General features: G+C 40.2%; 21 protein-coding genes, 4 long non-coding RNA genes and 1 pseudogene across 47 annotated transcripts; 10 read left to right on the forward strand and 16 right to left on the reverse strand.

Moving 5' to 3' along the window:
• Positions 1-14,987: 14,987 nt before the first annotated feature.
• On the reverse strand, positions 14,988-39,608 carry st8sia3 (ST8 alpha-N-acetyl-neuraminide alpha-2,8-sialyltransferase 3). 2 transcript variants are annotated; one of them, XM_040053394.1, is made up of 5 exons: positions 38,595-39,608; positions 27,618-27,647; positions 23,537-23,656; positions 21,686-22,243; positions 14,988-19,458 (listed from the first exon to the last, which is right to left on the reverse strand). In XM_040053394.1, exons 1-5 carry the CDS (start codon positions 38,846-38,848, stop codon positions 19,176-19,178), a joined length of 1,245 nt encoding a protein of 414 aa, XP_039909328.1. In that variant the 5' UTR covers positions 38,849-39,608; the 3' UTR covers positions 14,988-19,175. The 2 variants fall into 2 exon arrangements, with proteins under 2 accessions (XP_039909328.1, XP_039909329.1); XM_040053395.1 differs by lacking the exon at positions 27,618-27,647 and having other exon boundaries at positions 38,595-39,606.
• A 72,656-nt stretch (positions 39,609-112,264) lies between these two features.
• Positions 112,265-213,999, reverse strand: LOC120747473 (WD repeat-containing protein 7). Of its 3 annotated transcripts, none has more exons than XM_040053373.1 (31): positions 213,817-213,999; positions 210,666-210,837; positions 210,471-210,577; positions 209,171-209,249; positions 208,158-208,332; positions 207,971-208,032; positions 205,704-205,823; positions 204,070-204,215; positions 203,876-203,978; positions 199,233-199,380; positions 198,709-198,824; positions 198,327-198,459; positions 197,951-198,171; positions 196,967-197,162; positions 193,514-193,728; positions 186,031-186,264; positions 185,644-185,937; positions 185,298-185,494; positions 177,631-177,728; positions 171,771-171,914; positions 167,620-167,738; positions 164,943-165,066; positions 159,942-160,055; positions 142,541-142,768; positions 136,573-136,759; positions 127,100-127,217; positions 126,838-126,987; positions 126,375-126,457; positions 125,910-126,009; positions 117,760-117,864; positions 112,265-115,511 (listed from the first exon to the last, which is right to left on the reverse strand). In XM_040053373.1, exons 2-31 carry the CDS (start codon positions 210,822-210,824, stop codon positions 115,308-115,310), a joined length of 4,479 nt encoding a protein of 1,492 aa, XP_039909307.1. In that variant the 5' UTR covers positions 210,825-210,837; positions 213,817-213,999; the 3' UTR covers positions 112,265-115,307. The 3 variants fall into 3 exon arrangements, with proteins under 3 accessions (XP_039909307.1, XP_039909306.1, XP_039909308.1); XM_040053372.1 differs by having other exon boundaries at positions 207,956-208,032; positions 213,817-213,998; XM_040053374.1 differs by lacking the exon at positions 171,771-171,914 and having other exon boundaries at positions 207,956-208,032; positions 213,817-213,998.
• Positions 214,000-214,736: 737 nt separating this feature from the next.
• Positions 214,737-224,834, forward strand: taf1c (TATA-box binding protein associated factor, RNA polymerase I subunit C). 2 transcript variants are annotated; one of them, XM_040053377.1, is made up of 15 exons: positions 214,737-215,254; positions 215,673-215,784; positions 217,064-217,113; positions 217,369-217,467; positions 218,566-218,633; positions 218,720-218,970; positions 219,170-219,298; positions 219,386-219,503; positions 219,610-219,681; positions 219,764-219,899; positions 220,046-220,174; positions 220,271-220,466; positions 220,595-220,732; positions 221,200-222,581; positions 223,145-224,834. In XM_040053377.1, the coding sequence occupies exons 1-15, from the start codon at positions 215,138-215,140 to the stop codon at positions 223,388-223,390; spliced, it is 3,243 nt and encodes a 1,080-aa protein (XP_039909311.1). In that variant the 5' UTR covers positions 214,737-215,137; the 3' UTR covers positions 223,391-224,834. The 2 variants fall into 2 exon arrangements, with proteins under 2 accessions (XP_039909311.1, XP_039909312.1); XM_040053378.1 differs by having other exon boundaries at positions 215,149-215,258; positions 215,600-215,784.
• Positions 224,835-225,264: 430 nt separating this feature from the next.
• On the reverse strand, positions 225,265-232,488 carry ccng2 (cyclin G2). The gene is made up of 8 exons (XM_040053398.1): positions 232,155-232,488; positions 229,859-230,019; positions 229,639-229,776; positions 229,298-229,548; positions 228,610-228,688; positions 228,410-228,508; positions 227,543-227,742; positions 225,265-226,018 (listed from the first exon to the last, which is right to left on the reverse strand). Exons 2-8 carry the CDS (start codon positions 229,961-229,963, stop codon positions 225,886-225,888), a joined length of 1,005 nt encoding a protein of 334 aa, XP_039909332.1. The 5' UTR covers positions 229,964-230,019; positions 232,155-232,488; the 3' UTR covers positions 225,265-225,885.
• Positions 232,489-234,922: 2,434 nt separating this feature from the next.
• ccni (cyclin I) lies at positions 234,923-256,623 on the forward strand. The gene is made up of 10 exons (XM_040053393.1): positions 234,923-235,157; positions 236,614-236,773; positions 247,878-248,012; positions 250,533-250,607; positions 250,684-250,824; positions 251,085-251,213; positions 251,898-251,999; positions 254,201-254,333; positions 254,571-254,815; positions 255,225-256,623. Exons 2-10 carry the CDS (start codon positions 236,660-236,662, stop codon positions 255,417-255,419), a joined length of 1,269 nt encoding a protein of 422 aa, XP_039909327.1. The 5' UTR covers positions 234,923-235,157; positions 236,614-236,659; the 3' UTR covers positions 255,420-256,623.
• Positions 256,624-259,021: 2,398 nt separating this feature from the next.
• LOC120747474 (serine/arginine repetitive matrix protein 2-like) lies at positions 259,022-267,753 on the reverse strand. 2 transcript variants are annotated; one of them, XM_040053376.1, is made up of 5 exons: positions 265,599-267,753; positions 263,254-263,478; positions 262,636-263,015; positions 262,262-262,449; positions 259,022-262,049 (listed from the first exon to the last, which is right to left on the reverse strand). In XM_040053376.1, the coding sequence occupies exons 1-5, from the start codon at positions 267,637-267,639 to the stop codon at positions 261,593-261,595; spliced, it is 3,291 nt and encodes a 1,096-aa protein (XP_039909310.1). In that variant the 5' UTR covers positions 267,640-267,753; the 3' UTR covers positions 259,022-261,592. The 2 variants fall into 2 exon arrangements, with proteins under 2 accessions (XP_039909310.1, XP_039909309.1); XM_040053375.1 differs by having other exon boundaries at positions 263,254-263,490.
• A 324-nt stretch (positions 267,754-268,077) lies between these two features.
• Positions 268,078-341,670, reverse strand: shroom3 (shroom family member 3). 5 transcript variants are annotated; one of them, XM_040053366.1, is made up of 26 exons: positions 340,971-341,670; positions 334,428-334,582; positions 310,016-310,204; positions 296,311-296,436; positions 292,190-292,402; positions 290,466-290,791; positions 290,141-290,369; positions 288,897-288,946; positions 288,355-288,757; positions 287,559-287,792; positions 287,052-287,445; positions 286,811-286,950; positions 286,577-286,726; positions 286,014-286,489; positions 285,661-285,888; positions 285,333-285,531; positions 284,906-285,209; positions 282,020-282,096; positions 279,268-279,353; positions 278,421-279,132; positions 278,084-278,312; positions 277,083-277,228; positions 274,337-274,436; positions 273,985-274,150; positions 273,575-273,696; positions 268,078-272,281 (listed from the first exon to the last, which is right to left on the reverse strand). In XM_040053366.1, exons 1-26 carry the CDS (start codon positions 341,127-341,129, stop codon positions 271,895-271,897), a joined length of 6,000 nt encoding a protein of 1,999 aa, XP_039909300.1. In that variant the 5' UTR covers positions 341,130-341,670; the 3' UTR covers positions 268,078-271,894. The 5 variants fall into 5 exon arrangements, with proteins under 5 accessions (XP_039909300.1, XP_039909301.1, XP_039909305.1 ...); XM_040053367.1 differs by lacking the exons at positions 334,428-334,582; positions 340,971-341,670 and adding an exon at positions 329,196-330,875; XM_040053371.1 differs by lacking the exons at positions 334,428-334,582; positions 340,971-341,670 and adding an exon at positions 329,190-330,874.
• LOC120747497 lies at positions 273,604-275,068 on the forward strand. Its single transcript, XR_005699136.1, has 2 exons — positions 273,604-273,713; positions 273,966-275,068. It is a non-coding gene; the product is annotated as an uncharacterized LOC120747497 (long non-coding RNA).
• Positions 341,671-345,709: 4,039 nt separating the features above from the next.
• On the reverse strand, positions 345,710-353,293 carry LOC120747476. Its single transcript, XM_040053380.1, has 7 exons — positions 353,137-353,293; positions 352,098-352,217; positions 350,648-351,022; positions 350,395-350,508; positions 348,298-348,879; positions 347,911-348,027; positions 345,710-347,825 (listed from the first exon to the last, which is right to left on the reverse strand). The coding sequence occupies exons 1-7, from the start codon at positions 353,216-353,218 to the stop codon at positions 347,224-347,226; spliced, it is 1,992 nt and encodes a 663-aa protein (XP_039909314.1). The 5' UTR covers positions 353,219-353,293; the 3' UTR covers positions 345,710-347,223.
• A 733-nt stretch (positions 353,294-354,026) lies between these two features.
• LOC120747479 (hippocampus abundant transcript 1 protein-like) lies at positions 354,027-372,524 on the reverse strand. Of its 5 annotated transcripts, none has more exons than XM_040053386.1 (12): positions 372,204-372,524; positions 364,611-364,709; positions 363,537-363,599; positions 363,157-363,284; positions 362,586-362,700; positions 362,175-362,393; positions 360,453-360,566; positions 359,151-359,222; positions 358,741-358,853; positions 358,506-358,603; positions 358,192-358,355; positions 354,027-357,234 (listed from the first exon to the last, which is right to left on the reverse strand). In XM_040053386.1, the coding sequence occupies exons 1-12, from the start codon at positions 372,219-372,221 to the stop codon at positions 356,962-356,964; spliced, it is 1,476 nt and encodes a 491-aa protein (XP_039909320.1). In that variant the 5' UTR covers positions 372,222-372,524; the 3' UTR covers positions 354,027-356,961. The 5 variants fall into 5 exon arrangements, with proteins under 5 accessions (XP_039909320.1, XP_039909319.1, XP_039909318.1 ...); XM_040053385.1 differs by having other exon boundaries at positions 364,611-365,391; XM_040053384.1 differs by lacking the exon at positions 372,204-372,524 and adding an exon at positions 372,142-372,152 and having other exon boundaries at positions 364,611-368,727.
• A 10,781-nt stretch (positions 372,525-383,305) lies between these two features.
• zmp:0000001301 (acyl-CoA-binding domain-containing protein 6) lies at positions 383,306-394,214 on the forward strand. 3 transcript variants are annotated; one of them, XM_040053391.1, is made up of 17 exons: positions 383,306-383,675; positions 383,787-383,829; positions 384,684-384,762; positions 386,090-386,178; positions 386,462-386,608; positions 386,742-386,793; positions 387,706-387,806; positions 388,172-388,257; positions 389,820-389,901; positions 389,991-390,076; positions 390,170-390,257; positions 391,374-391,422; positions 391,603-391,693; positions 391,831-391,931; positions 392,101-392,185; positions 393,482-393,586; positions 393,952-394,214. In XM_040053391.1, exons 2-17 carry the CDS (start codon positions 383,820-383,822, stop codon positions 394,054-394,056), a joined length of 1,356 nt encoding a protein of 451 aa, XP_039909325.1. In that variant the 5' UTR covers positions 383,306-383,675; positions 383,787-383,819; the 3' UTR covers positions 394,057-394,214. The 3 variants fall into 3 exon arrangements, with proteins under 3 accessions (XP_039909325.1, XP_039909324.1, XP_039909326.1); XM_040053390.1 differs by lacking the exons at positions 383,306-383,675; positions 383,787-383,829 and adding an exon at positions 384,505-384,577; XM_040053392.1 differs by lacking the exons at positions 383,306-383,675; positions 383,787-383,829; positions 384,684-384,762 and adding an exon at positions 385,436-385,728 and having other exon boundaries at positions 393,952-394,213.
• On the reverse strand, positions 385,885-387,070 carry LOC120747495. Of its 2 annotated transcripts, XR_005699134.1 has the most exons (4): positions 386,998-387,069; positions 386,752-386,815; positions 386,372-386,563; positions 385,885-386,195 (listed from the first exon to the last, which is right to left on the reverse strand). It is a non-coding gene; the product is annotated as an uncharacterized LOC120747495 (long non-coding RNA). The 2 variants fall into 2 exon arrangements; XR_005699133.1 differs by having other exon boundaries at positions 386,752-387,070.
• Positions 394,215-399,530: 5,316 nt separating the features above from the next.
• LOC120747489 (spindlin-1-like) lies at positions 399,531-416,478 on the forward strand. 4 transcript variants are annotated; one of them, XM_040053402.1, is made up of 8 exons: positions 399,532-399,694; positions 405,594-405,697; positions 407,196-407,291; positions 409,416-409,464; positions 409,573-409,708; positions 410,547-410,664; positions 410,773-411,006; positions 412,520-416,478. In XM_040053402.1, exons 3-8 carry the CDS (start codon positions 407,252-407,254, stop codon positions 412,717-412,719), a joined length of 777 nt encoding a protein of 258 aa, XP_039909336.1. In that variant the 5' UTR covers positions 399,532-399,694; positions 405,594-405,697; positions 407,196-407,251; the 3' UTR covers positions 412,720-416,478. The 4 variants fall into 4 exon arrangements, with proteins under 4 accessions (XP_039909338.1, XP_039909336.1, XP_039909337.1 ...); XM_040053403.1 differs by lacking the exon at positions 399,532-399,694 and adding an exon at positions 399,701-400,006; XM_040053404.1 differs by lacking the exon at positions 405,594-405,697 and having other exon boundaries at positions 399,531-399,694.
• On the reverse strand, positions 408,453-408,907 carry LOC120747496. Its single transcript, XR_005699135.1, has 2 exons — positions 408,773-408,907; positions 408,453-408,533 (listed from the first exon to the last, which is right to left on the reverse strand). It is a non-coding gene; the product is annotated as an uncharacterized LOC120747496 (long non-coding RNA).
• Positions 416,479-418,835: 2,357 nt separating the features above from the next.
• Positions 418,836-424,002, reverse strand: dnajc25 (DnaJ (Hsp40) homolog, subfamily C, member 25). Its single transcript, XM_040053397.1, has 5 exons — positions 423,598-424,002; positions 421,266-421,418; positions 420,796-421,166; positions 420,609-420,708; positions 418,836-419,746 (listed from the first exon to the last, which is right to left on the reverse strand). The coding sequence occupies exons 1-5, from the start codon at positions 423,985-423,987 to the stop codon at positions 419,624-419,626; spliced, it is 1,137 nt and encodes a 378-aa protein (XP_039909331.1). The 5' UTR covers positions 423,988-424,002; the 3' UTR covers positions 418,836-419,623.
• Positions 424,003-427,390: 3,388 nt separating this feature from the next.
• On the reverse strand, positions 427,391-432,705 carry LOC120747488 (GTPase IMAP family member 5-like). 2 transcript variants are annotated; one of them, XM_040053399.1, is made up of 5 exons: positions 432,199-432,703; positions 431,786-431,860; positions 431,323-431,397; positions 430,946-431,053; positions 427,391-430,725 (listed from the first exon to the last, which is right to left on the reverse strand). In XM_040053399.1, exons 1-5 carry the CDS (start codon positions 432,305-432,307, stop codon positions 430,097-430,099), a joined length of 996 nt encoding a protein of 331 aa, XP_039909333.1. In that variant the 5' UTR covers positions 432,308-432,703; the 3' UTR covers positions 427,391-430,096. The 2 variants fall into 2 exon arrangements, with proteins under 2 accessions (XP_039909333.1, XP_039909335.1); XM_040053401.1 differs by lacking the exons at positions 431,323-431,397; positions 431,786-431,860 and having other exon boundaries at positions 432,199-432,705.
• A 12,685-nt stretch (positions 432,706-445,390) lies between these two features.
• On the reverse strand, positions 445,391-447,833 carry LOC120747492 (GTPase IMAP family member 7-like). Its single transcript, XM_040053408.1, has 2 exons — positions 447,693-447,833; positions 445,391-446,591 (listed from the first exon to the last, which is right to left on the reverse strand). Exons 1-2 carry the CDS (start codon positions 447,712-447,714, stop codon positions 445,978-445,980), a joined length of 636 nt encoding a protein of 211 aa, XP_039909342.1. The 5' UTR covers positions 447,715-447,833; the 3' UTR covers positions 445,391-445,977.
• A 5,380-nt stretch (positions 447,834-453,213) lies between these two features.
• On the reverse strand, positions 453,214-454,822 carry LOC120747491 (GTPase IMAP family member 5-like). Its single transcript, XM_040053407.1, has 2 exons — positions 454,569-454,822; positions 453,214-454,020 (listed from the first exon to the last, which is right to left on the reverse strand). The coding sequence occupies exons 1-2, from the start codon at positions 454,588-454,590 to the stop codon at positions 453,359-453,361; spliced, it is 684 nt and encodes a 227-aa protein (XP_039909341.1). The 5' UTR covers positions 454,591-454,822; the 3' UTR covers positions 453,214-453,358.
• On the forward strand, positions 454,780-456,277 carry LOC120747490 (GTPase IMAP family member 9-like). Its single transcript, XM_040053406.1, has 2 exons — positions 454,780-454,815; positions 454,947-456,277. Exons 1-2 carry the CDS (start codon positions 454,788-454,790, stop codon positions 455,681-455,683), a joined length of 765 nt encoding a protein of 254 aa, XP_039909340.1. The 5' UTR covers positions 454,780-454,787; the 3' UTR covers positions 455,684-456,277.
• Positions 456,278-472,832: 16,555 nt separating this feature from the next.
• On the reverse strand, positions 472,833-474,598 carry LOC120747494 (annotated as a pseudogene).
• Positions 474,599-483,604: 9,006 nt separating this feature from the next.
• On the reverse strand, positions 483,605-487,369 carry LOC120714502 (GTPase IMAP family member 8-like). Of its 2 annotated transcripts, none has more exons than XM_040000759.1 (4): positions 487,275-487,369; positions 486,106-486,649; positions 484,710-484,744; positions 483,605-484,611 (listed from the first exon to the last, which is right to left on the reverse strand). In XM_040000759.1, the coding sequence occupies exons 1-4, from the start codon at positions 487,294-487,296 to the stop codon at positions 484,013-484,015; spliced, it is 1,200 nt and encodes a 399-aa protein (XP_039856693.1). In that variant the 5' UTR covers positions 487,297-487,369; the 3' UTR covers positions 483,605-484,012. The 2 variants fall into 2 exon arrangements, with proteins under 2 accessions (XP_039856693.1, XP_039856692.1); XM_040000758.1 differs by having other exon boundaries at positions 484,710-484,765.
• A 21-nt stretch (positions 487,370-487,390) lies between these two features.
• On the forward strand, positions 487,391-488,856 carry LOC120714503 (GTPase IMAP family member 7-like). The gene is made up of 2 exons (XM_040000760.1): positions 487,391-487,508; positions 487,630-488,856. The coding sequence occupies exons 1-2, from the start codon at positions 487,481-487,483 to the stop codon at positions 488,361-488,363; spliced, it is 762 nt and encodes a 253-aa protein (XP_039856694.1). The 5' UTR covers positions 487,391-487,480; the 3' UTR covers positions 488,364-488,856.
• Positions 488,857-496,085: 7,229 nt separating this feature from the next.
• On the reverse strand, positions 496,086-496,828 carry LOC120714441 (putative nuclease HARBI1; the record flags this gene model as incomplete). Its single annotated transcript, XM_040000656.1, has 3 exons — positions 496,393-496,828; positions 496,207-496,316; positions 496,086-496,121 (listed from the first exon to the last, which is right to left on the reverse strand). Coding segments are annotated over exons 1-3 (582 nt in total), but the record flags the coding sequence as incomplete, so codon positions are not given.
• A 5,288-nt stretch (positions 496,829-502,116) lies between these two features.
• On the forward strand, positions 502,117-520,724 carry LOC120714100 (golgin subfamily A member 6-like protein 22). The gene is made up of 8 exons (XM_040000148.1): positions 502,117-504,683; positions 507,054-507,195; positions 507,667-508,114; positions 508,407-508,649; positions 508,777-509,024; positions 516,440-516,729; positions 516,829-517,002; positions 517,489-520,724. Exons 2-8 carry the CDS (start codon positions 507,062-507,064, stop codon positions 518,787-518,789), a joined length of 2,838 nt encoding a protein of 945 aa, XP_039856082.1. The 5' UTR covers positions 502,117-504,683; positions 507,054-507,061; the 3' UTR covers positions 518,790-520,724.
• A 4,570-nt stretch (positions 520,725-525,294) lies between these two features.
• Positions 525,295-532,087, forward strand: tdgf1 (teratocarcinoma-derived growth factor 1). Its single transcript, XM_040000824.1, has 6 exons — positions 525,295-526,049; positions 526,225-526,280; positions 528,129-528,416; positions 529,978-530,092; positions 530,359-530,468; positions 531,421-532,087. The coding sequence occupies exons 1-6, from the start codon at positions 526,027-526,029 to the stop codon at positions 531,528-531,530; spliced, it is 702 nt and encodes a 233-aa protein (XP_039856758.1). The 5' UTR covers positions 525,295-526,026; the 3' UTR covers positions 531,531-532,087.
• A 9,761-nt stretch (positions 532,088-541,848) lies between these two features.
• Positions 541,849-547,586, forward strand: LOC120747503. 2 transcript variants are annotated; one of them, XR_005699137.1, is made up of 3 exons: positions 541,849-542,093; positions 542,186-542,310; positions 546,724-547,586. It is a non-coding gene; the product is annotated as an uncharacterized LOC120747503 (long non-coding RNA). The 2 variants fall into 2 exon arrangements; XR_005699138.1 differs by having other exon boundaries at positions 542,219-542,310.
• Positions 547,587-576,716: the final 29,130 nt, after the last annotated feature.

Genomic DNA, 576,716 nt, shown 5'->3' on the forward strand with positions numbered 1-576,716 from the left:
AAAATCAGTAATTAAAAGATACATGTGGTGTAATTCTGACTGTCAGTCAATCTGTCAGTTGTTTTTAACACCTCTGTTGTACTAGAACACCAACCCACTGGAGACTGACATTTTAACAATTCACAGGTATGAAGTTTAATTATTAAAGTCTCAGTAATGTCCTTAAAGAACTGCGCACTGTACTCTTAAATAATAGTTGTACACCGTTTGATGATACGACACCATAAAGAACTATTTTGTGCAGGCGAATGATACACATTTTTTTATTCTTTACAATTTGAGTCCACAAATAACAAAAACAGAAAGAAACATGTACCAAATACTATAATAGGGACAATCATAGATACACCAGTGACCCAACCAGTCGCAGCAGATGGCCCCGCCCCTCCCTGAGCCTGGTTCTGCTGGAGGTTTCTTCCTGTTAAAAGGGAGTTTTTCCCTTCCCACTGTCACCGAAGTGCCTGCTCACAGGGGATCATTTAATTGTTGGGTTTTTCTTTGTATGTATTATTGTAGGGTCTACCTTACAATTTAAGTGCCTTGAGGCTGTTGTGATTTAGGGCTGTAGAAATAAAATTTACTTGAATTGAATTGAACTGAATTAAAAAGCATTATCAATAAAGTAAGAAAAAAGTAAAAGCATATCATTTCTGTGTGAATCTGGTCCTCACCGAAGAACAACATTTTATCATCAGAAATATAGAGTTCATTATTTCAAAGGCTCAGGAAAAACAAGCATTGCAAAAGTTTAAAAAAAAACAAGTTTGAAAAGAAAAACAGGAGAAGGAAAGTCATGGTTTTATTTTCAGTCATTTCTTTAATACTTGTTTTGTATTCCAGTGAATGATGGACTGAGAGCACATTAAGTAATTTCCAATGAAATTATTTAACATAAATAAATAAATATAAATAATACTGAGCAATTAATTTACTGACTATCATTTTTTTTCATATACAAACTGCAGTGCTGCTGACTTGTTTTGCATTTATTACATTTTTTTTACGTCACCACAACGTTAAATCTTACATTATTTAATAACAGTTATGTGATTGTATTCAGTTGCATGTTACATTATATAGAATTACAACTACATTACTTTACCTTCACAATGATAATAATACATTTTCTGTGATGTTTTACTGCATGTAAATGTTTTGTACATTTGGAGCACATTTTTGCTTCTATACACTAAGAAGACATCTTTCTGCAAACTCGAGGAGCTCTTTAGATCACTGACCTGTCAGTGTTGCGCCTTTGGTGTCCCTGTACATCAGCACACACAAATCCCTCAGTGATGACGCGTTTAATTATGAACTTACCTGGCAGAGAAATTACTACCTAAAGCAGCAACTTACTGAATGCTCTTTGCATGTAAAACAGAACATCCATACATTTATTTTATAAGGAAAACAGTCAATTTTAGGTCTGGTGGTCGTCACTGTTCCCGAGACTCTTTTTCTTATTACTTTTATCAGAAACCACTCTGATGTTTTATCAGAGAAACCTGATCTTCATCCTGTTATTAAATTAAACACACTACAGATTTATAGAGGCTTTAACACATCATTGCATGTGTTTGACAGACTCAGTTGGCATCTTCTTGATAAAAGACTAATTCACGGTGCAATTTGTGTAAAGGCTGGGAAAACACAGCAGGTTCCTCTGCCGTGTTTCCTGGTGAGTTTTAGTGGCTACGGCTGGTTGTAAAATGTGAATGAAGCTGAAAAAAAAAGAAAAAAAGCTGCAGGATGATCTGGATGCTTCCTCCTCCTGCTTCCTCCTCTCTCTCGCTTCCTCTCTCTCTGTGTCCCGGGCCATCTGCTGTGCACAGAGCAGTAGTATTGATCTGCAGCTTTGTGCTGGAGACCACATGCTAATCTATAGTGTTAGTGACAAACACTGCTCCGCTTTGCCTCGCATCTGTCCCACTGACTCTCTCTCTCTCTCTCTCTCTCTCTCTCTCTCTCTTCTCTCAGTATAACTAGTGTCATCCTCCCTCTCCCTCTCTCCCTCTAAATGAGCCAGCAGTTTTTAAACGGGGGTCCATCTGTCCGGCTGTAAACTCTTCCTCCTCCTCCTCCTGCTGCAGTGGTTGGTTGCTGGTGAGTCCTGAGTCGGTAGGCTTGTGTTTTGGTGTTTCATGGCAGCCATCTTTGGTGTTGCATGTAAGACCTGATGACGAGCGGAAGCAGAGGTAATAGAGACATGCTGTTGTACATATGTGCTGCATATAAATAGATATGTGTTTATTTTAAAAACAGGGATATTTCAAATTAACATTTCTCTATTTACAGGCATATAAAGTATTTTTGCTCATGTATGCTCTCTTAAAACAAGCAATGATTTCATACAAAGATTTACATAAGTGCATACATGCATATAGATAAATAAGAAACTATTAAATGTAAACCTAAATGTATACAAACCAATAAAGTGGCACTTTTAAGACACAAAGATTCAGCTGTTTACAGATTGTCATGCATATAGATGGATTAATGGAAATATACAGAGAGAATACGTCTAGAAAAGATACACCGGAAGAACTGTAGAGCTTGAAGCAAAATGTAAAGACTCAGATATTTCTGATGTAAGTTTAGAGATTTACTGAAACAATGTGAAGGTTGATATGCATAAAACAGATTAAAGCAGATTATAGGAGATTTGAATTAATTGTTGGTTCATAAAAGTGATACACAGTACACAGTATAACATTTAACAGTAGTAACATATTTAAAAGTAAGATTTTGTAGAAATATATACAGCATATGCAATTTAAAATTAAAGGCACACACAATCAATATAATATGTAACAATTTGTGTAGCTGATGACATTTTGTCAGGTGATTTCCATTTAAATAGCGGTTTCTATTCATAATATAGAAGAGGCATAGACAAACATACACAGTATTAATTAAATGTGCATAAAAAGACACCAGGATAGTATCACCACAGATACATCCATAATTTGTGTAACTGATGACATTTATTTAATTGTTTTGCAATAAATTGGATGTTTATATGAGTATTTATATCCAAAAAGTTGAAATATGAACAAGTTTAAAATGAAAAATAACCACAATATAGACATTAAAACCAATACAATTTGCATAAATGTATCAATACGTAAAAAGACTATGCATAGATTTTTATGCTTAGACCTATTGTTGAACTTCACAGCATCCTTGCTCTCAGCATTTGTATTTATAGTGCAGTGATACAGCCTATTTTATGCTGCATGCATTGTATTTTTAGTTTTTCTGAATTGCTAAAACACATTTCCTAAAATCTCATCTCTTTGTCTCAAAACACTAAACACAAACTCCAAAATTCAAGCTACACACGCAAAACCTTCAACTTGTCTCGCAAAACCAAACATTTGACCCAAAACTATTTTAACTTAACTCAAAATCAAGCACTACTATCAAAAACCACACAAAACCAGCCAATGTGCAAACACAACTTAGCAACGATTACACATTACAGAAATAAATACAAAACACTGTGAGATAGCGGAAAATAATATGTATTTATTCATTCATTTATACTTGTACTCACATTTTAACAAAAAAAGAACAGCAGCAAAAACAAGATATATATGCATACATATTCTATATTTTTACAGCATAATCAGATTATTTAATCTGCCTCAGCATCAAGCCTCTGTGCTGGGTCAGGCCATAGGACTTCATCCACATCACATGTTATGGTCTCCCTTGCAAGGCAACGAGGAAAGAATCCTTTAGCATATCGAATCCAGCCCTAGCAAGATTCCAGTCCGATCTCACCACATGCTCCATTCAATGCTTGAAGTAGATTTTCCTTTGTGTAAGGGTTTCGGTCGTACACTTTCCATCACCATGCTGAGAAAAACTCCTCGATAGGGTTCAAAGAGGGAGAGTATGGTGGAAGAAACACATTGATAAAATGCTGCTCATTGTGAAACCAATTGCGTATTCTTGGACCATGGTGAAAGCTCGCATTGTCCCAAATGAAATGGGATGCTCTGCCTACTCGCGATCTCTCTACTCAAGCAAAGCATCCAGGAATCTAACTAGAAGTACGGTGTTGTATGGCCCAACAGTAACATGACTGTGGAGAACCCCATAGCAGCACAGATAGTTACATTTCCACCACGCTGACCAGGCAATTCAATAATGGCACGTTGACCTATGACATTGCAACCTTTTCTTCTCTTTTTTGCTAGATTCAAAATGTATGTTGTCTTCTGCTGCATTTCATGCAGTCAAATTGCATTATGCATGTGGCCGTCTTTCAATTCTAAACAAAATACCATTTTGTTATAAGTATACTTGTATACATAGCACATGTATAGATTATACTATTTCATTTACAGAACTAAAATGAGTTTGTTGTGTAAAGAGAATCTTTGAGCTTGACTCAATGGTTAGGCCTCATGAACACATCTTCGTGGATGAAGCTGTATTCAATCTAGCAAAAAGCAGAAGAAGAGATTACAATATGTGTTTTCAATTTGTGTGTTAATCATGAAAACAGTGTGTTAGTTGTGTTGTGTGTTGTGTTTGAGAATGTGTTTAGAGTTTTGGTAAATGGGAGATTCAGATTTGCAAATGGTGTCCTAACCAGATGAACAGTGTTTAAGATTTTGGCAACTGTGGGATTGATTTGATGAAAGAGTTTTCATAGTTAACAGTTTAGTTTTTACAATGGGATTTAGTGTTTCAGCAATTCAGAAAAACTGTAATTTTGCATGGTTGCAAATATCATAATAATAATAATAATAATAATAATAATAATAATAATAATAATAATACATTTTATTTATAGGCACCTTTAAAAACCCTCAAGGTCACCTTACATTAGTACAACAAAATTTTAAAAAAAGGCAAAAAAACAAGTATGAAATATAAAAGCTAAACAAGGTAAAAATAGACTCAGAAGGAATCATGATGAAGGATGTGCAGTTTTTGCAGATATTTTGAGTTAGTATTGAAAAAATGAAACAAACAGCTAATTTAGAGTTATGTCAATAATATATAATAATTATAATAATAATATAGATCTATACATGTACAAAGATCATATATGGACAAACATGTAATGATAAAACAGAATATTTTAATGAGAAAATATGAATGTATGAAGCTAACATAAATATAATGAACATATCTATGGACGCATAATACATTCTGAAAAATCCTTTTTTTCCTAATTTCTTTATAGATATATAAAAATGTAGGCATGCAAGGTTGTATGAGATCTATAAAACACTGCTGTTTTTAACATGATATTTGTAGTAATCTGCTAAGATCATTTATAAAGACAAGAGAAGAGATGGTTTAATTATGGTTAAATGTCTACATTATGAAGTGATTTATAGATGCAAAATCTGCAGCACAAGTCCGCGTCTTTATGGAGAGAAGACTCCGTCCATGGCTGCCTGTATAACAGCATTGATAAATGTTTTAGAGGCTTTAACTTTCTGCTGTAAAGAAAAAAAAGAGCTTTCTGTGTGTGTTCTGGGAATAAAAATTCGAGCAAACTTCAAATATCTTCCTTCTTTTTTTCTCCCATCTTCCCCCTTCTCTTCTCCTCATCCCTTTTCTCTTCCTCCTTTATTCTCCTCAAGCCTTTTCAAACTTTCGGGACCTGCTGCCTCTTTTGTTGCGGCTCTGTTGGCCATGAAATCAGTCTTTGATGGGAACACAATGGCCGCGTGCAGAGCCGGCCCGCTGTATTCAAATGTGACCGCACGCCATTATTGCTGCATTTCCAGCTCTAAATAAACACTCCCTTAACAGCCTTTTATCTCATGCTTTTATGAATTTCTATATTAGCTGTTGGGCATTCTTGAACTGCTGCTAAACTCCAGCCGAGTGCAACAAATCGGCCGTTTAAAAACTTGACACTGATGGTCAGGGTTGGACCGACGCGCCTCGCAGTTTTAACTGGTAAAAAACATGTTATAATGAAGTCAGCCTTGTTTTTAGAAAACGAAAAAAGAAGCAAATGAGCAAACTTTCATAAATAAAAGATGCTGGATTCATTATTTTTTAATGGAGAAGGGCAACGCATATAAACGAGTATTTCTATAAATGTATCACTGTTAGCGAGCTAATTATCTCTTGCAGGCAAATGGCGGGAGGTTCTTTAAAAATTAAAGTGGGAAAAACACAAAACAAGACACCGAAATATCATCAAATTGTGTGCAGAGGCGTGAAGGAGCAACAATATAATGAAAACATCCACTGTCCATGAAAAACAAAGACAAGAACAATAAAACTGCAGTTATGCCAGCCTCACGTGATGTGTAACATTAAAGGAAAACAGTGACTCAGATAAAAGTATGACGTATAAGAAATATAAAATATAACAATAGTAAACAAGATATTCCCAAAGGGACAATTAAAGAGGGTGTGAATGCATCAGCAGCAGTGCAGTAACGGACAGAAAGTGTAAAAATACAAAAAAGATTGCCGCTCCATGTCGTCAATGTTTTTTTTTTTTTTTTAATGGACTGTTTGCCTTTGTTTTGCAGCTACAGCACCATGCTGTCATGCAACATCAGCAACACGCTAAAAAGATCAGAGCTGCCATTAACCACTCTTTATTTAAACATGCGGATATAAAAAAAATGCATAAAGGTAAGGAGCTTCATCTTGTATCACTATATGATGACATGTTTTAAAGGTAAAATGATTAACAGACATATACATTAAACCCGTGCATAGCACTCTTACACTATACACTCTTAAATGAATATTAGAAAACATTACAGCTTGGAAAGTAAAGCACACAAATGCAGGAATTCAACCAACACAAAGCCAAAGAATCTTTATCAGGTCATGTGATGAGTCCACTACAAAGTCCAAAACGGGGTAAACAGAAATACAAAGCTTCACAGGGAGAACGAGGAACAGACCGAGGCGTTTCCACACATAACAAACCCAATAATTAAACCTGCACTACGACATGAAGTGAAAGCTCAAAATCCCAGCGCGCATAAAAATCAAATCTTCAAACAATGAGCAGAAACAAAGTGAGAACTCAGAATCATGATAAAGCTGAACAGAAAAAAGCCCTGAGAACACAGAGTGCAAAACTCCAAAGAATCCACACTTCACTCTAAGACCAAAATTCCTTTACAGAAGATTTAACAATATACCCAAGGATCAAATTCACCACACACCCAAAAATCTAAACTTTACAGTTTAGACAAAACCCCACTGAATGTGACAACAGAATTTTGTTGTCTCAAGGGGTAAACACAAGGGTGAGGGTGTTTATTAGTTTTTCCCGTAAATGTGAAGACTCGAGAGAAACATTTTAAAGGTGAAATATTTGAATCTGTAAAGTTCTTTAACTCTTTTGAATTAAATTAAGTGAATTTATGTTTTTTTATAGTATTTACCATCTTTCTAGTATTTATATATAGTACAGACTGCCTTGAAAAAAATGATGTATGTTACTTGTGTGAGTATTATAGTGCTCAGTATTTTTAAACAAGGGGACGAAGTAAAGTAGAATCAGGAAGTAAGTTGATAAGTTGGTAAATTATATTTTCTGCTTATTTCTATTTATATTTTGAAATTAGTTTTCAAAAATGTTAAGGTTTTTTTGATAACAATAATTAACTTCCATACTGTTATTCTATCATCTGCAACTCATAACATACATTTGAAAATGTAGGAATCATAAAGTTTTAATAGCGCTGCTGCTCGGATAAGAGAGGAAACAAAGAGGGCACAAATCAAACAAAATGAAATATTATTAACTCGTCTTGTCTTTAGTTAAATATTGAGCAAGTAGATATTTTTACATTTTTTAACCTGCACATGGAAAAGGAAGAAATATAGTATTTTTCATAATTATTAATGCACTTATCATTTCTACTCATTAACTAGGTTTTATACACACACACACACACATATTTGTGTGTGTTTAGGCAAACATCAGAGGGAACATGGCCACAGGCAGCGACAGCTCATGCTAATTCAGATCAATATTGGTGATGAACTTCCATGTGAGCTCAGTTTCCTCTCGGTGATCTGAGGGCAGCTTTACTTCTCATCTCTGCACTTTGGTTTGGTTGTGTGTGTGTGTGTGTGTGTGTGTGTGTGTGTGTGTGTGTGTGTGTGTGTGTGTGCAGTATAATGCAGTACACAATGTATAAACAGTCTTGCAATCAAGGTTGTTTTTGTTGAGTAAAGTGTTGTTTACATTTTATAATTTACAGGTTTCTTTTTTTCACTCTGAAGAGAAGATGAACTTGATTTTAACCTAAAGTTAAACAAAATGTTTTGCAGTGCGTTTCATCTGTGCTTTCTCTGGTTTTGCTGACAGTGCACAGTTTGACAAACAACACGTTACTGTGTTGGCCTAATGGGGGAAAAAATTATTTGTTTTATTAGTTCAATTATTTGAAATAATAAAATTAAAAAAGATTTTGGCAGGCACAGTAAGTATTTTCTGTTTGAGATTTGCTTTTGTTTAAAAGGTTTTAAACAAATTTCTGTGATAAAGACTGTGATGTTTTGATTACCAGCTTTAATAAATCTTTAGTTTAAAAACAGAAAATGTGACCCTTTTTTTATGTGCAGTGTTTTAGAAGACCCTGTTTTTGAATACCCCCACATGTGTATTAATTTCAAAGCCAGACCAAGTTTTTAAAGTTTGGTATTTCTGTTTGAACTATTTGGAGCCTTGTGCCATTGCGATGCAGGGTTTTCTGAATGTTCCTGCAGCAGGGCTCGTTTCACAGAAATGTTGTCATTTTTGATTCTGGACTGATATGTTCTATTTGTCCATATTGTACTTACTGTAGAAGTCAAAACCAAGAAATATATTCTGAAAAAATTGGAACCTTAATTTTTCAATTTCTTCCCTTTACGTCTTTTTCCTTTTATCTTTATCCAGCATTTTATTTTATTTTATCATTATTTGTGTCTGTGTCATTACAGTTACATCAAAAATAAATCAGAACTGGACACCAGATTAGATCCTAGGACTAAAAGCTTAATTGTTCCTGGATTCTGGGTTTATGTTGTGTTTGATTCTTCTTTCATATTATTGAGTTTTGGTTTCAGAGGTCTGCACTATGAGGCAGGAATTGGGCTTATCCTGGTAAAGGGTAAGGGATTCACTGGGGTACATCGCTACGTTAAATTATGCTGCAAACCTAACCTGCTTCATAGCAGAGACCGACGCTGTCACTGCCTACTGACAAATCAGTTCTCTGGAAAACAGCATGTGTGGACATTAGGAGGGTCTAAAGTCTTTGTGTTTCCTTCATAAGCATCAATCATGAACAGAAATTCTTAGATAAAACTTGATTCCTTAGTATTTTTTTTTTCTGAAAACTGCAATTTTATAACAGTTTCATTGTGCTATATGCACTAGAACCATTGTTGCTAGTGTCAGTATTGTATGTTGTCTATTCTGTTAAACTGAGAGCAAAGAAATAGCCCAATTCCTTGTATGTGACATATACCTGGTCAATAAAGCTGATTCTGATTCTGATGTCTGTCTAAATCTATTTGTACTTGTTGACCTTATAGCAAATTTGCATATAGACTAAGCCTAAGACTAAAGTCTGATATAGACTTGTGCCGATGATGTATCCTATGTAAGTGTCTCCATGTTTCTAATGCAATGCCAGCCGAGATTTAAAAAATGTCATCCATCCATTCATAAAATCCTGGGATTTTTTCCTCCTGCTCTCTATAATGGTTAGTTTCTTGATGTCGTTGTTTTTCATACATTCCCATCCATTTCGCCAGTTTCTGAAATCTCCCTCCAGAAATCTGCTGACATTTTTTAGGCCTTCTATTTACACTACAATCATCGTACTTTATACTGAGGTGATGATTGTTATTCTCTCACTGATTACTGCAAAAACTACAGTGAAAAGGTAGCCGGAAATGCAGGAGGAATCGACGATGCTGAACTGGCCATTGTGGGAGGGTCACGTGTATTTACATTTGCAACACAAACAAAAAATACTGACACACAGGACACCAAAATAAATAGACATAAACACATAATTTTACACAAAATACATGCTAACTAAGAAGTGCAACATTACAAAAGTAAGTAAAAAATTGGACTTCCAAGGAATAACCTGCCTTATAAACCAGCTGTAACACCATTATAAAGACAGAGGGCACACACACACATTTTAAATGCCAAAAATAATTTTAAATAATTCACAAAGATTTTCCCCCTTCTTATCTTTTTTGTCAATAAAATGGCTCATTTTCCAAAATCTGAGCATCTGAAGCTGATTTCTGCAGAGTATCAGGTTTAGTTAGAGACTCGCCCATTAACTACAGGACTGAAATAGGGGGATGGCTCTTCCTCCTCCTCCTCCTCTCCTTCCTGCATGATTATTTAATGTCCTCTGGCATGTTGCTCTTTTAATCATAGCATTTGATTTATTGATTTCCACTCGTCAAGAAGACGGTTGAGCGTCTCAGAGTTTTCACAACACTGATCAAAGAGAGGAGAAATAAGGGAAAGAAGAGCCAAGTTTAATATTTCACGAATCAACACGTTTGAATTGGAGACGACAGCTGAAAAAAAAATCATCTGAGGATTTCAAGACTAATTTTTCTCTTTTTGCTCTTTTTATATATTTACAAGATATATATATATATATTTGGCTTTTTATTCTTACGTATTTTTCTCATCTGCGCGATATTGACTTTCGTTCTTCTACACATGATGTAATTTTTTTATCTGTCACTTTGAATTTTATGGGTTTATTTTGGTTGGGCAAATAAAAAGATCTATATATCTCACTTTACTTCAATGAGACAGACCTGGTTAATCATTTTAGCCACTTTTACTTCTTTAGGAAGGAAGGTGATTGGTGCCAAATTTATCCTGATGAAGACGTCCTGAATCGGACTCAGTGAGAGATTAAAAAGAATAGAGGGAGGACATTAAAACAGCCCTACTCTGTGGTAATAGAACATTAAAATACACCAGCATGAAAATCCAACTACTAATATACACAAAGTGCTTTAATTACTGAAACTGAGATCAACTTTTTATTTTACAGTATGTAAAAATATGAGTTCATGTTTCTCAGTTGCTTCTTCGTTTTACTATGAAAATTTAAATTTGGGCCTCTGAAGCCATCAAACGTCAGCAACTAGTGTTTATTAAATATGCCTTCAAATTTTCTTTTATTCTTTTTCCAAACTGCATGAAAATGCAGACATTCAAATAAAACAAATTCCAATAAATTTCAGTTTATTAAAAAAAAAGTTTTGATTCTAAAATAATTTTATTTCCTTCAAATCTTTCAGGATTTTTAAAGACAGAAACTAGCGCCATCTGAAAGTAGGTCAGTTTGTATGTAAATGAGACGGGTCAGATGGCGTGCGCCAGTGGTGGCCGACCTCTGACCTCTGACACTTTCAGTCCTCCCTGCCCCGTGTGAGCAAAGCCTAACAAAAGAAATTCTGCAGAAGTCAACAGCTGGATTTAACACACCATTGTGTAGATCGTTAATCAGTGTGAAAAAGGGATTATTAATTTAGTCATAAAATAATCAAATTGTGCTTTAAATAAAATAAAAAAAACAACTGTTTGTGTGATTAATGTTTAATTTGGTATGAAATCTTGTCTTTTTTTTTTTCACATCTACTCTCGAGCTTTAAAAGTCATCTGGGAGCACAGATATTTTAGATGATCCAACTTTACTGACCTGCTTCTGAAGCTGCGTCAACAGTCAAAGACAGCTTAAAAAGAAAAAGGTCTTAGGGGAAAAACCTTTATTGATTCCTGCAGAGAGTTTATATAAATAGATACTCAACAAACAAATACAAAATTAGATAAACCAAAAATCAATAGATATGCAAATAGCTAACTGAGTTAATGAATGAATACCGACATAACAAAATGAATAAAATAACTTAATGTTTTTTAAAACATTACAAAAATAAAGAAAACAATAAGTGGGTTAGTGTTATAAATAAAGACCAAACATTGATCAACCACAACATTAAATACACTCACTTCCACCTAATTCTGATTTAGTTACAATATAATAACAACAATTAATAACTGCTAAAGTAGTGGTTAATTAAGTATTACTTAACATCTATTTTCTGCCTTATTTTGTGGAATCAAAATGTATTTATTTTTTTGTCTATTTGAGTGAGTGGACTGTTTTTGTTTCATACAGAAATACATTTTCTTATTGGACCCGTTATTGTTCATCATACCTAAACTTTGTCTATGGCAGATATTCGAAAAAGCTCTAGTGCAATTAATCACAGTTTTATTAGTTTCCTGAATCCTGATTCATCTCAGATGAAAATGTGTCCTAAACATCTTCACAAGTATTTGTGGCATATCTGTAAATGTGCAGAAATCTTTCCTGAAGCAGAGCTTTTAAAATCCAGCTGTTTTCTGAGCGTCCTCTCAGCAGCTTTGCTTTCGTTCTGAAGACCCTCGACAACCTTTGACCTCTGCTGTTCACAGAGTATCGGCCTGCAGGGCGTCGCAGCCTCGTATCACTTCTGTTTGCGTTGTGTGTTTGCCTTTGAACTGTTAGTGCTGTGTGCATTTTAGACCAATAAAATGACAACACTTTGAAAACATCGAATCCTGCAAATGTGTTGATATTTTAAGTAACTTTCAAATGTATATCTTTATAAATGAGGACACTCCTGAAGTACAGGACATTTTGGAAGAAGACATTTCACTTGGACTTTCTAGGGACAGAGGGATACGCTGTACAGCAGTTCTCTGCTCCTACTGTGGACTCTTGCTTTTGGAGACTGATTCATTCACACAGCACTTTATTTTTCAATGTCTTTAAACACTTTTAAACACACCAATCAATGATCAAGCCAATTTAGGGTTTAGGATGTTGCTCAAGGACACTTCAAAATGGGGATTGCAGGAATTAAACTACTTCCCTTCTGTTTAGTAGATGAAAGAGGCCTGTTTAGCCTTCACAAGAAACTGTGCGCCTGACTTTAGGTTGGGATTTGTAACTCACATGTTACACACAAATAAAGGAATTATGTGATGATGGTTGAAAGAGAGTAGGGTCCCAAACATCTGGATCTAAAACAATTTTTTAAAAATCCAGTTGGAAATTTTATGCTGAAGGAAGAGAGAACGAGGCTTCAGTTTAGAAAACTCTGGACTCAGAAGTGTGCTGCAAATCACTGATGTCATGACTTTACTTGGTCCGAACAGGTTGAATCATTGTCACTTTTACATTATCCTTATGGTCCATGCCAGACTGAATTCAGTGATTAAGCAGTTGTGCTGAAAGTTGAGTTTCTTTGTGGTGGCTGCACCACCACTTTTCTCAGGCTTCTTCGAGAGGAAACCCCAGAGCCAAAAATCCAGTGATCAAAAAGTGAGTGAATCTCCACACACCTCCAGATTAAAATGTCCAAATTTACATAATCTAAAAGCGTATTTACAGCCTAGTACCAAACGGTTTGGCCTAAATAGTTTCATAGTTTTCCATAGTTTTAACAGGGTTGTTGTTGTTTTGGGGTTTTTTTTACTATTTTTTATAAACATGCCATTATAACCCGCAGTAATTGTAATTGTGTTTATGTTTATGTTTGTCATGTTTTATGGTAATCCTTATGTTATAATTTGATCCATCCTTTAAGTACACCTAACCTCATTTTGAGTATGAATCTCATGTCTTTTGCCTGAGTGAAATGATTGCACAGCATACATCTTCAATGACTTTAAAAAACAAGATTTGGATGCACAATTTGGAATTTATTTGGGTTTTTCTGTAATCCACACAGGGTCACAAGTAAACATACAGCCTCAAATATATACATACATTCACTTAAATATGAGGCTTTTGCATCTTTTGTTTTCTTGTACTGTTTATGCATTTCGTGGGACAGACTGTCAAAGGAGACGTTTTAGTTATTCCAGACCTGGGCTGATGTATGAGATACTGGCAGGCTTCAAAACTATTCAGGTACCCATGAACAAGGCGAGGATTTGTGCACAGTTCAGTCACCATCGCAGTGCACTTTGAAAACAGTCCAGAAACAAAGAGTATTGTCTAATTAAGCTTTAATCAGTGATTTGATTGCACTTTGACAGGTAATGCACTCACAGTGGCCGAGTAAAGTGGACTTTCTCAATGTCTCAATGAGTGACTGAATACGCTTTTTTCTCATTAAATCAAATATTCATTATATCAGATATTTCTATTTGGCTTCTATGTTAAACATAAAGCATGTGACACATAAACTCTGTGTAGATACACAGCAACAACAAAAAAAAACTATTTCAAAAACAAAATGATAAAATTGTAACAACTCTGGATCAGAGACACGGGCTGCTGGAATGAGTTGCAGTTTTGTTGTTTAAGCAGAGGTAAGTTGGTGCAGGGTTTTGTATCCATCCACTCATTCACTTTCTTCCACTCATCTGATTCAAAGTAGCAGTGAGACTGAAGCCTATCAAAGCTGTCATAAGGCAAACGATGGACCCTGGACACGTCGCCGGTCTGGTGCAGGGCTAAAAGAGAGATTTAGAATCACCCATTAACCTAGCATCGATATCTCCGAACTGTGGAGGGAAGCAGACAGAATGAAGAACTTCCAAAATCCCAGGCCCAGGATATTCCTGCTGGGAGGCAACAAAGCTATCCACTGCATCTCCATTTGTTGCCCTGTTTTGCATAACAGTTATAAAAATTTCACTGGAAGGCAATGATGTGCAGTCACATCAGCGTTAGACGTGTCGACGTGTGATGGCACACGGACCTCCGTGTCCTCCCTCGTGTAGATTAAAGGTCACTGAGCGGGTTTTACTCTGTGCGACGTGGACAAATCAGTGTTTACTGCTGATAACGTTGTGCATTTTCTGACCGAGATTATTTTTCCCACCACAGTCAGCAGCTTCCAGCTTTAGGATGATTTCAGTTTGTGCTGACTAAGGAAGGAAAAAGATGTTTTCATCTTTTTAACAAACAAAGGAGAAGAAGACACCACTCACATTGTCAAACTGATCATTTAATTTATTTAATGACTAAATAATGAAATAAATACAGAGTAGATATAGTTTCTTTCAAGTACTGGATGACTTAAACTTTTTATTAAATCTACAGCATATTGTTTAATATATCTAAAAGTGGTTCTAGTTTATGTTATTCCTGCACGAATCTTCCTCCATTGGTCTCTGAAGACATGGACGTGAATGGAGCCGGCCTCAGTTTCATTCACAATGCGAAAAAATACATTCTGTAAAAGCTGTTACCTGATATTTTACTATTATTTTACACTACAAAAATAAAAGATGACAAAAGAAAGAAGAAAAAAGACAAAAATAAAACATGAGAACATCTTGTAAAACTCAGCTCAAGTCAGAAAATAGCATAACCTTCACAACGGCAATCTCTATGTCTTTAATTCCCTAAAACATCATATTTAATCTTTCTGGAATAAAATTTTAGGACACTAAAAGGAAAAATAAGTGAAATCCAGCAAAAATTGAGCTGCAGATTACAAAATTAGTCCCAGTTTCCCTCATTTTTGCAAAACACAAAAAATTAAAAAAATTAAAAATCCACAAAGACACAACTCTCCCTTGGAGATAAAAAGCATGTAAAAATATTATAATTCATATTTGATGTGCCTAAAAACAAAACATGCTTATGATGGAATTTCTCTCATGTAGCATGTGGTGTCTTAAATCATCTCTAATTAACTACAAATGAAAAAGTATTTGATGGATTTGAAAAACACATATACACAGAAGCAACAGCAAAAAAAGAGAAAAAGATTAACATACCACAAAACACTCAGGGAAGTAATGATAAAAGAAGTTTGTCCAACTGTACCTTTCCACAAAAACCTGAGTATGTTGATGCAAATATGTATGGAAAGCCAAGAGTGCCAAAACTTTTACATCGATGGTGGATTTTTCCCATGAAATGAAAAGTGCCTCCTGGGATATTTTGTGAAAAATGTGCACATTTCTGTAACAACTACAAACAGGGATTAATGACAGTAAGAAAATTGATATTTTAATTGTCTTATCTTTGTGCTTGTTATACTTTATAAAACCAATGAACAAGCTGACAAACAAAGACTTTGTTGTGTAAGCACAAAAAACCCCTTTATAATAACTCTATCTTATTTCAATGTTAAAGTCTCAATTCTCCACAATTACAGCAACAGAGTCTCGTGCCAGTCACGACCGATTCTTGATCATAAGTTGAGGTTAAAACCACTTCAGGCTCTCTCCATTGTCTTACTAGTATTTTCTAACAGTAAAGGTTCAAAATAACAGCGTCTCAATGGACCAATGGTCAGTCAAATATCTGGACTTGCATCATCGTCATTCTTTAAAAAAAAAAACAATATGGAAGAGGGAACACATGTCTTCCTGCTAAAACGAACAACCTGTACATTTACCAGTGTTGTCCCTTTACACAAAATAAAATTTAGACATGATTTAAAAAACTAATAAATAAACACAAATATAAACACATCTTATTCTTATACTATATTTTTAAACTCTTTCCATTCACTTGTGGCAGGTTCACTGTTTTACTGAGTAACAAGGTAAATCTAAACACCACTGAGGAAATGTTACCGCACAGCCCATTTTACAAAACAGCAAACAAAAATTTTAACATTGTGTCGATGGTGCTGACAATGCTAATTCCCTCTTGAATGTCTTCGTGGCTCAATCTGATTTTTTGAAAGTCTGTAAAAAGTCTCGTTGTTGCTGGCATAAAGTGGTGAATTGTACGTGGCCCAAAACACGATGCTAAAGCCAAGCAGCTAAAAGGTTCAAGTGATGTAAATTTCATCATCAGAGGGAGAAGGCGAGGCCCCGTGTGGTCATCCAGGAGGCACTACACTACAATGCCACAACTTCTATCAAAGTGGACTTGAATAAAATATAATAGGAACTATTTTCCATGTAAAAGCAGAAGAAGAAGCTTTGCTGATGCATCTTAAATTAACTTTTTATTAGTCACCTTAAATTAATGACTTTTTATTTCTTTCTAGCTGGGCTGGACTCTTAAACTGCATTTATAAAAGCTGGACGTAGCTTCTGGGTCCATACAGAAGTACCTTAAATCTACATTACTTCTAAAAGCCAGTCGGGGGCAACTTCAGCAGTTCGGCTTTCTTGCCATGTGAAGTGAACACTTTTCTGATGACTTGGCTCAGTTGGTAGTTTCAGGTTATACTGAATTTTTTTTTTTTTTAAAAAGAAGTTAATATGGTAAATTAGCTTCCTTGCCGCACTAATCAACTGTGACGTCACAATTTCCATCATTTAAATACAGTCTGTGATTGAACTTTACAGATCAGCTGGGATTTGGGATTGTTTGTAATTGTGATTATTTAATGTGATTATTGATTCAAGAATCATGCATTTATTTAATTTAATAAATAAATAAATAATTTTAAATATTTTAAATAGTTGTAGAGAATTGAATTGCTTTTGGCTGCAAAGCAAACTCTGCTTTGTACCAACCTGCCTTTCAGAGCTTCTAGCCTTTCCTAAACCTTGTCATAATTTACTTCTACAGAAATCGTATTGACCAAAGTAGCTCTTTTCATCGTCTTGGCTCCATCTCCAACACTTAATCCAATTATCTTGTTTTTCCTAAATGATATTCAAAAGAATCACTCAGCCCTACTATCCCTATGAAACATATAGTTATTTGTTTTAAAAGTAGATCTTTTAAAGTGACGTTCACTCCACGGTTTACTCTGTTTATAGCTCTAACATTAGCAGGAGGTTCACTTTAGAAATCAAAGGTTCTCAAACCACTCATACGCAACAAACAAATAAAAACAGCAGGGTAGAAACGGGAATAAGGAATGAGCTAATGAGACTAAAAGGAGAAAGAAAAATTGATTTACATTCATCAGATGGACACAAACTCAGATAGAGTTAAGTGAATATATGTAAAATACTACTTCGTTTTTGGAGAGTGAAGTACAAATGCAATAAGTTTTTTCATACTTTAGTGCTTGTAGCACAGGGCGTTTATACTATATCATACCTGCTGCTTAAATAAACAAAAAAGAGACTTCTCCAGGCACCGATTGCACTACTGTAGGATCTACTATATCCTTTCACTGTGCTAAATATAGAGACTGAGCGTTCTTATATATATATATATATATATATATATATATATATATATATATATATAGCACAACAGGAGACATGGCAAAAGGAAAGACTGATAATGATGTTGGAGCTGTCAGGTGGAGCAAAGAAAGCCAAACCTGGTCCCTCCTTTTGTTCTCCTTTGTATGTGGCACTGTAGAAGTTTTGAAAACAGAAAGATATGTAGTCTGATAATGTATCTTGGTCAAAGGCAAAATACTGTGTATTCTGATCTCATCATCATCTTCATCAAGCTTCATCTTCTTTTCTTAATATGACTCTAATGTGCAAAAATAAAATCTAGGATATTGTCAGGACCCTGCATACATCCAACCTCCAGACTTTGTCAGTGTGGTCCCTGACATGCGGATGATCCCAGCATTGTTGTTTTCAGACCAAAAACAGCAAAGAAACCAAAGAAATAAAACCCCCAAAATGTCAGAGCTCTGAGTTTGAGGGTTTACCAAACCCCAGCGCCACACAGCTGTTTATTATAATATATAACGAACGTAAGACAGCACTTTGCAATTTTTGAAAACAGCCACAAAATCATGTTTTTTGCCATGCCTGGATCTATGTGCTTGAATCTGATTGGCCTACATGCTGTCATTTCTGGATGGAGCTGTTTTATGTTGCATGTGTCTGCATTAGTTCTGTGAAAGACCACAACTGCAATTAAAAAGCTATTAAATGATTCAGCACTGTGACACTCGTCTAAAGACCAGCTTTTGCATGACAGTCCACCTTTCTGTGGTAAAATGAAACTAAACGCAGTGCTGTTCAGCTGTAGATTTATGAGCAGTAGAAAATTAACACACTGCTTGTTTATTGAGCTGTCACAGTTCATCTTGAGCGCACGATTACGAGCCTTTGCTCTGGTATCTCAGGCTGATCTCCACTGCACCAACTCAGCCTTACAGTCAAGCTGTTGCCTTTGACTAAACGGCAGGAGTCCCAACTTTGCTTGTCTCACCCTTTCTGTAATTCCGGCCAGTGGAAGTGCTGGATCGGAGCCTGAAGGAGCACGGTACCTGCCACAGTTTTATCCCTAAGCACAGTGGGAGAGGGAGAGCTTCAGCAGTCCTTCTGTGTGCATCTTGTAGAGGAGTTTAAACTCGGCTGGCAGCTGATGGGACTCCTGCCACTTGGTGGTGAATTTGGTGCCCTTCTTGTCGTAGTAGTGGTAGGGGAGCTCTTTGCCTGTGTTCGGGTCCCAGCCAAAGGGCCAGAAACCGTACAGGTGGATCTGGTCACACATAGAAGAAGCCAGCGTGTACATCAGAATGCCTGTGCTCAGGCGCTTCGGCGACAGCTGCTTGGTTTTCCAGTAGCTGTGGAGTATGAATGACAAGAGACTGGTCACAGATTAAATTAATAATTCAGGCACTCACAACTTTATTTATTCACTCTTAAAGTGAATTATATCACTTTTACTATTAAACACTTGAAAAATGCTATGACCTAATAACTAAGTGGCAAATAAATGCAAAGCGATTATTAGAATTAAAGAATATTAGAATCAAGGATTTGCAACAAACCACTGAGTTTATCTGTGACATGTTCCTTGTACTTTTGTTGCAATGTTTTTGCTGTGTTTTGATCCTTTTTAGCATCGACTTCCTGCTTTTGTTCCTAGTTATTTCCCCCTTGTTTTAAACAGTTTAGGCAAAAACCTGAATTTTGGTAAACGGAGATAAAGGAATATCATCCTGTCCACTTTTGTCTGCTTTTTTCTAGAAATCATTCCCAAAAATTCTGAAAATAGGACTCTATTGATAGGACATAATCTGCTGAAGCTTTAATGTGGCAGTTTTGCTCTGAAGAATCACAAAGGGGGAAACTCTCCAAACTGGCCTAAACAAAAGCGGCTTCAAGAGTCCTTACAGCGCTGAAAGCCGTCTGAGCTGCTTAAAAGTGGTAATTCTTCCAGAGCAGGTAGACTTAATGGGATTGGTAAAGATTAGACTACTGTACGGGCAGCCCTATTCTGCCACTACAACACTAAGAACCCAACTTAAATCCCCCTCTCTCCACACACACTGTTACAGCTGTGTGCCATACCTTTCACTAAATAGCTGTTTCCTTATAATCCGGCTTTGAGCCTAAATCTCCTCTTTTGACATATAGAATACAGCTCAATATAAAACAGCCACGTGTCAGCCAGTTTCTACTAGTTTGTTTAAACAGGATTGAGGTGGATGAGGGACATTTAAAAACACAGACAGAGAGAAAGCACAAATAGCTACAGCCTTTAAATGCTAAGAGACAGGGACGACCAAGCTAACCGGGTGGAAATGAAATCCAGTTGTGAGCATGTCCATTTTTAACAAGCAGAAAGCACCGAATTTGATCAGCTGTTAATCTTAATGAGCTATGCAAAAAACTCAGAGACTAATTCAAGTAGTGGGTTGGACCCCATTTTACCTTCAGAACTGCCTTAATCCTTCATGGCATAGATTCAAAAACATACTGGAACCATTCCTTTAGATTTTAGTCTATATTGATCTACTAACATTATCAATAATGTGAAACCCTAGAGATGGTTGTTTGGAAAAAAAATCACAAATCAGCAGTTTCCAAAATCTCAGAGCCCGTCTGGTACCAACAGCCATGCCACGTTCAGCATCAGATAAATCACCTTTCTTCCACATTCTGGTGCTCAGTTTGAACTTCAACAGGTCACTTTGACAACCTTATGAAATGTGAGTATCATCATAGGTAAAAGGTAAATAATTACCAATGACAATGACAAGACATATTTAGAAAAAAGTTATCTAGTAAACCTACTGTTCACGTTGATGATGGAGATTTCCTTGTCAAACAAATCAATTAAAGACCAAAATCCAGAAATTAATCTATCAGCCAACAACCCTACTGTTGTCCAAAAACTATTAAAGTCATCAATAAGTTGCGTTGTTGGACTGAAGAACATGTTTCCTCATTACTGTGAACACAAATATGTACCCTAGAACAAAATTTGTAAAAACTCAGCTACAACCTCAGAAAATAAAAGGCCAAAACTGCAGTTCATCTAACGGCCACTGGGGGGTTATATTCAAAAACAGATCTGTCCACACAGACTCCTGACTTAAAACCATCCCCCTATCTTCTTAACCATTTATTCCCTTCAGGGTACTCCACACAGAAATGCTGGCCAGTCCTAATTTGGCCAGTCTTGGCCATCAGGGTTGCCTCCTTATGCAGCTCTGTTCCTCTTCCGGCTCGGCTTTTTGAAGTCTTCATTAATGTGAAACTAAAGTTGTAGAGTTTTTGTTTTTATAACACAATGAAGACAATACAGTGTACGTCACAGACATACAAATATAAGTGCAAATTCCTCATCTGGAAGAGGTCCAGAGGTGCACAGGCAGAAGACACTGAAGAGGAGATCAGCCAAATTTATATTAAGTATACATCTTTATTTTTAATGAGTAGAGTTATAAAATGTTTTACTGCTACTAATGACATAGTGATCACATGTGGAGATGTGGACTGATGACGTACTAGATATTAATGATTTAACACCTGAATGTACTTTAATAGTCTGCTTTTTCTTACTTGTTGACATATTTCATGATGTTTCCAGGCCAGGCGAGCTGGACCTTGAGCTGACCTTTATGCTCCACAAAAAAGTCCACCAACGTTCTCGTCACTGTGGCCGACGTGTGGAAGAAAAACGCAGGGATCCACAGAATGGCGCCATCTAGCTTCTTCAGGCTAAGGAAGAAGTTATTTCTGTCCTGCACAGTTAGTAAGTTGTTATAGTATTTCTCCAGGATACTGGGGTTAAAGGTCGTCATGTTGGTGCGACGCCCAACATCTTTTTTAAAGATCTCAGTCGGCGCAAAATTGCAGCGGAAGACAAAGTCATATTTCTCAATCTGGGGACCGCAGCGTGAGCCAGTGAGGATGCCGCTGTTGCCAATCACAGCACATACGTTATAGTGCTTGTTGAGGATTGGTGAGACCTCCGGGAGGAGAGAGCGAAAGTTGTCGCTGATGGAGAAGACGTATTTGTGGCTGGAGTAGTCATAATGCATCAGCTGACCGATTCGGACTGAGTCTCGAGTCAGCGTGAAGTTGTGGGGTATGTCGATGTACTGAGAGATCTCCTTCCTGCAAGATGGAAATATATTGCCTTGTTGAGATTTTTTTTAGCTACAACAGACAACACAGAGAAAGTCAGCCAGGTAGAACACTACAAAAGCATGTGCAGTGAAAGTGTGCTGGGAGTTGTTCCAGGTGGACAAAAATAAATAAACAAGACAAGGTGATGGCAGTAGGACTGGAAGCTGATATGTAGTCGATCTTCAGGAAGAAAGGCTCTCCTCCCTCCACTTTGCTGGCACCAGAGTTCTTATCCTGTATCTTGTATTTGTGTGGGCACATTGAACTCTATTTTGACACAAATAGATTTGGGTCTGAAAATTGGTGGTAACCATAGATAGTATAAAAGATGGATGTAGCTACATGATGTCAACCACAGTTCCAAAGTCCTGCTTTGATGGCTCTATCTGAGTGTTTTCATAATGACCATCTTTGTCTTTTGAAGCCAAATGTGAGAAGCAAGAGGCAGATATGATTGTAGGATTGCCTTGAGTAACCTAAATCTGAGACTATTATTTGACTAAGCCCATAAACTCATCAAGAAACTATTTACTGAGGTCAGGTTAGAAGGCCAATTTCCCGGAGACTTCTATAGGACCAAAAATCTTTCTTGCAACCACAGGTATTGCCCCCTGGTGGCCATTAAAAAGAATCTTAAGAGGTTTAAGGTATATCTTCATTGGCTGATAGCGAACTCTACTAAACAGTTGGGAGTCTGTTGAGAAAAGTGCCTTCAGTTTTAGAGCAGGAGGTTGTATTTTAAAATGTGACTAAACACTTAACTGACTTAAGTGATGCTCTAACTTCAGACTTGAAACTTCTTTAGATTAGCATCAAACTTCTGGACTTTAATGTGATTCGCTATGACTACACATAGCTTGGACTTGTATGTTTTTGTATTGTAGAATATAGGTCAGTAGCAGCTCTATCCACAAAGAAAAATCTACTAGATGAATTTTAAGTTCATGCTTTTATTTAGCAAAAAATATCTTGCACTAATCCAGAAGAGTTTCAAAATGGTCCACAATCAGTAAACAGAAGTGATACTGGGCTCGGATTCAGTGAAGTGTTTCTGAACAGCTACCCAAAGCTTTCACTAACACAAAAAATGTGGCAAACTTTTTCACAACTAACACTTGCTGTTGGGAGTGCTAAAAGCATGTTAAGCTTTCAAGACCATCAGAAACCAATGCAGGAGACAGTTTGTGTGTGTGTGTGTGTTAGTGTGTGTGTGTGTGTGTTAGTGTGTGTGTTAGTGTGTGTGTGTGTGTGTGTGTGTGTGTGTGTGTGTGTGTGTTCTACCTCTGCTGGTTAAAAGCAGTGCTGTTGTGCCTCCATTTAGATGAGTTCTGCAGGTCCTCGCTGAGAGCGTTGGTCAGAGAAGTAAAAGCTGGATCCAAATACTTCATCGCCAACTGGGAGCTACACAGAGGAGGCAGAGACATGTCAATTAACTTGGTCCTCTTTTTAATAAAAGTAAATCATGCAGTTGCACTTAGAAATATTTTATGAAGCATTTTAGCTTTTTGGTAAACCATTAAGCAGCTTTGAATATCATCAAATGGACATAATAACAAAAAGTCAGGCAATCAGGCAGGTTTTGAACAAGCCAGGATATAAACACATTTTTATTTGGTAGTAAAAACTGTGGCTTAGTGGCTTCTGAATAAAACTAGAAACTGTACAATAGTACAGCAACAGTCTGAGAATAAATATACTAAATACACTTTTAGTGTGTCAGAAATATTCATCCTGTGCATATCTTTACATGAAGTCAACGGGCGTGTTTTTTAAGAATAAGCTAATTATTAAAGAAATCTTTTTTTTTTTCAAACATGCATATTATACTGGTATGAGTGCCCAAGTGTTTTGAGATTTATTTTTTTTTCATATAGCATTTAACACTTGCATGCTGGTCAGCTTTGTGCTCTGGTGGGTCCTCAGCACCATTCAGACACCGATAAGTGCCTTGAACTGCAGCTGGCGACTGTAAATGTTGTTCTGTTCTGGAGAGAGAGTGTCCAATACCACCAACTACAGAGTGTTGCCCAGTGATCCATAAAAGGTAAGGAGCTGATGCCACTACGCTGAGCTCACCAAAGCTGCAGAGCAGAACATGGATTACAGTCACTAGCAGCAGTCCAAAGCGGTGGAGTTGGAGCCCATCCAGAGAAGCAGCTTCTTGCACTGTTATGTTGTTATGTCTTCTTGCACAAAGTATGCGAGGTGTGATCAGAAAGTTCTAAGGTAGTCAATAAAAATCAAATTTGAACAATCTTTCCATCAAGGTCAGCATGACTCCTTCTACAATAAGCACTTGATTTCTTCCACTGTGTCAAAACTTTAGTCATTCCACTTTTATTTGCATTTTTAAGAAAGTTTAAAAAAGATGAAGTTGCAGGGATGCAAATCTGGCCAGTAGTCCAGATAATGAGTAGGGACTGCACTGATATGGCCAAGCATCTTTTGATCGCACCTCGTGCATGCAGCATGCATGCCAGCCTTTCTTGCTACAGCCACAAATACTCAATGATATTTAGTTGGGCAAATACCTGGAACCAAAAATGCTGAATTGTTTAAAAACCTGTCTGATTGCCAGCTGGTGTTTTTTCACAACTTCTTTACAGTGATGTTTTAATAAAAGTAACAAAAACAATATGGCTAAAACTATTACATGAAAATATAAATAAGACAGGAACTGTAGATGGGAACTCTCCATTCATAAATCAGATTTTGTCTTTTTCTCCACAAAGCTAAAATGCTTCCAAAAGAAACTTACTGAAATGTGCAAGACTTTAAAGAGCCATTTTGCAAATATCTATCATTCTGTTCATTTGGAAATCAGCTGCAGTGAAAAACAGCTCATTCATTTACACTCAGCTCAATGTAAATGCAGACTTTCAGTCTCTTTCCTGCATGCGAATCTGGTTTAGTCAAAGAATAGACTCTTCGGGATTCTGTGGAAAAATTAGCAATAAGGCCAAACAGTTGCATCAACTCTGTCCATCTTAACAAGTTATTCATAGTGACATTGAGGAAATATTGACTGTTCAGCCTAATACAGTTTCATTCACTGTGTCTGTGTTTGGGATGCTTTTAAAACACTGATTCACATCAATAACAAAACAAACGTGTTAAGATGAACATTTTTATTTGCAGTGCAAGAAGGCTCAACTTTAATTTCTCGGTAATGATAATCGTCCTGAACATTTGTAATAAAACCTAGACTCAACAAAGAGATTCATCAGGTAAGTATTTTAAAAGAATTTCTATACACCGGGTTTTTGCAATGAAAACTCGACATTTTGTATATAGTGAATTAAGCCTAGACTAAAACAAAAATTCAATGAAGGTCTCCACTGGAAAGTTTTATTCCAAGGCTTAATCCCTGTCTGGGAAAACTGAGTCATTAAGACTAGTTTCCTGCCGCAGACTAAACTTCAAAATGTCAAGATTTTAGGTCTCTAGTATGACATAGGCAAATAATAGTTGATCAAATACTGTTTGAAGTCCTTGATGTTTATCCTCCATGAAGAACCAGGTTCGTGCAGGTGACTGCATTAGGACAGTCCAGAAAGCAACAGAGGTAACTTGGACTGTCCTACCAGGCAAGCCAGTAATGACTGGTTGCTAGGGAAAAATATGCACTCCCTGACCAGTTGGCATGGAGTTTGCTTGAGATTTTTGAAAGTCTATAGCTGTGTCACAAAACGTAGGCCGCATCCTTCGGAGGACCCAGCCTTTGCAGTCTACGTGGGCCGGGTCCTTCGAAGACCGAGAAGGCCGGAAGTGCGAGGCTGTGAAATGGGACGGTCTAGCCTTCAAAAAAAATTACATTTTTAAGTTATCCGAGTGACTTATAGATCATGTTTAACCTGAGTAGTGAAAGACAGCAGGGTCTGAAAACGATGAAGCTGGGAGTCCACTGCTCTCGCCGGCTCGAGTGACCATTGAACCCCCCAGCTAGCTATCAAGCGGGTGGGTAACAGACGTCTCCGAAAATGTCGGAGCACTTTTGCAAATATGCGATGTCTTGATAAACCAAGCAGATATTTGAAGTTTACACGGCTACTTTCTCGTCTGAAAATATGTTAAAAGTTTATTTTGTGACCCAGAAAGAGTAATAAGAGTAATATTAAAACTTAGTAGCTTAGTCGCCATTGTTGGAAACTGAAATTGGCTGAGCCGTGCTATTTATTCTGGGATATGGTGGGCCACGAAGGACACACCCGACCCATCCTTCAAATTCGGGGAAATGAAGGACGCATTTGTGAGCCGTATTTGAAGCAGTCGACGAATTGGGACAGCCTTCGTCGCCTGGCTGTCACGTAATTGGCCTTCAAATGTGGCCTCCGAAGGATGCAGCCTACGTTTTGGGACACAGCTTATGACTGCTTTCTTCACTAGCAGATGGTTGCCTGTAGTTTGAATGGAAGACACCAACCTGTCTGCAAACACTTGCCAACTACGCTCTGAGCAGCAGTGAAGCTAGACAGTGCAACAAAAGATTTCCACAGCAGGTAGCTCTGCATATTTGTTTTGTTAGACTTTAAAACCAGATACCCTTTCTGACATAACCCCAAAGGTTATAAAAGTTATAAAAGTTGGCATCTTTCATGCAAACTACAGGCAACAATCTGCTAGCAACTAAAGCAATCATAACGAAGTTCTTTGCCGCCACCTAGTCACTTGCCACCAATTAGAGAATGCACATTTTCCCCTAGTGAACTGGTGGCTCGGCCTCTATTATGTCTGTGCAACTCAGCCGTTGCTGTAGCATCTGACATTTTTGCAGACATTTTTTGCAGTTTAGGAGTTGAATCTGAATCAGCATGAAATACAATTTTTACCATTAAAGCTCTACAAACTGGAGATTGGAAAGGATCTAAGCTTGTATGTAAGACTTCTTATTTTTGAATGTATTTAGCTGTGTATGCTCAAATTATAATGCTCACAGATTACAATGAAATGCTGAATCATTTTGCAACCTCTGCTTAAACTGAGTAAGGTTACAATATACAAATATACATCTAATTTTTATATATATATATATATATATATATATATATATATATATATATATATATATATATATATATATATATATATATATATATCATATGTATATATATATATGGTACATTTCTTCATGCCATGTCAAATTCAGCACCACAACATTAACAGGGCTCAAGTGAGCATTCGGGATCTTAATTTTGATTTGACTTGAAAGATGGTAAGTAGGCTGGCAGGTCAAGCTTTAACAGCAGTCGACTGACATACATATACCCATTTGATACATATGTGATTGACATAAACCCGGATATAAAAAAAGAAAGGATTGCACTGCATCCTTCCGTTTTTAGCATCAGCACTCTTTATTCACCTCAGGTCGGGTTTGCGAGGTGGCCTCTCACTGCAGGAGGGGCGTGAAACAAAAAGAAAAGATAAATAACTCACTCGTTCTTCATTGACATTTCAAATGACACCCACCACTTTGGAGCTGGAGACCAGGCATGCAGAGGCTATAGTGCGTTTCAAATACTCACCGCAAATCATCTAAATGGCTCAACAGCACATTTATAACTGTGACAGCAGTATCAAAAATAAGAAGACCTCCAATCATCACACACAACAAAGCACAGATTTAAACAAAAATACTTTCACTGTAATGGGAAAGTGAAAACAGGCATTTTCAATCAAGAACAGCGGTACATTTATTTTTTTCTAAGAAACTTCCGCATTGGCAAAATGGATCGGTTACAAGAGTCTGAAAGATGTTTTTAACCCTCTGATGTTTCAGCGAGTACAACTAAGAGGCTGGTACATGTGGTTTTGAGTGAGATAGCTCTTGGTTGAGATTACATCACATGTAGAGACTATGCAAAAAAAAGAAAAGCTCCATAACTATAGCTCCCTGCATCTAGCTATGTTTGTTACTGTATACAAAGCAGGTGATTTGAGAGATAGCTTGAAACCTTGAGATTATTTATATCTTAACAAAACAGCTCATCAGCATGATTTACTTTCAGAAGCTGTGGCATTGCTTTCATTCCTCTTCAGAAAGAAAGCAATGAGAAACTAGTGACATTTTCTTCCTGATTAAGATATAACAGCAAAGATAACTAATATCATTTGAATTGTAATATTGATTGGCAGGCAGAAAGTTCATGACATGGACTAAAACCTTCTCCATCCAATATGGCTGCACAGTGATCAGAGCAATCACCAAGTTCCTGATGATAAATTAGGGCTCACGCTGCAACAACATGACAAGAAACTTGTCCACTAACAAACTGCTTTCTTTTAAAAATGCTGCTCTGCTCCACATCTAACTCACTCTGAGCGTAACCTTGGCCTGCGATGGCAGCAAGCGAGGGGGAAAATTATTACAGGCGGGAGGAAAATGAATGCGGCACTCGTGTTGTAAATCAAATCAGCCAAGGACGGCCGGCCGGCCTACAGAGCCCTCATCAGACCTGCGCTGTTTGAACATCGCACATGACCCAACATGTCGGACAGCAAAGATTTACAGATTTCTGTGGAGCTCAGCTGCACTGTCCCTACTAAAACCTGCTTCTTCTTCCTTTTTTTTTTTTTTAGCACAGGTGATTTCTGCCATCAGTCTTTGTGAAAAGCAGCTCCTGATGTTTTCTGTTCATATTCTAAGATAAATGACTGTCTGCTGCATGACTGGACAGAAAAATGTCAACACCTTTTTAAGTGCATTAGACCTACTGATACTGTGGTTCATTGTTTCACACACACTTGTATATTTGGTGACTTTTTATCATTCTTTCTTAGTTATATTTTTATCCATCAGGTCTGTCAATCAGTAGCTGCTGACCAGCCATCCCCGGTCCACACCAACTGCTGGCCAGGCCACTGTTGTGGTAGTCCTCGATATCATCCAGGTTTTTGTTTGCTACTTGTATGGGCTCTAGTTCTCCAGCACTGGTGTGAAATCTCACAAGGGGGATGCACACAAATGCCAATTAAACTATTTCAAATTTAGGAAACAAGGAAAGAACTTTAACTGGTGTGTGTAATCAATGCAATCAGTGGTATAAATGATTGCTTGAGTAAAGAAATGGTGTATGAAATGTGTAGTGTAGAAAATCAAATAAAAGACCAAACAACATCCAAAAGGTGGCTGAGGGAGGAGAACCACACTGAGGGCTTAGAGCACTGCCAGACTGGGCCCAGGTGGTGCCAGTGTGACCGATTGGAAGCAAACCACACCACATCTCCAGTGTCTACAGATGAGACCTGCCACACAACAGGCTGAAAGGAAAGTTTAAGGAACCAATCAAAACATGAAACATAAGTCGCTAAAGTTGCTGGGAATCCAGTTTAGAAAACTGGGCACACCTGGCCACCTCCAAGGTCTGGGCTGTGTGGACCACTTTGTGTTCATGGGGTCGGAGGCAGAGTTTTAGCTCTAATCATCAAATCTAAGACGAGTGAATGGTGAAAAATGGAAAGGAGCTATGCAGGAAGCTGTGCAAAGCTGCACAAAGAGATGACCTGGAAGGGGACATCCCCCAAGTTAATCTCAGGTTTTTTCACTTCACTTTTTTATGAGCAAAGTTTCTGTACTTTTGCATCACAACTAATGCTAAAAGGAAATTGTGCTTTCAAATGCAGTTTTCAAACAGAACACTATAAATATTTGGACAGAGTGTGTGTGTGTGTGTGTGTGTGTGTGTGTGTGTGTGTGTGTGTGTGTGTGTGAGAGAGAGAGAGAGAGAGAGATATTTCAAAAACTTGTTTAAAACTAAAAAAAATTATTTGAATTTTTCTTTTATGGCCAATCTCTCTGAAAAATTCCAAATTAATCACAAATAACATTCAACCACTAAAACATTTTTTTCTTTTCAGGAAGTAAGTAATCAAGTAAAACTGTAATCTTGATAAAATAATAATAATGTGCTTTACTATTTTTAGGTGTACATTTGAAATTTCAGGGATAGCAATAATAATATTTTAGAATTAAAAATATAATTTTGATTAACAGCTTGTGCACACAGGTGTATTGATGGTATCAGAAATATAAAAATGATTTTTGGTAATTACCACTACTGACAATTTAGGGCAGCTGTGGTATAAACTTTACATTTGTTGGTGGTTTAATGAATGTGTTAAGCACCGTATACAGGAGACCCTACGGTGGCCCCTAGAGACAAAGCACGTACAAACTCCAAAACACTTACAAAATCCAAAACACATGCAAGCTCCAAAACACATTACAAAATACAAAACACTTACAAAATACAAAACACTTACAAAATCCAAAACACTTACAAACTCCAAAACACTTGCAAATTCCAAAACACAACGGAAGTGCTCCAGGATGCTAGGAGCAGTGTTGAGCTTTTGCTACCTAGTAACTACACAAGCCAGGAAGTACCAATGACCAGATTTGGGGTCTGCAGCCTTAAAGGCCGCATTTTAAGGCCGATTACGTCACAGCAACACGACGAAGGCTGTCCCAATTCAAAGGCTGCTCGAAATGCGGCCCTCAAATGCGTCCTTAATTTCCCTGAATTTTAAGGATGGGTCGGTGTAGCCTTCATGGCCCAACATATTCCAGTCTTCATAGCGCGGCGGTGGTGTGGATAATTTTGCCGAAAAAAAAACGGCGGAAGCGGAGCCGCCGATGAGTAAAACTTTCAGAAGTAAGTACTAGGGGTGCAACGATATTCGTATCGATATTGAACCGTTCGATACAGTGCTTTCGGTTCGGTACGCATATGTATCGAACAATACAACATTTGTAATTATTTATCAACTTTCCTTCTGACGATGCTGTCTATGTTGAGCGCTCAGTGAATCTGCGTTCGACTACTCCGCCTAGGCTGCACTGTCGAGCGCAGATCCACTGAGCGCTCAACACAGACAGCATAGTCAGAAGGAAGAGCGCAGGGCAAGCTAGCAAGACAGAAGTTAAGCTCTCCTTGCAACATGGACCTCCCCCACCCTCATTCAGATCTGGCGTTTGGAATTATTTTGGTTTTCATGTGACGTATGACCCTGAAGGTAAGCGAGTCATGGACTAAAGTAAAACAGTATGTTGGATGTGCCATGCAATGCTCAATTACATGGGTGGGAACTAGTGTGTTAGCGCAGTTAGCTCGTTAACGTGTTGGCCGTCTAGCCCCATGCACGGGGCGATCGGCGGTAGCTCGTTAACGGAGATTTGCCGTGTTGTGGCGTTAAGGTCATTTCAACGAGATTAACCTGAAAGCACTAGTGGGAACACAACGAATATGACTGCACATTTACGCCGACATCATCCTAGTGCAAAGACAAAAACAACAAGCATGCTACTAACTTTAGCCGAGTCATTTAGACAGCTGTTAGCACATGATTTTCCTTATGCTGCTGAGAATATAGCCCAGAAGAAGCGGATAGTATAGCTTTTATTTTGGAAAGAGACATTTCTCTGTAATAAACTCTCTTTTCCAAAGATGAGTGATTCCTCAATCAGATACAGGGCTTGCAATATCGCTAGCCCGACGTCCTGGGGCTAGCGATTTTTTCAGTCGGGCTACCAAAATCTATCTCTTCCCTGCCCGTCGGGCTATTGTAGGAAGGAAAAATATATGTCAATGCTTTTGCATTCTTTCAGAAATGTAGCTGGGTAATTATGTCATTGGCATCGGTGAGCCACTGTCAATATGTGACATATTGAAGTCGCGTTTGAATTTGCGCTTGTTTTTTTGCTTTCACTTTGCAATCGTCCGAACTGTGTATAGAGAGCAACAGCACTGATCTGTGAGTGATGATAATTTGTGCACCAATTCCTCTGACATCGTCTTATTAATCGTTAGCTTACTATGCAAACATGACAAGTGAAATCTCCCGCAGCAAGCTTAAACATATGAGAGGTTGATCGCGCAGAGAATCGCTGAGCTTATGTGAGTGTGTGTGTAAAAGCAGCACGATATATATTTTAGTTCTGCTGAGCCAAATAAGACAGGTCAGGGTGAAGAAGTGACAGCCAAAGAAAAGCTTACCGCAAAACGGAGAAGTTATGACAAATCAGACTATAAGGCAAAAAGAAAGTGCAGCTTTATGGTTTCATGGACAAAATAATTTCTGTGGCTGCAATATGATGAGCTAAATAACCAGGGCTGCACATAAGTGGTCCGCAGGTGCGCATTCGCTGTCAAAATAAAAAACACGCACAGAGGTTAAATTTAAAAACTGTACTTTTGAGTTAAAATATATATTTATAATTTTAATAAATGACAAATTAAAAAGGCATGAACATTTTTTTTGTATCGAAAAAATATCGAACCGTGACACCAAAGTATCGAACCGAACCGAACAGTGAATTTTGTGTATCGTTGCACCCCTAGTAAGTACTGAATATTATGTCACTTATTTATGCGCAAATGTTTTTATAATGAAGAACATTAAACCATTACTGTTGGCCACATGTCGGGAAAGTTATGTGACATTAGCGACGTTTGTACTAACTTGGTTTTAAAGCCTTTACTTCAAAATATACACCGTTCAATAGCTGACTTTAATCTTACAGAGAATCTGATGATTTTATGCGTAATTAAAATCAGTCATGTCAGTCAGCTGACGGTTCACTCGTTAAGCTGAAAGAAAGATGCTTTAATCACAGGAGTCACACATGTGTCCACTGTACCATCTGGGCACTGTTCTTGTTTAGCACGCGTAATAACACAAACACTAAATCCTGCTTCTCTTGTGCTGTTTTGTAGCAGTGTGTACACCTGAGACTGTCACCTGTCTGTCTGTCCTGCACTCTCTCTCTGTTTCTTTCTCTCTGATTGTGGAATAAAAGTATGAACATGTATTTATAAGTTACACTTGTGTTTGAATCCTGCAGCTTATCACACATTTGATTTCTATGTGTGACACCTGCAAGTGTCCAGAGTGAGGACAGACTGAGTTACCCACTGCTGCACAGCATCTGTGAGGCTTTGCACCCCTGATGATCCACCAGGACAAACTCAACAGTGTGTGAGGAAGAGGAGGAGGAAGAGCCAGCAGCAGCTGACAGATGGAGAGAATAGACAGACTGTTCCCTGTTTGTGAAGGACTGCTAGAAAAGTTTAACATAACTAATTGTCTGTCCTGAATCAGTCTTATTAGGTAATGTTCAAATCATTTTATCATTCCAGTGTTTTCAGTGTGGGAGAAAGTACTCAGGGCCTTCAAGTTACACACTATGAAAGGCAGCAACAAGTTTAATGTTCAGAAACCTAAAGTATGTATCAGCAGCAGAATGGAGCTAAAAATAAATGTTTGTTTCAGTTCTATGAAGCTTTGAGTATTTTGGATTAGTAGCACTGCTGTGTTTGTTGCATCATATTGCTGTAATTGTTTATATGCTTTATATATTCTAAGGTAAGTTGATCTTAAGTGTTACATCATATTCTATAAGGATGTTATGTGTTTGTGTACTTTCTGCCCAGTTTGACCCATTTAGCAGAAGTCAGCCTGTTTAAGGCTCTGATATCTATTCTGTATGACTTAAAGCAGTTATGACAGGGTCTGATTTTCTCAAAGGAATATTTAATATATCAGTCTACTCTTCATTTTTATCAGACACAGTTATCACAGCTTGTACATTTTCTTTTTACACATGTATGTAAGCATTGAGCCAAATTTAGTAATGCCAACATACTGAAGGAACAACATTTGTCTCTTATATATGATACACGTATATATACACTAACAATATACATTTTGAACCAGCTGCAGATGTCAGAGTAACAACTGACTGACCCCCACATAAAGTGCGTTACAGTAGTCCACAGGGGAAGAAATAAAAGCATGGATCACGGTTTCAAAGTGCTGCCTAGAAAGAAAAGATTTCACTCTTGCCAGTCGCCTTAAATGATAAAAATGGACTGGTCCAACTTAAAACCAAGGGCAGTAACAACAGGTTTAAAATAAACTTCCAGGGGTTCCAAATGAAAAGAAGAGGACTCACAGGGGCCACTGGGTCCAAACACCAACAAATCTGTTTTGTTTTCATTCAAATTTTAAAAAGTTTAGAGCCAACCAAGCTTTAATGTCATCTAGGCATGTCAAGAGAGGTTTTATTCAGATGCCATCCTTCTGCTTCAGTGGCAAATAAATTTGGCAGTGAAGATTTAAGGTGATAAGACATGTAAATAACTGCAACTTGAATCTGTACTGAAGCTCAGTATTTGACAGAGTTCATGTTCACTGCTGTAATAGCTAAGAATGATTAATATAATAACCATAATATTGGCCATATTATATTTACATTACAAAAGTGATATGACTTTAGTCTCATGAACAACATTAGCTAATTGTTATTTACTAACTAATCTTAAATGACTGTTCAGTACAGAAATGAAGCCCAAAAATCATGTTTTACTGTCCTGTGGTCTCAGCCTCAGATACTTATCAAATCACACAAAGCTCTTGTAGAAACAAACAAACAAATGAAAAAAATATGTTCTCCTTCATTTCTGTCAAACAAAGTTGTATGACACGTTTCCAGCTGTTAGTATCATGGTTGCTAGGCAACCTCGGAAGCGCGAGGGAGACTAGAGCCCATGTGTTTGCAACAAACTTGCCGTTTATTTTGCAAATCGAGCTCAACACTGCCCCTAGCGTCCTGGATTTGAAGTTTGCACATGTTTTGGATTTTGCATGTGTTTTGGAGTTTGTAAGTGTTTGGGATTTTGTATGTGTTTTGGAGTTTGTGTGTGCTATTTGGAATTTGTAAGTGTTTTGGAGTTTGTACATGCTTTGTCTCTAGGGGCCACCGTAGGGAGACAGCTTATTTATTAGGATGTTTTACTTTCTGCACAGATGTTTCACTTTACAAACTTTCCAGCGGCTCACAAAATACTCCCCACCCCCCTTACTGAATGTGAAACATCTGTAGGAAGATCAGCTTAACACTGAGGAGGAGAGATAATTTGGAAGCTACAGAGCAGCGAGTGTGACATGACTGATGACATGTTGTTGTACTGACGGAATTAATGTTGTGGAAATGCACTTTACATTGTATTTAGACTGTAAGTTCCTGCAGTAAATGTAACTCAAGCTAATCCTTAATGTTTATAATCAGTCTTTATGAGGAATAATGTTTTAAAGACAAACCTGACAGTAGCTGTAATACTGGCTTGTATGAGGATTTACATCAATTTTGCCACTTTTATACAATGAACACATTACTGGCATAGAATTAGTATAAAACCTGGAATTTGGAGACAGATGAGGTCAGATCTGAGAGAACTTTGTAATCTGAGTGTGTCTAAATGACTGATGACTAAATAAACCACTTATGATGAACCCGCTGATGTCTTTGGTTCATATATTAGCCAGAAGTCCTGCGTAAACACTGGGAATATACACTCCTTATTAGGTACACCTTGATATTGTAGTTTGGACACACCTTTACCTTCCGAACTGCTTTAATTCTTTGCGGCACAAATGAGCTTTGTGACATTTTGCGTTATCCTGCTGGAATTGGAATATTGTGTATTTTGTTGTACAGTTATTTTATTTTCAACTTTAATTTATATATTTTATCTTATTCTCCCAGTTAAATTTACCCTTCATTCTAATTTGTGTTGTACAATTATTTCATTTTTAACCTTAATTTATATTTTATTCCTTCCTAGTTAAATTTACCCTTTTTAATTTTTCATATTATTTCTATCTTATTCATAGCCTTTTCCTTTTTTGTTTTCTTTAGGTCACGAGCAGTTGTCCAAGCATTTCACTACATATCGTACTGTGTATGACTGTGTACGTGACAAATAAAATTTGAATTTGAATTTTGAATTTGAATTTGGAAGCAGCCATCAGAAGATGGTACATTGTACTTATAAAGGGATGGTCATGATAAACAACAATACTCAGGTGGACTGTGGCGTTTACATAATGATCAGTACATACTGAGGGGCTCTAAGTATGGCAAGAAAATATCCACAACACTATTCCACCACTACTATCACCACCATCAGTCTGAACCATTGATCAGAGACAGGTCGGATCCATATTTTCACGTTGTTTACACTAAATTCTGACCGTTTCATCCACACACCACAACAGAATCCAGACTAATCAGACAAGTCAATGTTTTTCTAACATTCTGTGCAAATTGTAGCCTCAGATTCTTCTTATTATTTGAGAGGAGTGACACCCTGTCTTCTGCTGCTGGCATTAACAAGGTATTTTCACCCAGAGAACTGCCACTCTCTGGATATTTTCTCTTTTTCAAACCATTCTCTGCAGACCCTAGAGATGGTTGTGCAGTTAAATCCCAGCACATCAGAACTTTCTAAAATACTCAGACCAGCCTGTCTGACAACACAAAAACCATGCCACATTCAAATTCACTTTATGACCTTTCTTCACCATTCTGATGCTTGGTTTGGATTTCAGCAGGTCATCTTGATTATGTCTACATGCCTAAATGCACTGGATTGCTGACACGTAGCTGGCTCATTTAGATATTTGCATTAACATGTAGTTTGTTGGGTGTAATAAAGCGGCTGATGAATGCAAATGGGGTTTTTTTCATAAGAGCAAAACGTACGTCTTCCTTCATTAGAATAAAACTTATAAAAGTAAATGAGAGTGAGAAGTGCTGATCTAGTTCACAGCTGTGGGATTAAGTGACAGATGCCCTGTTTTTCTTCAGGCTGACACACACTCACACTGACTGGAAAACACACTGACGTGTACCACATTTAGATCGGTTTATTAGGACAAAGCTGTCTCCTTATTCAGTGGGGGAAAAAACGCCTTCCACCAGTGATGAGTTAGGAAGCAGTCAGTGTCATTCTACGGTGTATTAACTGCAAATTGATCAATAAATTTTGATCAAATTGCCACCATCATCTGTTTTCACCTAATCAGGGGGTGATACAGAAGTCCCACCTGCACTTGCAAGTACAGGCGTAGCATTAGCAGTAAACAGGATGTACCACACTGTGTGGGCCTGTGGACCCCGTTTCGGCTTTTCTTAGTTTAGTTGACCTTAGAATGAAGACGGGGAAACGGGAGGCTATAAATTTAATCTGTAGCAACATCTGTAGTGAAAATAATTTTAGAATTTGGAGGAAGAGCATACTGCTATTTTTGTTAAACAGGTGCTAGAAACTGTAGCCTTGACTTCCTGGAAATTTAACAGAAGAGAGAGGAAGTCATGCTCCTGTTCTTTCACATAGAGATAGATGTTCTCTTTTCAGTTATATAAATATATTCGTTATGGATCTCATGTGGGTTTTGTTTTTGTTTTTTTCAACTTTAGGGAGATATGTCAGCTGTTTCCTGTGCTGGCTGTCAGACATAAGTGGCATTAATCTTATCACATAAGAGACAAAACAGAAAAGGTGAGAGCAGTTTATAAAACCCAAAACTGAGAAGTTGCCTCAGATTTGTGTTTATGAGATTTGTAAATCATGTTATTATTTTTTTATTTACACTTTACACAGATTCACAACTTTTGAGGAATTGGGGTTGTATAACTGTGTGCTTTAACACTGTGGTTTTCTGTCACTGTAAATCAGGATCTCAAGTCTAAACCAGAAAACAGTGCAAGACAAGCTAGACTTAAGAAGTACAACATGTTTCAAAAACTATGTAAAGGTCACCTGGGTGAGTTAGAGTATCTTCTTTAATTTGAATTCCTTACATTAATACACACAGCTACAGTTTTGAACAACAACATGGACACTCTCTGAGACTGCTGAGTCATTATAAGAGTTTTGTTTCCCGTGTCTTTAACAATGTCCTTACTGGAGTTATTACTTTAGCAAAACCGAAAAGACTGGAGTCTCTCCTTAAGCAGACTGACTCCAAAGTCAGCAGTTACTTAAGTAGGAGGAACTGCAGATTTTAGCACTTCCTCCTTGGTTACACTGTTTTAAATGCTTCCCCTCTGACAAAGACCCACTGCACTGATTTACTAAATTACTGAACCCAAAGAGGAAGTCATAAAAACTGCAGTTATTCATTACTCGGAAAAAAATGAAATGAAACATTTAAAGCTCAAGTGTGTGGACACAAAAATGAGTGAGAAGGTTAAGGTTCAAAGATGTTTAAGTGTATTAATTCAACTTTAAATTCGTGGACATTGTTTACATTTACAATGTAGGCTATTTACGGAATGTGGTGTCCACATACTTCTGGACATTCTTGAGTGTAAATTATGGAAATGAGCTTGAGTAAAAATGAAAAAGCAGGCAGGCCTCACCCAGCAGAGAGGCCTTCGCCTGAGTGTGACCAACGCCAAAAAACGGTTTCCTACTGATGGAAAAATAAAAAGCAAACACTCAGCTGCTGCGATCCAAACAACCTGCAGGTCCACAGCCTGGCCTGGACTCACCGAAACCCCGCGTGGAACATGTACATCCTGGGTCCGCCGTTGTGTCCATATCTCGGGGTGCTGAACAGGAAGTCCTTCTTGATGGAGACATAGCTGATGAGAGACAGGATGAGCAGCGCCACGCTGAATATGACGAGCCCCAGCGCGCTCACAAACCGTACCATCCTGCCCCGATGGAGGAGGCTGGCCCTCCGGCCCAGAGGATCAGGAACCGGCCAGGACGAGGAGAAAGCGAGCACCCAGGCGCACCGCATCAGCGGCACGGCGACGGCGGGGACGCGGAGAGGACGAGGCGCGCTTGACGCAGGTCTCAGAGCCCACGCGGGGAGGAAGCGCAGAGGCAGGGAGTCGGGGTTTCATCTGCTGCGTGCGAGCGGAAAAGTACCGGCGGCGAAACAGGAGTGCAGAAACACAGGAAGGCCGCCAGCACAGCAGAGAGGACGCTCACACGCGGACCTAAAAACGCCTTCCATAGATGCCGTGCAGGCTGTAGGGACGCGCGTTTGCTGCCAGTTTCATCAGCTGAGCGTGATGCAGAGAGAAAGCGGAAGAAAAACCCGCGTGACGCACTGATCGTGGATGTATCCCAGGATGGAGAGGAGGAGGGAGGAGGAGGAAGAGGAGGGGGTCTTCCTGCTGGCGTGCAGGGTCAGATTACAGTTCATAACCTCGAGGCAGGAGATGAAGCGGCGGCTCGCGGCATCCTGCAGGGAGGAGGTGGGCACTGCATCCTCGGCGTCTCTCTCTCCTCCTCTCCTTCTCTCTCTTTCTCTCTCACTGGCAGTGTAATTAATTAAGGCCAGGGTGTCGCTTTAAGGAAGCGCAGCTCGTGTATCTGGTAATCAGATAAACAGTTCCAGCAGCATCCGAGGCGGAGCTGGGTGTCCTGATGGAGGCAGAGATGCGGAGAGAGAGCGAGCAGGAGAGAGGAGGCAGCTGAGGCGTCATGTGTCGCTCTGTCTATAGACGCAGATCTGCAGACACGTGACAACATTTCACTGTTTTCAGCTCGTTTCAAAGCAGCCGTCAGTTTAGACTGAGTGTTAGTCTGCTGCTGCGTAGACTTTCAGTATTTGTTAAATAACAGAATATGTGACTCATGAGTATCTGCGAGGGTGTCGCTTCTCTCCTCTGCTGCAGTGCAAAGGGTCACTTGAACTCGCTGTCCACTCAATGTGTCCTAAATTTCTAAATGCATCACTGGGAGTTTTAATTTCCTTTTCTGACACACGGTCATATGCAGGACCGCATGATGCGTGGCTACTTTAGAAACCTTATGACATGAATCCCAAAAGGCTGATTCTCTTCATCTGGACGTTTTCAGTGGGAGAAACGTTTTGTGATAATCCAAGTGACTTCTTCAGTCTCAGCTGACAGCAGGTTTCCCCAATCTTATAAACAGTACATTTCCACAATATCTGAAACTAGCCCACTGAAGGAACAATGGGCTGTGAGGTCAGTTCCTTGATCATAAATATGCAAGTTGTCATGACCATTGATCAAAGGCCATGAGTACCATTCACAGAGAGTTCGGGGGTGGCTGCAATCACAGCATTATAAGATGGTGAAAGATGTACCCTTAGGCCCCCTACTTGATTCAGAGATGGTCTTTCCCTTTTCACATAAATGGGCTCCTTGACTCCGCGCTCAAACCAGCGTTCCTCCCTGTCCAGGATGTGTACATCCTCATCCTTGAAAGAGTGTCCACTGGCCTGAAGGTGTGAATAGACTGCAGAGTCCTGGCCTGACGAGGTGGCTCTTCTGTGTTGTGCCATCCGCTTTGCCAGAGGTTGTTTGGTTTCCTTGATATATAAATCCTGGCAATCCTCCTGGCACTTAACAGCGTACACTATGTTACTCTGTTTGTGTCGGGGACCCGATCCTTGGGGTGGACCAAGTTTTGGCGCAGCGTGTTTTGGGGTTTAAAAGCTACAGAGACGCATAAAAACACACAGCTGCAGTTTTAGAAAAAGTGTGTCTCAGCTGTTCTGATACTCCTGACACATATGGGATCACTACAGGTTTTCGCTTAGGCAGCGGTTGTCCTTCTCTCCTGGATCGGTTGGAGCTTTCTTTAGGCGCCTTCCCAGCTTTGACAAATGTCCAGCTGGGATAACCACATTTACTCAGGGCCTTCTTGATGTGCTGTTCTTCTGCTTCCCTGGCCGCTGTCTCTCTGTCTGTGGGGATGGTGTTCGCTCTGTGTTGTAGCGTCCTGATGACGCTCAGTTTATGCTCCAGTGGATGATGAGAGTCAAACCTTAAATACTGATCCGTATGCGTAGGTTTATGGTACACATCAGCTTTTAAATGTAATAAATGTAATAATTCAGTGGGCTAGTTTCAGGCATTGTGCAAATATACTGTTTATAAGGTTGGAGAAACCTGCAGTCAGCTGAGATTGAGGAAGCCTTTATACAAAACATTTTACATTTTGCATATTTTGAAATTCTGTTTCAGAGCACTATAGTGAGTACTATTCAAACTGTAATATGTTAAGGATGTTACACTACTACTACTACTACTACTACTGATAATAATAATAATAGTTATCCTTAAGCTACAAAGTGCTTTCCAGAACCCAAAAGAAGGTATGACAATCAAAAATCAACCAAAACAACTAAATTACTTTGGCATCTCCGGATGTGCAAGGCATAAAAAAATAGTGCAAATGCAAACATTTAATATGCACATAAAGAACAAAGAATGTGCGCACAGATTAAAAAAAAAATAGTGCAAAGACTACAGAAGTACTATACTCCACTGTATTACACGTTCTATACAAGAACTATATTACCAGTTGATGTGAGAGAAGGAAGACAGGATAGAAGACCTGCTGTGGAAGAGAGACAAAGATTAATAAGTATGAGTGTGATTGTGAAACCTCTTTATTGAGGATGACTGTATGAGCTTGGTCACTTGTACTGGTATGTATCTACACAATATTTGATCTTAATGTAGGTATTGTTATTTTAATTTAACACATTTTCAGAGGAAAATGGTCTCAAGAATGTTCAGAACAAAAAAGCTGGGGTGCAACTGAACTATTTTTTTTTTAAGGTTTCGAGCTGAGTGAAGTGAGTCAGAATAATCTGCATGGTAGCCAGAGTAGGAGCTGGTCAGTGCTAGCTGTTTATATTACTGTCAGAGGGTCTTGTCATTGCTGTTGACGGAATTGAGATTAAGTCAGCACAAATGTTTCCATTCCTCCATGATGCAGAAGTCATCCAAACCGCTGTGTTGAACAAACGTGGGTTTTTAATGCAGGCAGAGTGTAATAATTAGCAAAGAAAGGTGCTCCAGAGCTTCCTTTATTGCTTCTTTTTTGCAGAAGATAAACTTCTTTGATGAAAGAAACACAGGAAACCCTCCCATAGCAACGCAACATCTGATGGTTCAAGAAAACAATCAACAGAACTGATACAAATCTTTATATTACACTGCGGTGATAAAAAATATTCTACTGAGGTGTTGTTTTTCAGTAAGAACACATTCATATAAGCTCTGTAAATCAAGATTGTGAGGTTTTTTTTTTAACTGATTTAAAAGGTATTTACAGTTCACTAAAGAAAAAGCTGTGACTGTGTCACAAAAAAGATGAAGCGATGTGTTGACCAACAAAAGGCAAGTTTTAATCACTGTTCCAAGAAACAAGGAAGTCACAATCAAGCTGGTGAATAAATAAAAACACAGATATGCACAAAGGCAACTTGACAATAACAAAAAAGAAAAACAGGTCTAGAAAGGAAGCAAAACTCAAAGCGAGGCACGTGCGATACTGTCAAAGTCAGAGAAAACAGGAAATGATCAAACACCCAATACTGAAATATAGTCAGTAATGTGTGCGTAATAGTCGAATCACTGAATAACTTTGAGGTTGTTAAAGCAGGCCTGTTGTTCCGTTAATTTAATATTTTCTTTCCGATAGATAGGTGGTGCATGATCACATTAAACGTGGTAGGTTCAGATAATGTGTTTATGTAAGGCCCAGTTTAAGCTAAATAAGGAATTTTTTTTTTAATCATGCAGTTAATAGCAGATCATGCTATCTCTTTATCCACATTTCAGCGCAGCCTTATAGGATTACAGACATAGTGTAAAGACTGGTTTAAGATCACCTCCTCTAGACAGAAGTAAAGAAACAAAGATTAGGGATTCCTCCATGTCAATTATTTTCCACCGAAACAAAGAAAGATTAGATGAGGCTCCACAAAGCCATCACACAGAGAGAAAGACTGGCTGACATGGCTGCTGGCATTTCAGCAGTGACCTTTATACTGCTATTGAAGCCTGATAGGACATAAAGCAGAGAGGGAGACACAGAGAGATCCAGGCAGTGTTAAAAAGGAGGTCATCCATCTGATCGGGGAAAAAAAGACCAAGTACAATTCCACTTAAATACTTTAATTAATAATTTTAAATATTTAATTTCCTATTAAAAAGATACAGAAAAACTAAATATTAGAAGTATACTATAAATGCTGTATTCATGTTCCACACCTAAACTACCCACTGCCAGTTTTTTGGTTTTTTTATTTTTGCTGACAAAAAAATAATGATTACAACGTGCCAACAGACACATGACATTAGTAAAGAAGAAATGACATATTTTATACAGACTAATGAAGTGATATTACCTGTAGGGTAAGGCACTTTGAATCTATCAGCAGCCCCAAACTGAACTTTAAGCTTCACCAGCATCAAACTTCTTTAAAAAAAAGATTTTAAGAAGGGATAAACAATCCATAGAAACTAAGATGTTTTTTTTATAGCAACCAATCAATGTGTTTATTTCTGCTGTACATTTCAACATGGGGGTCTGTGGAGACCGACTCCCTTTTGGAACCAGCGTCAAGTGGCTGTCAGAGGAACTGCTGTATTCGCCACTCAAATTTTTCAGCATCAGAGGTTGCCGCTTGCTATATTAGTGAGCCCTTAACATCACTTTATTTCACTGCACAGCACTGTATTATGCTTTTCCATTGATATCTTTTTACTTCCCTGCACCTTACTGCAACCCCCCCAAATCCTCTAAATATAAAAATCTAAAGTAAACAAAAAGCCAACAATATTTTTTAATAGAAATTAAAGGGGGGAATTGAAAAATACTTTGATCAATGGGCTTTGATCAGTGGTTGTTGATCAATGGTCATGAGAATTTGCATATTAATGATCAAGGAACTGACCTCACAGCCCATTATTCAGTCAGTGGGCTAGTTTCCACTGATGTGCAAATGTACTCTAAGGTTGGGGAAACCTGCAGTCAGCTGAGACTGAAGAAGTCACTTGGATTATGACGAAATGTTTCTCGCACTGAAAACGCTACGTCCAGATGAACAGAATCAACCTTTTGGGATTTACTTACCTGGATGATTTGAGCATCCATGAAGACAAATTAAAAAAGAGGTTATGAGTTCAGCTAAGACAATAAGATGATAGAAGAAAAGTGTTGAGGGTGGGAGACGCGAATGTAACAGACAAGAAGTAAAGTGACACTGAAAGAGAGGAGAGGAAGAGCAATCCAGCATCAAGATACTGGTGTATCAGCTTCCAGATAAAGCAGGCCATTGGGGTTTTTTTCTCTTCACTGATTCGCTGATTCTGTCATGGTCCTCCTCCGTCCATTTAAGCCTCAAACAGACACCAGCTGCTACTACTTTATACTTCGTCAGCAGGACATAATGTAAAAGATGTCATGGATGTCACATTCCTGGGTCTTCTGACCTAGTGTTTTAAGTTTTAGTTTATTTGGGTGTTGATGTTTATGTTTAAGTTCTTTAGGTTAGCTAAGTTCATTTGTTTATTAGATTCCCTCTGTGTTTTAGTCCCCGTCCTATGTACAGTGTGTCTAGTTTTGCTTCCCTTTGTCTCGTTAGGTCTGATTTTTCCCAGCTGTGTTCCCACCTGTTCCGCAGCCCATCATTATCTCTGTGTACTTAAGTCCTCTGTCCTCCTTTGTTCAGTGTCAGGTTGTCTGTTGTGCCACGTTTCCATGCTCTATATTTTAGGTAGCTTTGTATCCATGCCAAGTTTCATGTTTTGGGTTTTTCATGTTTATTTTTAGTTTCGTCAGTGTAGGTTAGTGTTTATTCTCGACTTTGTTTGCCTCATGTATTACTTTGTTTTTCTCTTTCAGCCATATTAAACGGCTCGCTTTTTGTTAATTCGAGTTTTGTTCGGCTTGCCTTGGTGTCTGCATTTTGGATCCTCTTCGTCACTCCATTCAGTCTGCCTCCGCCAGACTGTGACAAAGGAGCACCTCTCTGCTGGTCATATCGTAACATGGAAACCTATCTGTTCTAATTTTGTGTGCTGCAGATGTGACATGCTTCAAGCACTAGAAACCTAGCAAGTCCAGACAATGATCTACCAAGTCAAGAGATTTCTATAATTGGTAGGAAAAAAAGTAAAAATGAAGGGATAAAGAGAGAGAAACAAAGCAACAGATATGAAACATTTAAATATATATTAGTTAACTTTAGGTACACTATGGCCGTTTCCAGTGTACGTGGGTATTTTGCTATTTAATGTTTGGCCTTTTGTCAACAAAGCAACATTTTTCATCTGAGCTCAAAAACTCCTTCCAGGGTGAAGATTTTTTGAAACAGTGGAAAACAAAGATTTTGTCTAAGATTTTGCAACATTACAGGTGTGTACCTTTATCTCCTTTTTGGATATCAGATTGTGCATTTCATCATTGTTTTTAGGGTTCAGACTAGTTAGAGAAGTATCACCACCTATTGCTTAGATAGGCTCGGTGGAGGAGTACAAATACCTGGGTGTTCAACTCAATAACAAACTGGACTGGTCCACAAACACAAATGTACTTGACAAAAAGGGTCTAGGTTGTCTCCACCTGCTACGGCTGCTGAGATCCTTTGGGGTGAACAGGACACTTCTAAGCACATTCTACGACACTGTGGTGGCATCTGCTAATTTCTATGCTGTGGTCCGCTGGAGTGGTGGAATGGCAGGAAGGGACAGGGGGAAACTCAACAAACTGGTCAGGAGGGCCAGCTCTGTCCTGGACTGTCCGCTGAAGTCCATTGAGCAGGTTGGGGAGGAGAGGATGTTGTCTAAGCTAACATCCATCATGGGCAACAACTCCTAGCCCTTCATGAGATTTTACGAGCACTGAGCAGCTCGTTCAGCAGTAGACTTTTACACTCACATTGTAGGAAGGAGCGCTACCGCAGGTCATTCTTACCAGCAGCTGTCAGACTTTATAATGCAGCTTAACATTCTTTTGGTCATCTTACTCACCAGTTTGTTTGTTTACTGTACATTTTATACATATTGCTGTACAATTTTTTTCAATTTTTCTATACATATTCTGTACATTGTTACCTCCAAAAGTTGATTCTGTTCATCTGGACGTAGCGTTTTCAGTGGGAGAAACGTTTCGTCACTCATCCAAGTGACTTCTTCAGTCTCAGCTGACTGCAGGTTTCCCCAATCTTATAAACAGTACATTTGCATAATGACTGAAACAAGCCCACCGAGGGAACAGTGGTCTGGGAGGTCAGTTCCTTAATCTTGATTATGCAAATTCTCATGACCATTGATCAACAACCACTGATCAAAGACCACTGATCAATGTCCATGAGTACCATTCACAGCATTGTAAGATGGTGACAGAAGTACCCTTAGGCCCCCTCCTCGATTCAGAGATGGTCTTTCCCTTTTCATGTAAATGGCCTCCTTGACTCCGCGCTTAAACCAGCGTTCCTCCCTGTCCAGGATGTGTACATCCTCATCACTGAAAGAGTGTCCACTGGCCTGTAGGTGTGAATAGACTGCAGAGTCCTGGCCTGACGAGGTGGCTCTTCTGTGTTGTGTCATCCACTTCGCCAGAGGTTGTTTGGTTTCCCCGATGTATAAATCCTGGCAATCCTCCTGGCACTTCACAGCGTACACTATGTTACTCTGTTTGTGTCGGGGACCCGATCCTTGAGGTGGACCAAGTTTTGGCGCAGCGTGTTTTGGGGTTTAAAAGCTACAGAGACCCGGTGTTTAGAAAAAGTGTGTCTCAGCTGTTCTGATACTCCTGACACATATGGGATCACTACAGGTTTTCGCTTAGGCTGTGGTCTCTCCTGTATCGGTTGGAGCTTTCTTTAGGCGCCTTCCCAGCTTTGACAAAAGTCCAGCTGGGATAACCACATTTAGGACCTTCTTGATGTGCTGTTCTTCTGCTTCCCTGGCCGCTGTGTCAATGGGGATGGTGTTCGCTCTATGTTTTAGCGTCCAGACGACACCCAATTGATGCTCCAGTGGATGATGAGAGTCAAACCTTAAATACTGATCCGTGTGTGTAGATTTATGGTACACATCAGCTTTTATATGTCCCCCATTACTGATGTTGGTCAACCAAGTTAATGTGATCCGTGAATTGTGGTACGTTCTGAGATTTGATTTTCACCCAGGTGTCATCCACATACCTGAACAATGGCTTGGTGGTGTTCCAGGGTAGGATAGCAAAGCCCTCTTTTCCACTTCTTCCATGTACAAATTGGCCACGATGGGTGAAACTGGGGAACCCATGGCACACCCATGTTTCTGCCTATAGAACTGACCCTTGTGAAGTAGGTGGAATGACGACACCGTTCCAAAAGCAAACATCCTGTAATCTCTTACGAACTACCTCCAACGCTTCCGTGACTGGGATGCAAGTGAAGCAAGCAAGCGTTCTGAGATTTGATTTTCACCCAGGTGTCATCCACATACCTGAACAATGGCTTGGTGGTGTTACAGGGTAGGATAGCAAAGCCGATGTGACATCGGTGAAGAGAGATGTAACGTCGTACGAGACCATGGTTTCATCTGCCTCCATAATGACATCTCTCACCTTCTCAACATAATCCAAAATGTTCTGGATGTGGTGTTCAGAGCCAGTAGTTTGAGGATCGAAGCCAGAAACTTGGAGATGTTATAGCTGACCGAGTTGATCATACAGACAATCGGTCTTAAAGGTGCACCCTGTTTATGTATCTTCGGTAAACCATACAGACTTGGTGTAGATTCACCTGGGTATAGCCAGTGGTATGAGATCCGGTCAATAGCCTTGTCTTGTTCTAACTGCTTCAGACAGACCAGATGAACAGAATCAACTTTTGGAGATCTACTTACTGATTGAGCATGCATCAAGATGTACATTGTTACCTGTATATACCTGTATATACGAACTCCGGTTGCTTATGTTTATAGGAGCACCCTGTGTCTTCCTTTTATATTTTATTTTCTCTTGCTGTAAGAGCTCTGTAACACCACAATTTCTCATCTGTGGGATAATAAAGGTTTATTCTATTCTATTTCATTCTATTCTATTCTTAGCACAGCTGTGACATCGGTTTTTGTCGTTTCATGGGGACAGAAATAATTTTCAAAAGTACAAAATCCCCATTAAGAAAAAAATACCCATGGACTGTATATGCAGACGTAGCCTAACGTAAAAAGTGAGAACTGTGGACTGATTTCTATGTACTTGGGTTGAATTTTCAATGAAAATCCAAAGGGTGTGATGCTTATGCTCTTTTTCAAGTGCCTCTCTTCCACCCCCAGCGTCCATAAGCTGCTAATGTCACTACACGACCAGTTCTCAGCATGACACACACTCTACATATAGTCATCTGAAAAACATACTACACACCAGGATTCAGCATCAATAATTTAAAATAATGATTTTCTGTATGACTTTATCAGTATTTCACATCATGGTGGAGAAATTTTGTTCCATTCATTTTTACAACGTTGCTTCAGTTCATTGAGATTTGCAGGAATTTGTTTATGCATAGCTCTCTTTGACTGACCACTGCAACACCTTGATCCTTGATTCAGTTTGGGTTTTTTTCAGCCATTCTGTTATCGATTTGCTGCATGACCGACTTTCAGGCAAGTCAGACAGATGACCTCACATTTAACTCTAGAATACTTTGTATTCTTTATATAGTCCAACCAGTTCATTAGTAGAATCACGAAAACTGCCATGAAAATAATGACCTAATGCTGACCGTGCCTGACTATCTGCTCGCAGCAAGGTATGAGGCTCGGGTTGATTTTAGTACAATTTAACTGACTCCAAATGTGATTTATTCAGAAAAAAGATGGTATAATAAAAAAGAACTTAATTATTATGATCATTACAGCAGAACCACTTACTTAGATATTAAAAAACACCATGACTGCACTGAGAAATTTAAATTTTATTCAGTAATACTGGCAGTGAAACAAGCAAAAATATAAGCTTTTACTTTGAAAGGATGAGATATGCTGTTTTCCTTTGTTCTCGCAGCAGTTCACTGAGCACCTCAATAAAACCAGAATGAACTCATAAATCAGACTGATCAGATTTTCATGTGAACCCCGCGATATGAAACCAATCAGAGGAGCTCGCATCTCATGAAAGAGTCAATTAATAATCAATAGTCATTAGAGCAGAGAGGTGGGTGGACGATCAGAGTCTGCAGCACCGCCTGAGCCGGGGGAGCATGAAATGAATACACTGTACGCGCACGCACGTGCACACATCTACACACACAGACAAACACACACAGAGTCATAATCAAACCACAATACTTACCCCAGACTTACCAAAAGATAAAATGAAGTTTCAAGGCACACCAGTATTCAAATCTGTGGAGATTAGCCTCCATATAACCGAAATGGTGTGTTGTTGTTGTTTTTTTAATTTTATATTTCAAGGCATGTTTGATAGAACATTTAAGCAAATGGACACAACAAGCTATCTGGTTTTAAAGTCCTGATTTAGCTTGCTTAGCACCATGTTAGAACTGGGCAAGCCATAAAACAGATACTAATAGGGTACATTTATTTATTTTTTAATATGAATAAATATAAAAATAATAATACCTTCTTTTCTTTTTTATTTTTATTTTTTAGCATTTTAGCCTTTATTGGAACGTGTAGACAGACAGGAAAGCAAGGAGAGAGGAGAAGACACATAGCAAAGAGCTGCTACTTTCTAGCCATGCAGCACAGGGTCGCCTGCTGAGCAAAACCGCTGCCCTAACAGGGTACATTTAGCTTTCATTAGTTATTATTTATGTGGTTACAGTGATAATTAAAGATTTTCCCTTATACATGATAAAGTATTCCTTTGTTGTTGTTATTACTAATGAGTTGACACAAAATCCCAAGACAAGCTTGGACTTACCATTTGAGAACCTCTGTCCTACCCTAAGCTCAACCTAAACTTAAACCCTTAAACCAGATCTTTTTCATGAATTCAGATTTAATCCTAGAATACACCCAGCATGGCCACTGAATTGCACCAACTTAAGACAACACTTGCATTTCCACAAAATGCATTGTTCATATAATTCTCCCAGAAGCCAGAAGCTGTCCTAAGTTGCTTAGAGTGGCTGAAGAAGGCATGAAGTCACTCCCAGTGTGATTGAAGCACTCAGAAAAACTTAACCGGACACATGACTTCAGACACATACTCCTGGGTTAAACCAAACCAAGTAGTATCAGTGCCTAATTTAGTTTTATGAAGTTTTTGATCCCTTTGTTTTATTCTTGTGATTTGTTTTAGTTTGTTGATTGTTAGATTTTGGTTTCCGCTTGGAGTTTATTAGTATTATTACAGCCCACCCAGTGTCCCAGTGTTAAGTAGTGTCTGTAGAGGTATTTACTGTTTCACTTTGGTATGTATATTTTTCCTGGCGCTGTATTTTAATTTTGACTTCCTGTTTGTCTGATTGTTTTCACCTATTGTTAATTACTTTCACCTAACGTCGCCTCCTCATCTAAATCCCCAGTCAGTTTTCTGTGTATATTTAAGCCTGTGCTTCCCCTTAGGACATTTTCACACCTATAGTTCATTTACTGTTTTCCAAATCTGTTATTGAGTTTGTAAACTTTAATCAATCAATCAATTTATTTATAAATATATTTAAAAAATAACATAGTTTGACCAAAGTGCTGTACAAATTGAAAAAATAAACAAATCTCAAAGGCCCGGCCTCCTCTGCGTTTCAGTCTGCTTCTAGGAAATAATCAGAAGCAACTGATCAGCTGACCTAAGAGTTCTGTTTGAAGTATTTTTAGTTGAAAGATCAGAGAGGCACGAGGGAGCTAATCCATTTAGTGAGTTAAAAACAAGCAATAAAATCTTAAAACAAATTCTAGAACGTACTGGAAGCCAGTGTGAACGAGCCAAGACTGGGGAAATATGGCCGCGTTTACTTGTCCCTGTGAAGAGTCGGGCTGTAGCATTCTGAACAAGCTGAAGACGAGAGAGCAGAGCCTGGCTGATACCAAATAAGACTGTTAATTTTCAAGCCTGGATGAAGTAAATGCATGAATCACTTTCTTGAAGTCAGCAGATGACAAAATGTTCTTAATTTTTGCAAGGGCCCTTTAAGCTTTTCCCCTTGGTTTCATTTGTTTTCACACAGAAAAATCCATGTAAACTCCAAGCAAACCGAAATGCTTCATTCCAAACCATGTGAGAACATTCACTCTGCTCATTGGCCAGATGTTTATGTTGTGGGAGCAGCAAAAGTAAATACAGGAAGAAGGTGAACATGGAGAAGTCTTTTTACAGCTAGCTGCTAGCCCGTACAGACGTTTGCACATCTATAGTACCTTCTAGGACAGCGGTCCCCAACCCCCGGGCCTCGGACCGGTACCGGTCCGTGAGTCGTTTGGTACCGGGCCGCGAGAGTTGAGGCTCAGGTGTGAAATGTATGGTTTTCAGGGTTTTTATCGGTTTTCAGCTTTATTTTGTTATTGTTTTTATCGTTAACTCGGTTTTCCTGGGTCTTTTCACTTGTGTTATGAATAAATCTTCTTTTTTTCGGTACCAGTACTAGTTTTATTTTGTTGTATTTATCCGCGACACCTTAAAGGCCGGTCCGTGAAAATATTGTCGGGCATAAACCGGTCCGTGGCGCAAAAAAGGTTGGAGACCGCTGTTCTAGGATACAAAGCATACATGGCTGCGGGATGTTTTTTAGCTCACACTTTTAATGTACACCTGGAAGTTAATAATAATAATCCTTCATTTAAAAAGGGACAGTTTAACATAGTCCAAATACAAAACAAGTTTATTATTATTTTTATTTACATGAAACCAAAATACACCACGGATACAACTACATTTAATAAACAATGTAAAAAGAAAGATTAATTGAAAGTTGCTTCTGATTGGGGTCGGATCATGTTCACGCCAAAACTGGAGTTCTGGATTTGGGTCTTCTAGTCTTCAGAACTCTAAACAACCTATTTCTCATGTTTTCTCATATTGGAAATTGATGCTGAAGGGGTATCTCTGTGCCTTAGAAAATCACCCTGTATGTTAAATTATGACATAAACAATAGTAAGACAGATAGTTCGGTGCTCAAAGTTAACAATCCACCATTTGCTTTAATATATATTTCACTTTAATAGTGAAAATTGTCACTAAACATGAAAATGATATGGGGCCTGGTTGGTGATCCAGCCTTGGTCTGCACTTTTTCACCTAATTTTTAAAATCTGCCATCTATGTATGTGAAAAGTGACTAATGTGCTCTGTTGTCAGTTTATTTATGTTCCACTGAGTGTCGGGTGAGATGGAGCTCATCAGGTAAAGAACAGAGAGCGACTGTAAATGAAGCCTCGGCCGAATGTCCAAGGTCACATTGAAGAATCCAGTTTCCACATTTCATAAATCATCATCCCCACCTGGAAATTGAACCTGTTCCTCTCTGAAGATGGAGTGTGTGTGTGTAAATGGAGTAGGAAGCAGTGCTTTGTTACGTCCACTGTATCGATGGAGGACAGCAGATAGACTGTATATCACTCATAGTTCAGACAGCGATGGCCTGAGCCCTCTGTTTCTGTGTGTGTGTGTGTGTGTCTAGACAGTACTATAGGACTGTGCCACAAAGCCAAATAGACCAAACTGGCCTTAGCGCTGCACAGACAGAGGTGGATTACGTTGTGACTTGAATAATGTTCAAGTCTGCACAGTCACTCTTTTTTTTCTTTTTGAGGTCACTGTGGCAAAAAGCTGGATGTAGAGCAAACTGAATCTCTTCTGTTGATCTCCATCTTTGACTCTCAGACTCTGATGGATTAGCTTTGCAAGATGTAAAGTTAAAAATAATCCTTGTTTATTTTATCCAGCAGCTCTTCTGCTCATCCTGTCTGAAACAAATTAACATCTTTATGACATCATAGAGAGCCGACAGTAGAAATGTAGAGGATGTACTTTGTTAAAAATAAACTACAAACAGGACACAACTGTTTTTGTTTAAGAGCTGAACATAATGGCTATCATGAAACACATTATTTTTTTTTATTAATGACATTCTTCCAGATCAAGTATAGGAAACAAAATATGGAATCACCTTGAAAATTGCTTTTCCAAAACAAATACCTGTACAAATCAAAATATGCAAAAGTGCTGTCTACCGTTGCATCATGCCACCCCAACCGTAGATGGGAAAACCATGGTGTGACCATGATGTAAACTCAGAAAGAGCTTTATTGTTTTATTGGCTCTACGGGAATCAAAACACAAAACCAAGAAAATAGGCTAGACAATAACACGGGGCGCACAGTTAGATCAAATGAGGGTTGACACTAACTAAGAACTAGAAACACAGATGACAAAACTCAGAAGCACTGGCAGATAATACTACACTCAAAAGACTAAATAATGTTAAACAATGTATAAATCACTTCATAAACCCAAAGAACCATGACCACAACAAGCTGGAGTTAGCTGGAAACATCCTGTGTTGAAATAGATCGAGTGGTGGTGACACTAACATCATGCATCCATTGTGTAGTCTTTCATAGCCTGATGTTGCTCTTTAAGTATTGTAAACTCGAATTAAATTTTTAGTATTGTTTTACATGGTACTTATACTTTGTAGTGTATGTGGAAAAATCCCCTTAGCTTTTTATTAAAGGATATCCAACATCCAGGTTTACCTACAAACAACACCACCCTCTCACTTCTAATTCACATTTAAAGAAATAACTTAACACCAGCGGCTGGCGGGTTACTCCTGTGCTGAACTCTCTCTGTTCAAGGCTCTAGTTTGAACTCACTCGGCTGTAGAGCGAGTACAGCAGCTCGACATGTCCAGAAGCTGAAAGGTCAATTTCTTTCCATTTAAGAGCAGGTACGAAAGATAAATGGGAGAATTAGGAGAGCGGAGATGGTCGCTGTGCTGCAGAAAATACACTCCCTACTTCCACGCATCCCCCCAATGACGCCTTCCTTTCCCCCTGCAAGCTTCCCCATATTTTACTTATCCTTTTGTCTCCCTTTTCTTCACATCCCTCCATCCCTTATTATATCTCTTCCTATTTCCAATCATTCATCTTTTTTTCACCCACCTTTCTCACCTCACACATCCACAGTACCATAGGCGAGAGCGAGGAGGAGAGAGAACAGCTGTTGCCAAGCAACTCGCCTGACCAACGAGGTGTGGAGAGGCAAATAAGGAGGAGGAGGGGCATGATGATGGGGGAGGAGATAAAGGGACTAGGAAGGAGAGGAGAGGTGAGGAGAGAAGAGGAGATGGAGGACAGATGATGAGAAGGAGGAAGAGGAGGGGGCAGGGTGAGGCGATGGTCACCGCTCACTGATTGCAGGAGTCGCTCCGGCCAATCAATTGCAGCAGGTGCGTGACCACAGCTGACCAGCATCAATCAGACACACGAAGGAAAAGTCATTCATTACAGAGCAATTTGAGAAAGTAACAAGAAGAGGAGGAAAAATAGTGTTCGTGTAAAGAGGAACCAGAGAGAGCAGCGGAGGAATAAGAAATGAAAATTAAAGAAGAGTTTGAGTTGAGGCCTCCGGCTGCAGTCTGTGTCTTAAAATTTCACTGCTGTGAAACTGAACACCATAAACTAATTCAGTTAATGTTCAAGCAACCAATCCCGTTACAATAATATGCATTAATAATCAGGATGGAGACAAATAGCAATAAAAATAATAGCATGCAGCAGTAAATGTGCATATGTAGAGTGTGCCTCCATTCATGTACTATGGCTAGTCCACTTTAATGGATAACACTTTATAATAACAATCATTCATAAATGGTACTTTGATAGTTAATCAAACTCAAGAAAGCGGTTTTTCACCTTCTTGGATCTCTCAGGTGTCTCTGTGATGTTATTCCAGATTTTGGGCCCAAGAAACAGAACAAGAAAAGGAATGAAAGGTGAACACAGTCGAGGTGACAAAGAGAAATACACGAGTCCCTTGTATTTCTCATTTATCTGATTGTGAAAAGGAACATGGATGGGAGCAATCAAAAACCACGAAAAAAGACTTTAGATGTTCTAAAAAAAAACCTCATACTGTTCACATATGGAGGTCAGAGGAATCCTTTGGAATCGTTATGCTATTTTCCAGAAAATGGGTTGGTCAGTAGCCTCGCTTTTGTCTTCCAGAACCTTACCATTGAATCATTTATGAATTAGCAAGCTGAATTAACTTTGGGCCTTCTGCCTTAGAAAGTTGGTTTACTTCTTATAGATGATTTGGCCTTCTGCACTGAATCTTGTAGAGCTTGTTGCTACATGATGTTGCCTGCAGAAGTGGGTGACATAAGCGATATTAATGCTATATAGAGCTTTTAAAATGATTTCTTGTTTGTATTTACAACAAATAAGCTTATAAGGAATGATATATGGGGAGTCTAAATATCACATTATGCTGGACGTCTGACCACTTCTTCAAGGTCAAATGCAGTCAAACGTTCAGGTTGACCCAAAAATGTATTGTATCTGTAAAGAATATTTTGTCAAGAGAAACAGAATGAACTGCCTAGTTAGTTAGAAATATATTGTAGTATAATATTATATAATAAGCTCAAGTTGTGTACACTACCGGTCAAAGTTTTTGAACTCTTTTTTATTGAAAATTATGCAGTTTAATGTGTCGTTGCACTCTGAAATGAAATCATAGTACAAATAAACAATTGGAGTTAAAAAAGAAATCATGGAATCGATTTAGAGACCAAAATGTATTCTAAACCTTTGACTCAAAGTAGTCACCTTTGGCAGATATAACAGCTGAACACACCCGTGGCATTCATTCAACAAAAGAAATCAAATATCCTTCAGAAAGTTCTTCCCATATCTGTTGCAGAAGTTCCCATAAATGTGTGGCACTTGTAGGCTGCTTTACTTTCACGCTTCTGTCCAGGTCCTCGCAAACCAGCTCGACGGGGTTTAAGTCTGTGTGTGTGCTGCCCACTCCATGTTTTCAAGCTTACGATCTTGTTCTTTTTTCCTGAGGTAGCTCTGGCATAGCTTGGACTTATGTTTTGGGTCATTATCTTGCTGTAGGCTGAACCCCTGAACAACTAGGCGCATACCAGAGGGTATTGCATGGTGCTGCAGAATGCTGTGGTAGTTGTTTTGGTTCAGGGTGCCTCTCACTCTGTACAAGTCACCAACCCTGGATCCAGCAAAACAGCCTCAGACCATCACACTTCCTCCACCCTGTTTGACAGTTGATGCCACACACTGTGGAACATGCCTTTCGCCTGCTTGAAAACAGTGGCTTTCTTGCTGCAGCTCGTCCTGTCAAACCTGCAGCTCTTCTCTTCATAGTTCAAACTGAGACTTGGTTACTATGACCACACAACTTCAACTGTGCTTTAAGTTGTTGTCCTGTGAGCTGCCTATCTCACAAGCTGTTAATTCTCAGAAACTTGTTTCTCTAATTCAGTTGTGGCTTTGGGTCTGCCACACCTCTTCCTGTCAGAGTTTGCCCTAGTTTCTGAGAGCCTTTTGATGGTGAAGAGGAAACTGTACTCACTGACACCTTGACTTTCTTTGCAATTTTTCTGTATGCCTTACATTTTTAAGTGTTATGATGGTCTGTCTCTCTTCCATTGTTAATTGCCTTTTTCTCACCATTTTCGTAGCAACACGCTACTTTCTGCAGTACAGTACTGTTCAACTGATGCTCACGAGGGTACAGTACCACAGTGTGTTCCAACACTGGTTTTATGCAGACAGAGGGGGTTGTAAGCAATCCAGAAAAGTTGGAACACCTGTAGGAATTAGTAGCACCAGCTTTCAAGGCTTGATCAGCCTCTATTGCTGCAGAACAGCTTTAAATTGTTAACCCATTTTGTGCTCACCGAAAAAGGCCTTTTTGTATAATTCTGAAATGTACACTATTTTTCAGTTTTGGGTAACCTTACCTTTTTTTAACCTCTGGCAGTTCACCACTTACCTTTGTATCATTTCAAGCTATTCAATGGATTTGAACGACTTGAATTGCAATAAATAACCAGGAAAAATTGTTGTTCTAAAACTTTTGACTGATAGTGTATGTCCATGGAGGAGAGAGTGAAAGAGGATGCAGTCATGTGTGAAGATTATTTCAGCTAAGAGCCAATTAGTGATGAGGAAATGAAGCAAGTTGAAAAAAGGAAAGAAAGCTGGTAACTGCAGTTTATCTGATCTATTTCAGATTTAGCTCATAAGTCTTTTCTGTTGCTTTCACACCTTCCATACTTTGCGTGTATGTGAAGCATTTAGGGAATATGTTGACTGTAAAATAATGTCAGTTACTCAGTCCCCAAATAGTTACAGGACTACAAACTGTTACAAACTAAAGAAAAGTACCTGGAGATGTACAAGAGTTGTAGATAAAACTCCGGCCTTCCTCTTTTTCTCTGCCTGTCTCCTTCATTACACTCGAGGCTCCCAGACATCAGAACTCGCCGGTTTTACTGATCAGTCTGTCTCTAAACATTATTGATCTGTCCTTATACGAGCTGACATTGATCTGATCTCTTAGGATGATTTTAGCCCATGAGATGAACACTGTAAAATATGACAGGCCTCACAAATCATCTCCCTGCACCGAACCCTGGAGTCAGAACAGAAGTGACTGTCAGTGACGCGTAATCACTGCAAAAGCTTCCAGCCTGGTGTCAGCTGTCCTCACAGTACCTCAACTTCAAACTTACTTCACCAGCCTGAGTTCTACAAATGTGTTTGAGGTTCTTTAGTGGTCTACAGGGTTCTCAAAGACAATTCCTTGACCATTTTGCCACATCTGTTGGTGTAGTTAAAGCTCTGGCAACACCAGTTGAGGTTGTTTGGACTTTATCCTCTTCTCTGCTATGAAGAGGAAGTTCTGCCAGAGAGATTTAGTGTTTGGTGACTAAGTTTTAGCTTCTCAACACCTAGATGGAGACGAGTGTCCTTGTTGAGGCTTCAGAAAATAAAGTGAATATTTTTGGAGTGATATGATGAAAGGAAAAATGTGCAAACCTGTGAAGATTACAAAAAAACATCCATCAGACAGATTAAACTGGGTACAGCTGTAGTTCTAACCTTGATTCAACCCAACAAGAGGTTGATGGATGAGTCAATGATCCAGTTTCTTTTTTACAGCGTCTGCAAGCAGTGAAAGCAGCGTGGTTCTAGATAGAAAAGGTCGAGTTAAAAATAAAGTACAGTTGCAAGATTTACTCTGCTCTTCTTTAGAAGCTCAAAACCAGAAAAAAACGTCCTAATGAGAGTTGTTTGTGCAAGACATCTACTGTGAAAACCATTGTAGGTTCATATGAAAACTGCTGCAGAGAGACACCGAGGTAGACGTGCTGTCAAGCTGCAAGATGACAGACTGTGGCAGGAGGTGAGGTAGAGCTCAATCAGGTCCTTCACGCTGACGGTAAGAGAAGAAGCCACTGATGTTAAGTGAAGAGATCTCGGCCAGCATTTCAACTCCTATCATAACTACGCCATGATAATGTTTAGAATCAGGAGAGAGGTACATCAGTGAGTGTCTACAGCCATCTGTAAAACACGGTGCAGGCTGTGTCATGGTCTGTACTCTATAGAAAATATAGACAAGTACCATCAGATTCTGGAGAGCATCGTATTCATTTTTCAGCGTGACAGTGATTCCAAACATATTGTCAACTGGGCACGGCTATACTTTCAGGCAATACCAACTGACCTGAGAAATGCTTACACCCTACTTGAATCTTTAAGATATGAAATTTCAGTTGAACCTAAACTCTTTACAGTAAAATTGCCTTAAGAGATTTTTTTTTCTGCAGATAGTGTCATGGTCCCTGTGCCTCACCAGCTGATCCTGTATTAGGCAACATGTATTTTGTTGTTGTTTTTTGCTCTCTCTCTTTCTCTCTCTCTTTCACCTGCCGGGGCGGTGCTCATTATGGGCTCCCGCCCCTGGCCCACGCACCTGCTGCCTATCTGGGTGATCGCAAGGCCTATTTAAGACGGCGGCACGGTGTTACTCGTCGCTGGATCGTTGAGCTATCAGCGTCAGTCACTCTACCATTAGTGAGTTAAACTCTGTAAAGTGGTTTCCGTCTGTTCGCCGTTAACACTAGTTTCTGTGTACAGATCTACCCCGGACCTTTCCCTGCCTGCCTGTTACCGTGTGGACGAGTGAGTGGATTTGTGTTACCCCGTTGTGGAGAAAGAAGAGAGAGCCTTTGGAGTGTGTCTGTTTCCCGTCCTTCCCCTCACATGCCCCGGAGCCCTGGACCCCCCCTCCCCCCAGCACGTTGTAAATAGTTTCACCTGGTGTCGTTTATATAAATAAACCGACTGTTAACTCTGCAAGGATCTCCGGTCTGCGCCTGAGTCCATTAACTAAAACCTGACAGATAGTAAACATATTTATTTCTGCTCTAAAGTTGTTTGTGTTAACATTTGTTGGGGGGACTGCCTTGCTTTTGGAGTGAGCCTCAAGTCACAATAAGAGGACAGTTTTTGTCATTTTAGCATTGGAGCCAGTTGTTTTAGCAATTTGCATTTAAATGTTAGTGCTCGCTGTGGTCATACACATGTTATGTGATGTGAGGCTTTTTTTCTTAACCAAGGTGGAAAATAATGTGCTTTTGTAAAAGCCACTGGCATAGTCTTAGTTTCATACAAGGTCACTATAACAAGGAAGGTTCTCTATCCTTAAAGAAGTGCCTGTTTCAAAGCAATGATCCCCTGAGAGGTAACGGGTTTATTTTTTTTAGATGTGTGTACTGAGCCCTAACCAGACATATAGTAAAAACTCCCTGTTTAACATTAGCTTAAAAAACCTCACAGTGCCCAGGGAACAAAGGTCCTCCTCTTTCGTGCTGTTTTTGTGATGGAGTTTTTACAGTGAACTGACTTCACATCCAATCAGGAAGAATAAACAGGCACAGTCCAACAAATGAGGCAGTGACACTGACTCGGTTCATTTCAGAAAATGTAATCTGGGATGTGATTATGAAATGATGAAGGTGAAAATGGAAGTAAATATGATTGAGGGGAAGGAGAATGATTCATATACAGAGAGAGAAATGGAAAGTGAGAGAAAGAAATGGAAAGTGGCAGACATATAATAACGAGGCCGTGAGGTGCTTAAGCAAATTTTTAAATTTGCTTCATTTCTATTGGGTATAACAGCGAAAACCCCACAGAAGTCCACTCCTATTAAAAGATCAAATAAATTTCAGTTTGACTAGAATAGAGAAAAAATGAGCTACTATAATTATAGAGAAAGTCGTCCATTTTCCCCTTAGCTTTCATGTTTTTATAGATGTTCATTCTGCATTCAAAAGGAATGTTTGCTGCTGCTTATTTATTTCTGTTTAAATGAAAGTGTTTTAGGGCCAGTGGGCAAACCAACTAGTTTAGAGTGGAAGTTATATTTTTACAAGATAAATTATTTGGAAAGTTAACACCCAATGTGGCCTAAACCGAACTTTTCTAGGGTCTACCTGTCATTTACTGGACATTTTAGCAATCCCTTTATTACACACACCTATGCTAGTACTGGGTTGGAAACTCGTTTTCCTTCAGAGCTGCTTTCATTTTATTAATGGCACAGATCCAACAAGGTGCGGAAGCATTCCTCTGAGATTTTGGTCCATATTTACATGGCAGCATCACACAGTTGCTCTAGGTTTGTTGTACATTCATGATTTGAATCAACTCTTCCACCACATCCCAAAGGTGCCCTACAGGATTGACATCTTGTAGCTGTGGAGGCTACACTGGGTACACTGTGGCCAAAAAGGGATGGGCATAGCCAAAAACAATATTCTGTGGTAGGCTGTGGTGTTTAGATAATGCTCAGTCTAAGTGGTCCAAAATCATGCCAAGAAGATATCGCCCACTCCATTACACCACTAACATGAGCCTGCCTTGTTGGAGCCATGCTTTCATGCTGTTTTTGCTAAATTCTGACACTACTATCCAAATCTTGCAGCCAAAATCGCGACTAATAAGACCATGCAATGTTTTCCCAATCTTCCATTCTCCAATTGTACTGAGCCTGTGTGAACTGTACATTCAGTTTCCTGTTCTGGGCTGACAAGAGTGGCACCTCGTGTGGTCTTCTGCTACTGTAGTTCTCCGCTTCAGGGATTAGCATGTGTATTTAGGGATGCAGTTCTGCATACCTTGATTGTAACAAGTGAATTACTATTGCCTTTCTTTTAGCACAAAGCAGTATGGCCATTCTCCCCTGACATCAACAATTTTGGGCCTTGACAACTGCCGCTCACTGGATGTGTTCTCTTTTTCAGACGTCTGGCATGTTTAAAGCCACTTATAGCTCCTTTTTCCCCATTTTTATTTAGGTTTAGACTTCAGCAGGTCGACTTGACCACGTCTATATGCCTAAAAGCACTGACTTGTGATTAGCTGATTCAGTATTCGCAAACAAGCAGTTGAACAGATGTACCTAATGAAGTGGTTGTGGTTGTATTTTGGAATGGACATTAAGTGTACTTCACAGTAGTGATGGGATTTCTGGCTCTTTTTAGAGAGCCGGCTCTTTCCGCTCCCAACCGGCTCTTCAGGTTGTTTTGTTGCTTTAATTAATTTATTATTAACAATAATATAAAATTATGCACAAAAGGAATTACTAATGTAAATAAATAAAAACGTGTTTTTTTTTAATATATATGTTTATATATAAATATATGCGGTGGTCCCTAGAGACAAAACACGTACAAACTCCAAAACACATTTCTAGAGTTAACTGAACTTCCAAAACAGAGCTACCTCGATCACTTAAATTACACAATTTGAAAGCATGTGTGTATTGTTTGTGTATTTATAAACAAGCACTCATATATATTCAAATAATTTAAAAAACATGTTCATTTACCTGTTACTACCACACACCAAATCCGGTCGTTGGTACTTCCTGGCTTGAGTAGCCACTAGGTAACAAAAGCTCAACACTGCCCCTAGCATCCTGGAGCACTTCTGTTGTGTTTTTTTACGTGTTTTGTCTCTAGCAGCCACCGTAAATATACTTTTATTTATTCACTCCACATAAAATGTAATAAATAAATCACATAATACAAAACACAACTATTCACATTTCAACTTTTAACTATTTAAATGTTCAGCTTTTTCCTTTTAAACCAATTTAAAGTGAAACAACACAAAACACTGCAAACCACAACACAATTAAATATAAATAAAAATATTAAAAGAAAAAGAAGATGCATATTCTCTGTCATATGGACCTGCATGAATAAACTTTCTGAATCCTTTATCATCTGCAACAGAAAATAGTTGTGGATGATTACTATACCTTTCTAATGTGACGTTGTTGTCCCTGGCTCTCTTTCTCTCTCTCTCCTTCCCTCCGGCTCTGTTCCTGTGCTACTGCCAGTGTAACTAGCTAGCTAACTAAATATACAGAATATGGTGACAAGCATATATGGAAATCCTAGAAATGCTACTGTATGTAGTACTGTATGTGGCACTCATGTAAGCAGGTTCTAAAAGGACACCAGTTCAGAACTGGTTCTACACCAGCACCAGGGTTTGAATTTGGCTTTCTGTGGATAGAAATATCCTCGAGTGCATTCAAACTTCCCCCGGCTTCCTCAGAGACCCAGCCAGCCTGGAGGTTAAACATCAGAGACGGCGGGCCGAAGGAAAATTGAGAAACAGACGTATTAATCATCTTCAGAGGAAATGACCTGTAAAAATGGCAATCAATATCTATCCCTGCACTGACTCTCAGACTGTTTAATGATTGACTCTGAGTCAGTGGCACATTTTAAGTGGATTTTCTGTTTCTGTTGACTCACACACACCCTCCTGCAGCTACTCTGCAGTTTCTCAGTTTAACCATTAATATTCCAATTGTTTACTCACGCTTTGATGCTATCACTCTCTTTCTCTGGACAATGGCCAATGGTTGATGTATTCTGAGCTTCACTACTGAGGGAACAGCACTCCTCTAATTTATAAAGGTATTTCACACTGAAAACAATAGACTTAAACCCCACTAAATATTTCACACGTGGAGATTAAGTAGTCTGGAAAAGACAGAAGATGCCTGGATTGTAGACAGACTTGATGCCACCATTGCGTTACACCGATCTTCTGTCAAATGCTTTTTTTACCTAAATGTGTTCCTATGCCAAGAAATAGGAGCAACATAGGTCTGTCCTCCTATTTTTTTTTTACCTCCTTTGATTTCTTGTCCACACCTCTGCCTCCCCCTCCCCCTCATCTCTTCCCGATATGTAGTAATATGTAGAGATGATGACCTATTGATTTCTGCTGCAGGGATGTTTGACAACCAGGCGGCAGCGGGAACACACTCAGGTTGTAATATCACTTGTTCTGTAATTAGCAGTTGACTTATTACACTGAGACTGAAGCTGCAACAGTGCAGAGCTCGAGCCGAGGCTGAACTGAACTTTATTTTGTTTTTGGTTGTCTAAGGTGCGGTTTTATGACTTCCATTTGTGCAGGAGAAAAAAAAACACAAAGAAGAACATTAAAACTCTCCAGTGAAATTCAATCCTGCTGCTTTTACACTAATATGTCACAACTTGCACTGCTGCTAATGCAAATTTTGCCCCTACGGAGTGGGATTCTATGACCTAGATGTATTTAGACAACATGAAGTGGTGACATAAGCATGCCAACATAATTTTCATCTACTCTTTTGAAGCACAAAGCAAGAATGATCAGCGCCTCGATAAAGAAGACATAATAAATACAAAAGCACAGCCATATAAATTAAGGCATGAAACAAAACAAAATACACTGAAATTAAAGCATATGACTAAATATAATTGGCATGTGTTTATTAATAATAAATATTCTACTTCCGTTTTGCTTTTCTTATTCAGGTGTGGGATGTCAGAAAATTAGGTGTTTAATCAGTTTCCTCCTGAATACTATTAATACTCTATTCAGTCAAGCAACAATTACCAAATAAAGGTTGCTTAGCCTTCAGTTCTGAAAAGTGAAGCCAACATGGAGGTGCTTTATACTTGCAATTTTTTAATTAACCACAGGGGGAGACTCCTGGCTGTAGAGAAGCCTGTGCTAATGACCTTGCTTCTAACTTTTTACTATTTATTTGTGGACTCACAAGACATTTTGAATGGTTTCTTGTCTGGTCCACGCTAAGGTGGCGATTCTTTAGCACTCCTTTGACTACATAGAGAGAGAGAGAGAGAGAGAGAGAGAGAGAGAGAGCTGAGCCAAAAAGTAAACCTTTCGATTTACTGCTCTCGCTCTTATTCATTCTCTCACTCTTGGTCACTCTCCAGCTCTTGCTCTCTCACCCTCTTGTTCGCTCTTGCTTGCAAAATACACCCTATAGATAGATAGATAGATATGTGTATATATATCTATCTATCTATCTATCTATCTATCTAGATATATATATATATATATATATATATATATATATATATATATATATATATATATATATATATATATATCTAGATAGATAGATAGATAGATAGATATGTATGTATGTATAGTATGGCATTACCATGCTAAGATACTCGCAGTGGCAATGCTGGCATGCTCATGGTTGCAATGTAATGTTTAACATCTTGGTTTAGCATAATAGGCCAGGAATTCACTAGGAGTAGCTTCAAAATAAGTGCAGGCTAAACGTTTCACTTCTGAGGCCGTACACAGAAGATGGGATGTCACTGATGGAGCTTTTTGTATTCCCATGGTTAGAAGGATAAGATTAGCACTAAATGCAATATAAAGCTCAGGCAGGTCCGATGGTAATTCGTTTTGATGCACTTTGATCATAAACCACGCTAATGTAAATGAAAACCTCAGTCGTGACGTCTTGTATGAGCGAGAATGATAAAGAAATACGGCAGGTGAATCTCAGACACTGAGAGGAGTGGATGTTCTCTGAGCTGTGAAGATGAACACTATAGGGACACAAAGAGTCACACCAGCTGCTTGCTCATCATTACTAATTTATATCTGATTGTGTCGGCTAAAACTCCAGAGACTGACACACTCAGAGAGAGAGAGCAGAGAGAGGACTGAGATTAAAGGGGATCCTGCCGTGCCGCAGAGATACTTTCTGGACACAGGAGAAGCTCTTTTTTTCTCCAACTATCTACATTATACATTAACTTTGGCTCCTCTCCAGTGAAACACACCAGTATGCCCTGACACTGAGCCAACACGAACAATCCCAGGAACCTGAAACTGAAGCAGCTGAATGGAATTAGGCAATCAATCATTTTATTATTTACACTTGTTCTTCCGGCTGTTTCTGCACAATAAAATTCCCACTGCCGCATAAGTCGGATAATCGCTCTTAGCATTCATTCATTCATCCATCCATTTTCTTCTGCTTATGACAAATCCGTAGTAATGGCATTACATTCAACTGGTATGGGAGCTGAAAAGCAAACAGCTGAATGGTTTTTCTCATTGATCAAGGAAGTTTGTGGATTTAAGACTTAAACAGCAGTGTTCAGTAATACTGACTAACAGTGCCGTTTTAAAGATCTACAAAGCTTGTTAGGAGGGATGGTGATTTCATAAGTCGCAACTAGGAGACCTCTATTAGTGTCCTGCTGGGAAAGGTGTTTGGTTAAGTTTAGGAAAATATTGTTTTTGTGCCTTTAAATGTGAAACCAAGTGATCCTTTACAGGCATTCATATAGTTTGACATGTTAGTATTTTCGGTAACTGCACTTCCTCTAATGTCCACTTGAGGCTGGCTCCAAAGGTCATGCCATTATATCCTTGGGTATCCCAATCCCAAGTTGCTCTCAGGTGCATCCATCAGAGTGTGAGGTAACTTACACAGAAAAAGTGCTTGGATGAGTGAGCATGTTGTATATTCACCAAAGCGGGCCTAACGATCCTTCTGAATCTTGTGGTTTTAAGCAGGAGGTGTCAGAAAAGTTACCACAGGGATAACAGGCTTGTGGCGGGAAAGCGTTCTTTGGTCGCTTTTTGACCCTTCAATGTCGGCTCTTTCTGTCATTGTGAAGCAGAATTCAACAAGCGTTGGATTGTTCGCTCACTAACAGGGTGCATGAGCTGGGATTAGTCATGACACAGGTTAGTTTTACCTCAATGACGATGTGTTGTTGTAATAGTAATCCTGCTCAGTACAAAAGGAATCACAGATTCAGACATTTTAAGTATGTCCTTGGTTGCAAGGCTGCAAAATTATGACTAAAAGTCTCTAAGTCAGAATTCTGCATAGCAACAGTGATAAGGTAGCACTCAGGTGGTCTCTCAGTCTCGGGGATGCCAGTGAAGGAGAGCCGTTCATGACTGGTCTGGGGGACTGCTGAACAATGGTCGCCTCTCTCTAATATCACACTCATGTTTTGGGAGAACCTGATGGTAAATGATTTGTAACTAGTCTGATTCCTGTAATTTGCAACACCATTTAACTTTATTTTGAAAAACTGGGGTACAGATTTCCTAAGTTTTGTGTTTTTAATATTACTCAATATATCAGATTGTCTATAAAACGCAGTCTATACACGCTACAAACTATTCCAACCCATCCGCGCAACATGGCAACGCACAACCCGATTCAAAGGTGTGTTAGATATGTTCACTGGTTAATCTCATTCTTGATGATCTGCATGTTTGATTTGGCAAAAATTTGCTGACTTTCCTGATGCAACTCTTTCCAGTCTATTGGAGCCCCTTTTCCATTTGGACCTACTCGGATCAGCTCGACTCAAATAGACTGGTTTTCCATTACAATCTGGTACTACCTAACGTCCATGGTTGTCATCACAGCAACGTGTCAGAATGTCCCACAACGTAATTAATGTGCAACACGAACGCTACAAAAAAGGTGGACGTCAAGGCAAGAATGTACCCGCTGTTTGGTCTGTATGTTTTCATTAGACTCTGGGGAACACGGTGTTGTTTTTTGTAGCCAGTTCCCTCGTTCTCGGGTTTCAAAAATGACGGTTTTAATTTTCGTAAACGAGAGGCTCTTAAGACTCATTGAGTGATGCTACTGGCCAGTCCGTGGCATGCAGGCACTAATAAAGTGCCTGGTACCAGGTATTATGACCTAATGGAAAACCCTGAAAACCGTGGAAAACCGTGCCGAGTTGATCCAAGTAGGTACTAACAAAAAAGGGGCTTAGGAGTGGGTCTGCCCCCAGTTTTTCCAACCAGTAGGCCACATCAGACACCATCCTCATCAGAAGGCTCTTGATGGCCTCAACCAGCTCCTTTCAGAGTGGAGGAGTAGCTGCTCTACTCTGAGCCCCTCACACTAGCTCTGAGGCTGAGCCCAGCCACTCTTCACAGGAAGCTCACTACCCATGACCATGTCAGTTCATGACCATAAGTGAGAGTTAGGTTTTATTCACTCCCTGCATTGTAACATCAAGTAAAGGTCGGTTGATATCTAACAAATCCTGCTCTACAGTGTTAATATTATAGACGAGTATATCAGAGGAGGAGCTGCTGCCAGTTTGTTATGTTAAGTTTTATATTTGCTTTGCTTAGTTTTGTAGAAAATGTGTTAAAACGTTTTCACAAGTTTCCGTTTGCTTGTTTGGAAAAATGTCTGCACACCGTAACACAGTGAGCGTGTGCTGTGTTTTCCTGCCAAGACTGTAATGTACATGCAAGTACATTTGGAGTAAACTGACATTTTACTCAAGTACTTAGTACTGCATGTACTTTCCAGCTGGAAAAAGAGCAGTGGTGGTACAAAGGCTAAATCCCAGTCGCTTGCCCAGCACACTAATGAGACATGTTCACACTCACATAAAGCCTGTGGAAGTAATGTGTTTGTGTGTGCACGTACGCAGCATCCTCTAACTAAATGGACGGGTCTAATCACCTCAGAGGGAGGAACCTCTTCCCCTTCCGCCGCCTCTTAACATTAACGGATATTAACGGCCCCCAACGCTCCTCCGTTTCCTACTGAGAAATGAAATACATCACTAATGGTTTATCACAAACACGGCTAATGCTTTATGCAGACCTCTTACCATTAATAAATGATGGCATGTAAAGAGGGGGAGGGGTGCTGTGAGCGCTGACGGTGCCTGAAGGAGGGGGGGGACTGGATCAGTTTCAGATATTAAACAGAAAAAGGAGCGCTTGATTTGTCTCATTTTGTGGCAACAAGGTGATTAAATCTTTCCTAAAACTTCACGCTCTGATTACCAGGGAGGGGCTTTTTCATATGTTCTCTCTCAGATCAGATTTTTAAGTTTCTTCTTTAAAATATAATCACACTTTTCTGTTTTTACAATTAGTTTTTATTTTTATAAAAATATGATAATAATGACACATTTATACTATTAAGTCAGAAATGTCATGAAAAAGGACCTGCCATGGGTTGCAAAAAGTGGTTCGCAGAGCAACTGCGGGCACAGTAAAGTTATACGAGATCAGCTGAGCTTGGTTTTGTTCCCTGCTTCAACCATCACTAGTGGGGGCGGTCCTTAAAGCCAGGTTTATGATCAGTTTAATTCCCCTTATCTTCCAATTGTAGGACAAATGTAAAAAACCTTGGTGTGTACCTTGATGGTTCCTTCAAATTGTGTAGGCAGGAGAGTGCAATCCAGCTTTTTTCATTTAAGACAGCTAGCCAAGGTTAAGAGATACCTTCCAGCTAATGTCTTTGAACGTATTATTCACCTCTTTATTACTTGAAGATTGGACTACTGCAATTCCAGGCCTCTCTTTATCATCTCCAGCTCGTCCAAAATGCAGCTGCTCGTCTGCTAACTGGCACTAAATGGAAGGAGCATTTAATCCCAGGTTGTGGCCTCTCTACACTGGCTCCTTGTTCCTTATGTTATCCAATTTAAACTCTTACTTTTTGTTTTTAAATCAGTTAACGGTCGAGCCCCTGCTTACCTGTCTGAGCTCCTATTTATTCATGTTCCAGAGAAAACCATGAGGTCCAGTTAGTGTTATCCATGTGTTATCCATGTGTTATCCATGCCACGGACTAAACTTAAGTCTCATGGTGACAGAGCCTTCTCTGTGGCAGGTCCCAGACTCTGGAATAACGTTCCTCTAAATATTAGATCTGCACAAACACTTGAACAAATCGTTCCTAAAGACACATTTTTATGGACTGGCTTTTAACACACTTTGACCTAAACATTTAGCAATTGCATTTGTCCCTAACCATCAGGAACCCTCACGTTAACTTTAATCTAGTGGATAAAAGTTAGCGTTCATCCTCCAGCTTCACTGTGTTTATATTATGCTAACCATAGCTGTGTAGCTAGCTACCACGTAGCACATCATTATATACCAGCTAGCCCAACTTCAGTAACCCTACAAGCGTCACTGCTGTTTAGTTTTCTGTCTTCATTTATGTCAGAAGTGATAGCAGTTTTAATTTTTGCTGTGACAGTTAAGCTTCCGGATTTTTGCCTTCACGACCCTCCTTCATGGTTCGTGCACTTCAAAGCTCAGTTTGCTTTTTGTGGCGTTTCAGCTGATGACACGAAATACCATCATGTGGTGGCCTCGGTGGATCTGCTGTCCACCCGCCATGTTATGACCCTCCTCTGAGATCCCCCCCGCCCAAGGGAAATACACCGCTCTCAAGGCGCTGCTGCTGCGGTGCTACTTCCTCTCTGACGCAGAGCGGGCCGAGAAACTCCTCTCTCTCTCGGGCTTGGGTGAAGGTACCGCTCTTGAGCTCATGGAGAGCACGCTGTCCTTGCTAGGAACGGATGACGGAAGACTCCTCTTAACTCACTCTTCCTCCGACTCCCCGTTGCTGGCTGCAAAGGATTACCACTCACTCGCAGAAGAAGCAGATCACATTCTCCTGGCTACTAGGAGTTTCAGCATCCAGGCGATAGTTCCTGACTCACTGACGGCATCTCCTGCGCCCCCACTGATTCTCCCGGTGCCTCAGACTCATCGATGGTGGCTGGGATCGTGGCACCGCGGCACAGCACAAGGGCTGTGTTTTTACCATCAGTGTGTTGGCGCCACAGCACGGTACAGTTTTAAGGCCCAGGGAAACAAGCCCGCCAGCGCTCTGTAGCCACTACGACTGCTGGCGATGAGGAAAGGCTGCTCTTCATAGAAGACTCACACTCGGGGAGATGTTTTCTGGTCGACTCCGGCTCCCAGAAGAGTCTCATGAACTCTGGTGTCTTCTTTGCATACCTCCACAATGGTATATTATTTAATCTTAAAAAATATTTGGAAGATTTCCAGCGTACCACTAGAGAGAGCCCAAGTACCACCACGTGTACCGCAGTTTAACAACCACTGGTCTAGTGTAAGTGCACCCTAGCTCTTAATGCTTCACAAGCCCCACCTCTTAATTGAAAACAGTTCCAGGTGACTATCTGGTTACCTGGAGATGGATTAGGTGATCTACAAATTAGAAGGTCAGTGTTTTGATGCGTGGCTCTGATAGTCTGCATGTTGAAGTGTCCCAATCCCAAATTGCTCCTGATGCAGAGTGTGAGTGTGTGCATGTGACAGAAAATGCATTAAATTACCTCCATCTTAATGTGTATGAATGTGGCCTAAAAGGAGCTTTGAGTGCCCAGAGTAGAAAAGCACTATACCTCATGAAAAGTTGTGTTGTTTTCACTGTTTTCAAGTCGTTTGAAAAGCCGTCATGAATAAAATGATGCATACATTATTATATTTACAATTTCCTAAATGATCAGTAAATATATGTAATGGTCATGGAGGAAAGGACCCCAAACTTCATAAAGCGAGCAAATGAGCAAGTGAGAAGCAAAAACCAGTCTGAAAGTTGATGAATTAGGAACACAAGGAAAATAACTGACAGAAAAAACACAATGAAACCTAAAAGGGTGAAAGACTTGAAGTATACACAGTGAGAAGATGGAATAACTGGACTGTGAATTATTTCAAAAGATCACAAAAACGCTCTGATAATGCTCTTGTGATAGCAGAGACAATGTCAAGAATAGGAAGTAGATACTGTAGATAAGAAACTGAAAAAGACAGGAAGTGCCAAGTTCAAGGTCGTTTCCTGGAAAATGAAACAGGAAATGATTAAACGAAAACCCAGAATAATCTCACATATGTATGTGCCATCAGCAAAACACCAAAGTCTTCATGGTTCAAATGATCACCTGTAACCAGTGATATGGAATGAAAGAAGCTAAGCTGGAAGAAACTGTCACAATCTGTTGGTTTTACCTTAAATCAGCCCCTGAGAAACCATGGAAACTGTCCACCACAAGCCGAAAAACTCAGTTTTTATCCCTGCGAACCCTGCTTTTCAACACACACACACAAACACACACGTTTCACCCTCATGTCCAGTACCCAGTATCCAGTACATGCTCCCCAGTGTCCTCATTAACCCAACCTCGAAGGCCACCATTCATCTCTCTGCTCCCGGCTCGTTGCCTGTAATAACATCCTCGCCCCGTCGCCTCGTTTAACTTTTTCAATTAAAAGAGGAGGAGCGCTCTATTAACCCTGCGCCTCCTCGTGCAATTTTTCCAGCCTAACGTTGTTTTGGAGAGGGCCGCAGGGACGGGGCAGGCGGCCATATTTCACCCCCGAAAACGGCGAGGGTCTCGCTGCAGTGACAGCGAGCGGCAGGCGCGGCAGTGAGTTATGGAGCCTCGGTGGAGAGGGCAAATCATACGTTTGTGTCTCATCTGTGAGTAAGGGGGATAAAGGACGACAGAAACATGAGGGGATGCTGCATGGGTCAACACGTGTACCTGTCTCTCTGCCTGTCTCTCATACTTTATCTGCCTTTTCCTTTGTTTCCCATCAGATTAGTCTTCCCTTTTTGCGTATATCTTCACATTTTGGATCTCTTTTTTCCCCTTCTCATCTTCCACACGTCTTGTAGTTTCAAGACAATAAACTCTGGGTCAACCCATCTTAGATGAGCTACACTTATTGAAAACGTCACCTCCTGATTACCTTCCTGACAGATTACATCACTGTGACATCATCATCATCATGTGTCCCACCCTGTCTGATGGTGAAGGTCACCTTGCTTTGGACCAACTGTCCACTTTTCCACGGAAACAGTTTGAGGAGATTAAAGAAAACATTTTTACTGGAGTGTATCTGTGAAGGTTAAACTGTGCCTTTGTGTTTAATATGTGAGGCAGAAAAATTATGTTTAAAAAGTAGCATCAAAAAGCTGTTTTCTTACAGGTCCTAGACATGTAGAGCATAATTAAGCCTATTGTTTGCTGCTGTTTGTGCACCTCCGACTGTCGTGAACAAGTTCTTGGATGACTCTTCAGTGGATGGACAGGAGGGAGACACAGATTATTTCTAGATGATTTTTCTGGAGCAGTGTGGAAGAAATTGTACGCTTCTGACCACAGCTGATGCCACTTTGCTTCTTTATCCTGGGACAAGTTGTTGATGAAGCACAGTACTGTGTAAAAGCCTGGAACCACCCCTTATAGTTTGATTCAAATGAGCCAGACTTTCTTGTATTTTTTTAAAGTGGTCTTTAGTAACAGTTCTCTGGGTTTTCTGAAGGTCTTTCAAAGTTTTACTTTAGACATTTGCTGCTTTTTCACTTATTTTCAGTCAAGTCCTTGTACCTGACCACCTGGAAAATCCAACATGTGACCTGCTAAAAAGTGCACCTGACACAAGGTCTGAGCTGGTGTTGAGTCTACACAGAACTGACACCTTAGGCTCAAACCAATTTTAAATCTTTAGACATTTTGTTAATAGCAGCCTTATGTCTAATAGTAAAACAATCCCACATGAACCTAAAATGAACCACACAAAGTCTCTGATTCTATATATTCTCACATACAAACTGTTTAGTTAAACCTCTGCATTTTACACAAATGCTTTACAGCCATGCAATTAGGCCTTGGATCCATAGTAGCAGTGCCTGTATAGAGCTCAACATGTTGTCTATTGATTTGCCAGTGAGTAGAGAACAGACCAGAGGCCATGTTAAAGTAAGTGTGTGTGTTTGAGAGGGAGATGGGGATGAAAAGGGGCCAGGCAGAGTTAGTAAATCAAAAGAGTGAGAAAGGAAAGAAAGAGAATCAAGTGTGTGTATTTTAGATCAATGAGAGTCTGAAAGACACTGCAGCTCATTCAGAAACACACTTTGATCAAATCGTTTTCTGCCTTCTGCTGCTTTTACATGTGTATTTATATCCTCATGGTTCTCCCGCTACTCTGAATTCTACATCTCCACAGTATTGGCAGCATTTGCCCAAGAAGCAAGTCTTACCAGTCTGACCAAGAAAAGACTCTACAGCAGCAATGTGACGCCTGTCCTTCAGCACTGGTCTGAGCAGAGATGCCCAGAACTCTCTCTATTGAGGAACTTCCTCCAGTTCTCCCAGACAATACCAAGGTGTTCCCAAAGTCAGTTAAGAGACATCTCCTCTCCAGTGTGTCCAGGGTTTCCTATCAGTTGGACGTACCTTAAACATGCCCAGGAAGCATCATATTTCAAGGTGGAGGAGCAGAGCCCATCCTAAATAAATTAACTCACCCTGTCTCTAGGACAGAGCCCAGACATCCTTTGGAGGAAGATCATTTCTGTTGCTTGTATCATGGAGCTCATTCTTTCGGCCACTACCCAGAGCTTGTGTCCATAGGTGAGGATAGGAACATAGATTACAGGTGAATCTGCAGGTAAACACTCAGCTTCCCTTCATCAGGACAAACCAGTGCAGGATCTGCATCACTGCAGATGCTGCAGCCAGAAAACAGAGCAAGAAGTATTGATCATACCAATACAAAAAAAAAGCTTAAACTCAACAAGTGTCATCATATTTGGCTTTGCGTGTCTCTCACAGCATGACACACGTTATTCATCTCATGCCTGGATGTTTTTAGTATGTTGTCTTTGACATGTAATGGTTACTCAAAAATAGTTCCATCTCCTGGATGTAGTAACTTCTTATATTCTGGCATTTTGTTTTATTTTGTGCTAATTATTTAGAAAAATACTAGAAACAATTGTTGGACTTTCTATGAAAGGAATATTTGAGCACCATGTTGACTCTTTGTTACAATTCTTAATCGTAATAATCGGTTTTGATCTACAGTAAAATTCTGATAGTTTTGCTTCATTTTGCCACCAGCTTTTAGACCAGGGGTGGGCAATTCCAGGCCTCGAGGGCCGGTGTCCCTGCAGGTTTTAGATGTGTCCTTGAACCAACACAGCTGATTTAAATGGCTAAATTAGCTCCTCAACATGTCCTGAAGTTCTCCAGAGGCCTGGTAATGAACTAATCATGTGATTCAGGTGTGTTGACCCAGGGTGAGATCTAAAACCTGCAGGACACCGGCCCTCGAGGCCTGGAATTGCCCACCCCTGTTTTAGACAGTTTGTGAATGGACCATGCATCATGGTGTTAATGTCTGTTATCTGTGCCATGCTGCGAGCTGATCAGTCAGGAACCCAGCATGTTTGGTTCATGAGGCTCACTGTGCGTGTGTGAGTGTGTGTGTGTGCGTGTGTGTGTGTGCAAGCTAATTCCCTATCTGGGAGAGAGGGCATGGGAACGGGGCGATTTAATCAGTGCAAATAGAGCATGAGGGTTGACTTCACAACAGGAGAGCAAGACCAACACACACACACACAGATTTGTGTCTGCGTGATTTCTGCCTTTTTCTGTCGAACTTAATGAATTTCCTTAACTCTAATAATTATCACTTATTTCCACCCAAAGCTTAAGTGTCAACTATTATCAGCAGAGAGGAAAGAAAGAACATTTACTTCAAACTTTCATTGATTCATTTTGATTTTCTGATTATTTTTTTCTCCATCAACATCTTTACTTTACGGTTTAAGTTCTTTCTAACTAACGATGAGAGAAAACGAGTTCAGGATGAAAACCAAATGAGAGAATCAGGGATAATAAACCCACTTTGTCACTGCTTTAGTTCATTGTAAAAATGTTTTTGAAAAAAATTGCATCGGGTCTTAAAAAGAAAAATGTGCTTGGCCTAGGACCTGATCTCAAAAGAATCAAAATAAAAGTGTTATCATATGAACGAGCCTGTATTGGTGGATCTTATCCTCTAGATGTATCATATGGAATTGAGTTATATGAATTTTTAAAGGACAACTTGTAAAATATAAGAATTAAGAATTCAGTTTTCTGAAAAAAGTTTTCATTTATTTTGATTTGTTACTGGACAACGTAAGAATTAAAGTTATAAAGTAAAGGTTATTACACATTGAGGGCATTGCAAAAAACAAACAAACAAACAAACACAAAATTCAGAACAAAATTGTTGTGTACCGTATTTACACACCAACAAGTGTTTGCATTCTTCATCCACTCCTCAGGAGAAGGCAGCACCAGGGAGAATTTCATGGTTTGGTCCAAGAAACCAGTATGGTCATTTCTGGATTTCTGGATGGAGCTGATAATGAGCCTGTAATGTAAAACTTTACGCATGCACATGTACAAGTAAAACCTGCAAAGGGAGAAAGAGGTTTTTGTGCTTTATTTTGTGGAAAATAGGCAAACTTTTTGATTAATGATTATGTTCTGTAGTTTTTATGTTCTGCTGACCATTTAAATTCTGTGTCATCCTCATTCATGCTAACAGGAGCTTCCAAGTAACTGCCCAGATTCATTTCAAAATGGCTGCCAGCACGGGAGACTTCCTTCTGTGTTAAGTGGATCACATATTAGCCATTCTGCCCTTCCAGAGGCAGCAGTTTCCTACATCAGTATTATAGTGAGTTTATTATAGTGGGATTATTATGCTGTATATGTGTGAGAGTGCTGTGAATGCAGGTGTTAGAAAGGTTAAAATGGAGGCATGGATGGAGAGAAAACAAAAGAACCCCCAACAACAGCATCTGTGTGTGTTAGAGCGTACAGAGATGGGCTGAAAACAACAATGGATCAATAGGTTTACTGTGGCCTCTAGCCAGCGGCTCTAATACTCTGCCTGTGTGTGTGTGTGTGTGTGTGTGTGTGTGTGTGTGTGTGTGTGTGTGTGTGTGTGTGTGTGTGTGTGTTTCTCTCTCCTCTGCTCTCATCAATACTTCCATTCGGTCAGCCTGAGGGCCCCGGGCCCCCCCACAGTGCTCACATTTATTTTTAGAGAGCCGACAGAGTTTCACTGTGGGGCAGATCCTGGCTCCATGTGTTTGGACTGCAGCAGTACTGTATACAGTCAATGTACAACAAACTCACTAATATATTTATAGACAATCTATCGAGTACAAGAAGTCGCACAAGAATACAGGCAAGCTGAGATCTGTTGGGAGGAAGAAATGGGGAGATTTATTTTGATCAATAAGAAATATTCAGCGGGTCTTTGGGTAGTGTTTACTATTCAATATTTGAACAAACTGGAGATGGAGAGTCGAAGCTCTGGAAACGTTCCCCTTACCAAATATCAAATGTTCATAGGCATCATTTTCCTGGTTAAATCTGGTGATCCAGTACAAAGATGTCTATGTATTACACATCTGCAGTCCCACAGTACAATCACTAAGTGATTCATTGGTATTGGATACCTCAAAGTTAGCATTTTGCCACTATTGAGTTGTTTTTATAGAGCCAAATATGATGACACGCCAAGCGTTTGCAATATTAGAGAGAAAGCCCCAACAATTAGATGATCCCCCTGTAAACAAACAACAGTGGCAACAGTGGGAAGAAAGAACTCCCTTATAACAGGAAGAAACTTCTGGCAGGGAGCTCCAAAAGGCCCCAACAGCTCTAACAGACGAGGCCTAGAAGGCAGCTATTAGCTACAGTTGAAGCCTTGCACTGAGCATTCTGGGGAACCTTGGTGGTTTTAAAACCACAGAAAGGGGCAGATCTGACTTTAAGACCACGTGCTCATTGGCTAATGATTAAATCAAAATCAATCAAAAGTCATTAGCTAGTGACAACACCCTAAGCTTTATTTTATGCATTGAGAATGACTAAAATTTACAAAATGAAACTGAAGCAGGTGACTGATTTTCCCATAAGCAAGCACAGCTGTCGCCCCCTGGCGGTCAGAAAAAAAGAATGCAGATTTAAATCACCCCTGCGCTGATTTCACTTTGCAAACATTGAGGCTATATTAATCTTTCATTCGGTCTACAAAAAAATAATAATAATAATTCTTTGCCCTCTTAAACATGAAGCAATAATTTTGAGGTTTATTTATTAAAATAATTAAACATTAAGAAAAAATGTGTTTGGTACAAACTGAATGCAAACAAATCAAGTAAATTTCATTTGACCAAATTCCATTAAATTTAACATCTCTTACTGTACTTGTGTCACAAAATTGCATGAAAATATCTTACTTATGCTCTTAAATGTAAGCTTTAATTCAGGGTTCGGTGCTTAAATGAGTAGGTGAATATGTTTGGTAAGAAAAATGGCAAAGAGTAAAAACAACAGCAGTGTGATATCAAATCCATCTTTCACATTTAGCTCATTTTCTCTAACGCACCCTCACTCGCTAACACACACAATTTCACCCTGAGTGGCTCAGGATATTACCTATCAACTGGAGCTTGATTAATTAGTCCTTAATTGGTTGTCATGTCACTGACCAATGGTGTGACAGCACCCCCAGGGGCCCGGGTGATACAGAGGGCACCGGAGAGAGAGGAGAGAGGGACAGAGAGAGAAAACGTGGATCCTGAAGGAGGATAAACGATCAGAAACGTGACACTGGATCATTTTGCTGGTCAAAAATAGAAAAGACGTTAAAATGAAAGGGAAAAAAACTTTACGCAAAAAGGAGGAGTTATATTCAAAAGAGTAACTTCACAGTAAATCTATTTTCAAAAAGGCACTAGCAGCACAAACACCATCAAGAGGTCCAGTTTATTGATTTGAATTGGGAAAGGTTGAGGCCTGGTCTTTGGTATCGACATACCTGCCAATCAAAATGGCTGCACCATAACAAAAAATCACTCACTGTACACACTGTACTGTTAATAAACCTTTACAAGTCCTTTATAAATAAACTACAAACCCATAATGCCTAAGAACAGGTAAAGGCAGGTAAACCTGACGAGGAGACCCTTTCTGTGCTCGGTCCAGGCTCGCTTTCTAAAGGCGATGTCTATTTTTTGTCTTTAATCAGTGTTTTTATGCCTGTAATGAAAATGGCCCTGCAGGGAGACATAAAGTCTATTGAACTGAATTGAATTGTTCTTCTCTGCGATCTTTGGCTACCAGGCACAGACAGGCCGTTAATAAAAAGGCTATTTGTCAGTCTGTCAGCACTCGCTCCTCCAATCAATGAAGACTCTCCGAGTGTGTAAATGCAGCTGCGGGAGGACGCAACATAGATCGGATGGGACGGAGAGGAGGAGACACGAGTGTGATGGAAATATGGGACAAATCCTGTTTCCCTCGTGCAGAAATAATCTGATGGAAATATAAAACACAGATATATTCATCAGCGTTTCCCATTTACTTATTTTTGTTGTCACTGTTCTGAGAACAGTGAACTGACCTGGTAGATTTATTTGTGAACAAGCCCCTCACTCATACTTTGGAAGTGCACTGTCACCAGCTAGCTTCCCATCAGCTGTTTCTCAACCAGCAGGCTTACCAGGTACCAATCAGACCCTTTAAAGTAAAAATTTCCATCTTATTTCCCCATTTTCTCCCACTCTACACTTTCTGTCTTCTTTTTCTTAGACATGTGCAGAGAAGGCATGGTGGATATATTGGACAAAGGATGCTGAATGTGGAACTTCCAGGCAGAACGAAAACAGGAAGATCACAGAGGAGCTTCATGGATGTAATGAAGGAGGAGATGCAGAGGGTTGGTGTGGCAGAGGAGGAAGAAGAAGAGGAGAAAACACACAGCAGATCATTAGCCAAACACTTTCTGTTAATTAAAAGAAAAATTATTTTCCAGGAAATTTTCTGATATAAAATATTTCCTTATAGTTAAAAACCCTCATTTTATTTTTAATAACACTTTATGGGTCATTCCACGTGGCATCCACCCAGCATCCTCTTCCATCACACCAACCCTCTGCATCTCCTCCTTCAGTCTTCCTCTCTTCCCCCTCCCTAGCAGCTCCAGCTTCATCATCCTTTGTCCAATGTATGTACTCTTCCTCTTCTGAACATCCCCACACCACCTGAGCCTCGACTCTCTTGGTTTGGCTCCAAACTGCTCAGCCTGAGCTGTCCTTCTGATGCACTCATGTCTAATCCTGTACCTTTCAATAAGTTTAATGTCTGTGATGCAGAGGAAAGGTAACGTTGCTACCCTGGATGTTTGATCTGTTTTCTGTTCATTTGCTGAAGAAAACTTCGAAAGTGCATTTTGGTTAAACTTTTAGGGGCCGTATCACCCTGTCTGATAGGTAGCTGCTCAAAACAAATTAGAGCATAGGCAAGGTTTCCTATTCACTTTAATGTTGATACCAGGCTCTGGGTCCTTCTGGGTCATAATCAATTTTTAGACTGTTTATAAAACTGAGGATAAAACACTGATGTTCATGTTTTACATGACAGATTGGACTGATTTCGTCATTTAAACCATTTCAGGTCTTGAACAAGGTTTTCATAATGGTTAAAGGGCCTGAATCAAAGTGTTTTTAGTAGAGTTTAGACATGTTTTGATTTATTTCCTGTTTACTTTGTGGCATCAAAAGTTGTGATTTAGTGGCTCATAAACATAAATTCTAAAATGCGAAGGTTCCCACACATTTCTCTTTCTGCTCCTACAGACACAACCGAAGGACATGAGATGAGTGTGGCACCTTTCACAATTTTATACACTATAAAATAAAACATTACAAGCATTAAAACAGAGAGAAATCAGATTTCAACTGAAGGGATGGGTGGATGGAGGGAGCAGGAACGAGGAGGAGGGGGAGGAGGGAGAGTCGTCAGGAGAACAAACTGAGGTAGCGAAATCCCAGGAAGACTTTCTCTCATAATTAATAAATGAAAGATGTTGTTAGTGCATCTGATCAATAGAGTTGTTAGAGAGAGGGAGCGATTGATCGGGCCATGGGATGAAGGATGGAGGGATGAGGAGATGGAGATGGGGGAGGAGGAGGAGGTTGATGCTATTCGCTCTTGTGGCTGTTTCAAATTTTCACCCTCGTTGAGAACAAAGGAGTCTCCTGAGCCTCATCAGCACTGATAGACACTTAGCACCATCCTGACCTTAATAGGAGGGCGAGGGAAGGGGGGAGAAGGTGGAAAAGAGGGAGAGATGGGGAGGCAGAGAGGAAAGCAGGAGGAAGAAGAGGTGAGGGGAGCAGGAGCAGCAGGAGAGTAATAAAGTGAAAGGCAAACCAAATGTTGATTTTAAGCTTGAGTGAAATTAAATAAAGTCAAACTTGCCTTTGTTTTTAAAAGTATGTTCGCTTGTTAAAACGTGTCTAAAACTGATTTTTCACCTTCTTCTATAAAAGTTTTCCTGAAGAATGTTTGTTGGAAGTAAAAACAATTAAAAAAGAAAGAAAGAAAATAAAGTCTCATTAAAATCTTGCACTTTTTACCATTTCCACAAGAACTGAGAGGGTAAGTAACTCCTAGGTGCTGCTAATTAAATGTAATTCATTGATTAATCAGTGAAAAGACAAATGGAACAAAATTCCTCGACAGCAACGACATACAGGAAACGATTCCTTCCAGTTATTGCTGTTCCTATTGTTGTTCCTAGAGTATTTAAAAGTAGAATGGGAGGCAGAGCCTTCAGCTTTCAGGCCCCTCTTCTATGGAAAGGGGTTCCAGTTTGTATTCAGGACAGAGACAATATCTGTACTTTTTAGATTAGGCTTAAAGCTTCCCTTGTACTGAAGCATATAGTTAGAGCTAGATCAGGTGACCCTGAATCCTCCCTTAGTTATGTTGCATAAGTGTAGGCTGCTGGGGGGATTCCCATGATGCATTGAATATTTCTTCTTCAGTCACCTTTTTCACTCAGTATGTGTTTATACACCTATCTGTATTTAATTTTTTTGTTATTAATCTCTGGCTCTCTTCCACAGCGTGTCTTTGTGCTGTCGTCCTTCCCTCACCCCAAACTGGTGGCGGCACATGGCCGCCTCTCACTGAGCCTGGTTCTGCTGGAGGTTTCTTCCAGTTAAAAGGAAGTTTTTCCTTCACACCGTTGCATGAGTTTGCTCATTGGGGGGTCATCTGATTGTTGGGGTTCCCTTATAATATTTTTAGGTGTTTACCTTACAATATTAAGGACTTTGAGACAATGGCTGTTGGGATTTGTATAAATAAAATTGAATATTTGGTATAAACGTTGTAGCCAATTCATCACACGACTTTCAGGGTCACCTGAATCTCACTTATCGTGGGGGAGATCCAGGATTTTTAAAATTGCCACCTGAAAATGAAGGTTTGATGTAGCAGTTTTACCAGTGTATGAATGTGAGAGTGAATGAATAGTGGTATTGTAAAGCGCTTTGGGTGCCTTGAAAAGCGCTATATAAATCCAATCCATTATTATTATTATTGTACACTTGTGAAATAGTATTGAAATGTGAAAACATGAACCTTTTTGCATATATATTTATAAACATGAGGTGTTGTGTTTGGTCTGACGGGTGTGTTCTGTTTGCCTTATTGAGCTTGAATTGTTTCTAGAATCTGATTGAAGTTCTAATTATTGGATTTTGTGAGGACAACAAATCAGCCATGAAGCCCTGGGATCTAAAAACCTTTAAGTGGGTCACGACGAGGACGTTTCTAAATATGTAAATAACCATTGTGACCGATCATGACATCATCCGTTGGTTAAGTTCTGAAGCCTCAAGCTGAGCCATCTTGATGCTAAAGCATTCCCTTACTTTATCTTCCTTCTGGACGGTAATGGGACTTGATGGATCAGAAGGTTGAATCAGAAGGCTGTTTAGGTTGGAGGATTGGTTTTGGTGCACAGGTGGAGTAACTAATGTGCAGTGGGGCATTCCAGCACTCGTGGAGGAAGTCCTTAAAGGGGGTCAGCTCATCACAGAGGGTCCAGAAGCAAATACAAGTTCACAACCACCAGCTTTGACCACTATCCTTCGGCTTTCTATGCGTCTAGTGGAGAAAGAGAGTCTGCAGTGTGGTTGTTTGTCCATTAACAGCTAATAGCAGCTCTGTTTCCCCATTATCACTAATGGATGGAACTCTCTGGACACACACACACGGTCACACATATATACACAGTCTGGGACCATTACTTACTCTCATTCCCATGCTGTCAAAATTAGACATGCAACATAAAAACTACACATATACACACACAGAGCTCTCTAAAAGTCTCAGCGGACAGGAAGTGAGGGCGTTATGGCAAACAAGGAAGTGTTTCCCGCTGCAACCAAAGAGCTCGGTGTCTGGCCCCCCGGCCTGCCCGCCTCACTTCGCCTGTAAACTGTTCGTGTGATGTAATGATGAGATGCTGCCAAGGGAATCCAAAGTGCCCGTTGACTGTTTTAATTGGCTTCTCACCTCTTTCCACTCTGTTATCCATCCATCATCCATCCATCCCTCCTCCTTATCTTTCCTTCCTTGCACTCATCTCTCCTATCTTTGTCTTCCTTTCAACGCTTCCTGAAAGGGAGGCAGCAAAGAGTCTTTTATTTTGAAAATCGACCAGATTCTCTTTGTTTCTAACTTTCTAGACTATTCCCAAATTTCTCCAGCATCCCCACAATCTTCTCCTTCCTGTTTCCTTCTTCTCTTTCACCACCGCCTTCATTAAATCATTCTTTTCCTGCAGCATCATCTTCTCCTTCCATCTGTTTCATCTGATTTGTTTTTTAAATTATTACTCAAGTATAAAAACAGCAATAAACACAGTTGCAATGTTTTGGTTCTATAACAGTTTTCTTTATCATACATTAGGTGCAAGAGTTTTTAAGTGTGGATAATTAAATAATAGAATCAAACATCTTCAAACATCTCTGCACAGCCCTGCTGTACACACTTCCATTAAGGCACAGATCTCCCTCTCAAGACTTTGAAGATGACAAAGGACACAAAGACATGTGATGCTGCGTGCATCATGCTGTGGACTCCTCCTGCTGAGGAGCTAGACAGCTAGACAGAGACCACAAAAAAATGACTTTGGTTTGTGGTCATTTTTCCACTGGGGTATTTGTGCTTTCTCTTTGTGGTTATCCTGTCTCTGCTTTGGGCATTATTTCTCCTCTTTTTGGTTGTTTGGTTGCTCTTTAGAGTCGCTTTCAGCTTCTTTATGGTCATTTTGTGCGCCTCTGTGGTTGTTTTTGTTTCTGTGTTATCATTTTTTCCTTTTGTGGTCTTTTTGTGTCTTCTCATTGTCATTCTTTCTTTGTGGCATGTTTGGTTGAGTTTACAGTAAGATAAGTCTGTCCTCATGCCAAAGTCACTGTTTTTTTGCAATTTTTTTGTTGCCAGTTCTGAAATATAGGATTGTGGAAAAACACTATTATATTTTAATTCTTCTATATCCAAGTCTCAAGTGCCACACAGAAAATCGCAGGACATCTCCAAAAGCGAGGGCAGGTCAAAATGCCTTAATTTTTAAAAAATGTCCTCAATCCCAATGTCTGAAACTCAGTGTCTCTCTCTCTCTCTCTCTCACACACACACACACACACACACACACACACACACACACACACACACACACACACACACACACACACACACACAAAGCTCTTCCAGTTCACTGCTCCTCTCCGTCCAATCAATGCAATATTAATGAGGCACAGCCATGCAGGGTACAGAAGGTGTGTGTTGCCCATTATGTTTGAATGTGTGTGTGCATGTGAGGATGTGTTGGTCCAAGCGTGTGTATGCGCGTGTGTGTGCGTGTGTGTGTGTGTTCATGACACTGACTGAGTTCTAGCCTTAGGCCTGTCCTTTAGCTTAAGGGAACACACACACACACTTACCAACATTATTTTTCCATTCATCCTGTCCCTGACCCTTTAACCTCCTTGTGCTCAAACTATTAAAAAAAAACCTGCTGCTTATTCAGTCTCAGACAATTCTAGATATTAATTCTTCAGGTCTTTTTTTTTCTGTTTATTGATTTTTGAACAGAAAGTGACACCCTGGCGAGGTGCAATCACAAGCGATAAATAGCTGTAAACAAACCTCCAGCCACCCTCCCCACAGCACATCCCACCACAGAATGCAAAAATACAAAAATGTATGACACACAAACAGCCTCAGTAAGTCCAAACCTCTAAAGTATCTATAAAGTATGGCACCTGAATAAATCAAACTAGCAGCAAGGTGACTTCACTCAGTCTGGGATCTAACATCTACCAGGTCATCGGTGCCCCGTCGAGGGCTGCATACGTGCTTCAAATCAAGTTTCCCAGATGCATTCTGGCCTTATAGTCCTATTGTAGCAAGGTTTCTAGGGGATGTGAAAACCTTTTTTTTTTAATGTGCAAAACTTTAAATGCCTTGAGTCATTGTCACGTGTCACTGTTTTGCTCATCTGTTGTGAACCCTACTTTTGTAATTGAAGACATGAAGTCTTACAGAGCAATCACCAACAAGGCACAATCCCACATAACTCTAGCTGTAAACTGTCTTTTAAAGCAGTTTTCTTCTCAGAAATCATCAGATATGGAGTTTAAGTTTACCCAGAGCTAGCCTATAAGCTACTAAGATATATCCAGGCAAGTGCAACTTGAAAAGGGAGTTTAATTTTTCAAAGCTCGGATGCCTTTTTAAGATATTGTGTCCAGATCCCACTGAAGTGACCCTCAGCTCCAAATCTGAGGGGATAATGTGTTTGCTAATTGGATTAGTGTCTGGATAATCCTTAATAATCTGATGATCCAGTGCTCTCAGGACTTAAAGGATCATTCTGGTTTATTTCAACCTGGTGTGTTTCCCATTAATGTGGCTGTTGTGACTCCATGAATAATGCCAACACTGGATTTTCCACCTCTGCTGTAAAAACTCCAGAAACAGTAAAAAATATCTGTGGAAGAACAACAAGATTAACCAGTGCTTTTATACCAAACTGTCCTGTGTCACCAAAACGATTTATACAGTCCTAGAATTGGACAACATGGCGTTGTTTTTCTTTTTTGTCCTGATATGCAATCCGAACTGTAGACACACTTCAAGCTTAGGTCATTAAGCGAGGTCTCTCTTAATGTTGATGATATGTAAACCTAACCCAGTGTTATTAGAACAGTAAGTTCTGACTTACTGACCAGGACCACTGACAGCTAAACAACCCCATAGCATGATGCTAGCACCACTGGGCTAGACAGCTGGCACAGTGTTCTTAGGTTTTAACGCCTCACCTTTACTCGTCTAAACATACCTTTTGTCATTGTGGCCTAAAAGGTCAATCTTTGTCTTGTTTGACCACGTGTATGCATTAGAGCCTGTGTGGATTATAGAAAATTCAAAATAAATTCAAACCCTTCCACACAATTCTTGTCTTTTAAAGTCATTAAAGATTTATAGTGTACAATCAGTTGAAAAACAACAGCTCAAAGACATAAATAAACGTCCCAAATTACCATGGTATTTCTGCCCATGGTGTGTATGTAAACTTCCACCAGTGTAGCTTCATATAAAATCTAATTAACTTTACTTGACTCATAATTTCTTTCCATATATAGGAAGTGATCATCTAACAATTCTATAACATGAGCTAACCACCCAATTCAAACTGACACATGTAAAATCCTCTTCAACACTAAACAAAATAAGACAGAAAAATACTTGCATATTTGTGTCTCAGTTGCTGTTTATAGTGTCAGTGTAACCCGTTCATGTGTTACGCCTGTTGTTCTTGCGTTGTGTTCTGGTGTAAAAGTAAGAGGCAGGAGACAGTACTGGGTGTTTGGCTCTTTACTGCACATCTGCAACACAGAAATATGTGTCTGATCTGTGTGTGTCACGCGACTGCCAGTACACCTCTCCTCCGGCCATGCTGAAAGGAGCTGTGTCTGCAGCTTCATTAACACTACAATAATATAATGAATCAAATACAACAAATTGTTTTAAAACATTAACTTAAGCTCTCAAAAACAAAAAGCACAAAATAAATGTCACTGAAAAAACATCAAAAACAACTTATAAGAACAATAAACAAAATAATTCAAAAACAAATAAACAGTCAGATAAATACAAGTCAATAACCAGGACCCAATATTCTGGTACTTATAGTTCAAACATTATACTCAGTACAATTATATTAATAACCAGAGGTGTGGACTCGAGTCACATGACTTGGACTCGAGTCAGACTCGAGTCATTAATTTTATGACTTTAGACTTGACTTGAAAAAATGTTCTAAGACTTGTGACTTGACTTGGACTTTTACACCAATGACTTGGGACTTGAATTGGACTTGAACCGGTTTACTTGAAAAGACTTGATATTTTACCCCAAATATAAAATTTAACATGCATATTATATAGAGATTGAAAATGTGACGTCATTCACGGGTAGAACCGCAAAGGATTCTGGGAACTCGTGGCAAGCGGTACTAGCGCACGCAGGCTTTCAATTGAAATCAGTTATACAGCGATAAAAAGAAACACAAAAATGTCAAGAAGCTGTTGTATTATTAACTGCAATAGCCGGTCGCATGACAGCCACGGGAAGCCGACGGGTAAAGAGATCGGTTGTTATCGGATTACGTCGTTGAAGAGAAATTGTTCGAGCCATGTTTCCGTAGTAACAAAGAGGCGACGGGTGGCCTGGATTGCAGCCATTCAAAGACCAAATATAACGTCCCAGAACACTCCAGCTCACAGGTTAGTCTGCTCCAAGCATTTCCACACAGGTCAGTCTGCTGTTGTAGTTAATGCGTCATTTTCATAACATAATTGGTGATATAGGTTACAAGCAAGTCTGGCGCTGAACAGAAATTGTCGTGCTATGCTCCTTTATTTATTGTGCATAAATAGTGAATTGTCCTGACACAATATTGTGTTTCGCTTCTGTTATTATGGTACATTGACAAAAACATATACTTTCATTCACAGGGTAAAACAGTTGTTTTGTATCACTAATTGCCCAGTACGATTACAGCATACAGTATTATTGTCACTGCTACATTTCTGTGATGCTACCAGAAATTATTTCCACTGCTAATTAATTACCATTGAGCTCAAAGGTCCTATTAATAAACGGTTAACGAATGTGTATTTATGAAGACAATTTGTGAGACTGGTAAACTTATGATACGTACGATGGTCTTTCGTTCTACACGGTGCATTTCAAGGTCCTGCACCCATCCGTCGGTAAACTGTACCTGGGCTTGTTGCAGTGACCGGAAGTTACTAAACTTCACGAGTGTATGCACTCACTCCAAGAACCGTATAATTATAAATATGCATATAAATATGCTACGATGAGATAGCTGACTTCATCTAACTAGCAAATGTTTTCCAGGCTACGTTGGTGATGCAGTTTTTTTTTTTTTTAAATGATATTTTTTTTAAAAATATCATTTATTTATGTATGATATTTTTGTCATGCGATTTTAAAGCCGGTCCTACAAGCGGATCCAAGAATAACATGCAGCTTATCTCAGAACTGTCGGTGAAAATTATTCTTGGAGCTAGGTTTAATTGAGCTGCATTTTAAAGAGGTGCAATTTCACAATTTGTGTATATTTTCTAAGTTCACTATTTTGTCATGTGTTGAGAAAAACACAGATTTAAAAATTACATGGTCTAATATTTACATTTAGCATATAACTGCAACATGCTTTTTTTTCGGGTTTTTTTTAAAGACTCGAAAGGACTTGAAATTCAAAATTTCAGACTTGTGACTTTACTTGGACTTTTACACCAGTGACTTGAGACTCGACTCTGACATTACTTGAGACTTGACTTGAGACTTGAGGATAAAGACTTGAGACTTACTTGAGACTTGCAAAACAATGACTTGGTCCCACCTCTGTTAATAACCGCCATCTAACAGGCAATACAACACTGTACTTATAAAAACAATGAATGAAAGACTGCATCTCCAAAACATAAGAACATCTCCATACCTGCAACACAGAAATATGTGTCTGATCTGTGTGTGTCACGCGACTGCCAGTACACCTTTCCTGACGAAGGAAAAAAAGAGTGCATGCTGTTAAAAAAAAGACTGCCGCGAGTACGCTCTGAAGCCACTAGCGATCAGGCTAACTTAGCATGCTAGCATTTTAGCTGCGTTCTCGGCTAAAACTCATTATAAGCGTATATTAGTGAACTCTGCCCTCCACAAAACTTATCCCAAATGAGTCTCTTAATGACAAACAAAAACGCGGCGGTTCGGCTGTATTCACATTGCAGCTTGGGATCTGAACAAACTTTAATTAGCTGAGAGCAACGTGGCAGTGACTTACCTCCGGCCATGCTGAAAGGAGCTGTGACCGGGGCACACATGCACGCGCCTACGTCACCACGCAGCGCACACACACACACATGAACGCACACAGACTCAGATCACACAGGTAGGAGAGTGAGATGCAAAAATGACATATTTAATCAAAAAAAAAAGTGTTTTGGGTGGCACGAGACTCGGGGAAGTCAAGGGGAGGCGGCGTGTGTTTAATGGTGAACAACAACTGGTGCAACAGTGCGAACGTTGTTCCTCTCACACGCTCCTTCACACCAAATCTGGAACTACTGTCCATCATGTGTCGTCCTTTTTATCTACCTCGGGAATTTACATCGGTCATTGTAAGTGCCGTTTATATTCCACCACAAGCGGACACGGTCACCGCCTTATGCGAGCTGCATGAGGCACTCACACAGCACCAGACACAACACCGGGACGCTGCGCTTATTGTGACGGGGGACTTTAATAGTGCCAACCTCAAACGCGCAGCGCCAAACTTTTATCAACACATCACCTGCCCCACCAGAGGTGAAAGGACACTGGACCACTGCTACACTACGGTCAAGGACGGCTACAAGGCACAATCCCGCCCTCCGTTTGGCAAATCCGATCACGCCGCCATCTTCCTCATGCCAAAGTACAAACAAAGGCTGAAACAGGAAGTTCCGGTTCAGAGGAAGATCGCACGCTGGACTGATCAATCGGTGGCCGCGTTAAAGGACGCACTCGATGACGCAGACTGGGGCATGTTCAGAAACAGCTCCGATGATGATGTCAACGTGTTTACGGAAGCGGTTGTGGGATTCATCGGGAAACTAGCGGATGATACCGTGGGGACAAAGACTATCACAACGTTTCCCAACCAGAAGCCGTGGGTGGATAAAACCATCCGCGACGCTCTGAGATCCCGCACCGCTGCCTACAACACGGGACTCACGACGGGGGACATGGACCCGTACAAAGCCGCGTCATATAACGTACGGAGGGCGGTGAAAGAGGCGAAGCAGCGCTACGGGAGGAAACTAGAGTCACAACTCCAACAGAGTGACTCTAGGAGCCTGTGGCGGGGACTAAGGACAATAACGGACTATAAAGCACCAACAACCGGTATGACGAACGCGGCCGTGACTCTGGCAGACGAGCTGAACACTTTCTATGCTCGCTTCGAGGCTGCAGCTAAGGACTCCAACAATGCTAGTGCTAGCGGCGCTAACGGCTGCAGACAGGAAGATACTGCCAGCACCGGAAACGTGCTCGTCATCTCCGAGCATGAAGTAAGGAGAGCCTTCAAGAGAGTGAACACCAGGAAAGCAGCAGGACCAGACGGCATCCCAGGTCGTATCCTCAGAGACTGCGCATACCAGCTAGCTCCTGTGTTCACTGAGATATTCAACATCTCTTTATCTCAGTCGGTGATCCCCACATGCTTCAAAGAGTCCATCATTGTTCCTGTCCCGAAGAAACCCCACCCTGCTTCTCTCAATGACTATCACCCTGTAGCCCTCACCTCAGTAGTGATGAAGTGTTTTGAACGCCTGGTCAGAGACTTCATCATTTCTTCACTACCAGACACACTGGACCCACTACAGTTTGCTTACCGTCCAAATCGTTCCACAGACGATGCCATCTCTCATCTCCTCCACACATCACTCACTCACTTGGACACTAGAAGGGGGAATTATGTTAAAATGCTCTTCATAGACTACAGCTCTGCATTTAACACCATAATTCCCTCCACACTCACCACCAAGCTGGAGCATCTGGGACTCAGCTCATCTATGTGTCAGTGGATCTCCAACTTCCTAACTGGCAGACCACAGGCAGTAAGGATGGGCGGACATGTCTCAGCCTCCACCACTCTCAGCACTGGAGCCCTCCAGGGGTGTGTTCTGAGCCCCCTGCTGTACTCTCTGTACACATATGACTGCGTGGCCACTACCAGCTCCACCACCATCATCAAGTTTGCTGACGACACCGTTGTGGTGGGCCTGATCTCTGATAACAACGAGACGGCCTACCTGAAGGAGATTAGGAATCTGGAGAACTGGTGCCAGAGGAACAACCTCCTTCTAAACGTCAGTAAGACAAAGGAGCTGATAGTGGACTTCAGCACTAAGCAGGAGAGGAACTACCAGACCCCTGTCATCAACGAGTGCCCAGTGGAGAGAGTGGACAGCTTCAAATACCTCGGAGTTCACATCACGCAGGACCTGTCATGGTCCTGTCACATCAACACCGTGGTGAAAAAGGCCGGACAGCGTCTCTACCACCTCAGACGCTTGAGAGACTTCCAACTGCCCTCCAAGGTGCTCAGGAACTTTTACTCGTGCACCATAGAGAGCATCCTGACGGGAAAATTCTTAACCTGGTTCAGGAACAGCACCATGCAGGACAGACGAGCTCTACAGAGGGTTGTGCGGTCAGCTGAGCGCACCATCCGCTCCGAGCTCCCTGACCTGCACTCAATCTACAGCAGGCGGTGCTGGACCAAGGCCAGGAAGATCGTGAAGGACCTCAGCCATCCCAACAACGGACTGTTCTCTCTGTTGAGGTCAGGAAAGCGATTCCGCTCCCTGAAGACCAACACAGAGAGACTGAGGAGGAGCTTCTTCCCGCAGGCGATACGGTCTCTCAATAACACCACCACACAGTACTGACCCACACATACAGTTCTTACACACACACTGGACATTCTGGACATTGTTTTCACTTAAATCACTTTAAGCATATTTGAACTGCACAAGACATAATGTGGATTGCACAACACTGGTCACTATATTCTTCATTTCCAGTTAATACTTGTACAGCTGCTGTTATTGTGTGTGTATATATTTATTTATTTATTTATATTTCTTCATACATTCTTATATAGTTCTATACTGTGTATTGTGTATTTTGTTGTACAGTTATTTTATTTTCAACTTTAATTTATATATTTTATCTTATTCTTTCCCAGTTAAATTTACCCTTCATTCAAATCAAATCAAATCAAATCAAATCACTTTTATTGTCACATCACATGTGCAGGTACATTGGTACAGCACATGTGAGTGAAATTCTTGTGTGCGAGCTTCACAAGCAACAGAGTTGTGCAAAATACAATAATGTAAACAAGCAAAATACAAGAATGGCTACATCTGAAACTAATAAATATATGTACAATATATAATAGTATATGCATTTCTGGATGTGTATACTAAATATTTTTCTACGTGTGTGTGTGTGTGTGTGTGTACACATATTTTACAAATTAAATAGAGTAAACAATAAATAAAATATATAAAATAAAATATACAGAGTGAGACATGTGCAAAACAGTGGCGTTACTGTACAGTATGGAGTGCATAATGTTGAAGTTCCAGTAGTGAAGCTGAGGTGTCTATGAAGTGTTCAGCAGTCTGATGGCCTGATGGAAAAAGCTGTCTCTCAGTCTGCTGGTACGGGACCGGATGCTGCAGAACCTCCTTCCTGATGGAAGTAGTCTGAACAGTTTATGGCTGGGGTGACTGGAGTCCTTGATGATCCTCCCCGCTTTCCTCAGGCACCGCTTCCTGTAGATGTCTTGGAGGGAGGGAAGCTCACCTCCAATTATCCGTTCAGAGCACCGCACTACTCGCTGGAGAGCTTTGCAGTTGTAGGCGGTGCTGTTGCCATACCAGGTGGTGATGCATCCAGTGAGGATGCTCTCAATGGCACAGTGATAGAAGGTCCTGAGGATGCGGGGGCTCATGCCGAATCTTTTCAGTCTCCTGAGAAAGAAGAGGCCTTCTTCACTGTTTTGTTTGTGTGTACTGACCACGTAAGATCCTCAGCCAGATGTACACCAAGGAACCGGAAGCTGCTCACTCTCTCCACAGCAGCGCCGCTGATGGTGATGGGGGTGTGTACTTCTCTGCACCTCCGGAAGTCCACTATCAACTCCTTTGTCTTTGCGACGTTGAGGGTGAGATGGTTGTCTTGACACCAGTGGGTCAGGGCGCTGACCTCCTCCCTGTAAGCTGTCTCATCACTGTTGGTGATAAGACCCACCACTGTAGTGTCGTCCGCAAACTTCACAATGATGTTGGAGTTGTTAGTGGCTGTGCAGTCGTAGGTGTAGAGTGAGTACAGGAGAGGGCTCAGTACACACCCCTGTGGAGCACCAGTGTTCAGTGTGACGGGGGATGAGGTGATGCTGCCCAGTCTGACCACTTGGCGTCTGTCAGACAGGAAGCTAAGGATCCAGCTGCAGAGGGAGCTGCTCAGTCCTAGATCCTGCAGTTTCCTGTCCAGCTTCGAGGGAACGATGGTATTGAATGCTGAGCTGTAATCTACAAACAGCATTCTCACATATGTGTCTCTCTTCTCCAGGTGTGACAGGGCAGTATGTAGTGTCAGGGCTATGGCATCATCAGTGGACCTGTTGTGGCGGTATGCGAACTGTAGAGGGTCCAGTGAGTCGGGTAGTGCAGAGCAGATGAAGTCCCTGACCAGCTTCTCGAAGCATTTGCTTACGATGGGGGTCAGGGCTACAGGTCGCCAGTCGTTCAATGAGGAGATGGTGGAGGATTTGGGTACAGGGACGATGGTGGCCATTTTGAAGCAGGCTGGGACTACAGACAGAGAGAGGGAAAGGTTGAAGATGTGCGTGAACACTCCAGCCAGCTGAGCCGCGCATGACTTGAGGACGCGGCCGGGAATTCCGTCCGGACCAGTAGCTTTGCGTGCGTTCACCTTCCTGAAGCACCTCCGCACATCCTCCTCAGACACAGTGTGCGCACTGACGTCATCCGCGGTGCGCACACTGTCCGGTCTCATGGTGTTCGCTGTGTCGAATCTAGCGTAGAATACGTTTAGATCCTCACACAGAGAGGCCGTGGTCTGCGGTGTGCTGGTTTTCCCTCTAAAGTCTGTGATCGTGTTTAGTCCCTGCCACATACTCCAAGGGTTGTCAAACTGTTGCTCCACCCTGTCCCTGTACTCACGTTTGGCTGCTTTGATCGTCTTCCAGAGTTGGTAATGTGCGTGTTTGTAGTCCGATGTGTTCGCGGAGGCAAAGGCGGTGTTCCGTGCCGCCAGTGCCGCGCGAACATCTCTGTTAATCCAGGGTTTTTGATTTGGGAAGGATTTAACTGTTCTGGATGGGACGACATCTTCCACGCATTTCCTGATAAATCCGCAGACTGAGTCTGTGTACTCGTCAATGTCCCTAGCAGCCACGTGAAACATTTCCCAGTCCGCGTGATCAAAACAGTCCCGCAGCGCAGACTCCGATTGGTCCGTCCAACAGTGCACCGCCCTCCGGGTTGGAGCTTCCTGTTTCAGCTTCTGCCTGTAGGCGGGCAGGAGCAGGATGGAGCGGTGATCTGATTGGCCGAATGGGGCGCGGGGGAGGGCTTTGTACGCATCCCGGAAAGAGGTGTAGCAGTGGTCGAGTAGCCGGTCTCCACGAGTGTTAAAATGGATGTGTTGGTGGAGTTTTGGTGAGACTTTCTTCAGGTTTCCCTTATTAAAGTCCCCGGTCGTGATAAACGCTGCCTCTGGGTGTGCGGTTTCCTCGCTGCTGATCGCGCTGTACAGTTCCCTGAGTGCTCGGTCAGTGTCGGCTTGTGGGGGAATGTAAACAGCCGTAATAATCACTGCTGTAAATTCCCTCGGTAGCCAGAATGGCCGGCACTTAATCATCAGGTACTCCAGGTCCGGTGAGCAGAAGGATTTGACCGGGTGCACGTTCGCATAATCACACCAGCTGTTGTTGATCATGAAACACACACCACCGCCTCTGCTTTTCCCAGTAAGATCCTGTGACCTGTCCGCGCGATGCACGGAGAACCCCGGTAGTTGTATTGCGGAGTCCGGTACCTTGTCCGATAGCCAGGTTTCTGTGAGGCAGATCACGCAGCAGTCCCGCATCTCTCGCTGGAATGAGATCCGTGCCCGAAGCTCGCACAGCTTGTTCTCCAGAGACTGCACATTAGCCAGTAATAAACTGGGTAACGGTGGTCTGTTAGTGCACCGTCTCAGTCGAACCAGAACGCCAGATCTTCTCCCTCTGCGTCGGCGTTTGCGGCCTCCAGGGCCAGAGAACAAAGGCGTCTCAGGTGAGATGAATGGGGGGTCTGCAAACGGAGCGTCCGTGTTGCAAAACTTGAACTCCGGAAAGTTATAAGAAAGACCGTCTTTTATGTCCAGTAAGGTTGGTCGGTCGTACACAAGGAGACATGTGCTACTCGCGAAAAAATGAAGGAAAAGTAAAATTAAACACAGAAAAAAGCTGTTGCTTGGGGGAGCTCACGACGAGGCTGCCATACTCGGCGCCATCTTGCTCTTGATACTAATTCTAATTCTAATTTGTGTTGTACAGTTATTTCATTTTTAACCTTAATTTTTTATATTTTATTCCTTCCTAGTTAAATTTATACTTTAATTTTTCATATTTATTTCCTATCTTATTCATAGCCCTTTCCTTTTTTTTCTTTAGGTCACGAGCAGTTGTCTAAGCATTTCACTGCATATCGTACTGTGTATGACTGTGTACGTGACAAATAAAATTTGAATTTGAATTTGAATTTGAAATTCACAAGTATTTAACACATATGTTACATCAGCGTTTTTTTGTCCTCAGGGCAGAGAGGTGCTCACAAACAGCACAACAACTTCCCAGAAAGCTGCCCAGTGTGTAGGCTGGTAAGGCAGGATACACCTGACACCACTTCGGCAGAGACAAGGGTCTAAATTCAAAGAATATACAAATACATTTGAACAAAGGTGCATATTTTTCACTTTGATTGTGGCCTCACAGGTGTGTACTGGCAAAAGGCAAATTGACATGATACCTTCATGCTTGCACGTGTTTCTTAAATTCAGCATTACATGTTGAATTTAAAATCTGTTCAGTTTCCATTTTACCATCAATTTTAAGAACCCAGCATTATTCCTGTGATCATCAAGGAATGCCAGAGCAGAGCAAGGGCGAGAGAGAGAAGAAACACAATAAAAACAACAGAATTTCTTTCATTCCTCTTTCTTTCCCTCCACTCTTCTCTTTGCCTCTCCCTGCAGTAATCACGTCTCTCCCTCTCCAAGCGTCCAGCTGTCTGTCCAGGCTCCGGGTGTATCGATCCGTCCTCTTTCAACAATCTCCAGCCCTAACCAGTCGATGCTGCTGCCGGTCACATCCTGCACGCCGCCGTCTCTCCTGCTTGGCTTCCGGCTTTAATAGACCTGAGGAATCTGTTCTGGAGGCGATTTACAGCCGTCAGATGACAACCTCGCTTCTCCTCAATGTGTCTGCTGCTGACTGCGGTTTGTTATTTGTTATTGTTTGTTGTTAGTTTTGTTGTTTGCTGCTCGCGCTGAGGTGAAATTACAGACTGGCGTGAGGGTGTTTCAGATGCGGTGGCATCATAGAATTGACATTTGCCATTTAGCAGAGGGGAAATAAATCTTTGCTTCCTCGCTCCCTCTGGACTTTGTCTCAAGGATTTTCAATTTGAGAGGCCCTCTGTAAAATAAGTGCTGTGGTGTTTCTCACCAAAAGTTATTGGAACACCACACCACCACTTTAAAGGCCTTAATTTATTTCCAATATATAATAACAGTTTTTTAAATATCAGTCGGAAAAATATCTTACAGTATTTTTGGAAGGAACTGAAAGCTTCCAGGAACTAGGTTTGTAGCTTACAATTAATTTTGGGGGGAAATGCGCATGCATCCTTGCTAGGTTTTTGAAAACCCTGGATTTGAAATAAATGAATGACAGGGCCTCTGGCAGAGTCTCCAAACTAAATTGTTCCTGGGTGGGGAGCTAGACTACAGTAAGTGTGACTCAAAAGTCTTCAGTGAAGAAGAATTACCTCTACTCTGTAGCCTCGGGAGGCAACAGAGTAGAGGTAGAGGTGGCCGGGGTGTAGTCAGTAGGGCTTTGTGGGTCAGGTTGTGGTCAGAGGAAGAATCACTGCAGTTTAATCTCCAAGTGCCAAATTTGGACGGCTTCTACGTGAGGAGTTTCATACTGGGATGAGAGCCCAAAGAAGATCAAGGACACTCTGAAAGAATTATGTATCCTCAATATTCTCCCGGGAGAGTTGCAGGAGGAGGCTGAGTAAGGTGTGTTCAGGCACACTAGAGTAAAAATAGGACACCCAGATCCTTGTGACCATTGGCCGGTGATAACATTTAATTCTTTTGCTTTAGAAATTACTAGTAGTTCTGGTAACCAACTGAGACATTGGTAGTTTTGCACGCTCAACATCAGGGCAATGACTTTCGATTGTAAGGTAACTGCACAGGTCCGCCTGGTGGGAGCAAACCCACACAATCCACACAATCCCATTCTCACTCAGACTCACTGCAATCACTCCCAGAGAGCTGGGTAAGGGTTTGCCATTTAATTCATCAACACAGACAGATTTCCAGTGCCAATGAGCACAACTCATCTGTGACTCGCATGGGACTCAGCTCCACAGGTTGTATTCTGCTTATATTTCTGTACATAAAAAAGAAATGTTGGTATGTGCAGGTGTCATATTTCCATCTTGCAGCAACTGTGTTACTATTTGTGGAGGAGTTTCTGAATTTCTGTTTCAGATCTACGAGGTTCTGGCTGGAATCTGAATACAAATAGTTCATGTGAATTTCTATACAATGCTTTATGCATGTTCCATTTGCAACAATCCCAACAGTTAATCTGTTAATCTGAATAAATGTGCAAAGCAATGTTATAATTTAAAGTTGTTACCAGAAGACACCACATTAGTGACTCTTTAACAACTCTACATCCTCAAAGTTTGGTCCTTTCTTCCTCGTTTGTTTCCTGATATGTGTCTCACTGGGCGAAGCCAGTCGCCTGTCAATCACCTGAGATGTGATTATAAGCAGCAGCTCAGACACACGGAGCGGATGCTACACCACAAAACCAATTCATCTCTCATCAGCTGCTCATAAACAGTCCATCGATAGCCTCGCTGAGATCGTCTGCGTCCAGAACGAGTCCGCAACAACTCACGCGTTGTCGGGGAGTCATTTATTGACGTGCACGGATATAAAATATTTATCATCAAGCAGCTCTTAGTTTGGAAACTTGATCAATCGTTATACCCTCCGGTGTACAAATCACGGCGGTTAAGAGCGGAATCGTACCGACGCCTTTGAGACATCAAACACGGGAATGTATTGATCTCATTTTTGAAATGGAGCATGAAACTGATGTGAACAGGGACATGGGAGGTTTTCTCAGAGTAAGGAGAATTTAAAAATATATTATGCTTCTTTTAATGGGAGAAACAGTTTGTCTCTCTCTGCCTTTTACTAAGGGGTCCATGATTCAGGAGGTAAGTGTAGAGATGGGGTGCTTTGCTCAGTGGCACATGTGCACACAAATGTATACACAGGTTTCAGCCTTCAGTAAACTGAGCTTCACTGGACCTTAGTGTAGCATGTCCACACTGAGATGTTAACCAAGAACACAGCTTTGGATACATGACTGCAAAGAAAGCTTTGAAAAAGTTTCCAGAACCCTTCTGGACCGTAAGTCATACAGATTCAGTTTGATAGTTTGAATTTATCCAGAAAGTTTGAATTGTATCCTAAAGACAGCCGGGAAACATTTCACACTGAAATATAACATTTTTGTTTTATTTATTTCTGTGATAGGCAAACATCACCAAAACACTGAGTCAATAGTAGTCGTAGCAGTTGACGACAGCTGGACAGATGTTGTTGTTTCCTCGTACGGTACAATTACAGGACAAGAAAAAGCCAATTTCTGTCTCCATTGTGGCCGATTAGTTTGTCAAGAGTTTCTTATTTTCTTAACAAATTACAAAATATTTGTAACACAGTTCTTGTACACAAACTTCTCCCTTTCAGAAAGTCCAAACACACCAACATGTCTCCAACGTTGTTGGCAAAAAACAAAAGACTAGGATTTGAGAAACAACGTTTAATGGACGGTTATTTTATGTTGAAATAAAATAAACAGTGGATGTGCACATTAAACGTGGCCAATGTTTCAGATAATGATGTTGGTCTTTTTGACTCATTTTCAGTCTAGTCCTTACACCTGACCATTTCTGTTTGTCTGCTTGTTAATCCTCTTCACACTGACCTAATTTGGGAGGAACCAGTGTTGTATCTAAACATAACAGACAAATCAGCAAAGAACCAATTTTCACTTGCATTTTAGGCTCTTTGTTACTACCAGCTTGTCACAAAAACACATCATTTGTTCTCATTTCTTTCACTGAATCTATGAGAAGCGCCAAAGATAGCAGTTCGACAGGTCTAAAATAGTATTTCTGCACCAACAAGGCGATTCACAAAGGGCTATCAGCTGAAAACTCAGCATATCTCAGCATGGTGTGCAGTCTGTCCTTAAAACAGTGAGGAAACTGGACACGTGGAGGATAGAAGAAGTGACCTAAAAAAAACTCTCCAGCAGTTGAACAGTATCTGGCACAGGACCTGAGAGATGCATCTGGCCCTTCAGTTGATGCATCTACTGTTTACTGAAGCCTCATCAGAAACGGTCTCAGTGGAAGGGTGGCTGTCAGTAAGCAATTCTTAAGAAAGGTAAACAGAAAGTGAAGGCTGAGTGTGCCAAATTACACCAGAACTGGACCAAGAATTAGTGGCAGTATGTCTTATGGAGCATTGAATCCAAATTTGACATTTTTTATTCAATTGTTGTCAGTATGGAAGCTGTTAAAATTATGAATGCAGAAAAGCACCATCAGTGATCCACCATCATATACCATTTGGAAAGCATCTATTTGGCAGCAGCTTCACTTTTCAGTATGACAGTGATCTTGAACACACTTCCAATGCAGTAAACAACCAAAACAAAACACACAATTAAAACACTATAAGTCAAAGACTGGCCTCCCTGAACTTTAACGTTATTGAAGCAGCGTGGGGACAAAAGGCAGCCAATATCTAAAGAAGAGCTCTGTACTAAATATTGTCTTTCAAGCTAAAGTCATTCAAATTATATATTTATCCAGAAGAACTCATCAGAAATGAGGGGAACCGCGACAGTCTGCTACAACCTGCAGCTGGTGAGCTGACCTCCTGAAAGTGTCAGCACTGAGCACAAACAGGTGCAGTGTAAGCCCTGAGGGGAAAACACGGTTCAGTCAGTTCTATCAGCACTCGTTTGAAGCTAAAGGCAGAGCTGAAGGGCCGTTATTGTGTTCTGCTTTCTGCGTCTTCTTCTTTTTCTTAAAGAAAAGACAAGAAACTGATCGAGCCCTGAGCAATTGCAGCTAGAGGCCAAGATCACTGTTGGGCATTTTCTGCAGTTTGGCTTACACAGAAATTAATGATTGCAGCAGCCTCTTTGCAACCAATTTCACCCAGGGACAGCCAGCAACCAGTCCTAGTGACTAATGGTTGCCAGGGTGGTGCCAGTCACTCATTAGGCCTGTGTGCCTGAGGCCTAAATTATAGTTTATACTACTATTTACTGTTTCACTGCTTGTACTGTTGACGATGGCAGTGGAAAAGGAGCACTAAGACAAGAGCAAGGTTAAGCTTCAAGTCCTTCATGTGACCATTTTCCCCAAGACTCATTCTCCTGGTCTTTGCGGATTCCTTAGACCAAGGTGGATCAAACGGGAGTTCCAGTTTAGCGGTCTATCTTATCTATCTGGGGATGAATTTAAATATAACCTCGGATTTTTCACCTCCTCTCTGTTCTCCCTCCCCATCCTCACCGACTTTAACAGCAAACTCCAAGCTTGTCGGAGCTAAACACTCATTTTTGATCTCCTCGCTCGGAACTTAAGATCGACTTTCCTTCGTATCTTTCTTTAAACGTCGACACCAGAGGCCTTTGTCCCACGTTTAAGTATGCATAGATACTTTCTCAGGATTAAAGTGAATTTAGCAGGTTGACGGCTCTGATGTTCAAATGTGCTGCTGCTGCTGCTGTCAGGAGGCTCTGAGGAAAGATACGGGAGGGTATAAGTGGACTACTTAAAACTGTTTGTAGGGATAAAGATCTGCGAGTAGGCTGCAGTGAGATGTTTAAGGTTAAATCTGAATTCAAAACACAGATTGGGAGGGAAAAACCTCCACGGGGATAACTTAGGGGTAGGATTAAATGCCTAAACCAGTTTTGTTGTTGTTTTAATTTTTACATCACTTAATGAAGGATAAAACTTTATTTTAGACCTTTTAGTACGTCTTATTTTTAAATGAAGATTAAGACCTGGTTTAGGTTTAAGATTAGAGGTTCAGATAACGGATTATATCAGCAGGGATCCTCACAGGGATAGTGTGTGTCCTAAAAGAGGACAGATGGGTCGTTTCCAGTAACTCCCCCGACCCACACACACACGCACACTCACACACACTCAGACTGATGCAGTGACACTTTGATGCACAGAGGAGAGATTAAAGGTCAAAACCCTGGAGGGTCAGAAGACACGTGTGGAGGCGAAATGGTCTAAATAGACTGTGTGTGTTTGCCCCAGAGGCAGATGTGCATAGAAATAAAAGTTACTGTGTGGTGTGTTTTGTTTTTTTATTTGGAGTTGGAATTACAAAAGTTATGTTTTTATGGCAGAATTTAAAAGGCTTAGGACCACCAGGATAACCCAAACCCTGCAGTTGCAATCTTCTCTGAGCTCTGTTACATCACCCTTTTGAGGGAGGAAGCCAGTTCACAGTTCATGATCCCTACAAAATATGTCATATGGCAAATTTTCCCTGTAATGTTTGTAATAAGCAGGTTTATAAGCAGATTAAAGTCACTCCAACAAGATGAAAATAAGCTGATTTGTTCCACATATACTTTCCTAAAGTACATCCAGATGCACTGGATGTATCACAAATCATCTGAAGCATCATTTACGTTTATGTGAACACAACAGCTGTGACCTGTGGGTCCCACCTTAAAGCAGATGGGCTTTAGCAGCAGAAGACCGCAGTTACAATTTACACAGGCTCAACAAAACTGGACAATAGAAGGTTGAGTCAGATTTTGAAGTAAAAATCACAAAAACACTCCATGTCGCAAAGCTCAAACCATCAAACTGGTTTCTTGAGTAGAGTACCTTTGAAATGATTCACATTATGGATGTGCAGCCGACAAATCTGCAGACCAAAATCTCAGAGGAATGTTTTCAGCACCTTGCTGAATTTATGCCATAAAGAATTAAGGTAAAAGGGGGTCTAATCTAAAACACCAGATTATCGGGGTAAGCTTGTTTTTTCCATGTGTTTGTTTGTCAGAATCATATTTCTTTTTTTTTTTTTTCCAACAATATCTTTATTGCGTTTCAAAATTACATACAGAAATTGGAGTACTTCCACAGCAAAGGAAACATCCAGGGCAGCTAAATTATTGTATAACAGTCAATCGCCCTCCCTTGCAAATCAGACACTTATAAGATGTTAGAGAGCAACAGTTAAGTGGAAGTACAAACTATATGACCTGTAAATAATAACTTAGTCAAACAAAGGAAAAGGAAAACACAACACCCCCCCCCCCCCCCAAAAAAAATAAAATAAAATAAATTTATATATATATATATATATATATATATATATATATATATATATATATATATATATATCAGAATCATATTTGATGTGTACTTTAGATGTTGTATACTCTATGGGTTTACATATCAGTTTAAAAAAACTAAGACAAATCTCAGATTGAAGGGTTAATTAACTCTTTATAATATATTAAAATGTTGTATTATCCGCACAGTATAAAAGCATCTGTATATTAACCAATAATGAGGCCACTAAAAGTTGTATTAAATTATAATAAAATATAAATTGAATGTTATATAGTGAGCAATCTGCTCCTACATTTCTTAAGTGTTATAAAAACCATGCAGACAATCTATTAATCTTGGAGTCAATTTATAATAAAGCCAATTTGTTCCTTATTAAATCCGATGAAATAAAGCTTGTGGTTCTTTACCATTTCGGGATGGTTGTACAACTGCCTCTTTCTCATGCAGCTTTCAAGTTCCCAAACTAAGAGAAAAGTAAAAACTTTGCCCTGAATCAGATTTAAGTGGAGTTGATGAACTTTTCTTTGGTTTCTGTATGATGAATAACGAGGTCATTCCACAGAAGGCAGGAGGTTTACGCTGCGCTCGATGGAGAAAAGCCTCCACGCTGGCGGATGAAAGGAATTAAGAGAAGCAGGGAGGAGGAAGGAGGCCTAAATTTGCTGCATAAGTAATTTTTGATCAATATATAACATTAGAAAGTTCTTTCTTTCATCTTTTCATCAATAGTTCATCACTGTACATGGTCAGAACACTGCAAGAAGTGAGGCAAATTTATTTGAACCAAAACAGGTGGTCAGAACATCTGGATACTTTACCTGCGCCATCTTCTCTGTATACAGTACCCAAAAAACAAGCACCGATATGGTTTCTGACCAAAACTTTGGTCCTTCTAACATTGATGGCTTTGGTTGTTTGCAGTTAATTTAGTAAAGAACAAACAGTGAAAATAACAACTTTTTTCTTTTTTTCTTTTTCCTTAAAATGTTTTAATATTATATGCAATTTCCTCAAGTAAAAAGTTATTAAGTAGAAAAAACTGCTAAAGGTCGCTTGTCAGATGAGCTTGCAAGCTAATTCAACAACACTGTAACAGTTTATTTAGAAGACATGTAGGTACACATCCCATCCACTCCTGTCTGAAAGCCACTGCTGTACAGCTGCTAGCTGCTAGCTAAAGTTGTACACATCCCACGCTCAGTGGTAACCATCTTTCCAACGTAAAAGAAAGGGCAGGGACCAATATGTTTTAGCTAATAGCCAACTAGCTATCTAGTCACAGCAGATAACTAGTCACGGCAGATCTTTTTCGGGCTTTGAAAAAGTGAAATCAGTGTTGTATGGTGTTTATGCAAAACTGTTGTCTTTATTGTAGAAGATTTGAATAAACACAACAGCAAATGTCTGCAAAATATGGCAGCTAGCACGACAACAACACTGAATTGCTGCACTTCTTGTTCTCCTGTAAGCAAACAACTTGAATTTTGGATTTAAGATTAAATTCACATATTACAGTACCCAGAACAAGTTAGGTAGACTACACTAAACCTATCGAAGAGAAAAGTAAAATGGCAGAAATTACAACAAATTGCCGCACTTCTGGACACTAAGAGCCACCATAACTTCTAAAATAAACATCACTTTGTATTCAATAAGAGGTTAAACTACCAACTGAGATCTCATTAGAAAATTAGGGAGGTTTGGGGTCTTCACTCACCCCCGTTCTGTTAACCGTCAGGGCTGGGGGGCTGGGAGGAGGTGCTGGCCGTCGGATTGGGGTCTGGGATGCGGGGCCTCCCTGCTACTGCAGATAAGGAGGCGGGCTGCTTTCCTCCACCCCAGAGAAAAGGGTTACATTTCCTGGGTCTGGGTACAGTTTGCCCCTCTGGGGGCAGGGGCACCTGGACCTGGGATATAGAGTATGTTTGGGGAGTGTGACTGTGTGTACAGTGTCTATTTGTGTCTGTCCCCACGTTGGGTGAGTGCTGAGTATTTGTTAGTGTATATGGGGGTAGGAATGCACGTTTGTGTCTGCGTGCGCCTGTTCGTCTGTGTCTATATGTCAGCTTGGGTTTTAGACTCCACCTCTCTGGGAACATCTCAGGCTCTCTGAGGTATGGAGACCTATCTCCCCTCACCACACTCCCTGCCAGTGGCTGATGCCCTCAGACGTTGGTGTGTTGGTGGTTCTTGGTGTCTGGGGCTGGGCGCTCATGTATGTACCGCCTCACTCCTGTAGGTCGATTGGCCCGGCTGGGCCCCTTCCAGGGAGTGGGGTGCCCTCAGGCCTCTGGCCTCTAGGCCTGAGGCCCGGTCCTCTCTGGCACAGCTGGCTGCCGGCAGAGCCCGCGGGCACGTCACTGCAACCCCCTCTGACCTCTGCTCCGTGGCTGCTGGGTGACCTCTCGTTTGGGGCTCTCCTCAGCTCTTCCCAGGAGGGTGGCGCGGTTGCCCCCCTGGTGGTCCTCCTTGGGTCCTCGTATTCTGGGGCCTCTGGATGTCTGGGGCCTGGATCTCCTCCATACCGTTACATGGAGAAACCTTTTGAATACAAGCGTGCTGATCCACACAGGTGTGCACACAGGTGTACACACGGGTGTTCACAGACACAAACTACACCTTTCTTGGCTGCTACCTCAAAGCACATTGTGCGCTCTCGATCTTGCGTACTGCACAATAACATGTAATATTTAGTATCTACTGTTAGCTAGTTTATTGCGATGGTGTTGTATTTATTATGTTGCTCTTTCTTGTTTGTTTTCTCTTCTGTTTTTCTTATCTCCATACAGGTGATCCAGGTGTTGTGTTTGTTTTTCTTTCTTTCTTCCCCACTTTCTCACCATCTCTTCTCCCCTCTATTTTTCTTTCTCCCCCTCTTTTTCTTTCATTCTTTCTCCCTGTCCTATCCCCCAGTCATGTCTGTCCCGTCTGTAACAACCGGAAATAAAATAAAATAAATACATAATTATAATAAAGGTCAATCAAATGGACCAATATGGCAAGGCCATGATGATCTAATTGGTAAAGTAAATCCGCTTGGCATCTTTCTTGGCCTTCAGGCAACAATTCTGATGGCTAAAGATCCAAACGGGACAGGCAAAAATATATATATATATATTTATTGGGGGGAAATCAAGGAAGCGGAGGATGGTTTTCCATGTATACTACAAACCATATATCTATTTGATTTTTAACCCTTTACAACTCAAATAACCATGCAAACATACTGTAATGATTCTCAAATAAAGAAAAATAGGAATGGGAACTGATTTACCAAACAAAATCTGAAACAGGACATATGTTGGAGTAAAATGTAGAAAGCGTAGGGTTTTTTTAACACCAGAATACTTGTTCTTCATTTAAAAGTCTAATCAAAATTTAAAAACCTCTCAGGGCCGCGTAACTTCTCTAAGTGTGTTTGCTTATCTCTGATCTCCTCACCTCGTTAAAACACCATCCACACATCCCTCCACAATCCCACAAACCCTTGCATCTTAACTGCCGTTAGTAACCTTAAGCCAGCTCTAAGCTGCGCGCAGCTCGACGCTGCATTGATAATTGAAAAGTAAAGAGGCGGCGATTAATTTTTGACAGCATTGTGGGTTTTTTAAGAGTTGGCGGCCCCTCCTCGAGCGCGGGGGCCCGCCGGCTCCTGCTGTTGATGTGAGAAATCCTGGTGAATCAAAGCTCCGACTGGGCTCTCGAGGGTTTCTCTCCCTCTGTATCTCCATCCCTCCATCCTTCCCTCGCTTGGCCGGGTTTTAATGCCTACCTGAGGGACTGAAGGGGAGGGAAGCCGAGGTTCTCTGACTCCACGTCGATACTTTCTCTCTCCAGCTGAGCAGAATCACAGCCTCTCTGCTCTTAACTAATCGAAACCTGAACCTCTACTCCCCCCACTGAACTCCCTCCTCTTTCTCCCCTTGCCCTCCCTCCTCATCCTCGCCAACTTTACCCAACAAACTCCGAGCTTGTCGGAGCTAAACACACACATTGTGCTGTTTTTGATCTGCTCTTCACTCGGCACTTATCATCGACTTTCCTTCGTATTTTCCTTAAACGCCGACACCGGAGGACTTTGTCCCATGTTTAAGTATGTGCGGATACTTTCAGGATTAAAGTGAACTTAGCAGGCTGACGTTCAAATGTGCTGCAGCTACTGTCAGGACGCTGAGATACGGGAGGAGAAGAGGAGTTCTTAAGACAGTTTGTAGGGATAAAGATCAGAAAGTATTTTTGAACTGAAACCGGAAATCAAAACGCTGAACTGAAATCCAGTATGAGAAGAGGCGTAAAATGAACTCTGAGAGGTCTAAATTATTACCCCAACCCAAATCCAAACCCTGTGCAATCAGAATTTCCAAGTCTTGACAATCAGAAATAAAAAACATTATCATTTTAACTTGACCTGCATCAAATTTTATGTGCATTTTATTTAAAATGGTATGGATTTAGGGTTGGAGTATTCTGCAGGGTGTCATTTAAGGATTAACTTAAATCATCTCTCAGTATCAAGAAAGCCAAGTTAGATTTTTGGTAAGGACAAAGAAGCTGAAGGGTAACGGTGCACAGATTAAATTAGAGGAGAAATTTGAAAGGCACTGGCATTTTGTATAAGGTAAAGGTTACACACAAGGGTTAAATAGATTTTATAGACCAACGCTATGTTTAATACGAGGCATGGCCTCCTCTGAACATGATGGAAATAATCACCTGCCTGTGTCCAGATCTGTTGTTGAGGAGTTCCTCTCCCTAGATGCCTCTGATTAACACATCGAGCGAGCACGTCCATGTTCGATAGGAGACCTATCAGGACAGCTGCAGGAGGTTTCCCCAAATTTGGATTGGAGAATCTCTATCCAGTCAGATTTCCACCAGGAACAATCGCTCGGAGATGGTGCTCTCACAGATGCAAGGCTGAAAGACCCGGTCAGCTTCAGCTGGTTGCAGCATGGCCACGATCATGAAAACCAGTCAAACAGAGCAGAAACTCCCCACAGTGTTTGGGTTTCCTCAAAGATCAACCTTTTAATCAACAAGAAATTCAGAAAGAAATTTGTGAAATGGGTTAACCTGATCACACCGATCCGTTGTTTCTAAAGGCCCACATCACGAAATTTAATATTTTGATCTATTATAAAATAATGTAGCTAATGTTCAAATATCAACTTCAAATATATATATTTTTAAAAATGTAAGAAACATATTTAAAACAATAAACTCAAAGCCTTGCTATAAATACCCCATGAGTACCTGTACACAGCGTTTTAACTGTAACCCAAACCACTGCACTGCATAGACGTGGATCGATGCAGGAGTCCTGGTTATGGTGACCTGTTACATTTTTGTGCTGCACTTGGCTGCACAAACACTGGAAACCTTGGCCCATGTCCACAGAAATCAAAGTTTAACCACAGCATAAATGAAATAATCATCAGTGCATGATAAAGCTCTAAAGAGCCTTTGCAATTGCTATTATGAAAATACCCCCTACTCAGGAAACTCGAGTACAGTTAACACAGGATAGTGTTTGCATTTCCAATTTAACTCAAAAACAAGCATTCCAGGTTACTGCACATGCTTATTCAAATATACATGAATAGTTTTTGAACAATTGTGTGTATTTAAAAAATAAAGAGATAAAAACACGAGATCCTCGAAGCACGAGATAGTGAGACAGCAAACAGCCTTCATACTGAACTAATCGTATAATGCCCAACACCCCTGGGAGACAGCATAGATATGAGCAATGGTGCCTCTTAAACAAGTACTCCAAAAGTACAGTTAAATTGTACTTGTACTTTTTTTAAGCTGTTTTATTCTTGTTTCTAAGCTGCAGATCATGAATAGGTGCTTAGAGTCATCATGTTTGTAATTCATTGTTCACTTATCTGAGCAAAGCTCCCTTGAATATGTGCAGCGTGTTCAGAACGCTGCTGCGAGGCTTCTGACTGAGTCCTCTAAACCCTCTCATGTCACACTGATGCTGATCCAGCAGCACTGGCTCCACACTGAATTCAGAGTCCGTGTAAAAGATCTGGTTCTGACTTTTAGAGCTCTTCTTGAACAAGCACAAGCTTACATCAGTGAACTTTTATAGTCATATCTCCCCAGCAGGTCCCTCAGGTCTTGTAATCAGAGCTCAAAACTAAAGGGGACACAGTGCCCCCCCCACCCACAGACATTACATTTGTTGTGAAGCACTTTGTGACCCTTGTCTTTAAAGGTGCTATATAAATATAATTTTACTCACTTTTTCTTTCCGCCGCTCCTTTCAGGGGTCGCCACAGCGGATTATCCTACTCTGTCACAATAACCGTCACCTCTTCACGTCCTCCTTCATCTTCTCATCTTCTCTGCAGTGCTCCTCTCTTCCTTCTTTCTCGAAGCTCCATCATCAGCATCCTTTGTCCAGTATAGCCACTGTCCCTCCTCTGCATTCAGATCATCTCAGCCTTGTTTCTCTAACTTTATCTCCAAACCTGAGCTGTCCCTCTCTTTCTTCTTCCTCATATTATTGCACTCTGCATTGCATATATTTTATTATTTTTGGAGATTTAAAAACATAAATCTAGTAAATATTACTTTATTATTATGGTTAAAGCTACCCAGTAGTATATAAGTCAATAAAGTAATATCTGGCTGCAATACTAATGAATCAGCAATTGTAATAAGGTTTAGGATTCTGTATAAGAAGTACTTTTACTTGAGATACTTGAACTTTGATACTTGTTTCTAATCTTATTAAAGACTACAGACTCCCTGAAATCTGCAAAGCTGCTACACTGATGAGTTTCAAATCCAACAGCAGTACAGGTGTTTGAACTGTGTTTTACTTCCACATTTTTAATGAAACTAAAAGCTGTGAGGCAGTAGAAGCTGCTGCTGGGCTCCATCTTACAAAACTATGAAGTTCCTCAAATTAAAAAACAACTTTGAAAACTTTTCTCTTTAAAAAAAACTGCAGTGATAGTGTATTTGTATCTGGGCTAAATCAAGCAGTCGGGTCCCTGCAAACCACTTGCAGATGAAGAGTTTTTTTCTGTATTTCTCCCCTCAAACGCTCTCCCATCCAGCTGTGAGATCGTATCGATTCAACCCCACCGCAGATCTTTTGATAATCTTTTTATCTTGAGAAAGAAAAAAAAAGATACTCACTCACAGTAAAATCACAGAAACTTTTGGGAACATCAATAATGGATAAATACATGATTTTTTTCTGATCTTGACAAAACTTTCATATCCACAACAACTTAAAAAAAAACTAAGGAGATAAGACGACAGATGGGGAGAATATTCAGATTTGTTTTTGACTCCGTGATTATATTTAATAAGAGGATAAGTTTTCTTCAGAGGGGTGGAACAAAGGAAAAGGAGGAAACGAGGCAGAGGAGAGGGAGTATTAGAGGGTATGAAGATGAAGAGTTTTGGTCAGCTGCCTCACCCCAGCAGATCAATGAAAAAAATCAAGGAGACCAAAGAAACTGAACCTCCTGCTGCTCTTGGTAAGTAAGTGGACAGTAGGACTTTTTCCCAAGTATTGATCTAATAAAATAAAACTAATTGAATTTAAACTTAAAATGTAAATAAAAGAACACAATATCAACAGTCAAACATGGTCCTGGTAGTGTGATGTTCTGGGGCTACTTTGCTGCTTCGAGACCTGGAAACATGAATTCTGCCCTGAAGCTGGATCTCACTTGGGTTATGAAGCAGGACGATGATCCAAAACACACCAGCAGGTCCACCTCAAAAAATTAAAACAAAATGAAGTTTTTGGAGTGGCTAAGTCAAAGCCCAGACATAAACCAACTTGAGAAACAAGTAGCTAGTATCTTGGGGCTGACAATAATCGTGAGCTTTTAAGAGAAGTGGACTAACTTTGACGTCCAATCAGGAATCTTTCTGATCCTGCTGTGGAAACACAAATGCGAAATTTTATCCAAACACGGGCTAACAGGTGGTCTGCTTCATTTATTTATTTTAGGTTTTAAGTCTGTATGGTTGATGAGGAATCTCTTCTTCCTGAGCTGGTTTTCATCCCCTAAATAGACACGCTCCTGATCAATACCATCAATACATTGTGTTCAGTAAGAAACTGATCAGACAGTTGGAGTGAGAAACCAGGGAAGGAGGAGCAAAGAAAGACGCTCTGTGATAAATGGTCGGGTTTCTGATGAAGGACTCAAGGTCAAAGGTCAAAGCCACCTGGAGGTTTGATCTATAGCCTGAGAAATGACCAGAGGGAGAAACACACAGGCAGGATGTCCATATTTTATACAGAATATTGTAATATCTTAGTCCGTGAGGCTCTAGTTATGCACTATTGCATATAACCTAACCTTGAGTCTTTGTGGTGGTTCTAAATGTCTAAATAATCATTCTAAGTGGTGGTTTCCAAATCTCTTTTTGGGGTCTCAAGTCTCTGTGGTACTTCTGGGTGCCTTTGTGGTGGTTGTATATCTCTGTGTAGCATTTCTAAATGTTTCATAGAAAGCTCATTTGATTTCAGTATTTACTGTCTCCCTGTTCATTTTTAATAGTTAAAAGTGAATTACTGAGCACACGCTTAACTTTTACAAGCAGAACTTCAATTTTAATCATTTTTCACGTTTAAATTATGAACAGACTTCATGTTTTTAGTGTAGATGAGATGAAAAAAAGAGTTTGGAAGTCCAAAAGATGGAAACAGAAACTGTCAGAGATCAGAGGGAGATCGATCTGCTTGTCTGTGATCGGAAACTTGTTAGGCAGGTCTTCCCTGAGCTCATCATGGTGTGTGTATGTGTGTTCACCTCCTCATTAAAATAAATTTGTTTAATGACAGAAAGAGACAAGATGCATAAATATTTCAGTATCTTTAATGCAAAGATGAATGTTAATTTATATATATTACATTAAGTTAAAGGGACTCTGCTTAACCTTAGAAAACCCCACAAGTGGCAGATATGTAGCCTAAGTAAGTTAAAGCTAGCTGACCATATTTGTCGATTACTGTAAAGCAAATATTCTGCATCTTACAGCTATACATTTTCACTTTAAAATCAGTGTTTTTTGCATCCATCCTGTAAATTGCTGCCATCTTGTGGCTACAACTGGTTATTGTCTCTTGAAGCAGGCTTAACTCTGCTTGTGTGTCCCATAAACTACTGGTGGAGCTGCATAAGCTGAGAGGGAAGCAGCTTCCTCTGGTTGTGTATTGTGGATAAACCTCTGGTCTGTGATGGGAAACTGAAGGAAGGAAAATATGATAGACAAGCTGCTCCTGACTCTACTGTCACAGATCTGAGATCAGTTGCCATCTGTGTGTTTGTTACAGCTAGCATTAGCTCTGTTCCCTTGAGAGGCTGCCAAATACATATTTTCTCAAACTGTTAAGTATGCCAAAGAAAACAAAAGATTAAGAGTGTGATTTATTATTTTAATAGATAAATACTCTTACTGAGCACCTTGGGCAACATGGGTGATGCAGAGGAGTTAGGAGTTAGAGGAGTTTGTGCACAAAAGTTAATAATTCCTTTAGTAGATGATGATCAACATGATCCCATTCTTCTTCAATAGTGGTGAGATCTGGGCTCTGGGGAGACCAATCCATGATAACATTGTTGGGGGGGGGGGTCTATCCTTTTACTGCATTAACAGTGTGTTTGACAAATGATAAATGAAGGTGATACATGAAGATGTTGCCAATCAGATGCTTAGCTATCACGGTTCATACAAGTCTGAAAGTACTTTTCCACATTTGTAATTCCATCAGGTTTTGATAAAATCCCTAACAACACTGGCTGAAGTGTTGCTCCAAACAATGACACAGACAATTGATGCAGGTAGATTTTTAGGGGGTTTTTTTTGCCATTCCTCTCATCCTTCACTTGTCCAGATACGTCAAGTTTTTGGCTAATAGCTTTTTGAGAATCACCTTAAAGGTGCAAAAATACAATTTTATGCTTCTCAAGCTGTTACCATTTGCACAAATTATGTGTTTTACTGACAGGCTGCTAGTAACAAAGTGTCTAAAGGTACAATTGGAAATTGATTATTTGCCAAGTTGTCTGTTAGACACAACATTGGTTTATCCCTCCGGTTGAACAACTTTTTATACTTGAATATGATTCATAGGTCAGTGATAAGTGGCTGGACAAACAACTAAAAACAGACATTTCTCTGAAAATGGTCAAATACAAGGACTCAACTGAAAATGAGTGAAGATGATAGCAATGCCCAAAAGAAAAGCCTCCAGATATTCAGAAAGAGAATTATTGCTGAAGACCACTTTAAAAATTGCTTCTTGAAAGCAAAATATAAAGAAATGAGGCAGTCCTGTACAGTCCTGTATATCTGGTGATTCTGACGGGTTCTGGTGGAAATTTTTGTTAATAATCAAGTTTTTCAAAGGAGCAGATAGAGAGAAATATAAAATATAGTAATTTTTAAAGGTGTTTTAATCAGAGGTGTGTGGTAATATGAACAGAAATGCAAGCAAACCTGTAGGCTCCAGTCCCCGACCCTGATAGGTATACGTGAAAGATGGATGACTCCATCATCAAGTCTTTCCCTAATAACATGTCAGGAGTTTTTGGTTAATAAAAGTTGCCATGATCATTTGGAAAGAAAGATCCGAGTGTAGAGAATAAAACAGATGCATCATTTGACCACCACAGTCACATTTTCATCTTTATTGGACATGATGACAACACAGTTTTACACAGCAGATTTATAGGATGCACAGTAGAATCAACCTGTTCTGTTAAGCTCATACATGCAATACATCACACACTCTTAAACACTCTGTAAACAATAAATACAATCAAACTAAAATGAGTAAGAAACACCGATTTCGTTTAGTGTAGACTGCAAGTAAGAAAGCAGGTGTTCGGCTGTACAAGAAGAAGAAAATATAAGCAGAAAATGGGAGAGTTTCTATATTAAAGTAACAAGACTGCTTCACTTTGTTGTAAACAGCTGGGTAAAGATGATTTTTACCATCTCCAGTTTGGATATTTCCAGCAAATGTACCTCGTGTGTTTAAAAAAGAAAAATCCCCAGTAGGTTCTAACCATTTTGGTTCACTACCTTCACAGCAGAACCTCTTTTTCTGGCTGGATGACCAGATCTTCCTCACTTGTTATTTACTCCTCAGCTCTTCCTCTCTGCCCCCCTTCATTTTTCCTCACCCTTCCTCCCTCGAGAGGCTGCCAAAAACATATTTTTTCAAACTGTTAAGTGTGCTGGAGAAAACGAAAGATTAAGATCTCAAAGCTGTCAGGACCTGGTGGACTGTTTGTGTGTGCGTGTTTTCAAAAAGAAGCCGTCTGACGAAATGCTGGAGGAACTTGTGAAAAGCTTTGACACGCCCGGGTTTACAGGTGTGTATCGGTGTTAGAAGCTTTCTGACTGCACTAATGAAACTGACAGGAGCTGGAGAGAGGAGAATGACGAGTGGAGAAAATAGAAGCAAAGCAAGTTTGAGCATTTTGCAAGAGTCACAAAAATCTAAGCCCGGTACAACTGACAGAAAACACTATAAATATACTTGCATATATATATTTATATATAGATAGAATTCACTTTCTGAATAAAACTCTGAGTACTAAAACAGTTAAATTTTTTTTAAAGTAATAATGTGCAAAAATGTGTCATCAACCACAAAGAACAGAGCTCAAAAACCTGATGGTAAAATTTTGCCGTTGGAAATGTCCTTTGTTGCATCTCTAAGCACCCCTAACATCGATGTAATGTACCAACACTGTAGAGTTTGTTTATCCCCCTGCAGAATGTGCAACTTCTGCTAGTTTGCTATTTTTAAATTTCATCATCTTCCTCCTAAGAGGTGATGGTTGTACTTGGCTTGGGGCAAACAAGGTAAATCTAGAATGATAGCAGCATTTTAAATATAAATGTATCTCTGCATCATGTATTTTTAGTGTCATAAGACGACTTTTCCATTTTGGCTCTTTTAACTTATCCTAAATAAATTTGGTCCTTCTTGTTAACCAATAGGAAAAGCACATTTTCCAAAAGAAGTGATTTGTGGTTTAAAAACAAACAAAAAAAAAAAACTGCTGGCAGAGGCTTGAAAATGGACTGGAAATTGTGAACTGGAAAAGTGGAAATTCGCCACATTAGCCACAATACATACAAAACAGGACAGATGCTCAGATCACTATACAACATGAACAGCCTACATACATTGCACAATGGCTCTGAGGATATGTTGGCTGAATATGGACACATTTATAGTCATAGATATATTTCAAAAGTCAGATGTGAATTGCAAGAAGAGGACGATGATGATTTCACGTGCAACTGCCAAATATACAGTGTTGCCCTCTGCAAAGAAACAATCCAGTGGGAAAAAAGGAGTTTTTTAAAACTTTTGTTTTAAATGTATTAACCTCCAGAATTTTTAGCCTTTGATAAGAGAAACAAAGTCCAGAGAAACTTTGTGGAAGTGATAGGAATGATTTCACTGGAAGAATAAAAAAATAATATGAAGAGGTGGAAATAGAAGAATTTCATTAGATATTTTAGACCAAAAAGTGAATATTTTGCTTTATGAAGGTGCTGAAGGCTGAGGATCAGCCAGCTAAGAACCAGTTGACATACAAAACGAGGGGTAAACGTTCATGCGACAAGTGAAATTAACAAACACAAGAAATATGATTTTTTTTCTTAAAAATGACCAAACATTGGGAACTAAACTGAGCTTTCCCATTAAAAAAAAAAACCCATTACTGGTAACCACTGATGATGTATCTAACTTAATTTAAATTTAAAGGTGACCAAAATAGCATTAATTTGTCTCCTTTTACATATCTGCAGTAAGAGCAGCTACACCTCCAACCTCCAAAGCTTTAATGGGACTTTCAGGACGAGCAGTCTGAAGTGAGAATGTGTGTTTAACAGTGAAAATACACTTGGGTGCAGACACACACACAAACACTTCTGTGTGAAGCCAGAGAGGTTTCAAAAGCTTCCAAGGTGTCACAAAAATACTCACACATGCGCACATGCACATTTGTGCAGCTTGAAAGGTGAAATGCATGTACTGGTCTTACAGAGGTCGGAGCGTACCTACGGCCAGAGGTCAAACTAATTCCTTTCACCATTTTCTACCCCCCAAAATACACATTTTAATCAAAGTTTAATCACCAAAGTAAATACCTCCCATACATAGAAAACATTTAATAATCAAGTGATCCAATTACTGGAACTGAAATAAAATTTAAAAAAAATGAAAAAATGAAAAAGGAGACTTAAATTAACAGCAAAGGTTTGGAGGGTCTGTGACATCCAGCATCAACGGCAAATAAATAGGAATGGCAAAGTAAATGATTAAAAATACATCAATGCAAATCATGTAAACAAGGCTTCTATCACGGCCTATAAAGATATCACACAGTCACTTTCCTTACAATGATTACTGCAGGAGATAAAATGAGAACATGAATCTGGTCCAAACCTGGGCCTGAGCTGGGCTTTTATCATTCCTTCAGATTTTGACCTCAACTATCAGTTTTGATCATACTTCAAATCTCTTAACTCTAAGACTTGGCCACTAAAATATCATCTGAACTGCAAATACCAAAATTACCACCAAATAAATCCAGAGTGTAGCTTTCTAGAGTCTGCTTCAAAGGAAAAACCTCCTACCAGGCCCAGGTCTGTCAGTAGTAAATACAGCTTGGATTTAGACCATGAAGCGATGCTCCTTGCCGTCATGGGCCATCAGGATGACATTGCGGTTGGAGGTCCAGATGAGACGGGCAAGCTTCAGGTGGTTCTGGGAGCCTGGGGAGGCCGGCTGGACCGGAGGAACCTGGTACGTCTTGATGCAGCGAAGCTGAGGAGCAGAGTTCAGCATTCCGATGCTGCCCAGCAGACTGGTGTTCATCTGAGGAGGACCAACAACACATGAAGCCACACATTCACCTTATCTATCAATCAAAGCCTTTTAACATTTGCCAGGTGTTCATAGGTGACCAGTTTAGGGTTAAGTTTCATTTTTAGCAATGTGCTAAACAAGCAGAGTTTTATAAACTAGAAGCTAGAAGATGCTTTCAATTCAAGTTTCTTGGATAAAGTAAAGTTGGTGGACTAAAACAGGGAGAATCACTATGATACTTGCACTTCCCAAACACTAAACAGGTCACTAGCAACCTGGAGGATTTTAACCAGTTTATTGCTCAACCAGCCTGGGGGGTTTGAAGTTTGGCTGTATGGATGTTTTTTCAGTATTGGAGCAGGTCAGGTATGTTAAATTAATTTTAGTTCCTGGGGAACATACATACCACCCCAAGTTGATCTCAGATGGGCCAAATCAGTAAAACCAATGGGTAGTAAGCTATCTTTGTTTTTAACGTAAGTGCAAATGCAGCTATTGGTGAGATGGAATCATTAATGACTTTTCTGCAACTTTTGCAGTTTGCAAAGCCATCCACAGTAGACTGGATTGGTCCACCTTCATCCATGGGTACTCTTTTAAAAGAGATTTTTGATCTCACAGTTTCATTTCTGGAAAATGAAAACCCACTTTATAACTATTTCTGTGAGCCTTTTTTGTCATAGTCTTGGTTTTCTGCGTATTATTCAAGCATCACTTTCTGGTTAAATACAATTTAAAGAAAGATTTTATGGAGCAGCAGGTAACTGATAAAACACAAGGCAGGAAGAGCCGGGCTAGCTGGTCAGTATTGCCTGTATTTTCAAAATAAAAGCAAGGGAATGGTGTCATTCTCAGACAGCCATTAATAAACCTGAACGTCCCACTCATGCGCTCATGTGAAGTCTGTGTAAGAAACACTGCCTTCTCCTTCTACTGAGAGCTGATATCTCCTCCCTCATTTTGACAAAAACTGCAAAGAAAAATTAGTTATTGAACATCTGATGATCATCAGTTTCTGCTGAACCCTGTGAAGACGTCTCAGAGGGAAAACCTGGAGTTTAACCCCAGAGTGTGTCTATGTAGGAAATACACAGCGAGTGGAAACCAAGACTACACTGCCTGACACACATACACACACACACACACAAGCCCCGACAGAGCGTCTGCCAGCTCATTACCACAGCAGCCGTCTTGCCGGCGCGCTTACAGTGGTTTATGCTTACAGTAATGCCATTAACGTGTGTGTGTGTGTGTGTGTGTGTGTGTGTGTGTGTGTGTGTGTGTGTGTGTGTGTGTGTGTGTGTGTGTGTGTGTGTGTGTGTGTGTGTGTGTGTGGACATCTGTGTCAGAGGTCGTAAAGACCTTTCATTCAAAATAACGGTTCCTGGAAGAAGAGAAGAGCCTGATCGGTTATCTGAGTTTGTTATAGTTTATTTAGATGCTTTATGTGTTAAGACTTTTATTTTCAAGTTAATTTTTTAGTTTGTGTAGATACAGTGGAATTAAAAGTAAACGTGTAAATGAAAATATCTAAATTCAGTTTTTTATGTTTTTAACCCACTGTACAGAACAGCCATGACTGAAAGCAGCCAACTGGACAGTATTTTTTTTTTAATTTGTTCAATTCCACCGCTGGTTTGTCTTTAACAGTGAAAGCACAACTGAAAAAAAGTGAAATCTGAAACTGTTTGCATGCTGATAAACTGATAGCTCTTTACACTTGGCAGATTTCATGTAAACTTTAAGATACCTGCAGGGAGGAGTCTAAAGGAGGGCTCAGCATTTATTCCACTGTATATATACTAAAGAAATCCTTAGCTATTGTTTTTTCCCCCGATTTATAATATAAATATTAATCTAGAAATAAGTTATTCTCTTGTCTCATAGAATAAACTTTGTGCAGCTTTTTGCTTTTAAAAAAGGGTCAGTCTAATTTCTTGCACTGCATAAACTACATCCTTTCTTTTATCTATTTTATCTAATCTATTTCTTTAGTTTTGTGTAACGTTTTTTTGCTTGAATAAAAAGACAAGGCTGGAAATGTGCAAAAAAGGTTGCCCTTCACATAAAGCTTTAAATCTGCTTTAAATATACTGGAAGTTCATATCAAACCACAAACCCAAGTCCATGTTTATTACATCAGAAACAAACTCACCTTTGTAAATCTGACTCTATACAGTCTTACCACAAAATAGTTAACGACTTCAGAAGGATTGCATTAAGACAGTTTGTATGTGTCTGTATGGGTGAGTCTTACCTGCCAGAAGGAGATATGGCTGTCAGCGCTGGAGTAGGTTGCCAGATAACGGCCATCAGGGGCGAATGATACCGCTGTGATTGGACCTTTGTGACCATGAATGTTCTACAGAGGAACAATAGGGGATAAAACAAACTCATTAAAAACAAATGAAGAATAAAATAAAGTGAATAAAAAACATGCCGTAGATGGAAAACATAAAAACAGAGCATCAATGCTCGTTTCTCTTTTTACTAGTAACTGTTAAATGAAAAACTTATGCAAACTTCATTTAAAACTCCAGGAGTCATAAACTGTGTGTTGATGGTGTCAACATGCAGAAATCAGCCTGTTAAAATATTTACTCTTTAACATTTACCACAAGTACTTTACTCAGAAGACAAATGAGGTGGTCTAATTCAAACTGTGCTATGGGATTAACTTTCCACCAACTGGTTAAACATTTAAAACAAAAATAAATTAGGGGAAAGTGTAAAGTAAATAAACACAAGAAAACTTAAATGTAAATTCAAAAGAAAATAAAATTACTCAATCTTTGTCATGTTTTATGAATTAATATCTAAGAAAAACAAACCACTCAAATCAATTAGACAGGCATCCGAATCAACCAATACATCTGGTAACCAACCAAAGTAGAAACAGGTAGGCAATCAACTAACCACCCAGGAGGACAACCAGCCAGGCAAGCAACCAACCAACCAGGTGGATAACTAAACTAAGCCAATAATTCTTGAATTCAATAAAACAAATAGGAAGGCAATCAAACCAGGAACCAGGCAATCAAACAGGCAAGCAACGAAACAACCAGTCAACCAGGCAGCCATGCAACCAAACAACAAGGTGGGTAACCAGTCAACCAGCTAGCCAGGTGCGTAAGCAACCACCCAAACAAGCAGGCAGGCATGTAGCTAAACAGCCAATCAATTAGGCAGGCAACCTATCAACCAAACAGGTAAAGAAAGACCTCTTTTATTACTTATTTATTAATACGTTTGTGGTTTTGATTCCCCACATTTGTCTGCTTTACACTTTAAATAGCCATCTATAAAAAGCACAGTTCTGACAAGTCTAACCCTCTTCTGACGAGAGCTTGTTGCTCTGTTTGTTGCTGTGATGATGGGAAGCCATTTTTATTGAGGGTTTTATAACACTGACAACAGACCAGAACAAAATACCACTTTACAGTATCACAGTGTTTTATCAGGCAGCAGCACATCACTCACTATCATCACTTAAAGCCGCTAAAATGAGAGCATGCCCCGATTTCCCAGACAGTTCCTCTTTCTGATGGCTGGAGGTTCAGTTCAATAAACTCTGCTCTGTGATGAAGCCTGAATGAAAAACAAATTTTGGCCCTTGTTGAAATTTCATTGAGGCATTTTAGAAAAACTCTGCATCGACAGCACGTGTTCGCTTTGGCAGAGATAATTCCATCAGATGGGTGGCAGCTTCTGGTCCGACAGATGCTGCCATTCGCCTCCAGAACTCTGGGGACAAAATATACCGCTGCGTGTAACACAATAAACTGTCCCACCAGATGCAGGGTGTGTAACGCAATAAAAGAAATCACCCCCCCCCCCACCGCCTGCCTTTGCTTGCGACTGGGATTACAAACTCTCACCTCCAGATGAGATTAAGACGCGTCGCCTCAGGCACCCAGACTCTGAAATAATAACCAGTGTGTGGCGATTAAAGCTTAAAAAAAAATAATAACACAATGAAATGAAAATCTCATCTTTCTAATTCGTTCTCTCCCTCCTTTTTTTCCCCTTTAAAGGGCAAACCCTATTAGATTCCAGCAGTGTTGTCTGGGAGAAAAGCAGAATTATTTTTATTTCCTTCATCCCTCTCCTCCCCCCATTCAGTGTCTGTCTTCATCTCTACTTTTCCCCTCCATTTTTCTATCTCTTAGGAGAGATCCCAAATCTCATTTCCTGTCACTACTCACCTTAAAGGGAAAATGATCAAAAACAGAGTAAATGCGGTTTGTCTGCAAACAATCATCAGCCCTAACTAAAGGATACTGAAGCCACTGAGAGGGAAATATGACAACTACATCCAGTTGCTCTAAGTCAAAATGCCCACAGTCATGTTAATCCAAAACCAATAAGTAAACTATGTCTTCAAAGTACTTTTCGAGACAAAGAAGAGTCACAACCTGCTTTTACAAAGGTAAATAAACAAAGACAGCCAAATGCCCAGGAAAACACAAAACACAGACACTACCGCAATTGCTTGTCTCAACAGATTTATTTTAAACTGGGGGTTTAAAATGAATCTGTTCAGACAAGGATGAGGTCAAAGAACAGGACAACCATGGAGTCAAGGTTGTGAAAAGATAGTGGTAAGATGTCCATAGTTTTGAGGTTTGGAAGACCCAATCATCTTTAGTTTTCAGTGGAATCACAAAAAAGCCCCTGTCTGAGAACCTGACCACATGAATGGATTATTTCCATAGTGCAGGTTGGGGGCCTCACCTGGTGAGGGCATAAAAGAACGAACCAAGATTTTAAAATGGCATTACAATGTAAAGTGACTTGAGGTGACTGCTGTTGTGATTTGGTGCTATATAAATAAAAATGACATTGATTTGAATTTTAAAACAACTTACTTATCCAATTCGTGAGATTTAAAAGAGACGTAGTGTCATCAGCATAGACGTGAAACATGATTTTAAAACTGCTGGTAATAGAGCTGTTCGATATAACAATATATATATCAGATGATGTGAAAGCATCTATCGTTTCATATTACGCACATTTGTTTCGTGGTGTTGCAAAATAAACTGTTAATGGCAATATTTTTTCATCCTTTTGATGGTCACTGTAGTGATTATATTAATTTCTTAAAGTTCTCTCTTTCTCTTATGTTTAAATAACCACACTACAGACGGACTAGCGACTGTTTTTATGCGTTGTCGTTAGCAACAACGACGGTAAACCCAGCGTGCGGCTCCACGTCCGCTTGTTTATTTTCCACATAAACCTTTTACTATAAAGCTAAAGATCCTGTTAAGGTTTTTCAAAATAAACTGAAATGATAACAAAATACATTATTCTCAAACATCAAATTTCAGAATATGGATCAAACAAATTACCTCAAATAAAAACATGAAGTAACTATAAATGGTGCTTACAGTCACCACGTGGATGCAGGCACAGAGAATACCAGCATGGCCAGTGAAGATGAGTCGAGATGATTGCCTGAGATTCACAGAATGTACAGAAAATGTAAAAGTTTCGTGATATATATTGTTGTCGGGACGATAAATGTCTTATATCGGGATATGAGATTTTGATCATATCGCACAGCCCTAGCTGATAAAGTGAGGTAATGGGAGAACACACAATGAAAACAAGAGAAGACAACCTGGGAATGTAGTAGAATGGTAAAATGCTCCAAAATATCTAATTCAGTGATTCAAATTTGCAGATGTAAAGTCTAGCAGACAAATTCTACCCCTCGTGCAGTTTTTTGTTAATTTCTGCTGTAAAGTTGGACATTTCAAAATTAAAGTCTGGAGCTTCAGGTGGGCATTAGAGGAACTGGAGTTTTGGGCTCTTCTCCATCGGCTTCATCAGTCAACTACACAGTCTCCCAGCTCTTGTGCTTAGAAAACAGAACAAATTTAGGTTTAGACACACATGAGAGCTAGTTACTTATATTCAGGTGTTTTTCTTGTTTTCTTTAGACAATTTTTGAGTTCCTGACAATAAACAGGATTCTGACATTGCTATGTGGGGACAGTTTCATTTGATGTGCAGCTGCCATTTTGTTCAGATGCCCTCTAAAAGTCAGAAACTGAGGAGGTATCTTTGTTTTTCCTCACTGTGGATGCATGAACTAGCTCCTCTGCCTGACATCCTTCCTTCTTGCTCATAGCAGCGATCATCACGCTTTGGTTCACGGTCACTGTTAGTTTTAATCACTTCATTTAATTATTTTGTCTTCCTCAGATCCTCACACCGAGAAGGTGAAATAAAGAATAATGTAGAAAACAAACTGTATAACATGGATTAAACATTGATGCTTCCATATATATTATGATCTGTGTGTGTGTGTGTGTGTGTGTGTGTGTGGTCTCTCTCTCTCTCTCTCTCTCTCTCACAGTGGACTGCCTACCAAATCAATCAGCCTATCAGAGCGCAGTGAAGCACACTGAAACCATTTACAGCACTCTGTACTCCAATACACCTGACGCCTGGGGCTCGGCTGTGTGTGTCTGTGTGTGTATGTGCGCGTGTGCATCACATGGGTGCTTCACCCCATTTTATTATTCCATCTTCTCTGACGAAGACTGACAGCTTGTAGATCCCGCCCCCTTGCTGAACAACTATTACGTCAGCCAATAGGAGAGGGTTTTTTGGGGGGGTTTTGGACGGGCAGTACCCCGTATGTTATCATCAGATGGGAATTATAATAGTGAGAAGTTGTTATGTGTGGACAAAAAAACTCAACACAAAAAACAACCCAGGACCAAGACAGCTACAGGAATAAAACCAACTTCCTCCTGTCAACAATAAGTACAGCTAGAAAAACAAGTGTGCGTGCGACTGGTGGACTAGAAGCTGTTACTGCTCTCGCTAGTTGACACCAGAAATTAAAATCTTTCAAATTTTTAACTAAAGTTGAACATCGTAACAATTTAAAGGTAGAAACAGTACTTTGAATTATAAGAGGAGTGGCTGTTTATTGGCTGTGGGATTAAACTGACATCTAACTGAGGCTTCTACCCAAATCCTCGTCCATTTAAAATGCAATATGGTTATCAAAGAACTAGATTAATACTTTCAAATAGCACTTAAATGCACAGACAGTATTTATATGACCAGAGTACGTCTTCTTACTTTTAGACTCATTTTTCCCCTCATTTATAACTTTAGCATTTAGTTTCCAGGAACATCTGCAGTTAAAAACATATTCCTCATAGAGTGTTTTAAACAGCAAATAGCAGCTGAATGTGGTGTAGGTATCACAGTAGCCCAATTACCACCAGAATAGGGACACAGTTTACATTAATTCATCATGTCATGCATTGCGGGAGACGATTCTTCAGGTTAATTTTGGCTACGCTGCCACCTTCAGCTGCAGGTTTCAGCTGTTAGAGAGAAACAGATGCAGAAAGAGGTACGAAATCACTCAGATTGTTTCTTTGTGTTCAATTAGTAGACTGAGTAGAGTCTGTTAAAGAAGCAAGCAGCTGGAGACACACACACACACACACGCTGCTGACAAAGGGCTGTTCACGGAGGCTGATCAAAGCCGTGGCAGATGGTCATGCGGGGACTAGCTAGCTACGGTTGGACACACACACACACCCGCTTGCACACACACACATGCAAAGATGGATTATGAACAAAAACTGCCTCTCATCTCCTTCTACTCTCTGTCTTTGCTTTTCTTCTGGTCCCCATTTCTCGCCTCCTCCACTATTTCAAAGCGGTCGTCTCTCCTTTCTCTCCTCCTTCTCACTTTGTTTTAGATACACTAAAACAAGTCAAACAATTTAGCTCCTCTGAAATTCTTGGAAATCGAGATGTTCCCATTTTTCCAAGGAGATGCCGTTTATTCAGAAGTCTCTAAAGAGATCTGACAACTTTCTGCTGCTGCGTTAAATTTTTAAAATTTAAAAAAAATTTAGCCCCATGGAGGACAAAGCTGGCCTCTATTGTGATGATTATTTTAAGTTGTCATGAACACAAACTGACAGCTGACATTCTTAGAGGTGATGCAACACACCGTTTCTGAACTCCCCTTTTGAGTACACAGCAATTTACTTGTGTAACTTGGAACAGCCCCCCTGCAACCCCGATAAGGATAAGAGGAAGAGAATGGATGGATGGACAGTGGCAAGCTGACTATTATGAGTGCATGATTTTCTAAACTGAGTCTGGTGAAACAATCTAAAGTGTAGTTCAGAAAACTTCGGTTTTGTATTATTCTGCAGTCAAAGAGTTGCAACAAAAAAATATTTTTCCTCAGAAGTGAAAGAGGTTTTCTCTGCTCGGTGATATAAGTGACACGCTGCACTGCAAATTAAATGATTTTTTCCTCAAAAAAAAAAAATCATTGTTGTTGTACTTGCATCTGAACAAACCACAAGACTTCTGGAACAATGTCCCTTAGACAGACGAAACAAAGTGGTGATGTTGAAGAAGAGGGGCGATCGTGGCAGTTCGTCTTGTAATCGGAAGGTTGCCGGTTCGAGCCCCGGCTCCGACAGTCTCGGTCGTTGTGTCCTTGGGCAAGACACTTCAGCAGTTGCCTACTGGTGGTGGTCAGAGGGCCCGGTGGCGCCAGTGTCAGGCAGCCTCGCCTCTGTCAGTGCGCCTGACTGGTAGCTTGCCATCACCAGTGTGTGAATGTGTGTGTGAATGGGTGGATTACGGTCATTGAGTCATCCATGAACTCCCCCACAGACCAAAATATTCTACTTAGGATTGTGCATAAACCAATGCCTGCAAACCTAAATGCACTGAAGCAATGTTGTAAAGATAAGTTGGTCAAAATCCTTCCCCCATGATGTGAGAGACTGAAGTCATAGAGAGAAGGTGGCTTCCCAAGCTACTGAATCATGGGAGGTTCTCAAGTATGTAAATAAAGAGGGTGTACAACAAAGTGCAAACCACTGGTTACACTCAAGAGCTGGTTATTTATAAACGCTAATTCTGGTTTTTAAAAGACTCCTAAATACAGCCAAAGTATTTGTCTGGCCAATGTTTAACCTCATCCATTAGCCTGCGCTTAATTTTAACCGTTTTCTGAGTGTTTGCTCACTTTTAGACTCCTCTACTGTTTAATCGACTAATATTAGGTGCCTGGAACATTGCTGCAGCTAGAAGCCTTGCTGTACAGGTTTTAATTACAGCTGTGGGAAGACCATTTAAGAAATAGTGAGCTTTAAACATTCTTCTTTTCTGGCTGAATTAATTACCCATCACTTGATAGAGGTTTCTGTAAGTGTGTTAATAAAGATAATAGCTTTATGTTGCACCTGAAATAAAACACCTGTAATGGTTCCAGCAGAGAGAGACACACACTTACTACAAAGCCATTATCTATTAAAAGTTAATTACTGCAAATAACACACACAAAATGTCTCCTGTCTCCTGTCTCACACACACACACACACACACACACACACACACACACACACACACACACAATCAAATGAGATGTTGGGTGAAAAGGCCCGTGCTGTTATCAGATATAAATGACCCCCTCCACCAGAGTAGACTGCTCAGGTTACTGCAAATCAATACACAGCAAATTATCAACACACACCCGCTCATACAAGAAATACACACAAACATGGAGACCAGCAGCTCACACACACGCGCGAGACACAAACATGATTAAGAGAGTCATTGCTTCATCATTAATCAATTACTGAGGGGTGAAAAAATGAAACTCCTCTCCTCCTTATCTCCTCCTCTCTCATTTAAACCTACTGTTTCTGCTCCTCCTCATTTCCTCCAGTTTGAGCTAAAGCATCCTGTTTGCAAACAGATGGAAACTTTCCAACATAATGAGCAAACAGAGATTAAAGGCATCTATTATGTTTAATTTTCTGTCATATCTGCTGTTTCAGATGGATTTAAATATGGCCAAATAATGACATCAGTGCGTGCAAAAGCCAAAGACAAAAACTGAACACTCAGTTTACCTGCTCACATGTGTTTTCTAATTATAAAAGGATGAAAACATGATGGTGCTTAAGTTTTGAGATGTCTTAGGGTTTAGTTAATATATCTGAGTTTTGGTTACCTTCTCGCCTTCCCCTGCTTCAAGGACTTTGTATACCAGACATTAACCTTTTGGTTTTCTAATCATTGATGAAATCTCTCTTTGCCTCCTGCACTCTGTACTAAAGACCTATCTGTGGAGAGAGCTGGTTTTCCACGTGCAGTCATAATTATGGTTGGAAATCTGTTGAACGCCTTGGGCCGTGAAGGCTACATGCAGGGGTGGATTAATACAAAGTGGGATGGATGGATGGATGAGAGTGGGAAAATGAATGAAAAAGAAGATGATCTGTGTGAAGGAGGCGGTGGAAGAAAGGATGTGTAAAGCTGGGGTCCAGAGTAAAAACCTTCATCTGGTGTAATCAAACAGCTGCTGAGCTGATCAGTTTAGGTTTTTCGATGTACCTGACATTTCCCTGTACGGACATCGTAGAGGGCCACTGAACCTTGGCGAGCTCCGACAGCGATGCGGTGACTGCGGTCGCAGTAACCAACCATGTAGAACCTAAAAAGGTGGACAGCAAACACACATGAACATTTAACACTGTGTAAGGGAAGATGTTTAGCGATGAAGGAAGATTTCATTCATCCATTTTCTTCCTCTTGTCCAATTCTGGGGGCTCACCCCCACCCCCGCCTCAAGGTTAATTTTTATGTAAACAAACAAACGGAAACACTAATAGCACACTGAGGCTGACACACCTTAATGTATGAATATATTCTTGCATATAGACTGATCTGGTTAATCCACCAGCACTGAGGCTGATGTCCGAAACAGGCACAGACACAGCAGTCAGGGCCCAGCTCGCCTTTCCCAGCCCCTCCCAGTTTGAAGATATTACTTGGGGTTGAACCTGATGACAAACTTACTTGCAAATAGCAGGGAAACATTCCTGCAGTCCTTTCTTCTTCACCAGAGAACCTTCAATACAGTACATGATGATATCCATCACCTAAGGATCAGGAGAACAGTTTTTATTGTAGTTGAAGTTAACCTATGTAGCTTGTTTCCATGTATTAAACACTTTTTATTGCCAGGGTCTGAACAGATCATCTTCTCTGACTCTCCTTTAGTTTGGTTTATAAATCCAACCCTGAGTCATGGGGTTGACTAGCCAGCAGCTTCTGATTCAGCACTTTCAGGTCTTTTCTGTTTTGGATGATGCTAGCTTTCACTGGCGTCATTAATAACAATAGTTGTCTAAGGGTAAAAAGAGCTCCTTTTTTATTTTGGTAAAGTCAAATACTTAATTGAATTATATTATGCTTGTGTCCTTTGCTGGGATTTTTGAGAACGTTATCTTTCATCGATCCCAAATATAGTTCGAATTACTTCAACCAGAAGATCCACGACGTCTCCAGGCATCTTCTCAATCAGGATGTCGATCACTCGCAGGATCTCTGTCTTGGCTCTGGCCAGAGTGGTCGTGTGAATGTTCTGCTGTGACTGAGAGTTCGCCTGAGCAGCGTTGTGCCGATGAACCTGAAAAGATATAACACTTATATTTATAAGAGCTGGAGAGGGAAAACAGTTGGTGAGTACCTAATAAGATGGCTTTGGTTTCAGCAGCTGGTAAAGAAGTCTGAAAACACACCTCTTTTGCAATGGTGGTGATGAAGGCAGGCGGCCGGGCGGTGGCAATAAGAGAGAGGGCGTGACGGGCTGAACGGGCCGAATCTGCTGGAGGGTTGAGGGGCAAACCCATGGTGACACTGTAGAACGAGGGAGTAAAATGTATCATTCAGATGTTTGAAATTACTGTTTTAAAAAAACAAAATACTAACAGAGACAGAATTAATGCAAAAAAATACTAATGCAAAACAACAGTAACAACAGAGTTTGACTAGCAAAGCTCCAACTCAAAGCCCTGCAGCGGTCTGCAGCATACCCCGGAAACCCTCGGTTGCTAGGGAAAGGTTTGTAATCCCTGATTGGTTGGTGAGTGGTTGCAGGAGGTTGCTGCCAGTCACAAGGGGAAACTGGTCAAAATGTCTTACTGCAGCCAACACATTTTAAAAGGGGCAACTATAACTTTACAGTTTTATGCTTGGAGAGTAGATGGCAAGTTTTTGCAGACAAGCTGGCAACTTCCATCCAAACTACAGGCAACTGCAGAAATCCGCTAACAAAAGCGATCACAAGGAGGTTTTTGGTGCAAGGCCTTATTTGGGACCGATTTCACCAAGCCACTGCCATCACTCACTCGCATACTTGTTTAGGAATACACATTTTAAACAAACCATCTACCAAAGTGAAAACAACAATCTGGGTTGCCAATACCTGTTTATGTTCCTCTTATTCTTCATAGACAACAGATTAGGGGATTTTTGCTGTTGATACTACAACATATCGCAGTACATTGATGCTGAAAAGATGGCTATGGAAGGCAATTTTTTTGCTTGTAAATTGTGACACTTTGAATGAATGTAAAATTGATTTGGTTTCAGTTTTTAAACAGAGCCAAAGTGTGTTTCCCAGCACTGAAAATTGAATCTTCCATCTTTGGTAATTATGAAGTTATGAGGCCTTAAAAAAAGCCATAGCACCAAATTTGAACCCAGGACATTCTCATTATTGTTTTATGTGCTTTTGCTGGGATTTGTTGACAATAAGAAAACCATGCAAGGCTTATCTCTTAGAGATTTTACAAATCTAAAGGGGGACTTAGACATTTCAATCAGCCACTTTAGGCGAGTGGAAGAAAACAAGACAAATCTGAGGAAAGCAACGGCGAGATTGAGTTTTACAAATATATGGAGTGAAGAGATTAGCCAGCAGCTTATAATGTCAAGGCCAAGTCAATGGGAGCCATTCACCAGGCGACAGCATAATGGACTCCCACAATGCAACAGGAATTAGACACACATACACACACACACACACACACACACACACACAGACACCCCTCAGAGACTGTATGTGTATGATGGTAAGAGAAAAAAAGACTACGAGGGCGAGTGAGGCCACCTTGTTAACAAATGGAGGGGGAGAGAGAGAGAGAGAGAGAGAGAGAGAGAGAGAGAGAGAGAGAGAGAGAGAGAGAGGGAGGGAGGGAGGGAGTGATGGGTGGACGGCTGGGCGAGTTGCACGATTCATCTCCTCTGATTACACATCACAGCCGCAGATCTCGTAATTAATACCGGTAATATATCGGCAATATATCAGCAATATTGAAATGTTTAATTTCATTCAGAGAGGTAGCTGTAATTGGAAACAGTCACAGTGTTGATATAAGGCAGCAGGAGTGCAAATGGCCAATTGTGCCGAGACCGGCTGAGGTTAATAACCAGCGTTTAGCACATGTAATGAAATAATCTGGGTTACCATTAGAGTCACAGGAGACAGAGAGAGACACACAGAGTCATGAAACAAAACTAAACCCAAGAAAATATTAATAAATAAAATTAAATATTAAAATTGGTCTATTTTAAGAGTGTTTCATCATCCAAACTAGCAGCCAGCAACTGTCCATGAAATAAAAACAAAAATTCAGCATTAAAGTGGTTGTACTGAAATGGATTAATGAGTCCAGATAGAAAGGATTCGACTGTGATGAACTTTCAGTGCTGATATGAAACACACACTCAGGGCTTACTGTGTGTGTGAGAGAGAGAGAAGCTGGCAACATGACTGCATTCACAGCCAATATCACGCTGACATTATCCAGTCGATACCAAGTCACACACACAGAGCGAGGACTGGAAGTATTGATTTTTGTGTGCGAGGGAGGAGTGAATAACTCCAGTCACATGACCAGAATCCACGCTGCAAGAAGCCAGCGCTGTGTGTATATGGCTGAGTGACTTCCAGGGACTCACTGGCTTACTGATTGGCTTTCTCACTGAGTTGCAGATGGGGTAACTGGACTGTTTACAGACTGATTTACTGGATCGTTTCTGAATTGCAAGATGTGCCTCTAGTTAATGCACATTTGACCTTTTCTATGTAGACTGATGACCCTACTTTTTACTGGGGTTGGGTGACTGGAATTTAACTTTGAACTGTCCAGATTTATTAACAACCACCCAGCTATATTCAAAATGATTCCTTTAAATTTTCAGGAGCAACCCTTCTTGCATTTATTCTAAACGTTCTGCAGTTCTTAACAAGTAGGGCTGAACATGTGGAAGTTCTCAGAGTCATTTGGTCCGACCACAGGACTCGCTATAGACAGTACAAATGATGGATGTAGCCACCAGTGTTTTCATTCTTGCCATCTTGCTGTTTTTAAACCAGGTTCGAGGAGTGATGCGCGAGCTTCAAGCTGATTGGCTAAGCATATCCTGTATAGTGACAGTTACAAAATGAATTTCATATTTTTTATTTAATATCACCTAAAATTGAGCGACTGAGCCCATAAATTAGGTAGGAAACATTTTACAGAGGTTTGGGCAGAGAGTAATTTTAACAGATTTGTACCAGACCAGAAGTCTTTTTGTGTCACCCCTTGGCGACAGTTAAAACGAATGCAGATTCAAGACACTATAAGATCCCGGGGTGGTGATTTGTTTACTTTGTTTACCGTAATAACTGAGTAAGTATGCTGCAGGGAATTTGTGTGAATATGTTGATCAGCTCAGGATGTAGAGCAGGTCATCTATTAATCTGCTGGCAGCTCCAGTCTGCATGCCAAATATCCTTGGGCAACATACTAACTCCAAGCTGTTAGACAGAATGTTAGAAAGCATTTATGTAGACAAAACATAGAAAAAAGTGCTTGTAAGAATGGGTATGTGAACGGTTGAATCAGGCACGTTGTATAAAAGGTAGAGAAGGCAGAGCAAAAAAGCCCTATATAAGAACCAGTCCATTTGCCATGTCCGCACTCTGTCTCTTCTGTTCTACAAGGAGTGTTTTGAGTTATGTTTTGGTCATCATTCATAGCTTTTCATAAACATCAAGAACCAAAAAATATTGATAAAATGAATAAATGGCAGCAAACAATTCAATTAAATGGAAAGAAGTTCAATTTATTAAACCTTTTTTTTTTTTTTTTTTTTTTTTAAAACAGCTTAATCTAAAGGTAACAGTTTTTATAGATTTAAAGATTTTTAGACCAAAAAAATAAATAAATAAGAGATGGATGCTTAAAAGCTTGGCGGTGTCCAATCTGTGGAGGGTTAGCTGGCGTGTGCTGACCCGTTCACATAAACTCTGACATGGGCTGGTCACGCATCACTGTGTTGGTCTAAATGGACTGACTAACTGGTTTTCTCAGCTGCTTAAAGGCATGGTTTACTGACTGCAAATGTACCCACAGACTGCAGAGAGCATGGTGGAGAGGTGGAGAGTAGGGCAACCTTTGCAATCTTTACAGCAGACACTGGCTTTTTCAGTGGTTAATTATAATTTTTTCATTTCTTTTTTGACATTTTGGAATAATATTTATGATATTCCTGAGTTTCTGACAGCCTTATCTCAGGTCTGGGTGGAATTTGCACAAACACACCCACAGATCAAAACTGATCAGTAATGGTGACCTGCAGTTCCCAGATTTTTGTTTTCCCCTTTAGGGTTCATGAGTTGACATCCATGGTGACAACAACATGTACTTATCTCTGCATGACACACAGATCGCCAAAGCATTCATTTACCCCTGCATGAGAAACGCAATCGTTCAAAACTTGTAGACAGACAAAATACAGTGTAAAAAGATGTATTTGTCCCTGCAAGACAAACACATTGAAAACACGCATTTATCCCTGTGGTGGTCTCTGATTGGATGGAGACAGGGTGGAGATTCAAACACCCTCAAAGTTTTAGAAAACTTTCTATATAAATGTGATATCTCTGTAGATATGTAGTATGAAAGCGGGCTTAAATTCAGAGTGATCTTATAGATGGTGCAAATGAGAACAGAATTTAAAGATCCAACAATCACTGTGGAAAAAGCTTTAATCAGGATACCCATACAATAGTGCATGGGCCACAAGAATAGATACTGCAGAAAAAGCTTGCAGTCAAATCTTGTTTGTAACAATCCCACACAATTTTAGCATAAAACTATTTGGGGGTATGGAAAGATGCCAAGCTTTTCTCTTTAATGTACATATTGCTGATCATGGTAGAAATCTCAAAGTAAAAGTGGCTTTGACTTAAGGAATAAAAACTACTCAGCCTGTGATTATATGCACACAACCTACTCCATTTCCAGTCAGCCATGCTTCTCTTTGTTTCATTACATTAATTGGTTACCACTGAATTCTTTATGATTTTGTAGGCTAGCTATGACTGACCACCTGGGTAAAACACTCTCTCTCTCTGTCTCTCAGAGAGTAGTTACCAAATAAGCACTCATTAGAAAAAAAGATATGCAGAAAACACTGAACCTTAAAGAAGAAGACAACAGCAGAAGACCACACGGAGTGCCCCTCATGCCAGCTAAGAACAGGAAACTGAGGCTACAGTTTGCATAGGCTCGCCAACACAGGACAACAGAAAATTAGAAAAACGTTGACTGGCCTGACAAGTTTCAGTTTCTGCCGCAACATTTGGATGGTCAGGCTTTGGTGTAAACTACAAGAAAGCATTGATCCATCCTGCTTTATTCTGCCTGTGCAGTGTCACTCATCCTGTCCACCCCTTTATAACCACACTGTATCCATCTTCTGCTTTCAGCGCAGTGACACAAAGCTGAAATATTCGGGTTTATTGAACATGATAATGAGTTCAATGTGATACTGTCATGTCAACATTTAGCAAAGTCTGTGAGGAATGTTTCCAGCACCTTGCTAAATCATTGTCACAAAAAATTAAAGCAGCAGGGTCCAACCTGGTACTGGGAAGGTGTGCCTAATGAAGTGGTGGCCAGTGAGTCTAAAGGGAATATGGATTATTACGACCCATTAATCATGCGAAGCTACTCTAGTAGCTTCACCACATTCTTTGGATATGAAATTATACGGAATAAGGAATGTGTTAGCGTTTCCTGGAGATGGCACTAGTGTTTTATACCATGTTGTATGTCTTGTACTTTGTGTTGTATTTTTAATATATTGAGAGTTTGTGTGGCTGCTACCTTGGCCAGGTCTCCCTTGTGAAATAGATTCGACCACAGTGGAACTTTCTGGTTAGATGCACAGAGGTAAACACACAGAATAAATACATAAATAAACGAGAGAGAAAAAAAATGCCAATTCTATATGGGTCAGGTGGAAGGCGCAGATTGATTTTTCATGAAATGACCCTGAATATTTTCTGTGTATTTTTATCAGTTATTTTTTTATAGTCTAGTTATCATTATTATTATTATTATTACTACACTTTTTATTTAAGTTAAGTAAAATATGTCTTCACACTTAGCTTTAGTTAGTAGTAACTATAATAACCCTGGTAGGGTCAGGACACACCGATGACCTTCACATAAAAGTAACTCAGGTGTTTATTCAGACAGTAAGCAGACAGGCAGAGCATATAAAGGTGTGCGTCTGCTGAAAGCAGCTTTTACCTCTTAGAATGGATTTCTTGAAAACTGTGTGGAGTCTGCTGAAGCAGTTTCTTTCCCTTTCTTTTCTTTTTTTTTTTTTTTTTTTGGCTTGTGTGTCTGAAAATATAAAGTGCAAGTCTTCCACACCGGGAGCTTTTTCAAATCTCTACCTATTGAAAAGGGATTATCCCACATACACACACAGCTCTGCGAGGAGTGTATTGACAACTGGTTGGGTGGATCAGGGACAAAAAGCCTCACTGCAAGTCAGCTGCATGGAAATACATCCTCAGAGAGAGAGCGGAGAAAGAAAGAGTGAGCGTGTGTGCTCTCTTTTAGCCAGTAATGCATTCAACTCCTTGTTTCTCTGTCCACAGAAAAGAAAATTGCCCAAGTGAAGGAATACTGAATACTGTGTGTGTGTGTGTGTGTGTGTGTGTGTGTGTGTGTGTGTGTGTGTGTATCCTCTCCGTATGTATTATAATGTACTGATGTGATTACTGTGCGTTTCATTGATCAGCCCTCGTGCTGTTTACTTCAACAACACCAGGAGGCAACACCACACACCTGCAGACTTCACATTATTAATTATGCATGGTCATGAACTCCGTGTGTGTGCGCGTGTGTGTGCGCGTGCGTATTTTAAGTTTTAGTATTTACTTAAGCTCACCACTAAGTTGCTGGGGACTCTAAACTAAAGTATCTAAAAAAGAACATTTGATACTGCAACACTTCTCCTATAATGTGACTCCTGAACACAAACCACATGATAATAGCTTAATTGAAGCTCTCATTAGTGCTACTGCTTATTTTTGCTATACCTTAGTTTAGTCTCAAATGTGAAATTTTTGCCTATGTTGAAAAGGTTATCAAAGGATTATTGGGACAGCTGTTACTATAAGGAGACTTGAGATGATCTTTCTCAAACTGAATGTTCAAAAATCCTTTATTTAAATTTATTTTCAGTTTCCAGTTTAGTATTTTTTCTGACTGTTACCCTTAACTTTATTTTTCATTTCTTATTAATTTATTTAACATTTCCCTTTTATTAATCTGAATTTATTTACTGGCATATTATACACATCCATATACACGTTACAGGGATTACTTACCCATCAACTGTGTTATTAAATTATGCATTTTGACTGGACATCATCTCCATGTGATGTGATTATATTCGCAGAAACATGTGATTTAAGGTGGAATAAATGTGTAAAACTTGGGGTTCTGTAAAAAAAAAATAATAATTTTTTTTTAAAGACAAAATTATAACAATTATGTCTGCCTGTTTTTTTTTAATAAATTTTTTATTGTTGTCTTGTGTTGCATCATATGTTTTAAAGGTTCATGAAGATTGTTATTAAAAGAACAAAAGATAAAACAACATCAGTGAGGTCGTAGCTCACTCAGCACATAATCCCTCACAATTTCCAGGTTATTACCCAAAAAAGTCAAATATGACCTTGATCTTGACCGCACTTTGCGCAAAGAGCTCCTAAAGTGACCAGTGTGTGTCAGTTAAAATCTGACCAATGCTCCAAAAGAAGTAGTAAATATTTAAATTGTGGAGGGATAGACAAGCACTTCACCAGGGCATAAGCTTGTCAGCAATTACTTGAAATATAAAATTACTAAAAATATAAAATGACAGAGGTGGTGAAAAGAGATGCACGTCAAACACAGGAAATTTTCAAAATAAAAGACTGTGCAAGGGGGAAGGGGGGGAAAATAAAAATGACGCTCCTGAGTCATTTCCAATCACCTGGTGTGATTGGAAGCACTGTGAGGATTAAGTTGCTTGGAGTCAAGCAAATTTTTGACTGCTATTTTTTGCACTACTGGCATATTCAACTTTATCTACTGTATCAATGTTTTTTCACTGTACTGTAACTTATAACAATATTTTTTTGCATTAATTCTTGTGTGGCTCTTATAGGCATCTTCTCTTTCTATTTGACTGAAAATGTATTCCATTAAAATGGAATTGTGTCATTTCCCTTCCTGACACACCACTCTGCAGCTTTCCTTGCTAGAATACTTCACTGACTTCAATTTATTGTGAACAGCCCAACACAAACCCTAACCGGGACCCCAGAAACGATGTTTCGCCTCATTAGGACCTGGTTTGGGTCCCCATGAGGACTAAGGTCAGTGTTTATACTGAGAGAGGTCCCAGGGAGGTAACAAAAATGAACGAACACACGGACGGACACGGACACGGAGACACACACACACACACACACACACACACACACACACACACACACGCAGACATATCTATACTCATTTAACCAGACTGGGCCAGCTCGAGTTTCAGACTTAATAGGATCAACTCATATTGGCCAGTTAGATTTCAGCAGGGAGGAAGACGCACACGCGCTGCTCTTTGTATCATACATGAAGAAGAAGCCACTGAATTAGCCTCTCTGCATGACCCCTGACCTTCGCTTGTGTAAGAAGCTGCTTCAAACCACAACCTCACTTTGACTGCATGAAGGCAGCCACGACCTCTGACCTCGACTCTGCTGCCAGTAATGTTGATGGTTGAGTACGTGAAACCGGCTCTGCTGACATCTGTGGTTTTACAAAGTCTTGTAACTCAGCAAGTCGGAGTGTCAGTGTCTTTACCGTTTGCTCATCTTAGTTCTCCAAAAATATTTAAAGGCATTATCTAAGCTGGGAAATCAAGAGTCCACACACTGGCGCTAATATTGCGTACTTTGTTAACATCTGATCTTGTCTCTCACCTGATTAAAGTCTAACGGGTTAATCTTGTCTGGAGCTAGAGACTGCAGGGCAATCTGCTCGCTTTTCTAGATGGAAATTTTTAAGAGCCACTTTAAGTGGGGCACAAAATGCTAAATAAAATGAAGAAAAAGACAAATGTGTGCATAGAGACAGAGGACTCTCGTGTCAGGCCAACGCAGACATCGTTACATCATCATAATGTCTTGAAATCAGATTAGAGTCGGGCTTCCATAACTCACTGTGTCGGCTATATAATGTTCGTTTGTGTGTGTGTGTGTGTCTGTATTTGTGCGGATGCATATGTTTGTATCTATAGGATATACTCTGGAATCTGAGAGGGACGGATACAATTTAACAAATGAACAAACAGGAAGTGAGTACAGACAAATTGTCTGTTTTCAGTCACTGGAGAGAAAGTAAACAAATGCAGAGCGTTCAATTTCCAGATGCAAAATTTTTTTTTAGATAAAAATTACCAAATTATGTGAAACACCGTCAAATCGGTGTGAATGTGAAAATACTGTGTGTAAAAAAAAGAAACTATTTGTTAGTGAGGGTCCATTTCAACCAGTCTGCCCTTACAGGAGAATCAGTCGGTGAAAACACCAACGACCACTGCAGCCTGCATGAAACGACGACTCCTGATCTTTTAGTAGTGTGTCTTTAGGATGCCTTCATGCCAACACAACAGACCAACACTATGACACTTTTAAGGACTCTAGTATACATGCAGTTAGACTCTCATGATGATTTCCATGAAGATGAAGGCAAAGTGAGCAGGAAACTCTTAAAACTGTTTTACATTTATCTTGTCAGCATCTTCGGTCTGATATGAAACATTTTTTAAAAAGGCAGCAACTTCATTTCTGTTTAAGCAGCTCGTCGTGACTCACTTGGCGAGCTGCTTCTCGGCGTCGGCGCACAGCTCCAGCAGTCCCATGAGCACCGCCGACACATCCATGTACGGCTCCCACACGGTGAAGCCTCGACCAATCAGATCGATGGCAGTGCGTCGGATGGTGCTGTGGGCAGGCAGCTTGGGGCTGGGGGGCTGCAGCAGCAGGAAGGTCAGGGCCTTACCTGCAGAGAGAAACGAATCAGAGGGTTTTATCAGAAAACAGCAGGAGTTTGAAATCAGCCTGTGAGGGTTCAGCATCAGACAATACTAAAGAATACACACAGTTACCCTCTTATGCTGGAATTTTTGTCAGCTTAAGGACATTAATATTAGCTTTCATGATCCCATCAGCTCTGAAAAGCAGCCTCAAGCTGCACCACAGGCGCAATCTTAAACAAAGAAAAGAAAGGAAAACATTCTCATAAAGACAAAATATGTTCTGATATTTTTGGTGAGGTTTTGGGTGAAAATAGTCCAACACACACACTGACAGACACACACTCGGAGGATAAAGACAGCAAGCGGGATGGAGGTCACTTCATAGCTGACCTGACATTTGAGCCAGTCTCTGTGGGGACAGACTGACCATTAAGACTCCTGACAAAAATCCCCCCCCCCCCCCCCCCCCTCCCCTCAATAACGCTCTCCTTCCACCACCCTCTGTGCTCCCCACCTCACATCTGTCTGTCTTTCCTAGCTCGTCTCACCCACCTATCTTTGCAGGCAGAGGTCCAAAGATAACACCAAACGAAAAGAGTTTCATTTGTTTCATCCTCTTTTTTGAGTATCATGCATTTAAGTTCTCATTTTATCTACTGTGAAGCTGAAAATCTGTCTTTTGTCTGTTCTCTTCTGCCGCTGCTGCAGTCACAGAAATCAATACGACCCTTTGTGTGTTTTCACTTGAAATGCAAAAGCTAAATAGGCATAAAATGAAGAAACATACGATATAAAACAGATGATTTACTTTAGTTATAATCCTGTGGTGGCTCTAAAGGTCCACCGGTCTCCAGACGCACTCGGCTAATCGCATCACCAGGATCTCCTGGCATTTCATCATCAGCCTGCCTTAAATGGCAAACCCCCTTCCTTATTGGTTTACATCTACACACACAAAAACCTTTGGATGGGTCTATGAACGGTATGGCAAGAGGTTAACCGTGTAAGAATAGCAGCTATCTACAGACAGTGACAGCATTGGCTAATGTTGTTAGCTGGTATTGTTAAGACAATAGGGTTTATATTGGCTTGTGAGCTCTGCACTTTCAAGGCTCCAATTTTCGCTTCACAACCACATTGGTTTTTTGGAGCCAGAAGTGACAGTCTTTGAACGAGGGAGTGAGATGAAAGTAATAACACACCAGAATATCAAATAAATCATAAAAAACCTAAATGATACCTGGAATAACTCATGCGCAGACTCGCAAATGTCAGCTTTACTGTTTACTGGAAAGGAAAGTTCAATTCTATACTTTGAACTGGAACACTCCACTTTGATAATGTTGTTGGTGGTAGCTGTTAATTTAGGACTTGCTTTTTAAGTCCAAATGTTGTCACATTGGATTAAAATTATGGGAAAAAAAACAAACAAACACGAGAGAAACTGCTAGCTTTGAACCTTCAAGTCTAAAGACCAATAGGTGACACGGTAACTATTTCAATCTTTCAATACAATTCACCAACACCCTAAACACAATATGAAAGGTCTAGTTTAGTAACTTTAACTAATTGAAATGAAGTCAATTTAACTGGGCAGCACATGCCAGCAATAATACAAACTTAGCACTTCAAGAAAATAAGAAAAGTTGCCTTTTAAAAAAGATTCACCCCTCTGTGTAATTGTTATGATGGGGGAAACAAAACAATTTGTTGTATGAGGCTGTAAATATGTTTATTTCTGCTGTAAAGGTGGTCAATTTAACATTGGAGCCTATGGGGATCGCCTAACTTTTGGAGCCTCAAGTGGTCACCAAAGGAACTGCAGCATCTCCTTTATTGCCGCTTGGTGAAAACAATGAAGCATGCAGATCAGGTACATTTGTGCACTTTCGACCCCCAGCAGGTAAGCAAACACTGACGTGAACTCAAATCTATCAATGTTTTTATAAAAAGCATCAATAAGCTTAAAAACTGCGGACTATAAATATCAGCAGAAATATGGGGCTCCGTGACCTCTGACCTCCACTTAGTGATCGTTACAAATAACAGCCGCACAGAAATCAATTACACATGAGTTTCTGGCTTTTTTTTAAAAAACACATTCATGTGTAAATGTTCAGTATCAACTTTCTACTCATATTGACAGTTTTATTTCAATCAAAATCAGTGAAAATAGAAAATAATCTTTAATGACAGTTAGAAAGACAATAGTGTGCCACTTAAAAATGTTTCTGGGAGATTTAGGGATGCTTCCAAACAAAGATGAGCATTAATTGTCCTCAAACAGGCTAAATGTTATAACTTTAGTGGTTTTCTTAGTGTGAATCCATCAGAGCAGTGAGCCAGGGGACCGATTCTCTCCACCTAATGCAAAATAGGCTTTAGAGGTCATGAGGTCAAAGTTCATTAGTGTGAGCAGCAAATGTGGGTGGGGTGTGAGCATGACAAACCCTAAGGGAGCCCACTCTGACCACAGAGCCACATTTGCGCTTCGAAGCCTCATTATTTTACTTTTATTTCCTCGCAAGACAATTAAAGACAGCCGTTAACAGTCAGCGGTGTAATTGGCAGGATCGAGATTCAAATTTACAGCCCCTCCCCCCATTCCCAGCGAGAGGAAGGCTTTGACTCAGGGTTCATTTCTCACAGCGGACATCTTTGTTTAAAGGCAGCACCGGGCTCCCAAATGAACTGATTGCTATTGACAAAGCATCAGTCGGCCGTAATGAGCTGTTAGTTAGGGCAGTAAACATGTCACATTAACACACAGAGGATGATTAGAGGAAGAGGAGGAAAGAAGGAAGGAAGGAAGACGGAGGGGGAGAAGTACAGTGTGTGATATAGTGACAGATTGGTGACGTCTAAAATTTACCAGGCCGAAACGAGCGCTAACAGGCTTTGTGCTTTCTTTTCTCCATCTGCTAACTGCCCCTTCTCCCTCTCTTCCTCTGTTTGAGCTTAAATGCGAGGTGAAGGTAAATCAATGCTGGGGACTTGGTTAGTGGATGAGAGCTGGATCAGACTGGCTGCAGAGTGCTTGAGATAGACGGAGAGGAAAAACAAGACAAAAAGAGAAAGAATGAAGGTTTTAGCTCATGTAGAGACGCTGTGCACCTACATGAGAAGTGTAATGTAATGTCCATCATTACATTGCATAACCCTGTAGTCAGTCTCACCCAGTCTACATCTGGTAATAACTGGCCTGCAGATCCAGATCATCAGGATATGACAGGCATGCATTATGCCATTTTTTCTGTGTATTATTGCCAACGTCTGAAAGGATTTTAACAAACGAACGACCAAATGATGAGATCTTTCCTGATTCTCTATGTGGCTACATCACTTTTCACAAGTTATCTGCTGTTAATGTAATTTCTTCCTTGTAAATTTTCCAGTGTTTGAGGGTTTTTCCCCCCATAAATGTACAACTTTGAGCTTGAAAGTTTCCAACATTTTCTCCCCTTCTGTTTGTTTCTCAAGTGTTGATGAAGAAACTGTTCTATTTCTTGTATCCCACTCACAGCAGCACAGACATTTCTATCTTCTGTTACCTGCTTCTCCCTGTTAAATGTCCTACAACACAAAGTAAAACTCAATTTCCAATCAGCTCTCATGAATGTTTGAAAATGCCACAGATCAGACTTGAGTGGGCCTCAGAGGGGACTCTGAGCATTTTGACATTTACTGTGAGCTTTTTATTGTCCAGAGACTGAACACACTGATGTTCAGTTTGTTTCTCCTATCCTGCCCAACAGCAGGATAATTCCTCCCCCTTCCCACCGCCATCATCAGTCCATCCGTCCATCCTTAAGCTCGATTCTCCCCCCCACCCCCACCCCACCCTCGCCATATGAAAACATCAATCTATACTACAGGCTACTGTACCCTCACACTCTCTAGGCGGACAGCTCTCATTCATCACACACTGCGCTGTACGCCAACAACACCGATCCATCTTTCAATTTCATAACAGAGTGAGGGAGGAAGGGGGGGGGGGGGAGACAACAAACTGAACAAGAGTAGTAAAAAGGAGGAGGAGGTAGGAGTAACAAAAACCTATGGAAAGAAGAGAAAGCATAAAAACATCCTAAACTGTGCTGCAGTGTATACATAACCAGGCTAATTATGACCATAAGATGACCCAATATAAGAGAATATGTGCACACGCACCCTTCCACCATTTAATTACAATCTACTAGTATCAACTATATCTGATCTTGAATTCACCACTTTCAAGTCAAAATAGAAACTTTAAGACCTTTAAGGCCTAGCAGACCACTTCCTGTGTCCGCAACATCTAACTTCATGGGAAATTTTGCTAATAGAGAACATAATACTTGATTTTTCTGCTAAAAAAAACAAAAAAAATGCATATTGGCTTTAAAATTGATCAGCGCCGTTTTGGGCATTTTTTGTAAAAGACTGAAAAATAGAAACCAAACATTAGCCACACAGGGTTGTTAATTAACTCATTTTCCATATAAGCATGGCTGAAACTAGAATAAATCTTAAGGAGTAGTTTCAATGTGTTCATATTCATATTTACATGTAATGCTGATGATTGTTTTAAAAAGCAGTTATAATTAATAGCTTTTCGGTGTCTCCAGTCGTGAAGTATGGCTCCAGGAAAGCAATTAAATCTGGAGTTGTTTTCATCTCATGACATGGATTTAAGGTTTCTGGTGCGTGTGTGTCCACACAGGTGAGCCGACTGCTGTGTGCAGGTCCAGCTAAGAAGCATCACGCTCCACAGCCTATCGGCGAGAGCGCAGGCTGTGTCACCGGGCGGATGCCCCCCCCCCCCCCCAGAGGCAGCCAATCAGAGCACGGGAGCAGTGGGACGGAAGAGCACCTCTACTTAGTGCAGGTTTGATGCCCACCAAGGTCCACCGCTGCAGGCACAGCGTGGCACAGGGCCGGGCTCGCCGAGTGTGTGTGGAAGTCAGCACCAAGCTCCTTAAGGTGTCAAGCTTGGCAGGTGAAAATCAATCCCATCTCTACTCACCTCTAATCCTGCACTGAAGTTTCTACTATGTCAGTTGTGGAGTTGTGGATGTTTACGGGGTGTCTTTAGGATGTTTTTTACTTCAGTTTAGTTGGCTAGATGCTTTTAAAATTTGATTGGGTTTAAGTTGGGAACCAATTAAACCTCATAAAATAATAATAAAACTGTGCTATTGGTGGCTTTTGGAGCATTTTAGTGGAATTACCTGACAATAACTATGGGCTTGTATGTGGCACAACCAAGAAAGTTTATTTTTATTTGTTTGTCACTTATTAATTAGTAGGTACTGCACTATACAGTCACTTCTGGCTCCAAAAACCCAACACAGCAGCAACCAAAACTCTAACGCTGAGCAAGTAAATTCAGTAGCGCAGAAATGGGCAAAAAAAAAAAAAAAAAAGAAAAAAGAAAAGAAAAAAACCGTTACAGGCTTCTGAAAGCTGAAAACACACAGTCCTGAGAGTCTCTACAGGTTAGTCTCATAAAGCAGTAGGACACAACACACCTGCTGTGGTGACACCTGCCAGGACTAGAGATTTACTGCAGAATTTACACAAACATAAAAATGTAAAACCTATAAGCACCACAGCCATATCCATCCAAAGGTTTTTAAGATTTCTCTTAACCTATCAAACTAAACAAAATGTGCACATCTTGGTGGTCCATTTGAAGAATTTTGGGCTGCAAATTTAACCAAATAAATTAGATTAGATAAAACTTTATTAATCCCTCAGGTGGGTTCCTCTGGGAAATTCGGTAAATGTGTTATCATGAGTGTGTTTGCCGTTTCTGGACTTACAGGTGTGTCTGGCCAGGGAGTAGTTGGACGATCCTCCGCTGGTCAGTCCAAAACCTTCGGGTGCCTGTCCACCAGCTCGAGCCCGGGCCGAGCCCTTCGGGGGTTCGATCTCTGCTCCAAATTCAGCCCCAATGACTCCCAGAAGGACGATGGCAGTGGCCTGTTTACGGCGCTCCTCGTAAGAGTTGGAGATCTTCTTCGCATTTGGCGGGAGGTTAGACAGACAACCTTAAGAGAGAGAGACAGAGAATATTGTTGGATTGTTTGAAATATTGCCTAAACAGAAAAGAGATCAACATACAAACTCTATGTTTAGAGAAAGAAGTACAAACATATAGTCAAAAATCTAAAAACTAGCATGAGAATTTTTTAACACTGCCCCCTTGTGATGGTAAACAGCTACAAAATGTAGAGATTCCGCTGTAAAGCTTGCCACCACAGGTGTTTTCAACTCGGAAATAATTTATTCAGTATGACCGAAATAAGTGACTGAACCCAACAAGTCAACAGGAGGTCAGGACTGAGGACTGGTTCCTATAAACCCCGGGTTTACCGCAACTACAGGTATCGCCCCCTGGTGACTATTTAAAAACACAACAGGTTTAAGGCCCTTCCAGAAAACTCCAGAAAATTACGATCATCTGGTTGAGGTATTGTTAAACTTTCTGTGTTTGAAATTGGAATTAACAAGTCTGAATCTTAGTTTGACCAACTCAAACATCTTTTGCCAAGAACCTCCAGGCTTCTTTCAAGGCCCTGAACCATATAGTTAAACGTAATCAGGAGAACCAGAAAACATGGATTTTATTTCCCTTTTCATGCATTCTATTGGTTTTTAGACACTGCATTTATTTTAAAAGATCTGTAGATCGATATATATCATTCAGATCAGTGTGAGGACCATATTATTATTGAGTAATTTTTTTTTTTTGTTTTTTACTTTTTAATTTCTGTCCTTCCTTTTACACTGAAGTGAAAAGTGGTTTGAAAAAAAAAAAAGAGGGGGGGTCTCCAGTGAGCTGATCACAACTGAACAGGCACACGTCTATTGTCCTGGTATTAATCATCACACACACACACACACACACACTTCATTGTCACGCTGAAAGCCTTTAGTCACAGTGCAAACACATTTACACACAGACGGTCGTGTTCACAGACCTCTGGAAGGATTTTGGACATGTGCAACTGTAGGTGTGTGTGTGTGTGAGTGTGAGTGTGTGTGTGTGTGAGTGAGAGAGAGAGAGAGAGAGAGAGCGAGCGAGCGAGAGTTTGGGGGGGGGGGGGGGGGGGTGTCTTTTTATTGTGTCCATCAACACGACCCCAAAATAACCTCTTTTGTGAGCACGTGTGCGATGGAGTCTGCACAGTGGGGAAACTCAGTGTGTGTGTGTCACAGTAGGAGATGAGAGCTCCTTACACACTTTGGATCAAAGCCCCAATAAGGACTACATAAAAAGTGTGTTGAGCCCCACACACACACACACACACACACACACACACACACACACACACACACACACACACACACACACACACACACACACACACACGCGCACACACACACACACCTCCCTCCACCCTCTGATATCTAATTCTTATTTTTCTCTCTCTCTGGATGAGCAAGCACAGCATTGTTATGAATTTGTATTGCAGGGTGAACAAGCACTCACTCACAATGAACACACACACAGATACACACACCCACAAGAAGAGGTGGCGTGAGCGAGCACACTTGGTGTGTTGAATAGAAACCGAGTGAGAGGGCTAGCCACTGCTGGGTCTGCATCCTGTCCATGTTCATGGCCCTTTCCATTACTACAAGTGTAATGGAAAAAGTGTAAAAAAAAATTAATTAATTAAAAAAAAATTACCACCCAAAACTAATGTACTTACTTTTTTTGTTGTTTTAAACAGATGATTTTATATGCCACTTGCTATTTCTGAAAACACTAAAAAAAAAAAAAAAAAAAAAAAAAAAAAAAAAAAAAAGCTTTTTATAGACCAAACATGGAGAAAATCCAGCATTATGATTACATTACAGGTTCTGGTTGGAGCGATCCTTCCGCTTGCAGCAGAACTGAACCAGGACTACCATCGCCCGCTGTAGTCCAAAATGGTAGAGCTGGAGTTGGTCCCAGGGAAAAGCCACAACAGTGACCTGATGGTTCTTATGGTTTCCTGCTAACTGCAGGAAACATGAGAAGGGAATGATCTGTGCCTTCCAGATATAAACCGCTAAGCTTCTAATTAAACAATTTTATTTTGGTCCTGAAATACTCAACATGTTTAATTTAAATAGACTGTAACACACATATTATGAACGGGGATAGATTGATATGGCCTTTTCAGAGCCAATAATGATAATCGATATTACAGAAGACCGATAACCAATATCAGAAAAATAATAAGACATTTGCTGTACAAGAAAACAAAAATAAAATTAAGAATAAAACAATTTTTCTTCAATAATAAAAATTTATACATGAAAAAAAAAAACATTGCAGGCAAGTAGTTATTTAACGCTCTGCTTCTTCATTCCCAATTACTTTTAATAATTCATTAGCAGTAATATATTGATTGTAATGACACAGATAATCAGACAGTATCATCAGTGGCTTTAGTGATCTGATAATGAAATCAAGTCGGCCAGGTAAACCACAACCTTCAGAGGTGTTATCTGGACATCAGAGTGTAGTTAGATCCACCTGGATTAAAAATGAATATAAGAGTCACCATTACTGCATTTTGGACTATGTAAAAATGTGGTTTTGTTTTATCCCCAGGGTGTTTCTTCTCTGTCCCTTGTTTTGAGCTCAGGACCCCCTTTCCCCCCTCCTGCCTCCAATATTTCCATACTATATCTTGATGCTCTTTATAATGAGATTGCTTTAGGCCAGCTGTCATTTGGAAGAAGGCCCAGCGGCCGCCTCTGATAAATGGATTACAGATGGCATCCATCCCTCGGGCCAGACTGGGCCAGTAGATAACAGAATTAGAGATAGACTCCCAACCAGAATCACTAAAAAGTTCAGGTTAACAGAGAAAAGTGAAAGTAAAGACAGAGAGACAGATGGGGGACGAAATAAAGGCATTTAAGTTTTTAGTAGACAAGGTTGGTCAGAACAACCAAGCACAAGTACATTCTTGGTAATTTCATTTGTCTAACCAAAGTCTAACCAAAATACTCTTTGGAACTCCAAAGAAAGACTTTTTAGCTCTGCAATAACTTTGAGCTTTTCTCAGCTGCATTTTGCTGGCTATTACCAACTTTAAGTGCCGTAGAGCAGCGGTCCCCAACCTTTTTTGCGCCACGGACCGGTTTATGCCCGACAATATTTTCATGGACCGGCCTTTATGGTGTCGTGGATAAATACAACAAAATAAAACTAGTACCGGTACTGAAAAAAAGAAGATTTATTCATAACACACGTGAAAAGACCCAGGAAAACAGAGTTAACGATAAAAGCGATAACAAAATAACGCTGAAAACCCTGAAAACCATACATTTCACACCTGAGCCTCAACTCTTGCGGCCCGGTACAAAACGACTCACAGAGCGGTACCGGTCCGAGGCCCAGGGGTTGGGGACCGCTGCCGTAGAGTGCTCCTCATTTTTGAATCAGAGATGAGGCCCAACAGGTTGAACTAGCAGGTAAACAGGTTTTTGAACTAATCCTAACTGTTTGTACAATCATGAAAGTGACGAGCTGATAATGACCAGCTTTGATTTGACATGTTAAAACCATTAAAACGACTTGCTGGCTGGTGAGATGTGAGGCAGTATCACTTCCTGTCCAGTGTGTACCTGCTGCCTCGGTTTCTGCCCGCGTGCACAGTGTGATTGATTTTTGAAGCCTATCGATCCGCTTCCTTTGCGACCAGCAGATCTATTATAATGACATTGTATTTAAATCCTATTTGTTGGGCAAGCTGCTCCCAAACATAACCCAATAAACTAAAGAGGGGGACGGACGAGCTCCCCTCTGTGCGCGCCTCCGCTTGGTTAAATCTTCATAAAAACCAGAAATGGATTGGGATAAAAAGGCTTTCTGGCTGAAATGACATTATCCATAAAGGAAGGAATCCATTAAAAAAAAGGGCAGGACGGTGTAATGCAACAACCTGTGGAGTCCATGCAGTTAAATTATGGACGTGTCATAAAAAGGAGAACAACTGAAATGTCACGGAGCATTAAAAAAGGCTGTAACCTTTAAGAGGTAGCTTTATTTCAATGATAATAACAAGAAATATCACTAGAATGCCTTTGCTTTTAATTTTATTTAATTATATTTAAGTAATGTTATTGAATGTGCTGTGAGGACTGAGGTCAGCTTGCTTGTAATTTGACAGAACTGAAAGGGTTTTTTTGTTTTTTTTATAATGATTAATGATGACTGATGATGGAACAGAGAAAAACCACAAAGCTGTGTCCACAGGAATAACGTCAGGACCTCATTTTAAATAAAATGTAAGAATAGTGCTTGAAAGGAAATTCACATCAGAAGAAAGAAACTGAAAAAGACTGGAAGGAAGGAAGGAAGGAGGCAAGACCTAAAAGAAGGAAAGAAGGAAAGATCCAAAGAAAGAAAGAAAGAAAGAAAGAAGGAAGAAAGGAAACATTGAAAGACAGAAGGAACACTGTATGAAGAAAAGAACGATAGAAGGAAGAGAGAGAAAAAGAAAGCCTGAAAGAAAGAGGGTCAGATCAAAGGACACAAGGGAATAAAGAAGGACGGAATGAATGAATTCTGAGTGGAAGAAGGAAGGAAGGAAGGAAGGAAGGAAGGAAGGAAAGGAACACTAAAAGAAGGAAGGATAGAAGGAAGAAAACGGAGAGAGAGAAAGAGAAACCAAAAGGAAGGAGGAGGAAATGAAGAAAAGAAAGGAAAAAAAAAAATGATGGAAGGAAGGACGAAACCAATGCTGAAAGGAGGAGGGAAGACTGACAGAAATAAAGGAAAAGAAGGAAAGCTAAGTAAATAAAGGACCAAAAGGAAGGAAGAAGGACAGAGAAAAACCAAAAGACTGATGGAAGGAAGTAATATGGAAGACTGAAAGGAATAAGGAAGAAAAAAAAAGAAAGAAGAAAAGCCCAAAAGAAAAAGAACGAATGAAGGAAGGAAAGAAAGGAGAGGTGTTGTCTGATTGACATGAAGTTGTAAAGGGGCTGCTGACAGAAAATAAATGTTTTTGATTATCAGTGTTTCATTTAGAAATTTAAACAGATGAATTGATTGATCATATTTAATTTAAAAAACAGCTTCACTGATCGTCCAGACAGACATCTGCTGTGGCGACTAAAATTAAACGCTGTCTAAATTTAATTTAACCTTAACACATTTACACCACTGAGTCAAACACTTTCATTCAGATAAGCAATAATTTAATAATAATAATAATAATAAGCAATAATCAATTACAAGTAACAGTTAGTATAATACTGCACTATGTTTATTTGTGAGACACCCAGATCAATAATTGAGCTGTATTTTTTAAATATCTTATATTTCTGGTAATCAAAGCTACAACCCTCCCATCCCTGCCTCCTACTGCTGCAGCTACAGCCCTGCAATCTTCCCATCATGCACCTCAGCTCTGCCTCCATTGGTAATCAATGGGAGACTGGTAAAACCTGATCACCAGGGACTGAGGGAGGGGATCAATACCAGCAGAAAACTGATGTGAGAACGAAGGAGAGGGAGGAGGTGGAAGAGAACGACAGACTGAAGGAAAAAGAAATGAAGAGCTCAAAACAAACTCCCGAGCACGGCCTCGAGGGTTACATTTCTGTCCGTTAAGGAAAAACTTCCATAAAACAAAGAAATCCCAGGCTCGTGGGGAGGAGGGAAAGGGGGAAACTGTCCTTACAGCAAATGTCAGGAGACAGAAAATCTGGGCGAAATAATTGAAAACACAATTAAGTTGATAGAGAAAAAAGATTCGAGTCCTGAAACGGTGGCTGCCCTTCCAACCGGCCCGAGTCCATCTGAAGGTTAAGTGTATTTTATTTGCCATCTTAAGACAGAGACAGGAGAGCTATCTGCGCTCACCAGCTTCAATTAGACGAGGGTACGGAGGGAGGGTCAGCGGGGAGTCCACAAGACACACCACAAACAAACTGGATTCAGGTTCATAAGAGGAAGCAAGCAGCCCTGAACCAGACTGTGCTGATCATTCATCAGATTTCAGACTTTTATTTCCTAAATGGTTCAAATTCCTTCCAGAACAGACGCGTGATCAAAGCAAAGCACTTCACAGTGTCACCACTCAAACATTAAAACCAGTATTTCCCCACATATAAATTTAACTGGGCACACTGGCCACATCTGTTGTTTGTTTGGTTTTGTTTTTTTGTTTGTTTGTTTGGTTTTAAACCTTTAACTTTAAATGGAGACAAGCCTTGCAGTTTTAGTTATTGTTCTCTCAAGTCTTGGCATTTAGAGGGAAAAATAATTATTTTAACTGACACGTATTAAAATTTGTAATTTTTTACCTCCAAACATCCCCTTTTTTTAAAAAAAATATTCAAAACATAAGGTTAGAGCTGGAGTCATCACTAACGACAGCATGAGGTTTAAATTATCCTGGATCTGCTCTGAGACGGAGGAGCACTCTAACCAGAACCCGCAGCAGGTCCAGAGCTGGTTCCTGTGTCGCTACACCGAGCAGAACATGGAGTAGAAGGTGCAGTCCAAGTCGGTGGAATTGGAGTTCGTCCACAGGATGAGAGACTCAGAGAGCGCTGGCTTCATTGCTTAGTTATACCTCACAAAGAACTTGGCAAAAATAAACAAAAAGTAATGATACTGGGAAATATTGTTCCAATTTTAACTAAGGATCTCAGTCTCTTTAATCAGTTCTTCAGGTTTAATTTCTTTTTGGTCTCTATGCTGGGTCATTTAACACTTAACCACATCACATTGATCTGATGGCTAGGGCTGACCCAGGCGTGGCCTGTATAACTTTATTATTATTATCATTACTATTATTATTATTGTTCCCAGCATTTCAGACACTCTACTGCTTTCTCAGCAGAAATAGATGCAGAGTAAACGCATGAAGGAGGAGTCTCCCGTTCCTCCTCCCAATCACATTAACTTCTCCGCACTTCATATTTCAGTCACACTGTATGAAAGTACAGTTTGGCAATATTGAGAGCCTGAGGTCTTATTTTTTAATCCTCCATTATCAGTTATGTGTTTGTTTTGCAGTTTAATTTCCCCTCCGACAGGTTTTTAATACAGCTAATACTTTCGGTCCTCTGCAGCTGTCACTTTCATGCTGTTAATGGAGCAGTCTGAAAAATGAGTCTGGATGTTAATTTCACTAATGCAGAGACAGTGGACGGCCTCCACTGCACAGCGTCTTCATAAAGGAGAAATTATTTTTTATTAAAGCCACCGCGCCTTGGTCACACTCTCCTCTCGATCACAGATGAATCAAAGCCATGTGACAGAATTAGATTTCAGCTCTGCCAAATGAAAAGCATCACAACTTGGAGAAGGTAGAGGAAAACAATTTTCTCCACAAATGGAGGATGGGGGGGCCCTTTTTTTTTTTTTTTTTATTTATATGGAGGGAAAAAACGGACTTAATCCCCAGAGATTTGGAACATTTAAATCTTAAATTACTGATTGAAAAGAAAGCAATGGTCAAACTTTTAGGATGCAGGTGGGCTACATCTCAGGTCTGGGCTGACTTAAAGAAGGGCCACACAATAGATGCATAGACAAACAGTGAAAAAACAAATCCATAAAAAAAAAAAAATCAATTAATGTTGGGAGCATAACACCTTAGTTGGATTAGATTTTGAACAAACTTGGATACTGTTTCAAGAACCAAAATCTTCTATTAAAAAATGTTGATTTGATGTGCGATCCACCTGAACCTCAGTCACACGAAGGAAAACCACGGCATGATCGCAGCACCACCAGAATAATTGCTGTTGTGTACGATGAACTTTTAATGCTGTTGCCTTTAAAGTTGTTTAAGACGACAACTTAAAATTGACTTTGACGTGTCAAGATGGTGATAAAACAGCAATAAGACAGAGTGAGTCTGCTACCAGTCTGCAACTGAATGGAGTGAAGTTGGCAGCTACATGCATAATAATGTAGTGATCAACTATGATAAATCCATGAAAATCACAAATCTGATGCCAATTTACATGAGCTAATGACTGCTGTCAGTGTCCAGCCAGAACCTCAGACTGGAAACTGAAATTAGTGATGTAGCTGCTGCAGGACTAACATTTCACTGCAAAACAAAAAACAAACAGGCACTCACCGCCCATCTGGTTATATAAAGGAATATAACCAGAATACAAAGTGTTGGCAGCCAGCTGAGTCGAGTCCCCTATTGCAAAGAGATCCTAGATCAATATTTCATTGATCATTTTGAGTGTTGGCTAATTTGTATTGCATTTACAATACATGAGATTTATGTCTAGCATGGATACTTTTACTTGCTCCTTAATGCACATGTTCTCATTTCTTAACGTCTAGTCACATTTCGTTTTACATATTTGAACTTGGACTGAGCAGAAAATCTACGTTTATTTAACGTGGAGCCACAAAATTTGAACATTTATGATGTCATATTTTATTTTATATTTTTCTAATTGCTCTATTTGTGTTTCTTATACCTATAAAGCTCTTTGCAGCAGACACCATCAGCCCGGCACAATTTTCATTTTCATGATGACGTTCTTGTTTTGATTCAGTAATTAAACGCAACGTTCATATTTCCATTATATTATAAAGGCTGTACTGTCACTTTCACTAGTTTGCAGCCACAATCCAAGGCAAAGAGTCAAACATACTTTTGTGTTTATAAAAATACCACAACATATAAATGTATGACTGCTCAGTCACTTAAAGGTTAAATTAAATCAGTTTTGGTACTTCGGAGTTTGAGAATTGTTTAGTTTGTGACTCCTAGTTTAATAATACATAAAAACAACAAAAACAAATCCCATCACTGGTTTGTTGTCAATCAAAGAGCTCGATGGCTGCTGAATTGCAGAGAAATGGAGCAGAAATAACAGAGGAGCTTGATGACAGATTTACAGTTTGTTGTGTCGAGTCTGAAGTGTCGGATCAATTCAAGACGTCTGACAGTTAATCCGACCTGATTACACACAACGAGCAGATGTGAGCAGCCAGGAGACGAATTATCTGGGAACATCTGAACACAACGTTTTCCTGAACTCAATCACTGCCAACGGTGGTGGAAGCAGGAAGATGAAGGTGGAGCGAGCGAATGGGAACAATATGGACAGAAATACAGACAAGGCCGTGAAGGGGAGACAAAAGCACTGATAGAAAAATTACTACCAGTTATGTAGCCTCAAATATTATGATTATATACACGTCTTTAAAATGGAGTTTCCATAGATTAGAAGAGTTTTTCTTCCAAGTAAAAGTGGAACAAATGGAGTTAAATCCCTAGCTGTAAATGTTTATGCTTTCAAAACACTTTTTATTGAAAATATGATTTAGATATTATGATTTCATAAAGTAACCACTGACATGAGTACTGATTCAGCAGCAACAACAGGAACCGATTAGCATTAGCAGCTAATGTTACTTCTGTTTGCTTCCCACCTGCTCAATGTGCTCACATCAACTGTACTTAAATTCATTCAAAGTCACAGTAAAGTTGTTCTTATTTACATAATTTCTTGTTTGTACTAGCTGTATAGGCATGGGTAATGTAATGGCCTTTACTCTCAAGTCACTAAAGAAAAATCATCTGTTATGCTTCCTTGACTGTATTCACGCGTTTAAAAAACAAAACAAAACAAACAAAAAAAAAACAAAAAAACACAACCTCAAAATAATACCTCAACATTTCAACGTGCCTCTAGTTGGCTCTGGAAATGAGTATCCATAAATACTGATAGTTATTATTTTTCCATCTTTCCCCAAAGCATTGTTTATTTAGTATGCAGTCTATGAGAAACGGTCATAATTAATATGGAAATTGGTAGACTTTTATTGAGAATTTACATTTTAAAGTTGCCACTTTTCTGTAACATTTGCCTGATTTATGAATCCTTCATTCTTGTACCTTTTCTGCATGAGGGGGAAAAAAAAAAAAAACAGTCTTGTGAGACATACAGTTTACTAGTTTTTTTTTCCCTACTACTTCTCTAAATGGGCAGTCACTGCTCGACACAAGCAGCTGAAATCACTTTACAAAATGATACTTGTGAATATTGGCATGACATGCACTGTCAAAATCACTCATCCTCTCTTTCTCCATCCCTCCCTTTATCTACATATGGGGCCATTTCCATATAATCCGATTACACTTTGTGTTGTGTATTTCTGTGATGAGCGTAAGACCTCATCCTCTGAGGTGAAGCTTTAAACTGATCAATCTGATCAGTAATACCATCTGAACCTGCCCACGGGGCTGAAAACACCACAAAGGCTGACTGTCTCTCCATCTCTCCATGTTTCTTTAGTCCTACAAATTTAAATTTTTTCAAGTTGCAGCAGATTTTTATCACTGATATTGTACATCTCACCCAGCTCAGCTCGTTTCAGGTCCATTACCAGATTTTCTTATTATATCAAGATCCGTCTCACCTCAGTGGGTTCACAACTTTCTCTGGAGAATACCAGTCTGACTGACCAAGAAACATGACCGTGCCATCTATCCATTCACAACACACACACACAAAATCCAATATCGACTCATATGGCAGACTGTTGCAAACTTGCCAATAATCCTTAAAACCAATTTCAATTTTTTTTTTTTTTTTTTTTTTTTTTTTTTTTAAATCACCAGATCCATCATCAGTTTTACAGAAAATATGAGAGCACATACCAAGCTCTCAAACAATCACCATTCAGCGTTCCCTTCCAAGTCGGGACCCAACTGCCATGTGCTGACAAAAGCAGACCATGTGAGCGACCCTAAGCTGACAAACATGACTCCAAGCAACTGTAAAGAGTTTTACCACATGAGGGGCACTTTATAGCACAACTGCTCATTTTATCCCAACTACGCCCATAATCTCACAAATGGAGAGCCCATATAAATACTGTGTCATAAGATCACAGTCATCTTCAACCACCAAGTAAGCGTTTGTGTGAAATTTAAAGAAACTTCCCAAAACCGTTACCAAGTTTTCAGGTTTAAGAAATTGGAACAAACTGACCTCACATCTGTGGTCAGACTGTGGCTGACTGCTTGTCAAAAAGACAGACAGACAGACAGACAGACAGACACACACACACACACACACACACACACACACACACACCCCAAGGCCAGCGCTTTATCTTTGTGACACATTCATAAACCATGACACACACACAGAGACAGTCACACACACTCGGCAGGGTGGGGTGTGTGAAGGTGGGAGAGGGTGTGTGTTTCACACTGTAACCAAACTTTTATGGTACCATACTGTACCATACTGTATAATATTACAGCTTTACTACTCTGAAATAAATCTGCTGTAACATTAAAAACAAGTGAATGAAGTATCCACGCCTCTCTGGTGATAACTTTTCACTGCTCTGCTTAAATAAATTTTAACAGCAGCCTTCAGATGCCAAGAGAGGCTGTGGTATTTGCACCACATCTTTCCTGCAGTACTGTTTCCACTCCACAGCCAGCAGAAATACATTCCTGTACATTATTAATATTTGGACTACCTGTAATACAATAATATCCTCATACACCAGCTGGGTCCCTCACTGTGTAACACAGTAGGGACACAACTGTCTGAGACAATCACCGTGTTCGGAGTGGCGGCTCAGCGCATTTATCTCCCCATAAGTTCAATCTGTTCTGAGGAGAAATGTGATCTGACCTCCAGGCTCGGGTATTAGATTAGCCAGGGAGGCTGACGTTTCAGATAACCAAATCAAAACTGGGCTAATGATGCCGAGAGGTGAGGGTCAGCCTGACCTTTGACCTCTGACCTCGATCACCGCTGCTGTGGACCCCTCAAAATGGTAAGAGGACAGAAATCTCTTCATACTCTGTGTTGTCCTGACCTTCCCTCCTCATAAACAAACTCATAGAAATATTTTATGATAATAATGCAAGATCAGCTGCATGATGTATAAAACCACTTATTTAATTTTACTGAATGACTTTGACTGGGAGCAATCAGCAGGGCAAACCTGCCCAGCAGTGAAAGTGGTTCAGTGTGTGAGGAATGGAGGGTGTTGGGGCTGCGTCCACCAACAACCTTTGACCTCCCTGGGGTCATCCCCTTCATCAAAATCCATGGGTGCGCTTATTTCTCAGTAGAGGCAGACTTCCCTCTAGTGTAGAAACATGACTGTTCCAGGTTACCCACCACTGAACGACAGTGCAAAACCAAGAGAGACACCCACAGGATCTCAACACACTTAGCTGTTGATGTAAAACTATCAAATCCATGTTTTTATATAATTATAAAATGGTATTTCAGAATTAACCCAAGATTACTGCAGGTGGGGCATTCTATATTTGTGCTTTATGACAAACTAATTAGCTTACTATAATGACAGTATGTATCGAGGTTATAGTTAACTAAAACTAAAAACTAGATGTGAAAAAAAGCTTTACTTAACTAAAATAAAATTTAAAAAAAAATAGAGTTGAAAAAAATTTGAGCTGCAAAAAATAAAATAATAAAATAATAATAATAATGACAGCATTCCTGATGAGGCACTAAAGTATGTGTTTTTTGAGACTACAAAACTTTGAGTCAGCTGCTTTTAGCAAGTTTTGTGGGGTTCTCTGTACTGACTTTTCTAAATCTTGCTTCAGGGTCTGGAAACTAACAAGCTAAACTAAATTCATAACAAAAAGTCAAAAAGACACGTTTTGAAGGACGACCTCTGCGTCAAAGATTTGGCAGTGGGACTGAAGTCGTTTGTGAGTCTGTGAGACTAGACTGCAGTCATTCAGGAAATAGCCAGGGCCCATAGGGCTGCTTTACACAGCATAACACAGTGAAATGTAGGAATTCTTGTATTACAATAACAACAAATGACCTTACTCTAATTGTTTAGATTCTTGGGCATGTTTTCCCACCAAAATGCCATCAGAGATTTAATGAACTAAATTCAAGTGAGTGTGTTGAGAGAGAGGGGAGGAAGAGGAGGCTGTGGATCCTAATGACATCCCCTGACACTGCAACGGACATAATTACAGGTTTTTGTGTGTGTGTGTGTGTGTGTGTGTGTGTGTGTGTGTGTGTGTGTGTGTGTGTGTGTGTGTGTGTGTCTGTCTGTGGCATTGAGCAACAAATGTTCTCACCTGCACATGTTGGTGTGTGTACATGTTGGTGTTTGTGTGTGCAAGTGTGTGACAGCAGACTGATGTGATGAGTCTATCGCCGTGGAAACAGCCCGCAGCCAAGTGATTTTGCTGCTGTAGACATCTCTGTCTTCTCCCCTTTGTCTCGTCCACTTCTCTTTTTTCCCCTTCACTCGTTTCATTTGCTTCACATTTTCTCCTAGCAAATCCAAAACATGACGAAAACCTCGAGTTCCCACAACCTCAAATGGCTATTTCTGTCTATACAAAACACAAAAACTCTATAATAAAACAATAAAACCCACAAAATCATCTTACGAAGTATCTGAAGTAAAATGTAATATTGCACATGCCCATGTGCAATATTACATTTTTTCCTGACATGAGCTAAACAATTACAGTACCACTGCTCACCATAAAGCTCCACGTAAAGCTGTAAGACTGAACATAAAAACACTGCAGTAAGTCAGTATGTGTTAGTGTAAGTGTAGTCTGTATGTGCATGAACAGCTCTGATGCTTGATGGGATGAGCCTAAATTAATCCTAATTACATCTTTAGTCTGCCTTAAACTGTTTGTTCCCCTCTCTGGGCTCTGTATGATGTCGTACAGAGCAGATATTCACTGAATGGTCACCTTGGGGACACAGCTGAATTGCAAATATGTAAAATATGCTGGAGCTAAAACCAATAACACAAACAGAAGATGAATTAAAGGGCTGCACTGAGTTCTACTATAAAATGGATAAAGGAATAATTCAAACTACTCTGATAGAGTCAAAGTATAAAAACATAGAGATGGAAATAAGCGTCACAGAGTGAAATCAGCGGTGCAGCTCCATCGAGTTAGTGTCATGTTTTTTTTTTTTTGTAAAAGTTTCGTGAAGCTGCACAGCGCACACGAGGAAAACAGGAAGTCAGGAACAGAAATGACAGACCGCATGCAGACAAAATGTTCCACTCTGTGCAGACTCACAATTTGTGAATACTTGAGGTAAAACCAGTTTGCCAACTTTTAACATGAAGCAACGGAAATCATACACACATGTAGGGCTGTTCGATATAACGATATATATCGGATGATGATATAAAAACATCTATCGTTTCTTTTTACGCCATCGTTTGTTTCGTGGTGTCGCAAAATAAACGTTTACAGCAATATTTTTTCATCGTTTTGATGGTCACTGTAGTGGCTATATTAATTTCTCTTAAGTTCTCTCTTTCTCTTATATTTAATATGACCACACTACTGACAGACAAGCGCCTGTTTTTATGTGAAGTCTTTAGCAACAACGACAGTAAAACCATCGCGTGTCCGCTTGTTTATTTTCCACATAAACCTTTCACAATAAAGCTCAAGATCCTTTTGAGACGTTTCAAAATAAACTGAATCACGTGAAAGAGTATGCAGAGTATTTACGAATGAGAAGCAAAAAAGAGCCGTCGGGTGCTAAAAAATAAACCTTGGACTCAAACGTTAGAACGGGCTTTTCCCCGCAGCATGCTGTGTAATAAATACTCAAAGAAAACTGCGGCCGTTAAAACTTATGTCTAAAAATATTCAGTTTCATGCATCGGTTAAAACGCTCAACTCCAGGTACACGACACTCAGCTGGAAACACTTCACGCAAGTCGAGCTGCCCGAGATTCACAGAATTTACAGAAAATGTTACATTTTTGTGATTTATATCGTTATCGGACGATGGATGTACATGATTATATTGGGATATGAGATTTTGGTCTCATCGCACAGCCCTACACACATCATTTTTCATATGAACCCATTCAAATTATAACTGCAATTTTGGTACATGGTAATGTTAAACACTGTGTAGAAATCCAAGTAGTGAGTTTATATACACTGAAAATCTTTATATGAGAGGTTTCCAAATGGAGAGTGCGTTCATTCATAAAAATGTTAAAAAGTTCAATTATAAAAACCACAAAAGAAACAAAAAGTTCTTCCTCCACAGAAGAATAAGATTCAGGTTGCTCTGTGTTTGAGGTTTCTGCTAACAGATTTAATCCTGCAGAGACCAAATGAAAAGAGAAAAAAAAAAACCCCACAGCTGTCAATAAGAGAAAAACGAGCTGAGAGAAATGATAAATTGTCAGACACATCTGTGATATTGACTGGTCTGAGAGAAGGATGGAGGATGGAGGGAAGAGGAAAAAAGGTGGTGCAGACAGTGAGACAGCATTAGGCACTGGGTTTTTTTTCTTTATTACAGAAATGAATGTCTTTAAAATATTTAGACAAATGAGTCAATCCTGCTTTATTGTTCTGTGATTCTGGGATGCAAAAACTGCTGATGTGTAGGAAGAAAAATAGAAATGCAGTGCTTAAATGTGTTTATCTTAGAGTGGAGAATCGTTCTATGTGTGTGTCTGTCACAGTTAAACATTCAGGGTATATGTGGCAAGGATAAATGGACTGGAAAGTGTGTGCATGTGTGTTTTTCTACCTGTACTGCAGGTGTGAGTCGTTTCCTGGGGAGAAGTGCTTCTCACCTTACTGTGTCTGTGTGTGTGTGTGTGTGTGTGTGTGTGTGTGTGTGTGTGTGTGTGTGTGTGTGTGTGTGTGTGTGTGTGTACGTGCTACACTAAACTGCTTTTAACACCATGCAGGTCACAGTACACGGGTATTACACGCAGGCATTGATTAGGACATGCGTGCACACAAACACTAATGCTTATCCTCCACTCAGAGTCAGCAGAGCAAAACACCTGAATTCAGCTGGAGATAAATAATAAATGACTTCTTCATGTTTTTTTGGAATCAAACCAGATGAGACTTCTCAGGTCACGGAGGGGAAAAATGAGCCCTTAATTTTAATCCTCAAACACCGGAGAGGTTCACGAGGAACAGAAGAAAGTCTGAAGAGGTTAAAGCTACAGCATCGTATGAAATGGGTTTCAGCTTGTGATCATGGGACAAAGCAGGGATGCTTCAAGAGACTTGAATTTCCTTGTCAAATATTGTGTGGGTATTTGCTGAAATTTTAATCTGCACACAAGATTCACATTAGATTGCAGAGTGTGGTCACTGTTCTTTCTTTCCTTGGAGGTCAGCATCCACACGGCAACTCGTTGGCTGATTATGGCTGACTTCACATCACAGAGAGATAGCTAGGCTGCTGGTTTTTTAGGACAGTGTTCAGAGTTTTGCTCAGAAAGCAGCTGGACGTTCTAGACAAAACTGTCACTACGACTGCAGCAATATGCTAGTGACCAAAGCAATCAGCAACTTTTAACAACTGGAATAAACGGTAGATGCACTTGGTCTTACACAGTCCTGTTCTACTCTAATTGAGCACTCATGCCAATGAACAAATTGCAGAGCATAGTGGTGTTCAGTATCATGCCCAAGGATACTGTGGCATGCAGAGATTGAACCACCAACCTTCCAGTTACTAGATGACCCTCCTCTTCCTTCCTGAGCCCAATGCAGTCTCATGACCAGTGGTTGCCAGATGATTGCAGACCAGTCGTACCTGTGCAACTGGATCCTGATCCACTTTATCCAACATTGCCACAACACATGACTGCAAAACCTCAATAGGTAGCTCAGCAGTAGTAACTTTCCTTCTTTCTTTTTCTCTCATCTATATCATTTGGCTAAGAATTACACTTTGGATCTCTGCGTTTAAATAAATGAATGGCCTGGTCTTCACAATTCACAAAAAAAAACCCAACAAGCAAGGCCGCGAAAGGTGAACTGCGATATAGTGAGGGAACACTGTACCCTGTGTGTACCCACTTAAATAGACGCAGTAGGCTATTATTAAAATCATTAACTTCTACAGTTACAAAGCCCATCACATCAAAAATTGGAAACCTGGCCCACTCCCAGTATACCATAGGGAAAATGAGCTTTACCAACTAAAATTTCTGGTTCCAGCTAGCAGTGAAAGCATTCAAAGCATTTATTTTTAGATGTTTACAGTCAGTCTAAGGCAACTTGATGAGTGTGGGAACAACCAATTCAAACCACGACCAACCAAGTTGCAGCTCTACAGTTTCTCTTATTTACTCCTGAGATGGGTAAAAAAACAACAAAGAATACCAAAGAAGTGTGCGTACTTTAATCCTATTTTCCCTGCTTAGAAAGAAATTTGTGCTCTTACCTGCTGTGATGTCATCATCAGTGACATCCATTTCCTCCTCAGGAGCCTTGGTTTCTACTGGCTGAGCCTCTGGTGGCGGCAGGGCTGGAGGGGGAGTGTCGGTGGTTGTTCCAGCTGAGGAGAAAGAGACAAAACGGTTCAGTGCAGTCCGTCCAACGAGCACAACCCAGGTTACTATTATAGATATAATTTACACATCTCCCCTCAGTGCATCATAGCAATTATAAAGTGCATGCAGTTCGTTAATTTAACCATTAAAAACTACCCCACTGGATTCAGAAAAAAAATGTTTCTATTCAATTTAGGCAGTAAAAAGTACCCCAGTAGAATGTAGTTTACTGCTCAAATCTTTTAGATTAAGCCAATAAGATAAATTTGTCAATAAAATTTACTGTGACAGATTTAAGTAATAAAAACTACTCTGATAGATTTACACAGTTAAACTATGCAATTACTTTAACACAGTAAAAACTACGCCGATAGATTTAAGCAGTAAACCAAACCCTATTAGATGTAGTCAATAATAACTACACCACTAGATTTAATCAATAAAAACTACTTTGACAGAAACCAGTTGAATTAAGTTAGTTTCATGTCTGTGAACGTGACCGAACAGGTTATTCGTGACCATTTCACATTGTGCCATGAGATCAGGCTCACTGATGTCACCGACCATCAGCGTAATGGTTTGAATGTCTGTATGTCAGGATGCTCTCCACTGCGAGTTTCTGTTCTGGTCCTCATTGTTGTTATGATCAGGTTAACTGCTCTGGTTAAGCAGCAAATAAAGGCTTATTGGACGTCCTCGTATAAGCAGAATGAATAGAAACACACGGACACACACACGGACAGGGACACGCTTTTATTTAGTGTTTTCATTTAGCTCTTATCTCTCTGTTGGCAATTAAGAGTGGCTTTTCATTAGCGGCCGGCACTAATGAATGACACTGTGCTAATGAATGAAGCAGCTTAAGGTAACAGAGTCGGCACAGGGCTAATCTCTGGGAAAACAGCCTGCTTAATGAATTAGAGACGCAACCACAAAATGCTTATCAAAAACGAAGAAATATATTCCTCTTCCTTTTTTTCCCTTTTTTTTTTTTTAAGGAAAAAAATGTAATTAACAAAAAAGAAAAAGTTAAATGGCACAGTTTCATAAGGCTTCTTCAGTACACCAATAAAATTAACTGTAATTACACTGTGTGTAATTACATTGATTAATCCAGGTTAACATGTTCTTCATGTTCCAATTAACCTGCTCACACACACAGCTGACAGCTCGACATAATGACTTCGTATCACACACCCACACACCCACACACACACACGGTGACAGAAGGCCAATACACAGCCCGGCAGTTGATTACCTGTCTCTGACATTAAAGTGATAAAAACTTAATTGGATTTAATTAAAACATAACTGATGTTTTACTGTGAATGAACAAAAGGCCTGCGGAGAGCGAAAAAAAAAAAAAAAAACAACCCTCGCTTCAGTTTCTATTTGCATGTTTCCCTCTCTGAGCAGGCGGTTTCACGCCACAGATAATGGTGGTTACATCCATCTTTTATATACAGTCTGTGACCCTCGAGGCTGCTGCTTGGCCTGAAGGTGGCCCAGTTCTCGTGTTCTGCATCTCCAGCACACACATCGTGCACACCAGCTGGGCTATAACCTCCAACTTAACTGTCCTGGTTGGAAGAATGAAAATGAGAGATACAAGAGCTGAGGGAGAAGAAGAAAGAGGAGGAGAGGGAAGTGGAGGAGGGGTGGCGAAGGAGGGGAGGAAAAGGAGGGGAGAAGAAGGAGGAGAGGAGAAGGAGGCGTTCTGCCCTGCTCCAAGGTCAAGCTTGTCATGTCAGCCATGACACATTGCTCCCAGCATGCCTTGTTAACCTCCAGGACCTCCTCCTCCTTGTCCTCCTTCTCTTCGTTTCTTCTGACTGTTGCTCCCTGTATTCATGTTTGAGACTCACACTTCCTGTTCTTCTCCTGTTTCCCAACCTCTACTGCTCTTTCACTATAGTTTTAAATCATCAGGAGAGATTCATCTAAAGGAGGACTCACATAAGGATGACTGGAATATTTTTAGTTCAGATCTGTCTTATGATGCAAGGGAGTTTCATCTTCAGCCTCTATTGTTGTACTGTAGTCCTGATATTTTAACTTTGCACTACAATGTTTCTGCTTGCTTGATTCTGTGTTTTAGACATAAGAAGAAAAGGAAGAGAGGAAAAAAGGTTTGAAGAGATGAGAGATGAAGAGAAATGGAATGGATGATTGAGGCACTAAAACCTACTCCAGTAAATTTAGGAACTACTATGTCAGATTTAGTCGATAAAGACTACTCCGTTAGATTAAGGGACTGAAAACTACTCTTAGATTTAGGAAGTAAAAACTACTCTTTACTTCCTAAGTCTAATTGAGTAATCTGTTAGATTTAGGAAGTAAAGACTACTCCGTTAGATTATGGGACTAAAAACCACTCACTACTCACTAAATCTAACCAAGCTGCTACTTGGTTAGATTTAGGCAATATTACTGACCATCTTTAGGGACTAAAAATTAGTGAATTACATGTAAGAAACGATCATGATTTTGGTTAAATTTTTAGACACTTTCATGCTCTTGAACATGAAGAAACGGGGTTTTCAGTGTGACTATTTACAGAAAAGCTGGGAAAAATGTGTAGGAAAGGATGAAGGGAAAAAGGGAAGATGCAAGAAAGAGGGGGGAGAGGGAGACTTTGAACAGAAGGTTGATTGGAGTTAAAAAAAAAAAAAAAAAAGTAACAATCTGGATGTTCGAGGTAGACTGAGAAGCAACAGCGGAGAAGAGCAAGAGAGAAAAGGGGGAAACTGAGTGCTCTTCAGTGATCAAAGAAACAGCTGCTTCACATATCCACCATTTGACCCTGAAAATTGCATGACAAGGAACAAAGCTCAGGGACTTTGGTTAATGAAGTGTGTGTGAATATGAGAGCTGTGTGTGTGTGTGTGTGTGTGTGTGTGTGTGTGTGTGTGTGTGTGTGTGTGTGTGTGAGTGAGTGTGTGTGAGTGTGTGAGTGTGAGTGTGTGTGAGTGTGAGTGTGTGTGAGTGTGTGTGTGTGTGGTCCCTCAGTACCCTGCCTCACAGCTCCTGTAGCTATGAAAGACCTGTTTTCAGTTTTTGTTTTGTTTGTTTGTTTTAATTGTTAACAGCAGCTTTGCCACTCATGGCTTTCCAGATATGACCAGACCTCCCATCTGCAGGTAAACAGCTCCATGCAGCCACTTTCTGATGATAAAACTACTTTCCCAAAACAATGTGCGGCTCCACACCATCACAGCAGTGATGATGGAGACTCTGTGGACAGTTCATTTCTTCCTCTGAGTGGAGGTTAACAGCCCCTGTTTTCTCCGTGTTAAAGCCTTTTAAACACTTCCAGGAGAGCTGAAAGGTCAGGCACGGCTGCTGCTGTTTGTGTGCGTGTTGTCAAGTTGGCTCCCTGCTGCAACGGAGGGACTCGGCTCAGTGACATTTCCTCTGCACTTAAGCCTAACAGATAAATACAGGCAACTCTCTACCACACTGGTCAGATAGCACAGGTCTCACTAAAGGTCTCATCCCACCCTCGTGCACTCTGACAGTTTGGTCAGAAACATACACACGAGTAACCTACTGAGATCATTTTCATGGTAGGGGTGGTCATAGCCATCCAAATAGCAATAACATGGATAGTAGCTGATATTGTCAGCTACTATCGTGTCCTCTCGTTTCCAAAATAGTTAGATTTTTGTCTCTAGGACAAACGGTAAACGACTTATGGTAATTGATGAAAAACACTCAGACCCAAATTTCTGAGACGTGTTCTGCTGAAGGTGCTGGCCAGCATCTTTACATCTTTACTAACAGTAGAAAATCAGTTAATCAGTTAATCAATGGGTTTTGGGCAGAGAAAAAAGTTTGGGTTTTAAGTTGCGGTAATTACTGTAAACCAAAGACTGATCCAAGAAGAGCCTCAGGGTTCAGAGGACGTCTCCAGAGGATTCAAACACATCTCCGACTGTCCCCTGGAGATCCAGGATTTCCAGGACCAGCAGGAGTCATCTTTCTGCCTTTTCCAGTCCTGCTATGCAGCACACAGCTCAAATTCAATGACCCTTTAACCTCCTTTTCCACCCGCCTCCATTCTCCCTCATCCCTGGAGGTCACCAGTCCATCACTCCCCTCCACATAGGCACCACCCCTGCCTGCGGTACTGCTGTGGTAACACAACACTGACCGGTGCCCGTTTCCACGGCAACTGTTCCCCCGAGAAACCCTTAGCATCCTCAGCAACCACAGGGTGACTCCTGAACACACACACACACACACACACACCATTTTAGAGCGCCGTTTCTAGTAAAAGAAGGTAGAGATTCACCTTTCTTCCCATCAGCAGGTCTAACTATAGACAGAGAGGGAGACCAGGGAATAGACAGAGCCGGAGACAGAGTGGCAAAGCGAGAGAGACGGAGGTAAAGAGAGACGGCACTGACAGCTGCAGAAAGAAATCATCAATCAGAGTGGTTTGTGCGCAGCTATTGTGAGATATTCGTTAAAAATTTAGATGAGCTGGACAATGCTATACACTGCTTTAAAAGTCATCTTAACATATTAACAAGACTAAAAAAAAAAAAGAAACTGAGGTTGGTCCTTGGTTCAGCCTCCAAGTTCATTTTGTCTGAAACAGGCTATTTTAGCTTCCTTATAGTTCTCTACGACATTACAGAGAGCCAAGAGTGAAGGAGACGGAATAACTTTATTTCCCTTTTTTGTTTTTAGAAATTCTGCTAGGAAACTGCTGTGGATATTTTTTTAGTAGTAGTTTAGTAGTAAAATTGGTAGTAGTACTAATTTTTTAGTAGTAGTAGTGGTAACCAATACTGATACAAATACCTTGAACTTATAAAGGCAGCTTATAAAAGGGACCGCATCATATCATGATTGATTTGATTAGCACACAAAGTTGTGATACTTACGGGAGCTGACTGTGTCGACATACTGGGGCAGGTATGGAGCCCACATGTCAATGGTTTCTTTGCGTCCTGACTGGCCGATCCTCCTCAGTTCAGCCAAGAGAAGAGCTTGGGCTGCTTCTCGTACCTGAAACCACAAACACACTAAATCACTGTGAATTAAAAACTATATCACATGTTATTATTTACCGTATTTTCCGCACTGTAAGGCACACTTAAAATCCTTTAATTTTCTCAAAAATCGACAGTGGGCCTTATAATCCTGTGCGCCTTGTGTATGAATTCTGGTTGACCTGACCTCGAACAGATTTTATGTAGCACACTGCGCTCAAAAATCTGTCAAAAAATGTTTTAGTACGACTTTGGTAAGCTACGAAGCCGCACCGCTTGATGGATTGTCGGAGAATTACAACTACCATAGTCAGGAGCCTTGCAGAGTAATCTGGGTCCAAAACTCCGTCTGCTTCAGGTCCCAAAGTCAAATGAACACTGCGGCATCACTGAGAGTTAAAAGCTGTCTAAATTTTTCATCTTTAGTATAATGATCAGCGTTGCTGCTTTACCAGGTGTAACAATAAAGTTTAAAATTCAGGCATGAAAACATAATTTATTAAATTAAACGGAGTTAGCAGGAAGTAGTTTCTACCTAAACAGGATATACCATGTTCTGACTGAGAGATTTCTGAAAGATTCAAACGTACAGCTCTGCTATCACTTCCAACATAAATGAAGACCGAAAACTAAACAGCAGTGACGTTTGTAGGGTTACTGAAGTTGGGCTAGCTGGTATATAATGATGTGCTATGTGATCGCTATCGACACAGCTATGTTAGCACAGCATAAACAGTGAAGCTGGAGGATGAATGCTAACTTTTTTCCACTTGATAAAAGTTAACATGAGGGTTCCCTATGGTTAGGGACAAATGTAATCGCATGGCAGGATGCTGTAAACGGACCAAACTTCAGTCAGGAGAACAACTGAGATTATTCATCCACAATACGAGGTTAGTCATTAATTTACTGCAACAACATGGGAATAGAGCAGCTGCGTGAGAATTCAACCTTAATGATTCAATGGTACGGAAGTGGAGGAAGCAGGAAAAATGAGTTGAGTAAAGTTTGACTTATCTGACTGTTTTGTTTTGCTTAATGCGCCCGTGCCCATTAATATTGATCTCTTACAGAAAGAAAAAAAAAAAAAAAAAAAAAAAAAGATTCCTTCTGACATTATATCTAATACACTCTTAGTGAGAAAGCAGAAACAGAGTCAAAGTGTAGCCAGTGACCTCAATGTGGACGAAATGGGCATTTTAACCACCACATCAAACCTGCTGCTTTGAGTTACACAATACTTTTTACTAGATCCTGATTTGTGCGGATGAACTGTTGCATAAATTAATATAATTAATGACATAAGAACATTTTAAAATATAGGTATGACAAACACAAATAGAGCCATTAAAAGTAAAGATTCATAGATGACCAACTCCACTCCATTGAAAGTTTAAAGTGGTCCAAATGGCACCAACCCCAGGATGTGTAGGGATGCCTGTCAATAAAAATGGCCACACCCCTAAATTTAAGTCTAAATAAAAATCCAGTTGGATGAGTTATTAAAAAAAAAAAATTCACACCCTGTAAAGTTTTTTATGAAGGGAAAACTGAACAAAATTTATGTCTGTATCAGGCTATAAACAGCTTTATTTATGCTGTAAAGCTGGATTTTCAAACATGGGAGTCTATGCAACCAGAGATGGGCAGACATGTGTAGATCAACAATGGATAATATGGAGTGCGGGAGAGAGTACGACCGTGCAGAGTTTAAGCTTGGAAGTACTGACATTACTTTGAGCTTTGAATTTGACCCGTAAAAAGTGACAAAACCATTAGCGTCCGCTCTACACTCTGCGTGGTAAGAAAACTTATTTCTACGGCAAAAAATTAAACTTCAAATCTGAGCAAGCACCTAGCACGCTGCCACGGGAATGTGAAATTCACAGAAACACCGCTGTGGTACCGGGAAAACCTGCACAGGTCCCACTCCTGCTAAACAGGAGAAAAATAGATTTAAGAGCGATAGGACTTAGTACTACTGAATCTTTGATTTTATTTAATTTTTGCTGTGTTTTACTTGCATCTATTTGAAAGTGTGAGTGTAAGCATAAAAAATATTTTATTTTATATGCTGGAATATGTTTAAATGTTAAACAAATTTCTTCAAATCAAAGACTGCTGCATATAATTTAATTTTTGATTATGCAATGTGCATAAAGTTAAAAGATTAAAACTAATTTAAAAAAGCCTTTAAAATAGACTTTTTCATTTGGTTCACTTTTATACGATAGATTATGCAGAAACAATAGAATTGGGCTGAAAAGTCAATTGCTTTATTACGTATTCAGGTTGTGTATCATGTTTTTTAAAAGTAACTATGTAATAAAGTAACTAATTACTTTTGAAAATAAGTACTCAGCAAAGTAATTGGATTAATTTCTTGGAGAAGAAATAATTAGTAACTCATTACTATTTTGAAGTAACTTGACCAAAACTGATGGCAACTGACTCACTTTTTTTTTAAGCTTGCCTCAAGTGGAAATCGTTAGAGGAATTGCAGGTTTTTTTTGTTTGTTTGTTTGTTTTTCAATTTTGACTCAATTTTCCTTGATGGCATCATACATACCTCCAGACAGCGGTCCTGCCATCTTCTCGCCAGCATCTCCAGCAGTGGCGGTCTGAACTTGTCCAAGCCAAGTAGGTCAGGGAGCATCACGCAGTGCATGGCCGCCAGCTGGCTCCATCCTGCACAAACAATCACAACCACACACACACACACACACACACACACCAACACATTTTACACAAACAGTCAGAAAAACTACAAGAACAAGTTAAAGTCTCTCTAATGCTATTGCTGTCAAATAGAAACACTGTTTTTAATGCAGTGCCTTGAAAAGGTATCCATACCCCTTGAACTTTTCCACATTTTGTCAACCATGAACTTGAATGTATTTTATTCTGATTTTGTGTAACAGACAAACGCAAGGCATGGAATGGAGTGTATGTGTTCACAGTCGCTCTCCATCCAATCTGACTGTACTGGAGCTATTTTGCAAAGAAGAATGGGCAAATTGCACTCTAGATGTTCAAAGCTGGTGGCGACATACCTCAAAAGACTTGCAGCTGTAATTGTAGTGACAGATAGTTTGAGAAAGTATCGACTCAGGGGGGCTGAATACAAATGCACAATATGAACAGACGCCCCCGATCCAGTGTTGTGTTTGTGTATCACACAAAATCCCAGTAAAGTACTTTTAAGTTTGTTGTTGTAACATAACAAAATGGAAAAGTTCAAGGGGTTGCTAGGTTTTTGAAAGTCTTGAAAGTAATTTTTTTTTTTTCTTGTTGTTGTTGTTGTCGTCATTTTAAATCGTGGTCAAAAAACAAACTTCAGTGTCTTCTTGAGTCATCCTTGCAGAGAAAGAACATACTTAACTCACCATTTTAGTCTTTAAAAGTACATTAAAAAGTATTTTTAAAAACTTGTTTCCATGTGACAGCACTGACTTCCAAAGGAAAGAAAGAAAAAAAAAATCACAGTAACAACAGTCAAACACGGGATGAGAATATTATCGACAACATTATCTGCAGTCTTGGTTAGAGCAAACTAAGTTTTTTCTGCTAACCAGAGTCTGTCTGATGGAGTTTAAACAGGTAAACAACAGGTATACAAAAGCCTTGTAACGATACCTTGGCATGATGAATTTAAGTGTGTGTTCTCAGCTACATGTGGGTTTTTACTTGATAACAAAAAGAAACACTGAAGGCTTTCACAATAAATGGCAGACACTAAAACGCTCCGTTTCTCAGTTGTGTGACAAAAACATTCAAAATGTCTTGGTATCGCTTTATAAGGGCTCAAAACAATGGCATATATTCATATTTCTGACCATACACCAAAGATATACACATCACCTCTTACACATCTGTGACTTTAACTTTTTATTTGCAGATACTCAACATAAATCAAGCACCTTAATCACATATATTGGATTAATATATGGTTTCTGGACATGATGCATGTCTATGAAATGCACTTGTGTGATGGAGACTGAATGGCTGTTAGGCAGGAAAGAAATTTCATACAAATTTCTTTGCTGGGGGAACCGTATAAACTTACCTCCACCAATGAAATATCCAGATATTACAGAAAAAATAAAACGTTATTACAGAAATACTATGTAGAGGTTGACAGACTAAAGATTTCATCATATATGTGACAGATATATTATAATAACTATTTTGTTTATAACATAGGAAATCAAAGCAATCAGAATCAGTCAACCTCCACATACAAATATGAATCACTGCCTTGCAAAAACTGCAGAAATTTGAATCAATTCTAGTTCCCAAAATCAAATTTTCTGATATTATACTGCAAAGGCTGCTCCTGTTTTTTTTTGTTAGTTTGTTTGTTTTTTAAAAACAGACTGGACTTTGGCTTGAGGATTCATTTGGTTAACAAAGAAGCATAAACTGCTCAAGGACTGTACTCACAGGCAGCTGGCAGCATCCATTTCATATATGAGTCCTATTAAAAAGGTCAACAGCAACAACAAACAACCTCCACAAACAATCTCCATTAACAAGTTTGTTGGTTTGTTGACAACCAATGAACTTTTGGAACAAAGCTATGCTCATCAAGGTCCCCTCCTTGTCATGGACCAGTCAGAAAATCAAATGGTGCAGAACTAACTTATATTTGAAGAACAACGAGAGAAGTGCCAAAAAATTTGAATTGTTACCTGGAGGGAATGAAGAGGGACCTGTTAATGTTTACAAGAAGAGACCAGAGTAAAAATTGTTTTGTTTTTTCCTAAAGGGTTTTTATTTCAATAACGTATTGGATATGCTGCTTTTAGTTTTATTTAGGTTGCATTAGTTGGGTTTATGGGCTTCGTGTTACCACAAGCACCTTCTAGGTGAACTGCTGCCGACAGGACAAGCTTCAGGACAAATCAGGAACAAAGCTGTGGAAGTCCAATGAAAGTGAAATAATGGACAAACAGAAAAGCAGCTACCATGCAACTATTTTTAGTGTGTGTGTGTGTGTGTGTGTGTGTGTGTGTGTGTGTGTGTGTGTGTGTGTGTGTGTGTGTGTGTGTGTGTGTGTGTGTGGTGTCACTTTGTTCTCTGCTAACAGTATCTACTATCTACTACAACAACTACTAGTGTAGTGTTAATTTGTTTTGCTATTACTGCAACTGCTAGTGGTAATACATATTATAGTACTTAACATAAAAGCAACAAAGGAAGAAATTAGTTTTTGCAGGGCAGCGTTTTTGACTAAACAACTATTGAAATAAAAAAATATATATATTCCTACATGTACTGAGAAAGAATGTGACACTGTGAGCATGCTTGCTGTCTCCCATTTGTTTTAGTGTACAAAAAAGTTAATTAGCTTTGAAAAGGAACTTGTATTCCCTTGAATTCCCTTAGACATCACAAATAATCTTTGAAAAACAAAGAAAAGAACACATTCATCATATGTGTGGGAGTGAGAGCAAGCCTCCATGGTGAAATCCAAAATCCTGTTTTTTAGAAAAAACAACAAAAAAGGTTCATAAAAGGAGGAAGGAGAGCAGTAGGCTCTGACACCAGAGAAACTCCAACGACAAGTCCATGTAAAAAAGAAGCCTTAAAATCAATAATGCAAAATTTTAGTTAGCTTTCAGTTCTCCGTGTTTTTTTGTTTGTTTTTAAACGCAATTTTCCGTATTGCATCTGTTTAAAAATAAATTAATAAATAAATAAATAAAAAATTTAAATTAAAAACAAAACAAAACAAAACAGTGAGGTGGGTGTGCTGGTGTGCATTTTGCTTTCCTTTTTGATTTTTTTGTTTGTTTGGGGTTTTTTTTTTTTTTTTTTTTTTTAAATCTCAGTGAAACACTCAGGTGGAAATAGCAAGCATGCAAACAGCACAGAGACACTGGAACATCAAGACATGTGGACATTCAGACAGGCGATAGAGACAGCAGAAACGGAGCAAGACTGTATGTTACTGCCAACAGCTGGGAATAATAGAGACAACACTAGGGCATAAGGATTGTTTTCAGTGCACACTCAACTCTGTCAGTTCCAAATAACAGTAAAGTCAGCCTGTTTGCAGACGACACCACTCTTTATTGCACCAAATTTAGGAAAAGCATTAAATCATTTTAGAGCTGCTGACATGTTAGCAGCTTCTTGTGGAGTATTTCACATTTACAAATCATTAAATTTGTAACAGATTGGCCCAGAATTGCAATTTCAACAAAATTGCAAAGTGCAAGGCTTGGAGAAATAATCACTTGCTTGGTAAGCCAGATTTTACAAATTTACTCTACTTCTTCCTATGCAAAGTTTTTTGTGACATGCAGATTAACCTAATTCCTTCAACTGACTGGGCTGAAAGTGGACTAAACAGGTAAAAAGATAGCAGCGCTGTAGACAAAAAGGACATAGGACACTCAGGGAAAAAACTAAACACAACAAAAATGGAGCTAGATACCAAAACTGGCTGCAGTGGAAAACAGGACTGGTGCAAGAGAAGAGAAATGAGGTGATCCAAGGCAAGGTGAGGGATTATAATCACATAAAGAGAAAAGTCAAGAGAGATAAGGAGAAAACACTAAAAGAGGGAAGGTCAGAGAATAACTCATAAAAGAAAAGAAATTAGGGGGACAGATTCAAATAATAAAAAAGGACAAGAGGCAGTGAAAAAGATCTGGGAAGCAGAAGAAGGCTCTGAGACTTTTCCTAAGTGGCAGCCGTCAGTTCAGTCAGTACCTTCGTTGACTGAGAGGATGTTATGAGAAGCAGGCCCAGGGCTGGGGTAGCCAGGAGCCCCCTGAGGGAGTCCCCCAGGGGCTCCCAGAGCCCCAGCAGAGGCGGCAGCAGCAGCACCGGTGTTGGCTGCAGGAGCTACAGCAGCTTGTAAAGGAAGAGAAGGAAAGAAATAGTCAAGAAGGAAAGAACAGTTTAGAAAGATATGAATATATTAAGTACCCAACAGAGAGAAGAGACAAGCAGTTTGACAGGAGGGAAGAAGAAATGAAGTTACAACAAAAGAACAGCAGAAAAAAGAGAACAGCCAGAGGTTAGAAAATAATGTTTCCTTTTCAAATTAAATTAATTTCTTCTGCTTGAAAATATGCAAATAAAAGTAAAATCAAAGTAGTTCATCTTATTTGGTAAACAAAAGAAAAATGTGAAAATGGCCTTGATAACCAAAGGATTGGAAATAATGGACCAAAGGCTAACATTAGTGTTTAGCCATGTCAAATTTCCCCACAGATGGGATATAACGCGGACGTAGCGAGTCAAGTCATAATATTGAGCCTTGTTTTGAAATGGGATGCCTAATTTTTCCAAATAAACTCACCTAGATACTAACAGCAGTGTAACTAAATGCTCTGAGTTCTCATTCTTTTCAAAATAAAAGCCTTCAACTATTTACTGGATGTGCTCAAGCTGTTTAAAACAATAAACAAACACATACAACAAAGTGACATAAGTAATTGCAAGATAAAAAAGTTAATTCAAACCAACAAAAATAAATGAAAAAATAAAGTCAAAGCAGATTATAAAAAAATTATAAATATAAATTGTTAAACAAGACTGAAAACTTACATAACTGTCAAAATAAAAACAAGAGAAACGAAGATGGACACTGTATTTCCCACCAAGAATTCAGTGAAAGCAATAAAACACCACCCAAGCAACCAACAGCTAAAAAAGTTTTCAGACTATAGTACCTTTTTTTTTTTTTTAACCCTTTTCAATCTGGAACAATCGAAAAACCCCAAACAAACCCCAGTTACTTCAAGTCTACAGGTAAAAATGTTATGCACCCAGTGTAATTTTAATAATTTCATGAACCAGAACTACAAACCTGAAACCTTTAAGGCACTTTAGTAAAAGTTAAACCTCATTGATATACACCATTTTAAAAACATTTCTTTAGTCCTTAGATACACAGAAAATTGTTCTTGATCAAGTTCTTGATAACAAAGTTCATCTAGTACAGAGGAAACATGAAGCACAGAGACAACAAAGGAAACGGAGAAACATTACTTCAGTAGAAAAGTAGAAAGAAAAAAAATGGTTGAAGAAAGAAACCCTGTAATACAAAAGAGAGATTGAATGGAAGTAAGTGAAAGAAATCCTGAAGGGAGTGGTGTTTGTGCAGAGAACAGGCAGCAGGCTGAAGCCATGCAGTGAGCAATGAAAAGAGAGAGGAAGAGACAGAAGAGGAGAAAAAAAAGACTGAAACAGTAAGTGATCAGTTTGAGGTAATTCGACAGCAGTTTGCCAGTACACGAGGAGCATTAAATGTTTATTTGTCCATCTTAAACCAGTTTTAGCTGGCAGGTTATCTGCTGAGCATTGTACCATGATTTAAATGTTGGTTTAATAAAATACTAATACTTACATAGATGATATAGAGCCATTTATTTCTAAGCTGAATATTTCTAAAGCATATATTGAAAAGATTTACTTTACGAGAAGAAGAAAGAAGAAGGAGAGCATACGATGAAGAGTAAGGTGGAGGAGAAGGAAGATGAGAAGGTGAAAGAAAAGACAGTAAAAGCAACAAGAGGAAGGGAAAAAAGAAGAGATGGTGAGGGGAAGAAGTGGACAACAAAAGGAAGGGAAAAGGGAGGAATAGGAAAAGATGATAATGAACTAGTAGAAGAAGCAGAGAAAGAAGAAAAACAAGAATAGGGATAAAAACAAGGAGGAGAACCCAAAGGAGAAGGAAACAGAGTAGGAGAAGAAGAATGTCTTCTCCTTCACCTCCTCCCCAAAGGAAAAGAAGAAAAGAGAATGAGAAGAAGGTGGAAAAGAGCACAGGAGAGGAGGAGGAGGAGGAAGAGGAGAAGAGAGGAAGGAAAAGAAGGAAAATTCAATAAGTAGAAGAAAAAGAGGAACCCGAAGAAAGAAGATGATTGCTATAAAGATCTTTTAAGAAAAGCAACCAGCATTTCCATTCTGTTATTTCCAGTCTGAACTTGTGTGACAAGTTCAGCATAATATGAAGGTAATATTCTTCATGACTTCATTAAATGAAGTTTGCTTTAACTTTTTGGGAAAGTAAATTAATAAATCAGACGATTCTGAGGGGGTCAGGTGGGAGACACTGATTGGATTTTCACAGATTGACCCTTGGAGGCAAACATTCACTATTAGAGTGTTAAATATCTTTTGATTTATGGAAACTTTTGACAAAGAGAGAAAAAAATGTAATATAGAGACAGAATTTGAAAGCTCTTTTGCACCTTGTTGTGAACATGATAATAAAATACTAAGTGTGTGACTTTTTTTTTTTTTGGGGGGGGGGGGGGGGGGTGTCTTAAAAAAAAAAAAAAAAAGAAAAAATCATGTGTGGACTCCCTGCTCTCTCTGTTCATCTCTCTGCTTAACCGGAGTATATTAGAGGGGCCTCCTCATTTATTTCCATGTGAAAAGAGACGGTGAGCAGGGTTAACAGCACTGCTCTTCTTCACAAAGCCACACACACACGCCACGCAGGAGTAGCTGGCTAAGCAGAGGTCACGGCCGAGCGTTCCCTCTGAATGGCGGTGAATAGGCGTGTGGCGTGAATAAGTCCACGCGCTTGTCACGCTTGGCCTCCATTAAGCCGTGACAATGGCACAGAAACCCTGCCTCCACCCAACACCCGAGGGTGCCACTTATAGCACACGCTTGTGTGTGTATGCATGTGGACCTGATTTTTAGCGGTGTGTATTTGTAGGTATTGAGGCTGTTGCTGTGTGGTAGGCAGATGTGTGTGTGGGTGGGGAGCAGGCAGATGGTGACGGCTGGTTAAAACATCCCCTACAGTGAAGCAGAGCAGGTTTCTCTGTGCAAACCTGTAAATCTCTCCCTCTTTTTGCCTTGTTTAGGCGTTTGATCATCCAGCTCTTACAGTTATGGTCAAGAAAACGGCCCACAAAGTTACAGAGATACCAACAGAATATATTTTAGTAGAGTTTTTCTGGGATGCACAGAGGAATCATTCATTGACTTCAAATATAAGCATTTCCAATCACAGAAGTTGTTCATTCGACTGTTTACTGATCTGCCACAGATGTGATTAACCTTTGCTTAAGATAGAGGCTGGTTTAGGTAAGAAAGGGGAATAAAATGAGAATACTGATCCCCGTTGGCTTGTCAAAAGTTAACAATAGCTAGAGAAATAGTATCAGCACTCCTACAAGTTAGGTACCCTGATTTACTCCTACTGATTTCCACTTACTCAGAGGCTGTGGGGTCAGGTGGTAGAGTGGGTCATCTACTAGCAGTCGGGTCCAATAACAGCAGACTTACACAATTCAACACCAAAACAAAATAATTATTCCACGTACTTAAACTTGAACAAGTTTGTGTGGTGGAAAAGAAATGCCAACTGGTTGTAAAATGCTAACATGGTGGCAGATCATTTATTTAAAATGGTAACATTTTATTTTGTTGATTACACACAGTAATGTGTGATGTGGTAGGATGTTTGCAGAGTAGCCTACGAATATCACAGCTACATTATGTTAGCTTCAGCATTTAATGTGAGCCATTGCAAATATTTTAGCCTATGAAAAGAAGCTGACTTCATTTCAGTGCCAGCTGTTTTGGACAAAATGATGAACTGCATTTCAGGATAACGTAAGGAGGACAATATTTTGGATGTTGTTACTATGACCTGAAGCTTACTGAGCTTGAATTCTTTGAACATGTCTGGATTTTTTTTTTTTAAGTGCTTCTCTGAACTGGAAGTATTTCCTCCCTTGGTCTGAAAAAGACAATAACATAATTTTCTCTTCACTTCTTGCGAATCCATTATCATCCCTTGGTAACCACCCCTCAAACACTGCCTTTCCTATCACTGAGTTAGAGCAGAGCTATCATGGAAACTGAGCAAATCTACCAATGTGTAGTTTTTCTTTTGGGCCATTTTCATTTTCAGCATCTACAGACAGTCTAGAACACTTGGGGTTGTATGGTGCCCCCGTCAGTTCTGGATATACAGCCTTGGTGGTACCAAAGAAAAACAAGTAACATTGCATTCACAGAATTTTGGTATCAAACTGTACCGCAAGTATTGGTTCTGGTGACATCCCTCTCATCTACTAACTGGAACGACAGTAGTTCTATCCCTGGCTCCTTTAGTCTGTATGTCAAAGTATTGTTGGGCAAGACACTGAACCATGAGCTGCATCCACTGAAGTGTGTGTGACTCAATGTTAGGCAAAGAAACAAAAGCGCTTGCTAGAATGTGTGTGTGACTGGGTGAATGAGTCTTGTAGTAAGAAAGCTCAGTGTGAGTAGAAAAGCACTTCCTAAGCACAGTCCATCTACCACTTTACTTCTTCTGCTGCCATTTTTCCAACCCTCCTGGAGGAGACTAGATCAACTCAAAGAGAGTAAAAGTTTGTTTGGATTTCACCACTAACTAACGTAGAGGTCATCATAATGAGTCCGGCTGTGGTGAAGGACTATGGATAATTAATGGACACCTACCTCTGCACCACTTACTCAATACTTTTCCTAACAGCTGTGCTTCTAACATCAAACACAGATACAAAATATTGCTTTTTAATGAGCTGCTTTTTTGTGTTTGTTCTTTGTTACTGTTCTTGGAGGGTTATTTTTTATTTCTTTTGTATTTTTTCATGCCGATAAAAACAAACAAATAGCCATTTCCCCAAATTTGGGATAAACAAAGTACATTTTATTCACAAAATCATTAAGGCGAAGAAAAAAGAAAAAACCAAACACTGAGGTGCAAGCATTACTCCGAAAATGTGCCTGTGGGGTTTCGTTTTGTTTTTTAACACTGATTTTGAACATAACTTCATTTGCTTTTAACCTAATTCAGAAGAAACCCCCTGGCCTAACACTGAAAACTCCAGAATGGCTCATTCGTAGTGAGAACATGATCCGACCTCAGTCTGACCCAGTTTCATATAAACTTCTTCCTGTAAACAGGAATGCTTTGTACGCTTTGCATGCTGGGATGCATCACAGCACACAAACTGTAACAGAGCACTCGCTAAGACAAACAACAAATTCTGCCCATAGCCCAGCGTAATTCGTCCTGTATTTAGTTTTGTTTCTTCACTCTTCTCACAGGGTTTGCAGTGCACAAACTCATAGACTTATTCGGACCAAAGTAAAGTCAATTCACACAACTATGAACAAACACCGGTCATTTTAGGTTTTTACGCTAATCTGTTTTTTGTGTTCACAGTGAATCTCTGAACTTGTGGTGACAACTGAGTCAAAGAAAAACCCTTCAAAGCCATTAAAGCAGAGCACTGCCGCCCATGCTACCCTTATCAGAGCACAGTCTGAGTTTACCCAGCGTCAGATGCAGTCTTTCATGGATCAAATTCATTTCCAGAGAACCTAGATGCAAAGCTGCAGTCATATGTTTGTACTTTGAAGTTCAACAACTGCAAGAGAGCCCTTTAAAGACCTGCTGACTTTGGAAACAACAGCAGCTTCCTCCTGTGATATTTTTGTTTCTTTTCTTCAACCCTCGGTGGGTTTTATTGCCAGTGGGCTGCATTATCAAACCCCACCTCCCTCCTTCCCTCCCCGCAGGGCCCCAGGGGTGTTCGAAGCGAGCGCCACCTCCTTTTGTAGTTACCTTGTTTGATCTGGGCCTGTAGCGCCGGGTTGGAGGGCTGAGGGGGGGCGGCAGGCGTCCGGCGAGGAGTCTCCGGGGTTCCTCCTGGTCTGGGAGGCCTGGAGGAGGATCACAAAGAGAGGGCATGAAATATTAAAGCAGCAGGGAGCAGAGAGATGGGCCAACGCACAGACAGAGAGACACACAGAGACACACTCACACACCACTAAAATTCAAAGAAACACACAGAAACACATGCATTCATAAAAACCAGGAGTTCACATACGCAAGACTCTTATTTCTTTTTCCTGACACCAGCTCAGTGTGTGTGTGTGTGTGTGTGTGTGTGTGTGTGTGTGTGTGTGTGTGTGTGTGTGTGTGTGTGTGTGTGTGTGTGTTTTGTTTTTTTTTTTCAGGCTCCAGCCTATTGAATTTTGGTTGGAGGACACAGTCCTCTGACTGGAGGCGTCTAACTTTCAGAGACACACAAACACTTCCAATACAACAATCCACTGGGTGATCAATTGCAGTTGTCGGGGAACAAAAACACATCCAGAAAGCTCCATTTAAAAAAAGGAAAAAAAAAAACGACAAAAAAGACAAAATTCTTTAAAGAGGGCAGGACAGTGGTCACAGCTCATAAAGACGAGATCAAATAATTACTTTTTGTCCTTCTGCAAATATCCTGGACTGCACTCAGAGTTCTATGATAGAAAGCTCTTCACACATGCACTAAAGCCAGATGTGCTTGTGACAAAATATTATAGAGGACTAAAACAAAATCAGTGATTAACGTAACATTTCCCCCCATTGGCATAAAGAAAAGTTACCTTTATCCACAAAAATAGAAATCCATATAAAATCAATTTTTTTAAAAATTCATAATTAAATGAACAATAAAAAAAGAACAATTTACCATAATGTCACCAGAAGCAGCTAAAAAGATTGGATCAGTTTAATGTGCAGAAAAGCAAACAGGTGGTTTACTGGTGTTTTAACTTCAACCAAGCTGCTTTACCTGGGAAAATGACTGAGAGAAATGCCAAACAGCCCCTTTTTTCGGCCTTTGGAGGTCGCCACAGTGGCTCATCTGCCTACATCTTAGCCTTCCCAGTGTCCTACTCTGTCGCACAAACCCTCTGCATGTCTTCTTTCACTACATACATACGTCTTCCTGTTTTCCTCCTGCCTGGTTCTTCATCTTCATCATTGTTTGCCCAAAATATCCACTCCTGTGCACGTCCAAATAATCTCAGCCTTGCCTCTCTTTCTCCCGACCGTTCAACCTGAGCTGTCCCTCTAACATACTCCTTTCTAACTTTGCCAATCCTGGTCACGCCTAGTAAAAATGTGGCCATCCCCAACTCTTGGTTATTTAAAATTGCAGCAGGACCACAATATTTTAGTAAACAGAAAAGAAAAATTAAAAACTAGACATGATACAAATGAGAATAATCTAAAACTGAAACAAAACCAAATAAAAACAATACTGGCAGCGGTCAGTGGTACCCATCAGCCTCCTACTAGATACACCTATGGTATCAGTTTCAAAATCCCACGTCACCTTGTTCTCAAGTTATTGCATTCACAAGATTTTAAGAAAACTTGACCTCTGAACTCTGTCCTTGAGGTCGAGGCCAATGAGATTCAAACTTGTCCAAGATTTTTAGTAGATACACCTATTCACAAACTTGGATGTCCACATCGCCCGTCCACACAGGAGGATGACGACAATACCCTATTAGTCTTTTACAGCTGGTTACAAAACAAACTATGTACAATAATTCTGAAGTGAGAAATGTACAAAGAAGTCTTTAACCTGCCAGCTTCCTACAACCATATCTGTAAAACGTCCAAATGTACCGATTCATCCCTGTGCAGGTGACAAACAAAATCCAAAGGGTCCAATCAGGTCCACTGGATCACTCTGCAAAGTGTGAAACTATAGAGGTCATTAATTCTGAATTCACAATGCTGATGCTTCAAAATGGCACCATGGCTAGGATCCACCTTTTACAGTGGGGCAAAAAAGTATTTAGTCAGCCACCGATTGTGCAAGTTCCCCCACCTAAAATGATGACAGAGGTCAGTAATTTGCACCAGAGGTACACTTCAACTGTGAGAGACAGAATGTGAAGAAAAAATCCATGAATTCACATGGTAGGATTTGTAAAGAATTTATTCGTAAATCAGGGTGGAAAATAAGTATTTGGTCAATAACAAAAATACAACTCAATACTTTGTAACATAACCTTTGTTGGCAATAACAGAGGTCAAACGTTTACTATAGGTCTTTACCAGGTTTGCACACGCAGTAGCTGGTATTTTGGCCCATTCCTCCATGCAGATCTTCTCGAGAGCAGTGATGTTTTGGGGCTGTCGCCGAGCAACACGGACTTTCGACTCCCGCCACAGATTTTCTATGGGGTTGAGGTCTGGAGACTGGCTAGGCCACTCCAGGACTTTCAAATGCTTCTTACGGAGCCACTCCTTTGTTGCCCGGGCGGTGTGTTTTGGATCATTGTCATGTTGGAAGACCCAGCCTCGTTTCATCTTCAAAGTTCTCACTGATGGAAGGAGGTTTTGGCTCAAAATCTCACGATACATGGCCCCATTCATTCTGTCCTTAACACGGATCAGTCGTCCTGTCCCCTTGGCAGAAAAACAGCCCCATAGCATGATGTTTCCACCCCCATGCTTCACAGTAGGTATGGTGTTCTTGGGATGCAACTCAGTATTCTTCTTCCTCCAAACACGACGAGTTGAGTTTATACCAAAAAGTTCTACTTTGGTTTCATCTGACCACATGACGTTCTCCCAATCCTCTGCTGTATCATCCATGTGCTCTCTGGCAAACTTCAGACGGGCCTGGACATGCACTGGCTTCAGCAGCGGAACACGTCTGGCACTGCGGGATTTGATTCCCTGCCGTTGTAGTGTGTTACTGATGGTGACCTTTGTTACTTTGGTCCCAGCTCTCTGCAGGTCATTCACCAGGTCCCCCCGTGTGGTTCTGGGATCTTTGCTCACCGTTCTCATGATCATTTTGACCCCACGGGATGAGATCTTGCGTGGAGCCCCAGATCGAGGGAGATTATCAGTGGTCTTGTATGTCTTCCATTTTCTGATGATTGCTCCCACACCAAGCTGCTTGCCTATTGTAGATTCACTCTTCCCAGTCTGGTGCAGGTCTACAATACTTTTCCTGGTGTCCTTCGAAAGCTCTTTGGTCTTGGCCATGGCGGCGTTTGGAGTCTGACTGTTTGAGGCTGTGGACAGGTGTCTTTTATACAGATGATGAGTTCAAACAGGTGCCATTCATACAGGTAACGAGTGGGGGACAGAAAAGCTTCTTACAGAAGACGTTACAGGTCTGTGAGAGCCAGAGATTTTCCTTGTTTGAGGTGACCAAATACTTATTTTCCACCCTAATTTACGAATAAATTCTTTACAAATCCTACCATGTGAATTCATGGATTTTTTTTTTTTTCCCCACATTCTGTCTCTCACAGTTGAAGTGTACCTCTGGTGCAAATTACTGACCTCTGTCATCATTTTAGGTGGGGGAACTTGCACAATCGGTGGCTGACTAAATACTTTTTTGCCCCACTGTATACAGTTTATGTCCAAAAGGTAAAGCTCATGTTTTCCAAAAGGAGCTTGTCAGAATCCACCCAAAGTGAAGACAAAGACATGAAAGACAAGAGAAATAGTTTTGAGGAAGAAAGAGCTAAAGACTCCTACAAAAAGGCAATATGATCATAGACGTTGACTTAGAAAATTCACTTAAATGAGGTTTGGTTGAGGCTAATTCAGTCCCTTCTCAGGCAGCCAAGCTGAAGGCCTAAGCAAAGGCAGGTGGAGGAACTGCTGTTGAAACTCTTAAAGAGTTCAGGAATACTTCTTTTCAAACTCCAGCACACAGAGAGGAAGCTTTTCCGCTATCATAAATGTAAGATGAGGAACATGAAAAAGCCAAAAACCAAAACAACTTCAAATATTCACAACTGCTGTTCTGCAGTTTCGAGGCGAAGACGGCCAGAGAGAAGATCCTTGTTTGAGCTTCATAAAGAAGTCTTCAGCTTCTGTTTGTAGCTGCACAATCACCTCCTCTGATCTGGACACTCCACAGAAGCACAGTTACGGGTTTATGTGAAAGTAATAAACTTCTCTGGAAAGTCAGCCTATGAGTGACGTCTTTTGTTCTTCTGCTTTTTACTTTTCATGCTATAGCTGTGACTGTATCTACTCCACAAAGTTTGACTTCCTTTAATTTCTTACTCAGAAAGTTAATCTGATAATAGCGTGACATCAGCAATGCCACCAATGACAGGATGCAATGGCAGAAGGAGTCAAATAGAAAAACACTTGATTTGATTTTAACTTTGACATCCAGCCACCAGTTTTCTTCTGCTTTCTGGAATTTGGCAGCAGGCTAATTCAAGATGTCCTTCACCCCAGTAACATTCCCCAGTCCCTTCTTTGTGATCCCTACGTGTTTCCAGCCCAGATGAGATATAGAATATCTACCATGTTCTTTTAAACCTCGAGACGGATGCACCCAGGAGGCAAAATTAGATGATTTGACCTGCTCCTTTGAATGTTAAGGAGATTCAGACTTATCACTGTATAAGTTGATGGGGCTTTAGCTCTGGCTGTAAGGACTTCAGATTTGATTGTGAGGGAAAAAGTCATCATGACTTTAGAGTAAACTCAACAATACTGTATTTCAAGGATTTCAGAACTGACCCAGGACTGACACTGAGGACACCTTACAGCTGTATTTTATGTCACTTATATTAGACAAGACTCTAATGACGATTAGAATCCAAGCTGTACTTTCCACCCTAACCTATGAGACATAAAGGGGTTTAACCCTTTAGCCCTTGAAAACCTATTTAGGAGTAACCATTAAAGCTCTTTTCTGAACTGGTTTCTGTCATATTACAGGTATGCTCACTGAACAAAATGACTAAGTTTGCATCAGGGTGGCAATTACCCTTAGAAAAAATCTTTCATCAAACCACGTTTTTATTGACAGATCCTGAGGTGTCAAAACACGTCATTATGGGCACAGCGGATGTCCTCGAATGTCGTCTTTATGGGGGAAAGAGTTCAAAAATGACATCGAAAGTACTGAGAGGACGAAACTTTACAGGGACTAAAGTAAAGCTCTGTAATTTTTGGTTTTGGGTTCTAATAGAGGTTTGCCTGATCCACAGTTATAAAAAAAAAAAAAAAAAAAAAAAAAAATCCTTACTTATCTTATATTGGGCCCGTCAGGTAATATTTTGCCTGAAAGTGAGTTGTTTTACTGCCCATACCTTTACGCAAACTTTACTTTAGGCAATGTTTGTGTTGTGAACCAAATCTATGATTTGTGTTTTTTTTCCCCCTGTGTTCTGACAATACTTACAGCTCTTGCAACTCTTGAATCACCACCACCACACCCACCCAAACCCAGCATCACTTGTGTTTATTCCATTACAACAGCCTGGTTCTTCTTTTGTCTTGTTTTGGTATTTTTGTATTTATTTCCAGTTATGTATCCCAGCTCATGACAGCTCATTTCTGAATTCACAGTTTAAAAGAAAAAAAGAACTTTGTCCTTTGTTAATTTGAATATTTATCATTGTAAAGCTATACATATGGCAGGAAAAATATATATTTTAACCACAAAAATAAGTCAATTATAGACTGAAAACTTATGAAGGCTGATCAAACACCTCACTACCCCTCGACCTGTGTTTTTATCATCTCTGACTCTTCGCTGCTCGCCCTCCCTGCAGAGTTATCCTTGAAGCAGGGTTGACGGGACGATGAAATGTTGTGTTGGTATTACAGCAGCAGCAGGACCTCGACCTCTGTGTTAAATCTTTCACAGCACAATGAGAGCTCAGACAGACTAAACAATCAGCCACACACACACACACACACACACACACACACACACACACACACACACACACACACACGTACGTAGCCAGAGCTCAGCCGCTGGTGGTAGGATAGTATATGTCCTGCACTTTGAGTTCAGTTTCTGCTGCAGTTTCAGTTGTTATATCGTTTTTAAGCTGGAATCAGAATTGTGTGTTATCAGCCTGATAATTCTAGATAAAATGAACTTGGGTTCATAAACTGGTATCAATTTAAAACAAATGTGGATACATTTTTGTGCACAATTCAGGGTGTTGAAACAGACTGATTTCCACAGATTGCTGTTTGTTTTTAGCTGATGAACAAAGTTTGAAATTTAAATCCTATAAAAGCCACATGAAGACGAAACAAGTTTGCTGCAGCTTTGTTTACTCAGCGTGGGCCAGCTACAGAAGAACAAAGATCAAAAGTAAATATAGAAGTAGACAGTAATGTATAAAATGCGAAAGTTCAAAGGGAGTAAAAACAAAAACATTACATATGTTTTTGTATTGTTACATATGTATTGTAATATTGTTATATTGTTAAGATAGCTTAACAATATAAATATATGAATTAATCACATTCCATTTAGTTTTAATATTGTTTTTGGTTCATTTAATGGCACATTATATATATATTTTTTAAAGTTATGTAATTAACTACCAACATGCCACCTATCCAACCGTCTATTCATCCAACCACTTTGCCTCCATCCAGCTGTTAGTCCAACAAACCATTTAGCCATCTATCCACTCATCCAACATTTATCCACCAAACCATCCATGCATAATTTATTCAGGTATTTATCTATCAATTATACCATCCACAGACTAAACCATCTATCCATTCATGCACACATCCAACATTTCTTTATCCATCCAACATATATCCATGTCATTATCCATCTAATAGACATCGAATCTTCCCATCCATCCATGCCCAAAACATCTTATATCCATCAACCATCTTTCATCCAACCATTTAGTCATCCAACTATATAATTAGCCCTTTAACTTTCTATCCATGCATCTGTGCATTTAACCATTTATCATTCATCCAATCATTGAACATCAATATTTCAAACCTTTTATCAATTCATGTATCCATCCATCTTTTTATCCAACCATTTAACCATCCCTTGATTCATTTATATAATCCACCCACCCATCCACATAAGGAAAATCCTTCAAGAAATGGCTAACATGAAAACATAAGTTGCAAAGCCACAGGAAGTAAATCCTGCCATTGTAGATTAGTTTGTACTGACCAGGTAAATCTACATCCAACATTTCGTCTTGATGCATATGCTCAATCGTCCAGGTAAGTAAATCTCCAAAAGTTGATTCTGTTCATCTGGACGTAGCGTTTTGTGGAAGAAACGTTTCGTCACTCATCCAAGTGACTTCTTCAGTCTCAGCTGACTGCAGGTTTCCCCAATTTTATAAACAGTACATTTGCATAATGACTGAAACCAGCACCACTGAAGGAACAATGGGCTGGGAGGTGAGTTCCTTAATCTTAATTAAGCAAATTCTCATGACCATTGATCAACAACCACTGATCAAAGACCACTGATCAATGGCCATGAGTACCATTCACAGAGAGTTGGGGAATGGCTGCAATCACAGCATTGCAAGATCATACATCCAACATTCTTACTTTTTTAACTTTAGTTTGGGCTCAACCAACTCTTCTGAATATAAGAGTTCTTAAAGAACAAATATAAAAAATAAATCACTTTTAAGAGTTAGTCCATGTGTGTTTGTTACCTGGCCGGTGCTTTCTTCATGTGCTCTCCAACAAAGGTGGCGTTGGTCATGCCCATCAGAGTGTTGGCCAGTGAGATGACGGAGAGGAGGTGATGTGTGGTGACAGCCCTCGACACACCATATGTCCCCTTCCCCACTATGTCTGACAGAGATAGCTTCCGACCTGTCGCCAGGGAAAGCTGACGAAGCAAAGACTCCTGGGAAATGGAGTTATACAAAGAGAAGAGGTTCTTATTTTCAGGTGCCCTGTTATCAAACTATTGATTTAGCTTTTTAAATGCTCCATGCTCAACGATATGTCTTTCATGGAAAGAAACCTGGAACCCAGGTGATAACAGACAGTTACCTTGAAGGTGGGCAACATGAGAGACATGTGGCCTCCTCTGGAGATCAAGCCGAAGGAGATGGGGCAGTGTGGTCTGAGCATGCCCAGTCGTTCCAGACAGATGGTGTCCAGCTGTTCGTTGAGACCCCAGGCGTGCAGGCAGGACATGAAGAGCTTGGCTGTGTCCATCGTCAGGTTATACTCCAGCAGACTCAGAGACTTGGACTTCTCCTCGCGCCTCCTCATCTCCTCCTCTTCATCCTCATCTTCATCTAATAGGTGCTCCTTAATGGTCTCTTTCATGGTCTCCTTCACCTGGTTTTAGGAGAAATTATTTACATGAAAAACAAAAATAATACATTAATAAAAGACCTTCATTAGTGGATTTTTTTTTTTGTGTTTATGGACCTGTTTGAAGATTTTATGAGCCAACAAGGACCCGCCCTTATCAGCCCCAGCTTGGCTCTTCTGTAGCGTCTCCGGGGACACCAGCATGGGGTTCGGTCTCTGAGCTTCCTCCGTCAGCAGCTGGATGATCACCGCCTCCACGTCGAAGAACAGCACATGCATGTCAGGGTCCGTCAGGTTGGTCTTCATCGCCTGGACCACCAAGGCATTGTGGGAATATTTTGGTAAGTTGCCCTGGTGGAAAGACAGAGTTCAGTTTCAAGAACATTAAATAGCAGGTAGCACCAACTATGAGAAACACGATTATTAGTTTAAAACAAACAAAAAAAAAAAGCCAAATATATGAGACTCCATAAGATAAAGTGTCCACCTGAGAGAACATAAACATAATCATGCGCTTAAAATCAATCACAGTGTGATACTTTTCACATTAAATATATTTAAATGATCCATTGTCGATATAAATTTAATTAAGAAGTTCAAGAGCTCCTCATCAAAAGCTCATTATTTAAATGACAAAAGACAGGATCAGTCATTCACACACACACACACACACACACACACACACACACACACACACACACACCTGTAATTGCCACTAATATTAACACTCGGCTCAATTTTAATTGTATTAGAAGAGACAGCATGTGCATGGAGCTGTTTGCTTCTCGTTTCCATGTTAATGAGCTGATGACTGCAATTAAACTGATCCTGTTAGATTTCGATTCCAAGGGAGGAGACAGGAGGAGGAGAAAGTGAGGGAGGAGGTGGTGATTAAGACAGGAATGAAGAGAGAAAATAAAGAGGAAAGAAAAGGCCAAAGCTGGATTTTTATCTCCATGTTTTGTTTTGTTTTTAACCTTTTGCCTTAAGATCACAGAGCTTTTTTGCCATCACCACAATGGTGTTTGAAAAAGAAACATGACAAGTCATCACATCCTGCCCTATCATTGTCATGGTCTCCGCTCCTCGACAGCTGTCAGGTGCTTTGTTTTTGTTTCCCTTTCTCTCTCGCCCTCTTCCATTCTCTCTTTCTCCTGCCGGGGCGGAGCTCAGTATGGGCTCCTGCCCCTGGCCTACACACCTGGAGGTGATCAGCACATCTGTTGCTGATCATAAGAGATTGGAACCCTTCTTAAGAGGGCGAGTCTGCTCTACTCGTCGCTGGATCGTTGAGCCATCAGCGTCAGTCGTCCTGTATTTTGTAAAGTCAGTTTGTGAGCCTGTCTGAACCAGGAAACTAATGGGTTTTTTCTGCCTGTGTATAGATCGCCTCTGGACCTGTTCTTTCCCTGTGCATGGCGACTGAACGGAAGCAAGAGAGATAGAGGAGAGGAGATGTGCGAGGGCTGAATGAAAACCTTCCCTTCCTGGACTCCTGCCTCTTTCGCTCCTGGACCCTGGAACCCCGGCCCCTTTTCCCTTGACACCATTATATGTATATATGAATTCCACTGTAGAGGAACACTGTAAATAAATGCACCTTTTGAAGACACTAGTGGTCTGCGCGTGAATCCGATCTACGAAACCTGACAATCATTCTGTTTGACTCTAAAGGGGCCAAAATCTACAAAAACAAACATTTTTTATTAAATAAGACAAACAACAGAGTCCATAAACTTCTCAGGAAACTCACAGAAGGCTCATTTTCCCATAGATCAAGTGAAGCAACCCGGTTCTCATTCCACAGGCTGCAGGTTTCAGGGACGAAAGCACCGACTTCACTTTTCAGACCCAGAGTTAAGCCCATTTCTTTTCACGTCTAAGCTCACGTCACATCATGTCTATCATTTACCTTTGTAACCACAGCATTGCATCAAATCTTTCTTTAAAGATACATAAAGAAACAGAAAACATCTGATTCCTCACCGAATCTTCCTCCTGTTTACTTGCATTTAGAGTTAACTCACTGTTATAGTCATGTCGTGTTTAATTTTCTCTCCACATTTTAAAATAAACTACAGGAAAGTGACTTTAAACAAACACAGACTTCAAACTTTGCTTTTTCCTCTCGGCAATAAGCCTCGTTTTTCTTTCATAATTTGCCAATTTTGTCTCCGTTTTCCCTTTCCCCTCGACAATGTACCACTATCGTGTAAATTTGCTCATGTGTTTTACAAAAATTTGCCTTGCTTTTGTCAATTTGACATTTGTTCCCCAAGGGGTCTGATATTCTTTGCCTTCTTTTTCCGTAAAAACTTATCAGTTGTCGTTTTTTTCCTTTGTGAATTTAAAACTTAACTATTGGAAATTATGAGTTTTTACTTAAAAATGTGAAATTTAAATACATTGAAGTTGAGCATGAAGTTAAGCATTTGGTGCTGCAGGGGCCAATATTTTTAAAATTATGTTAAAAATCTTCAATATAAACATATTTACAGACTCATTTCTTCTAAACAGTTAAATCTCTGTGAGCTTACCAAGTTTAACATTTCGTGGCACAAGCTATGAATCAGCGCACAGACAAGTGACGATGAACTGATTCTTTTATGTGATAACTTGTTTTGTATCTGGATCACTGAATACTGATTGACTTTGTGTAAAATTCTGGTATTATTTTCATATTTGTACCTTCACTGATCACTGGTCATTTTGTTGCACTTAAGTACTTTTTTTTTTTTTCTTTTGCCTGAAGCTCTTTGTATCGAGCTGGATGTGACTGTGTGGGCGAGAACAATAATTAGCGGTAAAGACACGTCCTGACTGACCGAGAGACACAATACACCTGCAGCTGGGACACACACACACACACACACACACACACACACAGCGACATCACAGCTTTGACAGGCTGGTCCTCCCTGAGGGCTGACGTGTTGTATGTCTTTGTGTGCGTTTGAAAAGTGGTGCTGAAAACAGTGATGTGCTCATAAATTCAGTGTATTCTTCAAACATGTATAACTGATCAAATCTGGGTTCATTTTGATATTTTTACTTGTCCTTTTATTTTTTTTTCCTTATCATTTACATGAAAAAAAATGATGTGAAGTAGATAAATATCGGCACTATTATCGGTCTATTAGACAGCTTCCTGGTACGCTGGTGCATGCACAGAAAAACATACATTTGAGGACGTTTATGAAGTATTTTATTCAAAGAACGGCTAGACTCCTGCTCGGATCATTTTAATTCTGGTTTCTGGCTTCAGACTAAGAAGTTAGTTCTTATTTTCATAGATGTCTTTGATTTTTCCTGATACTGGAGCCTCATCCCTGTGTCTGTGTGAGGGAGGCTCCATTTTGGTGGAGTAACACTGCCATCTAAAGGCAGTCTGCAGCACTGCATCACTATTTATCTCTACAGTGGAGTGCGGTCTGTAATATTTAAGTTTGAGGATGAAGAAACATTTATGAACACATAAAAATTCAGACATGAAGCAGGCCGGTGTGATGTGAGGAAACATGGCTTCAGAACTGGGTGAGAGAGTCAGAATTGAAATTGTTCTCCTGATCAAAGAGCAGCTTTCTTAGAGTCAAACACGACTCGACTACAAAACAGATCCAGCAGGAGGACATAGAGTTAAAAACACAGTGACAGGAGCGAGAGAGAAAGGCGGATCAGGCATGAGATCATTTAAGTAAATGAGGAGAGATACAGTTAGCTTGAATTTGTGCAGAAAACAAAAAGAGGAGACAGAAGAATGGGCAGGAGGATAATGCGGAGAAGGACAAGGACAGAGAGGAAAACGAAGATGAAGAGGAGGTGAAGAATAAGGTGGAGAAGAAGTTGGTAGAGGAGGGGAAGGTGGCAGAGAATCAGGTGGAAAAGGACAAGAAGTTGAGGAGGAAAAGGAGAACAGGACAGTAGAGGGCAGAGGCAGAGAAGTAGAAAGTGGAAGAAGATGGAAGGAGGAGGATATGAAGGCAGCAGAGGAGAGGAAGGAAAAAGGAGGAGGACGTGAATAAGAAGAGAGTGGTCAAGGGGGACACGCAGAGGGAAGAAAGTTGAGAAGGAAAAGAAGAGGAAGGAGGAAGACGAGGCAATGAATGAGGTGCAGAAAAAGGTGGGAGAGAAGAAGAAGAAGACGATTAGATGGGGGAGAAGAGGAGCAGATCAACGCTTTGATTAAATTCAGGTGCAGCAGGAGGGGGAGGAGTCACAGAGGAACTGAGGCACCTGACTCAGAGTTCCGGTTTCCCTGAGCTCAGGATTAACAAACTCAGAGTTCCAGTAAACTGACTTCCTGGATCCTGGCAAAGCTTCAGACTCAGGTTTGAAGACCTAAAACATCATTCTTGCAAGCTCCAAAGTCTGGATACAGTCGTTTTTCCTCATGAACACAAACATTCACAGATCAGCACATTCAGCAGAATAGCTTCGGAACAAACCGACATCAACTGTACACACACACACACACACACACACACACACACACACACACACACGTCAGCTGGGTGAAATGTTTGGGTTGATAGTCTGACATTTCATGGTCATTATCCACCATTACACCCAGCAGGGGAGGACACACACACACACACACACACACACACACACACACACACACACACACACACACGGTGGGGGGAGTCGGTGATGTTGAGCCATAATTTCAGCAGGCATGAGGGGGAAATGACGGCGGGGGTGGGAGGCAGGAAAGTGAAGCACAGTGATGCATTTCTGACATAAAAGGAGAAGAAAGATTACAGCTGTTGTTTGTTGGCCTTTTCACAGAAGAGCTGTGATTATGGGCAGTTATGACCGGAGGGGAGGGGGGGTTTCTCCACAGACGACCCAGAGGAGAGAGAAAACAACACAAAGGTTATCATGTGGAAGGAAACAGGAGGGAGGGAGGAAAATTAGAAAGAAAGAACGACCCCTTAGAGCAGAGGAGACCTGAGGTAAATGAGTTCCAGGTGAACCTGCAGAAGTCAAACTGCACCGGCAACTAAACTAAACGCTGTTCAAGCACTAAATAATTCACAGCGCTTGTTTTCGGTGCTGGGCTGCACATTTGGGAGGGGTTACCACTGTCGGGACAGATCAGATCATCACGTCTGACAAGTGGTCCCCTCACAGGTGAAGCTCAAAGAAGCTGAAAGCTACCGAATACAGCAGAGAAAGGGTAACTCAGGTGTGCCGTGAGCTAAAATATAATTCTTCATTACGTATGATCGGTGTTTAAAGCTTCGTTTCATTATTTCCAGTCATATTCAAAAGGTAGATATTCATAATTAAAATACCTTAAACACAAAATGTAAGACATTTTATGGTAGAGTGACACAATAAAACATTTAACTCAGTTTTCCTCTATGTTAGTTTCATCTCCACAACAGTCCCAGGTTCTCTTGTGGTCCTGACTGTGGGATTGACTCACTTTTGGAGTGAGCCTCTAGTGGACATTAGAGAAACTACGGTTTTTGGTACTTGAGCCAACAGGCACGCCTCTGCTCCCATACATCATCATGTAATCAGCATGAGCCATTACATGGTTTCATGCACAGCACTAACTGTAAAAACTGGTTGCAACATCATTTTCCCAGGAAAGGCAGTTTGTTTTTTTGAAGCTCCATGTTTGAATTTGTGACTTTCTATACGTCATTTCGTCATGAATGTAAATGTTCTGTTGTTTTATTGGTATTTTAAGGTTTTTAGCACCGATCAAAGACAACTTGTTGATTTTGTTGTTCAAGCACCAATGACAATAAAGATATTCATTTCAATTCAATTCCTCAGACACTGAGAACTATGCACTTTTGGAGATGGAATTTTGATGTACATACTGTCTTTTTGCAAATTGTGCACAGTGTGCATTTTATTTTCATTTTTATTATAATTTATAAAAATGGGTGTATCTCAAAAACAAAGTTATGTGCACACTCAAAATAATGTTTTGTGATTTGAAAGGATTTTATGCAACTTTTTTCCTTTTACAATTTTTGTATCTATGTTCTGGGTAGTTAATTGCATTTTTTATGTTTTTATTTAGTTACTATAAACTTACACGCATTTTCAAAACTGGGGATATAAAGGATGTATTGATGCACAGGAAGTTGGGGAAAAAGCACAAAGGCACTACAGGAGGTAAAAATGTAAAAACAAGCTCTGGAGGGTAATTTTAAAGTAGAAAAATAAATAATTAGGACCCAGTTTAAGATTTGAGAGAGAAAAAAAAAAGGGCTACTCAAGTAGTTTGATTTGTGCTGGTACAGGTTTAAATGTTGAAAAGCTAGTCTTCAGAAAGTCTCAAAAGAAACGCTGGACTCACTCTTTTTCACCATTATGACATTTAATACCATCGTTCCCTGGAGAAGTCACTGTACGGTTGACCTGTGGGTCGTCTCCAGCAGAGTTTTAATTGGTCTGACTTGAGCCAGCAGCTTTGTGACTGAGATGATGTGTGTGTGTGTGTGTGTGTGTGTGTGTGTGTGTGTGTGTGTGTGTGTGTGTGTGTGTGTGTGTGTGTGTGTGTGTGTGTGTGTGTGTGTGTGGTGAATGATGCAAAGAGAAAATCATTATATGAGGAACATAAAGAGACATCTGAACTTCGTAGAAATGAAAAAATTAACAATTTGACAAACCTCAGCTTCAGTCTAAGAAGATTTAGAAAACAAATCTTTGTTTTCTAAATAAATAAATAACTAAACTAAAACTAAATAAATAAATAAAAGTAGAATCAGGATTTACCACAAAGTGTTGAAAAGATTCCCAATCTGAATCAGATTGCTGAAAGTGACGTCAATCCGGAACCTCTATTATTTTAATGACCACCAGGGGGGCGACTCCTTCGACTTCTATGGTCTTCTGTGACCTCTATGAACTTAATGGGCTCAGTCAGTAGTTTCAGGTCATAAACAGAACATCAAGTCATTTAGGTGGATCTCAGGCTTGTCTGCTGTCCCCTGTTTCTAAGGCGCTGCAACAGTTTATATTTATATCTGCAGTTGTACTTGCAGGTGCTTTAAAAATATACTCACTACTCTTTATACTGTTGTATATGGGTTTTTGAGGACTCTTTAAAAAGAGATGCTAATCTCAATGACATATTAAAGTAAACAGATTTAACAATAAATGTATAACGAAAACTATAATAAGGACCAAAGACGTGTACCTGCAAACGTGTGATCTGTTGCTCAGTGATCTGTCTTAAAAAGCAGCTTAAAACTTGTCATTTTAACGATATTTGTTTTGACATTTTTGCTGTATTGTCAAAATACAATTTTGCTTGCTTACCCCTTTACTGATCTAACATATTGAAATGTCTAGCATGTTAATTCAGCTAACAAATACAATCTAGACCATTATTCCCCACAGGTGGCTGAGAGTCAGGGTCTTTCCTTTGAATTTAATAAATACCAATAGCCTCACAGTGTGCAGAAAAAACAAGCGTTGCCTGCATTTGGATTGCTCAGGACCTGATGGTAAACAAATATTCCTGTATACATGCTACAGGTCAACCGTTATATGCACATTTCTTTGTTTTGTGCCTTTTTCTGTTTAACTTATTTCTTCCAGTGTGTTTGTGACTTTTAGTGGTCGTCCTCACCTTGTCAGCGTTGTCTGCAGCCAGCAGGTTGGTGGCAAGCGTCTGCAGTTTGTGTTGAGCCATGTTCTTCAGTGCGGCCAGGCTGCGGCGGGTCATCGCCTGTTTCAGGTTCACCGCCGAGTGGCTCAGAGCATCCACAGTAGCTGGAGCCAGCTCATCACAGGCATTCAGGATCTCTACTGCAGTTATTCCCATTACACAGCGGTCCAACGCTCCTGGAACCAAACAAGTAAACAAATCTCCCTCAGCCTCAGAAGACACAAGCTACACACAAACCAACAGTCTGGTATTTTTTCCATATTTTCTGTAGTCATATTTTCACCCCCTGGTTCACCATGGCCCACCTGCAGGTGTACACCTGTGCACAGTAAACCTGAAATATATAGATTCACAGCTAACTTCTAATACATAAGTGCCTTGTTTTTTCTCATTGTGCCCATTCATTTCTCAATTAGACCAGCTAAAGATTTTGCATGGAAAGAAACTGCTAATTGGATGGTTTAAATTCCTTGTAGCTGCAGGTCTTTAGCACTCACTGTTTTAGTTGACTGATGGTACTCTATTAAATCCATCCATCCATTCTCTGCCGCTTATCCTTGTCAGGGTCACAGGAGGGCTGGAGCCCATCCCAGCTGTCTAGGGCGAGAGGCAGGGTACACCTATGGGCAATTTGGAGTTACCAATTAACCTATCCCCACTAACTGCATGTCTTTGAACTGTGGGAGGAAGCTGGAGTACCTGGAGAGAACCCACACAAACACGAGGAGAACATGCAAACTCCACACAGAAGGACCCCGACCTGACAGTGGACCTTCTTGCTGTGAAGCAACAGTGCTAACCACCATGCTGCCCCTCTATTAAGTCCATAGGGTAGATATAGATAGTTCTATACCTCAAGCTGTCAATTGCAGTACAGTCCTCAAAGGTTATTAGGTTAATTTGGTAGTAACATTCAGTTTAAACAACACAAGGATAATACAAAGCAATAAAAATGAAACACTGCAATCGTATGCAGTTTGAAAAAGAAAATTCTTGCAGTGTATTACAAGCCCTTTTTTTTTAAATCAATTTTACATTTAACTAAATTTCGAATTTTAAAATGAAAAACAGTCATAGTAGATCCATAAGTAAACAAAGGAGTTGTGTTTTAAGCAGACAGAAATAAAATAAAAATTTTACATGTAAAACAGTAAGTAAACCTAAAATATATCAAGAGACATTTCAAGAGAAAAACATTCAATAGAAAGAGCCAGAGTTTTGTAAAACAATTTTCATCCTGCACTGATCTTTTTATCAGTAAATTGGAAATGGTGAAAAATGTCCAGTGTAATTTCCTTCAATACAAGATTGTATTAAAAGTATGTTAAAAAAAAAAAAAAAAAAAAGCCTGTCATCTGTTGACCACCCAATCAATTAATTGACCCACTTGCACTCTAAAAGGTGATTTCATCTGAATGAACAGAAAATACGCTTCACACTGGATAAAACTAAAGCAACCCTGCACAGGTGGGTCTTAAGCTTCTTTTTAAAAAGAGACTTCTGCAAATTGGACCCAGCTACAGCCAACATTTCCCTGAGCTCAGAGACCCAGGAGCTACATATGGATGAAGCAGTTCATTAATACCAAGTAGAAATTTGACCATGAAGAGCTCCAATAGTGATCTCTGAAATCTTCAACTCAACCCTAAACTTTAAGGGTTTCCAACACACTTTGTTTGTGGGAAGCTCAAAGGTTTTGATTCAACTTTGACAGAACAGTAGGTGTGGTTGTGTGTTGTGTTCTCAGGGCCTCAGAACTGCACTGAGCTCTGACCTCGACCCTGTACAGCATCGTCAGGATGAACTGACACATCGATGGTTTTATCTCAGCCTCTCTCTCTCACTCTCTCTCTTCATTCTCATCACACAGACTTGCCTTCTGTTTCCATCAGTCTCCCTCCTCTTGCCCTTGCACTCTCCTTTTATTTATATCAATCTTCCAATCTCTCTCACACCATCTCAGACTCACAATCATTATCTATAGTCTCTTGAATATGATTCAGGTCACAGACGATCTTCTCCAGTGTAACAATTCTCCACCTTTACAAAAAGAGACGGGCTTTAGAGAGACATCATTAGCTGCAGACAGAGCTGACATCAGTATTGGCTCTGGTATTGAGTGAGAGGAGAAGTGGCACCATTATACCTGAGTGTGTATAGGTGTGTGTGTGTGTGAGTGATGAAGGCCCATGAGCCATGGCCCCATTACATGTCTAACGCCTGAGTACACACACACCTTCCTTAATTTCACACTTAGATACCCTGCAATTTCCCAGCACTACAGCTCATTCAGGTCACACACACACACACACACACACACACACACACACACACACACACACACACACCTACACCTGGTCTCTTCCAGTACCCAGTCATCATTCAACTTAATGCTACCTCTATGCTGTGCCACATGGTGCAGACTGCACAGGAGCTAGCAGGTACAGAGGAACATGTTCACTTCGTTTCTTCATGTCAGGATGATAAGATGGATATTGTTAAGCACAGAGCTCAAATTAGGTTAACTGGGAAAACAAAAAAAAACAAAGGATGTAGCTGCCATGTTGACTTTTTGGAGTTATTGTTGGACGAGAGCCAAGTTATTGTTCAGCCAACACAAGCAAACCTGTTTATCAGGCACAAATACGAGTTTTGGGGGATTATTAGGTGGCTGTAGTTCAGGAGGCTGACCAGCTATCTACTAATCAGAAGGTTAGGGGCGATCGTGGCTCAAAGAGTTGGCAGTTCGTCTTGTAACCGGAAGGTTGCCGGTTCGAGCCCCGGCTCGGACAGTCTCGGTCGTTGTGTCCTTGGGCAAGATGCTTCACCTACCGCCTACTGGTGATGGCCAGAGGGGCCGATGGCGCGATATGGCAGCCTCGCTTCTGTCAGTCTGCCCCAGGGCAGCTGTGGCTACAACTGTAGCTTGCCTCCACCAGTGTGTGAATGTGAGAGTAAATGAATAGTGGAATTGTAAAGCGCTTTATAAATGCAATCCATTATTATTATAATGTTGGTTGTGTTTGACTCTTTAGTCTGCATGGTAAAGTATCCCTATCCAATATACTGAGCTCCAAGCTGCTATCTGACACGTTTATTGGAATATGGATGTGAATCTTAGGAAAAGTGCTTGTATTAATTATTTGATCAGTGTATGAGGACTAACTCTTTTGAAGCCAGTGTCTAGTGGTCATTGGGGGAACTGCAGAGAGCACGCCCACCCCCACCCCCCTTAATGCATGCTTAGCATTAAGATTAGAAGTAGGAGGAAACTGCAAACCTGAACCTTTCAGCCTTGGTAGCAGCTTGCAAAGGTTTTCCTTTGAGCTAACAAACAGGCTAATATAGATTATTATGATCGGTATCTTAACAGTCAAAGTGAAAACACCTCCTTCCTGGTCCTCTGGTTCTTACCTGTGTCCATCTGCCAGACGTACACAGAGCCGTCAGAGCAGCCCACCACCAGGTAGTCGTCTGCCGGGCGCCACTTAATGACTTGGATGGGGAAAAGGTGCCGCGACGCGAGCATGATGCACTTCCTCTCCCGGAGACTGAGCAGACCGACAGAGTGGTCGCTGGCCACCGAGCAGACGCAGTGCTGCACCCGAGTCTGCAGAGGAAACACAGCAGGAAGGTGAGGCAGAGAATCTGAAGAAGTGCTTGCAGGTCACCGAGAGGTTAGCAGACAATAAGTCAGAGTAGAAACTCAATACGGCCTCTGAATCGTTTAACATTATTTTATTTTCAAGGATTTCGAAGCATTTAAAACCACTCAAGATGTCAGATTTGATTCAATTTAAATGGAATGACCCTTTTTAGTCATTAGTGACTGCACTGCTGCAAAGGTCTTCTGATCTCTGGAGTCAGATATCACTGGTTAAAAAAAGATATCTGCTCTCTATGACATCAAGTAGAGCCAAGAGTAGAAACAAACTATGTGAAACTGATTAGAGCATCCTGAAGCCTGAGCGTCCGCCTCACAGTTTACTTTAATATGAAGAACCAAATTGGAACAGGACATATGTGACAGGAAATGAGCAACAGTTACAATAGGTACCCTTTACTATTAAAAGAATGAGAAGAAGCCCATCGGATGTCTTCATTAAAGCTTGTGTGTGTAACAGCTCAGCCATTGTACTCAACAGCATTACTGTGATTTCCATGGCAGCAAAACATCTCTAACCATTTATTTTAATGTCATGTAAACAATACGAAGTCCTCTCTGTGTAGTTTCAGGTGGGCTTCTGAAACCACAACAGCACAAAGGTCTCAACTTATTTCCACAGTAACGATGACGACTGTAACCTCGTAACATTTAAATCTAATGTCAAACAGTGTTGCAGAGACGGCAGAACAAAGCCTGAAAGCAGACATAGACCCGTGCGGTGGCGGTCTTACGCTGCAGTTTTCTGGCGGAACGATGAGCTGCGTGATCTCCCCTCCGTGGACGCAGAAGATGTGCTTCATCTCCCCGGTGAAAATGTCCCAGACAATGACGGAGAAGTCCACTCCCCCAGACACCAGCGAGCGCTGGTCGTAGCGTGGCGAGACCTGATATGGGTACAGGACGCAGGTCACCTTGTTGCGGTGGCCTCGTAGGGTGCGGTGAGGCGGCCAGCCTGCAGAACAGACCAACACAAAGGTCAAAGGTTTTTAAAGTCAACTAAAACTAGAAATAGGCATGAAAATGAATCTTAACTGATGTAAAAGGAGTCAAATTGAAACAAAACTTCCCTGGATTTGTTAGTGTGTCTGTATAGTTTGTTTGTCTCACCTCTCCTGAGCATGTGCTCGCCCTGCAGCAGCTGGACGATGGCCGTCTGAGTGGCAGGAACGAGGATGATGCTGCCGTCTTCTCTCCCGCACACCAGGCGCCCCTGAGAGGGGATGTAGACGCTGGCCGTCACCTGAGGTGAAGCACACACACACTCTCTTAGAGTTTCCCCACTGTGTAGACCCTATCGCACACGTGCTCACAAAAGAGGTTATTTTGGGGTCGTGTTCATGGACACAATAAAAGGACGACACACACACACACACACACACACACACACACGTTTGTTTTCATTTTTGAAAGTTTTCAACTCTGTGAGAATATTTAGAATCTTTAAAACAACTTCTTTTATAATTTAATGAGAACATTTCTGTGTTCAGACCTTAATGGGTTCGTCTTTGCCTGGCAGGACGCTGAGCTGGTCGATGATCCCCGAGGACACTGGGGTCAGCTTATCAAACGCCTCCTGCAGGCTGATGGTGAATGACACCTGCAGCTCTGCAGTGATACAAACAGACAAAGGACTCGTTTAGAGATCAGCCTTCTGAAGGACTTGAGGATGAAGAGGAAGCTCTCCAGAAAGTTGAACAATGCAATCAGGCATCTTGTAAAGGGGACCTATGCTGCTTTTCTTTTTTCTCTTCCACATTTTTCTTAAGAAAAAAAAACTCTGAATCAAGTTTTTCTATTTGTTTGTATTTTTGGACCAACGGACTAAAAACAACCTCCGTTAGTACCAACTCGTTAACAATGGGCTGCTTTAAAGCTAAAAAAAAAAAAAAAAAAAAAAAAAAAAAAAAAAGATCATTGTAACGTCATGCTGAGGTTTGAAGTTCAAGAAAAACAGCAAAGTTTTATGAAAAGACTTTTACCGGAGAAACCTCGCCATCTTCCCCCCTTCCTTACCTGTGGAGGTGGACTGTGGCTGCAGAGGCGAGGTGTCCGGGATGCTCCACAGGGTCATTCTGCCCACCGAGTCACCCTGGATCAGCAGCTTATGGAAGGGCTCCCTCCGGCTGAAGAAGAAGCGGGTCACAGGAGGGCAGATGAGGAGCTGGAGGAAGGCAGGAAAAAATACATGTCAACACCAACAAGATGTGATGCCTCAAAGCTCCCCGGTGACAGCTGGAAAACATCTTTAAAGGCTCTCCAATTGGCCAGAACACTTCCACCAATACTGGAATATGCTGAACTTGTAAGCTGAGCTTAAATTTAAGAGCCAAGTGAAGCTGAAATGGTTGGTTTTGCTCTCAGGTTGTCTTCAAACAACAACACAGCAAACTGCAGAAAAGCAGAACCACACATCTCTGATCTACAAGCGCTCCAACCACTGTTTTTTTGTTTTTGTTTTGTAACTCTGGGATGAAATAAGCCGAACTCATGGATGGCTGTCTCAGCGCCATCTCTTGGTTATATGAGAGCCTGATACGAGGCTCTGAAGTAAAAATTTGTAGAGCAGAGTCAAAGATGACATCAGTTTGGTTGAGTATCACCAAAAATCTGAGCAGATTCTGTTCCTTGGCTCAATAATTCTGGACATCAGGATAAAACTGACCTCTCCGGGAGAGAATAAACACAACTAGAATCACACTTTAGCATTTCATACTATTTAAAAATAAAAAATAAAAAAATCCAAAGGTTACTGAAAATGGTGGAGATGGGAGGAGGTCAGCAGAGCTTTTACTGCCTAAAAAACACAAGGAATCCACCGCTAACCAAAACTGGGCTGACTTACATCTATTATCAATACATGAAGTAATAAAGAGTGAAAACTAATTAATGTGACGAGCAGTGTGAGAACAAGTCTCAGAGTGCAGTTTGGGCTGCTGGCAGGCGTGTGTGGGGGGGGGGGGGGGGGTTGCGATGATGAAAGCCGGTGAACCTGCGGGCGTAGCGTCACTGCGTAATGGCTGAGTGGGTGAAGAACGATCGGTTAGTTCAGCTCATCTGAGCGCTGTGGACGAGCAGTGAGGGTATGCAAAGTGCCACCAAATATCACACAAACACACACAAACCAAACCACATCTTTCACTAAAGATGCAAACAATTAAACAGCAAGGAGAGTTTAAGTTTTCAGCAAAAACCACCAGAGAGGAAGCAAGAAAAACAGAGACTGGACACCCACCCACTGCACCTCATTCATCTGGATAACTAGAAACACAATATTCAGAGTTCTGTGACGTGTAACCTGAATTTCTTTTAACCTATCTTAATATTTAATGCAAAAAGAAAAAAGTGAGCAAAACTGTACAGAATTAATGCCACTACTAAAAAAAAAATTAATTTGTAAATCCTAAAGTTATGAGTTACTCTTCTCTTAGTTAGTAAAACTGAACACTTCCTGTACATATTTCAAATTAAAGGCCAACCAGGAAAGAGAATTTTAGACCAAGGATGATGGGAAAAAAAAAAAGCTTTGGGAATTTGGCCATGAAAATCAAAAATCTGATTTTAGTTTGGAAAATCTCTCGTTCTAGATCAACTTCATTCTTTCAGAATGACACTTTTCATTGTGGCTGACCTGACAAATGTCAAACTGGGTTTACCTGAGCAACACAATATTATTTACAGTAAATAACTTATTATTACATCACATTAAATATTGTATCACACCAGATGAATATAAAATTACATTTTATATTTGGATTATTTATTTAGCTGGTGGTGATCATATGAAGTTGGCCCTAGCGCTGGAGCTCACGCTGGCTTTGATTATGTTTGCGAGTTCTGTGCACCATATTACAATTATGTGTCACATTTTTTAAAAAGCATTATTGTAAAAGTACCAAAAAATTGGTATTCACTTCAATGAAATGTTTCGCATTTGATGTGGACCATGGCCATCTTTTCCATTATGCCAAGATAATAACCACCTTTTTGCCGTGTTATAAAAAATTTAGACATATAAAAGAAAACAAAGACGTTTGTCAAATAAAGGACATTGGTAATTATAGCAACCACTCTGTAGCTTCCCTAACAGGGGAAAAAAGCTGTTCCCATCAAAGCTAAATATCTTTTTTTATTATTTATCAACACCTCACAAATAACGTAGAGTTTTTGGCTGTTTGACTGTGGCTGACCCATTGTGCGCCTTTGGTTTGTTATGACCTCCGGGACTCAGCGGGTCATTATTTGCTTAGAAAGCAGCTTGGGGGACTTTGCATGCATCTTCATCAGCATGAAGACAGATGGTGATGGTGCTTTTGGAGGACGAGTTTTGCTTTAGTGGGAGGAGAGCGTGAAACCAGGTGAACCAGAGTGAGTTCAGTCCATCAGTTGGTTAGGCAGGAAGGAAAACAAAGAGCGGAGCAAACAAAAACAGGCAGTTCACTCAAATAGTCATCAACTCAGCAGCTCACTCTCAAAACAACTAATTACCTCTTACAAGCAAAACAGCAGCCGTCAGTGGTTTATTTTCCTAGCAAACTTACAGATATTACCATTTCTAACATTTTCTATTATGATGGCGTTCCTCAAGGACTCATTCTTGGACCACTGCCATTTTATGTACAACCTAAGCCACAGCTTCGCTGACATCAGGAATTAGTCTACGCTTTCAAATATATAAAATATAAAATTCAGTATATTCTTCTGATATACAAAGTCCTGAATGATCAGGTCCCATTACATCTTACAGGCCTCGTATAGACCCACAGTATCCCAACACTCTCAGTCACTCTCAGATTGCAGATTTAAAAGTGTTTCCTAGATTTTCCCCAAGTAAAATGGCACATCAGGATCATCTGTTTTTTTGGAAACATCTGCCCACCACGCACCACATCACTATGTCAACAAGCCAAACTTCACTAACCAATCAAAAGCATTTGTCTTAGTGGTGCCTAAGTGTTTGCTTGCTTTTAAGAACTGAAGGCACATTTGAACCCGGAAATGGCTACAGCAATCGGAGACCTGCACCTCCATGATCCTGGAAGAAAAAGCAGTTCTTCCTCTCCACTGTTTCCAAGTGTTTGGTCATAGCGGATGTTCTGATTGTTAAGGTTTTCCCTCTAATAGTGTTGTGTCTTTACCTAGTGTATAAAGGACTTTTGCACCCCCTGATGAGATGGGATGGTGTGTTTTTACGGCTGAAAAGTGTGAGCTGAAGAATGTGAGCCACTGAGCTGACATCAACACTTTCACTGCTGTTCTCACAGTTCGCTCTTCTCACCTGGTTGTCACTTTCTGGATGAGCTGCAAAGTCCCAAAGTCAGTTTGTAAATGCTCCAAGCATTTCAAAATAATATCTTTTTGACCCCACCTGGACCCTAAGAATAATTTATATCACAAATTAGCTCGAAAGAAAGATTAATCGAGCATTTTTCAGCTCTGGCTTCTCCAAAGTAAGGAATACAATTCTAAAAACTCTTATTCTGCCTCTTGTAGCTTTTGCAGCTTAGCCATGACAGTGAAACCTTCTTCTTCCTGCCTTCGCTTTCACCATGTATTTTTCTTGGGCTTACAGGTGCCTCTAGAGGCCGGTGGTGGAATAACGGCTCTGGGGTGTAGAGCTCCAAGTCGTACCCGCTGGGAGGGAAGCACTTCACCTCCAAAACCATCTCTTCCTCCTCACCTCCCTCTCCTTCCCTCTGAGAGGAGCGAGGGAGGGAGCATAAAGTAGAAACAGCAAAAGTAACAAAAAAGGCACAGACAACACATTAATACCAAAAAGACGACAAATTATAAATACACACATGAAAAAAACTGAGGAAATTAAACCAGAAAGGAACAGAACACAGAGTCAGGTTCATGCACACGGATCAAGATGAGACCTTTCATTTACATTTCCCGCAGCGGTTTCAAATTAAAAGCTTTAAAGGAATAAAGGGGAAACAGGGATGAGCTACCGCCTGGAACAACAGGTCATGTCTGCAACTATTGTTGGACCTGATCTCTGCTGGCTTTTTTGTAATCTTGAAAACACGACCAGGTGTACTAATCCATGTGCATGAAGTGAACCTCACATAGAATAAATCATATAGACAAGACAAGGCAGCCTGAAGACTTCAAGAACCACATTTATCAATATTATTGCAGAGCAGACAGCTAGTACCACGTTAGGTTGGCTTTACATAGCTAAAAGCAGGACAGGCCTGCTGGTTTGCTGCACAATAAGGTTACAGGTTTGCTGACTTACCGACTACTGAAAGTCAATGTGAATAACTGGAGTTCATAACTTTTAGTTGTGAAAATACATTTCCTGATGGAGGCTCAATGCTGAAATGCAGTATAAAGTTTTTAGCTTAAACATGTCTTAATAATAATAATAATAATAATAATGTTGTTTTACCTGTGTTATTCTCAAACTGTGTTTAGGATCTCATTCACTCACTTCTCAAAGTTTCTTAAACTAATCAAATGACGCCCCCTGTCAAGTCTATTCTATTTATAGCCTATAAACCATTTAAAGAACAGAGGCTGCCTTATAAGTTCAAAGCATCGGTATCAGTAGCTATATCTGCAACATTAGCCCTGTATTTACTTGGTATCAAATCGTTAAATCTCCCGTCTTCCTCCCTGCGCATGCAATCTGAGGCGGATGGAGGACTCACCTGTTTGTCTGAGCGGTCAGCGATGCTGTACACCAGCGGAGGGATCGAACCTTCTTTGGTTTTCCCAACGTCACTGCGGAAATGCTCACTAGCAGGCAGGCAGCTAAGAAACACAAAGACATGTTTAGGTTAAATTGTCATGACGATGAACCTGTCTTTTTCCTGCAGTGATGACAGATGAGCGGCAGGCTTACCTGGCTGGCAGCTTGTAGATGTAGCTGCAGCCATCCTCGGTCCAGATGATGACTTTGTCCGCGGCGATGAACTCACCTCCCGTCCAGGACTGGTCGTTGTCGTTGGACACCGAGCAGAGCAGGGAGTAATCGCCCGCATCAAACACCTGAAACAGACAAAAATTCATTAACATAACCATCTGTCCAGGCCAAGACTTCAGACTGCTGTGTGATGATATTGTAGAGAACCATCAGCACTCCTCTGTGGTAGTAGGGCTGGAAAATCGTCAAAATCCTCAGTGTATGTTTAGCTCGGTAGTTGAGCAGTTTTTAATACTCTGACTGATGTTTCTCTGTTTGAAATGTGTGAAATTAACACCCTGATTAAGGCTTGTGTGTTCAAAGTCTCATAAGTGTAACGTGTGACTCAAATACAGTGGTCCCTCGCTATAACGCGGTTCACCTTTCGCGGCCTCGCTGTTTCGCGGATTTTTTGTGTGCAAATATTATGGTTGTTTCTTTGTTTTCTTTCTTTTTTTGTGGGGGGGGGGGGGGTAACAGCGCATTGTGTGCTGCGTCCGGATCGGCTGTAGACCATAGTCAATCAATCTCCTCCGTGCCGTGTCTCCTGTCCAGTACAGAATGTGTTCAGCTTGTCAAATTTACATAAATCTGCGATCGCTAGCAGTGTGAGTGAAGTGCTGTACTGCATGTTTGTAAGTTTTCTCCCCAACAAACACAACAATGTCAACAAAATGTTGCTAACCATCGCACAAAAAGTTTGAATTCTGGACATGCTAAAGGAAGGTAGAAGTTACAGTGTTTTTCAGATTATAAGGCGCATTAAGCGAAACAAAACAGCAAAGTAAGTCAAGCTTTAATCAACTCATTCTTCTTGTTTCCTCTATAATACATGACTTATTTTCCTATGAAGGTTTGAACTTTGAGAGTGTTTAAACAGGAGAGAAAAGTGTGAAAATGTTCATGTCTGTCTGAGAAAAGTGTATAAAGTGTGTAGTGAGGGGTTTTACAGCCTTAAAACGTCTATAATAATTGTAATAAAGCTGGATACTTCTCGGATTTCACCTATCGCGGGTTACTTTTAGAATGTAACACCTGAGATAAATGAGGGACCACAGTACAGAGTTTTTCCTGGTTTCTTTTGGATGCACTTCCAGCAGAATAAAAGAGGTTTACCAGCAGATTACAATCAAGTATGACAACATTTTATACATTTCCTAAATCACCACCTTAACACATGCACAGTTGACACAAAGTTTGGGTTAATTTGTTGGCTTTAGTAGGGTATGACTTAAAAAGCTGCACATATAAAACTCATTTCTCCGTACAACAGGTACACTGTACAGCAGGTGGAGCAAACCATAATGATTTACCCAGTAAGAAGTAAACCATCTTCATAGTATAGAAAACCCAAGGGTAACCCTCGAGTTACCTCCTACATAGTACAGGCTTCATGTGATTGGCTAAAATGGTATTACATGATAACCTTTCTTTCACTCTACTAACTTTGTTCAATCTATTTTGATCAGTTTAAAATAGTTAACCAGACACAGGAGCATTTCATCACGCTCAATCACCACTGTGACCATCATGCCAGCAAAAACAACCCCCGAGTGGTTCGTGCAGGTTCTTACCCTCCAGTATTTGGAGCACACGACCAGCAGGCTGCTCTGAGTGAAGGTGCAGAAGGAGATGCTCTGGCAGCCCTGACAGTAGATCGGTTTGGACTCCTCTTCAAACACAGGGTCCAAGTCCTGAAAAAACAGACAAAGAAATTACAAGTTAGATCCTGAGCAGAGCCATGCATTGATGCTGGAGACACAGAAAAGAAGCATTTTTTTCCTTGATTTTTAAACAACCCCTGGGCTGAAGTGCCAAAAGTTATAGTTCCTCTAACGTCCACTTGAGGCTGGCTCCAAAAGTGAGCAACTCTCCACAGACTCTCATATTTAAATGTCCAACTTTATATCAGAAATAAACATGATTGCAGCAGGCTGCAAAAAACAGTTTTAGACTATTGACACTCCTCCATCAGATTATAATACTTTAAAATTAGGGGTGCGACAGGTATGCTGAAACAGACTCTAGTAAACTTGTTAGGCCTGACCTCCACTAAATGCTGGTACCTTTTTAAAACTGTCCAGAAACCAATGGGTGACATCAAGCTGGCCACAGCTATCTTTTATATACAGTCTATGATATTCTACAGGGAGTGCAGAATTATTAGGCAAATGAGTATTTTGTCCACATCATCCTCTTCATGCATGTTGTCTTACTCCAAGCTGTATAGGCTCGAAAGCCTACTACCAACTAAGCATATTAGGTGATGTGCATCTCTGTAATGAGAAGGGGTGTGGTCTAATGACATCAACACCCTATATCAGGTGTGCATAATTATTAGGCAACGTCCTTTCCTTTGGCAAAATGGGTCAAAAGAAGGACTTGACAGGCTCAGAAAAGTCAAAAATAGTGAGATATCTTGCAGAGGGATGCAGCAGTCTCAAAATTGCAAAGCTTCTGAAGCATGATCATCAAACAATCAAGCGTTTCATTCAAAATAGAAAACAGGGTCGCAAGAAGCGTGTGGAAAAACCAAGGAGCAAAATAACTGCCCATGAACTGAGAAAAGTCAAGCGTGCAGCTGCCAAGATGCCACTTGCCACCAGTTTGGCCATATTTCAGAGCTGCAACATCACTGGAGTGCCCAAAAGCACAAGGTGTGCAATACTCAGAGACATGGCCAAGGTAAGAAAGGCTGAAAGACGACCACCACTGAACAAGACACAAGCTGAAACGTCAAGACTGGGCCAAGAAACATCTCAAGACTGGTTTTTCTAAGGTTTTATGGACTGATGAAATGAGAGAGTCTTGATGGGCAAGATGGATGGGCCCGTGGCTGGATTGGTAAAGGGCAGAGAGCTCCAGTCCGACTCAGACGCCAGCAAGGTGGAGGTGGAGTACTGGTTTGGGCTGGTATCATCAAAGATGAGCTTGTGGGGCCTTTTCGGGTTGAGGATGGAGTCAAGCTCAACTCCCAGTCCTACTGCCAGTTTCTGGAAGACACCTTCTTCAAGCAGTGGTACAGGAAGAAGTCTGCATCCTTCAAGAAAAACATGATTTTCATGCAGGACAATGCTCCATCACACGCGTCCAAGTACTCCACAGCGTGGCTGGCAAGAAAGGGTATAAAAGAAGAAAAACTAATGACATGGCCTCCTTGTTCACCTGATCTGAACCCCATTGAGAACCTGTGGTCCATCATCAAATGTGAGATTTACAAGGAGGGAAAACAGTACACCTCTCTGAACAGTGTCTGGGAGGCTGTGGTTGCTGCTGCACGCAATGTTGATGGTGAACAGATCAAAACACTGACAGAATCCATGGATGGCAGGCTTTTGAGTGTCCTTGCAAAGAAAGGTGGCTATATTGGTCGCTGATTTGTTTTTGTTTTGTTTTTGAATGTCAGAAATGTATATTTGTGAATGTGGAGATGTTATATTGGTTTCACTGGTAAAAATAAATAATTGAAATGGGTATATATTTGATTTTTGTTAAGTTGCCTAATAATTATGCACAGTAATAGTCACCTGCACACACAGATATCCCCCTAAAATAGCTAAAACTAAAAACAAACTAAAAACTACTTCCAAAAACATTCAGCTTTGATATTAATGAGTTTTTTGGGTTCATTGAGAACATGGTTGTTGTTCAATAATAAAATTATTCCTCAAAAATACAACTTGCCTAATAATTCTGCACTCCCTGTAATCTAAGTAGGACTGGGGAGGTCTGTGTTTTCTTAGCTTTACTTTATTTACAGCTTCATTTACGATGGTGTAACTGAAGCCTGATGCGCGTTTTAATAAACACTTGTATGGAGGTGTACCTGCATTCTGCTGACCTCAGGTGTTATGATCCAGACCTTCAGGATGCCCGTCACTGACACCGCCACAACCGTGTCCTCTGCACAGAGACAGAACATAGCTTATTCACAAGTACAAACATGAAGAAGTCCACAGCGATGATGTTTTGTGCAGGGCAGTCTGCAAGCTAACGTTCAAAGCAGTGAACCTGAGGGAAACTCTCACCTTGTGTGCGGTGGGATCGGATGATGCTCATAGAGCTAATCCAGTCAGGAGAGATCTTAGACACCAGCGAGTACAGGACCTCCAGGCTGGTGGCATCCACCACCAAGATTTCTGGGTAGTGGCCATTACAGAGGAGACGCCCCTCCCTCTGAGTGCCGATGGTGAACTGGTAGTACTGAAGAGGAGGCAGAGAAGGAGGGGAGTGAAGATGAAATGATCTGGATTAAAGGTCTTTTCAATCACCTTGTGGCTTAATTTTGGTCTCTACTTTTTCCTGAAGGTAATATTAGGCATTTGTGTGCTGGTTAAATACTTTTCAGCTTTTTTTTTTTTTTCCACCTGAGCTTCTTTCCCCCTTTTTTCAGGGAAAAGGGAAATACACCTTAAAGCTTAGGGAAAGAGCACAACCATTCCCTTTGTATGCTCTCATTATGAAAACCCTACAGTAAATACTAGTTTACAATAGTATTGGGAAGCTCATCTGTAACCGGAAGTTTGCTGGTTCGATCCCCCTGCTCTCTCTGTCCTGGTCATTGTGTCCTTGGGCAAGACACTTTACCCTACCGCCTACTGGTGTTGGCCAGAGGGGCCAATGGCGCGATACGGCAGCCTCGCTTCTGTCAGTCTGCCTCAGGGCAGCTGTGGCTACAACTGTAGCTGCCTCCACCAGTGTGTGAATGAATAGTGGCATTGTAAAAGCGCTTTGGGTACCTAAAAAAAGCGCTATATAAATGCAATCTATTATTATTATTATTATTATTATTATTATTATTATTATTACCACCATAAAAAAAGAAGCCAAGTAGAAAACATCTGACATAATTAACCAATCAGACTGTATTTGGGTTGAATAAATAAGGCGAGGCTGAATCAGTGCTATGCAAATGTACTGTTTAACATCTTGATGTCTGATGATCATTCACTGCATATGTGTGTGTGTGTGTGTGTGTGTGTGTGTGTGTGTGTGTGTGTGTGTGTGTGTGTGTGTGTGTGTGTGTGTGTGTGTGTGTTACCTGTATGCCAATGTGAGCGCATGCCAGCTTTGTGAACTCAATACAGCGTCCATCGTTCACGTCCCACAGACACATCTCCCTGTAAGGTCAAAAAGCTGCTGTCACACATTGATGTACTTTGAAGAGCTTCCTCATACACAGAAGCCTAATCTGTTTTAAGCTAATTATGGTTGTAGTAAAATGGACTGCATTCTTTTAGAAAACCACAGTGGTTGCAGTACATGAGATGGTCCCTTTCGTACACCAACAATGCCTCATCTCAAAAACATCCAGCTCTGAAAATGACTGGAGGTGAAGTCAGGCAGTCTAATACACATTTACCACTGATGTGCTGTCCTGCACCAGTGCCTTCCTCTCAGACTTTTTCACATTTCTCACACTTATGCATTTGTTGGAGTTTGGCTCAGAGCTGGCTTAGAAGTTATGCTTTAAAAAAATAATTTATATGTTGCAATGACTTATTTCATTGTTTTTAAATGTTATGCATCACCCTGTCCAAACTAAACCTCCTACAACAAATCATCACAGCAGAAACACAACGGCAACTTCATTTATGACAGCTATAACGCTTATTTAATCAAAAAAGGCAAGCAGCAACCTCTGAGACTGAGAAATAAATCCAAAGAGTGCAGTTCCTTTTATGTCCATAAGTGAGTCGGTCGCTTATAGACTCCCATATTAAAAGACCCAAGTTTACAGGACTTTGTTCTCTGTAACAGTCTGTAGTTTCTGCCTCTATGGAGAGCTTTATCTTTTATAAGGATCACAGTACACCCATCTGTTAACAGGTCATTAACAGATCAGTGTGTTATTGATCTATTAGCAGATGCACGTGTCTGCCAGTTCCATCTGTAAAAGCCTCGTACTCCACCCTTTCATCCAAATATGTGGACTTCTGGCTCCAATAAACCAAAATGCAAAAGGTAATAAAGTCTCAGTATAGGACAAATAAATGGACCACATTAGAGTCCCAAAACCTGTCGTTTATACAGTTTGTGTCTGTAACATGTAGCCACTGTACGGGCATAACAATTAGGGCAGATGTGACACATATTTAGGATGAAAAGGCTCAAATTTAAATACCAGTCTTCAGAGTTTATTCCCAAAACTATTCTGACAAATCTTTCCGCAACTGAGCCTCAGCACTGAAATGAAAATACTTTAAGACACAAGTTAAAAAATAAAAATCACAAGAAAAGAAAGGTGTACACACAGCGACACTACATACAACCCACATGAACGTGTTATATAAAAGTTAGCAAAAAGAAGTCTCATGGAAGCAGGCTTCACGATTGCTCACCCGCTCTCAGATGCACTGACGATGTACTGTTTGTCGCTGCATGCACTCGCTTTAGACAGGCAGGTGATGGAGGCTGTGTGACCAAACAGCATTGCCCTGGGACAAATCTGAGCAGGAAACATAAGAGAGGAGCAGAGTGTTTGATGAGAGGAGGAGGAGAAGCAGATTGAATAAAGCTGGAGGACAAACACTCACCTCCAGCTCAGGCGTCATGTCCCAGAGACAGATCTGTCCATCGTGGCAGCCGGTGATGATGGTGCTAAAGTCATCCATCACCAGCAGGCTGCTGATGCAATGTGTGGGAGCTGTGCGGCCCCAGAGCACTATGGGTAGAACCAAGTTGTTCCCCGACATTATGGTGATGTGTCTAGAAACAGAGGAAACAATGAGGCTTCAGTGTGGCAGAAGTCTGCCTTAGCTTAATGGTTTTAGCAACATTTACATGTTTGAATGACTTTGTGGTTAACAGCAACCTGGAACAGTTTTGATTGGTGCATTTTGGATCCCATGTTCATGCACAACAATCAGGAGGAAGTTTGATTTTACTCCAGCAAATAAAGCTGAATATCTAAGAACACCAATCAGAACCAGGATTAAATCTCAAACAGCTAAAATACTACTGAAATGATCATTTATGACCCATTTCACATGGGAATACCTTTTTAAACTTGTCAAGTTTAAAAATTTGTTCTGCAGGAACAAATCTTTGAGTGTGTTTATATTTATAGTCCAAATTGTAATAAGTTACTAAAGCAGTGAGATAAATCTACCCAAGAACACCCTGCGATCTCTGCAGCTCTCCCTCTGCAGGTATCACTGCTAGAAAGCCTGAGGATGGCTGCTGTCAGTCTGAAGAAAGGTTTGCAACAAATATGAAATTTAGATTTAAAGATAACAGTTCGTATGCAGACAGACAGCTTCCAGTTTAGCTTTGTTCTGTAGCAGGTTTGCACAATAAATATAATTTTAATCTGAAATCATAACTTTGGTTTCCCACAATGAAATGAATACGATCAAGTGATAATTAAAAAAATGCTTGCTCTGCCAACAAAACAAGCTGTGTGGTGCAGTGAGCTTCAAGTTTTCTGGATTAGTCTGTAAGAGCAACACTCCATTAAAAGACGGAAAAACAACAAAACTCCCTCAGTGCAGATCATCATCATATTCCGGATATTCTGCAAGTGATGTGACTCAAGAACAAATCTTATGCAAAGAGCGCTGGAGAGTTTTCCTTTAAACAACAACTCAAAAAACACAATACAGAGACCCAACAAAATCATGATAAAAATAACAACAACAATCATGCAGAACAACACAAATAGTAGAGGTGGGAATCACCATACATCCCATGATACGATATTATCACAATACTTAACGCACGATACGATATTATTGCAATTTTTTTTTAAATATTTTGCGATATTCAGATTCTGTACATAAAAGATAAACTTTATCAATATTCATTTTATCTAATATCAAAGTCTCGCACTCAGTCTTTCTCTCATTTCAGTCAGTTTTATTGTTGACAAACTGAACGGTTTGTATTACAGTCTAGTCCAACTTAACTGAATGCAACCATCTGGTACAATTATAGCTATTCTAAACTATGCAATTTATGAAAACTATGGAGCCCATTCAGCAACTGAAGAATTTGAAAGTAAATTAAAACAAAATATAATTTTACATAAAATATTTTTTTTTTAAACTTAATTAAAATACAACATGTCTTAAATTAAAATAAGTAAACTGTCATGTTTATTGCTGCCAAAAAAAAGTTAAACACATTTGGACAGTGAAGGAATGTCAGGATTCTTGCTCAGAAAAAGGAGCTGATCAACATGCTCTGAAGTCAGAGCATGTTCCAGTCCACAAAAACTTTTTTTGTAACAAAATATCGATTTCTGCTGTCCCTGTATCGATACATTATTAGCAAACAAAATATCACGATACTACACAGTATCGATTTTTTCCCCCACCCCTAACAAATAGGAAGTCAGCAAGAATGACTGTTAAAAAAAACCACAACTTCAGTTAAGCAATAACAGGGCAGGAAGTTTGATTCTGCCTTGTAAAGTGACATTTTATTTACATCCTTTTGATCGCCATTAAACCATTTATTGATCCATAAACAGAGCCAATGTCATCCTGGAGGAGACCACATGTTTAATCACGTGAGGCAAATCAGGCAATCATTCCAATCAGCATTAGTATTGATTGCAGTGACCCTTAGCTCCAAGGTGACAAGATTACTCAAAAGCAACAACAGAGCCTCCTGATACTCTCACTGTGGGAGCTCAAGAGTTCAGGACTTTGGACCAGCACACTCACAAAGTTAAACCATGCTGGAGTAGTGAAAACTAAGACCATTCATCCCCACTCATCATTTACTCATCCCCACTAAAGAAAAACTGAGGTGCAAACCAAAGCTGTGGCTCAAAAATTAACGAACGAATGAATCTGTGGTCCAAAATCCTGAGGTAAGTACTTAAACAGAGGCATGAACCCAGAAACTCATAAACCAATCTACAAATTAAATGGTGGCCCAAAACCTGAAGTAATGAGGTTGTACAAAGGAATAAATAAAACTGTGGCACAAATATCAGGATACAAATTGCAGTCATGGCTCAAAAAACCATGCTTCATGGGAAACTATTAAGCTGCTGTTGCCCAGGACACGAGAGATGTTCAGGAAGACCTCCTCCTACAAGTGCAGATTCTTCATGATGCTTTCCACCAGGTCAGCCATGGATATACCGATAGTGAGCTTGATAACCAGAAGGACTTGGAAACTGAGTTACTAAGAGTAACTCCCGAGTGGGAAGTGAAACTCTGGCATTAACTCAAACAGTGGCCCCTGAAACGCGATCAGAAACATCTTCACAGGCAGTACAGCCACGTGCTCACTTTACATCATATTTCTGCTCCTCTACTATTGAGAGTCAAAAAGGTTAATCCAGCTGCTCCAGTCTGACACAAACACACCATCAGTCTCAGGACAGTCACCCACACACAAAAGAGCAATAAAGCCAGACAAATAACACACACAACGTAAACGTAATTAAGCCATCATCAGTAACCTTGGTGTCACTCGGGTTTAAAGCTAACACGTTTGGATAAAACGGAGATGTTTAATTCAAGGCTAGCTATTAAGCTGGCAGCTGGAAAAATACCAGCAGCGGACATTTGATCTTAAATCTACCCATGAGTGATTAAAAGGATGCTGCACACCAGCTGCGCAATGATGTCTGAGACGCTGAGGCTAAACTACACCTGCAATGTCGGGACTTCCAGGTTAGCAGCGCAGCTAACGGAACCAAAACATAGCGCTAAAACGTCTTTTACTCACCAAAAGCAGCGGGCCTACTGGAACATTTCCCACTAACAGTGGGGCTGAGTGGTAAACGGTTCCCTCTGTGGAAAATAAAACACAGGAATACCGTTTTCTTGACTCGTTTCGTCTGTTTGTCCTAAAGACGCTCAGAGATGCTCGGTCAGCTGACCATAGGACGACCAAGGAGCCGCATCCGGTAAACGGTTTTCAAAATAAAACAAAATGCGCAGGGAATTCGTTATAAGTTGTGGCTCCTAAAATGCAGAAATCCACAAAAATCAGCGGAAAACTACAACCGGATGAATAAATAAAATGCAATGAAATGGCTAGATATGATATCATCGTGCCACACCTAAAAACAAAATTTCAAAAAAACACTTTTTTTAAATAACTAAAATAATGAAAAGTTTGACAGCGATATGGAGCCTTAAATACAACAACACAGAAAAATGATAGTAATAATTAAAATACCACTAAATTATAGAGAATAATGTATTTAGTTTCACTCTCAGTTTAATTTGTAAATATTATATACAATACAATAGCTCTTGAATTTAACTGGAACTAACTACAACGCCGTAAATAAAACTAAAATAATAAAAGCAGATTTTAAAAAAAGTATGACTCTTGTCTATCGCCTTGATGCGATCGGTTAAAATAAGCTTTACTTTGAAATTTTGCTCGCTTTTGAAATGAAACCGAAAACTTCCGGTATCCTCGGGGTTTTGTAATTTTTTCCATAAAACGACCATCAACTTTATTTATTTTAGTGTTGGTGGTGGTGTTTTCTCACTTGGGATTTCCTTTAAATAGTCCTACAAAATTAAACGCCTGTTTTTCTTGTTGTTGTTTTTTTGTTTGTTTATTTTATTTTTTTTGGGGGGGGGGGTGGAGGGGGCGTTGTTCGTTTGTGTAAGTCTCATGACATTTTTCATTTAAGTTTGGAATTTTTGTTTTTGTCTTTTTAAGCTAACCGGAAGTCATTGTATTTGTTGTTGTTGTTGGCGCCAGCTGTAAAGCTTGACTTCCGGTAGTTTTGTCGTAGGGGGTCTACACGTGTTGGTGGACTCACTGAGGATTTGGGGTCATTTTAATGTCTACGTGGTCTCTTTTGGACTCCCGTGTGTTTATGTATGATCGTGTTTAGCACCTCTGAGCGGGTGTCACGATGTTCAGACGAAAATAAATAGAAACACGCGCTCGCTGCCGGCGGCGGGATAGCTAACGTTAGCTGAACATGCCCGAACTTGTTCTTCAACACCGACAGAGAGACAGACAGGCATCTTGGACACCGGAAAACCCGATCGCAGTTTGAATGATTTAACAGCAAACAAACATGGATTACCAGTTTCCCCAGGAGCTTTTTCCGTCGTTTTATAACTGCGGGCCGCCGAATTTGGTGCAGAAACATAATGCTGGAGGCTGGGCAAGCTACGACCGGGTCAAACCTCAGGTGGGTCCCACGTGGATAATTCCGTGACTCCAGATCTGTCCGCATTCCTGCAGGGAAAATAATTATAACTTTGCTTATATGATAATTCAAGGGGTAAAATATACTAGATCATGGCAATAGTTATGTTTAAGGTCTTTAAACTGAGGTTAAGTTATCACAGTAATGTGTGTGACAAATTCTCCTGTTAATGTCTTTGTTTATTTTTATTTATTTTTTTATTTATCGGCAACCATGTGGTTTACACCTACCGAGTTACAAAACTGTTACGGCCCCTTTTTGGTTTAAACTATAACTTAAGAGATTTTTAAATATATTTCTTTCTCTTTTTTGTAACCCAGCAAGTGGCTTGACTGTAACTGTGGGGGTGTTAAATGTTAGGCTCCAACTTTATTCCTGTTGGATGTGGTTGCGCTTTCAGGTTGGTTCTGGTCCTCTCTCCACCTGGACTTTCACATCCAGGCATAAGGTCGGAGGGGAGCTGTGGCGTCAAGTCGAGCCTGTGCCGGTCCCCCTCCTGGCTCCTAAACACGGTGAGTCCTCAGTAGAGCTGGGCGATATAAGATTTTTCATATCACCATATGTTTTTTTCATTTCAGGCGATAACGATATATATCACGACATAAGCCAAATAACTATATTTGTAAGATTTAAATGTGCCGTTGCTCACAAGTAAAATGTGAAATAATCAGCAGCTTGTTTTGATTTAAACATTTAAATATTTATTTCCCATAATAAGTTCAACAGGGTAGATGTACTTAAGGAACATGAGACTTTTTCAGATAAATAAAGGCAAATATTGCAAACTACACAAAAGGCAGCCGCTAAAGCGTTTAAGTTTGAAAATAGAACAAACAAAACAGGCTACTAAATTGTCAATTCCACTTAGAAACAAAATATTAATTCTAAAAAGAAATCTTAGTTTGTTTTACAGAAGAACAGACAAAACTGACTAACTTTTGTCAATATCAAATAAACTCTGAGAACTAAAAGGAAATTCTCAATCTCTCCTTGTTGTATAGCTTAGCTTTTCAAACAGTTTTAACAGTTACTTTAGTCTGACAAAAGCCGAATGACGAATTAGTGCTTCCAGTCAGATTGAGCATGCACCGCTTTATTGCATTTCCAGACTTGCTTTCGGCACAATTTACAGTGCGCGCTACTCTGTTTTTTGTCAGACTTGAAATAGCCGAAATATCTTCACACTACGGAACTTCTATGGCTCTTCCGTTCGACAATCTCTCCGGCATTGGAACCATCATCTGTTTTCTCTTCGGTAACCTTCGGTCACGCTCTCGGTTGATATTTCCCTAGTCGGCACACTCATTTCCTCCATTACCCAGGGCGGCAAAGCGGCGGGCTGCTTCCCAAACAAATACACATGTGCGGCTTGGCACTTGTGTTGTACATAACAAGTCACGTGACGTGACGCTGCGGCTGTGATTGGTTCGACTTTGCGCTACTTAATTTGGATTGGCTGTTCTTTTTTTTCTTTTTTTTTTAAGAGGACAAGAGCGGTGAGGTCTATCGCAATAGTTTAATTTTTCTATCGAGAAAAAGTTATTTCGCAATACATATCGTTATCGTTCTATCGCCCAGCTCTAGTCCTCAGTCAGCAGATGCTCCTCTGGTTCAGACTCCTTAATAAACTGTAGTGACAGCTGTCATAGCTCAGGACCAGATTTTAACATCTAAGGAAAGATAAAGGGTGTGCCCAGAATATAGAGCAGTTTTTCTCTTTCAGATACTCTTGACTTCCATTGAATGTGTTTTTCCACATATATGTAAGTTAATTTTAACTTTTTTTTTTAGCTATTCTTTCGCCTTTGACGCCTCCGGATCCAATGAACTTCACAGAGCATGTAAGTGAGCCAGTTTAAATCATAAAATCACAAAGAGACAAAATTTTATTTTGTTTGTTTGTTTTGGGTTTTTTTGTTTTTGGTTTGGTTTTATTTTTAAGTCGTGTCTATTTTTTGTTTCATATATTTTTTCCAGTTTAACAAACTGAATTTTCTGGGCAGTGAAGAACTGTTTAATTTCTAATCAGCATTAAAGGGAACGAACAGTCCCAGATGACTCGTGTTAACAAACATTCATCTTTTCTTTGTGTTTAGATGAATAATTTTTTCATGGATCACTCCCTGGACGCCTTCGGCTGCATGAGCAACGTTCTGTCCGAACACTTCTCCTTTAAGCTAAAAGGGCAAAAAGAGGTGGGTGTCGTCACAATAGGGTTAAATTACTTCAGATGTGATCAAAATCACACCCTGATTTTATGGACATTTAATGTGGTGTCTCATTTGAGCATTTAATTATTTATTTATTTTATCAGCCCAAAAGAACACAGTGAACAAATTATGACTCTTCCTTTGAAAAGGTAGTTGCTGTTTTCCTTGCCGCTGATTGAGTGGATATCATTCAGCTCGATTTGTGTTTATACACACTCCAAAACCACAATCTTGGGCTGCAGCTGACGAAGCTGTGCCCCCCAACGAGGTGGAGGGCCACTCCATCCAGCAGGTGGATTTCATGCAGTTGGCAAACTCACTGAGGCTGTGGAGCAGAATATGGATTACCAGCTGCAGTACAAGATGAATGATTCACTGAAGAAGATTGATGATTTGGCAAATTTAATACAGCACAAATAGAACCTTAATGTAAAGGGCAGTTTAGTTTCAAATTATTTGCATTGTTTGGCTCCAAATATTAATCTGGTCTTTAAGATATTTACCGGTAACAGAAGCAACTAAAAGCTACACTTTAACAGAGTGCCAGAAGACAGAGGTGAAAGAGGTTTACAGCATTTTTGGGACTGATGCCATTTACAGCAGAAGACAGGTGAAAAAGAGGAAATGCACAAAGTCTCAGAAATCAACATCCAGTGAAATGTAAACAAACTGGCGCCACAGACTTAAAATGTTTGTTTTCTGGTCCTAAACATTGTTCACTTTTGTATAAATGTTCTAAGAATAAAATTATTGCTTGGAGCCAGATACCATGCACACCTTTCTCAACTCTTTAAGTCATCGCCAGAATTGATCCACTCAGTCAGGATGTATTCGTTAGCAAGCATCATTGTTACTATAGCCCAGTTGGTTTCTGGGCTATAGTAACAATGCAGCTTTTATGGTGTTGATTGCAGTGCTGACTATTGCCAAAAGGTGGAGCCTTGTTCTGTTTGTTGTGTTGGATCTTGAGCTGAGAGTTTCAAGCAAACATTAACAACAGATTTTGTTTAACGTAAACATTTGTATATAAACACAGAAGAAAGCCGTGCTGTCGTTGGTCATCAGATTTCTGTTTGATTGCAGAAATATTTTAAGGATGCAGTGAGGATGGGGAGGGTGACCTACTTCCTGGATTTGCTGAAGGTTAAAATGTGAGTTGGGTTGATTGGTTGATATTCCTGGATGTCGAAGCTTTGTTTTAGTTTTATTTTAATCACGTTTACCCCTCCCCACGCAGGTGCGAGCAGAAGTATCCCTGCCGGAAGCTGGCCCGGCACAGCTGCCAGCTGTATGACGTGGTGCACTCCATCCCTCCAGAGCTGCTCGGCTCACTGCTGTACGATGAGCTGGCGGAGCAGAGGGATCGCCTGCTGTTCTCCGAAGGAACCACAGGGGGTGCTCTGAGTTTCGTTCCCTTTTCACAGAGTGATGGTGGCTCTCAGCATGGCTGCCTCCTCTATCCTGGAAACCCTGCACTGAATACCCTCAGTATCCTTGAGTTTGGATTTAGGAAGCTTCTAAAGCAGCACTGTCAGAAATATTTTAGGTCCACAATGATCTTAAAACCATTAAAAAAAACCTCTTTCACTTTTAAAGTACTCACTGGGTCAAAGCCAGGATTTCACATAACCATGGCTGCAGCCATTATTGGATAAAATGCGTCTTGCCCTTAACACAGTACCTGCAGACTTTCACAAGGTGGAGCTGCAGCACCACAGAAGCGGTCCTTTCTGTGTGGATACCAGCAGCAAACCGTTCAGCTTCCCACTTAGAGGCCCCGTCAGACAGATCAGCACCGCCTCGCTGTTTGGCGAATGTGAGAGCAACTGTGGGGAATATTTGGAAATGACTTCAGAGCACGGAGGCGTTTTTAAAGATGTTTGTTTGTTTGTTTGTTTTGCAGGTTGTGTGGCTGTGCGGTCGGATTACCTCTGTGGTGTTTGGAGGTTCAGTGAGAGAAATGAGCCACAGGCACTCCAGGTGGTCAGCACGTCGGAGGTCGCGACCTGTATCAGCGCCAGGTTGGTGACAGTTCAAAGAGTGAAGTTGATGAGATGGATCTTTTTTTTTGTGTGTGTGTGTATGGGGGCGCATGTGAGGCTAATCATCTCTGCTCTGTGCTGCCAGTCCTCATGTTTTAGGTGAAGTTCTGGTGGCGAGCGAGAGCGGAGCCGCAAACCTGTGGACGGTGGGGAAAGGGTGAGAAAGTCAATGCATTCCGCTCAGAGATGACAATGTTTAAAGGGAAGCGCAAACTAAAATTGACCCTCTGACCAATCAGGATGCAGAAGGTGCGACATGAGGACAGCAACCTGTACTTCAACGCCAAGTCTCCATGGAGATGGTGCGAGTTCACGGCCCACCCGAGAGTGGTGCTGTATGCGGACAGGACGGGGGTGGACCTAACAGACATCAGGGTGAGTCAGGAGGCTGGTTAACGTTGGCGATTTTGCTTCTGTACTCCACCCCAGTGGATTTTAAATCAAATGACTCCTCCTACATCTTCTTCTTCTTTCATTTCACCATCTCTCCTCCTCCTCGCCCTCATCTTCTGTCCCTCCAGGTGAGTCCGGCCTCCTGCCACACTCTGTTTCGTATCAGCAGCACCGCTGATTGTCGGAGCGGAGAGAGACTTGTCCTGTCCAGGTATCTAGGAGACTCCCACTCCTTCCACCACCTAATCACCACTCAGGTACGCCCAGCATCACTTAAGATTTTCAGGAAGTAACAAATCAGCTAAAACGTTAACGGTTCCACTTCACCTTCCTCTCTCTCACTTTTTTGTCAGTACTCGGCCTACATCATGGACGAGCGCTTCCCGTGCGTCCCAATGCTCAAATGGGATCACATGATGACGTCTCCACCTATTTTCTGTCACATTGTTCCTGGCTGCGCCTCGTCAAGCTTGTCAGCTGGCGAAGCAACCACTAAGGTCCTGCTCAGCTCCCAGAGTTCTCAGGAAATGATGATGCTGCAGTATGCAGGTGAGCCACCAGGGGGCAACGTGGTTTAGTTACTTTCATATATATATATATATACAGATATATAGATAGATAGATAGATAGATATAGATATATGGATTGAACATAAAAGTGAAACTGTGTGTGTTCAGGAGGCAGAGGGGACGCCTGTTTCAGTCGAGGTCCTCCTCAGGCTCTGCTCAGGCCCAGAGACAGTCTGAAACACCTCCCAGTCCAGATCCCTCACCGCTTGGACGTTGCAACCAACAGACTGTCCTCATATGCCGCAGGTGAGAAAGTGATGCTACAGTTTACGTGAACTATCAGTTACAAATTAATTTAGCAGGAACCTTTAAAGTCTTAAATTTTTATAGGTTTTGATTAGACGTACCTGTAGCCCAGTCACATAATCATAATGTGGCATTAGCCATCATCTGAAATACGCTACGTGTAGTTTTGGTTCATCTAATGTAGTTAAATAAGGTCTAACTGAACTTAACACAGTTCCCATGAGTTATTAAAGCCTTCACTTTTAGTTTCTAAGTTTTAGTCATGAATGTTAGAAAATGTATAAGATACATTAGCTCAGTTAATGCAGGCTCCATATTTGATCTATTAAAACAATTAAGGAGGAGGTGGAAGTTTTTTTAACCCGTGTCACACCTCAAGCTTTAATGTTCTGGTGGTTAAAGTAGAAGATAGATGGATAATAACAGTTTCTGAGTCTGCAGAGGTTCACTGGGTTGTTTGTTTCCAGGTCTCACTTGCATCCAGAAGGCAGCAGAAGGTGGAGGTGGTGGCGAGGAGTGCATGTGCGTCCTCCAGCTGACGGAGGCAGGAGATATTTTCTATCAGATCCTGGAGCACGAGCAGCCGGACACCGACGAGTCACAGCCTCGAGCCGAGGAGAGTGATCTGAAGCCTCAGCAACAAATTCGTCCAGGAATGACAACACGGGCAAGGAAAACAGCTGAGAGCCTTCCACCTGATTCTCAGCTGATCATCTCCGAGACATCGAGTGACGAAGACGTCGTTGGGCCCACACAGGGTCCATCGAGGATTGTACCTGAAACACCGGAAAGAGGACAGCAAGCATCCAGCTTCTCGGAGGATTCAGAGTCAGAGATGAACCGAAACCGAAGGCGGATGCAGCTGCAGGTTGTTGTCAACGATGATTCAGGGGCGGAGGAAGAAATTGGATTTGACGTCGGTGTGAATGATAAAGCTGTTGAAGTGGAGGAAATTGTCAGTGGTGCATCTCGGAGAAAGACTCCAGTAAAGCTGAGCAGTGGTGCTCTCGTCACATGGAAACATTGGCTCCAGAAACTGATGCAAAAAACCTATGAAAATAAGCACCGCTCACACCTCTTGCAGCACTTCAAAGCCAACACTCAAGGTCTGCTTTGTATTCCTGAAGGCGATCAAGGCACTTCACAGCAGGATAAGTGCATGCAAAGCCTGAGGAAGGAGCTGAGGTTGGGCATGTCCAGACGGTCACTGCTGGTTCACAGCATGGTCTCCACCTCTCTCAGGCCTCCACATGTAGTACCCTTACCAAACCAGTTTAACACGAATGTCTGGACAGATCCACTCAGTCACCGACTGACCCTCTCCTGGCAGGGTGAGGAGGCATGGCAGAAGTGGTGGAAGGACCAGCTGGGCTTCACCAAGGAGGCAAAGGTGCAGGCTCTGCGAAGGAGGAGGAGGAAAGAAAAAGAGGCGAAGCAAGCCACTGGACGTCGATTGAATCTGAGCGCTAGCTTTACCTCGTCTGTCAGCTACCAGTCGGCACTGGATGACCTCTCTGACTCTGCGGGCTGGTCCTCCGGAGTCAGCCAGGCGGCGTGGTCAGACACAGAGGACAGAGGGAGGCTGTCTCAGTTCTTAAGTATGTCCGAGGGTGAGACTTCGAGGGCTGCGACGCCTTCCACCGTTCTAAATGACACTCCAACAGCAACTCCAACTCCCACCCCGACCGCCACACCACAACGTGATAAACGTAGCAACCCTCAGCAAACCCCCAGCAGGACCACCACCCTTCCTCAGACCCAGACACTCGGACTGGACTTCACACCAGCCAGTCAGAGGAGGAGCAAACGACCAGCAGACGACTACCTCGAATCTCTGTTCGCACCACAGGTAGTAACATGTCTTAGATCAGGTGATTTAAAATGCTCACATACAGAAAGTGGGATTTATTTTATACTTTTATTAATTAATTAATTTTTTCATATATCATAAAGAATAGAAACCTGAACAATAAAAATTGGTGTGAATGTTATTGTTTGTATAACAGGACCTAGATAGAATATTTGTACTTGATTTAATTAGATGAAAAATTTGCAGGATTCGTTTCATCTAACAGATTATTTTATGAGCGTTTGGTGGCTAAAGGTGACCACTGGCAGCCAAAGTACAATACTGTCTCATGCAAAAATCCTTTAATCTGATTTTCAAAGTACCTGGCAGCTTAAACATAGTGTGTTAGCTTGGCTGACTGTTCTTCATTCTTTCTCACCTGAAGAGGAGGGTTTCGTTTTAGGACCACTGCTGTTCTTTATATAATGTCTTTTTTTATGCTAACTTGATACCACCCACCCCCAGTACATATACCGTAGGGCATATATCTTAAATCTAAAGGCATGAATAATAAATGCCCTTTTGTGACCTTTATGCTCGCATTAACTGGCTGATGTTTCCAGGATGATCCTTCGCAGAGCCATTACTTGGATGAGGGGAGCTCCACAAATCCATTCTTGGCCTCATCTCAGCTCCGCAGCTCCCAGTCCATCCCTCTCCGAAATTACAGTGTGGATTTGACCAGAATGAACTTCGGCTCGCCGGGCTCCTCTCAGTCCAAGTCTCAGTCCTACTCTCAGTCCCAGAGTTCACAGGGTCGACTGTCACAGGCATCGCAACCAAAGAAGAAGTCTCGAATGGGATTTTGAAATGTTTACTCAGTCTGGGAATGTATTGTTTGGGATTTTGGGATTACGCTTCCTGGATTTGCTACACTGGAATGAAATGAGAAAACTTGGACACTGGATCTAAGCTAATCAAGGAGGATCACCTGTGTGACGTCTGGAGGAGTCACTGCAGACTGTTTGGTAGGACTGAATGGAATTTATTACCTCAGTTGTGTATGTGTGTGTCTGTGCGTGTGTGTGCATGCACGCAACTGACTGAGCTCATGTTCCTGTTTTATTTCTGACTTTTTGTGATAAAAGCTGAGGGTCAACATGCAGGATTATTAAAACTGTAGAGAGTAATGGTGATAATTAACTTGAGATCAGCAAGGGCTGGTCCCTGATTTATGCTAGGGTCTGTTATAACTATAAAGTCTAGATAAAGCTAAAGAGCCTTTAACGTATCAATAATTTCCATAAAAATGATTAAAAAGATACCAGAAGTTGGTTTACCCAAACGTATTTCAGAAGATGATACTGTGAAGGCTATATTACTGTACCAGACAGCTGTCATCCAACTTTCACATATTTAATACCAAAACCATTCCTGAAGGTCATAATGAACACACCCACACACTGTCTGTGTGGTTAAATGTACATTATTTAAAAAGATTCTTGTCTATGAAGTATATGTTTCTGTTTCACTCATGTTACCAAATTTATGTTTCTGAGACTTTTCTACATCTAAGCAGAATTTAACTTATTTTCTCAATAAAACCACAACTAACATGAACATAAATCTCAACTTCTCCTTTAAAGGGAAACAAGGGCAGAAACTTAAAAGACCAACCACACCTGCCACGTTCGTGGGGTTTTTATTTCTAAGTTCAGCTGTGGGTTTAAATTCAGCAGGTTGTGGCGTTCAATGGAAACGCTGTTAATATTTAGATGCGCTGCACTACTTATCATTCTTGATTATTTGTCAGATGATTCATCTCCTTCCATAAAGCACGATCCAGTGTATCTTCTATGAAAGGAGGTAGTAAAGGAAGCACGGAGGCACCTTTCCTTTATTTAGAGAGAGCTTCTGTTGTGGCTGTCGGGCAGAAACTTCCAGGTCTTGTTAGTCAGTTGGGAAATTTTCTAAGAAAACTGTCTTTTGGTGGCGAAAGACTGTAGAAGAGTTTGTGCCTTGTATACAGTCTCAAAAAGCAGTTTGTCCAGCTCAGAGTCGTTTTGATTTGGTTGTAAATTGGGTGGCCAACTTAAAAGCTGGAGAAAGGTGTCATTTGTTTGTTTGGGTTTTCTTTTTTGGGGGGGTCCAGCTTTACTGGAGTCAACGCACCAAAGTTGCACATGTGGCTCTTAAATGTGTTTTAAATTCTTGGATGTGCACGAGTGCTGTGCCTGTAGAGAAATGAGCTGCGCTCAGGTTCAGGTTTGATTGATGGAGTTGTTTTTGCTTGCAGACATGATTTAAAGGGGGGGAAAAAAAGAAACAGACGAGATGTTTAAAAATAATATTTTTATAAGATTATTCTTTTCTTCTTTTTTTCCTTTTTTTTTTTTAGTACAGGTGACAAAAAAAAAAGAATAAATAACTTAATATCTACAAAAAATTAAAACTTTTTTTTGTACAGCATTTACACTTTTACATATTTTTGTATGAACATTTTTGACATTTTTCAACTTTTTTTTTGACACTTGGTCACTATTATTTAGTTTCATACAACAATCTCTGAACAGTTTCAAACACCACAGACGACATTCCTTTTGTTTTTAAGCTACATCCTAACATTGGCAACTTCAAATTTAAATCAGAGTCATACTTTCAAACACATCCATAAACACACGATCGTTAAATGTTTTTCCAACCTCCACTTCCATTTAACACTTGAAATTACATTTAAAAATAATAATAATAATAATAAAACTGTGCAAATTAAACTGAAACAGAAGACCGGAGCAGCCGCGGTCAGAAAGTTTCTAGTTTGATCTGGAGAACACGTCACTGATACATCTTTAGGTTGCTCTCATTTACTTTAAAGTCCTGATTTATCACATGAGGTTCGACTAAAAGAAAAATTGCGACCACTGCTGCTTTCAGCCTCTGTACGCCAGAGAAACGCCTCCTACTCCTTAAAACAGTCTTGGATTAATAACAGTCAAAAGACATACTCAAAAACAAACGCCACGTTTTGGCAAATTACTCTTCCAGCCTGATCTGACATTTTAGCGACCATCATGTGTCTGCTAGCTCAGCACCTTGAAGACCAGGCTGCCCAGAGTTTATCTGCAAAACATCACTTATATCCTTACAAAGAAAAAAACTTGCATCCTGGAATGTGACATCTCAACATGCACCGACACATCTACAAACTAAGTCTATCAAATCTACCTGGAGGATGTCTAACCGCTCAGCTGCCAGTTGTGCTATTCTCCACCAGCACCAGAGCTTATTGAACAATAAATTAAAACACGGCAGGAGAACACGGGGTGGTGGGGGTGGAAACGGCGAGGCACGGGCGGCAGAGGCTTCAGGCATAGAGGTATTGGCGTTGATTTTGGCGACGGAGGTGAGGAGGGAAGAAGGAACCTTCGGCATCGCTGCCCAGAGAACTGCTGAGAGACTCTTCACCCGAGCTCATCATATCCTCACACGAGTCCTCGCTGTAGACACACAGAGGGAGGTATGAGGTCAGTACAGTCATATGTAGAGGCTTTGGCAAGTTGATACGACCATGGTAGTAACTTCCTGAGTCACGTTAATAGTGGTAGCATCTGACATGTAACACTGTTAGTATCTTGCTAAGCTCTCCTGCTTTGGCGTGTTTTTGAGGTGAATTTGGACTGTTAGTATCTCGTCAATTTCAAGGTGAACAATTAGTAGTGCGTGTGGAGTGGTTGTACCTTGCACAGGTATGTTTGGAATGAGAGTATCTTAATTGGGGTTGTTTTGAAGTCTTTGTGTCTGGTTTGGGTGTGTTTTTGTATCAGCAGTAGTCTCTGTGGGCTCTTAATGAGTAAATCTGTTTCATCCTTCTCATCACCCTCTAAAAATAGAAAATTAATCTGGTCCATTGGGGTATTTTCACCGAAAAGCTAAATCATGACATTTTTCAAAATTATTTTAAATCAATCAATCAATCAACCAACCACCATTCATTCTTAATTTAATTGGAGTTTCTTGGCAGTAGAACCAACTGAAGCCAGTTGGAAGCTGCACTAAACCAAACAAACAAAAAAAAGCATTAAGTGATAGAAACTGATCTCTTCTAAATCTATTTGCTCATTTCTGATCTTGCTGAGAGGCACTGGGATGGAGATGGGCTGAGCAATGAAAGCAAAACAAACCAGTCAGCTGTTTCAAACTTCCGCATATCACTTAAGACTATCAGCTGATCTCATGTTGTCTGACTCAGCTGACTGAACTGTTAAGGCGTGTAAAGATGTTTGTTGATCGGGAGCTTTGTGTACTCAGCTTGTGCTTAAATACCCGCCCACTGGAACCATGTCTGTTCCTCTTTTCGCTTTCAACACACTGACGTAGAAATAAAAAGGAGCTGTCCTTGATACATAAAGGCGAGGCCACTCTGGCTTCATGTGACGTCATGGAAACAGTTGTGTCAGTGGGATGTGACTGGCTGGGAGATATGAGAGGCCCTGACAAGCTCAGACAGTTTCAACACAGGAGAAACTTCAGTGTTGCCGCTTGTTGCCACAGAAAAGTGTTTACTGCAAATAAAATAAAAGAAACGCACTCTCTCCACTGATTTAAACTTCATTTCATAGATTTTTCTGACTTTATCAGCACCAGAAATGGTAAGTGTCCTCCTTCACTGCTGTTACACTTGCTCTAGATTACCCTACCATACCCTTGCTCTAGATTACCTGACAGAGACTTTTCAGGGCGTTTCTGTGCTGCGTCACTGCAAAGGCTGAAATATTTGGCGTATGTGATGACACAAAGGGTGTGTTTGGTTCCCTTTTCATTTAGCCTCTGTTTTTGTAGTTGTTGATGGTGGTAGGAGTGTTTGAAAGAAGTGATCAAATCAGACTGAAACTGAAGCCAGTACAGTCAGTCTGATTGGTTTCTATAGCTTGAAACAAGTCACTAAGACCAAGAAATTCAGGATCGGTTGTGTTTTTGGAGGTGTGACGGCGGTGTTGCTTGGGTGTGTTTGGGGTCCTCACCTCTCGCTCTCATCCCAGCAGCCCTCTGGGATGGTGGGCAGTTCGGGGACACTACGGTAGCTGTGCAGGCTCTGGGCGGTCCGCCGTGACACGATCCACTGCAGCTTCCTGTGGTCGGGTTTGCTGCACTCGGGGGACGCGTAGTCTGACAGGCACTGGGCCACGCATTTGCTCCACAGCACCAGGTCAGCATCAGCAATCTGAAAACAAATAGGGGAGCAGATCAGTCTAACTGTCTGCGCTTCGCACTGACAAGACGACGGTGTGTTTAAAACTATCCGGTTACTTAACAATTAAACAGAAACCTGGTGGTGCTGGTGATTTGCAAGTGTGAGAAAGACAAAAGAGCTAAAGATCAATGACATCAGCTCCTTTTTAACATGGATCCATCACAACATGCCAGGTTACATAACTACAGACATCAACATAAAGAAAATATTCTGGACCAGAGCTGGGCTAAGAATAAACACTCTCACGATACACGGCTGCTGCTATTCATAACTCGAGCGCTCACTTCTTCTATTTAAAAACTGGAGTCTCATCTTGAAGCTGCAAGTCCGCAGGCTGTAAGGATAGTTAATAAAGTTGTTCACATTTGCCAAGTAAAAGTCTGCACATGTATTAAAAATGCCTCCTGTGTGCGGCTGATCCAGGAAAATGCCCACACTAATTCTCTTTTAATGGAGTCATGAGACATCTGCTAATTTAAACTTCTCATTTCCTCTGAAATCCACCTGCTCTGTGTTGTTGACTTTGGTGTAGAAAATCTATTTCTCAGTTTTTTTTTTTTTCCATGATTTGTACACCTTCCCCTCCCCGGATGAGTTGTTGTGTAATGAAGTCATGCACTGTTTGGCAACAGCCTACCTTGAGGTGTCTCTGGATGTGAGAGGCTATTTCCAACATGTCCTCTGACTGAACGGCTTCAATCTCCTGCCTCAGCAGTGCCAACGCAAGGACGGACGGCTGGAAGGAAAAGAAAAGAAAACAGTTAAACAGGATCAGTGTTGTGTCAAGAATAAAATGCATTTGTCAGTTTTTAACCAGGACAGACATGGAATTGTTACCTTTGCTTTGGAGAAGGAGATCCGGCACAGGCAGGCTTTGAGCTGAGCCTCCAGCTTCTCCAGGCTGAGCGTAGTCTTCCTGTTAGGACAGACACAAACATGCAATCAGGTTCGGGTCTTTAACAATTCTCAAACACACGCAATCATCAGTTTTGTCCACATTATTGCTATTATTATTAATAGCAATAAACTGAGAATCGAAAAGGTGGCTCAACATTATCTTTGTCAGTCACAAGTGGTCAGCCAATTAGTGTTCAGTTTCACAACCAGATGGCAGTGGTAAACACACTTAGCAGGACTGGGCAACTTAAACAAAACACTGATGTCAAATATGAGGACAGTTAAATTCTGTGCAACTCTTCAATTAACTTAATTTGCTCTAAACAAAACATAAACTGGTGTAAACTCTGATGTGGCATTTTGACCCAAGCTGAGCTGGTTAAAAACAACACGGCAGGGTTACATAAGAGCAAAGTTTTGTTGCCAACAGCAGAAAAAAAGTGTTATCAGTGCACTTCAGTCAGACACTGCCTGCTGCCCCACATAACAAGACTTTTTGCCAATCGAATGTCGTCCAGACTTTTGAACCCAATCCGGAATCATCAAGCTTCCAAACATCAACTGTAACGGATCATCTATTTGCAGACACAAATCTGAACCCGTAACCTCGTGTTTGTAAGGGCCTCACCTATCAGTGCAGTGCGATAGCGCGATCTGGTGGTACAGGTGCAGAAAGGTTAAGGCGGTTACGGCTTTGGACTTGAAGTTGAGCTTCTCGGTGATGATCTTCTCCATCCGTGCGAGGTCGGACACAGTGAACCGGCATTGTCCGATGCGGATGAGCTCGTCGGTGGGCGTCAGGTTGCACTCCTCCTCTGTCACTTTGGCTGCTATATGGAGGCAGCTGAGGCTGATGCAGGACAGGTGCTTGGGCTGGATCTGATGGGAGGAGAGACGACAATTAAGTAAAGAAACCTCTGAAGCTAAAGTGTGCAGTGTCTGCTCCTAGCAGGTGTGAACGTCTCATACCTTCATCATGGCGAGGAATCTGTCCAGCAGGTTAACAGCCAGGACGAACGTCTGCGTGCTGTAACCGAAGAAGCTGGTCAGACTCCACAGATCCTCCACTTTGGCATCTCTGCACTTGGCCGAGATCCGACTGTCACCCTGGAGAATAAAGACACACTGTTGATTAATTTCACAGTTATTAAGAAGCCTGTTAGCGATGCTTAGATCTACAGGTGCCCACCGGCGCTGTGGATTCAATGGCGCTGAGTCCCGTTACTTTGGGGAGGTAATGCACTTCCTGCTCACAATTCACCCTCAGCTCCTTCATCAGCTTGAAGGCATCCATGTCTCAGCTGGCACTGCAGGAAGTGATCCGTCTTTTTTAAAAACACAGTACCGACACTGCAAGGAAAGAAAAGTCACAAAGTTTAGTTTTTATGCTGTAACCTAAGAAAAGGCCGACTTACAGCCTTTGCTGTGAGCTTGTGCTCCTCGGCAGCTACAAGACTGTCATAGTTCAAATAGTTGCAAATCGTAACTGAAACTAAAAGCATTTTTGTAATACACATACATAACAGGATTTCTGCAAACTCTCCGTCACAATGAAGAGCAGAGCAGAAGTTTGGAGTTTCCCCTGAGGTGAGTTTGTTATGACATTTTACATGTTATGAAATTCACTTCTAACCAGAATTTTCTGATTTCTTCCTAAATCTGCTTTTCTCCATTTTGTTTGTTTAAAAAAAAAAAAAAAAAAAAAAAAGTGACTTTTAATCACACTTATGCCTCTAACTATTGAATGATACAAAACTAGATTATATTTTTAAATCCTGTTTGCATCCTGGCAGCTGCCTGATTTACCTGCTGCCTTATCTGGCAGGTTATTCAAAGTCACCAGATGCACAAACTTCTTTCCACAAGGACGTTTGGACTCAGCTCAAACAAGCAAAATCAACAGAGCCTCTGGGCAGTTTTACATTCTACAGCAGCGCCACTCATGCAACAATTAGCTCTTTTCTGTACCTGTAGCTCACGACTTCTTCATGTTTCGTTTTTTTGCACAGTCGTTTGCATTTTAGTTTTGTTCCATATTTAACATTTTACTTAACTTTTCATTATATTTTAGAGATTTTTGCCATTTAGCAGGGGGTTTATTTACTGCATTCAAACATCTGTAGGTTACCCACCCAAAGAGGGTTTGGCCTTTCCTGACAAAAAAAAAAAAAAAAAAGTCTCTGTGATCATAAGAAAATATTTTGAACCTTTTTGCTGCGTGAATAGACTTGTCGTGAGTATGGCAACAAACTCACTGCCTCAACTATAGAGGGAGGAGAGCTGCTAATGAACACATCCCCTCCCCCCAAACACCACATCCCCACCAAGAAAACCATGTTAAGCTACTAAATTCTATTTAATTTCTATTTGAGGAATTATGTGGCACATTGTTTTACTTATTATCCTCTATTAATCTGTTGTTTTATCGTATTATTTGCTCCGTTTTATCAACTTTTTGGGAAAAATAAAATCCAGTTTTACTGTATTTCACACAGAGCAGAAACAAACGCTTTCTAGTCTGTTTTATTGTAGACGCCTGAGTATATCATGAGAATAATGTGAATGAAGAGGACACATTTGAGGTGAAGTCTTTGGAATCGTGTCACATAATCTGTATCCAGGTTGAGGATCTAAGTTAATCACTCGGTCGTTGCTAAACTGCTACACTGTTACCGTGTTGTCACATGACTTCACATTTTCGGGTACATTGTTGCTAAACTGTTACGTGACTGCCGTGCACTCTCAGTCTGGGGGTCAGAGCCCAGGGCCCGGCCCACTTCCCTCAGCTGGGCTTCGGTGTCAGATTTCCGCTTGTCTACGTCTTCTCGATGCCCTGACCGAAAAACAAGTACCCCTTTTTCCTGTTATGGCTGTAAATTAACGACCTAAAATACAAATTAAGTTGCCCCACACGTCTAAACACAGTGTTGTCTTTTGGTTTTGTTTTTTGAATTTTTGTAGTTGATGTGGACGGTTAGCCTCCGCTAGCTAATGGTTTAAATCCTCTGTAGTCGGAGCGGGGGGAGGGGCTTCTGTTTAAAAATGATGAAATATCTTAACTATTTTACTACGGAAACACGATTACCCACACAGATATTTAATAACTGAGAACTAGAGCAGAGAGTTGACTTAACAAACCGATTATATGCCATTGCAGTGGTTTGTAAAAGTGAGTTTAACCGAGCTTAGAAAAAAGGAAAACGGGTCCAGATGATACCAGCTACAACAGCGAAGAGAAGCCTCTATGCTGTACGTGCAAACTGAAGCAAAAACATCAATTTTAAGGGAAAACACACATTAAATGCGTTTAATCTAATGTCAGAACTATAAAATTCACCTATTTGCTATTTTTAAGCGCTTCTGGACGAGTTCCTGTCGACAGTAATGAAAAACCTTCAAAAACAAAAAACGACACTTTACTCGCTCAAGTGAACGCTCTAAGTAAAATAAATGCAACTGTGATGTATTTTAATGGTTTACTCTACCTGTTTCTGTGAGTTAGATCCACATATCTGTCCTGCTGTGGCTTATTTTTCTTCTGCTCTTCTTTCGTCTTTCTCTTTTTCTGTCCTTTGTTGATGTTGAGTGAGCTCACGCCTACTTCTCGACGTCACCCGGCCACAACCAATCAGACCCATCGCTTTACGAACAGCTGTCCCCCTTTTTAGGGTGTTAAAGGCACAAATTGCAGCTCGATTCTGGTGTTTTTGTACCACAGTATTAGCATTTTCACCATATTCACACTGGAGATAGATAACCCAGCTTCAATCCACAGATACAGCTCGGAGAAACGGAAACACAGCGTTTGGATCGCGAGAAACAAGCCCACCTTGAGTAACATTACCGTGAGCCAATCAGCAAACCGAAGTTTGCTGCGTTCAAATAGTCCGCCCAAAATGTAATGTTTTGATTGGATCGTGCCTACACAGAGACCTGACGCAATCATAGCATTACGTAGTGCCTTTTTTGGACAGTTTTTTTTTATTCATTGTCTGTGTCAGATGTGAAACAATATGTCTGTAAATGGTTAAACCTCAATTCCACCTTAAACAAGCATACCAGTGTTTTTATATACTCTAAGATCTTTCAGATGTAATGAAGATGTTTATATTAAATAAGAATTCAACACAAAAGTGATTAAATTCAAAGATACTGTGGCAAGCCCAATAAAGTTTATAAAAACAAGCGGAATGGGAGATTCTACACCTGGGTTCATGTAACGTCACAATGAACCGGAATGAGAATATCTTCTGATGTATTGTCAGGAGTTATTTGGTAAGTTATTTTAAGACCCCAGTCTAAATTAATGGGTATATAGCTAAAAGTCCAATTTAACATGAAAACATCATGTATAGAGTCAGATCTGATAACACTAAAGTAAGGCTTTATAAGCTTTAAGTCTCCCATATGTTTTTAGCTATGGTTTTATTGAATTATAAGTTATAATTCAATAACAATTGCGAAGGTTATAATTTATAACCTTCGCAATGAAACACAGAAGTACTTCAAGAATAAAAATATTAAATATGAAAGTTCATGAAAGTTTACTTTTATGCAACCCTGGTGGCAAAACCAACCAGGGTTTGCTTGAAAGGTGTGACTGCTGAATCCATTGATATGCAAATATCAGTGGGTACTATATAAGGGATATCTAAATATGCACTTACATAACTTACATACATTTCCATTAGATAATGCGTAAATGGACATTTAAATGTCTATTTTAGACCACTTTTTAGGAGCTTTTCTTTCCTCTTGCCCGAGAGAAGACAGCTTAAGCAAAGAAAGAAAAATATATTTGTTAAAAACCCTCAGAAGCCAAAAAAAAAGTAGTTTGTTTGCAGTTTCCTGCTGGAAAGTTGCATTAAAATTTCATTTATCTGTGATAAGATTGTTAGTCAGACCACTAATGATATCAGTACTTCTGTCTAGCTGTCTGTGTCAATGATAAAGTGCATGGTCATCTTGAAAGGCAGAAGTCAACCCTTACGTCAGCATTTACTTTGGAGCTGCTTTTGAGGAACCACCACTTCCCACACGCTGGTAGGAAACGCACCATAAGATCCCTGCCATACATCAGACTCAGAGTCACAGAAAAGTCTACGATGAACTTCGCATTCAGCACACTGATCAGTACGGTTTGGTTACGCTGGCCCACAGAAGATTACCAGAGAAAGACCCAGCCTTTTTCTTTTGTTTTTAACCACATAATGGAGTCTTTCCTGGGACAAATGTGAACTCCCACAGAAACATCCAGAAAGAAGCTTTGTGTTGATTCTGTTCTCTTAAACACAATCTGTGACGAGCTAAGATTTGACACAACTCTATTTTTACTCAACTGTCATCCTTTCTAGCCCTTTCAGTCGGGTTTCGGTCCTTTCACAAACAATATTGTAATTGGTGCTGATTCTGGTGGTTGCTCTGCTTTTTTTCTGCTGGACTTGAAAACTGCTTTTGATACTGTAGGAGTCAAAGGTTTGCCTCTTAACTAATTTCAGTGTTACATCAAGAGTTATACAAGGGTCTGTCTTGGGGCCTGTTCTTTTTTCTTTGTACATGCTCTCTCTACCTCCAGTTATTTGTCAACATAACCTCTCGAGTCATTGCCATGCAGATCTTTTACAGTTGCATTTAGCTGTGAATCTTAGAAATCACTGTTTTGTAAGAAAGTGCATATTCTATATATATATTTTAATTAAAAACAAGAAAACAACGTTTTTTGCAGGTGATATTGTTTGTCCCTTGACTATTTACTGAGGGGTTAACAGATAAACTGGACTCTTTAACTACTTTTGTTACAACACATACTAAAATCTTTTTGTTAAATTTAATTTTATTATTATTTATTTAATAGAAAAGAGTTATGTTTACTTTTGTTCCTTTAATGCACTGAGTTAACACTAGAGTTAATCAATCATCTATTGCTAGTCTATTAATAGTGCAAAATGCTGCAGCCTGATTACTGACTTGGACAAAAAAGAGAGATGACATTTCTCCAGTGTCAGCAGCCTTGCACTGGCTCCCTATTCCGTATAAAGTGGTACTGTTTGTGTTTTTAAACAGGGTTGCATCTACATATGTAGAAGCTATGCTGAATCTATCTCACAGGTGATCTTAGATGGTCTTGAGTACACTAGGTTCACTGTAAACTGTTAAACAAACTCCCCCTGAAGGTACATATATCATTAGTATGACCGTGACCCTCTGCTGAAGGTTTGATTGTTTTGCATTCCCGTTCGGCGTGGAGGTGGGCGGAGACTTTGTGTTTCGCTCTTCCCCCCCGAGTCCCCTCCTCGGAAGTAGACGTATCAGTCTATATTCCGTTCTTTTATTTTTATATATTTTATATACAACAACCCCCTTTCATCCCGAATCACGATGGACGACTAAAGTGAAGTGCGGGTACCCGTTTTCACCCTTTTCTCTCGTCCTTGAACCGAGTGGACCGGATGAAACCCAACTGCGGTCTTCTCCGCTTCGCAGGGGAGGTAAGGCTCCAGGCTCCGGCTACTTACTGGATCTGACTCAGCCATTTAAATGTCTCTGCTGTGTTGTTAACGCAGTCTGGAGACTCTTTTACGCACCGCAGCTGTTTTTGTTTCACAACAGTGGAGAGTAGCGAGCAACATTTTCAACTGTGTTTGTGTTTTTAAACAAGAGCGAATATATAAGTAATAGCATGTTACGTCAGCTAGCGAACAGCTAGCCACGTCAGATTAGCTCAGCTCCAGAAGATAGCCGGATCCTTGGTTATATCATAAGGAAATGGTCGGTAATACACCTGCTCCTGAAGCCTAGGTGCTTCCGAAGTGAAAGGGACTTCCCGGTTGGATATTCACGGTAGTTTCCCGATAAAATGAGAAATTGTTTGATTTCAGTTTGTCATAGATTAGACGGTGACTGATGTGATTACGGTTAGCTAGGTTCAAAGCTAACGTTTAAGATCGATAAGGTCAAAGTTTAAGCATCTCCAGGAGCTTCAGTACCCCCCAAAAACACCCACGGCCCTGAATTTGATCCACAGCCTTACAGGAAATGTAGGGTTAGAACGTTTATATTTTCGGAGGGTTAAACAATACATTTAGATAAAAATTGTTCTCCATTTTTGAGAGATTAAAATGGTAAATTTACAGGAACTTGGTATGTTTTCTGAGGGTAAAAAATGTTCATAGATTAAAGCAGTAAATTTGCAGGAAAAAACGGATATAAAATTAATAAAATGACAAAAAAATTACGTGTAGTTTGAAATTATATTAGTAATAGTACAGGTGGAAAACGGAACCTTTTTAGAGATTGAATGCTAAAGTTATAGATTTGTTTTTTAACCCAGAGATTAAAGTGAGCCATAATAAAGAGATTGTGTATATTTTCAGAGATTAAAATGGTACATTTACAGAAAACAATAATCTTGATAAATTGCAGAAAAAATTAAAATCTTTAGAAATTACAGTAGCAAAAGCACAGGGAAAATAATGCATTTTAGAGATTCCCGTGGTAAATTTACAGTATATTTTCTGAGTTGTTTTTAATTTATTGTTATGACCATTAATAATTAATAATCTCTTTCTGAATCCATTAAAAATGATGTACACATATAAAAGGGACATTTAGGACAGCTGCAGGGAACAAGATACATTTAGTAAGAAATAGGTGACGTAAGACAGAAGTGGAATATAATCATCAGCTCCTCAGGGTTCAATTTATTCAATTTTGAAGAAGCCAGAAGCCTAGACGGCGGACTCATGACTGTGTTTGCCACCTTCAGTAAATGTTGTCACTTCTTTGTTTTTAATCCCTCACTGAAAAATAAAGACGTATGTTTTGGAAAACCACATTTGTGGTCCTTAAAAATTATATCTTAAAGGTGGTTTTGTGAGTATAAAAGCACCGGTGCAGTCCCTCTTGGTGGCAATGTTCTGATATCCTGCCCCTCCAATTGTACAGGTAGCTGTATCCAGTGGGGAGGTAGGCTCAGCCCAGGGAGGACACAATGAAGTTCACCGAACCCTGGGGACGCCAGAGGCTGTCTTTTCTTTTGGAAAAGGCCGCCTCTAGGGAAGCCAAGATGTGGAAGGTCTACGTGCCAAAGAAGCCTTCATCACAGGTGAGATGCTTCCTCAAGTCACCCTTGTTTATTTAACTGATGTATTCACATAGCTAACTATTATGATTTGACATGGAAAAACCAGTACGGGAATTGCACTACAGCAAATTTATATTTAATAGCATGTTTTCCATTAGAGCTGGTGCTTTTGGTAGTTAAAGCAGAATAATGAGGGTTATTGTTGGCTCGTCTATCCGATAGTTTTTAGCTTGGGATTCATGAACTATTTTCAGTTTATACATCAGAAAATTCAATAAACTACATTTTTCTCACATAGTTATGAGAGGTATTTGTAGACAGTGAAGCTGAGATAATAAACATTGGAAATACTGGAAAAATTGGTTGTTTGCATCATTGCTTGGCTGGGATTCTTGGTTCTTGGCTTGCCTTTCCCAGCTTCTCCCATTCTGTGCAACAAATATATTGTTAGCACCATGCAGCAAGAGAAGACCGTGAGTGAGTGGGGCTCACAGATATAGAGAGTGGAAGAGTATCCACAAATCTGTGCATACGAAGGCAAACGTGTATAGCTACATCTCAGCTGTTTAAAAGGAAAAAATGTGTTTCTTCTTTAAAAGACAGATTACTTCGAAATAGTGTGAAGCGCAAGCTTTGGTCCACTGGAATGTGTTTTTTTACATACGCTGACAACATTGTTTTAATCTTCAGTCAGTTTTAATGTGAACAACCACCACTGGAACGGAGATATATGGCAAAAATAATCAAAGTAAATATTCAACTGCCTCCAAGAACTGTGTTTGTAATCTGTTGCCTTTTTATCTCACTAACTCACCTGATTAGCACATTTTCCTTATTCTGGGACCCACTCATTCACAAATGCAGTGTGAAATGACACAACTTTCCCACATGCAGCAGGAGAACTGTAAGTGAGGCGTGCAGATAGAGAGGGAGAAGCTTAAGGATGCAGGTAAATGACAAAGAGAAACTAGTATATGTATCCGTAAATCCATCCATCCTAAAGGAAACAAAGAGTTGAATGTTTTACAGGCTGCCTAAAAGGTTCTTTAGTGAGCTTTACTGCCACAAGGCCTCAGCCCTCACTGGCCATCTTATGTAATCTTTCGCACAGGCTTGGGTTTCCATCTACACACTGAAATATAGAGCCAAGAATTTAAGACGAGGCTACTGAAAAGAGCTGGCACCAGTTCAATTTATAGAGGCGCAGGCCAAGGGGTCGGCACTGAAAGGTCTTTAAATATCAGCACTGAAATATTGGACAAATAATACCGGACAGGTTTAATGTGTTAGGCGACTCAAAGTTCACATTTTCAGAGACAACACAGGTCCAACAAAACTGACTTGATTTCTGTTGATTATGTAATGATTGTCATTCTTTTTATGGCTCTCAAATGGTGCCATATCAGCATGTTGATAATGGAGTTGCAGAGAGTAGTCTGCTCCCAGACATTATCATAGACAGACACTGTGTAATCACAAAGCAGCAGGGCAGAAGAAACATGGCGTTGAGTCACTGAACAGTCACTCGGCCCAGCTGGTCTCGCCCCGTTTACTGGGAACGTCTCGACATGTCGTTATTTGACGTCACAGAGGTGTTGTTTCATCACACCCTCAGGTGGTCTCGCCCAGTGTATGTGCACGTTCTCACATGATGTCACTTACCTAGGATATTGCACAGTTCTGTTTATCAGATGGTCAAAAATAAGAAAATGTTTAGAAAATGGAGATTTATTTTAGTCAAGAATAACCCTCCTACATGCCTTTATAACATGAGCTGTACCTAGTTTAGTTCAATTTAGATATATTCTGGGTTTTTTTTGTATTTCCTCTCTACTTTAAGCCCAATCTAAGTTTAGCATTAGTGTCATCTTAGTCTTATTTAGCTAAATATTAGGCATATGTCTCTAGCAACTAGTTCAGGTATGTTCTTCAAAAACACGTTATCTAGTTAGTGAAATAGGATTGGTTATTCAAACAAGCAGCATGAACCTTGTGCTGGGTTGACAGGTTCAGGTGACCTTTTTCCTCTGTCTCGGGTCATGACCTGGGTCAATAATCCCCGTGTGGTGCTGTGGTGGATTTTGATTCCTTACTAACATATTTTTCAGTTCAGTCCTGTCACGTGTCTCGGTTGTTGTGTTTTCCAGCTGGTGGAGGTTTTTGTTGTTGTTGAAGGTGGAGGTGTTCTCTCAGGTATCACCCTGTTTGGTAAATACAGAAGGTTTTGTCTTTTTTGTCTGCTGAGTGCTGATACCATTGTCCAAATACACCCAGAGAGCAATGCAGCGGTAGTCATGATAACACACATAATATCACCTGCATTAGGTGACTCAGGTGTTTTTATGGTCCCATGGTTACGTGCGCTGGAGCAGGCACACGTCATGGCCAGAAGTTTTCAGATTAGAGCTGAAGTACCTATTTATTTATCTAGCATATTGAAAAACAGTAGCTGAGTTGAGATGATTTAACAGTCCATGTATACGAGAATACAAAGACTAGGTTATATGAGAGAAGCACAGAACACAATAAACATGAAACATCCTTTTTATCGTTTAGTTTGTAGCAAAGAAAAGGATAAAATAGAACTTTTCTACTGAAGGTTTGCAGTTCAGATTCACCTACTGCTGCATCAACAAGGAGTTCAAGGGAGCTAACAGGACTCATCAGAAGTTTTCTGGAGATAGCAAGATGTTTTGGGAGCTAAATCCTGGGAGCTAGGGTTAGACAACAACTAACTGGGGCTATATTTAGAGAAACATCTGGCTGAGTCTTATTTTAAATGCGGAAGAAGGTCAAGAATTAGTGTGTCAACCACTGTCTCTGTGTGGAAAAGCTAGAAACATGTGTTGAAAGGTCATTTTATACTGCAGGGATTTTAGTTTGGAAGGGTAAAAGGGAGAAAGTCACCTCTAGAGCTACCCCTCCCAATTTGGGTTGGGAGGGGTAGATCTCCCCTGTCTGCATCAGGCATCCAGAAGGCGAAATAAATGCAGATGAAGAAGTGGGGCTCAAACAGACATTTATCATGTGGAAAAGTGAAAGTTGAATAGAAAAAAATTCTGACTGAGAGCGGCCGTGACTTCCGGTTGACAAAAACCTTCATTTTGACATCTGCCAAGCTCATTTGTAGTACTGAGCTGATAACACAGAGGCCAGTAAACTCCAGCAAATGATGTAACAGATAGTTATGATGTTTATCAGTGCCTTTAGCCCAGTTTGCAGGTGTGGAGCCCAGTGTTAGAGGTCAAGGAGGCAGTCGGTCTAATCAGGGTGTAAAAACAAGAGTGCTCAAACACTACAGTCACAGCGAGCAAAAGTCACTAAGCAAAAAGTCAATGAAACATCTGGGACTAAATCTGGGACTCTCCACCGTTTGACCCTGGAAGTGAAGAAGCTTCTTGGATGAGAAGTGAAACGTCTTCAAACAACTTAAAGAAGTCCATACGCTTTTCTTTCCAAGCTCCTTAGACTACGATGACCTGGATGACTGAGAACCTTCACAGATGCCTTTTGGAGATCTTTAGTCATTTCGGATAAAAGTGAATCCAGACTTGGTGGTGAATTTCTGGGCTAACAGTCTTGTGTTGTGTAGCTTTTTGGCATTTGTAATTTTTTGTAAAAAGCATTTTTAGATTGGAAAATTTGATGAGTTTCTTAACTTGACTGGCACACCCTGCAGGAAGTTACAGGAAGCCTTGACCATCCCTCTGATAATAATGATAAGGGATGGCTGGCCAAAGTTACCCTGAAGACACTGCAGAGACTATGTAGCCAGTGAATTGTTAGAGAGAGATGAAAGAAGTTAATTTAAGCTGGTGTCTGGGTTACTTCCCTTAGTCTCTGACTGAGCTTGTCTTCTGTGTCCAGCCAGTACAAACAAGCTGGAAGTAGGCCAGTTGTTTTTAGTTTGGACAGTCAAGAGCTGAGAGGCCAGATGGTGTCACGTTGCAGATTAATTGGCCGGTGCATTCAGCTGTGCTTTGACCTTTGGCCTCTCCTGCAAGTCCAGTGTTGGAAACTGTAAGCCACTTACTTACAGAAGCTATGTGACGAATCAGAAATGTTTAAGTTTTGTTATAGGATTTCATTTAAACACGGAAACATCAAAATAAAAATAAAATATCTTAAATTATGGTTCATTCTGAAAATTGACCATTTAATGGCCAGTCCAGTACATTCACCAGCAGGTTTAAAGTGGACCTATTGTGCTCTGTCCTTTATTTTCATATACATATAGATTATAGTTCCAGAAGTGAACATCAGTATATCTACAAGTGATCCCTGTGAGACAAAACCTCAGGCTTCAGATTGCTGTGAACGCTTTGTTTGAAAGTTTTTTTCTACTCTTGGCTTTCTGTGATATCATAGAGGCTCAGAAGCCCCTCCCACTTGCTGTTTTTGATGACGAGGGTAGCCAGTTAAAATGGTTCGTTTTAGGCAAGGCAAGGCAAGTTTATTTGTATAGCACAATTCAACACAAGGTGATTCAAAGTGCTTTACAGAGACATTAGAAACAAGAACAAATAAAAAGCATGATTTAAAATTGATTAAAACAAGCAAACAAACTAACTAATTAACAAACAAACAAACAAACAAAACAGTATATAAAATCAAAACAGATAAAATCAGAACAGTAGATAAAATCAGTAGTTAAATGTAAGTTTTGAAATTTAAGCTTAAAAGTGTGGATTTGGTGCTTTATTCAAATGCAGCTGAGAACAGGTGAGTTTTCAACCTGGATTTAAATAAACTGAGTGTTTCAGCTGATCTGAGGCTTTCTGGGAGTTTGTTCCAGATATAAGGAGCATAAAAGCTGAATGCAGCTTCTCCGTGTCTGGTTCTGACTCTGGGAACTGATAAAAGACCGGATCCAGATGACCTGAGGGATCTGGAAGGTTCATACTGGGTCAGGAGGTCATTGATGTATTTTGGTCCTAAACCATTCAGAGCTTTATAGACCAGCATCAGAACTTTAAAGTCTATCCTCTGACGGACAGGCAGCCAGTGTAAAGACCTCAGAGCTGGACTGATGTGGTCCACTTTTTTGGTCTTAGTGAGGACTCGAGCAGCAGAGTTCTGAATGAGCTGTAGTTGTCTGACTGATTTTTTTTAGGTAGACCTGTAAAGATGCTGTTACAGTAATCAAGCCTACTAAAGATGAATGCATGGACTAGTTTTTCCAGGTCCTGTTGAGACATCAGATCTTTTATCCTTGAAATATTCTTGAGGTGATAGTAAACTGACTTTGTTATTGTCTTAATGTGTTTTTCTAAGTTTAGGTCTGCATCCATCACTACACCCAAATTTCTCGCCTGGTTTGTGGTTTTTAGATGTATAGATTGACGTTCTCTGGTGACCTGTAATCGTTTTTCTTTGGCGCCAAAGACTATTACCTCAGTTTTGTTTTTGTTTAGCTGGAGAAAATTGTGGCACAACCAGTCATTGATTTCCTCAATGCATTTACCAAGAGCCTGTACAGGGCCTCGGTCTCCTGGTGACATTGTGATATATATTTGTGTGTCATCTGCATAGCTGTGATAGTTTATTTTGTTGTTGTTTATAATCTGTGCCAGTGGGAGCATGTAGATGTTAAACAGAAGGGGTCCCAAGATGGAACCTTGGGGAACTCCACATGTGATACTTGTCTGCTCAGATGTGAAGTTACCTATTGATACAAAGTATTTCCTGTTTTCTAAGTATGTTTTGAACCAGTTTAGTACAGTTCCTGAAAGACCTGTCCAGTTCTCCAGTCGTTTGAGTAATATGTTGTGGTCAACTGTATCAAATGCTGCACTGAGATCCAGTAAAACTAGGACTGACATTTTTCCACTGTCTGTATTCAGACATATGTCATTAAACACTTTGGTCAGAGCGGTTTCAGTGCTGTGGTTCTGTCTAAAACCTGACTGGAAGGCATCGTAGCAGTTATTCTGTTTTAAGAAGTAACTGAGCTGTTGAGAAACTGCTTTTTCAATGATCTTACTTAAAAATGGGAGATTTGAGATCGGCCTGTAGTTGTTCATTTGTGTCTTGTCAAGATTGTCCTTTTTCAGTATAGGTTTGATTACAGCAGTTTTTAGTGGTTCTGGAAACACACCTGATAATAAAGAAAAGTTGACGATCTGTAACAGGTCTGACTCTAAAGTCTTTGAGACCTTTTTGAAAAAACTTGTTGGCAGGACATCTAAACAGCAAGAGGAGGAGTTCAGTTTACCTAAGATGTCCTCCAGGTCTTTGCTGTTAATAGGTTGAAACTGTTTCATGGTGTTTAAACAGTTTTTTGGTGGACACAGTACATATCCTGGATCTGCTGTTGATGTACCAATTGCTTGTCTAATTTTTTGGATTTTTTCTGTGAAGAATTTGGCAAAGTCATTGCAGGCCATGGTTGAATGAAGTTCAGCTGCCACTGACACAGGAGGGTTTGTTAGCCTGTCAACTGTAGAAAATAAGACCCGAGCATTATGGCTGTTTTTAGTGATGATGTCAGAGAAGTAGGACCTCCTTGCATTCCTCAGTTGTAAATTATAATTGTGAAGTTTCTCTTTATAAATGTCATAATGAACCTGGAGGTTTGTTTTTCTCCATCTGCGCTCAGCTTTCCTACACTCTCTTTTTTCATTTTTCACTAGTGTGGAGTTTCTCCATGGAGACTTTTTCCTTCCAGAGATAACCTTCACCTTAATGGGAGCAATAGTGTCCATTACATTTAACATGTTAGCATTGAAGCTATTGACGAGCTCATTGACTGACCCTCTGGACAGGTCAGGTGTTAATGGGAAGACCTGGTTAAAAATTGCACTACTGTGTTCAGTTATACACCGTTTTGTGATCACTGTTGTTGATATATTTGTGTGGGCTGAGATTTTACTTTTAAAGAAAACACAGTAATGATCAGACAGGCCCACATCAGACACAGTAACCTTTGAAATGCTCAGGCCCTTGGAGATCAGTAGGTCAAGAGTGTGTCCTCTATTATGTGTGGCCTCTGTTACATGCTGAGTCAGCCCAAAGTTGCCCAGAGTGTTACTCAGGTCTTTAGTCCCTTTGTCCTGAGGGTTGTCCACATGGATGTTAAAATCCCCAACAATAATTACACAGTCAAAATCAACACAGATCACAGACAGCAGTTCACTGAGGTCATTAAAAAAGTCTGTGCAGTATTTGGGAGGCCTGTAAACATTAAGAAACACAACTTTGGATGGGGCCTTCAGCTGTAAAGCCACATATTCAAAAGACTGAAAACTTCCAGGAGATAGCTGCTTACATTGAAATGATTCATTAAATAAGACAGCAACCCCTCCTCCTCTCCTGCTCGCCCTGACCTCACTGATAAAACTGTAGTTAGGAGGGGTCGTCTCGATGAGAACAGCTCCACTGTTACTTTGGTCCAACCAAGTTTCAGTTAAAAACATAAAGTCAAGGCTGTGCTCAGTGATTAAATCATTAATTAAAAATGTTTTCCCAGCTAAAGATCTAACGTTTACTAAAGCCAACTTAAGTGTTTTAGAGGTATTACTTGTCCCCTCGTGTTTGGGAGCAGTCTGTGGCACACAAGGTATGTTTACTATGTTTAAAGATCTTTTAGAGTGCAGCTCTCTGTGTTTTGACCAGGCCACATGTCTCCTGTCACCTAAAAGTACAGACATTTTAAACCTTCTAGTAAACAGGGTCCCAGCTTCTCCTGGGAAAAGTCACCACTGCCATAATCCTCACAGCCCGGACCCTTCACACATCACACATCAGACTGCGGAGACAGGGCATGAAGAGGAACTAAGGGGGGCGAGGCTGGGCAATGTGACTTCGATTGCTCTGTTGAGGGTGGGGCTCGATGGCGAACCTTTGGCCGCTCTGGTGGGGGGTTTATGGGGGACAAAAAGGGATTGGGACGGGGGGTAGATCTGAGCCCAGCATTGACCCGCTCCATCATCTCCTCAGTGAATTTCAGGTGTGGGGAGGAGGGAGAAAGGGAGGGGGAGGAGGGTGATGGCCTGTCAGGGGTTTGGGGGACTGGGGAAGGTCGTGGTCCCTTGTCCTGGTCGTTGGTGTTGTTGAGAGAGTTGGAGGCAAATAGGGACCCCTCTTCTTGCCTTAGATGTCTCTCCTTTCTGAGGCTCTTCCCGGGTGGGGGCAAATGGAGCTCCTCCTCAAGGTTTCTGCTGGGCTTTGTCTGTTCTTGGAGTACTGTTTGTTCCTCTTTATGAGATAACTCCTCGTTTATCTCAGCCTTGGCACCAAGCACAGATGGATGACGTATGGAATAAAACAAGTTGGAGGTGAACAGTTTCACCCCTGACTTGTTAAAATTAAATCCATTTGCTTTGAACAGATGCCTGCGTTCCCAAAAAATATTAAAGTTGTCGATAAAATGCACTGAGTGGTCAGCACATGCTGATATAAGCCATTTATTCAGTGTAAACAACCTGCTGAATCTCTCGTCTCCTCCTCTGACCGGCGGTACAGGTCCACTGATGAATGCAGCTGCATTCAGAGAGTTTACAGTATTTAATAATCCAGTAAAGTCCCGTTTCAGAACCTCCGACTGTTGTTTGGACACATCGTTTGACCCTGTATGCAGAACAATGTTTTAGATAGAAGATGAACTAAAGTACTCTAGCGGTAAGAGAGACAAAAGTTATTTTGAACTACTCCACTTTAGTAGAATACAGGAATATATAAAATGTCCCCTTTAGGTTAGTGTTAGTTTTAGCACATAACTGACTATTACATGTAGTTACAGTGTCTGGTAATTTGGAGCTAATGGCAGCTTTGAAATGTAATTACCACCTTTGTCAAACCACTTTCGCACACAAATGAACTTTTGGCTCATGTCTGATGCACAGATGCCTGACTGTAATGAGTCCTGCTGATGTTTGGGTGTTAACAGGGTCATTGTTTTTGTAGAAACTTGCTGCTGTTGAGGTTTTTAGTGCCGTTTGATGGTTTAAGCACTGTAGCAATCTCAAAACCTTTAGTAAAACTAAATCTTTGTGCGACAGGAGTAAAAAGCTCTGAACTATAAACTAAAATTATATTGTGCTTTGTAATCTGTGTTTTGTCACCAAAGAGGAAAGGTTAGATCAAATGTGTCCAATTCTCTTTTATGAACCAATGTAACTTTTAGTTCATCAGAGTGATTAAACTTTCAGGTGTCAAAATGCCTGTTTAGGGGTTAAGACTCTGTTTTAGAGTTTTTAAATGGTCAGAATTTGTGTTAGGGTTCGGCCCTGTAGAGTGATAGTTAAAAAGTTTGGTAATACATATTAATAATTGTCCACACACAGAAAGCCAAGGGGACAAGCTGGTAACACTGAATATGAAACAACATTAAGGCAGCTGATGCTCAACAACACAAGAGGATGAACAGTTGACGAGTGTAGCAAAGAATAGATGGATGGGTGGGAAAAAAAATCTCTACTTGTTAATGATAGTATAGGGAAGGGGTGGGCAACTCCAGGCCTTGAGGGCTGGTGTCCTGCAGGTTTTAGATGCTACCCTGGGCCAACACACCTGAATCAAATGATTAGTTCATTACCAGGCCTCTGGAGAACTACAAGACATGTTGAGGAGGTAACTTAGCCATTTAAATCCGCTGTGTTGGATCAAAGACACCTAAAACCTGCAGGACACCAGCTTTCGAGGCCTGGAGTTGCCCACCTCTGGTATAGGGTGACCAATCGTCCTCTTTTTTTTTTTTTTTGCACTTGATGACTTGTAAAAGCCTATATGACTTTTTTTTTTATTTCCCCATTCATTAACCGCACAGAGAAGGCATCGTTTAAATATGTAAAAGTTTTTTTAAGCAAACACTATTGTTAAAGTTCTTCATGACTGCACCAAGTGTCCTCTTTTTTGGAAATCAAAATATGGTCACCGTATGATAGTAGGATTTGGCTAAAAAAAAAAATCCATCTTTTGAAACATTATTTCTCTTTTATCTTCATTTAAAGCAGTTTTTCACCTGGTTTTATATGTCAGACCTGCAGTTGTCACATTTTCTACTCGTTTATAATAAGGATGCGCTTTGTTTTTCCCAAAAGTCGTTACATTTCTTTGTTACAGCAACAAAAACTTTAATAGCTTAAATAAAGTCAAGGAGCTCCATAAAATGAAATATGACAACACGGAATTGCAGGAAAGACTAAATTAAACCACTGTAGCCAAATATAATACAATAAAGGGGCTGAAAAAGCAGCAAATTAGTCCAGTAAATTCATTGTACTGCAGAATAATAAAACAAGGAGATGGCTTGTTTAAAAAAAGCACAGCAAAGGTCGAATAAGTGGCTCAGTAGACATATATATATTGTACAGTTTATTATTGTGCACATGGGTTTTGCAGTGTGTCGTCATGCTTTAACAGATTTTGTTGCAGGGTTATTTTCATTCTGCAGTAATTATATCATAAATGCTGTTAAATGGTTGAATGTTGAACCATTCAACCAACTAACAAATTAAAAATCCAGTGGAGTTTCCAAACAGAAAGCCTGTGCATGGCATATAAACCCATTTTATCTTAGTGTTACAAACTTGTGAGAAGGGTGCGTCAGCTGGTGAATTCTTTCAGTTCTCAGATGCTTTACAGAAGGAATTCTTGGAATGTTTTTGAGGCAGATCTGCTGGCAAGTCTAATCCGCCTGCCAAGCTGATTTAGGATCCTGTTTGGCCCTTCAGTGGAAGTGTGTCAGTCGCAGAAGCCTCAAGTTTGTCCTGAAATACCTGAAATCAGATTCCAGTTTGCTGTCTAACCCCATTTTGCCCTGTCGAGGAAGTCTTTGAGGGAAAAAAAGGCTCTGCAAGATTTCCAGTTTCTTTGTTTGTTTGTTTTTTCCAACTTTGTTCCACAAATAGTTCAGTGTTGGGTATAACGCTGGGCTTAAACCTCAGTGTTTCTGCAGGACTGCGCTGTAGAAATGGTAATGGAAGATGACTACTAATAGTTATTATTAAATACAACACATTTAAGTAGCTTTCAAAACATAAAATAAACAAGTTTTAAAAAATTCTAAATAATATGAAAATATATAAATAAAAATTGCACAGTGTCATACTTTGTTGTAGGGAATAATGAATGACATCGAACCCTTGAGTCAGTCTTAATGTTTTGGTTTTTTTGTTGTCTGCAGGATACAGACATCTCCCCGGCCCAGCGGGACGAGGCGGTGCGCTGGCTGACGGAGGTCCATGGCAGGCTGCAGCTGTACCCAGAGACGCTGGTGTTAGCTGTCAGCATCCTGGATCGCTTTCTCGCTCCCATCAAGGTATGTAGAGAGCAACAGGTGTGCTGTAAATCCTGCTGTTAGCATGTGAGGGTTTGCAGAGAGCAGCCTAAACCTCCAATCAGAAAATCTGAGTGTAGGGAATCTTTTAAAAAGTAAATGTAATAGAACTCATAATAAACAGACAGTAAGTGAATGAAAAATGTGTGTTTAAGGGAGGGTTTAAGATTTCAGAGCCATTCACTTCACTTACATCGTTTACTTCACTTCGTGCCATCACCATGGCAACTTATGCTACAAAGCAGGCTATGTTTGCCTAACTAACTAATCATTCCTGCAAGAACACTTGATGGTTTTAGAGCCTGTCTAAGACTGGGCTTGTCAAAGGTTTGATGGCTAGCTGCCAGTTTAGGGAGCTCGCAGACAGTTGACGACTACAAAAGGAAAAAATTTAACCATCAAACAAAATCATTTCCAAACCATTGATTTAGCATTAATTTGCCTTCAGAGTAAAAGTTATGTCTTGCTGTTGCCAGAACTCTGCAAGCACAGTAGTCTGCAAATGACCAAAGCAATTGGCATTGTGTTTTTGGTGCACCTAACAACAGCCTCCAGCAACCACTCATCAGGCAATTGGGGAATACACATTTCTGGGGAAAAAACTAAAAGTGTAAAGTCATTTTTAAGGCTTGCGTTGATGGTGTTTTCCTGTAAGCATATATCAAATGACAGACATTTCTTTTTCTTCATTGTGGTTTAGTTTCATTTGTTCTAAAGAAATCTTCACTACAATCAAACGTTTGTCAGTCTTAGACCTTTATCAGGATACTGAAACTCAGATATGAGATACAGCAGATAAACATCGGACTCTGCCACCAATGAAGGTCATCTTATTAACAACAGAGTGAATGTAGGCCTTGATGTTCAGACTGCCACTATTATAAAACGCATAACATTTATTAAAGTCCTTTTTATTCCTCAGCGGCCTCACGTAGCCCAAAATCATGAATGAGAGTGATAACATCTCTGTAATTCTGGTTTCCTCCAGATACTCCAGAATATGAAAATACTATGAATATCCTACGATCCTAGTGTTACGCAGTTTTCTCTCTGAACTTGAAATCATTAGACTAGATTAAATGTATCATGTTAGATACAATCTATATTCCCTAATTTGCATTAAGGTGCAATCTTTTTATTGTAAACACAGCATTTATTTGGCTGTTTGTCTACTCTGATGGACTAGAAAATGTCTGATTTTTTATGTGTGGGAGCTGAAATCTGCTGCTCAAGTGTAAGACCACACAAAGGAAGCAGACTGTAAAGGGAACAGAGGTCTTCTGACAAGACCTCAGCTTGTTAGGAGGGGCAATGTCAGAATGTTCTTGTTTTTTCTTTAAATTTCCTGCCTCATAGCTGACGGTGTGTGTTCATACAGGAACAGGAAGCGTGAGCTCCAATTGTCCCGTCAGTATCCCTCCACACAGACAGGAAGTTTCTCACTGAGGTTTATCAGGAGCTGGTTTCTGTTTATTTGTGGTCGCAAACACTACCTAACACTGTATCTGTGTGTGCTTGTGGCTATCTTCATGAGTAGCTTTAGACCTTGGAATCGTGGACATTTTGGCCTGTCCTCACTTGCAGATACATTTGGATACTTTGGAGCTGGAATGACTCAGATACAGTAAGCAGAGGGCCATAGATTGAACAACTGGATAGAAACATGGCTTCTGTTAGCCAGAGGAGTATTAGCTCTATTCTGTGCCTGGCTCAGCCCATCTCTGGGAGCTCAGCCCCCCCCCCCCCCCTTCATTCTGTCTCTACTCACAGCTGATGACCACAGGTGAGGGCGGGAGTGTACTTCGACTGGCAAATTAACAGATTTGCTTTCACCACAATCAACTGGTATACTGCTCATATGGTGCACTGCACCAGTGCACCTGTCCTTTCTCACTTCAGTCCCTTCCAACTGGTAAGCAAAAACTGGAAGTGGAGGGGCAGGATCATTCGGGTTCCTGCCCGAATGATCCCAGGAACCATGATGTCAGGGGCAGTTTGCCCCTGATAGGGTCTCCCAAGGAAAATCAGTCCTGAGTGAGGGACCAGATTAAGAGCAATACAGAAATCCCCTCTGATGAAACAGGGCTGGCAGCTCATCGATCAGTCAGAGGATTGGTAGTTTCCCTGACTCTTCTAGTCCAGAGTTATTCTTGTTATTTTTGGTGGTGGCAGCAGTAGAATGACTTTAAAGATGTGTGAAAACTCTGTAAGACGGGACTGACCTTGCAAACAAGGTAAAGTAAAAAACAAATTCAGGTAACAAAATGTTGATGAATCACAGATTTGTGTGCAAAACACTCATACATATGGTTAAGCACACATTCATGAATGAGGCCCTTAAGTCTCTCGGCTGGTTTGGGAACACTCTGATATTCTCCTGGAAGAACCAGAATAGTAGCTAAAAGTGAACCCGGAGAGTAGATGGTGAAAGGTTTTTCAGATTGATTAAACATATAATCCTTAAATTATACGTAACTGATTAATCATGTTAACTGTTGTCAGGCCCGTCCAAAGTACCTGCGCTGCATTGCTATCGCCTGCTTCTTCCTGGCTGCCAAGACCTGTGAGGAGGATGAGGTGAATACACACACACACTAGATTGTAGGCAGTGCATCAGGACAGTTAGAGCTGACTCCGTGTGTGTGTTTGCCAGTGTGTGCCATCACTGAAGGAGCTCGCCGCCTCCAGCGGGTGCGGCTGTTCTCCCTCAGAGATCCTGAGGATGGAGAGGATCATCTTGGACAAACTGAACTGGGACCTGCACACCGCCACAGCGCTGGACTTTCTGCACATTGTACGTCTAATCACACACAAGCACAAATGCTTACACATTATTACTTTTTAAAGTGATTAAAGTCAGCTGGTGACACCTGGGGGCAAAAAGAAATTCCTGCGGTTTTCTTTCTGTTTTTATTTTAATGCACTTAAATCCAGTTTTTTAGAAGTGCTTTTTTGTGCTGTTGTTGCTTCCAATTCAAATCAGTCTGCCGTTAATTTCACAGATTCTCTTTTCTTCATTCAGATCAATTAATTTTTCCTCTCCTTCCTCTCCAGTTCCACGCGATGGTGCTGTCGTGTCGCTCCGGGTTCTTGGATTCCATGTTGGGACTTAACCGCTCTCAGCACCTCGCCCTGCTCACTCAGCAACTCTACCACTGTCTGGCTGACCACACACTCATGCAGGTACACACACACTCAGTATTTCTTACTTTACAGATTGAAGATATTATGCCTTCAGCACGGAGCCTTTCATACCACTTTTCATTTAAATATTAAGATAACACAATAAATAATAAAATTATGATATTTATGTATATATGCAGTGTTATGACCTCAATGTCAGGGCCTGTCTTGGCTAAGAGTGAGTCTTTGAAGGGTTAATAATCAATAAATATAACCGCTTATAGTCGCGCCACAGTGGAAAGCCCCTACTACTATTTTGCTAACAGGCTAGTGTCACATGTTTTCCCTGCTGGCTTGCTCACTGGCCAGGTTGCTGGTGTGTAGATCTGATCTTGTCCTGCTGCAATGGATGCTCTTTTCTGCTCTGAATATTTGCTGTGAGCTCTAGGGTCACTCTGACTAGAACCTACAGAGCAAGAACCAGGTCACAAACTTGCCACACTTACCAAAAATAATCTTTATCATAGGAAACAGAGCATACCACAGTCATTTATCAAAAGTGTGTTTATAAAACACATTTGCTGTTACAAGCTGTGACTCCAGACCAATTTAATGGCACCAAACCTTTAACAAACCTTTAACATTTCCACTTTCACTCACTTCTCTTTTTATTTAATGTGTCATTTTGTAAGCTTAACTTGAGCTTGGTTTTTGAGCACGTTTGTCCCTCATGTGTTTCCATAGCTCAGAGGATCCATGCTGGCCTTGGCCCTCTTTACCCTGGAGCTGGAGAACTGCTGTCCTGACTGGCTGGCTCTCACTATCGAGCTGCTGAGGAAGGCGCAGGTATCAGTCTGTCAGTTTTTGGAGCTCTGTCATAGTTCGGTTTATCTCTGAAGACTTCAGGCGTTCGTGTGACCTCTTTAGAACAACTTCTTTGTAGGATTGGGATTTGACTGTAGCTTTCCAATGTCATTATAAGTCTACACTGATGGGCAGCCATGTTTAATATACAAGATGTGTCAGAGAGCAGCGAGGGGAAGTAAAAGCTGTTAGGCTTGTTCCTCTATATTCTGTTCAGTAGTTCAGTAAAAAAAAAACAAGCACACACACACATTGTGCAATATTTCTCTGGTGTGGCATGATAAAAAACCTGGAATCTGATTGGTTTTTGTCATCCTAAGTAAAAACGACCAATAACTATAGGCAAAGAAAGACATTTGAGGCTTTAGCCAAGCACCAGCTGCAGATGTAAAACCATTTACCTCATTTAAGAAAGTAGAACTTTAAACTGCTGAACAAAAAGGAAACTGTGGTCCTCAAGTTTTATCAAGTTCATTGAGTTCCTTTCCAAGTTCCTGTTAGCATTTTAAAAAAAAAAACAACAACAAAAAAACCCCCAACAAATTATGTTGGGGTTTTTTTTCTGTTTTTGCTTGTTTGTTTGTTTGTTTGTTTTTTCTTAAATTAGTTTTGTCATTTATTTTTCAATGACTCACTCTGGATGACAGGAAGACAAACAGGCTGACAGAGAGGAAAAAAGAGCAAACAAATACCAGCAGAGGGCGCTACACCTGCAGCATGACTGCAGCAGAAAGGGAAGAAGTACTATGAGGAAAAACGAGAGGAACTAATGCAACAGTTTCTATACTGAGCATCATGACTTTCAGGAGGAGAGCTCTGTTGTCAGACAAAGGGCACCCGCGGTCACCTCACTCATATTAAACACAGATTTGTGGAAGAGCCTTCTCTTTGTTTTTACCTCATTCTTTACTTTATGGCTCATCAGAGTAGAACTGTAGGGAAATGGGAAATTTATGGTTTTCAGGGTTTTTATTGTTATTGTTTTTATCGTTATATTGGCGTGTAACATGCTTATTGAAGTAGGATAAAGGGATTTTAACTGGAATACGTAAATAAATTTTACTTCTTCTTACTTTTGATGAGATAAGTGGCAGAGCGTAAGTGGTGTCCACACAGGAAGTGATCCCCAGTGGCGTCAAGCACCGTCATTTGAAAAGATTCCTGGAGGTGTGCAGTGGGCGAGCCTTAAGTTTTCTGAATGTCCAGGCGAACAATTGAAGTGACTACCAATGAGAGCACTGGATTTTGCTTTTTGATGTGTGGCAGTAAATATACCAGGCAACAGGAGCCTGGTATGTCTGCTATAAATGGTAAAATGGTAAATGCTCTGTATTTGTATAGCGCTTTACTTGGTCCTAAGGACCCCAAAGCGCTTTACACTATACACAATCATCTACCCATTCACACACTGGTGATGGCAAGCTACATTATAGCCACAGCCACCCTGGGGCGCACTGACAGAGGCGAGGCTGCCGGACACTGGCGCCACCGGGCCCTCTGACCACCACCAGTGGGCAACAGGTGAAGTGTCTTGCCCAAGGACACAACGACCGAGACTGTCGGAGCCGGGGCTCGAACTGGCAACCTTCCAATTACAAGACGAACGCCCAACTCTTGAGCCACGATCGCTGCTGTCAACTGACCATCAGCGACAAAGCACAGGTCACATGACAGCCATTCAGAAGCAGCTGCGTCCTCATAATCTGTGTGTGTACAGATAAAGATAAATTATCACTTTTTTTTTTTTTTCATAACAAGACACTTTTAGTTTCGTTTCATGTCTGTAGTATTTTGTCCACATAAAGCAGCGATGCGTCACTTTGGCCACAAAGAAATTGGCAACCACTGCAGTTTAAGCCAAAGCATAAAGTCATTTTTGACCAAACCTAAACGGGGAACAGATTAAAGATGACGACACGTATGTCTCAAACAATGGCAGCCTGTCCACGTATGGACTTTTTCACCCTTTAAAATGAGAAAATGTTGATTTTGTGTAGCAGGAGGATGAAAAATTGTGAACACAAACATGAACGATTCCACTAGAAGTTAAGACTATTTTACAAGCTGCGGTGATCAAACTGAATTTTACTAGTTAAAGGCGAGCACACATGCTTCTGTCCATCACATCAGCTCAGGGCTGCAGAGCTTGTGTAAAGATAAGTCTCTCTCTCTCTGTTCCTTAGATCGACAGCTCTGAGCTGATTCGCAGCCGTGAGCTGGTGGCTCGTAGTCTTTCCACACTGAGAGCTCCCCTGCCTCCGAACACCGTGTACATCTACCAGCCCCCGCAGCCTACACCACCCTGCTGCACACTGGGTATGTTTGACTTCTACATCAGAGCTGCTTATCAGATTTTGCTGGAGGACAGTGTCTGAAATCTTTCTTGAAGCACATTATGCTACTGAGCCAGTCACCAACTCGGACCTGTGAAAGTGTTTTGCCACTGAGGAAAAAAAAAAGAAGTAGTTTTCTTAGTAAGCCACATTTTATATTCATAAAGCAAGTGTTAGCATCAGAGGGCGTGAGCTGTATTTGTGATGTCCTCCTTTGTAGGGACCATCACCTCCACCACCGAGTCTTCCAGGGACCATGTCACCTCTCCCCACCCACAGTCTACTGCTGGTGGTGGGGAAGAGGAGGAGAGCCAGCAGCCCTTGAGTGTCATCTCCTCCTCCTCCTCCTCCTCCTCCTCTGCAGACAGCAGTATCCCAGCCCTGCTTTCTCCCCCCAAACACCTCCGCCATCTTAATCACCTGCAGAAGGTCACACTGCGCTGCAAGGCCTCGACCAAACGCAAGGTGACTCTATTTTCTTCTCACATTTGATATTAGGCTGGACCTGTTGTTATTTCCTCTGTTTCCTGTCATATATGCACTGTTACACTTTTTTTTCTCCTCTTGGTGATGTCAGACAGAAGGGAAGCCTCACTCTGGTCCTCATAGGCACAGAAGCTCCACCCACCTAATGTTCAAATATTATAATTGCTAGGGTGAATTACTCAGACAAGTTAGTTCGAAGGGGATGAAATGCAGTTAAATGAGGCTGCTTCAAACAGAGGCTGAACTGGGCGACTCAGCTAGGAACAAAAGAGGCTTATTCTGAACTCTGAATCATGCAAAGCTACCCTAGAATAAAAGTATGGAGCTGAAAATAAGCAGAATATGGGAATCAGTAGCTGTATCAATAAATATCTCTCTCCCTGTCCAGGTGGAGGAGATGGAGGTGGATGATTTTTACGATGGCATTAAACGTCTCTACAACGAAGACGTCACCACCACCAATACCACCGCCGTCCAGGAAGGGGCAAAAACGCCAATAGCCGGAGGAGGAGGAGTTTTGCCAGCTCGACAGGAAGGCAGCTCCTCCCCCTGCCCGCCTCTGCAGCCAGCCAGCGCCTCCTAGAGACCAAACAGGAAGCTGTCTGCCAAAATCGCCTTGACGCCAACATCATCTTCCTGTTTTCAGGAAACTGTCGTGGAAGAGAAAAATAAATCTTTCCGACTAAAAAAATGTAAGCCTGAGAGATTCCGAGTAAAAAGCAGCAGCTCCGAAGGGCAAGTTGCCAGTCAGAGTTGCCGCTAAAAAGAAGATGATGTTAGTGGTTAAGACTGTTTTGGTTGCGGTGAAATGACCCCCGTCCCGCTCTCCCTCCCCCTCCCAACTCGGTGTGATGCCGAGCTGTTCGGGTGGCCTGCAGTCAGCTCCCATCATCCCCTGCAGCGGGGACAACAGAGCCCCAAAAAAATATTTAAACGTTCAAAAACTAAAAAACCTGCCGCTGCTACTCTGTTCTTATTAATTCTATTTGTTGAACACAAACATGAGAATCTAAAAAATTATAAGTAGAAAATACTGAAAAAAAAACCTAGACTTGACTTCCTGCGTCTGTTTGTCACCTTATATTTGTCTTTATTTTCATATATTTATACTTTTATCCCGTCCCTCCTCACTCTGCCTATTTATAACATATTCATAGAGTCTGAGTCAACCGTATGAAGGTTTGTGTAGATTATCTGTATAATTTTCACCCTGTTGGGGGGGAATTTTTTTTGTCAGTAAAATCTGATTGTTAAAAAGATGCTAATATAAACATTTATTTTCCTTTCAAGCTTGTTGTGACACTCAACTGAATGAACGCGTGTTTCGGCCACCAAACGTTCGTTTACTGTTTGTTTTGGGGCCCGAAAAGCAGCTATTTGTGGATTGTGTGCTTTGAAAAAGTAAGAAAACAATCTGGCTGTGATGCACGAGAGTTAATAAAAAAAGAAAACAACCACTCTGACTTAACTTATCCTGGCTAACATGTTGTTATCCAGCTACACTGATCCCAAACCTGAGTTGTGTTTTTTGGTTAAGCGGCTGCTTAAAATTAATAGACAGATATGTGTTTTAAGCTGTTTTTTCTTTGGAGTTGAGTGACTATCTTTGCTTTGATGTTCAAAGCTAAAACACACTTTTTTTTTTTTTTTTTTTTAAATCCCTTCATGTTCAGTATATTTTCCTTCATGAAAAAAAGCTCTGTTGTTCCTGCTGTAGGAGTTGCCGGTGGCCATGCCAGGTCCCTGAACGCACCACGGCACCAGTAAATAAAGAATGTGAAACTGAGCATGTGCTGTGTCTTCCATTTGTTCCAGATTACTTTCACACAAACTGCAAAAAAGGACACCCAGTTATACCCAGAGCTGTCGGAGATCTTTGGCTTTGCTATAGAAGCAGTAAGGCGAGCTCCTGATGTCGTTTCAACACTAAAAATCAAAGTATAAGATATATTTGAAAGGTAACCTCTACCATCGTCATCTTGTTTCTGAACATTTTGGGGGTTTTGTTTTTTTTGTTTGTTTGTTTTTTTTAGCCACATTCAAAAGCAAAGCCCAGGTGGGTCGCACTGACATGGTAAACATTAAAACGGGACAAGGGTCCAGTTTTCTTAAATATATGGTGACCTATGGAATAATCAGAGAAGGTAGCGTTGGTGTAATAAATCACAAGCTCTAAGTCTGCTTCAGGGAAGCTTTTGCTAGGAGACCTTGGGTCCAACTATCTGTCCATTAGTACACTTGATATAGCTAGGAGAGGTTTCAGGATTTAAGATGGGCTGGTGGGGTGAATAGAGACGGGAAAGTAAAATAAAGTGCAGAAAACTGAGGTGCTTTAAAAGATGAAGACAGGTTTTCTTTGTGTTAGCTGGCTTGATGGAACCTAAAACCACACCATGGTTATAAACCTTCTTTGTTAACTCTGACTTTTTTTGTGATCTTTCTTACCGTCTCTCACACTCACATAAAAGGAGAGCAATGTTTGAAAACAACATTCAGAACACGTGCAACAAGATATTAGGAACAAAAAGACCCAGAGCACCGTGTTCTTGATCCCTTAAAACTTAAGACTATTTCAGCTGATTATCCCAGAATAAAAGGGTTCAGCATATTTAAGAGATTTCCCCTCCTCACTCCCCCCGCCCAGCTTATATTCTGTCCCAGAATCAGAACTTTGTAAAATGCTGTGAGAGCAAAGGCTGCACGGATTACTTTTTACACATGTATGCACACAGATAAAAGGGAAGCAGCTCAAACAGAGAGATCTCCCACACATAAACCTGCAGCTTTGAAACGAGTCCAAACTAAAACGAGGGCCCTTCCCAGGTTTTCTTTTGTTTCTCGTGTACTCTGTGCCTCTGGTGTCATTACAGGCCATTAACCTTTGTTCCCTGTATTGTCTCGAGCTCTCGGTTAGTCTCTGAGTTCTTGTAACCTCATCACATCAAAAGGGCAGAACAGCGTCATGGTAGACGCACTGTTTCAGTCTCTCTGGCATTGGTGGACTTATTCTCCCTTTGTTTTGTTTCTGTTTTTTCCACCATCTTCCTCTTCCTGGACCTGGCTGCTGATGAGGGAGTGGAGAAAGCTGAAAACGATTACTTAAGTCACTGCTGCTAAAGGTGGTTCTACAAGCTGTTGAATCATGGGGTGCGCTTCATTTTTCACAGGTTAGGTTTACTGTAAGGATTTGGCACTTCATTGAGGGTTAAACTTTGGGCTGAAAAGCTTGGGAATGCATTAATGTCAAAGAAGAAACATGCCTGTGAGTTTATTTTGTCAAAATAAAAGTACCACTGATCCAAATGACGTCAATCTTGGCGCCAAACTTACTCAAGTCCCCACCAACACACTTGCTGAGTTTAAATTTGGATAAACAGGAATGACGTAGGGAAGGACAAATGGAGCATGATTTCACAAATTTATAGTAAATAACTTTGGCAATAACATATCCCAGCTGGGTGTATTATGAGACACTGAAATGGAGTGGAATAATGCTACAGGTCAGACCGGTTATATAGGAAGGGACTTTCTGCTGCTGAGCTTGTTCAGACAAAAACCACACATACACTTACATACACACTTCTACTGAAATACCCACATTACATAATCTAAAAGTCATGTTTTGAATCCTCAAAGAGGATTTAAAAAAAAATTGCCTTTACATCTACAAGAACAGCAGCACCCTGAACCCTGACTAATATTAATTTCCTTTAAGCAGGTTTCAAGTCCCCATTACAGTCATACCCACCCAAACACAACAAAAACACAAATCGGGATCGAACATGCCCACAAGCATGAAGAACAGTCTTGAAACACAGAAACAGAAACCCTCACACCAATGTTTCACAAACACACTCCAGCATGCTATCTGACTTGCAGAATTTATATTTAATTGCAACATTTCAGACTAGACCTTCATCAGGCCTTTCAAATATAGATACAAAAAAAAAACATATCATATCCAACTGTGAAACATATTTAATATTCAGTGGCGTTAAAAATATAATGTGCATCTGTCAAAGTAAACAACAGACAAATTTACAAACAAAACAGTCAAATGTAATGTACCCTGGTGGTTGTGAAAGGATAATACTTGTGCTTTTACATGTTTTACACCGCCTCAACTTCAAATTCCTCCTCAGCATTTTACAAATTCTCCATCAGTTTTTTTTTTTTTTTTTTTTTAAATTTCTTGAATAGTTTCTTGAGTTCCTCTGGAAGGTCTGCTAAGAAGCATTTAAAAAGGGTGTAGCACAAAGTGTTTATGAGAGAAATTGTGATACTTGGTGGTGGTGCACATATAGCAAAATGTCAAAGATGTCCAGTACAAATTTTACATGTTTACTTGATAATTGTAAACTTTTTTTCCACATTTAACATTCACTCATTCATACAATCTGTTTTTTTGTAACGTTACATATTCACGATAGAAATTGGGTAAAATAACAATCAGTCTCACTTTGACAACTGATAAACTGAAAAGAAACAAAGTGGTGACATTGATTATAATTTGTCACAGTAATTAATATAAAAAAATAAATAAAAATCATTTTGTCCCCTATCCACCAGCTACAACTTCAGTTCAACTGTGACAAAAGTATAAACAAATGCAGAAAAGTGTAAATTTAGATAAAAGTACAACTTTTCAAAGCTTTTCAGGGACTGTAGGAGAGAAAGTTAGCTAATGTTAACCGTTATTGACTACTTCAGGCTAATGAATATATGAGCAAGTATTAGCCATCTGAAGCTAATGGTCGCATCAAACCCTGGGGTCAGCCAAAATTAGCTCAACTAGTAGTAGTAGTCAGCTCAAGCGAATAGTTATATCAGGCTAGCAGCTGAAGTTAGCTGACAACAGTTACTATTAGCCACCTCAAGTTAATGTCATGCTAGACTAGTATCCAAAATTAACAGACATTGAATAGCAATAACAATTTCAAGCTAATGGTCATTACTAGGCTAGTAATCAAAATGACCTGATAATAGCTAATTTTAACCTTTTCAACCAAATATAACGCTAAGCTAACAGCCAAAGTTAGCTGACATTAAATAGCCTTAGCCACCTCAAGCCAGTGGTCATGTTAGATTAGCATTAGCAAGTGACATTAGTAATTTAAATTGACTACCAGTAGCTATGTCAAGCCAATGGTCACCAGTTAAAATTGGCAACCACTGAAAACCAAACTGCAGATGTTGACAACAACATAACATGAAAACAACAGTCAAATTAAAAAGGTGGAAAAAATAATGCAAATGTTAATTAAATGTGTAGATTATTGGCACTCAGAAAATACAGACAAAGTTGTAAGCTAAAGGAAGAATTTGACATTTTGGTATATGTGCTTATTTTTGTTAAACATTATTATGGGTTCATATCAATAACACAAATGCATACTCCCTAGGAGGCAGTTAATTTGTGCCAATCTAATTCACAAGTTGTTTTCCAAGTGACTTTAATTCTTGATTTGTCTACAATATCTTTATGAAGTCAAACTAAACACTGGTTAAAAGAAAGAGGGGGGGAGTATCACTGAACAAACTGATGGATGGTGTGTAAACAGCAGGAGGAATGTAAAACAGACATTAACAAAGCAGCGGCGTGTACTCCAAACTAAGTATCAGTAAATGAATCACGGCTGAAACTGGAACTGTCTCTCCTGTTAGCCTGCAGCTTGTAAACGTACACCTTGTATGTTCTCCTGTCACAACTGCAAGATAATAAAGTCATGCTGAAAACCAGTCAAGCGCTCGCAGATCAGATCCCCGCTTAAACCATCGCATTCTTTAGATCATATTTCAGCTTCTTTGTGATACAATCTCTTGTTAGGCATTCAAAGTCTGCCATGGAAACTCATGATTCTCTTTATTGCAGTTGTTTGGCCTGAGCTCAAGGTTTTGGCCTTCAAAAAACTAATCTCTCTTTTGTTATAATAAGAAGTAGTGAAATATTATACGGCATATTTATCCAGTTGGAGAGGCTTCCAACAAGCAACAGCAGAAAAGGACCTACAAATGAGGCTTTAAAAGCAAAGCTCACAGCTGCTGTTGAAAGAGCTGATTTATCTGTTTATAGGGTTTTATAGTTCAGAAAGGTCTTCACAGAGGAGAGAGGAGGCAGTCAAGTCCTACATACTCTGAAAAATGTGCAGTTCTATATATCCACTGTGAAGAAATCCTGTTGCATATTTTCAGTTTCACTGAAAGAAAGGGCGATTATTGGTATGCCACTGCTCTTTCTGTAAAACAAGGTCATTCTTAAAAACGAGTGTTTAGGAACTACCAGCATTACCACCAGAGGGTGTGTTGGGGTTTTTTTCTCCACAAGAGGTTTAACCGCTCCCCAGGCAGGTATTGAGGTTTTTTTTCACATGATGTCATGCAGTCATTGTCATGTCATTGTGTCTATTTAATACTTGTTTCTGTGTTAAATAGCTAGATAATTAATAAGGTGGTAACAGTGACTGCTACTGTGAACACTGTAAAGTTATATTAAAGTGAATTATGCAGTGGCCTAATCAGCATGACTTGTTCTTTTAATAGTTTCTGGCAGTTTTTGCTGGTTTCAGGAAAGGAAATATTTTTCACTACTGTATGAGAATCACTGCTAGTGCCCAAGCATATGACAAAGGAACAAGTGTGACAAACCGTTAGCTGCTTCTTAATCTCTGTGTTGGTAGTTTTTAAGACCCGCGGACCAGCTAGCTGTGCTGACTAGTCCATGTTGCAAGACTCTTGAAACAAGCTTAACCCTGAAGTTTAAGCTGAGGAGTTCACCTGATGTGCTTGAAATCGTATTAACGATTTGTGCTTAAGCAACGCAGCGAGTGAGGTTGCCCGTTTCACCTTCGTTCTACTCGCAATTGTCAGCGGGCTCCCTCTTGAAGCTGAGGAGGCATGGTGACGCAGGTGGCGGCTTTGCTTCTGTTGCTGCTCCCAGCTGGTGTTTGCCATCTCGACACCTTTCTTTCCTGACATAACGTCCTGCATCGGCGCTGCGAGCAAGTGGAACATTTCCAGCGGCGCGTCGAGGCTCAGGTACTGCCAAGGTCTCTTACCTGCCATGTCTCTCTGCTTCACATTAGCTTGGAACTTATTGATTAGCAACCGAATGATGTTTTTGTGACCGTGCATGACAGCGATGTGGAGAGGCGTGTGACCGCTGTTAGACCTGGCGTTTACGTCGAAGGTAAGAGAGAGCTTTTCAATTCCATACCTGAAACCAAAAATGGATGATGGATGAGTGCCATTTATCATCTATAAATAATAAACACATTAAAGATTTTATAACGCTGCTGTCAACACAGGAGAGTCATGAGTGGGTCACTGGTCTACCTTCCACTATTAAACCTGAGTAGACAAAACTAGCACTAATCCGCACAAGTACTTCAGACATTCCTAATTATAGGTCACAAGTTTGCTGCGTACCCTAGAGTGTTGAGGACTCGGTGGTCGCCGTGTTTGGCAATCCAGTGCAGTACAGTGAAGCCTGAGATGAAGTCTTTTTTGTTGAGGAGGGACGGTTCCTCTCTGAAGAGGGTGTAGATTTCCGGCCAGTTGCCCGCCGCCGCCTTAACCAGCCAGGTATGTTCCCTCGGCTCCAAAGGAACCAGCGACTGATGACAGGAGCACATATAATTTTAATTAATGAAGCCTCATCGTGTATTATATGATATGTGTGGGGCAAAAGGAGAGTATAGGTTTTATAACCTATGCTGAAAACATGTAACCTATGAACAGGTGAACAGTAATTAATACTTGTGATTATGTTAATCACAGTTGTTAGTTTTAATAAGTCTTACATGTCGACCGTGGTTGTCACGGTGGTTGGAGGAGGGCGAGGCTTCTGTAGATAGATTCATCTTTTCTCCTTTTGGCTCGTCCAGACTGGCGAGGCTGTGGCTTCGAGGCGGCGTGGAACAGGATGATAATGAGGAGCACGACAGATTGTGGCGGAGGCTGAGCGAGGAAGAAATCCGGTGGAGGCGGCTCCTCCGAGCCTCCTCGGTTCCTCTTCCTTCCCTTGCCTCCCCCTGAAGAATCTGGTCCAGGTCGGCTCCCATGCTGAGGGACATCCTTTGTTTGGTGCTCATCCGGTTGGTGGCCCCAGGGCGTTGCCGCAGGTAAGGTGAAGAGACGGAGTCATCGCTTGACGCTGCGTCTTCACGATCACAGAGATCACCTTTTAGACAGAGGGAAGCGTTCAGTGTGGTATAAATCATCGATTCCCACCCAGCGATAAAGGACACCAGGCGATGGTTATGGTGCAGGTGGGAAAGTAAAGGCAAGTTTGAAAAGATGTTCCTTAAAATTTTGTTCCAATTAACCAATTTGAACATGAAAGACAGGGCTGATAAAGGACAGAAACTGCTGTTTTAAATGCTTAGAAGTGAATAGTGAACTTAAACTTCGGGTCAGACCTGTGGAAAGATAAAACGGTGCCACTCGGCCCGGAGAGGATTGGTTCTCGTTGAGCTGGTCAGTGGAGCGACGCAGCGGTGACGAACGAGCTGAGGGCCCCTGCTCGTCATAGAGCTGACCGGTGGAGCGATGCCAAGGCACTGTTTTAGTGTCAGCACGACTCATCATGGAGTCCGACATACCCTCTTTGGTTCGTTTGACAGTTCCCTGGATTCTGGGCACACCTACAGGCACACCTGTTTTCATGGAAATGTTACAGAGACAAGTCAACAGCTGGATTACCACTTTTGCTTAATGCACCTCGGGCAGAGGTGCATACACAGGAAACCCAAAATAAGGACGCCAGCTTATTTAAGTACATACTGTTCATTATGTGTCAGGCATGAGTTGGACTCTATTACTGAGATGAACTTTGACGCAGCTAAAACGTATGGAGGACCAAAACTGACAAAAATCTGTCAATCATAAATATAATAAATGTAATCATTTTCTTATCAATTTGCGAAAATGTACTATTAAAAACCCCATAAATGTGTCTCAGGCTATAATCACTTATTTTATGCTTTAAGTTTTAAATAAATAAAAGACTGTTGGATTAAATAAATAAAGCTTTAAAAAAAATTAAGTATCACTTCTGACTATTAAGCTGATCTTTTTTTTTTTAAATTTCTTTTTAAATTTACTCTTCTCCTACCAATTGAACAATATGGAGGACCACAACTGTCAGAATCTTAAATAACCTAAATGAATGACTAGCTCAGGAATCTTTACTTAATTAAAAAAAATAAAACATCCTCTTGTGATTATGGTAAATGATATAGATCAAATATGATTTGTAGAGTAACATTTTGTAACAAATAGAAGGACAATCGATCATTTTCACTTGTTTGTGTTAATATACTCTTCGGCCACTTTGTCAGGTACACTTGTTTAACTGCTTGTTAATACAAACATCTAATCAGCCAATCAAGTACAGCATGTAACATGTTTAAGCATGTAGAAACGGTAAAGTCGAGCTGTTGAAGGTGAAACTGAGGATCGGAATGAGAAACAAAGGTGACTTAAGCGACTTTGAACGAGGCCGGTCTGAGTATTTCAAGAACTGCTGATCTAGTGGGAGTAAATATCCAGTGAGCGGCGGTTCTCTGGGTAAAAATGCCTCGTTGATACCAGAGGTGAGAGGAGAATGACCAGAGTGTTTCAAGCTGATAGGAGGGCAACAGTAAGTCAGATAACAGCATGTTACAACCCAAGTATGCAGTATGCAGACACGTCAAACCTTGAAGCAGCGGCAGAACCCGAGTCATTCCCATCAGCTAAGAAAAAAAAAGAAACTTCACACAGGCACACTAAAATAGGATGAAATTAGAGGGGAATATCTTCCTGGCACAGTAAGGGCTCCTTAGTACCAACTGATTTTCATTTAAACCCTACGCCCTACCTGAGCATTGCTTGCCCTTCCCTTTATGACCACAATGTTCTTATCTTCTGATGGATACTTCCAGCAGGATAATGGACCGTGTCACAAAGCTCATTTTCTAATATATAACTGTACTCAAATTGCCTCACTAATCACCAGACCAATCCAACAGAGAACCTTTGGGATGCGGTGAAATCGGAAATTCACATCATGGATGTGCAACTGACAGTTCTGCAGCAACTGTGTGATGTCATCATGCCAGTGTGAACTGAAATCTGAGGAAAGTTTGCAGCACCTTTTTCGATCTCAGCCATTAAAAATTCAAGCAGCTCTGAAGGGTCTGGCCCAGGTGTACCTAATAAAGTGGCCGTGAGTAATTTTACAATAATAATTTCTAAAATGTAACAAACAAAAGCAAATGTATTAGGTAATGAAATAAATTAAACATCAATAAATGAATAAATAAACAGATCTAGATGCTTGTTTACATACATGTAAGTTTTTCACGTGTCACATAAGAGCTTGACTTTTTCATCCAGTGAAAAGTGAAATTTCATAATGTAATTAAATGCACCAAAATTAATATTAAAAATAAATAGAGGCAATATTCTATAAACTGTGACATAAGTTGATATTTCTTTATTTTATATTGAACTTTCAGCTATATTGATTTTTAAACTGATTTAGTAGTCATTTATTTTGACATATTCATTTAATTTCATTTACTTTCTGCATTAGTTTCCACATTTCTGCCTGTGTATGACAGTGAGGAGGTTCTCCTGAGGGCATTTATCGCTGACGAAGTCAGGGGGAGTCATTGAGACGGGGGAAAGAGTGATTTTGATGGGGGACCATTTTCAGTGGTGGATTAATACTGACAAGCTTCTAACCAGCTAACATTAACAAAGAGACCTGCTAGTGTACCTGCTCTGATCTGCAGATCCGAGGAGCTGCTGGTCCATCCAAATTCTCTGGTGGAGTTAGACGGCGGCCACTTGGTGCTGTGGAAGCTGCCAGCGGACGAGGGCGAGTAGATGCTGCTGTGGCTGGACGACATCAACGGTCCGTGGCTCTGATTGGTCTCTAGTTTGGGTTCCCTTGACAGTGGTGAGTATTGGTGGCCCTGCTGGATGTTGTGGTGGAGTGCCGTCTCCAAAGGCAGGCTGCGTCTGGTGGTCTCGCCCAGTTCCAGCCTAGGGCCTGCAGTTTCCCCCCTCAAACCTAGATAGTGAGGGCTGAGCTTTTCCCCTTCAGCGCCCTGGATGTAAATCTGTGGGACACATGAAGGTGCAGGCGTGTCTATGATGCATGGCGATGAGGAAGACATGGCCCTCACTGTGTCACCGAGCGGCACATTCAGTGGCCACGCTCCTCCTCCTGAACCTCGCCTCATGGGGACCTCCTCTACATCATCTTCATCATAACTCACAGCAGTTTTATAGCTCTGTCTGTGCTTCAAACGCCTTTGGGTGAGCTGTGGAGGCACAGGAGGCTCCTGATGAAGACCACCTTCTGGAGGCTGGGGCCCCCTTCTGAGGGCCTCAGTACCCTGAATGTAACTCCTCTGGACAGAGGAAGGAGCAGGCGTGACCCTCCCCGGGGCACTGAGCGGAACGCTAGGGGGCCGCGCTCCTGCTGCTGTACCCTTCGTCACTATGATCTCCTCTTCATCATCTTGGCTCACAGCAGTTTTGTAGCTTGGCCTGTTTCTTGCTCGGCGGGGGGCACGCTGAGGGTGAACATCCCCCTCTGGCTGCCTCCTCCCTGTGAGGACCTCAGGGCCCGGGCTGGTTTCTCTATGAGGAGATGCAAGTGTGACACCAGGAAGTGGACCAAAACCCCCTCTCAGCTCTCCCCCTTTAGATGCCTGATCTGGGGCAGGAGGTGTAGGCAGACTGGGTGTCTTTAGCTGTGGTTTCTGTGGGATGTGACTCACCGTCTGTGCTGACACTGGTCGCACAGAGTGGTCAGGTGCGCTGTGTGCCTGCTGCTGTCTCAGGTCAAAGTTGCTGTTATTCGGAATGACCCTAGTTGGACTCTGAGGGGTGAGCATTTGCCCCTCAGTACCCTGACTGTAACTCCTCTGGCCTGAAGAAGGAGCAGGTGTGACCCTCCCCGGGACATTGAGTGGAGCGCTCGGGGGCCGCGTTCCTCCTGCTGAAATCTGCGTCACTGTGATCTCCTCCTCTTTCTCCTCTTCATCATCTTGGCTCACAGCAGTTTTGTAGCTTGGCCTGTTTCCCGCCCGTCGGGGGGCACGCTGAGCATGAACTCCCGCTTCTGGCTGCCTCTGCCCTGTGAGGACCTCTGACCCTGGGCTGGTTGCTCTGTGAGGAGGTGCAGGTGTGACACCAGGAGGTGGACCAAAACCCACTCTCCGCTGCCCCTGCCCCACTTTAGAAGCCTGATCGAGAGCAGGAGGCGTGGGCAGACTGGGTGTCTTCAGCTGTGGTGTCTGTGGGCTGTGACTCACTACCTGTGCTGTCACTGGTTGTATAGACTGGTGTACCTGCTGCTGCCTCAGGTTTAAATTCTCCTGCACGCTGTTGTTGTTGGTCAGGACGAGGCCAGCCACAGGTAGGATTGTTTTCGTTGCAGTTTCTCCCGACGGGGCGGGTGCAGTCGCTTCTTTCTGCTGCGGTTTCTGTCGCGGCTTGTTAGGAGCGGCAGTTTCGGCGTTCTTCCCGACCGGGACGCACGGAGGGTCGGAGGAGCCCACTTCAGCCCCCTTACCTGGGACATATCCTCTGAACTTCTTCCTGAGGATCACATGAGACACTCCGTCCAGCTGTTTGACGGTGGCCACGGAGTTGACGAACTTCTTGAAGAGCTCTCGGTTTCGGTCCTGGTCCGCATGATCCCGAATGAAGTTTTTGAAGTGCAGAACCAGGTCGGAGTTTTTCACTGTGCCTCCGCGGCTCTGGAGGAACACCAGCACCGCGTCCTGAGTGAACTCCGAGGCCATTGCGCTCCGATTAGTGCGTTATGCAGCTCCTCTCTTTCTCTCCCGCCCTGTTAGTCCCAAAGGTCAGGAGCTGTTTCTGTCAGACCAGAATAAACTCCGCCCACCCCAGGTATTTAACCGCATTCTCACCTGCTGCATCCCCGCAGGTAACCCGGATGTGTGTTGAGGATCTAAATGAAGTGAAGATGCGAGCTCCTATTTCAGGAACTAAATGTGCAGTAAAGCCGTGATAATAATCATGTGTTTATAGCACTGCAGACAGGGAAGCGCTAAAACTTCAGCAGGTTTCTGTAAAAGGTCCGAGAGCTCGCCTGCTGCTGTTTTACATCATTTAAATATCCCGATTCTTTCTAACTTTATTTCCACTGCAGTGATGATAATCATCTATATGTGTGTGCGTGTGTGCAGGTCAACAGGATGAGAAGAAAGAGTCTGATAGTATTTACAAAAAACATTTATTTAGCAAAAAAAAAAAAAAGCTGTTACTTTTTATTTATTGTTCTTAAGTCTTTCAGAAAACAAACATTGAATTTCATTCAACAATAAACCAGAATCTTTTCGAGATATTCTTTAGTGCCTCTGAAAATAAACAGTAATCAACAGTACAACTGGGGTTATAGAGGAGGGCATACGGCAGTGTGTGTGTGTTGTACTGCTTGGAGAATATTTAAAAGGTGCTCTCAAAACTAAACACGTAGGCGTGGAATAAAAGACAAAAACCCTCCACTGATCAGAAGCAAATAAATATCATATACTGCAGAAATGAAACCATTGGGAGTCTGTATGAAGGGACAGGAAGCCAAATGGTGCCTGTTATACAGCAAGGTGAGAAAAGTTTATAAACCTGATCCTGCAATGAGTCACAGAGGAACTGTGGAAGCCCAGATATGACAAAAATGTATCAAACAAAGAAAAAATGTAAGGATTAAAAATAAAAAAGGTCACCATTTTGCACTTGTTTCCTTTTGTACTTTACTCATCTGACAACACATTTTCTGTGTTTAAAAAAAAAATTATTACCTAAATTTATTTAAGTAAGAAGTCAGTGGGGTCAACTGAAACAGAATTAAAGGGACACACCACCAATTTTAAGTCAGTTTTATCACCATAATGTTTTAAATCTGAACATCTCTGTTCAGGTACGTGTGTAAACACAGCTTGAGAAATAATCTCAGTGAGTAACCAAACTCATATTTCAAGTTTTTCCTGGGACGCCTGGCTTCAAAGGCCAAAAAAGTTTAGGTCCTCCATTCTGAAAGTTTTAGATTAACAATTAAAAAAAACAGCCACCAGTTGAATTTGTGTCAAAACGTCAGCACAGGGATGTTGGATTCGCCACATAGAGTAAGGCTACGGGTATTTTCATGGCGTTTCTTTCTTCATCCTCTGCTAGAATCAGGGACTTCAATGGTATCAGGCACAGAGGGAGAAAGAGCTGAGGTTAAATGACATACTACGATGCCTCCTCCACCTAAATGAGGTGTTTTATGTTATGTCCAACTGCGAGGAGGCCTGGTTCAGACCCGGGATGCACTGGAGAGATTAGATGTCTTGGCTAATAGAAGAGCTGGAGGAGGGGGCCAGGGAGAGGAGAGCTCAGACTGCTACTCCCACAGCCTGCACTCAGATAAGTGGCAGAAAACGAATGAATGGATGGATAAGAGAAGAAACTGATGCACAGCTTAAAAATAAAGTGATAAATCTGGCATCTAAAGGTTTTACAGTGTGGGTCTTTCTTTTCTCTGAGAGAGCTGGACTGAAAGGAGTTTAAAAATATGTTTCTCAGTTTTCTATGAAACTGAAAGTCGTTTCTGAAAGAAGGATAATTAAAATAAAATGTCATGTTACATAGTGGGAAACATATTGTTAATTTAAAGGTTTCCTGGAACTGAAAATGTTTCTATAAATGATCCGAAAGTTAGAACATTACAACCTCTCAACTGTAAAGGTTTGCTTCTTCTCAGCATCACAAAGTTAAATATCTTTGGGTTATTTTTCCGATTATTCTTTTTTAAGTTGATATCTGTTGGAAATCAGTGGATTTTAAGGTGACTACTGTAGCTGGCAACATTTCTGACATAAAACCCCCCTCCAAAGTCCAAAATTGAACCAAGATGAAATCTGGAAGAAATCTCAGCCTGTGAAAGTCTTTGGAATCGGAACTTTTCCTCGTGAAGCGTCAGACTTGATGAGAGGCATACGACAGTGTTTATGGGTCAGTGTAATTTCTGCTGCAAACAGCAGTGGGACTGCTACAAAGTGCTACAAGCTGCAGATGTGCAGACAGCAGTGGCAGTAGTTGTGTTACAGTTTAACATGACAGTGACGATTACAGCTCGTCTTCAGGAATTTTTTGCTTTCTGTCCAGTGAAACAAGATCGTAGTCCCTCTGATTTTGGTGTTCATTAAGGTTAAGGTGACGTGAGAGTGAGGCAGGCTCTGTGGAAAGATGGAGAAGATGATGATCTTTTAAAGATGGTGGTGCTTTCTCTTTGGGAGATAACTGCTCACGTGCAGCAGCTATCAGATAGAAAGACCTCATGGAGGAAGGTCTGAATGTTTGAGGCTCCTGAAAGTATCACCAGTCAGTTAAAGGACAATTCCAGTGTAGTAATATTTAATTTACCTCCATATGATTTATTCTTGGGCTCTACTAGAGTAGCTTTGCATAATTCACAGTTTAAAATAATCTTTATTTGTCTTATACTGGGGCAACTCTGCCTGTAACAAGTGGATTTAGCTCTTTCTCTTGCAACAACTGCAGGTGGTGGAGTTTAAGTCCATCTAAACAAAGGATAACACCCTTTACAGAGAAGCAGCTGAATGAAATCAGAATAGAAAAGCAAGGAGATTGTCCACTAGTAACTATACCATGGATGGTATAGTTACTATACTAACCCTAACCTTAGTACACATAGTCTACAGGGTTTTTCATTGCTCTATTTTGTGCATTCTCCTCCTGCCCCGACCTGGAAATCAGTCTAACAGAACCATCTTGAAGAATGTCCCAGTTTCTAAAATACATCTGGAGGTCAGAGCAGAGTGAGGATACACAAGTGTTTTATGCCTGAAAGCTCCACACTGAAGCATTCATTCATAAATCCAGCGTGTTATTTTCCTGTCCTTTCTATGTGTTTCTGCTTCAGTGTTCTTTATGTAATTGGCTATGACCTGTTTTCTGTAGCCACCGTGGTGTCACATGTTTTGAAGCTTTGATTTTTTTTGTGACTGAGCCCATAAACTCATCAGGAAAATGTTTACACAGGTCTCAGCAGTTTTAAGGCACTTGTGTGTTGACATTACTTTTTAAACCTGGAAGCTACGTCTGTCTTTTGTGTGTCTTTGTGTGTCTCGTTGTGGTTTTACTTCCATTTTTGAGATTGCCTGCCCTGCACTCATGAGTTTCACCTGTGTGTGACTGTTCCCACCTGTGCCTAAGGACTATATATACATCTGAGTGTGTATAAATAGTCCCGTTTGTCTCTTCATCTACCTCTCATTACTTGCACTTCCAGCACTCCTTTTTTTGTGGATTTTTTTTTGATAAGCTAATGAAGGCTTGCTGTGTAAAATACATCAGTAGGAACTATAAGCCACATTTCATGTGTAACAGAGAACGCTTTAAAGCAGCAGTGCCTCATTTTGTTCTTCCCCTTGCTTTGTGTCTCTTCCTCACTTTCTCTTTTCAGTTCTCTGGTGGAAGGAACTAAAATGCAAGAAGAAGAGGTGAGGAAGTACAAACTGAGAAATGGGTAAGAAGGATATGTGTGGGAAACACTGGGTATCCCGTTTTTATGACACCATACAGATCCCAGAGTAGAAAAACCTATGTGAAAGTGAAACTTTGGCCATGTTTAATCCATCACTGAAGCAGGATATATATATATATAACAAGAACCCCCCCCCCAAAAAAAAGCAGAAGAGGTCTAAGTGTTTAAAAAAATGGAGAAAATCATCCACCATGCTGGAATTGTCCTTTGAAGGATTTGATGATAAACTTTCCTGGTAATCCTCTGACCTTAAAATCACTCATTGGAGCAGAGTGTGGTTAGAAATATTGTCTAGTTGCTGGCGTTTAGGTGAACAGAGGCCTAATGTGCAGTCAGGCATGAACAGAAAGAGGCACATTAAAGGCTTTTCTTCATGTGTGAAGTCTGCATAGTCAATTCAAAATGGGCGGAGCCTGTTTTGGGGCATCCTTCGTGTAAAGCTCCTTCACTTTTTATGGTGCTACCTGTCCTTCATGTTCATGATGTCACAGTGATGTCACAGTGGTAGATCTGACCACGTGGCTAGGGCTTATAATTGCAGCGGGTGGAAGCAGTGGTGGAAACAAAGAAGAGCAGGGCACGGGGCTTGCTGCGGGCCAGCCGTTGGCCTCTGCCAGCTCTGCTGGTAGGCTCTCGGCCAATCGCGTCAGCTGCTCCTCTCCCCGTCGTATGAGGTCGTCCAGGTGTCGCTGGCGGATCAGAAGGGAGGGCTTGGTGCTGACGAAGCGCCGGTAGTCTTGGAGTTGGGGTTCGCTGAGGTAACTGGACAGGATGGCGTGGACCACGCGCTGCCGCCGGTCCAGGTTCTCCTTCAGCTCTCGAGCGTCTTCGGTTTGGCGAAGGAGGAGAGAGCGCTTGTGATTAAGGGAGTCCTGAGGAAGAGGAAAACAAACACATATATCAAACACATACATCTATATATCTTCTTTGTTTATATATTTCAAAATCACATGCCAATAATGCTCATCCTCGCTCTCCTGTAGCTTGCATTTTTTCCTGTTTATTTGTTGCCTCTCCACAAGGAAGGGAGTTCTTTCTCCCTACAGTCCCCAAGTGCTTGCTCACAGTGGATCTCCTGATTATTGGGGTTTTCTTTCCAGTGTTGCAGTCTTTACCTTATCTTTACCAAATGCTTTGAGAGGACTGTTGTTATACAAATAAATTGTCTCTAATAACTGCTGTGTTTGTGTTACCTGGGGAAATGAACTTCATGCAATAAGACATTGTGACTTAATTCTTTAAATCACTACCATGTACTTTATAACAGTGGCACTGGGTAAACAAGTGGATAGTACTTCAGCTCCCCCTTGTGGCTACAGATGGGAAAACCTCTTTCTTTTACAAAGTGTTCTTAAACGTGTGACTGCAAAAAAAAAAAGCTCATTAAAGTATTCATAAACAACCGATAAGCTGTATAAAATCAACTGTTTGACCTTCTTAAAAAAACAACCACTGAACACAACTGACTGCTTTTATAACACCAGAATTGGTCTGAGTTTGAGGCCAGGGCAGCAGATAACCACGAGGTAAAAGTTAATATTTCATCTGTGAGTTGACTCAAAAGTTTAGACCTATTATGTCGTCGGGTGAGAGCAGATAAAGATACAGCAAACATTAACAGAGTCAAACATCGATTGTCTTCACTGATTCAAGCTCACTTTTTTCCTGTGTGCTCCTTTGTTCAGAGAAAGGGGTTGAAATAAACTCTCATATATCAAAATATTTGGGACTGAAATCTTTGTTGGGACTATTTTTAATATCTGAGATAATATAGACACGGCTTAAGTCATACAGCAGAACTGCACACTATTGAGATCAGGGTTATTAAACACAATTATTCACAGACCTTCCAAAAAAATGAAGAAACTTTTTTTTTATATAATTTGGACCGTCTTCCTTTGACTCTATTGAATTTGAAAGCATGCAGGTAAAGGGAAACAAATAATAAGGAAAACAGCAGGGAGGCAGATAGTGTGGTGCAAAAGTTAAAGTCCCTTTCCCTGTCAGTTTTGGTCCTATAGAGGTGTATGGAGCAAAACTGTCACCGTATGAAGCGCAAAACTAAACCTAAAACGAATTTAATTTAGTTACTGTCCCATTTGTTTTACTGCCTGAATCACAGAACTGCAGGTGTGATGCAGGCAGGTGGACTCTGCATGTCTCACCCTCTCTTCAGCCGCTTCTTCTGGCGACAGCCCGTCTCTCTGCAGAGCGAGCAGAGATCTGTCAATCCTCGACAGCCGGCTGCACAGAGACAGCAGCAAGTTCACGATCCTCTCCAGATCACCTGCAAACAAAAAACAGGTCAAAGACATTATTCTTACCTTTTAGAAAGAACCTACTTCCTTGTCTGCAGCTCATATTACCTGCGGTGTTCCACAAGGCTCGATTTTAGGTCCTATTATATTTTTTTTATATTTGTTTATTTATTCTCCAAGGTCATTAAGCCTCTTTCCACTAAAGATAGAAATACTTACGTCTGAAACTTGGGGTCCCTTAAAGCCTATCTGTTGTGGATGTGTAATGAAAATGACATATTTCTGCTTTTTGTCACAGCGTCACTCTGATGTCATACCGATGAACACGCTGTACTTGTCCTTCTCGTTGGTTTTGAGGTGGTCCTGCACCATTGTGTCGATGCTATCCCCCAGCGCCTTGTGATGCTTCTGCTCCTCACACAGCGCCTCTTTCTCCCGCTTCAGAGCCACCACGCTGCTCCTAAGAGCTTCACACAGCTCCACCTGGTGGACAGCAGGAGAAATGTGAAAACAGTTGGCAGTTTTACCTTCTGCTGCTGGGATTTTAGGCAAATATTTAAAAATAAGACTCATTTACAGATTTATTGATTTGTGCACCTACATTATATCTTAACACTGTTAATTATTCACATTTTAACGAGAAATTATTATTTTTATTTTTTATTTTACCTTCCTGGTGTTGAGATCCTTCTCTTCTTCATCCAGTTTGGTCTCCTTCTTTTGATCTGCCGCCGTGCTCTGAGCAGGATCGCAGATGCCAGCCTGGGTCCTACAAAGAAGACAATACTATTTAAAAAGAGATATTTTTGATGTGACAGCCCTGCATTTTATCCATTTTAAAGCATTTGAAAGAACAGAAACACTTTTTCAAGGTCGATTTAAAAACCAGGCTGATGAAGTGGAGGCTCACATTAAAGAAAAAGCTATTTTACTGACCAGATACAGTCTGTTATGCCAGCAACACAGTACCACTAGGTGTCAGTGTTGCTGCAGGAATAAGCCTGAAGGGCTGATTAGATGGAAAATGTAAAAAAGTTGTTTTATTCCTACTTGTAGCCTTTCCATTAAAACAATATAATCAGATAAAATATGAAGAGCTCTTTTGGATCAGAGAGATGCAAGAGTTTATAAAACAGGCAAAAGAAGCCCCACCTTCATCAGCTCTAGCAGTTCATCCTCTGGGTGAACTCATTAGTAATAATAATCCAGTATTAAGACACATTTTAGGTACATTTTTTGCACTGTGTCAAAGTGTATTTTCATATTGCAGATTTCTGAACTTTCTAAATGTAAATAGCGATGAACACACTCTTTGTTTCACAGAGTTTAAAAAGTCACATGCATTAGGTTCATTTTTCTACCTGTATGACCATCCTGGTTAATAAATAACATTAAAAGGCACATGCAGTCCCTCAGTTTGGTAAAACTGCACCAATATGGAAATGCCAGATTCCAGACAGCAGGAATGAAGAAGTTCCTTTTCCTCTGATGAAATCAGGCTAGGGAGGGGCAGCCCTGCCCCAAGTGGTTGGGGGTAAGTGGGTGACTATCGATTTGTAAGTCATAGCACACCACTATACAACTAATTTTGAGTTTTTTTGGGCGTCCTTTCAAGTCCACTAAAAGTAAAAAAAACAGCTGCTTGGTTTTCTTAGTTGTGAAATCCCTTTTAAACCTTGCACTTAACTCACTGTCCTTTTTAAAATTATATATTTTTAGCCCCCATACATACCATCCCATTCAGGTAATGATGTTTAAGAAATTCTCATGTAGGTTGACAACGCTGTCCAAACTGTGCTGCTGTTAATCAAGTTTGTCTGGTCTCACCTGTCTGACTTTGACACTCAGTCAGCAAAGGAAGCTGATTTTGAACCCACAGGTTACCTCATCCACTTGAGCAGGGTTAAAGACCTCGAGAAATCGAAATAAATTTGATGCTGGGTTCACTCATGACCCCTAAGAGTACTTCACAAGGAGTGTGGCAGCAGAGAAAATCAAAGAGGTTCAAAAGCACAACCTCTACAATGACAGCTGTTTGTCTTCTCATTCTTTCTGTGAACAACGCGTTCGCCAGCGAACCAAAACACACTCGAGATGTCACTGACATCACAGGCTGTGACTTGCAGGGACAGCTGAGGCTCCCAGTGTTCCTCCTTTGCTTTGACAGCAGCAGATAAGAGGAAGCAGGCTGTCAGCATACACAGCAAGGGTGATAAATGCTGGTTTACAGGAAGTCCATTACCCCCAAAAATGTTCGTGTCGTGCTTCAGTCCCATAAAAGTCACTCTGTGCAATTTTGCTCTTGAGGCTAAATAAACAGAGTCATTGTGGAGGCCTTTAGTTTTGCCTTACATAAAGCACTTTAAACAGCATCACCAGACTGTTTAGTGCACTCCAGTCTTGTAATTATCCAACTGTTTGGAACCAACTATCTTTGATTGTAAGCCTTTGTTTGTTCTGTGTAAGTGGATGTATCAGAGGAATCAGAGTGGGAATGATTCTGAGTGAATCTGCCGACACAATAAACAAACTAGAAAGGTTACACCAGCGCGCTGTACTATGAAGCAAGTTCTACATACCCATTTTCATAACTGGCTTAACATACACCGATATTGGGCTAAGTGGTCACATGAAGTTGGTTATCAACTTTATATGCCACCCCAGTCTTTCTTAATCTAGCTAGGAGCCCATTCACGTGAATAGATGATTTGACAGCATGTGACCAATCAAAGACATGGTTATTAAAGACATTATAAAAACTCAAAGCACTTAGAGTGTGCTGTCATTATGCAGATGTGCACAGATCCTGAAGAAGAAAGCCTGAGTAAATAAAATAAATAAAGAGAACAAGCAACATTGTGAGATCCATTATGAATCACATTTTTAGGTTTTGTCAAACCAGCTAATGCAACAAAAGCTTACATATGTGGGACCCTCTCAATATTCAGAAATAAGAAATCCATTGTTGGTTTATGATAAAACTCAGTTGAATGACCTCAAGGACGAGTCTTGAGTCATGTTAGCTGAGAAGTGTGACCTTTGTATCAAAGAGGGAGGCAGCTGTTGTGTCTGGAAAGTGCCTTAAACCTGCATTCTTTTAGATGACCAGCAGGGGGCAGCTACTCTGCCTGTCAGATTATATAGACATCTCTTAGAAATTGAGCCTCCTTCTCCTTTGATCTATGACCTCAGTAAACACTTTCCTGATGGGTTTATGGCCTTGATAGGTAGTTTCAAGTCTAATTTAATAGAGTTTGGTTTTCTTTTTGTACACTTGGGTCCAATTTAGAATCAAATAGATGATAAAGCAGGCTTTGCTTTAGGGCGCGACCGCCCTCAACCCTGATTCTGTACAAACTCACTCCCCAAAAGAACAAATTAGAAAATGCAGCCAGAAATAAAAGGGTTTGCTTACCTGTCATCCTCTTGGCTGCTGCCTCTGTGGGTCCATTGTGATTTCCCAATCAGTTTGCTGTTTGGAAAGATCTCCTCCAATAGCTCTATAGTGGATTTACCTCCCCACGTGTCCAAGAGGGGCGCTAGAGAGGGGTCCTGCAACACCTGGAAAAAAGAAAAGAATAAAAACGAAGCACAAAAAGAAAGGTAGTCAAAATTAAACAATTTCTTGTAGTTCAAAATCAGTCATAGCATTGCACTGGAAAAGAGGGGAAAGGAGTTGCAGTTGAAGACCATAAACAGTGCAGTGAACTCCAGACCCAGGAATAAATACTGGCTGTACCTTTTTACACTGAAGAGAAACATTTTCTGACAAAGACAAATTTAGATGTATTGTTGAATTTTTGCACTTGTATTTCTTATATAAAAAATCTCAGAGATTAAAAGTTTAGTTAAATTTCTTTACACTGACAAAAAGGGGAGTTAAACTGCTCTGGCCCACTTAAGATCAAAGTGCACTCTATGTGGGCCATAATGTGAAATGAGTTGGACATCCCCGCTCTAACCCTTTAGAAAAAAGTGAAGAGGACTTGTGTGTGTGTTGGTTAGAAAGATTATTTTCTTTGTCTTGTGATTGCCATTGTAGAACAATTTAAAAACAGAGTCATATTCTGCTTGCCTAGGGTTAGGTTTGAGGTTGTCACTGATGCTATTAAGTTATGCAACTTTTTGCATTTGTAAAACACTTTTTATCAGGTAAAGCTATCACATCACAAGCCTGCTAAAACTATTCCATGTCATTTGGGAGGCTAGGTTGGTATCTTTGAAGAAAAGTCAAACAGTTCCTAGTAAATGTCCAATTGTATATTTACTTGAAATCTCATCCCTATTAAAAAATGGGAACTCTTGAAGTAGATTTCCCCTGTTCTCTGTCTGCTAAGCCCCAAATATTTGATGATTCCTCCACACACAAAGTCCCGAGACTCTCCAGCAAGATACAAATTGACTTCAGACACTCACCAACTGCTGAGCCAGAGCCTCCACTCTCAGCTCTTCAGATGTCTTCTCCCTTTTGGGCAGCGGCTGGTACTCAAGGCTTAGGTTGTCCTCTGTGGTGGCAGATGTGGTGGTTGGAGTGATGGTGGAGGGTTGCATTGAAGGAAGCTGACTGGGCACAGAAGAAGAGCTGACTGGTAAAAACTGGGGGGAAGACTTTCTTGTGGAAATGGTGGAGAACTCCGAAGTGGAACTAAAGTTGGAGAAATGGGAAAATTAACGGAAGAAGAAAATAATTTTTAAAAATCAAAACAACAGTAATGACATTTCAAATAAAACACACAGATATTGTAAAACAAACCTTCCCACTGTCTCCTCCTTAGTCTCCAGCTCTAGCTCCACAGGAGGAGGTGGAGGAGGGAAATCCTCAGTGATGTTTGTCTCCCTGATTGGAGGAGAAAAAGGTGGAGAAGGAGGTGGTGCAGGATTTTGGAGGAAGACCTCATCATAGTCCTCCAGTGGTGTGCCTGTGGAAGTTTCGGGAGGTTGCTGTTGGCTGACGGAGCCAAAGAGGCTGGTCTCTGAGATTCGCAGTGAGGACAGGTGGACAGTCGGATGGGAGAACGGCAGAGGAGAGGATGTGCTGCTACCCTTCCTTTTAGGTGAGGTTGGTGTCACTGGGGAAACTGGTTTTACATTTTCTTCAGAAAGTCCGCCTCTTATCTCTAAACTGGAGGCTCTGCCTCTGTAAGTGTGCTTTGCGGTGTCCTGTAACAGGGTGGCATCACTCAAACTGTGTCTACTCTGTTTTTCACGTTCAACACCAGAAATGTTACTTTCTTCACCACTGCCTACGCTCACTTGCTGGATGCCAGGGAAAGTGATGCCGGCCAGATTGGCCTGGCTCAACCTCTTGCTTGATTGCCACTCATCGCTGCCTCTTTCCTGAGTCCTGGGTGGTGACAACGGGTAGGGCAGGCCAACAGAGGCTGCCAAGGTGGAGGTGCTTTGGGCACGCTGGCGCTCGCTGTTCCTCTGCCGTTCTTTACGAATGACCGGTGTTTGGGAGAAGCCTGGGATTTAAAAACAAGGAGGCTAGTGAGTTAAATTCAGTGAATCCTGGAGTGTGTCATAATTGAATAATAATTAAAAAGGCTGCAAATTTCACACTTTTTAATGTTGTTTTTTTTTTTTTTAATTTCACTCACCTTTAGAGGGTCCTATGGGCTGGGAGGTGTTCATGCTGTTCTGGGATGGAGAGATGAAGCCTTCTGGTACATGGACGTTTGTAGGTCTTAAAGGAAGACATGAAGAAAAGAATAAAGAAAGTGAGGAAAACAGTGGTACTGAAAATATATCTACAACTAAGCACATTTTGTTGGTTTAAAATTTGGACAGCAATGGGATATCTTATTATCTGACAATAAGTGGCTCCTGGTTAGCGTTCAGCTCTAGCAGGTCAACTGACCGTCATCGATTCTGTTCATTATAGAAAGAATTTCTAGGTATAGCCCGGAGCTTCCGGTTCAGTGGCCTCAGGATAATATATTTGCTTTTCGTGTATATATTGGAACCTGCGGACGTTGAGCGCGGATACAGAAGGCAGAAATGAGTTTCATCTGAAGGGTGTTTCGGACCACTGTTAGATAGGAAGAGAAGCGCAGTCATTTGGGAGGGATTCCAACTAAAGATGCTTCTACTTCACACCAAAAGGAATTGGTGATGTGGTTCAGCATCTCACTACAATGCTTTCTTGACTCCTCCTACATGGGATGGAGGACCCTAAAGAAGAGCGAGGCAAACGTGAGAGACTATGTTTCTTGCCTGGGTGGGGAATGCCTTGGTGTTGAACTGGAGGAGGTGGGTCAGGAGAGGGAAGTCTACGTAAGTAACTCTGACTTCTGCCTCTGCGACCCAGACACAGGTAAGTGGTAGAAAAGCATTGCACGGATGGGTGTCTCATGATTTAATTATTATTTTATCATTTTATGTCATTCCTGTTCCCCAGAGAGTAAACCATAGATTATTATGAAAACTGGATGCCAAACTCACTGATGTTGGAATCACGGAATTTGCATTAGTGGGTTTTTTAATTTGACAAAACTTCTTGCAGACATAAAGTAATCGACTTTAATTAAAGTTCCAGGTCGACTGAAGACCATTAGAGAAAATTCTTCTCGGTCTGCAGTGGTTTATAGCTGCAACATTGTTTCTGGCAGCTGGTCAGAGTGTTGACTTGTGTGTGTTTCATGTTTTCTTAAAGCATGTATGTGGGTATGTGATCAGGATGCCTCTTGGGCGTCTTCAATTGGAGGTTTTCCAGGCACTTTTAACTGGTAGGAGAGTCCTGGCTTAGACTGAGAACATGCTGGAGAGACTATAGATCACACTGGCCTGAAAACGCCTCGAGTTGACCTGAAATAACTCGCTTAGCTGGCTGGAACTGTGACCCCGGATAAGCACAAGACAAATGGATGGAAACTAGTACTGCTGCTGCTTTAGGAGATGTTACTGGCTGTCAATCCATAAAGTAATATAAAATATATGCAAAGTGTTGTTTTCAGGTTTAAATAAAGTGCTATTGACCTTTAGTTGTTCCTAACATCCAGTGTCCTAACTGTGATCTAAACTACTTTTGATCTTATCAGATGTTTGTGCTCAGTTATCTGGATTTCTGCCCTCGTGTTCCTGGTTATATCCAGACACCAGACTGATCTGTGTAAACACACACTCAGAATTCCTCAGATTGACTTTTCACCTTCACATTTTAAGGGCAAACATATTTAAATGTCTGTAACTAATAAATCCCTGCAGACAAGAGTTGGTATTCTGTTTATTTTTCCCTCTCAGTGCCAGGGAGTTTTTCCTGCTTCTTAAAAACTCCTCATTCCTCCCTTATTTAAGTCCTTCTTCTCTTTCTTACTCCACCCTGAACTCCGAGAAGGCCAATCTTCTGCCTCATTTTGTAACTTTATACCCTTTCTTCCCTCCTCTCAACTTTAAATACTATACCTCCTCTTGCCTGTTCTCATTTCATACAACAGATACTCCCTTCTTTTTCTCTAAAAGCTTTTCAGAAAGCTGCCTGGAGTTTCATTTCTAAAGAACAGAAGAAGTAAAGCTGTAAAACCTTCTTACACCCTCCTTCCTCTTTTTTTTTTTTTTTTTTTTTTTTACTTTTACTGGTTCTCAGTTGCTCCTCTTCTTTCCTTCTTACCACCACCACCTTCCGTATTCATCCTTTTCAACTCTTGCATGTCATCTGTTCCTCCTTTCACCCATATCTCCTTTCACCTTCTCCTTTAGCTCTGTGTCTCCTTTAGCTGTTGCCCCTGTGCCTCCATCACCCCCAATCCCTTATATCCTTTATATCCAGTCCTCCTTTCCTTCTTTCTCCTCCTAAATGTGTCCTTCTCTCCGTGATGCCAACAGCTGGGCACAAGATGATTTTAAAATAGCAAAGAGCCTAAAGCAAGCACAGTCTGAGAGTCAACAGCCTTTTATGGAAGAGAGCTAAAATACCGCATTCAGCAATGAACCTGAATTCCCACGATCCCTCAGTCCTTAGTCACATTTTAAACCTTATCTACTAAACTGAACGAATCGCCAGAGAAAAGGCTCTGCAGAGAGACGTTCAGGATCTTAACTTTTGTTGATTATGCATCGATGAAGACTGATTAAACTTTCAGACACTTCAAATAGCAGAATTCTTGTCTTAGCAGAATTCTTTTTACTCATTTACAAGCAAAGTTAGGTTATTATGCTTTTGTTTTACTGGTTGTCTGACCCACTTGAGCTCACACTGGGCTGTATGAGGACCAAGAAATCACTTGCATGGTGCTGTACTTGTAAATAAAGTTATGGATCCTTGATGGTCATATGACAGGAAAATAGTAATGAAGGACCAGAAGAACCCACCACGTGAAACCCAGACATGGTGGTCATAGAAACGCGACGTACCTGTCGGCAGCCAGAGCACAGCGTTCATGTTCCGAGATGAAGACGCCAAACATCCGGACATCATCTGGAAGGAAGTCCTGAAACACAAAGAGAGAAAGTGGAATAATCAATTTCTTGTAGTTTCATACATATTAATGTATGTATGTTTAGCCAAATCAAAGCTTATAACCTCTAAAAACCCTTGGCACATTAAGGTCAAGTACAAGAAGTCAGTTTTACTTCTTGATATCCAAGGAGTCACTGGCACCTTAAAGTCAAAATAACCTTTTATATATTATAGATTTTTCCACTTTTAGGGTCACCCAAATGGAAATATTTGAAAACAGAGAATGCAAAAGCAAAAAAGCAAAAAAGAAATTTTCTAGTTTCTATGTGGGTAAAACCTAACCTTAAAGCAGGCCCCTGGTGACCTGGTGGAACTTAAGACATTAAAATTCCAGAAGATGCTTTCTGCAATTTCTTTCTATGATTATCCAGGTTTAGATGCAGATGGAGATGATAAATTAAAGGGTTCTGCCTTGATCTGGTTGCTGAATAATAATAATAATAATGATAATAATAATAAACTTGTGGCATGGTCTGCGGTGCCACTGCGGGAGAGGCGGAGGCACCCGAGCGGCATCTGCAATCACGCATCACTGGCAGAAAGAGTCCTGTCAGGTGTTGTTGTTGGTGATGTGTGTTCGGCTGGTGGCTGGAAGCTGCTGTGAACAGCAAACGTGTGTGTAGTAATAAAGAATTCTGAAAAGCATGGAAATGTCATCGAGTCTGCCATGGTTTAGTTACAAAACTGATTACTGCAGTCGCAGTAACCAGGTGTAATGTGTAATCACTTTATTTACTTTAATGAAATCATTCTGTTCTTATAAATCACAGTGTGTGTACAGTAGAATTATCCTTATCTGAATCAATGGGTTTCTCTCATGTTTAACGCCTTTCTTTGAGCTCTTGGGCTTTATAAATCAAGACTAGCAAGAAACACTAAATACTCCTGTTCCTGTGTCTCTGAGCTGTTTGAAAAACCCAGACAGCGCCATCAGCGATCACAAGTCTGACCACAGACCTTATCACACATTAAGACCACATGCACTGATGTCTCTCCAGCAAGCCGACTTTGACCTGTAAACTCTCCTTTGGCATGTTTCGGCAACGATCCGGGAACATAAAGTTCTTAAATTTAACCCCTTAACATCCACCACTTAAAGGCAGGATTTAGGGTTAGGTTGCATTTTAGCCTCTAGCTTCAGTAATTAGAAGATGTTACATTTCAAATCCAGCCTTTGGCTGTCATTAAAAGATTTCTGGAAAAAAAAAAGAGGTAAATTTAACTCAAACCCTAAACTTGGACTGAGCTGTAATGATGTTTATGTGACACGGGCAGGTCTGATTACTGAAGGAGATAAAGGATGAATTTATCCGTTACAGCATTCCTTTAAGATGCATGTAAGCACGTGTGTGTGTGTTTGTGTGTGTGTTTGTGTGTGTGTTTGTGTTTCTTATCATCTGCATCAGACAGCGCCCAGTCACCATCCCGGCTCACTGGCACCTCACAGGAAACCCTGAGGATTTGGGCTATTTCCTGTGTGACTCTGGTGCAAATGTGATCAAATAAGTGGAAATACAAACAGGTCCATGAATGCCTCTTTAGGCCAAAGTGGAGGAAGGGAACGAAGTGACAGACTCATGAAGGTTTATCAGACACCAAAACACTGCAGTGTTTTATTATCGCGGCGTGAATTATCTTATCTTTCACTGTGACAATCTAAAAGTAAGCTGCAGAAATACTCAGTTTACATTACAAAGTAATGCATTCCTGTTTCATTGGCTTCTGCAGCACCGGGCTGGGTCACATGACGCTGAAGTCTCTGTTGGCAAAGGCTGAGCTGCTTGTTTTCCCAAACCCTTTTTTATATTTGGATTATAGCGTGCTCTCTGAGTCGCTGGAACACAAAAACCTCTCTAGGACAGACGCTGATTATAGCTATATTATTTGTATCATCTGCAAACATTGACTTAAACAATTCTAAGTAAAAATCGCTTTGTTTCTCTGTTTCCTAATAGTTATGTAACCAAAATTAACAGACAGTTTCACTCCTGTTTGGGAAATATTATTATTTCTATTTCTATTTTGACATATTGGATTAATATAATGTTTGACATATGGACCTTCAACATTTCACTTACAGTTTAATTATCCTTCCACTACATTTTCAAATCACTATCTCACAATGGGTTAAGTTGGCAGCTGCTGCCTTTTGAATCTTGAAGTTTGAAAATAAAACTTTGTTTTATTGTGATGTCACAGCTGGTGGCTGCATGCAGGGCGCTTGATGTGCATCTTCTGATCTTTTTAACCTGACGCTTGATGGTCGGCATGATCGACAGAGTGATGGGAAAAAGCTGGAAAAGGTGAGATGCTGTGTTATTTGTTATTTCTAAAGTCCCAATGTTATTAGCATATAACTGCAAGATCCTTCCTATTACAGAAATGACAATCAATCTCTAAAATGATAATTTTTTTAGATATACTTATTACTGTAATTTTATTTATTATATGTTCATTATAGTTAATTAAGGACCACCATATAAATAAACAGGGAAGGCATAAAGAAAGGAAAGGAAGACCTCCCATACAGAACCGAGCAGGAAGCAGATACGACAGATAGCTCATGAAGAGGAGGAGGTAGGGTGGAGGTGGCTTGTAGATGCGCTGCAGCTTCCTATGTGAGATTTGGCAAATGGATGAGTAGAAGGCTATCTGAACTAGAAGCTGGTGTGCTGGCACGAGATTGGCTGCTTTTTCTTTGTCTGCCTGAAAGAATGATTTCTTGCCTCTACATTCACGACAATAACCGCTGTGAGCACCGCAGCGGAGCAGAGCGTTACCTCATTTAGTCTCTCCATGATGGGGGATGAACGAGAGCGAAAGTGCTGAGGGGGGGCTCGCGTGTCCTCGGATCGCTCCAGGAGATTCTCAGCTGAGGCTGACTTCCCTGTTTTGTGAACTGACCCAGCCTTCTGCAGAGCAACATTGAGCTGCTTAGACAGTCCCCGGTTGACTTGAGGCTCTGCAACTTGCTGTTCACGGCCCAGGCTCGGCTCTCTGATGGATGACTGGCTGTGTCTCCTGAGCTCTGCTTCAGGAACAAGATCCTGGTAGATCTGATCAAGAGTGGAGCCAGAAGGAGTGCTAAGAGAAGAAAGCAGGAGAAGATTTAACGTTTTATAAAACCGGGAGCCACCAAAGTCACCAAAGCGTCCTAAACAATGCTACTAAGAGAATTAGATTCAGCTGGGGCCTGTTCTTGCATACCTTGATGGTGGGTGAGCTGGTGGCCTTGGTGTGGTGACCCTGCCTGGGTAGAAGAAGTTAGACTGGTGGCTCCGCAGGTCAGGAAGAAGAGTTGAGTCGGGGTGCTTCTCCCCCTGAGGAGAAGCTGGACATGGGTCTTGGAGGGAGAGCAGGCTGGAAGCGGAGGAGAGGCTGAGGGAGTCTGAGTAACAGGAGGAGGCTGAAGACAAAGGAAAGGAAGAAAAGTGATTTGCCTTATACCTCTCACTTAAACCTTTCATTTATCCATGTATCAAACCTCACTGCTCCACCTTTCTGCCTGGATACTTTACCAGGCACCTGCACCCACCTGCATGGTTAACATTTTCAGGCTGAAAATAAGCACTGCGAGGCCTCGAGATGCTCCTCTGTCCTCCCTCATCTTTCCTCACGCCTCTCTTCCTCTCTATGTACTTAGCGAGAGCTTCTTGCTGCACTTGTCGCAGGTCGGGCCTTGATATGGCATTCTGAGAAGCTCCACTCCCAACAGAACCTGCAGCAGGTTCAAACACCTTCCGACGGTCTGCCACACTGGTTTCTGGAAGAGAAAGAAAAAAATGGATTTCAGCATTTCCAGCAAAGTAACTAAACTGGAATCATTTGAATAATTTGTTTACCACACAAAGGCAAAAGGAGTTTGCTTTTAAAAATTGGAAATCTTACCTCCTCCACGCCGGAATAAGGACATGGTCTCTGGGTCGGAAATCCCAACCTCATTCATGTTCTCTGGTTCTGAGTATGAGCGCTTCTTCTGGTCTGCCGTCAAACGCTTGCGGCCACAAATCCGCCGTGAAGGAGGCTGTCCAACGGGTGGGACGCTGGGGAGGGGTGGTGGGCTAGAGCCTCGAACATCGGGAGTAACCAAGTGCCTCTCCTTGGGTGTGTGAGCGGAAGTGACCAGAGGTTGTGACTGTGGCGTGATGACAATGCCCCGTGGCTTTGGCATGGTCGTGGGGCCTTTTTTCTCCAGTGAGTGGTATTTGGGAGGGACGGGTGGAGGCTGCTGGCTGCCAGAGGAGGAGACAGAAGGAGGAGCTGGAGCAGGCTGGGCACTGCCCGATGAGGTGAGGTCCCTCCGTCTGAAGGAGGTGGATCGTAGGACCTTAGACTGGGCGTCTTTCAAGGAGTCCCTGTAAGATCTGTTTGGAGAGACATTTCTTGGATCAGGATCATCACACTGAGCTGTTGGATGTTGGATGTGCCATTGTGATGACTTGTTAAAGGACCTGTTTGTGGATGTGTCCTGCATTGGGGCCATGATCTCTTGGATTTCCTGTCTCCAGGGCAAGTCCTTGCTGCTGTCCTCCTCCTTGGATCCATCTAGATGGAAGCTGCTGCGACTCCTCTGCAGGGCTGAAACTGGATCTGTTGGAGTTCTGAACATCACACAGAAATTTAACCAACACTTTTTAGACCTGTAGTTAGTTATATACTCATCTGTATTTTCAGAATCACTCTACCTGGGTTTCATATGCTCAATGCTGCCTCCTCTGTAGCTTGGAGTCCTTTGGACTTTGATGCCCTTGGTGCTTCTCTCCAGCATGTTTCTGAGGTCCTCTGTTCCACAAGGAGTGCTGCGGCCTTTGTCTGTGATCTGATTCTGAATAAGGAAGCATAAAGTATTGAAAGAAGCTAAGCATAAGGAAGCCTTTTCACTTCTGAGATCATCAGAAGAAATATTTTAATCTTGTTTGCAGTTACCCGTAGATGGGCCTTGTTGTGTGAGGTGCTGTGACTGCGCTGCTTTCCGTTGCGTTGTTGACGTTCGAAGCGACTGACCTTCTCCAAAACAGAGAGGCTGCGAGCGGGCCCTTGGGGGGCATTGCTTTCAGGGCTGCCGCACCGCTGGACCTCGGCAAGGGCGAGCTCCAGGCGGGTCAGCGGGTGCTCTTTGTCTTTGTCCTGCTCTCTGTGGTCCCAGTTCTGGTAGTGCAGAGCGGATGAGTCACTGAGGTGCTGGGGAGAATGGTGTGAGGCAGAAGAGGGTGGAGCCTGAGGCTGGGCCTGACCAGGTGAGTGGTTGGGTGGAACCTGTCCAAGGGCGAGCCTGGAAGATGCTACAGGCTCTGAATGAATGCTGGACTGGTCTACTGATCTGAAAAGAGATCAAAAGACATCACAGACGTGAAGCGGCCATTGATTTGAAATCAGACTCTGATCTCTTGAACAATCATGAACTTTCGAAGACCCCACCCACTCTAACTGTACCTGCTTTGGTCTCCCAAGGACTGGACAGCTGCGTAGGGGTCGCTCCTCTCCTGTGATGATGCGCGCCTGACTTCAGGGGCTGAGTAATTTTGGGGAATATGGAAATCCTGTTTCTGCTCTTGGATGCTCTGATGATTCTGGGCTCTTTGGACCACTGTCTCGCTCTCTGTTCCCCCTCCAATAGTTTTGATGCGTGGGTTGTAGGGTCCAAAGCTGGACTCTTCCTGTTGATGCCTATCAAAAGCATGAGACTGAATTACCACTAAAAGCATTTTAATGCTGGTTCTATCCAAAAACCGCAGTTCTTCTGAGCACCGAATCTGGCTCCAAAAGACTCACAAAAAGGTCCAAATTAGATGTTCATAGCCTGGTACAAAGATCAGCTAATTTCCCCCTTCATTCCTGTACAGAAGGGCCACCTGTTTGGATTTCAGTAAGGTTTAAAGTTAGGGGCGTGGGTGCTGTAGAGTTCACCTCCACTACTGCATCCACTGAGCTGGATCATGATGGATGCAGTTTGATAACCAAGCTGAACATTAAGGCCCCTGCCTCGAGCTAAATATGGTTACTTCTGACTTAATGCAATAAATGCTAATGTTGCTTCAAAACTACCAGAAAGAAATGCATGATGTCTATGACTTTGGCAAAACATGACTGTTGTGGATGTATTGGGAAAAACAAAAAGATTAAAAGAGGGGGTTATTTCTCTGAGAAGCAAGAACAGTTTTGCTAACATGTTTTAGATGTTAGCTAAATAGAAAGAAAAAGAAACACAGAAGTCTAAACAAACCATCACCTGTCTGTTGGGTAAGAGCTGTGGGGGTAGGATGAACTGTTAGTTTGGTATCCATTTTCTGTGGCTGACATCCTTCCATCTCTCTGCCCCTCTGTTGCTCCTTCATGTTGCGTTTGCCGGTTGCTCTCCTTGGCCAAGGCTGGGTAGACTCCACAGGGGCCTGGGCTGGGGGAGTTGGGCATCTGTGCATAGTGTGGCTCAGGCTGGGGAACAGGGTAAATGCTGGTAGGAAGGATAAACCGGCTGGCCTGTGGCGTGGGGCCTGCAGATCCAGAGGAAGGCCCGGTAGGGGACGGGGGTTGAGGAAAGCCTCCACCCTGACGGGGCCTTGTGGTGGGGCTGCTCTCTGGACTCTTTTCCATCACCGTGTGGAGCTGACCCTCAGCACCATACGAGCCTTTAGCTGAATCAACAGTCAGAGTTAGTCAGTTTTCTCATCTATACAGTATAAAGCTACTAAAAAGTCATGTCATATATCGTCGTCTTCGTTTGAACCTGTTTCTACATGTTTAATTCACAGAGCACGTAAATGCAGTCATTACCTAAGGCAACGTTACCACTGGAGTGATGCCAGGAGCCTTTCTGCAGAGAACTAAGAGAGATTGAAAAACTTTTGATTAGATAAAATAGTTTAAGGGACTTACCAATTTACACAAGTAGAAAATATTTCACAACTAAAGTACACTACTGCATCGGATATGGCTGCTTTACAAACACATGGCGCCATTCTGCACACTGTCTGTATTATACAGTATTACATAATAACACTCTGCATTATATTGACTCATACTGCAGCTTATAGTGCAGCACCAATCTATTGTGTTGTACCAGGATGTGCTATATAAAAAGCAGATGGTTCTTGGGTACAGCATGTTGAATTGTAGAGTTGCATATTTTACTATATTGCACTGAATATCATAAAGCATGGTATCATATTGCATTGTATCACTCCATGTCAGTTATTTTAGATTATTTTAGATTTAGATAAATTATATCACATTGCATTACACATTATTGTATCATAACAAAGCACACCATATTACCATTACGTAGCATATGATATCACATTGTAATCACAATGTATGAACACAGTACTGTAGTGTGGCAAGTTGGATTTTATAATGTTGTGTCATAACATAACATATCATATTGTGACACATGTTTAGTTCATCTTTTCCCACTGCAAACTGAAAGTTATTGTAAAGCATTGTAAAATCAAAATAATAAAATTCTTACTTGGCAAAGCTTCAAAGAAAAACACTTCTCAATAACTTGGTGCCCCAAGTTCAAAGGAAAAAAAAAGTGAAAGTGAAATGGACTTATTTTATCCAGTAAGCCACATGGCTTGATACAATATTGTATTAAATAGAAATATTGTGTAATATAGTAAATTATTATACTGAAATAAAAGATGATGACACTGGATTTCTCTGAGAAGTCAGAAATTAATCAAGCACACCACTAAGCCACTAAAACTATTTTTTCTGTTCAGGAATGCAAGTAAGTAACTGTAATTTGACATTTTAATCAAAAAATGTGATTTTTTTTATTTGCTAAAGCAATACATTTGAACATGCATTATTAAGAACAATAACTGTATTTTAACATTAAAAACAACACTTTCATTAAAGAGCCTTCTCATGCTGCTGGATTAACCATTAAAATGACCAATACGGTTAATTTAGGGTTGCTGTGTCATAAACCATACATTGGGTGTCGCTCCAATAAATTTGTGAAGCACTGAATGAGAATCAATGTTCACTCTGACTTCATGGAACCTGGTTACCGTAGTGATCTGGCGTGCTCCAGACTGGACCAGGAGTTTGGTCTCTCGTGGCTCCTGATAACGGCATAGCTATCACTGCGCCTTGGTGGAGCAGGCGCCCCCTTCAGGTTCTCATAGGAGCTGCGGTTGGCTGCCGGGGCCCATATTGGTCCTACACTGTGTCTGTTTGATGCCGGTGCACCACCGCTGCTGCTGCTGCTGCCACGGTAACAGACCCCGCTAACTGAACCTGAAACCAAGAGTACCATGGACAAACAATGACGTTACTGAATCAAAGTTACCATACCTGAAAACATGAAAAACATTCCAGTAACAGAAACTTTACCTTCCAGATCTCGACCTATCCCTGACCTGGCTCCGCCCCCGCTTCTGGAGTCGCTGTTACGTAAGAACACGGCAGAGTTGGAGCTCAGCTCGCGCTCCTGAAAGATGCCCTGCTGGGTGTCGTAAACTGACGGGGCGTAACGCATGTCAGCCTGGTGCGTCTCGCCACTTCCCCCTGCTCTCTGAGGGACGGTGTCCAGTGAACTGGAGCGCTCTGTGCTGATTGAGGGGGTGGAGGCGTGGTATTCTTGGATGCTGGAGCTAGTGGAGAAAGAGTAATAGGCAGAGTCTCTCTTGCTGTGCAAGTGTTCAATGCTGTTGGACGACCTGGAACACAACAAGTAGTTCAAGACTGTGACACTAGTCCCGATCTCACTGATTAAGGTTTAGTTCAAAGGATAAGCATACAGAGATTTAACGTAATATCCATCAGGTTGTCAGTAACATGTTTAGAGTTAGGGAATATTTCTGGAACTTTTTTTTCCCCATTTAATATACCCAGACAGAGCTTTTAACCCAACTGCACACCAAATCCCTGTAACTTGATTTGAAAGGCATTATCTTCTACTTTCTGGAACTAGGCTGGTTTACCAAGTGGCTTAAATGTAACCTAAGTTTAATTGGTTCAAAGACAACCTCTTTAAAACCACCAGGCCATCAGTGACTGAACCAGGGACAGGTCTAGGTTTAGGGTTAAGTTCTATTTGGGCAACATGCTAAGCAGGTAAATTTTGAAGACCTAGCTATTCAGTTTCAAAAGACCTCTAAGGCTACGTTCACACTGCAGGTGAAAGCGCATCAATCCAACTTTTTTGACGATATGCGACCCATATCCGATCATGGTATGACAGTGTGAACAGCACACATCCGATATTTTCAAATCCGATCTGGGTCACTTTCGTATGTGGTACTGAATCTGATACATATCTGATGTTTTAGAAAGCGACTGCTGTTTGAATGGTCAGGTCGCATTAAATCCGTCTTTTACGTCACTGACACAAGACAGACGCCAATTATCAGCGCCAGAGAAGACATCGTGAACACTTCCTGGGCATCCAGTGTAGATGTCAGTGAAACTGTTTGGAAGACAACGTTGGAGAAACGTGAACATTTTATTTGTACTGTATAATCTGCAGATTCTGACAGAAATCTGCAACTATCCTTTGAAGCACCGCTCCTCTCTAAAACAGCAATAAGGATCATTATTAGGCCATATGTAAATAACAAAATAACTTTACAACTTAAAGCAAAATTGGGAAACGTAAAGTCCGAAACAAGTCTTTATATTAAGGGACATCAGTCAAACAATACTGTTTGATCTGGGTCTAAACAGAGCACGTGTGTGACGTCTTCTTTTACGTATGCGGGCCACTTTGAGGGTTCACACTAGAGCGCATTTGCTGTCACATTTTATTTGTAGTGTGAACAAGCAGACAAAAAAAAAAATCGGATTTGATCAAAAAAATCGGAATTGAGCATTAAGACCTGCAGTGTGAACGTAGCGTAATTTACTTTGGCATTAGTTTCACATTTGGATGTTTCAAATAAGTAAAAATATATAAAAAGGGCTGGATGCCTCTCTTTGTGCCTTCAATGTAACGTCAGTTTTACATTTTGAAGGTAAAACTGACAAATGATTTATATACAAATTAGTATTGGAGTTGCTGTTAGACTGACTTTTCAGCTTATACCTAACAATTGCTGAGGAGTGTTTGGTTTATGCACCTGGCTGAGGACAGCTGGTGGCAGGAGGAGTAGGCCGGGTGGGGTCCACTGAGTCTGTGGTGGGCCAGTGAGTGCTGGTGCTGAGCTCCAGAGTGAAGCTGGGAGGACTGGGGATGGTCCAGACTGTCCATGCTGCCCCTGGAGCTGTACTGGTCCGGACTCTTCCTCAGGTAGCCAGAGTCGAATCCGCCGGACAGATCGTTGGTCGAGACACTGAGAGACAACAACTCTTACATTTAGTGCTTCATTTCATTAAAATCTAATTAGAACCAATCACAAAGTACAGCTGAGGCTGGGGAGATGTTGCTAGTTTGTAGCTATTTTGTCAAAATTTCCCTTAGTGGGACAATGACGATGACTTTGAACCATGAAGGGCATTTTAGACATCCCAGCCTCAACATCTGGACACCGCATTACATCTCAATTTCTTTTTTATGCACAAGAGTCACCACTCCAGTGGTCAATAACATGCTTCCATCTCCTTATGAGACACTTTCACACAGTCCAACAAATGGGCTTGCTGCCTCTGATTCAGCACTGTTTGTAGTGAAGCCAAGCCTCTCTTTGAAGAGATGTTTGATTTCCAAGTGTCTTTTTAGCTTTCTTGGTGTCATGTTTGCATTAAACAACTGTGGAAAGATGACTCACTCGGGCTCACGCTTTCATGACATGGTCTGCTGACAGTTTTGTCTTTCCTAACCACCAGTGCAGCTGTAGATCAACTGGATCAGCTGCGCTGGTGGTTAGCTGTGGCTTGATGTGCCACAGTTGTATGATTCGCACTATCTGCCTACTGCAGAATTAGACTTTTTCTTAAAGGACTTTCTGGGAGAAATCATATAGTAAGGGGAGCTATACTGTATAGTGCTGTAGTAATGTACTGATGCATGTAACTACTACTAATGAGATAAAGAGTGAGTTTAAAGGAAATTATCCCAACAAGAACAAATGTTTTCTCACAGAATGCATGAATCTCTTCAAGTATAAGAGACTGTCCCCCCTCACAGTGGCGTGGATCATCATTTATTTTTTTAGAAACATATAGAAAGACAAGATGGTGTTGATAACGTTGGAAATCTCATTGAATGGCTCTTGGTAACGATACATTTCTGTGATGGTTGGATTGTTGTTGAAGGTGAGATGAAAGCTTTTTTTCTCTCCTCCCCCATATCATCCATTCTAGAGCTTTAGTTACTGCTTATATTATAGATAAAGTTACCCAGTTGTACATACGTGATTAAATCAACTCCAAATGCTACATTAGACTGACATAAACATTAATAAATCAATAACTGTGATCTATGTTAATGATTCTGTGTAATGAGCACTTTTACTTTAAGTATATTTTGAAGCAGAAAGGTTTGTTTCACCACTTTGCAAAATACTTGAAAAAACTTTCCAGTAACATAAACTCTACTCTGCAGATCTTGCAAATTTTCCAAAAGTGGCACTGCAAAACATTCACTGTATGAGTGCACCCAGCTGCACAAGCCTGAAAACTTTGACCTGTGTTTTCTACACCAGTTTTCTACCCTGAATTTATTTAGGATCAAATATTCTGATTTCCCGTGCTCCCCTTACTTTGTTCGTGCTACCCCACATAAAAAAAAGCATCCTGAAGAAGCCCCTGTTGCACAGCACATATGTTCGGTCTTATGCTCGAGTGGAGAGCTGACACACTGCTCAGACTGGCATTGTAGCATCTCTTTGAAAGTGACTCAGGCTCTTAAAGAAAAAAAGGGCCAGAACGCCGACATGATGAGGTGTGCGTTCTTTACAACCAGCAGTTGTAAAGCTGGTGATCCGCAGCTGAATGCACCGCTACCTCACTCTGAATGACTGACTGGAATGTAAATGCGCATTGACGTCACAGTTTGACCCACCAAGTCCTTCAACCGAACACAATGCGATTACGACTGTGGAAAAAGAGGACAGCGTCTGCTTGTGTTCACGGACTTCTGTGAGTCTAACTTCACTTTCAGCATCCATCTCTTCGTCAGCTGGATGTCTCATTCTCTGTGTTTTAGTCCCACCTCTACTCAGGGGATTAAGGAATGCAAAAATATTATGCTACATCAGGACAACCAAGTGTGTGAGTGTATGTGTGTTTGTGTGGGTGGATGAGTAGGGGTTTCCATGGGACCTAAAAGAGGGGGGAGGTGGGCTTAAGGAACGCCAATGCTCCGTTCTCCCTCACAGCCACATCAGAGGCTTTTATTTTCCCTCTCACTGGTGCTTCAAAGAATCAGTGATGTAACTTCCTTTGACCAGCAGGTCCACTTCACATAAAACATGTAAAGTTAACTGGCCATGGTGCCTGTGACCTCCAGTGTCAGTTGTGATAGGCTCCAGCCAAAGGGCAACCTCTGGGGGATGAAAAATTCAGCCAATGTGAAAGTGGCAGTGCTGGCTCCAAATGTGAGTTTCATGTTAAAATGTCCAAGTTCAGCCATGTCAGCTACTATCACCATTCTTCAGAAAGGACTAAAGTGGATCCAAGTATGCAGACAGATGGAGAAAGGTGGATGAAAAAGAAGGAACTTTATTACTCATAAACACCCTGCATGATGAGGCAGGCTGTTGCTAATACAGTAAATGATATAAAACAACAAAAATGCAAAAGAAGGGAATCAGGGTTAGTAGAGACCACCACTTGGTAAAGACTGAGGGGAAACATAATAATTAAATACACAGCAGTGAAAGAAGGATAATAAGAAACAGGTGAACTCAGGATAGGAAAAAAAAAACCCCAAATAAAACAAACAAAGGAAGAAGTAAAAATACAGAAAGCCACGTGAGGCTCTAACTTTCAAAATAAAACAAGAACTGAAGGACAACGTTCTGTTTTGAAGCCTCAAGCTTCAAAATGTCTTTTTTCTCCATCTGCTTGTCAATGGCAAGTCATTCATCACTGAACACACCTCATATAATTCTCCTTTAGAAACCTCAGGTTAACCAAAATTTACCAAATACGCAATGCTTTATTCACTGTGACCCGAAATGAGTGACTGAGCCCATGAACTCATTAGGAAAGTGTCGACCGAGCTCAAGTCCAAATGTCGCATAGGTTTCTACTACACATTTCAGAGTGTAGTAGATCATTAAGCATGGATATAAAAGGAACTTCAGAGGCCGCTAGTGGTGCAGACAAACTGGCTTTTAGACACTCCAGGATTCAGGGGGTCAAAGTTCACATCCTTTGTGAGACAGCAATAAGCAGCTGTGTCTCTTGTCTGTTCTGTTATGCACCACCGGGTCTTAAACATTAAGTTGGTCGTGACAAAAAAGAAACACCAACATTATAAGGCAAAATTTATAAATAACATTTTGTAAAATAAGATTAGCTTTTAAATAACACAAAAATGAAGGAAGCGTGGCTGTATCACACGGGGTCTTTAGACTAGACTATGCATGTATATTGGCCTGAGATGAGACACAAGACATCACGTGAGTGTCTGCAACCATGAACTTTGACCTTCTGAGTGACTTACAGATAGTGGTGTTGAGTAAACCTACAATCCAGACTTCTAAACATGTCCTCAGACTGTGCTGGAAATGTTTGAGGTCAGGCACGTCTCAGGCTCTTATTTTGACAGCAGATCGATAAGTGCTATTACCTGCAGGGTGCGCCTGTAAGGAGGGTTATTTGCCACAGCTGCTGGTTGTAAACGCAGTTCTAAAGCTGATGATCAGCAGCTCAAGTGCTGTTATCGCATTTACTGGAATGAGCATAAATGTGTATATGTGTTTATTACCACAATATTATTGCCTTCCTACCTCCAAGAACAAGCATCCACTGAATCTACAAGTCAAGTTATCTTTGACTCTACTGACTTCTCCAGTTATTAACTTCTTTAATGTCTGGATGTTTGAAATGTTAAAAGAAAGGAGATTTACTTTTTTCATATGTAGTGATGACCAGATATCTGAGGCCAGTAATGAAGATGCATTTGTTTGAAACAGGAGGATGTTTGGTTTAATGACATATCCCAGCATGAACTGACAATATTCAATTAAAAATCAAAACTTGAGCAAAATCTCACTCAGGAAATGGTGAAAATGATAATATACTGAACATCAGGGGCTTAGATAATCATTAGATATATATAAGAAACACTAACCTGGCGTGGTAGTTGTGGTGCCACGTGCTGCTCATGCTGTCCATTGCTCCCGGGTCCAGCTCCTGCTGGCCTTCATCGAGCTTCGATGAATGCCATGAATGAGGACGAGATGCCGGCTCAGTGCGTCTGTAGGGTGAAAACAGAGAGAGGGATTTAGAGTGTGTGAAGTACTGGACAGTGTGACCTCCATTTCTAAATGCTGTGATTAAGAGTGTGTTTTGAGGGTTTAGTTAGCTGTGAAGGATAGTGCAGGGTAAGCCAGCCTCACCTCTATTTCTGACCAGACTTTAACATCATCAGCCACTACCATCCAAACCCATTCCAACCCAAACCCAGGTATCCCAATCCAAGCCAGACTCCAAGACTTATCCGCAAATCCAGATTGGCCATTATCATCTACACTCACCCCAACCCAAACCCATCTGTAATCCAAGCCGATCCTAATCCAGGGTCCAAATCTAAGATAAAGCTAAAGATAAAACCTAACCAAAGTTCCAGCTCAGCCGCTATCAACCAAACCAAAAACTATTCTAACCTAAAACCCAACCCACCTCAACATTCAACCTCAGACCCGATTGTGACCTAAATTCCAATCCAATCCAAGCAAAGCCCTCAAATTCAATATAAACCCAATCCTAATCTAACCCCCAGTCCAAGATAAAGCTAAGCACAAAGCCTAATTTAACCCAGTTCCAGGTCAACCACTATCATCAAAAATCCAACCCAGCTGTTACCCAAAACCCCTCAAATCTTAACCAAACTCCAGTCCAATCCAAGCCTAATGTACGAATTCAGGTAAGACACCATTATCAAAATCCAGCCCAACCCTAATCTAAATCTAACTCAGACCAATCTTAACCAACCATAACCTGAGCCCAACCTCCCTGTGGGTAATGCATTTAAAAGCAACACAATACAGGAATCACATTACATTTCACTCTAATCAAACAATGAATCAGCAGCTCAGCTGCTTGTTACACATGTGTTACACACGTTTTTCAAGCATCTGCAAAATGGACAGAACAAAAAGCTTTCTTTTCATACGTTCTTGCACAACAATCGTCTTGCTGTATGGAGGATTAAATGTTCTTTTTCAAAAAAAGAAAAAAAAGAAACATCATTTGATTGAGAAATTCTTCCAAAAAGTCATGACAGATAGGCAAAACAGGCAACTCCCTCGGGGCTCTTGTTTATATGATATCATAATTTGATTTGTGGCATCATATTTAACCAATCAACTAAATATTTCAGCAGTTCAGTTGGTTTCTGGATATTCTTGAGGATCATGAATCACTGGAAGGTTAACAATGATCCAAAATAGCACATTTTTTGCCCAATTTTCTCTGAGAAAGTTGAATCAGCTATGGATAAACTGATGGATAAAACCAGAATATTTCTTTTTGTTTTTGTTTTTGTTGCTTGGGGGGCCTGTTAAACATTTCTTGGTTCTGTTGAGTGAATCTGAATTTTGGTTCTTCTGTAGCGGTTTCACTTCATGCGACACTGTTAGGCTGACCTCAGACAAAGTTGACAAATTCATCTGTACTTTGAGCTAAACAGATGTTGGTGTACTCACACTAACTGCAATTTTTTTTTTTTTCTAAAACTTTAATTTTAATGTAGCACAGTGACAGTTCTTATGTAATTCTCATATACATGCTGTGTATTAGGTAGTAGTGAGGATTCTTACAAAAAGCTGCACCACATACAACATTAAACCACATTCCCAGTTTATAATTTAACCATATCTGTCCCCTTTCACTCTGCACATATCTTCATTCATAGAGCCATTAGATGCTTCAAATCACTGCAGGGATTCAACCCCTGAAAAGAGATTATTATCAGAGCTGGAACCCCCCCCCCGATCAATTCAGCATTAAATATTATCCCACTGCGTCCTCCCACATGCGCACACAGCTGCACGGCCTCATTCCACTGAGATCTGACTCACCTTCTGCCTATCTCTGCCTCTCCCTTCCATTTCCAAGGAAGGAAAAAAGTTACTGAAGTGTTTCAATGAATGTACACAGCAAAATCTCCAGTGTTAAATTAACACTGGCGAGTGTCTATATGGGTCCACACCTCTGAGTGTTAAATACAACACTGTTGAGTGTTAAATTAACACTTTTGACAGTGTTATATGTTTAAAAGTAACCTAGTCAGTTTTGAAGATTAACAATGGCTAACACAGAGCAGTGCTGATTTTCTAACACTGGAAAATAACTCAAAATGTTAGAAATATTCCAGTGTTAGAAAATCAGCACTGCGTGTGTACGACAACACCAGGAAATTTAATAATACACATAAAAAGTAATGATCACAATGAAATGCTTTAAGACACAGCTTCCAAGTGGTCATTCATTACAGTGTTTTAATGTTTAAAAATCCAGTAGGTGACTAGCTCTCTAATATGTGTAGTCACATTGTTATAACTTCTAGATAAGATATTCAATTTAGCATTCCTTTTTATTTCTGTCCTCCTATGATATTTTAAGTATATTTCAAACCGAAAGGAAAATCTTGGAAGAACTGTTAGATCAAATAACACAGGACTTTATTTGACAGGCAGCACCTTTCTAACATGTGGCTAAATGCAAGCTTAACAATACCTTGGGTGGTTGTTTAGAGGTTAACGCTCTGAGCTCAGATCAGTGGCAGTACCTATGATGACTTGTTTTATGTTAGACAGAGTCAAACTGAATTAAGAACAAGTGAAAACTAAAGTTATGTGGATGTTTCATGATGGCACAATCTTTTATTTTAGTAGATTTCGTTAGCAAAGTAATCTTTTCTGTATCTACATTTATTTTAAAGCTTTGCATACCTGTTACCTGGAGGTTACAATATTAATAGTTAAGTTAAGTTTGAAATGAGAGCAGTTAAAACAGCCACAGAGTCAAAATCAAAGTTTAGCTCCTCAGTAGCATATAAAGTATGTTATAATGGACTCCATCACAAGCCAGAATGTAAAAATTATAAACCGGTGTCTTTACTGTCGTGATTTCCCACAACTTATTTTTGAATCTCACATGCAAACACACTAAATCGGGGTAAATATTGAAGCTGGTTAGAAAAAACACAGATATTGTTTCAGGGATAATTATCATATTTTTGTTTGCAGGGCTAAACGTTATCACATCACCATCATCATACTCTGAACGTGTTGGCAGACGAGTTATGATTACAGGGATACTGACGTTAAAATAATTTCCACCGATACTCATATTTGACATATCCTCCTGCTCTGTATTTATGCTCACAGATAAACAGGAAATGATTTTATCTGACTAAGTAGGAGACAGAGACATGAAAGCCTGTATGTCTCTGAACCACAGGAACCTGGATAATGACAGGACATGACTGGAATACCTCAACACTTTATCATCACCGATGTACATATACACATTTACACCCTTTCTATTAGCTCTGCAGAGATTGTACTGTTCACTCTGATTCTAAAGTATAACAAAGTGTATTTTTATATTCATTTTGGCCCTGTGTTCACAGTAAGACGGTATCATCCTTGTCCCATACAATTTACAAAGTCAGTTGCAGTTAATTGGAAGATTCAAAGCTCACACACCAAACATTATTTAACAAATCCCAATATTAGGTTTAAAACCTCAGGAAAGACGTTCTAGTTTAGTCGTAGCTTAGAGAAGGTCCTGCTGGTTTTGACTTATGGTTCTCATTTTAGTTGGTCTTGATAGATTTGAGTTGTTGGTGGGGGCTTCCTTTGGGATGTGACTGTGGCACTAAGCATGAATGCTCCACAAAATAAAAGCATTGATACAGTTACCTATTTTCCTCATATTTGTGACCACTTTTAACCAGAAATGATGACCATCATTAATTAAATTAAACTCCAATAAGAGACCAGATAAAATAACTCCATTACTATGTTACTGAACAGGGAGGTTTTCTTTTTAGGGTGGGTTCCACCAACAATTTCTGTATGCAGGAATTCAGATGGAAAATCTCCAAAAGGAAGATTCTGAGACCCTAAAAAGGTCACTGGTGAGGTCGTCAATGTTACTGCAAGTCATAAACATCTCGACAGAGGGTCTAAAATTTTGCCCAAGTGACTGAGACTACGTCCAGATCATACTTGACACTTCCAAATCAATCTAATGTCTCAGTCTTCAAGGTCATGTCCAAGTAATTGATTAGGCATCATATGGCTGCTCTTCCCTAAACATGGTTCTGCTGTAGTTCTCTTGCTGTTAAAAAGGAGCTCGCAATGTTGCCAGGTTCAGCACATAGGTTATTATTGTGACCAATGGGGTTCTCTTGCTTTGAGATGACTTCTGTTATTATATATATATAAATAAAAGTGAACTACATTCAAGTCTTAATTTTCATGTCTGTAGGTGGCTAAAGGTTATATCACAGTCCTAAATGTCAGAGCTGAGTCAGATGTTGACACAGAAAGTATTTGCTTGGAAAATCTGGCTGCAACCTTTATCCAAATTATCGATGCGTAACCCTGATTTTTTGTTTGATTCCTGAGATTCTCTGGGCTGTGGCTAAAGGTGGCTACAGTTTTTCTTAGATTTATCAGCAATTAACAATTCAGGATTCCTGCAACTTAACACAAGTTAGATTAATAATGACTTTTCTCTTGTCTTCTAAGTCACTGCGTTTTTAAGAATTTTTATAGATGGATTAAGACATTCTAATATTAGTTAAGGTTTTATTTTACAGTTGTCAACTTCAATATCTTTGAATAAGCAGCACAGCAATATGAACCTAAGTTTATCACAATCTCTCAGATGCACTTCCTGTTCTTTCTCCTCAGTTTCCTGTCTGTTTTCACTGCCACGCAATCCAATAAAGCCAAAAAATTCCAGAAAACAATCTTTAAAAATATCCATTCATCCTCTTTGACTCTTGATTGTGGTTTGCAAGTACTGTGTGCAAAGCTTGAATTTTGTTTAAACTATACAAACTTTTAACACAAGTCTTTTAGCAAACCGCAACCATTCCTAACCTCAAACAAACCAAATTCTGGCCTGTTTTCATTAACCTGTCTTTCGTCTTTGAGGACATAAATTACTCATGTCCCTGTTTTACCTGGAGGTGAATCTGAGGACTTTGGAGATGAGGCCGGTCGCCAGGCTGTTGACGCTGGCCTCCGACGGTGACCGACACAGGGCCCCGTCTGACCGGCCCAGCTCCGTTTTCTTCTGCTTCTTCCTGAGCTTCCTTCGATAGAATGCCTCCAGCAGCTCCATGGCTTCGACTTACAGTCCAGGTTATTCTAGTTTCTTCTCTATTGCTTTCTCCTTAAAACTTCCCGAGGTTCTTCTTTTTCTTTTAGAAAGTCCTGAGAAGATCCATTTCCAGACAGTTTATCCTTTGCTCCTTGGAACTCTTTGATGTGTTCCCTTCTAAAAAACGTCTTTCTGAAAACCAATTTCTACTGAACTCCACTCAACTTCAACTACATGCTTTGCAAGACTGCCAAAATGCCATATCCCGTACAGAAATCTACTCTCAACTAAAATCTACTTTACTGAACTTTAATTCATTACTCCAACTATTGGTTGTCCTCTCCTGACATACTTTTCTTTAACTTCTAAAGTACTTTTTAGCTTTTTCCACCTTTTACCTCCATTCTACCTTGCTTCTATTCATAACTAACAAAAATAGTTTTTTTTCCAGTGTAATCTGCGTGTTTAAAAAAGCTGCAACACAAATCTATCCAACGGCTCTGTTTTGGAGGGTTTTTTTCTCCTGTTTTCCATCTAAACTTCTGCAAAAAGTCTTGCGTCTACTGTCTCTATCGCCTGTCTGTCCCACTCTCAGATCTGCCTCTTCGCTCAACTTTCAGTTTGATGATGGCAGATCAGGTCGAGTCGGGCTGTGTCGGCCCCCGGCTCCCAGCTCGTTAAGCAAATGAAGCAATTATGCGTCATTAGGCTGCCGTATGATAAAAGCATGAAATAAACATCCCTGGCAAAGCTCGGTCTGGACAGTAGCTGTTGATGTGGTGTGTGAATAGAGAGACACTGAGAATCTGAGAAGAGACAGAGACAGAGAAAGAGAGAGAAGGGAGGGAGGAAAAGGGAGAGGAAGGCTGAGAAACGGCGAGATGGAACGAGTAGCAAAATGGGAGGGAGGATGGAGAGAGATAAAGTTTGGTTAGACCATCAGGGTGGAGGCAGTAGGTATGAAAACGAACTGATAGGAGAAAGAGGGCTAGTGAGCCAGATAAGTAGGGAGTTTTGGCAGAGTCAAAGGCAGGAAATAAAGGATAATAAAATTAGGAGCAAGTCTGGGACTGAGAAATAAACAATAACAAGTCCAAAGGTGAGAGAGGAAGGGAAGAGGAGCAGAACAGTGAGGAAGAGGATAAAGAAAGGCGAGGAGAGACAAACAGAAAAAGAGAGAATTATTGAAAACAGTCAATTACTGAGAAACGGATTTTGAAGCCGCAGGGAGAAAGATGTCTCATGATGCTGCATGTGGTCCTAATGTGAACAATAAACCGATTATTGTTGACTGCTCGGGGGACCACTTTCAGAAGGACTGGTGACGTACTGAAAAAGGCTAAGGATCACTGATTGGAGGTTAGGGAAAGTTAAAATCGTAAAAGGCTTTTTTTTTTCGTTAAGCATGTTATCACAGAACAGGTTTGTTAATGTTTCAGCCTTGCAAGCAGCATGTCATGGTTGGCAATAAAATACTTCACCAATCCAAACTGGGTGAGGTAAAACAGTAATAACTCTGACGTACGCAGACATATGTTGGCGTTTCCGGTCCAGTCATAATCTCTTAAAAGGAATGAAATATTCATAATGTTACTGCAGTAAAAGAAAATGCACATATTTGTTTTTGTAATGCTATATTTATGCATTTCTTGCATTGTTGCACTGTCACATCCACTAACTCTTTGCTCCTGATGGTGATGGAGCTTGGTGAGTTACTTCACGAGGATAAAAATGGAGGTTGCCAGTTTCTGTCTCCCTTCTGGGGAATTATGGTGAGTTTGTTAATTTTCTCAGGAGGATAATATTTCAAGGATAATGTAATTACTGTACAAAAACCTGGCATTTTGTTTTATCCTTGGGATTTAAATGCTAAATAACAAGTGTTAACAGTAGTTGTAGCAGTAATTTCTTTTAAGACCAGTGAGACTTCTTTATAGACATTTGACGGATTATTGATGACCTAGGAAGGTGACCTTCCCTGCACTATTGCAAATACGTGTTTGTTTCGGATCCCTGATGTCATTCTGTATATTCTTGATTTAGCTTTCATATCTAAAAGATGAGTAGAAGCTGCTGCAGGTTTAACCAAAAGGTGAAAGTGTAGCTCCTCCCACTTCAGTAGCAGATGCCTACAGCTGGGTTACCTGGAAGTCATGTGTCATCGGAATGGCATTAGATGTATCTGAGATCACAGAGAGAAAGGGACGATGAGGCGGCGAGGAAATCCTCTCCCTTTGCAGTGTCTGAATCAGGTGCCGAGGACGGTCTGACCTGCAGCTCTGTTCTAGAAAAATTAACTCACCTTTCTGTCCTAATGCTGCAGAGCTGTGTGCATGAGAGAAGCTACTTGTATTATGGAAATCTTCAGTGATATCTGTATATTTCACCAGTGCTTCAGATTCATATGTTCAGTAATAAGCCATTCCATACGTATAAAAAGGTCAGTCAATCAGAAAGTAGTGGACTTTAGGGAGCATGGCATCCTAATTCAGCTCCTCACGAGTAGTTATTCATACAAAGAGAATATAAAGCGGACATGAGCTTGAAATCATATTTAAAATCGTATTTTAAATATAGTTTGGATCAGTAATACAGCATATAGTTTTATCAAGATAGCAAAACTGACTATACCACACACTACATGGCTATTGCCTCACTAGAACCTGTGGGCTGCGTACCTAAATATAAATGTCTTGTGTGCATCAGGATCTAGGTGCTAAACTAACGGTTTAAAATATAAGCTAAATAAAAATAAAAACTGACTCAAGCTAACTTATATAAAAGCAACTTTAAGATTTAGAGAAAAATCTAATAAAAAAAGATGTCAACTCTTATCTAACAAGCACTCTATAATTTTAACCAAATGGAACCAAGAAGCTAATTCTAAGCTATTAAGATAAGCTAAGCTAACTTTAATGAGACCTAAAAGCTAACCATATGGTAATTAAAAAGAAAGAAAGAAGCTAAATCTAAGCTACTATGACAAATAAACAAATTTAAAACTGTGAGGATCCAAGCTAACGGGATGTGCAAGCTAATTCTAAGGTTATGGGCCCAAAGACTCAAATGTAACATAATCAAGAGGCCATAGTAACACTGGTTTAGGCAATCTATAGGTCATTAAACTAAAGCAGAGGCCAGGATTTAATCCATCCCAGAGGCCATTTACTGCACTTCTTTACCTAGTCTTCCTCTGAGCTTTTTTATCTTTTGTCCACTTCCCTATCACAGTGATGGTTAAAAAGAAGCCGTGGTTATAAGACCGTTTATAACTAAACTGTGTGTTTGAGGAAGGAAAAATGAAACAGATAATTTAGCAATTGCTCTGATTCCACAGTTTATTTACTTAGCTAAGTTTAGCTTAGCTCAAATATAGAAATGGAGGGAAAACTGTTAGTTGGTACCATCCCCCCATTCCCCACTCTGAAATAATTATAATACTATGTGATTAAGTAAATACTAATATGTTCGCCAACCATAGCTTGAAGGATAGACTACAGGCAGGTACATTTTTAAAAGTCCAGTCTTATAAAAGACTGAAAAGTTCAATCAGTTTGCAGTATATATTAGATCTGTTCACTTAAAACTACTGGAAAAGCATCTGTTTGGTGTAGAACAAATAAATGTTTAATTTTCTCTTGCGCTTTTCTGTTGTCGTGGGAAACTGTTCCAGCCCATAATTATCTGTCTCACTTGCCCAAAATCCAAAATTGAAGAGAGTTTGTGTTAGTTGTGTGTTTGTGTCAAAACACAGTTGTGACACACACACATACATATACACACACACACACACACACCTTAAACATATGTGTGTGTTAAATATATATCTTCTTTATATATCTTTAAAATCAACAATTTAATCACTGTTATTTAATCAAAATACTACAAACCACAGAGTAAGAATAGCAGTACACAATATCTCACCAGTTAATGTGCTCACTCAGGGACCACCGGAGCTCCTTCCATTGTTTTGGGTATGTCCCTATAGACTATTACACCCCTAAAAACTATTCCAGTGTCTGTTTAAACTGTATAACTGAACACACTATGCAAGAAAAACAATAATACGGGTTTCCACTCAGCTGAGGTGCGTTTGAGCCTATTAGAACACCTGAAACCTACTCAGAGATTGGTTTGATGCCTCTGAATTAACGCCATGCTAGTTCAAGTTATGGATAAGGAAAATCTGCCCTAGGTTTAAAAAAAGTTCAGTTTGCTTAAGTTGCATTTTCAGTTTAACCCCTTGAGGTGTAAGTCATTATCAATCAGTGATGATACCAGTCCTAATCCTATATTTCAGAGAAAGGCAAAAACAGGGTTAGAGAGGATACGGGTCATCACCAATAAAGTCCTCACAGGTTAATAATGTGATGGTGGATGCTATTTACACGAGTCTGCTGTATCCCAAAGATGCCTTATACCTTCTTCACACCTTTTTTTTACTCCCTTGGTGCTTTCCATTGAAGCTAAGGTAAAGTGATGAGGAAAACGAGTTATGAGGGTTTTCTTTTATTTTTTTTATTCAACCACAGCAATAGACAGAGTCAAAGACAGGTGTAGTTCTTAGGCCTGAAGACTGAAGCCCACATTTAAACCTTCTATGGGACCTCAGTAAACACCTCTCTGATGAATTAATGAGCTTAGTCGCTATCTTTGTGTCAGATGTGAAGTCCATTTTGTAAATTTTAGCTTATCGAGCTTATCGAAAGGAAGATAGACTACACAGTCAGATCGCCCCCTGGTTCATCCAATCGTCATAAACACTCATCACGAGGCTTCAGAATAAGACTGCATGACATCATGGAAGACCAACCAAAGATTTCTATTCAGGATGCTTTGAGTGCTGTGTCTCTTCCTTATAATGCCTTATTGTAATCCCCAGCAGTTAACCTAAGTAAAGTAAACCAGAGTGAAGCCAAATGGAGATTAGGAGGTATGATTAATCCTCAAATCGATTGATCGAGGTGAACGCATGCACTGACTGGCCTGTTTGTGTTTGAGCTGTGCCTGAGAGGGAGTTGTTTGTGTTAGAGTAGTGTATGTGAGTAACTATGTGATGATGTTGCTTCAGAAAAATGTGGTGATTCAACTAAAGAAACATTCTGAGGAGGAAAAAGGAGTGAAGAGAAAGGGAAAGATTGTAGGAGAGATGAGGGAAAGAGGGATGAAGAAGGCATAGAAGAGCCTGTGTGTTTATAAATCATTCTGTCTGTCCTCTCCAGATTAACACCCAGCCTCATGGGACTCTGATGGCCCACTTCCTGTTTCTGGATGACCAATAAGACACGAGCACCACTCAGTGGCATCTGATAACCACCCAGGGCCCAGGGAATTGTGGAAGAATGGAGTCACTCTGCTTGTTTATTTGGCTCCTTGAGACTACTTGCTGGAGTACATTTTAATGACCGTGTTGTTGCAGGCACCATGCTCAAAAGCATGTGCAGGAAGTTCGCTGTGGAGCCCCAGCCACCCTTTCCCAATGAAAGTCTTGGATATGTCGTGAAGTTATGAGTTTCACACGTTGCAAGGCAAAAAGAGAGAGAGAGAGGGAAAAAGAAGTTTGGTGCGCAGGCTTGTGCTTAGTCACACTAGCACCCCCTTGAGTCTGTGATGTTAATTACAGACACACAAACCCTTCCAGAACATGAGCTGAGCTCCGTATTAGGATGAACCCCTGGTGCAGCGGTGTTAGCATTTATAGACTTTGTCGCGAGAGACTGATGGATGTCCACACCGCAGATAATTCATCAGTTCTTTAGTTTAACTCAGACTAAACTAAACACCTTTGACTGCAGAGCTAAATAACACTAAAACAATGAGGCAGTTTCAGCGTCAAAGGTCCTTGAGGTCTGCAAATTAAAATTTTAAGAGATAAATCTACTTTTGTATCGGATTGTGAAATCAATCCCCAATTATTTTTTTATCATATAGAAATAAACCAAATGATTATTATTTGATTCATAAGTGATATATAAATGGGCAGGAGGTTAGCACTGTTGCTTCACAGCAAGATGGTCATGGGTTCAAATCCAACACTCAGACCAGGACTTTCTGCATGTTCTCTCTGTGTTTGTGTGGGTTCTTTCCTGGTAATCCGCTTCCTCCAACAGTCCAAACACATGTAGTTAGGGAATCTAAATTGCCCATATAGGTGTGAATATTGGAATATCTGTGTGTGTTATCCCTGTGACAGACTGGCATCCTGCCCAATGTCTACCCCGACTTTTACTCTATAACAGCTGGGATAGGCTTCACGCAATCCTGAATTGGATACGCGGAAGTAAATAGATGGATGATATTAAGTGCAGCTTTTCTTAGAAGTTGTTCCTGCAGATTGAATTCAAGTTCCAAAGAAATTAAAATCCTGTAAGAATCAGGAACATCGTTTCAAGTGTTTATTGTAAATGAGCTCTTCAACAATGTCTGAATTTTGTGGGAAAAAAAAAATGGTCAAAGCTGATGACATCACAGAGTTTACGCAAATTACAGGAAGCTATAAAGATGATGCTGCTGATGAAGTCACTGGTTGGTGGTTACCATAAAAACACAGTTTTATTTTCTGTTGAGCTGAGCTTGATTTTTAAGGTCACAAACACACAACAGGACATCGCAATAAATATCACACCCAAAGGAAACACATGCAGGACATCCTAACACCGGTGCCGAAGACATCCTTAGCTGACCGCCAACATCACTTCCTGTTTTAACCTGCATGGCATAAACCCAACTGACATTTAGGAAAATAAAGGGAGAATTATTGACTCTGGAAGGAATTGTTAATGAATAGTTGGCAGGAAATCCCAGTGAGTAACACAATGGCTGTAACCATAATTACATGCACACTGTCATCCTCTCTTTTTATGGCCCTCTTTGTTTAAATGTGTATGATGTCATTTACATACTGACATTAAAAAGCTTCTTATTCTAAATTTCTGCATTTAAAAATAGTTTCCAAAATTAACCAAAGCCATCAGCTCTAACATGTCCTTGTATTATGTTGAAGAGATATCAACAGAAGTTAAACTTCGTCCAGACTGTACTACAATGTAGTACCAATTTCTGCCACAAGATGCAGCACTGAGTCAAGTTAACCTTTATTTAACCAGGCAAAAGAAAACATTCTTGCTTACAATGGAGGTGTCCAAATTCATAGGCTGCATCCTTCTGAGGCTGCATTTATAGACCAATTACATCACAGCAGCGCGATGAAGGCTGTCCAAATTCGTAGACTCCTCCAAATGCAGCCGACAAATGCATCCTCCTTTTCCCCAGATTCGAAGGATGGGTCGGGTGTATCCTTCATGGCCCACTATATCCCAAAATTCATAGCACGGCCCAGCCAGTTCTAGTTTCCAACAATGGCGGCAGCTACTTAATTTTAATATCACTCTTATTACTCTTTCTGTGTCACAAAATAAACTTTTAAGATATTTTCAGGCGAGAATGTAGCTGTGTAAACTTCAAATATCTGCTCGGTTTATCAAGACATCACATATTTACAAAAGTGCTCTGATGTTTTCAGAGACGTCTGTTACCCACCAGCTCAATAGCTAGCCGAGGCAAAAACAGCGAACTCCCAGCACAGCGTTTTCAAACCCCCCGCGGTCTTTTAAACATGGTTAAACATGGTATATAAGTTACTTAGACAAAATAAAAATGGACTGTTTTTTTGTTTTTTAGTGTTTTATTTGTTCATGAGTAAATCGATTTGGCTGAGATTACAGCTGAATAAACGTCAACTGAAAAACCGATTAAACAGAAGCGTTAGATGATCGAGAATTTACTCCAGTGTCCTGTTATATTTTAGATAGCAAGGAGCAGGCGGCCTAGTTTATTAAACTCCACCGAGACAGCTGGTGACGCAAAACTGAAGGTTAGACCGTCCAGCTTCACAGGCCCTCACTTCTGGCCTACCCGGCCTTCGGAGGACCCGGCCCACGTAGACCACGAAGGCTGGGTCCTCAGGAGGATGCAGCCTCTGGATTTGGACCCCTAATGACAAACAAACACCAGCACATATCTAAGGCAACACAACACACCCAGTGGTAAAACGTTGCCCCTAGTGGTGAAAATTTGATCTTTTCCTGCAGTAGGTAATTACAAAAAGTACCTTTAAATATATCTTATAAATTAAGTTTCTTAGTAATTTTAATGCAACTGATTTTAAAAAGTGAGAGCTTGTGTTAAAGTACCTTTTTTGTCTCTCAAACAGCTCCTGATCCTAAGGGCTTGAGCAAAAAATCCTAAAATGTAATCCATGGCACGCTAATTTTAGCCAATTATATCATAACCACATGAACACAAACTCTTCTCCATGGTTATATTTCTTGCCTAGAAAGGCAGAAAAAAGAAACCACGATCTAAAACCCTTGTATACTACAGCCGCATGTGGAGAACTCCAAAGACAGACAGGTGGCAAGAAATGATTGGATAACTGCCATTTGAGGGCACAACTGATTGGAAGGTGATACAGGCTTCCAGCCACCTCCTACCGGTTTCTGATGCGTAGTTGGACTGCCGAACATGGTGGGCTGTGACGTAATGACCGGTGCGTCTTTTGTTCCTGTTGTTCTTGTGGTGGTGGCGGCGATGGAAAGGAAGAAGGAGGAGGAGGAGCAGGAAGAGCAGAAAGAGAAGCCGTTGAAGGCATAAACTCTTCGATGTATCCCGGATCAAGCTCCCTGAGGAAAAACATAGACAGAAAATTAAAGTTAAACAAAATTTTTGTTTCATCCATCTGCAGCTGAACAAGGAAGCCAATACGGAACTGCAGTTTTTCTAATGGCCACTTGAGGCTGGCTCAAAAAGTGAGGCAGCCTTCACAGACTCCAATGCTAAAGAGTTCAACTCTACATTAGAAATAAAAAGGGTTAAAACCTGCTATGAAAAATAAGTTGGTCTCTATGATTAGTTTCCTGCTTTAGAGAAAATTTTCAGGGGAATTTTCTAAAAAAAATCGGTCACTTACTTAGATTTTGTAAAGGCTTAGAATTTGGGGGTTGATTTGATTTACAGGAGTAGAGGCACAGAGAGCTGTAGGCCTCACCTCCTCTAATTAAAACCACCGAAATTCCTGGTTTTGGGCCATTTTTAATGGAATTATCGGACATATAATAAGGCTTGTTTTGTCATACAGCATCCAACTTAGCACACCACCCTCTTATCCAAATATGGTTACTTCGGGCTCCAGAAACCATACAAGGCAGCGACTAACAAAAAAAAAAAATGGCCACTGGTTGATCCACATCCATATATAAAACCAGTCTATGATCCTTTCAGAGATGCTCATTTCAAAGAGCTGCCTTTATGACCACCTTCATGTGATGAATTAAATGGAACTCTGGAATTTGTAGCTCTAAAAAAACTAGAACGTGCATTTTCTGAAGAAACTGCAGTGTGAATGCTTGAATCTGAATGTATGCACTGAAATGAATTAATTGCTGAATTTTAAGTTAAAAATGTTGAATGAGATGAAAAATACAGAAACTTGCACCTGAAAACAAAAAAGCTGAAGTGCTAAAAGCTAACGTTTACACAGAAGAAGAAGTTGGAAAATAGCTGAAAATGTTTTAAATGTAAATTAGAAAAAGATGAGTAATGAGAAAAGAAAATTTAGAGTCAGAAAACATCTGAATGAATATTAAAAGTTCATATTCTTTGAATCACTGAATGACTAAAATGTGATCCCTCCACTTGGATCCACACAGTTTAAAAAGTTTAAATGTCTGAGCTTTGAAAGACACGGTGTTGGAAAGAGAACAACGATGGCGACGTTTTGAGGGTAAAATGATGGCTGTAGAGCAAACACTGTGGACACAGCAGCAGTTGAAAGAGAAGTGTTTAAGATGAATCTTGGCAGAGTGGCAGGCAGAGCTCGTTAAGCAGGCAGGTGTGAGCCTGGTTGCTATAGTGACTGCACCCAATGGCTCCATACACACGCACACAGACATGCACCTCACTTTTGCTGCTTAAAATGAACAGAAAAGTCAGCCCGAAACAAATCGTTCCCAAAAGAAAACAACAACTTGTATTGACAAAATTCTTTTACCGTGAGCGCCAGCAATGTACAGTCTACCAAATTCTCAGTTTTCATGCCTGTGGAGTTTATTATATGGACGTGGTGACAGTGTAAAGACAGCCTGTACTTCTGGTTTTCAAACAAACCTTCTGAGCCATTTTAACATTAGAGTCTATGGAAGAGTTGGAGGGAGGAGGCTGTGCATTGGTGACATTTATGAAAGAACCATAACACATATTACAATAGTAAACACATTGGAGGAAAGAGGACAACGATGGCTATGTTTTGAGGGTAAAATGATGGCTGTAGAGCAAACGCTGCGGACACAGCAGCAGTTTTAAAAAAGGATTTTAAGATAAATTCCCCCCCTCCTCTCACTCTAGCAGTTGAGCTGTCTCACTCTAGCGGCAACATTCCGTCCCATACACACCCATTATGAACTCTGAAACGGGTGGGAAAAAAGTATGAAACTTAAACTGGAACTGAAGAAAAAGTATAATAGATATTGAAAAAGATAAATACAAGTTGAGTAGTTGAAAGTCTTGTCTTCGTTTTAAAGTTTGAATGGTGGCTCTATGTCAATGTGTGTGAAAGTAGATACAGTTTAAAGAGGAGGAAGTTGAATGAGAATTTGAAGGGTCTCTCCATTGAAATACATGGGAAATTTTTGTTGAAAAAAACTTGAATAATTTCAAAAATATAAATGTTAAAAATGAGAAAAGTAGAAGCAGTCATGTCCAAAAGAAGAGGAATCTAACGGTGTTTGAATGGTTTTGCCAAGTTGAATGGTTTTGAAGGAGTTAGTGTGAATGCTTTTTGGCATCTAATAAAGATTAGAAGAACAATACTGTGAATGCTTTTCAAGCATTCACACTAATAAATCTATTTTAGCTGCTTCCTCATTTCTAAACGGTAACTGATTGTCTGATTTGGCAGGTTTTTTTATACCCTTCTTTCTCAAGAAGGGATTTTTGCATCTTCCTGGGTTGAATCCAAGAGATCTGGCTTGCACTTACACCAAGGAGCCAGTTGTACATATAAAAAAAAAAAACCTGGCATATTCTGTGTCCTAACAGGCTCTGAACCAATAGCATTGTTAGAAAACAAAAGGTGAATATTTGAGTGATCTGTTGCGGCACAGCTACTTAAACCATCAAACAAAGACCAATCCCTGATAAAGCTGGGTAATAAACAATGAAGAGACACTATGAGTCATGTCATAATCACTGCTCTGCTGTTCTAAGGTACTACTTTTAATGCCACAACTGGCACACACGATCCATTCACTGCCTTTTTCAGTCACTTATTGATCTCTGTTGGGTTACCTTTAGTAACCTTTATATTTCACAATAAAAACCTCCCATGAAAGGGAAATGGGAAGAGTTGTATCTTTTTGAGTTAGCAAAGGAGAAGTGAAAGTGTCAAAAATGCATTTAAAGTTTTTTTTTTTTTTTAGTTTTCTGACCTTGTTATTTGTGACCTGAACCGAGTTATGCTGCGCTGACTTTCTCCCCCAGAGCAGATCTGGCTAATCTGCAATGAATCAAAACTTGACGGCTAAAATAAACCAAACCCCGCTGTGTTCAGGTCCAACAGGTTCAGACAGGATGGTCTGCATGCCTGTTCTCTGTTCTGATCACATTCACAATTCAGACATTCATCAAACGCCACAAGGGGTCGGACAACAATAAGAGAGCGTGCTCAATGAGCTGCAGTTTAAAGGGTCAGCTGTGGCGTTAACAACAGTGGGGAGGTCGGAGGTCACATGATCTTGGAAGATGAAATACTCCTGTGAGTCCTTTTGTTATCTGAACAAAGAGAACACAGAAAATGAGTTTCTGTTTTTACTCTGTGGGCCAGTGAATCATCCATCTGCTCTCACACACAGACACACAAATGGGAGCCACAGATGAACCATCACGACTGTTTATTTGTACATCTGTACTTAAACAAAGTCCAGTATTTAACGTCTGCTATCATTTCAATAAGAGTTCAATAAAGAGACAAAAACAAAGAATAAAAGTCTTTATCAGAAGAGAAAATCACTCACCTGACCTCTCTTCCTCTCTAACGTTTGCTATAGATGTGTGATGCAGAAATAAAAATGCAAAAATAAGACTGTGATTTTGTGACAAGCTTCCCTCTTAGCCAAAGACATAACTAGACTGATAAACTATAAATTTGGAACCACTTCGTTTTCAACTCTGGGTTTATTTTGTATTTTACACAAAATAACTATGAGTGTTTAGCTTAAATGAGGCCGCATTCATCTATCCATCCATCCAACTCTTTCCCCAGCATAGAATCAGAATCTCTGCTGTGTATCCTGGGTCTGCCTCATGGTCTGTTCCAAATATTGATTTTCAAGCTCATTAGAACTGTAAAAACTTGCTTTTTACCTTATATAGTGTATTTCCATGTACGCTTGCATATGTTTCAATAAAATTATGTACCTATTTTCCCATTTTCCTAGCAAAATATAAAGTAATGGCATATGGCTCATGATGTTTGCATGGTTCTGAATGTTTGGCCTAAATCTGGACCCTTTGTAGTTTTCTTAGGTTCATCTGACTCGGGGTGAGTGTGTTTGCCTTATATGGGCCAAATATAAGTATGTTGTGGTATTTAGGACACATATGGCCTACAAAATCTCAGCACAACTAAATTCCAGTGTAGCTCATGACCACCTGTGGTACATGCAGTACTGATATACTCCTGACTGCAGCAACGATTCTCTCTGATTTAGAAAAAAAACAACTCAACTCAATTCCACAGGGAATCATTTTAACCCTCTGATGCATGAATTATGAAAGCCTTGGTCAAGATTTTTTTCTTAAGTGCTTTTATTCTTCTCGGGACATGAAAAAAAATGTTCAACTCTTTTTCCCCCAAAAAATATATAAAGTTATAAACTTGTCCACTCCAGTGGACTACATGCGCCCCAGCACTTAGCATGAAATGCTGTGAATTTACTATAAAAATGAATTACCTTGTGTTCTATTGTAAATATACAAACCCTTGTTTGCTTGTATCCTTTGAAAAACACCTCAGCAATTTTTTGGAACTTTCAACTCATATAGCCCCAATGTTTAGACGTAAATAACAAAACCAATCAACAGTCCTAGCTGTGACTCCTACACCTGAATATGGCAAACTATCTCCAACAAGAAACATTTTTGAGTCTACACAGTTCTATAACGATGCAGGACAGTATTACCAAGCCCTTATTAGCATGCTGGAAGAAAACACAAACTGACATCTTAGTCTCTGCATCTCTGAACACTTCTATGTTCATCACACCTAGGCTGTGCGAAAGTTTGCAAAGCATCCAGGGCACAATGGCACACAGGTATATACCACCTCTTGTTTCGACGTCTGTGGGGGTACATTGCCAGACATTGGTCAACAAGATCAACCCCACCCATGTGTTGGGTCACGGAGAAGGGCTTTTGGATCATCGTCATCTTTTTTTCCTTCTTGACCCATCTGTTGGCAACATCTTCAGGGGATTGGCCAGCACAGGACGAGATCATGTGGATGACAGAACTGTCGAACCATATAGCCTGTCATATAGCCTAAGGTTCCTGCTCTCACCCATACCTTCACTCCCCAGGATTTGGGCTTTTTTGGTATGTATTGCTTGATGGACAGTAGGCCTTTGAAAGGAATTATCTGCTCATCAACTGACTGAAATTCCTCAGGGTCTGCTGCTGCCTTGAATGTCTCCTGAAGAGCATATAGGATTGGTCTTATTTTGAAGAGCCTGTCTGTGTTTGGTGGCTGGTAAGTCAAGTTATCTACAAAGTGCAGGTATCTCAGGATTCGCTCATATCTGCTTACAGACATGGCATTTGCAATTATTCCAAGACGAAGACAGTCCTCACTAGACCAGTACATTCGTGCCCTAGGATACCGAATGTACCCCATGATCAGGTTGCTCCCTAAAAAAACCTGCATCTCTTCTCCTGTTACTGACAGTTCTTTCCCTTTTTGTAGAGCATACAAGTTGGTGTTGTATGTTATATTATCAATTAGATCTGCCATGTATCCATCTCCCACAGCTCCCTGATAATGCTGACCTTCCTCTTCATCCTGCCCCGTTCTCACTTTCTGCATCCTGACTGTCTGTGTCTTCATCATCTGTAGCTCCTATGTCTCTGTTCTGCTCTGGCAGCCACTCATCATCACTGGACTCATCAATGAAATCATCATCACTGGAGCTGGATGGAATTTCCTGGACTATTCTGTACGCTGCCTTATTCTTTGCTGCATTTGAAGTCTACAAAATATGATAAAATAATTATTATAGTAACTCAAACTACAGCTGATCTGCACAAAAATATATATTTTAAATGAGTAGCTTATAAATGTAACAATTATACGCTTACTTATAACCAAAACAGTCCCAAAAAAACAGTGAGACAATTTATGACTTATGTTAAAAAAATATAGTGGGTAATGCATGATGTCCACTTCATTGGACACATGGTTAATTGTAGTTTTCTACATATTAGACATAACAATTTCTTATTCCAAACAGATAATATCCTTCCCTAGATGTTACTGCATATCATCATTTTTTTTTTTTTACCTGCTGGGCTCTTTTAGCATAGAAGGATTGACAGGATATGCAAGCAGTGGTCGGCAGGAGTGACAGTTTGTCTGCCATCTTTGATTCAGAGGAAATTTACTTGCAGTTGCACTAACTGAACACTGAATTGACCTCAATGGAGCATGGCAGCAGAGAGCACTCTAGAGGCTAATTGACCCTGTGCACGAGAAAATGCTAACTTCCTGGTTTGAGACCGGATGTGGGGTTCTACATTTCCGGTAGCTTTACTTTGCGGTCAATCGCTACTGCGAACATATACTCCAAAATCATGTCCAAAACTCGAAAACGGAAAGATCGCGTTAAGTTACAAAGAGCAGAAGGTGGGAACACTCACCACTGTGTGTCATAAAAAATCTAATGATCAACTTTGACGTTTAAAGAGTTTAGATCGATCAGTTGTTTACATCACTCAACACAAGCAGAACTGCATTACTGCAGCAGAAGACACCTCGTTCATATTCAGAAGCACATCTCTGTATAGTGACTGGTCTTATGATTTAAACAGGCAAATGTTCAGCATTCAAACTACAGGTGAAGAATAGTCAAACCAGATGTTTCCCCGTTATGTCGAGATCAGCTAGTCAAGTACACACCTACACAGCATGTTAACAAACCGTGAAAAAAATGAATGATTGCTGGTAAGGGTTTCTATACATTAGTATTTACTAAGGGTATGTTGTGACTTACCTTCAAAATTACAGCGGTCCCTCACTATAACACGGTTCACCTTTCACCTCCCTGTTTCGCAGATTGTTTAGTGCAAGTTTGCATGCTTTTTTTTACGTCACATTGTGTCCTGCGTCCTGATCGCTGCAGACGATCTCCTCCGTGACGTCTCTCCTGTACAGTACAGAATTGCTGCATCGATCGCTAGCAGTGTGACTCTGAAGTGCAATACTGTATGTCCACGATGTCCACCAAACGCTTTGCACCGTCAAAAAATAAAATTGGCTACTTGATTTCACCCATCGCTGGTAATTTTTAGAACATAACACCCGCGATAAACAAGGGACAGCTGAGAAATATAACATTTGAATCCCTTTTCTCTTTTGTTCTGAGGCGCGGGGAAAAAATATCGACAAGTCGATGAACATCATTTACAGATATATTGGTAAATGCCCAAGACATCTATAGAAATGTAAATCGCCGCTTGATTCATTCATTTGCTTAACTTGTTTTGGACCGTAAACAGGGCGCGAATAGGACACCGGAAACAAAGCTCCCCACAGGAGTTTCCGCACCGGAAGTAGCATATGCTAACGTGCACATAGACAATATGCAGTTCCACCATAGAAACCATTGCATTAAAGAGATATGTATGTTTTAGTAGCTGTCCACTCCAGTGACCACTATGCATCAGAGGGTTAAAATCTTAATTTTAATCATCATCAGACTTTCATGTTAAAGTATCTAAATTTACAGCAAAAATACAGATGCTTACAGCCTGTTAAGGTCTAGTTAACTATCCCCATTTAATATTGTATATATTAGACAGCATTAACTCTGAGGTATCTGTGCCTGTGTGCAGTTCATGCTAACTAGATTTTGATTAATTTATTGTTGTCCCACAAGATATGAAACCTCACCATAAAACCCATCTGAACATGTACACTTTAGTAAGGATAAATAAGTAAGTAGTGTGTGTTGAATATGGAGCTGCCAGGCAGGAGGAAAAGAGAAAGACCAGAGAGAAGATTCATGGATGTAGTGAAGGAGAACATGCAGAGGGCTGGTGTGACAGATGAGGAAGCTAGGGTCAAAGTCGAGGTTCAAGGGAATGTTTTTTGTTGGGTACAGGGAGGAGGTAGAGCTCTGATAATGTGTTCTTGTCCAATATTTTCATAATGCTGATGTGTGTTTATATATATATAAAATATTAATAAATACATTTAAAATAATAATAATAGTAATAATAATAAGACATGTAACATATGATGTAATTGTAATGAGGTATTTCTGATTTCTGTAGTGTATTGATAACTAAATAGTGGAAAGGGTGTGGGATTAAATAAGTTCCTGCTCCTTTTTGAACATGAAAGTTTTTTTGTTTGTTTTATATTTGTGGTTGCTTTGTTTTCCATTTGTTTTGCTTCATTTGTTTGTCTCTTTTATTTCTATGTGGTTGTATTTTTTAACATTTTCAAAATAAAGATTCAATTAAATTCAAAGTTGAGATAGGGGCAAATGATTTGATTAAAACTGTGCTGGGAGACATGGTAAACCTTCTAGCAATGGCACACGTTGAGGTACCATCCTGTGGGAGTTGGACTACCTGTGTAACCTCTGTAGGGTCCAGGGTCACGCTACCAGTAGTGACACCACCCTAGCTAAATGGAAAGCTAGTGAAAAAACCTTATTCTAAACAGTGTATTCTGATTGAAAATCAAATCAAAGGCAGTTCTCCATCGTTCCTCCACCCAGCAGAGCCATTTATATCTACAACCCCTTTAAAAACAGAGAGAGAGCACAAAACACAACACACCCAGGGTTACACTATGAGCTGCGGACATTCCACCACTGCATTATCAGAAACACACACACACACACACACACACACACACAGGTGCATAGATAAAGGCCCATTAAAATAAAACCTGTTGGGCTGGTCAGAGGAATGCAAGGCAGCCACAAACACCCAGAAATCACCAGAACAGGAGGGACTGCGTTGTCACATTCCACTTTCCATCTCATCACACACACACACACACACACACACACACACACACACACACACGCGCGCGCGCGCACGCAAACAGCGTTTTGGCCCTGACCTCACCTGAGTTCATCAAGTTCAATAGCAGTGTGAGTCACAACTAAAGATGAAAAAATCAATAAAAAACATCATAAACAGTAGTTTTATTTTAAATTGGAGATGGTCTGATAACATTTCTCAAAAAAGTACCAACTCTGTCTGAATATGACTGAAGTGGAGGAAATATATTTTGAAATCATCCACAGGAGAGGAAACAATCAGTCCACAAACTGGTTTTATGTCACACTTCAATCATTAGAGGTAAAAATGACCCATCCAGCAGGTGAAGATCAGGTAAGGATCTCTGCTGTTTCTGGGTTACAAACAGTGGTGTTAAAGCGCACACAGATACACAAGAAAATGTTAAGTAAGTAAATCATCACTAAGTTAAACTCGCCTTATGTCCAACTTATCCATTTCTGAAGCTTTTATTTTGAAACCTTCCTCAGCAGAAATGTTTTACCAAGCTGCCATGGAGACAGTTTAGTGTCATGTGACCTGCGTGTGGAATTTTGTCACATGATATGGTTGCATGCACGTGTAGAGAAGGGTGAGATGTGAGAGGTTACATTCACTCCATTACATGAACTAAAGTTACTGATTTATTGAGTAAAAATACTCAGTGGAGGGGTTTTTATGCATTTGAAACAGAAATTTTACTTGCTGGGTTAATTTTAATTTGACATTTTAATGTTTTGACATTTATAGCTAAGTTAAAATGAACGTCAGTACTTTAAATCAAATAGAATCATGTTGCTTGTTTCCTGTTTAACAAAACAAGGCTCATTGTGCCATCTTATTTATACTTTGCAAACTCCAGGCCAATAGAAATAATAATAGCCCTGGAATTTACGCTATTGAGCTAATGACACTCTTTCTAGATCAAAATATGTGTGAAAAGATTCAGATTTTATAAAACAGTGAAAATATTGCGCATTTATATCATAATAAGGGCTGTAACTCTAAATAGTTGGGATTTCCTTCAAAGAGTTAACAAATGTCTTTGGAGACCTTTTAAAAAATATTGTAACGGAACCAAACTGGGTTTTGTGTGAACTCACAGTGATTTTTTTGTGTTGTTAAAAGTGTCCATATGGGTCCCCACAAAGTCACTGTGCACACACACACACACACACACACACACGCACGGGTTGCCTGGGAGACTCTATTGAGGCGGTTCATCCCTGTAATGACTTCCTCCTCGTCTTTTTTTGAGCAGAGAAACTCAAACATTCATTCAGCTCGATTACGTCAACTGACAACAAAAGAGCACAAAGACAGAGAGTCAGCGGAGATGAATGGATGAAGACAAAGAGAGAGAGGTACTGGGAGAAAAGAGGCGGAGGGGACACCTACAGACAGCTACGCAACTATGATCGAATGTTTTCAAATTCCTCTTGGCCTCCTTTTCTCATCAAGTTTCAAATTCAGTCCATCTCATTTTATTTACTTTGTAACTGCAGTGATCAAGAAACCTGAAAGAAAAACAGTTTATCATCATTTACCCAGAGGTCAGAGCACCTAAAAACCTAAATCTGAATATTTACATGTTTTAATCTTTAATATCAGAGCTTTGGTCTTACACTGAGAGTGACTGAGCTGGATGATGACTCAGCAGTGGGGCTACTGGTTAACGTGCCAATTTTCTGGGTGAATGTACACATTATATTAATTAAAGGACTGCAGTTCCTCTAATAGCCACTTGAGGCTGCCTCTAAATATGAGCCAATCCCATAGACTCCCACGTTTAAATGTCCAGCTTCACAGCAGAAATAAACACGATTGCAATAATCCGATCTTTAAGCGATGACATATGAACTCTGCTTCCAGGTCCAAACTACTCTGCCTTTATTAAGGGTGTTGTATTTTTAACATGTTTAATGCTTTGTATTTTGTTCTATTTAATTTGAACAAGTCCCTAAAAAAAGGCAGTGATCAGCTCAGTTTTTAAAACCTTACGATGTAACTACAGCCCAGCCCATGCAGCAGTAAATTAATGACTAACCTCGTATTGTGGATGGATTATCTCAGTTGTTCTCCTGACTGAAGTTTGGTCCGTTTACAGCATCCTGCCATGCGATTGCATTTGTCCCTAACCATCAGGAACCTTCACACTAACTTTTATCGAGTGAAAAAAAGTTAGCGTTCATCCTCCAGCTTCACTGTTTATGTTATGCTAACATAGCTGTGTAGCTAGCGATTACGTAGCACATCATTATATATCAGCTAGCCCAACTTCAGTAACCCTACAAACGTCATTTCTGTTTAGTTTTCTGTCTTAATTTATGTTGGAAGTGATAGCAGAGCTGTACGTTTGAATCTTTCAGAAATCTCTCAGTCATGCTATATCATGTTTAGGCGAAAACTAGTGAGCTAACTTCTAACTCCGTTAAATTTAATACATTCTGTTTTCATGGATGCCTGGATGTTAAACTTAATTGTTACACCTGGTAGAGCAGCCACACTGATCATTTTATTAAAGATGAAAGAATTTAGACAGTTTGTAACTCTCAGTGATGCTGCAGTGTTCATTTGACTTTGGGACCTGAAGCGGTGTTTGGACCTGGAAACAGCTAATGACATCAGACTTAAAGACTGGATAGGCATCCCGGTTTTAACTGGGCAGTGTTCTGAAAATGTACTCAAAATTTGCTCAAAATGAATTGGAATAATGAAAATGGACTGGGATTTATCTATTGCGCTCAGATTTTAACCCCTGTCTCATTTATCTATTATTTTATACAGTTTAACCTTTTGAGCTGGACATTATAGAATCAACAGCTAACTGATGTGTCTGGACTGTGGGAGGAAGTCGGAAAAGCACATGCAGGAAAAGAAAAGGGAGGACATGCAAACTCCAGCAGGTCTGAACCTCAAACCTTAAAAGTGTGAAATAAACATTAATCATTGTACCACAGAAAGAATGGTATGATCTATGAGCAGGAGCATGGGCGCAGCTTTTTAAATGAGGTGTTGAGGAGTTGCGGGGAGGCAGGCAATGGACGAAACCAATGGGAGGCATATGAGGCGGATTTTTTTTAACTTAAATTTACAAATGTGTTAAAAATGTAGAATATTATTACAATATTTCACGTTATAAAAACCTGGATGCAGGAACACCCTAAACCCCCCTTTAAACACGCCTCTGCTGCTATCATTTCAGTGAAAAATAATATCATATATGCTAGAACTACTACGGACAAAATTATTTAAAATCAAACAAAAGTTTTGATTTAGACAATCATCAGTGTTTGTTAAATTCAGGGGAGCTCTGTTGTCAATGTAAGAAAAAAAAAAAGTAAGTTAGGAACCATCACTCCACCCCGATCTCCTCCCTACATACACTTTCTCTTCTCTCATAAAACCAGCCCTTTCATCCCTCCGTGTGAAGTGACAATAAAGACATGCAGGACAAATAAACGCTATTAAAAACTAGAGATGGACCGATCCGATATTACGTATCGGTATCGGTCCGATACTGACGTAAATTACTGGATCGGATATCGGAGAAAAATTAAAAAAATGTAATCCGATCCATTAAATATCAAAAAAGCACCTCACAAAACTTGCGACATGGCGTAACTCGGCTCATAACCATAGCAGATCGCAGCAGTACGGGTCACGTGATAGAGCGGCTGTGTGTATTTGTAGCCTCGCTAGCAATCCGGCATTTCATCTCCGAGGAAGTGATCCCAGAGAGAAGTAAAGCAAGTGTGTAAGTTCATCTCTGAATGTTTGTAAAGTATTCCAGCGTTAAGCTTAACAACCGATATATGGAGCGACTGCCTCTTCTCTCTCTCTCTCCTGCTGCTACTTCAATCATGAAACTGATCAATGATCAGCTGATCGGCTTTTCTGTTGCGAGTCTGTCTCTCTTGTTTGTTTATCGCCCACTTCGCGCCAGAAAGAGGAAACCAGCAGCTGAACAACAGCAGCATGTTTAACCTTTGATCAGCTGTTGTTAGAATTTATTTATTATTACTTTCTACTCGAGGATCTTTTTCTACGTAGCTGACGGCTGGTAACTGTGCAGGGGCGGATCTAGCAAAGTTTAGCCAGGGGGGCCGATAGGGCATTAACAGGGAAAAGGGGGCACAAAGACATACTTTTCTTTCTTATTCTCATTTAAAATATCTAGCTTTTAATAAATAATTTTCTGAATCTTACACCCAAAGTTTTAATCTGATGTAAAATGTATAGAAGTCCATTACTGTATATAATAACTATTAAGTCCAATATACCCTAGTAAGCTATAGTACTTTTTCCTTTGGAAAGATACCATTTGTTCAATCTGCAATTTTGTTGAAGAACGATGTTGAATCTATTTAATTATTCTTGAAAAATAACTGATTTCTGTGTATTTTTCCCCCCACACTGCATCAAATTATAGTTGATTACGTCAATTAAGCATCATGAGGTGGAGGGTGGGTGGTTCCCTATTTTTTTTTTTTTTTGCTGGGAGCTTTAGAACCCTATTAGTTAGGTTGCTTAATATTTCTGCTAACTTCTCTTTAAAATACCAGAATAGGGAGGATGGAGTAGGTTTAAGTTTATTAGATTGATCAGTATTGCTGAACTATGAAATATTTTGGGTGCAGTGCATTTTTTGCATACAGGTATAACAGAATAGCTTTAGTGTTTGATTTTTTTTAAACTTGAGTATGAACTTATACAAAAAGCAGCAAGACAGTAAAAAAACTGTTTTATTGATTAAAAAATACACTATATCGGATTCATATCGGTATCGGCAGATATCCAAATTTATGATATCGGTATCGGTATCGGACATAAAAAAGTGGTATTGTGCCATCTCTATTAAAAACACAACAAGCAAAAGGCTGTTGCAGATTTTATTATCTCGTGTTCTGGTTTATGTCCCTCCCAGAAGAGTAGGATTTTGTTTTTCTCCATCGGTTTTGAATTCAGTCTAAGAGACTCAATCAGCACAAAACAAAGCACATGCAAATATTACAGAGAACAACAGGAAGAGACTGTGGCCAAACCTGCTCAACAAAGCACCGACCAACTGCAGCATATGCACCAAGGAAGACACTGCCAGAACAAACGCATACAGAAAATACACACTCATCCACACCGGTGCTGTCACTGATAACACTGAAGCAGCTCTGATAGTATCAGGACTGAGAATCGAGCACCATGTTATCCCCCTGAATGGATTCTGCTGTGCAGCATAAAGGCCCTTTCACAACGGACGCGGCATGCGCTGCGCTCACCGCTAACTCAGAGGGAAGGATGCAAAATTTGTTGCGCTGGCCGCAGAGCTCTGTCATTATTTTGCGGCACCTCTGTGTGTACTAGATGCACCTGCTTCTTGTCGTTTCAAAAGATGTACATCTCTGGCTTTATATCCTCTACAAGAGTTTGTGTTGAATTTTGTTCAAATGTTCAATAAAAACATATCACGTATCACTCATTCAGAACGAAGAAAGCTTTGTAACTATCCCGACTAGTGAAGAGTTTTTCATTTCCACAACACTGCTGTCCCCCTGATGTCCACAGATCTGTTGAAAAGGCTCTGGAGGTCCCTGTATAAGCACGTAAACCTGTGACAAAGAAAATCACCGAACTCAGACACGCACAGACTGTTTTCCTGTGTGGTGATGAAGGAAAATGCTGGCACGTGAAAGGGAATTTACCCTTCCAGGTCCTGAAGCTCAGTAAAACGCCCCTCCGACAGCCAAACGCATCTGTTCTCAGATTGGATTGTTACACTTGTGATTGACATGACATTGACCAATCAGCTGAAAGGAAGAAAAATCTGGTCAAATTCGTTCTTGCAAGTTGAAACTCACACACAAGCGAGGGAACTTGAGCGCAGAGTTTTACAAAGAGTTTTTCGCTTTGTATCTGTAACCAGAACTTAACAAAAAAATAAAAAAATTGTAACTTGTGTAAATATTTTTTACAAACACACAAACTTTCATCTATAGATGCACAATCATAAAATTTTCAGATTTCTGGTTTACAAGGTTACAAAACTCAGTTCACAACTACGCATTTGATTTACGAGTACAGAATATTTATGACCACAATTTGAGTCCACAGGAAACTGCAGAAACTATTGGATGTGAAGACATGTACAAAAAGTGGAAAAGCTTAATAGACAAAAGAAGAAAAGAATAAAGCAAAAGGCCACAACAAAAAGCGGGGACCCAGCGAGGGAAAAAGTTCCAGGTTTTTATTGTTTCTGTCGTGGCTGCCAATGTGTACAAAACACTACGACACAACCACAAGGTAATTAACACCATCAACTAGCATGAATGCTGGCAACAGTGTTGACCACTTACAAGGGTCACATCGCAGGCTCTACAAAGACTTACCGCAGATGTAAATCAGCCGTGAAGTCTAAACCTCAGAAAGACAGGCCTGACGGTCTAAGGCTATGAACCAAAAAACTGTGGTTGGGTTAAAATACACTAAACTAAAACCCTTCATGTAGACTGGCAGCGTGAGAGACAAGCAGGTGGGACAGATGCCGAATCAGCAAGGCCCAGGCAGTATTTACAAGGTCTGGCCTTACAAATCTGGCCTTAATAATAAGCAGCATTAAGTTGTGGCAGCAGATCTTGAGAAGGAGATGGGGGCAGCTCAGTTATACCACGAGAAAGCTAACAACCAACATTACAATACAGGCTCTGACCTGGAACCCACAAGGAGAAATAACAAAGGAGACGACCACAAAGTACCTGGAGTCACAAAGACGTTGCAGACATTAAAGCAACAGGACGGACAGTAAAGGCGGCTCAGGACAGACACAGCACTGCTGGGTCGCTGTCCAAGAGTACCCAACTGTCTAACAAGAGTAACCATGCATGTTAATGCTACGGACGGCTTCATCATTAACACTGCAGCAAAAGGAAAAATCATGAGTGATCATGATTCTTCCTCTGGCCAATGCAGAGAACAACTTCATTCATATCTATCTATCTATATCTATATCTATATATATATTAGTTATCTTATAAATAAGACTTTAAGGACATTGCAGTTTGTTATATTTAGCTTTAATTTAAAATATCAGCTATGTAATTAGTTCGTTTCAAAGTACTCCAATCCATTAAGTCTGTGTTTCTCTGATGTTTTCTGGCAGACAATGATGGAAAAAATGCTCAACTTTATGCCAAGAAAAAAAAATCATCACAGAGCTGCTACTAGGCTGTAGATTATTAATCCTGTTGGAGAAGCACAGATTTGGCATTTTCCTGAATTTTCCACAGAGTAAAGATTATTTTAGGAAAAGCAGCCATAGAAAAAGACACACCTGCAGTGGCCTTGACATTGTAGCATCCAGCAGGAATGCAACTAAACAGTGACTAGAGTTTTTTTCCCCTTTCTGAAAAAGCCCTGAACATGATCGATGCACTTCACCCAGCAAGCGCCTCCTGTATGCACTCTGTGTTTTTTTTGTTTTTTTGCCTAAGGGGAAATAAAAGCTTTTCCTCATGTGTAATGTAACACTGCTTAAGTGCACGCCGCTGCTTACTGGAGATTAGAAGACAAAACGCAGGTACAGCAGCTGCAAGACGTAAGGGGAGTAGTAGTAAAGGTAATACAGGTAACACACACACACATAAACACACACAGCAGGGGTAAGCCCCGATAATATTACCTTACTCATGAGGAAAGCAAGTGTCAGGTATCAATTAAAAGAAGAACAAAAAAGATCTACACACTCGCTACACACATGCTCCACTGTGGATACACACGCACGCACACGCACAATAAGGAAGTTCATTAAGAAAAAACCTTTGAGTGGCCAGTGTCACAACCTTCACAACCCACAACCCAAAGTTGCTTGTCCAATCCAAACTCAATCCAAGAGCAGAACAAGCTCCTCTGGGTTTAATGTGTGGAGACATTAAACTTCCTGGGAAGCTAAACTAGCTCCTTTTCTACACAAAACTATAAAGGAGTCCAAAAATGACACAAGGCTAAGAATTTTTACAGTGTCTATGTGTCAAATACACAATAGGAGTCCAGCGAGCTCAGCATAAAGACTGGAATTAGGGGGACGTTAAGAAAATCAACTTAATTAACAGACAAATTGTCACGTATTCAGCCAAACGTCCATTTTTTAAATAGAGTCTACTAGAGGTACACGCTGGCACTATGTCTCGACAAACACCAACATATTCACCCGCTCAGCACATTGGTGCAGTTCGTTTCCCAGCAACCCAGTGGTGATGACAAGACTCTGTGATGTCACTAGACCCATCTGTTGTTTGCTGAGAAATACTTGAAGTACCTCCCTCTGAGAAGCGCTACATGTGGCAGTTTCGTACGGCCTGGACCCAGCTCGCATTCAGTCTGATCTACATCAGTTTGCATCCAGGGGCCCAACATAGAGGAGGACCCTCACGTGTAAACGAAACTGTAGAAAACAAATCTTAACAAAAACAGCCCAGTCACCACAATGCACCATTTCACTGGTATATTCAAACAAACCTGTTAAGATTAGCCCTTTTTTCTTTCATGTATATCTATACTGTTGCATTGATGGCTGTTCATATTAGGCATGGTCAAAGATTCAGTTAATAACATCAGCATATATGCAAGTGATCCCATTTAGAAGCAATTCCTGCCACTCTAGACAGTGATTCTGACACCAAAATGAATATTTTGATGAATAAGGAGAGAGTCAACTCCCCCAAATCTGTAATCACCAGTAAAATGTGACAGAAAAATGCTTAAAAACCGATGACTTTGACTTATATCCCTGCAGGTTATACTTCTATATGCGTAATTTAAGAGAATCCAGAGTTCTGAGTCAGCAACCAATGACCTTAACAATAATCCGTAAGTTTTTAGACATAGAAGTTAAGCTTTTGGAAAGACTGTGGATCTTCTGCAAAACTACCACTAGATTCCTTCTAACATTATCTCTCATCTACTGTTTGTGGAAATTTACAAGAAGAAAAGCTGTTGAATAAACTGTTGCATGTATGCAACAGTTCACACAGCTCAGGAAGAAAAAGAGAATACATCGCACTGACTGAGAGACCAGAGAGACAAACACTTGGTTGTTGGTAATGTTCACATAATTGAATGTCACTATCTGCATGAACCAAGACAAAAAACAAAACATAACGATACAGCAAAAAGAATATTTGGAGACAAGTCCTAAGTGCTACTAGTGTCAACCATGGCAACTTGCTAGCAACCAAAGCAATTGTCACCAAGCAGTCAGGAAATTCTTCCGGAGGTCACCAACTGGTCTCAAAGCCTGCATAAATGAGGCCTCAGCAACTGATTTCATAGCAATTACCTCTGGCAACCACTTGCTAACTGTTGCCAAATAGTTTTCCCTATTGATCAGTGGTTGCCAACGAGTCTCTAGGCCTCACGAAGGCCTACGTGTGAACAAAAAAAGAACATAAAACAGGAACTGACAAATACAACACAGGTGAGGCTGTCCCAAGAAAACTACCAAGTGAAGAACCAATGAATAGAAAATAAAACAGGATATAACCGAACAGACACTTCACATCATGACAAAAAGATTTTTCTCAAAGATCTCTACTCACGATTCTTTACTTGCCCGTATTACCCACATCTGGATTCCAGGTACTAAAAGGTATCCCTTGTAATCCCTCTCTAATAATTTAACTACAACTTTCACCACTAGGGGCAGCATTTTACTAGCAAGATGTCTATGGATGTTTGCTGCTGTTTAACATTCATTATCTCTTTTTAGCCCCACCCATTTGACTCGCTGCACCATCTTGTGGTTCAAATTGGTATTGCACTAATGTGCAGTACAGCCCTGCTTTGACTTCAGGGGTTATCTCTTCGATACAACAAACATATTTTGCATAGATTGCTTTCGATTGCTTTAGTTAGTATCAGCAGGTTTTAAACTATTTTTAAACACAACAATGTACAAGAAAGTACCTTTAATCTGAGAAATCTCCCAGAGCCAAAAAACATTCCACTGAAAACAAACACCCTCCAGGCATTTAAAGGCTTTTCAAGTTTCCAAGTACAATAATCTGGAATGGGCGTTACCTACTGAAGCCTGTCAGACTGAAAAACAATTAAGTGTTGTCTAATCATGTTCCCCAAAGCTTGGAGAACATGACACTATAACTAAGGAGTTAAACTACATGGATTTAAATTAAACCCTCATATGCTGGCTTTATATCACAATAGTCACATTGAAACTCTAAAGTTTGAAATGACATCAGCCATCTTTACTTAAATACAAATTTAACTTAAAGTCTGCTTCATTTGTTCTCACTACTTATAGAAAACACACTTACATACACTTAAAGCTCTGATGGGCAGCTCCTCTGAAATTCTTCTGCTTTGTTTTCAGCTTGTTGTGAGTACACTAATGGCATGATTCCCTCTGAATGTCTGTGCCTCTGAGTGTGTGTTTGCGTGTGTGTCTCTCTTTGCTTTTGTGTCTCCAAGCCAATCAGGGCTCACCTGAAGGCACCAATCAGATAGAGCACAGTCAGGTATGGAGGAGAGAAAGTCGTAAGGAGAGACAAAGAAGGCGTGGTCTGACAGGTGCGTTTGGTGTCGACATCATGCGCCTTTTGTCTGACTGACACCAAGGATGGAGGACACACACACACACACACACACACAATACCAACAATAAAAGCAGCTAATACCCGCTAAAGTCACACACATAGTTTTATAATGCCTTCCGGATAAAGGACACGCATACACACAAACAGAGACTTTGGTCTTCTGCGGTAATAACCATCAGTTCAGCTCAATAAATCTTTATTACCCCACGAGAGGCTGTTGCTTTGCAGCTGGAGACGATGGAGGAGCTGCAGGAGGAGGTGATGAATGCTTCTCCCAAAACAAGACAAACCCTAATCCTAGTGTTAGGCTGAGAAAGAATACACATTCAAACTTTTCTTTCCTTGGATCAACATTACGGGAAGTAACACAAAGAAAGAAACCTACACAAGTCATGGCAAAAGGTAAAGGTGAAAAGTACCAACCCCCCTGAAAAACGTGTCCAAAATCTGGAGTTCCTCTAATGTCCACTTGAGGCTGACTCAAGGTAGGCTTCACCTGCTCTGATGAAAATCACTTTAGTAGGTTTTTCAGTAAAGTTTAAGGTACTAGACCATTTTTTATGGGATTATCATTCAATCCCTTGTCTCTAAATATGGTCACTAATGGTTCCAGAAACCTGGCAGCAGCCAGAAGGCCGGTGTTGAGGCTTCAAAACTGGTTGGCATCACAGTAATCCAAGTAACTGGATTGGATCTCTGGACTGTGTTTTAATTATATTATATGAAAAATATTATAGCTTTGTGTCATATAACACCGTTAGCAGCTATGTGTCTGTTTTGCCAGCTTGCTAACTAAACTTCCCAGTAGTTAGATGATAACCACCATTTTGTGGTGCTAATGTTGAGGCTTCAAAACAGAGACTCCCATAAGACAGAAAAGTTCTAAAATGATACAGCTCATTCAGACTTTATTACATTATTAGACTAAAACTCCTGACACCTGCAGAACCAGCGAACTTTAACACTTCTCAGGCCTATAGCCAGAACAGCCAAGACTCAGGTGGGTCCATCCGACGTAAACGCACAGTCACAGCCTTTTATCTATTTTTGATTTGTGTTTCTGGGCATGACTTTTTTGCATCTTTGGATGACATTTTTCTTCTGTTTGAGCTCAGATGTACTGATTTGTGTCCACATATAAAGGTTGAAGGGAGTGATGGTGGAGGGGTCATATCAGAGACCCAAGTTTGGCTCTGTTTGGTTGCTGTGGCTGCCTAGATAACCCTCTAATGTATTTAGTACCCTGTCATGTGTCAATCACCAGTCTCATCGGTAGCTCCTGTTGCATTAAAGTTAAGAAAAACCTTTTTGGGCCTGCTGATTTAGCATTCCCGGTGTGGGAAGGGTTGTTTATAGTCAGTGTTGGGGAGTAACGGAATACATGTACCGCCGTTACGTATTTAAAATACAAAATATGAGTAACTGTATTCCGTTACAGTTACCGTTTAAAAAGGTGGTATTCAGAATACAGTTACTTTGTTGAAATAAATGGATTACACTGCGGTACTTTCCTGTTTCATTTTGTCGCGGGTCAGGACTGTTTGGGTTTTGTTTGACAGCTACGTTCTGTTGTTCCAGGCGGCAGCGTTACGGTTGCCATGGTTACAGGGCGACGCTCTCTCTCTCTCTCTGCGACTGTGTGTTTCCTGGGTGAGAGAGCGCCTTTTCGTTGTTGTTGTTGTTGTGCTAAGCTAACAGGCAGAATGCTACAAGCATAGCTCTAAAGAATGAAGCATCATGGGCAGTGTAGTCCGTGTTGCAGGGAGAATGGACTGCCATACACGTTATGGGTCTGTGAGCACGAGGAGGGAGAAAAAGGGGAGTGGAAAGGTACGAGTTGTCATCGAGGAAAAACGGGAGCTGGAAGCATGTAAATATAATAATAACCACTTCAGCCAAGAAGAGTGCCTGACGAGCCCAGTTGTAAGTAAGCTATTAGGACTCGACTGTACACCGTGTTCGTGTTTTCCTCCGAAAACTATAAGTTCCGTTGGAGCAGTCTTTCAACGCCTCTCTCTGTCTCTCGCAAGAAAAGTTGACCCACACAACAAAGTAAAGCTATTTTTCGGCTACGAGCCGACAGGGACCCCGCCGTATTAGTCAGAGGTCCCTTTACTACAGTTCGGAGTCGCGGACCTTCAGTAATAGTAATAAATCACACAGCAATAGTACATTCACATTGTTGTAAAAAGCATGATAATATATTAAGTAATCCAAAGTATTCAGAATACGTTACTGTCACTGAGTAACGTAACGGAATACGTTACAGAATACATTTTGGGGCATGTATTCTGTATTCTGTAATGGAATACATTTTAAAAGTAACCTTCCCAACACTGTCTATAGTTGCTTAAAGTCACTGAAGTCCATTGATTCGTAAGAATGACTTTGGTTTGGTTTGGAACAGATCATAGTCTGGGTAAAAGTAGAACAGTCAAAACTTGTTTTACACTTTCTTGCTTTCTGTGGACAAAATACAAGCTGCAAACATGAATATGCTTCGTGCCAAAGCAGAGCACTTTCAGAGCTGTGCTCGTGAAAAAAACGACACAAATTGTGTCTGTGGTATCAAATGGATTGCTGGGCTGATCCATGACACTAAAAAGCAACTAAAAAAAAAAACGTTGACTGCACATCAACATGCAAACCAGGGTCCAATGTTCAAACCTTCTAGTTTGCCTCCGTACAGCCCCATCACAATAGAGTAGAGCAGAACAGAATCGAATAAGGACTAGAAATGAAATGTTGAACCTGTGCAGTGTCCAACTTTTACAGTTTCAGATCCAAACAGGAAGCAAATCAGACCAAAACACACACACAGCCTTCCCTTGTCACCACGCCTTCCACAGTCCTGTGTGTGTGTCTTTACACCTGTCCCACAGAGTGTGTGTGTGTGTGTGTGTGTCTAAAGTCTAAAGTCCTGCATTGTGTTTGGCGTCGCACGCGTCCTCCAGTAAACAGAAGTTGCAGTAGCGACAGTGGCCTCGCTCACAGTCACACCCCAAACCCAAACACATACCTGGCAGTGCATCAACCTCAACACTGATGCTGGGTGGCACGACACGCCCTTTGCTGAGGTCTCCTGCTCCTTATTTTACGATTAAATGGGTGATTGTTGTTTGCTTCTTAGCAGTCTTATGTTTTAATACAGCCTAACCTCAAAACCGACTTAGCTTTAAAACGCTGGACAAAGTCTGAACATCAGCGCTAATCACACAACGAGTGCTGAAGTTGGCACCCGGGCATGTCAGAGGTCATAAATGGGTCTAATCAGCATGTGATCCTGGTCTGATGAACCTTTAACCGGATGTGAAGAAGTGTTTGATGCCTTCAGGAGATTGTAGAAGCTTCACCTACAGGACCCAGGAACAGGCTAGTTTAACCACTCCAGTATTGTCATAGCTTCAAACGCGTCACTCTGATACATATTTGAAACAAGACTCCTTAAGAAAACAAACTGCGATTTCAACAAGACTTCTGTTTTTCCACATCTGCTCAGTACACTGCTTCTCCTTTTCATTAAATGTTTATGTCATATCTTTATGATCTAAAAATCTGGAGCTCTAGAAGTAATCCAAAAACAAATTTCTATACATTTTCCCTATTTTACGGTCATACAGGTATCACAACAACGGGAGTACGCTGAGCCTCAGGTTCAGGTCAGATTTGGAGCCAGATGTGTTGCACCAGCCCAAACTGGATTCAGGCATAAAAAAAAGTACTGTCAGGTATTTAAAAAGAGAACCCAGTGACAGGATTGCATGTGAGAGAAGGGAACCTTTTGCAACTGACTCTGTTGTATATTTCTGGAGGTGCAAAATACCCCAACCATATTTAAATGTGGTTGAATCGATTTATCGTCATTTGGCATGTCAAAAACATGAAATGATGACATTTGTTTCCCAAATAAGAACAAATAGAATAAACAGAATAAACCTTAGCGGTCAACATAATTATAACATGCAGTTTACTGCTAAATATGTCAATATTTAACACCAAAGAAAACAAGCATGTCTTATTTTTGTGCTTGATATTTGAATGAGCTTGCAGACCCTCGTGTTGAGAAAATGGGGCAACTTTTATACATCGCCCATAAAAATAACCACACCTGTGAGAGCTATTTAAGGTGTGCGCTCACGTGCTATTTTGCCCTTTTGTTTGGCCCTTGGTTTGGTAGTTAGGCGAGTCTTTCATCCTCATTTTGGTTTGAGTATAAGAATGTTGTAATTAAGCTTCCTGAAGTTTGCACTCTGGAGGTGTATGGAAGCAAAATGACAAAATGTGTCCTTGGCCAATAACTTATGAACCTCACTGTAAGTGTAATACAACATAATACAACATAATAAATAATCAGCACGACATGAATGACGGCTCCTAGAACACAGGCTGCACTTTGGGCTAAAATCCTATCCCCAAATCAAACTGTGTGCTGGGCACGCTGGACTCAGCTGTCACTCCCAAAACATCTATACCAGACATCCAGTAATATCATTAAAGTGAATTCTATTAATCGCTGACATGGTGGCAGCCTTTAATAACACACAGTCAACTGAGTCAAATCCCCAGCCAGTCTGTGCTTGTCTGAGCTGTTATTATCATAGATAATAATTAATTATTTAGGGTAAAAGTCTAGACGTGGGCAACAGATTGCGCTCACTCCAACCTTGTACTACACTGTTGGTCACTCATTCCAGATTTTCTTTAATTTAATAAACTACTGCACTGAAAACTCACAGCTGAAACCAAGTGCTGGAATAAAACCAACATTTACAGCAAGTAAAGCTACACTCCAAACACACTCACCCTCCGCCTGCTGGGATTATCAGGTTTCAGGCTGTTGCTAGAAAGAGAAATATCCACCCTGCGTGCTTGCAGAAAGCTCTGAGTCAGTCTCAGAATCAGACGTTTGTGGTCCGTTTGCCTCAGTTTTGTTGGTTTGAGCTTTAACAACTGGCGTGTGTACCTGCGGACGGTGAGATGCAGAGTCTTGTACGATCCTTTTATCAGAGCGACGGCCTCCTGACGGTACCCGGTCAGCTCAATGTCGTTGATGATGACAATCTCATCGCCCACCCGCAGAGGCTGCTCCAAACTGTCCGCCTTGCCGCCCTCTTCGACCTGCACAAACAAACACACAACATCAGCTGATGCAGTCCAAACATGTGGCTGCAAAGTGTGAGTTCCTAGCACCCGAGTTTGTGGGGCAGCAGCTCGTTACGCAAGGCTGCTCCTGGTACTGACCTCCAAATGAAAGGTCTGAGAGCTGAAAGGGGCCAAGGTTTAAGAGGTTTGTAAGATCCAAGACCTTGAACTTCGACTGGTGTCTGTGCTGAGTTAGGCTGAACATACAAAATGATGAAACATGTTGGGCTACACTTCCTCTGGCAGCTGCTATCAGGCCGTCTATTGTTCTGGCAGGACTCGCTCTCCTGTGTGTGTGTGTGTGTGTGTGTGTGTGTGTGTGTGTGTGTGTGTGTGTGTGTGTGTGTGTGTGTGTCTGTCTGTTATGGACAGGGTCACTGCAGGGAAGAGCAGGAGGTCTTGGGTGTTTGTGATCCTTACATCCTGTGTGTCTCTCAATTCTTCATAGGTTTCCTTCCTCTAGACGTCAGAGTTCTCATAGTTTTGTCATTTCTAATCAGTTTTTATTCCTATTTCATTTGTTTTGCTTTTATTTTCTTAAAAAGGAAATATTCTAAAATGATCCTAAACTAGTTTAAAATAATAAAGTACTTATATTTAGAAGGGAATCAGCACTAATGACACAAAAACAGATTAGATGAGTGTTAACAGGAAATGCTGTTGTTGAGGTTCTTTTTGTAAGTGAAGTTTGGTTGAGTCTCTGAATGAAGCATCAGTGTTTTAATGCTCTCAGTCTGAGTGCTGCATACTGGAAACTAATGCATACGTGTTTGGAAAGCCTGACAGGGGTAGCAGTAAGCAGGGGAAGAACTTGGCATTTTACCAGCTGCATACAATACATTTTTCATGTCATAGCACACTGAAGTAAACCTTCACTTTAATTACAGCACAAATCAAAATCAGAGCAAACCCAAATGTGACTCGAATGTCTCTGATCACTCCCACACGCTCCTTCTCTAACACACACACACTGTAAATATCAGTGTGACCCTGCTACTTTATCATTGCTGACAGTGATGACTCTTAGCAGCCTGTCACTGTGTGTGCATCAGTATCACAGCACACAACTGCCTGTTTATCAGTGTGTGTGTGTGTGTGTGTGTTTCCTCTTAAAGTCACATCATCTTGTTCAGCACGAGATAAACTCAATCAAATCCTGAGCTGCTCATCAAAATATTTCTGGACAAGCGTCATCTGGTCAAAGTGCACTGATTGATTAGAAGTAGTGCACAGTTACAGAGGACGAGCGTTCTGGTACTGAAAGCTTCTGAAAGTTTCCCTTTGTTATCCTATAGGTACACGGTGCATGTGGTGATCAGGAAGAGAACTGGGTTTGCCTAAATGTAATCTTAAAACCCCTGCTTGTCAACTGAAGACCATTTTGATTTTTATTAGCTGCATTTCTAAACTTTAGGTGATACACGGAACAGGAAACAGGCACCGGTCCACTTGCTCCCGAGGCTAAAACCAGCAGTGTAACTAGTGAGTTCCCAGATGGGAAAGATGCATTATTGATAAGATAAGATGCCTTATTGTCCTGTTGATTCCTGTTTTAGATCGTAATAAGTAAGTATTAGAGATGTCACAGCAACATTTACTATAACATTTGGATATCAGGCATGAAGTGAGCAGCAGTAGACATTTTTTAGAGCCTAAACTCAGCAGAGTTGTTTTGGAAAACATATCTCATCAGTTTGGTCCTGTTGAGGCTGCTAAGCTTTGCACTTGGAAAGGTCAGATTAACCACGATGGGTAAAAAACACACGAGAATGACTCTGTTTGTTTTGCACATATTTTCCTGTGATCAACAAAAGTGTCTTGCTCTGTTCTGAAACAATAAACCCCACCCACCTGGGACTCTTCAAGTTTTAAAACCACTGCCAAAAATGTCTTGCAGGGAGTGTCTGAAGCTCTTCTGAATTACAACACGTGTTACTTCTCAACAAAAACATGATGCGTCTTCACCCACATGCTGCAACTGCAGCATCGGGAAAATACAAAGTTTTGATGAACATGTACCATCTGCGCTAGGCGACTTGAATCACCGACTCTGAGGAGATAAACATTAGTGCGCGGTTGCAGGTGTTTATCTAAACTAGTGCTGATTAACACAAATGAGTAGTATCTAATGAGCGTTACTGATGTGAGGGAAAAGAAACATCCTCTCAGAGCTGTGAAGGAAAACTGTGTTAAAGCATTCCCGAGCTCTGCAGAACGATGCACATGCCTGCACTGTTTGCCTTTTTCAGGAATAAATATACCCAAATAAGGCCCACAGAATCACTCAGTAACTCCACGAGTGTGTGTGTGTCAGTGACTGTGGTATTCCAGCTGAAATTCATTATCCTGCAGACCGAGATATCTAAACAGAGTGGCTCAGCCCGCTCATACCGTGACTGAAACAACATACCTCCTCTAATCAATAAAGACTGTGTGATTTGGGAAAATATCCTCTGAGAGCGATGGGGGGCCTCGGCCAAGGAAAAGCACTCTCTCTCTCTAAACTAGAGCTGGACTCAGGTTCACTGCCTCTCTAGCTTGTGAAAACCTGAAGTTTCCATACTTTTGACCTCTCATTAGAGGTTAAAGATTAGGCATGTGCAACTCTCTTTATTTATTAATCTGAGGGATATTTAGAGGTGATTATATCCAGTGTTTAACAAAAAAAAAGAGCACAAATAAAACATCCTGAAGATATAATATGCTGACTTTTAGTTCCAGGATTAAAGGATACAGGAGTGTAATATAAACGGGTAAGCCAGTTCACTGTAATTGCATGAAGCTGGTGTACTCCCAAGAGACATATTTAAAAAGAATTATGAGGATATCCTGATGCTTTAACTCTAAAACACTGGATCCTACATTTACCACAGTGGGATACTACAGCATCTATTCATCAAGGAATTCTCACCTCTTTATTCACATTTCCAGCTTTTAACACTGTGGTTCTGAAATAAATCGAATAGCCATCATTATGACATATTCGAGGTTATGTTCTCATGCTTCAAAACCGATACTGAACCTGTTTAAAAGAACCAGTGGACTGGTGTGACACTTAATACACACCATTAACTGGTGTGTATTAAGTGTATTTTGTTTGGCCACAACCAGCATAACCCTTTAGATTATAGATTATAATATATAAATCTTCAGCCCTGAGCTGGGTCTAAATGAGTCTACTGGTCTTTGCTTTTCTGGAAAATCTCAATATCATGTCATCTAGGTTGTTTTGTTCAACAGCTGCGAGACTGGTGAAAACACTGTGAGTGTAAAGGAGGCTTATCAACAGATTAGGATTGACGGTAAAAACACATCTTTGCATCACCAGATTAATACATGCATATTCCTGTGATTCACTGGGTGGTTTTTAAAAGTTATATGGCTTAAAAACTGGGACATATGAAACACATCCGACCTGCAATCATCAAAACAGGCTGTAAATAAAAGAATCAGTGAAAACATGGCACCTTCAAATGATCTCAAACCAAAACGCTGAACATAACCTGCATTTGACCAAGTTATGTGTTCAGCCTGTTACCATGGTGAATTAGCCAGGTAAAAAAAAAGAGCAACTTTCATGACACAGAAAACTCTGACTATTAGCTTGACACAGATCGCCAAAAATGTAATATCCTTTCGGAGTACAGGCCTCAGATTTTGCTTAAGGTTAGCAACCAAAGTGCAGTTAGCCATCTTATCAAATTATCCAGGCAGGTTTGTGACCTTAATGGCAAGTTTGGTTGAATTGCCCGACTTATTCTTTCAAAACAGTATTTTGTGTAAGATAGGTAGCTTGTTAGCTACCTTTAGCTCAAACAAAGCAAGCTTTGATCCTAAAAGTGCACTTAAAATGTTTGAGTCTTTTATAACAAACAAAGTTTTAAATTAAATCATAATAATAAATTTTCAATAAAAAGCATTTTAAAAAGTTGCACAACGCAAAACTAAATAAAGCCCTGGATCTTTTTCAGGTTGAGTAAACATTTCAGTCCCAGCAAAGACTTTGTGTTGAACTGTTCACCTTTACACTGATGGTGTAACTCTGGCACACACACAGGTCATGAGACCTTCAGATTAAAACTCATTAAGTTTTAATCTGAAGGTTTAACTTTCCTAGAGCCATTGCTGTGACCTCTGACCCCAGTTCAGCACAGCGTTGATACAAAACAAGCAAAGTGTGCCAGGTCTCTTTTACGGTTGGTTGGCGGCAAAAAGAAGAAATGAGTGAGACACACAAACAGAAAAGGAGACAGGACATAAAGAGAGACGCAAAAAAACTGAAGCGCGACATCATGCTGGTGTTGGGGTCAAACATGGAGAACTGTGCTAACGCCAGCCAAAGTACAGCACAAAATAAAAGCATGATTGTATTCAAAAGCAACCAGGAAAACACATTATTCACATTCTTGTCCTATTTTACAGTGTTTGGCCTCCATCCCAGAATAACCTTCACAGAAAGACACACACACACACACGCACGCACGTACCAGCCTGGCGATTTGCATTTTAATAAAATGAGGCCAGGATGGTGGCTGTAAGGATGGAAGTGGTCATCTACTAATGATGATATCAAAAGGTTTTGGGCTTTTTTCTTGGCTTTAAAAAGAAGAAGAATTAAAAATCCATCACAGATTTCACTGACTCTTTGGCCAAAGTGTGGCTCACATCTACAGCTTTCATTGGGCCATATTTGATGGTGTTGACTCAGGCTGACTCAACTTACCCAGAGGTCCATCTTATATGAGCTAGAGGTCAAGTATGTTGTGATGTCTGGCTCACACAATACTAACCAGTGCCATAACTAAGCCATGACTGCCAAAAGTAGCCAAACTTGGGCCCATATTTCTCTGCCGTCTGGGATGATTCTGGGCAATGAAGCGGCTGGTAAAGAGTAACACTTTCATTACTGACATAGTTATAGGGGTTACTGATTATTGGCGCATCGAGTGATTTATTTATTTTGAATTTCTTTAAGGCAAAAAGCCTCAAAGACAGTGAAGCTTGAAAGCAAAGACTACATGTGAATGGATATAGTCACCAGTAAAGTCTTGATTTTGAAGCCTCAAGCCAAGTGTTTTCTTTCCTTTTCTGTTTTTTACTCAGGTTTTCCCCAACACAGGTTGCACAAGTTTATTTTGCAATCCTTCTCATCTCATGTTTCATATACTCTCGCTGGTCAGGTTTCTGCTCTAGCAGCCGATGATGTCACTTTGCAGTTTCTAGTCTCGGTTCTGGGGGTCGGACAGACTTTAACTCCACTTCACAGACTGCAGCTGGGAGCAGGCAGCGGTTATTGTTCTGCAGCAGAGTTAAAAGCCCATCCAAGGGATGAGGAAGCTACTGAAGAGGCAGCTGATTATTGCTCCTGAATATATCGTTTTATCTGTTTGTTTATTTTATAAAAGCAAAACGCACATATGCGTGTCTCTACAAACATAATCATTCTCAGTCCATGAGAAAAACTGCCCACATGGCCTTCTTGATGTTTTGAAACCAGACACAATGAGTGAGATGTGGATCACACCATTTTATGAGCCTGTTACAGATGTATGTGTTTATTTTGTCCTGCCTCATCCTCCTTTCTGCCTTTAATGGGACCATAATTTATCAAATGAACATCATAATCTATTTAATAAAACTTAAAACGAGCAAATGAAACCATAAACTCATCAGTAAAGTGTGTATTCAGATCATAAATCATTCGAGAATTAGGCTCAATTACCCACAGACTTCTATACAAACCGACTTCAAACCAGAGTTGTCGCCCCCTGTTGGTCATTAGAAAAAGAAAATGCAGAATTAAAGCTCTTCCACATTGGCTTCATCTTCCAAACCTCTGTGGTGTCTTTTAAAGCCTGCCCCGTGCTAGGATGTAAAAATCAGAAGATCTCGGCCTCACCTGCATAGACATTGTCCTTCTGTTTCATGCAGCACATTAAATTAGATGCAAGTGCTACTAAAAGGCCTGACTGCCCCTTTGAACTGCAATCTGTGTTGATCAGGTGTTTGCAACAATTACAACAACTTTAATAACTTTTCTGCATATATTTAAAATACATTTAAACTTCTGCCACTGATGTAGTTACAGATTAGATTTGTGCTGTGTGTTTTATTATTAATTTATTTTATGTATTTCTGTTTTATATTACTGTGAAGCACTTTGTGGTTTTTTATCCTGTGAAAGGTGCTATATAAATAAATTGATTTGATTTGATTTACAGTTTAGAAATAATAGTATTCACTGATTCATGCGAAATCAATCGATATGATTGGAATAATTATTCACTCTTTCCCTGTTTCCGGCTTCCCGTCATGCGCAGAACAGGTCACAAACACAGCAGGCCTCACACGTCCTGTCTCCTACCTTGGAGATGATGAGCGGCTCTCCGTGCTCCAGGCCACCCTGCAGGGTGAAGCCCCACGGCGCTCCTCCATGCAGCCGGGCCTCCACCAACACCCAGCCGCTTCCTTCTCCTCCACCGCCCGCCGCCTGCTGGAGCCCCGCCCGGCCACCGCTCTCCATGCCTGGCCAGGGGGAGCGCACACTCCCGGCTCCTATGTCCTCAGCCTGAGGAGGATAAAGTGGAGGTGGAGGGGGGACCGGTATGAAGAAAACGAGCTGTCCTTCACGAGTGCATTGCCGTCATTCATTTATAACTCCTCGTTAAGAGCGAAGAGAGCAGGAGGTGTCCGTGCACAGAGTCGCGTTTCCTGCAAAGTGCATTCCTGGAGCGCGCAGAGCGGCGGTTCCTCCGCCGGAGAAACTCCTAAAAAACACCCCGTAGGAGTCTGAAAAGAGTCCTAAAAGTTTACGGAGAGGAGAAGGCCATCAAATTTCCACATGAACGAGAGGCAGCCCGAATCAGATCTGCTCAAACACAAATCCAAACCTACTCTCCCTCTCTCTCTCTCTTTCTGTGTCTCGTCCAAAAATCAGTTTAGCATCACAATAGGATTTACTGCGACTCACTGAGCGAGGAGAAAGGAAAGAGACAGAGGGAGGGGGGAGAGAGGGAGGGACAGGAGAGGTAGAAGAGGAAACAGAAACTCTGAGAGAAAGGAGAGAGTTTAAAAAAAGGTGTGAATTAAAAAAGGACACTGGGATAAAAAGCTGAGTGTTTCCTGTGTGTGTGTGTGTGTGTGTGTGTGTGTGTGTGTGTGTGTGTGTGTGTGTGTGTGTGTGTGTGTGTTGATGAGCAACAATCCAATCCTTCGCAACTGAATCTGAATCCTTTCTATTCACACTGGAGCCAGATTACTGGATTTAAACTGGATTAAACTTCCTGGTGGATCAAATCGTTTACACGCTGAACAGTAAACTGACAAAAAGCCACAATATAAGCTTACTTTATTTATCCCCCAAAAGTTGGGGGATTCCTTTCTTAAAACACATTAAAAACATACCATACGGCTTAAAATACAAAAAAAATTAAGATAATCTATATTTTCCCCCCAAGTCTGTAAACTTCTTTGTTACAGCAGTTAAAAAAATTAAACACAACATTGTAAGAGTAAGACAGAACAAATGTCCCAGCGAGGTATAAAACCAACATGGACCGAATGGACTTCTTATATAGTGCTTTTATACTTAAATGCTCAAATCTCTTCATACAACATGCCTCATTCACACATTCACACCAGCACTTTTGCTTAAGTGCTCTCTATCTAGCATTCACACTCCCATGGATGCTTCGGGTTCAATATCTCGCCAAAGGATACTTTGGCATGCAGACTGGAACAGCCAGGGATCAAACCACAAACCCTCTGATGACCTACTCTACCTCCTGAGCTACAAACACCCCTAAAATAAATACAATAAGGGGGGGACTTTAACAGTAACTTCACAAACTCTCAAAGTCATATATACTTCATTGGTATCACGATCACGGCTTTGTGTTTTGTGGATGATGTGGTGTTTTTTTTGGCTTCATTGAGTGGTATCCTCCAAGTCTGAGGTCATGGTTCTGAGCCAGCATAGGGTGGTGTTCCCACTCTGAGTGGGGCAGAAGTTGCTGTCCCAAGTGGAGGAGCATCTTTGTGTCTGTCCTTCTTCTTCTTGGGGTGTCTGCAGTGAAATGCGTTCTTTGCAGCTTTGTTGCAGTGAGTAGACAGCTGTTGATTTACTCGTCAGCATATATTCCTACCCTCATCTGTGACCATGAGCTGTGGATTGAAGTCGCAGAAGTCGCAGAAGTCGCTTCTTCTAAAGGGTGCCTGGGTTTGGGACGTAGAGGAGGTTGTTCACTAATCGGAAGGTTGCTTGGCTGTTCTAGTCTGCATGCCAACGTATCCAAGGTAGCTAATTCCAAATTGCTTTCATTCATCATAGTATGAATGTTAGCTAAAAAGAATCTGCACAAAGTAAATCAAGCCCTTATTATTTGGTTTACTGCTCTTTTTGAGCATTTTTTTTTTCTAATGAGCTAATTCAGTGGCTTGTGATACTAAAAATAACACATTTGAAACGTTTGAACGTCATTAGCAAAGTTGTTATGATGCCATAAATCTATCCTGTCAGTCCATGAAAGGGATTTCACAAAGACACTTTTGTGTTCCACATTTTGTTTTCTCTCACTTTTATTTGTTGATTACATTTTAATCACTAAAAAATTACTAATTTCAGTCACCTCTCACATCATTAACACCACATGTTGAAAAACGATGTATCCAACGTGTTTAAATGTGACGCCAAATGGTCCTTTATGTCCATATGTTTGTGAGTTGGTGGGTGGAGAGCTTTGGCTTGAGCTGGGTGTGTTAGCACTTAGGAATGTGGTTTCAGTGAATATCATCAAGTGTATCATCTAACAAAGGGTTAGAGGTCACAGGGTTACTATCGAGAGTAGAGAATGAAAAGGCTTCAGGTGACACAGTGACGTTTTTCACCTGAAGCTCAGCCTGCAGGTCAAACAGGTGGCAGGTGAGTCAGACACAGGTGTCAGTATGACTCTGTCGTATCTGCTTCATTCGCCGGTAAATCTTTTAAATTCGAGGGTATTGGATACTATTTAGTGTTTGCATTGTACAAATACTGTGTAATACATTCAGGACAAACTCCACAGGAAGAGACTATCATCCACACAGCTGTAGTTTCTGAGGCATGACAGATATATGGAAGCTGAGGCCGGTGCTGAGGAGGCTGCAGTATGTTAAGAGATTGCCATCTAGTGGATGGCAAGAGATTTACAACCAAAAGGCTGTAAAATACCAGCGTCATTTGACCTTTTTTTCCCTTATCAATCTTGATAGTATGGATCGGGCATATCAAACTTATTTTACATTGTGAGCCACAAACAGCCCACTTTGATCTTAAGTGGGCTCAACTAGGGCTGGGTTTTTATAATCGATTTATCGATTAAAATCGATTCTGGCTTGGATAACGTAGAATCGATTCATTAAAATCCTGAATCGATTTTTTAATATTAATTTATTTTGCCCGAAATGCCAGAATCTCAGGTGAAAGATCACAAAATTTCAACAACCACCAAACAGCTAAGACAGCAAATGAGAGCAGGAACACGGCTTCTGCACAAAGACGTAAACACACAGCGCGACCCGCGGATCAGAATCAGTGAGCTGTCGCCTTTCTCAGCTGACGGTCAGGGCTGAAAGCCGACAGCTTGCTGATTCTGATCCGCGGTCCGCGCTGTGTGTTTACGCCCTTTTTGCGCTGATCATATGGCTGTTAGTTTTATCTCTCTCCAAACAATACTGACCGAACCAGCAGCAAAAGAAGATCCAAACTATGCTTCACATAAACATCGTCATGAATTCCCTCTGACTTTTGCTGACTTTACAGGATAAAAATCACACTTCATGCACAGCTCTCTCTCTCTCTCTCTCTCTCTCTTTTCTGCATTATTCGCTTGCTTGTTACGCACAAGTCTACCGTTGTTTACAGGCTGTCGGCTGACATTTTTTTTCCCTTTTACTTACTTCCGAAAAGTAAACCTAATTTCTGCCGTTCAATACTGAACAAATTTAAACTTTTTAAAATTAAGCAAAATGCAAAACGCTCAGCTGTGTCTCTAATAAAACCGCTGTAACTTCAGAGGTAATGTTCATGTGTTGATTAATGGTTTTCTTTCGTTTTTGATGTACTGCAGATTATTTTTATAAAATCCAGGCCAGGAAAATCACCTTCATGTTTTTCTGTGTTTTATCTTCAGCTACTTTGACACAAAGGCCTCTGCTGTGACGCTCACACCTTTGATAAAGTCTCGCGTGTGTCAGCTTCCTTTTAATAGATACAAAAATATGTAAATGTACTGATCTGAATTATAATATTTCTGACTGTCAAAATTTCCCAGATTCAAATCGAATCGATTCGGGACCTTGTGAATCGGATTTGAATCGATTCTAGAAATCAGTGGTGATACCCAGCCCTAGGCTCAACCAGTAAGACTCCTCTTTCTGTCAGTGTAAACATGTTTAACCCATTTAGTATGAAAGGAAGTACAATTTCAACAATACAGCTCAGCTTTCTACATGATAAAAAAATGCTGCTGTAGTAAATGCAAGACATCAATATAAAAGATCTGGTAGCTGATAGTAGATAGTGAAAACTGGAACTTTTCTGTTTGTTATTTATCTCTTATTTAATTACTTTGGTGTAGTATGAATGTCATTCGGAGATCTTAATCAGTAGGAAATTCTGTGAAACTTGTGAAAATACAGCTAAAAGTCCGAAATCTCATTCAGGCTGATTGTGGGCCCTGGGCCTTGTATTGACGATGGCATGATGTTTTTGCTTCAATCGTGTTCCAATAAATATTTACTAATTACATTTTTTTCCAGCTGCATCTTTAAAAATGTTTTTGTGTTGCTTTGAGCCCAGTGCTTCCTGACTGTTATAACTCCAAAACCTCTTCTTATAAACTGCTTGAGCTCATTTTAAAATTAATATGGACTGCTTGGCTTAAATGCACTTTTATAAAAAGCTACTTACCAGCAATATATTTCAAATTAAAGTAGGTCTTAAACACATCCCTTGGATGGGAATCGCTGCCAAGTTGAAAGGTCGACTGTAACTTGTAATATCGTGTTGTTCAAATCAGAGCTCAAGTTAAACCAGGTTTGAGGTGTCAAAGAACAAAATGAATAAAGGTTTGCAAATGTAGGTTTATTTGAACAAGAACGTTCAGTTACTGTGATTCTGATAAGGCACTGAATCGAATTTAAACAAACGCCAGCCAAAAAGAAATGTAATTACATAATAATAATAAAAAATAATAATAATAATGATAACTAAACTGTTAGTTATAGCATGTGGTGCAATTGTTCAGTATTGCATCAAAACCATTTATACTTTCCAAAAGGAAAAGTTTTTTTTTTTAACTCTTTACATGTTGACATTTTTTCATTTTAAGATAAGTTTATACAATTTTAACAAAAGTAACAATTCTGGCTTTGTAAAAAAAAAAAAGAAGAAGCAAATTATTTAAATATTATGACACAATAGGATTAGAACAAGTTAAATAAAGAGGACACACATGAAAAGTTTGATTACATTTCTACAGGATCTGTGGTCAGTCACTGCCAACAGCGCAGCTCTTTAAGATGTCGGTTTGTTGACAAAGTGCTGAACCCATCTTTTCCTTTGGCACTTTCAAAAGGACTCTCGATCAATAAAGTCTTTATACGTGAATGTCACAACCAAGTCTGAAATTACACAGAGGACTGAGCGTAGTTTCACTGTATCTCTGTAAACACTGAATATATGCCTGGTGATGCTGATTTTAAGTGGTGGATGTACCAGTTTGGGATGAACCTCATTACTTTGGGATAAATCTGTACAGGAGAAAGACGCCTCAGCTTGCTGTAGTGTTCTCAAACTATTTGTAAATAAAACTCAGTTTGCTGTTATCTATGACATCCGTGCATAATCTGCAAGAAGGGCTTGCAAAATTTCAATAAAGTGCAGAATTAGGGAGCCAGGAAGTGAATTATATACATTTAATTAGTGTTTATATAGTATCTGTTCACAAATCTGTGTTTTTGTTTAGAAACTTTCAGGACTTTGTCCTTTGCATAAAATGCTTAAAAGTGTTCCTGTCACATTAATGCTTATCAGCTATATTGCTGCTTTCAGTGTATGTTACAGTATTACTTACATAGTTAAGTTTTTCCCCCAGAAATGTGGGGTCATGTGTTTATTGTTAGTTTTCTTTTTGGGGGGGGGGGGGTGACTTTACAATTGTTCTTGCTGACATATTCATCATGTTTGTGATGACAGTGTTCAAGACAGTTCTGAATTGCGGTGAAACTGTTTTCTGTGAGTTTTAGGTCACTTTATGTCACAGCATCTACATCTACATTGAATCTAAAGCCGAATGCCACAAGTGTTTTATTTAATCTACATTATCAATGCTGTGTTTTGATAAGCATGAAATGTGGGTTTCTCACTATTTAAGCTGTTTAGCTCAGTTCATTTCTATTCTGCATGATGTGGATGAACAGGAAGTGGAACAGCTCCACGTTGGAAGAGCCCCTGAAAACTGAAATCATGGTTATTATGATCATTGTACCGAAGTTTTGAGATTAAAGAGTCACAGCTATTAGAAGAGATGATCATGAGATCTAGACTTGGGCTGAAATGAAATGAATGAATAAGCACACTAAACATCCTCCGACATGCTGTGAATCGTCTCTATTATCTTCTTCTTCAGCTTCCTCACTTTGTCAGGCGGCGTCTCATTCAGACACTCCTCCACATACCTCAGGAACCCTGCGTGTGGGGATGCTGCTTGAGTCTGACATAGTGTCCTCATGAGGTCCAGCACCTCGGTGGTGGTTGCCCGGTGGCTCGCGCGTTTGCGTCCAGATACTCTGCTGTCTGTGTGGGAGGAAGATGTGGAAGGGGAGGGGGACGAGGAAGGGGAGGAGTGCTGGGAGTCTGGGGGTGTAGGTGAGGGGGGGGCTTTGAGACCCCGCGTGTTCAGCTTGGAGACAGTTTGGTTGGTGGCACGGTAGTGTAAGGGGGGAGGTGGGGCTTGGCTGACCATATGGAGGAGACCGGTGTCCTGCAGCTGGCAGAAGTGGACGTCCTCGGGCTGCTCATCCTCGTCGCAGGAGTCGCAGAGGAACATGAGGTCACGGTAGTGCTTCCACTTTGGGAGGTAGAAGTCCTCCGAGCCGCACGTTTTGTTGGAGCTCACCGCCTTGTGTTCACGCTGGAAGATGGTTCGCAGGTTCCTGAACTTCGTCTTTATGTCTTCCACTAAAGGATGAGAAATGACAGAGATGCTGTGAGTTCAGATTAAAGGCTCCGTGTGGTGACAACATTAAGGCGGCGGGAGTGTTACCTGTGAATGAGACCGGCTCGTTGTTTGACAGGATGCTGCTCAGCGTCTCCAGCAGGCTCTGTCTCAGCAGACGGTTCCTGTAACTCTCAGATTTGTGGTTCCACAAACAGCTGTGCTCTGGAACAGAAGAAAACCATCAATTTTCACATCAAACCTGCTCGTGCAACTTTTTTAACCATGCATGGCAGTGGCTGAGACGTACAGCGACTCTCTCAGCTGCCTCTAACAGCTGATGACCACCATAACCAAACACGCAGCTCCCAGCACATCACTACAAACACAACAGAGGAACAAAAATCTAACATCTCTCTGTTGCAGTGATAGATGTAACATCCAGGGGGTAAGTCTAAAGGGTAACAAGCATTCATGATGAGTGGTGCCACCTACCGGAGTAAAATGAGATGAGCTGCTGAACTTTGGCCTCGCTCCAGAGGCAGCGGGTGTCAGCACCCAGTCTGTTGTCTGGCTGAGCTGAACTGGCTGTAGAGAAATTTAAAGGGGAGGGGTTGGTACAGGATCTGGTGTCTGGCAGTGAACTGGATGGAGAAGTTGGCAGCGTGGAAGTGGCTGATTGGCTGCCTAGTCTGAGGTTATCCGGAGCTGCAGGGAGGAATATTTGGTACCCTGCGCTTGTCCCGGTTTTAGCGTCGCTCTGAGTGGAGCTGGAGGGGGCAGAGGCGGTGCTGAGTTTGATGCTGCTGGTTTGGTTGGAGCTGGAGGAGAAACTGCTCAGGGTGGAGGACGGGGTCTGGTTTCCGTGCTCCCGATCCTTGTCTTCTTGCGGCGTCAGGATCTGCAGATCTTCAGAGCCGTCGTCTTCGTCGCAGGACTCGCAGAGAAAAAGCAGCTGCTGGTAATGTTTCCATTTGGACACGTAGGGTTTGTCAGACGCCCTGCTTGCCTGGACCGCCTTGAACTCGCGGTTAAAAACAGTTCGTAGGTTCTTGAACTTGCACTTTATATCTTCAACTGCAAAAACAGCAACACAGCATCACTTTATGCTGGAAAACTGAAACATTTAGCAGCGCAGAGCTTCTGGAGATTGAAGAACACAAACATGACTTTATTATTTTGAAAAAAATGTGTTTTTCTTTCATTTTCTATGCAGACATCTAACTGTATGAAATCACTGTGTGTGTATATTTCAGCTTATGTTAAAATGATGTAAACATATATAAAGGAACAGTTTCACAAATGAGCTGTGGAGAGTGATAATTAGTATTTCCCAAAGATTTACAGTCTGTGCTTTGGATGAGTGGTACTCATACTGTTCAATTGCTCCAGTGCAAATCTTTTAATTACAGAGTACTTTGAGACACAAAAACTATGGAGAGGTATGATAAGCACAGCTCACAGGGCTATAACTGCTGGGAATGGTGGTCCATTTCAGTAGAGCAAGAGTACATCCTGTGAGCAGGGGAATGGCATTTTCTCTCAATAACGGCAGAGAGTAGGGAGAAATAACACTATTAAACAAAAAGACCAACATTTGTCCAAATGGAAATAAAACAACATTTATATCCTTCAGTTTTTCCTATGGTGAAGCTATAAGAAAAGTAAATAGCACATTTCTTATAATCAGCACTGACTGGTCAGTTAAGGATTTACAATGGGACGTTCTGTCCTGACGGTGCCACTTTCCAAACATTAACTAGTGGTTAGAAGGATAGTTAAATCACAGCAGAGACCTGCATGGTTTATAGGAAGCTGCTGGTAGTTGAAGGTGTCTGACTTTCTGCCATAAAGGTTTATAAGGTGCTGTAGCGTCACTAATGCACACAGAAAGAATTTTTACTACAATCAAATCCTCTAAAATTCCCCAAACTGAACTCTATTGTTCATGTCATCATGTCTATCAATAACATGGTGGAAATTTCCATAGAGCCTCATTCACTCTTTACGAACTGCAGCCATTTCTGTACAATGGGATTAACAGGATGTGGAATAACTCTCCTCGACTGGCTGAAAGCCCAATCCAGGAGAGCCATTCAAGGTTTATAAAGAAATCTTACCAAAATATTGAATTATTCCTTTAAAAGCTTCCAAAATAACTAAACTTATCAAGAGAATGTGAAGAAGCAACTGCCATTCAAAAAAAGTGATGTTGAGGAGACATTAGCTGAAGCTGAACTGGGATTGGGCTCTGCTTTCATGTAATACCAGTTTGTACCACAAGATGGGGCAGCCAGTCAATGTAACCTTTATTTAACCTGTCAAATTTCTTAAAGAGGAAAGGGCAAGGCTGAAAAGAACTACCACACATCAGAAAACAATACAGCCACCAGTAAACCGCCCCCTAGTGGTGGAAGTTTTAGCCTAAATTCACATACACTAAATAAAAAAGTAGCTTTAAAGCAGGGACTGTTCAACTGGGGGACAACAAGCCCTCAAACAGTCTGAGGTATGCAATTAGGTGAAGAATCCTGAGTTTGCTACTTCTGTAAGAAAACAACAGAAAAAAAAGTGAAAAACGGTGATGCTTACCTGAGAACGACACTGTGTGGTCGGACAGCTGGCTCCTCAGCGCCTCCAACAGCCTCAGTCTGAGCTGACGGTTGTTGTGGTTTTCAGACTTCTTGTTCCAGAGACAGTTGTGCTCTGTGGAAAAAAACACACAGGAATCCCGTCAGCTATGAAACTACTCAAAACGTTACTTAATCTGAGGTTTTTGTCTACGTATGTACTGCTCTTCAGTAAAAACTCATGATTTTGAAGATGAAAAAGATCTTTTGTTTACCACAATAGAAAGAAATCAGAGCTCGCTCCCTCTCTTCAGTCCAGTAACATTTAATCATGACACTGGAGGGAACACAGGTGGACGAGGAGGAGGCAGACGAGGTGGACGGGGTGGGGAGGAAGGAGATGATGAGTCCTGGGGAGGTGAGGACAGGCTGGCCCTCTTCCTGCAGAGGGTTCAGTGGTGACAGAGGCGGCTCACCGGCGGCGGGGTCGTCCTGGTCCCAGCAGCCCTGCAGGAACATGAGCTGATGGTAGTGCTTCCACTGCGGCACAAACTCGTCGTCCGGGTTGCACGCCTTACTTGCTTTAACCATTTTGTACTGACGCTGAAAAGTCGTACGGAGATTCTTGAACTTGTTTTTGATGTCTTCCACTTGGGAAAAAAACCCATATAAATTAGTTAAAGGGTACATCTGACTGTCAAACCTCACACTCGTCAGCTGATGAGCACACCCCGGATCCTGTTTTCTCACTTTTAGAATAGCAATAATTTGAAATAATGGACTTAATATTTTACTAAAAATATTCGACTAATGACTGAGCCATCAGGAAAGTGGTTACTGAGGCCACAGAGACTCACACAGAAGCTTGAATGGGCTTACCCTCAGCCCAGTGCTACAAAGCGAGCTCAACATACCCACTGACAAGCAGCATAAGCGGTTACACAAAGCTGGTTAACAACTTGTTAAGTTTACCCAGGGCTTCCCCTGTGTGTACACATGAAAGGGGTGTTGGCAGTGCCTGACCACAATTACTGATAAGTGTACTGGTAACAGAGCAGCTGATTTTTCAAAGTAAGATAAAACTTGTACTATGAGACGATATGAAGAGGTTAACCACACAATACATACTGAAAGAAACAGCAGTGTGTGCGAGAGAGGAAAAGCACGATACAGTAATATCGTATTAATGGTCTGTACTTAAAGTGCTTTGATCAGTAAGACTGGAAAAGAGCAGCTATCTGACACCATGTTTAAATGGTTTCATTCTTTCACCTGCGGTTCAACAGCCAGGGTAAACAATAAATATAAAAACAGAATTTAAACTTCCTAAGTGGAAATAAACCTGGAATGTACAAACAGCTGTCAAAGCTGTCACACATCAAAAATTATATATAGTTTTGTCAAAAATCATCTAGCCTTTTTTATTCTTTTCAGATGATGCCATTACCACCCTTTCATGAGATTGTCCTCTTAGCTCAATAAAGCCGGTGTTAACTTACCGACTTGATAACCACCTGTGTTACTGCTCTGCCTGATTGCCGTTGTTAGGATAAATGAAGCCAGATAACCAAAATATATCCTGGGTATTGCTGAGCTTGCTTCCTAGTACTGGGCACAGAAATTCCCCTGCTAGCCATTAATGAGAATGCAGGTTTATGGTTTTACTTTTATTACACACACAGTCTATGAGTTTGACAGATTTGGTTTATTTTCCTGCTGATTTACCTGTGAATGGGACTGGAGGTGGGAGAGTTGACAGCAGGATCCTCAGTGTTTCCAGGGTTTTCCATCGCAGCTGCCGGTTCTTATAACCCTCAGACTTGTGGTTCCACAGGCAGCTATGCTCTGAGAAATGAAACAAAGAAGATATAGCTAAAATACCTGCAGATTCACAGGGTCTAGAGTGTGATAAATTAGAATAAAATCAAAACAAACTTGTACTCTTAGTGTGCCTCTGTCTAAGGGGCCAAACCAGGCAGGAAAAATGTAAAACAACATTTGCAAGGTTCAAAAATTGTAATTTTTCCTTTAATTTGGCACCTATCCCAGTAACATACACATCAATGTTGCGTTCAATTTCATCACTGTGGTTGTTGTTTAGCTCTTGTGGTGCTATCTAGTCTCTATTAAAGTTAATTGTTTTTCTTTGGCCATGTTATATACACGATAACAGTATTTTAAAGATATTCCTATGTGGAAAACTGTGGGAACATCTGGAGACATTATTCATTACTTCAAGAAGGATATTTCATTCACCAATTTAATTATTCTAACAACCTGTAATTATTAACAGCTGCACACTTATTAATAACAGCCATTTTTAAAATATGTTTAAAGCTGTTATTCACTATGATAAACGCTACAGATCTAAAAAAAACAAACAAAAAAACCCCACTGGAGTAATGTTAGATACAGATTAAATATAAAAGTCTGCTCTTCTCATTTAAATTAAATCAATTGGCTAAAATTATGTTTTTATTTAGTTTTTTTTTATTGAATTGTGCAGAAAATAGCTCATAAAAACATGCAGAGAACTGATTTTTTTTCAGCCGATTTCAGTTGAAAAACAGCTAACTTGACTTCAGTTGCTGGTCGCCATTGCTCGTCTCTTTCTGCTGTCGCTCATTGCTAACAGCCGTTGGTCTCGTCCAGCAACCGTTGCCCACAAATGTTGCAGCTTCCGACACATCAACGAAAAGGGCAACTTTTAAAAACGTCTTTACACGCGGTGTGAAAAGAGTCCGCCAAGGAGAGTGGCACTTACTGGAGAAAAACGCTATAAGCGCCCTCTCTTTCTCCTCCGTCCAGTACCTCTCCGGAGTGAAGCTGAACGGGGACACCTCCATGTTTGATGTTGCCGTTTGCTCCTTCTTCTACGCGGCTGCACGGTCACGTGATACAGAATCCGATTGCCGATTGGACGATTTCTAGAGATTCCTGAATAAATAGCCATATTGCCCGGTAGAGGTCGCTGTCGGTTAGTGTTGTTTTTCTTCAATAAACAAAAACACTATTTTATGTATTTTATTTATTTTTCAAGTTTAATTAAAAATTGCTGAGCTTAGTGATTAAAATCAAGACGACTGACTTTTTAAAAATAATTTAAATACATTTATAGTAATTCATTATAACTCTTTAAAAGTAACATTAAAAGGTAAAGTTAAGTTAAAATATTAATTAATTCTCACCTTATAGCAAAGGCAGGCAAACACTAAAAACTGCCAATAGCCATAGAGCTTCAATATGGTGGAAACCTGAAAAATATAGCTTAAAAAAGAAATCAAACTGAAAAATTATTACATAGACGCTCAAATCACATTGGAGAAAAATGGGAAAAAAGGATGTGGACAAAAAAGCTGCATATGATAAAAAAAAAAGCTCAATTAAATAGAATTAAATTAAATTAAATAGAAAAATGAGCTCAGTAAGTAAAATAATAAGTAAAATAAATTCCAAACTGCTGTTATACTCTTAACAGCTGACTACAATAATAAATCTATTAAATCACTGGTCTGGGTGAAATATCCAGTCATTTAAAAAGAAATTTTAAAATGATGAGCTGCAGCTGATTGGGGTAAAGAGAAGCAGTTATATGGCTCTTGGGAAAACAAATGACAGCTGGTGTGAGTATGGAGAAAGGACTAAGAAGCAAAGTGTTGTTGAACTGCTTTTATTTCCAATAACCAACGACTGGCTTGTACACTTCCAGACAAGACGATAGACAATGTGTATTTACAGCGTACCACCCATGTACACGTGTCCTGTCCATGTACAATATTTACACTGTAGAGTCAGCTGGACTGCTGGTGAAGGAACTGAGTGTATGCAGTGGAGGATCAATTAAACCTCAGTGTTCACATACACACTAATATCCTGGCAAGGATCTGGGCTCTGTTTGTACTTGCAACTCAGTCACCCTGAAATGAATTTTAGAGTTCATTTAATGAAGAAGGCTATAAAAAATAGCAGATAAGGTAGCTTTTATCCAGCACCATTTGATTTCATTAAGGTGGACCTATTCTGCTTTTCTGTTCTTCCAAGTGACAAATGTTTATAATAAATAAAGCCAAAGTCTCAAACATTGAGGTCAGTGTATGTACAAGCAAGTTTAAACGGCTCTAAGTGTTTGGTACATATGGTTTTTTCTGCTCTTCGCTCTGTATGATGTCAAAGAGAGGGTCCTTATATGGTTATCAGCATAGAAGCCCCACCCACGTGCTGGTCAAGTTTTTGTTAGTGAGGGGAAGCCAATCAGAAAAAGGCTGGCTCGCTCAAAGACCTTGGTAAAAATAAGAAAAATGATTGGACTTCCCAATACGATTTAGCCATAAGTTTGGCTAAGATTTAAAGTAAAAGATCAACTTAGCTGCACAAAGGCCTCGTATAAGATAAACAGGGACTATTTTGACCCGTGAATCATGCAAAACTGAAGTTGAAGAGTAATACATACAGAGCTGAAAATGAGTAGAACAGGCTCAGGTAAAATAGATGCTTCATGGTCTAAAAATGACCAAATATATGCTTAATGGGAAAGTGCGAGTTTTATCTGTTTCACACTCGATGCCATGAGAGGAAGAAAATACTTATCCTTGCAATGCAAAAATATTTCAGCTTTAAGAAAAAATATGTTTGATCCCAATAAGCTGACTTTCTCCTGTAGGGTGAGGACATTAGCCAGAAATGGAAGACAAGCTTATTGTTAGCAGAGACAGAACAAAGAAAAAAAATAGGAGCAAGGACTTCCTGGTAAATTCAGAAAATGTGCCATTTTAACTCCACTCCAGGTACTGGTCGTACTCCTCTTCCTAACTTCTGCTGTTTGGGTGAATATTTGTGCCTTTGTGTGTGTGTGTGGAGGGGGGGTTTACACATAAGAATGACTGGTCTGCAGTGGTTAAGGCAAAAAGTCTGTTTTACTTTTCTTAACAGGAGGTACTTCCTGTTAATTAAGTTTGAGTAAATTAAAAGCTGATGTGTTTTTTGGGTTGGTTTTTTTTTGCAGAAAGTCAAAACCTGTTTGGTGGGTGAAACTTTGAGTTTCACATAAATACTGATCATTGGGATACTAGTGTGCAGGTAAATATACTCAGGTGTAAGAGCGAGAAAATGGACTGGTTGTCCGTGTGACCTGAATGAATTTAAAAATGACTGTTGGTCTTGTATAACAGTTTAGCTGCGTAGTCGAACCACCCCACCCTCATCCCACTGAGCTACCACACAACCACAACAAGCAAGCCAATCCCACAGTTCAGTGACAATATATACAAACCATAATATCATTCACATGTACATTTACATTTTAAGGTCATAAAGCCAGTCACTATGTACACTCTGTGCCATTTATACACTTTTAAGCTCCTCAGCATACGTTGGAAATCTTCTCTAAAGCTCTTGTAGAATCTCTCTCCGGTGCTTCAAGTATAAGTTCATTCACAGGAATTATCACTGCTGCCAGGGGAAACACATACACCTCGTGTCGGCAGTATTTTTGCAAGTTAAAAGTAAAACTTGCATGAAAATACAGGGAGGCAAAGCACCCAGTTGAAGAGAAGAAGACAGGCAAAGACACTGGGTGGCCACAGGTACAGCCGTGTGAGGATGTTCCCACTGCCAGCAGCCAGCAGCACTTTTATAAAGTGACTTTGAAAGATAAAAAAATAAAACAAGTGATGGAAGATAAGAAAAACAAGGTTGATTGTGAGGTAGAGTCACAAACTGGTACACTAAAGTGGGAAAAATAAAAGTAAAATCTATGTGGTGAAGAGGCTCTGTTGAGAATAAAAAGTTTTTAAAAAATTATCTGCATCTTTTGGATCGCCTGAGCTTTAGTTTTGCTCTGGTTTACATTTAAAGAAGGAAAGAAACAAAAAGATTAAATTGATATTTCAGGTGGTTGACTCGTCTCGCAGCTTGTCACATTCACACCTCAGTTAGCACTCTTAGTTCATAGCAAGTAAGATACTGTACAATTAAAAAAAATTTAAAAAATAGCATTACCTGTAACTAAAAAAGAAACCTTAACAACAACAACAATAAAAAGAGAGAGTATAAATCAACACAGATGTTTTGGCTGCCTTAAATACGATGCAGACGTGTTTCTTTTGTACGAGAACCAGAGAAAAACACAGCGTCAGAATGATACAGCTAAAAGGTAAAAACACCTTTTCTTAAAGATTAAAGATAAACAAAAACCCTTCAGTGAAAACTTCAAATATACTTTCTGTTAAAGTGGGCGGATCCTAAACCAGCCACGCCTCCTTCTCCATTAAAAACCCCCAAAAAAACAAAAAACTACACAAAACTTGGTCCCTCCTCTTGTTTCCTGTCAGGCAACTAATCGTCTTTGATTCCTCTCTCCGATCGCATGATGACATCTTGTCCGCAGCTCTTTGACGAATCATTACCTCACTGGTCACATGATGTCACAGATCTGTGAATAAAAATGTTAGTCCCACCTTCCAGCAAATAGCTCCCTCCAGCCAATCAGTAAAAGTACACTTAGTTCTGCCGGACGGCAAAAAAATGTGTTCTTTGTTACAAAGCGTCACTCGATCAAACCACGCCTTTAGCCCCGCCCTCCACCTGTCCATCAAACAATGCTGTCGTGCAGCAGCGGCTCAAAGTCCGCGTCGCAGGCTGCGGGCGGGCTCTCCTCATCGCTGCCTGGTAGCGGCGTGTTGATGTGGACACCGGCCAGCGAGGACATGGACTCTTTACTGTCTGGGTGGGGCTTGTCATTGAGGGACAGCTGGGAGGAAGAGGAGGAGCAGGAGGTTTTCTCAGGGATGAAGAGAGCGACAAGGAAAGCGATGACCACGGTGCATGCCCCTAACAGGAAGGGCGGGCCTGGGATTAGCGCTCGCTAGGAGAAAGGGAGAAAAAGAAAGCTAATTTCAACAACAAAGCACATTTAAGTGTACCGTAGTTAATTACTGACATGAGGATGGAATCACCTGCTAATTTTAAGCCTAAAATAGCCAATCGTGTGAATTACAAAAAAAATAAAAATCACTGTACAATTGGTATGAAGGGAGACACTATCCTTACAGACCAAAACCACTTCTCTGTAGCAGACTGTAAACTTGTTTACTTTTGCTGTAAAGTTGCATTTTGCAAGCCGCCTCAAGTGGCCATTAGAGGAACTGCAGTTTCTGGCACATTCAGTTTGCAGCCCTTAAGACTTCTCCTTGGCTTGTGTTACTTTTAAATTGTTGTGGAAAACACATCTAGAAACAATCAATGACTCCATAACATCACCGGAACCTAAATAAAGGTTCAATAGGAAGAAAATGTCTTTATTTATTTCAAATGGCTGTATGGAATTAAGTTCCCTCATCCCGCACTTTTCCTGTGAATGTTGAAGGTGACCACATCCCAGTTTTAAAGCCCCAACTTTGTAAGATGAGTAAGGTCATTTTCTCACTGCTTCTATGCAGTCAGACTTCTTATTGGGACCACAGAAGGCTCACCCTGCTGGCTACTAAAGATAATGCTGATTTAAGGCACTACAGCACAGACCTGGAAGCCATAACTGTTCCAAAAGCGACAGGCTTCTCCACTAGTACCTACTTGACTTGACTGTTCCCAGTTTAGGTGACAACAATAGAGAATGTCGAGGAGATGGTGTACCTGTTGCTCTGTCTATGGCTTTTTGTCACTCAGGGACCACAATGCTGTTTTTTTGTACAGCCATTTACCTTGTTGCCAGGTTTCAAAAATGCTGGTTTTGAATTTTTTTCCAGAAGTCACTAGTCACTAGAAGTAAGTAGGCACTAGCGAAAAAGAGGCATTATTGTCAGGATTGGAGTGCATGCTGTACCTCAGTAGGACTGTGCAGTGGCAGGGGGTCGATGTTGTAGTCTCCCTGGATGGGGTCCATGGAATTAAACTCGACGTTGAAGAGAAAGAAGATGAATCCGTACAGAGCTGGGCCGAGGCCGTTACACAGACCTCTGATGCCTGTGATCATCCCCTGCACCACGCCTGCAGCAGGGCGGAAGAAGAAAGGTCATGAAGGCGCAGCAATGCAAGAGTTATTTTACTTCCTGGTTAAGTAACAAAAACTACAATCTGAAACATCTATTACACAACAGTGACCTACTGAAGTGAGAGAGGACAGATTTTATTTGTCACCTTGTTTATCGGGATCAGCAGACTGTGACACCAAAGCAGAAACTGCTGGGAAGGTGATGGAGGACATCGCTGCTACAGCACCAGCAGCCCACATCATCCTGTTGCAAATATACATATTTATACTTGGTTAAAGATGTGCATATCTGGTCTTTTTGTGAGTTGGAACTTAAAGCAAATACCAAAATGTAGTGTAAATAATTGCCTGCTACACAAGCACACACTCAGCAACTCTCACCATGGCTCTGATCCAAAGCCGTACCAGGCCAGCTGAAGGATCTGGAAGCCCAAACCTAACAGAACAGTGTTTTTAGTACCCAGAGTTCTCATCAGCAGAGTGAGGAAGAGAGTCTGTGGGCAAAGAGGAGACGAGAATTTACAATTATTTAACAGTTCACTAGAATTTATTAACATCTCTTATCGTAATAAGCAGTGTAAGTATAAAGTTGACAGAGAACAAGTCACCCAAGTGTGTATGTTAACTATCAGCCTAAATATTTACTGATGCACTGCTTATGAGGGTAAGTTGTTCTTCTTGTTTATGGAACTAAAATAAAACAGCGATTTTTTTCAATTATATCCTAATGTGTGTGTACAATAGGCTTATATTTAAAAGGAGTAATAAATAGCCTCTAATGTGTTGGTTACCTGAGCTACAATGGACAGAATGCCCACAACTCCTATAAAAACAGCGAGGGTCGTTGAGGAGAAGTTTATGACCTGGAAAGAGACAAGAAATAATTTTTATTGATACTATATAAGACAACATAATTTTGTTCCACATTTTTAATTGATAAAACAAGAGAATTGCAGCTCAACATGGGTCAAGTGGGTAGTGAATTAATTCTGAACATATAGTTAAGATCAAAGTAAGCAGGTATTCACACATCAAAAGAGTTGCAGCTTCATGCCCTGCCAAGAGCTCCACTTAATAAATAAGATGATATCATCTGCATAAAAACTAACATTGCAATGTTCAGTTGAAAAGTAAATATTTATGTACAGAGGAAATTGCAAAGGCCCTGATCTAGGCCCACAAATCTATGATTCATTAATTTTGTCTTACCTAAATTTGTTTGTACTCTATGAATTCATTTATGACTCCCTCAGAACATGAAGGTCTAGCTGACTTAGAAAAGTAATTCACACAACATTCAACTAACTACTGCTTATAATGATTATGATTATTTTTGCAGTTTGGTCATTTACAATTTTCCAAAACACCATAAGCCATAAAGTCTCAGAATTAGAATTAAATGCATAAAATAAGACATAAAATATACATAAAGAAAACCTATTCTTACAGGTGTTATCCAATCCTATCTTCTTCATTCATTAAAAACTTCCATCCTTGCTGGATGTCATCACTTACAGTCAGATTTCAGTGAATTTCTAACAGATCAGTTGCGCCTATTCTGGCATCCTCCTCGGACACTATTGTTCCAGTTTATTCAGTCAGAATTTCTCCTGGTTTTTTAGCTCAGCGTGTGGTCTTCTGTCTTATGTCGCCACCTCTTTCTCAATTTCACCTCAAGGTAAACATGTCTCACTATGAAGAGACATATAAGTGTGCAGATTGCACATCGAGTTTCCACGAGCTCACTGATTTCAAATAATTCACTAATATATGCACGGTAGAATAAACAAAAATGGCCTGTGAAAGGTTTATGAATCTGTCAGTTACTTTGCACATATACTTATTTTTTGTGCAGGGTAAGAACATTTTTACACACATATTTCGGAATGAGAATTTAATGTAAAGACAGACACAAAAGAATGGCTGACCGTTGATGCAGCAATGTGATCCGTGCCTTAAGTGTTTCACGCTACAGCTAATGACCCTGTCTGCTGTGTGACTGTTGGTAGATTCGTGGTAATAGTATTCTTAACAACATCAATACCAGCATTGACGCTAATATTCTTGGAAAATGAGTGCGTCAGGTGGCTCACCTGTCTCAGGTAAAGGAAAAAACTGGAGTACTGTCCAGCCTCAGGTAGGTAAGACAGGAACACGGTGATACAGATCAGTAAGACTGTGGAGTCCTGACCCACCTTCCTCAAAGACTGAAGGAGAGAGAGAAAGAAAGAGAGAGGGACAGAGAGACAGGAAATACAACACCGAGGCTGTCAGATGATCAGTTAGTCTTCAGTTAGTGTCTGGGATTCAAAGGGTCAATGTTACAGGTTCTGACGTGCAAATGACTTGCATCTCATTTCTCTTTATTCCCCCCCCCCCCAGCAGAAACGAGCTGTCATGCATTATATAATGTTATAGCATCATTAAATTATTAAAATAAAGTTACTGCATTGAGGAACATTGTGGTGCCTTCGCCCACGTTTCCACTTTACATACTTGTGTCCGAAAACAGAGAAGAGAGTCAAATCACTGAGGAAAGGCTTCATGCAACTACAAAATACACTATGACTTAGGGCTGGGCGATATGGCCTAAAATCCATATCACGGTATAATTTGAAGCACGTGCAGTAACGATATATATCGCGATATATTCTTTTCTTCTGTATAACGTATTTTCCACACTATAAAGCACATGTGCCTTATGTATGAATTCTGGTTGTGCTTACTGACCTCGAACCGATTTGGGCGTGCAGAAATCTGTTAAAAAATGTTTTAGTACAACTTTGGTAAGCGCACTGCTTGATGGATTGTCAGAGCATTACAACTGCCGTAGTGAGGAGCGTCCCGGAGTAATCTGGGTCCAAAACTCTGTCCTGTTCAGGTCCCAAACGAACACTGAGAGTTAAAAACGGTCTAAATTCTTTCATCTGTAATAAAATCATCAGCGTTGCTGCTTTACCAGGTGTAACAATTGAGTTTAACATCCAGGCATCCATGAAAACAGAATTTATTAAATTTAACGGATTTAGAAGTTAACAGGAAGTTAGCTCGCTAGTTTCCACCTAAACATGACAGACCATGTTCTGGCTGAGAGATTTTTGAAAATAATTAAAACGTACAGCTCTGCTACCACTTCCGACATAAATGAAGACAGAAAACTAAACAGCAGTGGCGTTTGCAGGGTTACTGAAGTTGGGCTAGCTGGTATATAATGTTGTGCTACGTGATTGCTAGCGACACAGCTATGTTAGCATAATATTAGCACAGTGAAGCTGGAGGATGAACGCCAACTTTTTTTCCCCACTCGATAAAAGTTAACGTGAGGGATTCTGGTGGTCAGGGACAAATGCAATCGCATAGCAGGATGCCATACACGGGCCAAACTTCAGTCAGGAGAACAACTGAGATTATTCATCCACAATACAAGGTTAGTTATTAATATACTGCAACAACATGGGAATAGAGCAGCTGCGAGAGAATTCAACATTAATGAATCAATGTTACGGAAGTGGAGGAAGCGCAGTTTTTGGCTTTCCCCATATTTCAAAAGTGCTTCATCTCTTTGCTATGACTGTCGCCCGCCATAATTTGCAGATGATAATGGTTGTAGCCGCTGCGATGCTTTCGATCAAAACAGGCGCAGCTTGATGACATCATCAACATGCGCTATCGCGGTAGAGCGGTATAGTCAAAATCTCTATCGTTGGCCAAATTTATATCGTTTCTATCGCCCACCCCTAACCAGAGTAATCTGATTTGAGCTCATTATTTAACCAGCTATTTAAATATGGTTCTGTAAATGATTAGTTACTGACAGCAAATGGGTCGGCCTGCTCCCAGGAAATGGGCGTCCCCCAGCTGCTGAGCCTCATCTTGTCGGGCAAAGACTCGGGCACGGCCAGCAGGATGAAGCAGATGTCAGCCAGAGCGATCAGCGTGGCCACCAGAACCACCAGATTGTCCCCGTACCAGGCGGAAAGGTACGCTCCGATGGCCGGGCTCGTCACCAGGCTGGCTGCAAAGGTGGCCGACACCTGAAGGGATGAATTTCAACGGAACACAGCTCAGGTATTTTTCTGTCCTGACTCATGTCTGCACACAGATTAAGCTGATCTGTCAGTTTCTTTTCGTGTAAGATTCAGTTTCAGGAATTCAATACCATCAACAGTCTGTCTGTCTGCCTGATGCACTGTTTGATTTTAGGGGTGTACATTAGGACTCCTTACCAGACCATAGGCTGTACTCCTCTCTCTCTCATCCGTAACATCGGCAACGTAGGCGAAGATGACTGAGAAAGTCACGGAGAAAGCTCCAGACATGGAGATCATGGCGAAGTACCACCTGGAGGAAGTGAAAAATAGATTCAGTTTCAAGAAGACTGATACGAGAATTTAAACTTCTCTGACTCTCTAATTGACTGAAATCCAGCAGTGAATTGATTTTTGACAGGCACACTGAAATATTTCATTAAAAGATTGATTATTTCACTCAGGTCGGATCCATTAGAGGAGCAGTTCCTAACCTTTTACATCTGATGTAACTGCCCAGCAACACTGTTTATGTTCAACTGCATAATGCTGTATACATTTTAAACTCAATATCAACTAGTTTGAACTCTTTGTGTCTCAGTTTAATCAACAATGTTACTTAAGATTCTAACTCACATTTCAATTGCTTGAAATCTTGCTATTTCAACTATTAATTTGTGTTAGATCAGAAGGTAAATGCTAGCCATACTTTCCGATGTAACCTTTTTTAGTCATAATATTGTTGCAACAGAGAATATTAGAGTCCTACCAGGGGCTGAGCCTCATCAGAGGGATTGGAGCACAGGTGAAGAAGACGGTGACCAAAAGGAAGGACCGCCTGCCCCATACGTCTGACAACGCACCAATCAGAGGCGCAGACATGAATGACAGCAGACCCTGTCAATGATAAAAATTGTTTAAAAAGGTTGCAGCAACAGTGAAATATATCTGTGTGGTCATGCCATGCTTGATTCATCTTTTATTCATGATCAGTTTTCTGTCATTATTACTTATCACGCCTAAAGTCTAGATATCGTTCAAAAATGACCCATTTCATTGTAGCTATTTTCCTAAATCACTGTTACATCCCGTTTAATCTGTATAGCATCAACAGAATGAGTCACAAAATGGAAAAGTTGTGTTTCTTACCTTCACGCCCTGAATGAGTCCATTCATCAGGAATGTGTGCTGGGGAAATGTTTCATGCAAAACCTAAAAAAAAGGTACAACACCATCACGGATGAAACAGTATGAAGCAAGGTACAGAACGTATGCAGTTAGAGCTGGAAAGTCTTGGACAACTTTCACAATTTTTCATTAAAAACTATTAAAAATAAAACGATCAAGCCACTGGAAATAAGGCTCTGTGTATAAATAACAGTAATTTCTCATTGGTTAATGCAAAGTTTTTTTTAACCCCTCAAATTACATCTTATGATCTATACTTCATTCACACACTGACATATTTAATTTCCAAAGTTTAAAATTTAACTCATCTTGATCTGCAACATATATGCTATTTATGTACTTTGGAACACAAAGGACTAAGATACACCTGCTGATCTTACAAACAATCACAGCCAAATTTCCCAGATTAAGGTTTAAGTCTAGTCCCAAACTTAAAGAAAATATTTATGGTCTAGGACTGGGAAACACACATAATCAAAACACATAAAATTACTCTGATATTATTTTACCATATTTAGATTTGTATTATTTTAATGCTTTCAAATGCACGTAGATGAGATTTGTTAATACAAAATCACTACTTTTCCTAATGCTTTATATTTTGACAAACCTACATTCACAAAACCAAACCCTCTTCCAGAGAACAGAATAAAGACTGGATTACTACCAAAGGTATTTTTTGGTTGTAATAGGGGTTTTGTCCCATATTGATGTAAAATAGCCATATAGTGCCAGTCAGATTTGAGAAGGACAATCCAATAATATAGATTTTTCAACATCTTCTTCTAACTATAAACAATATAGCTCAGTCTTAATTCAGTAAGTGCTAAATCCATTGTAAAATGCAAAGCAGACCTGGAAAAACAGACTAACAGTGAAAAGGACACTGACATCATCTCTGCAATAATGCTGCCTACACAGCATGACTAATTTTTTATGTCATCATTTCTTGTTCGGTCTTATTCACACGGAGGCTTTGAATGAACCGGGGTAGCTATATAGATGTTAATGTAAAAACCAATCGGTGTTACTCACAGTGAGCATGGGTGTGGTGAGTAAACCCCAGGAGAAAAACTCCAGGAAGATCACCACCACGGCATGATACACGCTGGGCCTGCCGATGCCCTGCTGGAGCTGAAACGAAAGAGAAACAACACAGACATGTGTCATATGATCATGAATGGATTTTAAGGTGGTATTTCAGCAGGACTTTAAACAATCATCCATCGAGTTTTAATGGTTTCCCTTCGTTCCAGGCCCTTATTTTGTGTTTTTTGGTACAAAAAGTCAACTTTCACAGACAGCTGGTTGGCAGCTGGTTACCTGCCATTTTTTGTCTCAACATGACATTATCATCATCACATGGTAATGTTGTTGAGAGCGGGGACTGTTTCCAACATTGTCCCCTAGGGTCTGACATCTAGGATTTGCCAGTGAATACTGAAATTATTGACACACCAAGTCAGAATTTATGTGCAAAATATTTGCAAAAATTCATGGAAAATCTTTTGTTTCTTCTTGCGTTCCAGAGCTAAAACGTCACATGATAAAAAAAATGATTCTCGTGTCTTCCAAAATTAGGTTTTACTAATAAATCCGTGTCTACTTAATAAGGTTGCAACATGCCGGTGAGAGACAGCAGCCTACGATTGTCATCTTTTCTCCACCTACCTGGTACCCCTCTTATTTAGCGAATTATGTGAGCCATCACCACAGGTTGAGGCCACCATTACAACAAATGCCACCAGATAAAGGTGAACCACTGGAACACAAACGAATCTTCGTCGCACTCATACGAACCAAAGATTTTGCGTTCCTGCAAACAAATAACAGCGTTACAATCCTTCCTCAAACACAGTACCAGCCGCGGTCATTTTCTTCTCGCTTCGCCAAGGCTGCATGGCCAGAAGCATGAAAAGCAAATCATCATTGTTGTCGTTAAAGCTTGGACCAGCGTGACTATGAACCAGACTTGGTGTGAGGCAAGATTTACGTTTGTTTTTAACTGGATTTCAGTGTTTTAGAAGCATAAACCGAGGTAATGGTTTTGTGGAAGGGATAAACACATAGGGTTAAATAAGACACTTTTTATGGCAGACAGGTAAAACTGCAGTCTCAACTGAACCCATTTTCTAACACGTTTTAAAGATGATTAAAACACAGCGAGTATTAAAACTGGAGCACAGCACATGAAGTGATTACCAGCCGGCTGACACAGATACACAGGATTTAGGTGGCAAATTGGACCATTTTCTATATTTAGTTTGACTAAAAGCAGGTTTCACTAGCACACATTAGAACCACATAGATTATGTGTTACTCTTGGCTGTCCTTCTGTACAAATAATTTTCATAAGAGCAGGAGTGATGTGGAAAAGATTCCTGTATGACCAAATACAACGTTCTTCTTTAGTGACTCCATAAAATGACATGATAAAGAAATTATATTTGCATAATTTAAAAGTATGGGTAATAACTTTTGTTTGTTTGTTTTTTGCAGGAATTAGCCAATTTGTGTGGCAGGTGTTGTGGGAAATAAATACTTCTAATTACCACACTAACATGTACATCATGGTTATTTGTCTTTTTAGTGTTTGTGCACAAAATATTGGAAATATTACAAAACTATAAAACTAATATCCCCCATGTGTTATGTTTATTTAAATGTTGTTGTATTTCATTTATATTACGGTGTTAAAATCATACTAGAATACTCTAAATACATAACTCATTTAATAATTCTTTTATTTTTTATTTTTTCTAGTATTATTGAAACAAATAAAATTAATTTCTAAGTACTAACAGGAGACAATTGTCTACATAAATGTAATGTTTGTACAATTTGTGTTTAAAAAAAATTATAAACAGAAATGAATGAAAAGTATAAATAATGAGATTAGAACATGTCAGAAAAGTTATCATATATAACGGAAAGATCAAAGCTGCGACCCCACTTGGTCATTTTGGTGCTAAAACAGTTTCAATGTCTTCTATTTTTAGACTTAAGTCACTGCTTTACCCTCACGTCCAACCTAGTTTCTGTCTGCAAAACACCCTAAGTTCAGTCATCAGCACCACAACTATTAAAATAAACAATTTTTGGCTGTATGGATAAAAGAAACTCAGAGATCTGTTTTAAATAAAATGAATCTATGTGTCTCTATGATCAGGCCAGACTGAGAGATGAACAAATCTAGCTAAAATTCGGAAATGAACTTGGAAATCTCTGTTCAGGACTTTTTAAAGCTGAGATGCAACAAATGCTACACAAACGAGAAGAAATGGAGGGTCCCCTGAAATCTATTTTCAGTTGTGAATTTACCCCCTACTGCCCTTCCTGATTTCACTGATAAACATCTCCAAATTTTGCCAGGAAAAGCTTCATAGCTAAAAAAGTATTAGATAATGATTTTTAAATCAAGTCTTATTAAATATGGTGTACAGTTCTTCTTTTTCTACTTTATGAAAATTGATGAAGAGGTAGATGTGACCTTAACCCTAAACAGTGACCTGTTTAATATTAAGAAGGTAAATGATTAAATAGAGGACTCTTTGGGTAAGAGACACTTTGGCGTATCTCTGGGATTAGAATAGACATTTGACATTTCTGCTTCAGCCTAACTGCAACTGTAAATTACAGAGAAAATAACCTCATTTTAACAATGATTTATTAAACTGATATTTCTAAATATTCTGGAACTCTCCCATATCTGATGTAACAGAAATAAAAAATGATATCAGTATGATTCCATTTTAAGATCGACGTCCTCTCCATTAACTGCACCCTGCTCTGCAACCTTTGAAAAAATGACCTTGGCTTGCGTTTCGATAGGGTCCTCCTGGATGCTCCAGAGACCACAGAAAATACTATTATGGCTCTCTCCCATTGCTTTAGATAGAGGTTTTAACTGCTCAAAGATGGTTGCCGAGTGAGAAGAGTTGCTTCTAGAAGGTCTCTGGAAGCATATGAATTTTTAAAAATGCCAGCAATGAAAGCAAAAAACTGAAATACTGAAATACTCTGCTCAGTGGTTTCCATTGCAGTTAATAAGAAGAACAATAATGTTAAGTGTAATGATGCATTCACAACAGATGTGAAGCCAAGTTTTCGCGAGATTATCCCGCAGACTGTCGAGTCTCACGACGCCATCGACAATCAGATATGCAGCAAGCTTACTGTCACCATCTGAGGGCAGCTGGAGCTGAATGGTTCAACTGCATTTTTATAGAGAGAAATAGAAGAAGGCTTGGAGAAAATTGAGCAAAAATATTTTATGATTTTATGGTAAATTCTGCATGACACAAACCATAAATTGTCTATGCTAAATAGACAATAAATGATCAAACAGTAACTAAATATGAATCTAATGCTGAGCCCAGCTTTTTGGACTTGCCTGGACTTTGTCAGCATCCTGAAGTGATAAAAGGTTTAGTTTGAGGCTTTGCAGAAAGATCTCTGCTGAAGCCAAAGCACATTTACTCCATAATGCTGTATTATTACACAACGCACTTAATCACCTACCTGAGCGTTACACAGTGGGGCTGTGTTTTTACAGATTTACTAGAGAGGTTGTAATGCATGTACCCAGATGAGCTGCAAAGCTGTCACTAGTGCTGTTGCCCTAAAGGCATTTACAGGCAGTTTCTACTAGACATGCATTAACTATGTACCGTACAACCATGCTTTCACCTTTCGCTACAATTAAATATTAAGTGACGCTTTTAAACTGCATCTGCTGACCACATTAACAAACAACCCATTACTAAAAAAGCTATTGGTCTATTTTAGTCTTGCTACCTTTGTTTATCTAGTTCCTGCTGTGATTTAAGTTAAATATAAAATTTAATTCCCGCCTCTCCTGTTTCCCCCATATCTTATTGTTAAGCTCTGTCACTGTGTTAGGTGTTCCTCTTTTATTTTGGTAGTCTTTATCTTTTGTATTTAGTTTTACTTCCTCTGTTATCATTGATTAGTTTCAGCTGTCTTCCAGGTGTTTCCCCTTCCCTTGATTAGCCCCAGTGTGTCCTGTGAATATGTAAGCATCAGTTTCTTTTTGTCCTTTGTCATATTGTCTGCTGTATTGTTTGCTCTAAGGACTAGTTAGCAAAGTGCTCTAACAGTTACTTTGCTGATGACCTCGTGGTCTTAGTGGCTAGTTTTAAGTATTTAATAGAACAAGATGTTCTTTTGGTAGATTTTGGTCACTTTCAGAGAGAAACAGATCATAAAGCTACATATGCTTTACACTATAGTTACCACATGTTTAATGTCACTTCACCTCCTCACTTGTTTTTCTTGCAAGTTCAATTTAAGCCTCTTACCAATTTAGTTTTCCATTTAATTGTAATTGTAGCAAATGATAGATGCATTTTGTATGTTCCCCAGGAATGTGTTACCTAATGCTTGCACTAGCATAAAATCAGTTAAATATGAGGCTGGGTATTTTGCAGACATTTTAAGTGACAAACATGACACTTCAAATAATCCAAAACTGAAACCACTATGAAAATTTGCTACAGCAAAAATAGTGGCAGAAATATAATTTAGTATAACTTAATTTGGGGCAAATCCGCAAAATATGTAAGTAAATAAGTAGACAAGTGTTCTAACCAATCAAATTTGAGGTCACGTAGACCAGAGGCTCCGAAAGTGTGGGGGCCGCCCGGGGTGGGGGGGTGGGGTGCGGTATGAAAAAAAAAAAAAAAGAACGCTTTGACACTGCTAGCATAATGCACAGGTTGTTGACGGGGCTCCCACACAAACGCAAAGCAGGAGATGAAGCATCGCCAAATATGTTTCCAAACCAACTTCCTTCCAAGCCAAAGACTAGAAAATATGGTGAAGCAGATCTTCCCTTTGGTTTCACCTGCACAAGTGCCGAGGTAGGTCTCCCCTGCAGAATTGGTTTTCCCTTCGTCGGGAGCAGCGCTGGGCTCTCCAAATCACGGACAAACAGTATCCCACATTCTTGATTTTTAGTTCACAAACACTTGTTGTATTGACTAACTACTCCTGAAATTTTGGAGATGTTAGCTCTTTATACAGGAAAGTTACAGTGGGATACAAATAATATCAGGCTGATCCTGACACGATTTGTTCCCTCGGTTCAAATCACAGACAAACAGTATCCAACAGCTGTTTATGTTTTTAAACCTATTTTGCACAGAGAGGCATTTTTTGAAAAATGTATTGATAGCAATGTTGAATATTATTACACAGGAAAAAAACAACTACATGTAAAATAATTACACCATGACATCTCTGCCTTTGTAAATGGAGGGACAGTAAATCTGTGTGTGTATATGTAAGTGTGTAAAACCTGAAGATAGTCAGATTGTTGTATGTTGTCTCTATCTGCCATTCATCTCATGTAAACAATAATGTGGCGCACAGCATGACATGAAAAAAGGCACATACCTTTGACGAACTCTGTATTCCTCGTCATGTAATACAGACGTAAACGCAAAAACTGAGTTTTAAACAATCTCAATTTTCGGTGATTCGAAAACGCCGTTTACGTGTGGACGAAAGGCCCAAACGCATAGAAACAGCTGCGTTTTCAAAAATACCCGTGTAGGTGTACCCGCGATCATTTTTTCAAAAAAAGTTTGGGAACCACTGACTTAGACAATGACTTAAAATAACTAAATAAATAGGTGCCCTGAGGCAATTGAAGATGGCAGCCGATTTGCAAGACTTGTTTCTAGAAGGTCTCGGGGTCATTTTTATGAGAAGAAAATCATAGAGGACTGACTCTGTTTGCTCCATCTCTCCAAAACTTGGGAATTTCTTTGAGTTAGGTCTCCCACAACTGCTCCCGTTGATGTCAGTGGTTTCACCTTTGGACTCAGCAATTTAATTTTAAATTTTTTTTTTTTTTTTTTTGAGTAAGGCAGCAGGGATGTACAGCTTTATTGGCTAAAAATTGGCTATGTTGACTGCTGTCAGCTTACAGGAAAAAAATATTTGTATTTTGTACCACATATCTTGGATTCAACTTAATGAACTTGATAGTGATTATTCAAAGATACCGATTATTAACAAGGTTAGGATTACGACAGTTATTAATTATAACAAAGACTTCTTTGTCTCACTCTGGAATAAACAACAAAAAACCCCAATAAACTAACAACAAATTTTCTCTCATGACAAAACCGTCATTTTAAACAACCCATTAATGAAGCAATCTTAGCTAATCTTGTGCACCACATTCATTTAGTCGTTTCAGTGATTTCCACTGAGAAGCAATTTAATCATTCAGCTTGTTAAATATGAAAAAATAGTGGAAAATTATACTGTCAATTATAGGTGACGCATTCAAGCGAAAAGCTTAAATCCAAAAAAATTATTTCCACTTAATGGTACCAGTTTAAATTAAACTCATTTATTATTGTTTGTGTTCAGAGACACTTTGGTGATAAACCACTAAGAAACATATTTATGAGGATTGCTTTGTTTGCCTGAGATAAATAGTAACAAACAAATTGTAGTCTGAAATATCTGTGAAGGCAGATGCTTTCCCTTTAAGGCAGAGGTCCTTCTGGCCTCTCAGTACTCTTAATTTTGGCACACCTTGATCACCATACTTCAAACAATTATTCCCATTGATTAAACTTTAATCACCTGGCCTGGAAAATATCAGAAAACAGTGAATGTGCTGTCCATCACAGGTGATGTATTTATGCCCCAAACAATACTACTGCTGTTTTATTCCTGGTTTATTATTGTCTTAAATCTTCTCATCAGATTTCTCCCAGATATCTTCTTTCCCTACTAAATCTGAAGATATTCATTTCACCGAGGAAGAAAAGCAGCAAATCTCAGAAAATTGTTCACACTTGCATCACAATCACTGGTGGTGATGGTGGGGGTCTTCAGCTTCTGTAAATGTCTGACTCGTCTTCATGAGGGATGTTAAAATGGACGCTGAGGCTGCGGAGCGATGAGTCTGCAGTGTGCGCCCTCCCCGGGTGAATTTCACGCAGGGAGCTGTTATGTAACAGCTGATGGATCCGTCCTGACCACAGCAGCATCGCACTAAGCTGCAGCCGTCTGTGAGCCACATTAAACCTGCCCTGTCCTCTCCCCGTTACTGTGCACTCACCTCCAGCCATTTTGGACCAGACCTGCTCTGTCACGGCTGATTATTATTATTAATATTATTATTGCTATTATTATTTTAAAATAACAACACTGTCACTACTCAAACATCCCATTTTTGCCTTTTCCCCTTTTAGATTTGTTACGTTTTAGGTTTTTAATCATTTGAACAGTAAACACAGTAAAGTATAAATGATTTAAGCAGAAATTTCCACGTTTTGTTGGCATTTTGCTGTGAAAAACACTAAAAACAATCTTCTTTTTAAAGCTGCACTGATTTGATAAACCAGCCTTACGTCATGTGTTTAATTCCCTGTTATGTCATAAACATACAGCCCTTTAATTGTTTATTTATTTGCTGAGAATTGAGTATTATTATGGTTGCGTGGGTGATTGAACTGGACTGAATACACACGTCATTTATAGATATTGATTATCAATATCTAAAAACACCTGCTGGACAAACAGAGCTGTGCGTTTATAAATGAGCAATAAAATACGAGTAAAAATGGCGGGTCGTGCACCCACCCCAGCTCCGTCCTTCATGATGATCTTCTTGACCAACAGCACTCGGCCGGTGGCTGCCGCCGGTTCTCCCGCCGTCTCTTCGCACCTGCCGCGGGTCACGAAGCATCCGTGCCGTGTGGATATCCGCGGTTCTCCGGGCGCTTCCAGGGTGTCTACTTAATGAGTCCCCACGCAGAAGCTAAAACCGAGCTAACGGAGGATAACGATTACAGAAACGGTGACCGGTAATATCCACAGCACCTCTTTCTCTGGATCCTCAGTTCTCTTCAGCACCGAAACGTCCGCAGCAGCTCGGAGACGACGTCACTTACACTCAACACCCAGAGGACTTCCGGCTGGTGCTCTTTTCACAATAAAAGCCGAACATAGTCACGTCATTCCATAGACTGTATATAAAAGATTGAGCCCTCACTGTAATGTCATAAAATTCGCATTTTGGAGCCTAAACAGCAGAGGTGGGTAGTAACGAGTTACATTTACTGAGTTACATTTACTTGAGTAAGTTTTTGAAAAAAAAGTTACTTTTAAAGTACCTTTTTTGCACGATACTTTTTACTTTTACTTGAGTACATTTGTGAAGAAGAAACAATACTTTTACTCCACTACATTTGCAAAATTCAACTCGTTACTTTTTAAAAAATAATCCGTTTAACACATTAGATAACATGCCGCCAGTGGAGTTTCCACTAGCTCTTTTACCAATCAGATGTGGCCATGCAGTCACATGACCAGTTTGAAACTGTGGCAGGCAGAGCGGGCCAAGCGTTTCAAAGTAGCGGACACACGGAAAGAAACACATGAAAACATGGCATGCGATTTTTTTTTCAGTCGCGTTATTCAGCTCCTGCTCAAACTGTACAATTGAATCTCAGGGGTTAGAAGTTCAAAGGTCACGATGCAGGGTCTCACACTATACGGCCTGATGCTCTGATGCGACTTGAGTGCTCAAACTCTGCGTCCATAACATGAAGCTTATCATACAAAATCTGTCTCTCGCTCTCCCTCTCTGTCTTTCACTCACACAGACACACACCACCACCATCAACTTTGCTAAATTACTAATGAAACACATTGACCAGGCAGCTGCAATTGAGCAGCAATGTCCATCCAACTCTTTTCATGGTTGTAGTCGTGATAATTTTGTGAGGCCACATTGAAAAGCCTCGAATACAGAAGTGTAGTACGGATTCGTAGAACTGCCACCCAGGCAAAAGAAAAATAGAGCTATATCACGTTATAACGTGAAAAGTATATTGTTCTAACAACATTATTACAATATACATAATTATCACATTTGTACAATATTGTACGAACGTGATAATTATGTATATTGTAATAACGTGATATTATATTGTTCAAACATGAAAGGTATATTGCACTAACATGAAAAGTTTATTGTTAGAACAATAAACTTTTCATGTTATAACGTGATACAGCTCTATTTTTCTTTTGCCTGGGTGGCAGCTCTACGCTTTCGTACTCGGATGAGCTTGCCACAGTTCTACAAGTTGTGCCTCCATCTCATGTCCACTGCCATGCTGCTCCGCCTTTTCACTTTCATTTCTGTTTGTGCGTGCGCAGTGTGAGAGGCTGCGTTGAGGGACGACAGGATTTCAAACAGGTTTGATTTTCTTGCGACCATACGATTGATGATTTGGAGCTGGTCGTGAGGTGTTAATCGCTTTTTGTTACCCCATGTATACTACACGATGCACACACGATTAAGGCGAAACTCAGGCCGATCCCCAAAATGGTTGCGCGACTGAAAAATTGGCTCAAAATGGGCCAAAAAAATTGCACAGTGTATGCCCAGCTTTTGGAGGCTAGCTTCATCCAACTCCCTATCCTGTGGTTGGAAGGGGTGTTTTTCATAATTTTGCAGCCACGCAGACTGAGGTGTTTGTCTTCTCAGGAGAGCCATGGAGAGATTAGAGGCTACATCGCAGCTCCAGTCATGGCCAGGGCTGGACTGGGACAAAAAATCGGTCCGGGCATTTTGACTAGAGACCGGCCCACCAGGTATTATAGGAAAAACCATAAAGCCTTTGAATGAAAACAGACGCTGTTGTGACAGTGATGTACACTGTCTTGTTGGTATATGTATGATTTCTATACATTTTACGTCAGATAAAAACTTTTTAAATGAGAATAAGAAAGAAAAGTATTTCTTTGTGCCCCCCTTTCCCTGTTAATGCCCTAACTGGCCCCCCTGGGAAAACTTTGCTAGACCCGCCCCTGCACAGTTACCAGCTGTTAGATACCAAAAAAGGATCCTGGTGTTATTTGTCTCTCAGAAACAGTTCATAACTTCCCTTCCACTCATTCATGTCACCTAAAAGGTAAACCTGTTTCTCCATCACCTGTTCAGCTCTGATGATTCAGTAAGGACATCTCCTGGTTTCATCTTTATGTTTCCCTCTCACCAGATAACCAAACCGACATCATGACCAGCAGCTTTTACAGCCCTGGCTCCATCAAACATCAGCTGATACTAGAAATTAATATTAAATAAATTCTAACAACAGCTGATCAAGTGCAACATCTTTCTGGCACAAAGTGGGTGATAAACAAACAAGAGAGAAAAGCCGATCAGCTGATCATTGATCAGTTTCATGATTGAAGTAGCAACAGGAGAAGGAGGGGGAGAGGATGAGAGGAGAAGAGGCAGCTGGCAGCGTAAAGACAGAATAACTCCAGCTTTGTGTCTTTTTCCATTGTAGCTGAAGTCCGGGACAAACTCTGTTTGTTTTCAGCTCAATACGAAACGCGTAATATTTTTTCTGAATGCGGGACGATTCCGTTTGTACGGGATGGTTGGAAACTCTACTAACTAACCTTATGAATAAAATAAAGTTCACTATCAGTAACATCATAGCACCCACCAGCTGTATAGAAACTCTGTCATGCTAGCTAGTAAGAGTTATTGTAACTGACTGTAAAAAGGCAGCACAACGAAAATAAACTACACCTGAACTTGGTTTATATCTGACCCAGATAGACTGCAGGTCATAACTTCTTACCTGAAGTTCATTTCACCTGCAGCCGCCTCGGGTCTCTCCTCCTCCTGCCTCACCTTTCCCTCATCCACCTGCTGGCCTCTGTGGAAGCTCCGCCATAGCCACCACCAAACAACTGAGTTATTTTTTACACATGACCAGCATCTGGCCAATCCACCACCTTTCATTGTTTATACTCTTACAAAAAAAAAAAAATCATCGGCCCATAAAAATGAAAAATTACCTGGTGGGCCGATGGCCAGTCCTTCCCCAGAGTAACAGCCAAACAGTGCAAGGAGGATCTATTGGTTCTTATTTTAAACTTAATCTGGAATTCATTGCAAACTGTTTGTGTGGGATATGAATGACAAGATTTTGTTTTTCAACAGGAGTTAGTAAAAAACATCTCCAGTGTGATCAAATGTTCTTGCCAAACATCTGCAGCTTGGCAGTGTATACATTACTATAATGACCAGACCTAATTCTTTTGAAAACCATACATCTTTCCACAGGTCTCAACTTCATCAGACATCACCTAGACTCAGAGCTGGATGAGGCCAGCACAGACAGCAGCCTAACTGGCTAAGATGATAGGTCCATGGGTTCAGGAAACCCAGAAGCAGGGGAGCTGGAGAGGTACCTTTCATGTCCATTCACTGGAGGTGTGGATCTATTGCATGGCTTTCCTCACATCAAGAAGCTTTCGATCAAAATCAATACAGCTCTTCATGCATCTGGAGCTTGTGAAGGACTTCTTAGTCATGCAGGACTCCTGTTCACTGCTAAACAGTTACAGCTTCACAGAAAGAACCTTGAGAGCAAACTGCTGCTGAAGCTTAACCATCACTTCACTGAGTGAAGAAATGGCCCGTTTTTGCTAAATATGCAGAAATAAATGCACACCCATACAATTTATGGTAAACTGAGCTGCCTTGTATGGACATATGTTGAAGATGCCTCGTTCTAATGGTTTCTCTGAGGCTGCTGTGCCATTTGGAGCAAAAATGAATGTAAAGTTTACAGCATATCTTGTCACTGGAAATTGTTTGCACTGTTTATATTATTTACTGTAGGTATTGGTGAAAAAAGCTTTATGTTGTGAAAAACTGAAATCTGGAAATTAGAATTGTTGTGCCTTATTTTGTTGATGTTTTTACATATATTCCTTTTGAAAATACAAAAATTTGTATATTTATTTATTTTTGTTTGTCTGATAGCATTTATTTAAAAAAATAAATCTGACATTTCAAACAGTTACTCACTACTTGAGTAGTCTTTTCTCCAAGTACTTTTTTACTCTTACTTGAGTAACTTTTTTGAACACTACTTTTCACTGTTACTTGAGTAATAATATTTTAAAGTAATGCTACTCTTACTTGAGTACAATTTTTGGATACTCAACCCACCTCTGCTAAACGGTTCAGATATTTTTCTTCACAAGCAAAGGGAAAGTTAACAGATTACATTTCAACAGTATGGCTCAGTTTTCCTACCATTTCCTTTTCAGTAATACAGTAACATAATGGATTACTGTACTATTAGGGCTGGGCCATATCATACCGTTCACGGTAATACCGGTATAATGTTGGGCAATGATAAGAAATTGAAATATCCCGATAGAATATCGGTAAAACGCGCATGCGCAGTGCCTTTGTTTTCATATGCACATGGCTGAAAAAGCATGGTTGCGGTGACGGAGAATGAGAAGGGCGAAAGTGGATCGCTATTTTTGGTAGAGCATGCTAGCGGGCCGTCGTTATTACCGTGTTTTTTGGAAAATACGGCACACTTAAAATCAATCCTTTGATTTTTCTGAAAATCGACAGATTATAATCCCGTGTGCCTTATGTATGAACTCTGGTTGTGTTTACTGACCTCGAAACGATTTTATGTCGTACACGGCGCTCGAAAATCTGTCAAATGTTTCAGTACAACTTTGCTAAGCTACGAAGCCGCACTGCTTGATGGATTGTTGGAGCATTGTGGCTATCGTAGGCAGGAGCCTCGCGGAGTGATACGTACTGTGCTTCAACATAATATTACCGTATTGTGTGTGTATAACCTCTTTTTAAGTTTTGTGGATATTATACATGGTTATGCTGAGGATATGTCGGCCAGTTTCCACTGGAAATGTCTTTTGGTTAAACTGTCAGCAAGGAATTTGCACTGTTACATTTTTATATAACTTTAATGCAGATAAAAAAACAGTTGCTTGTTTAAGTGAAAATACATTAATGTTTATTTTTTTTTGCACTAATAAAGTTGTGGAGTTGTAAAGTATTTTGTCTAGTGTCAATTATATCATCAGTTATATCGTTATCGCAAATTTTCAAATGTATATCGTGATAAATAATTTTGGTCATATCGCCCTGCTCTACTAACTATAGTTACAACTATGCTGTTACTCTCATATCAAAGAAGAAAAAAAATGCTCTTCAGTCGAGTGGATGCAGACTCAGCATCAAAGAAGGGTTACTGAGGCACTATGTCTTTTGGTAACGTTTATTCTTGGAGCATATCAACTCGTAAGTCATCCACAGCCAGTCACAGTTAAATACCAGGCCTGGGTTTGCAGTCAGTCAACTTCTATGACAAAGTAATTACCCCTAGAGACTGCTAGAATTAAAAAGGCAAGGGGAATAAATTTCTAAACAATTATACACAAACTAAACTGAAGTGTATTATTAGAGCAATAATACAAAAGTATCTGAAAAACAAACAAACAAACCTAGATTTATAATACATCACAATAAAATAAGCCGCAATTCAAATATTAAAATGGACATACTCATGTACAGTACAGAAAAGCAATAAGCAATTGTGTTTTCCTAGCTAATATCTAAAACACAGGACAGAGTTAGCTACTACAAAGAGAAAATGAACATTAACAGCCTTAGAGCATCTAGCATGCCTGGATAAAATCCTCAAAAATTTAAAAAAGAACTACAAGAGAATTAATTATTGTTTTTAAGCTAAAAAAGACCCAAAGAAATACAAATGTTTATTTCCACATATCACTAACAGAAACTAATCGCTAATTTCTTTTACTTTGAAAGCCGAACTCTATTTCCTGTCTGATAAACTAAACTTGACTGATGATCAGTTGAGTACGGTTCGGTCCATTGGAGATATTTGTGTCTTAGAGCCTCCCTGAGCCTGACGGGGCCAGAACAGAAACCGGACCATCTATTTGATTTACAAGCCATGAAGAAAGGGACTGAAAAAGGACTGTGAGAGCGTCTGCTTGGCCAGGACCCCCATGGATAAGCACGTTTTCAAGTCAAGTTGGGACAATAAGGTCTTATATAAGGCAGAACAATAACACAAGAGCGGATATAATCCTTTCACAATAAAGGTGCTGCTAAAAGTGAAGAGGCGGAATAGAAAAAAAATCAAAAATCAAAGAATCAGTTTTTATTCGCAACATTTAATTAATTAAAGATTTAAATACATAATTTATTCAAATCAGTAGATTTTCTCACAGCCTGAAGACCAGTACTGAGAAATTGGGTGAACGTGTGTGTATTATTTTGAAAACGAGGCTGGACCCCGGTTGGTTTGACAGTGGCAGACGGAGGTGAAAAAACGAGAGACTCACGTGTCTGTGGCTGTGGTCGTTATGTATGTGTGTGTGTTACTGTCTGTATGAATAAAACATGACAAAAAAAGAGTGGTGACGGTGGGAAACGTGACCGGCCGACTCGCATCATCAATCAGGAGAGAAGCAGACGCAGATTGAAACATTTAAAGTGATCACCGTCTTATTTTAGAAGCATTATTCTGCCTCCACACATAAAGGATAGCCGTGATTACACTTTTTAGTGCCTTAATCTACCCAGTGAGGCCAAAAAGATCATAAGAATGATGTACACGGACATGAAGAGCCTCAGAGGCAGAGATGAGCTGTGATCATGCTCCAAAAAAGAAAACAGATGTGAGGCAGTGTCTGCAGAAATGAAATCAAAGATTTTCTCTCTGGCCCTGTGTTTACCTGCAGCAGCTGGTGCACTGAGGAGAAACCAGGCATCTTGGAGCTTCCAGTTAAAAGCAAATCATATTTCCATGGATACATTTGAAAGAACACATATTTATACACTCCGGAGATAAATGCAGGTGACTCAGCGTCTCTCTGGCAAAAACACATGTATGTACCATTTGATCTGTTTTCAAGTCACCAGAAGCCCAAATCTTTGGCTTTGGGCAATTTAAAGGACATGCTGTATTTACAGAAGCCTTTAATCTTTCATTTAGACCTTTAAACGGAAACCACATCCATGTGGAATTCCTCATTGCCAGCCAATGCAAGAACACTTTTGCAATCAAGAATTAAATGATTAATTGATTTACACTGATCAGAGTTGGTTGAACTTCATGGGTATTAGTTGGTTCAGAAACAGAGACCAGTGAGAGTCCATTTCATCTGCTGTGCTGAAAATCAAAGCGACAGACCCCACTCCAGACTCTCTCACATCTGCCACATGTGTTCAGTGTGAACCTGTTAAGAAAACAGGGCACCAGTGGCTGACCTGCCAGTTCTGCTGTTCTTTGGTGACTCCCAGCTGATCTGGTGTGCTGGTCCGTCACAGAGTCTGTCTCTGACATGCTCATAAGTGATGTGGTGCGGGTCGTTTTGCTGTGAACTTCCTGTTCCATGGAGCCCAGAGTTGTGTTTTTTGGTTAGAAAATGCCTAAAATACTGAAATGATCAAAGTTATAAAACCTTCAATGGCCCAAATTCAGCCTGAGTGGAAATTCAGGCAGTTTGTTTTAAATAACAAGCAGATTTTGGACCAAATTTAGTGAAGTACATAATTCAAACAACATAAGCCACGTTAACACACCAAACAACAGGACTGACAGGCCCTTACTCTGTAGTAAGTATGGATAAAGTAGTTTATCTTTTCTCTGCAGTGAAGCAATAAATGTGATCAGTTATTACCCCGTGAGTGCCAATGACAGGCTATTGCATTAATTTTTCCTTTAGCCTGAACACACATTTGAGCATATACAGCAAGTAAACACTAAACATTCAAGCCTGCATTTTTATTATCAGTGATAGATAACAGAAAGGTAACAAAGGCTAAAAATGTCTGTGGATTTCTCACTTTCAGCCCTTCTCCACCTCCTGTCATCTTTACTTCTTTATGAGTTTGTCGCCCCCTGTCTCTCCTCACTTCTAATTGCATGTCTGCACGTTTCATGTATTTATAGCAGCCCAATCACTACAGTCTCTTGGTTACAGTTAGATTTCTACTGCAGCTGAAGGTCTTTATAAAAACACATTTACAATTTAATACTGTGCTCGGTTAGAAGTTAGTGCAGCTTTTAAGGGGCTGAAATTTGAAGCACCTGGAAACAAATCAAAGATAAAGTTGGCACACTGCTGCTGTGTTTCATGTTTAATGTAAACAAACCTGTCTCAGAAAAAGTAAGACTTCAGCTAAAGAGGGTCAGGTTGCACCAACTGGTTTATTTTAACTGTGCATTACTTAACTATGCATTGAATATAAGTCACATGGACTTAATTTTAAGTTCAATCCATTTCATGTTATTTTCATTTAGAAAAATATAGTCAACATTCATAAAAGTAACTTTAAAGAGTTTTAAAAACATAAAGTCATGAGTTTTTGTTGCACTACTGTGCCTCATACACTGCAGTTATGGAAAAAAGTGGAAAACCAGACAGAAAAACGTAGATAGCAAACTCAAATACAATAAGTGAGCGCCACCTACTGTACAGAAGCTTTTATAAGAGAGAATATTAAAGCAAAGTGTAGAACATGAGTGGATTTCGTGTTACGTGTAGATTAAAGAGTGTTTTCCTCACTTTTTTCTGCACTTTGCTCTCACTCTCATCCTGTTAAATGCTGACCTGCTTGGCTCGGCTCTGTGTTTGGAGGTGTTGCTGGGTAACGGTCTACCTGCAGAGGGAAGTGTAGCTTACCTGTAAGCTGAGACTCAAACAGCAGCTGTCAGACTGTGGAGCTGAGATGACTCATCTGTGGGCTTAATCCAGCATCAATAAAACAACGAAATAACAGGAAAGAAGCCGATTTCCTGGCAGACACAAACACCTCCACAGGTGGGTTTTATTCCGCTGTTGCTGTTGGTGTTCGTAACTGGAGCTACAAAAAGGCACGTTTTGAGATTACCTTGCATCTGTGGCACCACCTGCAGGGGAGACTGCATGAAAATTTAAGGTTTGGTCACCATTAAGAATTGAATTTTGCAAGAACCACAATTTGTTTTGAGTAAGGATATATTATGTGTACACCTGGAAGAATTTTGTATAGAGAATATGAGTATCAAATATCAGACTGTATTAACAATGACAATCTTCATAATATGTTTTCGAAAACGAGTAAAAACTTCGGCTGCGTTATTTCACTTTTTAGGGCTTATGAGCAAAAATTGGTGTGATGCTCTTTAACAACACATTGGTACCTGTGCCTTTATTAGCAGCTGTTACTTGTTCTTACAGATTCAGTAAATTTCAGTTTAAAAAATTACATATTTTCATGATTGAAAAACAAACTATGTGCTTGTTACAGCTGTTACCCCAATAAAGCAAAACTGTGTGTGAGACAGAGACGGAGACACAGTAGGTGTGAAGATGGCATTGGCCAGCGGTCACTGGTTGGAGAAGGAGATAAAAGGAGAAGCCCCAAGTCCTAGGTGAGTGCGCCAACCTAAATAATATAAAGGTGGTGCTCTGATGCATGCCACAAATAAACAGGTAACAATCACTCTTGAAAGATTAGTGTATAAATGCTAACATATGATAATGCTTAGTATATTGTGACATTGTTATAGTGAAGGTTGTTTTACACGATACGATCAGGTCAGTAGACCATTAAAGTAATGAAATAAACTGAGTTTAATCACGTTAAAACCTTAAACCTGCAACTCCTCTGGTAGCAAAAGTAAGTTTGGTTGGATAGAAGTTTATGGGAAGCCCCCAGTTCCATTGCTGCATGTCTTTTAAATAGTTTAGTGACTTTATTGGCTTGTTGAAGTGTTCCAGGTTCCTTGGTCAGCTTGGTCAGCTTGGTTGTCCTGAGGTTTCTGGACATGGACAGATGGAGACCCAACAGCCGAGTCATTCCTGTTGGAATTCGAGAACATGCCTAATTGGTGCATTGAAATTCACATTCTCTGTGGGGGAAACCACAAAACAGGCTTGTCACCGTCTGATGACAAAATTTATGTCAAGTCATGGATGTTGAAAGTATAATTTAGGCATTAGGGTACTTCAGTGGATATCAGTGGATGATGTCACTCATGGCTACGTCAGTTTATATACCATGAGTCCAGTCCAGTGATTTTAGATGGCGTGGGCCGCAAGAGGCCATTTTTTCAATTTGTAATTAAATTTTTATCACCATAAAAACAGAAATATTACATAACACAAACTTAAAAGATTTAAAAATGAAACATTACCACAAATTTTACATTATTCTTGATTTCTGGCTTATTTTGGCTCCTGATCTCTTTAATATAGCTCATTAGTGTAAGAGCTAAAATGCAGCACTATTGGCCAAAGTAAAGCTGTTGATAAAGAATCAACCTCAAACCAAACATCAGAAGATCAAAAGGAATCAATGACAACATGAAGCAGAAAATATGTCTTCTTATGCTAATGTGAATAAAGACTTTGGTGGGCTATAGAAGATTTTTTACATTTCAAAATGAGCTTGTAATAAGTAAAAGTCTTCCGTTTAGGAATGCCCAACTTAATGGCGTGCCAACATTTTCATCCACCTCATCATAATTCATTCTTGTAATAATTGTGCTCAAAATGGACTCAGTGAGCAGACTCAAACAGCTATTGGCAGTTTTTTGTAGCTTATTACAGTTGGCAATGGTTATTGATGACTGCCAGTGGGACTGAGAGAGAGACTTTATAATAACAATGTGCAGACGAGCTCTGCTGGAAATGAGTTGCATTAACTGTAGTTCCAAAGGAGAAGGAATATGACTGAGTATTCCGAGTCTGGACCTTTGCCTTACATATCTCAGAGGTGGTTTTGGGGCTAAGAGGAGCATCAGCTCAACAGGGGGAAATTCAGACACTCTGGGAATGAACAGCGGGCAGGCAAGTTTGCTGAGGTCTTTCCCTTACAGGTTAATCAGCATTGCTGGGAGTGTCTACAGTCCACGGGCAGGTGAGTCTCCAAACAGAAATGTTTCCAGGAAAGGGTCCAAAAAGGTAACTAGGGGAGAGACAGAGACAATGGGTAAGATGACATTAAAGACTAAGGTTCACTAGAGACAAAGGTGGCCTAAAGTTCATCATATTGGTAAAAAACAACCTGGTGAAGAACTGCTGCACACATAATACTAAGCTCAGTGAAGATGATGTCTGACCCGCTTCTATTTCTGTGTGTTTCTTTAAATCCACAGACACGGCCACGCTTTAGCCGTGGCTGGAGATGTTGCCTTTCTTTTTGGAGGTGCCTGCAGCATCAGTCAAGAGGTGAGACCACTGTTTATTTTTCTTTTTTATTCAGTCACAGTGAAGCATGAGTGAAGCATGGAGCCTGGGTGGTCTGTGCTTCTGCTAATCAGTCTTTTCTGGTTGATTCAGGAGGGCAGTGTTGTTTACTTCAGTGACTTCTACATGCTAACAGGTACAACATGCAGCTGTAGTCCTGATGTGCTTTATCTCGCATGCATTTTTGGAGGTTTGGAATTCTGCAAGTGGTATTGAGCAAAGTTTTAGGATGTTAATGATGCTGAATTTAAAACCCATTTACTGAACTCAGTTTTAAGTTCACACACAGCCCAGTTCAATTAAAAAGCCACGACAAAAAAAATCTTCTTCTTTAAATTGTACCATGATGATTAAAAACAGGAAAACAACCTAAAAAGCACCATAAGCTTTAGAAAACTGGGAGTAAAAAAAAGCTACAATAAATAAATAAAAAGAAAGAAAGTTATTATACTTTTCCAGTGGTTTGGAATAATTATCACATCTGATTAAAATTATCAGTATGTCCATTTACAGTGGCAAGGTCAGTTTTATTTACGCTACATAAAATATCATGAATACCAAAATAAAAGCCTCGCAGGGTTTTTTCTAAATACTTTTTGGCAAAAGCAAATTTATTTCTTATGTGTTTAAAACAGAAGATTAAAAACATACAAAGCAGTTTAGCTTTACAACGAAACAGCAAAATAAAACATTACAAAGAAGTAAAACACAAGTTAACATACACACACGCACAGCCACACACAGACACCGAGTGTAGATTTGTGAGAACTAAAAGGCTTCAAGTCTATTTTTGAATGTATGCACAGATGTAACTGACCTCGGGTCGTCAGCAGGCAGCTCGTTCCAAAGAAACATGACCACAGTAACTGAAAGCACCCTCACAGGTCACGGCACGTTTTTATGACCTCTTAACTTACTAACTGGTTTTAAATGACGTTATCAGATCAGTTATTTTGGCCTTTGCATTTGATGTTTTGGTGTTGTTTGTAGTGACTCCTGAAGATGTGACCTGGGAGGAGATTCCTCAGAGCGGAGACGTTCCCTCGGCCAGAGAAGGGCACACTCTGTGGTAAAATACAGCACTGACTCTGAACTCTAATTATTGATAGTTTAAAACATTTTGAACTCAGTCAGTGTCAGAAAGAAATAGACATTTTTTTTTAATAACGTTACATAAATTCTTTTCACATTTAGCATATTCTTCATTGAATCGAGACAGATAACAATAAATGAGGTGACTATCTTCAGAATTCAAAGCAATCAAGTGGACTTCGTGTGTCCTTCTGCACACTTGCTCTGAACACCACCCAAAACCAAAGAGTTTCTAGTGGTGAGATGCCTTTTCTCCTGCTGTGTGCTATATTTAGAAAAAAAGGTGTCATGGTTTTGGGTCTTCGACCCAGTTTTTATGTTTGTTATGGTTTATGTTCTAGCCCTATATTGGTGTTTCTTGAGCTCAGTCTTCCCTAGTCTCATCCCTGTGTTTCTCAGCCTTCCCAGTCATGTACCCATGTCTGTTTTCTCCCCAGTCGCTCTGTCAAGCCCATGTATCTTAGTCTCGATCTCATTCTTTCTACTTGTTTATTTTAATAGTCTTATGTTTCATGTGTATTATGCTCAATTTTGCTTTCGTTGTCTTGTCAGTCAGATTAGTGTCAGCTGTGTTCCCACCTGTGGCCTGTTCCCTCGTTATCCTCCTTGTGCATATGTTGTCTGTGCTTCCCTATTGATTGGTCAATAAGATCTAGAGGAGGTGGAGTTCCTGATAAGGTTTCTCTGGCTGGACTTGAAGAAGGCTCATTAATGGTTGCACAGGATCTCTCACCTGGTTCACGTTTGGTTACTTGAGTTATTTGTTGATTGTTAGCTTCGGTCTCCATCGCTTTCCATGTATTATGTAAATCTGCTCCCAAGCCCTTTGGTGCTCTATCTGCACACATAGACATGTCATGGTGGCAACTGGAAACAGCAACTGGTTTTCCAAGACAAGCTTTATTGTCAAAACCAAACTCCATCTTATGATGAAGCCTCCATCGTAATTTATTCATTTGTGTTTCTCTTGAATTATATTCAAAGCTCAAGGAACTCTCCTGTAAAAAGACAGTTTTTTTTAAGTTCAGTGATAGCACAATGACTGTAATGTTCCCCCATCCGTGTGCATGTTTTCTTCTCACTGAGCTTCTCCCACCATTATAAAAGCCCAAGACAGACAGACTAATGCTATCTGTCTTGGGCCAGGACACTCACGTTAGGCTATGTTATAATAAATAGTTCTGTTGAATATTCAAGGTTACAAATGTTGAGCAAAATAGTCATAATTACAGTTGTAGCTCTCGCAATGCTGCAACACACTGATGCATTTTTACTGTAAACACCATGTTTTGTTTCCTTCTCAGTGTTGTGAAAGGAAGGCTGTATCTGTTTGGAGGAGCGTCCAGTCCTGAAGCCACTGAGTGTCTCCCAGGAGTCTACAGCTTTGATATAGGTGAGGATGTACAGCAGCTAGAAGAAACAATGAACTAGTTTAGTTTGATTTGTGTTGTGTGTGGGTCATATAAAACATGACCAAAGTTTCAAATAGTGAGGTTAGGGTCTGCACAAGTAATGACTGAGCCAAAAAGTCAGACACTTTTTTTTCTACTCTTGGCTTTGTATGATGTCATAGAGTGTGTATATACCTAAATGGGCTTCTCAGGTACAGAAGTCGCACGCAGAATGGGCCCCCCATAGTGACGCCCATACTTCATTAGGTTTCCATGTCCTGACAGTGACTCTGACCTGGGAGTGCTTAGCGGTTGGGGGTGTGGCCCTCAGAGCTCTAAGACACTGCTCTGCTGCTGCTGGCGAAAACATCTACGTGTACGGAGGTGCTGTGGAGGGGAATCCAACTGATGACCTCATGGTGTTCAACACAGGTTACAAAAAAAAAAAAAAAAAATACTTATGCAGCTTTCAGCTTCCTTCTTCTTCTTCTTAATAAAAACAAATCACCCTATTTACGTATGTTTTTACATTTTAGATTCTGATGTCCTTTCTGCTCTGTTTCAGTGTCTCTCACCTGGACACCGGTCAAAACGAGTGGATCTCTGCCTCCTGCCCTGTGAGACTTCTTCTCTGACACACTGTCAACAAAAACTGTAGTTCAAGCTTCACAGTCATGGCTCAGTGAAGGAATTTAGCATCAGATGTCATGATTTGGAGACACAAAGACAGCATTCAGAAACAAAAAGCAAGCTGTTTATTTAGCTAATAAAAGGCCAACACGTAAATTTAAAGCTGAGGCAAAATAACAAAATCCAAGCACCTCAGAGAAATGTGAGAGGAAAGCTACATGTACAGGGCTCAGCTGAAAGATTTACAAACACAGGAACACAGCGAGGGGTACCGTGGGCAGAGGAAACCGCTGGGTGACAAGAAACAGGTGGAACTGATCAAGGATAACGAGAGAGCAGCAATGCAGTGTTATGAAAAAGCATTTCCCAGTTTTTAAGTTTTTTTTTTTTTGCAAAGTTCTCACACTTAGATGTTTCAGATTGTGAAACTAATTTTAATATTATAAAAAGATAACCTGACTAAATACAGATAGGTTTGCATAGCTTTCATCCTTTAATAGATGAAATCATCATTTAAAATCTCAGCTATCTTTGTACAATATGAAAAATTTGTTGGCTGAACATGTAAATGTGACAAATATGAGAAAAAAAAAAAGGAAATCAAGAAGGGGGCAAATACTTTTTATGTTATTAAAGTAAAAGCAGAGCACAAAAGAGATGGATTTACCAAAATAAAACAGGAAGTGACTAACTGAACACTGAGATAAACCGTTACCACACTCAGGAGCAGGAACATGATAATAAAAATGTCTAATCTAAATAATACTTTAGGCCCCAAAACTTCAAGGTCCAGGACCACGACTATCAGATTTTTATAAAAACAATGACAATTCTATTTTGGCAGCATACTAATCTATGAAACCCAAAGAATCTGACAGATGTCCTTTTTCTGTGTGTAGATGGGGTCAGAGTTGTGCTGTGGTTGGAGATCAGGTGTTCATGTTTGGAGGTTATGGAGCAGGAGGAGACTTCTGTAAAGACCTCCATGTTCTCAATACAGGTAAGAGCCAAGCTGAGGCATTTTCCAGTTAGTTTTACATAGCACATAATAATTACACTTGGTGGGAGATGGAGATGATCATAGAGATCCACTAAATATTAGTGCAGCTTTGGATTACTCGCTTTAAAATGACCAGATAGATTTATTTATGCAACTTTATTTCTTGCACACGATCAAACAAAAAGTTTCTATTTACACAAATGTCAGAGATTTAAACAGTGTATGTTGAACTGCATCAGAATTCACAGGTGTATCTAGAAAAGATCATTCATGCTTATATATACAGCAAATATACAAATTAAGTCTAACACATAACTCTTATGACTTCATCTGACCTTTGACCTTTATGTCCTTTGGGTTTTAAGAGAACCTGCAGTGGCAGAAAATGGAGGTGAAAGGAGAATCACCTGCAGCCTGCAGCGGACAAACACTGACTGCACACCATGATAAGGTACACACACACACACACACACACACACACACACTGAAATGAACTATATGAATGTACTAGTAGCAGAGGTGCTGGAAAGAAAAAAAAACACTATTATATATTTTACTTATTATTGAATTGGTGTGATTATAATTCATTTGTTTCTACCTATGCCATGCTTTGGAGAACCAGCTGTACTAAAATTAATATTACCGTAATATTAATATTTTTATCCATCCAACCATCCATTTTTCTGCAGTTTATCTAGGCAACAGTCTGAAATACCCAGACCTTCCTCTCTCTGGCTGCTTGGGCCTTAATATTAAAAGAAAAAAACAACACATAAAAAAAAAATAGTGTTAGAGAGGTGGGAAGAGTAAAGGGCAAGGTCTTATAGGGAGTTGTGAGGCTGGACAGTAAGGAAGTAGAAAGGGACTTGTTAGTGATTGACTACTAAGAAGTCAAGCTGGAAAGGATGTGCAACGTGGCAGAGTGATTAATGGCAGAGATGGAAATGAACTAACAAGTAAAAAGACTGTGTTGAGAAGATGGAAGGAGTACTTTCAGGATCTCATGAATGTAGGATATATGAGAGAGCTGGACAGTTACCACCTCTCTCAAGTGGAAGGGAGGGCAGCTGTGGAAAGGTACTTGGTCCAGTTGATATATCTGTGGAGGTATGGAGATGTCCAGGAGAAAAGACAGTGGACTTTTAAACAGAGTACTTAATATAACCTTGGAAAATGAGGATGCCTGAGGACTGGAGAAGTATACTGCTACTGATTTTTAAGAACAAGTCTGGTATAGAGAAGGTGTAACAGTGAAGCTGCAAGGAGCAGAAATAGTGATGGTAGATGAGGATGGGTGTAAATGCTTGGAGTCAGCCTTCTAAAGCAACAGACAGTGCAGTGAATTTGTGCCCATTATAGGAGCAAGAAATGCAACAAATATATAAACTTTATTCAGTTTGCATGTGTGCATATAATTACATTAGAGGACCTCCGTTTTCATGCTCACAGCAATATATAATAGTCCCTTTAGGTTCTGGATCAGCCATGGTTAAATATTTTTATCATCCATCCACCCTGACCTCCTCCCTGTGCTGACTGTATGCCTCCATGAGCTCACGTCCTTCTTTTTTCCCCCTGTCATAATTATTCTGACCACTAGAGGGTGTTGCCACAAAGTCTTTATTTTTCTTTATTGTTATTTATAGTGAATCTTTTCTCAGTGTTTTTAAAAACACTGAAATAAAGTAGCTTTATTTAGCTACTGAAAACTGATACTTGCTATATGCGAGCCTCTATAGTCGCTATATCCTTAAAGCTGTATAAAAATAACAGTATAAAAACAAGTAGGATATTATTTTTTAAATCACAAGAAAAATGGACAAAACAAAATAAACAAAAAAGCTGTTAAGACAGAAATATACAATTATCAAAATATATTATTTGTAAAGCAAAAATAACTGTAGCTTTAAATAACAGTCACGTTGACTCCTGAATACAATGTTTTGTTTTGTTTTGTTTTGTTTTTGTATTTATTTTTTTGTTGTTTATTACTGTTGGAAAAATCTCATGTAGGACATCTACCTGTTTGGTGGCAAAAGCACCAATGAGGATGGCACAGTGACGTCGTCCAGTGAAATCCACAAGCTCAGTATTGGTGGGTTGGATGCTGCAGAGAAGTTAAAACTGACTCGTGTAAATCTGAAGAGTTAAAGTCTGTAAATACTTCACACTGTGTGTCTGCAGCGAAGACGAAGTGGAAGGTCCCGCTCTACGTCGGGATTCCTCCGACCCGTCGGCATGGACACACCGCCTTCATCCTTCACAGCCATGTCAGCAAAAATAAAATATATATTTTTTATTTTTATTATTACTGTGATGTGAGATGAAATAAAGTGTTCTTTTTGTGCCTACTTGATTGGCAGCTGTATGTGTTTGGAGGGAAGAACGAAGAGCAGAATTTCAATGACCTAAAGGTGATGAAGCTCATTAACCCATCAGAGAGGCAACCAGGTACGTTATAGTGTATTAAAGGCAAACATATTTGGCTCTTGTTAAAGAGCACAGGAGCTGCAGTGGCAAAGCTGTCCACAGGATGGTGCTAGAGGAGAGGTCAAATGGTCATTTAAATAGGCACAACAGGAATGGATTCAGTTTTTACACACTTTATTGTGCAGTACTTTTAAATTTTAAATTGATAAATTTAAAATGAAAAGTACTGCTTTTTGTTTTTTTTAAACGTCACATCAAACTCATTCCAGAAAGACAAAGAAAGAAAAGTTTTTCAATTTCACACATCCCCCACAGCCACAGTATGTCGTCTTCTACATTAAATGCAGCTTTTGGGACTAAAGTCACAGTAGCTGTTTCTTTAGATTCTTTTCAAACCATTTTTTAAACACAAGAATTAACAATGAGTAGTTATAATAAAATGTAAAAAAAAAAGTCTTTGTGCTCTCTGAGTTCTTTAAAAGCCATCTGGCAAATGTCAAGTAGGCTGATGTATCTTGTTACCTCTCCACAGTGGAGACAATTCAACCTTGCTTCAGTCAAGGAGTGCTGCTAAAATTGTTCCTTGATCTCGCTGACCAAGTAACTCCTTATTTACTGAGTTTGGACAGGTAGCTGTTCCTAACAAAGTGTCCTAGTGGTTACAAACTTCCTCCACTTTACAAATACTAACATCCTTGTGTTTCTGAGAACACTCAGAGCTGCAGACATGGTTTTTCTGAACTGTTTGCTACTCATTTAAATTAGCACAGATGGACTCCAAGTTGGAGATACATATCGAGGATATTTAAAACAAACAAGATGCACTGCTCACAGTTTGGAGCCACAGCAAAAGGCTGGATTATTTTTTTTAAATGGAAGATTTTAGTTTTTCATTTAATACACTGAAATACAAGTTTTCAATCATGAAGTCTTAATGATTAATGAAACTGCCAATTAAAATTAAGCATACAACATAGAAGAGCGCGAAAAAACTGAGGGGAATCTATTTTATCATCATTATGTGAGTTTAATAGCTCTCATTACATTTACATCATTTACAGCACTGCACTTGCTCCATGTGAACTCACAGATGAACTTTGTGTCAGACTGAAAAACAAAAAACTTCTGTCTCCACAGTGATGAAGGAGATTCTGTCAGAGTTTGGTCTCCAGGGTATCAGCCACAGGTCAGCAGCTGCTGTCTGTGTGTGCACACCGGCTCTCTTTCATATGTGTGTGTGTGTGTGTGTGTGTGTGTGTGTGTGTGTGTGTGTGTGTGTGCCATTTGAGCCTCTTGTCATGCTCTGTTTGAGTCTCATATCTCGGTTTTAACTCACTGGTTTCATTCTGGTTTTGACCGTTAACAGCTTCACTCCCACAAAAGTTCCCAACGTCCGCTACGAGCTGAGCGAGGCAGCTCCATCCGTCCAGCAGAAGAACACGATGGTGAATCCACAGGTGTCAACATAGTACACTCACCTTCATTCATTCTTTTCAAATGGTGGTAAAAAGTCATGCAGATTCAGAGGGTTGGAAGACCGGGGTGAAACTCTGGTTACTATGCAACGCAGATAAAATTGCATTTCCTGCTGCAGGTGTTTGTCCACAGAGACTTCAGCGCAGTGCGTGATCAGGCAATGACAATGATCCAAACAGCATTCACACTGCTGGACCAGGAGTTCCACAAACTAGATCGGTACATGCACATCTTCATTTACACATTTAACTACAACTCAAAGGGCAAGAACATGCATGAGGTGACCCACTGTAGGAGCTCATCAGGCTAAAGGTTTAACTGCCTCACCTCTAAACATATTTCCTGTGCTCATCCTTCTAAGGCTGAATGTGTTTTTTTTTTCTTTCAGAGAGAAGTCAGAGCTGACTAAAGCTGCAGCTGCTCTGCAAAGAGAGAAAGATGCTCATGAAGCACATAGACAACAACAACAACAGGTTCAACAGCCTTCTAACATCCACCAAGTCAACAGTGAAGCCCCCGGGGGCTGGGGCAGGTTTAGGCTGCATGCTACATGAGTATAGTTTCAGAAACCTTGTAGATATATAGTCTTTACAGTTATTCTGTACTCCTGGTATAAGGATGGTGCTATTAATGTGTAAAAGCTCCAGATAAAGGGGTCAATGTGAATGTAATCCAAGCTGAAACTGGTAACTAACTATTATTTACAAATAATATTTACAGAAACTTGGGATACACAAGACAAGGGTGCAGATTGTAAAATCAAAAAAGAGGAAAAACAATACTGTTTAAAATATACAGCAGATTATTTAAATGGATAAATACAAGAAGGGCAATAAAATTGAGTAAACTCAGGAAAGAATGAGATGGAAAAGAGGTCAGTGACTCTGCTGACCTGCCTCTCTCTTTAGATTTACATATACAGGCTTCAGGCCTCAAACCTTTCACCTTTCACCTCTCATCCTCCTTGAATGGAGTGACCTCATGCTGCTGCCGAGCCAAATTATGGATCCGCTGCTTTGATCTGCTTGTGCAGAAATGTTACGAAAACGACCCAAGAAGGCGAGGTCATCGTATGTGCAGTTTGGCATCAAGCTCTAAAGCAACAAGAGGGCAGGAAGTGAACACAGGACCACTAGTGACTCCTGTTTTAGTCCTGTGAATCCCCCTGAGTGGACCACCTGTGATTGGTGTATTGTAAGTTTCTGCTTGTGATCCCAAAATACTGGAACAGTATTTGAGGACAAAATTTAAGCTGCTCAGACCCAAAAGTTAAAACACCTTTCAAAGTTTAACAGTAAAAACTGGAAATGAATTTAAAAACAAATCAGGAACTTTATCCTGGTTCTTGTTACATTAAGTCCATTTAATCCTAATCTAACCCATTAACCTCTTACACACTCTAACCCATTAATCTAATCTACCATGAAACCATTACATTTTTATCTGATCACTAGCCTAATTCAATGCATGAGAGGAAGTCAGTAAATGTAGTGCAATCCCGTATGATCTAGTTATTTAAACCTAATCACATGTTAATCAGTGATATATCGTTTATAATATTTTTTGTAAGATGTTTTAATCTGTTTTATGATTTATTTTACTTAATAGAGCAATTTTATTGTGCAATTCTGCTTTCGTCTGCCATTTTCATATTTCAGGTGTTTAGACCCAGGATATACTTTATTTACACAAGTGTGTGTGTGTGTGTGTGTGTGTGTGTGTGTGTGTGTGTGTGTGTGTGTGTGTGTGTGTGTGTGTGTGTGTGTCAGGAGCTGCAGGAGATGCTGGACAGACATCGCTCTCAGAATGAAGCTTGGCTTCGAGCGAGAGCTGAGGAGAATGACCGAGAGAGGAGGGAGCTCTGCAGACTCAGAGTCAGTAAAACAAGCAAACACACTAACACACACACACACTCTGCTTCACTAACATATTTTTGCATTTCATGCATGTAAACAGGAAACAAGACAGTCATTAAACAAATAAAATAAGTTTTCTAACTTCCTGGTTTACGTCCACACTGTGCTGCACATCACAGCTTCACTGTTTCCAGCGCTGGCTTTGGGAAACGATCAGAATGTGAAATCACTGATGTTATTTTCAGTTTAAGGTGTCTTTATGACAGCTTAGCAGACAAAAATCCATGGTAAACTGTTGTACATGCAGTCCTGTTCATCAGTTAGTCATTATTTGAGATATGTGGGAGTGTTAAAATTGATGTGTGTGATGTGTCTCTCCTTAGGAGGAGGTGTTACAGGAGCAGGAGAGACTGAAGGAGGAGCAGAGCAACATCCAGAAACGCAGCGAACACCTCCTCTCCATCATGCAGCAGTTCAAAGGAATGTGAGATAGATGGATAGATTGATGGAAATAAATAAATAAACAATTTTTGCAATCATAAGTTGAAAATTTGTGTCGTCATCTACAATTTTGTATTCGGTATCTAAAACCTTTAACTTACTAACTCAAAACATCTAAGAAAATAATTCAAAATTTTGAATGGCAACTCCCCCCCCCCAGCAACATAAACAGCCTTCCATAAGAATAAAAAAAATGGCCTCACTTGCAGCGGCGTCTGATGGTTAGTCCCAGTGTTAGAACCGTATTTATTAGCCTGATGTGTTTTTTCCTATAAACTGTATATAGAAGATGGATGCAACCATGATGTTTCTGATATTTTGAAGCCTTGACTCTAAATTTATGGTCAATGACATTTTCATTTTTTTTTCTTTAGTTTTGGTTAGTTTTTGTTTCTTTGGAGCCAGAGGTAATCATACTTAGACAAGAGGGTCGAGTGCTGCATTATTAGAAAAATACAGTTTTCTTAGCAAGCTACACCCATAACTGCCCACACAGATACCTGCTGAGTAGTGCTAAATGACAGACTGATGAAAAAGTAGAATTGCACTGACTCTGGAGCATGAAATTCTCAGATGGTCTGTCCCTCACAGAAAGCCATTTTTTTCTGTCAGATAATCTGACTAAAGATCTCCAAAAGGCATCTGTGAAGGTTCTCAGTCATCCAGGTCATCGTAGTCTAAGGAGCTTGGAAAGAAAAGCATCTGGACTTCTTTCGGTTGCTTGAAGACGTTTCACCTCATCCGAGAAGCTTCTTCAGTTCTAAGGTCAAATGGTGGGGAGTCCCAGATTTAAACCCAGTGGGAGTATCCCCCCACAAAGGGACAAAAGGACCCCTGATGATCCTCTACCTAATCACATGAGCCAAGGTGTGAAAGTGGGTGTGGGTCACAATCAGCCAGGGTTTCGGGTGAGCTCATTGTGAAACCTGGCCCCACCCTATCATGTGACTTCCTGAGGTCAGATGGCCCAGGATGTGAGTGGGCGTTAAGGCGTCTGGGAAGGGATCTCAAAACTGGATTATAGACATTTATTTATACAGAGAGTTGGTGTCGTAAACCACCGCCTCTGTTCACAGATGGTTCCTCACAGTGGACATAGATGGCTTCTTTCACTCCTCTTTCAAACCATCTGTCCTCTCTGTCCAAAATGTGAACATTGGCATCCTCGAAAGAGTGACCTTTGTCCTTAAGATGCAGATGGACTGCTGAGTCTTGTCCTGTGGAGGTGGCTCTTCTGTGTTGTGCCATGCGCTTGTGAAGTGGCTGTTTGGTCTCTCCAATGTAGAGGTCTGGACATTCCTCGCTACACTGTACAGCATACACCACATTGTTAAGTTTGTGTACACACAAACTTAACAATGTTGAAGTCCAGACGCTTTTCTTTCCAAGCTCCTTAGATATCCAAAATTCACAAATGCCATGAAATACTTGAGCTATTGAGTTCCAGTGACTCTATTTAGACAAAGGGAGAACTTAAGAGGCCAGAACTGTTTTGTAAACATGTTTATTTCTGCTGTAAAGCTGAATATTTTAACATGGGACTCTATGGAGATTGACTCACTTTTGGTTCCTCTGGTGGACACTGGAGGAACTGCAGCTCACACTTGTTTTCTTGTTTTATTTGTTTGCTGGGAAAAGTAGACACCATCTGAGTGTTCACAAGAAGACAATAACCAGTTTCAGGGTGATTTTTTTCTTTTTTGTCGTCTGTCTGTACACAAATTGCTGAACCATGACGAGCTCCAGAACAGCTGCGTGATTCACAGCAGAATTACTGGAAGCACAGTAAAAAGGCACCTGTAGAACATTTTGTTTATCTGATGAAACCGTGGATATGAAGTCTTTTATTCTACTTTAAAGGGGGAAGTTCAAGCTGTTCCACATAAACACCCATCAATCCATCCATCCATGGGCTGGAGCTTATCCCAGCAAAAATGTCACAGGGCAAAAACTGTTTCATAATTTGGATTGTTTAAAGCAGTCAGTATTTCTCTTGAGTGCATGAAGTAGTCACTTGTAATGGTTAAAGAAAATCCACGTTATAATTTAAGATGAAAGTTAGTAATTCCCAGTAAGTGTATATTTGTGCTGGACAAATATGCACTTACAGGCTGTTCACACAGGAACACAGATGAGACAAAAGATGAAGGTAACCTTGACTGATTGATGAATGAGGGGAAGAGAAGAAAGAAGCCAGCAGCATAAAGAGACCACAGACCTTGGATGAAAACTTCCTGGTGGAACCGCTGCAAAGAAACCACTACAATCCTTTTAACACAGCCGAACTAAACCAAGCTGAGATGGTTTGGCATGCAGACGTGGGAACTCCTTCCAAGCTGCTGGAGGAGCTCCAGTGGTGCAAAGCCGCTATCAAAGCAAAGAGGGGGCGACTGTGAAGAATCAGGAGAATCTTAAATATGAAACCCAGTTTGTTTTCCATTTTCTGTTGTTCGGTACAAACATTTGTTATTCCACTGACTTCAGTTCTGTACTGCACTGTGGAAAAAGAGTCAAAATAAAGTGATGAATGAGTAGATGGGCTTGAACTTGTGACAAGTTCTACAGCAGGATCTTGTAATCATTTTAACTGTGTGATAGCGAGCTCTAATTATAAGTGGTTATCTCTGTTTTCTATATGATTTTATTTGGTAGCTGCCACATATCATGAGTACATGTGATATTTTTTCATAAAGCCCATTTGTAATTTTTTGATGGTAATCAGTATAGATGGTGACACCAGCCAGAAAATATTATTTTTTGAAGACAAAGTCAACTAGAATTCTTACTTGTTCGACTGTTCGATGTCTGAAATGACTCTTTATACCAGTGGTGTCAAACATAAGGTCCAGGGGCCACAATCAGCTTGGGAAAGACTTAAATCTGGCCCTCTGGACAGTTTTAAAAAATGTGACGGAAAGAAGGCATCAATTTTGTACTCTCAACTGTATTTTCACAAGTTTTACACTACTAACAAAACACTTTCATGGCCATTCATACAACACCAAGGTAATCATGTAACAGATAACAATTAAATGCCAGATGTTCCTTTTTTTTATTTCTCACTACAGAAATGTGACTTTTTTTTTTAACAGTGGGCCCATATTTAAAAGGAATTTTCATTTTCTTTGAATTAACTCTTTTAAATGTATTATTAAATTAGAAAGAGTGTGATTAGTGTCACCAGCATTTCTTTATCGTGTAGAAGAAGAAGCACATTGTTGAACTTGTGCTCATCACAGGGATTAAATGTGAAGTTAAACTTTGCTACACTGACAGAAACAGGAGATTCACTGGCTCAGCCCACTCAAAGCAGGTTGCATGTGGCCCACAATGTAAAATGAGTTTCACATCCCTGCTTTATACTGTATATAAATGATGACATACATACTGTATATCCTTTTCTGTTGCTTAGGGGTGTAGTAGTAGAGGTAGTACTTTTGTTCAATCTCCTAGCACTTCTTACCAAATCTCTCCTTTGGCTCCAAGAAGCATCTTGTCCACAGCTTTGACTGCACACTGCCTTTTTAAAATGCTTTTCTGATGGTTTGATCTCTTGCTAATCCAGTGCACATGTTAAAGTGTCCTCAGGTGACCAGCAGGCCATCCTAAATTGCCTCGATTGGATTGGAAGCGTGTGCCACTGAGCTGGACCTCTCCACTATGTGCTGTTGGAGCTTTTTGGAGCATTTTAATGGCATGATCAAATTCTGTGTGGTACAGACTGTCTAGGGCTCCAGTTTTAGAAAGGGAAACTTCAGTATTTTATTAGTCTGTTACTCATTAACAGATCTGTGTTTAGGCTTTCCACCGCTACACAAACCTCTCATCCAATTACAGTCACTTCTGGCTGCAAACAGCTAACATGGTGGAGTCAGTGGGTGCCAGCAGCTGTCAAATTCAGGCTTGTGAAACAGGTTGCTGTGAGTTAGTGGTGTGGGAGATCTCTTATCTGAGCGCATGCTGGATTCAATATTAGCTGCCTTAATGTGGACCAAATTGTCCATGACGGTGTACAAGACATAGTTTTTGGATTGCACACTGGTGATTTTGACACCCTGTCGCTCCATATCATTAAAAAAACCCTCACTTTTTTACCTTTCACACTTCAGTGGTCAGTGAGTTTATTACAGCTGCAGGACTGTCAGCAGACATTAAAATGGACTTTTTAAATTAACCCATCAAAATGAGCACAACAAACTCCACTGACAGACACAGACAGAGCAACACAGGCCAGACAGGAAGGGCAGAACAAGCCAGTTTATTGGTCTGTCTGTCCGTTTGTCCTTCCTGCTTGTCCCTGTTTCTGGCTGTCTCTGTCTGTCTCCTCCACTGTCGCATTCAACAGAAGGACGGATCACTATTAGGCAGGGAAAAACAGCGTAATGCGCCAGTCGGTGTACTTGAATTTCCTCTCGGTTGCACTATTTGGCAAAAGGAGTGAGGGGCGGGGAGAGAGAGTGAGAAGAGTGAAGGCAGCAGCAATACCGCCGGAAGTGTGGCTCTGGAGTACAATAAAGGCTTTATTCTCGCCTGTATGACTATTAAGTTAAATTAAATAAATTGATAGGAAATTAGATTTTTTTTTGACATATGAAAATTAAGAAAAAAATACCTTTGTGAAATAAATATAGAAGGACTATGAGTAACAGCTTCTCCTTTCTTTAAATGCTTTTGATATGATTTGAATTTGCTGGTGTTGTAATAATATTTTGTATGATTCAAGTTCAATATGTGAGTGTCTTTCCTATGCAACCTCAGAAAATAAAGAATATCATGTCTATGTCTTGCAAAGTTAACTATAAGTTTTATCTATAAATTTACCTTTTCTTTTTCTCTGACTATTTTTTTCTTAGAAAATTTATGTTTTTTCACCATAAAGTTGCAATTTCTTCCTTGCACATTTTCCTGTTTTTTCCCCTTAAACTTTGTCATGAATTTACTTAGTTTTTTTTCTCAAGTTACCAATTTTCTTTCATAAATTTGGCAGATTTCTTTTCTTATGAATTTTCCTGTTTGTAAAACAGGAAATTTGTCTGTGTTTTGTTGTCAACGGTTTTCTCATTAATGTACCATTCTTCTAATAAGTTTGCAGATTACTTGTAAATGTCCCCCTTTTTTGTAATGAATTTGACACTTTTCCACATTCATATTCCTACATTTTCTCCCTAGTGTGTCAATTTCTTTTACTTCTCTTATAAATTGGCCTTTTCTCATAAATATGGCTGTTTTTTCCTGCAAATGTGCTTATTTTTCTTATACATGACCCAAACACAATTCATGAAAATTTGTTATTTTCTACTAAGTTACTACTAACTTTTCCAGCTTGGTCTCTACTTGTCCAGCCCCTAATTTTTAGCTATTTATTTATTTTTAATTCCTCCAGTGGCACCAATAACTGTGGTTAAAGTTTTGCGCGTCTTTCTTTTGGGCGCTTTTATTATGGAAGGCTTGACCGGAAACATGGCGCCTGGCCGCCTTTAGCTTATCTCTTCGTGGTGAGATGGCCGTGGAGTCTCAGAGGTTCCTGTGAAGTCGAAACGGGCTCTGTGGACAGACAGCAGGAGGCGAGAGAAAGTCCCTCGTTCACGGTCCTCTTCGGCCTCCGTGTTTTAAATGATATCAACGGTAAGACGGAAACAAACATGCACGTGTCTGCTAGCTACCTAGCTAGTTAGCGCGCAGGTAAACAAGCAGAAACAAAAACACCGTGAGCGCTCGTTTTGTTGGTTACGTTCTCCCGCCGAGGGGGAGGGGCGGGGGGGAGCAGCAGCGGCAGACTGGGTTAGGTCCGTCTGCCGCCGCTGCTGCTGCTGCCTTTCTGTCTGGGACACTGCTGCCTTTTCCGCAGAAATGCCTTTCCCGGACGCCCCCTTGTCTTCCGCAACTCTGAGGCCCCTATCCGCCCCTTTCCCCTCTCATCTGGAGCTCTAAATAATAGTGAGTATAAAAGAAACCGAGCAACATGGCTGACGCTGGCCCCGCAGAACCTGCTTGGTCGTTTTGTCAGTGCAGATGATGACTGTATGATGATTATTGTGTACATATTTTTTCTAACTGAGCAGATTAGCTCGATGCTCATCAGACTCCCTTGCAGAGAATAAAGGAAGAGGTGTGGGGGCTCGTGCTGCTGCTGCCATGCTGCAGATTAAAAACAGTGTTTGTAAGTCAGCCTCTGGGTTTGCTGCATTGTCTCAGTCAAATGCAGCCAATAAAGTAATTGGTTTTGCATGTTACTGGAAGCGGATTTAAATCCTCCAGCCTGATGGTAGCTACGCCCCCTGTGCCAACTTGTAACCAAATCAAAGCAAAGGTCACCTGGAGGCTGGTCCCCCAGGTGAAGCTGTAGCTTACCTGCTGTTGCTTCCCTCACTGAACAGAAAATCAGTAAGGTTTGGGAGTGAATGTGTATTTTTGTCTTTGTCTTTTTGTTTTCTTAGCACCCCAGTGAATGTTAAATATTTGATTTTCCAGTCCTGCTTTTTTGTGCAACCTGAAGGTGACACCGACTCTACCTAACACCACCTTTTAGTTTCTCTATTTCTATTTTAATTTTAGCCTACCTGTGTGTCTCTCCTGTTGTTTATCTGCTCTGATGTATTTTTGCACTAGTAAGCCAGTCACTGCACCTCCTCCTCCCTCTTCCTTTTCTATTTTATGTCAGGGTCCAGACCTCCAGTGCTGAAAAATGAAGCAAAAAAACAAAACAAAACAACAACCCTGCAGTTCCTCTAATGGCCACTAGAGGCTCCAACAGTTGTTAAAGCTGTTAAAATGGCCAACTTTACAGTTTACAAATTTTCTTGAAGCCAGTAGTGTCGTGGCTACTTTGTGCACTTAGCAAGTGAAAGGTTGCTAAGCTCAAAGCTAATATGCTTTAATGTTGCTACAGTCACCTGTTTCAGCATTCACCTGTCTGTCAAAGAGGCCATGCCCCTAACTTTAAACCTCAGCAAAATCACAACAGGTGACTTATATAAACGTTATGTAGACTGTATAGTTGCCATGCAGGTGGAAAATATCCATAAAGACCAAAACTGTTTTATCAGGTTGCAAACATTTTAACACGATGGTCTATGAGGACTGACTCTGTTGTAACTAGCCTCTAGTGGGCATTAGAGGAATTGCAGTTTTTGACACTTCCACGTTACATCATTGTTATCATTGTTATCATGGACAATGATGTCCCATTGTCCATGGGACATCATTGTCAGTGATGCCTGTAGTCTGTAACACAAGCTGACAGAGGTCAGTGATGATCATACAGTCGCCCTTCTGGTGTTTATTAATGAAAGAAAACAATTTAAAAAAACATGAAGAAAATGAATAAATTATATAAAGTCAGCATAATAAGAATCTAAATGAGTGGCTATGCCGTCAAAGACACCAGAACACCAAACCTGCCAGAAACCTTTTTGAGCTCAGTGTTACACTGTTTAAAAGCACATGTTAGGGAAACTCTAGATTTATTTTACTTTCTGAATCACGACCCTGAAGAACAGTTTGGGCAGTGCTGGGACTTGATGTAATCCAGATGTTTTGGGAGGTGAAAGAACCCCAGAATTCCTCCATAGATTTTTCTAGTCTGGGTTTCCTTACGGTACCCCTACAGAGTGTGTGAGTACTCGTATTACTGTTGTTGTGGAGACGGATCTGTTCACGCAGTCACATTGCGGGGATGTGCAGCTCTTTCCAGTCCCCGTGAGCTCAGGTGTTAAATCTTTAAGGTTCACACTTGGTTACGGGTTAAGCTCGGGAATGTTGTCAGCCCTGATGGGGTAATTCTCCAGGAAATGAATGCAAGTGAGCTATTAGTTGGACCGAATGACGCTGATTCGTTGCTGTCCAGATTTCCTCTTCCCCTCAGGACGGCAGATGACTAATCCTGTGTTGCTCCAGGCAACGAGAGGAAAATCACCACCAGCTGCAGCCAAGCACTGCAGAGCGTCTCTGGTGTTTCTGGTGGGTTAGTCTCCTCTGCAGGTGAGCGGGAGCGTGTTTGAACATCTGCTCTGCTGATAAAACCATCAGAAAACCCGTTTTTCTTTCCTCGCTAGTTCTGCTGCCCAGCACCAAACCATTTGCTCTCTTATTGTGAAACGTGTGCTGATGGATCAACCCAACGAGTGAGCAATCAGTAGTGAAGGAAACATACAGCCTCTGAGGCCGGTTTCACAAAGATGGAGCTTGATTATGGTTGATTTAAAACGAATAGAATACCTTCATACTGAAAGAACACATCCAGCTGCTTACCCCAGTAGAAAATGTTGGTTAGAAGAAGAGGAAGCTCACAGGGAACGCTTCAAACGATTAAAAATGGTGCTGAGGTTATGTGGTGGGGTTTTTGTATTTTTTTGTTTCTGTGGATAGATCGTGAACAGGATGTCAGCAGTCAGATTCGGGCAGTTTAGTAGTAAATCATGGCATTAATTTTTGCTAAAGTGGGCGTTTATAGAGATTCTCAATGGCTCATTCTTCTGCAGAAGTATACAGCGTGGAAACGTTGGGCAATGTTAAATAAAATGTATAAAATCAGATTGCTGTTTTTAAACAAAGTCAACATCTGGCTTGTTAGCTCGTTAGCTTTCACGCGTCTGTTATTTCACTGATGGCCTCAAAATTATTTGAAATTTCAAGGAAATTTGCGATAATGATGTAAATAGGTAAAAACAAATACTGAACAATATTTTTGTGTGATTGCAGCTTCCAGGCAGCAGCGTTACTGTGTTATAGCAGTGATGAAGCATAAGTCAAATAACAGTCAATAACAGAAGTTGCCTACGTTGTGTTTTCAATGGAAACTTTAAGTAAAAGTATAGTAAAACTGCTTAATACTTAGAGAATAATAATAATTCAGGTAGTGTAACCTTCACATAATGAAACTGAAAAATATTTTGTACCTGGGATGTTTCCTGTTAACCAGTTACTTAAAGCCCTCCTTTTCTACCATGCAACTGCATCAGTAATTTGGTGCAGCAAGCGAGTGCTCCGTTGTTTATTATTAGTCATTTGTTTATGCTAATAACATAAACAAATGTTATTAGCATTTATTTATGGAGGCTGAGACGCTGCTCTCGCTCTCACGGATGTCTGAAGTTTCGTTTTATGTTTAAGGGAACATAAACTCATACCACCTTTATATTATATGACCTTTTTGTAATCACTTTAAAATTTATAGCAGTATTATTGTAGACTGCATCATGTGTCACAGCCCTAATTTTTATTTATTTATTTATTAACCTTTATTTAACCAGGAAGATCCCATTGAGATTAAAAACCTCTTTTTCAAGGGAGACCTGGCCAAGATAGGCAGCAGCAGATGTCTCACAGTTACAGAAATTACTCAAACACAGGCAGCAACAACACACATGCAACAATAAGTGAGAGAATACAAATGAAATAAAATAAAATTCAAATAAAAATAAAAAAGTCAGTTAAAATGACAATCAATCTAATTGAAACAGTTGCATGTTATGGACTTGGCCTCAAGGATTCGTAGTTTGGATTTAAAAGCACTTAATGAAATGAATTCAGTCATTTTCCATTCCTTCTGCAGTTTGTTCCAAGCCGAGGGTGCTGAATGGACAAAAGCTCTTTTACCAAGTTCAGTTCGGGCAAATGGAACAGAAAGCAACAAGTAGCCATGCAGACGAAGAGAATACCGACCAGCATGTTTCATTACAAGCAGGGAACATATATAAGAAGGCAGCAACCCAAGTATTGCCTTATATATAAAACTGTATAAATGAGAGTTCCTCCGACTTACCAAAGCAGGCCATCCTACCTGAGAGTATAACTCACAGTGGTGAGTCTGAAATTTACGGTTAGTGATGAACCTCAGAGAAGCATGATACACAGAATCAACCAGTCGAAGACATTGAGCAGAAGCATTCATATATAGAATATCACCATAATCCAGCACAGGCGAGAATGGTGCAGCAACAAGCCGCTTCTTTGTATTAAAAGAGAAACACAACTTATTTTGAAAATAAAATCTCAATTAGCAGTCACTTCAATTGCTCGCCTCAAAGCAGGGAAAAGTTCATGTCACAACCAGTTATTTTGCAGCTCAACCACCAGGCCTGAAGTAGATTCGAAAAATCGTTGTCAAGATCGATGAAGAAGCGAGGGATGGACAGACGTACAGAGATTTCCCACGTTGTTGGGAAGATGGCAGTGGAGTTCAGTCGGGGCAAGTCTTGAAGGTGTAGGTTTGAAGTCTTGAGCACAGCAGACAGTGAGCAGTTAGGGGGTCAGATGTGATACGTAACAACCCGCATACAGATAAATAATACACTGCAGGCCTTCCTCCCAGGCTCCACTGATTAATAATTGAAGTCTCATGTTCAGGACATGAAACCTGCTCTCTCTTTTCCAACGTGAGATACAAGGTGCAGCGTGGCCTGTTGCCAGTTAGGAAAAAATATGTAATATTCAAGGAAAAGCTTTTGTAGTGCATGTATAGAGGTAGGTCTTTAATTCTAATTACTGATTTGACCAGTTCCCGCCTGATGGTGGATAAATGAACGCTTGTGTTGTCAGTTTTCAGATCAGGATATTGACTAGAGGTTTCACGATCTTTCGTCATCTTCAAGTGTTTGACAGTCAGGCGGCGTGCCGTGTCTAATTTAGGCATGTCTGTGAGCAAGGCGGTTAACCACCGACTGGTTGTTCTTGCAGAAACCGAGTTTGTGTGTTGGTTCAAGCTCCCGTCTGATGAATAAAACAAAGTTAAGAGGGTCTGATAAATATTGCAGCCTGCGATCAGAGTTCAGGGCCGATGCTCAGTTTGGATGGCAGATTCATCTCTCTGTCCCTTAAACCTGTTCTGACTATCCTGTCCCTCACCTGGAATTTGCTATAAATCAATAAAATCTGAGGGAACAGGTGTGCTTTGAAGATGGCTGTCAAATGGAAGACTTCTAGTAACTACCAAATTTACAAAACTTTCACTGGTGGATTTTAATTACGTGTTTAAGTAAAATTGTCACAGTTTATCACAGAAAATTAGTTTGAAGTACCGACTTACTATAATCATGTAAGTCAAGATCCATTGACATGCTTCTTTTTATTTAATATTTTAGGGTTTTGTGGCTGTTTATTTTTCTTTGAAGGCGGTATTGAGATTGTTCGTGGGTCAGCTCTGGCTCTTGGGTGTGTCCCGATGCTTTTGCCTGAATGTAATCTTCCATATTTTGTCTAGATTTCACTTTTTAAGGTTTTTCTACTTTGTTATTTGTTTTTATTCGCGATATTCTGCAGTCATGCAGATGTTGTCGGGTCTGTTGTGGTAAACTGAGAGCCGAGCCCGAAGGCAACGCCGTCAATTTACTGGTCGATCTGTCAGACCTTAACAGAGAGAGAATTTAAATATGAAGATGTTATTGTGATGTGATCACAGCATGAAACTTCATTATGACACATGTCATTTACTGTAACATCAAAAACATTTAGGGTTATTTTCTGAGTTAATGCGAGAAAGCCATCGGTGCTGAATAATTGTTTAATGAAATGATTTCTGTCACAGGTTTGAATCTGGTTTTGCTGAACAGGGTTGAGGAAAACGAGCTCCAGGTCCTGGAAAGCGACCTGCTGAACCGCTCATCAACTGTGCTGAATACTGCAGACCGGGTAACCACTGCACAGCCTCATTAACCGCCTCAGTTTGTCTCTACTTTGGTGTAATTTTAAAGCCATTATGTGATGATAATTATAACACTAATTTTTTGTTGGGTCTTTGTGGATTGATGATGCACATTCAGTCGTGTGTGAAAGAAAGTTTCCACAGGACTCTCTGCAGCTCTGTGAAAAACTAAGTGCGTCCTGTGATTCAGAGGCTTGTAGACTCACCTTTAGCAGGAGTAACCTGAAGTAATGTTTGACTATCAGTCCCTCATGTTCTTGTGGAGGAATTTTGACCCACACTTCTTATGACGTTGCTTCAGTTTATTGATGTTTGCAGGCATTTGTTGTTTCACGGCTCTCTGAAGGTCCCACCACAGCATTTCAGTCAGGTTGAGGTCTGGACTTTAACTGGGCCATTGCATCACCTCGATTCTTTTTCGGCCATTTTGTTGTTGATTTGTTCCTGTGCACACTTGAGTGCTCCAGACCAGAAAACTCACAAAATATCCAGTTTTGGACCATTCTGTTTTTGATTAACAACACCTTGATGCTACTTACCCTCCTAATTCCTATGCAAGCACTTAGGGTGAATTTCGTTTTTCACAGGACTGTAAAACTGGCTGACATCCAGCAAAGACAACAAGTTAATCTTACAGTATTTAACAGAAATTAGTGTTTTTTTGTCATTTCTGACATTTGACAGAAAAATCTCTCTTAATCCTAAGGAAATGAAACCCCAATTTAATAAAGCTTGTCACCAATCATATTGGTGATTTGAAGTTTCTATTTAGTAGAAAGTGGGATGTTATTTCATAGATTTGGACCACACTCATCCTCAGCTTCACATGTAAGAATACTTTAGTTGTGTCCCATCATCTTTCTGATTCTTACGTCTGGGATCTGGTTGCATAATTGTGTGCTTATTAAACATTTTGTCTTCCGTGAACAATACAAATGAAAACAGTCATGGTATCAAGGTGCCGAGCCTCTAGGTGTAAGTGTGTGCACCATAGATAAAGAGCTTAAGGAAGGAAGAAAAGACTGAGGCTGTGTGCGAGTGGGTGTGTGATTGGATGAAGTGTATAGTGATTTGAGCTGAAGGAAAAAGTTCAGTATAAAAATGTCACTTCACCTCTTCCTCCCAGTGCACATAATATTTGATACCAATTTGATACATGTTCTATGTATGTAAAGATATGTGCATGTATTATACAGGCAATAGTAGTTAGCGCAGCCTGATCAAGGAGTATTATATTTAGTATTAAAATGTTTAAGCAGTTAAATGGGGTCAGAGTTGTTGAGTTCCCCCCCTGCATCTGGTCTTTGTGCCCCACCAAGCTCTACTTGTGTTGGACCTGTTTGAATGGAAAATTCCCAAAACAGAAAGGCTCTGACATCATGTTTTGTTGATCATGTACAAACATTTTCCACCACTAGATGTCAGTAAAGTCGCAGATAATAACTCCTCTGTGTTTTGTTTTGTTTTGTTTTTTGTCCTTGGCAGGTTTGAGCTGTAGCTGTGTGGCCGGGCAGCCTGGCTGCCCCCCTGCCTCCAGATGAATGAAGAACACTCCGGGACACAGAGACACAGCTGATACAGGTCAGGACGCCCTCACTGCCCCGACACACACTGCTGCACAGAAATAGTGTTTGTTTTCTGTTGCATTTCCAGTCAAGTCCAGTGTGTTAGAAATGAATGCAGATAGTTGACCAGTCTTAATTATACCTCGTAAGACCTGTCATTCAAATCCAAAGATGGTTGTAGTGGTGACTTAGAGATACTGACAACTGCAAGCAGCAGTGATGAGTAGAAATTCCTGTTGTACTTTTAATGAAGTCAGCCTGAGTGGTGCATGCATTGCTGCTGCACTGTGGTACAAAGTCTCTGTGGGCCACACAGCCACAAAGAAATTGACAGTCATGCAGAAGTGCATGACGGTGAACTCACTGTGAAATGATGAAGTTCATGAAACTTAGAGACTCACAGAAACTATAACACGCCTCTTTGGGTTAGGCGTGTTTGGATCTCAGAGGGTTCATTCATTTAAAATCTCCTTGAAACTTGCTGCTTGCTATTTATCTGTCTTGAGGTTGGGGGGGGTCAAAACTTACACAGGGCAGACGGCAGAGTAGTAGGCTGACAGTCACAGTGCTAACAGAGAGATGTTGACAACCACACACTGTCAAATCCACTGCAATGGCCTGTCTAGAATCGCTCAGTGATATAAGATGCATAATTTTGGATTGTGGGAGGAAGGCGAAGTATCTAGAAAGAATCTGTGAAGAAATGACCCGGTGGCAAGCTTTGACGTGACATCATATCACAGTTTGAAACAGCAGTGTTGAAGGGTTAGCAAAGACTTTACCATGTAAAAGCAGTTCAGGAATCTAGCCTACTTAAATTAGGGAACAAAGGTGGAGCGCTATCAGCTGAAAATGAGTGATCATCGCATTTTCTTCTTTAGGCTACGTCCACACGTACACGGGTATTTTTGAAAACGCAGATTTTTCTATACGTAAATGCCATTTTGGGTCACTGAAAACAGAATTTTTTAAAAACTCCTGCCAGGCTGGAGATTTTCAAAAACTGTTTTTGCGTTTACGTGTGGACGAGGAATACGGAGATTCAGTCACACAATGTCAAAGGTGTGCGCCGTTTTTCACGTCCCAGCGTGCGCGTAATTGTTTACATGAGATGAATTTCTTCAATGGCGGACATAAACAAAATACTGTTGCTCTTAATCTTACTATCTGCAGTTTCACACGCTTACATACACACACGCAGTTACTGCCCCTCCAGTTAGAAAGACAGAGGCGTCAGAGTGAACTTCGGACGTGGCTTCTACATTCAACACAGACACTCTCACAACCCAAATCCTGATGTTGGTTTTGAATAAATTAAATTAAAAAAAAAAAAAAAATCTATGTATGCTGTATGCATTTTGCTCTTTCCTAAGTTGTGAGTCCACACAACACTCAAAATACTGTCTTTAGTTATTAATATTTGAAATGATGAAGGCACTTGAAAAGTAACACCTAATTAGCTGCCTTTCCAGAAAAACAAAAACTTTTCGTTAATACTTAAGGTTTTGTGAGGGTACAAAACCCTGTTTACTCTTTCCCTCCCAGGCTTCTAGACTTCTGATTGGCCAACATTTTGTTTTTAGTGTTTACATGTGGATGGAGATATTTTTTCAAAACTGCACATGTGGATGGGATTTAAAAAAACAACAACAAAAAAACGAAAACAGAAAATCTCAGTTTTCAAATTTTTTTTAAAAAAAATCCACCTTTACAGATAGATAGGTCTTTTGTTTTGTTGGTTTGCCCTCTTCTGGCTATAAATGCAGTCTTTGGATGGTTCAGTTCTAATCGAATGTGATTTTTTTGTTGTTGTTTTTTTTGTCCAGTTTTAAAAGCATTAGAGCAGAAACACCAGTTTTCTTTCAGAGGAGGTTGATGAATGCTCAGAGCTGGTAATAACTGTGGCTTCCCGAGTCTACATCAGAAGACGTGCTGTTTGTTACAAAGTGATGCAGCAGTATGTGAGTCAGTGCCTGGGCGTTTTTCCACCTTAATTCAAATGTCTCTAATAAAGGCGAGCAGTAACAGGAAATATCCAGGACTTGCAGTAAATAGGCTGGAACACATAAAACCATCACCATTTTATATGAGCAGGAAGCTGCCGTTTGGTAAATGATCTGTATCGTGCGTTTCTCCTCAGGGCATGCAGGTGTTTCTGCCAATATGATGAAGAAAAAGAACCCGCACAAGTGAGTAAAGACGTGCTGCGGCTCATTTATTTTTATCCGGCCTGAATATTTGCTCTCGTGTGCAACTTTTAAGGGCAGGGAGCATTGATTGTATTGTTTTGCATAAAGGAAGCATAAGAGCAGCCTCGGCCCGCCCACCAAAGTCCTGTCGCAGCCTCGACGCAACATCGTTGGCTGCCGGATCCAACACGTCTGGAAGGAAGGAGGAGGACATGTGATCTGGAAAGGAACTGTACTCGACCAGGTAACCAGAGGTTTCTATAAACTGTCCAATCATATGTCACTACATTCTGTCTGTATACACCTGAGCTCACTTTCTTCTGTGTTAAAGATATAAAAGAACAATGTGACCACTCTGATACCACCAATTTTGAAGCTTCAGTGTTAACGTATTGGCAGCTGCCATGTTATTTTTTTTTGATAGCCAGAATTGACCTTAACTGGAGCTAATGCTGGCTTGCTTGGTTAGCATTGCACAGAGAGATGCCTGCAAATGAAATACTTGGATTTCACTCACCAGAACTAGAGCACACTAATGGGTGGTCTGTTTGTTATTTATTGTTGCTACTTACTTCTGAGGTAACTGCGAGACAGAAACTACACACCCTATAGAGAGGTGTATTTCAGTGACTTGAATTACTTAAGACAGGGGTGGGCAACTCCAGGCCTCAAGGGCCATTGTCCTGCAGGTTTTAGATCTCACCCTGGGTCAACGCACCTGAATCAAATGATTAGTTCATTACCAGGCCTCTGGAGAACTTCAAGACATGCTGAGGAGCTAATTTAGCCCTTTGAATCAGCTGTGTTGGATTAAGGGCACATCTAAAACCTGCAGGACATGGACCCGTGAGGCCTGGAGTTGCCTATACCTGACTTAAGGTAAAGATCAACAGAGTGGCAAAGCATTTCCTAACTTACATAATTAATTAGTAAACTATTTAAAAAAAACTGCAGTTTTAGGCACTTGGCCTTAATTTTTCTGTTGCTGTCATATTATTAAATATTATTATGATGTTACTGTTGCATTAATTTATGAGGTTGTGTGGACACAAGCACAAAAATTGGGTATTTGTGTCCCACAGGTGCCTGTGAACCCGTCTCTCTATCTGATAAAGTATGATGGATTTGACTGTGTTTATGGTTTGGAGCTTCATAAAGATGAGAGGGTTCAGGGACTGGAAGTGCTCCCCGACAGACTTGGTAAGGCTGAACATAATTTAAACCCTTTTATTTTTCTTCTTCGTCTAAAGGACACAGCAGACATGTAAACAAGTAACATGCATCGTGATTTCATTTTGACCCCATCAGCTAAGTCCCGTCTGACAGACGTCAACCTGGCCGACGCCATGATAGGTAAAGCGGTGGAGCACATGTTTGAGACGGAGGAGGGTCCGAAGGAGGAGTGGAGGGGTATGGTGCTGGCCCGGGCTCCCATCATGACCAGCTGGTTCTACATCACCTACGAGAAAGACCCTGTCCTGTACATGTACCAGCTGCTGGACGACTACAAAGAAGGAGACCTGCGCATCATGCCCGACTCTAGTGAGTGAAATTAATTTTTAAAGAGACTCTGCCGAGCATTTGGATCATATTTGCATATGTTGTCCACATTAAAGGCCATTTTCTGTTTAAATAAAATGAAAGTTGATGTGCTTTCTATGTGGTAAGGATCGTATTCTAAATGAACTATTCTATATTTTCTAATATTTCTGCTTTTAATTTCGTCTAAAAGTTGTGCTGCACAGTCTCACCTCCATACATTATATATACATTGGTTAGCTGCAGTTGTTGGGCAGCAATTGGCTTTTGGGAGAAATTGTCCATCCCCATTCATGCTGTTCTTATTCATGGACTGTAGAAAAAAAATGCACTTTTATCAAAGCTTCTTGCGTACAACTAGTTTTTGTAAAGTAATCTTGAAGGATTACTTGTGTAAAGGGTCAGATTTACCCCTAACAGTAACCTAACCAAGCACAGTACTGTGCAGAAGTCTTGCTTCAACCCTAATTTATTTATTTATTATTTTTAACTACATGGCTTTTAAGGAGGCAGACTTTCTTTTGATTTTTGAAAAAGCGGTTTTCAGCAGTAGTTCTTCATCATGACATCTTTTCATCTTTTGACATCGGAAACTTCTTCAAATATCTGAAAAAGACTATAGACACGAGATAAACAGTAACTGAACATCATGTCCTCGAGGAATAAAATCCAGCAAAGACCTGACACATGATGTTAGAGATATATCTGGAGCTTCAGGTGTTTCATCTATTGTTTACTGAAGCCTCATCAGAATTGATTTAAGTGGAAGGATGGCTGTCAAGAAGCCATTCTTACTGAAGGGAAACGGGGAGACACATTACACAACAACTGAACTGAAAATCAGTTGCAACAGCTCTGACGGAGTGATGAATCTAAATTTGAAATATTTTGGTTCAACTTATTGTCAGTGTGTACAGAGGAGGTTGGGAGAGGTACAACAGTGAGCCATGTAAAGCATGGTGGAGCCTCTGTCATGGTTTGTAACTGGACATCATGGAATCATGAATCCAGACAAATACCATTAGATTTTGAATCACCATGCAATAACATCTGGAAAGCAATGATCCCAAATACACTGCCAATGCAGTAAAAGGATTGGCACATGGATAGAGAAACACACAAAGGAACATAATGAGTCACTATCAGGCCTTCCATAGAGCCTGGCCTAAACCTGACCCAAAGAGTAAGTGAGAATAAAAAGCCCATAGAACTGAAACTATACAGCAGATGGAGAAAAAGTAAAACTAAGTGCAAAAATAAATGTCCAAATAGACTTCATGTCCACTCCTATTAGCGGGAGTTTGTAGGTCTTTAAAGTGGAACAGTAATTTCTGTCTCAGTGTTAGGACCGATTTAAAATGATAAACTGTGAGTTATGGGTGCAACCTCAACATTGCAAAATGGACTAAAACCTTAAAATGCAAACATGTTGGTGAATCTGTAACATTTTTACCCATTTAAGAAAACAAACAAACACACACATCTGTTTTAGCACCTGTCTCACTTTCTCCTGCAGATGACAGCGTCCCAACAGAGAGGGAGCCAGGCGAGGTGGTGGACAGTCTGGTGGGTAAACAGGTCGAGTACGCCAAAGAGGACGGCGGCAAACGAACAGGCATGGTCATCCACCAGGTAGAGGCCAAGCCGTCCGTCTACTTCATCAAGTTTGATGATGACTTCCTCATTTATGTGTATGACCTGGTCAAAACTTCGTAAGACTGTGGATTTCCTGAAGCCCACCCAAACCCAGTGAGATGGAAAGAAAATGCAGCACACGTCAAGACATCTGAAGCATTTAACCCGGACTTGTTCTTCGGACCATCAAAGATGAAAATAAAGACTGAAAAGAAGATTTTTCACAGCGGGAAATTAGAACAAAGGCTGTTTTTGCGAGTCAACTTGTTTCTCTGCAGGAAAGTTTAAAATGGAAAAAAGACCTTCTTTAAACCCTTAAAATAATAGGAAAAAGTTACCTTTAATAGGTCTAAAAGCTTTTGAAGCCCTGTGTTACATTTCTGGAAAAAAAGAAAGTTATGTAAAAGATCAATTTTAGATTAGAAAATAATACAACATGGATTAGATTCAAGAAGAGGCTTCCTTTTTTTCTTTTTTTCTTTTTTTTTTGTACTAAACAGCGATCTTGTGAATAGATCAATAGTAGCCATCTCTTTTTTGTTTGAGCATTTAAAGATTCTTCTGGAAAGATTTCTGTGTCATGTTTTCTACTGAAGCTCACCTGGCCACAGAAAAACAAGCAGACTCCCAGTGAAGAAATGTAGCCTGAAGCCGGTTGTTGGAAGGGACTTGACTAGAAATCAACAAATCAAACAGACTAGAAGATGAAGATGATGATGATTATGATGAAGATGATAAAGCAGAAGAAGGATTCTTGGACTGGAACATTTCTAGTCACGATGAAGGAGGAGTTGGTGTTTGGACTCAGACGCCACATCTCAGTGTTGACGATAACTTCTCCATCTGCCTAGCATTACCATGTATGGAAGCTCATTTCTGCCATGATTAAAAAATACTCATGCTAAAGGCAGTATTACAATATTTCTAAGTAAAAATTATGACGCCCTAAATCCGAATAATCAGATAGTTTTGAAGGGTAGCTAGATGCGCCGTTTGGTATACGCGTCACTGAATCATGAATTCATACATTCGCATTTCTGTGTGAATATGCAGAATTTGTAGTTCAGGCTCTGTTGGCCAGTAACAAAGGTAAACAGAGCAAAGCAAGTGAGGATTGTCTGACAGTGATTTAGAACATGACAGCCAGAAATGCTGGTTGTTCCCAGGGGTTAATTCAGCAAATACGTCCACAAACATCCAATCATTTTCACAATTTTACAAGTTTAGTTAGTTAGTTTAGTTGTTCAAAGAAAATGATAGGAAAAAAAATCAGAATCTTGACTATTTTTTTTAGATTCATTTCTGACATCAGTTTTATTTAATATTACAAACTTTTACAAACAAAGCCAAAAGTATTCACTTATTATGTTGATGTTGAACTAAGTAAACAGTATTTCATTTTAAGATCAGATTAAATAATACTTTGACTTGCTAGCTAATATTTAAACTAATGATATACAATCCTTGCTCAGTGAGATAAAATCTTTGACTTTAAAACAGGGTCATGTTTCATAAGTCTGACTAAGCAAGGCTTTTATTGTTGGTTAGTTTTTGTTGTATTTAAATGGTCATTTTTTTCTTGGTACAAATGGGCTTCCATACAACAGAACTCCATAAGACAGGAAGTGAAACAAACTGGTTCCATTTTGACAGTTTAATGTCAAAGCTGGACTTTGTAAAGCCCTGGAAACTGTTGGCCCAAACTTCATCCAAGCCGGGTGGTTTGGTGACATCTCTCTGAAAAAGGAACTGTTGAAAACATCAAAATGACCTTTGGAAATATCCTAAACGCCAATTTGTGGCCCATCTGATTGGATGAAGGAAAAACTACATTTTTTGTTTGGCTCTTGTACAGAGAAAACCAAGCTTATTTTCATCACATTGTGTGCTACTCACACAGACCCCATGTTTTAAAAAAAAAAAAAAAAAACTCCAGCAGTTCCAAACTGTGATTTAAAAAAAAAAAAGAAAAGAAAAAAAGTTTTTTGTTTTTGTTCTTTTTTTGCTTTCGTCTTTGCCAAAATCCCCCCTTCTTGTCGTGAAGTTGTTTGATGTTAAAGATGATTGCTTTTTGTTTTCTGTTTTTTTCTCGTGATTTCACTAAAGCCTTTGGATTTACTCTCGTGTTGTCTTTTCTAAGTCGTCAAAAAAAGAAGGAAAAATGGGGCCGAGAAAACGAAACTGAACCATGGCCAAAGCCCTTTCTGTCCTTTTGGAGTTTGTTTAAAAAAACAACAAAAAACAACAACAAAAAAAAACTTGTCATGGATAGCAGGCAAAGACCTGGCTGTGTCACTATTCATGGAAAAACAGACTTTGAGAGCAGAAAGCCTGACTTAATGCTCCTTAAACCTGAAAGGTTGGAGGCATGAAGAATGCTTCGTGGACACTTTGTATTGTGTGTTGGACTTTTGAAGTCACCAGAACGCACGAGGACAGACAGATTTGCTGTAGCGCTACAGTCATGTTTCCAACCTTGAAACCATTGGTGAGACCTGAAACTTCTGTCAAGAGCGCTGGGAGCCTAAATCCGGTTCACTTCCATGTTTGGCTTGATAACATTATAACTGAAAATATCCCAGTTTGTATTTACACACAAACCAAAAGATCACAGACTCTTCGTGGGCAGATCGGATCTTCTCCTGGACGTCTTGGAAAGAGCTTCTGTGGGTGCTCACGAGGTGATCCGGTCTGCTTCACAGCATGTATGCAGTAAGAGAGGACACAGTTGGTCGTGTTTAGTATATAAAGAGATTAACAGCCAGTGAAGGTTTGAATTTGTTTTGTCACAGATGTACTTTTTATTTTATTTGGATTTACTCCAGACTGAAGGTTTTCTAAAAACTACTGTTTATTGTACTTATTTGAACTTAAGTTAAAGGGAACCTATTCTGTTTATTGCTACTGGAGTCACTTTGTGTGATTCAGAATTATAAAATAATCCCTAAAAAGCAAGAAAACATCATTTATACTGCAGATTTCCCTCCACGAGGATGTGCTGGTTCTTGCCAAACCTCTGTACAGGCTGTGAATTTTAGCATGGGAAAAGAAAAACCGAGCAACAATAGCATAGTAAAAAATTATGAAACTCATAAGCTAATTCCATAACATACAAATTCAATAAAACAATTGAAAGCTTAAAATAAAGCATAATAATAATCAACTCTGTTTATCTGAAACAAACAGTTTTAGCTCCTCCCCTTTTCTGAATTGCCACTCTCCCTATACAGGTGGTTGGAGCTTCTGTTGTCAGATGACCATATTAGGGATATCCACTCTCTCTGACTTCATGCAGAGCCAAGAGTAGAAAAAAAACTGAGTTTAAAGCAGTCTGAAGTTTAAACTTTTGCCTCAGATTTATAAACAATAATGGTTTTGATAAGAAGTGCCACAATATAACACTACTGAACCGATAATGATCATAATCAGTATTTAAAAATAGCATTTTTATTGCATCACAAATGCACATATGATATTATCTTAAACAATCCAGGCTGACTGTAACGGTTTGCAGTTTATTTACTACTGCAGAAACAGCTCAACTGCTGTTGGCGTTCATGTTTCTGTTGCCATGGCAACTGCCCACTAATTGGGAGAGAGTCATTTCCCGCGCACACACACACACACACACACACACACACACACACACACACACACACACACACACACGAAAACCTCCCAAAATCAGACTGAGTCACTCCAGAGTCAAATCCTGAGGTGGTTTCTCAGGATTTGACCTTCTGCCAGCTGCTCCGTGAGCGTCTGTGCGTCTGATCGAGTCTGTTCAGTTTGGTGTTGAATTGTAGGTGTACACCTGTTATGGAAAGAAAAAAAAAAAAAGGGAAAAACATAATAGGTTCCCTTTAAAATACTTGAGTCTGTTCTGAGTCAGTGTTTTGTCATTCGTCTACATTTGTGGGATAAACTGGGATCTCCTACAGGCTGCTGTCAAAGCCGGTGAACTCCAAAAACGAGGGCAGCCAGCTGACTTGATTGCACTGTTCAGGCTGTTTGTGACGGTGGAAATGTGCTTGGATGCTTTGGCTGAATCGATGTACAGAACAGTTTTTCTTTGTGAAGCCTTCAGTGTGTGTACTTCCTGTAATGTAGTTAGTTGCAAAGGCAGATTAAAGCTCTTATTATTATTATAACCGTTCTTTAAAAAAAGAAAAAAGAAGACAGACCCTCTGTGAGGTCTGTAAGTCTCTGCACTTGTGTATCTGTTTTGTTTTTCATTGAAAAAGAAGTATGATTGTGATCATCTCAGCTGGCACTATTTTAATCAGTTAACTAAATAACGCGTCGTTGCTAAGACTCGACTCCCAGCCAGGTTATGTTGGTTCATTTTTGCTCTTATTATGATACCAGATTATTGTGGTTAATGTTGGAATGACATGGGCCTTCTATCATCCTTTTGCCTTGTATTGTTTGTTTTTGTATGTTTAAAAAAATGTATGTTAATAATTTTTATTGTTAATGGAAAACCTGACACGGTGTGCGTCGTCTTCTTTCTACCATCGTTCATTTTCCGGTGATTTAGAGCTCAGACTGAGCAATGAAGGTGTAGTGCTCACATGCTCCCGTGTGATTTAATTATAGTTCAAACAAAAGCAGAGCACTGTTTACCCAGAGAGCCACATCTCCATTTCATATATTTTTAAATGATTTTATTTTATATTTTTCACTCTGAAACATCAAATAGTCTAGCTCTTCAGATTGAACACAGAATGGTTCGTGAAGCTTGGTGAGTCACAAGAGATGTTATAGTTTTCTTCTCAGTTTCTGATTTTAGATCAGTTTAGTTTATATGGAGGTCTGTGAAGGATATTAAAATATATTAATTTATATGCTCACCATAAACTTATAGTACACCTTGCAAGTACTGGGTCGAAGCCCACTTGCCTCCAGAATTGTCTTAATTCTTCATGGCAGATTCAGCAAAGTGCTGGAAACCTTCCTCAGAAATTTGTCCATATTGACATAATGGTGTCACATGACTGCTAAACAGCCATGGTGTGAATCTCCTTTTCCACCCAAAGGTGCTCTACTTGAGTACACAGAGCTATATGTCATATTCCAGAATCCAGTAACTGGGATCATTAAGGGATGGATCTGGTCAGTAATAACACTCAAGCAGGCTGTGGTGTTTAGATAATGCTCAGTCTGTACTAAGGGGCCCAAAGTGTACCAAGAAAATATCACCATCACAGCACTAACACCAGCCTTAACTGTTGATACAAGGCAGGATGGATCCATGTTTAAGGTTTTTATGCCAAAGTTTCCTGTTCTTTGGTGACAGGAGTGGAACCCAGTGTGGTCTTCAGCTGCTGTAGTCCAGAGATGCTCTTCTGCATACCATGGTTGTAATGAGTGGTTGTTTGAGTTGCCATTGTCTTCTGGTCTCTGGTATCAAGAAGACATTTTTAACCGCTCGATATTTTCTGTTTTTCTGACCGTTCTCTGTAAACCTTGGAGATGTTTTTTGGGGAAAATCCCAGCAGGTCAGCAGCTTCTGATATATTCAGACAGCCTGTGTGACACCAACAAAGATGCAAGTCAGGTAAATCACCTCTCTTCATCACTCTGATGCTCGATTTGAACTTCAGCGCCTTGTCTTCACCATGACCGAATGCCTGACATTGACTGATAATTATATCTGGGTTAACAAGTAGCTGAGGTTTGAATCAGGACTCGTCCTTGGCAGTGCTAATTGGTACTACATATCCGACCAATCATGCTGTTGTTTTCAAGGCAGAAATTAATTTCAGAACAGTTTTTTTTAGTATCAGGTTATAAACATGTTTGTTTTAACTGTGGACTCATTCACTTTTGGAGCCAGCCTCCAGTGGACATTAGAGGAACTGCAGTTCTGGTACTTCTATTAAACAGCAGCTGCTTTACTTCAGACTTGAGGGTTTAAAGCTCCACCCCTCTGACATGTGAAAGAGGAAACAAGTGTTTCCGTTAAAGTTTGTAAAAGAAAGCAAGCCAGCATGACTTGAACTGAATTTGTGGTTAATGAAGCAACTTCATTAACCACAAATTACTTAAAATAACCAGACACTCTTTAACTCATGATGAGTCAAATAGAGTAGAGATGTATCTGAATATAGCATGACAATTTTATGCATTCTCCTTGCAGTGTTTGATTAGCTCTCAGAAAACTTGTGTTCATACACCAAAAACCACAGGGCAGGTTAATTTCAGAGTGACTTTAATTTCGCTTTGCCACTGAAAAAAACGAAATGTGGAAACAATAAATAACACAGAGTAAAATCAACCTCTGAAATGCAGTAAACAGTAAGCAGCCACCTGAACTTCTGAGGAGAGCGATGATGATGATAAAAAGAGTCAGCGGGTGACAAAGATCAGCTGTTGTGAAACCGCAGCTGTGACTTTGGTTTCCATTTACACAAATGTATACCAAAACACCACGTCTCATTTTCTTCAGATAAAAAAAGCTTCAGCAGCACATCAGAGACAGAAAAGCCCTGGAAGAAATAACGCACTGAAGCTGTTTCTTATGCACTCAAACAGCTTCTGATTGATGTTTCTAACCGTCGCTGTCTTACCAAAGGACACTTTGGTATAATAACCAGCAGCCGCCTGGTTATTCATCCAACAGAAAATCACTTAATAACACCTCAGGCTCCAAAAGTCACTCAATGTGTTTTTACCAGCAGGAGAAAACCAAAAATACTAATAAAAAAAATTACTGAATCATTATTAAACTTCCCTCTACTTAGTTTGGAAAACAAAAACATAATAAAAAATAGCCATGATATAAAAAAATTACTGAAAATCTCAAGCTTCAGCTCACAGTTTATTCCCTCCGTCGTCCTGTCAGAGGCCCGAATGCTATGAAAATATCTCTGCTATATAATCTTTCTGTACAGGTACGTTTCTCACACAGCGCGGCGTCCCTCTGTGTGTGTGTTGGCACCGAGGCAGGCGTGTCTGTCATCGAGGATGCTTTCTGTGCCGCTCAGTCGTCGATGAAGGTCAGCCGGCCCGGCCCCTCGTTCTTCATCCAGCGGCGGTACCGCTTCATCCTCGTGTCGGTTGCCATCTTCACCTTCATCTCCTCCTCCTGCTCTTTTCTGTACACCTGAAAGACAAATACATTTTAAGATAATGTATGGAACTGAACAAATATTCGCTAAATTAATTCAGCACAGCGAAAATAGGATAAAAATAAAAAACGGAATGGCACAAAATGTCCCACTAGGATCCTCGAAGGGCTAATATATTGACAGAGGATGCAGTATCTGAAACCATAAGGCTGTACCAAAGCTCTTCCCATCACAGCTATTGGGTCTAAGAATTCTGCACGGGCAAAAGAGGTGAAGCTGGAAGCAGGAGCTACAGGTAGGTTTGTTTCTGACTGGTCAGGAGTAACTGCTGAAAGATGCTGACTACACGACAACAACATGACTGATTTCTGGAAAGCTGCCACACTCTTAAGGTATTTACACATCAGACACGTAAAAGACGCTCACACAGACATAATTTTATTGGATGAATTTGCAGCGATCTGAATAAACTAATCTGACCAATCACCGGTATGCAATAGCCTTTACTTTGAAAGTCCAGTCTGGCTAGTTCCATTCCTTTCTGTCAGGTGATTCCCTGATATCATTAAACTGTTTCAAATCTTTCATCTCACAGTTTGGATGTAGAGCACCACTGTCTTAGACTGCAGCTGCTGACTGTAGTCTTAACCTGGCCCTGCTATGCAGAGTTTACTGAGGCTGCAGAAAAGGACAAGGTCCATCATCACCAGCTGCAAGTCTGTGCAACACCTGAAAGACCTGTGGTCAAACTAACACCAGCTGCCTTTAAAGGATGGAGCTGGATTAGCTTTTATTCATGAAGTAAGTAAGGACGAAGAAACTAAAAACATACCAGGAATATCCAAGGAGGAGGCTGTAGGAGGGAAGAAGCAAAAGAAAGAATTGACTGCGACCAACCTCGAAGTTTTCTTTGATCCAGAGCTGTTTGTCCAGGAAGGTCCGCTTGGTGCTTTCCTCCAGGCGGTCAAACTGAGTCTGGGACAGCTTCATGTACCTCCTGAGGATAAAGCAAGGTGAGAAACTTCTAAACATGTTTCATGTCATTCATCCCGGCATTCATATTGTTGCTTAAGCCTGAGCTGACCTGATGATGTAGAGCTTCTCCTCATCTCCATACTCCTCTCTGCAGATGGTGAAGCGGTACACCCAGGACACGTACCACGCCACGTAGTAGGTCAGGTAGTACGGGAAGAGCACGATCTGACACAGCAGGATGTCCGACAGGTTGGGCTTCTGGTAACCCCCTTTGATGTCTATCTTGTTTTTGATGATGTCGCGGATCACCTCTTCCTCCTGCTCCCGGATCTCCTCCTTGGAGCGTCGGTTCTTGCCTTTTTCCTTGGTGCGGTTGAGGAGGCCTTGCTGCTTGGCGATCTCCGTGGCCTGGATGCGGTACTTGGGAACGGTCATCAGGTAGTTGATGGCCTCGTTGTAGCTGCTGTGCCAGCTGTAGTACTGCAGAGAGATGGGAACAGGTTTGTAAATAAGTCAGATGATGTTCAGCAAACCATGGCTTACTCAATATCACCTGGCTTACTCAGTATGCGGTCTTACCTGGAAGATTGAGATGGCACAAATGGTGACCAGGACGACGACCCGGACGTCCACTTTGGGAGCGAGCCGTCGGCGATAGTAGGCATAGTAGTGCTGGTAGTACTCCTCAGGGTGGTCCAGCATGTAGTCGTAGTCCCGCCGCGTGTCCTCATCCTGCACACACAAAGATCAGCAGGTTTTAATTCCTCCAAGAATTAAAACACCTATGAGAACTGAGTTTGTTAATCTGGAGTGAGGAAAATACTGGTTTTCTGTCTTAGGAGAGCTAACAAGCTCTGGGTCAAATACTGGTTTCCACTCATCCTACTCCTCTCATGCTGCATTTCATTTTCTCTGTCAGTCAATATAAAGCATATATTAGAGCACATTAACTGGCAGAAATTGCTTTTATAATTTTATAATCTGACAGATCACTGGACACTAAATGTGTTTCTTTCAAATAAAATAAAGCTACAGTACCCGTCCTAACTCTTTATCAGCCAGTTCTCCTGCACTGAAAAATTTACTGTAACAATCAACTCATCACAAAAGTGTTTTGTCAGGTGGAGGTCTGGACTCTGCGAGGGGCAGTCAAGTTCTTCCACATCAACCTTGCTTTAGGCACTGGTGCGAAGTCAGCGCTGAAGCATTGAGGGTCCCTTTCACTTGCATCCCACGGTTTGCATCATGCTGGGTGATGTTAGGCTTGGATGAGGCTGCTCAGCCATGGAAACCTATTCCATGAAGTTCTCTACACACTGTTCATGAGTTAATCTGAAGACCACATGAAGTTTGAAGGTCTGCAGCGTTTGATGCTACAGTAAGTTGTTGATCTCTCTGAACTGTCCGCCTCAACATCCACTGACATGGCAACAACTGGAACATTTGAATTCAATGATTTGGATGCGTGACTTTTGGCAATAGAGCATACGCCAGTGGATAGAGTATAACATGGAACAAATGATTAGTTCTTAAAAAATTACATTTTTCGTTAAAAGCAACACTGAGGTCAATTACAGAAATAATTTTAAACTGTTCAATACATTTTATTTTATTCTATTTTTTTCTTCTTTTTTTTTTTTACTGAACTTTATGCAATTGATTGTGATTATTAAACTTTACCTGCAACTCTAGACTCTGGTTGAATGTAAATGACAAAGGTGTTGAATTTAAGATTATGTACTTTATCTCTATAGTAACTACCAATAAAATGAACAGCCGGATGATGAAATGTCAGGCCTTTCAGCTCACAACTTATTAATAACAAAGTCGAGATGAACATGAGTCCTAAAAATACACGTATGTGCGGCAACTTTTAAAGTTTTGAACATGGGTGTAAATCAGCTATGAAATACATCATGTTTATGCATGTGTCAGCTCTGATAATATTTAATGAGAAAAGTAAACAATATTCATGTTCATGTGACTCATTTATGTGAAAATGACAGAGAATGCCTGCATTATACTTATTTTTTTCTTTAATTTGACAAGTGGTGTCTAATTTTTGTGTTTTCCTTTACCTAAAGAAATACATTTTTCATAAATTTGTACATGGATGCATAAATCTGTACAAACTGTTGCACAAAAATTCACCAGAATACAAGAAATAAAGAGTCGGACACTCAGAATACTCAGAGACGACCTCTGTAAGCCCCAGTTTTGATAAAATCTGTTATCAGAAAATATCAGTGCTTGTATTGCATGCATTTAATTTGTTTGTGCTCCTTGCCCAGCTGTCTGAAGCTTTTTACCACGTTATTACTTTAAAACCTGTCATGTTTTAAAGATTTATTTTGTTTAAACATGTTTTTGTAATGGGTTTAAAAGCGAAACTTCTGCTTATAGGTTTGAATATATCCCAACTCTAAAGCACAAGTCTCTACCCCTCTGCAGACTTCTGGAAGCTGGCCAATCAGAGGAAAGTTAGCTTTTTGGACAAATGGCCTTAAAGAGACAGCTCTTTGCTTACAGGATGAACTGACCAGCACAAAGGCCCAGTTTTTGGAGTATGAATCATGCAAGGTTACTCTAGAAAAGTTCAAGGTTACAAATATGGAAATAAAAATAACTTAAAAATAGTGGAGCGCTATTAAGACGGTCAAATATCAGAGGATATATTACAGGATCGGAAGCACAAGCTGACTTCATGTCTATTTTAGGACTATCAGAGCAGTGAAGAATTAAACCTGCAGCACAGTTTGAGGTAATACAAGATTGGATCAAATAGACATGATGGCACAAATAGTTTCCGGTGGATATTACAACAAATGAAACTTTTATGAGGAAATTAAAAAACAAAACAAAACAAAAAAACACTGTAAAGCTTTCAAACTTCCCACACTCTCGGACGAACCTTTAACGTCTCGTACGCGGTCGCGATGAGCAGGAACTTGGTGTGTGCAGATTCCTGGGTCTCCCCCTCCAAGCCCGGCTCCCCCGGCCTGAACCGGTCCGGGTGGTACCGCCGGGCCAGTTGACGGTAAGCCCGGGCGATATCCGACTTGGAGGTCTCCCGAGTGACACCGAGCACGTCGTAGCACACCTCCTTCCCACAGTACAGACCCTCCACCAACGCCGAGACCGCCGGCAGGGAGGACACGGAGAGGAGAAGCACCGCGAGGCGCCACCACGACTTCACCGCCCGCGGACAGCCGGTGCTCCGTCCGCCACCGCTCCGCTCCCCGGGAGCAGCCATCTCTGCCGTCTGCCTGCCTGCTGTCCCGTCGCTCACTGCTGACGACATCAAAACGAGCCGGAGCGGAAGGATGACAATCAAAGATCGTTTGGTGAAAAGATGAAGCCTCCTTCATTTCTTTGATTAGTTCATTTAAGTTTTTATTTTTTTATTTTTTATTGGTTTTATTTTTCGGTTCCAGCCTATAATGTTCCAGTTCTCTAAATTAAAATGCACAAATATATGAAATACTGTTTTTTTCTTCCCTTTTTTTTGTTAAGTAGCTACAACACTTTGTCATCTTCATAAACCTCATAGTTTAATGGTTCTGGGACTGTCAACTGCTGCTGGTACGTCATGGATTTCCAGGTGAAAATATTGAGTGAAATTACAGTGAAATTATCATTTGTTGAAACAAATATCCAAAGATGAATTTGTTGACGCTCTTGTGTGGATGATGTGTATCTTTATTTCACATGGAATCCCTTTTTATTGTTTTTATAACTGATAAAACTGCAGGATACAAGATATTTTTTTCAGCCCCTGAGGTGCAGCATATCATAAAATGTTTCAGATCTACAGTGGCTGGCCTAACCAAATTATAGCCTACTTTGCAGTCAGATTTAGCACAAATAAATAAACAATACATGTAATTTTGCCCTAACATCTCATCAAAAGCATGGTGGCGTTGACAAGACTATTCAGGGAACATTCTGGTGAAAGGTTTGATGGATCAGAAAAAAAAAAAGGAAGAAGTTTATTGTCACATGCTGTGAATTTCTTTTCTAGAGTAGTGCACACTACAGGCTCTTAATCAGTGTGATATTACTGGTGCATTGCTCTTGTTTCTGTAGTTAATTATGTTCCACTCACATAGATTTAGTGTTTGGCTGCCTCTGTTGACGCCGGCCATGATGACTGAAAATTCCCCACTTACTTGTGATAAAGATCACTTTCTTTATTCTAGTTACTCAGATATTCCAAGACTGTTTCCCACAGAAAAAGGCAGATGTGTTCAACATTTGGGTCAAACATTAACTTCTAAATATTTATAGGAAATAACTTACTGCAATTACAGTTTTAAAACGACAAAATCTATAAAGAGAAAGTTGAAAAATAATTAAATAAATGATCGGAGTGATCCGTCTTTCTATCATGAATAATCTTTGAATTGAGACTGAACGATGACGCGACATCAAGCGACAGGCTTTCCGTCGCCTTCTGGTGGTTGATTTAACAGTTGCAGTGAAGCGGTTCAGATAAAGCTTCGCACAGATATCAACTCTTTTAAAGCTTTCCCAGTTTCCCCTCTTATTTTAGTCATTTTTTAAATCTCCTTTTAAATTGATGATAAATGTTACTTCTGCTGTTTTAATCTTTCATATGATTTTCATGATCTGCTAGTATGGAGGTATGGAAGCCCGTTTCTGCCACAAAAAAAAAGCATCCAAAACTCGAAATTTTGAGTTATGGATGCTTTTTTTAAAAAAAATTTTTTTTTTGAAAAAATAACTTAAAATTTCTAGTTATTTTCTCAAAATTTCGACTTACTTTTCTTGAAATTTCACGTTAATAACTCAAAACTTTGACTGACTTTTCTCCAAATTTTGAGTTATTAATTCGAAATTTTGAGTTCGTCATTTCCTTGTTACCCAGAAGCTGAAGCCCTCAGCTACAAATGCTACAGCTAAGCTACCAGTATTACAGCCAGTCATGAATGCAGAAATTGCTGATTATTTTCAGTGTGGCTTCACAAATGATGAAATCCTTGTGTTATTAGCTGAATCACATGGCGTTAATATCACCAAACGTACTCTCGAAAGCGCCAATTTGTTGCGATCCAGTTTTGAGTGTGCTTTCCATGTAGATTACTGATTGGCAGAGCTAACTTGAAATTTTGAGTTACTTTTCTCGAAATTTCGACTTATTAACTCAAAACTTTACATTTTTTTGTGTGGTGGAAACGGGCTTCCATATTTGTTTGTCTTGTGTAAATCACTTTGTAAAAATGCTTTGTAAATCATCCGTGTTCTACTTGAGCGCCCTCATGTGGCAGTTTGTGGTAACAACAGAGACCGGATTTCCTGAGCACACGCTCCGTGGTAAGTACTGTAACAGTTCTGTGATTTATTTCAAATACTCATATGTAAAATGAATAGATCCATGGTTTCATGCATTTACACCAAACTATGACCCTGACATCCAAACGTTCCAGCAAAAATTGCGATTCATCAGGCCAGGCAACATTTTTCCAAACCTCTACTGTCAAAATTTTGTGAGCCTGTGTGAATTGTAGCAGTTTCCTGTTCTTAGCTGTCAGGAGTGGCACCCAATCTGGTCTTCTGCTGCTGTAACCCATCTGCTTCAACGTTTGACATATTGTGCATTCAGAGATGCTCTTGAGGATACCTTAGTTGTAACAAGTTGTTGTTTCGTTACAGTCAGCTCCAAAAGTTTGGGCATTCTACCCTGACCTCTGTTATGAAAAACCATGCCACATTTAAAATGTCTTAAATCACCAATCTTCCCCGATCCCGAGTGGCTGACTAAATATTTGCGTTAACGAGAAATAACCTAACCATTTACTCATGGATATATGAGTAAATGTTATTTGTATTGTAAAATTTCAGTTTTGGTTTTATCAGAAATTCCACTTTCTGGGGAGCAGTGAAGAACAGTGAAGACATCTATTATGTAATTACATGTAAATCGCATTAATTTAATTTTACAATTTCTAATTGTAACATCTACTATTACCAGTAGCAGTTTATAAAGATTTAAAATTAACACCGAGTGGAACTGAGTGCAGCATATTGGTCCCAACAATCCCAGTTTCTCATGGGACCCCTAGGGAAAATTAATTGCCCACCACTCATGTTCTGTTAAGTGAGGAGTGAGTGATTTCAGACACAGTTGATATTGGTGGGAGCAAGGCAGGGGCACATGCCCACTTAAAAACAAACAAACTTTAACAAATTAAACCATATAAAAAAAAAACAAATCAGCTGCATCTGGTAAGTTACTTGTACCAAGAACTGGAATACTGTCCTGTGGCCCAGTTTCTGAAGGAAGGGAATAAGGGAAGGAAGAATACTCTGCTTCAGTACATGTCACATTACATGTTGGCATTCATGGTTCCCTCAACTAACTGTAGATCCTCAGTGCCAACATTACTCATGCAGCCCCAAACAATGACATCCCACCACCATGCTTGACTGTAGGCAAGACACACTTGTCTTTGTACTCAAAGGAGCTTGCAAAGAAAAGCGTCTGTACTTCTTTCGGTTGCTTGAAGACGTTTCACCTCTCATCCGAGAAGCTTCTTCAGTTCTAAGGTCAAATGGTGGAGAGTCCCAGATATAAACCTAGTGGGAGTATCCCCCCACAGAGGGACAAAAGGACCCCCTGATGATCCTCTAATCGCCTGAGCCAAGGTGTGAAACTGGGTGTGGGTCCCAATCAGCCAGTCTTTGTACTCCTCACCTGTTTGCCACCACACACCCTGACACCATCTGAACCAAATCAGTTTATCTTGGTCTCATCAGGCCACAGCTAATCCATGTCCTTAGTCTGTTTGTCTTCAGCAAACTGTTTGCAGGCTTTCTTGTGCATTATCTTTAGAAGACACTTCCTTCATGGACGACAGCCACGTGATGCAGTGTGCGGCATATGGTCTGAGCGCTGACAGGCTGACCCTCCACACCTTCAACCTCGGCAGTAATGCTGGCAGCACTCATACACCTATCTTACAAAAGACAACCTCTGGGTATGACACTGAGCATGTGCACTCAGCTTCTTTGGTCGACCATGTTGAGGTTTGTTCTGAGTGGAACCTGTCCTGTTAAACTGCATGGTTTTGGCCACCGTGCTGCAGCTCAGTTTCAGGGTTTTGGCAATATTCTCATAGCCTAGGTCATCTTTATGTAGAGTAACAATCCTTTTTTCAGATCCTCAGAGAAGTATTTGCCACTATGTGCCGTGTTAGACTTCACATGACACCAGAAGTGAAAATGGCTAATTGGGCACAATAAGCCATTTTCACTTAGGGGTGTACTCAGTTTTGTACAGTGTTATACAAGCTGTACACTGACTACTTTACATTGTATCAAAGTGTCATATTTTCAATGTTTTGTTATGAAAAGATATAACAAAAATGTGAGGGGTATACTTGTACTCACTTTTGTGAGATACTGTATGTACTTCACTCAGACCCATCACCACCAGGTGTCGCCCTTGTTCTCTTAACAAATGGTGTTTGTTTTTTCTAAAGCTAACTATTGTTTGTACTTAGCCTTGTAGTTTATATAAAAGGGTAAGTTATGCATTCATTATTAAGTAATAGTAAAGTTATGATTATGTTTGTTTAAGAAATAATTCATTACCTAAAATTACTTTTAGACAAATTATATTTATACCTAATATCCAGGTGTTCCCACAAAATTAAGTCTGTGGCCTATTGAAGCTTCCTCATTATCAGTAAACTGTTTCTGAGATGCACTTTCATCAGTAACTCAGAGCCACTGCCTATTGTTGTTATTTCAGTATTAGCAGGAAGCAGTATCTGCTCTCTATGACTTGGCGCGGCCATTGAGCAACACTATCTTTACCACATATGTTTCTGAAATTGTCAAACTAACCTACTGTGTTAAAAGAAATGTTGAAAGAAATGGCAAACACCTAAGAAATTGTACAGTGAACATTCCAGTTGGCTGAGACTAATCCAGACAGATGGTTTACTAACTTAGAAGCATATTCTATTTTTTCACTATGCATAATATCAGGATCGATTTGGTTTCATCAGCTGTTTATGCAACATTTTTTATTAGGTAAAAAAACATAATTTCAACCATTGCTTTCTGACAAATATAACAAAGACTTTAAAGTGTTGGCTAATAATGGTCTATTATTTTATAGCTAGCTGATGATAGTGATGTTTGATTAACTTTTGCAAACATTCTTTTTTCTAGTTCAGGCACTCCTTCTGACAGTTTTAGCAAAATATTCATACACAGTTACATGTCCATTGCAAAATAAAGTAGTACGGTTAACAGTACCTTTTCACTGATGGTAGTAGTAATGTTATCATAAATGAATGTGTTCATGAGCAAGAGTACAGGTAGCAGTGGCAGTTTATTGCACAGAAACAAGAAAAAAAAATGAACAGTGAGAATATTAATGCCAAATGATAATGTATATGTTGATGACTTTTTTTCTACAATACTACATTCATTGCACATTCAGAGGAGAAACTGAATGTATGTTTAAATTGACAAACATCTGCATATTACAAACGGCCACGTGTCACCTTTGTCCTCTGAATAATAACTTTTATTTGTGTTTAGCCTATTTATTCTGTATGCTATTGGTACATTTATTGTTTAGTAAAACAAGCTATCATTAGAATACCAGATGCCCATGCATTTTTAGAAGGCGGCTTTGGCCTGAAAGATCCATTTAGGGACTAGAGAGGAATTCACTGAGCTAGAGAAAAAGCACTGAGGTAGATGTGATATGGAAGGGAGAACAGTCAGATCTAATGAAATTCGAATTATCAGGCTACAAACATAAAAAGCTACAACTTTTCATATGATTACACAGTGGAAAGTAGAAGTTTGAAGCTTCTATTTTTTCAGTTTGTTTTCACTTCCCCAATGCTCATTTCAGCAAAAACTCGAGAACACACTAATGAGCCAGTAATGGAATAAGTAGAAGCATATTATAGCTTTAACATGTGTTAAGGCTATGTGAGTGTTTTGTATAATTTATTTTTCACTGCATTTCCTGTTTGAAGTCTTTTGTGTTGTCCAAACATCATTCACAGAAAAAAATAGGTAAATAAAATCAAAAATGTATTCAATTTATTCATAAACATTTAATCTGTATGTTGCTTAGGAACCACTTTAATTTCACAGCAAGCTCTCCTCAACATGTTTCTAAGTCTTTTAAAGTTAGTCTTTATAACTGACTGCACTATTTCATATACATACATAAGAGCTAGAGGTTGTATCACCAACTTTGGCAGTCTGATGAAAAATTATACATTGTTTACTAATGTCCTTTCAGTTTGGCTAAATATTCAAGATGAAACAAAATGGCAAATCATGATATCTAGGTTTAATGTAAAATTAGTTCACATGCCATCAGAAAATTGCACTTCACACCCCTGAATCAGCAGTAGCTAGAATAAAGGGCACTGTGAATGTGGTTTTGAGTTTAAAAAGCTTTCTTCATGAAATTTATCAAAGAGCTCCCTGACTTGTTTAGTATCCTTGGAGTTGTTATTGAATACATGGTAACGATTGTTACAAGATTCCACAATGTGCTTGAGATAACTCCTGTTGCCGATAAACTGATCCACTGTGCCTTTCAAATCATCTCCATGTGTAAATAGGACAATTGTGTTTTTCCTGATTTTCCAGCCAAGCTTGTCTTCCAGTTTCTCTAATATTCCTATTTCACCATCTGTGAACCTGCCCAGCTGCATCACAAGTAACGTCACACACTGCCCTTCCTGACAGTACCTCTTACACTCTTCTACCTGTGCCTCCTCTATAGGTTTATCTTCATAAAAGAAGTCTGGGGTGTCGACCAGTCTAACTTTTGTTCCACATATCTCGATTATTTTGTCCTTACACTTGGTGGTGATTGGTATGGAGCTTGGCTTGGCTTCAAAACCCTGGCCTTTGTCCTTGTGGCGCTTCCCAGCAGTCAGGATGGTGTTTGCAGAGGCACTCTTTCCAGTCCCAGTTTGTCCCAGCAGAATGATGTTAAATATGATGTCTTCCTTTGCATCACTGCCCCTCTCAGCTGAAAGTAAATGCTAGATTATTTCATCAATAGTTTCCAATAGTGTTGGTTTTCAACCTCTGGGTGCCAATATGTCAGCTTTAAATAAAATGCAGAAAATTTTAGATCTCCAAGCTTTGTTATGTTTAAGTTGTCTTACTTATGACCACTTTAAAATTAGATTTTTTTAACTGTATTTTCTAAAACAATATACATCAAATATCAGTTTATATGATCTCACTTTCAGAATTAGATGTAGTTTTCTGAAGCACACCCTTGTTTCTTCCAGGTCCTTTTCCTCTTGGCGAGTCAGTCTGCTCTGAGATTGATGTACTGTGATTCCTGGCTCCTGATTGATTGGTATTTTATCATGAAAGCAAGTTTATCTTGTCTAAACATATCACATATGATGAAAAAATTGCACTTATTTACACAGGGTGATCACAAGTTCTCAAAAAGACAGAAAATGTCTTATAAAAGTATTAAATTACTCAATTTATTATTATTCAATTTAAATGTAATTAAAATGTTTTTAGTCATGTTGTGCAAATATAATTTAAATGGTCTCTTGTTTCTTTCATTTTGAGATGATATGTTTCGTGGATTTCTGAGGCATACCCTTCTCTTGTACAGCTGCTTCTTCTGCAGGTAGGACAGTCTGTTCTGAACTGGATGTACTTTGATTACTGACTCCTGAAGAAAAGAAAATACTTTTATCTTATTGCAACATTATGTTCAGAAACCTCAACATACTCGTTATTCACAAACAGACATATTTGGTAATGTAAGTTAATTAAAAAGTATAAGAACATCATGAACTATAGATAATAAAATAAAGACGACTAGCTGGACTTAAATGGCTTAACATAGGTTGGCTGTAGGATCTTCAAAACTTAAAACATCTCAACTACACATTTACTAACAAACATCAATGTGAGATTTTTTTGTCACTGAGAATTATAGATAACACAACAGATATAGTTTATGGTGAAAAAAATAGTAGTGTTATACAAAATAAAGAGCAAACTACTCACTTCCTATTATTTTGAGATTAAATATATTGTTTTGGTTTTAAGCATACCCTTTTCTTGCACAAGTGCCTTTTCTGCCGGTGTGGTAGGCTGCTCTGAGCTGGGTGTATTCTGATTAGTTGCTCCTGAGGAAAAAGTGGATAATACATACTTCTATCACAGTACAATATGTTCAGAATCTCAGCACATTTGTTATTTCTAAGCAGGTTTGGTAACATTAGCTACACATGCACATAAGGTTTTCACACTGTCATTTTATAAATAAAAAAAAAGAGATATTTTATACATATAATTAAAAACATTTAAATGGCTTACACAGTAAGTGTTAAAAAATGTAACAAAAGCAAAATTGTCTGGAATTTGTTTACATTGGTCATAAACGTGTTAGTCATGTACAGATATTTAAATTGACTCATTTTCTGTCATTTTGAGATAAAATGTTTTGTGGATTTCTGAAGCATACCCTTCTCTTGTACAGCTGCTTCTTCTGCAGGTAGGACAGTCTGTTCTGAGCTGGATGTACTTTGATTACTGACTCCTGAAGAACAGTGGATAATGCTTACTTTTGTCATAGTACAACAATATGTTCAGAAACCTCTGCGTACCTGTTATTCATAAACAGATATGTTTGGTAATGTAAGTTAATTATAAATATCAGAAGGTTTCTACATCATAAAAAATAGAGATGAGTAGCTGTCCTTAAGTGGCTTATATAGGATAATTGTACGTTCCTCAATACTTACAAATCTGGACTACACATTTACTAAAAAACACAAGTATGAAAAGGTTTTGTCATTGGGAATTGTATATAACACAACAGATATGCAACCCAAATTCCAGAACCTCTTTAAATTTGAACAAAATGAAAACTAAGATTCTTTCAAATTACATGAACCAGTATGATGAAAAAAGTCCCTTTTTCAAACTTGTTTTATTAGTTTTAATCTTTTAACTTTATGCATCAAGCAAAATTGAAATTATAGGCAACAGTCTTTGACTTGAAGAATTTGTTTAACATTTAAACCTATATTTGCTGCATATTCCAGCATATAAAATAAAAACAGTGTTTTGTGTTTATACTCACTCTTTCAAATAGATGCAAGTAAAACACAGCAGTAAATAAATAAAATCAAAGATTCATTAAATCTATTTTCACCTGTTTAGCAGGAGTGGGGCGGGTGGAGGTTTGCCTGGGGTTGCAGTGGTTATGTCAGTGGGGGATCCGGAGTTTCTCTGTGAATTTCACATTCCCGTGGCAGCGTGCCCGGTACTTGCTCAGATTTGAAGTTTCATTTTTTGCTGCAGAAAGAAGTTTTCTTCCCACGCAGAGTGTACAGCGGATGTTAATGTCCCTTTTTACGAAATTAAACTCAAAGTAATGTCAGTACTTCCAAGCTTAAACGCTGCATGGTCGTACTCTCTCCCGCACTCCGTATCATCCATTGTTGATCTACACATGTCTATTGCTGCCACGGACGTTGCACGTTCGTACATCATTGTCATGAAACACTCTCACAAACAAAATCACGGTTTAGTAACGCAGCATGCTTACGGAAAAGTAAGAGTATTTTAACCTCCTAGGACCTGGCGTTCACGTATGTGGACATCACATTTTGGGTTATTTAGACCAAAATACTCAATTTTGCTCTACAAGGACCTGATATCCACTTACGAGGACATTATACAGCTACTGTTATATCGACATTTTAAATGAATATCCTGATATGTGGATCTCATTTTTCTTAGAAACAAAAATCAGGTAAAAAAAATTCTGGTTATTCTTTGTTTTTACATTCATCGGGCCCCAATATGGCCAAATATCAAAGAGAAATTAAAAATGCATGCTGTGGAAGAGTTCAGGTCTTAATTTCTTTTTTGAAATAGTAATCCTTTAGTTTACTCATTACTTGATAAAAGTAATCGTATTACAGTAATGTGTTACTTTTAATGCATTACGGCCCATTTTTGTTCACAACAGAACATAAATAACATAAAGGTTTAAACTGAGAAATTGTACACCTTTATCCACCAAATGAGGTCATTTCAGAAGCCTGCTACATCTCCCAAAAATGTTGGCATGGGGCAAAAAATGGCTGACAAGTCAAGGAAGTTCAAAAAGGTCTAAGGAGCTTGGACAGAAAAGCGTCTGGATTTCAAGTTTCTTGAGGACGTTTCATCTCTCATCCTTCTTCAGTTCTGAAGTTCAAATAGATTAAACTGGGAGAATACCTAGCAAGTAATTAACTTAACTGATATCAGGTAGCATGTAATATGATTAGCTATAAAAGGGATGTCTTAGGGCAGAGGCTCCAGTCTGTGAAATAGTGTTTGTAAAGATTGTGGATACTTCAAAAACAATGCTCCTCAACATCAAATTGGAAAGGCTTTGCAAGTCTCACTCTCATGCAGTACATAATATAATCAAAAGATTTAGAGAAACTGGATTTCTCTAAGGGACAAGGCCAGAGACTATTGAATGCCTGTGGTCTTCGGGCCCTAATACAACACTGCATCACTCATCGGCATGTGTGTCACTGACATTACTAAATGGGCCCAGGAATACTTCCAGAAACCACTGTCAGTTAACAAAATCCGCCCTGCCATCTACACATGCCAACTTAAGCTCTATCACGCAAAAAGGAAGCCATATTCAAACATAGTCCGGAAGCATTTCATGTCCTGTGGGTCCAGAGTCATTTGAAATGGACGGTTTCAAAGTTTGCTTTGGTTAGACGAGTCCATTTGACATGCTTGTTGGTAATCACCAGCATGTCCTCTGGGCTAAAGAGGAGGGAGACCTTCCAGTATGTTATTAGCACTGAGTTCAAAAGTCAGCAACTCTGATGTTGTGGGGGTGCATAAGTTCATATGATATGAGCAGGTTGGATGTTTTGGAAGGAACTAGGAATGCAAAAAGATACATAGGTTTTAGAGCAACATATGCTCCCCTCGAGATGACATCTATTTCAGAGAAAGCCTTGTGTATTTTAGCAGGACAAATGCAATGCAATGCAAAAGTGCATACTGCAGCTATTACAACAGCATGGCTTCGTCGGAGAAGAGTCCGAGTGTGGAATTGGCCTGCCTACACTTCAGATCTTTCAACTCTAGACAACATTTGCCGCATCATTAAATGAAAAAATAAAGATGACCAGAAACTCTTTAGCAGCTGAAACCTACACTACGGGTCAAAGGTGTTAGAACAACCCAATTTCTTTTTTTTTTTTAAATTGAAAATTATGCAGTTTAATGTCTCATTGCACTCTGAAATGAAATAATAGTACAAATAAACAATTGGAGTTGTGAAAAAAGAAATCATGGAATCAATTTATAAACAAAATGTATTTTAAACCTTTCACTTATCAAAGTCGCCACCTGTGGCACCCTGGATCCAGACCATCACACTTCCTCTTCCATGTTTGGCAGTTGATGCCATACAATGTGGAACCATCCTTTCTCCTATTCAAATGCGTACAAAGATCCTGTGAGATGAACCGAAGATTTCAAATTTTTATTCATCAGTCCATATTACCTTGTTGCAGTCCTCAGTGATCCAATGGTGGTGTTTCATTGCCCAGGCAAGCCTCTTTGTCTTATTCTGATGTCTTAGCAATGGCTTTCTTGCTGCAGCTCGTCCTGTCAAACCTGCAGCTCTTCTCTTCATAGTTGAAACTGAGACTTGGTTACTATGACCACACAACTTCAACTGTGCTTTAAGTTGTTGTCCTGTGAGCTGCCTATCTCACAAGCTGTTAACTCTCAGAAACTTGTCTTCTAATTGAGTTGTGGCTTTGGGTCTGCCAGACCTCTTCCTGTCAGAGTTTGCCCCGGTTTCTGAGAGCCTTTTGATGGTGAAGAGGAAACTGTACTCACTGACGCCTTGACTGTCTTTGCAATTTTTCTGTAGGAAAGACCTACATTTTCAAATGTTATGATGGTCTGTCTCTCTTCCACTGTTATTGCCATTTTGTGCTCACTGAAAAAGGCCTTTTTGTATAATTCTGAAATGTACATTATTTTTCAGTTTTGGGTAACCTTGAACAACTTGAATTGCAATAAATTAATAACTGCAATAACTGGAAAAATTGGGGTCTTCTAAAACTTTTGACCAGTGGTGTATATCAGACAAAAATGGGACCCAACACCAAAACTCATAACCTCGATGCCCAGACGTCTTCAAACTTTTGATAAAGAATACTGTCGCCCCCCCCCTCCCCCCCCCCCCCCCCTCGGGCGCTACGTGGTCGAGCCAGCACAGAGATGATGATATGGGGGGGGAAGGGTTGTTGTGTTATAGTAATCAAACTGAGAATGGCCAGTTGGGGGTGGGACACCACTACCTGTACAAAATAGTGAACAGCAAGAAATGTATAAAATGCAGTCCATATTGTGCCATCGAAGGAATGTGTCTATGGTGAAGGCGGATAGTGTCGCTTAGTTGCGACCAATTAGAAATAAAATTCTCAGAGAAGCAAGTCAGAAAAAAGGGAGCAAATACGCGCTTGGCCAACACATGAGGGGATGTTGTTACAATTGTTACATTTCGGGGCTCGGGCAGACACATGTTGACGGTGAGGAGAGTATATAGTCGACGACCATTTATAGTCCACAAAGAGTCAGGGGGTGTGTAGTTTTATTGACATCTATAATACCAAGGATGAACGGAGAGCGAGGAAATCCCAGGATCAGAAAGGGAGCCATGAAAAGTACAATTGAGTCAGAAACTGAGTCATGGTGAAAAAGCAGTAAGTGCAATGGCATAGGGGGAAAACAAGGGCGGAATACAGCAGGTACTTGATGAGGTTAAATCATTTAGGAGGTGTGGTTAGGCTCAGCAAATTGGCCACAAAGTTTTATTGTGACAAGCAAAGCAGGTATAGGATCGCTAATGATATGTACTGTCCGGTCCGGATAAACAACCAAATGCAGTCAGCACTCTTTCCAGAGGCAAAGAAAAAGAGCGAAAAGGTAAACTTCACCAGATATCTTTAGGAAAGACAAACAAACTTAATTTTCCATAAAAATGTTGTACAAAACTTAAATCTGTCAATGTTCCTCCTTTATTCTACCTATGGGGTGTGATTCTTCTATAGTAGATTTATTTACACTTATTTTGATTATTTATATTTATTTAAAGATTTCTTTTTAACCTCTTACTAAAAAAAAAAACGAACAAAATGTCAGTAAACAGACAATATAATCACTTATCTGTATCTATGAATGACAAATATACTTCAAATTTTAAAAAAGGGGAAATTTGTGTCTCAGACACTCACTAAAAGCTCTAACGCTGTGCTGACACACACACACACACACACACACACACACACACACACACACACACACACACACACACACACACACACACCTCAAACTATCTATCTATCTATCTGTTGTCAGTATATAATATTGTAATAAAGCTGCACAGCAGTAACTTACGTGGAGGCTGGGCAGAGCTCATCTTGTTAAGTGGTTAATCATGAAGACTACAGGTTTCGCTGGAGTCTCTGAACTACCTTTGAAACAGATCAGACTCTTGCTGATATAGGCTGAGAGATTAGATCCGCCCTGTGGGTGGAGTGCGGTCTTTGATCTCACACTAAAACAGTGGAGTTGCGTTTCAGTTCATTCTCTATGAAGTCGCGAACAGACAGGAGATGGGCAACAGTGGGTCGATACCAGAAGGTGAAGTTGGAGCTTTAATTTGCTTCAGACTAAATTTAGGCTTTCAGCAGAACCGAATAACACAAGAAGGGGGTTGAGTATGGGGGTCAGGGGTAAGATCATTGGATTGTGTAAGAACAAAATAATTTAACTATCAAGGTTTGGAATATGAATGTGAAATTAACTGCAAGGGGCGTATGGGGACTAAAGGGCGGTGTATAAGTATGGCTAAAAGGGGGGTGAACATGGGAAATCAACATAGTAGGAAGTAGGACAGAAGCCCCCCAAATTACTCACTGGTGGTTGTGGAGATGTAAAGCAGGTGGAGGCTTAGTAGGCTCCGAGCAACGCAGAGATGGACGTGGAGATTGGGAAAGTATGAGGTTAAGGGGGGGGTCATGATAGACAAGTACGTGGGAAAGGATAGGGCAGAATGGGAAAGCAGGAAGAAATGGCGCCGTAGTAAGGGATATATGTGAAATGTCAACGGGGGGAAACGAGAAAGACATGATAGTATGGGGGAATCACGCAGTGAGGAAATAAGAAGGACAATAATCGTGGGGGTGACAGAAAAGATGGAGGGTAATTGTGGAAAAGGGGAGAAGGGGGAGGAAAATAAAAAATAGTAGGGTAAAACAAAAAATAGGGAGATTTCAAAAAGGGTCGATGCGGTAGGTGGAGTGCAGGGGGAACAAGGTGCATAGGATTATATAAGAGGCGAATGACGTGGTCAGATACAGGGGTTTACTAATAGTGACATGGGAGGCGGCCGCGGATTTGGAAAAATCTGATAAAAAATCATCCATGCAAGTAAAGATATAGGACAAAAACGATTCATTAAGTCTCACAGGGTGACGCGGGGGAAAAACCCACTAGAAAGGTATGTGATGATTGAAGAAGGGACACTGAGATGGATTGAGGGAAGAGTGACGTGATAGAATGGTTAACACCATTATTGGAAAAGGGTAGTTGTGTTTGGAGGGGATTGAAGTGAGTTCAAGAGGTCAGTGACAGAGACTGTGCAAAGGACGAGTTAGAATACTAAAAAAGGGCAAGAAGAGAGATCACAGGAAGGGGGGTCGAAAATCCAAGACAAAAGGGGGGGGAGAAAGAGGGACCGGCGGGGCCATTGACGGGATCAGTGTAAAGGGAAAAAGGCAGATGACATAAAGAAGGAGATTGCGAAATGCATCCACATGCCAGAAAAAAAGGGGGAGAAATCCATAGGATACGACTCAAACGTCATTTCCTGCGGGTCCTGGTAAAAGATTGGCAAAGGGTATTAGGAATAAAAAGCGCCGAACGGAAAAAAGGAGAGAAAAAAGAGAAGAAGAAGAGGGGAGAAAAAACTGTGTGGGGAAGGGAACCAAACTGGGAGAAACTCTAGTGGGGTTGGAAAAGCGCAATGGAGGGGCAAAAAGAGAAAAAGTCGGGGGGCGTACTGATTGTTATTACTTTCAAAAGTCATGGTGACCAAAGAACAAAATGGCTGAGCAGAAAATGGGGTCCAGTAACAAATAGTTTTGAGCAGAAGGCCAGGCCCTAAAAAAAAAAACTAAACAAAAGAATAGGTAGGAGTGAAAGCATGTTGAATAGGAATGAACAAAAAGGTGTATTTATGTCCCAACTTTGGTATGGTTTTTTTTCCCCCAACACAAAGATGAGTAGAACAAAAAATAGGGATTCTAAAGTAGGTGTCAGAAAGGAAAAGGAAAAGGAAAAAAGGGGGGACTTGATCAAAGAAAGATCGTGAAGATTAGTAGCAGGCAAAATGAAGGTGATCACGGAGAGCTAACAAGGGGGAGAAAGGAAAAAGAAGGGCCGAGTGAGAGTTGTTAGAGAAGGGTGCGACTGGGAGGGGAGGTGGGTCTGTCAACCGAGCGTGGGTAGAAGGAGACAACGAGGGAAGAAGGCTTTGCAAAACTAAGGGGAAGGGAAGGGGGGGGGGGGGGGGGGGGGAAAGAAAGGAAAGGAACCACAGGAGGTGATTCGGTAGGAAGAGCTTTGAGCGAGGAAAAACAAACTCTGCAAACAGATTTCAGCAAAAGTATGGCGTGTTTGAGAGGACTAAAACGCGGTAATTCAACAGTGACCGAGTTTGACCATAACGAGTTAATGTGGATTATCGAGCCGAGTATGATTAACTAATTGAAGGGTAATAAATTTAAGTAAATAGTTGATTGACGTTTAGAAGTCCAGTGTATAAAGTATTCTGATTTAGTGAAAGTGATTCGTGGGGTGCGGGAGCATGTTTAGAAGTCGTTGTATGGAAATATGTGTTGTCCAGTCAAAGCTGTATCACAAATGTAAAGGTTCAGGTCCATTGGTTCAAATATAGTCAAGTCTGGGTTCCAACTTTAAGTTTAAAATCAATTAAAAGATGAGCAAAACTCAACAAGCAGACAAAAGGATTGGATAAGGGTCACAACATCAAGCAAAACAGTGTGACTGAGGTAAGGACGTGTTAAAAGGACACAGAAAAATGCACAGTGAAAAAAAAGTGGTCATACATGGCAAAATGAAAGTATGCGGTGAGGAAAAACTGTTAAGCTGATAAAAGGGGAAAAAGGATTATCATAAAGCGTATAAAAGGTTGGAGAAAAGTGGGGGTTGCATCCCAGTTCTCAAAAATAAGGAAATTGCACAAGAAAAATAGTGGTGAAATTACAATAAAGAATAGGTCCAAAAAATATTTTTAACACTCAAAATATTCCCACAGATTGTTAGGCAATAGCTGGGGTGTAAAGATCATTTATTGTTGTGATAAGATGAGAAATAAATAAAATATAGAAACATCAGACCGAACGTAGAATGAGGTATTATAATCTGGGAAGGAGAGACAGATAAAATCCTGACCACAATTATAATATAGTATTAATGAAAGGAAAAAGACCGTATTTTGTCGGGAAAACAATGTTTATGTCTTTTCGCCTGCAGCGCAAAATCAGGATGTGATAGATCGTTGAGTTGTACAAAATTTGTAGGAATAAATAAAAGAATGCAGTGGAGAGACAAAGGCCGGGGTTTGAGAAAAGGACTAAGGGAAAAGGAAAAAATCGTTAGAAATGAAGATGGAGGGTTAGGGAACGGGGTCCCTGGGAAAGTGGTTGTGGACATGGACCATCAAAAGAATGCAAAGTGAGTTGGCAAAAAAGCACGAAACATTATAGTTGTGAAGATGAACAATGGTTACAATTTACGATTCAATGACTTTTTAAAAAAATATATTGTGAATTATTTAAGGTACATACCGTTATTACACATAAAAACATTTGATTATTTTAATATTTTTCTGTGCTTTAACTGATTTTTTTTACCTGTTTTTCTATCATGATCTTGACTGCTGTGGATACTAATGGACACCCTGTCATGAGTCGCACCGCTAATACACACCATGCCCCAGTGTGCTTGACCTGAAAGCCCGGTTCAGTAGTCTAGTGTGCTAGTTGCTGTGTTTGGGCACAGTTAAGTGATTAGTGCCCTGACTTGTTTAAAGATGTGGGTCTGGGTGTGGTTTAATTGGACTTGGAAATGATACATAGTGTCATCATCAATTGCTTTGTTTAAGTAAATAAATCTGTAAGGCCTATGACAGGACAGTGTTTCACAACTGTTGTCTCAGAATTAAGCAACAAAAAATAGAAAATGATTAAACCAACTCAATCATTAAAGTCATGTGTTTGTCAAACTCCAAATGGAGCTGCCAGATTTTTAACTGGTTCATAGAACAGCTGACACATCAGATCATTGCTGCTCTGGCTCAGTTACATGTATTAAAATACAGCAGATATGAGTAAGGAAAGTAGGACAGAAACAAAGAGATGTTAAAGTGATGAGACATTGTGATGCTAATTCAATTGTGTAGCTAAAGGCAACTGAAAAGTAAGCAGCAGGATTTCCTATGGATTGCTAAGGCCATAGACATATAAGTTTATATAACTGTAAATAACTCAGCCATACCAAAACCAGTGTCTGTGTTATTTTTGTAATTGTGATGAGAGCTAAAAAAATGTGAATTTAACTCACTAGCTTTTAATTGTGACTGAGTTATTGTTTTGTTCTTTGTATGTGTTTGTTCCACTTTTTACTTTTTTACTATGTGCAGCACTTTGGTCAACCTGAGTTGTTTATAAATGTGCTTATTAACAAATTGATTGATTGATTTAAAAAAAAAAAACCCCTCTGAAAACTTCCAAAAATGTCATCTTGAGGCAACTGTTGTGATTTGGCACCACATAAATAAAACTGAATTGAACTGAATTAAACTAAAGTGTGGTTCTTTTCCCCAGGAGTCATAGTGCAGCTCTTTTAATGAAAAACTTGTGGCTGATGTCATTTCATTGCTTTGGAAATTAACAGAATTCAAAATATTCACTCTTTGTTTTTTTTTAATATGTATACTTTTTCTTCTTAATATAATGTAAACTGCCAGAAACACTGAAACAGGAAAATATGAGGAAGAAAGTTACAAAACTGCAGGCGACACACAGGCCTCATTCAAGAGAAATAATAATGAAATATTACTGTTAAATGAGTTTTGTGTCTCTGCTTCTGTCTGCTTTTACATTTGAGCTTTTATTGATAGCTGGATGGAAGCCAGACTTTGGTAGGAGATTTAGACTTTTTGGGTATAAAAACCTGTTATGTACAGAGCACGTTAGCATTTTTCTTTCCCACTATAAAAAAATCAATTAACATGATGCTATGACTTGATAATGATAATCTCAGATAATGTCATGTTATCTAATACGGCACTATTATATTAGATAACATATTATCTGACTGCAGTTTTACCTCATGAGACTGCAAATTGCTAACTGTATTTCTTTTTATGAACGCTTATGGGAAAAGAAGCCTTTTTCCCGCTTATCTTTATTACAACGAAAAAGAAAGGAAAACACTGACCAGTACACGAGGATAACAACAGATTGTCATAACTTTTTATATTCAAAAGTCAAAGTCTCTTTGGTGTCCATTCAAATGGACATAAAGGTTCACAGGAAATATAAACAGAAGTCCTAGAAGACTACTTTATACTGAGAACTATTTTTTAAGAACACAAAATCAAAAACAGTGCTATGATGCAAATAACAGTAAGAGTCTAACAGCAGGTTTATGTGATGGAATTTCAAAGTCTCTACAGTTTCTGTCCAGCTGCAAATAAAGTCACATCTTAATTAAATGTAAAGAGTTTTCCTAACAAAACAAAATTATATCAAGTAATGGTAACAGTTTTGGCTTTATAGTTACTGGTGTTCCTTTATTGATAGCACATAATTGGGCCTTTACATACAGTAACAGGGTGTAACACAAACCGAACTTACTGTACAGAAGTACGGCGGAAGTAGTCTTTAAAAACTCTGTACGGTAAGTTCGGTTTGCGTTTCCCGGCAGGTTTATCTCCACCTGGAAGCAAACCAAAGCACACTAATAAAATACTGATCTGTTGCTTTTATCCACGTGTTTCATTGCGATTTTTATACTTCTGATGTACTTTGGTTTTAAAACTGAAAAAATATTTTTATACTTTTACACCCTGTTACTGCATGTAAAGGCCCAATTATGTGCTATCAGCCCAAACTGCTACCATTACTTGTTATAATTTTGCTTTGTTAGGAAAACTCTTTACATTTAATTAAGATGTTACTTTATTTGCAGCTGGACAGAAACTGTAGAGACTTTGAAATTCCATCATATAAACTTGCTGTTAGTGTGATTTGATGCTAATAAATAAAAGAGCAGTATTTCATTAGCCCAACACACGGGGCGATCCGCGTCAACTCGCTAACGGAGTTTTGCTGCATTAATGCGGTTGTGGCGTTACTGTCATTTTAACGAGATTAACGCTGACAGCACTAAAAACATTTGATCTAACAGCTTAACCTCTTTTTAAATGCTTAAAAAGAAACATGGGGAAGTCCAACTACAAATCTGAAGTCAAGTAATAATAATAAATAAATAAGTTTGGATTAATTTGTTACTGATTTCATAAACTTTCATACTTTCATACTTTGAAGTGTAGTTTAACTTGTAGAAGTAATTGTACTCAAATTTCAAACTCAGAATAAATTCAAATGGATCCTTTTTGTAAGCCAAATAATGAGATACTTTTAAATGGTGTAAGTTTTTTTTTCCATTACATGTTGACTAAACATCCAAACAACCCACTGTCAAATAAATCAAATCAATTTACGCTGCAGCTGATACCTGTTAACAGCTGAAACAACAGTGACACTTAGTGGAAAATAACCAACACTGCGAGTTACAGTGAAGACACATAATGCTCTGACAGGAACACTGAATTATTACAGCTGTGCTCATGTGTTAAATACTAACATATGTGCATACTTTGGTGTATGTACGCAGATTTATAAACACTACTTGATAAATAGCACTGCTAAAGTCAATGTGTTTTTGTGTTACTTCTTTTTGATAAAGAAAAATGAAAAAGTTAATTTTTTTGTGTGTTATTAGTGCCAAGAGCCATGGTTTCACCATCATTACCAACAATTTTCTTATCCATTTATAATAACACAATTTTAATACGCACTTATTTACTGGAGGCATGTATGCATATCTCCTTGCTTTTAAAGTATATGAAAATATATAACCATTTAATTTATGAATATTATATATGGTTGATAGATGTGACATGCAAATTTTAAAGTTCAGGTGAATCATTTCTGCTTAAAATAATGTATTCACCTCATGAATTCATGTGATTAAGTATTTTCCAAAGAATAGGTTGGGGCAGTACAAGGTGGCTCTATAGTATAGCGATTTACACATCAGATCAGTTGTACCTGTGATATATCCTGGCAATCTGTCATGGCCCAACAATAATTATACACGCTCCAGAAGATATCCCATCCTGTCCACAGTTACTGGTCTTATGAATGCAGCTTCTTGTGTCCAATTGTCCAGTCCCATAGTACGCGCTGACCATTAAGCATGTACAGTGAAGTATGTATATGTATTTAGCCATGTCACAGCATTTCCTAATTGTACAGCAGTATTCGTTTTTGCCATTAGATGGCAGTAGAGGCCTTGGTATGTCATTTTATCCACAATAAATTTACATCCAGCGCATGGATCCAGAAAAATCCATGTTCCTCTCAGAGATGGTGGCTGTTGGATGTTCCAAGTGATTGATGTTATTAGATTGAAAAGCTGCTCACTAAGAAATGTATCGAGTTCCTTATTATGTCCCTAATTAATTACATAATGAGTTCCTTAATAAGTGTAATATCTGTAAAATAATTTTTAGGCTGGATAGGACAGCATATAATGCCCAGTGGGGCATGATCTGCCTGGTTAAGAATGGGTGGTGTCTGTTTTGGTCAGACTTTTGAAATGTTTGGTCGCCTATAAAATCTGCTAACATGTATCCTCCTCTTTGGCATTGTGAAGAACACAACAAGCTTATGTTGGATCAGAATATATTAACTCATTGTTGGCAGGCCCTAATTCTCATTGAGGTCTTCCCTGATCTGGCCTAGCTTGTTGTTTCTCTGTTTCATTCGTTATCTTCATTGTCAGTACAGTTTCATGTATTTATTTCCATTTGGAGTTTTCATGCTTGTTTCCTCATCATTAACTGGGGACCCCTGCCTAATGTTGTCAATTCACTGTTAGCAGGCACCACCATCAGGGCACCATGAACAACACTTCATATCGGTTTGCTTTTTCATCTGTAAAATCAAATTGTTGTAAACTACACAACCAACTTTTTGTTGGCAAATTTGGAGCAAAAACAAATGTAATTTGTGCAGACTTACCAATTTGCACGTGCTAATAAATTAGCATAGCATGTTAATAGCATTAACATCAACTGGCTGTGTTACCTGGGAAGCTAATTAGCCACGCATTTAATGTCAGAGAATTGAGGTGAAGTCTGAGTAAAATGACAGTGTTGTGTTGCAGTTTTAAAGTATGGGGACACAAGTTTGTAGCTTTAACCATTGCAGTTCATATGAGAAACAGCAGGAAAATGACTGATTTACTGATATTTATTCTATTTATGCTGTGATGAAATCAGAATAAGGAAGAGCGAACATGAAGATAAGAGGGCAGAGAGAGCAGGTAAAATAAAATGATTAAACCCTGAAAACAAGCACAAGGTTAAAAAAAATAGAAGAATAGCCCAGACTAATATTTGGTCCAATCAAAATAGATTAATTTACTTACCCATCTGTAAGTCATGTGAAACACAAGCCATCTTTTCATCTGACATGCAATTTTCAAGTGTTTCTTAAATTTGTCCAGGATTTTAGATTATACATAAGGCAAAAGTATGATTTCAGTGGAAGGTTAGCAGTAGTAGAATTTAATTATGATTATTATACAGTCACAGTAAATTACACACCGCTTCAAAAAATTATATTTGTACTTGCCACCCTTTACAAACTTGTAGATAGTTTTTAAATAAGATTATTCAGACATGGAGGGTGAATCAGCCAAAGCTAACACAAAGTTCACAGACAACATGATGCTTATTGATGGTTATAGTGTGAAAGCTGGAAACATTTTCTGACTATAAACAACTAACATTTGGGCATTCAGTGTGTGTTAGCCAAAGTTAACCGCAACAGAACAGTGGGAATGATTTTTTTGTTCTGAAACCTGGAAACATGTGTTCAGATGTCTCGATGAGTTCCTTGACCTGTCTGGAGTTCTTGGAGGTGTTCTTGAATACATGGTAACGATCGCCACAAGCTTCCACAATGCGCTTGAGATGAATCCGTTCACCAATAAACTGCTTCACATCACAATGCAGATTTTCTCCGTGTGTAAACAGGATGATTGTACGGTCGCTGATCCTGCCAAACTTGTTCTCCAGCTTCTCTAATATTCCTGCCTCACCATCTGTGAACCGGCCCAGCTGTATCACAAGTAATATCACATGCTGCCTTGACTTGCAGTACTGCTTACACACCTTGATTTCTTCCTCATCTACGGGTTGGTCTTCGTAAAAGAAGTCTGGGGTGTCGACCACACTAACCCATCTCCCAAACATCTTTACCGTTATCTCCTCACACTTTGTGGTCACCGGTGTAGAGCTTGGGTAAGAAAAAAAATGCTGAGCTGGTATACTCTGATGCTTTCCAGCATTCAGGAGGGTGTTTCCTGAGGCACTCTTTCCAGTCCCAGAGTTTCCCAACAGAATGATATTAAATACGTTACCCCTGCCACCTGGAAGAAATAGTAATAGCAAACAGTCAGTTATTTGGCAACAGATATAACCTGAGACGTAACAGAAAGGATCAAAACCTTATTTATCTAACCTCTTTCTGCAGATGAAGCAAACCACTATCAGCTGGACTGACTTGGCACATTGTATTTTTAAGCAGGCAATGTCAGTTAAATTAACCCGACTGAGGTATTGTCTTCATGTATTATGGACAATGCAATACAGCAGTGACTTTATAAAGCTGATGAAGCAAAGCGGGCACGGTCATGACAGATCACATTAGCTCACAGTATAAGTCTCACATAAAATCTCACTGATTACTCAGAAAAGGAAGGTTGTTGCAGTGAAGCTGATCACGTGTGGAGAAGAGTGAAGCCCTGCTTAAAAAGTCTCCATCCTACTTTTTCTTATTATTAAGAACAATCCACCATTACAAACTGAAACCACATATTGCAAAAGAAATAAACCAGTTTTTGTCATATTATATCACCCAAACAGTTATATCTTATTAACACATATTAAATTAAGGACACTATGTTGTTGGGAAAATTTGACAAATGTAGTATACTGATTCTATAAAACTGGGTCATTATTTAACCACCAGGTAATGGATTGGATTTATATAGCGCTTTTCAAGGCACCCAAAGCGCTTTACAATGCCACTATTCATTCACTCTCACATTCATACACTGGTGGAGGCAAGCTACTGTTGTAGCCACAGCTGCCCTGGGGCAGACTGACAGAAGCCAGGCTGCCATATCGCGCCATCGGCCCCAGAGGGGCCATCTTAATTCTAAGGATAGGTCTGAACTATCCTTAGAATTATTATTGTATAAAAGTATTCTCATTAACTTAGCTCATATGAAACACAGTTTGGATGTGTAAGAAAACAAATTGCTGCTGAGATTAATAATTGGTAAACGTATTAAATTGAGTGCCAAATCTTAAATACTTTTTATTTCTATTTAAATAGCTACAGAAATACTGTAATTCAGTCCTGAATGTATATTTGAAGTTTGAAGCTATGATATTAAACACAATACTTTTAATGTGATAGAACCATTGATGCCATGAAGTAATTAAATTAACAAGACGTCACTTACCTGAACGTGTAGCTGAGCTCATCTTGACAGCTTTCTTAATGATGTGCTGACAGTGTGCAGGTTTCAGTGGAGTATTTGAAACACCTTTGAGGCTCCTGCTGTGTATACTGAGAAAATAGATCCACCCACTAGATGGGCGGAGCACTATCACTACTACTACTACTTCACACTCAAAGAGTGGAATGCTGTTTCATTTCATTCCAACAAAAATGTCACAGACTAAACTATAGCAAAAGAAAATCAGATTTATATTGCTGTAAAAAGTTAGATAAAACTTGTCAAATTTAATGCAATATAAAACGTATATTTTTCTGCAGGTCCTCCAAAGAAGGATTGTTACAGTATTATTGGCCAAAGTGGTGTTGGTCAATAATACAGGCAGGGTAATTAGTTAGATAAAATGAATTCATGATTGGCCAGTTAAATCTCTCTGGTCGATGCTGTTGGCATTCTGGTTGACTCTAAAAGTACAGAAATTGCAAACTGCATCTATTTGTCCTCTCCTGGGGCTCACGTCTTCCTGTTGGTCCTTCAGATAGACAGGCTCTCCGAAGAGGGAAAAGTCAGATTTAATATTTTGTGTGTCTTTCTGTGCCATTTTCAGTGAAATATAGGGATTAGGATATTTGCATCATTACATTCTGTGAAACAACAGCAATGTGAAACAACTAGCTGTACTGTTGCTGTGGTTTCGTGTATTCATTGTTTGTACATATGTGAAGGAAGCAGACCAACCAGTATTCCCTCCTAACTTTTCACAAAATGATGCTTTGATAAGACTGGTAGATGTTTCATTTCTACAAAAACAAAGAACAGCGTGAAAAGTGTGTCCAAAGCAGAATTCCTTCAAAGTCTAAAGTAGACCCCATGAGAGTGCAGGTAAACCAGGTAAACCAGGTACTTTTGTTGCCTCAAAACACAAAGGAGGTGGTGGAACTTCCCTGCACAATGCTGAAATTATTTAAATCATATACTCTATATAATACTTTATATCAAATAGTGATGATAAATCAGTGCAAACAAAGATCACATGGAGATCCCTGTGGGTTAATCATCCTGCCTCTTCCACTGAGTATTCCCATGATCTTTGTGCACATCTTAAATAACTGTGAATCTCTTCACCTGGCAAGTCATTGGTTTCATCCAGCCCCATTCCCATGCTTCATGGTTTCAGGAATTTTACAGCCTTTTTTAAGCAGTCCTTTGCAATGTCAGTTTAACCTGATATCACAGTAAAGCGTGTTATAGCCACGCCAGGTCCACCGTGTCCATTTCATGCTTTGGCTTGACATTAATAACACATTTGCATGTATGTACATGTTAGCCGCCTAGCCTAATTGTGTTTGGCAATTAACGACTCTGGAATGTACTTCATATGTTTTTTTTCTCACTACAGAGGCTTGGCTTTAAATCTCTCCCCCTGCTGGTAATGTAACTTCTACATCCGTGTCCATTTTCTCATTTTGGAGAGGCAAAGCAAAAAATAGACATGGTGCAGCAGTGTGACTATTACACAATTTGCCATGATACTGGTTTGTACAGTTTGTGCATATCTTTACAAATACTTATCACTTTAAATTAAGAAAGACAAGAGAGACATTAGGTTTAAAAATGAAAATCATAACATATGTCCTTGTCATGTCCAAAACAAAAAGGCCTTTTATGATAGGACTTGATAAAAAAAAACAGATAGTAGCAATGGCTGAAAGACATATCCATCTTTTCTGGTAAAAAACAAAACAAAAAAAACAACAACAACAACAACAACAAAATAGATCTGCTCTGTCCTGCTTATCTCAACAAAGGGTTCTTTTTATAACTTTTTAAAAACAAATATATAATTACTATTTTTTCTATTTTTATGTATTTATTTCACAAACTTGTTTAAAAAAATGTTTATATAAAAAAACTTGATCACATCATTCTCACAGTACTGAATAGTAGTAGATGTACAGTCACGTACAGCTGCAAGTTTCAGCGCACAGGTTTGCTCCATTCGTTCCACCCCTTACAGCACCTGTTTTACCAGGATGCTGTTGGTGACTGATGGGGATCAAATTGACATCTTGGAAGGACTAAAAAGAAATAAATAAACCAGCAACTTGCACATTGCCTTAATTCTTTAAATGTCACCTATCTGATCTGAAAACTCTCCAAGGGACCATCACTTTTTTCTCCTGCAGCCTTGATGATGGTGAAATCCTTGATAAAAGGCATGCTTTTCAGTATGACTCAGGAACTGCACAGATATCTACTGCAAGAGATTAAGTTGACTGGTTGCATGATTTAACACTGCACATGTTTTTGTTAGTGTAAATGACAGTAGGCCAAAAAATATCCTGCTGAACTTGTCAATCAAAAAAATCAATCAGTCAAACTCTGTTTGTGTAGCACATTTCATGTAGGTTAGAACTATTTTTTCAGATGACTCACAAGCCAATGATAACACAGACTATGTTTAGCTTAAAGTACAAACAGGCATTCATTGTTAGAAGAGACATGAAGGCTGCAGAAAGACCTGTTTCTACTCACCAATCATCACAGTGGTGCATTGTCAGGACCCCTTAGTGTTAAACTGTAACAAACCAAAAAGGTTTGTTAACACCATGAGGCCCCAAGCAGATGTGTTTCACTGGAAAAGTTTGCTTTATAATGTGAAAGTCTTAAAATTGATTTTTCACTTGGTTAGACTACAGAACTAAGTGGAGGCACAGGAGGTAAAAACAAACAAAAAATCTAGTGACAGATTATTTGTTTGTTTTTAGCAAATAGATCTGCAGTGTTTGAATTGTACACCAAAAGCTACTGACAGTCCAGTTCAAAACTTAATAGGAACATTTTTTCATACAGCCTTATCATCTCATCTAATCGACTGCGAGAAAGGAAAAAAACATATTTATCAACGTGTCAGAGCACTCCTTACATTTCACATTATAAAGCAAACAGTATCAACTGTCTCCAATACCTATTCACTCATACTTTAGGATCAGCATGTGACAACCCACACAGTCCTAAACCACCTAAAGCACAGAGGGTGCTATCTGATAACATTCTTAAGTGACTGTAACTGTGCATTCAGTGTTATCATCCAGGGCATCCTAATCAGCAAATTACAAGACTTACAAATCTCCAAATCTCCCCACCTTCACCTGCATCAAAGACTTCCTCACGAACTGCCCACAGAAAGTCCAAATAGGACCCACCTCTCCTTCTCCCTCACTGGGGCACAATAAGGCTGTGTGCAGTCCTTTACCACTATTGAATGGTACTAGGAGTACACTGACTTGCTCCTATTCTCTAAAGGACCTTGTATTGTGTTCAGAGATTTGAATCTATCACCGTGTTTAGAGTAGATGTACATTTAGCTGTATACCCTGAAGAAATTTTACAGAAGTAAAAAAAAGCGGGAATCCTTATGAGACTGATGATCAGTGCACAGGGGAATAGGTCCTTTGGCAGCCATTCAGATGTACAGCGGTCCCTCGTTTATCGCAGGAGTTATGTTCTAAAAATAACCTGTGATAGGTGAAATCGGCGAAGTAACCAGTGTTTACAATTATTATAGATGTTTTAAGGGCGTAAAACCCCTCACTACACACTTTATACACTTTTCTCTGACAGGCACGAACATTTTCACATTTTTTCTCTCTTGTTTAAACACTCTCAAAGTTCCAAGATTCGTAGAAAAATAAGTTCGGTATTATAGAATGAAACCAAAGATCAAACCCTGTTTTCAGGTCCAGAACATGGGAATAGAGCAGCTGCGAGAGAATTCAACATTAATGAATCAATGGTACGGAAGTAGAGGAAGCAAGGAGAATGAGTTGAGGAAAGTTTGACTTATCTGACTGTTTTGTTTTGTTTAATGCGCCTCATAATCCGGTGTGCCTTATGGTCCGAAAAATACAGTAACTTCTACCTTCCTTTAGCTTTAACTTTTTGTGCTGTGGTTAACATGTTCCTCTGCCTTTTGGGTGTTAACGCAGGTGCCTTTGATGATGCAAAACGTTTCGTCGACATTGTTGTGTTTGTTGGGGAGAAAACTTACAGGCATACAGTGCAGCACTTTGGGGTCACACTTCTAGCGATCAAAGATTTATGTAAATTTAACAAGCTGAACACATTCTGTACTGTACAGGAGCCAGGGTATGGAGGAGATTTATTGACAATGGTCTACAGCTGATACAATGTGCTGTAAAAAAAGAAAGAAAGAAAGAAAAGCATGCAAAATTGCACAAAAAAAATCCACGAAACAGCGAGGCTGCGAAAGATGAACCGTGTTATAGCGAGGGACCACTGTACTTCCAAAGTGACCGGTCATTTATTGTATGATCAATGACCACCAGGTGTCACTATTGTGTTACCTAGACAACCAAATGTTCCTGATACCCAGGAATTTCTGTCAATGAGATCCTCAGTATGTACTCCTGTTGAAATGTGCTTGGCAGAGGATTCTGGGTGTTGGACTTCACTCTGCGGTTAGTTTTTTTTTATTTTTTTTATTTTTTTATTTTTAGCTCAGATGTAGAACACACACAGGCATGTTTTTTGAAATGACATAAAGTGAAAAGAGACAGAATAGCGTTTTACGTTTCCCTTACTCTGACACTTTGATTTGACTCACTGTTTTTTTCTCATCAGTTAAGCAATGAACAATGTGCCAGTACACATTTTTCATTGCCAAACTTAGATAGCAGATGCCCCTGCTGAACTGCTGTGGGATACTCTGGATGCTGTGAGGTGGGATTATGGGGGTTGTTGGCTTTGTATTGGTAGGAGAATAACACATAACACATTTATAATGGCTACATTTAGAGAGCACTACAGGACTCACTGTCACTGGACTGGGATGTTATGTCTGGGCTCTCTTTGATCACAACAGGAACCCTGAACGATGGTGAAGACCTTCCCCTATGTTTGAGGCTCAACATGCTAGGACACTAATATCCACATTTGGACCTGTTGCAGTACAAGGCCATCAAATCTCAGTGGAGGCTTCTTATGAAGTTAACATTGATGGTGTAATCTAAGGAGCTTCTTTAAATTTCTTGAAGACACAGAAAGTGGTTCGAGTGATAAAATGCAAATAATTAAAAAGGGAAATGAGATAAAAATTGTAACAACAACAACAACAACAAAATAGAAACAAGATGACACTTGAGACTCAATATGAAGAGCAGAATAAAAGTTTATTATTTGCTTAATTTCCCCTTTTTGTCCCCTTCAAAACAATCTTCCTTTGTATAGACAGAATAAATGTTCATAAAATCATATTTAACTAATCAAAATTGTGCCTTGATCTGACTAATGTTACACAAAAACTTCACAATAAGCCTTTTTCAACATATCATACATTTTCTATTTGACAAAAATAAGAAAAAGTTTGTTTCAATATATTTGGAGTTTCTCCATACCAGAAGCAGGTTATTTGGCATCTCTTCGTCCTTAAATCTTTGACATAATCGAAAAGAATACATTTATTTTATTTATATATTTATATATATATATATATATATATATATATATATATATATATATCTTGAAGATCAGATTTTAATGATAGAGACACCAGCTTATCATGGTAAACATGCAATGAGAGTATGTTCAAATAACATCAACATATTATACTTTGGCCATTGAAGACAGAGCTATAAATCATTGTGAAGTTAACACACACAGCACAGTGTGGGTGATTGTTTTGCTGGAAAGTTTGGAAACATTTCTGGAAATTTCTCAATGAGTCCCATGACTTGCTTTGAGTCTTTGATAGTGTTCTTGAATATATAGTAACGCTGACCACAAGCTTCCACAATGTGATTGAGGCGACTCCGCTCGCCGATAAACTTCTCGACTTTGATATTCAAATCTTCTCCATGTGTAAACAGGATGATTGTTTTCTTCCTGATTTCCCACCCAAGATTTTCTTCCAGCTTCTCTAATATTTCACTCTCGCCATCTGTAAACCTGCCGAGCTGTATCACAAGCAACACCACACACTGTTCTTCCTGACAGTACTTCTTACACTCATTCAGCTGTGCCTTGTCGACACGTTCGTCTTCGCAAAAGAAGTCTGGGGTGTCGACCACTGTAACCTGTATCCCAAGCTTCATCGTTCTGACCTCACATTTGGTGGTGACTGGTGTGGAGCTTGGATAGGATATAAACTCTTTGCTTGAACCCTGCTGGGATAAGCTGAATGCTTGCTTGATAAAATTCTGGGAGTTTTCTGCAGCAAGGATGGTGTTTCCAGATGCACTCTTTCCAGTCCCACTTTCTCCCAACAGGACAATGTTCAGTATAGTTCCTGACACACCATGGGCACTGTCACCTGGAAGGTGTAGTTAAAACAAATATTCAGTTGTTATTTAGTTATGACACTAAGAACACCAATACCTATAATAGAGCTGGATAGTTAGCAGCTACACCAGCAAGGTTACTGGATTTATTTGGCTGATAAGGTTTGTGCAAAGTTTAGCAAATGAACAAATTAAAAATTTCAATAATCAAAAGAACAGTGGAATAAATTGTAGCATAATATAATATAATATAATAATAGCTAAATCAGCATCTTAGCATATATTTAGAGTAGAGACTTCAGCTAGATTCTTGTGAGGAGCAACTACCAAAAAAGCAACTAGCTACTGAGATTAACTGATAATCACACAGGAAACACTTTTTTATCTCAACTAAAAACAAATAAATGAAAGAAAACTGTACAAATTGCAAATGTTTTATTGCTGCATATAGAGTCCTGACCCTAAAGTTAAGAAAACTTTTCATATGATCAAAATCAGAGTTTCGGAATAAAGGATTTTAAGACTCAATTGTTCATGCATTTATAAATATGATGGAACAAAATAAGTTAGAGTTACTCACACTGAGATTTTGAAGAATTCATTTTGTTAGTTGATTAATAACAAACAGTGTGCAGGTTTCACCAGAAACAGAATCAGCTTTGAAACGTATCAGATACATTCCTGGTGATATAGGCTGAGAGGTTAGCTCCACCCACTGGGCAGAGTCCAGGGAGCTTCTTTGCATAAAAAGAGTGGAGAACTAAGTTTCTGTTCATTAGCCAAAAGGAGAAGAATTAAGATGGGCAATGGTGCTGCAATCCCTGATGGTAAAATTGGCTTCTTTATTTATATTTCCTCCTAACACTGCAGTCAGTCTTTTAGGTACCACTTGTTTCATTTTTATTGCAGCTCAAAATATATTTATTTAAACAGTAATAATGAATATTTCTTTCCATAGGTCCTTCACGAAGGATCGTGATGATTGGGAAAACTGGTGTTGGGAAGAGTGCTGTTGGCAACACCATCCTGGGCAAACCTAAATTTAAATCTAATGTGAGCTCAGAGTCAGTGACGCAAACCTGTGAGTTTGAACATGTTCCAAACTGTTTGAGAAGGATCACTGTGGTTGACACACCCGGTCTTCTGGACACGTCTAAAACTGCAGACAGTATAAAAAAAGAAATCGCAAAATGTATTCAGATTACTACTCCGGGCCCTCATGTCTTCCTGCTGGTCCTACAGATTGGTAGGTTTACCAAAGAAGAGCAGAACTGTGTGGATGCCCTGGAAAAACTGTTTGGACCAAAGGCCTCAAACTACATGATTGTCGTGTTTACTCATGGCAACAAACTGACTACACAGGGCATAACAATAGAAAATTATCTTAAAAAGGGCCATGAGAAGGTTAAACAGTTGCTGAACAGATGTGGTAACAGGTATCATGTGTTAGACAATAGTAACATCAAGAACAGAGCTCAGGTTGTTGAGCTGATCAAAAAAATTGATGAGATGGTGGCATCAAATAAAGAAACTCACTACACTGATGAAATGTTTGAGGAGGCAGCAAGAATTCTGGAGCTGAACAAGAAAAAAGAAACAGAACAACAGCTGACTAACAATGTACCCTTCATGTCTAATGTCAGGGAAAAAGTTATTTTGTTTCAGAAGATCTTGGCAAGGGATGAAGCTGAGTAGGGCCACACTGACCCTACCTACACTCAAACATGGAACTTTAAATAATCCTCACTTATTTAGTTTTTTGTAATTACATTGGGTCATCACAAGAATTAAATAAGACATTAATTATTATTTTCAATATTGTGGTTGTATTTTGAGGAGCTATTTAATGTTATTTTGAGGAGCTATATGTATGTACCTTAATATTTAAGCTGATGTAATAATCCTTTATGTAAATGAATGTTATAAGGCAAATAAGGAAAATTCCTGATCACTATTATTTTATGTGCACATGAAACCCAACTTTGATTGATTAAAAAGCTTTAGAGAAAAACGTTTGATCTTTGAATCTTCATTTTCCAAACCACAATGAAAGTGAACACACACACACACACAGTTTAGGCATAATGAATTTACTGAATTAAGATTACACTATCATCACATGTATGAATCGTGTTACATTAACCCTATGCTGGGTAAAATGTTGCTACAGATGTTTAAGGTTTAAGTCCTTCTGAAATCTAGATTTTTCTTAATATATACTAATTCATCATATTCTATGAAATCATCTGTAGTAGCTGTCCCGTGAAGACCATGTTGCTCTAAAAAAAAAAAAAAAAAACAGCTTTTAATAATCTCGGAAAGACAAGCCTACATCCTGATTTGAAAAAGTAGATTTAAATACATAAACAGGGCTGGACTGGGACAAAAAAAAAAAATCGGCCCGGGCATTTTGACTAGAGACCGGCCCACCAAAAATGTGATGTCATTCAGGGGTAAAACCGCAAAGGATTCTGGGAACTTGTGGCAAGAGGTACTAGCGCATGCAGGCTTTCAATTGAACTCAGTTACACAGCGATAAAAAGAAACACAAAAAATGGCAACAAGCTGTTGTATTATTAACTGCAATAGCCGGTGTTGTGCCAAAAGGTGATTGTCTGCCAAAAACTGATTTCCGGTATTTGCCAAAAACTGATTGCTCGTATTTAAATTGCTATAAGTAACTTGTTGGGCTATAATATGTGAAACATATGTCAAATGCATCCCTCATGGATGACATAAAGTCATCTCTCCATCTCCATCTCCTGCTCTTTTATTTCTCTCTCTCTTGCTCCATCTCTCTCTGCTGCTCTTCTGTCTCCTCTGTCACAGACTTCTCCACTTTTGATGATAAATCAGCCTGGTGCAACATGTAAGGATTGGCACAATTTGTTAAGATTTTGAGGAGTTTGAGAAACTAACCTTAAGCATAAAATAAAATTTACTATCAGTAACTTCATAGCACCCGCCCAGCAGTATATAAACTCTGTCATGCTAGCTAGTACGCAGTACCAGTTATTCTAAGCGACTGTAAAAAGTCAGCACAACGAAAACAAACGACAACTAAACTTGGTTTATATCTGACACAGATAGACAGCAGGTCATAACTTCTTACCTGAAGTTCAGTTCCTCTGCCACTATGACCGGCGGCCGCCTCGGGTCTCTCCTCCTCTTGCCTCCCCTTATCCACCTGGTGATGTTGCTAAATCTGGAAGCTACGCCATAGCTACCGCCAAACAATACAGTTATTTTTACACATTTGGCAGCGTCTGCCTGAAGGGCTTGTTTCTTTTTGGCCCTAATTTTTTCTGCACCTCCTTTCCTTTTTTTGTTCTCCATTTTCTTTAGTTCTTCTATAAGATTGCTAAACAAGGGGGAGGGTGCATCCGACCTCCTCGGCTGTAATTGGTCCAGCCCAGAGTCGATCATGACCAATCCAACACCTTTCATTATTTATACCCTTCCCAAGAAAAAAAAAAAAAAAAAAAAAAAAAACCGCCAGTGGCCCACCTGGCAAATGCCCGGTATGCCCGATGGCCAGTCCAGCTATGTACATAAATAATAATTTTAAAACTCCAAAGGGGATTTTTAACGTTTGAGCAGAGTATGGCATGGCTAAACTTCAACGTGGTGTGTTGGCGCACGACTGTTTAGTAATTTCATACATTCATCCAGCTACAGCAAAAGATTTTTCATACATGCTAAGCTGAAAGTGACGCAGACGGCTCCGACGGGCCGGACAAGATCACATCCGGCGAGTCGGGCAGCGAGGCAGGAGTGGCTGAGAGAAGGTGCGGTGTGTGCTGGAGAAAAGCCTGCATGGTCGGAGGAAGCGACTTCAGAAGCCATGGCAGGCCAGAAAAGAGCCGTTGTAGCCGACTTTCCATGGTGCGGCGAAGCTCCTCTGGAGGGTTCTCTAGCCACAGCCCGAGGAGAATCTCCACGTTATATGTAACGTCGTCCCGGAGCTCCTCGGACGGATATACTGCCGCTGGGTCCATGGTGGCTGGTTCATACTGTAACGGTTTGCCGGGGCAAGCCGTGTGGAATATTTAGGACCAGGACGCGGCAGCTCTGGTGCAGGTGAGTATTTATTAACGAAGGGAAAAACAAATGTGGCGAGACGAGGATGGGATATAAAGTAATTACTCTTCACAGTTTTAAGGAATGACAACGCCACCCTGGGAATTTCACCCAGAGAATACTGGAAATAACACTAAATCACCGAAAAGGCACTTAGGTTCGCTATACTCAATCCAGAGACAAGGTTCAGCAATACACAAATTAACAATTTATTGATAATTATTTAAAACACCGAATAAGAGCACGATCATAAATATTCAAGTACAAATATGCTTAAAAAGGTATTCAGAGCTGAGGCTTACCAGTGGAGGGGCAGGGATGCCACACACAAACTAAAGAAAGAAAACACACCAACACACTATCACACTAATAAACTAAACAAGTCGGGTGTGTACACTCAAGGGATCCCACCACCAAGGCACCCTAGTCTCCTCCACGTCGGCACTCCGCATCTGAATAAAAGAAACAAAGAAAATTTTAATATATTACAACAAACTAATGTGTAGCACCAGGGGATAACCCAACTGCAGGACCACACTGGTGATCTACAGCTAGAAAATGGGCCTCCCACCAGTGGTGTAACAAAAATCCAAACTACAAATCAAAAGCAATAAAACAACATACAAGCTGGATAAAACTCTAAAATCTGGAGCAAACGGAATTGCCGTACTGCTCCAACTTGCCGTCACACGACGACAAGTTAACAGTCAATCAATATGCACGCCAGCTGACTCCGATAACCGGCATGCATATGGCCGTTGTCCACGCCAACGTCCACTGTAAAAGCTGACAGCAGCAGGGAAAGAAACCTCACAACGGAAACAGACGATAAAAGCACAGCAAGGCAAAACAGCAGCACTTCAGTTCGCGTAGCTTGGCGCAAAACTAAGGCCCACACTTCCTGCGAAACATAATAAATAATTACTATAAAAGAACAATAGAAGGCAGAGAGCGTAACAAAAGTTGATTACGTACCAAGTAAGCCGTGTCATAGAACGTAAGCAGAATAACTCAGAGGAGGCTTCTATAGCTACGACCAGCCGCGATGGAGACTTCAGAGGAGTAACCCGCAAATGATCTCTACCACACCAAGAGGAAGTCAGGTGACCAAAAAGGAGATCACAGGCAAGCGATGCAGGGACACTCAAATGGCCACTATTTATACCAGCGCCCCTTAAGGTGCCAGGCTGAAAGTGGGTTGGACCGAGGGATAACATTCATCCTGCCACATTCTACCCCTCCTTCTTGCATCGTCGCCCCGACGATGAATTACAAAGACACCCAGATTAGTCCCAAGGCCTAAAAAAAAAATAATGCAGAGACAGCATGTACCCTAGGCTCAGAAATAGAGTTAGCAGCCCCTTGTTCCACCTCCCCTGTTGGTCTTGGGAGATGATTGATGTTTGAATGCTGGCCAGCTGTGGACCGGGTTGTTTTTCGCACCACCACATTTCTTGTATCAGAACTCGTAGAGGGAGCAGGAAGAGAGCTAGATGGAACTGGTGCTACACTCGGAGTAACTGTACAAGTGGCTGGAACATCGGAAGTTCGGTCTTCTGGCGGGAGCCACAACTCAGGGCTACTTGGAATTACTGCCCCTGGGCTGTAAGATGGTAAAACATTTACTTGAGGAGCTCCTATGCTCAAGAATAACAGGTCACTGTCACTCGATGAGTCATGTCCGGGTTCTGGGGACGATATTTCTGGGCCATGTGGGCTACTGCTTGGAGCAGGCCCTTCTGATGGTGTGGCTGCCGTTACCACAGCCTTCAACAAGGTACGATGAACATGCTTCACACTGCTGGGATCATCTGCAGGTGCAATGGTATATACTGCCCCACCTCCTTTAGGTGCCTTCAGGATTCTATATACCACGGGTTTCCATCGATCTTGGATTTTACATCTCCCTCTTCCACTCAGATCGCGCAGGAACACCAACTGGCCATTGTTCAATGGTGCCTCTTTCACCTTTTTATCGTGGTGCCTCTTTCTGCGGTCGGCAGCCAATTGCAATCGTTCCTTGGCTCCTTCATGTACAACCTGTAGCCGGGCTTGATGCTCCTGAATCCACTCGTGCACATCTCCACTGATGGGGTCCGGTACTCTGCCCAACAGAAAGTCCACTGGCAGCCTGGGTTCTTGCCCAAACATAAATAAGAATGGGGTTTCCCCAGTAGCCTGATGCGGAGTGGTATTATAACAGTAGAGTAACTGGGGCAAACATACATTCCAGTCTCTTTTTCTGGATACTGGCAGGGTCCGCAACAAATTGTGCAAAGTCCTATTAAAACGTTCACACTGACCATTTCCAGCCAGATGATAAGGAGTAGTGTGGGACTTCTCGATACCATAAAACCTGCAGAGCTGCTGGATCAGGGAGCTTTCAAAGTTACGACCCTGATCGGAATGGATACGCGCTGGTACACCAAACTTCGAAAACCACTCAGTCACGAGAACCTGGGCCACTGTAGCAGCACATTGGTCACGAGTGGGGACAGCCAATGTATACTTGCTGAAAACATCAGTCATCACCAAAACGTTCTCCAGCCCATTCCGGGAAGGTTCGAGCAAGGTGTAATCAATGGCCAAGATTTCATTTGGTCGAGAAGCCAACAAATGTCCCATGAAACTTTGAGCTGCTGGTCGGGTGTCTTTTGCAATTTGGCAACGTTCACATCTCTGACACCAATGAGCTACCTCAGCAGACATACCGGGCTAGTAGCACCGTGAGCGGAGAAGCGCTAGGGTCCTTTCCACCCCTTGATGGCCATGGTCCTGATGAACATGAGTCAACACCTGCTCAATCAGTGCACTAGGCAGCAAAAGCTGAAGTACCACCTCGGCACCGTCAGGGTGATGAACCTGACGATACAGAACTCCTTCCCTTTCAATCAGACGATCCCATTGTCGTAGCAGCACCAGAGCAGGTGGGGCAAGCTGCTGCCGCTCCTCAAAGCTGGGTCGCTGCTTCCGTCTCCAGAACACCAAGATCTCTTTTATCACTGGGTCGACCTGTTGGAGGGTATGAAGATCAGGAGTAGTGAGATGGGGCAAAACTGTAATGGCAGCTTGTGATACCTCAGCTGGTCCCAGCCGCAAGGCTTGTTGAAGAGGTCCAGGCAAGGCTGTACCAGGAACCATGGCTTTAATCTCCTGAGGATCAGGTGGATGCTGGCGAGATAAAGCATCTGCATTCTTATTACCCCTTCCTGACCTGTACTTTAAGTCAAAGTCAAACGAAGTGAGCTGAGCTGCCCAGCGCTGTTCAGTAGCCCCAAGTTTAGCAGAAGACAAGTGACTAAGAGGATTGTTGTCGGTGTAAACAATACACTTGTGGCCCAACAAGTACTCTCTAAACTTCTCAGTCATGGCCCACTTAAGTGCCAAAAACTCCAGCTTCATTGAGCTATAATTTAGCATATTGCGCTCAGTGGGCCTCAAACCCCGACTGGCATAGGCTATTGGCCTCACCTTACCTCCCTGCTCCTGGGAAAGCACTGCCCCTAGGCCGGCATGGCTGACATCCACTTCTAAAATAAAAGGCAAAGAGAAATCTGCATAAGCAAGCACTGGTGCTGTTGTCAGTTTAGTCTTTAATGTCTCAAAACTTTGAGCACACTCTGCAGTCCAGTTCTCCGCGACACCATGCTCTGACCTCTTCTTTGATTTTCTGCCTCCCCACTCTGCCACCAGTCTATGCAGAGGTGCCGCCAACTTGGCAAAACCCTCTACAAAATGGCGATAATAGCTGGCAAACCCAAGAAAGGAGCGTAGTTCCGAAACAGTCTTAGGAGGCTGCCAGTTAGCCACCACTTCCACCATACTAGGGTCCGTGGAAACACCTTGATCGGAGATGACATGGCCTAAGTAGCGAACCTCCCGCTGGAAAAAGGCACATTTGGCAAGCTTTGCTTTTAAACCTTCCTGCTGAAGCCGACCTAGCACCACATCCAGCCGCTCCAGATGTTGCGATACTGTTGATGAAAAGATTACAATGTCATCAAGATAGAGAAGCAGAGACTGGCACTGTTGATCACCGAAAAGGCGTTGCATTAGTCTCTGGAAGGTGCTAGGGGCATTACAGAACCCAAATGGCATTCGGTTCCACTCAAATAGGCCGAAAGGGGTACAAAAGGCAGTCTTAGGCCTATCCTCTTCCGTAACTGGGACTTGATTATAGCCACTTGCTAAATCCATGGTGGAAAACCAACGGGCACCAGTCAGCGCATCTAAGGATTCTTCAATGCGCGGCAGGGGGAATGCATCTTTCCTTGTCTTGTTGTTCAGTTGCCGATAATCAACACACATGCGCGGGCTGCCATCCTTCTTAACGAGCACAATGGGAGAAGCATAGGGGCTGCTACTCTCTCTAATTACCTTGGCCCCTAACAACTGGTTAATATGCTCTTTCACAACCTCTTACTCTGAAGGGGGGATGCGCCTGTAACGCTGCCGCACGGGGATATCGTCTAAGAGTGGAATGTCATGGGAGATCAAGTTAGTGCAACCCAAATCAGTGTCATGAGCAGAAAAGACAGAGCTGTATTTCTTAAGGAGAGACCTCACCTGTCCCTGTTCCTCTGCTGACAGTTTAGACAAATCAATCCATTCCATCTGATCCTGCACAGTAGGAGTGGCGGTGTGAGATGCCATTGTGGCTACGTTAGGGGGTATTTCTGTCACACCAGCGGGCAAACTGACCACATTAACATCTTCCAGGGTCCCTATAACGGTCCTGGGGTGAAGCAAGACCGCCGTGGTCCCTACATTAACAAGTGGTATGTATGCAGTACCTCTAACCACTCGAACCAATGCCGGGGATGCTAAAAGTCCAGCAGGCAAGTTAACATCATTAGGTTCAAATAACACGGTGGCACCTGAATATTGCTCCGAACAGGTGGCGGCCACTACTTTCATTACGCCACCCGGAATGCAACATGCTCGCTTACCCCTCACTCTCACATGGCCAGACAAATCCAGTGGGGCTCTTATACTAACGTCATAGCACTCTTGCAGCGCCTGCACAAGGGGTTTAGGGGCCTCGGTGACAAAGCCCAAACTAAACAATGCTTCACCGTGTTGCCTGTTAGATTTGTATTGTTGATTGTCATTTATGCTTAGAAACATTTACCCACATATGCTTAGAAGTGTATAATCATTTGTAGATTGAAAGAATGTCTCATCCTAGGAGGTCTGTAACAGCTCTGTGTAGCATGAAGGGGGAGGGCGTTCACTCCCTCTACAGAGTGTTCTGGCATAGATCACACACCTCCTAGGAGAGGTCGTATCTTCTCTTGCTGATATATGGTATAGCAAACACACGTATATCTGTTTAAGTATAAGAGTCTTTTGTTCAGATGGACCCGCTCCTGGCACCAGCGTTTGGGGAGTCTTCACAGGGTCACACCTTGATCTCACACACACACACACAGTATTCTTTGTTCACATGTATACCTACGTAAGATGTCATATGTTAATGACCCTATGCATATTCATGTAACCACAATAAAAGGAGTGCTATGGGGAGCCTGGCTGAGAGTCTGACGGGGGCTAGGTGGTGGGACGACACTTGGCCCCAGCCAGGTTTCCCTCATGCATGAGTAAACCAGCCTGCTTGTGTCTTGCTTTGCAGTGTAACTATATTGTCTTTAACGTTCCAGCGGATAGGTAGAAGCTACAAACCTATCATTAATTGGTCCTTCGAGAGCCGGATCCCTGGAGTCGACATTCACCGAGGGGAGAAGGGGCACGCGGAAAGACTGACGTCAGCCAGGAAGTTCCTGTGGATTCGCTGTCTGTCTTTTCTCCTCGATGGATGGCGATCGGCGGGATTCGAGGCTATACTACACGCTAAGCAACACCAAGTAAGTTTAAGTCTTTGCCGCTATGTGCAGCAAAGCACGCATCCACTGTGTGAGGTTGCGTTGAAAGTCTTTATCACTGTGTGCGATAAAGCACGTGTGTCCGGTGAGTGTCCGGTTTTGAAATCGCCCTGGGTGTGTGTCCCGAGCGTCCCTTCATTGGGTTTTGTCGCGCGACTGGGTGAGCGTCCCACAACTGGGTCAGGGTCCCGAGCGGTCCGGTGTGAGTCCGGAGTAGGCCTATTTTGTGTTGTTGTCGTCGTCGTCGTCGTCGTTGTTGTTGTGTGAGTGTGTGCGGAGCAGAACACGTGGTCTGTGACACCGGCTGTTGTTGTTATCATGGGTTCCTAAGCAACCATGAGTGTGTCAGAGGGTGACAGACGTATGCTGGACTTTGCTCCTGGCAGCACAAAGTATTTAAATAAAAAGAGAGAGAGTGACGGCTCATTAGCTGCGCGGGTTTCACGCGGAACTGAGCCGTGCGGTTAATCGCAGGCTTATAAATGGAAGAGATTCAAATGTTAGAAGTTTTCAGAAAACACACCAGCCTTGAAGAGCGTGTGGAGAAGGCCAGCCCACATCAGCAGCACTTAAGATGTGCTCTGGTGAATGGTTTTCCCCCCACCCCTTGCTGACACAATGTTTATTCTTTAGCTTGCCCTGATCGACAACAGCCTGTGTGCCAGACCATAGATTTAATTGAGGTGGATAGTTGTTAAAAGTAATCTACATTAAGCTTGTGGTTGCTCAAATTTTGTAAAATGACATATGAGGTGAAGTGATATAGATAAATATTTAAACTAATGAAGTGCATAGAGGCACTTGACCTGTGTGAAAGACTGTCGTCTTATTATGAGCTATTGTTGAGATATAGGGCACACCTGTGAAAACAACTAATATGCTGAACCCTGTATGAAACATCTAAAGGTACATGATGGAGAAGCTGAATTGAATATGAAAGTGTAAGACTTTGCCACTGTGGGCAGAGCATGCAACTACTGTGTGATGTTGCGTTGCGGTTTTTTTCTTCTGAGCTGATGAGCAAGCTACACATTATCAGATCAAGAGCTGTCTGAGAACTGCTCAAAGAGAGTGAAACAGAGCTATGAGTGTGCAGCGTTTCCGTGAGCAGTTTTCCTGCACCTTGACTCGTGTGTGTGTGTAGCATCGGCATCATGTTTTTGTTTATTTGTTTTGTTGGGTCGAAAATAATTAAATAAACTTGTGATCATGCTTATGGATTACCATGGCACATATCACCAGCCACGTGATTTATTTATGCAGATGAAAAAGTGAGTGTGAATGTGTTTGACATCACAGTGTTTCTGTGCGCTGTGTAAAAGAATTTATATTGTAGATGAAAAATAAATCATAGGGAAAAGGTTTTGTGTTGATCAACCAAGAACAACTACAATCTTATTTTCTGCTTTTAAGAAAAGACTGTTCACAAAATCACAGAGAGAGAGAGAGATGTGTTGATTAAGCAGTGATGATAATAATGAACATGTCTTAGTTTGTCACTTTCAGGTGAAAAGCAGACCTGAATCAATTTTCCACATGCAGCAGTCGGAAGAAAGTTATAGTTTAACATCATTGGAAACATGCAGGCCAAGTTTCTGGCTGACTTATTTACAGCACCGTGTGTCTCTCAAACTCACAAGCAGCCCTCACTCCTCCCTGAAGACAAGGAATGCAGCTCCAAAGAGCAATAACATGGCAGATAAAGACAGCAGCAAAGTCCTGAGCAAAGAGTCCCAACAAGCAGCAGCAGTGTGGACAAACAGCATCGGAGAAGAAGAGCAAACCCATCATCCTGACTGATCGGATGAATGGCACTGTGTCTACAACAAGCTTCAACTTCACTATGCATGTGAAGAAAACTTTTGAGAAGAACTGAGGGGACTGTTGGAGTTTGACATTTGCCACCTTTGGAGTAAAATGGCAAGAAGAGACAGTGGAACACAGGACAAAGCTGAAGGAGAACTGCCGGCTGTTGGACTGTTGAAGTGGGAGAGGACAACAGAGTGAGAAGACAACAGACAACAGAGAGGAGTGGTGAGAACACATAGGAATTATTTAATGTGGGAAATCAAAATTTGGGTTAGCAAACCTGGGGAAAAGAAAACTGACTGCTTAAGTGGGAAAATTGTGAAGGGGTCTGAAACACTGCAAAAATAGAAACATATACAAAATCACACACACAAGCACAACATGCATTAACCCTACTAACACTTCCAAACACAAGAGAGCTCATGAAGATTAGACAACATCTTAAGCGTGTGAGTCTGTTTATCATCTTGTCCAAGTCACTTAGTGTGATGCAAAGACCAGTGGACTCATAGCACATTAGTTAAGAAATGAAAATTAGCTTGTTATCTTTCATCAGTGTTAAAATAGTGTCAATTTAGCAGACACTTGTTCTCAAATGCTGAATTTATCCAATGCAAAAAATTGACTCTCTAGGTTGCAGGACAACAGTTTAACTTTTGTGGGAAAAAAGATTCTGGTTTGACCAACCAGTGATCAGATAATAAATTTAGTTGTTAATATAGTAAATTGGGAGAAGCTTCCTGCTTGATTGATGCAGCAAGTAATTTACTGTATGAGGGAAATTGTCTTTTAGTGATAACATTTTGAACATGCATTTCTGTTGCCCTGTCATCCTAGTGGGTTAATAGCTGATTCAAATTAGTTGATCGTTCTTAGATTAATGAAAGGTGACTGAATTCTAGCACGAGTGAATGGGATGTGTTGGAGTTGTTGTGTGTTGAGTGGAGACTCTAAAACACTGAGTTTCCTGTTTTGATGTGTGAGTGAATCCTGTATTTAGATACACAACTCTGAATACGTCAGAACAAACTTCTTTTGTGAAGTGCATGACAGCATGTCATATGTTTTATGATGAAGGGAAAAAAGGAAAATTGAATAAAATAGATCTGTGGCCTAAATGAGTGAAGAGCACAGACCTGGTGATTAAACTCATAGCTAATAAGACATTAGGCTTATGTTGTGTGTTGTGCAGCTGATGGTTGGTTTGGAGTGAATCTAGCTGATGATTCTTCTCCTGTTGTGAAGTTGATGAGGAGTTTGTGTCATGACTTAACAAGGCCTTTTTATTTTGATACTTTCACAGTGCACTGAAAGTTTGGTTTGATAACCTCTGTTATTTTTCATTTTTATCTTTTGAACAGGCACTGATTTTGTTTGTCTATTTCTTTTCTTTAAGCAGATCTGCACGTCAGGAATTGAAAGTGCTTTACGACCTGTCAAGAGGGCCGTTGCGGGTGGGTTTCTCCACATTAAAATGGGCTCTGGAGAAAGCCACTTATTGGGACAAGTTCCTGGCCTAAAAAGGATTCAGCGATGTAATCCGATCTAAAGTTCTTTTTCTTTTTGAAATGACGTCATTTTGCTGAAAGTGGAAACTAAATGCGACAATTGGCTCCACTATCAGCAAAGAAAGAATGAATGAACGAATGAAAGAGAAAGAAAAAAAAAAAAAAAAACTGACTGACTGGTAAAAGCTGACAGGACTTGACCACGACTCAAGTTTAACCTCCACCTAGACGGGACAAAAGGGTGGATGAATTTATGTGTTTTTGTTACAGGAGCAGAAAGATGACAGCAACATTCGAGGTTGCATGACGATTTAACCTTTTAAATGCCATTTTCTCTGTCTGTGAATTTACTATGTGTGTGTGTCATTCACTACCTTGTGTTGCTCACAGAGATTACTGTGAGAAAGTGTATACACCTGCGCAGCGCTAACATTTACATTTCTTTTTACAGCAGATGGTTAATCATGTGTTTGATCATGTGATTTATAAGAGGATTAGTTGATGTTTTCCTACTACAGGATTTCTGGGTTTATATGTGAATGACATTCTTTCCACGGCTAGGGTTGGCTAACTTTATGGTGTTTTTATGGCACCTCTGGAATGTGGATGGCTGCCGCCTGCCCACCAGGATAATCAATGTGTGTTGCTAATGTTTGTTTTTCTGAGACTGCATGTAGAAGATTCAGCTGAAGCGGACAAGTGACATGAGAAAAATATATAAGGGATTGTTTATGGAATAGTTGAAGATGGGCTATTGAGCTCATAGTAATATATGAGTGGAGTGACTTTGCTTAAGAGCAGTCACTGATTACATTAATGTTGCCTGAGTACATGGGATGATCCATGTCTGAGGCGACTTATGAAAATAATTGTAGTTTACTGATTTGAGAAAACCTGCACATGACACTTGTCTTGCTGATGTTGAATGCTTATTGTTCTTATGATACAATTGTTTACAGGTATGAAGTTTGATTTCACTTCCAGATTTTGCTTTCCAGGCCATGATGGTGTGTATGCAGGCTCCTGGGAGAGCCAGGTGTTAAGCAAACTTAATATGCAAGACACACTAACATCTTTTATTGCAGGGTTACGGAGCTACTCCAGCGGAGATGCCCTGATGTTGCCTGGGACATGATCTAGCTGACCTTTTTCTTTAAGACAGGGATCCAGGTTTGATGAGTTGACTCGTGGGAGTGTCCATGAGTCAAGAGGAGGGGTCCAGGAATTAACATTAAACAATGTTTTCTATTATTGTTGCAGTGATTTGTGTGATTAACAGTTTATTTATAGGTATTAAACCTATGCAAGTGGTGCATCCATGTTCAGATGAGGCTTTGATGGCCTATAAGTGAAGTTCACTGAACTAAAGAATGTTGTTTGATGATTGCTGACATGCTCTCCAAATAGAAGTTTTTCCTCCTAGCAAGGAAATACAGGTGCAGCAGTGAGAAGCGAGAAACATTCCAGGCATAGCTGAGCCCGGGCAGTGGTTGAGGTCAAAGGTCAAGCTGGTTGGGGCCCATCATGAGATCAGACCTTGGAGCCACAGCAAGGACCATTTCAACTGCCTGCAAACTTATCAGAGCCACTGCAAAGAGGTTGAGGTCCCAGGAAACCCCAGCACCCTCAAGACAGCACAATAGAGAAATCTCACGCTTGGTTGTTTCAGTGGTGAGGGGGGAGTGCTGATTGAGCCCCCGTAGGGTAAGCTCGCACTTCAACCTCCAGCCTCTGATCAACTCTAGGGCAACCAAGCGTGACGGCTGAATCAGCTGAACCAGGAGGAAGGCAGAGAAGCTGAGTGTTTTGAGACAGGTCCAGCAGGCCCAAAATCAGGACTATACGTGACGAGAAGGAGTGCCTGAGAGGATCGTCCACAAGATGGGAGCTGAGGCCAGGAGAGAGACTTCAGGAGGATCAGAGATCATCTTCAGCACAGCAGACATCACACAGAGAGCTGTGCTACTGAGCTTCCAGGAGATCAAGAGGAGACTTCCCACAGCAAGATTTAAATAAAATGAAAGATTCAATATTGACGCTGAGGAAGACTACTAAGGTGTACGACGTGCTCTGCCTTAAATCTTCAGCAGCGTTGAGACATGAAAACCTGAAGGATGAGGGGAGCGTGCCAAGCTCCATCGACAGCGCAGAGGGAATCTAAGGATGACATCATGATTCTGTGAAAAGCACAGGAACCAGAAGCTATGGTGGTGATAACAGCAGTTTCCTATGAGGTCTGCAGCTTTGGAAATAGCTGAGACCCATGTTGACAAACAACACTAACTGGTATGTTTGAATGTTTATTCTACATACATTTGGACTCTGGTCCTATGGACAATGATGGAAACAACTGGAAGAGACATTAATGACGCCCTGCAGAACTCAAACCACTCTGCAGAGAGACATGTGATTTGCACACCCGGAGGAAGCATCACCAAGCTGAGATGTTTTTGAAAATGTTACTTTTTATTTTCACTATTAAATTAACAATTTCTTTGTTTGCTTGTAGGATGCAGGTTGCCATTGGATGAGATTAATGAGGAATGGGATAACTGCTGATACATTTGTTAAACTGTGTACTTTTACAGTAATTTAGGGTGATTTGACATATGCTGAGTATAAAAATGTTTGCATTAAAACTGTCAGTCATGAGGTATTCATAACTGGGAATTCTTCTAGCATAAAGGTCAATAAGGGGGGAAATGTTAGATTTGTATTGTTGATTGTCATTTATGCTTAGAAACATTTACCCACATATGCTTAGAAGTGTATAATCATTTGTAGATTGAAAGAATGTCTCATCCTAGGAGGTCTGTAACAGCTCTGTGTAGCATGAAGGGGGAGGGCGTTCACTCCCTCTACAGAGTGTTCTGGCATAGATCACACACCTCCTAGGAGAGGTCGTATCTTCTCTTGCTGATATATGGTATAGCAAACACACGTATATCTGTTTAAGTATAAGAGTCTTTTGTTCAGATGGACCCGCTCCTGGCACCAGCGTTTGGGGAGTCTTCACAGGGTCACACCTTGATCTCACACACACACAGTATTCTTTGTTCACATGTATACCTACGTAAGATGTCATATGTTAATGACCCTATGCATATTCATGTAACCACAATAAAAGGAGTGCTATGGGGAGCCTGGCTGAGAGTCTGACGGGGGCTAGGTGGTGGGACGACACTTGGCCCCAGCCAGGTTTCCCTCATGCATGAGTAAACCAGCCTGCTTGTGTCTTGCTTTGCAGTGTAACTATATTGTCTTTAACGTTCCAGCGGATAGGTACAAGCTACAAACCTATCATTGCCCAAAAAGCTCGTGGTAACACTTCCGAATGACATTCATCCCCAATACACCCGGAACAGTGGAAGGTCCTGCACCTGGAGGATCTTTAACGATCAACACGCCACACTGTGGAAGAAACTTGTCACAGAGCTCTACACTTAGCTCGATATAGCCAAGGTAAGGGATGGACAACCCATTAGCCGCTTTAAGCTGCAACCAATGACAAGCTTGGAGACGCTCTTGACCCCAGGACTCAAAATGCTGGCGGAAAAACTTTCAGTAATGGTAGAGACCATGGACCCCGTATCAACCAAACAAGGTACTTTTATACCGCCCATGTCCACATCTATATGATGACAGGATGAAATTAATTTGGAGACTGCCTCTGGACCATTAGAAGCAACCCTTGAGCCAATAGACACCCCACCCGAACTGTGGCTTGGCAATACGGAGGGTGCTAGTTTTCCGAAGCCGTATTTAAAGGAGAGTGCCTGCGATTATGCAGAGGGGCCTGCGAAAGAGGCCGGGAACGAGGAATGCGTTCCCCATCACACTCCCGAGCAAAATGTCCAGGTTGCTGACAACGACGGCATATAATGGAATCGCCCCGTCCTGAGCGAGGCATTTGATGGGGGCCCTGCAATCGAGCAATGCTCTGAGTGAGCTGATTAAGTTGCTCCTGCTGGCACTTTAACAATTCCTTCATCTCGCTCATCTCAGACAAATGGGTAGACTGGGCTATTCCTGAAGGACCGCTATGGACCCCATACTGAATGCCATAAACAGAAGGGACAGAACTGCTTCTATGCCTAACGCCACTAGGCAACCCTTCACGTTCCCACCTAATAGCTTCCCCTCTAATCTCCAGCAATGTCAGTGTTGGCTGCCTCCTTACTAGCTGCTTTAACTCCCGCCGCAAGGTACCATCTAAAACCTGTTCAACAAATTGATCTCTTAATAAGACGTCAGCATTGGGCATGCCATTGGGGGCACTCGATTTAACTTTTTCCATAAGACCCAAGAGAGCGAGGGAAAACTCTTGCAGTGTCTCACTTTCCTGCTGTTTTCTAGAGAAGAAAGCTTCCTGCAATGCTACATAGGAGTCTGAACAGCCATAAAGTTCTTGCAATATAGTGATTATCTTAGCAGGATCAGTCCTCTCTGCACTAGAGCGATATTTGATCTCCTCACGTGCTTCCCTTTCTAGGTGGTCAAACAGGAAAAATGCTTTATCAGCCAAAGACAAATGACGTGCTCTAGCACAACCTTCTATTTCCTCCAACCATTCATTCAACCCTATACCTGATTTTCCTCTAAACATAGGGCATTTTCTGTCACGGGGCACAAAAACTAGTCTCTCTGCTACAGAGACACCAGCCGTTGGGGGTTAACAGATGATGCAGTTGAAGTAGAAGGTGTAGCACTAGTACCTGACCCAACAGCCCTCTCCTGGCGCAGCCTCTCATTGTCTGCTTTCAGCTGCGCGATCAAGTCCCTGAGTTCCTGTAACTCTTCCTCCATCTCTGTAACACAGCTGTGAAACCCCACACCAAAGTAGCTGCTGCTTTGCCTTTATTCTGTACAAAAAAAAAAAAAAAAAAAAAGTTTACGTTACACCAGACAACAAAAAAAGAACACGTCTCTGAGTTAAAGAGTATATCCTGTTGACAACAACGCCAAGTTTGTGGCGAGACGAGGATGGATATAAAGTAATTACTCTTCACAGTTTTAAGGAATGACAACGCCACCCTGGGAATTTCACCCAGAGAATACTGGAAATAACACTAAATCACCGAAAAGGCACTTAGGTTCGCTATACTCAATCCAGAGACAAGGTTCAGCAATACACAAATTAACAATTTATTGATAATTATTTAAAACACCGAATAAGAGCACGATCATAAATATTCAAGTACAAATATGCTTAAAAAGGTATTCAGAGCTGAGGCTTACCAGTGGAGGGGCAGGGATGCCACACACAAACTAAAGAAAACACACCAACACACAGGTGCAACACACTATCACACTAATAAACTAAACAAGGCGGGTGTGTACACTCAAGGGATCCCACCACCAAGGCACCCTAGTCTTTATGAAGAGCATAGCAGTGTCCTTTAATTTTGCATACATGTGTGTGTGTGTGTTAACCTCTCACAGGGTGAGCTCCCTGTTCCCAGAGACAGAGCGAGTAGTACATTTCGTACTTTTCCCAATAAGAGTAACATATGAACATATACCTTAATGCAACATAAAGCTCATAAAAGCGTTTCCACCCTGACACCTACTGATTTTGCCTCCCCTCAGTGTCGGTTGTCTCTGAGAGCATACTGACAATGAGGTGTATGGTGATTGGTATGTCTGGTAATTGCCATTTGCGCCCACATAAGTCATGAGTGACCTGTATGAACCCCATATACTTCCAGTTGATGGTGATGGTGTACTGCATCTGGTGCAGCCCCCTGTTGAGCCAGACCGACATGCAGTCGTGAGTACTCGTAATACTCCACAGACTACATGTGTCAACAGTAGAACAGCAATGTTGTTAAATGTCTCCACCACAGGCATATGATGACGAAACAGTGACAGCTGCTACAGAGGAGGACTGCAACAGAGCCACACTATGAGGTATACAGCGTACAGTGGAAAATATAACAACTGACTACAATGTGGTACTATGATGACACCATGGACTTACTATGTCCCTGGCAGAGTGATGCTGGAAATGAAGAGGAAGAGGGTCCAGCCACTCCTACAACAAACCTTACCACAGTGGGTTGTCCAGCACTGATTTACAACCAACCTAAGTAGGCATGTACTATGGATGCCAATGCTATGTCCTTTGTTGCAATAGCTCCCTGTAAAGCAGCTGTATAAGACATATCTGGCCAGGAAGATACAGAAGTGCGACATGGAAATGGTGCACCTCCAGCTGCAGATCCAAAAGTCGAAGCTGGAGATTGTACTGCTGGAACAACAGTTAAGGGTGGGTGGAGTGATCATAGATGGACGAATCATGTCAGTGTTTGTACAACATACTAATATACGCATTTATACTTTGTGTACAGGACATACAGGGTGACCAATAAAGCCAGTTGACCACAGTATCTGTGTATTTGTCATGTAACATGTTGGGGTGACGGGTCACAGGAAATGGTTGTGGCATATGGTGTCTCTGACTGCTCTTCCATCCTGTACGTTCGTGGGTGGGTCAGGATGTTCATCGTGTGGATCACTGCTGATGTCTGGTTCAGCTGGACAGTGTTCACCTCTAATCGTGGCAATGTTGTGTAGGATCACACATGCCACAATGATGTCACATGCCCTTTCTGGGGTGACCCTGAGTCTACGAAGGCACTGGAACCGGGCCTTGAGCATTCCGATGGTCATTTCAACTCTGGCCCGTGTCCTGCAATGGGCCAGATTATAACGCTGCTGTGGGCCCGGTTCAGGGTCAGGGTAAGGGGTGAGCAAATAGGGTAGACATGGGTACCCCCTATCACCAAGCAGGTGGCCAGTGAACTCTCCTAGGACAGAAGAATACATGTCAGTGCAAACGTCCCTGTGGCAATTGGTCTCTGTATATTTCACAGTTACTTCGACCCACCATGTCCAAATTTGGTGCTCAGTGTACATTCCCGGAAGATTCATGAGTCATGTACAGAGCCTGGCCACTTGGCTTCCACATTTGTGATGATGTTGGCAGCATCACATATGATCTACACAGTGCAGAGAACACATATTGGCATCCATTACCATGATGCCATCACTTGTTGGTGTGAAATGCTACAGGGAATTATGTACCTGTACATTGATGCTGTGGAAGGACTTCCTGTTCACAAAGTCTCCTTCATTTGCTGAGGGTGCAATGATTGGAATGTGGGTGCCATCTATACAGCCAATCACGCCTGGGAACCCTGGAAATTTATGTACCATTTGAGTGGTAGTTCACGTATCACCACATCATGAATTGAGTTTTGTTCATCCTGATACCTGCAATTTTGTGGAATCCCTCTTTGATGAATCTTGTGGGTCTGTGACCGGGGAACACCACAAACGAGTGCAGGAGACGTTTCAGTGCTACTGTAACATTCCTGACTGCCCGACAGACGGTAGCCTTGGAAACGTGCTCAGCGTCACCAATATTGTACAGAAAGCTCCTGTTTGCAAAGAAACGGAGTGCGGTACAAAGAATATGTAATGGACTGAGCGCATGTCCGCGATGTGTCACATGCGCAATATATGGCCTGAGGATGTTATTCAAATAAATTATAGATTGTGCTGAACAACGGTAACGTTCACACAGAAAATCATCAGGAAATGATAAAATGTCCGAACGCGCTATAATCACTCTCTCCCGGCGGAGAGCTCTGCGGAGAATTTGGGCTTCAACATCTACTGGCTCTTCAAGGAAGGAGCACGCCATGTCTGACACTTCCTACTGTCAGGTTTCCGACAAAGAGGCGGAGAAAGTCAGGGTTAGTTGTAGTAAACCTGCTAGGGGGCAGGTTAGCTTCACGGAGTGTGTCGTCATAGTGACTCACTCAGGCTTCAGCTGAACTCGCTTTGTGAAACCGAAAAACCAGAGTTTTCGTTAACTCAGGGTATACTTACTCAGAGTTTGCACTAAACCGGCTTCCTGAAATAGGGCCCAGGGCCCTATTTCAGGAAGCCGGTTTAGAAAACTCAGAGTGAAAAACGATACTCAGGGTTGAGTAACCCCGAACTGTCCAACTCGGAATATTCCATTTCAGAAAGGCTGATAACAATTAGTTCAATCAACGCGGAGTTGCTTTAACCCCAAGTTAAGCGCGCGCACGAGGATACATAAAGCCCTGATTAGTGGAGCACAGATTAAGCGAGTCACCATGGAGACTGAGGGAAAGAAGGCGCGGTCAATGTATTTTACAGCACTTGAGGCCGAAATTCTGATGGCAGCATATGCCGATAACATGCAAATTTTGCAGAAAAAAAGTAACACAGCCTCAGCTGCAAAAGAAAGGGAGCATGCATGGCAAAACATAGCCGACAGAGTCAATGCGTGAGTGTTAATTTAAACATTGATCTAGGGATTTCCACCCATTTAACACGTTATTTTATTATATTTCATTTTATTTTTTATTTCATACATTTTATTTTGTGATGTGATGTGAGCGCAGGTGCAACCCAACAGGCCCCCAACGTTCCTGGCAGCAAGTAAAAATGAAATATAAAAATATAGTCCAAACAGGTGAGGTGTAATTGTATTATGAGCCATAGTGCTTGGTCTGTTTGTCCGATGTAAATCAATTGCAGTTAGAGGCTACATTAATTTTCTTTCTGTATGCACTTATTGAAATTATCTGAGCACATTACAAGTACATATTTGCTTACTCTGTATGCTCAAATATGACCCGTTATAGCCAACAGAAAAAAAGCGGAGGCCCGAAAAACAGGTGGGGGTCCTCCACCACCACCACTCACAGACACTGAGCAGTTGGCTTCCACATTTGTGATAATGTTGGCAGCATCATATATGATCTTCACAGTGCAGAGAACACAAATTGGCATCCATTACTATAATGAAATAATTTGTTAGTTTGAAATGCTACAGGGAGCTATGTACCTGTACATTAATGCTGTGGAAAGACTTCCTGTTCACATAGTCTCCTTCATTTACTGAAGGAGCAATGATTGGAATGTGAGTGCCATCTATACAGCCAATCACGCCTGGGAACCGTGAGAATAAATGTAAAATTTAAGTAGTAGTTCAAGTATCACCACATCATGAATTACGTTTTGTTCATCCTGATACCTGCAATTTTGTGGAATCCCTCTTTGATAAATCTTGTGGGTCTATGACCGGGAACACCACAAACGAGTACAGGAGACGTTTCAGTGCAACTGTAACATTCCTGACTGCCCGACAGACGGTAGCCTTGGAAACGTGCTCAGCGTCACCAATATTATACAGAAAGCTCCCGTTTGCAAAAAAAATGAAGTGCAATACAAATAATATGTACAGAACTGAGAGGATGTCCGCGATGTGTCACATGAGCAATATTAGGCCTGAGGATGTTATTCAAATAAATTATAGATTGTGCTGAAAAACAGGTAATGTTCACACAGAAAATCATCAGGAAATGATAAAATGTCCAAACGCGCTCTAATCACTCTCTCCCGGCGGAGAGCTCTGCAGAGAATTTGGGCTTCAACATCTACTGGCTCTTCAAGGAAGGAGCACGCCATGTCTGACACTTCCTACAGTCAGGTTTCCGACAAAGAGGCGGAGAAAGTCAGGGTTAGTTGAAGTAAACCTGCTAGGGGGCAGGTTAGCTTCACGGAGTGTGTCGTCATAGTAACTCGCTCGGAATTAATCTAAACTCGCTTTGTGAAACCGAAAACCTGGAGTTTTTGTTAACTCAGGGTATACTTACTCAGAGTTTGCACTAAACCGGCTTCCTGAAATAGGGCCCAGATCTTGACAAGCTGTACTTTTCACGTTCTACCTGTCAACGAGATTTGTTTATCTTGGAAAAAAAACAAACATTGCGTGACTTTTATGAGGTGGCCCCACATGAAAAACAGAAAGGACATTTTTTTTAAAGTAGTCAATGGGAAAATGATTGCAAGATCTGCTACAGACTCAACAAAAGAACCTGAAAGTACACTCCATACCATGCTTGAATCTGATCAGATCATTTTCTGTTGTTTTTTCTTAAGGTGACTCTCCCATCTTTAAAATTCTTTCAGTTTTCATTTGTGATATGAGGTGCATGACTTTCACAGAAATAAAGAGTGCTTCATAAGGATCTTGCATCCATATCCAAATGTTTAAAACGTACCTTTCAAAAGTTATACCTGCTTTTGCCTACTTTGTGTTTGTGTATTGCTTTTTTTCTCGGATGGAATACACTACCACTGAACTTGGTGAAGCTGTGGCCCTTTCAAAATGACAAGTAATAATTTTGGTAGCTGTCCTTCATTGTTTGGCAAATGGCCCTTTAGTAAATGACAGTGAAATATATTTTGGTTTGGTTACCAGACTTTCAAGTAAGAGCCTTTCAGCCAGGAAAATCTCTGCAGAAGCTTCCTATATTTCCACAAAAATGTCAAACTCAAAATGATGTCTTCCAAATATTTTATTTTAATTTTTATATGATTATTCATATGCAAAAATGTGATACAAAAAGTACAGCATTGCAAAGTCTCTTCCCAAAAAATATCTGCACCTGGCTCCAATTCAAGTTAATCAGCAGGGTGGCTGACACATTACCCAGTGCATATCAGTATAGATTTTCAGCTTGACATTTTTTTTCCATTAAGAACAGGTGTGTTTTAAAAGTGTTTGTAGCAAATTCAAATTCACTTCAATTCAAGAAAAAGAATGAAAAACCAATCGATATGCACTTCTGAAAAAAATAAAACAAAAAAAGTTAAAGTTGATCAAAAATAAGATAAAAAATATTAGTGGTTAAAAAAAATAGTGAAAGGACACAAAATATGTTTTAAGAAGAAATTTCAAAGTTGTTATAGAGTTGAGGGGCCAAACATTCAGTCACTGATAATTGCTAGATTAGGCTTTGGGACCACTAACAAGGCCATACCAGAAGATCTCAGGCTCCTTCCAGGCTCATATGGAGTCAGCATCTAGGAGAAAAAGATGCTGACTCCAGGAGGCAGGAGGCTGATCTTCTAGTGCTTTAAAATCCAGCAGTACAATTTTGAAATCAATTCTAAAACCTTCAAGTATGCAGTGAAGAGGTGGATTGATAGGACTGATAAAATGTGGCTGTTCCTTTTGCTAAGTGTTAAACACCTGGCAGCATTTTGAATTAACTGTAGTCAGTATATGTTATGATAACTGATGCTTAAGTAAAGTCCATTATAGCAATCAAGTCTGGAAGAAATAACAGCATGGATGACTAAGTTTTGATATCTGTCCAATCTGAATTAAACTAAATTGGGAGACTCTTTGCAGCAATTTTTTTTTTAACATTCAGACTAAAATAAAAATTAATAGTGTTCCTAGTATTGGGGGTGGAAGGTGTATTTATGATTATTTTCGTTTTAGAGTCAGAGAAAGGTTTTGCCACCCAAATTCTTCACTCTTCAGACAAGACAACACTTACGTGTGAGACATCAGTAGTGCCAAGTTTTAATGAAACAGAAAGTTGTGTACCATCTGCATACAAGGTAAAATCCTTGCCATGTTTCTGAAGGATTTGAAGTTAGACTAAATGGGCAGACTTACACTGCTAGAGAATCTATAGGTAAACAATAACTGGTCAAGATTTTATACTGGGTATGATTTCGTCAGTGTGAGAGAGACAGTCAAATCCATCCTCCAAAAAATGTGAAATACCCTGCTGAGCTCGTCATCAGTCAGTCATTTATCTTTTATTTGTATAGCATCTTGCATGCAGTACAGTTTAACGTTCTTTACAGATGAGTGACAAGCCAATAATAGAACTGAATACAAACCAGCATTCATCCTTAGAATTGTCAGGACCTCTTGATGTCACACATGTAATAAACCAAAAAGCCTTTTAGCGTAAGCTTTCAACACGCAAGGTGTAATACGCAAGAAAGTTTGCATAACATGCCATGAGAGGGCAGATAGAAGCATTGTCCCAGAGAAGACTGTTTTATAATGTAAAAAATAAATAAATATTTGAACGTAAACTAAATCTAACCAAGTAGTCTTCTAAGCCTAAGCCTTACAAAACCATAAAAAACAGAAATAAAAGACAATAAAAAAGTCCAAAAGGAAGTGGCTACAAAAGGGTAGTATATGTAATTATATTACAATTGCTCCTGATCTGCTTAATAAAGTTGCTGAACACATTTGACAATGCAGTGTGTGAGCTGTGAGTTATGTGAGCTCATTAACACAAACCCAATTCTGACAAAGGAACAATTTGCAACAAATCAGGTTACTTTGCAACAGGTTAGTAACATGACTGAGTTTTTAGAGAAGCAGAGAATTAAGGTTTACCATTCTGCAAAACAGATCTACAAACTGTGAAACAACTTCAGAGAACTATTCCACAGCACACAATTGTGAAGGCTTCAAATATTATCTACAGTACATAATATCATCAAAATATGGAGCCCTGCATGGGCTCAGGAACACTCCTGGAAATCATTGTCTGTGAAGACAGGTTAAAACATAATTATTGCAAAGAATCAACAAAATGTAATTGTTTGTTCACAATCACCAAACCATTTATAGTTTAAAAATATGAAGATGAAAATACACGTATTTCATATTACAACCTCAATTCCAAAATTTACAAAATTAAATTGCTGGACAAAATGGAAATGACAGCAGATTTGCAGTTATTTGAAAACTTATCAATTTTTTTTTTATTGTTGACTTTTCAGTTTCATTGTTCACAAAAAGCCATAATGACCCATCAGGAAATGTCTTGGGGCAATCAATGGACACTTCCCCACTGATAGCCCCTACTACTGGAAGAGGTTAAATGGGTAAAGCTTTTATTTTCAATATTTTACTGCATACATATTTGTGAGTGTGTGTGAGAGACAGTCAAAATATCCTCTGAAATATCCTGCTGAGCTGCTTGTCAGTCACCAAATAAATCAATCAGGTTTTGTTTGTATGTTTCCATAGCGCCATTCATGCAGGTTAGTACAATTTAGCATTCTTTATGGATGAATGAAAAGCCAATCATAACAGTCTGTGTTTAGTTTGCAGTCCCAAGAAGGGCATTCATTGTTAGAAGCATGCAGAACAACCTGTTCACAAGCCCCACTTATGAAAGTGATACATTTTTGGAACTCCTTAATGTTACATTGTAACAAGCCAAAAAGGCCTTTTGCATAATCTTTCAGCAGCTTTTGTAACAGACTAGACAGACATGAAAAAGAAGTACATGAAAGCCTGAAAAAGATGCCATGACATTACTGGACTATCAGTATGTGCATTTAAACTCAAACTACACCTCACCAAGTAGTTCTGTAGCCCAAACCTAACAAAACTAAGAGAAAAGTCTAAAAAAGGAAAGTCTGAAAGGAAATGGGAGCAAACGGATGAAGTAATATACTGTAACTGGTCATGACCTATTCATTTAAAAGGGTTTTAAAGAAAAAAAAAATTCTGTCTGGGCTTCTTTATTGTTTTTTAGCTGAGCACTTACGTGTGGCAAGTGATAGTCACTGGAAATGTCAGCTAACCCACTTTCCCTGCTGTTGATCTCAACTGTGGTATGTTTTACAAATATCTAAAAACAAGCTATTACATAGAGAATTTAGATGCACCTCTGTATGAGTGTGTTTTTTTTTAATTTATGTGATCATTCATTCATGTATTTATTTTTTAAATGCACCATAGAGTCACATTGTATAAGAGTTTTAAGTTACACAACCTCCATTTGAAAGGGGTCATATATACATAAATTAGTGTCCCCATTATGTTGTACTGTAATTTATTGAGACAAGACCTTTTATTATTGTACCAATGTATTTTCACATTATATTATACAGATCTGTACTAGCTTAGTTTAACACTACCTTTTTCTCTTTATTCAAACAGCAAGTAGTTTGGCTACACTCAGCTTTCATTTACTGTAAATGTCTTACTAAGCAATGGGAAGGTTGTTGGTAAAATCTACCATTTATTTGTTGCAGAAAATGAAAGTCACACATTGTTTAAAGAGATAAGTTATTACTTTTTTTTTTTTTTTTTTTACACATTAGAATAACTTTTAATGGTCTTCTTAAACACCATGTCAAGGAACACCACTGATTTACTGATAACATATTATTTTATGTTCACTGTGGTGCAGTCAGAGTAAAGAAGAGAGAGCGCATAACCACTCACCTCTTTGCTCTCCCTCATGCTTAAGATTTACATACAGTAAAACAACAAAAGGATAAATAAGAGAACAGGTGGAATTGAATTGAATAATAGTAGTCTTGAATGTTTGAATACAAAGACTTTGTATTTTCATCTCTTCTACTGTTCACTTATTGGTGCTTCAAGTTGTTACAAATTTTCCCTGCCAGTGGCAGACGCCTTCAGACATCGGTGCATTGGTGGTTCTTTGTGTCCGGGGATGGGCGTCCAGGTACACACCGGCTCACTCCTGGTGGCTGCTTATCGGGGCCTGGAGCCTGGGGCTCGCTCGGGCCACTTCGGGGGTGGGGTGCCCTCAGCCTCTCGGCCTGGGGCTCGGTCACTCAGGCGCAGCTGGCTGCCGGCAGAGCTCACGGGCACGTCACTGCAACCCCCCCCCCTGGCTTCTGCTCCGCGGCTGCTGAGTGAACCCTCATCTGGGACTCTCCTCAGCTCTTTCTGGGATAGTGGCGCAGCTGCCCCTCTGTTGGTCTTCCTTGGTCTCTTGTGTTCTGAGGGCCTCTGGATGTCTGGAGCCTTGATCTCCTCCATACCTGCTTCATGCCCTGGAGGACGGGGCTGTGGCTCCCCACACCCTCTAGCAGATCATTACATGAAGGAACCTTTTAAATACAAGCGTGCTCATGCTCACACACACAAACTACACCCTTTTTGGCTCCTACCTCAAAGCACACTGTAAATAATATTTAATATTTAGTATTTACTGTTACAGTCCCATAGATCATTGTGATGTTGTTTGTATATTGCTCTTTTTGTTCTTCTGCTTGTTTTCTCTTTTTTCTTTCTCAAAAGGTGATCCAGGTGATTGATATATGTATTTTTTTGTTGGTTTTTGTTTTTTTGCCCTTTATCCCCGTCCCTCTTCTCTGCTGTTTTTCTTTCCCTCTTTCTTTTTCCCAGTCAAGTCTGTCCCGTATTTAGCAAGTGAAAATAAAATAAAATAAACAATAAAAGGTGAATCAAATAGACCAGCGGTCCCCAACCTTTTTTGCGCCACGGACCGGTTTATGCCCGACAATATTTTCACGGACCGGCCTTTAAGGTGTCACGGATAAATGCAACAAAATAAAACTAGTACCGGTACCGAAAAAAAGAAGATTTATTCATAACACACGTGAAAAGACCAAGGAAAACAGAGTTAATGATAAAAACGATAACAAAATAACGCTGAAAACCGATAAAAACCCTGAAAACTATACATTTCACACCTGAGCCTCAACTCTCGCGGCCCAGTACCAAACGACTCACGGACCGGTACCGGTCCGAGGCCCGGGGGTTGGGGACCGCTGAAATAGACCATTACGGCAAGGCTGGGATGGTCCATTTAGTAAAGTAAACCCAAACGTCCCGTTTGGCTCTTTTGCCATCAGAATTATTGTCTAAAGGCGAAGAACGGGTTTACTTTACCAAATGGACCATCCCAGCCTTGCCGTAAAAAAAAAAAAAAAAAAAGTTGTTACAAATTTTGATGATTTTTTTTTCAAGTTTTGGCAACATTTTTTTTAAACATACAAACTGTGATATGTGATCAGATACCAATAATAACAGGTAATCATAAAATGATGTGGTTTATAGACTAAATCTACACAACAGGGCAGCAGCTAAATAGAAGCAGACTGACACAGACATTCAATAACTATACTCTAAGGTATTTTTTTTTAAATATTTTATTGCTGAGTTTATTATTTAATATATTTGTTTTTTGGTTTATATAGATATAAACATGGCTATAACATCTTATTTTACCCATAAACATTGTGTCAGGGCTCTGTGTGCGGGCAGGCGGAGAGGAGGATCCAAACGCAGGACTCAGACACAAACGTGAAACTCAAAACCTCAGCTTTATTGCTGGTACGAAAACAAAACCTGAAGTGAACACGGAATATGGAGAACAGAAACACACAGGCATAATCTGAGGGTACAACACGACACCGAGCATGGGAAAACACAGGGCTTATATACACAGATGGCAGTAATCAAGGGATTAGAGACAGGAGGGGAACACACCTGGGAGAAATCACAGCTGACGAGACAGGGGAAACGTAAACTGAGCACACTCACATACGACACAGACCTTCACAATAAAACAGGAAACTCAGACACATGGAACCAGACAAGACATTGAACTAAACAGACAGATTCACAAACAGACGGGGTGACACCATAGACAGACAGATACAGACGCAGACTCAGAGGCAGACCGAATATAACACGTAGAACTCAAACAATAATAATCATGATAATAAATTGGAAAATGATAATAATAAACTTAAAGCGCTGGGTCACCGACCCAGGGCCATGACACATTGTGTCTTAAAACACCTCATTCCACAGCAAAACTTAAAAATAAGCTTTTCTTATATTCTCTAGACCGTTTAAAAAAAATCTTCTCTTTTTAAAAACTTCCCCAAAAGTTGAAGAGTGAAAGAAGTATCCATAAATCACATAGAGTAGAAGTACTTGAAATTACAAATGCTGTAATTAAAGAGATGTCACATTATATGTGTATACAAGAAGTTCACAGAATTTCAAAAGATTACACGCTTACTTGCCATACAAACATGTATGTGTTAGTTGGGCTTGTGATGTAAGTCAGCAAACACTAAAACAAAGAGCACGGTGTAGGCTGTTTTGGTGTGCAATTTGGAACAATTTTAGAAATGCTCATGAAAAGCGAAAGGACTTGCTTAGAGTCCTTAACAGTGTTCTTGAATACATGGCAACGATTACCGCAAGCTCCCACAATGTACTTGAGGTGAGATCGTTCGCCAATAAACTCTGTCAAATCACCGTTGAAATCTTCGCCATGTGTAAACAGGAGGATTGTTTTCTCCCTGATCTTCCTCTGAAGATGTTTCTCCAGGTTATGTAATATTTCATTCTCGCCCTCTGTAAACCTGCCGAGCTGTATCACAAGTAACACAACACACTGCTCTTCCTGACAGTACCTCTTACACTCTTCTATTTGTGCATTGTCTTCATCTTCCTCGTTGTTCAAGAAATCTGGAGTGTCAACCACTCTAATCTGTGTCCCAAATATCTGTGCCCTCTTCTCCTCACACTTGTTGGTGACTGGTGTGGAGCTCGGACGAGATTCAAAAGTTGAATCCATCTGGGAGTTTCCAGCAGCCAGGATAGTGTTTCCAGATGCACTCTTTCCAGTTCCACTTTTTCCCAGAAGAACAATGGTGGTTTCAGTTCCTGGGTTAGGGTTAGTGTAATTGTTTATTATATCATAAAATGTAGTTTAAAAAAACTGGCTTAGAAAAACTACACTCATATTTGGATACCAGACTTACCTCTTGCCCCATGGTGATCAGGAGAACATTCATTTCTGAAGTAATAATTATAATCACTGCAGATATAAGATATATTTCAACAACAAAACTTCAAATTTCACAAGAAAAATATATTTTTTAATTAGCTTGTGTTTTCAGTGGATTTCCTCAAATAAAAAACATAAACACACATAAACTCTATTTTAAATTATAACCTCTAACCTTCGAGAGCTTACTCGATACTTTTACAATTTTTACAGACTCAACACTGCTATACCAGATCTACAACAGTACTCAGCATTTGTATTTATTCACTCTAGTAAAAATTTAGAAAGAAATCCCCCCTTAAGACATCATTCGAAGATCTTAAAGTTGTTCCCACTGGAGCTGCACAAAAATGTTTAGTTTTCTCAGGATTAAAGAAACCTGGTAAGATTAATTGCACCACTGAACCAGCTGAAGTGTATGAAGTGATTGTGGCTGTCTGCCCTTCTTAGGTTACAAAGGTGGTTCCACGTGTTTTAAGCAAAGTGTGAGTGTCTCTCTGCATGCTTTAGGGATATAGCAATACATTTGATTTTAGCATGTTGTGATACAAAAAAATGGCTTGTTGTGGGAACTTGAAAAAGATATTTAAAATGTAAATCATCTGTATAACTAATTATGCTCTGTAATCCCCTGGTTGCTAGGGAAAACTATGGAGTATGGTGGGTGCTGGCTGCCATTGCAAAAAAGGTATAGAGTACAGCACAGTTCCCTCCTTCTCAAGACAAAAGACAAAATTTGTCTAGTTTGTACATAAGTTGGTATCAGTAGCCTATAACAACTCACGGACTGAGTGGCGAATACACATTTTCTCCTAGCAACTGGTGGTTGCACAGGGGTCATTGATTGATCTAGAAACTGTGTGAATTTACTTTTGTTTATTTAAGTCACTTGGTGGGGAAAAAAGAAAAAAAACCTTTTTGTTTTAATAATGTGGGACCAAATTTGTTTTTGTTAGCATCTTTTTTCCATTTATTACAAGATGCCTAAAACATTTACTGTCTGTGCTCTTAAACTGGATTTTCCTCTTCCTGAGTTATTGTCTTACTTTGACAGGCTGTCTAGTAGATTGCTTGTAGCATTAGGCTACATTAAAAACAATCGTTCTACATGCTGAAGGCGATTGCCGTTACTATATTTTTATTTTAGGAAAAGACTTTTACTGAAGGCTGCACTGGTTTTGTTATTTTAATAAAACTGACATCAGAAGCATTTATCCTATAAGTGTTATTACGTATTGGTATTGCAACTACATGATCGAAACATTTCTTTTCTCAGAAACAACTTTGAGAAAATAAACAAACACAAGCTAGCTGTAAAGAAAATAGGAATGACTATCCAATCAAAAAAAAAAGCTGGACTTTTGTGTTACCTTGTGCTTTCAAAATATTGTTTCCTTCGTTTCACAGCAATTTCAATGTAGTTTTCAGTTTTAAACTGGAGTGGCTGATCAGTTAACCATTCCTTACACTGATCAGGCAGGTTTTTATTCGCATCTTCCTGGATATAGAATACCTTCTCATGATTCAGGTTGGGTTTATTCTTGTTCTTGCCATTATCTATTATGATGGCTAAGTGTTTTATGACAGTTCCTTGAAAAATATGTTCAAGTTTGTCGATTTGAGCATCTACTTTTTCCACTTGCCCTGTATCCTCTGAATCTATTGCCAACATTAACAGATCAGGGCTAAAATCAGAAAGTGCCATCAAATCAATTATCCTCTGATCTGGATCCAGATATTTGTCATCCAAAACATCTGGAGTATTTATGATTTTGAATGACTCGCTCTCGCTCACAAAAAAGTCATTACATAATTTGGAAACAGTGCTCTGATTTTTGAAGATTTCATTTTCGATTTTCTTCTTCAAGCTCGCCTTCTTTCCAAAGAGAATGATTGTAGTCTTGACAGGGTGATCTGTAGAAGCAAAAGGCAAGAGCATTTTTTCAAAATGTTGTATACTTTTTACTTTACAATTTCCAGGTGTGTGATTACAATTAAAATGAAGGATGGAATTAAAGATAGGAGCAATTTGTTCACTGACAATTCAATGGTCATGTCACAGTGTTCCAATAATCCAGCATCAATGCTACAAAGAGGTATTTTTTCTCCCAGTACTGTCCAAAGATCCCCTCACACATACCAATGGAACAAGGCAAAAAAATAAAAATTGAATAATTCCGAAGAAATATTTAACCAAGGGTGTGTCTGTAGCTAAAAGAAAACAGCACTGGGAAAGATTCTTTGCTAAGGAGTGCATAATTTGTTCCAACTAACTTTGTATTGGACAAGAGTCGGACAACAACAATCTGCACATATACTTTAATCTCAGCTACACTGTTCCAAAGTTTCATGTCTCTGTCTCATATGATACATAACTTGAGAAAATTGTTAATATTAGTAAATCAATATTTCTTCAGTTAAGGATTTAAGGTAACATTAGAGTTTCTCATGTTCAAGATTAAATAATTACTCATATCTTTATGGAAATATGAAGGGGGTATATAAATGTGACAAAAGTAATTAAGGAAGAGTTGCTTACTTGGAGAACCAGCAGAACTCATCTTGTCAGCTGCTTAAAGATGAACCACATGCAGATTTCAACAGAATCTGAATTCAGATGCAGTCTTGCTGATATAGACTGAGAGTTAGGTCCACCCAGTGGGAGGAGTGCAGGGAACTGCTGAACAACAAATCAAACCACTCAGAGCGGCTTTCTGTTCATTTGCCAAAGAACCAAGAGCAGAGATGGGTAACAGTTCATCAATCCCTTATGGTAAACTTAGATCTTCTATTTTGATTTCCTGTGTTTTCAAAATATCAAGCTGAATTTTTAATACTGTTATGATTATGCTTGTGATCCACACAATTATAACAGTAGATATTTCTTTCTGTAGGCTGCCCACTGAGGATTGTGATGATTGGGAAAACTGGTGTTGGGAAGAGTGCTGTTGGTAACACCATTATTGGCAAAGAAACATTTAAGGCTAATGAGAGTTCAGAGTCAGTGACAGTGCACTGTGAGGCAGTTAAACTTGAGTGCACTAGAAATGTCAAGTTGGTTGATACCCCTGGCTTTCTGGATACATCTAAGACTGCAGACAGTATAAAGAAAGAAATCGCGAAATGCATCCAGATCTCCACTCCTGGGCCTCACGTCTTCCTGCTGGTTCTTCAGATTGGCCGGTTTACCCCAGAAGAAAACAACTGTGTGGAAGCCCTGGAGCAACTCTTTGGACCTGAGGCATCAAACTACATGATGATTCTGTTTACTCATGGTGACAAGCTAACTAATAAGAAGACAACCATACAAGAGTATTTGAGAACTGGCCACCAGAAGCTCAGAGAGCTGCTGAACAGGTGCGGTAATAGGTACCATGTATTCAATAACAAAAACATCTGGAACAGAGTTCAGGTTGTTGAGCTGTTCAGAAAAATTGATGACATGGTGGCAGCAAATGGAGGATCACACTACACTGATGAAATGTTTGAGAAGGCACAGCAAATTCTGCAGCAGCATGAAGCCATGTATGACAATGAATACCTCGCTAACAACGTGACCTTCATGGCCGAACTGTTGCAGAGAATCATCGTGTTCCAGACCGTCTTGGGTTCAGATAACGACGGTTAGAACCACTCAAGCGTGGGGTCTTAATCTGGTGTAAATTAAGCAGCTGTCATTTAATAAAATATGTTAATTTTCTAAATGTAAAATCAGTTTAGACATAAATGATTTAGAACTATAATTTTCAAAATTTGATGCCTCATTTATTTTAAATCACTTTCCATTCTGCTGTATAATTTATATTTAAATTAGTGGGAATGTCTTCAAGTGAATATTTCTGTGGCTGATATAAGCTGAGCTAATTTCTAAATGCATACACATCATTAAACTCTGTGTTTCCTATTTCTAGTTTAAAATTTGTTAAAAAGTAAAAAAGTATCGTATTTACGATAACTGTTTAAAAAATGAAGTTTAGAAAGGGTTAAATGCTCCGTAGAAGGTATATCTATATGATATCCATGCATGAGGTTATTGAATAACATGCGTGGCATCCAATATTGTTTGATGTACATTTATGAAATCAAGATTGCATTCACTGAATAAATAGCTTTAAAAAAGTTTCAGTTTCTGTTCTTTGATTCTCCAGCCAATGTCAAAGTCAATCTTTAACATCTATTTGGGGTATATTGTCTAAAAATATCTATAAAGAAATCATATGAGTGATTAATGATGGTAACATCAGGGAATCATAGCGCTGTACAAATTAGTAGAGAAATACGGACACAGGTTCCTGCATTTCACAGATGTAGCTCAACTCCTTTAAAAAAAATAAAAATCACAAACACAGTGTATTGTTTTATAGGTTATATTTAATGTAGCAGGACACACAAAAGCCAGTTCCAATTACAAGATTTGATTCCCTATTTGATTCATTTATCTTATATTGCGATCTCTCTGATAAACATAAGCAGATTATAAAATTCTGATATGGTGCTGTTTTTCTTAAATGGTCCTTATTATTTGATGGTCTGTTTTTGAGGGTCTAGTAAGTGAATTATCCTTTTGTGATTTTTATATGTATCTATTGAAAAAAACAACAACCTTCTATTAAGACTGAGCCCTAATGATGCTCAGAAGCATCTTTTTTTGTACAATAAAATAGCATTTTAAGTCCATTAATTAATGTCCACTACTCCTATGTTGTGTTTGTAATGCACTTCTGTCTGAAGGTATGTTGTGTTATTTTATATGATTTTTTAATATGATTATTTTTTTAGGCTGAGTTTGTTATTTTTGGATGAGAGTCAGTGTGTTGCGTTAGTAAGTACCTGCCAGTAACTGTGTATATTCATGAAGCATGCAGATCAACCAGTTCCTCTTGCCAACTTCATGTCTTATTAGGAAACCACATTGCATCCAGATATTTGGTCCAACACCCACTCCTCTTTCACTCAACACCACATAAAAAAAGGAAGAAGAAAAAAACCCCTCAATTTGTTGCCCTTGAGTGCGTCTAGGACAGCAGTAGGATTTTTTTATTAACTTTTTTATTAACAGTTTAACTGTAAAGACATTTATTTTGTCACAACTGAGCTATAAAGGAATACAAGGCTCAAGAGAGATTTAACTGTTTGTCAGCTACAGTGCTGAAGATATTGATTTGACCTTTAAAGTTTTGGTAACCTTATAATAAGGTAATTCAAGTTATTGTGTGGTTGTTGTGTGAATGGGGAAATGATGTATGTTTGATAAAGTGCTTTGAGTGCTCAGTTAGAGCAGAAAAGGAAACATAGAGGCTGGCTTAGATTAAAATGAAGCTAGGAAAAAAGTTCATATCATCTTTGTTTTGGACATTAATCAAACGCATGTATTTTTCAGTGACCTGTTCTCTAACTGGGATCTATTTTATTTCACAGTAGGTTGTTTGTTGTTCCTTTTTCTTTTTTATTCCCCTCCATCATTGCTTCACCTATTCCTTTTGTCCTCACCATCCTTTTTGCTGAGAAACACAGGTAGACGTTAAGTGTTTTGTTAAGGAAAGCTATCACCAGGGGGGTCTATAACCACAATCAAGTATTATTTTTCTGTATTATCACATGTTGGATTCTGCTCTACCAACACATTTTGTAGTTTTTTTTAAATACTTTTAAAATTTTAAATACATTTATGAGTGTGAGACAGGGTTAAAAAATGTCTTTTGAAATATTTGAAATATCCTGCTGAACAGCTGTTGTCAATCAGTCAAACTCTGTTTAAACACCATCTCACATACTTTTAAGGGTATTGACAAGCCAAGGACAATATAGACTGTGTTTAGCTGACAGTAAAACATTCACAGGCATTCACTGTTGCACATCAATGCTGGTTTAACAATGTTCTTACTGTCAGTAATGCCTTTTCAGAACATCTTGTAACATTTTAACAAACCAAAAAACATTTGTCTTTTAACAGGTGTGTGACACAAAGAATGTGTTAAAAATAATTCTCTCACAGCCTGAAACAAAGGTTGTGACACTAGAGGAGGATGTGGTGTCCTAACGCAGTAGAAGACAGAAGTAAAAGTAAAAGTCTGGAAAAGAAATGTCAAAAAGTAATTGCTTGTTTCTCCCAATATTCTCGTTAAAGCTGACTACTGAAGTTCTTCAGCAAAGTGCTGGAAATGTGGCACAGATGTTAATCATTGTTTCATGATAGGATAATTATATTTCTAGGGAAGTGTAATTACAAATATATAAGTTAAGTTACATGTCAGCATATTAATGCACATGATGGCATGACATTAAAAAAAGAAGAAATTTGCCATATTGAGACTTCATTTCTTTTGCATTGATTACTGTAAAACATTTTTTTTTGTCTTTTCTCTCCATCAACTTATCCAGAATTCTGCCGCTTGCATCATCACCAGTCCGAGCTCGGCTATCCTTCATCAAATACACAGGCTCCTGAATAAATAAATAATTCTTAGAAAGTATCTATATCTTATAGTGACAACAAACAAAAGATATTTTTAAAATATATAAATACATTTGTTTATTGTACTCAGGTTTGAAATGTTATCTATTGTATATATATATATATATATATATATATATATATATATATATATATATGTTTAAAACTTTAAAACTAGTAGTCTGGAGATCCAAGATATTTTTCTTTCAAAGCAGTGATTATCTCATGTTGAATGTTAAACATTAAAGCAACCAGCTAGTTAAATATAGTGAAATTAAAGTTTTGTTTATAATTTTCATCTAAAGAAAAAAACCCAAAAAAAAAGTGTGCAAAGTGGAAATGACTCCATGAAATTAATTGGCAGAACTTAGACACTCTCCGCCCAACAGAATATGTTAACGGTTGAAACAAGAAGCATGTCTAATGTTCTGATTAGAAGACTGAAGCTAAGTAGTGAAAATTAAAAGAACAGTGACACCTAGTGGAGAGTAAAGAAGGAAAGTGGTGATTTTTTTTTCCCTTATTGCAGAAGAGAAATAAAACCCCGACTCATGATACAAAGAGAAGGGCGTCAATATCTAATGTGTTTCTTTTTTTTCTTCTTCTTTCTTGGAAACTAATCTATTGTTTTTGGTGTTTTTATGTCATAGAGAGAGGAATGACATCAGCATCACTAAACTGAGTATAACATTTATTTCACAGACGAAAGAAAGCAGGTCTACACATTGCTGTTATGAGTGTGATGAAGGGAATAAGATTCCTCACAGTGCTACTGGAGGCCAATGCCATTTTTAGGACCTGGTACAGTAGCAGACAGTTTGTCTGATTCTAGAAGTGGACAAAAATTGATGTGTAATTCAAAAAGTATTCACCCAATCACAGAAACCTTTGAAACTTTGGGAGACTTGTAACTGATCATATTTAATATCAAAGAATTAATCTATAGAAACATGTCTTTAACCAGTGTTGTAAGCATGGGATCTAAAAGACACAGTTTAGTTTAGAGGGGAAAAAAGTGAAGTAAATATAACCATTTACAGAAGTTTCTGTATTTTAATGATACCTCTGTGGCATGACTGTGTACCACACAGTGTGTTGTGACACAAAAGTTAATAAAGTCATTACTAGGTAAAGTTGACCCTTCAGTGCTCTTGGTGCAGTGATGGCAAAATCGAGTCTTCCTAAGCTTGTATTGAAAAACGGTTCATTACTGAAACCTTGCAACACAGTGTACTTTGGTGACATCTGGTGGCCAAAAATATGAAAAGCAGCTTGAATCTACAACTTAGAATATACTGCTTCACTATCACTGCCCACTCGACAGAGCTTCTGTTTAATATCATGTGACAATTCTGTGTGAACTGAACTTGCGACCCTCTGCTCCAAAGGCGTGTAGTCTCACACAAACTCACAGACTGATGTAAGAAGGATGGACTCCTGTAGTTGAGAGATGGGCAAGCTATTAAGTAATGTATTATACAACCAGTTTCCGGTCTGGGTTGTTTATTTCTTCTGACAATGCTTGAAGACATGACGATAGACTGACTGTCACACTCACATAGACACAAACATTTCTTTGTCAAGGCCTCTGCACTCAGAATCAGTGAATAATGTCTGTTGTACGTTTTGACTTATTATCCTCCGTGTCCTTATGGCTCTTGTCTAGGTTGGAATCCTCAGAGGGGGAATCTACTGCAGACCTTTTTTACCCTACATTTCATGGGTTTCACAAACAATCTATCTTGACCATAGACGATGTCTTCATCACAGTTATTCTCACTCGTGGGCTTTTGAAGTTTTGTTTATGAGGTGTTCAGTTTGGATGATTTCACAGACTTCAAGCTCAACTTTTGTTGTTGTTGTTTTTGAGACCCGGGGACATCAGGAATGTTATGGACATAGACATTTCGAAGGATCTTTGTGTCTTTATAAATTCAATAAATGTAAAATTTAAGTAGTAGTTCAAGTATCACCACATCATGAATTAAGTTTCGTTCGGTTTGCACTAAACCGGCTTCCTGAAATAGGGCCCTGGGCCCTATTTCAGGAAGCCGGTTTAGAAAACTCAGAGTGAAAAACGATACTCAGGGTTGAGTAACCCCGAACTGTCCAACTCGGAATATTCCGTTTCAGAAAGGCTGATAACAATTAGTTCAGTCAACGCGGAGTTGCTTTAACCCCAAGTTAAGCGCGTGCACGAGGATACATAAAGCCCTGATTAGTGGAGCACAGATTAAGCGAGTCACCATGGAGACTGAGGGAAAGAAGGCGCGGTCAATGTATTTTACAGCACTTGAGGCCGAAATTCTGATGGCAGCATATGCCGATAACATGCAAATTCCACGGAAAAAAAGTAACACAGCCTCAGCTGCAAAAGAAAGGGAGCATGCATGGCAAAACAAAGCCGACAGAGTCAATGCGTTAATGTGTTAATGTAAACATTGATCTAGGGATTTCCACCCATTTAACACGTTATTTTATTATATTTTATTTTATTTTTTATTTTATACATTTGATTTTGTGATGTGATTTGAGCGCAGGTGCAACCCAACAGGCCCCAAACGTTCCTGGCAGCAAGTAAAAATGAAATATAAAAATATAGTCCAAACAGGTAAGGTGTAATTGTATTATGAGCCATAGTGCTTGGTCTGTTTGTCCGATGTAAATCAATTGCAGTTAGAGGCTACATTAATTTTCTTTCTGTATGCACTTATTGAAATTATCTGAGCACATTACAAGTACATATTTGCTTACTCTGTATGCTCAAATATGACCCGTTATAGCCAACAGAAAAAAAGCGGAGGCCCGAAAAACAGGTGGGGGTCCTCCACCACCACCACTCACAGAGGCTGAGCCAGAGGCGGAGCCAGGCATTTGAAACACCCGGGGCTTAGCCCTAAAGGGTAGTATGCATGTGGGATTTTTTTTTTTTTTTTTTTGGGGGGGGGGGGGTTAGAAATGACTGAAAGATTAATAGGCTCTGTTTTGAGTTTTGTTCAAAAAAGAATGACTTCATATAGGAAAAATATATATCACATGTGCAGGACACCTTAAACTAGTTTTTTAATTAAGCAGCAAGGCAGAACAAAATCAGGGCTGTATCAAGACACGAGGACTAAACCCCAATTCAACCAGACCCAGAACTGATCCGGAATTAAAACAGGACTACAACAGTTCAAAATCAGGACTACTTAGGATTTAACCAAGACAGAACCAGAATCAGAACTAGATGATAGTAGCACTAAAAATCATCATAGACCTGCACTACATTTATTTTTTTAATTCTACCAAAGTACAATATTTAGATTGAGAAAAGTTTATATAATTATTCAGCCTTGTTGTGCAAACAAGCCTGCATAACTTAATAAATATAGAATTTGAAAAATAGCAAACCTAAAAAGAAACACTAGGTACAAGATACATGAGTACCTATGATACGGTGATACTTTTGGTAAACAACCATTTGACTAACATGTCTGTCTCACCTGCTCTTGTTCCATCTCTGTTCTGTCCTCATTCTCCATCTCCCTCTCTGTTCCTCTCTCTCCCTCTTTGTGCTGACAATCATCAAATATACAGTTGAAACCAGATAATTATGTACTCTTCAGATCAAAACACAAACACTTTTTTAATTGTAACATCAAATCAGACTAAATATTCATTTTTTTAGATTGATAAATATAAAAAACATATTTGTTAACTTTAAGAGTAAAGAGAGAAACTGTCTGTATTTCTTAATTGCAAATGGCACCAAATTGTATTCAAATTGAGCCACACTTATGGAGCTCCACAGTTCTTTTCCTGGTGTTTTGGTTGACATCTCTTGATTTTGCCATGTCACAGAAACAGGCTCTGTGTTTTGCCTTATATGCATCCACAGCTGTGCCACCAATTTACTCACATGGACTCTACTAACCTATCAGAAGCTTCTTCAGCTCAGAATGGAATCGTCTGCAGTTTTCTTATTAATTAACAATAAACTTAGTGTATATGTACTCCTAAATTTGATCAAAGTGATAAAAAACAGAAAGCTCTGTCTCTCTTTATTCTGACATTTAACTAATTCAAAAGATATTTCAATATTTATCTAAAACAAAAGTTTACTCTAAATTGATGTTGTACAGTAAAAATGTTTTATGTTTTCTTCCTAAAGTGTATGTAAATATCTGGTTACAAATGTGAATATCCTGCTGTGTACTGAAATCCCTCTTGTTTTGCATAGAAATATACTGAACAACATATAAGCATAATATATAAAATAACATTTACCAGAGTTTTTTCTTTGACAGAACCCTCTAATGTCCATTCTTATATTTCAGTACATAACTGAAACCGATTTAGTCGGGGAGGGTAAGAACTGAAAATATGAAATAAACACAGGTAAGCTAAGAATCTAAAAAAAAAAAAAAATAGCATTTGTTCGGCTTTTCATTTCGCCATTTGTTGATTCACTTGAAGAGCAAGTAACGTAATATTGGTCAAGTGATCAGTTTGACATCAATCTTTCGTGATTCACCGTCATGTTTACATTATTTGTACGGTACGAATGATTTGCTTTGGTACCTGGTCAAACTTAAGCTCTCCTAGTATGGCTGGCTCCGTTTCTCCAACAGTGTACTCACAGACAGCAGCTGCCCCGCCCCCTCGGTCAGTCGCTTAGTGCCTGAGCGGATCATACCAATATTAGGGGGGATTCACGCACAGTCGTAAATTCCCACAGTGTGCACTATGTGCTTCGAATATTGTGTGTACTTTTTGTTTTATACAGTTGTCAGCCAGGCATCTAGCTATGAAAAAATTACACTCCAAAAGACCCCGGGCTTCTGACAAAACAACCCGGGCTTAAGCCCAGTAAGCCACCCCCACGCTCCGCCCCTGGGCTGAGCAGTTGGCTTCCACATTTGTGATAATGTTGGCAGCATCACATATGATCTTCACAGTGCAGAGAACACAAATTAGCATCCATTACTATAATGAAATAATTTGTTAGTTTGAAATGCTACAGGGAGCTATGTACCTGTACATTAATGCTGTGGAAAGACTTCCTGTTCACATAGTCTCCTTCATTTACTGAAGGAGCAATGATTGGAATGTGAGTGCCATCTATACAGCCAATCACGCCTGGGAACCGTGAAAATAAATGTAAAATTTAAGTAGTAGTTCAAGTATCACCACATCATGGATTACGTTTTGTTCATCCTGATACCTGCAATTTTGTGGAATCCCTCTTTGATAAATCTTGTGGGTCTATGACCGGGGAACACCACAAACGAGTACAGGAGACGTTTCAGTGCAACTGTAACATTCCTGACTGCCCGACAGACGGTAGCCTTGGAAACGTGCTCAGCGTCACCAATATTATACAGAAAGCTCCCGTTTGCAAAGAAACGAAGTGCAATACAAATAATATGTACAGAACTGAGAGAATGTCCGCGATGTGTCACATGAGCAATATATGGCCTGAGGATGTTATTCAAATAAATTATAGATTGTGCTGAAAAACGGTAACGTTCACACAGAAAATCATCAGGAAATGATAAAATGTCCGAACGCGCTCTAATCACTCTCTCCCGGCGGAGAGCTCTGCGGAGAATTTGGGCTTCAACATCTACTGGCTCTTCAAGGAAGGAGCAGGCCATGTCTGACACTTCCTACAGTCAGGTTTCTGACAAAGAGGTGGAGAAAGTCAGGGTTAGTTGAAGTAAACCTGCTAGGGGGCAGGTTAGCTTCACGGAGTGTGTCGTCATAGTAACTCACTCAGAATTAATCTAAACTCGCTTTGTGAAACCGAAAACCCAGAGTTTTCGTTAACTCAGGGTATACTTACTCAGAGTTTGCACTAAACCGGCTTCCTGGAATAGGGCCCAGGTGTCTGAATTTACAGTTATGTTTTCATTTTGACATACTGTATCAACACAATTGATCTAAAATCAGTCAAAAAACAAAATGCGAGTAGAAAAAGTTATAATTTTTTATTGTAACAACCACAAACATGTTTATGGAATCATATTTCATACCTTTAAATGCAAATATAAATTGTCAGTTTTAAAATCCTATGCACAAGTTTTGTAAACAACAAAATTATTTGCATCCATTTACCTTTTACCCTTTTTAATAACCATTTCAAACTGTTTACATAACAATCAGCTGCATTCAATAAGATGCCACACAAATTATTTGTGCCAATCCAAAAAAAAATTATTTCTGTCCACTATAAAGGAGAACATCACAGCCTGATACCTGCAGGTCTGACAGCAGCAGGTGTATCACTCCTGTTCTCTACCTGGAGACAGCAGTCGCCTCATTGTTCTGACACATAACACAAAACTATCCGATTATTAAGTGATGACGTGACGAATCCTACTTCCGGGCCTAAAGTAGTCTGCATTTAATATGGCTTTTGTGTTGTTAACATGTTTAATGTTATGTATTTTCTTCTATTTAATCTCAAAAAGCTCCTAAAACAGTCAGTGATCACTGTTGACCTCCCTCGGCTTTTATTACTGCTAATCATTTATTTAAGCTCAGTTTTTAAAACCTTAGGATGTAACTACAGCACAGCCCATGCAGCAGTATATGAATGACTAACCTCGTATTGTGGATGGATTATCTCAGTTGTTCTCCTGGCTGAAGTTTGGTCCTTTTACAGCATCCTGCCATGCGATTACATTTGTTCCTGACCACCGAGAACACTCACGTTAACTTTTATCGAGTGGAAAAAAAGTTAGCTTGTTTATATTATGCTAACATAGCTGTGTCGCTAGCGGTCACGTAGCACATCATTATATACCAGCTAGCCCAACTTCAGTAACCCTACAAACGTCACTGCTGTTTAGTTTTCTGTCTTCATTTATGTTGGAAGTGATAGCAGAGCTGTACGTTTTAATTTGTTTCCAAACCGCCGCAGTCAGGACATGCTATATTGTATTTAGCAGGAAGCTAGCGAGCTAACTTCCTGCTAACTTCTAACTCCGTTAAATGTCATAAATTCCGTTTTCATGGATGCCTGGAGGTTAAACTCAGTTGTTACACCTGGTAGAGCAGAACGCTGATAATTTTATTAAAGATGAAAGACTTAAGACAGTGTTTTAACTCTCAGTAATGCCACAGTGATCATTTGATATATGGACCTGCAGCAGAGTTTAGGCCCAGACACGGCTAGTGATGTCAGACTGAACGATCGGATGCACAACACTACACACCAACTACACAAGACAACACATTAACTACACACTCCAAACACGCTAAACTCCACAAATCTCTCACATCTCAAAACTTGCTCTCTCTCTTTTTCAGCTGTCTTTCTCTCTCTCTCTCTCTCTCTCTCTCTCTCTCTCTCTCTCATCGTCACTCCTAAAACTTCCCCCTCTTCCTAAACAACCAAATGTCATGTTGCCATATCATTTTTTTGATTGGTCGACATGGTGCATTTGTAACGCGTTACAGTAACTACGTTATTATTGTGGTAACGAGCACGGTAACTAGTTATTATGCCAAAACCAGGAACGCGTTACTCGTTACTGGGATTTAGATAGGCTCGTTATTCGTTACTTCGTGTGGTGGCATCGCGGAGCTTCCACAGATTCAATAACATTAGCAAGTGGTGGAAGCCAGCAGGTGGGATGAATCTGAGGTCTGACACTGATATTGAATGTAAAGACCTGGAATGGCTTGCGGTCTCTGCTCTGTCTACCTCTGTCTCTGCCCCCCTCCACCAAACATTTACATTTGGCACAAAAGCCATAAAGAGCCCATTCCATGAAGCTCTCTACACACCATTATTGTGATAATCTGAAGGCCACATGGGGTTTGGATCTGTAGTGATTGACTGCAGAAAGTAGTGACCTCTGTGCTATCCCCATCAGCATCGACTAACCCCACTCTGTGGTATTACGTGGCCTCATTCTTACACAGATGTTTGTAGAAACAGTCTGCATACCTAGCTGCTTAATTCTATACACCTGTACTGAAGTGATTGGAACATCTCAATTCAATAATTTGAACAGGTGAGTGTATACTTTTGACAATATAGAGTAAAACACGTTTAAAGAATTTGTTGCATTTGTTGCCAGGTCAGACTTGAAAGGATATTTTTAGTAACAAGGACTTTTAGTACACTGATACAAAGATGAAATTAATAAAATTAGTTAACGTCGTATTAATTAAATGACACCACAGAGTGTTGTTTCTCTTTTGATGATCTCTTCAAAACCTGGAAAAAAACTTATGAGTGGGAAAAAATACACGTGTAACCACCCACATGTTCTGCCATTTTGTTATTTGATAAACTAACACAATAAAACTGCAGTAATCTTAGCAAACAACTTCATTAAAGAAACATTTGATTTGAATCAAGAAATACTGTACATACACAGCAGTTATAACTTAGTGAAGACTCCTTCACATTAAATCAGTTTTTACTGTAGAAATCGTGATAAAGCCTGTTTGTCTGGTCATCAGTTTGTGTTGCCCTTCTGTAGTTTTCTGTCATCAGCAGCAGGATGATCTGAGGATCCCATTACAGGTGGAGCCGACTCCTGCTGCTGTCTGACCTCACTGAAACCTGACCCGAGAGCAGCACCAATACCTGGTCTGTAACTTCAGTATGTATAGAGAGTTCAGTAAGATGTGTAGGAAGTATATGGTCACATGAGCAGCCCAGCAAACAAGTCATTGGACAGTTCTGGTGATGCCATCAGTCTTTATATGTCAACAGTGTATTTTGTTGAGTCACACTACACGGCACTGAGCCTTGCAGCCTTATTTCGGTCATCTCAGGTGGCCTTGAAGTATAAATAGTTGTTTACAAACCTTTATTAGTCTAAACAGCAGGAAGTTTCCCATAAATAATGAAGAAATGAGATGTTGTGGACTCTATAATGCTTTCAACAAGTTAATAACTAGAAATGTGGTAACATCACTAGAAATAAATCACACAGGGCTGTAAACAAACAGACAGTTTATCCAGATCATTTAAACCACTAAATCTAGAGGTGACACAAAAGGTGAGGTGGGTGGACAACGTCAACAAATAAAGCCCCATCAGAGTATATGTTAAATATTGAAACCTCCCAAATATTTCACAGGAATTGACCTCATAGACCATAAAAGGTGAATGTAGACACTATTAAGTCACCCATCCACCTTGGAAAGCCCAGGTTTTCATGGCCAAATGTCATGAAGGACAACTGTTTATTCTCAAACTGGTTGGTGAGGCAGGGTGGAGGGAGAGGTCATTGCTAGGTGACCTTGCTAGGTGACTGCAAGGTTTTAGGTGACCTAAAACCTTGCAGTTGGTTTGGCTGCTAGCAAACTTGTCTCTAAACATTTGGCAGCTACTGTACAGGCAGTACTGAAAACACTGGAAGTAAAACACTGGATCTTTTGAAATGTGTTGACTGAGTGCTGACAGTAGCAAGGCACATCTTTTATTTTGAAGATCATGTTCTGTTTCTGGTTTGCTACAGGTGACTGTAGCAATTTAATACCGATCACAAGGATGTTTTTGGTGACATATCCTCTTTATGATTTATTCTGCCTGGCAAGGGCCAGGAACTACTCACCAACCAGCTAGGAAGAGTAAATTTTTCTCAGTTGACCGGTGGTTTCCAGATGGTTACCTACCAGTCTGTGGCATTTGCATAGATATGACAATCATTTAAAGTAGTCACACCCTTACCTTTAGGCCTGACCAAGTTAACTCAAGCATGAGTTGTGAAAAGATATGTCACTTCACTGTTATTATGAAGCAGGAAGCACTCCACAGAAACCTTTTTTTATCAGGTTGTAAACTTTTGTTAGTCTGTTTATTTCCACCATTTGACCTTAGAACTGAAGAAGCTTCTCGGATGAGAGGTGAAACGTATTCAAGTAACTTAAAGAAGTCCAGACGCTTTTCTTTGCAAGCTCCTTTGACTATGATGACCTGGATGACTGAGAACCTTCACAGACATATCTGTTTATTTCTGTTGTAAAGCTGAACATTTTAATGTGGGAACCTTGGTGAAACTCCTGTATTGCCTTTATTTTTTAGTTGCAGCCAACAAACTGCTATTATGGAGGAAACTGGAATGTTTTCCCACTTAGCAGCTTTTAAATTAATTGGGTAATGGCACAGTCTCCTTTAGCTTTTATTCCCACAAACTTGACACCTTTTTTAAAGCTAGAACCAATTTTGTAAACCAGGACAGTTTCACTTCCAAGTACTCCAACTGTCAGGAAGACAGTTAACCCAGCTTTTCCCACGGGAGCCTGGATGCCTGCAATCTGATATGGAGAGGTGTTTCAGACTCTTTGTGCTGATTGGCTGATTGCCAGGTGGCGTGAGAAATCTCTGGAGGAGTAAATGTGCATGTTACAGCTGTTAAAGATTCAAAAACCATTTGGTTTCTGATTGGTTAACACTTGCAAACAGCTGTCCTGTTTGTCTGTGCAGCTGCACCTGTTAATTAAAAATCCATTTCGATTGTGCACAATTCATGTCACTTCTCTGTATTTCCATGCAGCCGGCTGCTCCTGTCCTGTTTCTCGTTGCCTCACCCTGAAACTAAATTTAGAGCTCTGGATCTGTTAGCGTATGATGTAAAAATAGCAAAGAAGGGAAGCCTTCTCGCCACAGAGCAGAGACACGGCACACACTGAGTGTACGCTGGTAAAAGTTAAAAGCAGAAACGAACTGAAAACAGAGAGAGAGAGAGAGTAAGACAGGAACCACTGAAGCTGCTGTAAAGTGTAGAGACAGACAGGCGCAGACACTGACAGTCAGTAGTGAACACAAACTGTGGTCCACATTAATTTAGAGTTACATGTAAGAGGGGATTTAAATAAAACAACTGAGACACAGAAAGACTTCAGGTAAGTTGGGATTGTTATTTTTAATTTTACATTTATTGAACTTCATGTATATTGTAATGAATTAGTCACTCATATAATTCATTTCAATTAGATTGTTGAAGAAAAAATCCTTAAAGATACCGAATGAAGAAAGCTACATTACATGTCTGTGTGCATCTGTAAGCTAGGGCTAGACTATAACACAGAGGCTCAAGGCTCAAATACTGCTAGAAGCATAAAACACTTATCTTGGACATGCCAGTGGTCAAGTTGCACTGTGGGTAATGTAGGCTCCCAGGGTTAACTGCTTGGACTGTCAAGTCTTACAATAACAAAAGTATTACATTAATAAAAGCAAAACTTAAAAGACATTTTTAACCCTCTCAGGTCTACATCACCATTGGTGATGACCCAAACCTGAACTCTAACCCTGGGCAGTCAGATTATGTAATTAAAGCTTGTTTTTTATGAATTTCTTCTCTCAGGTCTCATCAATTAGGGATCAAGGAGAACAACCATTTTCACAAACATTAAAAACTTTTTCAGAATAGTCTGTTTACCTTTCTCCAAATGTGGGACAGGATTAGCACCTGATGACTTAGACCTCAGAGAAATAATTTACACCCACTAACAGAAAAACTGTAATAAATGCATTATTTGAAAGACCTAATTTGAGCATATTTGACATATGCTCAAATTAAAAACCCAACATTATCCGTTAATAAGTTAATGTTCCTGAATGCAAAAAGTAACAAAAGGCAACTTTGGTCAGACGTTGATCTCATCTTTAGAATAACGACTAAAAGTAAGATTTGAATCCTCTCAAGCCCAGGAGCTCTGATTGCCAGTCCAAGCTTTATTCTTATTTCCTTTTTTGCTTTTCTAACTTTTTTGATTCCTGTACTGTGCTTCAATAAAGCAACATCTTTGATCAGGTACAGAATATGAGAGAAGTTTGCCTTCAGGGCTTTTGAAGACATTGTGAAAGTGTTTATTAGCACCACTAAAAAGCATGTGTCATGGTGCTATGGTTTTGTGTTTTTGAACTTGGATTCTTTTTTAATGAACTTAAGTTTTGGTTTGTTTGGTTAGTGTTTGGATTTTTGGTTTCTTTTGATCTCTTTTGTGAGTTTTAATTGATGTGATATTAAGTCTTTGTTTCCATTTTTTACTTTATGATTATTATTATAGTGCTGAGTTTAAGTTATTGTCATATCTTTTCTTCTGATTTATGTACTGAGCAATTGTAGTACTGTGTTAATACCTTTGTCCCCCGGTGTTCTTTTCTCACTGACATGTCTGTGTTAGTTCTCTGTTGGTTATTTCCTGTTTTACTTTGAAAGTCCTTTATGTGCCATGTGTCATTTTTATTTCCTGTCTAGCTTTCCCTGTTTCCCTGATTCTCTTCGCCTGCTGATGGTTGCTTTTTTTATGCTCCCTCCTGTTTCTTGTGGTGTAATTAGTCCACCGTTCATGTTTAGTCCCTTTTTTGTCTTTGCTGATTCGCTGTTTTAGGTTCTCTCTTGTGCTGTACTTTTCACAATTCTGTGTGATTTTCTGTGTTTCTGAATTTCTGTATCATTATCCTTTAGACTTAGTTTATATTTAACTTTTTTTTATCAGCCATTAAAGCTCCCTTTTTGTTACTTTGTCCTGCATTTGGGTCCTCATATCTGCACTGCACAAGTTGTGGCAGGATTACTTTACTAACCAAGCAATTTTGTTGACAATACCTAAAAGTTCAACACAAAAGTTTAGTCAGGACAGGAGCACTCAGAAACCTGTGTGTTCTCATACCCCCGCATCCTCCAACCTACAAAGAAAAATGAAAACTGTTAACCACTTCCTCAGACTCCGAGGAGAGGACGGATAACAGTTTTAACTTTATGTGTCAAAAATAAAGAGAGATATGCATCTTTAGCCTAGATAATCTTGCAATCTGTGGTATGTTTGGAAAGGTTTTATTTCATTTATATTTGTAACCCTTCCAGGCCTGTAGTCATTTCTTTTCTTGAGTTTATTGTCATTTGATTCTTGTTAAGTGTCCGATGGGGAAATCCTGAACACTGAGGTGGTGAAGGAGATGTGAGGTCATTTTCTAATTTTAGTTCACCATTAGTCTGTTAAGTATGCTTCATTTATTTACACAGACACTGCTAAGTCCAGAGTCAGTTTTCCAGGCAGACACAGATTAAAGGCGGGGACCTTTCTGAGTTCACTGTAACTCTGACTCTGGTTGTCCATATTATTATAGTTTATCAAAGTATCATATAGATATCCTGTGTATAATTTGACTGATTATTTCTAGAAAATGTTGAGAATCTTCATTTTATTTAAATAGTTTGAGCCTCTCTCTATTTTTGAATCATAATGAACTGAAGAGTACAAACCATTGACTGACAGCAAAGGCATTAACATATACACATTTCCAGATTAAAATGAACAAACTGACATTATTATTATGTTTAAATGACACAGAATCTCCATCTTTCCTGAATCAGTGCTGTGATGATTTGTTGTTGTCGCTCCTTGAAGAAGAGCTGAGTTTAATTTTAGAGCATAAGTGGTGGTCTGGTGTCACAGTTACATGAGCCAGTATTCAACAAGACGCTGCACTGAGAACTGGACCAAAGCTGGCCTCATAACTGTGTTGAACTATTGGTATGTATCTAAGAGGAGACTGGGCGGTGATTACTTTTTAAGTACCAATTTAAAATGCTGGAACGGTTTCATATCGAATACCGTTTCTGAATTCAATACGGAATGAAAGTATGTTTATCTAGATAAGCTCAGTGGTGTATTAGTAACTTAATTTACTGATTACTCAAAACTGGAAACATATTTTGAAAAGCCATACAGAGAAAACAAGGTAAAGAATGGACATTTGGTGTGTTGTGTTTATAGGCTGCAAATGTTGTGCTACATTTCTGTGTTGTATTGTGTTTGTGTACTGTGGGAATTGTGATGATCTTCTGAATAGGTTCACTACTTCAAAGTTTAGTCTATGTCTTTGAAATTATTGCAGTATAACTTGGGAAAACAGTAAAGTGTCAAATTAATCAGTCAAACTGAAAAACCAAACTAAACTTCAAGGAATACAGTCAAGGTAGACAATATGACATCTGAACTAAGAAATAAAAACCTGGAAAGGATATTTTAATAATTAGTTTTAATAATAAATGTTGTAATGAATAACCAAATGATGCTCCATGGTGCAGTTGGTAACATATTTACCTTACACTCCAAAGATCTCCATTTTGAGACCAGATAGAAATCTGTGTCTCAGTATCTCGCAAGACCCCACAAGAAAGTTAATAAAAATAATCTATGTAACATTTTTCATTTTGAGGCGCATTGTTCCAAGAATGTGCAGCATACGTCTAATTTGTTTTCCTGCAATCTTGAATAACTAATGATACTTAAAGTCAGAAGTAGCCCATGATGTACTTTAGGAAGAAGTAAAAGAATCAACAGATCTCTGGTGATTCTTTACCAGCACACCAAAAAAAAGCCCCATTTTCAACACAGGTGCCTTTGCAAGAGACAAAACCTTTTAAGGAACTCAATTTCCTGCATCAGTTTCCAGTGGATAAATCAGGGTCTAAATGAGGAATACAGACATCCAATTCCAGTCTGGCATGTACACATTCTTCCTACCGCTGTCGCATTATTGTTATTATTAAATCCTTTATAGTCTCATTGAAATTTAGATCTATTTTTAGAGATGTGTACAACAAACGTGTCCAAATATTGAGACAAACAGCTACACTGATCACAAATCAAGAAAAACATGCAAAACTAGTTGCAGATAGACAAATATAACCTTTTAAAATGTTCCAGTTGAATCACAGAATGCAGTTTCATAGTTTTTTGTAGCTCGTCACATTTATTGGCTGCAAATTATTTCCAGTTTTTCCAAGTTCAGTGCGAACAGCAAGTACAGCTAATGTTAAATGTCCTGTGACCTGATGCTGTAAGTACTCACTTTAAATTCAAACAAGAAGTAGAGGTCTTCTATTTGCTAGGGAGCATTGTCACACTTTTCCATATAACATACAGAGGAGTAAGAAAATACCTGTGATGAGTCATAATGTACTTCTACAAATAATGCTCAGTCATCCAGGTAAGTAAATCCCAAAAGGTTGATTCTGTTAATCTGGACGTAACATTTTCAGTAGGAGAAACATTTCGTCACTCATCCAAATTACTTTTTCCGCCTCAGCTGACTCCCACTGAATGAGCAACCTCACAGCCCACTGTTCATTCAGTGGGCTGGTTTCAGTTATTAAGCAAATGTACTGTTTATAAGGTTTGAGAAACCTGCAGTCAGCTGAGACTGAAGAAGTCATTTGGATGAGGGACGAAACGTTTCTCCCACTGAAAACGCTACGTCCAGATGAACAGAATAAAAAAAAAAAAAAAAATCAACCTTTTGGGTTCTACAGATATAGAAACATGCATGCCTGCAGCATCTCCACAATCAAGCACAGACAAAACTGTTGATTGTACAATCATCGAGTTGTTCATGAGAAACAAGATTTGTTTCTAAACAAAAAATCCAATCTTCATCATTTTTCTTGAAAGATGTTCCACTTTTTTCCCCCCCCTCATGGCAGATTTGCCACAAACATCATTTTAAATCAACAAATGGAATTTTTTTTTTCTCCACACTCATGGGAGTCATACTTTTGATTGTTGTTGTCAGTATTTTCTTTGGCTATGAGTTTTGACCAAAGACCAGGCTGCTTCAACTTAGCTGAGGGTTTGCCTGACATGGACCAAATAACAGATACATTGTAGCATATGGACCACATTTGGCTCACAAAATTGCTGAAACCACTGTCAAGGCTATAGTTCACAAGTTTTGGGTTACATTTGGTCTATTCAACATTTTTTCCAGTGCTATTGCTGACCAGGCCTTAAGAATTTGAGATTGGATCCTAATGTTTCTGTCATTTGGGGAAAAAAAACTCTAAAGGCTTCTTATGGTTGTTTTATCATTATTATTATTATTATTTCTACATGTCTCAGGTAACAAGATGTTGTCTACAAAGGGGGAGCAGAGAACATTCAGCAATGGGCGTCTGAGAGACCAGTGGGAGAAGAGAGCCCAGAGCATCGCCGACGACAACAAAAAAGAGGAACAATGGAAGCAGAAAAGTTCCACCAATCTGTGAGAATAAACCTTTTTTTGTACAATGTAAAGAAAATGTTGAAAATTTGAAAATGCAGCTATAAAGATTTTCAGATTTTTATCTCATAATTTATTTCCCAATTTGTCATCACATTATTCTACCAATTCCTGAATCACATCCAACATTCAAAGACAACAGTAAAATCAAACTTTAATGTCAACAGATAACTGATCCAAAGGTAATAACTTAAATCAGCTCAAACTTGTTTATGGAGCTTGGGCTGACTTGAAAAGACGCAGAAGTTTGTTTCTGGTCAAACATTTTTAAAAAGTAAGTTTTACATAAAATACATTTTAATTGTCACAAATCATTTAATTAATAATTTGAGACCAGCCTGTAATCGCCAGCCAGGAGGTTTGGTGCTTGGTCCACAGCTGATGAATGTTTCTGTACCTAAGATCTGTATTCATATACACTGATCCAGCGTGTTTTTTTGTTTTAATCTGCAGGCTCTTCTCAAAATGGAACTATCACTGGCTGATTGCTAATGGAGACAAGATGAAAGATGGCATGAGTGAGTTTAAGAGGGTCACAAGTGGTGCAGCTGAAGCAGAAAAAAACAAGCCCAGAATTCGATTCAAAGTTGTCCCTCCTCCTCCCAAACCCAAAGCTGACCCTCCTCCTCCACCACCTCCTCCGAGAAGGTCAACATCACCCAGACTTCGAAGGCAAAAGCGCAAAGTAGAGGTTGATGCATTTCGAATTTGCTGGAAGGACTCCTGGATGAGCTTGAAGCCACCAAAGTATCTTTTTCTGAAAGCCCAAGAGTTGCAAACCAGAATTCTAGGGTTCACAACCATAGAGCTAACTAAGAACAGCAAGTACAAAGCAAAGGGGAGCGGACTGAAGGGTGAATGGATGTTTCCTGCTCATAAGTGGAATCAATCCTGGAAACAGGTACAAACACTAAAATTTAATATTGCCTGCAGTTTTTGAGGTCTGGGACATATTTTGGGTACAGTCCTGACACGACATAGCTTGATAGAAGGAACTTCCAAGGTGCCATACATGTAAACGTGCCTAAAACACCCAAACAAGGTCAGAAGAAAAATAAACAAAACAAATCGTTAAATATCCTTCAAGGGACAAGTCACCTGATCTTAATCAAACAGAGTTTGCTGTTCAGTTAACATCCTGTTCAGATTTTGTAGATAACTTTGCAGTGTTGTCTTGTTTTTCTTGTTTCCAGGTGAAGAGTCCAGGCCAGGTGGAGCTTTCTGAGGCAAAACAGTTTCACTGGGATATTCTATTTCAAAGAGAGAACGTTTGTAAGGTTGCGATAGAAACGTATTCTCTTCCTGTTTGGGCTGGTACCTGGAAGATCATGAACTTTCCCTTCAGGCAGGAGAAAAAGGACTGGGATCATATCTGGACTGACTACCAACAAAACCTAACCAACAACTTTGATCAAATACAACAGCTAGAGGAGGAGGTGGGGATCATTACAATGACTGTTGTATTGTTGATTTCTGCTCTTTATGGTTTGGCCAGATGCTACATGAGCACTGAATCAGATAAACACTTAATATTTGTATTACCACTCTTGACTCATCAAACAGGATGAACCCTTTGACTGGGAGGATTCATGGAAAATGTCTGGAGCAGAATTTGAAACAAACGACTTCACAGATGATGAGACGCTAAGTGAGAGTTCCTTCAGTGCGGACGCTGAAGTTGTGATGACTATAACTGATGTGTGCGTACCAGGATGGAGCAAATCCTGGCTACTGTCAGCAGCTCCTCCAGAGGAAAGTGAAGAACGGCAGAAAAGCTGGAGCACTTGCTGGGGATATAAGCAGCAGCTCAGGTGAGTTACCACTGTGTTCTGCACCTGATGCTAAACATAAAAAGGCTATATTTGTAATAAGATTCATGAAGACTTGTTATCTTGCGTTATGATAAGGCAACTTGATAGTTTGTAAAACTCCACAAAAAACACAGACCTTCAAACAGGCACATTTTTCTACACCTGATTCTTTCTGGCTAACATTCACATGCTGATGAATGCATCAAAGAGCAACTTGGGGTTCAGTTTCTTGCCCAAGGCAAGCAGACTGGAGTAGCCAGGGATCAAACCACCAATCTTCCAGTTAGTAGAGGGCCTGCTCTAAGTCTTGCTCTACCTAGGTTTGAAAGCTTTTGTCAGAGGTGGGACCAAGTCATTGTTTTGCAAGTCTCAAGTAAGTCTCAAGTCTTTATCCTCAAGTCTCAAGTCAAGTCTCAAGTAATGTCAGGCAAGTCAGAGTCGAGTCTCAAGTCACTGGTGTAAAAGTCCGAGTCAAGTCACAAGTCTGAAACTTTGAATTTCAAGTCCTTTCGAGTCTTTAAAAAAAAACGAAAAAAAGCATGTTGCAGTTATATGCTAAATGTAAATATTAGACCATGTAATTTTTAAATCTGTGTTTTTCTCAACACATGACAAAATAGTGAACTTAGAAAATATACACAAATTGTGAAATTGCACCTCTTTAAAATGCAGCTCAATTAAACCTAGCTCCAAGAATAATTTTCACCAACAGTTCTGAGATAAGCTGCATGTTATTCTTGGATGCGGTTGTAGGACCGGCTTTAAAATCGCATGACAAAAATATCATACACATTAAAAAAAACTGCATCACCAACGTAGCCTGGAAAACATTTTCTAGTTAGATGAAGTCAGCTATCTCATCGTAGCATATTTATATGCATATTTATAATTATACAGTTCTTGTGAGTGCATACACTCATGAAGTTTAGTAACTTCCGGTCACTGCAACAAGCCCAGGTACAGTTTACCGACGGATGGGTGCAGGACCTTGAAATGCACCGTGTAGAACGAAAGACCATCGTACGTATCATAAGTTTACCAGTCTCACAAATCGTCCTCATAAATACACATTCGTTAACCGTTTATTAATAGGACCTTTGAGCTCAACGGTAATTAATTAGTAGTGGAAATAATTTCTGGTACGCGTTACAGAAATGTAGCAGTGACAATAATACTGTATGCTGTAATCGTACTGGGCAATTAGTGATACAAAAAACCTGTTTTATCCTGTGAATAAAAGTATATGTTTTTGTCACTGTACCATAATAACAGAAGCGAAACGCAATATTGTGCCAGGACAATTCACTATTTATGCACAATAAACAAAGGAGCGACAATTTCTGTTCAGCGCCAGACTTGCTTGTAACCTATATCACCAATTATGTTATGAAAATGACGTATTAACTACAACAGAAGACTGACCTCTGTGGAAATGCTTGGAGCAGACTAACCTGTGAGCTGGAGTGTTCTGGGACGTTATATTTGGTCTTTGAATGGCTGCAATCCAGGCCATCCGTCGCCTCTTTGTTACTTCGGAAACATGGCTCGAACAATTTCTCTTCAACGACGTAATCCGATAACAACCGATCTCTTTACCCGTCGGCTTCCCGTGGCTGTCATGCGACCGGCTATTGCAGTTAATAATACAACAGCTTCTTGACATTTTTGTGTTTCTTTTTATCGCTGTATAACTGATTTTAATTGAAAGCCTGCGTGCGCTAGTACCTCTTGCCACGAGTTCCCAGAATCCTTTGCGGTTTACCCCTGAATGACGTCACATTTTCAATCTCTATATAATATGCATGTTAAATTTTATATTTGGGGTAAAATATCAAGTCTTTTCAAGTAAACCGGTTCAAGTCCAATTCAAGTCCCAAGTCATTGGTGTAAAAGTCCAAGTCAAGTCACAAGTCTTAGAACATTTTTTCAAGTCAAGTCTAAAGTCATAAAATTAATGACTCGAGTCTGACTCGAGTCCAAGTCATGTGACTCGAGTCCACACCTCTGGCTTTTGTTCCCTAATAAATGAAATGGTCATCTAAAAACAATTTTGCATTTACTCAGGTTATCTTTGTCAACTATCACAATTTGTCAAACAGGCAAAAAATAAACTTTGTTTAGTGGTTTCTTATTTCCTGTTTTATTGTGAAAGTCTATGGTCGTGTCCAAATTCATGGGCTGCATCCTCCTGAGGACCCGGCCTTCGCGGTCTACGTGGGCCGGGTCCTCAGAAGGTCGGGTAGGCCGGAAGTAAACGGCTGGGGAAATTGGACGGTCTAGCCTTCTGATTAGCGTCACCGCTGTCTCGGTGGAGTTTAATAAACTCGGCCATCTGCTCCTTGCTATCTAAAATATAACAGGACACTGGCGTAAATTCTCGACCGTCTCACACTTCTGTTTAATCAGTTTTCTGTTTGACGTTTATTCAGCTGTGTGAAAATCCCGGAGGAACCCACCCGGGGGATTAATAAAGTTTTATTTTATCTAATCTAATCTAATAACTTTAATCTCAGCCAAAGCGATTTACTCACGAACAAATAAAACTCTGAAAAAAGCCCAACAATAACGTTTTTAGGTTGTCTAAGTGACATATATTACGTTTAACCTGAGTAGCGAAACTCCGCGGTGATCTGAAAATGATGTGCCGGGAGTTGTGCCGTTCTTGGCGGCTTCAGTGACCCTCGAGCTCCCGGCTTGCTATCGAGCTGGTGGGTAGCAGATGCTCCGAAAACGTCGAAGCACTTTTGCAAATATGCGATATCTTGATAGACCGAGCAGATATTTGATGTTTACACAGCTACTTTCTCGCCTGAACGTTTATTTTGTGACCCAGAAAGATTAGTAAGAGTAATTTTAAAACTTAGTAGCGGCCGCCATTATTGGAAACTGGAGTTTGGCTGGGCCACGCTATGAATTCTGGGATATGGTGGGCCACGAAGGACACACCCGATCCATCCTTCAAATTCGGGGAAAAGGAGGACGCATTTGTCGGCTGCATTCGGAGGAGTCTACGAATTTGGACAGCCTTCAGCGCGTCGCTTTGACGTAATCGGTCTACAAATGCGGCCTCAGGAGGATGCAGCCCATGAATTTGGACATGACCTATGTCTCATGTGAGTGTGTTCAGTTTACCTCCCTTGTCTCGTCTCGTTAATCACTCCCAGCTGTGTCCCCTACCTGTGTGTAATCTCCCTGTGTTTCTCTGGCTGTGTCCCAATTCAGGGTCTGCATGCTTGAAGTACGCATTTTAAGTGCGGTTACGTCACCGCCACGCGACGACAGCTGTCCCAATCCAAAGTGTACTTCAAATGCATACTCCAAATGCGCCGTCGATTTCCCCAAATATCAAGCGTGGTCCGGTGCACGCTTCGTGGTCCCATATATCCCACAATTCATAGCGCGGCGGTGGGTGTGGATAATTTTGCCGCAAAATACGGCAGACGGGAGCGGCCGAAGAGGTTTTTCTTTTTTTTCCAAACTTTATTGAACTTGTAAAGCGAACAGTCAGTCATTCCAGTTCAGTTTGTACAGTAGACATACAAGGCAAATAAGAGTAACAATATACAGTACAATGAAATAAGAAGGATAAATAAATAAAGGATAAAAAAAGAAAAAAAAAGGGGGGGGGATGTGACAGACTTCATAACAACTTTGTACTTGAAAGTTGTGACAGCTCATTCGTTAAACATTTCTGAATGAATTTCAATCAATGATAAACCTTTTATATTGGAAGTTAATTTAAGAGAGTTTAAGTAATATTCAATTTCAATCAAAAACAAATTAAATGATGGGGTTGAGTTTTGAAATTTACATTTATGTATGTGGAATTTCCCTAATAAGATGGAGCGGCCGAAGAGTGAACTGTCAAAAGTACTGAATATGACGTCACGTATTTATGTGTGAATGCTTAATAATTAAAGTCAGTCATATATCCACAAACACAACAAGCTGAAAGTCATATATATATATATATATATATATATTAGGGGTGCAACGATACACAAAATTCACGGTTCGGTTCGGTTCGATACTTTGGTGTCACGGTTCGATATTTTTTCGATACAAAAAAATGTTCATGCATTTTTAATTTGTCATTTATTAAAATTATAAATATATATTTTAACTCAAAAGTACAGTTTTTAAATTTAACCCTAACCCTTGTGCGTGTTTTTTATTTTGACAGCGAATGCGCACCTGCGGACCACTTATGTGCAGCCCTGGTTATTTAGCTCATCATATTGCAGCCACAGAAATTCTTTTGTCCATGAAACCATAAAGCTGCACTTTCTTTTTGCCTTATAGTCTGATTTGTCATAACTTCTCCGTTTTGTGGTAAGCTTTTCTTTGGCTGTCACTTCTTCACCCTGACCTGTCTTATTTGGCTCAGCAGAACTGAAATGCTTTTACACGCTCACTCACATAAGCTCAGCGATTCTCTGCGCGATCAACCTCTCACATGTTTAAGCTTGCTGCAGGAGATTTCACTTGTCATGTTTGCATAGTAAGCTAACGATTAATAAGACGATGTCAGAGGAATTGGTGCACAAATTATCATCACTCACAGATCAGTGCTGTCGCTCTCTATACACAGTTCGCACGATTGCAAAGTGAAAGCAAAAAAACAAGCGCAAATTCAAACGCGACTTCAATATGTCACATATTGACAGTGGCTCACCGATGCCAATGACATAATTACCCAGCTACATTTCTGAAAGAATGCAAAAGCATTGACATATATTTTTCCTACAATAGCCCGACGGGCAGGGAAGAGATAGATTTTGGTAGCCCGACTGAAAAAATCGCTAGCTCCGGGACGTCGGGCTAGCGATATTGCAAGCCCTGTATCTGATTGAGGAATCACTCATCTTTGGAAAAGAGAGTTTATTACAGAGAAATGGCTCTTTCCAAAATAAAAGCTATACTATCCGCTTCTTCTGGGCTATATTCTCAGCAGCATAAGGAGAATCATGTGCTAACAGCTGTCTAAATGACTCGGCTAAAGTTAGTAGCATGCTTGCTTGTTTTTTTTCTGCTTCCACTTGTCTTTGCACTAGGATGATGTCAGCATAAATGTGCAGTCATATTCGTTGTGTTCCTACTAGTGCTTTCAGGTTAATCTCGTTGAAATGACCTTAACGCCACAACACGGCAAATCTCCGTTAACGAGCTACCGCCGATCGCTCCGTGCATGGGGCTAGACGGCAAACACGTTAACGAGCTAACTGCGCTAACACACTAGTTCACACCAATGTAATTGAGCATTGCATGGCACATCCAACATACTGTTTTACTTTAGTCCATGACTCGCTTACCTTCAGGGTCATACGTCACATGAAAACCAAAATAATTCCAAACGCCAGATCTGAATGTTGCAAGTAGAGCTTAACTTCTGTCTCGCTAGCTTGCCCTGCGCTCTTCCTTCTGACTATGCTGTCTGTGTTGAGCGCTCAGTGGATCTGCGCTCGACAGTGCAGCCTAGGCGGAGTAGTCGAACACAGATTCACTGAGCGCTCAACACAGACAGCATCGTCAGAAGGAAAATTGATAAAATAAATTACAAATGTTGTATTGTTCGATACATATGCGTACCGAACCGAAAGCACTGTATCGAACGGTTCAATATCGATACGAATATCGTTGCACCCCTAATATATATATATATATATATATATATATATATATGTGTATATATATATATATATATATATATATATATATCATAATAATCTGACAATACTATAATATTGGCCATATCACTTGGCTCATGCGAATCCAGCCCAATTTTTACTCTTTAAGTGTGCGCGCGCGCGCGCGCGCGCGTGTGTGTGTGTGTGTGTGTGTGTGTGTGTGTGTGTGTGGGGTGGGGTGGGGGGGATATGTGTGTATTCACATAATTTATGTTAATGAAAGTGTGGGGAGTGAGTTGGAGGGTGGGGTGGGCTGCTTTTAACTATGTAAAGCACTTTGTGCTACATTTTTTGTATGAAAAGTGCTTTATAAATAAAGACTGATTGATTGATTGATATTATATTTACATTACCACAGTGAGATGACTTTAGTCTCATGAACAACATTAACTAATTGTTATTTACTAACTGATCTTAAATGACTGTTCAGCACAGAAATGAAGCCCAACAATCATGTTTTACAGTCCCGTGGTCTCAGCCTCAGATACTCAACCAATCAAAGTGATGTCATGACAAAAATGAATGACCAACAAAACATTTTTCTCCTTCATTTCTGTCAAACAAAGCTGTATGTAACGTGTCTCGTGGTTAGTATCATGGTTGCTAGGCAACCTGAACAGCGCGACGAAGCGTATACCGTCCCATTTCACAAGCCTCTCACTTCCGCACTTCTGGTACTCATAGTACGCACCATACGTAGTACGTGTAGTGCGCGTAGTGCGCGTACTTCAAGCGTGCAGACCCTGATTTGGGACACAGCTTCTGAGTGTTTTTAAGTCGTGTTTTCTGTCATTGTAGTGGCTGGTCCGTCTGTGTATCCACCATGCTTCATCTGTGTGTTCTCCCTCCTGTCTGTCGTCATTTACCTCTGCTCATCCTTCTTCATGTTCAGGTCCTGGTTTGTGTTCAGTAGTTTAGTTGTTCTCAGTTTAAATAGTTTTCAGTCCCTTTTGCTGTTTCTCCATTTGCATTTTGTGTTCAATAAACCACCTCACCTTCACTACTGCCTGCAATTAGATCCTCCTTTATTATTTCCCCACGGCTCACTCCACTCGCCGTGACACAAACAGAAACAAAACAGCTACAAAACCCCTCTGACTGTTGTGGAGTTGCATGTCTTTCTTGGTTGTTTTTGTGATCTGCCCAAAGATGGACCTGATGAGCAAATCAGCTCAAATGTCTTCAGATTCAATTCAGCTCAGTGTTATTTATATAGCACCAAATCACAAAATCAGTCCCCTCAAGTAGCTTTGTATTATAAAGTAGACCTTACAATAATACATGCAGAGAAAAACCCAACAATCATATGACCCCCTATGAGCAAGCACTTTGGCAACAGTGGGAAGGAAAAACTCCCTTTTAACAGGAAGAAATCTCCGGCAGAACCAGGCTCAGGGAGGGGCGGGGCCATCTGCTGTGACCAGTTGGGGAAGGAAGACAGGATAAAAGACATGCTGTGGACGGGAGCTGGAGATTAATAACAACTATGAATCAGTGCAGAGAGGTCTATTAACATATAGTGAGTGAGAAAGGTGAATGCATAATGGGAATCTCCCAGCAGCATCCCCCTTTTGCAACATAACAAAGGGAGAATTCAGGGTCACCTGATCCAGGCCTAACTGATTCAGCCCTAGCCTGAATCACACATGGTTTACTATTTCTACTGTTATATTTCTATGAAAAGTTCTTCTTCATGTCCATTTAACCAAACTGTGATTTCATCCACAGGTGGTGCAAAGCTTCTGTGAACTCCAATCATCAACACAGTGCCATGCTGGAGAGAAAACGCAAAGCTACAAACTTCCTCCTCACATCAGAGTTGGACGAGGAGATGACAGACACCACTGAGTGGATGGAGGCCTGGAAGGCTCCAAGAGGATGGTTTAAGGTAGAGGAGGAGGAAACAGAGGAGGAGGAGGAAGCAGAGGAAATATATGTCAAAGGGGAGGAGGAGGATGAAGGAGTGAATAATGAGGACGGAGATATGGATGAGGAAGAGGAGGATGGAAATCTGGATGGTGTGGAGGAGGATGAAGGAGTTGAAGAGGAGGAAGCTTTCAATAAAAATAATGTGGACAAAAAACTAGAAAAGGAGAGAAAAATAGAAATAGTTATAGAAAAGAAAGAAAAAGCCCTTAACAAGAAGGCTGAAGATGATGAGGATGATGAGGAAGAAGATGAAGGAGTGGATGAAAATGAGGAGGAGGAGGAAGAGGAAGAAGAGTATGAAGATACTGACAACAAGAAGGAGGGCGAGGAAGAAGACAATGAAGAGGAACAGGATGAAGATGGTGGAAAGGAGGATGGAAACAAAAAAGGCAATCAAAAAGATGACAATGAAACAGATAACGATGAGGAGGAGAAAGAAGAGGAGGAGGTGGAGGAAGGGGATGAAAAAACTAAGGTAGAGAAGCAGGAAAAAGACACAAATGAAAATGATGAGGGTGAAGTAGAAGAGGAAGAGCAGGACAGTGAAATGAATGAAGATGAAAAGGATGACAAAGTGGAAAAGCTGAATGAGGAAGGCACAGACGAAGAAGAGGAAGTGAATGCAGAAATAAAGGAAGAAGAGGAGGAGGAAGACATAGAAGATGAGGAAGAGGAGAACAAGAATGGCATAAATGAGGAGAAAGGATTCCATGATGGTGGCAGGGATGAAAATGCAGAGGTAGATGAGGAAGACGAGGAAGATGAAGATTATAATAACAATGAGGATGAAACAAATGTATGTGAAAAAGAAAAATACAAAGAGATGGACAAGAAAGATAAAGGTGGAGAAGAAGAAGAAGAAGCAAAAGAAGAAGAAGAAGAAGAAGAAGCAAAAGAAGGAGAGGAAGAAGAAGAAGCAAAAGAAAAAGAAGAAGATGAAGAAGAAGCAAAAGAAGAAGAAGAGGAAGAAGAAGAAGAAGAAAAAGAAGAAGAAGAAGAAGCAAAAGAAGGAGAGGAAGAAGAAGAAGCAAAAGAAAAAGAAGAAGAAGAAGAAGAAGCAAAAGAAGAAGAAGAAGAAGAAGAAAAAGAAGAGGAGGAAGAAGCAAAAGAAAAAGAAGAAGATGAAGATGAAGAAGAAGAAGAAGCAAAAGAAGATGAGGAAGAAGAAGAAGAAGAGGAAGAAGAAGAAAAAGAAGAAGAGGAAGAAGAAGAAGCAAAAGCAAAAGAAGAAGATGAAGAAGAAGAAGAAGCAAAAGAAGAAGCAGACGAAGAAGAAGAAGGAGAGGAAGAAGAAGAAGAAAAAGGAGAAGGTGGTGGGGATGAAAAAAATGAAGCAGAAAGAAATAAGAGTAGTAGGGTTAATGTAGATAAGGAGGAAGATGAAAAAGATGAAGATGATGACAAAGCTGATGAAGATGAAGAAGAGGATGATGTGCAAAAGAATGAAGGCAATAAAGTAGATAGCAAGGATGAAGAAGAAGAGAAAGAAGAAGAGGATGAAGCAGACGACGACCAGGAGAGTGATGAGGATGGTAAAGACAGAGAGGAGAATGAAAATGTTGACGAGGAGGAAGGTGGTGTAATATTTGAGAAAGCTGAAGAAGAAATTAAAGAGAATGACAAAAAAGCTGACCATCACAAGGATGAGGAAGAGGAGGAGGAGGATGATGAAGAGAAGGAGGCTGGTGAGAAAGAAAATGAAGCAGAGGTTATAGTAGAGAAAAACAAAGAAGAAGAAAAGAAGGTGAAGAAGTCACAGAAAAGAATGAAACATAAGCCCGATGTCCCGCTCCATCTGCAGTTCCACAAACTGAACGCCTGCTTTGCCTCCTGGAAGCAGTCATGGATGGTGGCAGTAGCTCACAGAGGAGGTTGTGATGCTGAGGATGAGGCTTACGAAGAGGGTGAGGAATCGGAATTGAGAGCTTGGAAGGACTCATGGAGGATTTGTCGCTATAGAAAGCCAGATGATGATGACGTGGTGTGTTTCTCTATGGAGCACCGGAGTCAGCGGTATATGGGACTGACGCATGAAGAAGACGGCATGCCAAACAGTGAGTGGACTCTGAGCTGGAAAATGAACAAAGAAAAAGATGAAGATGCTGAAGAAGAAGAAGAAGAAGAAGAAGAAGAAGAAGAAGAAAGTTAAAATTTTCTGAGAGGGGAAATTAGAAGTGCTGGGTATTATTTATACCTGATATGAACTAAATGTGTCAAAAGCTGGGATTGTCATGTCTTATTTCAGATGCTGACCAGAGATACTTTTAATCCAAACTTCTGTTCTGCATGTTTAGGTTTAGGCTAGGCTACTGGAAAACTGCAAAAAGATATTTATTTCAACTGTTGATGCCGTCAACAACCTCACATGCCCAGAAGGAAGTTACTAATACAGTTAGCAACATGTCTGTGTTTACTTTAGGTCAGATTTGAAAACTACTGATGAGTCGTGATTTTTTTTTTCTTTCTTTACGCTTCTTATATAGTTTGGTGCTGTTTTGTGATCCTTCTTGGTTGAGTGAATGTCAACAATGAAAAGTACAAAGTTAGCATGACAATTAACAGTAGCTATGCAAGCTAGCCAACTCTCAGTCGGTAAAAACAATAGCATTTACATAAGCCCGGAAATCCACAGTTCATTATCAGTGGCTTTCAGCAAGAGTTCTCCAGGTTTTCTTAAGGTCTTTGAGAGTTTTTCTTTTCAGTCATTTTCAGTCCATTCCTTTTCCTTCCCATTTTCAGAGAAATTATTTTTTGTTGCCACTTAACACTGGCCACCTAACTCAATGGATAAAAGAGTGTAACCTATACATAACAACCGAGCAAAGAACCAGTTTTAAAGCATTATTTTACAAAGTTTTTTGTTACAAAGACACATAATTTAATAAAACTCATGAAACAGTATTTCTGCACAAAACAAACAACTATTAATGGAAAACTTGGCTTATATTGACATGGTGTGCAGAGTGTCCTTAACAACTTTGAGGAAACTGATCAAATGGAGGACAAAGAAGGTGCAGAAGATGAAAACAATATGTAACAGTATCTTTATCCAGTGTCCTGCATCTGGCGTTTGATTCATCTCCTGTTTCCCAAAGTCCCATCAGAAGTGGTCTCAGTGGAAAGGTGGCCAGTGGAAGCCATTCATACAGAGGGGAGACAGGGAGAAAGGCTGAGAAGTGCCAAATTACACAAGTACTGGACTAAAAATGCACTTTTTAGTTAATAGTTGCATCATTTTCCTATTTAAGGAAATAAGTGTTGGCTCAAGACTTCAGCACAATACTGCATATTCTTGCCATGTAATGTTTGACTTGAGTGCCTTGGAGTGGTTGAAACAAAGATAAAGTGGTTGACAGCTTAAGAAGAATGTAGGAAAGGAGCCAAATGCCAGTTGGCCTCTTTACACTCAGCATTCGATGCTAACACTAATTTGATAAGTACACTCAGGGAGGATATCCTCCAGAAAGGCCAGCATAAATTTCACAATTTAACTTTTAAAAAAGTTATCCCGATAAAAAGCATAAAATGTTATGGGTTCTTCACTTGCTGATGCTCCAGAGCATCATTTGATTAAACTTTATAAAATCTTCCTCTTTGACACTAGAAATTTGATATTACAAATGATAACATACAAGGAAGCGTCCTGCTATAAGATTACATATTATTATTTTCACGTTTACAGTTATAGCTGCTTTTTCATCCTGTGTTACTAAATGTCTGCTAACTGCCTTCTACTGCTAGACTGTTTGTGTCATTAGAAACCAAAGCTCTGAGGGTGTTGTGAAGATGTACAATTTACCCCACATCAAAACATAAAAATCAATAGCCAAGCAGTGAGCAGCTAATGGCTGTAATTGGTTAACACAATGTACTGACGGGGTAAAATATGAAGCACTTTAAGAGAGGTGACTGAGGTTTGTCTGATTTTTGAAGTAAGAAAATGTCATATTGGTGTTGTGTAGATGGAAGAGGCTGTGCAGAGATCAGTCTTAAACATTTATATGGTGATGTGCATCTTTACTGCACTCTTTTATGATACAGTAAAGATCAAACGGCAACTTTTATTAAAGTTATAAACTGTGAATTTACAGAAAAAAACTACGTGTTTGTTTTCGCACAACTTATTCACACTTAATAGCACTACATAAGCACATGTGTACAGATCAAAATCTCTGTCTGTAGAAATTGAAATAAGTTTATCCAAAGTATTTTGAGAAATCATTAAAAGTAAAAAAAAAGAAAAAGAAAGAAAGAAAGAAAGAAAGAAAGAAAGAAAGAAAGAAAGAAAGAAAAGAGAGACCCAAACTGAGTTCTAGTGTGTTAAAGGTCATCTTGGATTTAAATTCAAATTCAAATTCAAATTTTATTTGTCACATACACAGTACGATATGCAGTGAAATGCTTAGACAACTGCTCGTGACCTAAAAAAAAAAAGACTATGAATAGGATAGGAAATAAATAGGAAAATTAAAATGAAGGGTAAATTTAACTAGGAAAGAATAAATAAAATATAAAAATTAAAATTAAAAATAAAATAACTGTACAACAAAATACACAATACACAAATACACAGTATAGAAATGTATAAGAATATATGAAGAAATATAGAACAACAACAGCAGCTGTACAAGTACTAAATGGTAATTAAGAAATATAATGTCCAGGGTTGTGCAATCCACATGTGTAAGTGTCTTGTGCAGTGCAAATATGCTTAAAGTGATTTATTTAAGTGACTTAGTGATAAAGTGATTCGATTAGATGACCACGCAGTGTAGTTGTGCAGTGGCCACTAGTGAAAACAAATGTCCAGAATGTCCAGTGTGTGTAAAAACCATATGTGTGGGTCAGTACTGTGTGGTGGTGTGATTGAGAGACCGTATCGCCTGCAGGAAGAAGCTCCTCCTCAGTCTCTCTGTTTTGGTCTTCAGGGAGCGGAATCGCTTTCCTGACCTCAACAGAGAGAACAGTCCGTTGTTGGGATGGCTGAGGTCCTTCACGATCTTCCTGGCCTTGGTCCAGCACCGCCTGCTGTAGATTGAGTGGAGCCTTTCTCATTATACCTTTAGACTGCATAACAAATCCAGTGCATTACACTGCAAATGTGTTTTTGTGCTGAGGAGTAACATAGTTGAGTGTCCTTTGGGATTAGTGACTAGTGTTAAAGTTTTTGTTAGGTTTGTGCATCAGTGCATTCTCAAACAGAGAGCAAAATCAATTTATTGAATGTGTTTGGAAACTTTTGCTGTAACTTGTGATGGTACAAGAAATAACAAAAGCACAAACCCAGGTTGAAAAAAACAGTTGTCTACTTTCAGTTCTGTGCTGACTGTTCTTTATAAAGCAGGCACTAGAGGGAGATGTTGCTCTGTCTCCATGAGGTTCATCTGTATGTAGGACAGAGTACCTTGAACTCCTAATAGTGTCTGGCTCGCCTCTGAAGTCTGTACAGGCCCAGCAGACAGTGCACAGAACACACCAGTGAGAGTGGAAACGATAAATAAGCATAAATAATGTAGCGCTTAACATAATATTAGAAGGAAGTGATAAATAATGAACTCAATTTGGAGTAATAAGTAAAATCTGTATCTCTTATTAGACTGCTGGTCAGTCTGGAATGGGTAAGATGGATAAAAGACTCTCTGAGACTCATATTAAACCTATAAATCACTTTCCGTGAATGGCCATTATTATCTCAAATAGAGACCAAATACTGTGAAACCGCCACAAGTGCAGTTTACAAAAGCATGTCCAATAATTCAGTGCTCTATTTTCTCTCCGGCTCCACAGCAGGAGATGGCTTCCACAGCTTCTCTTCATCATTATATAATGATAAACTTGTAGCCTGCAAAGTTTCCCTCTACCCCTCCGAGTCTCCCTGCATTTTGCAAGCTTTCACATGCAGATTTCCTGTAGTGTTCAGATCAGGGCTTCCCCTCCTGCTGCTGACTCTCCTGCTGTGTATTAGCATGAGATCAGTCTGCATTGTGATGCTGCGCAGATTACAAAATACCCATTTCCACCTCTGATTGCCCCTCTGTCCTCAAAGTAGAGACAGATTAACAGAGGTGAGTGGAGTGGGGGTGGGGCAGAGCTGCAATACTGGTTTGGATAGTTTGGTTACTTCATCTGTGACCACCAGAACCAAAAAAAGATGCTTTATGTAATCTATGTGATATTTATTATTGATATATATTAGGAGTTTAGCTTTCATTATAATGACATTTGACTTGCAAGTGGGAAAAAAATGGCATTTTGTATTTATTAGGAGAACATAGAAGAAACTGTTACCTTTCAAATAAATAAATAAACTATATGAACTTCCTGGAAGTTAACCAAAAACTCAAATTCTTCTGCTCACCCTAGATTTGATGCCAGCTGTCATTGCGCATTTCAACTGATTTGTAGCTTTGTTGTCTGTGAGGTGACTGCTACTAGGAGGTCATTCAAATGAACTCATTCTGTAGTGTTTACAGTCTGTCTGTTAGCTTCTAATGCTAATACAAGCAACAAACGGAGCTTTTCTACTGCTGCTTTGCAAGTTAGATGAAACATGATGTCTGATTTGATCAGATTCATGTTGCTCTGTACAACTCAGGCCCACAGAACAACTTGCATATTTGTGTGTTGATTCATATAAACTGTGTTTTCCTGACTATCTTGGGTCCACATACACATTGTAGCTCTTATTGTTGCTGCTGGATTAGAGCAAAATTTAGATCAGAGAACAATTTGTGATACAGATGAATTTCTAGAATGTATCTGAGAGAAAAAGTTGCCCACACATTGAGTACCATGTCTGGACATCCATATTGTTTCACTTTCTGGCTCTGATGGACTTGTTTTGGAGCTGAGTTACAGCCAGACTCATCATCATTTTCAAACTGTCTGATTACATACCATAGCCGGTCACCTTGTGCAGGTGACCCATATACTGGCTTTGAGTCCGCCCCAGACCATTACCCGTGTGATCTTAGGAGGTGGGAAAGAAAAGCGAATGGACTTCTTTAAGTTTCTTGAAGAAGTTTCGCCTCTCATCAGAGAAGCTCCTTAGATTACCATGACCTGGATGACAGAGAACCTTCACATTTTCTGTGCGTCATTCGCCCTCCCCGACACTACTGTCTGCACTGTCCCATCCAGTGAAGGCAAAAAGCCTCATGTTCTGAAAACTCAGCATCTTCCAAATCTTCTTCTTTTCTAAAATCACTGAGGTTATTTAAATGGAGATTTTTTTCACCATTTGGGATATTTTTGGCATTTGTTGCTCCATTAAGTTGGTGGCAAACATTTTGTGATCTAAGTGTGGACAAATATTATTGCACAGAAATGACATAAAAAGCTATTTAAAAAAAGATTAAACTGAGATTAAATGCACCAAAGAGCCGAGCAGAGTGAAGAAACACAGTGTGCAGAACTTAGAGCCATATGACTGTTGTTGTTTACACTCTCACTGAATACGCCTCACCCACCGGCCACCGAAACCATTCATCAAAATGCAAGCAGAGTTTTTGAGAAGAAATCAGAACATCTGTTTAAGCATTTACCCCTGGATAAATGAATAGTTCATGACTAATAATACAGCCATTCTTTGCAATTAAATTTAATGCTGTGATTTTGGTTTTTGGGCATCTATGGAGTGGTTTTAAGTTGTTTTATTTTGTACATTTACCAAATTACATTTAGGAGAACCTGGAATTATTCACCAAATTATTTAAAAGTACTAGAAAACCCATAAAATAAAACTTATTAAAAAGGTATTTTACTCCCAAAAATCAGCGGCTGAAAGTTAAGTATCTTACTATACCAAGAACAGATTTCTATGTTTTCTATATGTTTGTTTCTGCTTAAGAAAGTGTGATACAGATGTGTGTGTGTGTGTGTGTGTGTGTGTGTGTGTGTGTGTGTGTGTGTGTGTGTGTGTGTTATTGTTGTCCACTGAAGAAAGTTTCAGTTTAGGTGGATTTCCTTTCAGGAGCAGGGTCATTAACATGTGAAGGTGAGGTTAATATGCATATTTACAGGGTGAGAGAGTGGGGGATGTCAGCGAGAGAGGTGGAGGAAACAAAGAAAGAAAGAAGGCCTGTGAGGTTTTATATGAGCAAAGAATTGAATCTACTGAACCACAGATGGTTAAAAGTACTTTGATCTTTAATTCTTTAATGCCTCAATGTCAGCTTCCCAAAAACCGCTGAAAAATCATTATATACTAATATTTTTTCCACTTTAAATAAATTTTAAACCTTTAAAATCAGTTATTAAGTCACCTTAGTAATATTCTCTTCTACATTAACCCCTAAACTAAAAGGCTTTTATCTATATGTTATGTTTTATCAAGTTAAACTGATGAATCTTTATGTGCACCTGTCTTTATGTCCTGGTGACCATCCTAATAAAGTCAATTAAAAAAAAACAACATTTTCAGCAACACCTGAAAACCTTCAAAAAGTTTTCATTTAGTTACTTCCTCTCATATTATTTTAGCCATAAACGTTCCTTTTGTTCAAATATAAGGTGAGGTTTTATTTGAACAATAACAGGAGCTTGCTACTCTGCAGATTTCTTTTTTTAGGAGATAAATTTTATGTTTGTGGTAATTTAACCTTTCTTTTTCCAGTATTCTTTTCATTTTTTTTTTAAATCACCACCAGTATAAAAATCACTGGGCTCATTTTATACCCAGTGTAGAACAGATGAGAGATTCTGGCTCTCCAAAATTTCCTTTCTTTGTGCAGCATGTGAAGCATTTTACAAAACCCATTTCCACATGAAGTAGCTTTGAGTGAACTGCTGTACTTTTCTTGACATACGTGGGTAAGAACCATCTAATTCTTCTTCTTCCATCCAAAGCTCAGCAAACAAAACCAATTACCTGATAACTAAATTAGGAAACACGTTATTTTTCTGGGCCACCAGAACAGCTTTCAGCCAGTTCCCAGTTTTGTTGATTCCACCTTCACCTCCACCCAGACGGCCGTGAGGGGGCGTGGCTTCCGGAGCCCCTCCCCCCTTGCAGGAGAATCACCTGGACAGAAGATAAGTTTTAGAGACACAAAACTGCGAGGGGGAGACTCAGGCCGGAGGAGGATTCACTAGATTCTTATACGGCGTTTTCGCTTTTATGAAGTCTTTAAAGGGGAGTTTTTAAAATATCTTTTGGAGTAGCACCTGCTGAGGTTCTCAGCGTCTGAGTTGGTTTTATGTCTATGTATACTTTTCTCTGACTTCTGGAGCTACAAACGTAAACTTCAGGGAATTATTTTCGACCTTCGGCTATTCGCGGTTTTATTGTATTTTTTCCTCCACTGTGAGTTGAAGAACGGCCAAGAAATCAAGAAGGTGGTTTGGAGTTTTTACTATTTAAATTTTTTTTTCACCACTTCGCTAAAATGAATTGGAAGGAGATGCTCAAGTAAGTCCAAATGACTCTCTGTGAAAATCGCTCTGTTTTTTTTTGTTTTTGTTTTTTTTTTGTGTTTTTTTTTTTGGGAGGGGGGGTTGTTTTTATTGTTGTTGTTGTTTTTTTTTTTTTTTTTTTTTAAAAAAAAAATACTTGTTTTACACCAAATGTAAAACCCTGTTTCCAGGTTTGTGCTCTGCGTCTTCATGTGTGTCCAGTCTGCTGCTGCTGTGTCTGCTTCAGGTCTGATCATCACACTCAACATACAGTCATCTGTGCTTGTTTGTCTGTTGTTTTGTTTTGTTTTTTTCTAATAAGAACAAAACGTGACAATTAATTGGAAAATTCCCCAATTACAAACTGTTGCTAAATTCTGACCCCTGCAGTGCGGGAATCTGGTGGCTCTATGATGCAGTGGGGGTCATGTTGTTGCCGTGCTTTGGAGTCCCTTGTCTAGTTCCGGTCTCTGGGACTCTGGGCCGAGTTCCATTTATGATTTAGGGCCAACAAAAAACTTTATTTATGTTTTTCTTTTAAGTTGGTGTAAGATATAATTGGTCACCACCACAGGTCCCTTCTCCCTTAAACTGCCTATACTGATTGCTGAGTCTAGAATATATAAGAGAAAAAAATAGAATAGTGGAATAGCCCTTTATTGTCTTTGGTAACAGGTAGCTTAACAATAATGTGTTCATAATCATTCTCCAGGGAAGATCCCCCCCCTCCTTTCCCTGCATGTTTTTATTCCTCAAATGTAAAACGACTTATTTACTTTTTTTTGTGTCTGTTTTCTAATAAATGTAATGAATGAAGACGGGCTTTTCAGGTAGTTAATTTCGCTCTCTTTAGTGGGACAGCTTATCTGTATTGCAAATCAATATAAAGTGATTGCCTTTTATCCTCTGATCAAATCTTTATACTCAATGGGATCCAGAAAGCATGACTGCTACATAAGTATAGAATTGATGTAACTTGTGTTCTTTGGCCTTTGAACTCACCAGTTGTCAACCTGGTTGAGTGGCTACAGAAGATTTTTGGACTTGATTGTGTAAACCAACACCACCACCATCAGATCACCAAATTAGAAAATTGAGAAGAATGGTGTTTCCTAATGTCAGTAGACTGCAGAGACTTGGAGTGCAGAGCTGTAAGCACTTTACTGAGACATTTATTTAACTTTTTTCTTCCATTAATTTGTCATCAGTTCCTATATGGCCGCATGATTCAGAATATTAATTCATGTGATACAAATATGAGCTCCTGGTGATCAAACATGTTTGGGGCGAGGGTTTTATTTGTGCAGCTTGTTAAGCCATGCCTTACTAACATCACAAGTTGTACCACTTCATAAAGCAGCTCAAACTGTGTATTGTGTTGTCAGTGAACAGTGGCAGTATTTGAACAGCATGTTTGAATGTTGTTATAATTGATTTTAATCGGCTGGGGTTGTAGCTGCTAGAGCACAGAACACCCACAGTGACTTTTAATGTTTCATGTAAACAGTAGCTCTTAGAGCACAATCAGCATTAAAATATTGAACTCAAATGAAAGTGTGTATTTTACTGCCCTGTGCACGAAATCATCACTTTAACAGTTTTCTGCAGCGTGAATCTGTTTTATTGGCAACAGTGTTGAGCTTTACTGTTGTGTTTTCTATAATAGCATTTTTTTAATTGGAGTAGATGGCACTCGTGGGGATCATTTTATACAGAAGAACTGCATGATGTGTAAAATACCTCTTTTTATTTGAATGTGCCCAAAGCGGAGAGCCCAGTTTAAAAGAGAAAGTTGATAATCACTGTCGTGGTACCCTTTATCTCTGACTGGGGTTTTCGGTTTTGTTGAGTCAGCTAACACAAAGAAACCTGGTTGTAGTGAACTTCTTTGCTGCAGAACCTTCTGGTCTGCTTGTCAGGAGGGTTGATGCTTGTTTTCACTTCAGTTTGTAACGTTATGTTGATGTTGGTGGGACTTCAGTCAGACCAATACCCCACAATCTCCTTTGATTTGATTTCATGGCTCAGTTTCTTTGACTCACATGTGCCTTTGCTCTGTGTGACATGTAAAATTTGTTGCGTTTCTCTTTTGCAGGTTGCAAAGGAGACAAATGCAGTACTCAAGACACCTTCCCTACAATGCCCGCTCTTCCTTCCTCCTCTGTTACCTCTTCTCCTTCACTTCCAGTAACTTCATCTCTTTCCTCCTCCATTTCCTCTCCTCCTTCAAGCTCTGCTTCCTCCTCTTCTTCTTCTTTGGCGAAATCCTTACAGACCTCCCAGGACTTCCTGGGTCAGTTTACCCAGGTGAGGTCACCAAACAACGGGGACCGTAAACACCGTGACGCTAGCGCCGTACTGCCCTTCATCGGCCTGACCAGCAGTAAGTTCACACTTCGGTAATGCACACACAGATGTAGACAGAAGGGGGAGATGAACCCCAAAAACCAATGAAGGAAAGAATTCAGCAGTTTACCTAAAACAGTTTACCTGATGCTGTTCCGTAATTTTCCCTAGGATTTCTTTTTTGTAATGCATTTAAGATATATTTCCAGTTGCTCAGAAAGTTTTGTTGTCTTATGCTGTCATACACCTTCAAATAAAACATCATATGAAAAACTGTGAAAACAAAACTGGTAATCGGCAACATCATCTATTGAGATTAAATAAAGTCTTTGATTAAAGAGCCAATTGTTTAAAATAAAAACAGTATATTCTCTCTTCTGATTTAAGTGAGAGCTTTTAAAATAAAATGAATTCAAATGAATTTTCATTGTTAGCCATCCAAATAGATACTAAAACAAACCCCTTAATTAAAAGGCGTGGTTGTGTGGGCCGTTGTTGGTTCACTTCTAGTGTTTTTCTGCCATTTTCGGAGGTTTGTTCAGACTCTCTGTGTTTGCTGATGTGAAGCAGAGGATCACAGGAATGTGCTGCCAGCTGGAGACTCTGGTTTATCTCACAGATACCGATACAGTAAAAAAAGAAATGCTTGACCTGAGACCTGAGGGCACAGCAGTGGCCCCCTGAACGACAAATTAAAACACAAAATAAGTCTTACTATACTAAAAATAAACCTTACAAAATTTAAAATCAGAAAGTCTAAGTTCATCTGTTAAAGGAAAACTCCATGAAAGACAATCAGAAAAACGAAGACACAAGAAAGTTTTATATATTGAGTATAATTAATGATACTGGACTGAATACCTGTAATGGAGCTTACAGGTCATATAGACAGATTTACCTGGACAAATATGAAATGCATACATAAGGTTTGGTGTTCATATGAAAAAGGCATATCCCTAATGGCTCTGCAGACACAAGCTCCATATTCTGTATCTAATTCTTACAAAATATTGATAAGAAAATAGTATAGATCCCCAATGTGCCCAGCTCTTGCACAGTTATGTAGAGTTGCTTACTTCAACATATTTGCTGGCAGAAACGTTAAAATAATCATTCTATAAGATACTTTAGATTAAGACTATATTCACACTTATAATTGCAAGCACTCATTTAATCACACTTTGGTTGCTTTTGTTGTTCCTTTCTCACTTAAAATGATCAATATTTCTGAAAAGCTCATGTAAGAGATGATCAGCTCTGTAAAGACCTCCATTACTAATTACAGGACTGTTAATTCTTCTGTATAGTTGCTACAGAAGTAGCAGAGAAACACAGTTTTGAGATGGGACACATTCCTGCCTTCATACATGGAAAGCATAAAGGTGGTAAGAGCAGTAGCAGGGTGCCCTTAGATGTTAGAGATAACAGCAGACCGCCAGGATATTGGTAAGATGAGAAACAGAGGAGCTGGCGTGGAGGTGGTCTGCAAAGTGACTTACAGATACAGGAGGAATTGGATGCAGGTTAGATTTTAAATGACCTGGATGGATTTGTTGTTGGTTCCCATTTAAATATCTGTTTTTGTTGGGTTTTTTGAGGTGCTGAACAGAGTCGAAGCTGCTGTAAGAATGGAGGAACCTGCATCTTGGGCAGCTTCTGTGCCTGTCCTCCATATTTCACCGGGAGAACCTGCGAGTACGACCAACGAATCAGGTAAACCCGAATACAAAAATATTAGATGTGTGCTCCTGTATAGTGCTCTACTTACTCTAAAATGCAAATTAATATTGACTATACTGGTTGAGCCAACTTGGTCTAATCTAACTTAGACTTTGAGAATGTGTCTTCAATGTCTCTGACTGTTTTATGACCAGAAATTATCACCAATATGGTTCTTATGTCACTGGTTTAAAAAATCTTAAATATCTTAAAGAATCAAGTGCTTGGGAGTGGTTGTAATTTCGGTCATCTGTGTGCAGGACCTGTGGTTTGATTCCTCACGGCGAGTGGGTTCAAAAGGGCTGCTCCTACTGCCGCTGTGGTTATGGCACGCTGCACTGCTTCGCCAACGTCTTCCATAAAGACTGCGGTAAGATCCAATGAGGACTAAATAGAGACTTGCTGCAGTTCAGACCAGGTTTAGCTTTTTTTCAGAATCTAGAGGGCACGCGTGTCTTGACTGTATTTGTATATTTCCATGTGGTTCATTCAGTCCTTTAGATGTATGATCAGGTAAGCGAGGGCTATTTATGTGTCTGTGTGGATGAGCTGTTGATGGCCATCACACAGTTTGAAAACTGTCGTTCACACTTTTTCAGACTTACAACAAAAACAATTCCCTTCAAGTGTAAGTGTCGCATTCAAACTCGCACCCCACCCACTCATTTACAACTCAAGGCAATGCATTCTTCAGCACAAACAATGACAATGTGTAAGCACTTTTAAGATAAAGCTTATCCAACATTTGTTTTGAGGTATGAGTAGCTGCAGCTTTTTGAGTGATTATTTTATTTGATCATGAGCTCCATTATTTCAAAATTCCTTAGCCAACTTTCTAAATAGCCTAAAGCCAACACTTTGGATAAATTGGCCTATCATTGCTGAACATACAGACATCCTAAATCTTCTAATCTAAGAATTGTGCAGTTTTCCAGCTCTTTTTCTGCTTTTTTTTTCCCCCTCCCGAAATGTTTTTAGTATTAAAAGCAGAAAATATATTTGTTGGTTCTTTAGCCCGCCAGTAGTACAATCCACTCTTCATCTTTTTTTTCTAACACAAGAAATAACAAAGGAGACACCACCGTGCAGTACAAAGCCAGGATTGGGTGAAAAGTAAAGTGACCATGCTGTGTGTAAGATGAGCCCTCTTGAGAGAAAGTGTGTTTTTTCTGCAATAAACAGGGCCTTAAAAAATAACCAACTACAGAACATAAAATAAGGCCATAAAACAGTTAGTGAAAAGGCTTTTGAGACACAGAATGATAACAAATCATAACTGTAATTCTACTCAAAATGACAGTTTTCCTGTTTCTGTTTTCCAGATGATTCTGATGAGGTGCGCTGGTATCGTTCATCGGCTGTCAGGATGATTCCCACTGGCTTCTTCTTCTTCTATCTGATCCTGCTTCCTTCTTTGTATTTCTTCATCTGATGCCTTGAAACACCTGGATTTATGTGAAACTATGAACTGTGTCTTAGCCTCAGCAGGATATTTTTGAAAGCTTGAAATCAGAAGTGAGTCCTTAACAGGGACAGATTTTCTGAAATCTATCATTTTGCATCCAGAAGGAAGAGACACACTTTGAACTGTAGCTGGACTGGACTGTGTCCTGATTTATGGGGACTCTTTTTTTGATGCTGTGGTTTATAGGGATCCACAGGCCACCCTGTCCCCTAACCAGATCTATTTATACCCCCTTCTCGTGTGAGCACTAAAAGCTCAGTAGACTCAACCTTTCTCTTTCAATGTGAGCATTTTGAAGGATTTGCTGAACTCCCAAGTTAACGCGATTCAACCCAAAAGACCCAACATACAGCCAACATAATTCTCCCAATTAATATGTTCAATATATCATTCAGAGCTTCTTCTCGTCCAGACAAACCATGTACCCCTATTTCTTTGTTTCTATACCCATATATGTGTCAGATGTCTTGAAGAAGAAATGAAATATGTGAAGGAAGCTGTACATAAGATTTTTATGAAAAATATAATTTTTTCTTTGGTAATTTTAGGATCTCTTACTAAACACTAGATTTTCTTCTCTTTGTAAAAGATGATACAGAGTTTCTGTTTTTTACACTTGGTGTCTTCTGTCTTTTTGCACAAACTCAGCCAGTGTGACATTTTGTCCTTAAATATAAACATGTACGCACGTGTTTATTAAAGATTTACAGTATTGTGGCACTGATAGTGTCTGTATGGTGAGAAAAATGCTTTGTCTTCATTTAAACTATAACACTCAGTTTACCAAATTAATATGATTGCATTGCAGCTCTTCCTTTCGTTCCATCTCTGTGACTCATCTCTGGTATTTTCAGAAGGAGCTGTTCTCTCCCTGCCTGTTATCTCCAGAGTTTATTGATGAGGTTAGGATTGATTATCTGCTGCTCTCTTATCTTAAACAAACACATCAGCTGTTGTTCTGTAGTCTGTCGCCCTGCCAGCTGCTACAGGTCACAGCTATAATTAACAGGCAGAGTAAAAAATAATTTATATCAAAGTTAAACAATCATTACAGTATCTGTCTGCCTTGGAAGCTATAAAAATAAACTTCTTTTTTTTTTAAATGAAGCGGTCTCACTAAACAAGACTGTCCTCCCTTGAAAAAAACAATGTTGTGTTGTTTGTGCAAACTCTTATTACAACACATAGCTGTTGTTTGTTTGTTTGTTTTTAAAAGATAAGTGACCTTTAGAGGTTGTGTGAAAAGGGGCTGCTGGTGATGTGGCGTCCAGGAGGCACAATGAAGTACCCTGGTGAAGTCAGCTTAGTGCTTTAGTGTTGTAAACTTACCCAAAACAAATCCCAACAGCAAGTTAAAGGGAAACTTGAAAATCAGGTGTTTGTGCAACCAGCAACATGTCTACCTCGTAATAACAACTTTCTCTGTAACCCTGGGAGGTCTTAGTTATCAGATAGATAAGGAGTAACCCCCAGATAAATATGTGCTAAAGGAGTATTTTAAAAAACATGTTTGTATTGTTCTCTGACTGACAGCTTAGGCTTATTCTTGGTTACTTAAACATTCCAGGGGTACAGTGGGAATGTTTCAAAATTTAATTTCAGAAACTCTTTCATGGAGAGTAAACATAAAACAGAATGTGTGTGTGTGTATATATATGTGTGTGTGTATATATATATATATATGTATATATATGTGTGTATATGTATATATGTGTGTGTATATGTATATATATATATGTGTGTGTATATGTATATATATATGTGTGTGTGTGTGTATATATATATGTATACACACATAAACATGTATGTATTACTGTGTATTACTGATATATCACTATGAAACATTGTCTATTTAATACAATATAACCTCAAGTGCTTACTTAAACCTATATTAAACTGGTGGACATGGATGGCTGGAGACCTGTTACACTCTTTTGACATGTGAAGTCTGCAGCCTGGGGAGCACGTGTAGCTGTTGCATTACAGTGTTAAGTCCGCGCAGTCCCAGAAAACAAGCCGGCATGTGGACATCTACGTGGATTCTTGCGCTGTCTGATGATGAAAATTACATCACTGGGATCTGAGCGGACCCACGGATGCAGAAAGTATAATGCCTGCTTTAGATAAATGTCAGTCTGAAGTTTGGTGCCACCAAAGGGCTGCGACCACTCTGATAAAAGGAGACCTATTCACATAATGTGCTCCATTTTTTAGTTTCTTCATTAGTGATTTTATATTCTTGGTTTGTACTACATTAGATTTATGGTTTAAAATAATTTCTGTCTTAAACTGTCTGTGGTGTAGCTCCTTAAATCATGCTTTGTCTCCCACAAGCCTTTTTTAAGACAACTTTCTTTTGATTGGCTGCTTCTAAAGAAATGCAATAAGGGAGGGGCTTCTGTGCTCACAGCAGATGATATCTGCACTCACTGACATCATGCAGTACAAAGAGTAGAAAGAACTGTGTGAAATTGAGCTTTGGGAGCAGAGTTTTATCAACAAGGTTTACTGAAAAAAGCTGCATTTAAACATTGGTGATAAGAGAATCCAACATTTAATTTGTTTTTTTACAAAGTGATTCAGGCAAAATTTCTCTCCTAGTCTGATTAAATCTTGCAGTTATAGTTCTGTTGGACAGACCAGAGTTAATGGGTTCTGTGGTGTTTTGGGGAGAGGGGGCAGGGGGCACCCCTTCTTACTAGCATTCATTGAGCCACAGTAAACATCAACTACACTGTAACATAATTATGCAGATGACAATATCACCATCCTAATTCACCAGGTGACAACTGCTCCATAGATTATCTCCGCAAGGGACAAATAAAAGGGATGTGCCTGAAACACCTCTGCTAGATGCAGATAAAACCAATGAGTTAGCTGAAAAAATGGTGAGCGTTAACACTTACCTGGACTGTGCTCTCTGAAAATCTGAGACCTGTCAGAGATCATGATGTAATCCTGAAATCAGAGATAAATTGGTTACAAAGTCTGTCATCTGAAAAAGAAAGCGAATCAAAAGATATATGCCCATGCAGAAATGAGAGAAGCTTTTCCTATCCAAAAGCATCAATAGTCTGGTCTCCTAGAAAGCAGAGTCACAACAAAGAACAAAGAAAAATGAACATATAACAGAATTTCTTAGGTCTCTGCACTGCTTCAAATGTGTCAGAGCAGAGATTGAAATCCTGCTTCTTGTCTATAAATCTTCCAAGCAGTGGCTCGGGTCTTGTGAGGCACTGCTTGGTAAATGAGAAAACTTAAAGAGCTACAGTTTGAGCTGGATTCCCGGGCAATTCCAGGTGAACCTCTCCTCTTTATAGTATAAAATAATGCTGTTTTGGCCAAACTGCTGGGGTGTGTCAATTAGGCACAGGGTCTCCATGGTGCATGGGATTTAATGAAAGCGACGTTCGTCTGTCACATCCTTCTTTAATGTCTGCTCAGTTGATAATCATGAGATGTCTGACGCCACTGCCCCTCAAGCCTCTTAATGCAGACTTCGTATGCCTCAACTGTTCTCTCTTAAGGCCTTTTGTATGAGAGCATACAGACGCTGACAAAAGAGAACTGTGTGTCAAACTGTGCTGAGAACGCGTTGCCTCTGCTCACTTCTCTTTCATGTTTCATGCAGCTCATTTGCAACTTTTGCATGTTGTAAACTTTGTCCCCTTGATCATGTGGTTCGTTACTGTTCCCTCTCTCCTGTGCATCTTTGCTGATATCTCTGGCTCTGGTTCTTGTTTTGCAGGGACTGACCTCACCACCCTGCACAATGTTTATTGTTTCTAATTCTCACTGTTCGTCTTGCCTCCTTTCACTCTCCTTTTACCACAGCCACTCGAGGCCATCAGATGTCCTCCCTCAGCCTGTTTCTCTTAAAGGTTTCTCACTCTTAAAAGGAGTTTTTTCCTCCTATCGTTGCCACGGGATTACAAACATTCAGTTTGTAATCCAGTTAAAATCTCAACCGAACTATGTAAAGCTCTGTGAGATTAGTTATTTTCATTATTTGGCACAGTATGACTAAAACTCCACTGAATTTAAAATCTGCTTAGTTTATTTCCTTGACTGCAAGCCTGTCTATAGGTAGCTGCTTTTACTTATCCTCCAGTTTAAATGATGGGGTACAAAATGTGAGTGATGCTACTTAAAAGGAAAACGAGGAGAGAAAGAACACGGATGTCAGGGCTTTTGTCAAGAAGCAGAGGAGGTTTCATAGTTTAATCCCATGGTAATCTGAGTGTAATCTCTCCTTTGTTATCTGGACTACTCCAAAGAAAAATGTGTCTAAAGTAAGTCTTCCAACCGGAGGAAGAAAAAACTACTGGAAAATGTGATTTCCCAAGCAAAGACCTTCTCAGTCATTCTGCTTTGTTTCTATCTCTGGGCAGATCTCCGGTGGAGCTTTCAGTCTAAACTGATGTGCATTCTGGATCCTGTGAAAATTAATGTTGATGTTCTGTTTGTTGATCCCCTCTGAGAAAAGGTTAAAGGGATTGGACCAGATTTAAGCAGCTCTGAGTGGAGCGAGGGGGTCTGAACAGAGGAGGAGCAGCAGGAGGGAAGAGCGGGGATTAAAGGGGGATGTGAAAGAGAAGAGGAATGCTTAATGTCTTTATACCACTTTTCCATGTTCTCCTGTGACTTTAGTGCATTAATGCTCATGTATTGTTACATAAAGCTGATGTGCAAGATTCAGAAAAGGTTTTATAATCTAGTTTCTGAGCTGAGTAAACAACTTGGAAAAGGGAGAGTGGAGAGATAAATGTAATGAGGAGGAAACTGTGGTGAGCTTCTTATCTTTCCAGGTTCCTCAAACAACAGCTTTATTTGCTGATAGCAGCACTGCAGATAACGGCATTAACAGACACATTTGTATTTCTGCGCTCCTGGAGACTCTACGTGACACTACTTCAATCACAAAGACAAATTATCAGCTCTTTTAGTATGAATATGTTACCTCATTAAAGACTTTAATCTTTAAACGGAGCTCAGCTGAGCAGCAGCCAACCCAGGCATGGGCGGGGGTGAGAAGGGATCATGAGTTTGAAGCTGAAAACGGTGTGGATGTTGAATGTTGTCAGTGTGTATGCCCCATGGGTCACATGTCAGAAGAGAAAGAGGAACTCCAGAGTAAGTTGGATTAAGTGGTAAAGAGCCTGGAGGGACAGATTGTACATTACATATGTAGGTGAAGGAAACAGAGGTGGTGAGGAGGTGTGGTTAGGTATGGTGAAGCAGTGTGGCTTCATGCTGAGAAACAGCACTTCAGATGTGATGCTTGCTTTGAGAGTCCTGGTGGATCAGGAATCTGCTTTGAACCCATCCTTGTTTGCTGTAGTGTCTCTGTGGACTAAGATGCTTGCATACAACATTGTGATCTGTATTAAGACTAGTGAGCAGGTGGAAGAGAACCTGGAGAGGTGGGGAATACATGTGTGTGAGTAAGAGGGAGACAGATGGATAGGTGAGGATGGATGGAGTAGAGATAGTGAAGGAAGAGGAGTTTGAATAGGAGGGATCAGACATCCAAAGCAACGGAGAGTGCAGGCAAGGTGGAGCAGGTAGAGATGAGTGTGAGGGGTGATGTGTGACAGGAGAGCAGCAGGAGAGAAAGATTTAACGATGGTTGTGAGACCTGCTGTGATGTATGGTTTCCTAAAATTTTCAGTGGGAGTGAGCCGAATGGCCAGGACTAGAAATGAGTACATCAGAGAGACAGCTCAGGTTGAGGAACCTCGAGACAATGTTAAAAAGTCAAGGCTGAGATGGCTTGGACATGTACAGAGGAATGACAGTGGATTAACTGGACAAAGGATGTTGAAGATGGAGCTGCAATCCAGGAAGAAAAGAGACAGACCACAGAGGAAGGTCATGGATGTGGTGAAGGAGGACATGCGGCTGGTATGACAGAAGAAGATACTCAGGATAGGGTGAGATGGAAGCAGATGATGTTTATTGTGACCTCAAAAACGAGCAGCTGAAGAAAGAAGAAGAAGAAGAAGAAGAAGAAGAAGAAGCAGGGCAGCAGCCAGTTTCTGCTAACAACTACAGGCTGCACACTGAAAAATTAACCTTCAGGCTGTTTACATATTCATCAAGTATGACTCCAGTGCTGGACTCAGAAGCTTGGACTTTAATGATATGGACAATGCAAAGATAACAGAACCAGAGGCCTGTACTGTGAAGCAGGATTGAAATCTTAGTGAGGTAACTTCCAGTCTAAATTTTGGGTTATGAAAACAGGAGTACATCACCATGGCAACATCTGTTACAGACCTAACCTGCTCCAGAGCTGTTTAAGATAAGAGATAGCAGGTACAAAACCACTGTCTACTGATGAGTTCACACCATGAGACACAGATTGAATCTCACACTTTTTTAGACTTTCTAATTAAAAATAATGAGACTTAGGTACTCGCTACTTCTCAGTTACATTTAAGCACTAAATCTACTTCGTTGTGTTCAGATTCTAAAAAGTATTTGGCACAACAAAACTATTTTGTTAGCTTTAGGCACTAAAATCTGTTTGGCTTGGTTTAGGTGCTAAAGACTAGTGGGAGGTGTTGTTGTATTACAGGCACCTGATTACAAGCATCTGACTGGCTTAGCGGGATCACTTAACCAGAGCATGCCTGACAGTCTGAGAGATTTTTGACTGTGTGTCTGACAGCTTCCTAGCATACACTGACAATGTTTCCACTATTGCTCACATTTCCACATTAACATGACTGATTACAAGGTACAAAACCAAGATAACTGATCTGGCATGAACTCAGACTGACTGCAGCTGCTGCTTTTCACAGTCACACAGTTTCTGATATTAAATTCACAGATGGTGTAAAACTTGTGGAATGGTCCTTCAATAACATTCAGTTTTATTAACTGATACAAACACACACGCGCTACTGTCAGCTGTTTTAATCCTGCCGGGGAAGTTTGCTCTCTTGTGCTGATCAGCTGTTTGGATGGATTTGAAAAAAACTCATTGTTGCATGTACGTGTCTGACACCGTATCAGAGTTCTGTCATGCCTTCCATATGACTCACCTGCCGAGGGATTTTGTCAGCAGCCACACGCACATGAAAGGGGGTAGATGGCAGTGAGTCAGGAAATAATATATGAGTTCATCACTGAATAACAGTGAAAACTGTAAAACTAAACACACCATCACTGGGTGGTGCGGTGGTGCAGCAAGAAGGTGGTGGATTCAAACCCAAACCCTCAGCTGGGCCCTGTGATGGACTGGTGACCAGTCCAGGATGGATCTACTGAATGTTTACAAAAGATGGACATGTCCAAGATGCCTTTGTGTAAACCTGCATCTGGCCACTTTCAAACACTCTTGACCCTGCTTGAATCCCTGCTTAATGTTGTTGAGAAAATAAGTCAGTAAACAGGATTTTACAAGTTTTGTGACACAAAGTGGATGGTGGCTGTCAGCCTAAAAAAAAAAGTTATATACAATTAAATTGCAAATAACGAGGCCAATCATATTACTTTCTATGACTACACACATTTTCTATACAGAATAACAACCAGGTTAACCAATGTTTTACCACTTTGTGGCATAGATGCAACAAGGGGTTGGAAATATTTCTCAGGTGGCCAAATTGACACTATTACATCAGATACACACTAGAGATTTCTTAGCTGCACATCCGTGATGCAACTCTCCTGTTTTACTATATCCCAGCGTTATGCTAAAGAAACCAGTTTGTCACGACATAGTGTTTTATCCTGCTGTTTGCAGCCATCAGAAGGTGGTACGCTGTGGTCATTAAGGGACCAACAAGGTCAGTAGCAACACTCAGCTATGCTTTGTGTTTAAAAGATGTTAAAATAGAGCACCAGTTTAGGTCACAGAGTGAGCAGGCACCCATATGCCAAAGGCTAAACGCAGCAGTCCATGTCTGACTGTGATCCAAGGCCCTTTGCTTGGTTTCTTCACCACTTTCACTAAACTATCTAATAAAGGCAAACAAACACCCCCAAAATAATGTTAAATTGGTACTAAGGGGCCAGTTGGATTCATGATTTGTTATTCTAACTGTACCATCTGAATGCCACAGCAGAAATCAAGACTCGTCAGACCAGGTGGCATGTTTCCTATCTTCATTTTTGCACTGTGAGTTCATGTGAGTTGTGGCCTCAATTTTCTGTTCTTATCTGACAAGAGAGGCAACCAGTTTGCATTTCTGCTTCTGCAAACAAACAAGCAGACAGGCATTGAAGTAAATACACTTATACATACTTATTGTGTAGTTTAATAAATGTTTAGCAATAGTCTTTTTTTAGATCACGCTCAGCCCTCACACACACTCACTCTCTCTGTCTCTCTCTTTGTGTGTGTATGTAAAGACAGCTAAGCTGTGGTAAGATCCTGGTGCCTTTCAGTTAAGCCATGTGACATCTGCGTCTTCATGTCCACTGCTGAGTGTTGTCTGTGTAATCATATGACTGTGGACAGATGAATAGAAACAGAAAAATTGAAACATCCTGTTTGTGACCGGAGAGACTTTGAGTTACATAAACATCGTTAATGTCCATTAACTTTTAGGTGGTCTGAGTTCTGTCGCGTAGCATGATGCAAATTTAATTCAGTTTTATTATAGCCACAATTAACAACAGTGACCTTGAAGCACTTTATATGATATTTGCAAGGTAAACACCCTACCATAATATAGAGAAAACCCCAACAATCATATGACCTCCTATGAGCAAGTGTTGCGGTGAGAGCGGGAAGGAAAAACCTCTCAAGGAGGGGCAGCTGTCTGCTGTGACCGGTTCGGAGTGAGGGGGGAAAGACAGGACAAAGACACACTGTACAAGAGAGCCAGACTTAAACCCTCTTTCCCCGCGCGGCTGTTTATGATTTTACTGCACAGTTTCTGGCCTTTTCCCCCAGCAACAGTAATTTCCCTGAAATAAATACATTACGTGTCAGTCACTACTGTGCATCAGATTCCAACTGACAGACAGAAAATCATATGAACGTGATGTGCTTAGCGGTGTCTTTATTACAGTGAATGTGGGGAATGATGGCTCACATAATTCATCCACAGCTGGTAGTATGTGTTGTGATAACACTTTAATGAGTAGTAGGAGACTACATAGCTTTGCCAATCCTGAAAAGCTGCTCCACACCACCATGAACCAGTGTCTCTGTCCAAAAAGACATTTTGATTAGTTTTTGTCTTTTTACTTGAAAACATGAAGACACTGTCTCTCAGTGTTTTAGGTTCTAATTTAACATGCATCTATTATAAATATATGACACAAAATGCAATAGCGAAGAAGTCTTCTAAAAGTTCTTGAATCAGTTTTAATTGGTTCTGATTCTACCAATTTCAGTTTTAAGTGATTCAGACACTACCTACTGCACTTTAGGACAGGAAGATGTAATACTGAGGTTTGTATTGTGCTCGTGGTCTTTGTTTCATGAAAACAAACAAACTGGTGTGTATGTGTAAGTTTGGTGATGGAGTTTTTATTATGAATGAATGATGAATTTTTATGAATTATTATGTCTATTTTTTTTATGCTTAAGGACAACAGATGGAAATTAGCCCTTGGCTATAATCTGGTATGTTTACATTCATGTAATTTTTTTTTTACATTTATGTTCATTAACATGCACTGTCCTAAATAGATAAGAAGAAAAATACCTTTTAACTGATTATTAGCTAAAGTTCAACTAAGTTCACGTCAATTTAAAATGAATGAATTTATTTACTAATGATGATGAAAACATAATGTTTAATTAGCTTGTTAGCCGACTGCTGATTAAAGCTATTTTCGGCTGCTCCCTTATTCGCAGCGGGTCGCTACAAATCACTGACAAAATGAAAACAGAGTTATTATTGCTTCCCTTTGGGCGGCTGTGGGATCTCATATTCATGGTCCTGCTGTATTGTAGAGATCCCATTAAACATTCTGCATCTGACTTTAGGTTAAGGATTTGTCTTCTGTTCATTAAATCCAAAGAACCACATTATGTCCAGCACACAAGAGTTAAAATGAACTCCATCATTAAAATGTTGCTTATCTCTGTATATTATATTGTGTAATAATTTCAGTAGCAGACACTATATATCAGCTTTTGAGAGTTTCCTTTGTAATGCAGTGATTAATGTTTCTTTCTTCACCTGTCAGTCCTTTTAATGTTAATCCTGGCTGGTGGACATGATGATGGCTGAAAGGCTTTATTCTGCTATATGAAAAAGTCTTTACTTAATTCACAGACTGGAGTAAAGGGACAGAAGTAACAAGAAAGATGAATAACTACAAGCAGAGAGATCACTTTATTTGTGAAAAGAGGAAGCAACAAGGTGGAGATGAGTTAAAAGAAGAAGAGCATTGGACGGAGGATGGAGAGCAGGACAGAGAGAGAGACGATAAAACAGAGATGTGGAGCAGAGGGGAGGAGTTAAAGAGGAAATAAAGGCGAACTGGAAACAGAGGACAGTGATAGAGGACAAAGAGGCAAAGAAAGAAAACAAAAGAGGAAAGAAGTGAAAAGAGCCAGCAGTAAGTAAACAGACTTTCAGATTTTATTGAACCCACACCTGAGTTTTTGTGGACTAGTGTTGCGTCTGCTGCTGTGTAATTGCTGTTGTCAGGTGATGAATGCTGCTCGAATTCATGATAAACAGAAGCTGAAGTCATTCTGGGAGCAGAGGATTGTTCAGCACAGCGAGCAGACGAATGGGGAGGAGAACCGTATGAAGAACAGCGCTTTGGCACGGTCAGCAAATACAAAAACATAACAAGTTCTGGAAAGTTCCTGATCCAAGTGTGTAATTTCATAGTGCAAACCCTGATTAACATTCCAGATGATTTCAGGCTGGAAAATATTTGCTTTTTAAAGCCTGTCTTTGATGTGTTGGATAGCAGCAGAAGGATGACCTTTTGGAGTGCAGTATCCCTGATTTGCATGCATCCCATGAAAACCAAGATGGATGAAGTCAGCTTGGTTTCTGCCCAATAGAAACAATGTGTGCTGTAAAAGCACTTTTTTAACCAAGCATTCTCTGCTCCTCAAACATTGTTCCTCCAGCCCAAACAGTCAACTTATTTCATTGCCTAACACTGACAATACTGCATATCTATATGTTTCAGTTTTATTAATACAGCAACCCACAACAATGTGCTGCAATGAGACAATGTATATAAAATATGGAAGTAACCTCTTTGATGCCATCTCCTGGTTCCTGGCTTTTGGTCTCATCGGGTGGGGACCTCCATTGTGAACCAAGGTAGTTTGGAGCCACGTGTTAAGCAGCTGGGTTGAGAATCAGCATCATTGAAATCATTGAGTTTAATTATCTTGGGGTCTTGTTCATGAGTGAGGGGAGACTGGTACTCCTACTGAGCTGATGTGAAACTAAAGCTGTCAATTTACTGGTCGATCTACCTTCCTGACCTCACCCATGACCATGAGCTTCAGGCAGTGACTGAAAGAATGAGATTATGGATACGATATCCATAATTGGATATCCATAATTATGGATACGGGCAATGAAAGTGAACTTCGTCAGAAGTGTGACCTCGCACTTTAGTAAAGATAGGATGAGGGGCTTGGTCATTCAGGAGCGAATCAGAGTAAAGCACTTCTCGTCCACATGGAAAGGAGCCAGTTGTGGTGGTTTGGGCATCAAATACCTGATTGTCTCTGCTTATCATGGCGCCCCAATGAAGGATGATGAATGGATGCTATCCTTGTTCATCTGCACTAGAAATAATAGTTTATTAAACTAATTATTAATGTCAGAGTACAAAAACGAGCAGCAACTTATCAGCTTCCGTCCACCTGCGCAAATATCAACATAAATGGAAATAAACCAGGGACAGATTTTGTAAACCTAAAAGGAAAGAAAGGTGCTGGGGCTAGCAGTGCTAGCCTCAGGGCCCATTTAACATATATAGCCAGTTGTGTTGCACACAAAAAGTGATGTTCCCACAGCTCTGTGCCATGTCTACTAGTGCTGAGAGTGCAAGTACTTAATGCAGTGTTCTTCTGAACAATAGGTGTTGATGGAAATTATATAGCAGAAGAACTGTATGATCAAACTGCATGTTAGGGACTTGAAACTGTATTTTTTTTTATCTTGTGACTAAAAGGCATTCTAACCCAAACCCTACACCTCTAAGTTTTCTAATGAAACTTGCTTATTTCTAAACACCCTGGACTACCACCAGCTGACACACAGTTCATTATACCAGTTAAATTCCAACAGATGCAAACACTTCACCAGTTGAAATGTGACATATTGTGTTGCCAGTCAAAGCTTGTTAGCATAGCTTCCACATTCCAACTGAACATAAGTTTGACAGCATGATGGGTGCTTCCATATGCTGAGATGTTATGTAATCAAATCTATACGAGCTTGGTGAAGAGCTTTGAGTCAGTGTTTGATGATGAGCAGCAGGGTCCGTGAGAGGCACAGAGGAAAGAAAAGGGCATCAAAAATAAACTCAATAACTGCCCTTTGTTCTGTCTCACTGCATCATAACTTGATTAGTTCAGAAAATGGCTCGGTTATGTTTCCAGCTCTTCTGTCTGTCATCACGGAGTACCCTGGGAATGTTGATCAAAGCCAGTTTGGCTATATGTTTGAATCCTGCAGATCAGTGTGAATATTTGAGGACAGACAACCAGAACGCAGCAGATTAACCAATGCAAGATGGCGTGTGCTGACAGATGACCACAGACACAACAATATTAATCCAACAGCTAACATAGCCTAGTTCTCGCTCGCTCAAGCGCACACACACAGACTCACACACACACTTCCTCTCTTTCTGTAACACAATTATCTGTGACAGCAATGACCGAAGATCAAGTTTCGCTGGATGTCTGCATGATTACTTTAAGCCTAGGAGTTATGGTGTCAGGCCAAATACTGGACTCTGATGCTCATCTCGGCTTCCAAACATAGAACACATCCTAAAATAAACAAATGACTTTTTCTTCTTTTACACATTTTAAATCTGTGCTTTACACCAACAAATGGACCGCAGTGCTGCTGCTGGGGAGCAGCTCTTTCTGTGACTTGTGAGTTAGAAAAATGTGCAATAAATTTTTGATTAAAATGTGAAAATCTCTCAGGTTATGAAACATTTATATAGTGTAAAGTAGTTCCTAACTGCACAGTGATATATAGCTTTATGTAAACTAAAGATCTAAAGAACAGCCCTGCTGCAGAGGTACAGGATTAATAATCTTTCCGGGGTAGAATTTCAATACCTCCTTTATTTCAGGCAAAAGTAAAGTTTCATCAGCGCATAGTCAGTCAGTGAATCACCTTGTCTAGACTAAAATATCATCACTGGTTAAATGGATTGCTGTGAAACCTACAGACAGGGATGCTTCTGCTCTAATGATCATTGGGATCATTAATCTAGAACCACAACAAAGTAAAAAAAAAAATTGTGAAACGTATTGATAACTATTGGATAGACACATTACCAGCTTGGTTATTCCCATAATGTGTACCATAGCAGCTTAATGTTTGATTGCCTTTGTGCGCATAGCAGTCTCCTGACCTGGAAAAACTGAAAGCAGTTCTTTCAATTGCCACTTAAATGTGGTTCTGGGATCAATTCCGTATCAGTGGTTGGATGTAGCTTCTAGAACTATGATATTTTGGCTGAGTGACATATTGGCTAATATTAGCTATTTGGCAGTATATCTGCATTGGCATTTATAGCAGCCAGTAAATGAAAATTTAAAAAGTATTGTGTTGTATTGTTTGTATCAGGTAAAGATCCTACAATGATACAGAGAAAACTACAACAATCAAAAAGTTCCCTTTGTGCAAGTGCTTTGGCAACAGTGACAAGGAAAAACTACCTTTTCTACCTAACAGGAAGTAACCTCCAGCAGAACCAGGCTCAGGGAGGTACAGCCATCTGCCATGACCGGTTGGAGGTGAGGCGAGACGCAGTGGAAGAGAGCCAGAGAATAATAATGACTAATAATTAAATAGAGTGTCTGTTGATTTGACATAGTTCATTTACCATAGGGCGCTCTGCAACCAGATGATCTGAGTGGAGCTGAGCATAGTGTAAACAAGTAATCCACGATTTTTTGTGACAATAAAACATTATTATTAAATTGCATTGTCAGAATATGTTGTTAAGGACCTGTAACTACGCATAAAATGTTAGAGAAATGTTCATACTTTGTGTGTCAGAAAGAAAAGAATTATTGAGCTACATATTGAATATTATATATCACTTAAAAATCCTATATTATTGTGTGCTATGTTACCCATTGTTTGAAGGCCTGTTTGGTGCAGCTTTATTAATTTGACCATGACCATTTTAGTTTTGGAGCATATTTGGACAAGAGGGTGAAGCACATCCATAAAGTGAAGGATTGTTGGAATGTTTGTATGTCTCTTCCTTTTAACCCTGTGGTGGATTGGTTACCTGTCAAAGGTAAACTGTGTGTCTTGCCCTGTGACAGGCGAGAGTGGCAGTCTACTAAAAAATCAGAAAGGTGACTCACTCACTTTTGGAGATAGCCTCAAGTGGCCATGTGAGGAACTGCAGCTTTTTTAAATTCACTTCCATCTTCAAATATCCAACTTTACAATAGAAAGGGACGTATCTGTACAATCTGATACAGCAAATGGATGTTTTATCAAAAAAACCCAAACCCCCCCAACAAAAAACGCATACCTGTCACAGCAATTCTGCACAGTGGCCACGGCCATCTTTTAAAAATACATACTATTTTTACTCAAAAATAAGTCTAAGCTTAAAAGCCATACTCTCACTGCTGCTCATTGTGTAGCTCACACACCTGCCACTGCTGACTCAATTGATTCCCCTGAGGTACTTGTTGCTGCCTTCTCCCTGCTGAGTTGAGCTCAGTGCTTCATTGTATGGAGTGACACGGTAAGAGCCTCAATGTCACGCATTAATGCGGAGCATACAAGATTAGTTTTAACAACATAATTGCATCGTTCACCTGAACTGTGACATTGCTAAATCTTGTGTCATAGTATTATAAACCACCTTAAAGGGTTTCTGATGAAACCCACACTCATGTCTCTTTTTTAAATAGGTATTTTCATCGTAATCACCGGCTAATTCTTTACCTCCTCCTTGTTTTTCTCTCTCCTGTCATTGCTGTGAATGCTGCCTTCAGACTGAGGGAGCAGTGGGTCATCAGGTTGGAGCAGAGGAATCAACACCTGCAGAGTTTCTTCGAGGAGAGAATGAGACAAGCGCAGAAATCCCAGCAAATCCTCGGAAAGACCGATTCACCCTGAAACCAGCAGATAAGCCAGAAGGTGGTTAAAGAAAGAACTTCTTCACCATCAGGCTGCAGACCAACAGCTGCTGTCCAGATATTGTTTATGGTGCTAAAGGTCAGACCTTTACACATTTATTGTCATTTATTTTTATGAAACAGAGGAACTAAAACAAACAAAAAACAAAACGATGTTCAATATAAATGAAATCCACTAAAAATCCATGAACACTGTTATACTTTATTGCTGCCTGGTGCCACTGCTTAGCCAGTGTCATGTAAATATGTTGAGGCTACCATGCGTTCTTAAGTAAATGTGATGTCTATATTTGCAGTAATAAAATCAAAAGATTAAAAATGCTTCATGTGTTGACTGTTATTGATGCCCTGCATTGTTGAGAATGAACATTACTGGGAATTAAAGAATGGCAGTGGGTGTTAAGAATAACACAGTGCAGCTTCATCACAGAGTAAACTGGCATTTAACCACAGGGCTGAAGCAATGCACAGGGACATGGACATTAACCCGGGAGAGAGGCAGGTTTTTAGTGCTAGCAGTGCTAATGCTGGCCACAAATGTCATCTATGGAAGAATGTTAATCCTAAATGTGCAGGTAATATTACAGGTAATCCAGTATTTAACCTCCATTAGACTGTGACCAGTGTTTACTGAGTTCTGTATTTTAGGTTAATGATTAGTTAGTTATTTTGTTTTATTTAAGTAACTAGAGAAATATACGTTTGCTCTTAACTCTGTGTTTTTCTAGTCTGGATAATTTCTAGTGCCAAAGTGAACAATGTATTTTCACTTTGGCACTAGTCTTTTTTCTTTTTTTTAAATTTTTGAGCAATAGCAACTATCCTGTCTCAGAGTGATGCTGGAAAACAGATTCATGCATTTGTTACTTCAGGGCTGGTCTATTGTAATTAATTATTATCAGGCTGTTCTAAAAGCTCCCTTTGAAGCCTTCAATTAATCCAACGCACTGCAGTGAGAGTGCTGATAGGGAGTAGAAATGGAGACCCTATCCCTCCCATAGTAGACTTTGTTCAATTAGCTCATAGTTAATCCAGAATTGTACTAGTATAAGTACACAGCCCTGTAATATCTTAAAGACCTCAAAGTATAATGTTATCCCTTTAGAGCACTTCACTCTCAGACTTACCTCTGACAGAGTTTCCTAGAGTTTCTGAAAGTAGAATGGGAGGCAGTGCCTTCAGCTATCAGCCTTCAGGACACAGATGCTCTGTAGTTTAAGATTCGGCTTTAAACTTCCCTTTTGAATCCACTTACAGTATCAGAAGGTGCTGAATCCTCCATTAACTATGCTGCTGATTCCCATGATGCACTGAGCACTTAACCTCCACTTCCCTCTTTTCACTCCCATATGTTTATATGCTATTAACATTAACATTCATTAATGGCATAAGTAAACAGGGTTATCATTTGCATGGACGTCTCAGGCATACAGCTCTGTTTGTGAGCTCAGAAGCCCCACCCACACAGTCTTTAATCCCTCTGTTTGGGATCATAGAGTGCAGTCTTGACGCTCCAGTTAAACTAATTGTGCTTTTCCATATTTTCTATCATTAAAAACCTCTCAGACTCCAAACTGCTCTAAACACCCGGTTTCGGACATTTTATCAACTCCTTGCCCTCTCTGATGTCAGTAAGAAGGGATATCCCCTATATGGTCACCTGAAGCATATGGCTCTTGCTGTGAGTATTGAAAAAGCCAGGTGAACCGAAGCCCTGTCTAAGATTTAAAAATTTAAAATATTTTTTTCATACCACAGTCATTCAGAGAATTGCCGTTTTACACCTGAAATTAATTAGCTTATGGTTTTTGTCTTAAAAATAAAAAACATAAAAAATAAAAGTATTTTTCCCCAGTGTGCACTTTGTTTTATATTTACATATTTATTGTGTGTGAAAATGTGTGCTGTGTAATATGCACAGTGTAACTGAATGCATACTGTACCTCATCAGTAGCTACCGTATATCTATATGAAAATACATATAAAAATATAAGCTGAGCAGTTAACTTGACATTTTTAATGTTATTTACTCGGCATTAGTGCACGGTGTGCTGATTCTACATTTCTTCATGTGGCCACCAGATGGCAGCAACAGACAGAGAAACACATGCAGCAACTCAGACATACTTTTCTTATGTGTGTTGTAGTCAAAATATTTAACATCACTGTCTACACTCCATTTGTCATGTTTTATTCCTGTTTTATATCCCTATAGCCAATGAAGCCAGCGCTGCACTTGCACAAGAGTAGTTTGGACAATTTGTTGCTTCCAACACAGACAAAGTGCTGCAGTGCTTACAAGCAACCGGCATTAAAAGAAAGAACTATTTTTTTCCACTTTGATGAGCAAGAATTGCAAAGATTTTTGACATTAACTCCATCTAACACCTTTGAGATGAACTGGAATGCCTACTGCAAGCTCTGCTGACCTTATCAGGCAGTGTCAGAGCTGAACTAACGCTGTGTCTGAAAGAGAGAAAATCCCAGCAGCATATTTAGAATCTCCAGGAAAGACAGAAGGCGGAGGACCGGAGGCTGTTATAGCAGCACATTAATGCACTCATATGGTTGAAAGGTTCATCTGTATTCATACATTTGGTGATGCTCAGTATGTTGTGTTTGTCAGTAAATTACATTTTTCTATGCCAGTATCTCCTTACCTTTTCCTTACTTCAAATTTCCTCTTGCTATTGATATTGGGTTAGAGATAGACTGCATTTTAATCACATGCTTTGTCTCATAGTTCTTATAAGATTTCTATCTGGGCTTGCCAAACAGGTGAAAATATCAGAGAAAGGGGTTGATGTGATTTGTGTGATGCTCTGAATGTTAAAAGGAAAAAGTATTTCAGATTCTGGTCTATTTCTGTGTCAGCGATCAATCTGAAGCAGATTAGTGGCACTGACCACGTTGACTCCTTTGTTTGAAAAGATCAGATTTCTTTGAGTTTTATCCTTCCACAACATTAAGATGCTGGGATGGAATCAGTCGACGTATTCAACGAAATCAATCCACAGCTGCCGTTTACCCCTTAGAAATATGGCCGTGCCTCAAGTTTTTACAGAAAACGCATATCAAACAGCATTCTGACAAGAAACATGTTATCAGATCTAAGTGAAAGAGTCAGAAGTCAGATTGTTATTCTGTGCAAAGAAGGGCATCAAATCATGGTTCGACTAGACAAGAGATGGTGCCAGAGGCAACTGAGTTTAGATTTTCAGTGGTAGTGACAAGGATGGACAGGATTAAGAATGAGTATATAAGACAGAGAAGAGAGGTGACACTTAGTTTGGACATGTGCGCAGGAGGGATACTGGGTATACTGAGAGAATGATGCTGAAGATGGAGTTGCCAGGCAAGAGGAAAAGAGGAAGGTCAAAAATAAAGTTTATGGAATTTCAAAAAGAAGTACAAAAAAAATGAGAGGAAGATGAAGAAGATGACGATGATGACGGGGGAATAAGCTCAAGAAGTCATGGGAAGAAAGATGACGGAAGAAAAAGAAGAAAGCCGATTTAGAGGAGGAGGAGAGGGAAAATGAAGAAGGAGGAAGAAGATAACGAGAAGAAAGCAGTAAAACAAGGAAGGAAATACACAGTGTTTATTTCATTGAGAAATCATTTTAGTCAATGACCTTTTCTTTCTGACAAAAACATGACAATAAGTAAATAAAAATTAATGCACGAGGACAAAAACTGCGATGATTTACATTTTCATTAACAAACAAATGAGATTATAATGTTCCTGAGAGATGAGATCCAATCAGAAATAATGACATTTTGTAGAAAGGTAGGACAAGCTTCAAGGAAAATAAAACAATTTGTGAACCGTGTGATAAAAACACAACAAACCTTTACACTTTACAGGGAGTGCAGAATTATTAGGCAAATGAGTATTTTGTCCACATCATCCTCTTCATGCATGTTGTCTTACTCCAAGCTGTATAGGCTCGAAAGCCTACTACCAACTAAGCATATTAGGTGATGTGCATCTCTGTAATGAGAAGGGGTGTGGTCTAATGACATCAACACCCTATATCAGGTGTGCATAATTATTAGGCAACGTCCTTTCCTTTGGCAAAATGGGTCAAAAGAAGGACTTGACAGGCTCAGAAAAGTCAAAAATAGTGAGATATCTTGCAGAGGGATGCAGCAGTCTCAAAATTGCAAAGCTTCTGAAGCATGATCATCGAACAATCAAGCGTTTCATTCAAAATAGTCAACAGGGTCGCAAGAAGCGTGTGGAAAAACCAAGGCGCAAAATAACTGCCCATGAACTGAGAAAAGTCAAGCGTGCAGCTGCCAAGATGCCACTTGCCACCAGTTTGGCCATATTTCAGAGCTGCAACATCACTGGAGTGCCCAAAAGCACAAGGTGTGCAATACTCAGAGACATGGCCAAGGTAAGAAAGGCTGAAAGACGACCACCACTGAACAAGACACACAAGCTGAAACGTCAAGACTGGGCCAAGAAATATCTCAAGACTGGTTTTTCTAAGGTTTTATGGACTGATGAAATGAGAGTGAGTCTTGATGGGCCAGATGGATGGGCCCGTGGCTGGATTGGTAAAGGGCAGAGAGCTCCAGTCCGACTCAGACGCCAGCAAGGTGGAGGTGGAGTACTGGTTTGGGCTGGTATCATCAAAGATGAGCTTGTGGGGCCTTTTCGGGTTGAGGATGGAGTCAAGCTCAACTCCCAGTCCTACTGCCAGTTTCTGGAAGACACCTTCTTCAAGCAGTGGTACAGGAAGAAGTCTGCATCCTTCAAGAAAAACATGATTTTCATGCAGGACAATGCTCCATCACACGTGTCCAAGTACTCCACAGCGTGGCTGGCAAGAAAGGGTATAAAAGAAGAAAAACTAATGACATGGCCACCTTGTTCACCTGATCTGAACCCCATTGAGAACCTGTGGTCCATCATCAAATGTGAGATTTACAAGGAGGGAAAACAGTACACCTCTCTGAACAGTGTCTGGGAGGCTGTGGTTGCTGCTGCACGCAATGTTGATGGTGAACAGATCAAAACACTGACAGAATCCATGGATGGCAGGCTTTTGAGTGTCCTTGCAAAGAAAGGTGGCTATATTGGTCGCTGATTTGTTTTTGTTTTCTTTTTGAATGTCAGAAATGTATATTTGTGACTGTGGAGATGTTATATTGGTGTCACTGGTAAAAATAAATAATTGAAATGGGTATATATTTGTTTTTTGTTAAGTTGCCTAATAATTATGCACAGTAATAGTCACCTGCACACACAGATATCCCCCTAAAATAGCTAAAACTAAAAGCAAACTAAAAACTACTTCCAAAAACATTCAGCTTTGATATTAATGAGTTTTTTGGGTTCATTGAGAACATGGTTGTTGTTCAATAATAACATTATTCCTCAAAAATACAACTTGCCTAATAAATCTGCACTCCCTGTATATTTTAGTCAACTGAATCGATTTCAGATTTATGATAATCGTATATTTAGTCAAGTAAAACCAGTCTAAAAGACTTTAGATTATGACATGTTTACAATTATGAAGCGCCTTGAGGCGACTTATGTTGTGATTTGGCGCTATATAAATAAAATTGAATTGAATTGAATTGAGAACACCATTAAATGACAACCAAGCTTCATACACAGAGATTCGAATAAAGCAACTTTGCCATAGATATAGAATTTACTAAAAAAAAAAAAAAAAAAAAGGAAGAAGAAGAAGAAGAAAGGAAACTAAGACTCCAATCAACATAAGTCCTGGAAAATAAAGAGTGTCTACAGTGGTCACGTGTTTTGTCATTTCAAGAACTGAAGATGTGGTCAAATTTTTCTTGTGAGTTGCAACATCCCTACATGTTACCAAAAAATGGGGTTAAAAGTTGAGGTTAATGATTAATCCATGTTAGAAGAGTAGCAGAAGTCTGAGAATGATAACATGTAACAAACCAGAAAAATGTGTAATAGTGCCATTAAAGCAGGCCACTGGTCTTTTGTTATAGACAACATAACTCTGCAGGCACAAAATACACCTCAAATTAAAATATATATTTTTCAGAGTGTTATCCTCTGAGGGGTCATGTCAGCCGGCAACCAAGAAAATACAGCTTCAACAAAAGTGAGAATCACACTTTAATGAAAGCCACGATCTTTCTCTAACCTAATCGACAAGTTTTCTTGCCTAAACCTCACCAAAAACTTTCTGTCCAGGAAAACATTTCAGTAGATTCAATTCCGTTAATAACCTTTCGAACATGACTGTGATGAGCAAACCCACAGTGAAATATTATTCAAATCAGGGGGTGTCCAAATCGACTTTTCCACTGAGAAAGGGAGAGCAGCCCTCCATTCTTCATAGAAATGCTTTACTCTGCAGTTTGCATCTTTGTGGGGAAGGATCATGCTGCAGCAGGATAATGAGCCCAAACACACCTCAAATCTTTGAAGAAGGGCTTGAATATTGAACCCTGCCATGGACTTTCAACCACAGTGACCTAAAATCAACTCCACACATGAGGGAATTTGGAAATTGAGAAAAACAAACATTTTGGACATCATAGGAAACTTCTGGGACAACATAGGGTATCTGATTTTGCACAAACCTGTTGAATCCTTGGCTTCTGATGTGTCCTTGACACGAGTGTGGTGTCACTGACAGGAAATGATGATGTGCACGCTGGGTGACCTGCGGGTGCTGAAAAACTTTGTGAATAGATGAGACTGGATGTGACCTGCTAAATTTAAAGAATAACCTTGCTGCTGAACAAGACAAAAACCTGAGTCATTGCTGCTGCGGCTGCTGATAGAAACCCAGAGAGAGTGGAAACACAAATATTCTGCGATTAGAAATAATGATGATGACAGTGGTGATGATGCTTTTGTCCCAGTGGTGGTGGTGAGACTTGGGGCCTGTTACAATTTGACATTCTCTGACCGTAGACCGTGAGCCGACTAACCTTCACTGTAAAGGGTGAAAACAGCTGTTCTTCTGAATTAGGCAAATTGAAGCTCCAATATTACAGTTCACTGGGCAGAAGGTAAATAGAGGGCAGGACCTTATCTGGCATATATATATAGCAGTACATACCACTCAAAATAACTTCTTATGCAAACCGTAAAGTAGTGTGAATGTAGCTTTTAGTCTAAACTCTATCTACAAACCCAATCCCACAAACATTGTGACACTGGAAAAAATGCAAATAAAAACCGAATGTAAGAATTTTTCACCACCTGACTTGACCAGACTTATGTGATATGCTATTAATGTAAATCTATTGCTCATCCTGCTTTCTTGTCAGAGGCTGAGAGGCCAGTATGTGTGGTGGACCCAGAAGCAGACTCAAGGGACTGATTGGATTAGTAACAAAATGCAACTTTATTTAATTCAGGAATGTGTAAGGACATGAAGAACTGAAGCAGAGAGAGAGAGGGAGGTTAGTGCTGGATGGAAAATGGCTTCCAAAGGTAATTTGTGATTGTGGAGGGAGTTTACTTGCAGGTCAGAGTGTAAATTGACATCAGGGAGGGGGACTGAGCGTGAATCCAACTGAACCGCGAGGCAAGTGAGTTTGGGAGTCCAACCTTCTGTTCCAGAGATCTAAGCTGAGCACCGAGCAAGAGGGCAGGCAGGTGAAGGAGCAGTAGCGTGGTGGCAGTTGACTAGCATTGACGAGACGAGGTGAGTCTCTTTAATGCAGGTGAGTTGAATACTGATCCAAAACCAAAGGAGAAAACCGGACGCACAGGGAAACAAGCGACGAAGGCAAGATGATAACCAAGAAACATGACAACTGAGTTTACCACCACGGAGATAGCAGACAAACTGGCGATGAACAGAAGGCTGAGCTGGTCTTAAATGCCGGCCTGTTGATTACAGGTGATGAATCACAGGTGGAGGTACCGGGTAAGACATGAAACTCCGCCCCCATTGGCAGAACCTGAACACCATGGAAAGTGGAAAAACATACCACACAACAGACACTCGCTCAGATCAAGACAGTCTTTCTTGACCTGGAGACTCTTGTAAAAGAGATATTTGATCTAAAAAGTTTTATTTAACCAGGAAAAAAAATCTAAGTTCCAATAAAAATAAAAATACATAAAAATATGTAGGCCAAATGCTGATTGGCTGAAAAGTGAGCCAGAAAAGGGAGGAAATCACAGCAGCATTTACCAGAAGAGAAAGAAGCATGGAAAAACATCAAAGATCAGAAAATAGAGCAGGAGCACAGATGGTGGCTGCAGTGGACACTTTTCACACTTGGTTTCATTTCTGCTGTTTGTACATCTTCTTTCTTTAACATGGCGGGATGAATGACCATCAACAGCACAGCGAGAGTAGCCCATAGACTGGTTCCTTGTGACACTGACCCCATGGTGAGGGTACACAGCTACAACATGTAGATGGTGTTCTGCAAAGCTGTCTGTAAGCTCTGCATAGGAGCACCAATGCCGCATGTTGGAGCACGGGGGGGTCTACAAAGCTTCACCTCAGGTAACAGGAGGCACTAAAAAGGACCTGTTGATCATGTTTGTGGTATTCATGCCTTTGTTAAGTCAAAATAAGCCTCATTCTGTTCAGCAGGTTTGGATTTCCTTACACAGTGACAAAGCATTTAGCTCCAGGCACTGAAGGCGAAGGCTTAGACCCCTGCAACCCATACGGAAAAAGAAAATCCTAATTGCATTTTATTACAAGAAGAACTGGATAAGTTGAAATGAACTGTGTGTTAGTGGAAGAAATATGCTTGCCACTACTCAGTAAACTAATTCCTGGCATTTCTATACTTCAGCTAATATTCTCTGGACTTGATTACTTACACAAATTCTGTCCAGTAGACTTTTTCTCTGCCAAATAGAAGAATCATCTCAATTAATTCGAAAGAATTCATAATATTTACAAATAAGAGGAATTGTTTTCCTGGTTTGCTTCTACTGCTTCTGTTACGGTCTTATTTTTTCAGCTATGCAAATATGTAGCAGTGCACAAATATCCTACAAACCATCTAACAATTGATGATTCTGCCGCATTGGTGGCATCTGCTGGACTGGAGCATCGAACCAAACATGGTAATTGATGCATTTCTCTTGCGAGGGTACAATTCTTCAGCTCAATGCAAACAAGAGGAGCTCACTGTAACAAAAACTAGAGCTTAAAACCAACAAAAGCATCAGACAGTATTTAAGATTTAATGTTTTTTAAGACTGGAATAGAGCTTTGGCTTCTCAGATGATGGAGTACATTCATTGACAGCATAAGGGATACAAACAGGGACACGCTTTTAATTTGTTCCTTAGTCCAGTGCTTATAAATCCCTTTCATTAAAGAGCTTAAAACTTTTCTGCAGTCCCTGTACAGACTTTATGTTCCTGTGTCACACCATATCCTTATCTTTGTCAGTGAGCCACAAGAAAACATAGCTGGAGGCCATAAAAACAGCCTGTATTATGTTTTTGACACTATAATTCTAATATTCTAACAATGTCTTGCAAAAGAAGTGATATGTAACTTTAAATTAACAATTGAGTTCTCTGAAAATAATCCTTAATTAATTAGAGGATAAAGGTCAACAGCGTGTAATTGGTACACTTTGAAGGAACATGTGCTAATTAAGTAAAAAGGGTCCTTTATTCAGTTCACAGCAGGTCAGTGGAACATGGAAAAAGGTTGTTATTTAATAAAAGTATAGAAGCCTACAAATAGTTTCTATAGTTGTTGGCTTTTACACCTTTATACCGTTTATCCAGTTAATACCATTTCTTTAAAAATAAAGTTGCCTGGCTATGAGCAGGACTGCATTTACAGATTATGTAATTTTTCATGGGCCAAATTCCACAGCTTTTTGATCACACTTCATAAACACGACTAGAGGGTCCTTTAAGCGTAGTCACTATTAAATCATTAAACTTAGATCATTATTCATTGATTGGCATCTTCTTCACACTGCACTTCAGAGGCTAGTTCACCAATGTGTGCCATAAATGTTACAGTGCTGAGACATGTTGCAAGGACCTGCACATTAATGTCACAGCGTCTTCAAAATGGCTTCCATTTGGAAAAAGAGAGTCATGGTACAAAGATGTTTCTGTTGGCTGAGTGTGAGGACAGAGACTGCTGTACAAAGAAATTATCATGAAAGCAGAAACATCAAGAAGAATTGTCCTTCACTGGCAAAGAACAGGCTGAATGTACTTTACCTTGTCTATGAGTCTGCGTGTGAGGTTTCCCTTTCCCTTCATTCACATTTTTAAATAGAAAAATCCTTAATGGCCGCTCAGTGAAAGGCTGCTGACTTACAATTTAATAAAAGTTGTTAAAAAGGCCAGTAGTGACTAAAAAAAATGAGGCAAAATCGAAAGCAGAAAAGGGCCACAAAGCTGAAACCACCTGCTGTACATTAGTTGGAGTTTAAAAACATTTTATTTACTTTACTCATTTCTGCTTGCTTTTACTTGTTGCCATAACAACTAATTATAACATTTTATGAATTTCATACATAACAAATCACCTAATGGGCAGACAGGTAGGTCACAGTCCACTTTAACCAACTGGAGCCTAATATAGCGCAGGTAATAATTTCACTGAGCTTCTTTGGTTTAAAGATTTATTTAGGGTTAAAGAAAAGATAGAGTGGGCTATAAATGTTTATTCTGATGCTGCTATGATCAAAAGAAGCATTAATTTTGGTTCAAAATGGGAAATAAACAGCAGCTTTCTATGATAAAGTGAGAGTTTGATGCTTTGTTAACCCATCCATCCCGCCCCAGATTACACAATTACCAGTTTGGACTGGGCTAACAGAGGGAAACAGACATGATTACCAACCATAGCCAGGTTCATCAATCAATTCCGATCCCTCCCAAAAACCAGACAAACAAAAATACAAAACACAAACTGAACACAGAAAGACGAGCAGGTTCAAATCCAGAACATTGTCAGCATCATTTCCTGTTAGCACAAAACGTTAGGAGTATGGTGTTTTCCTATTCAGTCACTGAAATTGAGTAAACAAATGTTTCTTTATTCTACATACACACAGTAACAGTATGTTTGTAGTAGTGATGGGATTTCCGGCTCTTTTTAGAGAACACCAATCAAGTATACATAGTAAATAAACCTCAGGTCTCCAGTAGATTTTCCACCAGACTGCTTGGTGTGGTACTAATACAATACCAGAACCTAGGTTAGCACATTTTTCCTTGTGTTGCTTGACCTCATAGTAGCTTGTGTGTTCTAATCTATTACCCACTACTGCCAGCCTCACTTAGCTACCTGCCAGTGAACCATCAGCTTCCAAGCTTCCCAGACCAGCTCCCTATTCCACAGCCACCTGCTCAACTCACTTTGCCAACCTCCAGTCTCTGCTAGCTACCATTCACTATGAGAGACCATCTTGTTGCCACCTCTGCAGTCCTGGCTGTATTACAAAAAAATCCTGCTGAACTGCTTAATCGGACTCTTTCAGAATCTTGTACAGTTTTTAACAAAAGCAGTCCACAAATATTTTAATGCTGAATCCTTTTTTTATACCAATACTGTCTTCCATTGTTTACCTTCTGCACAGATTGTAATTGTTTAAAGCCAAATTCCAGTCTAAAGAATAGGTAAAAAATGCACTTTTAACTGGAGACACAGAGGGAACTGTGAGTGCTAATTTTAAGAATCTTTACTTTTTCATCTTAACAGCAACATTCACCTGACAGCTGTTATTCACACTGTATGCTTTACTGCACATCTTTTTTAATGGTTCTTTTCACAGACGGCTGCAAAGGTTGATTAACAACTGAGCAAAGTTCAGGATTATAATTAAACATCACTTAACAAGCTCAAAATCTTTTTGAATGTCTTGAGGCCAGAAAACAATCTACTACCATCCGAGTTAAAGGTATTTTTAGATGTCAGTTGCAGTCAGAGTTGATCATCAAGAGCCAGCATCAACAACAGCAGCATTGTGATTTATGGTCAGCAGGGGGCATTGACGATATCCAAACTAACGGAGAGGGACCGCTGGTTTTTCACATTATCTGATGTGATCTGGATCAGTGCTGAGTTTAACAGCCGGACTCCCCTCCATGATGACTGTTTGTTCAGTGATTTTCAGGACTGAAGCTCTCAGCAGCTCATTATGAGGCCTGTTCACACACTAAAGCTCTCACACAGTAAAGCTCATTTGGTTAAAGTGCTCAGCAGTGACCCTAAATCCCCTAATTTCCTCTCCAGCAAACTGTTGGTACTTAGAGACTCAATGCAGTTCACAACTGAGCTAAACAATCCCAGACAGACTTTCTGGGGTCTTTGTTCTGTTAAACAAGTAACTTGGCAGAAACAAAGGAAAAAAAGAGCTGTCAATGCAGGAAAACTCAAACAATTTAGCATACGTTAATATAAATAAGTTACAGACAAAACCCAAAACTTTAAGCCCACTGGTTCCTGTTGAACACAATAATCTTTATAAATGTCTCAAATATTCACCATAACAATAAAGACAATAACAGCGCAAGACTTGGCTGGGAAACTGCCATTCTTGTGGATATTACGTTGACAGGTACCAACCTAAACACGACTGCAGAGCAAACATGGTAGCAAGCTCCTCAAGCACTACAATACATACTGTCATACCTCTGAAACATGCTCAGGAACAGCTCGAGCAACCTGACAAAGACCCCAAGGTGTTCAACCCAGAAACCCAAAGTGTCTACTGTAACCCACAGGACTCCCAGATCCTCCCTGATAGGTCAGAGCTGTTTTTGCAGCAAATGTATTTGGATAAGTGGTTAATTTGTGACTTATTGGTGAAGTTTCATTCTTTTTTAAATGCTCAGGAATTCTTTAAATCAAGTGGACACTGGTTCCTCAGGATGCTCACTGTAAAAGGAAGCTATTGTTTAGTTTAGTTTAGCCATTTAGTTTAGCTAGACAAGACACACATGTAAGGACAGTTCTTACTGTACACATCAGGATTCAGGTCTATGTAGAAAAATCTTAAGCCTCAATGACTGGAAGTAAAATGCTGAGTTTCTCACATCCGTGTGGATGAATTTTGACCCATGCTTCTTTATATTGCTGATTCAGTACATTTAAACCCCTTTTCCATTAGTACCTACTCAGATCAATTCGGCACAGTTCGCCACAGTTTTCAGTTAGGTTTTCCATTAGGTCATCACTAAAGTGTTACTAAAATGTGACGTCATCATGCTTCATGCCACCGATTGGCTGGTCAGTAGCATCACTGGATGAGTGATGAGTGTGTCTCATTCACAAAAATTAAAACCACCATTTTTGAAACCTGGCAACCGAGCAGCGGGTATATTCTTGCCTCGACGTCCACCTTTGTTGTAGCGTTCGTGTCGCATATTAATTATGTCATTTGATTATGTCCTGTTGCTATAACAACAAGCACGCACACACGGATTGTAATGGAAAACCAGTCGATCCGAGTCAAGTCGTGGCAAGTCAATCTGAGTAGGTACTAATGGAAAAGGGGCTTTTAGGTTTGTGGGCTTTTGTTTATGCACAGTGCTCTTAAGGTCCCATCAGCACATTCAAGGTTCAAGGTTCAAGGTTCTTTATTTGTCACATGCATAGTTATACAAGTATAACACACAGTGAAATGTAGCCTGACACGCTCCTCGACATGTGCAAAAAAATTGGGGGGGGGGGGGGTGGTAGAGGAAAAACATTATATATATAGTATATATATGTTATATTACATTGGGTGCATGTGCAGTAAGTAGCAGGCAGCAGGTGAATTCTTGTACATTAATATGAATAGACATCTGACTATTTTACAGGATAGACAATATAAACATATTTAAAATTAAAGGAATTGAAATGTACATTGTGCCTTGGTTTAGTGTCTGGAAGAGTCCTGACTCAGTCAATTATAGATGATGTGAGAGGGCGGGTGTGTGTGTTTAGGGCACGGATGGCTTGGGGATAGAAGCTCCTCTTGAGTCTCTCTGTCCTTGCCCGGAAGATGTGGAACCTTCTACCAGATTGCAGAAGTTGGAACAGTTTGTTGCCAGGATGGGACGGGTCCTTCAGTATCTGCGCTGCTCTAGTCCGGCATCTCCTGGTGTAGGTGTCCTGAAGCGGGGGGAGAGCAATCCTGCAGCAGCGTTCTGCTGTACGGATCACTCTCTGGAGAGCTTTTTGGTCCTTCACACAGCTGTTCCCAAACCACGATGTCATGTTCTGTGTGAGGATGCTCTCCACAGCGCCTGTATAGAAAATCCTGAGGATCTTTGGAGAGACCCTGAACTTCCTCAGTTGTCGTAGGTGATACAGGCGCTGCCTAGCCTTTTTGGTCTGGACCTGAATGTGGGCAGCCCATGTCAGGTCTGAGGAGATGTGGACACCAAGATACTTGAAGGACTGCACCCTCTCCACTTGAGCTCCATTGATGATAATGGGCTTGTAGTCTCTGTGCTGACCCCTTCTGAAGTCCACCACCAGCTCCTTGGTCTTGCTGACGTTCAGCTGGAGGTGGTTGTCCTGGCACCACGATGCCAGATTCTTCACTTCATCCATGTAGGCCGCCTCATCGTTGTTGGAGATGGCACCCAACACCACTGTGTCGTCAGCAAACTTCACAATGGTGTTGGAGCCATGGGTGGCCACACAGTCTGAAGTGTAGAGGGAGTAGAGCAGTGGTGAGAGGACACATCCCTGAGGTGCTCCTGTGTTGATGGTGATGCTGTTGGAGAAGCACCTGCCCACCCTCACCACCTGAGTTCTGCCAGTGAGGAAGTCCAACACCCATGCACACAGACGGCTGTTAAGTCCCAGATCCCTCAGCTTTGTGAACAGTCTGCAGGGCACTATTGTGTTAAACACATTTTAGTCAGGCTGGGAATTGGACTGACTGAGCCATTGCAGCACCTTGATTCTTTTATTTTTCTGCCAATCTGCTGTAGATTTGCTGGAGCAGATCACTGTTCCAGTACATGATCCAATATGTCGGACAGATTGAGTCATGCTGTCTTTGGTACATGGAGGAGTTCATGGTTGATTCCAGGTCCTGTGGCTGCAAACAAAAAATAACTGGCACCCTTTCAGACTTTTAGTAGACCACAGGTATCAATTTCAAAATCCTCCCATTGTTCTCAAGTTATCACATTTACAAAATTTTCAGAAAACTTGACCTCTGCTCTTAAAGTCAAGGTCACGGAGGTTTAAACTCATCTAAGATGTTTGGTAGAGGGGTAAAAAGCCCAAATCAACAGGCCTCCACGACAGTTGGTCTGATTTTGGCCAAACATGGCATGGCCCATCTCCATGTTAGTTTCATCTATTCAAAGGCCATTGTTCCAGAAGTTAGAATAGAATAGAATAGAATTCAACTTTATTGTCATTGCACATGCACAGGTACAGGGCAACGAAATGCAGTTTGCATCCATCCAGAAGTGCTTTAGTGATATAGATATATTACAATATATATTAGCAATAATATAGATATGTGAGTATATTACAGAAATGGGTCTATTATGGTATGTTATAATGTACACGGTATGAAGTATGTTGTGAATATTCTATAACTATAAGTATGTACAGGCTGTAGTGAGTACAAGCTATGTACAGGATATGAACAGGATATAAATATGAAAAACTATACAGAATATGAAATAAATAACTTTACAGAATCTGAGATATACAGCTATACAGAAATGGGAACTATGCAAGTTGTAAACAGTTGTAGGATTAAAGATTATCGAATGTACAGAATGATTATTTACACAGAGCTATACAGTAGTGCAGTTAAGATAAGTGAGGGTGTAGATAGTTTCTACAGAGGCTATATAAAGTGCTAGTGGTTGTGAGTGGTGGTTCAGTCCATGTTATATTGTGTGTTTGAGGGTACAGTTGTCCATTGTGGGTGTGTGTATGTTCAGTCATGAGTTTAACGTGGGTCAGATGTCAGGAGGCAGAGTTCAGGGTCTGACAGCTGTGGGGAAGAAGCTGTTCCGGTACCTGGTGGTCTTAGTCTGGAGGCTCCTGTAGCGCCTCCCAGAGGGCAGGAGGGTGAAGAGTCCATGTGATGGGTGACTGGGGTCTTTGATGATTTTCCCAGCCCTTTTCAGACACCGCTTCCTGTAGATGTCTTTTATGGCAGGAAGTGGTGCTCCGGCGATGCGCTGGGCAGTTTTCACGACCCTCTGCAACGCCTTCCGGTCCGAGGCAGAGCAGTTCCCGTACCAGACTGTTATACAGTTGGTCACAAGTTTGCACTGTCATGAAATTTTAACATTTAACATGCAGCCTGTAGAGTCTTAGATGCAGCTCTTGGGTTGTTTTGTTGTTTTGAGCATTGGATGGCCCAACTTTGGGAGGGGCAGTGTGGCATTGTGTTAACAAACACAACAGAAATAAACATGTTTACATCCTTCTACAAAAAACAAAACAAAAAACAAGAAAACAAGATGTCATCAAAGGTCACCTCTTCTCACCTACACTATTTTTTCACAGCTGTGATGAGGAAGTTTTTCGGTGGCAAAAACTTTCATCAAATATTGTCTCACTATAAAATCTTGGACCATAACATCATATGTATATTATGTGGAGTTATTAATAGATGTTTTCAGAAAGTAATCCACTTGAATTTGATGGTTTTTAACTGATCAGGACAGAAATGAAAAACACTCTGTAGCTGCTTTACCACACAGTGTTACTGCCTGTATTAAATGCACTGTCAGTCATATTCACAACACTTTTTTAATCATGTATTGTTAATTTAGTCAGATTTAAATTTTGGCAAAAAATCTGTTCAATTTTTCATCCTCTACGAGACTGCGCGTCTCTCAACCAGATCCAGAGCTACTTCTTTTTCTTCCTCAAACATTTTCTGTGATTTTATAAAACAGATGCTCTCTGTTTCTTTGTGATATTGTTTGCTGTGTTTGCCTCTCGAGTTTCTCAGCTGGTTGTGTTTGTTTTACTGCCTGCACACATGGTTGGTGGATAGATGCTGCTTTCTACTAAGAGAACACTGATGACATGAAAATACAATGTTCTAGCAGGAAACAAAGCAAGCACAAGAGCTCACCAACAGGTGTGCAGTGTGACAAAGTGAAGTGTGTATAAACACTCAGAGTCGGTTGGGCAAAGACTACTTTAGAGTTGAGAGGTGGGTAAACAATGTTTATGAACATTTAGTCTCCTCCACAGCACTGTCTATCAGAATATGCATATAATACTTGTTTGCAGAGTTATTTAAATGTTGGCTTTAGGCATTTGATTGGATTAATACTTACAATATACAGAGCACAACCAGATGCAAAGCATGAAAAGCAGAATGGCAACACAACAGCACCTTCAGTTGTCCAGTTCAGTGTACAGGGGATGCATTTAGAATGGAGAACATCAATCCAGTCTCATAAAAATGTGCAAATGATTAATTGGTTTTTAGAACACATTCCTTTCAGTTAAAATAAAGATAAAATTTTATTTTATTTAAGTTAAAAAGTCACAAAGCCCACCCATGGATGGAGTTGCATAATTTCTCATAGGCTTGTAAAAGAATAGAAAAAGTCACCGCCTCCCTAGGAATGCAGATTTTTATCCATTTAAACATTATCTTGTTGTCTGTAAAGTAAATGTTGTTTGTAAAGAAAGTGGCGATCGTGAAGATCGCCAGCAAACCTGGCAAAACATGAAGATTTAGGACTGCATTTTAGCTACATGTTAAACAAACCTGGGTTAAGTAACCAAGAGTTACGTGTCATGTTACGTCTCAATTATAGTCCTTAAATGTGTTTTCCTTAAAATTTAAGACTTCCATTTAGGTTTGATATACATAAAAGTGAAAAAAAAAGAAGTGAAAATTCCATATACAGGTGTAGATGCAAACCTAACCCTAACCTTCACTGGCGCCCTGGTAGACAACAAGAGGTCAAACTGAACTTACTAAGCACCTTTAGTCACTCACAGTAATGGACTGACAAAACTTCAAGTAGAATTTCAGGCCTAATAGCTCCTTATTTACTGTTCAATACAGGTATTTTGCACTGAGTAATGCACTCTGTCTGAACGCTGAATCGTCAAACTCCAGTAACCCCCTTAAATCCAAGTCTGACAACATGAAGCATAGTTACAAGAAAAAAATGCCAAGACAAAAGTTTGAACTGCCATCTGTTTAGAAACCAGGATCTCCGATGGCGTATACGTTACATTAACAGACACTCTAGATGACGGTGACAACACAAACACTCAGGAAAAAGCTGTTTGTCAGGCTGAAGAGATAAGGACAATATAGCCTGATAGACGTACAGTTGGCCTTTTTTTGGCACAGATGGAAGCTCATACATTCAGCTCCCGACAGCAAGTTATTGATCAGCGTCTGTGTTTCCAGCTCAAGTCAGAGAAGGCTGCCTTCACCACCTGCTGTTTGACAGAGCTGAAACCACATCAGCATGCTGCCTGGATGACTCACTGGATAAAGCACTGTGCTATGTCTACTTTAAGGGACTGCCATTAAATGTGTGTATAGCATTCAAGACTACAGTAGGCTCTAAAGACAAGGCGAATTCAAAAGTGGAAGGCACAAGCATGAACAGAAACTAACCCAAAACAGAAATGCTACAAATATGAACACAAATACAAGAGTAAAAGCATCGGCTCCACGTTTAGACTCTCTAATTTTGAGTGACTAAATGAATCTGTACATATGACAGGTATATGTGCATGGTATGCGAGTTGGATATAGAATGCTGTACTTTTCAACTTCAGTGGTCACCTTCTTGGTTTTGTTGCCAACTAATTTTCAGCCAGTAGGAGAATACATCATCTGATCGCAATGCCTTCCATCTATCCATCCATATGTTCATTTGTTTTCTTAACCATGTATCCACAAAGCAGGGTAGATAGTTTATTCACCTTATGCAGTCCAGACTGCAGTGTCAATAATAGCAAACTAACCTGCCTACAAGATAACATTTTTATTAAGAATAGGCTGTGCAGGTACTGTAGTAGTTTTTGGTGTGCATGCATATTAAGCTCATCTACACCATAGAAGAAGTTAGTAGGCTATTAAATGTCTAATTAGAAACATACGTTTTCCACGTCCATAATCATAACATGTTGCAATTGTCATTTTTAACGACAGCCAGCTAACTAGCAAGGTAACAAATTTTCCTCAAGCACTGGAATAATACAGTATGTGTTGTGGTATTTATGCATGTTAAATTATTAAAATGTTGAAGAATTTGTGTGGCCAGTGGCTTGGCAAAGTCTAAAAGTTCAGATAATGCAAAAACTAGTGCAACAGTCTTATGTAATCTTACGTAGTATATAACCCTACAGTGTATGGCATGCAAGTAGAATGCAACAGTAGAATCTAAACAGAGTTATGGTCCTAAATACTTAAGTTTGCACTATTATTTTCCCATGGCTGATCTTTTTATTTTATCTCATCTGTGAAGCTGCCTAGTTTGTCTGTTTCAGTATGAGTGCTATAAATCAATCCCTGATTAATAAATAATGATAACTGAGATATCAGTCCACAGCATGGAGCAGTCATTTGTAAAGACAGCTGTTCTGTTGTTGGAGAGCTTTGCTGTTGTGACACGCTCAGTTGAATTGCACTTTGTCTTTGCTGTTCTTCTCCATGAAGGGTCTAATGAGTAGTGGAGCAGGGCCACAAGACTCAACTGCAAACAGATGTTTGGGGACTTCACTATCCGTTGAAGCTGAAATGAGGTTTGTGAACTTATGCCCAGTTCTACAATACTTTAGATTTATAAAACAGAAACCAAAGATGACGCTCCCTCTAGTTCCCCGGAGCACAGTTCTGTTTACTCTGCATTAATAAATATAGTCTGCACATGTGCAAGGTCATCATCATTGTTTACTAGCTACTACCTTTAACTGAAACCCCCACTTAGATGAACAATTAGGAAATGTGTGGGCAGCAAATTCATTTTCTAACATTTTCCACTTGAGGTTGTGTTTTTATTCTTTTATGCATTTGGAGCTTATTTCCTTTAATACTTTGCTTTATTCTTTGTGCTTCGTCCTAACAGGTCCTCCTTTGGACAATAAGATGTCTAAAAAAATCTTACAGTGAGAGACTCTTCATTATTCTGCCGTCGTGGATCTGATTAACAGAGAGAAGTCTGCTGCCTGTCTGACAGTTAATTAGCATTTTATCAAGCAGGAAATTAATCTGACGGGCTGCCCAGCTATCACATCATCGTTGACACTCTTTCATCGGTGGATTCCATTCAGTCCACTTTTAATAACCCTGAACACACCAGCTGTCCATACAGTTCTATTTTAAGCACCATGTATTTAGCTTCTTTTTCACAACAGTTCTTTATTAGTTTAAGTTAAAATTTAAGCATTAATTTTGTTAGTTTTTGTTCATAAAAGTTTTGCCTAGTTTTCATCATTGTTGCATCATTGTAATTACGCAGTGTGTGCTGTGAACTTTCTTATGTCTGTATCTTTCATTATTCATCACTCTGCATTAAGGGACCAAAGTACGTCTATCTTTACATCAGCATAAGTATTCTAGCATTGAGAAAGTACAGCTTACTGGCATTTAGATTGACCACTTTTTTCCCAATGATTTCCAATTCATTATATTTTAAAAATATGCCCAGCCATTGTCGATACTGACCACAAATGTCTTTTTTTTTTTAAATTAAATGGATGCTGGAGGTATACATTTCCAGAGTTTTGGAGTTATTGATACTATGACATGTTTGCTTGGGAAATACTGTCTTGTTTGGCCTTTTGCTTTATGTTGTGGTTAGTTGCAGTGATGACTGAATACTAAGCTTCCTGCTACCAGAACAAGATCCACTGAATATCTGCTGGGACACAATCTAGTCGATAGTGAGGTGAGGATAGATGCTGAACTACTCAAAGAGTTTTACCCTTGATATCGCTGCATAAACAGAGGGCTGATAAAATATTATAGATGTCTCCCAGTTTTTAAAATATCTTTATTATTTATTTATAGTTATTGTCGTGTATCGCCCGAGTAAAAAGGAGACAATATTGCACTCAATTAAAATACAGTGTTAAGGAAATATAGACAACCAGATTTTTACCCCTCAGCTGTAAAAGACTGATGGGGCATTGTCATCACCCCACTGTGTGGGCGAGCAGGTGACATGGACACCTAAGTTTGTGAATCGAATAACTCGGCCGAAGCAACTAGTTATATCTACTAAAAATCTCCAATGAGTTTGAAAGTGAGTGACCTCAACCTCTCAAGGTCAGAGGTCAAGTTTTCTGAAAATCTTGTGAGTGCGATAAGATAAGAAAGAAGTCACTTTGAATTTTCTAATTGATACCATAGTTGTATTTGCTAAAAGTGTTGGAGAAGTATGAATCTCAGTGACCGAGTCCTGGAGGTTGCCAGTATTTTTAGCCACTACCTATAATTTTTTAGGTAGGGGCTAACCTACCTAAAAACAGCTATGTATGGAATAAATGGGACTGCAGTTATTTAAAAGACTCATATGAGTATGTCTATGTAAATACAACCTCGCAGCTATTAAGCGTCACAGGTGGTAGTTGATACTTGTAAAATGTTTGACTATAAAATGCATGTTGTTTGCTGATGACACCACTGTGAAAATCTGAAAAAGAATCTGATAAAGTCGATAATAGTAAACTAACGATGAATGACACTGAAATTTAAAATGTATCCAAAATGTAATTCTTAGGTCTATTCTTAAATTGCAAATTAAGTTTGAAGCCTCACAACAAAGATTTCTAAGACAATACACTACACAAAGAACTAGTATTCTCTTTATATATTGTACTGCTCACTCATAGTTCACTCAAGTAAGGGGACAAATGAAATGATCACAAACTCAATACATAGGAAATGTAAACAAACATATGTAGCTCGTTTTTGATTCCACTACACCACTGTTCATTCTTTGGAACATGTTACAATTTTATGAATCAAGAGAATTTATTATTGTGCAGATTGTGTAAAATGTAAAAAAACAAAAAGACAAACACCTGTTACCTCCAGGTGTCCAGCATTTGTTCCTGTTGAGAACAACTAATTATAAATTAACATGAATATTTCTTTTTCAAGATAAGAACTCATATAAAACAAAAAAACAACAACAATAATTTAAATTCATGATTTGACATTACATGGCAATTTTGTCAAGTTTAAACATTTGTTAAAAACATGTCATGAAGAAATTAAAAATAAATAACAAACACATAGATATTTAATTTAGTTGAAATTAATGTTACTATGAAACACAATTATCAATGACTGTTTTCAATTTCAGTTTACAGCTGGCTAAATATTGTATAATGTATAAGGAGTATGCAGATATAAGCCGTTGTGTTTGCCTACACCCTGTCGCGCTGACCTAGTAGGTGTGGCTGTTACTCTTCTCTTCCTCCTCTTGACCACTACCTGCTCTGTGCTGCTGCTTGCGCGTGCACAGATCAGCTTGCGCTGATTAGACCTTGTGCAATCTACAGCTAAGCGTGGCCTGGTGCATGCCACTCCGCCAGGTGAGCTGAATTAGAGCAATCAAGGGCTGGCGTGCCTAGTAGACCTTAAAATGCATGCAGCAGTCATTTGACCTGGGTGTGACATACTGAGAGGACAGCAAACAAAGCACAATCCACTTTCCACTGTGAGGAAGACTTTGAGCTAGACGGACTATCGGTAAGCTCTTGGACTCATATTTGCTGCTTATATGTTTGGGAACTATGGAAGCTCAATTGTGGAAATGTATTTATGCTTTGGGAAATAGTTACTGCATTTAAGTTTAAAAAATTATATTGATATTAAAATGAATGTTTAAGTTTGAATAAATTGTTTATGTAGATAATGTTTCCCACATATTTATGTTAATTAATACTAAAAATAATTACCCCAAATCCTTGGGTGAATCTTAAAACTAGTGTAAATATGTTTGGTTTAATTTAAGGAAAATAATTCTTTGTAAAAGAAAATCCTTGGTTAAAGTCTCTATTAAAATATTTGCAAACTCTAAAATGTATACTTTAAAAATTGTTTATAAAAGGTGTAAAATGCAAGGTAGACACATTTTGTGTATTTAAGAACCACAGTTTATTTCATCTTCCTTGTTTGAAATTACTCAGCTCTGTGATTAAAAACCAATGAATGTAAAACTAACTTAAACTGGGTTAAATGATAGTTTAGACAAAAGTATTTAGCTTTAGCTATGTTATATGGCTTTACTGAAGTGTGTGTGTGTGTGTGTGTGTATATATTTTTGTTATTTCATTTGTCTTCTGTATAATGCATTTAATTTATCTGAATGATTAATGAAGTGTTCTTTATTTTTTCTGTTGAAAGGTTTTTCACCTATCCATCTACCTACCTATCAGCTATCTAACTAGCTGGTCAAAATAAATTGAGTGAAATTCAAAGTCTGGTGGGCACCTCACAGACAGAGGACACTTGACAGTGAAAAACCGCCCTGGCCAGTAAAGAAACCGGCCTTGACCAGTGAAGACTCCACGAAAGCTCACGTCGAGAAAACGGAGAAAGAATGTGAGCAGAAGTTGAAGGAGGCGAAGCACCTGATCAGAGAGACACTGTGGACATCATATGGTGAAAGGGAACTGACCCTCGCTCTAAAATCAGCAGAAATGGTGTGTGAGAACATCACATCCACTCAGCCTGATACACCCCTGGAGGCATATGATTTTATGCTCCACCATCTGGAAGAACTGGTGAAGAAAGCTAAGCAGGCACACCAGATATGGAACCGCTGGGCTCCACCTGCTGAGAGGCGAGACTGTGATCGTCGACTAATTGAGCTCGAAACCTGCCTTCCAAAGCTGGTGTCAGGGAAGGCAGCCCTGATCAAAGCAGAGAGAATTAAAAGAGATGCCGACCAAGCAATTGTCACAGTCCGCAACGCGGCCCCGGTCGCAGCCATAAAACTGAAAGCCACAGCTTTACCAAAGTTCACCGGCAGCCAGCGTGAGTTCTACAGATGGCGGAAGGAATGGGAGGCTCTGCAAAAGCAAGGTGAACCAACCAGGTCCATGTAAGTAAAGAAATTCCAACTTCTCGATAGCCTCGATGATAAAGTGGCCAAAGATCTGCGCCTGTCCACATATACCTCGGCTGATGAGATCTTCAGAGTCCTTGAGAACCGCTATGGAAATCAAGCCACCATCGCCATTGAAATCATTGAAGAGCTTCAAGCTATCCCTCCTGTCCGTAGCAACCAGCCTAGAAGAATTATAGAGCTTATCCATTCAGTTGAAAAGGACCTCTATGATTTGAATGAGCTGGATAAAGCAAATGCCATAAAGAACCTATTAGTAATAAAGTCTATTGAAAGCAAGCTGCCTGAGTCCCTAAAGAAAGACTGGCTTACCCATGCTGCTGATCCAAAGAATGCTGTGACTCATCAGAACCGGTTTGACAAGCTGCTCGCATACCTCCAATCTCAAGAGTCCATCTACAAGCAGTTAGACCAGCTGAGAGACATCGACCCTGCCAAGGAGAGAACAAAGTTCCCAATAAAGTACGCCAGTACCAAGTCAGTTAAATCCAGTACTGATCCAGCAGGCTGCATCATCTGTGGGGACCCGAAGCACAAGAGAAAGCTCTACATCTGCAGACGGTTTAGAACCAACGCAAAGTTACAGGAGAAAAAAGATGCAGTGCAGCAACTTGGAGCCTGCAAGAGGTGCCTCGAGATCCACGACGAACTCTGCAGAAAGATGACTTACCTGTGTAGAAATCCAGAATGCAAAGACCAGCATCATTACCTTCTTTGTCCCTTGCCACGACCCTTATCACAAAGGCCCAAGTCTGGTCCGGCGAGAGTTGAGGGGAGGAGGTACACAGAGGTTCAAGAAGAGTTCATCTCTAAACTATCGCCTGATCTAGCGCAGCAGTGTCGGAAAGCTTTCTGCAACGTCTCATCACGAGCCTTCAACTCCATGGCAGCAGAGAGAGGTCTACTGGGGGAGACTGGTCTAAAAGAGTACCCTGTGATCCTGATGCTCCTTGACGTCATCGCCAATGATGGGCAGAGAATTGGGACACTAATTGATCTAGCATCTGACACAAACTACATAACCCATAAAGCTGAAAGTAAGCTCAACCTTTGCAGTGAAGACGTCATGCTTGTCATCCAGGGTGTCGGAGGTATGAAGGTGTCTGTGGCAACCAAGCGCTACCTTCTCAAGATCCGTGTCAACACCTCAAGTGGAACTTTAAAGCCTCACCAGTTAGTTTGCTATGGTCTTGATAAGATTGCTGAAGTGAAAAGACATGTTCCACCTCAGAAGCTACAGAAGATCTTCCCTGACATCCCTCTCCAAGACCTCATCAGACCCAGAGAGATCCAGCTTCTAATCAGCCATAAAGAAGGCCAGCTGGTGCCCCAAAAGATCCGCTCCATCGGTGACCTGGTTCTCTGGGACTGTCCACTTGGCAAGACAATTGGGGGCACGCATCCAGACCTCCAAGACTCACTTCGCAAGATCAATGAGAGCTGCTGCATTCAAGTACCAAGAGTTCACTAAAGACCTAGCTTCCTGTCAGCATCCTGATCACCCTGAGACTCTATCCACCACAGCTACCAGCAGCAGAGACTTTCTGAAGTGGTGGAGGTGGGAAAGCATCGGAGCCGCTTGCCAGGCGAGATGGGGAGGGTGTCGTTGTGGGAACTGCCAGCCAGGGGGTAAAGAAATGACGCTCGCAGAAGAGAGGGAGATGGAGATCGTGAGGAATGGCCTGACTTAATCAACTGGAGATGACCACAGCAGTGAACCACATTGGCATGCCAAATACCCATGGGTAGAAGATCCAGCAACCTTGCCAAATAACAGGAAAGCGGTAGAAGCAACATTCATCAGAACCGAGATGAAGCTATCTAAAGAACCTGAATGGAAGACGGCCTATGCTGCACAAGTTCATGCTGCAGTGAAGCTGTCTAAAGAAGTCCTGCAGAGTTGGACTGGGCCAGTATGGTATATAAGCCACCTCATCGTGCCAAATCCACACTCTGTCTCTACCCCAGTGAGGTTGGTGTGGAACAGCAGCCAGAAGTACAGAGGCCTCAGCCTGAATGACATCCTCATCAAAGGTCCTGATGTCCTGAACCCGATAAGAGCTGTCCTGCTGAGGTTCCGAGCTGGTGTCTATGCCGCCCTTGGTGACATCCGCAAGATGTACAACTCCGTCTGGCTGGAAGATCGAGAGGTCCACTTGCACAGATTCTTGTGGCGTGACACAGACGATGCAGGCATAGAAGACTATGCCATAACAAGAGTCAACATTGGAGACAAACCTGCTGGTTGCGTAGCCCAAGTCGCCATGAGAGAAACTGCAAACCTACCTTCATTCAGTCACTTCAAAGAAGAGAAACGTGTGCTGGAAGAAGATGCTTATACTTATGTCGATGACATCCTGACATCCATCTGAGATGCCTAACAGCCACCTACCTACCTATCAGCTATCTAACTAGCTGGTCAAAATAAATTGAGTGAAATTCAAAGTCTGGTCTTTTTCAAGTGTGGGCACCTCACAGACAGAGAACACTTGACACACCCTGTCTGTCTAAAAAACACTGAACAGTTAGATGACATCAAAGACTTTACTCTGGTTTGGTGCTGTAGTCAAACACGAAATAGATTCTCTGCAAAATATTGGAAATGTAGAGAATAATAAAGGAGTGAGACCAGAGCCACCCCATAAATAAAACTACAAACTTGACATTAGCAAGGCCATACAGAGAAATTCTCATTACAAAAACAGGAATACATGCAAACTAAATGTATTTGAGACCAACCCAGTGGATTGGAGGTTGAATCTTGAAGTTAAAAATCCAATGTTTAACTGTAAGGCTGCAAAAGGACTTACAAATGTAGGCCTATCTGTGGCCCACATCCTACACTATACTGTCAAAAAGAAAGGTCACACTTATAGCTCTTTGCTTTCAACGACCCAGAATAAATATGAAATTGACTGCCGTTACCTTAAAATCCTAATATTAGCCCTCTGAATCCGAGTGCACTGGGACCTTTAACTGGCAGGTAAGAACACCCCGTTAACTGTTTTAATTTTCTGTATTAATTTTAAAACCTAATTTTCCTCAGTGTTTCTCTGAATCATTGCAGGTCATTCTGGATTAGAGCATTAGCTGTGTGTGTTGTTTCCTCCCCTGCTGCAAGTGTGAGCATGCTGTTTTGTTAATCTCCCTAAAATGAGCAGGGAGTGGATCTGACAGCTCTCTGTTTGCTAACTGACAGCCAATTAGCCCAGTTTCCCAATGAAAATTATACAGACACTATTCTTGGATTGTGAATCGATGTGACATGTTTCGTTTCCAAATTGCTTAGAAAACTGCTCTGTTTTATTTTAATGGCACTGCAATAAGAAGGAGATTTCAAATGAGAATAAAAGGGGGGTTCTACTTTAATGTTTCTAAACAGGGACAAACTAAGGGTTTTAAGAAAGGAGTGTGTAATGTGAGAATGATCTGTTGGATCTGGTATAAGAACTTAGACTGGTGACAAAATGTATGAAAACTTTTTGAGTCCTTGACAGTTTTTAAATTGGACTCACTCTACAGTTTAGATGAAGACAAAGCCCCATCCTAAAAGAAGACAAGACTTACTTAATTCACCGCTGGCAATCCAGTTTCAGCTGAAGACTAACACAAGTTATGTTCTAAAAAAAGGCCAGTCAATCCTGAGTCAGTTTGAATCAGTAAAGTCAGATGAATAGTCACAAAAGATCCAACTTTAAGATAAACAAGTCTTCAGTTAGCTCTGTTTTAGTGGTCGGCCTTGTTATAACAAACAAAAAATGGAGTGCTTGGTCTGAGTCTCAGTTTAGCAGCCAGGAGATGAAACAGATAAAGTAAGTGTAATTTGTCCGACATGTTTGACCAACTAACCAAACAATGATGCAAATGTCAAGAACATAAACCTTGCTACATAGAAAATGTTAGCATTAGCATCTCCAATCTTGCTAGTCTATAAAGTAGAAGTAGAGTGAGTTCAGAAAAATACTCAAGATGATCATTCACTCTTTGAACTCTCCAAGGGCTGTCATCAGCAGCAGGAAACTCAATGGATGTGTCATCTTCTCCCGTTTAGTTTTTGTGTGCATCGTGGTTGCTTTCCGGATGATTCAGCAATTGTTTCCTATCCCATTCACTAGATTCCTTTCCGCTTCCTCTCATGTTTGACTCAAAATATTATTTACTCAATGCACGATCTTTGAGTGGAAAGTCATGATAAAAGTAGAACCACTTGAAGTGTTTTTTGAAGCCCTAATTCAATGTCATTTGACGTCTTTTCAACATAATACTTAAAACCTGGAAACATGATTTTATGAACAAGTAATTTGGACCTAATAGTGTATTGCTCATTCTCCTCAAATCCTGTATTTGAGCTTTTTAATACGCTGTGTTCATGTTGGGACAAACGAGCAGGTAGCTGCCACACAGCAGCCAAGTGAGGGGGTGTATAAGGTGGAGAAACTTTGTTTATTTCATCTTTGTTTATATTTGGTTATTGCAATCAACACGCCATCATTTGCATGTTGGCGTGACGGATAAGCGAATGTCCTCCAATAAAAGTCATTTCACAGCTCAATACACTGATCTAACGGAGGCAATGCAGGGTGCGCTTGTGTGTGTGAATGTGTGTGTCATTGCCTCGCCCTGCTGATAACAGGTGCAAACAGCTTGTGGCTAAAAAAAGTCTCAGACAGTAAACAGCAACACTGAGGAGCTGAATATGTTTTCACAATGAACTGGAGGGGTCACAGGTCAAGCGCACCTCCCATTCTGCATCAAAAATATGCCACAGTATTCCTGGAGGTGGTATAATCCTTCATCTTCACACAGCATATCAACCTTCCTTACTTGCAGCTGTGTTCACATCATGGATTTGGTCTGCTCTGCTGGTTTCACAGGACATCAACTCACCAGGGTCAACCTAAGCATCTCAGACCATTTCACAGTCACTACACTGACATCCCGTCCCCAAATATAAATGTAAAATATTATTCAGAAATCTCTCCCAGAAATATCTTGGCCTTTACTGCGGGAAGAAAAAGAGTCTTCCACTGCTATCTGTTAACTAATCGGATGTCATCAACTATTACAACAAAAACTCCATTCATGTCCATAGTTAACTAGTCCATCCATCCATCCTTTCGCTTACGCTTATCCTTTTCAGGGTCGCGGGGGGCGCTGGAGCCTATCCCAGCTGTCATAGGGCGAGAGGCGGGGTACACCCTGGACAGGTCGCCAGTCTGTCGCAGGGCCAACACACAGGGACAGACAACCATTCGCACTCACATTCACACCTAGTGGCAATTTGGATTAATCAATGAACCTATCCCCACAAGCTGCATGTCTTTGGACGGTGGGAGGAAGCCGGAGTACCCGGAGAGAACCCACGCAAACACGGGGAGAACATGCAAACTCCACACAGAAAGACCCCGGCCTGGTGGTGGAATTGAACTCAGGACCTTCTTGCTGTGCGGCAACAGTGCTAAAAATATCCTTGTTCACACACTTTCTTACCTGTTCCCCGAACTTCACTAAAATCGCATCCATATTTTCTGAAAGAAAGGCTGGTACAAGATGCTCTCATAACAGCCCATTTTATGCACGTTTCATCTATTCTGAAAACCAACTATCACCAACAAAGTGACACACAACAAGAGATTTGCTTTTTATGTAAACTTCAACCTCAGCACCATAGCACATAAACACGAGGTCATTCTGCCAGCACAGAGCAGGTGAATTCAAGCCTACAGCATGTTTAATAGTCAGACTGGCACAAACGTTAACGGAGCACTTTACAGGGCTGGACTGTACAGAAATAACACAAGTATCTGACTCCTCCTCTTTACTCATGATCACAG

Source organism: Simochromis diagramma, unplaced genomic scaffold (genome assembly GCF_900408965.1).
Source record: "Simochromis diagramma unplaced genomic scaffold, fSimDia1.1 OVJJ01000596.1, whole genome shotgun sequence".
Classification (NCBI taxonomy): domain Eukaryota; kingdom Metazoa; phylum Chordata; class Actinopteri; order Cichliformes; family Cichlidae; genus Simochromis; species Simochromis diagramma.

Coding starts and splice junctions, on each gene's coding strand:
- st8sia3 (XM_040053394.1), bottom strand. CDS start 38,848: ATGCGGTGCGCCTGGGTGCTCGCTTTCTCCTCGTCCTGGCCGGTTCCT. Junction 27,648..38,594: donor ATGTTCCACGCGGGGTTTCG/GTGAGTCCAGGC, acceptor CCCCTCCTGCAG/TGAGAGGCCACCTCGCAAAC. Junction 19,459..21,685: donor ATCATGAAATATGTCAACAA/GTAAGAAAAAGC, acceptor CATACTCCACAG/CTACTGGAAAACCAAGCAGC.
- LOC120747473 (XM_040053372.1), bottom strand. CDS start 210,824: ATGTCGGGGAACAACTTGGTTCTACCCATAGTGCTCTGGGGCCGCACA. Junction 197,163..197,950: donor TTCCGCCAGAAAACTGCAGC/GTAAGACCGCCA, acceptor TTTCCTCTGCAG/ACTCGGGTGCAGCACTGCGT. Junction 193,729..196,966: donor CGTCTGGCAGATGGACACAG/GTAAGAACCAGA, acceptor GTTTGGTTCCAG/GAGCGTTGGACCGCTGTGTA.
- taf1c (XM_040053377.1), top strand. CDS start 215,138: ATGGATTACCAGTTTCCCCAGGAGCTTTTTCCGTCGTTTTATAACTGC. Junction 219,504..219,609: donor GCGACCTGTATCAGCGCCAG/GTTGGTGACAGT, acceptor CTGTGCTGCCAG/TCCTCATGTTTTAGGTGAAG. Junction 219,682..219,763: donor CTGTGGACGGTGGGGAAAGG/GTGAGAAAGTCA, acceptor CTGACCAATCAG/GATGCAGAAGGTGCGACATG.
- ccng2 (XM_040053398.1), bottom strand. CDS start 229,963: ATGGATGCCTTCAAGCTGATGAAGGAGCTGAGGGTGAATTGTGAGCAG. Junction 229,549..229,638: donor GATTCCTCGCCATGATGAAG/GTATGAGACGTT, acceptor TCCTCCCATCAG/ATCCAGCCCAAGCACCTGTC. Junction 228,689..229,297: donor CTATCGCACTGCACTGATAG/GTGAGGCCCTTA, acceptor CTGTCCTAACAG/GAAGACTACGCTCAGCCTGG.
- ccni (XM_040053393.1), top strand. CDS start 236,660: ATGAAGTTCACCGAACCCTGGGGACGCCAGAGGCTGTCTTTTCTTTTG. Junction 248,013..250,532: donor GCTTTCTCGCTCCCATCAAG/GTATGTAGAGAG, acceptor AACTGTTGTCAG/GCCCGTCCAAAGTACCTGCG. Junction 251,214..251,897: donor CTGACCACACACTCATGCAG/GTACACACACAC, acceptor GTGTTTCCATAG/CTCAGAGGATCCATGCTGGC.
- LOC120747474 (XM_040053375.1), bottom strand. CDS start 267,639: ATGGCCTCGGAGTTCACTCAGGACGCGGTGCTGGTGTTCCTCCAGAGC. Junction 263,491..265,598: donor GGATCTGCAGATCAGAGCAG/GTACACTAGCAG, acceptor CCATGAAAACAG/GTGTGCCTGTAGGTGTGCCC. Junction 262,050..262,261: donor CGAGTCCTCAACACTCTAGG/GTACGCAGCAAA, acceptor TTTTGGTTTCAG/GTATGGAATTGAAAAGCTCT.
- shroom3 (XM_040053366.1), bottom strand. CDS start 341,129: ATGGAGAGCGGTGGCCGGGCGGGGCTCCAGCAGGCGGCGGGCGGTGGA. Junction 274,151..274,336: donor AGGATCTCAACACCAGGAAG/GTAAAATAAAAA, acceptor GCTGTCCACCAG/GTGGAGCTGTGTGAAGCTCT. Junction 273,697..273,984: donor CAAGTACAGCGTGTTCATCG/GTATGACATCAG, acceptor TTTTGTTTGCAG/GTGATCTGGAGAGGATCGTG.
- LOC120747476 (XM_040053380.1), bottom strand. CDS start 353,218: ATGGAGGTGTCCCCGTTCAGCTTCACTCCGGAGAGGTACTGGACGGAG. Junction 352,218..353,136: donor GCTTATAGCGTTTTTCTCCA/GTAAGTGCCACT, acceptor TTCATTTCTCAG/AGCATAGCTGCCTGTGGAAC. Junction 350,509..350,647: donor TCTGATTTCTTTCTATTGTG/GTAAACAAAAGA, acceptor TTTTTTCCACAG/AGCACAACTGTCTCTGGAAC.
- LOC120747479 (XM_040053385.1), bottom strand. CDS start 364,745: ATGACACATGTCTGTGTTGTTTCTCTTTCGTTTCAGCTCCAGCAGGGC. Junction 363,600..364,610: donor TCACCACACCCATGCTCACT/GTGAGTAACACC, acceptor CCTTTTTTTTAG/GTTTTGCATGAAACATTTCC. Junction 362,394..362,585: donor GGAGTACAGCCTATGGTCTG/GTAAGGAGTCCT, acceptor TCATCCCTTCAG/GTGTCGGCCACCTTTGCAGC.
- zmp:0000001301 (XM_040053390.1), top strand. CDS start 384,547: ATGACCACAGTAACTGAAAGCACCCTCACAG. Junction 384,578..384,683: donor AACTGAAAGCACCCTCACAG/GTCACGGCACGT, acceptor TGTTGTTTGTAG/TGACTCCTGAAGATGTGACC. Junction 393,587..393,951: donor GGGAGCTCTGCAGACTCAGA/GTCAGTAAAACA, acceptor GTCTCTCCTTAG/GAGGAGGTGTTACAGGAGCA.
- LOC120747489 (XM_040053404.1), top strand. CDS start 407,252: ATGAAGAACACTCCGGGACACAGAGACACAGCTGATACAG. Junction 409,709..410,546: donor AAGGAACTGTACTCGACCAG/GTAACCAGAGGT, acceptor TGTGTCCCACAG/GTGCCTGTGAACCCGTCTCT. Junction 411,007..412,519: donor GCGCATCATGCCCGACTCTA/GTGAGTGAAATT, acceptor TTTCTCCTGCAG/ATGACAGCGTCCCAACAGAG.
- dnajc25 (XM_040053397.1), bottom strand. CDS start 423,987: ATGTCGTCAGCAGTGAGCGACGGGACAGCAGGCAGGCAGACGGCAGAG. Junction 420,709..420,795: donor GAGAAGCTCTACATCATCAG/GTCAGCTCAGGC, acceptor CTTTATCCTCAG/GAGGTACATGAAGCTGTCCC. Junction 419,747..420,608: donor GGATCAAAGAAAACTTCGAG/GTTGGTCGCAGT, acceptor TTTGTCTTTCAG/GTGTACAGAAAAGAGCAGGA.
- LOC120747488 (XM_040053399.1), bottom strand. CDS start 432,307: ATGACAAAAGTAAGCATTATCCACTGTTCTTCAGGAGTCAGTAATCAA. Junction 431,861..432,198: donor AGCAGCTGTACAAGAGAAGG/GTATGCTTCAGA, acceptor CTTTTTCCTCAG/GAGCAACTAATCAGAATACA. Junction 431,398..431,785: donor GGCACTTGTGCAAGAAAAGG/GTATGCTTAAAA, acceptor TCTTTTCTTCAG/GAGTCAGTAATCAAAGTACA.
- LOC120747492 (XM_040053408.1), bottom strand. CDS start 447,714: ATGAGCTCAGCTACACGTTCAG. Junction 446,592..447,692: donor GAGCTCAGCTACACGTTCAG/GTAAGTGACGTC, acceptor TATTTCTTCCAG/GTGGCAGGGGTAACGTATTT.
- LOC120747491 (XM_040053407.1), bottom strand. CDS start 454,590: ATGAATTCTTCAAAATCTCAGT. Junction 454,021..454,568: donor GAATTCTTCAAAATCTCAGT/GTGAGTAACTCT, acceptor TACACCTTCCAG/GTGACAGTGCCCATGGTGTG.
- LOC120747490 (XM_040053406.1), top strand. CDS start 454,788: ATGGGCAATGGTGCTGCAATCCCTGATG. Junction 454,816..454,946: donor TGGTGCTGCAATCCCTGATG/GTAAAATTGGCT, acceptor TTCTTTCCATAG/GTCCTTCACGAAGGATCGTG.
- LOC120714502 (XM_040000758.1), bottom strand. CDS start 487,296: ATGAGTTCTGCTGGTTCTCCAA. Junction 486,650..487,274: donor GAGTTCTGCTGGTTCTCCAA/GTAAGCAACTCT, acceptor TTGCTTCTACAG/ATCACCCTGTCAAGACTACA. Junction 484,612..484,709: donor TGATCACCATGGGGCAAGAG/GTAAGTCTGGTA, acceptor ACCCTAACCCAG/GAACTGAAACCACCATTGTT.
- LOC120714503 (XM_040000760.1), top strand. CDS start 487,481: ATGGGTAACAGTTCATCAATCCCTTATG. Junction 487,509..487,629: donor CAGTTCATCAATCCCTTATG/GTAAACTTAGAT, acceptor TTCTTTCTGTAG/GCTGCCCACTGAGGATTGTG.
- LOC120714100 (XM_040000148.1), top strand. CDS start 507,062: ATGTTGTCTACAAAGGGGGAGCAGAGAACATTCAGCAATGGGCGTCTG. Junction 507,196..507,666: donor CAGAAAAGTTCCACCAATCT/GTGAGAATAAAC, acceptor TTTAATCTGCAG/GCTCTTCTCAAAATGGAACT. Junction 516,730..516,828: donor GGAGGATGGAAATCTGGATG/GTGTGGAGGAGG, acceptor AAATAGTTATAG/AAAAGAAAGAAAAAGCCCTT.
- tdgf1 (XM_040000824.1), top strand. CDS start 526,027: ATGAATTGGAAGGAGATGCTCAA. Junction 526,281..528,128: donor TGCTGCTGTGTCTGCTTCAG/GTCTGATCATCA, acceptor TCTCTTTTGCAG/GTTGCAAAGGAGACAAATGC. Junction 528,417..529,977: donor CTTCATCGGCCTGACCAGCA/GTAAGTTCACAC, acceptor GGGTTTTTTGAG/GTGCTGAACAGAGTCGAAGC.